Source organism: Lepisma saccharinum, chromosome 2 (genome assembly GCF_977018435.1).
Source record: "Lepisma saccharinum chromosome 2, izLepSacc3.1, whole genome shotgun sequence".
Classification (NCBI taxonomy): Eukaryota; Metazoa; Arthropoda; class Insecta; order Zygentoma; family Lepismatidae; genus Lepisma; species Lepisma saccharinum.
This window is the reverse complement of record NC_139230.1, coordinates 147,113,450-147,690,165: the sequence shown is the minus strand read 5'-3', so window position 1 is coordinate 147,690,165 and position 576,716 is coordinate 147,113,450. Positions and strand designations below refer to the sequence as shown.

The 576,716-nt window shown below is 38.4% G+C and overlaps 1 protein-coding gene and 1 pseudogene across 2 annotated transcripts; one reads left to right on the top strand and one right to left on the bottom strand.

Annotated features, from left to right (window-relative positions):
- The first annotated feature begins 97,165 nt into the window (after nt 1-97,165).
- LanB1 (laminin subunit beta-1) lies at nt 97,166-393,608 on the top strand. Of its 2 annotated transcripts, XM_083117588.1 has the most exons (34): nt 97,166-97,234; nt 171,974-172,080; nt 210,991-211,044; nt 214,695-214,979; nt 219,528-219,649; nt 240,290-240,420; nt 241,805-241,973; nt 248,189-248,317; nt 257,796-257,948; nt 260,576-260,843; nt 262,795-262,983; nt 264,365-264,544; nt 269,272-269,488; nt 274,713-274,821; nt 277,977-278,138; nt 279,481-279,601; nt 282,521-282,648; nt 288,424-288,613; nt 290,013-290,156; nt 290,873-291,104; nt 293,688-293,851; nt 295,960-296,184; nt 299,349-299,548; nt 307,226-307,322; nt 310,275-310,466; nt 317,631-317,811; nt 346,172-346,356; nt 355,370-355,605; nt 362,028-362,210; nt 364,604-364,792; nt 376,891-377,054; nt 384,128-384,269; nt 388,650-388,983; nt 392,223-393,608. In XM_083117588.1, exons 2-34 carry the CDS (start codon nt 172,020-172,022, stop codon nt 392,360-392,362), a joined length of 5,676 nt encoding a protein of 1,891 aa, XP_082973714.1. In that variant the 5' UTR covers nt 97,166-97,234; nt 171,974-172,019; the 3' UTR covers nt 392,363-393,608. The 2 variants fall into 2 exon arrangements, with proteins under 2 accessions (XP_082973714.1, XP_082973715.1); XM_083117589.1 differs by lacking the exon at nt 214,695-214,979.
- Nucleotides 224,531-225,211, bottom strand: LOC145984323 (uncharacterized; annotated as a pseudogene).
- Nucleotides 393,609-576,716: the final 183,108 nt, after the last annotated feature.

Sequence of the window (576,716 nt, the reverse complement as noted above, 5' to 3'; positions counted from 1 at the left end):
ATATCATTCTTTTCTGTAATGCATTGTAAATTAGAAGAGAGAGAAGTGAGACCAACATGTACTTCAGGGTTCAGACTGTTACTGCAAAGCAATTTGGTCTTAAATGCATGAACAATTGTTTGGATGAAAAGGAGCATGCACATTTGAGAGATTTATATCATTTTTGCTGTTGGTTTGTTATGAGGCAGATGAATTGATTATGTAATACATTTAAATAATTTGTTACATATATGTATTAAAGAAACTTTGAATATGTACACAGTTTAGTGTCAACATGTTGCATATGTATTTTCTAATTTTTTATGTTGCTCCATGTTGCATATGTGTAAAACATATGCTGTACATGAAAGTTATGCATGTCATATGTACAAAAATAATTATATTCATCATGCATTTTCTGTCTTTTTGTGTGCTTGTTTTCAATTATTAGTTAATGTTAATGAACGTGTTGGAAAAATTTTCAAATCGTTTGTCCAACACAAATGCTTTAGCACAGACTTCTCCCCTTTTTGCATGATATATGAGGATAATAACATCTTCGACACTAATACTACAATTACTACTACTACTACTACTAATATTAATGTTGTTGTTGTTATTATTATTATTATTATTATTATTATTATTATTTTAATTGACACATTTATCCTGGTACTTGCCCCCCCCCTCCACCTGCAGACAAAACTCTGCTAAAGCATGCATGCATATTTCATGATTTCTTTGTTTTCAATATCACACCCCCTCAGCGCCCCAGATGATTAATCCTGGCGCCGCCACTGCTTATGGGCCTGCATGGTCAGTTCACCACTACAAATAGTGTTGGTGGAAGAAACATGCTCGTTCTTTCTATTTACGTGCTCAACTTGGCAGAGACAGTATTGCTATATGAAGGAAAATTTTCCTTGGTGCAGGGAAATCCAGGTCCAGTTTTAGGTATAAAAGGGAAATTTTATGAAGAATATAGATATTGCCGAAAAATTTGAAGTTGTCAGACTTCTGTTTTGGTTTTACTTGCATCCTTGCATTGGTATTTTGTTTCTATTATATCTAATTAATCTAGATGGGGCATATAATAAATATATGTAATAAATAAGAATTATTGTGGTAAACCAGGACAAATTTTCAGAATACGCCACTGATACTTTCAGCTGATCTGACAGCAGGCTTCCTATAAGGGAGCTCTTTTCCCTCTTGCTAGATATATGATAATATCATAACAATTAGTAGCTTTTTATCAGAAGAAATTTAAGATGTTTTACAAATATATGTATGTCAAAGCATTGATTCCAAAAATTTCACACCTATAGCTCATGCATGAGATATTCGAGGTTCTTTACAGTTATTTGTCCCAGTGTGGGTTTGAATGCACACAAGTTGGAACTTGCATTGTCATGTAGGACTCGAACCCACACTCTTCAGATCATGAATCCATAACACTAACCACTCACCTGCAACTTCTACTTTATACTGTAGTGTCAAATAACGTAAGGTACTTTGAGTGTTTTATTATTGGCGAAGGGTGTGTTTTCTCACTCTTTCTCTTTCATTTCTGCTGATTTTCAGACTGCTACAACTTTTTACTTTCTGCTGCCTACAGAAGTCTTTCTGGCACACTTGATTGGACATCACCTTCAAAAAAGGCAATATATGGCTCTCCAAAAACTTGGAGTGGGAATGACACATGCAATTCATGTGATATGATCTTAAAATTTTTCATATTTGAATTTTTACTCATAACACTATCATCAATCAAGCATTTACTTTCTGGACATATAGTACTGTTAAGAAAATATAAACATTCCCCTTCTTTAAATATATCCTTCACATTCCTTATGCCGAGACATAAGTTACCCTTTGCTACTCAGTATCTGCTCTGCATTCATTGTTGAACCAATGATGTCGGGAAAAGCAAAAGTATTCTAGAAACCTACCTTCAGCCTTTGCCAACCTGACAATACAGTGTAAAGCATGGGAAAATTGAAAAGTACCTTCTTTGGTTTGTACTAAGCAGTGACATTTCTCAAATAAGATTCAGGCTTACGATTGTCTACGTCGTTTTTGAGTCTTTCTGAAATATGATCACTGTAGTGAATACTGAACTTGGTACAGCAAAGTGCAGAGCATGGCTTGAGCAACTTGAATCAAATAAGTAACCTGTAGTAGAAGTCAAGTGACCATCAATTCAGTGGATGATCTGCTGATGACTAAAATGAATCTTGTAAGATTTCAACTCAGAGCAAGCAGTAAAATTGCAGTAGTGTGAATGTCTACTGAATGTGACTTTCATTAGAAGTTATGATGTACAGCTGATGTAAAACATTACTACACTACACCATTTCAGATAGTTTACATTTCATAATGATATACAGGGTGTTTCCGTGACTTTGATTCAAACTTGCAGGGTGAATGGAGACTGACCAAGTACCAGTATGAGGTAAGGAACCCTGGACCGGAAACACACCATTAAAAAGTTATGAGCCAAAACTATTTAGGGCTTCCCATAACAGTGGAATAAGACTACTGAAAGATGTGGCTTTTAGAATTAATAGGATAATTAACGATACTACAGTGTATCGTACTACTCTACGACAAAAACGTTACAGTAATTGTTGAAAATGGCAGCCCCAGTGTCACATGAAGCTCCATCAAATCCACTCTGGAGTGGTTCTGACGATATAGCAATGATTCTTGCCAACATATCCTCTTCACTTACACAGTTGATGATTGGGTGCTGAGCCGAAAGACACCCCATGCATCCCCTCCTGGCAAGAACCCTTGCTGCCTGTGATATCATCAGAAGGACTCACGGGATGTTAGAGCCAGGGGCGGTTACTGATATTGTTGCAGTGTTGTACAACGACCGGATATCTTACAATGAAATGTCATACTTTTTGTTAGTATATTTTTCATTTGTTTTCCTATTAAATATATTGAACATAAACAAACAATTTTGCCTTTCATTGCTTCATAAAGCAAATTCCATTACGATCCATTAAAAAAAAGGAGGCAACCTGCAAGATTTCACAGTGTATGAGTAGATGCATAGGTACGCGTTGCAAAGCCGAAGCAACTGCCTGATCTCTACAGCGAGGAGTATTGGAGCGAAGTTCAATGCTATTCTTCCTATCCCCTGCTTCAGTCGGCTTGGTCGTTGCAATGGATTTACAACACACCAAGGTCAGGCAACCCATTTTGGATCCCCCAGCATGTGAGGGAAGAAGAGGACGGACCAGCAACAAACTCTGGGATTCAATTCTCACTGTCCTGTGTCGTAGAGCAACAGACAAAATGTCCATGTTAGGCAAAGATAAATATTTTCTTTTGGGGAGAATCTTAACCTAATTTAAATTATGTGTGATACCGGTACCAATGTTTGAAACTTGTAACAGTTTGATTTTATTTGATGTTTTTTAAATCCACTTTATGCACAGAAAGACTAATCGGGACTGAACCTTCAGTTTAAAGTGGGATCCGAACCACTGTGCCATGTGCCTCCATTTGTAAAAATTAAAAACTGTTCAAAATACTGATTAATATTATTGGGTGAGTATTCCAATCCAATTACAAGCATCAATTCATCAGAGTTTTCCTTCAAAATATTTAACAATTGAATCCGTAATCACAAAAAACACATTTCTGCATAATATACTGCTGCCGAATAAATGGAAACTTCAAATTTTGTATGATGATTATTAATTGTACTCCTCGAAAGTGTAACGTGTCACTCACATATAAAATTATAAATACATATAATTACATTATAAATATATACAAATTCAAGTTATATAAATATGTTATATATTGATGAAGGAATATAAAGGTAAAGGTAAAGTGCTCCCCTGTGCATGCCATGAAGGCATATAGGGGGTGTGGGGGTATCGCCCCACACTTTCTTGATCCTGTCGTGAGTGGGGGTGATGTGATCAGCATCACGCCCCTGACCACCTTTATCCCCCAGGGTTTCCCCCAGGTACCCATGTTATTCGACACTGGGTGGACGCGGGGGCCGCTTCCAACGTTAGAAAAGTTCCCGGATTTGAACCGGCCGGGGATTGAACCCGGGACCTTTAGCATGGTAGTCAGACACGTTACCAACTTTTTTTTTTCTTTTTTAATATTCTTTATTTTATGCAGTAGGGACTACTTACATGATCCTATGATAACATTACACATATATCAGATCTATATTACATAATTAGGTGTATTTACAAGAAAAGGGCCTGCAAAAAATTTGCATAGAGTGTTTTGAGGTTGGCTTGGTCCATCTGGTAATAATGCTCACTGTAGTGATATTGAGCTACTAAAAACTGGACCGCTCTTACTTTAGTAAGAGGGAAGAACACAGTCTGGTAACAGTAAATGTATCGGGCGATGTTCTACATATCAGCGGCGTATACTCTGGGTCATCTAGGTAATCGCAGATGACCCGGCTGTATTTCTTTTTTTTTTAAAAAAAAAATATATATACATTTCTTCGCAATATTCTTCCAAACCAATTTCGATGCATACATTTCTTTGCTTCCAGCGCGCCGCGAATGCTTTCAACCGTTTGCCGCTGAATGTCCGGGAACCTTTCTCCAGCCGGTGGAATGACGTTAGGGAATCTCACCCTGACGTCATTCCACCCGCTTCCTTTACAACCCTTGGCGAGAAGAGAAAGAAAAGAGGGGGGAGGAAACTCTGCTTCTCAGGCGCGGCGATTCCGTGGCCAGGGTAAGCTCCTTCTGGTGAGAGTCCACCGGTCTCAACCCCTAGAGTTTGCCTTTCCCTCCGCTGGCGACCATTGACCTCCTACAACCCTCCTCCACAATTCTCTCCCGAAGGCTATGTCGTCGCTAAACATAGAAACTGTGTTTTTTATGGCAGGGACATTTCTCAGGAACGGGAATCTTGGGTTCACAAATTGCCTTCTGTAAGGGAAATAGGGAAAACATACCCGGTAAAGTGCGAAGAACAGGAAAATATGAATAACATAGGCAAACCAATTCTACGCTAATTTTCACTATACATTTACTTCTGTCTTGCTGATGTCTGTTACAAAAGGAAAAAGCTTAAATATTGAAGATGAAGCAAACTAAATTAAAATTCAAAACTTAAGCAATTAATGCACCTATAAGCTGACTCCCCCCATTCTTGTATTTGCAAAAATAGTGATTGTTTCTTCTCTCTAATCTTCAAAAGCAGCGAGAGTACTTCCTTCACGGAACTGAATATTTTTTAAAGGTAAAAAAGTTAAAGTGCTCCCCTGTGCATAGCACCATGCCATGAAGGCGTATAGGGGGTGTGGGGGTAACGCCCCACACTTTCTTTATCCGGTCGTGAGTGGAGATGATGTGATCAGCATCACGCCCCTGACCGCCTTTACCTCCCAGGGTTTCCCCCAGGTACCCATGTTATTCGACGCTGGGTGGGCGCCGGGGTCGCTTCCATCGTTAGAAAAGTTCCCGGATTTGAACTGGCCGGGGATCGAACCCGGGACCTTTAGCATGGTAGTCAGACGCGTCACCGATTGAGCCACCGCGGCCACACGAATATTTTTTAAAGGAAAAGATATAAATAAATTACATATATTTTAGTTTATTTTAGTTACTATTCCACCTTTTTAGATTAATAGTGATGAAGATGAACGACTAAAAGATATAAGGAACAAACACATCAGGCACGTAGTCAGGTGGAGGACTCGGGGAGCTGAAATCCCCTCCCCGAAATCATTCATATATCTAATTTAAAAAGTGTATAGTGGTAATTTGCAGATTAAACACCTTGCATAATACGTTGTAATTATCTGAGATTTATCTTCAGAACTTCTACCCCCATTTTTCATCTTTATGATGCGGCTGGTAATAAGGGATGAGTACCCTCCTCTCCACCCCACCCCGAAATAAATTTCTAGCTCAGGCCTGCACTGATTCGAACTTTTAAAACCTGTCATCGCAGGGAATTTGGAGCTCGGAAAGGGAATTTGTTTTATCATTCATAGGGAATTTCATTCTGAGTCCTGGAGTAAGTTGAATTTTGCACTTAAATTAATAATGAGGGTTTCTATTTCACTAGTGCATGTCTTTCATTTTATATTTCACAGTTTTTTTTTATTTTGCTTTATAATACTGTCTTGTTTTATTATTTGAAATTCTACACGTATATTAAACTGCAATAATGAGAATTAATTGATTGTGGTCGCCACAATAAGACAAACATTCCCACAAAATATTCCTAAATCCCATATGGATCCTGATATAAAATGCACGGAAACATTTATTAGTTTGATGATCAAGGGTCGGAGATTACCCACTCGTTAGAACCAGCATACGCCACTGCTACATATAGTACCAAGGCATTTACACAAATACTTCCATTGATCTACCGTTGCGGGACATGTTACGAGGCGATGTCGTAAAGTGTCTTCAGCTTGATGACAATTGGAACATACAGCACTGTCAGTCATTTGGTATCGCCACTTTCGAGCACCAGTCGCAATGGCATCGTGAACTACTAGGTACCACAAAGATCGAACGCGGTTAGAAAGATGAGAGGCAGATATATTTCTCCATACGTTTGACCACACTACATTAGTTTGGAGAAGCACAATTCGTGGCTGGTGGTGTAACCTGCAAGTCAATTGGTTATAGAAAAATTTCACTGTCATACCATCGACATCCATGTGAGGTGAACCGATTAGGAGATAGCAAAACTCGACAAGAGTTGTCCTCAAATAGTTGTAGTGGGAAGGGATCTTCCCTGGATAAATGGGTGTTCGCAGTTCCACTTCATCTATCAGAGTATGTAGTAATCTTGCTGTTAAACTATCAGGGTATTGCAGAAGCAACTCAATGTTCCATTGTAGAAACAAGGCTGAGGCTTGTCTCTCCACTTGGCGCAAGTTCAGGCCTCCTTTACTTGCTGGGAGGCATAACGTTTCATGTGCGACATGAAACAAATGTGCATGCCATATGAAGCGCGTTATCATCTTTCGTACTTGCGCCGCGTCTTTCGCAGTAACAGGCAAAACTTGCGCAGCATACCACAACTTCGATAATGCAAACATGTTCACATACTGTATTCTAGAGCGTAAGGATAATTGTCTATAACGATTCATGTTCAACACTGCCTGGATTTTTGGGAGAATAGTTGTAAAAGTTCTGGAGACAGTCTCTGTGATGGTCGTAGTGAAGTTTATTCCCAAAATTGTCACTTTATCAACAATAGGTATAGATACAGATTCAGTCCACAGAGTGGGGTTACACCCTAGGGGTAGGATTTTAGATTTCTTCTGGTTCAAACTAAGTCCCGTCTGCTTTCGTAACGTTTCAAGTACGGCCTCCATACGAGTCAAGTCTAGCCGATCTTTCACGATTACGGTCACATCATCTGCGTACGCACATATTTTGTGGTCTCTCCCAAGAAGCCTGAGTCCCTGAAGTTTTGCATGCATCAGTCGTAAAAATGGAGCCAGAGCTGCGCAGAATGCAAATAAGGAAAATGGACATCCTTGACGAACAGAGCGCTGAATAGAAAAGGCTTGCAACAGAAAACCATCGATAGATAACTGAACTCGAACTTCTCTGTATAAGCTCTGTATAGATTGTACAAAGAAATCACCACATCCCACTTTACCAAAGTATTGGAAAAGATAGTCATGTCTGAGGGAGTCAAAGGCACTTTTGAAATCTAACGCCACTAAAGCAGCTTGAGAACCTTCAATATCTTGCATAGAAGTGATGATGTCACGTACACTAGTTAGAATGTGAAATATTTTACCACTTGTACCATATACATATTGATACGGCCCTAATAAAGTATCCGCAAATTGTTGCAACCTTCGGGTGATCAAACGTGCAAAGATTTTATAATCAGCACATAGTAATGTGATTGGCCGGAAGTCTTCTGGCTTTCTGGGCTGAGATATTTTGGGAATCAAAACCATAACACCCGTAAGACTCGTTCGTCCAAGGCGTTTCTTCGTAAATACCTCATTGAGCCAGCGTGTGAACAGTGGAGCCACCGTTGTCCAAAAGGTTTGGAACAATTCTATCGGGACACCATCGATTCCCGGAGCTTTACCTCTTTTTCCACTGTGAACAGACTCGTACACTTCTTTCTTTGAGAATGGCTGTTCTAAATAGCGACGGTCATCTTCCGTTAACATAGGAAGGTCCATCCCTTGCAGTGGAGTGCGACGGGAGCTTTGATCTTCCTTCTCTTTAAACTGATCTGCATAAAAGTCCCGTAAGTACTTTCGTATTAACTTGGGTTCGATTAGTCTTCCCGTGGCTGTATCGAGACACGTTATTCTCTTTCGCTGTGCACTGCGTCTCTCTGCTAACACCTGCACCAACGAGGCTTCTTCTTGTGCATCAAACATAGGAAGACGACTCCTAACATTGTAACCTTGCATACGCTCTCTGTGCATGCTCAGCAGCACTGCTTGCACTCGTTTCACTTCTTGACGCACTGGCTTCCCTTGTATTAGCTGTGTTGTTAGTTCGTGAAGCACTCTGTAGTAAAAGTTATATTTCTTATTGAAATCTGCGTATTTGTCACGACTATATGCTAAACAGAAATATTTAATGGAGGGTTTCAGAAAAGTGTCCCACCACATAATGTCAGTTTGACGTACGCTCATTTCTTCCCACTTCTTCCATTTTTGTTTAAATTCGGTACGAAATTGTTCATCTTCCAATAACCGTACATTGAACTTCCAAAATCCCCGCCCTCGTCCAACTGAAGGTACATCCAAACTCATGTCGAGTTGGACACTTAAATGATCACTAAAGCAGGTTGGGAAAATTCGAATCGCAGATATGTTGCTAATCATGTGTGCACTAACGTAAAAACGATCAAGCCGACTCGCTGTGTCGGCACGTATGTATGTGTAGCCGTCTATATTCGGACCTTTAGCCACCCAAACATCCTGCAGTTTAAACCCTTCAACCAGCGCCTGCAAGCTAGGTGATGTATGGAATCCTGGATATTGGTCCTGTCTTCTGAGAGTACAATTAAAATCACCCACCAGCACAATGTTTTGACGGGAGCCACCTAATGCCTTCGCCACGTCTGTAGCGTAAAATATGTTCCGAGTATTTCTAGCGTTGGTACCTGATGGTGCATAAACATTACAAAACCATATGTTTCCTATTTGGATACATGTGATACGACCAGACGGGTGATGGTAAACTTCCGTTATATGGAGGCCTGCGGCGCGATTCACGAACTGTCAGTAGTCCGATATGTAGTCTAATATGTAGCCACGTCAGGCTTGTGGTCAAATTTGTAGTCATTTCCTGAATTTGCGATTCTTGAAACTGTCTACAGCGGTCTACAGGCTACAGTCGACTACATATCGGGCTACAGTTGTAGACTGTTCTTGTAGGACCCTTTTTAACCCTCCTAGAGCGGGCTACAGCGAACTACATTCGTCATATTCTGTGTTTGTGTATGACATCCAACTTCAAAGAAGAAAATAGAGCTACCAAAATGGCCCATAATCTGTGTTTTCACGTTTTCGAAAAGCAGAAGGAAATGACAGTGGGCATTTGCGTGTACTTAAAATACATCTTAGAGATATCGGAAATCCTTTTTCTGTTTTGAAAATATCTTGATAGTAATTTGTCACGGAACAGGAGGTGCCGGATTGATTAAAATTGTGGAACCTCATTTTCCCAACAAAAGGATTGTTTCTCTCAACCTCCTGTAATCCAAGTTAGTAATAATAATAATTATCCATATCTTGCACTAATTTATATGAAAATACACTTCCACGAGCAGATTAAGTTTGGTAGGCATAATTTGTTAGCACCTCTTTGCAGGCATTCCTGCTCGTGCACAATACATTTCAAAACATAATTTATCTTGTAATTAATACTTTGTGCAACTTTTAACTGTGCTAATTAGTTTCTCCAAGTTTCTAACTTACTCCCACAATCATTTCCAGTTTTGTAAACACTTCCTAATACTCCTATAAAATTTGTGAAAAATCATGAAACATTCGGAACTGTTACCTAGGATTTCATGCGATTTAAAAACGGCAATTTCATCTTCTACAGACCATAAATAATAACCACTCATTTTGAATCTTATGCATCCCATAAGCCATGCCAAAATCGTAATTATACGGAAGTCAAGCCCCAACGGTATGCAGTTTGGTTTTGTACGAACGTGCTTGCAGGCAGACGGATGAGAAGAAGCAGCACAAACTTAAGTGAAAAAAAAATGTGCATAGGTTATCGATGGCTGTAACAGGACAAAAGTAAATAGTGAAAACATTTCTGAAAGGAAATGAAAACTCTTGATAGGCTACTTAAGATTGCTAAATCATACAAACGCATGCATCGAAAATGTTCACAGTACACACACCACTTATCATAGTAGCCTATATTTTTGGCAGTTATGTACAATCGTTGTGATGATGTTTTTATTATTGTTTTTTATCCATGCCATTCCATTCGCCTTCTCAATTGCCAGCGGTGTGGTTAGCACATCGTGCTATGATGCTAGGGGTCCCGGGTTCGAATCCTGTCCTGGGCATGGCTGTTTCTGAGTGTCCATCCATCAATTTCATCATATCATCCCTCATTCCCACCTTCGCAAATTAGCCAAAAGTGAAGCAAAATAAAGCAAATCAAATCAAATCAACCTAACCGTCTCAATTGTTAAAATGGGCTTCAATGAAGTCCCATGAGAGCTATTTTTCTTCTTTGTGCAGTGCTCAAGATTTGTGTGAAATATAGTTTTACATAAATTTATTAAGCATTTACTTAATTTATAAATAAAATTCACAGCACAATAATTATGCATTTATTATGAAATAATTTTTATAATGATCATGCATTAATACAAATTGTTGAAACATATGTCATTTAAAAATTAGACGTGGATAAAAATTGTACTTTACAGCAGGTTTTATTTACACATTGTATACTTAGAACATAGTGTAGATAGAGCACGTTGTATACTTAGGGCATAGTGTAGATAGAGCACATATTATCTGCTAGAACAAAACAGTACACTGTACTGACACAAACACATGTAAACATTTAGAGTTTGTTGTGACGATTGTGTGTTCATTACCATGTGCAAACTATATATATATTTTTTTTATTTTTCTCAGGTTCCAAGTTCATTCTGGCTTCCCTGGGATCCAGACTCAGGAGCATTAATGCAAGGCACGGTATGGGATTTGTGCTTGGGAAGTGTATTGTACATAAACTTCTCAGTTCAAATCCTGTATCAGCCAGCATAAAACATCTTTCGATGCATATAAAATATTAGGGATATCACCATTATAAACAAGAAGCACTATATTTCCTCTATTGGCAACCCCTCAGCACATTCATGTTTAATTATGTAACACTACTTATCTTTTAACGGTTAAAAAATTGTGGTAGCAATTATTGTAAAACAACATAACTTTCAAAATAGTTAATACATGAGAGGAAATATTTTCCTGTAGTTTACGGTTATTACAAGCATAAGAAAACAGTTTTTCTTTGTGACATTTCAGGAGAACACATGCTCCTTTCATCAGACATTTATTTTCGTTTTGACTAAAGATACAGTTATAACAATGGTTAGTAATTTTTTAAACAATGAGAGGAAATTGCATTAGAACATGATTTTTTTTTAAATTAATTTGGTGCACCAAAGCATTCTAGTGTAAATAGGTAAAGAGGTTAGTGTAACAGTTCGTTATATCGGAGACACATTAAAATTGGATATTTTGTGTTCCACATGGTTTGTACTTACCAATTGTGTATTGTGAAACATAGTCCAAGGTGCCATTATGCTTTTTACACAAAAACAAACACAATTTTTCATATAGAGAGTAGTTTTTATTATTCCTTTTTTCGCTTCCGTAACACACAATATGGTGGGCAGAGGTTGACTACTGTTGTAGGTATGCAGTGTTTCCAACCTTCTTTACCGAAAAATACCTACTATCGTATTCGTCACGTGTGCAAATTGTACATTATACATGGGTAGCTGACGGATAGCCCACAAACCATTTCTGATAAGGTTAGGTTAGGTTAGGTTAGGCAAGCACAGTTAAAAAAGGGGGGTTGGAAACTGACAGGGGGTTACATCATCAAACGTATGTAGCATCCAGTTCACGTAACAAAAGCAATGGCACTTGTGCGTCACTGAGATGTTTCTCTTGAAAAATACATGATTTCCCGGTCAAATAGATTCCAGGATGAAAGAAAATACCTCGATGAACGTTGTAAGTAGTTTCTTCTGTAAAAATGAAGAAATGTGTCTCCGATATAACGAACTGTTATCGAGGTTAGCAAAGTTTGCTATGATGCCAGGAGTTAAGGGTTCAAATCCTTCCCAGGACATGGATGTTATTGTGAGTGTCCTTTTGTCAATTTAAACATGTCATTCCTCATCTCCATCTTCATGATTAGCCAAAAGTAGCAGAAGACCAATGCAATAAATAAATCAATAAATAGGTTAAAAAAATATGTGAACAGAGCATTTTTATTTTAAATATATAATCCCATATGGTTGGTTCTTTCATTATTGTGTGATTTTAGGTATGACTTGAGATGACCGGACCCCTCTCCGATTTCCTTCATATTTGACATACTCACTAATTGAGGCCTCCTAAACACGAATCTGAAGTTAAAATTTGTCGGTCACGTCTAGAAATTGCGAACCATTGACGCTAGCCTCACGAACCATTGGCACGTGGTTAGGTTAGTTCAGTTAGGTTAGGCAAACATAGTTAAAATTTGGTGTCGTGGTAGTATCAAGAATATATATATTTGTTTGTGAAACAAAAAAAATTCTCGAAAATCTACAGTTTCCATTCCGAAAACTAACGCCTTATTTTGCAATTTCTAGACATTTCCGACAAATTTTAACTTCAGATTCGTGATTAGGAGGCCTCAATTAGTGAGTATGCCAAATGTGAAGAAAATCGGAGAGGGGTCCGGTCATCTCAAGTCGTTCCGTGATTTCTAATCCAAATTGTTAGAAATGTCTACATTTCTTTTTTGTTATCAACAGGAATGCAAGGTATATTCTGGAGTCTATGAAATTGTGATGTGTGTAACTTTTAAGAATTTCTTGACATTCTCATTGAATGAAATTTCTTTAATTTGAGGTGTAAGCAAATGTGATGTGAGTGGTTGTCTTATACATAGATATTACATGAGCAGCTAACAGCAGCTTGGTGTTACATGCTAAAAACACCAAACCTACTAGCATATGCATCTGATAGCAAAAACAAACATCTGAAAAGGTTAGGCTGGTTAAGTTTGATTTATTTCTGATCTCAGATGCAGGTGTGAGTAGGTTAGGTACATCACGGTTTGGTGCTTTTACCATACTCCAAGTTGCTGTCACTAGCTGCTTATAGGTAATGCAAATGTATGTTGTTGTTTTTTTGCCAGGTGGTGGCAGTACTAGTCCATCTTCTTGGCAACAAACAATGAATGACTGTCTGCTGAGAATTCCATACAGTATAACATGGGACATGAAAATCGTCCTTAAAGAAAAAAGAAGTAACATGTAGGCCTATCTTTTATGTTTCCGTAGTATGTGCATTCAGTCAGAAATCAAATTCATATGTACAAATGTAGCACGTAACATGACAATATTTTATTCATCAATTAAAAGTTTGGCCAAGTTCAAGGCATGAACAATTTTTGAGCACAAAAACATTCAAAAGTTTGTTCTAATAATTAGTGACATTTGTAATCCATGGAGCTTGAACTTAATTTTCGCTAGTGATTCCAATTGTTCAGATTCTACTTTACTAGGTTCGATACTCAGTGGAGGTACATAGTGGCCCGATTAGCTGGGAATTTCTATTTACAACTGTTATCAATTGTACTCTACTGTTTTCTTGGAAATCTACTGAAACTGAATGGTTTTCTACCAAACACCTACAGTAGATCTAATGTACAGCAAAGAGAAAAAATAATAGGCAAATAGTTCATATCTTTTCATTTTTTTCATTCCACATCATATGTTGCTTTAAAGAATGGAATTCTGCTGAAGTGAAGCACATATTGTCCTCCACTTTTTTTACATTTTCATTTAAATTTCACATTGTGTAGAACAGACCAAATAAAAACTGTTATTGACAGTAGCGAAGCGTAGTCTTACGAAGGAGGCAAGCAATGTTTCAGTACAACAAAACATGTAGTACAATGGCACGCCAAGAGGGGGATTAAAGGTTTATAGCCTCATTGGCCCGGTCGCTGGATTTGTCAAAATATCATAATAAAGTGACGGTTCTAAAAAAAAAACCATATGATCCTCAAACGTTACATTTACTTTCGAAATTCCAGGTAACGTTATTCGTATGGTAGTAAACGTCTTACATATGCGAACTTTCCGCATACGATTAAAGGGGTACGTAATTTCTTATTTATTTATTAGTACTTTTATTTGTTCATTATTTTTTAATGTGGGCAAACGGTGGCCAAACGGATTTAGGTAAAATAACTCATTTATTTAATTTACACTGCGTGATTGTAATTTAGGATTTGTGGGCCCCCTAAAAATCGCATTCGGAGTCAAACATTAAAATAAAAAGTTAAACACAAACTTTAAAAATTTCATTTCAAACCAAAGAAACACATGCATAGACGATGTACTCACCACAATAAATTCCAAACCCCTTTGCATATATAGGAAATTTCCCGCTATCGAACAATTCAACAAATCTTAGGGCCTCAAGGTTCTCAAAACGTGAAGACACTCCCATGCTCTTTCCACAACTGGAAATCATCCACGCAAGATCACTTTGGAAATCTCTGAAACGACCGAAAGTGATACCAACCTATTTCCTTAATTTTATCCTTCATGGGAAGGGAGTGGAATCAGAATCATTACAGCAGAAAGAGTATATACATAATATTTAAGTAATAAAGTGTCACACAGAGGCGGGGCCGGGGCCGGGGGAGGGTTGGCCCCCCTTTGGCCCAGTATTCCTAAGAAAAGGAAAGTCAAAGGCAGGAAAAGATGACAAAATGAGGAGACTACTACAAAAAATCCTGGGAGCACCACTTGTGTCATAATAATAAAACTTAAAACATGTTCCTGTGTTCATAATGTGTACAATGTATACGATTTAATTGTGCTGTGTAAATATCAGTAGAGAGTTTTTTTAGATAGCTTTATTTTCACCCCAAGTTTTATTCAAAAGCAGTCAATTTATTGAATGTGGTTGTAAAATTTGTGAAACAGCTCACTTGAATTAGGTGTAAATAATTTGGCAGTTGCAAACACTGGTACGGTCAACACTTTTGACGTAATTTGAGCTGGACCGAGCTGGACACAGGGTGCAGACCAAGGTCCGTCGAATCTTCCCTCCCTCCCTGGGGAAACTGTTCACGGTGGTGCAGACATTTCACTTCCTGAAACACAAACCCCCGCCCTTTACCATCTCGCCCGAACTCCCAATATCCATTTTTTTACGCGTTTTACAATTCGCGAAATCTAAAATAAATTGTAATATAAAATGATATATATATATGGAATTTAGAACAATGATAATAACTTATTTAGTTATTTTATGACTAAGAATTATTTTTATATTCGCGATCTTGTTTACGTGTTCATGAAGACACAAATTCTTTACTCGTAGTTTTTGGTGGCAATATATCCTTCTGCTTTCGGTTGAGCTCGGCTATTTTCGGGAATCACGCAAGCTCAGCAAGCAGAGCTTTTGGTATAAGCGTTGTGGACGGGTTCCACTCGAATTTCACGCTTCGCCATGTGACTCCTTCGGGTGCGTTATTTTCCCGCAGAGCAGCCGCAAGCATTGAGGCTGGTGCTTGCTACAGAGCTGCTGAGGGAGTTTGCGGCTGTAATTTTTCGCGAAATCGAGTGCGATAGAAACGAAATAAGGCTAAAACATTAAGTACATTAAATGATATTCGAATAATGCAAGCAGTGCTTGCATTGCTTGTACTATATCTTCGCCTCTGGTTATTGACAACTCGCCTACCATTTCTTTAACATATTGGCTGTAAATATAAATTGTCATTCCTCATGATAAACGATTTGTTTTCATATCTGCTTGAAAATCTACACACAGTAGATGTTTCAAAACACCTGTTGATGTACTGAAAACAGTAAAGAAGAGACACTAAAAGTGTAAATCATTTCTTTAGTATTATTTTTAATGTGTATGTAATGTGCTTAGCATAAGATGATGGCTGCTCAGCAGGGCTATTTGTGCATAAAGTTGAGTAAAGAGAAACAGTGCGTACGTAACTGGCAACGTTAATCTTAATGGGTTTGAACAGGTTAAGAAAACTTAGACGTTCCTGCTACGAATAATGGCAAAGCATGAAAAATCAGCTGCACGATCCTGTGGCCGAGTGGTTAGCACATCGCGCTGCGATGCCAAGGGTCCCGGGTTCGAATTCCGGTCGGGCTTGGTTGTTTGTGAATGTCCATTCATCTATTTCATCACTCTCCCATCTTCGCAAATTAGCCAAGAGGCACAAAACGCGAAATAAAATAAACTGGTTCTACTTTACTATACCGGAGACAACTATCAATGTTTTATTTCGCAATTTTTTACATTGCTAACGTACTATTCTGCATTGCGGAACATTTCTTTAGGCGAAATAATTAATTTCTAACGAAAATAATGTCTATTTCTTACAATAACGAGTCCTTACTACATTCCCGAACATCAACAACGCTACAGAAAATGATTTGCGTAAGTACTTTCTCCTGTAAATTTTAAGAAATCCGTCTCCGGTATAGTAAAGTGTTACCAATAAACTAAATCAATCAATCAATCAATCATGAAAAATCAGCTGCCTTTACATTTTGCATCATTCAATTGCAACACACAAGAAAAATAGTAGGCTATTCCTTAGTTCTGTCGCATATGTTTCAACAGTGACATACAGTAGAAGGTAAGGTAAAACATAGCATGCGTTATTAAATTTCGTGTATTTACACACAATTGCTTTAATTCAACGAGTAAATTTCACTTTATACAAATTACTTTGCGGTTACGCGTACATTACGATTACTTCGCAGTTTTAACAAACTAAACTAGTTTTCTGTGCATTCTGCGTGAAAAAACAACTCTCGGAATCTCGAAGTACGACATGCATCGATAATGTCAAGGAAATAGCACAACAATCGATTAAAATATCGATTATTTCCATAGATATTGCTTAGTTTCGCCAAGTTCACCACTTTCCTTGTAGCCGTGCGCTGTAGACAATGGACATTTCCACTTTGACATGAAAAACGTTTTAAATCCATTCATTTTACAGATAATGACACAAACATGGGATGTGCAAAATATCTCGGCGATATTTGTTTTGGTTCTCGAGAAACACGCCTTCAAACACCGCTGAAATTCACCTCCTACGTCACGGATTTGAAAACCAAAGAGAATAATAGGATGAGAGCTGGTACTCAGCCCCTAATGTGGAAATCGTGCGTCGTCTGCTAGGAGGGGAAATGAGGGGAGGTAGGGGACTTGAGCTACACTAGCGGCATCTCGTCCTGGTCCCCCGAAACTCACGAACTAACGCAGCGCTCTACTGTTAACAAGTGAAGGAAGCGTTGCACGTAAGTTTGAATTTGAAGTAACCGTCGATGTTGCTCGCGTCGGTAGAACGCCAAAATTCGTTCGTTCTCCGTGTTTGGCGTGGTGTTTGGATGGTTTTTTTGGCTGTATTTTTTTTAGGCGATTAGCAACAACTGAAGTGCAATTCAAAGCCCACCATGCCTCGTAGATGTAAGTTACGAGTTCGACTGATTTACGGGAAAAATCTACGAGATCTGAAGCTTGGATAAATTCGCGTTTCAGAATTCCGAAGGATCCAGACAGGTATGTACAATAAATCTTACGAGACATTAGGAAAATGTAGTTAGAAAATTCTTAGTTTGTTAATAAATAATGCGATCACCAAAGGTAAACATATTGGTATGTACATATATATATATAGGTTGCAAACAATGATAACACAGATGCATGATACTTTGGTCCACCCTCTATTTTCACGAAATTTCACACTTTTGTCCTACAAGACGTGTTGGCTGGAGCTCAAGGGATCCAAAAGGAACGGATATCCGGTGATTCGGAGTCTACCATCGAATTTGTGATTTTTTTCCCCTATCTAAAGGAGGCTTTTAAGAATACTTTTAACATACCAAGCCCCTTTGGAGGCAAAATTGTCAGTTCGACACGCAAGAAGCTCAGCCTGTGAAGCACGTTTTTCTGCAAATAATAAATGCTTCTATAATGCAGATTTTCTGAAAAATTGAAGAAAAAATATAAACAAAGAGATATTGTGTGTGTGTGTATATATATAAAACTTCCAGGGAAGAAGGAAATCAAGTACATATCTGTATAACACACAGTATTTGAATTAAATGATATAATAAAATATAAAAATAAACATTGTGTGAAAACCTTAAAATTTTACAAATTCTAAGTTCTTTGGATCTTAAATACCATTTGCACACGTAAAATGTGTTTAGATCTGCTTGTTAGAGTGCATGTGATGCAATGTGATTGTATTTGTACATGGAACTGTAAATTATCAATCTAATCAATACAATTTTAACTTATGTTTTTATATTACAGATGTTCCCATGGTTGACCAGTCCTGGAAGCCCAAAATGTGGAGAAATACTGTGCAGTGTCCATACATAACATGAAAGTGATTTCTGCTACGATTTAGTGACAAGTGTGAAATGTGATAAAAATTTATTTTTACTGCCTCACTGTGGACTCAGCTCACCAATAAAGTCTTTAGTATAGGTTTCAACGTTCCAAAATCTTCTGATATTGAAATATTTTCTTGGTGCATAGTTTACCTCAAGAAAAAAAGTAATTGGTGAGAGCTTTGATTCTTAAAAAGTTTAATTGTTCTTGTTGCCATTTCTTCATTTGTGTGCGGATGTATATAAGTGAGAGAAACTTGTGATACACTGTGAGAAATTCCAAATGTAGTGCCTTTTGCTCTTTTTCTTTATGAGATGTAATGCATATTTATTCAAAAAGGAAACATGAGAAGACTATATTCGGATCGGTACATGAAAAACAAGGGAGTATGTATTTTGTGATTAATAGTGTCAGTGTTATGAAGAAAATTGCATGGATTCAAACGAAGTGCTTGTTTTGACAACCATATTCTCATACTTTCATGCAGCTTGGGGTATGGATTACCTCCCTTATGGTAAGAAACCACATTCAAATTTTAACTCCACTATATCACTCTTCTGGTTCCACAAGTTTTAAGGCAATTCTTGCTTCTTTCTAATTTACTAACCAAAACATATTGACTGCAATTGACTCATTGGCCCAAGTTCCTTTTGTTTTGTTGCGATTTCAACATGCTACGAATGCAATTTTTACATGGTTCAATTTCGGTGTACGTCTGTTAACCATACTGCGGAGTTTTAGCGATTACTTAAGGTTTTGTTCAATATATGCTTTCGTGGTTAGGTTAGGCAGGTTAGGTGTGGTTTTCTTAGCATTAAAATAAAGTCCCTAAATGCATTCTACTAAGTTTCCGATTTACTTCTACATTCATTCCCACGCTTCTACGATATTTACTGTCGCTTGTCGACAGAATATCGTGTCCATGAGAAGTGCGTAAGGTAATTTTAAAGTTGTCTTTTTTCAACATAAGTAACTTTTTTCGAGTCCAAACAGTGCTCATTACTTTAAGGAAGGTTGAAATTTCGTGTGACAATGATTTCCAAAATTCTACGATAATTAGTCTTTGTGCTAGGATAAATCATAAAACAATCGGAACCGTTACCGAGTCATTTTAGAAATCTAGATTGTGCATTAAAACCAGTGTATTTTAGGAAGAAAAATATAGTGACAATGCTCTGCATTTGTGGTAGTTCACTAGTAAATTTATTAAAAGTATTTCCAGTTCTCAGTGGCACATTTGCTTGTGTGCAGGACCCAGTACTGATTGCATTTGGGCAGCTAGTAAAAATAATGCTCCAACACAGTGTAGATACAACACATGTTAGTCACTGAAATAGGTACTTTAGTATTATACAGACTGCCTCATTTCAGACCGTGTATTTAGGGACTTTTTTTTAATACTAAGAGAACCAAACCTGGCCTGCCTAACCTAACCACAAAAGCAAAGATTGAACAAAATGTGGTTAGGTTAGGCAGGCCAGGTTTGGTTGTCTTAGCATTAAAACATGTCCCTAAATGCACTGTCTGAAATGAGATAGTCCGTATAATACTAAAGTACCCTAAAATATAAGTGTTTTGTGCAACCTCAACATTATTTTTTTAGAATATTTTTAGTGCTACCTCAGGGTCTGAACACATGAGATAATCTCATAACCAAGTCCAGTTCAAGTCTGGGCCAGGGCTTGGGTATTTCTTTGTGCGAGTCCCTTTATGTCAGAGAAGTGACCCATAATTAGAAAGCTTTTAGTACAGAAGGGACGGATTAACTGATAGTTTACTGGTTTCGGCTAATATAGGAATAAGTAATGAATCATTAGAATTTTTTTCATCCACCCCCACCTTCAGCCGTGATCAAGAAAGTGTGGAATCCACACCCCCTATAAGCCTTCATGGGAGCACTTTTTTTTTTAACTTTAATATATAGGTTCAATTGTCATACCAATCCCATGTTAGAGGTTAAAATGTCATCTCAGTCTTCATTATAAAATTGAGTGAAGTTTTATTCCTGGAAGTTTTGTTATGTTTACAAAGAGGAACAGTTTCACCTATGTAAAAATAATAATTTACATAGTTTTTCATTACATGTCTGTACTGTTATAATGATTTGGAGACAATAATGAAATAATTTTGAGTATCTGTCTTTGTTTATATTATCCTTTCTTTACTTGCCTATTGTTACTGCATTTCTCCACAAAAGACATACAGTCGAGAGTCGTCAGCTATTAGAGGTTGTGTGTTCTGCACTGCAGAAGTGTGTCAAATGAAAAGTGCTACTGTTTCATGTAGAAATGGCTGTGCGCTCAATTTATCATAATATAATATATATATTTACCTGAGTTCAGTTTCATTTAAATACTGATGAAAATACTTTCTTCTACATGCAGAACACTCATCATACATCCGCATGTAGATAATAAAAATGTAATTAGTACATTTACTTATTACTGGGAAAATATCGTAAGTAGGATCTGATGGAAATTTGTGATACATATATTTGTCCTTGTCAACATTATATGGATTACGACTCAATTAAATTCCTTTTTTTTTCTTTTTCTTTGTTCAGTAAAGATGTGAACGTGCGAGTCGTGATGAATGGGATTTATTTTTAATTGAATTCAGTTTACATTTTTTTCATGGATAATGATGATGAATGATGCTTTTTACCCTATCATTGAGTTTAGAACAGTGGTGTATTCATCCATATTATCTGGTATACCATTGTTAAACAAGCTTTTTGCATACATGTGGAAATTGCCTCAAAATTTGAAGTTGTTGTAATTCAATACTTGTTTTACTTGCATGCCTGCATTGGTGTTTTATTTCTTTTATATCTAATATATAATAAACATATACAATAAGTAAGAATTGTTCCGGTAAACCACGTAAAATATTACGAATACGCCACTGGTTTAGATTTGCCTCCAGCTATGTGCCACAGGAAAAAGCATGTTACAATTACCTGGTGATTGGAATATTTAGATCCTATGTGGGTCAAGGTGGTAATGTAATGCAAAGCTAAATCCTAGGCAGTGCTTTTTTTCTGGTGGTATGCAAACTGTATGCCATACCGGTATCTTTTTACATGTGAAAATAAAAAATAACATCATTTTATTTTAATGTTAGAAGTTTGTGTTTGTGTGTAACTATATGAATGCAGGATCACATGTGAACATACCTTACTATTCTGGGTAGTTCTTATGATGAACACAAGAACAAATTTTTTGGAGAGTACTGGAACCTATCTTCCCAGAAAAAAAGTACTGGTCCTAAGTAAGACCAGATGATTCTGTGCCAAAGTTTGAGGTTTAAGACAAATTTATGCTCAGATAGGCTAATTTTGAATTTAAAATTGAATCAACCACTGCATTAAGCCTCCACCCCCGACTTCTCCTGATTACAAGTCAACATCATCAGAGAAGCCGAGATTATCCTTCAGATCACTAATGTAACTGCACAGGGTGCGAAATCATTGAAAACTGGTGGGGGAGAAAGTTCTTCATCTACAAACCCCCTCCCCACAAACATATGTGTAAATTATGTGATACATATTTGTAATGTTATTAAAAGTAAAAATAGTAGTAGATTTGTTAATGATCTCTTGAGAGGGAATGCATTCAATACTCACGACTACACTAATTTGTGTGTGTTTTCGATATTATTCTTAGTAAAGTATATTTGAAATTAAAAGTAATTGCTTATCTTTTGTTTGCTATAACAAAATCTTTCCCTGCCTGGAAATGTTTGGGGGGGAATTTTTGAGGCCAATATTGTTGGTGGGGGAAATTCCCCGCAGAATTTCGCACCCTGTAATTGCCACACTTTATTCGAGAGAGAGATGAAATTATTCATTTATGGAATTATTTACACATTTTCAGAAAGTAATGTGTCAGGTAAGGGTTTCAATTTTCTTAATGTTTAGTTTTGAATACATTCTTGCTTTAACTGTACAAGGTGTTTAGGAATGAGCAAATCATCTTGAGGTGAAATGTGTGCATGGTCATCAGGAAGGTGGGGACCCCCCCCCATTGTGATTATCAACTTAAATTTATATTTCACACATGTTCTTTCATTTAAGTAACAGCAATATATGATAATTTTTATAAGATTACAGTCCTTCAAGATGAAGGACTGGTTTTATGGGATTTACTGGTTTTTTTTTTTGCCTGCCCCCTCGCTCCTGGAAAAATCAAAGCTGTGGCTGCATTATTACTAATGTAATATGGTGTTTGTTTTTTGAAACCTCTATGATGTGCATATGTTTTTCGTAAAATATTGCTCGCACATGAAGATACATATGCAGAAAGTTCGTGAATGATTGTAAGCATCGCCTTTAGATGGTGTATGCTGAAATAAGTAAGTTCCCGTCCCTTTTTTTACGTGTAATTTTCAGGAAAAATCCTAATTTACGTTTAAATTTCTACACTTAGAAAATTACAATACTCTGTAAAGAAAAAGAAAAAAACTAGCAGAAACCTGAATTCCTAAATACATTTGTTTAAATTGTAAATGTTTTTATCTTCGAAAGTTTACTACGTTGGTAATAATTTTCAGCAGTCAGGCAGCTTAATTTAGAGTGTCCATATTTCGCCATGGAATTTTTCCAAATATAGACGTGTGTTGAGACGTAAAAATGGAAAACCGTCTACGCAAAGCGCGTTGCGTCCGGCGTTGCTATGGTAACCGCGGTAGTTCGGGGGACTTGCGTGTGGCGGCAGCATAATCTCTGCTTTTTCCTGATTGGCCGGTCTCGTTTAAATTTCTCATTCCGGATTGGCTGTCTTGCAAGCCGGCTGCTGAAAAGTTTCTATTGTGGGTATAGGAACTTTCCTCTCTCTTTACATCCCCATTCTCTTTGTTGAAAACGTCCTCTCCACAGACACGAGGTCCTCTGACGTCATCACATAGAAATGCGTGCAGGCAGAGCTTCTGCCTATGCTTCTGCTCGCCCCGTCAACTTACAAAGCATGAGCCGCGGAAGCGACGGCAAACTCACTTGTTACTGTGTAAAACAAGTATCTTGCAACTTCCAGTGCAAAAATCTGTGCTCCATTTCTTGGAGATGAATTATGTCCTAGCAGTATAGCAGTATTTACTATAATTCAGCCATTCGGTAGAGGGTTTTCCCATTAGGGTGACAAAGCAAACCTTGTAACAGTCAATGGCTGAACACGTGAACAGCCTTGTTCATTGCGAATACATAGGTTGGTTCTGACTGGCAAGAACTTAATGTTATAGGAATGCCTTTTCTGGAATTACAATTATTTTCGTCATAATATTTTCTTCGCAAATTTTAAGATAATACTTTTAGAACACTGGTTTACACGCCAATTTCTGCAATATAAGAGGTGATACGGTATAAAAAGGTACGGTGTTTTTTAATTTCCTGCAGTAAATGACAGTTTTCTTCAGTTAATATATATATTGCAAATTTTTGTATTTAGCCTCCTTTTACGTTGCTTTTCCGTTCACTTTGTTTAACCGCAACGATGAGAACGCATGGTTAATTTAGTATGTATCTTCTCTAACATCACATTTCTTCCCACTTTTGGCTAATCGCTACAATGAAGATGAATGACTACAAGAGTATTCGAAGTCGGGGTGCAGGAGTACACCCCCACCACACACACACACACACACTACCACCAACTGCACAATGTAAGTATCACCCAACCTGCCACGATACGAGACGAACTTTTTCTTCTGTCCCATTTCATTTCGAAAACATTCACTTGTCCCATCTCTTTTTATGAGACGAGACGGAAAATGTCTCGTCTCGTGAGCAACAATAGAAGCATCCCCTCAGATGTCCCCAAAGTCTCGAGCAAATATCCTCCCATGTAACAATTTCCAGTTCAATGAAATGTCACTCACAACGAAACAGTCATGCCCAGGTCGAGAGTTAAACCTAGAACATGCGACTTCCTCAGATAAATCATGAATTTTGTGTATAATAATTACAACGCCAGTTCATTCCTGGTAATTCTGAATCTGCAGTTTGGTTTGCATATATAAGCAGGATAATATTCAGTTTTCGAGGGCTCGTACCGTCGAAACGAGGAGTCAAAAAAAAAGTTTTATTTTGTATTTATAATGATGCATACGTTATTAATTCTATATTTTTCGAGACTTGAGACGAGAACGAGAATTGCCCTTCCAAACCGAGACGGATGTTTATAAATCGAGACGAGACTGTCTATGAGATATTTACAAATAAACACCAGACAGACATTTACAACTCTCAACGAGAACGTTCGGGGTAACGAGATGAGGCGGCTTTTTTCGCAGAACAAAATTCAAAATATATCGTACCATTTCAGTATGGGATATTGTTATACACATGGGCCTATATATAGTTCACGGGGGGGATGGATCAACTTTTGGCATGATTAGGGTTGCTTTATTTCGTAAGTAAAAATCCAGGACACTGCTGACTGGAAGCTTGTTGGGGAGCAGGGGGTGCTGGACCCGACAAAGTTGTGTGTATGTAGTCACGAAGTCACGCTAGTATTGATACTTTTCTGTTCATCTTGTGTCACTGCGTTTTTAAAAACCAAATATCTTTAAGATGACTCGAGGGGGAGAAAATTACTGATTTGGCAGTCTCAATGCAGTTTCTTATCGCAGAAATTACGAAACTTTCAGGAAATTGCAGACATTGGTCTGCAGTCCCTTCTGGTGTGTGGAATTACGAAATTTCCTTCCCATCCGTATCCTGTCCTATTCGTCTCTAATTTAAGAGAATGAAATAAGTACGAAGAAATTTTTATGAACAAGCGGATAGAACAGGTAACTCTGGTAATTTTATTAAACCAAAAAAAGAGGGGGGTTGGACCCGTTGAATCCCCCTTAAATACGCCCATGGTTATACATATTATTTCCTTGTAATAATTATACATAAACTAAGTATAGATATGTACTGTGCAACTAATGTAATCTTCTCAGTGTATTTTCTCTTATCTGCACAAAAATATTTGATCATAATTTGCGCAACAGAAATGGAACACAAACTGAAATTGCTTTATGGAAAAAAAAAGTTAAATAGGCTTTATAAATAAAGTGAAGAATGTGAAAATTCTTATTTTGCACTACATAGGTTACGGTAAATTTCGATAAATATAAGTTTAAAAAATATCTTTGAGTGTCTGGTCAGCAACCAATTTTATAAGCAATATTTTTCGCATGGCCTGAGAATACACACGCAGCTGAACCCTTTCATTTATCTTGCACGTGAGCAGCACTGATATTTCATAGAAGAATGATCATTACAAAGCATAGCTTTCCTTTCTCCTATCGCTCCTTCTTCCATTATTTAAATCGGTACAGATTTGTAAAACTGCTGCACGTATTCGCTCACCGTGGGACCGTGGGCTACCCATCCGGAACTGGACGCTCGAAGCAGACGACAAACGAGCCCTCTCTAAGGCGTGACGTATTAACATGGCGGCGGCGTGTTTTCAGCGCAACGCTAGCCCCGGAACTTTGGAAGTCTCGTTTCTCCCTTAAACTGGACGCCGAGAAACGCGAGAACTTGCAGGGGTAATTTTTCCAGGGTGTAGTTTTTAAAATTGTTGTAAAAAAAATTGAGTGGAAATGTCCATTAAAGATGTAGTCGATTCTTAGTAGACGGTTTCGTGAATCGCACTTTACTACATCTTTTACTACTAAAAATTACTACTTCGTTGTAGACTCGATTTTGTAGTCATTTTCGTGAATCGCCCTGCTGATTTCACAACTATGGCGGTTCCTAGAGAATTGTGAGTAAAATTGTTATACACGGTATATTCACTGCCCAGACAGAAATCATCGGTCCCGACTTCTTGCAGGAAAATTACATCCAGGTGACTTTGCTTAATATAGTCTAATGGCCAGTTTTTCAAAGTCCTGTTAATCTTTCTGTTAACTAACTGCCAGTTGGAAATAACAGCCAGTCTTAACCAGCACCGGGTTTTTCAATGTGAAAGTAACTGCCAGTTAACTAAACCATGGTTCGTTCTCCGAAACAGTGTGTTGGCAATTCTGAAGCACGGAAATTACAGGAAATCGATCTGCGCGCCATCTGTTAGTATAGTTTCAAACCGTGTCGACTGGCACACAGCCTGGCGTTTAAATATAGAACTACAAGCACGCCGCGCTAGAAAGCACGCTATTGCATTGTGAAACGATAGGAACAATGGCTGTGCATCCATTTTGTATGCTTACGAAATAAATTAACGAAAAACAGCAATACAAATTTGGTTTTCTTCTAATAAAGGCCAATTCCACGTGGGGGAAATGCTGTTATGAGGCGCAAGCGCAGATACTTTCTTGCAGAAGAAGCGTGAAGAACTCGAAAGTCGAGACATTAATAATAACGGTTTGTCGATATAAACACTATTATTATTATTAATATGTAAATATTGTACATTTGACTGCATGCTTTGTATCTCTCTATGCATGTTGTTGAGCGAAAAAACATGATGTTAATAGTAAGGATGCTTTCTAAACTTCTAAAAATATGAAGATACGAGTAAAAATAATTTTAAAATTTACTCTAATATTAATCCGAGAAGATCATTCAACAATAAAGCGTGAATTAAATGCAACACACGTAATAAATAACTGACAAGAAAAAAATACCCGTGACCAGGACTCGAACTCGTATTACAAAACACAACACGCTCCGAAAGGTGGTACCGCTTGTAACTAATTAGGTGGGCGCTCAATTAAATAGCAAAAAATGGGGGAAGACGTGCAATGAGGCCGTGGATGCAAATTACGCGTGCCCAACCTAACGGTTACAAATGTTGTCGTTTGAGGTTAATGGTACGTATTTTGTACGACCACCTCAGTCTCAACTGAGAACCAATTAAATCGGTACAATACGGCGCGTTAAACAAGCGGCTTCTTCGTACTGACGTCAAAAAACTTGCCCCCCTCCTTCTCTCTTATGATCACATAAACCTTAAATTAGAACGTAAGTTTTGCCGCGACTCCATATTCGAACAACCACAAGCTCATTTTCGTGCAATTTATGATCTAAGGTACAGTTTTTTTTGGTATGGCAAACAAACACGTACTACAAAAATTAGTTTGTGACGCGTGGTCAATTTTATTATATTAACCTCGCAACGGAGAATGGTTAATATTTTTTCTCATTCAAATAACAAATACATCCATGTAACAACAACAATTCTTTCTTTGATGAATTGAACGAATGTTCAAAAGTTTGACATTCCCTTGTAACAATATAATAAATTAGTTGAACGAATAACATGTGTATATAAACGTACGACGGTTACAAAAATACCGTTAAAAGTTACAACATCAATTCTTGGCTTTGTAAGACTACAACTTTTCTTGGGAAAAGGGACCCCCCGATCCTTTGATGCTCTTATTCTTTTCGTCAAAAATGCATAAAGCGATTACTTTATTTACTAGAGTGCCAACGGAAATTAATTGATTGTATTCCCCTCCTTTTTTTTAATATCCCCAATTAATTACAGTCAGTGCTTGCCTTGCGAATAAAAGGGAATGGAACAAAAGTCACGTCACGACCAATCAGTGCAACCGCGACGACGCGATGCAAATTGGGGAGAAAACGTCGATGAACTTCTCATTTGAGTTTTCCTTTTCTGACATTCCGGCGGGTATCGCAACTCGTTGTTGTTGTTGTTGTTGAGTTGGTGTTTTAAGTCCACTTTATGCACAGTATGGCTAATCGGGACTGGACCTACAGTTTAAAGTGGGATCCGAACCACTTGTGCCTCCACCGGGTATCGAACCCGGGACCCCTTGATTACAAGGCAACGACGCTACCACTGCGCCATGGGGGAGGCCCTATCGCAACTCGTGTTTAGTTGTTGAGTGACACGTTCATTTGTCGGGAAAACACTTTCACAGTTCACTTAGTTAATGCTTGCAAAAGTACATACCTCAAAACGGTACCAATCGGGCTGCGTGGCACATCAGTGGCGGCTACTAGAGAACTGATATGAGACATTCCAATAGTCCTGTCCGCGAACATCCACAGTATCTTGTCCTGTCGCCTCTATACTTCCTTCTCGTAATTGCCAAATTACGTCTTCAAAACTCCGGGTTCCGTTTCAAACATGGGAGAACGACGATCAAAACGGCCAATTGTCAAAACTGATCCACATGGTCGTATCCACTACTTACTGTAGTTTCTCCAAAAAAAACCAACTGTAAACTCCACGTATCGTTCGTAACTCAAGTACGAAAACAAGGGCAACTCCACGCCGTGTTTTGAATGAAATAGCGTGGTCCCCTTCTACCGCAGATCATCGAAAGCCAAACTGAGGCATGTCTAGCGATACGAGTTCCTGCTCGCTCCCACAAATCGAGGTCGTGACTTCCTGCTCCTGTGCAACTGACGAACTGTTTTTTTCCTTTCGATCGTGATCGCACAAAAAAAAAGGAACTTACCACTGAGGGCCTCTAGCGGTCAATCGACCAACTAGCCGCCAAATAACAGACTGACGCACAGGCGTACCGAAGAATGAGGGGAATGTGGGGCTTTTCCACGCAATAAATTAACGTAATACTTTTTTATTACAGTTTGCGGGAAAAAACGTCACAAACTCCCCCCTCTAGCACAAAAGGAAATCTCCCACGCAAGGCACTGAATCAATCAATATAGTATGAGCACCCGTAGCACCATAAATATAATGAAACCCGTAACAAATAAGTAGATATAAATATATGAGAGCATTTCATGACCCCCTTTTTTTTTGTGTTAGAGAACTCGATGAACATTAAAATAGATAAGCCAAATACACACAATGTCATGTTGCATATTAAACAACATGAAAAATATTTTGCCCAAGAAACCTGTTACCTTGTATAAGTCAATAGCCAATATCATAATAAATATACATAAAACATCCCATAAAATTGAAACATAGCAAATTTGAATAATTAATAATTACAATTAATGTGATGTTAAAAAATGGACATGAATGAAGCGATTGCAATCTGAAATGAAATGAAACAAGCAAATATGAAAAACACTTAACGATTATAAGTTATGAAAATACATAACATTATTTTCCAAAAAGTTACCCGTATACGCCTATAAATAGTCTATAATATTCCTTGGTTGATGCGTATGAATTGTACTGCACAGAATAAGATGATAGTATACTTGGTTGCGTTGCACTTGTTGTTTTTTTTGTTGTTGTGGGGGGGGACTAACAATTAAGGAAAGCACTCGGGATGTACACTAGTATGTAGAAGTATTCCGGAGAACACGTAAGACCACTATTTTTTTGTACGTAGAGGATAGGCTGGCCATTCCAGTAGATGCCTCATTCCAGAATTCCGAGATGGTACGTAAATTTGTAGGTTTCCTCGTAAACCATGAAAAATAAAGAAAACCGCAAATTAGAAGGAAAAAATAGAAGAAAATAGAAAAGAAAAGAGGAAACATGAAAGGAAGGGAATACAAAAGGAGATAAGAGCACCAATTACAATTTTTGTTTTTGTTTAAACAGCCAAATATAGACATATCCTCAAGAATATACTACAAGTGAGATCCAAGTTACTAAATGAGTTTAATATGAGTTATGCAAATTATAATCATCTTGAAATAAGCATGTTTTAACAAATGGTTATAAGTTAAACAGTGTTCCAACAATGAACATAAGGGAACACCTTTACATAATGAAAGACATACATTATCAAAATCCATAATAAAACCCTTAATATTCTAAGATACACATAACAGTATTAATACGGTCCAACATTCTTATTGCTAAATGAACCTGTCACTGTTCATAACTCATGGGACCCGAGGATTGTAGTTGTTCGAAGAGGGACGACGTCGGCAGTGCTGTGAGGAGTGTCCAGTTCGCCGGCAAAAATTGCAGTATAGCGCTGGAAAATGACGCTGTGGACGATTATAAGTCTGTCCCCGTGACGATTGCAATAGTGAAGCAACGTAGGTATCCGACAAATCTACATCAGGTGAAGGTTCATCCCTAATAAAATAAGGCTTGATATGTGCGATATGCACTTTACGAAGAAAGACCTCAGTTTCAGGATCCACCAGAAGAACTGTTACCGGACCCAAAAGCTTAAAAATTTTGGCAGGACCTGCCCAACGTTCTTGAAGTTTAGCGGTGACTTTCTGAAAGGCATTGCTCTGTGGGAATGTTTTGTAAAGAACCATATCCCCTACCTTGAAGGAAGAAGGTTGCCTTTTGGGGTCATATCTGGCTTTCCGCGTAGCCCAAGCCTTTTGTAAATGGTGAAAAGCCTGAGCCCAACATTTAGCACGGTCGGCAGAAGGAGGACCGGCCAATTCTGAGTCTGATTGATATTCCCAGAAAAAATTCATGGGCCCATCAATGTCCCGTCCAAACAATATTTGTGATGGAGAAGTTTGAATGCTATCATGTACTGCTGTATTAAAGGCAAAGGAAATAGCATTTAAGTGTATATCCCATTTGGTGTGGTCATCGGAATGATACGCTATTAAGGAGACCTTTAAGTTACGAATAAATCGTTCAGCCAATGAGGGATTAGGGTAGTAGGAGCTAGTATAAATATGTTTCACCCGAGATTCAAACAAAAAGGAATTAAAATGACGGGATCGAAAATAAGAAGCATTATCCGACACCAGTTCGCAAGGAGCCCCAAACACAAGAAACAAAGAGCGAAGCTTTTCCACTATCTGATTTGATGTAGGTCCCCGAAGAGGATAAAGAGAAACCCATTTTGAAAAGGCATCCACCACTACTAGAATATAAGAATGACCCTTTGACGAACGCACAAGGGGACCAACAAGATCAATATATAAGCGTCGCCAAGGATGTTTTATGATCTCAGATGACAAGAACCCCGGAGGCTTTCGTATGGCCAATTTGGCCTTTTGACAAGTATCACAAGACTTGACATAGGCTTTAATATCTTGAACACAGGATGGCCACCAGAAGACTGACATTATTTTCTTAGTACATTTTTGAATACCCAAATGTGAACCTCCCATAGGCGTATCGTGATAATAGCGACAAATCAGATGTTGAAGAGTGTGGGGTACAACAACTAAGGAAGCTGTAGAGCGTGGGGGTTGCCAAACAAGTAAGTCATGATACAAAGCATAATGTTTATATTTTTGACCTGCACGTAATTGTTCTACTATTGGTTGTAAATTTGAATCTTTTTGTTGAAGATCAAAAATATCGGATTTACTAAAGGGGATAATTTGGAATTTAGGTGCCGCACAAGCAAGAGAGGTAACTGGTAAGGGAGAAACCTGGAATTCCTCAGGTGAGTACATCCGAGACAAACAATCGGCCACAGGATTTAGTCGAGAGGCGATATGTTCGACTGAATACGAAAATCGCGACAGGTACAGCAACCATCGCCCAAATTTGCCATATTGCTCAGGGTGTCGTAGAAGCCAGGAAAGAGCCTGATTATCGGTCTGAAGAGTAAAATGCTTCTCTGTTAAATAAGTCTCGAACTTTTTGAATCCATAAACGATCGCGCAACATTCGGCCTCGTATATGGATTGTCGACGTTCCATATCGGTCCGCTTACGGGAAGCAAACGCAATAGGGCGTAAAGACCCATCAGGCATACGTTGATTAAGAGTAGCCCCTAATGCCAAACCCGAAGCGTCACATTGGAGGACAAATTCCTTAGAAAAGTCCGGTAAAGCTAAAACCGTATGTTCAAGAAAAACCTGCTTGAGGTGATCAAATTGTTGTTGGTCACTCTCGGACCATGTGAAGGCTATGCCCTTTTTCTTTTTATCTGTAAGAAAAGAAGTCAACTCTGAATATGATGGAATGAAGCGGGAATAATATTCCAATAATCCAAGAAGACGCTGGACAGCTTTAAGGTTCCTAGGGGGGGGGGGGGTATGTCCTGAATCGCAGAGATACGATCGGGATCTAAGACAAGCTGTCCCTCACGTAAAATGTATCCTAAGTATTTAACTTCCTTTTGCATCCATTTGGACTTAATGGGATTAACAGTTAATCCAGCTTCTCGAAATGCTTGAAGAACCAATTGTAGATGTTGCAGGTGAGTTTCCTCATCCGGACTAAAGATCAAGACGTCATCGGCATATGTGACCAGGAATTTAAATTTATATGGACCCAAAATTTTATCTAAAGCACGCGTCAAAAGTTGAGTACCCAGATTGATACCAAAGGGAACCCTGGTATACCGGTATTGACCGAAAGAGGTGACAAACGCCGTTAAGTCTTTACTGGGCTCATCCAGCCGTATCTGATGGAAACTTTGACAGAGATCCAAGCAAGAAAATACCCGAGCCGATTGTAAATGTTGAAATATCAAATCAATACGGCTTTGTGGAAAGTTGTCATAGGCGATCAGTCTATTTAAATGCTTGTAACTACATACCAGGCGATGTCCACCATCCTTCTTATCAACAAGGAAACAAGGGGATGCGTAAGGAGAGGCGCACGCTTCTATGATGTTCTGATCCATCAACTCCTGAATTTGTTGACGGAGAATGGCCGTTTGTGTAGGGTTTAATTGAAAGGGCTTAGAACGAAAGGGAACATTAGTAATTAAAGGAATAGACACTGGTTCCAGTGTACAACTGCCAACACGTTCTGTGACTACATCATCATATTCACGTAATAAACTTGTTATGTTAGAGGGAACCTCCAGTAAAGGAGGAGGGCTATCGTCTTCCGGAGACCGTGCCTGGTGTTGCGCGGTGGGAGGTACGGACGAGGCGAAAGGAATGAGGTCAGTGGAATAAGGAAAAGAAACAAGTAAATGTTCAAAAGAAATAGTACCTTTGGAATGAGAAAAAAAATCTGAACCAAGGATAACGGGAAGGGGTAAATTTTCTGAGATCCAAAAATTCCATTTCCAGGATAAACCCTGTAACTTCAAGGTCAATACGACACTTGTGTCAAGGCGTATAGCCTGACTATTGACCGTTTGTAACTTACGAGTAGTGTCTGTACGAACGGGAGGTCTGGGGCGTAAGCTAGCCAAAAATCCCCTCGCAATCAAGGACACGGAACTTCCCGAATCGAGAAGAATGCGACTCGGTGTAGAATTCAAGATGGCATTAAGAATCGGTACAGCTGTCTCAATAATAGTCAAAGGGTGTTCAATATGCGTTAAGGTGGTAGCCGCTGGTACCGAAACGTGTTGAGTGCCCAAATGTGAACACATAGGATTCGGTAAATTAACACTAGTCCGTGGAACCACACGAGAAGGAAACTCGTCCGACGTATCCAAGGTTTCTAAAGGAGGGGTAGGGGAAGGAAATGCAGATCTAGTCGGTAGTGGATGTTCTACAGGAACAAGCAATGGGGTTGGAGGTGAGACACCCAAGTGTGGGGGGTATTCCTCGGCTTGTTGCTCTACACGACGTAATTCCATGGGACATATTTCTCTAGATAAATTTATAAAATTGACCATAGAAGTGGGCCGATTAAAACCCATTAAAAGTAGACGGGTGGCATCTTGTAAATTCAACAGGACCGATTCCAAAAGACTAGATTCGGACCAATCAATGGGTAATATGTGAAAAGCGTCAAAAATGTCATGCAAATAGCTAGAAAGAAATTCATCGGTTTTCTGAGGACGCATTAGATATTTGTTCAATAAGATCTGCAATTTTGAAAAGGGAACCAAACGATACCAAATAACTCGTGTGAACGTTGGCCAGGGAAATTTCTCAATAAGAGAGGTGTACCAAACCTCCCGAAGTAGTCCCATAGTGGATGAAAACGCCATTAACAATAAGGATTCTAAATCCAAAAGATTAAGTTTAAAGGTTTTATATATAGTTAGCAAAAAAGAAACAATTGGTCGGGGTCTAAACCATCAGTATGCGGTAATGCTTGTAAAAGTTCTGTTGCTGCGGAATATCTAATGTGGTTTGTAACATGTGAATAATCGGGGGGTAAAAAAAGTTCTCTGGGTGTATGAAGATGGGGTCTGCTGAAAGGGGGAAGGTTGTATAGTCACTGGCGGAAATGGGAAGGTCGACGAGCCGTACACATGGTCAGGAAGAGGGGTTGACATTATTGAAACCACTCGAAAAATCTGTTCCAAATTCAAAAGAGTAAATAACCAAAACAAAAGGGTAAATGGTACTATCCCATACGAGATAACAATACGGAACTGCAACATAAGGAAAATATAAATATAAAAGAAATATAATCGACTGCAGACCTTTTGTAAAACCAACTAGCCCTTCCAATATTACAAAACCAGACGTCCAGGAAGGGGGAAAAAGAAAGTTCTAGTGGGGGGGGGGGAATCTGCCGCGGTGCTATAACCAAAATTTCAAAATGAGGAAAATTTTTTTTTCCAAAATTAGGCCCAATTAATTGTTCCTTTTGCAAAAAGAAATAATATATATATATATAAGGTACAACCAGACGTCCCGGAAAGGGGAGAAAGAAAAAGGTTCTAATGGGGGGGGGGGGAAATTTTTTTATTAAAAAAGAAGTGAATCCAAACTTTTCTTACTTTTTTTCTTTTAAGACGTAAAGCGGAAAAATGGATGTATGGAGAACCAGATCTGCTACCAAAACTTTGTAACTAATTAGGTGGGCGCTCAATTAAATAGCAAAAAAATGGGGGAAGACGTGCAATGAGGCCGTGGAAGCAAATTACGCGTGCTCAACCTAACGGTTACAAATGTTGTCGTTTGAGGTTAATGGTACGTATTTTGTACGACCACCTCAGTCTCAACTGAGAACCAATTAAATCGGTACAATACGGCGCGTTAAACAAGCGGCTTCTTCGTACTGACGTCAAAAAACTTGCCCCCCTCCTTCTCTCTTATGATCACATAAACCTTAAATTAGAACGTAAGTTTTGCCGCGACTCCATATTCGAACAACCACAAGCTCATTTTCGTGCAATTTATGATCTAAGGTACAGTTTTTTTTGGTATGGCAAACAAACACGTACTACAAAAATTAGTTTGTGACGCGTGGTCAATTTTATTATATTAACCTCGCAACGGAGAATGGTTAATATTTTTTCTCATTCAAATAACAAATACATCCATGTAACAACAACAATTCTTTCTTTGATGAATTGAACGAATGTTCAAAAGTTTGACATTCCCTTGTAACAATATAATAAATTAGTTGAACGAATAACATGTGTATATAAACGTACGACGGTTACAAAAATACCGTTAAAAGTTACAACATCAATTCTTGGCTTTGTAAGACTACAACTTTTCTTGGGAAAAGGGACCCCCCGATCCTTTGATGCTCTTATTCTTTTCGTCAAAAATGCATAAAGCGATTACTTTATTTACTAGAGTGCCAACGGAAATTATTGATTGTATTCCCCTCCTTTTTTTTAATATCCCCAATTAATTACAGTCAGTGCTTGCCTTGCGAATAAAAGGGAATGGAACAAAAGTCACGTCACGACCAATCAGTGCAACCGCGACGACGCGATGCAAATTGGGGAGAAAACGTCGATGAACTTCTCATTTGAGTTTTCCTTTTCTGACATTCCGGCGGGTATCGCAACTCGTGTTTAGTTGTTGAGTGACACGTTCATTTGTCGGGAAAACACTTTCACAGTTCACTTAGTTAATGCTTGCAAAAGTACATACCTCAAAACGGTACCAATCGGGCTGCGTGGCACATCAGTGGCGGCTACTAGAGAACTGATATGAGACATTCCAATAGTCCTGTCCGCGAACATCCACAGTATCTTGTCCTGTCGCCTCTATACTTCCTTCTCGTAATTGCCAAATTACGTCTTCAAAACTCCGGGTTCCGTTTCAAACATGGGAGAACGAGGATCAAAACGGCCAATTGTCAAAACTGATCCACATGGTCGTATCCACTACTTACTGTAGTTTCTCCAAAAAAAACCAACTGTAAACTCCACGTATCGTTCGTAACTCAAGTACGAAAACAAGGGCAACTCCACGCCGTGTTTTGAATGAAATAGCGTGGTCCCCTTCTACCGCAGATCATCGAAAGCCAAACTGAGGCATGTCTAGCGATACGAGTTCCTGCTCGCTCCCACAAATCGAGGTCGTGACTTCCTGCTCCTGTGCAACTGACGAACTGTTTTTTTCCTTTCGATCGTGATCGCACAAAAAAAAAGGAACTTACCACTGAGGGCCTCTAGCGGTCAATCGACCAACTAGCCGCCAAATAACAGACTGACGCACAGGCGTACCGAAGAATGAGGGGAATGTGGGGCTTTTCCACGCAATAAATTAACGTAATACTTTTTTATTACAGTTTGCGGGAAAAAACGTCACACGCTAACCACTACACCAAATTACCGATTGAAGATTGTCCCGCCTAGTAGACCGGATATCGTGACCACAAATTCTCTAACACAACCTTGCCAAACGAATTCTAGCAACTACGCTGCTTAATTTCCATATTTGCATGGACGTTGGTAAGCTCTGCCAAACAAAACAAGTATTTTTCTGTACCAATTTAAAAGTTTTATGAATCATATCTTGTTTAATCTGACAGCGAAGTTGCGAGTGTGGAAACTTCGATAGCTGCACGAGGCTTCCATGTTGCCTCGTAACTTCCAGTTAGGCTGGTAACTGCAAGAAGAAGCACCAGTAAAGATAATCGCCAGCAGAGTTCCAGTTACGAGCTAACTGTACATTGAAAAACAGAAATTTTCACTAACTTCCAGTTACGTGCTAACATGAACCTTAACTGAACATTGAAAAACCGGCCCTAAGAATGCATGATGCTTGACACTAGATTTCATCTTGTTAATGTTTATTGTTGCAAAATGATATATGGGGGTCGTCATGTGGGATTCTGTACTAGTGTACCCAGTGGGAATGTTATGTGCATTTACTGACGTTAAACTATTTACCTTTTTCAATTTCACTACGACATGCGACAAACATAACCCTAATACCATTATAACGCGGACAACACACTTCATAACGAGGATATGGTAGACATATATCACACATTGACGTCAAGCGACCAATCAGAGCCGCCACTAGATTTCGCACTTTGTTCTCTTGTCGCACTCATAGTTCTACGCAGTCGCCGAGACACTGGAGACACCGAACGATGAGGGCCATCTTGCCGCCGTGTCGACGCCGTATCGTTCGTAGGGAGACTACGTTTCTTCTTCTTTTTTGGTTCCTTCGTTGTTTTCGGAAGAGTGCCTGATGCGGGGGACGCCGTCTCGGAGTTCCCACCTTCACCTGCATGGTCATCATCTGCCTGCTGCATCGGACTATTGGGCACCTCGAGGGTAACGTCCATTGTTTCTTCCCCATTCTTCTCTGCTACGTGGGCTGCTTGGTTGACATTAACTTGGTCCACACTGACGGGGTTAGGAACGTCTGCTGTTGTCTTGTTTTCTACACTGGGTGGTAAAGTGGAATCTGGTACGGTATTTTTAGGTACACCCTGTAGTGAAGCTTGTACGTTGTCCTCATTTTCCTGGTCTCCGGAGCGTTTCAGATGCACAGGTAGTATAGTAGGTGTCGGGGTCATCATTTTCTCAGCAGCCGGCACATTCCTCGGGACAGGACGCGTCGCCCCGGCATAGGACGTATCTTCGGGTTTCTCCATTTGACGACGTCGGGACGGACAGGTAACGTAAAAATGGTCACTAAGGTCACAGTAACTGCAAGTACGGTCTTGCCCGCTATATGTCACCCAGTATCGTCCGCCACTGATTGTGACGTACGATGGAATCGCACGAGTTAGATTCATTTTGGCGATTTTACGGCCAGTTCTTACCGGATAAATGTGATCACTGGAATACCGTTCATCGTCCAAGGATATTATCTGACCGTACGTACTCAGGACCGATCGAATGGCGTCATCGGACAGTTCACTCGGTACAACGTGCACTCTAACTATCACGTAATTTGCATCCGCCCACGTAACAAGCACTGGACAATCCCCGTCTTCGTCACTATATTTATATTCTCCGTTTGACTGTAGCAACAACTGTTCACACACTACTTTCGATAGTAGTTTCAGAAAGATACAACGTCTATAATTGTCTACTTCAATACTTACGACTTGTTCCGGTTTCAATTTCATGGTCTTGCTGATCCAATTGTGTATTTCCGTCGAAGTTGGTTTCCTTCGCACTTGACTGAAGTTCAGTTTTAGTGTATTCAATCTCTTGATTACCATGTTGGCAGCGTCGCCGTGGTTCACTTCAACCGGACTCGCGAGTAATACGCGCTACGTGACTTCGAGCTATTAGAGAGACGCGCAAACACAACCGTCTCAGACCACTGCTCGAGCCAGACTGATTGAGCCACCGCAGCCAGGGGCAGTTACTGATATTGTTGCAGTGTTGTACAACGACCCCAGGTTGCCTCGGATGAAGGAATATACAATATATATTCGCTGCAACCACCAACATTCTGAACCACGAGCCGCCACTGGTTAGAGCCAGGGATGTCGTTAGGGGGGCACATGGGGGCACTGGCTCCAGCAACATCCACGTGGCCCCGGGAAACTGTTCTGTATTTGCTGGAAATTTTACTTTGATGACAAATATTGCAAAATAATTCTTCAGTAAATTTTGCTTGCAGTTTTGAAACACTTCTTCAATTTTCAGTAGCACGAACCCAAGCAAGGCATTTCTTTCTTATTTCCCTGTTTCTTGCTTGTTGAACACAAACAGATGTATTGGGAGGGGATGCAGTTAATGGTTTTGTGGTCCGCCCCGGTCAGGAAAGTCTGAGACCTATTGAAAATGCACTTTTCCTCCCTGCTGCACACCAGATCCAGGATTCCCCCCCCCTCCCCCCCCCCAACCCACACTTTCTCTTCATCTGGCCCTGTACTGGCTCCATGGGCGCCGAAAGGACGAGACAAACAGGAAGATTTAGCTACGGGTGGCTAGAACTTTCTGGGTTAATTATTTTATGGTTCAGAAAAGATATCCCCATGCGTTTCAAACTCCAAGAACAGAATTCTATTGCTTGTCCTTTTTCAGCACGGGAATGAATGACATGCACTCAATGCTCCTGCTAATGACCTGCCCTGCAAGGACGGACAGACCACTCTCTGAAAATTCGGAGAAACATGGAAGCGGTCAGTTCATCTGTTGATTTGGTGGACAATGTCTGTCAGATAGTTTGAAGTAGGATTTGTGGTCCGAGTGGTGGTAAACTTCTGTAAACGTGAGAAGATAGCATCACAAAGTGTTTATGATCTCGTTTTCCTACATCGGGAGTAAAATGTCGAATGACAAGCTGCCAGATTGTCTTCCTCTGGAAACAATGGATGAGGATCGACCGATCGACCAAATATCCAACATATTGGCATTCTAAAAGAGAGTCTGACTACCACACAAGATACTGGGTTCGACTCCCAGGGTGGTTGATCTCATGCATAATGAAGAATAAACCACATTTCAATTAAGGAAGGAAACTAGGTATGTAGTAATTGTTTTTACAGCCATCTGCATGCTCTATAAATATTATGTTACAAAATTTGGATATATTTCTGACTTTCTGTGATTTTTCTTCATTTAGCCTCCCTCTGCAAATGCGGAAGCTGCTGCTGCTTAGGTGGCTAGGTTGACTAGACATACAAGTATAATTAATCCATAGCCATACAGAAAATAATACTTATAATATAATCATGAGTTATGGAGAAGCAAATAACTTATCAAGCATTTTCTGTTTCTATTTGTTGTGCAGTAGTTAACAAGGTGCATTACGATGCCAGGGGTCCTGGGTTCGAATCCCGGACTGGGCATGTGTGTTCTTTATGATGGTCCTCTCATCAATTTCACATCACTCATTTTCATCTTCATCTTCACGATTAGCCAAAAAGTGTCAGAAAAGCGAAGTAAAATAAACCAAATCAATCATTTGTATATTTCTATATTACGCTGCTTTTCTACCTCTTGGGTTAAATGCGACAATGAGGATGAATGATGAGCCGAAGGAATGGCAATGGGAGAGACATGATACAACCATACCTGTCCAATGTCCGAAACTTGGACCTCTGGTTTCATAGCGTGTTATACTCAGTGGAATTCTTAGGAAGAAAAACTGTAAAAGTAGGGTGAAAATAAGCAAAGTTGTACGATGCATAAAAAGCCTAAAACCTTCTAAAACCTTCCAATTATCGAGTTCGTGTTTTAAGTCCACTGTACAGTATCTCTCAAAAGTTTTAGGACAACGACATTTTAAACTAGGCAACCCAAATTACATAAGACGCTGATGGGTTGCGTGCAGAGTTAGGCTCAATTTCAGGGTTGCCATATGCACAATAGATATTTATAAAATACGCGAAAGGAATAAAAGCAAGTATTATTGTATTAAACTCTAAAAAAATATCAGTATTACATTTGCGGCAAATGAGAAATACTTTCTGAAAGAAAGAAAATCGATTTTCTAGTATTTCATCGCTGATGAGTCTACACAAAGGAAAGAGAGGAGAGAGGAAACGAAAGGTGACAACAAATGAGAGGAGAATAGAGAGAGCGAAAGGTGAAAAGGAAAAGTTAAGGAGGGAAGAAAATATAGGACAGATGTGGATAGGAGAAGTATTGAGGAGATAGGGAAAAGATGCGAGGAGAGATGAGGAAAATGGAGCAAGGAGGAGAAGAGAGGAGGGAAAGAGAAGAAAAGAGAGGAGAGGAGAGGAGAAAAGGAGGTTTTGAGAGCAGAGGAGGAGACGAGAAGAGGGGAGTTGAGAGTAGAGTAGAAGAGAGAACATGAGAAGAACGAAAAGAAGAGGAGAAGAGTGCAGTGGAATCGGAAATCTAAGACAGGAGAGGAGATAAAAGGAGTGGAGAATAATGGGATGGAGACAAGAGGCGAGAACAGGAGGGAAGGCGATATGGCATAACAGAGGAGAAGAAGGGGAGAGAAGAAGGAGAAGGAGAGGGGAAGGAGAGAAGAGAAAGGAGACGAGAGGAGAGATGAGGTATTTATGGAAAATATCGTCTCAGCGTCAAGAATTGATGCATTGATCAAAATATCGACATTCAATAATATTTTAAAATGAATTGGAGAATGTATATTAGATCGGTCGGAAATGCCTATTGGCCGAGTTCAGAGCGAGATAAAAATCTGCCACGTAAGATCTTTGATTTTACATGCGATTATACCACCAAAAACATGAATGTAATTTTCATATTTATAAGAATTTTCCTCTACTTCTAAGTTCGTTGAAATGGAGGTTTTGTTATTTAACATTTATCCTCCCCCATCGTTAATTCCAAAGAGAATCATTCCGTTTCACACTGCGTAGACAATGATCACAATGGGATATGTCTAAAACTAACGAAAATTTTCTGCCACCGGAGGGGTTTGAACCTACAACCATCGGGTTTACAATCTAGAACGGTAATCACTACCCTACAAACTTTCGTTCTCTAGAATGGCTAGGAGGAGCTGACCGGTGTGAATTGTAGATGCAACTTTCCTCCTACATGTAATGTGCAAAGAATACTTGTTTGTAACAAAGAAAACGAAGGTAGTACGAATCGGCGCAAACATTTAATGGAGAATTGCACATGATGAAAACTTTTCATTCGAAATTTGCGGAGGTATCCTTGCATTGAACTGGAGTGGGTAAAGGGGTAAAATTAGTATAATCATGTCCTGAATTACCACAAATATAAATAGTTATTTCATTAATATTTGTCAACGTCTTTGAAAGTACACACTTATCGTTGGAGTATCACAATTCACGATCTTATACGTAAAAATATCCCTTTCAAAGTGTGTCAATTCATTTATTTGTTTAATTTTTTTTTTAGTAAATTCCAGATACAGAACAATGTAGCTACTGTACACTGCTATTACATATAATGTTACAATGCTCTTGTTTAATAAAAGGAGATTTTTTTTAAAAAAAAAACATTTCGTAAGGAGACTCGAATGTGGGACCGTTAGATGTGCAGTTCAGAACTCTAATTACTAAACCACGCTTTTACCTTTCTTTGATACAACAATTTTTATGTATTCAATGAGTCCAATATTGTAAATGTCGTTGGATATTAATATAGTGAACTTTTACTTTAATTTTGAATTGCTTTTCTTGTATTAGCAGCTATCTTCGAGAAAGAAATTTCGAAGTGATGAAGAAAAATATTGGTAGCTGTTGTGAAAATCGAGTTATTTCTTCTAACTTATTATTGTGATTAGACATTATTAATAGAAAATATCTAGAGGCTTCTACATTGCAGGACGCATTAAGTACGCTTTATGCACAGTAAGGCTAATCGGCTCTCGACCTAAAGTTTAAAGTGGCCACATTGTGTAGCCACCAGGTATCGAATCTGGGACTCCTTGATCACAAGGCGGCGATGTTACAACTACGCCATCGGGGAGGCTTCGAAGTATTTGAATGTTTATAAATAATGTAAGCTTTATTTCAACATGCGAATCCTCAAACTAAGGGAAGGGGAGGTAAAAGCGTGGTGTAGTGATTAGAGTTCTGGACTGCACATCTAAAGGTCCCACGTTCGAGTCTCCTTACGAAGTGTTTTGTTTCTTTTAAAAAAAATTCTCCTTTTATTAAACAAGAGCATTGTAACATCATATGTAATAGCAGTGTAGAGTAGCTACATTGTTCTGTATCTGGAATTTACTAAAAAAAAAAATAAACAAATAAATGAATTGACACACTTTGAAAGGGATATTTTTACGTATAAGATCGTGAATTGTGATACTCCAACGATAAGTGTGTACTTTCAAAGACGTTGACAAATATTAATGAAATAACTATTTATATTTGTGGTAATTCAGGACATTATTATACTAATTTTACCCCTTTACCCACTCCAGTTCAATGCAAGGATACCTCCGCAAATTTCGAATGAAAAGTTTTCATCATGTGCAATTCTCCATTAAATGTTTGCGCCGATTCGTACTACCTTCGTTTTCTTTGTTACAAACAAGTATTCTTTGCACATTACATGTAGGAGGAAAGTTGCATCTACAATTCACACCGGTCAGCTCCTCCTAGCCATTCTAGAGAACGAAAGTTTGTAGGGTAGTGATTACCGTTCTAGATTGTAAACCCGATGGTTGTAGGTTCAAACCCCTCCGGTGGCAGAAAATTTTCGTTAGTTTTAGACATATCCCATTGTGATCATTGTCTACGCAGTGTGAAACGGAATGATTCTCTTTGGAATTAACGATGGGGGAGGATAAATGTTGAATAACAAAACCTCCATTTCAACGAACTTAGAAGTAGAGGAAAATTCTTATAAATATGAAAATTACATTCATGTTTTTGGTGGTATAATCGCATGTAAAATCAAAGATCTTACGTGGCAGATTTTTATCTCGCTCTGAACTCGGCCAATAGGCATTTCCGACCGATCTAATATACATTCTCCAATTCATTTTAAAATATTATTGAATGTCGATATTTTGATCAATGCATCAATTCTTGACGCTGAGACGATATTTTCCATAAATACCTCATCTCTCCTCTCGTCTCCTTTCTCTTCTCTCCTTCCCCTCTCCTTCTCCTTCTTCTCTCCCCTTCTTCTCCTCTGTTATGCCATATCGCCTTCCCTCCTGTTCTCGCCTCTTGTCTCCATCCCATTATTCTCCACTCCTTTTATCTCCTCTCCTGTCTTAGATTTCCGATTCCACTGCACTCTTCTCCTCTTCTTTTCGTTCTTCTCATGTTCTCTCTTCTACTCTACTCTCAACTCCCCTCTTCTCGTCTCCTCCTCTGCTCTCAAAACCTCCTTTTCTCCTCTCCTCTCCTCTCTTTTCTTCTCTTTCCCTCCTCTCTTCTCCTCCTTGCTCCATTTTCCTCATCTCTCCTCGCATCTTTTCCCTATCTCCTCAATACTTCTCCTATCCACATCTGTCCTATATTTTCTTCCCTCCTTAACTTTTCCTTTTCACCTTTCGCTCTCTCTATTCTCCTCTCATTTGTTGTCACCTTTCGTTTCCTCTCTCCTCTCTTTCCTTTGTGTAGACTCATCAGCGATGAAATACTAGAAAATCGATTTTCTTTCTTTCAGAAAGTATTTCTCATTTGCCGCAAATGTAATACTGATATTTTTTTAGAGTTTAATACAATAATACTTGCTTTTATTCCTTTCGCGTATTTTATAAATATCTATTGTGCATATGGCAACCCTGAAATTGAGCCTAACTCTGCACGCAACCCATCAGCGTCTTATGTAATTTGGGTTGCCTAGTTTAAAATGTCGTTGTCCTAAAACTTTTGAGAGACACTGTACACATTAAGGCTAATTGGGGATCCGAACCACTATGTGCCTCCACTGGGTATCGAACCTGGGACCCCTTGATTGCAATGATAATGACTGATTGGTTGATTTAGTTTATTTTACTTCACTTTTTTTGTCCTTTTGGCTAATCGCAAAGATGAAGATGAATGGTGGTAAGATAAGATGGATGAAGGGACAGTCACAAACATATAGGAACAACCGACACAAGTCCCACATAAGATTATACTGGCTGTGAGTCCAGACGCCAAAGCCTCGCTTGTCTGCCAAACACAGTTCAGGATGCATTAATACGAGAAAGCAGATGTAATTTTATTCTTAAATTCAGCTTGACTTTTCATTTTAACTGGCCCTTTGGTAGGGGTTTTCATTAAATAAATATTTTTCTTCTTTACTAATAATTTCCGACTTTACCTAAGTAGAAGTCGAATAAATAAATGTTAAGAAAAACTGAAAAATGGTCTAGAAAAGTCCAGAAAAATTAAAGAATTCTGGATGTGTTATTTTGGTAGACACCCTGTTATTGAACTAAAAACTACCCAAGATGAAACTTTGCAAACCATTTTAAATTACGGTAATTGCTGAATGTTTGTTTGCCATTACAGGTCATAATTCAAATGTTGAGAGAGTACTTTCATTACCATCAGCACAACAGACTCACGAGAGAAATTATTTTTTCATAAAGTCTGCAAAATGTTTGTTTGGTACTGGTCCCTATAATTTCAAAGAGTTTGACTGTCCAAGGCAAATGTATTTCAATCTCTCCAGAATCCAAATGTGTAAGGTCTGTATACCACAATCCCTAGAATCAAAATTGTATCCCATCCTTCCACCTTATGCCATTGACATTCCTCTCAGAGGCCGACCAGTTCCTGTCTTCTGCAAATCCAATCATCATTATACCTTGTAAAAAGCTGCCCACTCCTATGCCTTCCACCAAGGACCTTGCACCATTGGTTCATTCCCTACGTCAGAAATGACCATCATTTAATTATTTACAGTGATGTGCCTGAGGAGGTGGGGGAAGGGACATAATTTCATTTACAGTGAGTGTCTGTATTGCTGTTTTTATTGTTTCTTTGATTATACAATTAGTGCAAAATGTTTATTAACCAGTGACAGAGGTTTGGACCCATAAAACCCTCCCTATATGTGGCCATGCCTACACTACAAAGTCGTAACCTCACTATAAGTATTCTATTTCCTATGTGCTTCAGTGCTGTAGCTGTTACAAAGTAAGGATTTAAAGTGAGGAAAATTTTCACCCAAACTTTGTCTCCTTGTTTCAGTATCTCTCTAACCTGACTCAGATCTGTATTTATCGTATGGGACTGAACCCAAGAAAATATTCCCGCTTGATTCCAAACTCGCTCTTTCTCCAGAGCCATTACTGTATCAAAGTATTCTCTCTAATTCTGGCATAATTTACCTCTTGATATGCCTGCACCCACTTATTGCAAAGACCGTTTAAGGTGTTGGCTGTAATGTATTTCTTTCAGAGACCTTAATAAAACATTCATGCATGCAGCCATGGATTTCAACCTGGGGGAGGGGTGTCCATTCATATTTAGAGGGTGTAAAAGTAAAAATAGAGAGACAAAAAAAAAGCAGTGTTGAAAAAACCTTGGTGTGGTGTTGAGGGTGTGTGGATAAATCACTGTGTGCACCCTAAGCAATTGTCATGCTTTGTAATTTATATATGTAAAAGTACAGTAAAACTCAGATGGTGTAAATATTTTATTTATTATGAAAAATATATTTATTGCCTGGTACTTACATTTCAAGAATGCTCTCTCACTGGTGTGCTGATAGTTCCTCTATCATTTTATGCAGAGTTGTCAGTTTATGAGTGCATATTGTGACTGTCTTCTACATTCACAAATAACTAATATTTACCTTATTTCTGTTGTGTACAAGTTTATAAAATTAACAGGAACCATTGAGATTAAGAATACTGTATCAATGTCGATATTTGTTTTAAGTTGTTGATTTCGATTTGTTTTCGTTATATGTAAGAGGCTTGATTTAAAAAAAATATCTTGTGTCAAAAGTTGGAAAATGAGTTTGTATCAAAGGATTTAAAGTGAAATAATATTTAGGAAGTTGAATTTTGTTGTTTAGTTCTTGAAACGTAAGTATACTGACATTATGGAAACTAGTTGAGTGCTGAGAACTTGCAATTTAATTAAATTTTATTTTAATTTACTAAAGAGACTGGATTTGATAAAGACAAGATCTGGTAAGAAGTGTGATTTGCCTAGTGATTTTGAAGTGAGAACATTCAGTTTACTAAGGATTCAAATGCGTCAGATTTCAGAGATGAACAAAGATACAAAGTTCAGACAGTTAACACAGACAAGGAACTGCAAGCAAAATCCAAATCAAAGGAATAATGGACATTTTTCTTCCAACAATAGAGATTCTAATTCTGGTTCTATATCTATTGGTAACTCTTATAATAGAGGACAAAATGTGAGTGACAACTCTGGTGGGCGATAGGATTTTACATTCAGAAGAAGAAATCAAAATAATTATGGCAATTAACAGTTCTTTAGAAGAAACTTAAATAAAAATAACGTAAATTATTATAATAATAATACTCGATTTGGACAAGACAGTGCGACACCACAGAATGATAGACATTCTAATGCAAGGCAAGGTTATCAACAAATGAGATCTAATTTAGATCCTAACGTGGCTTGTTTTCCTTATTCCCCGAACAATAGTCAAGGTTTAAGCAGTAATGTAAATTTGTGTTCTAATTGTCGTCAGCCTTGTGAACGACCAATCGTTTCTCCTAACAGTAATGTTGAGTGCTGAGAACTTGCAATTTAATTTTAAGATTGTGTCAAAGTCTGCTCATCCTTCGCATACAATATATATTCAGTGTGAAGTTTAGTTGCAATATCTGCACCTAAAGTTTCACATAATCCAAAGAAATGTTTGATTCATATTTGTATGGTCAAAATATACATGAGATCAAGTTAAAAGTGATTAATTCTCAATTAATATGCCCTAACCCCACACCCCCTATAGGTAGGTGGCCGCGGTGGCTCAGTCGGTAACGCATCTGACTACCATGCTCAAGGTCCCGGGTTCGATCCCCGGCCGGTTCAAATCCAGGAACTTTTCTAACGTTGGAAGTGGTCCCGGTGCCCACCCAGCGTCCAATAACATGGGTACCTGGGGGAAACCCTGGGGGGTAAAGGCGGTCAGGGGCGTGATGCTCATCACATCACCCCCACTCACGACCGGATCAAGAAAGTGTGGGGCGTTACCCCCACACCCCCTATATGCCTTCATGGCATGGTGACAGGGGAGCACTTCTTTTTTTTTTAACCCCACACCACCCCCTATATGCCTTCATGGTGTGGTGCAAAGCACAGAAGAGCACTTTACTTTTTTTTTTTTTTACTCAATAAATAATTGACGGGGTCAGCACAACAGTGGTCTAAGCCACATTTTTAAAAAATAGAGAAACTGCAAGTTAAAGTTAGACAATTGTGGTTTTTCTTTAAATTTAAAAATCACAATTTTTTTTTTTGGTAGTGGTGTGTGCCATGATGCTTGATTAACTTAACTACAATGATATATATTGTTTTGTTAAGTAGTTTTAGATATATTGTAATGTTTATGAAGAACCTGCAACACCCTTCCTTGGTTAGACCACTGTTACACTGACATGTGTTTGTACATGAGAAAAAAGAAAAAAATATTTGAAGAAATGTAGTGCAAAGAAACATATTTCCATCCTAATATTTAGTTTATAAGTTTTAATATTATTTAAAGTGATTACATAGTTCACAATGTGGTTCTATTAATAAAATGTTTAGAGTATAGACTGTATCATTACAATCAAAAGCATAACAGTTTTGCATACTGTTCCAGTATGTTTTGTGCATGATTACACAGTACTACACATAATCAGGAATGTCAAAAATGTCTTCACTATCATCCTCCATCATATGTTCTATATTTTCATCTTCCTCAGTTCTATTTTGAGATACCAGACTATTGTAAAATGAATGGTGAATGGGTGGAACATATTTCAAAAAGTCATGAATATCTTTAAGTTTCTTTGGGTTTATTGGTCTTGGATTGGAATATTTTGGTACTAGCTGAACATGTTGTAGTTCATGTGTGTGTTTATTCCTACTCTTTGTCCTTTAACAATATTCACATATGTACCTTGCTATATAGCATCTGAATAACAATACTTGAACAACATTATTTTCCTCCTTTTCATTACTCGAGACATCACTTTCACCCTGAACGTCAGCCATCTTTGATGTTATTACACTGACCTCTCATTGGCAGTTTGAGGTTGGACCAATTTTGCACTCAAACAACACAGAATTTTGTTCGGGGACAAAAATGAGTGGCTTCTAACTAGGATATACGTGGTGAATTGGTCTAATCCACATGGTAGGAAGATAGTTCACCTCGATTGTCAACAGATTATTATTTCATTTTGCCTGTTGGAGACCCCCTCAATTGTAACAACATCTGAAAAAAGTACTGGACAATTGGTGGTACTGTGGCAGCATCAGTGTGCTTTCATGACTTCAATGTTCGTGCATCATGGAGCAACAGCAGAGTTTGCATGTTTAAAATTAAATGTTACAAAAGAGCATATTGTTAAAGTTTAAATCACAAGCCTATATTCTTCCAAAAACAATTCTTGAAGAAAAGAGTATGTACTGTAGATGAGGTATTTTTTGTTCAGCACATAACATACATTTTGTTAACATTATTGTAGTTACAGTAAAATGAATATCTTTGAAAATGGTGTGGCAACTGCTGGGTCAGAGAGGGGTCTGACAAGAATGAAACAATATTTCCTTTTGCAAATTGTATCAAGTTTGTTGTGCATTTCAACATAAATACAAACAGTGTCCTGCATTCGAAAAAATTATTATTGGCAAATTTCAATCATAGAAAAATAAATTGTCCCTTATTAAAATGATTAAAACAAGAGAAAACCATTTTCTCTTCCACTTGGGAAAAAAGGAAACAAATTTTGCATCCTCAAAGTCATATCAATGAAAATATGAAATTTCAGGATTGTGTGTGTGTGTAAGATGACCATTCTCCTGTTCTTTTCACCTGAAAAGTTCATACTTTTTAGTTAAAAGCAATGTTCTCAGTATTAGTATATCAGTGGACAATAACACACAGGACTTGAATTAATACACAAGGCTAAAGATGGGCTAAGTAAATCACTTTCCTTTTTGGTAGCTTCCTTTCTTGAATTAAAGGATATCATGGAGAAAACCACATAGACATGTTTGCTTTCCGGGTGCGTTATTCTCCCACAGATCGGCCGCAAGCATTGAGCCTGGTGCTTGCTACAGAGCTGCTGAGGGAGTTTGCGGCCGTAATTTTTCGCGAAATCGAGTGTGATGGAAACTAAATATGGCTAAAACATTAAATACATTAAATGATATTTGAATAACGCAATCAGTGCTTGCATTGCTTGTACTATATCTTCGCCTCTGCTGCTTTCTTATCAGTATTATAATTAGGGCCCGGACTTGTAGGATTTTATAGACATCATTTTAGGCTTTATAAAGAGATGATTTAGCCCTTTTTAGGATTTTTTCCCTAACCGTATTTTTATTGAATTCAATTACAAATCTTTGCATTTGCATGAACATCAATACTGCAAACACATTTTCCTTCACATATTACAGGTTTACTCAAGTTAAAGCATACAAAAAACACAGTTTTTAGAAAATACAGAAAATAATAAAAATTTAAAACATGTAATTGTTAAGCTATTTCTTTTGTAATGCCAACTTTGCTTCCCTTTTATTTATCATGCCCTTTCCCTTCTCGCATTTCCATTCCCCCTTTTGTGTGTGTGTGTCTGTGTGTGAGAGAGAGAGAGAGGAGGGGGAGAGAATACGTTTCATATTGCCGTACAGTTAACATAGGGTTACCAGACGTCTGGATTTTCCCAGACATGTCCTACATTTTAGCATTAGTCCGGCATCCGGGAGGAATTTGAAAAATATCATAAATGTCCTACATTTTGAGAGTTACATCATATTAATTATGAAAATAGGTAACAGAAGAAAATCATGCAAGTTACAAGTCTATGGACTGAAAAAAGTTTGTCCTGCTATTAAACAAACGGGGAAAACGGAAGCACTTAATGAACAAAGTTTTGGGACTACTTTCTGATAACGTCACTGTTCAATGCCTGAGCAGAATTTCTTGCCTTAGGGTTTATACTGATGGAACAAGGTGTTGCCCATTCGTATTCAATATTCAATATAATTTTATTGTAAAGCAGAGGTATAGAGAACAAAGATATTCAGAGTGTGTGCCAGTCAAGAGAGTCATGGTAGTCAAGAAAAAGTAATCAACAAGTAGGTCAAGAAGTATAAAAAGGCAATAAATTATTCTTGTGGTCAAGAATTTTTTCTATCATAATGACTGATTGGTTGATTTAGTTTTATTTTACTTCACTTTTTTCTGTCCTTTTGGCTAATCGCGAAGATGAAGATGAAGGGTGGTAAGATAAGATGGATGAAGGGAAACAAACATATAGGGACAACCGACACAAGCCCCACATGAGTTTATACTGGCTGTGAGTCCAGACGCCAAAGCCTCGCTTGTCTGCCAAACACAGTTCAGGATGCATTAATATGAGAAAGGAGATCTAATTCTCTTCTTAAATTCAGCTTCAGTTTTTATCTTAACTGGTCTTTTGGTAGGGGTTTTCATTAAATAAATATTTATATTCTTAATTACTAATTTCTAACTTCACCTAAGTAGGGGTCGAATAAATAAACTTTAAGAAAAACGGAAAAAAGGGCTAGAAGAGTCCAGAAAAATTCAAGAATTCTGGATGTGTTATTTTTGTAGACACCCTGTTATTGAACTAAAAACTACCCAAGATGAAACTTCTGGAACCATTTTAAATAATGGTAATTGCTGAATATTTGTTTGCCATTACAGGTCATAATTCAAATGTTGAGAGAGTACTTTCATTACCATCAGCACAACAGACTCACGAGAGAAATTATTTTTTCATAAAGTCTGTAAAATGTTCGTTTGGTACTGGTCCATAATTTCAAATTGACTGTCCACTCTAACATAAATATAGTTTGGCTAAACCTGAACTTTTGATAAAAATTGTCTCCTCTGAGAAGTACCACTTAAATCATGTAGTAAGAGGTGCATTGATTAGTGTGATTGCAAGTTTTGAAATTTTGCATTTAAAAATTCATTAAGAATCCATTTTTTAAAACTGAAAAGTGTCATTTTTCAACTACTTTCTAACGTGTTCTATAGAAATATGTATTATTTATTAAGAATGTGTTGTGTCTTACATTTTGGGACAGCATGTCCTACAATTCCCTTACAGCGATCTGGTAACCCTAAGTTAACAATGTGTACACTCTGATGAAGCAAGACAAGGTTTCTGCATTTTTTTTGTTTTTTACATTTATTTAGCTGAAAAGTTCAATTTAGCCTTTTTTAGGATTTTAACTCCTTTTAGCAGTTTTTAGGACCTATAGGATTCATGTATTTCATTAAGAAATGGCTAAAACGAAAATATATGTTAGAATATTGACGTTACCAAGTAAGGAATAGAATAGGTTAAAACCTGAGAATCCGGGCCCTAATTATAATACATAACTTGTTATAATATTTTTTATTCTTATTTATGAGAATGGCGTACTTTAAGAAAAATGGGTTGGTTACCTAGGAATTGTTCACTATATACCATCTTTCAATTTGTTTAGAAGTACCAATAGTGAGTGCAGGTTTGGTTCATTTCCAATGGAAACGCGAGAGGGTAGAATCGCGGAGTATATGTGATCTCGTTTTCGTACATCGCGAGTGAAAAGTTACCAAGTAAGGAATAGAATAGGTTAAAACCTGAGAATCCGGGCCCTAATTATAATACATAACTTGTTATAATATTTTTTATTCTTATTTATGAGAATGGCGTACTTTAAGAAAAATGGGTTGGTTACCTAGGAATTGTTCACTATATACCATCTTTCAATTTGTTTAGAAGTACCAATAGTGAGTGCAGGTTTGGTTCATTTCCAATGGAAACGCGAGAGGGTAGAATCGCGGAGTATATGTGATCTGGTTTTCGTACATCGCGAGTGAAAAGTTACCAAGTAAGGAATAGAATAGGTTAAAACCTGAGAATCCGGGCCCTAATTATAATACATAACTTGTTATAATATTTTTTATTCTTATTTATGAGAATGGCGTACTTTAAGAAAAATGGGTTGGTTACCTAGGAATTGTTCACTATATACCATCTTTCAATTTGTTTAGAAGTACCAATAGTGAGTGCAGGTTTGGTTCATTTCCAATGGAAACGCGAGAGGGTAGAATCGCGGAGTATATGTGATCTCGTTTTCGTACATCGCGAGTGAAAAGTCGAGTGTGAAGCTGCCACCTATGGAAACAATGGATCAGGATCGATCGCTTTCACCAACACATTGAAGTCACTCCCCATAAAGTCTTGGGCAGCTTTACAAAGAAACATCATCAATGGTTGCATTGCATCTCCTGTAGGCAAGTTCTGAAAATATTATGTGTTGTGCATGAAGGTGTATTTTTAATTATTATATTATTTATCATAAATTTTCTTCTACTATCCATTATATTTTTTCAATTTTTGTGAAATTTGTCACACAATTTTGTGTTCTGAAAGAACCTGTGACCGCAACACAGGAGCCCGGGTTCGATTCTCAGGATCGTTAATCTTAGGTGGGAATTTTCCCGTCTATATCCCTACATACGTCGACCTGGGACACACTATCAGCCTTTCATAAATTGAGGAACAGTGGTGCTAGTCAAAACATCTCCTACGTGCCTCATGGCACAAGGTAATGCACAACTTTTGGCCAGGGACGTCGGAACCGGGGGCAGGGGGCGTCTTGCCCCCTACTCATCATCGTGGGGGGCAAGATAGTATTTTTGCGCCCCCCCCCCCCGTCACGTCCTAAAATTGAGACTATATTTTTTCCAACTTATTTTTCGTTTTGAAAATAATTGGAAAAAATATTTTTACGCTAGTTAAGTGAACGTATACTCAAGATTTCACTACCAGCAAGAAGTACGTGACACAAAGATTCACGTGCAGATTAGAATCGCGGCCACAACTTCGCAAATCAAGTGCAACGTGGAATTATCCCCTCAGGAATTCGCTGCTTCCGTTTCCAGTTTTCCTTAGAATCTACCAGGTTTTGTACGTACAGGTGCTGTCGGTGTAAAAGAATGAACCCAGTGTACCCCGGTAAGAAGGATTAGGGAAGGAGGGGGCAGAGAACAGATTAATTTTAAATAACTTCTTTTCCATTTATAACCACATTGCATGGATTCAAGGGCTCCGAACAAGGGGGGGGGGGGGGCAGATGGAGCTTCAGCCTTCTAAGGAAAAAGTTCAAGGGAAAATTCGAGATTAATGCGGTAAGAACCATTTTTTTCTTGTTTTTTTTTTGTTCTCGCCTGTTAGTTTAGTGTTCGGGGCTGACTGTTCGCTTAGTTTTAGACGTGAAAAAGAAGTATCGTCATTTATTCTTAAGTTCACGAGTCATTTATTTTTAGTTCTGGGGGGATGATCCTTAGTTTTAGATGTCGACGAGGCATGATCTCCTTTTTGGATATCTCTCCCTCTGCCTTCCATCTGATTCTCATTAAAAAATTCTCTCAAATGTGAAACAAATGATCGAAGAGTGTGAACATATGTGAAGTTTAGAGGGGTGAAAAACACCACCTCCTGGTGCAAATTATTTTCTCACACTAAGCAATGCATTTCATGGCTAAAGTATTCTTAATATTCTACATTATTTGGGTGGATAAGTTGGGGAAGGGGTGTAAATATATGCCCTATGAAAGTGAAATGTGACTGGGAAAGGATTGCATGCTTGAAAATATGATAGTGATAGAGTTTGATAATGATTAATTTCATTTCTTTTAGATCGTTATCATGGCACCTTCACGACGACGACGTATTCTTGAATGCATATATTTTCATCAATTTGCGCGTATAGTATTAACAGCTTTATATAATCTGCATTTTCATGTGTGTAAAAACACCACAGCGATACTCTTGTAGCGGTTCGTTACGACAATCTACTCTACAGATCCAGCTTCGTTGTATAATGTTGACCACAAATCAGATTTTTATCACTTTATTTAATATTTCTAACAGTACCATACGCGATATTTGTATATGTTTTTGGGTTTTCTTTAATAGCACAGAAAATTTCATCGGAACGCCTAATTTTATCTAAACGACTGAATTTATGGCGGTTGATGTCTTTATTTTACTTCGCTTTTACTGTCACATTTGAATAATCGCGAAGATGAGAATGAGTTATGGCATGATGAAATTGAGGAAAGGACATTTACGAGTAACACCCATGCCCAGGTCGGGATTCGAACCCGGTCCCCCTGGATTCGTAGCACTATGTGATAACCACTGCGCCACGGAGGTCGGCATGAGGAAAAGAAGTAAGATGTCTTACGGGCGGAGGCAATTTCTTCCTCTACAGCATACCTCTCCCCCTGCCCATGAAAGGAATGATCAACATGGAAACTTTCTTGACAATGATTCAAAGAACGAAGAAACCGCACAAAGTGACCCTAGCTTGTAATACGTGTACTGTGGAACCAGAATTGTGCAATATATACAGGGTGACTGGTAATTAGATGTATTTCCTGAAAGGGGTTAAAGTAGAGACAATTTGCAATAAATTTGACCATATGATACCCCGTCCGAAAATTAGTAGTTTTCGAGATAATCGAATTTAAATTGTTTTTTAAAAAAATGACAATTTTCCACATAAAAAGATGAATTGAGAAAAAACTGCTCATTGTATGGAACTTATTTCAGCGTTTTCTGATAGCTAACAAATAAGTGGTTCGTTAAAAAAAAAGTTTTCCCAAATAAGAATCACATGTAAGTAACGGGTGGGTCTAAACTTACAAGTGATGATAAAAAATGCACTCTTAGTTTACTTGGCAACGTATTAATAACAAAAATGGTATGACCCGAAGCGTACAAATTACTTAAATTACTTCCTTGTGACATCTGCTATCCAACAAGGTACAAATGTTGCTAACATTCACATTTGTGTACAAGAAATAATACTTCATTCATCTTCATGTGAATGGAATCAATGAACAATACAATTAGAGAACATTACACGTCTTGCTCAAAGTGGGCACCTCCGTTACGAATGCAGGCACGCAGGTTTTAACGGACATTTGGTCTCGTAACTCGTGATGTGATGGTGTCCTTGATGTGTTGACCAGCTGTTAAGATCCTCTCCCTGAGCTCTTCTTGCGAGTTTACTGGTGTCTTGTAAGCTAAGTCTTTCATGTGGCTCTAAATGTAGAAGTAGCAAAGCGACAAATCGGGGGATCGATTCGACCAGGGAATTTGACCTCGGCCAAAACATTTCTTTGGGTAATTTTCATCCAGCCACTGTCGAACGCCCAGGCAGAAGTATGGATGGGCGTCATCAACAATCATTTGATCGAGCCATTTTTCCTGCCCCAAATCTTAAAAGGCATCACTTATGAACATTTCTTGAGGAACGGGATGGCAATGTTGTTGGAGGATGTGCCTCTAGCTACAAGACGTGACATGATTTATCAGCATGATGACTGCCCAGCTCGATCCCCCGATCGATTTGACGCCTTGCGACTTTTACATTTGGAGCCACATGAAAGCCAGTAAACTCGCAAGAAGAGCTCAGGGAGAGGATCTTAACAGCTGGTCAACACATCAAGGACACCATCACATCACGAGTTAAGAGACCAAATGTCCGTAAAAACCTGCGTGCCTGCATTCGTAATGGAGGTGCCCACTTTGAGCAAGACATGTAATGTTCATTAATTGTATTGTTCATTGATTCCATTCACATGAAGATGAATGAAGTATTATTTCTTGTACACAAATGTGAATGTTAGTAACATTTGTACCTTGTTGGATAGCAGATGTCACAAGGAAGTAATTTAAGTAATTTGTACGCTTCGGGTCATACCATTTTTGTTATTAATACGTTGCCAAGTAAACTAAGAGTGCATTTTTTTATCATCACTTGTACGTTTAGACCCACCCATTACTTACATGTGATTCTTATTTGTTAAAATCTTTTTTTTAACGAACCACTTATTTGTTAGCTATTAGAAAACGCTGAAATAAGTTCCATACAATGAGCAGTTTTTTCTCAATTCATCTTTTTATGTGGAAAATTGTCATTTTTTAAAAAAAACAATTGAAATTCGATTATCTCGAAAACTACTAATTTTCGGACGGGGTATCATATGGTCAAATTTATTGCAAATTGTCTCTACTTTAACCCCTTTCAGGGAATACATCTTATTACCAGTCACCCTGTATATATGTCTTGTTTTGTTTTTTCATATTATTCATACATGTGTCAAATGAGTAACCAATGTGAATCATCATGTAGTGCGTACAGCCAACGGCTCGCACAAAGAAATTTAAATCCAAATCCAGTTATAGTACCCGCGGAAGGAGGCCTCCCCTCATCTCTCCCGTTTAGCTGAAAATTAGAATAAGCGACAATAAAAAAATCAACAGGGCATCGAATGATGCGTTAATTTATTTGTCACGGTTTGTCAGAAATGCATATCTAATTAATAGCTACATAAATTATAATATATATTAATAATTATATATATGTATATTAATAATCACATAATATACATTCCTACCAAAAATTTAAGACCACCTTGTCATGTGTTTTTCAGACAAACAGAAAAAGTACATATGCGAGTGCTTTTCATGAAATTAACACTTTAATACAAAATTGGAATTATTATGTAATGTTATTGAAAGGTACATCAAGATCAAGAAAGTGTAATGGCATATTAATACACTTCTAACTAATAGATGCAACTAAAGGTACAATCAGGCCCGTAGCCAGGCAGGGGCCAGGGGGGGCTCAGCCCCCCTCCCTGGCACTTCCGCGAGCCCCCTTGACATTAGGTAAAACTATTTTGTATTCTAATTTGTTTGAGGTGAACAGTGAAAATGTAGACAGAATATATTATTATTTTGTTCACAACTTCGTTCGTTCATCTTGTTTATGAGCAGAAGTCTAAGCAGCGGCAAGTGTTTAGGAGATTCTCTAGACTTTAGAAAGTTCTTTCACAGGGAGCCTTCTTTATCTGTACCTTCCCTGCTCCTGTTGCAGCCTCTCGCTTGACAGAAATCCACATTCCTTCTGCATCTGCGTCAAATGTGAACAGATCTCAAGTTTTAATGCTTTGGCCGGGGGTGGAATGTAGGGTAGGCACTATGATTGAAGTGAATATTGTACATTTTAACATGTATGATATAAATATCTGTATCATCAAAAATAGTATGGAGTATGTATTAAGGGATGGTGTCAGTAGCAGTCATTAGAACTTCAAGAGATATAAAAAAAACTGTAGTATTTGTACATGATATTTCTAAATTTTATATTTTAAATTAACTTAATGACCCTCGACACAGATAATTTACCTTCATTTAATACTATTAAACTTTTGAAAAATGGACTTGGTTTATAAAGTCCCCCTGGAGGTCGGTTCTAGCTACGGGCCTGGGTACAATTTGTAAAATCATTAAATCTGAACTTTGAAAATGTACTTGGAAACAAACATTGCTCCTAAAATTAGATGAATGAAGTGTGAAATTTTAATAGTCAATAATTTAAGTTTCAAGCACAGTTGCACACGTTTTCTCATGCTGCGGACCAATTTCTGGCATTCTTGGGGCGTAATCTCATTCCACACTTCGGAGATCTGTTCACGAAGTTCCTGGACATTCCTTGGCCGGCGTCTGGCTACACGAAGACCAATGGTATTCCGGTGAAGTCCACATTCAGGATGTCCTGATTCAGGATGTCTTTGAAAGGTGTCTCGATTCGGGATGTGTTTATCACAGATTTGATGTCTCAGTGGAATTTGTCCGGATTGAGGATGTCCTTTAATTGCCTAAGGGAAGGGAGGGTGCAAGACCGGTTTCTTGAGAATTTCGACTTTTAGGAGCAAGGGAAGATCATAGTCCAAATCACCTTGAAAAGACAAAATTGCTTGCCAAAGGTCACACTCATACATATTACTTTGACAAAACACACAGACACAATATTTTTTATTTTGAACTAACTAATAAACAAGTCTTAGGTTAGGTTAGGTTAGGCTCGATGCTCCGATACTTGTGTGTCGAATTTTGTACAGCGACGATCGGACCGATGGTAGTGCTGGAACTTGGGTGACTGGAACTGATGACAACTCCTTAAAATGGATGGTACCGGCGTCAGTTCAAGCGGTGGAATGTCTACCCTATGAGTCACTCCCACTAGAGTGCTCCAGTCAAGAAGACATCCTGAGTTAGGACAACCTCAAATCTTTAGCAAACCGGTTCACAGAACACATCCCCAATCGAGACAATTTTCAATGGAATGTCCACAGATCCTGAATCGAGACATCCTCAGTGTGGTATAATTAGGTATTCCATAAGTTTTCTATAGGATTCAGGTCCGGACTTCGTGCTGGCCAAGGCAACAATGGGATTTCCCTCGCTTGAATCCAAGCCATTGTTGCTGCTGACGTGTGGCAAGTCGCGTTGTCCTGCTGGAAGACGAAGTGCCCGTCGTGGAGCTTCTAGGCGGACGGGAGCATGTTATTTTTCATTGTTTCGATGTATTCTCGTGAATCCATGGAGCCAGGAATGAATCTCAAAATCCCGGTCCCTGCAGCAGACATGCATCCCCAGATCATGACTGATTGACCCCCGCCCTGAACAGCTTGCACGAGACATTCGGAGAGAAGTTTCTCGGTTGCTGTTCTTCAAACTCTCACTTTTCGGGAGCTGCACAGCACGAATCTCGATTCATCACTGAAAAGGACCTTACGCCAATATTCCATGGACCAATTTATTTTATATTTGCAGCACTTCACACGATTTCTCTTATGTACATTGTTGAGCAATGGCTTTATGATAGGAGCGTAGACGCAAGTCCACATTCCCCCAGACGACGCGAAATGGTCATCTTTGAGACCCTTTTATTAGTGGAATCTTCAAATTCCCTCATTATCGATGGAAGAAAAGCTTTACGGTTATTCTTTGCCACTCTCGCGATAATCCGGTCCTCGCGTACAGACGTTACCCTGGGGCGGTTTATCAACCACTGTACCTTGCTGCTTGAATTTGTTTATTGTGTTCGCCACGCAGGTTTTACTTACATTCAATGCGACTGCAATTTCTCTGTGAGACCTATTGCATCTGTACATACCAATTCTATTTCACGGCCAAGGGCACAGATTTTTTTCCCCATTATCACGTAGCATGCGATTCAAACAGCCTGTTTATTATCAAGCGTAACGAAAACAGGTTTGGACTTGCACAATGCTGCTGCTCGAGATATGTCTTTCCGCGCCATCTATTTACACACATTTCAACTAATGACTGATAAAATTTGTTCACTCCAGCGCAGTCGCTGAGGAAGATATTGTTATCTGAAGACCTCTCAGTTTTCGCTGTACTTTGTTTATTTTGCGAATTTTAGAAAAAAATATAAAACACAAGAACATTTTTTGGATTTTTTTTTTTTGCTCAAAAACCTTCGTTCATGTTCCAAAATACTGGTTTGGTTTTGGTTTGAGTTGCTGTTTTAAGACCACTTTATGCACAGTAAGGCTAATCGGGACTGGACCTACAATTTAAAGTGGGATCCGAACCAGTTGTGTCCCCACAATACTGGAAAAAAATTCAGTACTGTCATAACGACGTCGGTTATGTGTATGTGTATTCATCTGTACTTCAAAATGCTGGATTTTTCAATTAAGAAATTAGATTTTCCACTTTCGTATCTCAAGAACTACAAGACGTATACCAACATTTTTTTCGGCAATATATGCCTCACACACTATATATTACTTCCATACAATTTCACTCCATATTTGTACCAAAAAGTTTCGATCAGGATTCATTTATATGAAAAAAGTTGGTGGTCTTCAACTTTTGGTAGGGACTGTAATTGGAAAACCTGCCACCCCCACTCATGAATAAGTTCCGACGTCCTTGACCTTTACCTTTGGAGAGTTGGGCTAGCTTTTGATAAGGACAAACTATAAAGTTTATTCGTGTGCGTCCAGCTTACAAGACCAAGCAAATGATACGCAGAGTGGTTAGCATAACCAGGTTCGAAACCTCGTTAAGGTATCGTATTCGTTCTATCATGCATTTCATCAGTGCATCACCATCGCAATTAACCCAGTGGGTACAATAATATGTAAAATAATCTAAATAAAAGGACAGAGAGATGTCTAGACATTAAATGATAATCTCATCTCGATTTTACAGACGCCCACTTTAAACTGTAGGTCCAGTCCCAATTAGCCTTTCTGCGCATAAAGTGGACTTAAAACACCAACTCAATATTATTATTATTAATTCTGAGACACTTGGTTAGACCCCCCCCCCACCTTAAATATATTTCTAGATACGTGCCTGCCTCCCAACTGTAACCTCTGGATCTGATGACACATGAAAAGCATTGCTCGTCCGACATTAGTATGAACTTCTGAACGAGAATGTCCTATCCTACTATGTTGGTCTTCCTTTAGTTGATATAAATAAGTGAGGTAAGGTTCCCCGTGCATATAGCACCGTGCCATGAAGGCACATTTAGGGGACGTGAGGGTAGGGACATAATCTCCATTTCGATCATTTTGGAGGTGATATGATCAGCACCACGCTTCGGTCGCCTTTACCCCCAAGGGTTGGTTTGAAGCTGGGTGAGCCCGCGAGTTGCTTTATGCGGGAACATGTCCGGAAAACTTCTATAGAAGCAGTGTTTGCCATCATAGCAGGACTAATGCACTGGTTCCCACTATTTACAGGAACATCAATAAACCCAACTTGATTAAAAACACAATTTATTTCAATATTCATTGGAGTTAATCTAACATTCTCCCCCAAAACTTCCTCTGATATAAGAGTGGTAAATTCCCCACACGTAAGAAGTAGTAGGCTACCATGCAGGTTGCGAAAGCCATTGAAGACTGGGGTATGGGGGGAGGAAGATGTGACACAATTTATATATATATATATATATATATATATATATATATATATATATATATATATATATATATATATATATATATATATATATATATATAACGGCTGGGGATACGTCGGGCTGACCCCCCGACTATTCCAATCCTGGTTGAAGATCTCCACGCTTAGAGGTGACGAAGGAAAGCGTGGGAGGGAGACCGGCAGTTGGTAGGTATGCCTAGGCCCTTCATGGGCTGTTGCATTTTTCTGTGAAGAAAGCTTCCGGTACTCTTCAAGTTGTTCTTGTGTTCATCATAAGAACTACCGGTACTCAAAAAAAAAGTGAGGCGTACCGTTGAATACAGCCAGAAAAGAAACAACTGTATATTTTAATAATGTTATTAAATATACGAGTAAAAGTAAATTCCTAAATATTTAAAAATACATAATTATTAAATACATATAAAGAGATGAATTTGTTACTTTATATTAGATATTTTTAAAGTTGCAAACTAAGTCTTTTACTAAATGGTTAAATATGTCAATAAATTACGAAATAGTTGAAATAGTTTTATTGCGTACAAGCTTTTGTTTATTTTTGCTTTCTATTAATATAAATCAATTAAATTCTTGTTTTACTTTTCTTGTGTATTGGTGGAAGAGAATGAGAAAGAGAGAATGAGAATGATAGGAGAGAGGGAGAGAGAGAGAGAAAACATTCAGCACTCATAACCACTGTGTGTTTTCGATATTAATATAATTAGTAAAGAGTACATAATGAGTCTAAACTAATTGCTTATAATAACTCCCGCCTCCCGAGAAATTTTTGATGGTAGGTACTTTTGAGGTCAAGATTGTTGGATGGGGAAATCCCCCTGTCCCCCAGGATTTTTCACACCCTTGAGCCCTCGCATCTTAGCTCCGAACTTTCATCCGCCTGAAAATTCTTATACGTATTTTTTTATGGAGTACGTTTGTAACGTCGTTTATTAACGGCGATTGAATCTCTCTACATTGAGATTCTAAGTGAAAATGTTAAGAGGACAATTGTCAGTGGCGTGCCCAACGTGGTTTGGTGTGGGTCATACTACCCCCACCCCCTTTTGACCCAGTATTACTAAAAAAAAATAACGTCAAAGGCAGAAAAAGGTGGCAAAATAAAGCCTGACTACTAAAAAATGTTGGACGTGATTCGAAAATGCTGGGCACGCCAAGAAACTAGTTCCCCAGACGGATGACAAACATAGATGGCAGTGCGATCGGACCAGGTGCTTATTTTGTTATGAAAGTAATGCGGCTTAGTTAGTTTTTGGAATATATTGTGTAGATTTGTTTGTCTAGAAAGGCGGTAAGGGAATTGATGGAAACAGTTATATTTGTGGAGTGATTTGCAGTCACGAAATGGCATTAATTTGGAAAGAAAAGTAAAATAAAATGAAAAAATAAATAGCATGCGTGCGTAACACAAGAAGAAACATCGCAATGTGATTCCGGACGTCAGGTCTTGGACTGTGTATTAGAGTTTATTTTTCTATGTTATTAGAATATAAATAGTATCATGAGAGATATTTCATACAGAGGCGACAAACCACAACTGTCGCTTGAAAGCGAGCAGTCGGAAATCAATGCAGCCTTTCGAACCGTAGGGACAAAAGCTCTGACTGCACCGTTTCCTCAAGGAGATTTTACATGAAAGCGACACGTGACAAACGATACGAGGATTTCACACCAAAGCAACACGGGTCATTCGGTCCAAGGCAACTTTCATACCGAAGCGACACATGTTGCTTGGAAAGGAGCCAATCAAGAGCAACATTTCACATCGTAGCGTCATGACGGGAAGCACAAGCCAGCGTTCGGTTGGTGAAATCCTCAAGCGATAAGTGTCGCGTGCCGCTTGTCGCTTTGGTGCGCAATCTCACTAAAGCAAGACACTCATTGCATCGCGTATGCGCGAACAACAAACCACGGCAACAGGTTGCAAGCTATTGAGGAAATGGCTCAGTTTGAGCGACGCAGAAGCGACAAAGCGACACGTGTGGCTTATCGTGTCACCTAGATCTGTTGTTGTAATGTGCGGTTTATAGTGTCGCCTGTCTGTTGTTCGCAAGCAACGCTTGCTAATAGACTGAAGGCACCATGTCGCTTGTCACTTAGTTGGGAACTCCCCCTGTAGCGCGTCGCTTCGGTCTCAGCACCCTACCTTTAAGGAGCTTTCCGACCGAAGTAACATGTAGCACGCGAATACGCCATATGAACGTGTCGTTTGCTGTTTGGACCCTCATGTGCAATGAATGCTATTTTTACAGTCTGGAAGTGTGTGTCACTAGTGTGACAGTGTGAACATCCCGTGTCGCTTGTCCCATTGGTTTGAAAGTTGCCTTACACTCATGTCGATGGCACTAAGAAAGTTTTGTGGGGTTCCCCTTGCAATCATCATTATCATCATCGCCGCGATTAGTTTAAAGCGGAAGAAAAGAGACAGTAAATATCAAAAATACAAATGCTTCAGTATGTATATCTTTAAAAGAAATGATGATGATGATGATGATGGTGATGATAATAATAATGAACCTAATAATGAACCTAATTCATACACAAAAATTTAGTTGCCAAGAGCACTCCACGCGTATTTTTTCTCCCGTATTATTAAGGAAAGTATGACGATAACAGGACGTGGTCACTGTCTAGAATGTTTGTTAATATCTTCGCGACCACTGTACCAAATATCATAGCAATTATCACATTCATAGAAATGCTTCCTGTAAAAGAATTAGACGTTGCAGCGAAAACTCCATTTACTTCCATTATAAGCAGACGAATACCAAGCACCGGGTCCAACACCAGCGCCTCTAGCGGATCATTTTCGAGTGGAACCAGCCAGAGAGCACTACGTTATTCAAGGCGCTGTACCTATGCTAAGCATCCAAGCACAAGCGGACTCTGGTGGCAGTTTCAAGAAACAGGAGCATCGGTGAAGTGGATTCTGTGGATGGATGATTGCCGAAGTGAAACACCCAGGCCTGGGCTCTCGGAGTGGCTGGCGTATATGATCCACAATAACGTTTATATTTATTTAACTATCAAATGTTTATCTAAATTTTAGCTGCTTCCAAATGCATAAAATTCGACATATTCAACATTAAAATTTCAATTTTGTATCCGGAATGTTTTCTATAGATATTGAAAGCATAAGCTAAAAATCAAAACTGCGAAACGTTTGATGTTATATACATTGTTTTCAAATGTAAGGATGAAGATATGACTTGTGTCTAAATGTATGTAGAAGCATAGATTGGATTGATTAAATTAAAATACAGCTATTTTCTCTAGCCACGTTATAATATAGGACAGGCGTCACTATAAGAACAAAAATGTTTTAACTAAAATTAACTTGCAGATATTGATGAAAGCACATCATCGTGGTCTTATCGAAAATAAACATGAGAAAATTTTCCATTCCTGTAATTTAAAGGGGGACACTCACAGCACACACAAGAACAAAACACATGACAACGAGTACACTACATAGGATTATCATAATAACTGTGGGTCCAGGTGCCGGAATCTTGCTAACCTGGAATAAAGCCATTTCAAGGGTGTACTATACGTACAAGGAAGGTTGACATTTGAATACTTTCATAGAAAATCACCTTATACACCCCACAAAAGGATCAAAAAATATATCATTTAATCATCCGAATTATTGTAACCATGCGAACAGAAGTGTCTCCTGGTCATAAAGAAAAACAAATGTTTATTTTCCGCACCCTGGTTCCAATTAGATTTCTATTTCTGTTATCTTACAACTCTTTTATACTTCCTGGGTTAATCGCGACTATGAGGATGAATGAAGTGACCAAATTGATGAGGGGACACACCTCACCTCACCCAGGATTCGAAAGTAGGACCAGAGGCGGCGCGAGAAAATGTTCACCAGGTGGGCAGAAGCTATATATTATTAAATTATGGTAAGCATATGTAAGTATGTAAAGTTTATATTTCAATCCTTTTCTTACTCACTCCTCTATCTCTTACCTGTGCACCTTTCCATTTTTCAAATCTTCCTCTTATATGATTTCATAATTCACATTCTTTCTATTTGCAAAGTCTATCGATCTCCCTATTTATTTCGCATCTATCTTCGCCTGCCTCTTTCTCTCTCTCAGTCTCCCAGGAGAGTAGCTAGAGATATCCACGCCCCAAGCACCCCTTCTCCCGGATCCGGTGGTAAAAAGGATATCAATTTTGGCTCCTATGCAAAATAAAATTTATCCTGCGTAAACATTTATAATGACATTTGATATTATTTATAACTCTACTGAGTATTTTTTTTGTTGCACGTTACTATGTAGTATATTGAGTACAACTAATACAGCACATACATTCATTTGGAAAATATTGCACAATTGATAAGTGCTTTAAATATAATAGAACACCACGACCGGTGCTCTAAGTGAGGGGTATTCCCGCAGCAAGCAGAATTTTTGCAAAGCATCCACGAAGGTTTCTCATTGTCACCATGTTAAAACATAACCCCATGGCTTGACCAAAAATCTCCCCAGCTAACATTTCCCACTTCAATCACTGACCACGACGAAGCATTGTTCTATAATTGACAGTATTAATGTTGGGAATATTTTGTGTCGCGTAATGCCGATATATGGCATAATTCATAATCATTTTATCAAAACTCCAAACATGTATTTCCTTTTCTCGGAACGCTCAACAGCTATAGTAATTATTATTCGATAACCCTGCACATCATATCAGCAGCGACAAATCATTCACAAGTTAGAAGTATAAACTTCAGCGAGCAAGAAAATTGTTTAAGAAACCTATTATTATGCAAATATAAATATTAATTTCATATGGCCCGTGTTGTTCCGGTGCTATGGGCTAATGCCCCGTTTGCTTTGTAGATAGGGTTCGGTTGACTCACTGTTTCTGTATTTCAACCCTCACTTTTTTCTCTTTCTTCTACGTAATACCCTTATATGTGGTCTCACTCTGTACTATGAGAATATTATGTTTATATTATATGTATGTGTGGTGGAGTGGTTAACACAGCACGATACGACGCCAACGAGAGTTCGTTCATATCCCGTCCTGGGCAAGGGTGTTCATCGTGCGTGCTCCTTCTTCAATTTAATATTATCAAATTCATCACCCTTCATCATCTTCGTGATTAGCCAAAAATGTTAAATAGGGGCTCCAGCGTAGCCAAACTGTTAGCGCTTTCAACATTGATGTGAGCGGTCCTGTGTTCGGTTCCCTGTGGGAGCCCCTAACATTTTCGGCGTGACCCAGCATCCTGAGGATGCTGCTTAAAAAGATGTAGCGGATCCAGTCTCGAAGGCCAGAAAACAGCGGCGATGGGATTCGATACACTGACCACGCGTCATCCAATACAAAAGCCGCTCTGGCAGGCCCTGGCTCTTAGAGAGCTCTTGCACCATGAAGTTTAGTTTTATTTTATTAGATAAATGTTCTGGATTTCCACTCCAATGGTAGTAGATTCAAATCCCTGCAGCAGCAAAAAAAATCCTAAGCCTTAATCGTTTCTCATTGTTGTTAAATGTAATTGTTATGTTTGACATTAACGATGAGAGGATAAAACCTATTTAATAAATTACTAGCGTTATTTTTAGTGGTCTAAATGCATATAAAATATTAAAAAATCATAGTAAGAAGATTTTATCATAAACTGAGCTTAGGAAAAGCAGATTTCTCCTTCTTGTTAAAAAAAAAGTGTACATTAAATTTGATGTATATTTAATAGCCATTATTCATTGTTATTGTATTTTATTGCTACTGAAGGTCAGATACAATATTTTCTTAAATTTAAAGGAATCTCTCTCTCCCCTTCTCTCTATATACATATTCATCTCTCTCCTTCTCACTCTTTCCCACACGCAGACACACGTGTACTTCCTTTCTAGGGTTATCAGTGTATATACCGGGTGGGGCACCTAAAAATACCACACCGAATAGTTCTGAAACGCGAAGGTTTACGGCAGTTCTGACGTCAAAGATGTAAATGTGGTCAAGGGGTCCAGTGGACAGAGCATGTCTGGTCTCTAGTCGCCATCTTGAAGTCCGCCATCTTGGATTCAGCTAACGTTCTTGAAATGGGAAGAGGGTTGTGTGATACACGATTTCAGGCTAGAATTATCTCAGAAACACTAAACAGAAGTTGTTTTCTACATAACTTCATTCTGAAGAAAGTTAGTATTGACCCAAGTAGGATTGTCAGCAATGTAATGGCAGGTTATTATCCTTGTTCCAGGTGAACCAGCATGTCACAAACTCGTCAAGATCGCATAGAAATGGTGCTGCTGAGTGGTGGCCTCAGGGTGAGTGTGGGCGTCCGGAATGCCCAGCATACACATTGGCCACAGACATCACAAGAAGATGTGGACCAAATTCAGGGAGACCACCTCGAATAAGAAACGAGAAGTGCCATTGATACGCGGTTTTCGCACAAACGACAAGCAGAATGCGGGTCACAAAAGTATCATACGTATTCGGGGTTCCGACAATTATCGGAAAGTCAAATGTCCCGAACGCAGGGACATGTTTTGAAATGGAACGGGCCTGCGTTACATATACAAATAAGGACGGAGATACGGATTGACATTGTAATAATGTTGAACAAAACAAAGTTCAGACGGCCCCACTTCTGTAATTTTCGATCTTAAGTTGTAAGGTCCTCCTCCGTAGCCGTGCGGTCTAAGGCGCTGTGTTTTGAGCTCCGACTGCGGGACGGCATGGGTTCGAGTCCGCCTGGGTTCTCGGCCGGTGGCAACCCACCATCGTGAGGAAACTGGGGAGCTACGAGTGAGTAGCGTAACCCGGTCTTGAAAAATCTCCTACAACGGCTGTGGGTTCGACGTGCTAACCCCACGTCAACCCATCACCGGTTGAAGAACTCCACACCTCTATGTAGGATTGTGGGAGGGAGACTGGCAGCCGGGAGACAGGCCCAGGGCCTTTCGAGGGCTGTCGACTCATGGGTTATTATTATTACTATTACTATTATTATTATTATTATTATTATTATTATAAGTTGTGTAAGACTTTGTGCTAAATACCCAAATTGTGGATTATTAAAATCTTGTTCTCCAACCACAAACACTGTTTAAATACATATTTATAATTTTGACACTTGAGATTGCTAGCTTTCCGTTATTTCGAAAATTTGAACCATTAAACAGTTTAACAGGTTATTGTATTCAAATAACATGAATTATTAGGTATTCACCCAAAATATTTTGAGGTTTTACTCACGCCGACAACACGACCGTATTCCCGTTCAAGTCTCCTGGAACGGTAAGTTTGCCACAAAGAAGGAGCGCACATCACTTTTTAACTCGTATTTTCACAGCAACTTTACAAATAATACCGCTACTGCACTGCCTGAAGTCAAGCCCATCACTCCTTACACACTCTCTCAAATCTCAACTAACTGCAATGAAGTCCACGAATTATTAAAATCTCCTTCATGTTCTAAAGCTAACGCTTCTAATGATATCCCTGGCATATTTCTACAACGATTAGCCCATATTCTATCCAAACCAATCAGCATAATCTTTAACAAATGTTTTTTTTCCGATGGTGTGTTTCCTCTTGCATGGAAGCAAGCAAATATAGTTCCTATACTCAAACACGGAAACAAAACTCACGTTACTTCTTATCGTCCGATTTCCTTACTTCCTGCATTTCCACTACTAGCCGAAAAAATAATTTCCAATCGTATCCTTGCGCATGCTACTCCGTTCCTCTCTCCCAATCAACACGGTTTTCTTCCTCATGCTTCATGTAACACAAACCTTGCTTGTTTGCTCACCAACGCGGTTAACTGTCTGAGTGCCAAGCAAAACATGGATGTCGTTTACTTAGATTTTTCTAAAGCCTTTGACTCTGTCCCTGATACACAACTCATCCATAAACTTTCAAACAGATTCAACATTCACGGACCTCTTCTTAAATTACTCTCATCTTACTTGCACAATAGAAAGCAAACGGTTATCATATCTGGTTGCTCTTCGTCATGGCTCCCTGTAGTTTCCGGTGTGCCTCAAGGACGTTCTCCAGGGCCCCTGTGTTTCACTCTTTTCATGGACGATATTCATGAATATATTTCTCCAGAATGCTCAATTTTATTGTATGCTGATGACTATAAGTTATTTAGAAACATCGCTTCAGTTGAAGACACATGTTCCATGCAAGACAATCTCGCACACATTGAACGCTAGTGCCGAGACTGGAATCTGAAAATAAATCCCGAAAAATCCGTTTTTATGAGGTTTACCCTCAAATCTAATTTTACAGCACCATCCTATAGATTATGCAACAAAATCATTCCGTTCGTACAACAGCACAAAGATCTTGGAGTAATTTTCGACAGCAAACTCACTTTCAGCCACCATATAGATTACATAACTTCGAGAGCCATGAAAACCCTTGGGCTAATTTACAGATTTACAGATATCACACATGTTTCTGCCCTCAAAACCTATTTTACAACGTGCGTAGTACCTATTCTTGAATATGGTTCCTGTATTTGGTCAATGGCCTGTGATAGCAATATATAGAGAACAAACAAAGTGGTAAATTTCTTTATCAGAATAGTCAAACATAGATGTCCAGCCCTTGCAAACTTTTACAAACATGAAATTCTATCCACTCTTCAAATTCACGATCCTTCCCTTCGCCGTCAAGTTTCAGACCTAACATTTCTTTTCAAAATCATGAATGGACAACTGTTCACTAACGAACTCTTGCCACATCTTCACATCCGGATCCCACGTACCAACAGCAAATGCAACAACTTCTTTTGCACAAAAGCCTCAAGGCTATCCCTAGAACAAAGGTCATTTCTCTATAGGCTACAAACAAGGTACAATACACTAAATGATCCTCCAGGCTTCCATCTATCTAAGCAGGCTTTCAGAAATGCATGCATCAAGCAGCTGAAGAGAAATTAATATTTGTTATACCCTAGTTATTGTTTTATTATTATTATTTTTTACTTTATATTATTCTTGTTACATATGTGTGCGTGCTTCTCATTTGTTAATTTCTATTTTTCTCTCTGTTCATATCCTGATATAAAATGGATTCTCTCTGTATTCAGGATTTCTCAAATAAATAAATAAAAAAAATCAACGGTCTAGCTGGGGGATGGAAACCTCTGTTTAAGGAGGACGGGCAGATCAAGTATCGTGTTCAATAAAGCTTAAAAACGTTACTTTCAGTAGACACGCTGTCGTAATTAAATATTTCAGGCCTCCCCGATGGCGCAGTGGTAGCGTCGTTGCCTTATAATCAAGGCGTCCCGGGTTCGATACCCGGTGGTTTTTATTGGCTAAAAAAAGGTAGGAAAATTTCATAGGACGAAGAAAATTTATACATATATAAGGTTTCTCGTTTCGTCACATTAAATGCTGCCCCAGAAGAGGGTGCTGACGGACACTTTCCTTCAAGTGTTAATTTATTTTAAAGCTATGCTCTATTCGGAAATTTAAATTTTCTGCAGAACGATAAAATTGCCACTAAATTCAGGGATTTTGTCATGGAAGTTCCAGGGGGCGGGGGCAATAATAATATCAATTTTTATAATACATATGTAATAAACGATTTTAAAATATATTTATAGTTTATCGACCACCTCTATTGCCTTCGCAAAAAAATGGGAAGGAATTGATGGCATGAGCTGTGTGGGGGGGGGGGGGTTCTACTAACTTATTTTGAAGTATCTGACTATTATTTTATGTGTTTGTGTGTGTGTGGTATCCCCGAAGGCAACAAATTAGCAACCATAGGGTGCATTCAGTAACCGACGTGCAGGTGGTTCTTCCTTCAAATACCACCCTGCCGTGTTAGTCGCGACGACGGAGATGAATATATTCTGTTCTGGGTATATCTGGAGCAAGCGAACGAGAGCAAGTCTCTGCGCAAGTAGTGACGCGAGACGGCTCCACCAATGACCACGTGAGAGGGAACGGTATTGTGTGGATGGGGGAAGTGACTGCAGTTACCAGTCTTCGGAGCAGCGTGTACTGCTTCGCTCTGCCCACTCAATTTCCTCCCGTTCTCTGCCGCTATGCGCGGTCTTGCTCCACAGATTCCGGGGATAAAGTATAGATGGTTAATAGATCGATCGAGGGACTCTTTTTGAACTGAACCCAGGACACATGACTTTGAATGAGACGGATACGTATTTGTGTGTGTCTTACATGATTCCATTAATCAGGCACAGATTATTAGGTTCTTGTGGGTCGTCCTCCATTTTTTGAAAGGGGTCCAATTCTCCAATTCAGCACCATGTAAGCAAACATCGATTGCTGAACCGATGTATATTTCCAATTGTCTTCAACAAATCACGCAAAAGGATATGCAGAAAAATCTATAGTATGCCCAACGACGTATTTAGGGGGGGTTCAGGTGGTCCGCACCAACCCGAAAGACTTACTAAGTACTAAAATTAAATAATGACAATATACGTATTTAGCATTTGTTGTACAATCGATGATTATTAATTTCCTGTGAACTTATTGGAAGGCAAGGATTACCTTGGAATCATACGGCTTTGAAAGACAACAAGGACGTATTTAACGGGGAGGGGTCCGGAATCCCCTGAAAGACGTTCTAATTACTAAAATTAAATAATGAAAATATACTCGTTTAGCATTTGTTGTGCAATAAATGGTTATTAATTCCCTCTGAACTTATTGGAAATGGAAAGCAAAGATAAAATTGGGATCATACGGCTTTGAATTACATTACATGCACACTACTACAAATAATAATACGCATAAAATATTAATCAGAAACTTTACTTTTCTCCAACTGCATTTAACATTAATTTCATTGTCAGGGCACTTGTTTTTATACAAATTAATCCGATCTTAACTACAGTGTAAGCTAGATAATAAATATACGTATTTCTATTCTTATACCGTCTTTTCACCTATTCATATATTAATTTATACATTGTAATTAGTACTAATTTGATTTAATATAATTATTTTAATTTAAACGTTATTATTATTATTATTATTATTATTATTATTATTACTACTACTATTCCTGAAACACTTGGTTCGGACCGCCTCTAGAAACATATTTCTTGCATTCAAGCCTGATTTCGGAGTGAGCATGCAAAGGGGAGAGGGTCATCTTGGGCAACGAGCTAAAACAGAAAAAATGGAAGGGACATCTCCCCGTTAATTCCCACCGTGTATCCTTAATATATTTTAGTTATCCTTTCTCTCCAACCCCAACATTCCTAAATACGAGCCCCTCTTGTTTTACCTTGTAATCAAGGGGTCCCGGGTTCGATACCCGGTAGTGGCACATAGTGGTTCGGATCCCACTTTAAACTGTAGGTCCAGTCCAAATTAGCCTTACTGTGCATATATATATATATATATATATATATATATATAGATTATATATTAGAAATAGAGTTGTAAAAGGGTGGGGGGAGGTCGCGCGAGGTTTACCTGGGTGCAAAGGACAAATGGGCTGCCGAACAAACAATACAGATATACATAGAAAAGCGTTAATGTAGTAGTGCCCTGTGAAATTACTGGCACCCTATTAAATTAAAGTTATTGTCAGTTTGCAATAAATGTGAAATAAATGCTATTCAATTTTTAAATAATTGAAAATAAAGAATTACCTCAAATTAGAAGTGAAAATTCCTTGCCTTCCCTTTGCAGCTAATATGCCATGCTTTTATTTGCATATGTTATTTCGTTTTGTTTTAAGGCAAAGATGCACAATTCCCTAGAGTCTCTAGTTCAGTATTTGAAAGATAAACTCTCAACAGCGCCAAGCATATTTTCCGAAGTTTTGTAAGGGTACAAGACTACAATATGAAATTCCTTGACCGATTTAATTCAAAAGCAATATCAGGTATCTATCAAACGTGCATCCAAACTTTCCACTATATTTCAAAGTTTTCATGACCATGCTCTAAATATATAGAGAGTTTCATTACTTTATTTCAGTTTGTGAATCATTGTTTAAACAGAGATTTGAAAACACCAGCAGAATCTGGAACACACTCGCAACATGTAACTATTAATTATTATTTTTATTATACATGCATATTTTCTAACTGAAGCTAGAACAGGAGGGGGCAGGGGGCATGTGCTGAGGTAAAGAGGACACCGAACGAGCAAAGCAAGATTGTAAAGAGTACACATCGTGGGATACTGTGAAATGAAAGTACTCTTGCTATGATTAATTAATACAGTAAGAACTGCATATCCCGGAACCTCTATAAGAAGGAAATCTGTAAATACGAAAAAAAAAGTCCCCAGAACGGACCGATTTTATACCTGAAAATGACCTGCTTAAGGCGGAAACCTCCTTAACGCGGAAACGGAACACCATTTAAAGACCAACGAGATGTTTTTATTCCCAGTAAGACGGAAATTTCTTCCATTATTTTTTTCGCTCTCAAGAAAACAATGCAATACTGTAAGTGGAACACGGCTCTGTTGCTTATCGGTAACATTGTCGATATGAAAGAATGCTCTACAATACTCATAGCTGTTACGATTCCGTTTCTTCCTTTCCTCTCTTACCCTCTTTCTTCACCTTTCTTTGTCTATTTCTCCTCTGTTCTTTCGTCATCTTTCTATTTTTCTTGTTATCTCTCTTTCTTTCTTTCTTTTTTCTTCACTTTTATCTCAATCTCTCTTCACCTCTCTTATTCCATCGTTCAGTCTTCTCTTTCCCTCTATGCACATCGCGCTACGACGCCAGGGGTCCCGGGTTCGAAAACTGGCATGGGCATGGATGTTTTTGAGTGTCCATTTTACTTCGCTTTTTGTGCCACTTTTGGCTAATTTGCGAAGATGGGATGAGTGATGATATGATGAAATTGATGAATGTATCGCATTTTTATTCATGTACGTACATGCATTAGTACTCTACATTATAAGTAATGCGAAATGTAAATCTGTCTTTCCATTATTTCCTGCAGCGCTCTATGCTGTATTTAAAGTCAACCCTGTATAAGAAGGAAAACTGTTAAGACGGAAAATTTTGCTCGGAACCATCATGTTCCGGGATAGACAGGTTTTACTGTAATATGCATTATCAGTTTGCAAATAAATAGATCTAAAATTTTTCTTGCTCACTTCGCTCGCAGTCTATTCATTTATTTAAGAGTCATATTATATCTGCAGATAGGGGTGTAAGGGGTGCTGCTTCCACGTAGTGCACCCAAAAGTCAACCTCACTTCCACGTAGTGCACCCTGGACAAGAGACTAACGAGGCTCTGGCGACTGGCGCTATGGCCAGTATAATTTTGTGTGTGTTGTCCTGTCTTGTCCTGTTTTATGTCCTTGTGTGTGCTGAGTGCGCGTTTACAGCCTCAGCTTTTAACAAGTCAGAACATTTTAAGGTTTTAAAGTTTTTAGTTATGCAACGTTTGAGTTGTAATTTGTAATGGTAAGGGGCTGGACCCCGTATAATGTGACGGGAGCAAATTAGCCTAAGTGCTGACGCTCCCAAAATTTTAAATTCAAATTCAAATATATCTGCAGATACATGCACTTATTACTACTACTTCAGACAGGCAAGAGCGCACGCACCTTATGCAATGCATTCTCACCGATATTTCATCGATGAATTGGGCACCCCTCCCCCAAGATAAGTTCACTTTATGCACAGTAAGACTAATCGGGAATGGACCTACAGTTTAAAGTGGGATCCGAACCACTATGTACCTCCACCGGGTATCGAACCCGGGACCACTTGATTACAAGGCGACGACGCTACCACTGCACCATCGGGGAGGCCCCAAAATTTTGTATTTTTCAATGTCATCACTTGTGTTTCTCTAACGATTGATTAAATCAAGTACATTATTAAACATTATTGGAAATCAATACTTGTAACGTTAAACTGAAATGTTAACATTATCACAAAAATCTATTTTCCATCTTTTAGAGCATTTGACATATTTTTTCTTCTGAAATGTTACGTGAAGGGAAGGGAGGGGGATTAATCTCTGGAAACAAATTGATTTAGGGTGAACGTTTTAAAAACAGTCCAAAATATGCACTTAACATCCCCAAATTTACCCCCCCCCCAAAAAAAAAGTTTCCAACAACCCCCAAAGGGAAAATTCCTGGATAAACCCCTGCCCCATCCTAAAATTCTGACGTCGCTTCTGGTTGAAAATCTTGTGCAAAGAAAGGTAGAGGCAATAATATCCCGCCTGCGTGTTCTACTTGGTGTCTTTCGAAGGCAAGAATAGACATCCGCTCTCCGATTACTAGTCGACAGCGATACAGCAGGGAGGTTCGTGTTTATCGCGACTTATCTCCACCGTGGGCTTCAGGAGGATCTCACGCCTAGAGAAAGCACTCATACTTGAATGGCGAAACGATGGATTCCTGCTCTCACACACGCATAAAAACCCCTTTGATTTCCATGCACTGCTCTGGAACCAGTTAGTAAATCGGTTTCTTGAATGAATATAACTTTTCCCACCCTCTTTTCTTCTTTCCTTTTTTTTCTCTCTTATTATCAAGAGCACATTTCGAACCGGAAATGCGCCACCGGAAGCAGTTGGGGGTCGAGGCTGTTGATAAGCTAGTGATGTTTCCTCTTCCAAATGAACCGCAAGAAGCAAGGGTCACTGAGATAATGCCTCTGCATTCGAACGTTGGCGTTTCTCCTTCTTGAGAGGAACCATTTCTGCACGTAGAACGAAACCTTCCCAAATCTTCGTTGGTAATGTGCGAGAAATGTCTTCAAAGCATGGGAAAAGGTCTACGTTTGTCATCCTCGTTATGTTTTAAATTCTTATTTTGTTCATGACTGTTGCGTCAAAAATTAAAGTTAAAAAATTGTCAAAGTTCACTTTATGCTCAGAATGAGCTAATCGGAAGTGAACCTGCGTAGTGGGTGGGCTGGCTGATTTGTTTTACTTAGCTTTTCAGCCTATTTTGGCTAATCAAGAAGATAATGATGCATGGTGATAAGATGGATTGGATGAAGGAACAAACACAATTGGACACAAGATAACACAAGCTCCACAGTATAATACGGGCTGAGAGTCCAAATACCAATGACTCGTTAGTCTTCAAAATGCATACAGTCAAGGGCGTACAAGGTGGAACAGAGGTAGACATTTGAGTGTCTTCACAAAAGGCCACCCCTACATTCCACCTACGTAGTGGGATCCGTCCCACTATGCAATGTGCCTCCACCTGGCATCGAACGTGAGACCCCTTGGTTTCAAGCCGATAGTGTTAATATGCAGACTGCTTTCAAACTGTTGACACGCAGGAGATTGCACACAGTGTGCGAATCCAGGCATGTATCCAAGGGGGAGGGGGGGGCTCTAGCCCCCCCCCCCCAAAGTTTTCGGTTTACACTAGATAAAATGAGATTCTTTGTTTCTTGTGGTGTTAAATAAAATAATGTGACGTTAATTTAAGGAGAGAAATAATTATCGAGGGAAGACGGAGATTACTCTATAATCCTTTTATTGGTAACAGCTCGTATCCAAGGTGGGAATCAGGGGCTCAAGCCCCCCCCCCCCTCCTTCAGAAAATTTTCAGTTTACGCTGGATAAAATTACGTTTTTGGCTTCTTGAATTATGTGATGATAGTTTGAGAGAGATAATTATCTAGGCGAGACGGAGAATGTTCTATAACTCTGTTATTGTTAATAGTGCGTATCCAAGGTGGGCATCAGGTGTCTCGAGCCCCCTTCCCCCAGAAAATTTTTCAGTTTACACTAGATAAAATTAGGTCTTTGTCTTCTTGAATAATGTGACGATAATTTAAGGAGAGAAATAATTATCAAGGCAAGACGGAGAATGTTCTATAACCCTGTTGTTGATAATATTGCAAGTAAACTTTTCTTACGCTTTCGGTGTTGTTGTAGCGAACATGAACACTATGTAGAGACTTGTCAGCATTTGGAAACTGCACAACAAAGGTAGCGCCACAAGTAGGGCGATTCGGATTCATTGTAATTTTTTAATCTCTGGAAAGCGCGAGAGGGAACGTTCTTGAATAAGAGAAGGAGTCGAATTACTGGCAATATTTACGAATCGTTTTATCTGCGGAACGTTCTAGAATATAATGAGAATATTAATACGCGGCTTCAATTTCCCGGTTGATCTGTACAACAGAATAGCTTGAGACTTCAGAGGTAAGTGTGACAATTCATACAGTCGATTAGTGATCAGTCAGTATCCATTGGTTGCTTTATAAGATCTAGTGATTCGAAAATGAAATGGACTAAATACCGTAAAGTAACGAAGTCTACTACTAGTTCCAGTTCGGGCCCAAAGTTAAAGACATTGACGACAGCGGAACTTCCGTAGCCTCAGTGTAGTGCTACGAGTAGTTCGGGTCGAAAGACGAAGAGATCGAAGGTCTCTCTCTCTAAAGTGAATATTTCGGCAGTACCGAGCCGAGCATTGGAGCGATTTACTTAAAAAGAAATAAGCTGCAAAGATCAACTGAAAATCAAAGTTTTGAGTGATTATTTAGTTGTGCCAGGACCAAATTTTGTGAATGCAGTCCGAGAATTTCATGGCATAAAAAAATACTTTTGTTTAAGGCTACTGGGTTCGACACACACTCAACAGACAATTTTGAACACTTGTGAGTGCTTAGGCCTGTTTTATAAGAGCTGCAAACATGGGAGGACAAGACACATTAGTGGTGTTAAGGCTCGAATGAGAGAGAAATATTCGAGAACTGTTTGCGTCCAGTTCCCAGCACACAGTTTGAATCTCGCGTTGTCGAGTGGATTGTGCATCCCGTGCATGTGTAACACCTCCGTAAAAACACTTCTGGTACATAGATGTTTTCATGCCTGATGAGAAGAAATGGACAAACGCACATACTGAGAAGGTTCCGGCACACAATGTTAATGAATGGAAACAGAGGAGTTGAGTGGTAGAAAATGTTCCGATTTCACGTTCTGATTAAAATGACAGCCTTAAACAGTGGCGACGATTTAGGAGATAGTTGCTCCTCATTCTTTTGCCTTCACATTATCACACTATAGCCTCTTAATGCTAAGTCTTGTCTACCAAGAGGAAGTAAACTTTCCTTGCCCCCCCCACATTTGCCACCACTGGCCTTAAACATACAATTGTGATACCCCTTTAAAAAATGGTGTTCAGCCCCCTCCCCGAAAGAAATTCCTGGATACGTGCCTGTGCGAATTGACGGGGGTGATGCCAGGGACCCCCCCTCCTCTTTGTTTATGAATTAAGTATTATTTTGTACTTTCAAATGTCGTTAGTATATTTCTAGATATTAATATGACAAAAGCGAAACTGTCAGTATTAACCTAATTTGCTACTTTTACGAGAAATACGAAAAATATTGTATTTACTATTTTTACCAGATGAAATTGATTGATTTTCGATTGATTGATTTAGTGCTTTAGTCCACTTTATGCACAGAAAGGCTAATCGGGACTGCCCTACAGTTTAAAGTGGGATCCGAACCACTATGCGCCTCCACCAGGTATCGAACCCGGGCAGATGAAATTGATGAAGGGACAGTCACACAGAACACCCATGCCGGGATTCGAACCTGGGACCCCTGGCGTCGTAGCGCGCTGTGCTAAACACTCCGCCCTCTTACTTGAATTTCTTCGGAAATCACGCCGTCAACAACTAATTTTCACCCTGGCGAGCAAGCAAGAGAATGTTCAGAATCGCGTCTGGAGTAACACATTTGATATTGTGGATTGACTAACATAGTAAGTCTCATATTTCCAAGTCTATTGTACAGAAATGATTGCAGCTAGTAATTTCAGGAGGTTATCAATGGAAATAAATTTTTGTTGTACTTATCCAAGATGTTAGAAACAGGATGAATTTGAGAACTAAAAACACGACTTTTTGAGCTGAGTGAAAACATTTAAGAAAAATGGCTATTCTTCACAAGCTAGTAGAAGTTCCATAATTTAATTACTGGGGCAACAGAGCGAACAAGAAATCCGTACTCGCGTCGATCTTCAAAGTTATATACAGGTAAAGGGTATTTTGAAGGAGAAAATATAACAACTTGTTACGTAACATAAAATACTGTACGAATTTAACCGAATTGTGTTAAGGTACTGATTTTATAAGTCGCTGGTTTATTGGAAGTATTATAGATCTGAAGGAGAAAATAAAATATTGCAATAGTTTTTCATTAAAATAACTTAATTAAAGTGGATAGAATGTAATATTTACTTGTGCTGCCATCTATGAAGCAATTTATAGGAACAAAATTCGACTTCTTACCAGCGCTCGTTGGAGTTGAAATCCTTGGCGAAGGGGGGCGGGGGCGTGGTCAAGTGCGGGGATAGGTGGGGATGCTTTTATGGATCAACATGGAGAGAATGCAGTTGTGAATGTCACGCAAATTATCCAATACTCCGTCTCAGGAATCCGTTGAGCAACGCCTTGCATAACGGCAGGGAAGAGGAGGAAGCGAGTGGACGGAGCAATGCAGTGCACTCTATGGCAAGCTGCTGATAAATGCACTTCACGCGGTCACTTCTTCCTTTAGACATTCATTGGTAGAACACTCTCGAGTCACTACTTGTTTTCGTTCGCTTGCTCCACGGACTCCTGGGACAGAGTATAGTTCATGTGTTCCGTCCTACTTCTAGCACTGCCTACTAACATATTTTGTTTGGCACGGAATAAACGGATTTTTTCATATACATTTCCACCAATGGCGTAACTAACGATCCCACTGGACCCAACAGCGAGGGCGTCGGCTTCTCAGGGGTCCCCGCCCAATACCAGAAACAATGGAAGAATATAGGAAGAAACGATTTCACCAAAATTTTGCATCTTATTTTTATTCATTGCCACGAGGGACGGCGACAGGTGTCGGCGTGGGTGGGCAACCGCCCACCGAGAAATTCCTGTGCGTGTGCCCACCCGTTTGCCCACCAGAATAAATTCAATGTATGTATACATCTATGGAAATGCTAATGGTTCTATAAATAAATATATATATTCTGGACTTCACTCCATGTATATTTTACTTGTGAATATTGTGACTTACTTGACTTATTTCCTGTTACTCCGCTACGGAGCATATGGCCTCAACGATCACCCCTTGTGAATATTGTCCATACTAAAAATGTTCACAAATTACATTCCATACCATAACATGTTTTGGCGTCCTTTGGCAAAACATTCGTCTATTGAGTAAGTTCACGAGAATTAGAAGAAATATCAAATTCAATGAAATTAATTTAAACTTATTTTCCGTCTTCCTTAACTCTATTATTGGAAAGCAAAAAGCAAAAGAGGGCCTCCTTGATTGCATAGTGGTAGCGTCGTCGCCTTGTAATCAAGCGGTTCCGGGTTCGATACCCTGAGGAGGCACATAGTGGTTCGGATCCCACTTTAAACTGTAGGTCCAGTCCCGATTAGCCTTACTGCGTATAAACTGGACTTAAAACACCATTTCAATCATGAACACTTCTATGATTATAGGGGGTATGATCGAAATTAGATAACGCTATGGGAGGCTTGGGAGGAGGCTGCAGCTTCGGGATTTCACATGGGAAAAATTGCTTTGAAAAGTGCCAAATAATGAAAAAAATTAGATACTTTGAACCTGGTAAAAATATAATTTACTATCTGACATACTTGGTCTAAAATCATAACTTAAATTGTGTAAACAGGGCGTGGGGTGGCTCTTGAAGTCTGCCCTGGACCTCCACATATAAATATCCCAGCCTGGATATGATGAAAGTAACCTACTAATAAAAAATAAAACATCTCCCTGCAGTTAGGCACGAAATTACTTTGACCTTTTTAATTTTATCTATATTGGAATACTAGAAAGCCATGGGTAGGTAATTTGATGTGTGTGTCCCTTTCTTTATTTTTATCACAAATTACACTGTTCTACAAAAATAAAACTTTTTTTCTGGAGGAAAAAGTTCTGATTCCTATTGCAAATTTTGCGCTGATTTAAAATTTGTATTTAGATTTTCTCTGTCACGGATAGTTTACGAGTAATCGTGATTTTAATTTTATCTAAAATTCTTGCAATTTTAAGGCGAATACTGAGTGAACTCATGGAATAATTTAATCATCCTTTATCGAAACCTAGTATATTATGTTTAGAAGTTATAAATGTGATATGTGACATAATATTCGCACACAGAATTGTTATATAATACTTATTTTCAAAATATATAATATTTTTTTTGCAATTTATATTGCATATAACGTTATATCCATGCTCTTTTTCCTTTGTCTGTTAGACATGCTTCAAACTCTGGATTTGCTGAAGTTCTCTAATTTGAGGTCCCACAAGTACCTTTCTTTCGGTTTGCTGGTGAAAGGCGAGGACATTTGATTGAAATGCACTTAAATCTTCTTCCAGTTGTGTTCATAGCCTTTACAAATTGTTTCGTAAGGCCTATCTTGGTGTGACAAGGGGGAAGAGGAACATGACACGCTGTATAATTTTCCTCCCACTTGTCAATTTCGTTGAGACCAATTCTTTTTTGTGCAGTGGTTCTTCTGTCACGGGTATACCACTTGCAGAGGAAGCAGGTATACTCTCTGTAGCCATGTTGCATTCCCAATAGCATTGCAACTATCTTGAAGTCAGCCAATTATCTTCCACTTATGCTCATTATATTCCATGGATTTCTTCTAATATCTCTGGACCTAAAGGAAATCGGTAAGGATGGAAAATATTGGAGAGATCTTGCCTAGGATGGCTTAAGAAGCTAGAGAGTTAGTTAGTTAGCTTCTAATATCTCACAGGTTTCTTTGTGACATCAGAATAACGTATGAACGTTCATTAAACCACTAACATCGTTGCGATCAGCCAGTAGGTGCTCAGTTTCAAAATAGGCACGTTTGCCTAAATTTAGTAATGTTTGTGCTGGGGTGGAGATTGTATTGGTCTATTCCAAGGTAATGTTTGTAGAACTTCTTCATGATAGATCGAATCCTCTTCTTCTACCTTGCAAAGGCCAACTCTCCACAGATGTAGCAGAAACTACCTTGTTGATTTCGACAGGCAGAGTACGTATATCAACTTAAACAAAAGCTGTAAACACAATGCTTAGTATTTTGACAATATCTTGCAGGTACATCATGTAGCTTAGTGACAGAACTACCAACATCTGAAACAGAAGCTCAGATGCAAATGTTGCCAACTGCTCACCTGACAATTACCTGTATTTATCACGAACTGTGAATCTGAGTAAAATTTGAATCTTTATTTCCTTATAAGTTAAAAAAATAATTCACTGATAGCGAAATTCTAATTACGGATTTGAATTTCCCATACCAAATTCCTTCAGAAAATCTTATTTTCACATAAGAAATAAAACCTTTGTAGAACAGTGTTATATATATCTGATATCTTCAAATAAAGATATGGTATGCAAAATAACAATTGTATATTCCTTCTAATTAATAAAAAGCAATCACAGCGATAACTAAAATACCAAGGTGACTAAATTTTGATATAACATATCTGTTTGGGAGAAAATATACAGAATTATTATACTGATAATGAGTGGCTAACTCTATCTAGAAGTCTCCTTTCCACATATAAATTTTCCATACCAGTTTTGCAATTATGTTATTTTTCTTGAGAATAATTAATACAGAATTTTAAATAAAGTGAAGGGGTGGAAGGAAATCTTGAGCAGAGGGCATCAGAGACCTATAATCAGCATCTTCAGACGAAGATGAAAACAGAGTGTGTAGTTACAGCTAAAGTAAGGAAAAAAGTTATGTCACAAAATCTACGGAAGACGTTTGTGTTTGTTTGTTTGTTTTTAAACCCACTTTCATGTTCAGATAGGATAATCGGGACTTGACCTACAGTTTAATATGGGATCCAAACCAGTGTGCATTCTGCATTGTGCTTCCACAGGGAGATCGAACCCAATGCCTCTTCATTATAAGGCAACAGTCTTATGACACCGAGGAGAAAATATGAAGAAAGAACTCAAGCATGCCGTGTCATTTAAAAACAACAGAAGATGAGTCCATTTAAAAGTACATAATTATCTAGTGGCGGCGATTGGGGGGCATGGGAGCCACTTAACCACTTCCCTCACTTTTTGGCATCGCACTATGTCTATAGTCTACCAAGAGAAAGTACATGTCTTTGACCCCCACTATTGGGACCCATCACCACTACTGATATTATCATTATATTACCTGGAGGATTAAAATATTTTCCCACTTACAGACGTGATTTAAATAAAAGAATGTCGTTATTCACGAAGTTATCTGTCTTAATTTAAAAATGAAGGATTGTGGAATTGAAACTTCTATCTAAAGTTTGGAAGTGCTATGAACTAGAAAACTGTACATGAGAGAAATGTAAGCTGTGGCTGATTGGACTAATTTGTTTTATTTTAAGTAGGTATAAAAGTGATGAAGGGACGAACACAAATACACACGGACACACATAACAAAAACACCACAAAGGATTATCTTGACTGCTTCCAGGCGCCAGACTCTCGTTGACCTGCAAGAATACAGTTTGCAGGATGAAATAGGCAGGAAAGATGGTGGAATTTGATTGTATTCGGAAAGGATACACTTTACACCTCAAGTAATCTGTGAAAAAGAGACGAATTACCGCGTACGATGATCGACTTTGATTAATTTCTTGTGTACAAATCGCTTTCTAGAGAATGTAAACTATTTGTTACCTCAATTACTACGCATGTTTCGATCGAATTATGTCTGCAATCCTTCTCCTAGATGAGACGAGACAGCTCACTACTTACTTCAGAAAACAAATAGCAACTTAACAAACAATCGCTTCAATTCTTAACAGATTTTATGTTAATTGATTTCGGGAATACTTTGTTAAAAGTGCCCTTTCTTTGCCTACGAAAGCTTTATGCAGGATGAAAAAAGATTTGGTTATTCCATACGCGTTTTTAAAATTTCCCTAATAAGACATTAATTGCGAGTTATAAAAAATTTGTAAGACAAGAAAGGTGATCAGTTCAGTTGAAAAGTTAAAAGTTCTGTTAAATGATAAAAACTGAATACTCAGGTACGTTCATTTGAATTATGAACATACATTAATTCTTCACTATTGTCTACGAACCACGCTTGTGCTATCACTGTCGCCGAATGTATAATATGCAATATGTGTCTTGTATTTTTTGCTCTTGAAGGACAAAATGTGATGCAACACAAACTTAAACCCAATTCAAATTTATTTTACTAGAATTTATTAAATGCATCAGATAACGTACCCATCGGAGATAAAGCAGAGAAAATGAAACAAGCTGCGAGATAGATTAGAGAAAAAATAATAATAACCCGTGGCTCGACAACCCTTGAAGAGCCTAGGTAGATCTCCCGACTGCCAGTCTCCCTCCCACAATCCTACCTAGAGGTGTGGAGTTCTTCAACCGGTAATGGGGTGACGTCGAACCCCCAGCCGTTATAAGAGATTTCCGCTACTCATCCGTAGCTCCCCAATTTCCTCACGATGGTGGCTTGCCACCGGTCCTATAGACAGGTCGAGAACCCAGAGACTGAATCCAGGCGGACTCGAACCCATGCCGTCCCGCAGTCGGAGTCTAAAGTACAGCGCCTTAGACCGCACGGCCACCGAGGATGGCAATAGATTAAAGAAGAAAGAGGAAATGATAGAGAAATATATATGGACGAGAAAATCAGTTGAGAGAAAGATTTCAAGAATGGAAAGAGAGAGAGAGAGAGGTAACGCAAGCTAAGAAATAAAGATAAATATAATATAAGAAGGCATAAAATAAATTTATCAGTATACAAATTCTTCTGCCCACCCGGTCGAAAATTTCTGGCGCCGCCTCTGATTGAGTTTAGCTTCGTTGTATCAGAAATTAAGAAATGAAGGTTCAACTGAAAGCTTTGCATATATTCGTAGGAGGTAAGGCGTTGTGTTCCGGCGCGATTGCTGAACTTGGGTTTTCTAGATAACGGTTCCAAGAAGCTCGGAAGTTTCTTGGACACATGTGTGACACTATCTGAGAGGAACGAGATTATGCCTTCTTGTTCCAAAGTACTCCTTCAAACTTCCAAACACGAAAACAGCCAGCGAACATTCTTTGTAAATGATAATGATAGCAAATATTGGCAAAGCACTTCTAGTTTTTCTTTTTCCTTCATGCTTAACAGGCTAGGCTAGGATGACCAGATTATCCATGGGCAAAAAAACTGAACACTTTAGTTCAGTGGCGTCTCGTGGCCTCAAATTTGGCCAGGGCTTATTTTTTAAAGAATTTAAAATATAATGACAATTCACATGAATTACAAAAAATAGGTATTCTTTTCTTCTAGACTACAAAACTGGACTTACTTTTTTGAAAGAATTTAAAATGTAATGACAAATTACATGAATTACAAAAAATCGGGTATTTATCTTCTTCTAAACTACAAAACTGGACTTATTTTTTTAAAGAATTTAAAATATAATGACAATTCACATGATTACAAAAGAAACAGGTATTGTTGTGAAACATAAATTTCTACGAACGTTGACTCCTGTTCTTCTGCTCAGCAAATTTTGTTATTACTTTTTCGTTGAAGCCCTCTATGTTTGAAATGTATTCTATCTGTATTGTAAGCAAGTGCCAAGGCATTTGGTCTGTTTTGTCGCATTGCATTTCTTAAGCAGGTTTTAATACGCTTCAATGTGCTGAAACATCGTTCAGATTCAGCTGTTGCCACTGGAGTTATTAAAACTATGTTTGTCATTTTTACTGTTTCTGAAAAGGTACCCTCTAAATAATTTTAAATAAAAAATGAATGCAATCTACTGATAGAGTTTATGTTTTTCAACTCTTCACTACAATAAAGAACACGAAGTTCCCTCTTTAGTTTTCCCTCTTCTATGAAGGGATAATAAATCTGGGAAGATGCCTCTGTTTAAAGATTGTTCTCTTTCATTATGTCCTCGTAGAGCAAGTTCATGTCGACCACAGAATTTTAAGCAATCGATAATTCTATTTAATATATGCCTATTTTTCCGGACAAATTCATTGTATCTTGTAATTGACAGCCTATGTCCTTCATCAATTTGTGTTCGAACATCAACCCTGCCAAACTCACTCAACTTTCATAGCGAATGAAAGCCACCAAAACACTACAGAACAACACGCGAGATCGAAAGCGACGCAACGGAACTAGCCCCTAATCAGCACTCAAATCCATTGCACTCTCCCCTTCTCTCTCTGCTAGCATGTGACCTTCACTGTAGCGTAGGTGGGTGTAGGCCACGCCTTCCTTTGCGACGTGACCCGGAAACCGATAATTGACATCAATGCCGTTAGGAGTGCTGTCGTATCCATTGCAACAGACGATGAATTTACGTGGGTAAAAATCGCCTTTTAAAAGACTGTGTGATAGTTATGCGTTATGGTGATTGATAATTACGTGAATACGTCCGTTTATCTTTAGGGGCTAAGCCCCGGAAGCCCCAAGGGACGAGACGCCACTGCTTTAGTTTATATTTTGCTTCAGCACTTAACCATTAAATGTTTTCAATTCAGCAGCTGTAAAGCCACATCCAGTGCATATATAGCAGTCTGAATCATTAATGTTAAAAAGGTAAAATATACATTACACAAAAATTTTTAAAAAGCAGCAAAGTTTGCATATGTTCTAAGCAAATTTTACTTATATTGTGAGAGTGAAATATAATAGCCTAGATGTATGGCATTCCCGCATTATTGCACAATGTTAAATACAACGGAATTATTCTACAGTCCTGATCTTACAGAAAAAGCAGTTTGGCCCTGCACTTTGTTATACAGTCCTCACAAAAAGTTTGAAAAAGTTTTACTTTAGTCATTAGGTGATAGGCACGGGCTTGGAATTCAACATCACATGGTATCTGTCTGTCTGCTGGACGTTCTCGTGTTTTCGTCGACATGTGCCACCGTGTTTATATAATATATAATATTAATATAACAATAATCTTAACTTTTTGTGCCTAATTCAACAATATTCCAAACTTTTTGTGAGGATTTTATTTACCAGATGATGACAATGATAAAATGAAATTTCTCAAAAAATCAGAAAACATTACGTGTTTCGCTTCTGGGTTAAAAACCGATACATTAAGGAGTGCCAAAGATATAGGCCAATAGGTTCTTCTTGGTACAGCTCCCGCCAAGAAAGATTTGTCGTCTGCGAGCGATTGTTGCCAAACGTTTGTTTCGTACAAACAAGCAAATCTGAAATACCCGCTCTCTGTGTATCGGTTGCTTACCCTTTCCTTCCTGTGTGAATGTGGCAGCCAAGGGTGAGTTCTGAAAGTCGCACAAGTTTAACGCGTTAAACAATAGAAAATCATTTTTAAAAAAACATTATTTTTCCATTTTAATTTTATGTAGATTAAAGTAATTTTGAATAGATTGTTTATCATTTTACAAAAAAAAGTATTCTGTCAAGTGTTTTTCCCTTTTAAAAGTTACTTACTTTAACACATTTAAAATTTCCTTTTGTTCAAGAAAAAATATTTCCTTCAGGGTGTTTTAAAAAAGGTAATTGAACATGGTTTCAGTGCTGAGTTTCAATTACCTTTTTTTGAAACACCCTGTACAAATTTCATCTAATCATCATCCATACTGAAAGTCACAATTAATCTATGGAAGTTAAAAAATAAAAAATATAATACGAATACAAGCCTTTTGCAGCGTGCTACGCTAACCGATAGACTACGGAGGCCGGCAGGAAGAATGTAGAAAACATCCTCCGCACGACTTTTTTGTGTCTCTTCAAGTTCCTTAATATCTGTGCACATGCGTCCATTGCAAGCGTTGCTCGTTCGTACGGCTCAACGCTGAGAAATACCACGCTTTTTGCTACAATGTGTGTGTGTGTGCGTAGGGGGAAGGGGGTTGAAGCTTCTTAATTGGAGTTACGTCATTTCTATTTTATAATGGGAGCAGAAGTGTGTGCGGTGGTGGTGGTGGTGGGAGAAACAACGCAGTTAAATTGATGAAAACGAGCTACGTGAATTAAACCGACTCAACAAATATGCCATGTTACAACAAAACAGCGCGTGTATCGGTTAGTCCTCACATCCATGGCAAATAGAGAATGTATACCAATACTACGAAAAACTCAATATGCTGACCAAGGCAGAATTTATTTTATTTTAAAACATAAACTAAACGTTACGTTTCAACCTTCTAGCAAGTTCTTCTTCAGACTCTGTACCAAATACACATTTGTATGTTTTAAAATAAAATAAATTCTGCCTTGGTCAGCATATTGAGCTTTTGGTTATCATGGAAACAAGGCTTAATGGTGTTACAATACTATGAGTAACCAAAAATACGCAGAAACTGAAAACATTAAGTCGATAAAAGATAGACATTTTCTTACCGTATTGAACAGAACTTCGTCGTTAAGGGTCTCAATTATTGGGTGACGTGTGGACAACGCGTCGAGTCCCATCAGCAAATGCGTGCTCAGACCCTCTGATTAAGGGGTCTGATGAAAGTTCAGTCGAAGAAAGAAAAACCTCATTCCATCTCACTGTTTTATTATATTGATGGGTACTTAACAGGGACTTATATAGTGTGTGTCCGGACCCACCGAAAATCACTCTATTAGGAGAATTCCAGCTTCTGTGGCACAAAAGTTCTCTGTCCCTCCTTATTTTTCTTCTCTGTGGTTCAGACTAAGCTAATATATACAAATGGATGTATGTGTGAGTGTTTGTTCCGGCATAAGGTCGGTCCACATGCTACGTCTTATAGTACGTCTTGTTTGCGCAGTTTAAAACTGTACAGGAAGAGATGTTGCAGTTCTGGCGCGTCCACACGCTACGTCTTGCTGTACATTTTTTTCCTACTCAGTTCCGAGCTGTCCATCATGGAAGAAGTGCTACTCTGGTCAATTTTCGCAGTTTGTCTTCCAAAAAGAAGGCAAATTAAACGTCTTAAGAGCACGTGACGTTCAGGATGGTGGCTACTGAAAATGCACCAATTTTCTCACGTGACGGTACTTCGTGAAATGCGTGGTGAGAACCATTGTGCTTATTCACTTATCACCTATGCCCTCTTATAAATATGTAAATAAATAAACCATCATTGTAAACGTATAATATTATATTAGCTATACCTAAAATAGTATTCCAATAGAGCTCACTAACATTAGTTTTCCTAATTCCATAGAATAGTTTACAATGTTCAAAAATCAAAAGTTAACATAAATGCTCTTTCTTGATGATGCTCTTATGAAAAATGTATCTATAATTCAGCTTGCTTAAAATATTTCCATTATAAATAACAAATTAATTACAATGTAAAACTTATTTATATTTTCATTACTTCATGTCGCTCTTTTACCTCTTTTATTAATCGCGACGATGATAATGGATGACGAAGTGATTAAATGGTGATGGTACGAACACAGTGATATACACGCACATGACTGTGGTTCGAACGTGGGACATGTGGCTTTCTAGAGCATTACTCAGACAGTATTGCCATGGAGATAGGTAAGATAAGTTTTTAAAACACAATTCCTGCGAGGTTGAAGAAAGTACCACCTTATTACCATTTGTGGTTTGGCTTATTTTACTTCGATTTCCCGCTATTTTTGGCTAATTACGAAGATGGAGATGGGTAATGTATGATGGACACACAAACACCCATGCCCAGGTCGGGATTCAAACCTTGGACCTCTGGCGTCAGAGCGCGATGTTATGACCACTCCGCCACAGACACTAATATAGGCTAATCCGGGCTTGATCTATAATTTAATTCGGGGCACCTTGATTACATGGCGACAGAGTTACCATTGTGTCATCCGTTCAATAAAATCAACATTCAATCTTATCGTTGCGATTAGCCTGGAAAGGCAGAAAAAAATTCGTAATCTCTCGTAGTTTCTTGATCAATCAAAAATCCAAATAAATGAAATCACCTTAACATTGACTTGTAAACATCATCATCCCCAGCACCAACGAACTGATTTTACTACTGTACTTTTCACTGAAGCGGCAACCTCTTTGTATTTTTGTAATTAATAAGCTTTCATAGGCCTGATTCTTCTTGTCCTGGTCACTTTAGTTCTTTGATTTTAGTTGCTACAAACACGGAAATTTCTTGTAGAGTTCAATGAACTCCGCTAAAAACTCGCGTGAACACTGACGAAGATTTTTCATCGTTGTACAAATACCAATTTATCAAGAAAAAAATAGAGCAACATTTTCGAATTCCATTAATAGTGTTTCAGCACTAGGGTAGAAGGGAATTGAGCAACAAGGGGGCAGAAGATTGAGAGGAGCGTCCACACGCACAGACTTGTTTGTGCAGATGTTTGAGATTTGCGCAGACATCTATGCTCTTGGGCTCAGTCTTTGGTTGACAATTTCCGCTTGTACGCAGTTCTAAATTTCCTGTCCATACACTACGTCTTGCATGCACAGTTCGTGCTAACCACTCTAGTCCGGCATACTACTGCTGCTTTCGAGTAGTTTGCCAATTCCCTCACGATGGTGGGTCAACACCGAAATGTATTTTTTACAGGAGCGTAGCCAATATATTTTTTCGAACGGGCCCAATCTTCAAAGGAATAACATGTGTAGGAAAAATGGTGGGGTAAACAGCACTGAACTAACAACTTCCAACATAGTTGTCACATCTGTGATTACTGCTTTCAGAAAATAATACTTTTGAACTAATCATTAATAATTCGATCTTGTTGTGATTTCCCCCCATTGTTGGTTGCTTCCAAACTGAAACATCGCCACAGTCTTGTGCAAACGTCCTCAATACATTGTTCAATATTTCTGGAAAAAGAAGAAGAAGATAATTTGATAATATTTCGAGAGCGTCTCGGACCCGATGAGCCCTCACAATAATCTTTGCATTGTATTTTTATAACTCTACGTCATAATCGTCTGACAAAAGTGGCAGAAAAGTGAAGTAAAACAAAACGTCGTAATTCTACTTGAATTCGTAGCTAGACGAGGATGGATGATGATTGTACATTCATTAATTTCATCCACTCACAGAGAAATGCCGATTCGCTGGCCGTAACTCGAATCCAGAATTTTCGTCGGTTGGGTGACCGAGTGCATTAAGTGATCAATTTTCAATCTCGCCACCGAAGTTACCGGGTTCGAGTCCCTGCCTGGACATGGGTGATTATTGTGAGTGTCCCTTCATCAATTGAATCTAATCACCACTCACTCTCATCGACCAAAAGGGGCAGAAAAGCGAGACTAAATAACAAAAATACAACATTCAAATCTAGAATATTCGGCAGAAAGATGGTGAGGCGAGCGTTCAAACGGTGGTTGAGTTTCCCCCTCTCAGTTTACCCTCAGTAACTCCAGGAGAATGTCTAGATGGTATCTTCACCAAAAGCCATTGACACTCCTTCCTACTGGGCTTTACAGATAACGTGTTAGCACGATAGGATAATCGGGAATGGACTTATAGTTTCTTAAGCTCTAGTTCTCTTCTAAGGAGAGTAACCTGCCTTGTCTCGACCTGTTACTTGTTTTCGTTACTTCCCCAGGCAAAATAATTACCATAACATTTCAATAACTAACAAAAACGGTTCAATCGAATTAAAGACATAGACTAACTACCATATTCTTTACCATGGATATTAGGGAAACCTCAGTTCTTTTATCTCAATGATACCCAGACATTCAGTTTGAAAATATATAAAAATACTATTTATTTCGTTGCTTAAATATGTACAAAGAATTACATATGAAATAACCCCACATAAGAAATGACTTGATCCTCTTTAATTGAAACACTGTATATATATATGAGAGGTTCGTACGCTGGTCTAGACCAGCAGTACTAGTTCAAAAATGTATCTAGCTTGTGACTAGCATACATGACATGTTTCTCTAATTCCCGTTCTTTCTTGATTATAATGAAAATTGCCACGCAAAAAGAGACTAAATTGGTTGAAATTACAACAACTGATTTGGCACTGTTCTTGAAAATATATATAAAAAAAAAACAACTGATACGATTATTTTTCCACCCTGTCACAGTCCCTTTAATCCCAGATTAAATAAAAACCGGACACCTTGACAGTGTTGAATCTACAAATTGAAACTAATATTTTCGCGCAACAAAGTACTTGGCTTGTCACCAAAGGATAGACATATTCTTGTAATTAAACGCGACCCTTAATTCCCTCGGATACGACGTTTCTGTAAGAATAATACAAATGTCCACCGAAACTAAGCGTTGGCTTGTCACCAAACGAATCAAGAAAAATGCGTGGACTTACCTATGCATTTCGATGAAAGTAAATGGTTGATCTGTGACCGCTAGGTCTCCTCTTGCCCAAAAAACGTAAAAATGCCAACTCCCGTTACTCAATCGTTTCCCTTATATAGGCGATTGAAAAAAATACAACAGTAAACTGGGCTTTGTCCACCCCCCTTCAGGATTGAAAGGACAAGATTTTGAAACTACCCGCCTTCTGCAAGCTGGCTTTCACCGTCACGTAGACCAGCTCTGCATAAAAAGGAAGTATGGCTGTCAGTAAAAAAAAGAACATTGAACATACATAAAAACTAATAATAAAAAAGGATCTTGTAGTGATTCTATCATTACAAGTTTAAACTGGGATCTATATCACTACGTGACTGCCACCACGCATCACACCCAGGACGCCTTGATTACGAGGCGACGACGACGTTACCACTACGCCATCAGGGAGGTCCGTATAATGGGTTTCGTCTTGAATTTCCGGTGACGAGACAGTACATTGACTCGGATCCTACTAGAACTTCAGTTCCAGTCGAGATTAGTCTGAGCATAGGAGAATCTAGAAATATTTTCGAAGGGAGAAGGGGGTTCACAGCATACATATGTATATGTGTGTGTGTGCACCCGCGTGAAGGTGAAACCAGTGACTTCGCCCTGACTTCTGGCATGATATTTTTTCTACAGCATATTGTCTTTAGAATCTTATCTAACAGTAAAAACAAAAGTAAATCACGAAGCTATCCATGGGATTGCATACATTCAGCATTTGAAATGCCATTTTTTGATGGTTTGTAGCATCGAAAAGAGCAAACCCTTACTAAGAAAAGTTCTTCGCTTCGACGTCGTCTACGCAATATGAAAGTTGTCCATGTTGCACGACGGCATCCTGTGCATTAATGTTCAAGAAAATTACAAGTAGCAAATAATTGAGTTAAATTAAATTGTGATTGACAGATCCTCTTAACTTATATTCTATATTCTTAAAAAGAAAAAAATACGTCTGTTAAAGTATTTCAGGAACAATCTAAATTTAGCAACTCTTCCACTCTGAAGTGGATATATATTGAATATAATCCTAATACATTCTGTGACTGTCAGAATCTATATCAGTTGCAGAAAAACCCTGATTTTCAGGATAGAAGAAAAGTTTTTTTTAGTATTGTGCTCAGTTGTGGTCATAAGAAGGCCCCGAAGATCCAGGAGATCAATGTGTCCCTTAAACAGTTACTTTAGTTTAGCAGCACAATCTAGTCAATAGGGAACCCTTGTTCCATAATGTAAGGAGCATACAAAATACCCTTCTATAAAACTAATATGAAAATTGAAGAAATCGTGTTAGATCCTCCCGTTACAGAAATATTATCCGAGGTAGACTCAGAGACCCATTTTTTAGCGAAGTACAAAAAAAATTCTACCTTACAATTACTATTTGTCAGAGTGAAGTTAAATGTAACCATATTATTATTATTATTACGTTTATTCGATTTTTCTTGCATATCGATGATGTTGAATTCTGATTAGATTTCGTGGTGTAAAAATCTAGCATACTAGAAACTGCAGAGAAAAATTAGGAGACTAGATTTGCATAGGGCCCTCTGCTATCGTCGTCTCTGCTTCTGCTTCGCTTTTTGGTGGTGGTATACATTAAAGTTTTATTGATCCAATAGGTAAGTTAAAGGTAAAATTCCTCGTGCATGAAGACACATTTAGGAGATGTGGGGGTAGGGCCCCACACATTCTCGATCTTGGCCATTTTGGAGGTGATGTGATCAGTACCACGCTCCGGCCGCCGCCTTTACTACCCACAGGTACCCATTGATATGAGGCTGGGTGAGCCCCAGAGCCGTTTTATGTGGGAACAAGGCAGGAAAATGTCGATCACACACCACAGGAATCGAACCCGGGTCTCCCGCGTGTAATCAGATGCCATACCGACCAGACCTCCGCGGTAGACCATTACCAATTAGACTATTGATGCTGAACTCTTTCTTTGTATTCTTTGGCAGACTGGAAAATGATATAATTTGCACGATTCTATCTTGTGTTGCTTGATCTCTTTTTATTTGCGTTGGGATTTAATTATATCACATTTTTTCACGATAATTTGTTGTGGCCTTTGGGTGGGGGTGGGGGGGGGGCGCATGAACTGCTGTTACTCCCTGCTTAATCCGCCAATGAATCTGAGAATAAAAACAGACTTAAAACAAAGTTCGTCTATCGTTCTATCGCCTGTTTGTCGTGATTATCATGATGGCATGCTAATTGAATACTCGTATTTGTTAGTTTTGGAAGGTAGAAAATATTTCGATTTGATATTAATTGAATTAATTTATTTATTGTTTTATTGATTTTACTTCGCTACTTGTGCCACTTCTAGCTAATTTGCGAAGATGGGTATGAGTGATGATATGATGAAATTGATGAATGGACACTCACAAACATCCATGCCCAGGCCGAGATTCGAACCCGGGATCCCTGGCGTCGTAGCGCGAGGTGCTAACCACTCCGCCACGGGGTCCGGCGATATTATTTAAAAATTGTGTTATGGAGCTTGGGGGTATTGCCGTTTGTCATCCTTTAATCTACCAAAAATGGGACTGAAGAAGAGCTGTGAAGAAAAATATAACATGTAAAAATGTTTCCGGAAAGGAAGTAAAGGGTTCCAATTCGAAAGTTTGGGTGATAGGCCGCCCGCAGGATTCTTTTCCAGGGGGGTAGCAATGCTCAAAGCGGGGGAAAAAGTGGAGTTAAGATAATTCTCATAAAGCAACCCCACCACTAAGATAATTTGCATAGGTACTTCATCTGTTGTCTTTCACGTCACCCCTCGTCCATATTTTTACGCTGTAATTTCACCATTCGAATAATATGACACCTTTCCAGATATATCAGGGGGGCAAGACCTCTCTGCCCCCTCTGCGGGCGCCCTTGCCTGTCCGTCCTCCGTCAAATCGTTTGAGTTGTTTCCACTTTATGCACAGATAGGTTAATATGGACTGGGCCTACAGTTTAAAGTGGGATCCGAGTCACTGTGCAATGTGCCTCTACCGGTGATCGAATCCGAGACCCCTTGATTATAAGGCAACGACGATACCACTACGCCACCGGGAAGACCGACTGCACTTAATAGGCCCATTATAATAAAACTATAGATAACGTCCCGATTAAGAATTGTGCTCAATTAACGTTAATGCTTTAATTTCGAAATTGTTCGCTGAACTCTCTTCGATGAGGTAGTGGCAACGTCGTCGCCTTGTTATCAAGGGGTATAGGGTTCAATACCCGGTTTGGATCCCACTTTAAATTGTAGGTCCAGACCCTTATCACCTATCGGCACATAAGTGGACTTAATACAAACTCAAAACTTTTCACTCACAATAAGATTATTAATCATTAATGAAGTGATGAGAAAATGGAATGAAAGGAGTCTGGATCACACACGATAAATCAAAACGGGGATAAGAACACCATCTGAACGAATGATTTAGAGCGGCCCGTCATAGAGCACGTAGACTGCAGGCACCCTTCAGTATCAATGACCTGAAAAGTATACAAATCGCGGTCCCCGTCTGTGCATCGGCCCGACGTTGCGAGCGCAAAAGTTTCTTAACAGAAGAATGGAACTGGAAAAGATAATTACGCCAAGACGAACAATGTGGGCCTCTGTTCTTGTGCTAAATCATTCCAACACGGCTCTCAAATTTCCACATCCTCATCAGACGAACAAAGTTTGCCTCTTGCAAACTGCAGCTAATAGACCTTCCCGGGTTTTGTGTGTGCAGTTACATTTCCCTCCCCACGCTCTATATCTTCGTATTTACACGCACATTCAAGTCCCGGCATTCAAGTATTGCCCCGTAAGGCACGTAAACAACTCGAACTGAAAGGCACAATACGTCAATCTTCCGCAAACCGCCGTTTCAAGATCTTTAAACCACTTGCGCTACGTATTTTTACGGGGGGGAAGGCTTTTCGAGGAACGGCAGCGAGTCGGCCATATCTCAGAACACTTCCAGCAGTTCCGCTGCGTTTGTCGCATGCTAGTGGTCTGTGAGCGAAGCAGTAGTGGTAAGTACGAGAGTTATGATCAGTTTAATACTTAATCAAACGCTAAGTAATGAATTACTGGACGTCTTTGTGACCGTGAAAGCTGTCTCTGTTAATATCACTTTCCTGAAAAATATATAGGGACGTGCGAGTGTTCATTTCGTGCGCTTCTCTCAAACTTCTGACTAGGGCGTAGCGAAGAACCGAAGTTCATGCACTTGCGCAGGAGGTCAGCAATGAGCTTGTAGACATGCATGCTGGCGATTGGCGCTGTTTAGTTTATTATGAGTTGATGCGCGCTGAAAGTGAATCGAATGACCTACATATCGTAACGAGTACGTGTTGCATGAACCGTGTGTTTATTGATATTCGTTAATTGTTGTGCATCTAATATGCATCGCATCTGTTTCCGTGCATGACAGTGAGTGTGTGCGGGAATAATCTGGTAGTTCGAGAGCGTGCACCTGTGTTTATTTAGGAAGGGGGAGGGGATGCTTACTTGGATGGGTGTTTCATACATATATTTATTATGTGTGCGAAGGTTATCAGGGAAAGACTTTTCTTTGTGGTTTGCGTATATTTACAGATGCACATGCGTAAAGGCACTTTAAATGTGCAGTAATGAGCGTCGTAATCAGGGATTTTCTGAACTTGAACTATTGACACCACTTAAATTATTCACCACCATCGCGTCAACACTTGGATTTTTTTAACAGCAAGAAAACAAAACGTGGCCAACGTTCTGATTTGTTTGTATGCATATGATTTATTTATGATATAAACTTGCAGTCGTGACGAACCATTTGTGTTCCGATTCATGAGATAAATGTGTGTTGCTACATCAAAATAAATCAATTTCCATACCGTAATTACTATTACACTATTATTTAATCGTTCTAAAGAGCATTCATTGTCCATATGCACAGGGCCTAATTGAAACAAAACCTGTAGGTTGAGTTAGAATTCGAAACAGATGTTAAATTCCTTGTCGGGAAGAGAAAAGGAGACCAATGATCACAATAAACAACTGAACCAATAGGTTTGTAGAGTGCCATTTTACTGTCCGAGACGTTCAGCTTGTGTGTAGAAGCTACACAGGGCTTTATGCTGTGGTTTTTGATCGATTGAATTGTATTATTTTTACGTAGCTTTTCTTCCACTTTTGGCTAATCGCGACGATGAGGATGAGTAGTGATATGATAATCAAGGGACACTTAACAAGAACACCCTTGCCCAGGCTGAGATTCGAACCCGTGACGACAGGCGTCGCACCATGCAGTGCTAACCACTCCGCCAAGGAGGTCGGCGTTATGCTATCTTGTAATGTGTAAAGTAGTAAATATAAATTACATTACTAACCTTTTCATGAGTAATCGCTTGGATTGTATTTTCGCATTACAGCGCTTTGATGTAGAAATGGTTTAAAACAATAGGGCTCATGTGGAAGTGATGATCCATAGTTTATCACGGTACGCGATTTAGGTAGCATTCTCGGACAACAGGATCAACCCGAAGTCTTTCTTTGTCTTTCTGTTTCGGTTACTTTACGTCGCTTTTGTACTTCTTGGGTTAATCACGACGAAAACACAAAAATCCTTGAACTACAGATCATTAGGCGTAACCCGGTTACATGGATTCCGCTGTTTTTTTTAATATTTTTTTTTTTACTAAGATACATATCTATTTATAGGCATTAATGTTCCCTTGATGTGTTATCCCCCGCTTGAACCTCTAATTTTATTTTTCTCTGTTATCATGTTTTCATTTCATCCATCTACCTCTGAATGTAAACGAGGCAAGCAGTTAGTGATTTGATTTGATTGTTATTTAGTGTTGCTTTTCTGCCAATTTCGGCTAATCGCGTAGATGAGGATGAGTAATATGATGAAATTTACGAAGGGGCACTCACGAAGAACACCCATGCTAGGCCGGGATTCAAACCAGGGACCACTAGCCTTGTACTGCGTTGTGCTAACAACTCCGCCACAGAACTCGGTAGTTAGTGCTTTGACTAAGATGAAATTTTTTAAAAAAAATTATTTGTTAAAGTTTGTTTTAAACCCACTTCATGCTGCTCAAAGGACGTCCCCATATTTGGTTATTATGATTGAATTAAAATTAACTGACTTTGTTTCTTTTATCGATTATACAAATAGTCAACTTCCTGCTTTCTTCTAAGTTGAAATCAAGGATGATAGTTTTCAGTGGTGTCGCCAGGTTCGACGACGGTGATGCTTAGGTAGGTTATTCGGGCAATGCACCTTCACCAGGGACTGAACTCGAGACCCTTAGGTTTAAACTCAACAGTGTTAGCCACTCGCTGCCGAGAGGCCCACATTTTCGCAGGAAAGTGAGGATCGTGTGCAAAACACATGCCAATGATACCTTTCTTAGCTGTGAATTCATTACAATGTTACTTGTAGCAGTGGCGGCGATACCCGCTTTTTGGGACAACCCTCTGCCGAAGTGAACAAGCTATAAACAGATTTTCTTAATTTTTATCTCGTTTCCAGTACGTAAGTACCAAAGGAGTTACGATGTAACAGTGTTCGAAACATTTCTTGTCCACATTTTTCTATTAGTAAAAATATTTGAGCTAGGAATTTCTAGAAATACATGCAATAAACAATATGAATATCATGAAGTATTTTTGTTAAAGGCCAGATTTTTACCCATTTGGCTTGTTCATTCCTTCGTAGCAAATTTGTTTCGAGCCTGATAATTCAAGTTTATAATGTCGATGTCGTTTTTCACCCCTTACTCCTGCCTTTTCCCTCGCAACTTTACTGTTCTGTACATACAGTGGCGTGCCATGGATTTTCGAAAAGACAGTTACGTCTACTTTTTGTTAGTAGTCAGTCCTCATTTTGCCATAATTTCCTGGCTTTTGGCGTTCTTGTTTTAGGAATACTGGGCCAAAAGGGGGGCGGGGTTATGATCCCCACGAACCCCCTTGGGCGCGCCACTGTGTACATTGTAGATGGCAATCTCTTCTTCAAGGACGAGTTTAGAGACAGGGCCCGGACCCCCTTGAGTATGTCATTAACAAAGTATAGTAACAAATAGGCTAAAATATAGTATTTTCATGACCTCGTGACCATGACGCCCTCTCAATAAAGGCGATTTTTTTTATTATTACTAGGTTGAAGTTATGAACTGCTGAACTGGCCCTCCCACCAGGGGTGCTCATCCCCCACAAGGCCAATGGCGCATCCCGCCCAAACTCCTGTCATGTGTCCCCCCAAATCATATCATTCTCGCCCTCAAGAGATATCGTAATCCTCACAGGGGGGGTCTACCATAACTTTCTTCTTAGCTTTACTGAACAACTATACTTGATCTGCCCCTCCTTCCTAAACAGGGGTGGGTTCCCATCAGTCAAGACCGCCTCTAAAATCGTTCATCATAATCCCCTATAATAGTTGAATGAATACGTAACAATTGATGTCTATTTGAATGAAATACTATGTTCAACTGTCCATATTTTTTAATTGTTCAATTTTCGAAAAAAAACCTAAAGCTAGCACATTGATTGGTTAAATGTAGTAAATTATGTAGACATGCATATGAATAGTGTTTGTGAACATGATTGCGAGTGAAGCGAGCAAGAACATTTTTACATCCATTTCTTTGCAGGCTTTCAAGAATATTAATATAATGGGGTGTCAATACTTTTAGGAGGCCGAGATGTTTAGTCTTTTCCATCTTCTCTTTTGGCATATCCGGGGCCGAAAACGTGTGGATTCATATCGCTAAATACAGTCTCCAAAATTTAATGTTCGAACTCTCTCCACTACAGAAATCCCTTGACAATCTAAGATTTAACACTTTATCAAGAGCATCCTATCTCTCCCTTTAAATTTTATACTCAATCTTACCACCAAAATTCCCATGTCAATTTTAGACTTACTGTTGATTTTGAAGAGTGGATATTGTTGCCTCCTCCAAAATAGTAATTCTCAGTCTCCACACCAGAATTTCCGCTACACAGTCGAAAACAATAGTAATACACAAGAATTGTATACCTCCCTATATTCAATGCTCAACCACTCTCTAACTAAAATACCCGCCATAATCTAAGACATAGAGTTGGATACTGTCCCCCCAACGTTTAATTCAGAATCCCCCGCAGAACCCACGTGTCAATTAAGCCCTAACATGTAAGAGTTGGATACTCCCCCCCCCCCGTCCTTCGATAATACCCTATAACACTTTATTTTCTTCATCTAATGGATTAAGTATGGTGCATTTTAGGTGTAAAATGTTTACATATATTTTGGAAAAATATATAAATGTTTAATTTTATATTATTTGAAGGGGAGAAATTCCCCCAAATAATCTCGATGGCGCAGGCTGCGCCATAATCTCCCTCCCCCTCCCCTGTGGTCACCCCTGCCTCCCACACACTCTCTCTTCCACTCGCTCTGCACCATGGCCGCCAAAACGGCACAAACAGGAAGTTTTTGTTAACGTTTCTCCTTCGGACTGCGGGTGGCCAGAACTCTCTAGGCTAATTATTTTATGGTTTCCCCAGCTTTTCAAACGGCAGGAGACGGTCCTCGCGATGGCCGCGGGATCAAACAGGGTTCTGTGTGGTGTTTGTCCCTTTTTCAGCGCCGGAATATCCAGGGAGTTGGAAAGTTGCCGCCAGGCAATGGACCTGGTCAAAGCAAACTGTTGTAGGTGGCAGCACCCTTGTTGTGTCCCCACGTTTTTGACGGGCAGTTGTTCTCCCATTTAAATACATGGGAATTTTGATGCTGAACTACAAGGCGCTGTAGCTGAACGTACTGCTATTACATTAAATTGCAAGTTTAACCTCAGAAATTATGTCGGAACATGATAGATAAATAATTCACTGCACAACAAATTTGAAGACATTTTCTGTCCTTTATATGAAATCATGTGATTTGGACTAAACAAAGGATACAGAATTAAAATGTGAAAACCATATGCTTCTATCACACATCATTTTCATTGGACAGCCACCTTATTCATTGCTACAAGTATGTGTGAAAGGCATAGTACAATACACTGTAAGAAAACACAGTAACAATACCTACGAACATGACGTTGTGGAGCATTTATGCTTGTACATATCTGTAGGGTCTCCCTGATGATAGACCAACAATAGTCAGCAAGCATACTGCCGTTCCAACGTCTTCTGAAGCGCTTTCCATACACAGCAATGTCCGGGTGGAACCTTTCCCCATGTTCATCACTGACTGCTGATGCTCCCAGGTTTTTCGGGGAAAAGCTCACATGTGAGTCCAGAAAGTGTAATCTGAGGTACATGTGGCACCCCATGATATGAAATTAGTGCGCCATGTCGCGAACAGTGAGTTCATATTTGTGTGCTTTGACATTACACAGGAAACTAGAGCACACGAACTTGAATGCCTGCCATGCTGCATTTGCTGGGTCTGAAAGTGTAGACTCAAACAGCTTTAATCTGTGTGCCAACAAACACACTTTCCTTAACCTTTGCTTCACTTAAGTGTGGGAATTTCGTCCAGATGTACCTGAAAGCTTGGCCTTCTCGGCCTAGTGCTTTGACGAAGATTCTCATCAAACCAAGGTTGATGTGTAATGGGGCAGAAAGACATTATGATTGGTTGATTGTATTAAAATGTTTGGTTGCGTCGGCATGTGTGGCCATTTTGTGCCCTTCAATATATACAGGGAAATATTCCCTTATCTAAGATTCTTACTTAAAATGTTAAAACAAGGGTTGTATAAAGTGCAAAGTTGTAGACAAGACAAAAGCAATACATTAAAAAGTCGAATTAATTAAAAGCTTCCTCGCAGACCACCTAAAGCTAAAATCATTTGATAAAACACTATTATCACAGGCCCATAGCCAGGCAAGGGCCAGGGCGGGCTGAGCCCCACTGGAACTGCCATCAGCCCCCTTTGACATTAGGTAAAACTTTTTTGTATAATTTGTTTGCAGTGAAGAGTGAAAATGTAGATAGCTCGCAACTTTAGGGATAAATCAACAGAACATGAACATCAGCTATGACATTCGCTCATCTTGTTTATGAGCTGAAGTCTAAGTAGCTGCAAGTATTTCGAAGATTCTATTATCTAGACTTTAGAAAGTTCCTTCATAGGGGAGCTTCTTTATCTGTTCTTTCGCTACCCCTGTTGCGACTTCCCATTTAGACAGAAATGTGTGACTTGGATGTCATCATGCAAATTCCCTTCGCATCTGCATCAAAGGTCGACAGCTCCCAAGTATCAGGAACGAAGGGGAGTTTTATTGATTCGGCCGGGGGTGGAATGTACTGTAGGTACTGTGATTGAATATTGTGCACTTTTTGTGTGTGATATAAATATCTGTATCATCTAAAGTAGTATGGAGTGTCTAAGGAATGATTTCAGTATCAGCCAATTAATCAAAGAGGTGTTTTAAAACATGTAGTAAATTATGTAGTATTTGTGATATTTATAAATTTTATATAACTTAATGATCCCCTCTTTCACACACATAATTTAACTTCATTTAATACTGTTAAATTAAAAAAAAATTGACTTGGTTTACAAAGCATCCCCTGGAGATCAATTCTAGCTACGGGCCTGTGTTATCTCCCAACAGGGATGAGAAATAGCTGGCGAGATTAGAAGTTTGCCGGAGGAAAGCAAAATCGGCACATCCAACAAGAAAATGTAGAATACTTAAAACGACATCACAAATACAGCACATGGAGGGTCCAACCCTTGCAGCAAGTGACCATGGTTTAGACGGCTGTGTCCAATTCGTAAACCGCCTCGCTTCCTAGATTACCTGATTTTGTTCATGTTGGCCCGTACCGATGGGATATGTTATGAATTCAATACACAGTGAAATAAGAACTTCTTCTTGACTAGAGAGAAAGCGAGGAACGCCATGCACCTATGGTTGGCTTAATCGCGTGAAGCTTCTTCCTCGTTGCCGCATCCCACATTTTGGGGCTTGTCAATTGGATCCCATGATATGTTCTTGATGTCTGTCATGGCGGCCAGTGTTCACGGACATAATGATTATCTCTGTCCCGACTGTCCCACTCACAGAGGAAGCAACATTATTTCATGTAACCTTGTTGCATACATCTTATCCTGTCAGTGGCGTACGCAAGACGGGGGTTACGGGGTTTAACCACCCCCCCCCCCCCTTGAGCTTGTGAAATGTTATGAAAAATGCTGTGGAAAAAAAATTAAATGGCCAATTTACCACAGTCAAAGATCTGGGACAATACTACTACTACTACTACTAATAATAATAATAATTTGAATTGTTATTTCCATGCAACACGGAGAAAGCACAGCATTCCAAACACATTCGTCTTTCAGAGGGCAACTATGATTTAAAAGAGAGAAAACTTGTCTTGTATCTCAGTTGCAACAATGTTCAATACACTGGCGTACGCAGGATATTTTTTCGGGATGAGCTGGAATAGTAAATGTGGATAGCACATGCCTTCGTTTTGGAGGGCAGGATGCATAATAATATATTTCGTATTTTTTGAGCTTTTCAGTCTTTTAAAATTGTATTCAAAGACAAAAATGGTAATCGGGACTCACTTTAAAAGAGGTTTCGCATTTACACATTTTGATTTTTTAAAGTTCTTAACGGATTTTTATTTGAAAATTCTGATTTTCTCAAAATTTCGGTAGGGGCTGTAACCCCATCACACACCCCTCTACGTACGCCAGTGTTCAATGAACATGTATTTTTTTGTGTGAACAATGAGAATTAACTAAAGAAAGTTCTTGGTTCGTTGTAAGCGGCTAATGTATAGATAAAGGCTAGGCGGACAAGAACAGTCACCAGTCCGCCTTCCCATTGTTTACCGCAGCATGCTTGAATGTCTCTCTTTTAAAATGTCTCACCTTGTTGACTAGACAATTATTCAAACGACAATAAGCTTAACTATTTTAAAATGTTTTGTTGGCAAGAACAGAGAGACAATCCAGATGTGAATTATCGGGGACATTTATGCGGGGAAGAAGCCGGAAAAACTCCAACCAATTCCGGAAATCGAACCCGGATCTCCCGCGTGGTTGTAAGACGCTCTACCGACCAGACCACCGCAGCCCCTTGGATGAGTTCCATACTTTGATTATTTTAATTTATTTTATTGTATTTATGGATTTTCTTCACACTTAAAATGTCTCACCTCCTTGACCAGACAATTATTTCGAACAAAGAAACAAAAAATGCTCCCAGAATTTGATAAAGATCGAATGACTAGAAAGTGATATTGTTCTATTGCTTTCGTAAATACTATATTTATGTAGATCTCTACTACTTAATAGTAGTATTATTATTAGTAATTCAGCTAATTAATTAATTATAAGTATTATTAATTAATTGTGATTATTATTTAATTAAAGTATAATATAACAATGGTAATGTGAATTTGGAGAACATTTTAGAAATAACCCCCCCCCCCCCTTGATAAAATCCTGCGTACGGTATTGTATCCTGTTATACTAATGTATAATTTTGAGCATTCATTCTTTGTAACATAGGAGAAACACACTTTCGGCTATTGTACCATACGTTTCTTATGTAACTTTCAAATTTTCTGTTTTTGGCCAAATGACACGTGATACACGGAAACAAATTGCAGGTTCGTTTTTGTCATTCACAAATACATTAGAATCACACATTTTCATCTAAAGGACAAATTTTGTGTTGTGCATTGTAATCAGTGCTGTGAAACTAAGAATTTAAATAAGACGATCGTCAACAACAGAAAAGATATCGGAACTCAAAAAAGCCTTAAAATTAGCACAGCACTTGTTTATGTCACTTGCAATTTTCACAATTTAAGTTCTTTATTCTCGTGAATCTGGTAAAGAATAATACATAATAATTCCACGCGACTGTACTTTCATATTTATAGTTGTTTATAATAACTGACTCCTTTTCTTTTACGTGATATCATATTTTCCTCATGGATAGTAAATATGGTTCTTTATTTTTTCGTATACATTTATCGAGAAGAATAGTGTTACTACAAAAATATTTTATATTCTGTTTCATGTCTCGCAACCTCTAGGGCTTTCTTATTTACAAGAATTATAATTTAAAATTGTTGTAACCCAAAACGAAAAGGACGAAAATACGAGGGGAAAATGTCTGCTTAATACAAAGAAAATATATGATAATATTAAGTTATCGGATAAGGCATAATGTATAATAATAAATATCATGCGCTTTCTCACTTAATACATTTTTCTTTGTAATTTGGGGAGTTTCTCCGATTCCTACTCCCGCCATTGAATTACACAAACTCACAAGTCGCAACAAGAGGAGGAAACATAAAAGCGTAGTGTAAAAATCTAAATGTTTGTATTATAGACCCATGACAGCTTGCGACGACCAAAATTACGTCACGTTTAATGCTCTTTGTGCATAAACATACTATATTTAGCCAGTCTGAGGTACCCTGCCGTTGCGCTTTAACAGATTAATTCTTAGATTCAGGAGAATGCAATTTTCGGAAAACTATGGCTTGCTACATAATCTTAAAGGTTTGCTAAACATATTTTTGTTATCGATTTACACAAGAAATTCTTACCTTCGCTGAAAATAACGTTTTAATAGCCATCCAATCGCGCTCCAATGTAAACCTTGGGGCAACCAGATGACTAACGAAATTCTGTAGGGACACAACAGGGGTGGTGCCTCTAGCGAAAAAAATTGGCAATGAACAGCCCCATTCGTCCAGGCTTGCACACACCATTGGGGCTGGAGTGGGTTTTATCTCTCCAATGTCTAGCTTGGTTCTGTGTACAGTTTCAGGCTGAGCTGATTTCCAGTACGCCTTTGCAATGTACCGACTTGACGTCGTTTATTTTTTTTTAAAAAAAGGAGTTTTGCACCCGTCACATTACACGGGGTCCAGCCCCTTACCATAACTAAAATAGCACAATTGCAGTGTCGTGTTACTAAAATATTAAAATATTCTGACTTTCGTTAAAAGCTAAGGTTGTAAAGGGGCACTCAGCACCAGAGGCGCAACCACGAATTTTTGTCTGGGGGGCGGCAAGTACCAGGATAAACGTACCAATAATAATGACATTATTATTATTATATATAATATTATATGTAATAATAATAATAATATTATTATTAGTGGTAGTAGTAGTATCAAAGACGTGATTATCCTCATAAATTACGCAAAATGGGGGTAGAAGTCGGTGCTAAAGCATTTGTTTGGAACAAACTATTTGAAATATTTTTTTCAACACGTTCAATTTCACATTAGCTAGTAATGGAAAATAAGCACAAACTGTATTTTTGAATGGCAGAAAATGAAAGGTAAACGCATTCCGAAGATAATTCTTTTTGTACATAACATGTATAACTTTCACGTTCAAGATATGTTTTACACATCTGCAACATGGAGCGACATAAAATAAGAAAATACATATGCAACACTAAATTGTGTACGTATTCGAAGTTTATTCAATACATATATACAACACATATTATTTAAATACATTACAGAAAAGAACAGTAATGCGAGCGAAGCGACCAAGAAAATTTTTAGATCCAATTTTTGCAACTGACAACAATATTGATTTAATAGAGCGCAAATAATTTCATGGAGTGCCATGGCGTTCTCTCTTTTACATCTTTTTAAAATTTAGATCGCTCTGCGACCATGGCCGAGCAGGAACTGCGAGCGAAGCGAGCTTCAAACTTTTACGAAATATATTTTCATTTGCATAAAATTTGAAACCAAGGGGGACAATTGCTCCTCTTTGCCCTCGTGCAGGTGCCCTTGGCCATCAGTCCCCCCCATATTTGCCCCTAATAGGGTGCAAATAATATCACGGGGCGCCAAGGCATTCTTTCTTTCACAGCATTTTTGATTTTGATAATTCGGCCCCCATTGCCGACTCCCGCCAAGGCCTAGCTACGGCTCTGAACTTGACGACACTGAGAAAGGGAGGCGTTGCGAGCGAAGCGAGATGTATTTTTATTTGCATAAAATTTGAAATCAAGGAGGTTATTGCTCCTTTGTGCCCCCCTGCAGGTGCCCTTGGCCGTCAACGTTTGCCCTTCCTAGAATTGACTTACGTCGAATCGCCCCTGTGGTTGCGCCACTGCTCAGCACACACAAGGACAACAAAACAGGACAACACGCACAAAATTATTCTGGTCATAGTGCCAGTCGCCAAAGCCTCGTTCGTCTGCAAAATGCAGTTCAGGGTGTACTACGTGGAAGTGAGGTTGACTATTGGGTGCCTACGTGGAAGGTCACCCCTTACACCCCAAATGTCGAGTGTGAAACTGCCATCATGTAACAATGGGTCATGATCGACATTAGCATCTCTCTGGATGAAGTCGTGGACAACTTTGCAGTCATCGTCGATTCTTGCATCTTCTCTGTTTGAGAGGCAAGATCTTAAATAATCGTGGCTGTGTGTTTGAGTGTTTTTAAGAAGCTCTTTTTATGAACTATTTGTCCGCACCTTTTCCCCTTTCAATATTATCCATTATCGATATTCTTCAATTTTCGTGAAATTTCCATCATAAAATCGCATGTTCTGGCTACCACATAGGAGCCTGAGTTCGATTCCTAGGCTGGTTCATCTCGGATGTGAAATATTTCGTTAATGTCCCTACATAAGCTGCTCTGTGACACGTAGCGTCTCATGAATGGCTACCTGGGGGTAAAGCCGCCAGAAAGTGGTGCTAGTTATATCATCTCCATTCTGACTTGAGATCAATGTGTAGTCCCCTAACCTAAACCTCTATCTGCCGTCATGGCTACGGTGCAAGGCACAGCTTTACCTTTACACCTTTGGCGTGTTCCCCCATTTTTGGTAAAGTTACACTACAAAGTTTATTCACGTGCGAGAAGCTAACAAGACCTAGAGTGCAAATGATACACTTTATGTTCACTTGGTTTATTATATGGTGCAGAATATCATTAGGACTTTTACTTTAGGAGGGGGAGGGGTTGTTCACTTGTCTCAGTGGAGTGGGGAGGGTGTTAACAAAGTGTAGTTTCGTTTCTCCATTATAGATTTTGCAATTTTCATCCAACCGACCCCTACATTTTCGAAGAATTTTTCTTTAGCCCTGGAGAGTATTTTGGGGTGTTTCAAAATTTCATAACATTGAATGTTTCCAAGCAAGTTCGCTTATTTCCTAAGACACATGCAAAATTTTAAACAAATTCTAGCTATTGATTGAGCAGCAATGAGGTCTTGAAATAATGAATGTATGATTGCTATTTTTTGGCGCAGATGAGTGTTTCGGCAAACTTTGCACCCTCCGTATCTACTAAACCAAATGTCCAACGGTATTAAAAATATACATTTTTGTAAGGATTTTTCATGAGTAACAAATACAGCAAATGTGAAGGAAATCTGAGATGGTGGGTTTCATTTTTTACTTTTTCTTTATGATTTGTTATGGAATAGCCCGGACGCCAACCCACTTGCTCTTTTTCCAAACTGCATACACTTAGTCATGTGGAATAAGGGGAGGTGTCTTTTCTGTCTATATCTTGTAATCTCGAAGTTTGCAAGTTCCAATACCTAAAGACAAAACAATGGATCACCGCAGACACATGTTTTACCACTGGTGGAAGGTTATTTACTTTCAGGCACGTAAAAAGTAGGTAAAGCATTTTGTCGCTAACGGAGAAAGACCTCCCCGATAGTGTAGCGTCTGATGCTGTCGCCTTATCATCGGACGCTCCCGGGTTCGATTCCCAGCGGAGGCATATTGCACAGTGGTCGGGATTCCATTTTTGAACTGTAGGTTCAGTTCCGATTAGTGCACCTGAGAAGAAAGCGGAAAACGTTTGCTATGGTTAGCACTATGTTCCTGTGAACTTGTTAGCTTAAGTATTGTCTGGAGCAAGTCTGTAGAAGATAAATTTCCCAATATATGTATGAACATTTTAACAGACTCTAGAATATCCTTTACGATGAAAATTTTGGAAAAATATATGCCCAGTTAGGTACTTTAGGTGCATATTATAGGTAAATGTGGGCTCCCAAAGTCGAGGAGAATGAAAGATCTTCGTTCTAAATACACTTGTTTCTACAGATAGGTTATTCGGAATTTGAACCTGCCTCACCATATGCACGTTATAATTAAAATACAGAGAGCTGTTACAAAAAAAAAAAAAAAAAAAAAAAAAAAAAAAAAAAAAAAAACCAAGGGAAATGAGTGTGTAGCGTGGAATTTGTATGATTCTGATTTCGATATCTGAAATTAGAATTGGCCTGCGACTATTGGTTTCAAGTGTGCCTGAAAACCATCAGTTGGTCGCTGACGTTAGCAATTATAAACCACACGAGGGAGGCGAGAGTCCGTGGTGCGAGGTACCATATTTCGTTGTTCTACTTTTGGAGCCATGTGCCTGGCCACCGGTAGACAAAACAATCCCGCTTACCTTTATTTCCTTTTCACGCCACACTGCAGTAACGACGTCAAAGAGTGATGAGTAGGGAGGCAGAAGAGGAGGGGTGCAGTCACTTGATATACCCTAGAATGCCATACAAAAAAAGGGTATTTGGCTAAGAAACCCATATGTATCTCATTTTTCTTCTTTGCTATGAAGGTGCGGCCACTGCCAGACTTTCAAATGTATTAACGATTGATTGATCAATTTGTGAATTAATGAGCGCATAAGCAAGTTGGCTGCTTGCGCCCGCCATATTTAGGCCAGGGACATTAACAAGAAAATATAACATATCCTCACTCATTTTCTGAGATTCAATATAAGACACTTGCTAGATCTGACTAATTAAACATTGAGATTGAAAGGGGCACTCACCACGCGGACGGACAAGCACAGGACAACCCACAACCCCACAAAAGATTATACTGGTCCAGGCACGAGAGCCTCGTTAGTCTGCAAATGCAGTTACCGGTGTGTACTATGTGGGAGAGAGGTTGACTTTCGGTACCCTACATTTATTCACTTTGTGAAAGGAAGTTGAATGAAAATAGTGAATGAATGTTGGACTTGTAGATGACTGTTCAGTCTGTTTTGTCTTGTTTCAAATTTCGTCCCCCTTTGTTTCTTCGCATCCGTGCAAAAATGAAACTGCTTTTTAATACCTTGAACATTTATCTAAAGTGCCTTACAGTCAAAATCTTTTAAAAATTGCATTAAAAAGTCAAATATTGATGTAAAAACTAATTTTTAAAAACGAAAATAAGAAAAGTATTATTAATTTCGTCCCCGAGGTTTTTGAAAAAAAGGCAGACAGTGTTATTGGTCTATTTTCGTGTGTATTGATAATGGTTTATGAAAATCCAAAATAACATTTATTTCATAAATCAATTGAAAAAGATAGGAAAAATACTAGCAGTTTTGAAAAAAGAAAGAAACCCCGAAATATACTGAATTTTCAGAACTGGTTGCAATTTTGTTACCTTCAGCGTAATTTACACGCCTATTAAGAATTTAAGCAAACATTACAAAGAAACCATTTGGTCTTCCATGATGTCAAACATATAACATATCCTCACTCATTTTCTGAGATGATTTGTTGTTGTTTTAGGTCCACTTTATGCACAGAAGGACTAACGGACCTACAGTTTAAAGTGGGATCCGAACCACTGTGCCATGTGCTTCCACCGGGTATCGACCCCCCGACCCCTTGATTACAAGGCGACGACGTTACCACTACGCCATCGGGGAAGCGGAACATACTTCGTGGCACTATCTGAAGCACCCTGTGCAGTGCACCCGATCCAATTTTGTGTTTGTTGTCTGCTGAGAATGACTTGCCACACAGGCTGCAGTCCACATCGTCGTCTTTATTTGATGAATCAACCACAAGTTTTATATATATATATATATATATATATATATATATATATATATATATATATATATATATAAATTCCTACAAAATTTTCTTGGAATTCGGAGACCTATCCAACAGAGTTACTCGGTTCTCTTTCCCAAATACCATCTCTGGACTCTTCCATATGTTTTTATGAAGTGACGTTCGTAGTTTGTGCAATTTATTATCCGTTTCAAATTTATTAGCCTGTTAAGAAGTTACAGACGTAGCCTATAATGTACTTCATCTGTGGCTCAGAAATCGAAAGGGTAACTTCTGGCTGGTGCTATGTAAGTGAGGAACACATGGAATTGTAAGAGCTAGAGCACCTGTTCATTTGAATACGTTTTCAATTTCTTGCCAAAGCAAACAACTGGTTTCCTTGTTGGAGTTTCACAGTGTTATCGTAAATGCTTTTGTTCAGTCAAGGAGTGTTTATTTTCTTCATTTACCACTACGTGTAAATGCAACACGTATTATTCCTTTTGATCGAATCACCGTGGCATAAGCTTTTTTCTGTCATAGTGAACGCCTCGGGAAATTGAAATAGTGGGGAAAATAAGTCATTGTTATTCCTTGTCGAATGGTAGTTTCACTATGAGAGAATATTCGATATATATATATATATATGTGTGTGTGTGTGTGTGTGTGTGTGTGTGTGTGTAGACTATATGGTTATTTGCTTAGTATTGGCGCAACACTGTTTTATAATTAAAAATTAATTCTTAATTAATGATGTGATCAGCGCCACGCTCCAGTTTCATTTACCTCTTAGGGCTGCCGCAGAGCCGCAATATGCATAGACATTGACGGACAAATTTCCACCAGAGATCAGGGAATTGAACTTGCCTCTGATGTGGCATTTAGACACACTACCGACTAATGAGCTATTTTATAATTAAATACTTCCACGGAAAATGGGCCTTAGAATGTGAATTCGTCGAGAACGGCAGTTTTAAAATGACTGCTGATCAACCTTATCTCTAAGTGGTAGACCAAGGGCCGTAGAATCGTGGCCTTCCCTACCTGAGACTCTAGTATATGTATAATATTTATGAAGTTACAAGAATCTTTGGTTCAAGCTATAAGAAGAGCACGCAGTCTTCTTCTTTTTTTGTTTCTTTGTTTTTTTACACGACCGCGCAAATGCATTAAGATTCCGTATAGTTTTTCCAAAACACACTATATTTCGATAAGGGAACATGGTATTAGAAATGCAGTGTTGAAGATATAAAGAATTCGAAGGAAGCTGTATAGGTTTTAAGCAAAGGCACTGAAAGGACACTGGATTACTTTAGTTGGTTATAAAACTTACGATTTGACTAGTGTTGCCCACGAGACGAGACATACCCCGTCCCGCCTAGTCTCGAAAACGAGACGAGACATACCCCGTCTCGCCTAGTCTCGAAAACGAGACGAGACATACCCCGTCTCGCCTAGTCTCGAAAACGAGACGAGACATACCCCGTCTCGCCTAGTCTCGAAAACGAGACGAGACATACCCCGTCCCGCCTAGTCTCGAAAACGAGACGAGACATGTCCCGTCCCGCCTAGTCTCGAATACGAGACGAGACACGAGACGGGACAGGCTTTTTAAAATTCGAGACTGGACGAGACTGACCACCTGTCTCGTCTCGTTTTCGAGACGAGACGGCTCCTGAAAAATAGTCTCGTCTCGAAAGTCTCGAAAAAATATAAACAAAATAACTAATCAATGGCAAATATTTATTTATTCGTAATAAAACATTTTCTTTGGAAACCCAAAACAGTTTCTATTACATGAATAAAGATCTGTAAGATTCCCCCTCGAAAAATCCTAATTCGTCACACGTTGTCCGTAACGAATTTGCCCAGACTTTAGCCCCGTGTCCCAGCTATCTTAACTTGCAAAATCACTGTATCTTACTACTGAAATTTCCTCAGAATACCTTAAATCTGGCAACTATCTGCTACCCCAAGAGCTCTCTTCCATTCAGCCTTGCGCAAAACGATCCGGAGGTAGTCTCTGCCATTGTTTGCTACGGCCCTGTTCCAGCCATACTGGCGACAATCGTCATAAAATTTCTCGCCCAAACAGACCCTTCTTTCATTTGCGACCTTCTTCTCAAAATCCACAGCAGCCTCGATTGCTGGTTGCAAAGTCCAAAGATTTCGCACAAAAAACCTAGGTAGAGGTAAAGTTCCAAGTGCCATGAAAGCACATTTACGGGATGTGGGGGAAAGGTCATTTTGGGGGCGAAGTGATCAGCATCACACTCCGGCCGCTTTTGCCCTCTAGGATTGACCCCATGCACCCATTGATATGAGGCTGTTGAGACCCGGAGCTGCTTTATGCGGGGACAATGCGGAATAATTTCGACCTTTATTTACCCACTCCGGAAATCGAACCCGGGTCTCCCGCCTGACACTCAGACGGCCTAACGACTACACCACCGCGGCTCTAAAAACCTAGTAAAAAGCTAGTGCAATTAGATACTCTGCTTTGACGTAATGAACATAAAATTGCCTGAAGTCATAGGAGTAATAAGCGACATGCGACAGCAACAAGTGTCGCTTGGAAATGAATCCACAGTAATAAATGCAACCTTCCGAACGGAAGCGACTAGACCGGCAAGCGGCACGTGTTGCTTTGTCGCTTGCGTGTCGTTCGGACTGGGCCGTTTTTTAATAGCGTGCATTGTGTCGCCTCTGTCTGTTGGTAGTGAATTCACAGTGAAAGCTTGCTTATAGACTAAGCCAGATTTCACATCGAAGCGACACGCGACCAGTAACACGTGTCGCTTCAGGATTTCACCAATCGAACGCAGGTTTGTGCGGCCCGCCATGCTCCTACGCTGTGAAACGTTGCTCTTGATTGGCTCGTTCTAAAGCAACATGTGTCACGTGTCGCTCCGGTCTGAAATCTCTCTAAAGGAGCGTGTCACCTGTTGTTTTGGTGCGAAAACCCTGTGTCGCTTGTCGCCTGTCAACCTGAAAGCTATCTTTGTGGAAATTTGACACCGAAGCGACAAGCGACACTTATAATTCACACCCAAGCGACACGCGACACAATCCCCTTCAGTCTGAAGGAAAACATTCACCCCGCATCCGTGAACAACGTACCGAGGCGACAAGCGACTCGTGACGCTTGTCGCCTGTAACTTTGGTGTGAAGAAATCTTCCTCACAGGAAACTCTTCGGACCGAAGCTGTAAGTCTCGCTTGTCGCTTGCTTGTTGTTCTACTTAGGCCGTTTTCTGGATACCGCGTATAGTCGCGAGGGCCAGGGCCGGATTAACCTATGGTCAACAGGGGCAATTGCCCCGGGGCCCCCACCAAAAGGAAGCAGTGAAGGGCCTCCACCAAATAAATCTTTTAACCAGCTGGCTATGCTTGTGAAAAATTAATAAGACATTGTATTTTAAAAATAAAAAAAATCGATATTGTCGTATGGCTACACTCTTCTGGATCCACCTCTCGCCTAGTGAACATTTCAGAGTGGAAAGTTTTCTACCAGTGATTGATCAAATCACCTCATCACTCACAGACAGGATTTTTACCTATGCAACTGTCTCAAAGAGGTTCAGTATTCTAAATGAACTTGCAGTGGCAACTCCATCACAAATTACATCTGCAGTTCGCAAGCTTGTGAGCATCTACGAGGAGGATCTGGAACCCTCATTAGAGAATGAGCTGATACAGTTTGCACACCTAGTAAGAACAAGCAGTAGCAATGTCAAACATCAGGAAGACATCCCAATGGAACTGTCTATATATAATATTGTATGTAAGGACCCGTTCCGCAGTACATTTCCCAATGTCGAAATTCTCTTTAGAATGTATTTGGTCTTAATGGTAACAAACTGCAGCGGAGGAAGATCTTTCTCAAAAATGAAATTAGTGAAAAACAGGCTTCGTGCTGCCATGGGACAGGATCGCTTATCCAATCTTTGTTTATTAAGCATTGAACATGAACTTCTTCGTGAATTGGACTTCAATGATAAAGTAGATGAATTTTCGGCGAAAAAGGCAAGAAAAGTGTGTCTACTATAAGTGTTAAGCCTTTGGGAATTTTCTTGAAGAAAGTGTAGTTACTACAATTTCCACAATGAAGCTGTCGGTAATTGTCCAGTAGAGGGACCGTGCATATGTAGTGACATATTTACTCTTACTTGTAAATAATATCGTTTATAATAAATTATGTACGTAAGTACAGTCTACTGCTCAGTTCTGTTTCCGTCTGAACCCCCTTAGTATTTACTATATATTGTAGTTACGCTACAATTTTCGTCAGTAACTTTATTTTACTGCGCTATTCTCCCTGCAAACCTATCTGCGATATGTTCGATTGTGAATGACTACTGATTCTAAAATCAGGTCTACCATTTCAACTGCTGAAAATTGGTGGTTAACATATTGAGTAAAATATAATAAAATAATAAAAAAAATGGGGGCCCCACAAAACATTTTGCCCAGGGGCCTCCACAAACCTTGATACGGCCCTGGCGAGGGTTGTTATCCGCGCATGCGCGATGAATGCTTGCTTATAAACTGAAGTGTCCCTGTCGTTCGTTGCTTCAGTGTGATACTTCCGTGTCGCTTGTCACATTGAACAAGCCACAGGAGAGAAGCGACAAGCAACATTTTTCGCTTAGATACGAACCCTCAGTAAACGTAACCTTCCGAACCGAAGCACCACGTGTCTCTTGTCGCTTGCGTGTCGCCCTTATTGGGTCGTTTTCTTAATATCGAGCGTAGAATCGCCTCGACCTGTTGGTACTGCCCGTGCGGCGAATACTTTTGTCATAGACGGAACGGAAGGGGATCCTGTCGCTTGTAACTTTAGTGTAAACCCCAGTGTGGCTTGTCGCCTGTCGCGTGTTCCTTCTGTCTGAAAGCTCCCTGCGTGTACGATGGATAAAGAGTGCATGGGAGCTAGAAAAGCAAGCAGATTCTGTACATTATCTAGCTATTGATAATCAACAAACTTTATTTGATACACTCATGATTAAGGAATCATATTTATTCTCACTATAGCTACAGTGAGCAAGGTGATTACAGGTTTAACCCATTTTCGAGAATAATATTTTGTGATGTCTCCCAGTTATAACTTTTGTTGGCGTAATATCCTGTATTACTTTTACGAGACGAGGTGGAGACACATAGTGGTTCCGATCCCACTTTAAACTGTAGGTCAAGTCCCGATTAGCCTTACTGTGCATAAAGTGGACTTAAAACTCAAACTCAATCAGTCAATCAATTTTACGAGACGGGACAAGACGAGACACGAGAAGGGACAAACTAATATTTTCGAGACGAGACAGCATTTCCATTTCTCGTCTCATGGGCAACTCTAATTTTGACTACGTATGTGAGAAATACATTTTGCAATTACGTTGATATACAGGGTGACTGGTAATTAGATGTATTCCCTGAAAGGGGTTAAAGTAGAGACAATTTGCAACAAATTTGACCATATCATACCCCGTCCGAAAATTAGTAGTTTTCGAGATAATCGAGTTTCAATTGTTTTTTTAAAAAATGACAATTTTCCACATAAAAAGATGAATTGAGAAAAAACTGCTCATTGTATGGAACTTATTTCAGCGTTTTCTGATAGCTAACAAATAAGTGGTTCGTTGAAAAAAAGTTTATCCCAAATAAGAATCACATGTAAGTAACAGGTGGGTCTAAACTTACAAGTGATGATAAAAAATGCACTCTTAGTTTACTTGGCAACGTATTAATAACAAAAATGGTATGACACGAAGCATACAAATTACGTAAATTACTTCCTTGTGTCATCAGCTATCCAACAAGGTGCAAATGTTGCTAACATTCACATTTGTGTACAAGAAATACACTGCTCTCCATAAATTAAGCAACAAATGGTGATCATCCAATAGAATCAAACACAAGGCCGGAGGGTGTACATATTTTATTTGTAACGAAAGAAACAAGTGTCCCACGCCTTACAGAACAGAAGAAACACAAAACAAGGTACACTCGTGGGCAAAAGAAATGAAATGTACGCATGGAGTATCACAGGTGGTAAACTTTGGAGACGGAAAGTGACCGTTGTCTGACACTAATAAGGGATATGATCACCACGCGCAGCAATGCACGCCTCACAACGCCGCCGCATGCTGCCAATAAGGTTGTCCACCAACTCATTGGGTATGAGGGTCCATTGTTGGGAGAGAGACAGTTGAAGGTGTTGGAGTGTTTGTGGAGGGGGCACAAGGCCAGCGAGACGTCTCCCCAGAGCATCCCACGTGTGTTCAATGGGGTTAAGGTCCGGGGAACGGGATGGCCACATCATGCGTTGAATATGGTGTTCGTCCAAGAACCGATCGACTAGTCCTGCCCTATGGGGATGGGCATTATCGTCCTGCAGAATGCAGCCCGGACCTCGTTCTCATGCGAAGGGTTCCACATAACGTGCAAGGACCTCATCCCTATAGCGCTGACCTGTCATGGTGCCACGTGGGAGGATATAGAGGTCAGTACGTCCACCAATAGAAATGCCACCCCACACAAGCACACCTCCACCACCATATCTGTCCCTTTCAACAATATTGGATGGATGGTAACGAGTTCCTGCCTCTCTCCAGACCAATCGGCATCGTGAATAACTGTCCAGTGAGAACCTGGACTCATCAGTGAAGAGAACGGACCGCCACTGGTCCAGTGTCCAGTTCACATGTTCTCGTGCCCAACGTAAGCGGGCTGTCTTCTGACGCTGGGTGAGTGGTATACACAACACTGGTCTCATGGCATACAACCCATCCTCGTGTAGCCATCTGCGTACTGTACTCGTTGACATAGGCCGTCATGTGGCAGCAATAGCCGCTGCACGCACTTGGGTAGCTGTTGCGGACCTGTTATGCCAACTTGTCAAACGGATATATCGGTCATCCCTGACCGATGTCACACGCGGTCGACCTCCACTGAAACTCCACGATGCATTTTGCGTTCTCTGGAACTTGTTCCATAACATGCTGACAACTGAACGATCGACATTGAGCCACCTGGCCACTTCGACCTGACGCTGCCCAGCTTCTAGTCTACCGATGGCACGCCACCGTAATTCATCAGCCAAATGATGCCTGGTTGCCATATTCGACCCTTTCCGCGCACTTGACTCACCTCTGCACTCTCCAGATAGACACACACACCTCTTCCGTGCACGCGCGTCTTCGACTCCAATACCTGGTATGCCAGAAATCCGTGCGAGGGCAAGATGATCGCACTTTATGACTCACCTGTTTTCCCTAACGCATTCGTTGCTTTCTTTCAGCGTGCCCACCACTCTTCTTCTCTTTTCTCCAACTGTTTTCTCTTTTACCTCACATTTTCTTGTTGTTGCTTAATTTCTGGAGGGCAGTGTAATACTTCATTCATCTTCATGTGAATGGAATCAATGAACAATACAATTAAAGAACATTACACGTCTTGCTCAAAGTGGGCACCTCCGTTACGAATGCAGGCACGCAGGTTTTTACGGACATTTGTTCTCTTAACTCGTGATGTGATGGTGTCCTTGGTGTGTTGACCAGCTGTTAAGATCCTCTCCCTGAGCTCTTCTTGCGAGTTTACCGGTGTCTTGTCATGTGGCTCCAAATGTAAAAGTCGCAAGGCGTCAAATCATACAATGAGCAGTTTTTTCTCAATTCATCTTTTTATGTGGAAAATTGTCATTTTTTAAAAAAAACAATTGAAACTCGATTATCTCGAAAACTACTAATTTTCGGACGGGGTATGATATGGTCAAATTTATTGCAAATTGTCTCTACTTTAACCCCTTTCAGGGAATACATCTAATTACCAGTCACCCTGTATACGTATGTATCGTAAACAGTGTGCAAATTAACGGGGGGGGGGATACCTGGGATTTCCACCCACAAAACATTTTATCCCCGGCAAAAGAAAATTATTTTTATCCCTGCCAGAGAAGTTTTATCCCCCTAAAAGAAACAACTGAAAATCTATTCGTGTCCATTAATTGTCAAGTCATTAAAGATTTCCATGTCGAAAAGTATGCAGCCTTGTGTATTAAAGGAGGACTATTCTGCAACTGACCAACCTCACCGAATATGTATTCACAAGAAACTTATAGGTGATTAAATGGACATTAAGTTTGAACCTGGCAATGGGAATTTAGATAAGTTTACGTTGTTACTAGTTCGAAAGCTCTTTATGTGTACGAGTTTGGATTTTCTTAGAATGTAAATACACTGTGAGAGACCCGGGTTCCATCCCCGGCGGGAGAAAACCGGGATTTTTTCCACTTGTTAAGCGGCTCCAGCACCCACCCAAAGTCCTGGAGGAAACTCTTTAGTGTAAAGGTGGCCAGGGGCATGGTGCTGATCACATCACCCCGACCTTCGGCCCTACTCCACGCCCTGTATTCGCCTTCATGGTTTAGTGTAAAGCACAGGGGAGCACTTTCTCTTTAAATGTATTAAGTAAGATTTAATGATCTTGGTTAGAACAAATATTCAAGATACTTAGAACCGCAGAGCAATAGTTTTGTTTACTGACTGGTAACATACATGCAAATTTGCGCACCCAAAAACCTACTTCCCAAAAGGAAATAAGCACGCCACTGAGTGAGCCAACTGCGCAAGCAGGGCGGAGGAGGAGGGGGGCTGCACTTGCCCACCCGAGATATCTGAAAAAGACATGTAATTCGAATGGTGAAATTGTAGCGATATATTATTACAAAAAATATTTATTTCCATATACAGGCTGTGTCAATTAACAAGTAAGTGCCAAGTCTGAAAATATAGCAAGAGAACGTTTACAAAACAGATATTAGAATTTTGTTGACTGACGTAACTATAGGGGTGTTCAGGACAGAAAAAAATTGGTCAGGATGGGATTGGGAATGAAATATTAGTAATTCTGATATTCTGGACTGAATAATTTCTTAATTTCCCTATCAGGTCGGAAACTTTTCGGGACGGGAGATTTTCAAAATTTTCCGATGACGTTTAAATCTCGAATTGTACACATTATTTCCCCTTCAACTGATTGTTTTTGCACTTCTGGAATAAAAACTGTTAATTGCAAGAAATTTCAGACACTTACAGTGGAAAAAAGAATTAGTTCTTTTAAACAAGATCCTTTGGAATTACTCGGCTGTTCGGGATTATGAAAAGTCGGGATCTGACCTCGATAATTGACACTCCGTTATTTTCAATTATTACTTATTTTTTCAGTAGGCCTACCCTTCGGCGTGTATAAACATGGATCAGAGGAATAGTGAAGAACAGTAGATTAAGTTATATCTGTTTGATATCTGTGCATTGTGAAAAAGCATAAAACGACAAAGAACTGCTAATCAACAAAGAGATAGATGTTTATGGAAAGGAAGCAAGGCGAATCAACTGTCTATCTAAATAGTAGACTCAAATTTGAACTTGTATACAGCGCCAAAGCATTTTAAATTTAATTTGAAATTTAGAATTTGTAAATTTAGGCGCTCACAATAATAACGGGAGATCCCAACCGACCTCGAATTTTGAGATATAAGTATGACGGTATACCTTTCATATGCTGAAGTATCAAAAGAATTGGGATATGCCAAAACTGTCATATTCCACCTTTAAAATTCAACCGTAAGAAAAATGAAAATATTTTCAGTGGAAAAAAGACATATCCCAACTGTGTGTGCTTTTGTTTATGTCCGCTACGAGTTCGGTGCCGTTGTAGACAATATGGCAACGTCCGTGACTGAGTGTGTTGTTATGCCAGAATCTCCGCGAAAAGGGTAAAAAAACGAGTGAAAAATTCGACTGACTGGGTAATAAACAAACTGAAGTTGTGCAGAAACAGTGGCAAGTCATATGTAACAAAAACTTTAACTGTGGTTCTAGAAAAAATACGTCAACCATTAGAGAAGAGCTGTAACTTTCCTGATTTAACTTCACGTGTTTCAACGTTTGTCTGACGATGTGAAGGACACATTGTTTTTAAAGTTTTATGGCCTTGGTGATTATAATAAGCAGAACACTTATTTGTTTAATTTAATCGAGAAAAATGAACCTCGAGAGGCATACAAAAAGGACAGAATAATCAGAGACGAAAGTAGACGCAAGTTTACCTGTAAGTAGGCCTATCATGTTACGGTGAAGAATGAAGCTATTGAGAAGAAGAAAAGGAAGATGCAGTGTTTGTATTGCCCCAACCAATGGTGTGATGTTATTGAAGCAGCAAGAGTAAAAAACCCTTTCACTATTAATAAAATGAACACGGAAGATTTTGTTGAAATTCAAAATGGTATTACTGTAGTTCAAAGTTTGTCATCAGAAAAAAAGATGTTGATAGTGCGCCTCTGCTTTTACGTAAGGTTACTTCCATTATTGTGGAACATGATAATCCTGATATTGTAAAATTTATTTTATCTTATTCTGACATTGATGTGCATCGAACAGTTAATTTTAGGAAACGAGGTAAAACTTTAGAGGTTTCATTGTTTAAGTTTCAGCAGAAGTACAGTGAACAGAGAAAAATTAAGAAAGCTAAATACACTGACCTGATGCAACTATTGAAATATATACTACCCGTCTATCACGATTTTTTTAAAAAAATCTTCTTCATGATGGTGATAATGTTGAAGAAGAATGTGAAAATCTGGGAATGGAGCTGGATCAATACAACATGTTAAATAAATGTAAACTCAATAAATAAGTTTTACCCCATTTTCTCACTTGTGTATATTTTTTCCTAGTAAAGAGCACAAAATCTGTGAAACTATTAACCAAAATGGTTCAAGAATTTGCAGATAAACTTTAAGAACCATATTTAAAAGAACCCAAAAAAAAAAAATACGTCCTAATGTTAAAAATCTCGTGAGTTTTGAAATTAAACAGATAATGTCATTTTTCTCAAAATGAACTTTGGTTGGGATCTGCCGTTATTATTCTGAGCGCCTCAATTAGTAGTAGTAGTAATAATAATAATAATATAGTAATAATATAATACTAATAGCAAAAATAACAACAACAATATAAGTTTCTATGACCGAAGGGCAAGAGATAAAATCTTAGTATGCCCCCCCCTTCTCCGAGAAAAAATCCTACAGAAGGCCTTGGAGTGGGCAACCCCCCCCCCATCCTCCAAGCCAAAAGTATAATTCGCACAGTGATCGTAAAGCATCGTGTCAAGTGGCTATCATTTCAAAAAACACAAAGTAAATATTCCCCTGTTACTGACCGGAAGTTCCCTAATTTAAAAATATTTCCTATCAAACTAAATCAGGCTAAACCGGAATTCCAGTTTCTTGTAAATGGTGGTCACTTGTCTAATCTCATTATCTTATGCTGAGTGATAAGCCATTAGTCGCAAGAGGAAGCAATCCATTTTTTCGATGTAGACGGAATTCGTTTAAATAGCGTGTGTGGATATAATAAAATTGTATGTTTATTTTATGTATGAATTTCGGATATGCATAATTTTCATTTTCTAATCTGAAACGTATGATCAATGTGTGTTTTAAACAAACCTTTCTGGTAACTCGCGATGATAAACAAAAAAATAACAATTTTATGCCACAGATTGGTTTCTTGTTCTATTTTGTTGTTATCTTATTGCTATATACGTTTGTCTGCACTATTATGGACAGAACTATACCACTGTGCATGCATTTGTGTTTTCGTTTTTACAACCCTTTGACTGTAGCTTTGACAGAGGGCAGAAACCTTGACTCGTGCCTCTCGTGCTAAACATGGCAGTAGCCGCCGCGCAAATGAAGTTAGACCCTTTTGGTAAACTGATTGCGGACTGCAAACTGGCTGACAGTCGATGTGCCCGCCGTGACTCAGATTTGATCTATTTTTAAGTTAGTTGTCCAGACATAAAAGACATTATGACGTGATGAGACATTTGGGTGATGTTTCTCGCACGTTACGCACGTTGGAATCGGGCCAGTTCTCATTCGCACATATTAGCGACGTATGAGTGGAAGCTGGAGGAGGACCTCAATCGGCGACAGTCTCCGTGGTGGAGCAGTTATCGTAGCGCGTTACTAAGCTAGCGCTTCTAGGTTCGAAGTCCCCTTTATTACATGGTTGTTTTTCATTGTTCCTTTATTTAATCAATTCAGAGGTTAATTTCAATAGAAATGAAATTCCATTTGCCTTGCCAGAATGCATGGAGTTCAAATCAACTACAGCGCCTTGAATAACGTAGTGTGGAAAACGACCCAATAAACTGGTTCCCCAGACGGATGAGAAACATAGATGGCAGTGCGATCAATGTCGGTGCTAATTTTCTTATGAAAGTAATGCGGCTTTGTTAGTTTTTGGACTATATTATGTAGATTTGTTTGTCTTGAAAGGCGGTACGTGAATTGATGGAGTGATTTGCAGTCACGAAATGACATTAATTTTGAAAGAAAAGTAAATAAAATTAATAAATAAATAGCATGCGTAACACAAGAAGAAACATCGCAAAGTGATTCCGGACGTCAGGTGTTGGATTGTGTACTAGAGTTTTATTTTTCTATGTTATTAGAATATAAATAGTATCCTGAGAGATATTTCATACCGAGGCGACAAACCACAAGTGTCGCTTGGAAGCGAGCAGTCCGTAATCAATGCAGCCTTTCGAACCGTAGGGACACAAGCTCTGACTGCACGGTTTCCTCAAGGAGATTTTACACCAAAGCGACACGCGACAAACGATACGAGGATTTCACACCAAAGCGACACATGTTGCTTGAAACGAGCAAATCAAGAGCAACATTTCACATCGTAGCGGCATGACGGGGAGCACAGGCCAGCGTTCGGTTGGTGAAATCCTCAAGCGATAAGTGTCGCGTGCCCCTTGTCGCTTTGGTGCGCAATCTCTCTAAAGCAAGACACTCATTGCATCGCGCATGCGCGAACAACAAACCACGGCAACATGTTGCAAGCTATTGAGGAAATGGCCCAGTTTGAGCGACGCACAAGCGACAAAGCGACAAGTGTGACTTATCGTGTCGCCTAAATCTGTTGTTGTAATGTGCGGTTTTTCGTGTCGCCTATCTGTTGTTCGCACAATTAGCAGCGAACGCTTTCCAATAGACTGAAGGCACCATGTCGCTTGTCACTTAGTTGGGAACTCCCCCTGTAGCGTGTCGCTTCGGTGTGAGCACCCTTCCTTTAAGGAGCTTTCCGACCGAAGTAACAAGTACCACGCGAATACTCCATATGAACGTGTCGTTTGCTGTTTGGACCCTCATGTGCAATGAATGCTATTTTACAGTCTGGAAATGTGTGTCACTAGTGTGACAGTGTGAACATCCCGTGTCGCTTGTCCCATTGGTTTGAAAGTTTCCTTACACTCATGTCGATGGCACTAAGAAAGTGTTGTGGGGTTCCCCTTGTCGTTTCATGGAATCATCATCATCATCGCCGCGATTAGTTTAAAGCGGAAGAAAAGAGACAGTAAATATCCAAAATACAAATGCTTCAGTGTGTATATCTTTAAAAGAAATGATGATGATGATGATGATAATAATAATGAACCTAATTCATACACAAAAATTTAGTTGCTAAGAGCATTCCACGCGTATTTTTTCTCCCGTATTATTAAGGAAAGTATGACGATAACAGGACGTGGTCGACTGTCTAGAATGTTCGTTAATATCTTCTTGACCACTGTACCAAATATCATAGCAATTATTACATTCATAGAAATGCTTCATGTAAAAGGATCAGACGTTGCAGGGAAAACTCCATTTACTTCCATTATAAGCAGACGAATACCAAGCACCGGGTTCAACACCAGCGCCTCTAGCGAATCATTTTCCAGTGGAACCGGCGAGAGCGTGCAGAACTGCGCCGTTTTCCACACTACGTTATTCAAGGCGCTGTAAAATCAACCATGCTGAATCATTATTACGTTACAGCGCAGATTGATTTAAGGAAGTGTAGGGGCATTCCAGGTCAAGGTCCCCCGAGAATCTCAATTTTTAAAATTTAATGCAATGCTGTAACTTTATCCTATCTTGTGAATTAAGAATCTAAGATTGTCATTTGCATAAAAATTCATGTATTATACATAATTAAGTTAGAAGGTGGTATTTTACATATTGTTAGTTTATTTTAACTTTTTGATTTACTTATGTTTTCTATTATCCCTCCCGTGACACCAAAAAGCAATTAATTTCTCCTTTACCTGTTACATTTCCCCCTCAACTCCACTAGAATATTCACAAGTCAATTAGGGCCTCCCCGATGGCGCAGTGGTAGCGTCGTCGCCTTGTAATCAAGGGGTCCCGGGTTCGATACCCGGTGGAGACACATGGCACAGTGGTTTGGATCCGACATTAAACTGTAGGTCCAGTCTCCATTAGCCTTTCTGTGCATACAGTGGACTTAAAACAACAATTCAATCAATCAATCAATCAAAAGTCAATTACCTTCTCTCTTTGTCTTAAATAATTTATTTTAATCTTTTGGCAATTCACATCAATTTAAATAAATTTATTAAATAAAGAGGCAGTGTTTTGTCTGTCCCACCCATGACACAAAATTGTTCACTTGTAGCTATAAATCTGGGAAAGTATTTTAAGGGCAGTTATGTTTAATCAACAGTGTTAGGTTTCATGTTTCATTGCACAGAAACTGTAAGAAAAATGTTGCTTAACTATCAGTAGAACAGTTACTTTAACATCAAAAATGTTGTCCACGTGTCCCACCCGTCACAATGGAATGCCCTGTAAAAATTCTTAAGCGGAAAATTCGCCCTATACTTCTGTCTGTGCTATTTAATTTTGATGGAAAACCATGCTTTCTTTGAAATTTGAGTGGCCATCACAGTTCGATACGACGTCAGGGGTCTCGAATTCGAATTCCGGCCTCGGCGTGGGTGTTCTTTGTGAATGCTCCTTCATCAATTACATCATATCTTCACTCATTCTCATCGTCGCGATTAGTCAAAAAAGCAAAGCAACGCTAAGTAACAAAAATCAATCTTGAATTATTACGAGGACAGATTTGGAGTCGCCCATTCTTGTTAGCCCTCCCCAACAAATAGATTGATATTTTGATTTTCCAGGACATAAAGCTATATTCTTTACCTTATACTTTAATATAGGAAAGAAGTTCGTCTGAGTTTGATTCCGCTTGGATTCATAGAATGCAGTGTTCTGAACTAAGGCCCAAAGTGGATTCTGGTAACAAGAGTTAATTAAACCCAGGCGTCGACGAAGGATGGAAGAAAAAATCAGTCCGGAGATGTAATGGTGTCATTTCCTTGCAGCTGAGTCTTGATTTCGTATTCATTTGAGAGTCCAGCTCGTTTGTTGTATGACCCGTGACTCGCTGCCCTGATTAACCATTGACGTCGCGTACAGTGGCTGCGAAATCTGACGAAGTGCATTTCACAGCTTGCACTTCTATAAGTGCATGCGCGGCCTCATATAGAGATAACTAATGGCAGGCGCTTAACTTTCAGTGCTCTCGGGATAGTAACATTTAAATACCTGTAATATTAATAACTACTGATTATGGATGTTATTCACTAATGAAAAACCGGTGATTAATTACACTGTTATTGTTCTCAGTTTCTGGTCAATCCATACCAAACGGTAAAAAAAAAATGAAAAAAGAAGTGTAACCCCTGTGCAAGGGCAGTTCAAAACGGGCATTATTTTTCTAAAACTAGACTTCGTTTGAAAATGTCGGCAATTTTTGTTTCATGACTTGCGGTATTTTTGGCCTTTGCAGACAGTTGGGATAATTATGATAACTCAGTTAAGAAAAATGATAGAATGCTAGGGTAAATAAACATTTTCACTACATTTCAAGCTACATTTTATGTTCTGTACCTTTTTCACCGTCTCTAATGTAAATGGTTCAAATTTAGGGCCAAAACTGTTACTCAATTTTGAATAAAGAGCCGAGTTTAGCATTTTTGTTAAGTGGGGAAGTAATGTAATATAAGAGCTATATTTTCCTTAGAAGAAACATATACTTCCAAAGTTTTAGCAGAAAGTATTTGAACTCTGTTACTGGTTTCCTCTTTGAGTTAAGCTCTTTGAAAATGCTCTTTTTTTCATTTTTTTTCAAAATTGAAGCCTCAGTATCTCTGGTGGGAGACCTAATAAAAAATTGTTATTTACAGCCTAAATAGTACTCTATAAGAAGTACCTACAAAAATAATTTTGAGATTGGTATTCCATGGATAATATAGTTACAAGGGAAAGTTGGGCAAAAACAGGCAAATTTACGTTATTAATTCCAAATAAATATTTACTTTTAATGAACTGTCATCCAATTAAAATTATAGTATTTTTTAATTACATTATAGGAATGTAGTTTTTTTCAATGTGAGAAGATTCAGAAGTTTTGGTATGAATATCTTTTCTAAACGTTAAATTTGCATGTTGTAGCTTGAATTACAATGTGATTTTGTGTTTGAAAGCGTAACGAAAGACACGAAAAAGGCTTATTTACATTATTATTGTTATGGAGGGGACGTTATAGCCCAGTACTGTCAGTGACTGTACAAGGCGATAGTAGGTTTTTAGGAACAGATTTTAGAAGTATGATGACGGTGACTACATGTTCAAATACACAAGTATGTAGCCGTCGTCGCCTTGTAATCAGGGGTCCCGGATTCGATACCCGGTGGAGGCACGTAGCACAGTGGTACGGATCCCACTTTAAACCTTAGGTCCAGTCCTGATTAGCCTTACTGTGCATAAAGTGAACTTAAAACACCAACTCAACTCAATTCAACACGTATGTAGCCGCCTTGGTGACAGAGTGCTTCCCTTTGCGAGTGTCCATCACTTCCATCTAATCACCATTCATTCTCATTGTTGATATTAACGTAGAGACGCAGAAATGTGACGTATACTGAAAATATACAGGCAAGTATAGCCGGAAAGTCATTCTTAATTAATAGAGGCCACGGACTCCCCGAAAGGGTTGTCACTTCCGCGATTACTTTGTAATAAAGGGTTCTCGTAATCGGCCCCACTTTAGACTGTAGCCCTAATGTATCTATTTCCAAGTAAATTGGAAACAATCCTTGCTTTTACTGGGGCTTGAGAAGATACTCATGTAACGGTGAAACTCGAATGTTGGAAAGCGACGACATCCGTATTTGTTTTAAACGAGCTTGTCCTCACCCTGTATAATAGTAAAAACTATCATGGATTTATAGTTTGTGAAGATGTCAAATAATTGCTACAAGCAGCATCTCTAAGACGCTGCACTTTTAAATTTTTAGGGTTTAGGGGCCGAAAGAGACTGTACATTTTCAGATGTTAATATTTCTGCATTATTTGTCCAGTCAACAGTTTTATTCCTGATTGAGTCCAGAGCTACCCAAGAAAGCAATAGAGATGAAGTATCCTTCGATGAAATAATAATCCTATTTTAGTTTACCTTCTACATTGGGTGAAATTAATAAACATTAGGTGCTCATAAGCACGTGCACCATTAAGTAGCAGCGTAGGTGTTCAATTGATTGATTGATTGATTTAGTTTATTTTACTTCGCGTTTTGTGCCTCTTGGCTAATTTGCGAAGATGGGGATGAGTGATGAAATGATGAAATTGATGAATGGACATTCACAAACAACCAAGCCCGACCGGGATTCCAACCCGGGACCCTTGGCGTCGCAGCGCGATTTTCTAACCACTCGGCTACAGGGTCGGGCGTAGGTGTTCAAAAGTGAACACATACTTCATCTTTGTATGCCTGGTATCAAACCTAACACTTACTCACAAAGACAACTTTTTAATGGCCTGACGACATATATGTGTGCAGCAGTGTATATATATGCTCCTGATCGGTTTCTGGGGACTTAGTTTTTTTATTCACGCCAAAATGGAAGTTGGATACTCACTGAGGGAGTAGGTGCTCCAACCAAATCGTTGGGATATTACTAGGTGCCTAGTTTTATTCATACGACCCGTTGTCTTTGTTATATTAAGGCAGATTTTCAAGACATTTCGACACAAAGGTAATGCATTGATTGTTAAAGGAAAAGGCTAAATTATAAGCTTTTAAAATTCTTGTAATTATTCTAGATGCTTGCGTATTTGAAAATAGGAGTAAGAAGCTATACAAGTAAATCAACCATAGCGAAAGAAACCATGAAAGGAGATTTTTAGCGTGCTAATACAATTTTGCAATGTTAAAGCAAATCGCCTTAAATTCTTTAGCTACCTGCACCTGTTCAGGCCAGCGTCCCCTGTCATTCGTGCCCTGGAAGAAATATTTATTCCAGTAGTGTTGCTACAGAGATAAAAGAGAGAAAGTGATTGCCTGGAACCGGTCTGATGAATAGAGCAACAAAATCATAATGGCCCAAAGTAGCAATTGCATTGTGTCGGGTCTCGGACATGCTGTTTCGAAATTCCAAGTTTTTTCTTCCTCTTAGTATAGCACGATGTTTTAAAGATACAAATACTGGTACTGCCTTGACAATAAAATTAGGAAAATATATACGTTTACACAATAAGCGAAGTGGAGTGACGATTACGCCATGATGTGTAATTGCAACATGTTCCAAGGAGAAAATCGACCCTTTTTCTTACGAATGGAAGGCATTTTACTATAATCTGGGCAATTTTGAGATATTGTTTCACGATGTTGCAGATATTTTTAAGTATTACAGTTCCTGAGATCTAGCAGCTCGTTCGTCTATTTCTAGCGAGACGTGTCAACTCATCAGTTAAATCTTGTAAATAGCCTAGGAGTCCGACACAAAAGCCTCGTCTAGTTCGCTGCACTTTTTGACACTTCTCTGCATTCGCGCGTCTAGGAGTGTACATGGTGCAACACCGACTCGTCTACTTCGTTGATTTGGTGTTAAGTATATATATGTATCGTGCTCATTTTAATGGTTATTTATTATACGTTATTATTTTCTGCAAGAATCCTCGCATTGTATCTTACTTAATCTATTGAATTTCATTCCCGTGTTTTTCTTTTTTCCGAGTGCAGACAGTCAAAGTATGAACGCTATAAGTTTGAAATGCTGTTACGACGTCACTGTCAAAATAGCTTGTACCCGAGTGTAGTGTATTTGATGTCTTCACCGTTTGCAGTACGTTCTGGAGCGGTGTAATGTATGGTCGCGTGGTGCGTACTAAATAATCAAATGAACGTTTAAAGCAGCAGAGAGGCAATTGTTGAATCTTGTGAACTTGAACACCTCTATTCGTTAGTACATCGCGCTACAACGCCAGGGGTCCCGGGTTCGAATCCCGGCCTGGGCATGGGTGTTTGTGTCATTTAATCAATTTCATCATATTATCACTCATCCCCATCTTCGCAAATTAGCCAAAAAGTGGCACAAAAAAGCGAAGTAAAATAAAGCAAATCAATCAATCTCTATTCGTCTACTTGGTTGAACGTCATTTCTTTGCACCAGCCTGGCACCGGGATATACACCTGCACTACACCTAGTGTCAAAAAGTACTGCGAACTATACTCTGTCCCGGTATCTCTAGAGCAAAGCCGCGCATAGCGACAGAGAAGGGGAGGGGGTATCGAGTGGACAGAGCTAAGCAATACACGCTTCTGTGAAGGCTGGTAACTGCAGTAGCTTCCCCCTCCACGCAATCCCATCCCCTCTCACATGTTCATTGGTGGAGCCATCTTGCGTCACTACTTGCGAAGATACTTGTTTTCGTTCCCTTGCTCCAGATATATCCGGGACAGAGTATAGACGACGCTAGAGAAGAATGGAAAAGGGGGACGCCTGATGACTATGGTCGTTTTGGAACAGGTAACTTCAGGAAGCTTCAAAAGCATGGTGATACCTGGCTCATTTACTCTGTATTCTATACAGTTCTAGTATAAGGGTAACTTTTCCGGAGGAAAGTTGTTTACCGTAATAACCTCTATATGCTGTGTACGTTTGTGGTGACACGCTGAGTAAGTTGTTATGCTATGTATATTTCAAGACCAGACGAGAAAACACCGAAACAGGCATTTCTAGATGGGACCCATGCAGTGCAATGTCTATTTCTTTGCCCCGGCACCACTCCTAGATTTAATGGTACTTAATTTGATATGTGCTATTATTAGTACACATTTTTATAAAGCTTCAGTTGTTGTTGTTGAATTGATGTTTGATTGGATTGGATTGATTTGGTGTTTAAAGTCCACTTTATGTACAGTAAGGCTAATCGGGACTGGACCTACAGTTTAAAGTGGGATCCGAACCACTATGTGCCTCCACCGGGTATCGAACCCGGGAACCCTTGATTACAAGGCGACGACGGAGTTGTGTTTGAGGTCCACTGTATGCACAGTTAGGCTAATCGGGACTCGACCTACAGTTTAAAGTGGAATCCGAACCACTGCGTGCCTCCACCGGGTGTCGAGCCCGGGAAGCTTCAGTTGTCAGTGATAAAATTGTTAATCGATAAAATAATTGTTTTATGGGTAATGTTGTGTTTCAATTTTGAAGTCTTTCCAGCCATATGGTTAATTGAATTAATTATTGACGGTATGAATAAGGAAAATTGTTCTTAAACCTCTTTTCAAAAAAAAAAAAAAAAAAAAATGTGTACGTCCTGAAGAAACCCCATTTATTTCTTGTTTTAGAAACTATTTTAGAACAACTAGAAGAATGCCAGTGCTTTTTATAGACAAATTAAGTGCACAAATTAGTTTTCTATTAACCTATAAAGGATTTAACCGCCAAACGCACCCTTGACTTTATAATATTAAACGTTCTGGCCTTAACTATGACGTCTTCAGATAATGGGCCTCCCCGATGGCGCAATGGTAGCGTCGTCGCCTTGTAATCAAGGGGTCCCGGGTTCGATACCCGGTGGAGGCACATGGCACAGTGGTTCGGATCCCACTTTAAACCGTAGGTCCAGTCCCGATTAGCCTTACTGTGCATAAAGTGGACTTAAAACACCAACTCAAACCAGACGTCTTCAGATAAGTGTTCAAGGGGGGAGGGGGGTTGGAGTTGTAACTACCCTCCATTTTGGTCCGACATTCTTAACAAAAATAACGTCAAATGCTGGAATGAAATATATGGCTGACTTTTAAAAGAAAACATAACGCCCCTGATAGTCACACCCCTCCTTTCGAAAATCTTTGGGCACGCCACTGGTTACTTTCACTCTCAACACACACATATTTTACTGATCCAGAGAACAATAGAGACTAATCGTTTCTCTTATGTAAGAATATCACCCTACTTTTACTTTCGCCTCAGGAGCAGCGAAATCATCCTTTATACATTATGTTACATAATGCGCTTAGTGACATTTCTATTAAAGTAGGTTTTATACCTTGCAGATAATTCTTTTACTTACAACTGAGAAGTGGTACCTGACGTATTCAGTTAGTGCAATTTGAATCTACGGTTGGTTCACGATATTTGTTGGCATAGGAGCAAATGTTAGTGATTATTTTCATTTTGGAAAATACTAAAATTAGGTATGGAACAGTAGGGAATTGTAGAATTGTACGTAGAATTGTCATGGTGGTTAGCATTATATAAAAAGAACAGAATATAGGTAAATGTTTAATCGCCTAATTACCACATTTCACTGTTAGAAAGTCCTGTAATTCTGTACCGACGAATAATAACAAAATTTGTTTATTGGCCGTAATTCTTGATATTTGTTTCAGAATATTTGTCGCAATATAATGTGGTATAGTCAATGATTGGTTAAAGGAGAAAGGAGGGAGTATGTATGACTCCTATAGAAAATTAGAAACTAAAATGAAACAAAAATGTAACATGAAATTAATTTTGGGGAGAAGGAAGATTATTTTTTATGTTACGATTCATCATCAGTTTTACCCCGGTAAATCATGAATTATTTGGCAGACTATTATTTACTCCATTGTTAACCATGACGATGAAGAATGTGTCTTTTCCGGTATTGAAATGCAAAAACAATTACTGTGATGGAGAATAAATTTGCAACAACGGTCTAAGAAACAAGTGAGGAAAGTGTATTTTTTAATTTACGAACTTAGGGAGAATTTTTATTAAGTTTTGTAGTTGAAGATATGGTAGAACTCCAGTATGAAGCTAAGTTTCATGATTGTAAGAGAAACGTGGCCTGATTTTCTGTAAATTTGGTGGGAATATAGGATATGCAACATGGAAAATCTTGTTATTTTTTTTTGTTATACAAGACCCTGTGATGACAAAATATAAATTTGATGATTTTTCATGGTTAAGTCGAAAGGCCTGGCCATTGCCAAGATATGTATTACCTTCATCACTCTCCTCCTTTTCCGATATCTTAGTGTGGGTCTCCACGAGTGTATTGAAATGATGTACCAGTCACACCTTTGCAAATAATATATATATATATATATATATATATATATATATATATATATATATTTAAAAAATTGAATTTCTGAATTTTCTAAAGACATTAGATCGTTATAAATATTTGGGTGTGCGGTTGATGTTCTTCCCACTATTCAAATAAAGCAACATGATTGATGATTGTTTACGCCTTATCGCACTCTCATTCCTGCCCCTCCCAGTTCGAAGAATTTCATATCCTCACCAGCCTGCCTTACAGTTCTAGGGAAAAGGTCCGTTATCGCATCATCAAAGATAGTGATGCTTGCCATGGAGTATCTTTCAAAACTTGATAATATCAGCACTGTAAACATGGTTCTTCTGCATTTTTCGATGAAAATCTACGTAGTACATCTCTTGTGTGTGCCTAATTTAATGGATTGACATCTCATTTCAGTATCGTGAGCCCTCTCCATGTAGGTCCGCCTTGCCTTGGCGAGGAAAGCTTAGTAGAATATATATTTATTTCGGCGAGTCTTATCGGTTGTTCATATGTCCTCATATGTTAGTCTTTTCCTTTTATGTTAATTGTTTATTATCCCTTACTACAGTCTACCCTCCTCCTCAGTTTTTTTTGCTACATATTACACAGTGATAACACTAGTTATTTGAGTCTGCAGCGAGCTTTCCACACACCACTTTCAAGCACTTTCACTCTCCTCCCTCACCTTATTCGCCCTCTTTGTACAGACGTAGTGTATGAAGTTTCCCAGGTCCCTTATTTGCGTTTCCTCCCACCCCGCCCTTTCTCGTCCCGTGATGGCCCTCATTAGTCCGTCAATTTTAGATTCGTTCATAGCCCTTATGTATCTTCGTCTTGCCTCTGCTGTTACTTTGCCCTGGAGGAGAAGATGGAATTTCGTCTCGCCTTCCCCACACATTGGACATTCTGCACTCCCGTCCTCTCACACGCGCTTCAATTGTGCCCACCCAGCCTGGACCAGGCCAAACCCGTCCTGTCACTCGCGCACACGTCTACGTATTTTCGCCTTCCCCATTGCCGATCCTCATTCACGATTTGTGCCGAAGTTAAAGACACTTTCTCCGCATATTCTGCCAAAATATTTTGCTTGCTGATATCCTCCAATCTGTTCCGTATGATCGCCATTTCCTGCATGCCCGTTCTCCCGTCGACTCCTTCCCATATCTGGTGTATAAGGGAAGCTTAGTAGCACAATCGGCATTCATCCGCATTCTCATTTCTATTTCACCCCTTACATAATCGTCTTTGGTTGCTTAAACTATAAGAAGGAAGCATGACGAGATTAAACTCCCAAGTTTTGAATGAAACATAATTTGAACCAGCATTCAAAACTATACAAGAACTAACTAACTCTCTAGCCTTCTTAAACCCGAAGGTTCATGGCTGCAGCAACACAGGCCTTCCATCTGTCCCTATCTTGAGCAAGTTCTATATACTCTTTTCCATCCCTACCGATTTCCTTTAGGTCCATCTTAACGTTGTCCCTCCATCTTCGTCTTGGCTTTCCTACAGGTCTCTTACCATCTGGCTTCCCAACAAGAATCCTGTAAACTCCTCTTTCCTCTCCCATTCGTGCCACATGGCCTGCCCACCTAAGTCTTCTTGATTTAATTATTCTAATAATATCTGGACATGAATATAAATTATGTAGTTCTAAATTATGTAACCTTCTCCACTCACCTGTCTCCTCATCCCTTTTAGGTCCAAATATTTTCCTAAGGATCTTATTTTCAAATACTCTAATTTATGTTCCTCTTTTAATGTAAGGGACCAAGTTTCACACCCATATAATACTACAGGCAAAATTACTGTTTTGTATATTTTAACTTTTAGTTTCTTAGATATTAAACTATACAAGTGACATGAATATTTCGAACCCGTTTCCAGTGTAAATAAGTTAATAACGAAATAAATGTTGAGTTGTGTAAGAGGTTACAACTTGTAACCTCTTACCTACAAAATAGCGATAAGAATTAACAATTTCAAGCATGGCCGAAATGGCGGAGAAATTGCCAGGGCTTCCGGGTTTCAATCCTGGGTAAGACATGGATGTTTATATTTGTGTCCTGAATGAAAAAATGGAGATGAGGTATGGGAAGATAAAAAACGGCCGCTTGTAGGTTTCTTTTTACTAACAAGAAAAGCAGTGGTTAAGATAGCTGCCAACGGTGCGGAAGTTCGAAGATTCGACCTCTGATCGAAAAATATTTTTTCATACTTTTTTTTCCGTCCATTGCATTAGTGAAAGGAATTTAGCCGTATTGGTATGATGTACGAAAGTTGTCAAAATTCTTGTAATTGATAAATTAAAGGTAGGATTGTTTGTAAATAATAATATTCAAATTGCTTAACAATACGGTTTGTTGTTTTTTATCTGTTTTAAATTACTGTGTTTTATTTATGGGCTTATGTTTTCGTATTCAGTAGGTACTGATGCACCCGTAATAGTTTTTAATAAACAAGTATCGTATTCGAATTTTGCATAACTCCCAGGATAATTAGACTTCCCGAAAGAGTCGAGAGGCATTTTTGCAGAGCCCGTGAAAGACTAAAATGCCGCAAAGCAGTGGCGTGCGGTGTTTTTATGAAGGCAAGCCTGCCCCTTGATGTACAATTGTTTATTTAAAAATTATATATTCAGTGCTTCGGCTATCTAAATGGACACCGCACGCTACTGCGCGAGAGCATTAGTAACAGCCAGATAACAGCAATGATGGAGCATGATGCGCTGACTAAACATCGCTTATGATTGATTGATTGATTTGCTTTATTTTACTTCGAGTTTTTTGCCATTTTTGGCTAATTTGCGAAGATGGGGATGAGTGATGATGATATGATGAAATTGATGGATGGACACTCACAAACATTCATGCCCAGGCCGGGATTCGAAACCCGGGACCACTGGTGTCGTAGCGCGATATGCTAACCACTCCGCTACGGCCCTAAAGTGTAGTTGCAAGTAATTTATATTTTTGAATGTGAATATATCCTAAAGGTACACTTCGGTATCACTGAATACATTACTACACAAAATGATCCTGTGCTACATTAAGATGTGTCTTTGTAATATGAAAATTATTCAGCAGACCCGTAAGAAAATTATTACCAAATATTGTATTTTTCGAGAAGAAGGGGCGAATAAAACTCTGTCTTCTTGGACATATCAGAAATAACAAGTTACATGAACTGCGCGGAGAATATCACAATTACTCGTATGTGTGGATGCAGCTCAAACTATCGTATGGACAGTGTTGGTACAAGATATACATGTATTGTCTGCAATTTATATTTTTGGAAGAAACGAATGAGCATTTTCCAGAGTTATTTAGATGTAGTAACTAATTAGTCGAGTTCCCGCGTAGCTTCATAATAGTCGACCTCCGTGGCGGAGTGGTTAGCACAGCACGCTACGACGCCTGGGGTCTCGGGTAAGACATAGATGTTTGTGTTCGTCTGTCCTGAATGAAAAGGAGAATTGAGATTATTTGATGTGTAGGGGTTTTCCTTTTTTTTTTAAAAAAAAAAAAAAAGAGTAGTTATCACAGCGCGCTACGACGCCAGGGCTCTCTGATTCGAATCCCGGATGTTTGTATTTGTTCTTGATGAGAAAACTGACAATTGAGTAAAACGTGATACGTTTGAGAGAAAATGAAAGACGGGGGAAACTACCGCTTAGGGATTTTCCTTAAAAAAAATATATCTATTGACTTTTGTGCGAGCGGTCTCGGGTTCGATTCCCGGTACGAGCTACAACATTTCTGAATCGACACAGCATCGTGAGGACAATTGAGGAACTACTTGAGTAGTGGAATCTGGTCTCGAAGGCCAGACACGATGATGCCCTGACCACCCATCACCCAATGGAACGCCGCTTGACATGGCCCTCGTTGGGTTGTGCGTGCCATGAATTTTATAGTAGAAGAATTTTCTTGTTACATGATAATATGCCTAGTCCAAACTTTACATTTTTAATATAAGTAATAACGCTTAATGTGATATTTAATATTGATATTTAATAAATTACGATTATAATTGTTGAAACTGGATAGACTGAAGATAATCTTCCTGGGTGTGAACATGGAATGTATGGGGAGTACTATAAAGCAATATTCTCAGCGGAAAATCAGGCACAAATTTTACTTACTGACCTCAAACCGTATCTGATTGTTTTATGGCGGCACGCTTAAGGATGCACCTTGGCGTCTGCTATAAAGAGAATTATGCACGTCAGTTTCATTGGTTGTAAAAGACTGAACTATGGATGACTGAAGATGTAATGTAACGCATGCTTATCTTTTTTTCTCTTATGGCTATGTCATTACTGATAATTGATCATTTATCTTTACAGTTGTAATTAACCTTAAGTCTAAATACGAACAGAAAGGGTCATCTGCTCTGTGTACGATTTGAAGAGATTTGGAACTTTTAAGTTGTCTGATTCATAGGATAGGTGGGCTCAGATTTCCCATGCAAGTATCAGTTATTATGATGTACTGTCGCGAAATAGTTCGGAAACCCCGGAAACACTGGCAGAAACTTTCTCCCTTAGGGCATAGGAATCTAACCTATATCTAATTGTGAACTACTACGTCCTCGGTTATTACCGTAATCCAGAAAAGGATTTATTGTAAAAATAGTCTCCGAGAGAAAATATTTGAATAGTTGTATTTATTTTTACGTCGCTCTCATGCATCTTCAGGCTAAGCGCGACGAAGAGATGATTAGATGAAAGTGATGAAGGGATAGTCTCAAGTCTTTAGTGGCGATCGTGAATCGAACATGAAATGCACTGCACAGTGGTAGCTCAGAATCGAAGTGTCTCATCAGTTTCAAGTTGGTGGAAGAATAGATTTTCCCTGGCTATGTTGCTATATCTCCATCCCCATTTCTTGATCTGCCATTCCTTTGTATATCTTTACTATGGTTCCAATGCAGTGTGTGTTAGCACATCGCGCTGCGACGCCAAGGGTCCCGGGTTCGAATCCCGGTCGGGCTTGGTTGTTTGTGAATGTCCATTCATCAATTTCATCATTTCATCACTCATCCCCATCTTCGCAAATTAGCCAAGAGGCACAAAACGCGAAGTAAAATAAACTAAATCAATCAATCAATCAAAACCAATGCAGTGTGTCTCCTGTCACACGTTTCACTCCCACTCCTCGTTATTATTGTCTTTTAGAAAGGAAAAATTGCTGTTATTTTTTTTCCATTTTTCCAAAGGACGGGACTTTAGGCACAAACCACTACACAAATAATGTGTACGAGTACGTTTTACAGGTTTGTTTTCAACTGCATGTTCAATGTACTGTACTAGATTTTAATTCCATACAAAAGTTATAACATGGCTTTAGGCTCATTTTATCCCTAAATTAAATTTGCAAAACCCAGTTCTTCCATAATGTAAATGATATTAGATAATACATGCTTTTACTGCTTAATTGTCGCTTTGATTTCTTTTATACGTTGGGTGTACGTTCCATTTTGTGAGTTACTGTATATTTAAGTGTGTGTGTGTGTATTTTGGTATTCCTCCCTGACTGGCAATTCATCGATTAATTTGGAGTCCCCGATATTAAACTCAGAGTTACGCCTATGCCTTGTTGCTTGCAGTGTAGTCTATCCGTACACACACACGCACACATGCGAGGGCTGCTGGAAAAGTTTCTGCAATCTATGATAAAGACATGTGAAATTCTGGAAACGGCTTTGTTTTTCAAGGTATTCACCCTTAAGATCGATACACTTTTGCATATGCTCAAAACCAATTTTGAAAGCATTTTTTCCACCCTGAAGCTGATACCTCAGAAACTGCTGTTCGGAATGCGTCAACAGCTGCTTCAGGCGACACAAATCGCTCACCACGTATCTTATTTTTCATGCGTGGGAATGAAAATGAATGAATGAATCATTAATCCGACATTTTTACTGGACAAAAAATCAAAGTTTGGTGTGCTGAGTGAGAACTGGCGTTGTCGTGGTGAAGAATAATGCGACGATTTGGGTTTGTTTTACACAATTCATTGATGACCTCTGGCAAACAAATTGTTGTATACCACTCAGCATTTACAGTCCTTCGATTTTCTAAAGCTGTTGTTGCCACATGTCCTGTATAACAGAAGAAACAAGCAATCATTAGCTGGCAGAACTCCTCGAACGAACAACTTTTGTTGGTTTCGGCTTACTTTGAAACACCCAAACAGTGGATTGCTGTTTAGTTTCGGGTTCGTATGAATAGATCCAAGTTTCGTCCCCTGTAACGATGTAGTACACCAAATGTGACTTGCCTCGGTTGAATTTTTTGAGAATTTCTTTACACCAATTTACACGAGCCTATTTTTGAGCTTCGGTCAAGTTGTGTGGGATCCAACGGCTTGAAAGTTTCCGTAAGTTCAGATGACCATGCAAAATCGTATGTATTGCTTTCATGACAATGTTCTAGGATGCCTGAATATCATGGTATGTCACATGCCGATCTCTCTCAATCATTTTACGCACAGCATCAACATTACTGGCAACAACAGACGTGGATGGACGACCTTCATGAAATTCATCACTGAGAAATGTGCGACCACGCTGGAATTCGGAAAACAAATTCTACACAGTCCTATTGGATGGTGCTTCATCCCCAAAAGCGAAATGAAGTCGCTCGATGCATTGTTTCGGTGTTAAACTACATTTGAAATAATAAAAAATCATTGCCCAAAAGTGTTCACGAGAAATTTCCATTTCTCACACGAAACTACTTCTTCAAACTGCTGTGAAAAATAAGCGAATAGGCTTAAACAAACAATCAAAGATAATTTAAACATAAAAAAGGTCTTTTTTCCGATTTTTATAATAGCGGAACACTAGCACCACTGTTGGTGGTAGTTTGCAGAAACGTTTCCAGCAGCCCTCGTATATATTATATGTGGTGCCCAAAACAACTTCCTCAACGGGTGGGTGCTGGTAGATATCATAAAAACAAGCAATAAACATTATCTTGATTGCGCTTAGTTTCTTCGCTATAAGCGCTGAATATCTAACCTATATGTATCAGGGTTGGCCCGGGTGGGCCCAGCCCAGTTTTCCCCACGCGGGTTTTTTCAGAAAAACCCACCTTCAAAAACCCACCAAAAACCCAGTCAAAATGTATTTTTTTTTAGAAAATGTTGTAAATTATTGCTTTAAATACTTGAGGTTCTATAATTATCCATTTTTTTGGAAAACTTGTAAAGAAAAGGCTTATCAGAGCTTATAATACTAAAAATAGTGAATGTAGTACAAGTCAGTGTTTTTTTCAGGCTGCTTTCCTCAAATCATGCTAGAAATGAACATTTAACACAAATATAAATATCATATATCCAAGAAACAAAAAAGAAAAGGTATCAGAAATTTTTAGATAAAACGTTTGTATTTATTGATGCAGCATACTTGGACCAAGCTTATAATTTTGAAATGTGGGAGCACTTTGGTTATCAGCACTTCCTTGTGTGGGCGAATCCATAGTGGCACATCATAGTTTCAACTGTGATGATCAGTTTATACAAAAATTTTGTAGGTGTCAGCACGTAAGATATCGCATACATAAACTTCGAGAGTTTCTCTTTGCTTTGACGTATCGTTCATCTTTCTACCATGCTTTGTTCCAAAACTATGACTGTTTAAAACCCCACCATTATTTTCCGGACACACTGTACATGGAGGAGGTATTTTTGCTTGAAACATTCAGAAAATAATGGGAAAACACAACTGTGAACAAACTGTATTGTAGCAGATTTAAAACATTGTGCTACATAGTATTTTTGGATTATTTAATGGTCTATAGCATATGAAATAAATGAGATTTAAAAAAAGTTTTTGTAGCTGTAGCATAATTCATTCCAACATAGGCACAACACTGCATTCACAAAATATTTTGTTTCATAAACTCAAGTTCAGAATGGTTTTGATTGATTTGCTTTATTTTACTTCGCTTTTTGTGCCACTTTTGGCGATATGATGAAATTGATGAATGGACACTCGCAAACATCCATGCCCTGGCTGGGATTTGAACCCAGGACCCCTAGCATCGTAGCGTGATGTGCTAACCACTCCGCCACGGGGGCTGGCGAAGTTCAGAATGGAATATTCACTAATCGTATTAACTATAAATGTGCTTAATCTTGAAAACATATACTTTAACATGCCTAAATTTGAGTCATTATGTAGGAAGAAGGTAGCAAACCTGATTGATAAAATTATGCCTGTAAAAAGTTAGTTATTGTTTTTTTTTTTTCTGGGAAGAAAGGTTCCGGTGTTATTCCAGTTGATATGTTATCGTGTTGTTTGTTAATGTGTTCATAACAACTACTCAAAATTGTGTTATGATCATAAACGATGATGCATCCAAGCACACACACACACATGCATATACATTTATCTTGTTTGTTTCACTGATTGATTTGCTTTATTTTACTCCTCTTTTCTGCCACATTTGGCTAATCGCAAAAATGAGAACTAGTGATGATATGATGAAATTGATGAAGGGACACAAAGAATACCCAACCCATACGCAGGCCGGGATTCTAACCCAGGACTTCTGTGATCGTAGGCATTTCTTTGTTAGAATAAAATGTTATTAGTCCTCACCTATAATAAGATGGCAATATGGAGTAACGTTTTTGACTACCAGAAAAAAAAAACACTGGTCATAACATATTTTGTACCCCCCACCCCTCGGTAGTGTGATTTTTGGATACACCAAAGTATGTGCCTCCTCAGGGAATGCAACCCTGAAAACTGATCACAAAGCAACAGCATTAACTATTACACCCTCCTGGAAGAATAGAATCAAACTGTTGGACGAATATTTTAGAACAGATTATGTTAACAGAATTGTTAAATAGTTTTTGATTCAGTCACCTATTCCCTGTCACAGTTTTCTGGAGCAAGGGTGCGCATAGCATCAGAGAAGGGGGAGGAAGTAGAGTGGGCAGGGCGAAGCAGTACATGCTGCTGTGAAGGCTGGTAACTGCAGTCACTTGCCCCCCCCCCCCTTTTCCAGGAATTTCCATTTCTCTCTCCGGTGTTCATTGGTGGAGCCATCTCGCATTACTACTTGCGCAGAGACTTGTTTTCATTTGCTTGCTCCAGAGATAGTTGGGACAGGGTATAAAGCAATACAAATTCAATGTTACAATGCATTACTACTAGGAGAAAAAAATATTTCATTTTTAATATATATATTTTTAAAGATAACCTGAAGAAACCCAATAAAATCCAGTTTTCCCCGGGTTTTATTGGGTTTTATCTAAAAAAAAAACGAAAAAAAAATGGCAAAATGCCAACTAGTGTTGCCCACGGGACGAGACGGGACAGGCTTTTAAAAATTCGAGACGAGACGAGATTGACCATGTGTCATAAGACAAACGAATATTTTCGAGACGAGACAGCATTTCCAGGAGACTCCACGAGACGAGACAGGCCAAAGTCTCGTCTCGTGGGCAACACAAATGCCAACCCTGATATGTATGCAACCCAATGTAGCAAGATATCTCTCTGACGTAACTTCCATAGACGCGTGGCAGGGTTGCCACTAGCGTCACTTGTTCAGATAGAAGACTTGAAAACAACAACTTGGGAGTCTTACCTGAGCAAAATTCAAAAGAACATTGATACTTGCGATTTTGTAAGAAGTATTTGCGTATTTACAAACTGACAATGAAAAATAATTTCCAATAAATGTGAACAAATTCAAGACTTCATCATAAAATATCTCCATTGTGTTTCGAGTGTCATGCAATATCAAAAACAGCAAGAGAGACGCGCGAGAGATGTTGATGGACGAACCAACAAATGCAAACATAATGTATTGACCACCTCGTTTCGAACACTCGGACTGTAATGTCATAGAGATTTATTTATTTAAAACTCATGCCTAGCTATGTTAGCGCAATTGCTAATCGAGTCCGTTACATAATCCGGAGCAAATCTCTCGGTGAAAAGAACATAATGTTAAGGGTTGTTGCAATAAAATGAAACACGTCGTTTAAACATTAATTAATTCACATATTGAAACTAATACAGGGATCAACATCTTATTAAGAACTAAAACCAAATAATCCATACTTGTGTCAAGCGTTGAGCTGTATAGGGCGCTCGGAATGCACAATGATAAGACGCAAGACAACACAAAACTCCGCAGAGGAATAATGTTCTTGAGTCGCCTCGGTGACCGAGTACGTTTAGTGACCAACACACGATCTCGCAACCGTTGTTGAGATTGTTTTTGAACACTGTGTGTGCGTGTGTGTATATACAGTGCTAAAAAAAATGCTGCATAATTTGATATTTATAGAATGGAATGTGGTTTAGGTCTTGAAGGAAATGGAATATGAGGCAGAATGCAAAAACCTTTATTTGAAAGCAAAGGCGAGGTGTTTTACACGAAACAAGAGGGGAAAAGTATACAAGTGCGCTGTCACAAAGCGAACCAAAACAACCGAGGTGCATAATGAGTGTCAGCAATCCCAACGGCCATCGCTGATACAGTCGTTCGTGGTCTTCAGGAGCCAAGGGGCCCTCCCCGAGCACGTGTGTTATCCAACTCTCTACAGGACGTGGCATGCTTTGCACCAAGTTGTCCAGTATATCCTGAGGAATACGGTCCTCCTCCGTGGCCGTGCGGTCTAGGGCACTGTTCTCTGGGTTCCGACTGCGGGACGGCATGGGTTCGAGTCCGCCTGGGTTCAGTCTGGTTTTTCGGCCTGCGTATAGGACCGGTGGCAACCCACCATCGTGAGGCAATTGGGGAGCTACGAGTGAGTAGCGTAACCCGGTCAAGGATATCTCCTATAACGGTTGGGGGTTCAACGTGTTGACCCCACGTCACCCCATTACTGGTTGAAAATCTCCACCGTCTAGGTAGGATTGTGGGAGGGAGACTGGTAGTCGAGAGATAGGCCAAGGCCCTTATGGGCTGTAGAGCCAGGGGTTATTATTATTATTATTATCCTGAGGAACACGGCCCCGTTTTTGTATTTTGGAAGATATGTGGTGCATTAGGGCGAATGGTTATAGCTGTCGTCGAGTGTCCATTTATTTTCTATGCAGTTGAGGTCGGGTGAATAAAATAGCCATGGCATGCAGTGGATTCGGTGCTCCTGCAGGACAGGATCACAGAATCGTCGGCAGAAATACGTACGATATGTATCATGTTTTCATATTCAACATTTTTTTTCAATATTGTATGTATAATACGTAAATGTACGCTTCCTTATATCCGTACCGACTCTGGCTGAGTGCGTTCAATGGTCGACTTTTAATATAACCACCGAATTTCCTGAGTTTTAGAGTCTATGCCTGTGCATCGATATCACCTAATCATCACTAATCCTCATCGTCGCGAGTGTCCAAAAGTGACAGAAAAGCGACGCACATACTGTGTATCCGTCGTGGGAGGTACTTCACATGAAAGAAATATATAAGTTTGTGTTTGACGTAGGCTGGAAACAGAAGATTGCGATATATAAGTCGTAACATCTCAAGGCCTTCTCCCGCCTCTTCTACTTCCTGACTGTAAAGCGGAGGCCAAATCTGTGTTTCCGGTGCGATTGTATGAAATCTGTTTTCTGTTTGGTCGTTGGTATCCATGGTTGTGAATGTGTGCTTGGTTCTGTGCTGGTTGGTGAAATTGTAGGACGAGAGAGTTCGCAAGAACGTTTGTCAAACTTAATCAGATAGCGAACTTAAGGTTCCGGTAGGTTAAAATAAATATCCCTAACATGCAAATTATAATAAACCTGGAAATTTTGGGGGACGACTGCCCCCTTGCCCCCGCCAAATTATGAACATGACTATAAGCAACAATGCATGAAATAAGCGAAAGGGATAATCTCATGGGTTTCATCCTGTCTGCTAGCATAATCTATCTGCTATCTGTATCATAGAGAGTACTGACGTCTTTAGTATGTTATCTGACAGAAAAAAAAACAACCTACAAACACACAAGATCAGTGCTCGAAGCAGGGAGGGGAAAAGACGGAGGGATGGTAACCCTTTAGGTTAAGATTTTTTCGTGAAGCATCTCGCCAGCTAGTATAATTTACATTATCCCCCCTTCCCCCAGTCCATTGTCTCCATGTTGATCCATACAATCACCTCCCTCCTATGTCCAAACTCGACCAAGCATACCCCGAGCTAGGAATTTTCACTTAGAAAACTGCACAATAAAATATATAGGCTTTTCGAGGGGTGGTAGTGCCAAACCATGTCCATCAAAAATTTATTAAGATAAGTTGTTTTTGTCTTGATGCCCTCTACAGGCTGCCAAACGTCGTCGGTGGTTCACGGGGAATCCTCTGTGTGTTGAGTGTGGGGTAGGAAGTTGGAGTGTAGAATTTTCAGGGGAATGAAATGTGTCTTTATTTTCACTTCTCAAAATATAATAGCCTCGCGGACATAGTTCGCATAGGGCCTCGCGTTCCCTAACGGCGGCCCTGATATAGAAATAATGATAAGGCTGTGGAATACTATAGGCCTACCTTTATGGTATTCCATATTATGAACCTGTCCATCTTTGTTTTCATATCCACAAAAGTTGGACCTAACCAACGACAGATTCATTGAAACCTCACAATACCTACACAACAAAACCTCACCTTTATATCCAAATAATCCTAATTACGTTTATATTACGTTAGGAAAAGAACATAAGCAAAAACAACTCACCTCCGATAATCCACCAACTATAAGTTACACATAAAAAATGTCTCCTGCCTGTTCCGTACATAGGTTATTATTTCCCGCTCCAACCTCGAGGTTACAGAGCCATACAGAAGAGATATTCTACTATTCCACATTACAAACGTATTCCCTATTTAGGTACTTTCCTCTATTAGTGCATGCATTAAAAAACAAAAACAAAAAAAACCCTACAATTTGTGTGTCTAATTCTCGTCTCAATTTGTAAATGTCGGACACGTTCTCGGTATCATGCTTCATTCTATCCTCATTTGTGTACGATGACCAGCATAGAATTATGATTTAAGGCACGGAGGAGAGTGCAAAAAATGGTCGGCAATGATGGATTGCTGGATTCGTGTGGCCGAGTGTTAACGTTTGCTGTCTTCGTAGGAGACATCATTTACGTAGGCCAACCTCGCACTGTACATCAATCTTCAAATTATAGGCGCAGTTTCCGACGTTGCCTAATTTCTTAACAGATGTGCAAAACATTCGCAATATTGCGAACAATGCCGACTTCAAATTTAATAAAGCTTCTCATTGAAGTGAGCCGTTGCGTTCGCTTGTCAACGGTGACATGTAAATCGTTGGTTCCGCCAGTAGATAAGGCCATCACTGGAAAATTGCAGACGTTATCTTAGATGATTAATATAACAGCCTTCATCTTAGAAGAATAATATTCACTGCTCATTAGTATAATGTCTTCCTTTATAAGGAGCGGCTCATTACTCAGGAGGGCATAACTGATGAAGGCTTTCACTCTATCTAGTTGTCCTGCATATCGACGCCCTTGGTCATTAATTATTCTCTATCGTCTGGGGCCACTTGCATCGCCACTTTGCTGCCTGAAAACAATGCTCGACCACAAAGCAGCCATGAAATAATATTGAATCGCTGAAAACTATCGAAGTTGACTCGAGAACCCTGACATTTGTGACCTATGGATAATTCCTTTCGCCCTTTGAAAGTTTCATTTGAACGACTACAACCTATGCGTGTACGCCCATCGGCAAAAGAAACAAATTGTCCATCACTATTTTCATTCAGTTTGTTGTTTTCAACAGTGTGATGGCAATTGATTGAAATGAAAACGTCAATAAGTAGAAGTCCACATTTATTTCGAATCAACAGAATTTCATTCCTTTGAACAACACAGGATATAGAATAAAAAATAATGGAAATAGCGATGGACAACTTGCCTACCATTATCTATGCTGTTAACTTCACTGTGTAGGGCAATGTTTCTGTCGTGGGCGAGGAAAGGGTTAGAAGTCCAAAAAGTTGATTTTACAGGAGGAGTAAATATACATGAGGTTAGGTTAGTTTGGTTAGAAATGAAATTTATATTCCGGTATATCCTATTTACCAGTTATGCGGGTCACTTCAACTACCCAGTAAATGGGCAAAACTCATTTTGGACAAAATTAAACTTATACTCCCCCCCCCCCCACAGGGCAAATATTCTCAACGAACAACTAATTACTAGGGCCCGTATTTTAATGTAATTACACATTTTTCCTTGTATGTAGACATGTAAAAATGACAAATGTCGGCGAATTATGATGTTAGGAACGATATACGTGAATTTCAGGTTACATACAGTATTTTGAGATGCATTACACATTCTCTATTTTGAGTACATATTTGTTTTCATAAAACGCGGTACTTGTGCCATTGCTGTAGGTTTCATTGAGTAATGCAGATATATTTGTGAAACCAACATTCGAAAGTCACACCCCAGAAATGAAAGCTCAGTGCGGACTTGTTCCCCAAGCCTGACATATTTTGCAATTAATCCCTGCTGATTCTGGGAATAGTGACTGCAAGTCAGCAGTTCAGGCAGTGGCCTTGGCATAATTTCCAAGAAATTCACTCGAACCTAAAAAATGGCGAAGGAATGAAGGATACGATCGAAGACTAAGGAAAATATACTTAACGCATTTTAATATACTTAAATATATTTTTACATTTAAGTGATTTATTCTAGTATTTATGTACACATTTAGCATGTTTTGACTAAATAAATATCCAGGCCTTACTAATTGGCAATGAAAACTCCGTAATTCAAAAGTTCACACACCTGCCTATATTTTATCTCTCCCCTGCAAGTTCCCAGAATAAATATTCTTGTATTAGTCTCACATCGCATAGCAATATAGGGATAACTATATTCCTTGATTTATATGTATCACTTAACGTGGCTTTTTGTCTAGTTTTGGGCAATTGCAACGACGATGATGAATGATGATTATTTGGTATTGATGGCGAGATTTGTTTGTTGACCACACTCATCGTGCTCGGTTACCGATATTCCTATACTATACATTATATGTGGTGGTGTTCAGGTTTGTTAGATATGTTCAATCTCCCCCACCCCCTCCCCACTCGAACAACAAGAACAGCATTCAACAGAGGATAACAGTATCTTATTACTAGTGTGCGTATTTATAGACACTAAAAAGTTGTAAACTAAACGCACGGCCATGAAATTAGGCGGGTCGCAGAAGTTCGCGCTATTGCCACGCGGAGAAAAACCGGATACAAACTGACAGTATTTGTTCGAAAGGTCAGAGATGACAGAGAGGTTGGAGAGAGGCCCCTGACAGAGATCGGTCTGACGCTCAAACTACAGTGGTTCCAGCCAAAGTACGGACTTGGAAATTCTATTTTTGTCTTTTCTGTCGAAAGTCATGGAGGGTTACATGAACCGCTGAACCAATCGGCTTTGTCCAGTTGCCGTGTTGAGGGGGAATTCTCGTGGTATTCTGCGTTGCCAAATTTTTCGTTTTGGGTCGTTTTCCAAACCGGTGGCACCCTCATCAAAGCCAAGCACGGCGAAGCCTATTGGTTGCCGCCACGTAGCAAGCGAATGGGTCTCCGATTCCCTGCCTCTCCCTGAAATGCGAGCGAAGGGATGTTGTTGACAGGAAGAGGTGTCGTGTACGACTGGATAAAAATCAGGCGTGTGTGTGACAACCGGTAGCAACGCCGCTTCTGGGTTTCCTCAAGTCCTTAGGCAACGCAGCCCGCTTGACGTTGCCACACGACGCGCTGTCGCTTTTCTTTTCCCATATGTGGCACCAGCGCAATTCTGCTCAGCCGCCTATTTCCATGGCCGTACGTTTAGGCAGGCAGATAGGCAGTGATCATATACTTTTCATGAATTTTCTGAGTCCTTTGCACAATTACTGTCTTCAATTGTCTTATTTTTGTGTTACTTCTCTGTTGCGCTTGGTTAAATGAAAATTTGAAGGAACACTCACAAAGCAAGCGACTACCATCTACAATGCAGCGTCCATAGTGATAGTAGCAAAAATAAGCAGAAATAGGCCAAAATATTACAAAAGATCCATTTTTTATATATGTTTGAAGTATATACTAAACTTGAACCACTCTATAAATGCAGTGTCAGGCTCGAAACCCATAAAACCAAATTAAAACATTATAGCCTTTGTTTTAATACAATGGAATAAAAAAGGCAATTAAAAAATTGAACTGGATATTCAGTTCCTACAAACACACTCTGAAACTAGAAAAATCTTCGGACTCATACCTAAGTTAAGCTATCTTGACAAAGGACGATAACGAACGGTGTATCATAAAGGTGTGTGTGGGCACGCGGCACGGAATATTCAAAAGTTGCATACAAATGCCCTTCCCAGTTGTAATTTCTGTACCTTATACGCTTTCGTGGAACACGCAATAGTTCTTGACGGGTTTATTCTCGCACGAATTAGGCGCAGCCTTTCTAAAAGCTTCAGTAAATCTGATTAGGGGAATAGGCGTATCTTAGTTACATGCAGTTGTGCTTTGAAACATATCTACGTGCGTTTCCTTAATTTTACGCCAATCATAAATTCATACTCCAAGGTATTAATGTTACTTATCTACGTATTCCCATGGTAATACAAGTATTTCATATTGAACAGTCCAGAAACAGCAAGAAAGTTGATGGAAAGAAATCCACTTGTATCGTATAATGATTCAGATAGATACGAAAAGTTCAAGGGGAATTTGCAATTTTATACACTGTAGAAGTTTCACCGTGTTGTAAATGCATACGTATTCCCTGTGGTTGCAACCAGTTGCCAGCAAAGCAGGACGAAGCAAACAACTTGACAAAGCAACCTCTTCCTACCTTTTAAAACGTTTTAACCATAAATTACCTCATGACAATTTTTAGTTTTGTCCAATCCTCCTAACGGTGCCCACATGATGTGGTCAAAAGGCTTGAGGTTCATAATAACCAGGTACGCGTCATGTCAAATAAGTGTTTAAAATGTGGGCACGTGGCATTAGTTTTGCATTATCTAAAAATACAAAATAAAAATAAATTTTATGCCTGAGATAACCTACCCCGAACCCACGTCTCCCAAACGTTGTAGCCAGACGCTCTACCAACAGGACTACTTACTTCGGCCTTCCGATTGAAATGAATTGGAGCTAATTCGGAAACGTAAGATGAACCATAGCGTATAGAATGAACCATCCACATAAAGGTACTTGTGTATATATTTTTCTACCTTATCTCTTGATTGTGCTTTTATTTATTTATTTTTATTGTCCCAAGCTTCATTTTCAAAGTCTGACGGAATGGAATGAAGTGTCTGGTTATAAAATTATTTCAGTAGTATACTTGGTTGTTCAATATCGCATAGGCTATTTCCACTAGAGGAACGACATTACGAATAATAAATGGGATAAGAAACATATTTTAGTGTGTGTTTTTCATGCAAATGCCAACAAATCCATTGCCGTTGCCTTTAAAACTATAGTAGCAAATTAAATGTGAAATGTGACTTTGTGGCACCTTAGGCTCATTTTATACCAAATATTTTTGCTTGAAGATAAACCAAGCGAATGTAGTCTTGTCATGATGGTGTTAAAGGTTGCTATTGATTGGTTCTGTTTTAAGTGACTGCGTCGTGTAGTATTGGCATTTATCTAATTTTACGTCGCTTTTCTTCCACTTTTTACTAATCTCGACGATGATGTATAGTGAGTAGATGCAGTTCATGAAGAGAGATTATGCCCCAACCATTCTAGGGTGGAATTTTGGTGGACGAGATGAATGATGGTGCCCACAGTCTCGGGAGATGGGCAGTCTTATTACAAATATTTTTTATTCTGAATCTTAAGTATTTCTAAAAAAAAAACAACTTACAACTTGAAGTGTTATCGTGAATAACAGCATGTACAAGAGGAAAACGTGAAAATAGTTGCGGTCTTCAACTTGCCGTGTGTGGATCACATGGGGCTTTTGGGCCACAGTTTGGGCACACCTGTTCCAAATAGAGTTAACTACCTGCTCATTTGTAGGAATTCAATCTTTCCTGGCGACCTGAAAGCGGAGCTCCTTTCGTGAGGTGTAGGTCTCTTTTTACTGTACCAGTCTAGGAGATTCCTGAGTTTACTACTGAATGTCTGCAGCAGACCGAGCATACATGGATATTTAGAAACAACCAAAGTTGCTCTAGGAAGTAGCCTACAGCTTAAATTAAATGAGGACTTGTGGGATCGCACGTGGTTGATGTGGATTTGTGGTTCAAATTTTCATTGTTAGACTCTCCCCGATCTCGTAATGGTAACACTGCAGCCTTATAATCAAGGTGTCCTGGGTTCGACCTTGTGGAGGTACATTACACTGTAGGTCCAGTCAAAATTAGCATGCGACTTAAAATGTACGTCATCAACTTGTGTTATTGGACCCATTTCAATCAACCGCGTTCATATTAATATTTTTTTTATCATATTAAAAATATAATATAATTCGAAACCAAAAATCACAAAATGCAAGTGTAAACGTTTCTGAATTTTATTATTCGTCCATAAAGTATCTAGAGTAAACTATGTATATGCAACTACAATAGCTTAGCTCGCAGATGGCTGGCTATTTATTACTCAATCGTCTTGGTGCAACATAAGTAGCCAGCTGTACGCGTTTCCTTCTCTCGTAAAGTGTTTGGAAGATACGAGGCGTTTTCGTATCTCACCTGAGAGTAAACTGTTTGGAATGAAATGTGTATTTTCGTTGGCCGTTACATGTATTTTTAGCTCTTAAAACGAAGCATATGAGTTAACTCGCGCAATCTAACTTTGATGTGCTCTCTAGGAGTGCATCTACCTCAAGTGTGGGAAGATTGATCTTTCGTCTCATCATTTGCTTTTCTTGTGATATTTCTAAACCGCCTTTATGTAGGTTCGATGCCATTTTTAAAAAATGTTATCCACATTTGCTTTCTTCCTTTCCGATGGAAAATACTTTTTTCACCGATAGCGTGATGGCACTCTGTAAGAGTGCGGTCATTGATCAACTCAGGTTCAACTTCATCTCTTGGCGGTAGATGTTCAGTCGTGTAGTCGCGTTTGTATAATGCCTTTAAAGATGAACGATTTGCTGAAGAACACTCTGCTAACATCAAACTCTTTCGAAAGAAATGCATTATAAAAAGTAGTGTTGTTCCTCCCAATTGACTTCTCGAAACTCGTATGTATTTTATGAAAAAAAGAGGGAAGACAAAATATTATTATTTTGATGCTCTTTGAGAGATTATTAAAAATATTTGTATTTTACTTGTTTTACGCCACTTTTCTTCGTAAGCTAATCGCGACGATGAGGATGAAATATGATTACATTTATATTAAATTTAAATTGATGAAGAAATTACTATCACAGGTCTGAGTGTAATCCTGTTACGGAGTTAACCCCAGACTGGTGATCGAACTCGGAACGTTCAGAGTTTATTAGTCAATCACAGAACACTTCCGGCTGCCGCGAGTGGTATTAAAATTATTATTATGTGTGTGTAAAGCGCTCTCTTGTCAAAGAAAATTGTTACATTGTAGCTCGTCTGTTTGAGATATTGGTGGAAGTCATTCAATACAGTTGTATTTAAAATATACAACTATTCTGTCTCTTAAGAAACGGTTCGTCCTGTAAGGTCAATGTTTATAAGAACAACTCTCCACGTACATTTGATGCAAAAATTGCTTCTCGTTTTTTAATCACTGGGGCGAGCCCATACGAAAATGCAAAATAATTGCACATAAATTATTAAAATGATCTTGCAACTCTAAGTGACGATAATTTGTATGCAATTGGAAATACCTGTTTTATGCAGTAAAGAGAACTATGTCGGTAAAATACTGTTACGATTATGAATGCATGATTTCGTATTTAACACAAGTCCCACAGAGGATTATACTGGTCATGGGTCCAGACGCCAGAGCCTCACTGGTCGCCAAAATGCAGTCCAGGGTGAACTACATGGAAGTGAGGTTGACATTTGGGTGTCTTGAGAAAGGATCATCACCTCTTACACCCCTCAAGCACTGTGGTAAGATATACAGTATGTTGCTGCCACCTAGGTGGCCAAGAACATTGGATGGTCAACTCATTGTCACGCAACCGAATGTTGTGGGTTCTGGATATGGTGCTATTTTTTAAAAATTGTTATTTGTTACAGTAAACTAATTATTTTACAATTAACTTTTGGAGAGTGACCCTTTCAATGGGCACTGTTCGTAACTTCCGCAAAGAATTAACACATTGGTTCAGGTTTGTAAATGAATGCCATTTTATTAATGGTGATGGATTGTCTCGCAGCTCTAGTTGGAAGTAAGATTCATACTGTACTTTGATTTTTTGCCCAGTTTTTTTTAACTCCAGGTCTAGTGCACGCATTAAGCGAACTTGAAATTACATTTTATTACGTTGCACAAATGGAGAGGATTTATAATTTACACCTGCATTTTGTAATTTAACGTGAATCAATAAGTTTCTGTGATTTTATATTTGGTTTGTGTTCGTAATTCTTACATCACAGTTTTCTTTCTTTTCGTACGTAAAGTAATGCTCAGAGAACGTACGACAAAAGTTACCCACACAAGCCGTAGGAATATCAGTTGGCACGGCTGTGTGCAATTAGTGAATGGAATTAATTGTACATAACTTACCATCAAATGCACTCATGTTTAAGGTGCAAAAAGTAAGTGTATTCATACATTGGTATTGAATTTGTTATTTTCTTGTCAAGTTGTTATATTAAAGAGAGAAAGCTAATTTCAAAATATCGCGTATTTTATATATATATATATCACATTACATCCATATTTTCCGTGTACATCGTTATATAATACAAAGGAATGTTGATGCAAACGACAGTGTGACTGAGACAGTTTAAAAACTCATAAATGATATGTCTGAAAGAGTTGAAGTTAACCTAAAGTTATGCGGTTCAAACGAGTGGTATGGATCAGACATTCCTTTAAAGTTTCACATTTTCCTCTAATAATTATTAACAATATGAAACTTATATTGCAGCGAACTGACGTTATATTTTACAAATATTAATTTTGCTATCAATTGTCTATAGGGAGAAGAGGTCGATTCACGAGGCTATTCAATATTCGTCTATTAAAATACAGGCTGATATTTAAAATATATGGAAGCGTCAGCTCTGACGTCATGTTCTCTTTTACTGTTTATAAGTAATCCCTGTAAAAGTACCTGAAATCTGAATATTAGTAATACATTTATGTTGAAACTAATTCAGGGTCAAGCACCTAAATATGGAAGTTAAACCAATATTTTAAATCGTGAGTTATATAATATAACAAATTATCATTACTATGATAAAAGCTAGGATTGTAGAGCGGCAATCAGCATAAAGATAGGGTAGGGCAGGGTTTGGGGACATGAAACTCTACATATATATCCCGAGTATAATTTTGGTCCTCTGAGCCTCACTGACCTACAATCGGGCTAAACGGAAGGTGTATTCCATGCGAAGAAAGGAAGTTGTTGGCTATATACATAGTTTATCAAAAATGGATATCAGTCTCATTAAACATTTCTTTAACACTTTATTTTTTCGAAACGTGCTTCTATACTCAATTGTCGAACCCTTCGTGCCGCTTGTTTCAATCCTTCTTACTCCTGAAATTTTCGGATCAGCATTTAAATTTTTCACTTGAGGGATGCTTGTTTGAGCTTTGGAGCAAAAGTTGGTAGGTAGAGGGATACTTGTACGGTTAAAAACGATGACAATAAAAAGGTGGAGGATCAATTTTTTTTAGCAGGCACTTGCATTTTTCTAGTCTCGAGCACTGTACGAGAGGAAGGTGGAAGATGGTGGTTGCAACATTGATGCAGTTCTCTACATAATCTTACATGAAAAATGATTTCAAAACCTCTGTATAATTGGCTAACCCTGCTGTAGATGATAAACACAATGAGGGTCTGAAATATGAGAATACTCTGAAAGTCCCTGTAGCGCGTGTTTATGTCAGACATTCAATTAAATAACCTATGAGTGATTGATGTAGAAGTTTCTCCGGGCATCTACACGAGTTTTCAGCAACATTTCTTCGACAGTCCTCCATCTCCCCGTGATAGAATGCACGGGCGAAACTTTTGGTGCGTTAAACCATAAAAAATGAGTTCGTGATATTTGAAGACTTACTTTGCAATACACACGCACACACTCGTGATTGTGCAGTTAAGGAATCCGTTCCAATGTTAAGCATCGTTTGTTAGAACCCTGCATAAGGTGGGTGCATAAGGTGCTTACTGTCATCTCTTCTGTCAGTTCCATGATCCATCCTCGTCGCATTTAAACTAGAATGCCTGAGATTGAGTTTTTTATTTAATTCTACTGTACGCAAAGATAGACTAATCGGGACTGGACCTACAGTTCAAGTGGGATCTGAACCACCGTGTGCCTCCACCGGGTATCGTACCCGGGACTCCTTGATTACAAGGCGACGATGTAAACTAGAAAGAAATGTTGTGCAAACTAACGATCCACATGGCAAATATTCCTGAATTCTGCTTGTCCTCCGTTTGGTGGCATGACCTTTCCATAGACGCCTGTTAATTCGCTGGAGTTATTGATCCAACAGGTGTACCTCTCCATCCAGTCCTTGACCTTTACAACTGATGATATTTGCTCAAAATATGCTTTTTTGGGGTTAGGTTTGACCCCATTACCCATTTATTTGGTGGTGGAGCTGCTTTCTATTTCGGTCCAAAGAACTCTAACAGAAACTTCAGTGATAGTTACGGATGCCTAATGTATGGTTAAAACAATTCTACATTGGTAGTGCAATGAGCAAAATTCATTTTGCTGTAAAATATATGGAATAGTACTGTACACTAATATCAGCATACAGACATGGGAGTCATTAGGATTTTTTCCAGGGAGGGCCAAACCAGGCACTATTCCCCCCATTATAGTGTTTAGCTTGAAGTTATCATGTTCCTGCAACACCCTTCCAATAATTAACATAATTTACTGTCACTGAAATAGATTTATTATTATTATTTGAAGTAGGGTTACACTTATGCTACAGTATTTTTACACATATTATCTTACTATATAAACAACTGTGTGTAATACATGATTTTATGGTAACATTCATTTTCCAGGGGGGGACGTGCCCCCCCCCTTCCGAACGTCCATGCATACTGATCACTAACAACTATTTAAAAGTGGACTAATGCCAAGACAGTGCACTATTGCACTATTAGACTGCATCTGGCTCGATTCTTTGCATCTTGCGCGTAACAATGTGTGTAACTTATAACACGTTCAGCATATCTTAGGCGCATGATTATTTTTTTCTCCATATTACAAAGCAGCAGAAGCACAAGTCCATTTTTGTACGTCAACTTTTAGTATGTATATTTCCGTTCGTAATGTTCCAAAAAGAGAGCATTTCATGCGGAATTTCATACCTTTTGTCTCATTTCGACAACGGATTCTGACACACTTATAAGGCAATTAAATACATCCATTTTCTATTCTATTTATAATTTTTTCGTAAGGCCACCCCGGCGGCAGAAACTTCCGGATTAGAGTCCCGACCTCTTCGTCAATTTAATGTTAACATCATTCATCCTCATCGTCGCGATTAGCTAAAGTGACAGCAAAGCGACGCTAAATAAGAAAAATACAAAACAAAATATAGTTTGATGGTACATAAATTCAAGAAAGTTGAGGCACAAGAAAATAGGAAGGAACATGTATTTTATATTTATGTATATCTAAGTGCCCTGCATTCTGTTAATGCAGGTCACAATGCACAGGCATTGCACAGAATTTGTCAGTGCTCTTGACACTGGCGGCTTACACTCAATTAGGTTGTCCGTGAATAAATTGGATACATTTTCAAAACAATTTTTTTTTTTTCAAAACCACGAAAACTCACGAAAATGGACTTAACATTAATAACTATCGGTTAAAAATTGAAACTGGTGTGCACAGTGTGGGAATGACCGGACCAATTTATTTCGTCAATAAATTGACGAACTTTGAATTATGTCACAGTGATCATTTTTGCATATTGATATCCATTAGAATTTTGGAATAACGTCTCCTTTTTCTGGTTCCTTACACCTTTACTTGTCACGTGAGCTAGATTTACTAGTTCAGAGTTAAATCGATTTTCTGAAACCTCTAGTATACAAAAGTCACAAATTTGAATATTTAACGTAAAGTTCGAACAAAAAGTGAATAATGTTTGCTAGTGCACAGGCATTGTATGTCTGAAAATTTCATTTAAAAAAATTTCTAGGGAGTCATTCGGTCTTATGCAGACTTGTATCAGATCTCCCAATGGTTACTTGTTTAGAAATATGTATCCTTCTCCTTTCACAAGAGCACCATTAACTTGCAACCTCACTTCGTTTGACTAAAGTTAATCTTAGTTTTTCGTCTTACGGTCAGCCCTTAAATAGCTCCCGAGGGCACAGATCAAGTCGACTAACCAGTATCACGGTGTTGTGTTATAGTGTGCTAGAATAAAACTTCCGATTTTGGAAACAAAGTACGTAATCAACTGAATTTTATGACACATTATGGGGTATTAAAGCATCGTGTGTATTCTTACAAAAACTCAAATTTATTCCGTTGTCTTGTGTGTAGTCTTACAAAACTCAAATTTATTCCGTTGTCTTGTGTGTAGTCTTAGAAAAACTCAAATTTATTCCGTTATCTTGTGTGTATTCTTATGAAAACTCAATTTTATTCCGTTGTCCTTGCAGTACCATCTGAGCTGAGCAGTGATGTTTGTTGGTTCTAGTTGTTCTCTGGTGGTTTCATTCTCTTATGAGAAAATGGACGAGGAGGGGCTAACTGATGACGACATTATAAACCCGGTATAATATGAGCAATGACGACAAAATCGTGGGAGCCCTTTCCGGGAGTTTTATTCCATGCTGTCTAACTTTGGATGTGATGTCATTCTTTGCACTCCCTGCTTTGGTTGACATCTGCTCCTTTCTACGGCGAATGTTTACACGTGTATTTATACTTATTTATTCCTTGACTTTCCCATCTAATAACTTTGCACAATAATTTGTTGTACCAGCGACAGGAGGTGCTGATCAACATTCAAGGTTGGATACTGTAGACTGTGGACAGGTGTCATGAAGCTTGTCATGAAGTCGTAACCAGTGGCTTAATTTTAAGCATTTCCTTGGGCGACGCTAAACCAGCATTGTGTTCGTTGCGGTCTCAATGTTTTGATAGAAGTTAATAACATGAAACAGAGTAATGAAATCAAAATTTGTTCAAGATCTTTATATATCGAGAGGAGAACGAGAATTACACTCTCATTTTAATCAAGACTCGAAACAAAGTAAATGGTACTTATTACTGTTAAGTATTGCATAAAAAACGCAATGATCAGTATGAAAAGAAGCAATACAGACCTAATATAAACAAAACTGCCATGATCTGCACCATGTATTGGGAGTTTACAATTGCACGAAAATGGAAAATTAAACAAACTCTGAAGGAGGAAATTATTACAAAAAAATAACAGCAATAGGGGAATAAAAAGAACATGACATGTTTCCATGTCTCTTGCCTTATGATATAGGGCAGGCATGTCAAACTCAAAATTTGAACTGGGCCAAATAGTCAGTAGTGTTAGATAGGGCGGGCCGCAAGGAAAAAATTAAATTATCTTTAATAGCTACTTTATTTTAAAGAATGACTAACATAACACTTAATAAAGTATATTGAACATTCATTGAAACTTGATCATTGCTTCTTGCCTGACAGATGGCATCTTTTTTCTGCCACCAACTTATCAATATCAGGAGAAATCTTATTTAAAGCAGAGCTAAGATGAACATCTGATAATCTGGATCTCGTTGGTGACTTGTTTCCTTTCACGAGAGAGAGAAGTTTTTCACACTGGTAAGTGCTACCGAACATGGAAATTATTCCACACGCAAATTTTCGGGTTTCTGGAAGACGTGCAGGCAAGTACTTGTAAAAGTCAGGGATACCCACTTCCCTGTACTTTTGTTTCAAAGTTGAGTCGCACTGAATTTCAATTATTACTTCCATCTGCAAATGTGCTGCCACTTTTTCTACGTCAGTCGTAAACAGGGCTGAAAACAAGGAGATCTTGTCTTTGAAAGAACAAACATCGTGGAACCTTTTCCCGAATTCGGTATTCAAATGCTGAATTTCTTCGGCGTACTTTTTGTACAAAACAGGGTCCTTTGAACTTGATCTGTATTTAGAACAAGTTGGAAAGTGCGTCAAGTCTTCGTTTCTTAACTGTTTTTCCCAAAGCAATAACTTACGCTCGAATGTTTTGACTTGATCATTCATGTTGGTGATTAATTGATCTTTTCCTCGCAGTTTCAAATTTAAATCTGACAAGTGTTTCGTTATATCAACAAGAAAGAAAAGATCTTGTAACCACGTTGGTTGCGAAAAAAGGCTGGTGTCTTGTTCCTTCATTTCCAAAAATTGGCATATTTCATCTTTCAAGTTCCAGAATCTTTCAAGAACCATAGAACACGATAGCCAGCGCACTTCTGTGTAGTAGCGCACTCCAGAATATTCGCTTTCTAAATCTGCTAACAAAGCAGAAAATTGTCGCTGGTTTAAGCCACGGGATCTTATGAAGTTGATAGCTTTTTTCACAGGCTTCATACACTTTCCATGTTGATTACTTTTGAACACAAGACCTCTTGGTGAATGATGCAATGCACATGATGGAACATGTGTTTACATGTGTTTCACGAAATTAGTTTTGCAGTTTTGTCACAAAACCATTGTTTTTTCCCGTCATTGAAGGGGCACCATCCGTAGCTACACAGGATAACTTTGACAGAGGTAAATCATACTTCCGCAAAAGTTCACGAACAGCAATAAATATATCCTCACCGGTAGTAGTGTCATGCAAAGGTACAATGTCCAATAGCTCCTCGAAAATGTTGAACTCCTCATCACAAGCACGAAGAAACACAGCTACCGATGTCTGTACTCTCATCACAAGCGATGGAATAAGCAATGAAATTTGACACTTTGTTTTAATTTGATCACTTAAATCACAGGCCAGTTCGGTTACTCTTTCAGCAACCGTGTTGCGGGATAGCGAAATGCCTTGAAAAGCTTTTACACTTGCGGGATTAACTATTTCAGCAGCTTTTACCAGGCACCGTTTAATAAACTCGCCTTCGGCAAAAGGTTTTGAGTGTTTAGCTATCAACTCCGACAGTGCGTAGCTTGCGCGTACCGCAGCTTTGCTTTCTTGAGCTACTTTAGTAAACATACCTTGTTGTTGTTTTAATCCTCATAATGACGTTTGACATTATATAACTTCGGTACACTAATGGTTGATCTGCACAGCAAGCAGGCAGACGACTTAGCTTTGGACTCGGAACAACTGGCAATCACTACATTCGTCAACCACCCCAATAATGCAACACTACCACCTTTTTTCACCTACCGACGGGTATATCCTGTCCAAGAGGAAAACGTGTGAAATTTCACATCGTGTTATATGATAACACATATTTTAGCAAGTACTACATCTGAAGGCTCTACTACTTAAAAACAGGTAATAGCAAAGGGGCCGCACAAAAATATATCGAGGGCCGCACGCGGCCCGCGGGCCGATTGTTTGACATGCCTGATATAGGGTTATTATTACTAGTGGGTTGCGGTGCAAAATCAGGCAGAGGAACAGGTGACCTGCGCTTGCCCCCCCCCCCCCGCCCTCCCATACCTGTCGTAATATAATACAGTATACCAAGTAAAATTCAACCCTTACTAAAATTAACCAAATAAATATACGATACATATGTTACAAATTGTCAGAAGTGACATACATGAAGCACGTTAAAATTATGACAATAACATTGTTAAAGCAAATATGATATAATGTAAATAAAACATTAAAAACAAAATTGTTGATGCACAACAAAGAAAAAAATAATGAAAGCAATTTATGAGTGATCAGAGGAAAAAATATTTTGTCGAAACCTGTTTCATATCTCTATTTGTAGATTAAGTTGACATTTTTTTTTGTAGAGTTGAGTATTCTTGTAATTCAAACGTCCTCAATTCAATAACGACATTCAGATGGACGAGCTTTTTCATGACGTCCGCTAGATTTGTAGAAATTGTGACAAAACCCGAATTGTTCCAAACTTCCTTCTCAGGAACAAACAAGGACAACAATAATTTGACGCTGGAAGAGTATCCAGTTAATCATTTTACAGAGTTGTAGTAACTTGTTTGAAAATGCCTTGTGTATGATTTCGTTTTAGTTTTTAATCCAGTTAGGATAGGTGTTGGTTTGCTGTTTTTTCTGTAAAGTTCAATGAACAAAAAGCTTTCGTCTCAGTAGGTCGATCATACAACATTCGCAACCCTACGCTCTAGGGATGTGCGGGACAGGATTATTTTGGTCGGGACGGGAATTTTTTAAAATCCCGCCATTCGGGACGGGAAATGTTCGAAATTTCCCGAAGCTCTAGAAATCTCGAATTCTACACGTCATTTTCACTTTAAGCGATTGTTTTGGCATTTCTGGTACAAAAACTAACGAATTCCGATAATTTCAGACATTTTTAATGCAGAAATCGTCGAGAATTAACGACGTTTTAAATTGACCATTCCGTATTTCCCGACTGCTCGGGATCCCACACACCCCTACTACGCTCGCAACATTCGCTTTCTTGTCCTGCCGCTGCGTGCGTCTTGGCTTGAGGCTGGTGGAACAGGTGGACGCGAGCTGTTCCCTCGGAAGCTATTTTGCAGCGTTTAGCCAAGGCATTTAGCAGACGCTTAGACTGTAGAAGATTTTTCCAGTTCGTTATGAATGACAGACGCAATTTTGCAATGAAATTAGGAAACTATGAACTTACTACACTCAAAACTATCACTACGACGCAATTAAACTTTAGCACATAGCAAAAATTCGAAGGAAAAGGAATTCGCTATGTCTCTCGCAGAGAACAGCTAGAGTGTTCAGCTTCCGTGGTGAGGATCGTTTACCTTCGTGCGTGGTCGGAAGGCCGTAGAGGGTGGAACAACGAGGGTTGGTGAAGTCAATCAGTCACGGTGAAAGTTTTTCTTCGGCGTTACTTTTGGAAATGTTGATTTCGGGAGAAAGAAGTGTTCTTATTATGTTAATATAGATAATTTAAAGAGCTTCAATGGGCGATAAGTAGGAGGGAACAACCTCTTCCCACTGTTCCATGGAGGGACCGCCACTGATTATTACCTCTTCGATATATAAAAATAAAATTCCGTTAACATTTTTTGAACACGTTAATATGACCCACTCTACTCCAAAATACAGATAAATACTTGATAATTATAGTTTGCCAAGATTCAATTTCTGAATTTGAATTTAAAATTTTGGGTGCGTCAGCACTAAGGTTATTTTGCACCCGTCACGTTATACGGGGTCCAGCCCCTTACCATAACTAAAATAACATAACTGGAATGTCGTGTAATAACTAGAATGTCGTGTAACTAAAATATTAAAATATTCTGACTTCGGTTAAAAGCTAAGGCTGCTGAGGCTGCTCAGCATACATAAGGACAAAAAACAGGACAACACACAGAATTATACTGGCCATAGGGCCAGACGCCAGATTCTCGTTAGTCTGCAGAATGCAGTCCAGGGTGTACTACGTGGAAGTGAGGTTGACAATTGGGTGTACTACACTCCTTACACCCCTTCAATTTCTTAGAATGAACAACCGATCATTGCACCATGAACCATTGCGTTTGCATCTCTCCCGCTCCAATGTCAGGCCAGGTTTGTTTGCCAGCAGCGACTCTATCCCATAATATGTATTTCGAAGACGTCAGTGAAATTCAGGTATTGGAGTCAAAGCAATCAAAAGTGCACAGTCCACGTATCTGATAACTCTTGGATATGCAGAATGAAGCGAAGATACGAACATATATCAAAAAACACATTCGGCAAAATTCGCTATGGATATTGATATAGAAATCTATTTTGAACAGTGAAATGCCGTTAAAATGATGGTTTCATGAGATATTAGTTATCTTGATTTGGCTATTTTGAAAACTTCGATATGCAAATGTACAGTTTTGTGTAATGGAATCTAATTCAAATGCTAAATTATTACCATATATTGTATTACACCTTATATCAAATTGTGTAAAATAATTTATACATTTATTTTACAAAATCTTCAAAGATATAAAATCCTCATTATTCTTTTGAAATAACGTATTTTCAAGTTCTCTAAATCTTTAAAGAAGTGTTTACATGTTTTTTTTTTTAATGTTAAATGTAAACTCAAACCTCTGTGGTGCAAACTGCCTTGGTAGGCTAAGGAATGCAAAGCTCTTATATGCTGGGTGAGGTGTGGTCACCATATTGAATCCCATCGTCGCCGTTTTCTGTCTTTCCAGACTGAAGTCCTCAAGTATTACTTTCAAGTAGCTCCCCAATTGTCCTGAACACCGAAATTTTGGAGCTCCCATCGGCGATCGAACCCGGCACCGCTCGCACGAAGGGGAGAGCGCCAACCTTTCGGCTACGTGGGAGCTCTGGCGTAGCCCTAAATGTAAAATGAATCCAGAAATTGTTAAAATACCTTATGGTTTGGCTAATCTCTTAGGCACGACTTTGTTAGGTTTTCCCCTCGGGATATTTTTGTGCGATGTAGATTGGATGTTTCCACCAATTTGCACAAAACTCCGATTCTCGAGGTTTCTTTTTCAACGAAGGTTTCACAAGGATAATTCCATTTATTTGAAAAATTAGTTGCCTTATTGACATTATAATAGTGTTATTCTTCAGAATATAAATATGCCACGTTCTGATTAGTACCCATGGAATATACAAATACAACTTGTTTGAAATCTAAGTCGGTATCTCGTGTTCTGAATAAACTTGAGAACAAACTTCTGAGTCTGTCGGGAAGTAATTCATGTCTAAATCCGTAATCGTTTCAAGTACGTGGGCGATGAGATCCTTTTTGTATTTGTACTTGTCTGATCTCTGAATTGCTACCACTCCTTCCTCTTAACACGCTTGCATTGGATGACTCAGGCAAAGGGATGGGCGATCTAAGAATACTCTTGCGTAATACTCTGATATGCTTAAACTCTCTTCACGCCCTACCCAAATTGAATATTCGCAAGGAATTTGTGTTATAAATTTAAAGCTCCATTCATCTACAACATATTGAATAACTGTGACTATTGCCTTATTGGAACAGTCAAGAATCCTCACGATAAGAAAAGATAACGAGGCATATCTCCGGCTGTCTAGACTGATTGAGGTTTACCGCAATTATTTTCATCCGGCGTGCGATGCTAATTTCAGGATACTTTAAACGGAAGTTCCAATTCCTTTCGCGCGCGGTCCCTTATATACATGCACACATGATATGATATTCATTCATGAATTCTAGAATAGTGTTTGTGAATGAGATATGGTCTATGACGCTTTGGCAGATAACATTTCCGAGGAAACAAGGAACATTTACGCCTACATGAGATACCACTCCTCCTTTCTCTCCCTGATTCTTCCAGGAAAATTCTTATTAGGGAAGGCACCAAGACGAGATTAGAGTTGGACAGTCTTGTCTCGTCTTGTGAATGGCGAAACTTGACTTCTTAGTCTGGTTGCGAGTTGAAAATATCTATTTTATTCTCAGTCTCATTTCGAGTCTACGCTACATATTTTTGTCCAAAGCTCAGGCAAACTGTATCATACCTTACAAGGTCGGTAACAAATCTTTTATTGGGTTGATAAATATGTTTCGACCAATGTTCTTTTTCACCCGGTGACCCGGTTGACTCAATAGAAAACCAATAACTTTATTATTGCCACAAACGGACCAGAAAATTTCGCGTACGATTACGCAGAGAAAAACTTCCCTTTCTTGATGTTTGTTGGTACATAAGGACGTGGACAGTTGGTTAGTAAGCGACTCATTGTTATCAGTCACTCACTGTTGTTTCTTTGGAGCGTGATATTGCAAAGCGCGGAACTGCATTAGCAATGGTTTGTTTGTTGAAGCTCGTGTGTTTTTGGTGGAACAAGTCTTTCGACATGGAGGTGAATAAACGGAAGAAGTTCGAAATAAGTTTATGGAAAGGTTTCCTGATACAGACCCACCACATCGTAATGCAGTGCGGCGGTTGATCGATAAATTTCGCAGAACGGGATCAGTGAAGAATGCGCCGAAATCAGGCAGGTCACGAGTTCTAGCAGAGGACAAGTTACAGGATATTTCGATTAGAATAGAGCAAGGCCCAAAGAAGTCAATTCTTAAATTGTCACATCAAGTGAGTGTATCGTACGGCAGCGCAAGAACCGCACTGAAAAATCACTGACATTTACACCCCTACAAAATAACAGTAGTGCAAAATCTGCAAGAAAGGAACCACAACAAGCGTGTTGAGTATTGCCAGTGGTTCAGAGACTTTATTGCTGTCAATGGAGAGGATATTCTCTGTCACATTTTCCTCAGATGAGGCCTGGTTTCATTTATCCGGTTACGTGAACAGTCAAAACAAAAACACACAAGCTTCGAGTAGCAAAACCATTGCTAATGCAGTTCCGCGCTTTGCAATATCACGCTCCGAAGAAACAACAATGAGTGACTGACAACAATGAGTGGCTTACAACCAACTGATGTCCTTATGTACCAACTAACATTATGTACCAACAAACATCAAGAAGGGGAAGTTTTTCTCTGCGTAATGTAGCGTAGTGCAGGTGCACAGTTACCTTTTGCTCACCCGTACTAGAATTGGCTCCATAAAGGGAAGGACGAATACATTTCTGCGACTACAGAGATTCTATATAAAATATACCATTTTCAGGGTGATCTGCTACATTAGACAACAGTAATAATAAGTTCCCACAAATACGAGTAAAAGGCAAGATTATATTCTCAACAATATGCCATTAATTCTCTTTCCCTATATCTATACCAACAAAACTTAATTTATTTATCTAGCAAATTGTTCACTTTAAGCCTAAAGGTCTCTGGGTGGCAAAAATGTCGATGCCTACCCTTTGACGTCTAAAAGTGCGGTCACATGTCTAAAATGAAGTATCACCACATCCAGATATCTGAAATTAACAGTAAACCGTGAGTGAGCTTAGTTGCTGACAACTAAGAAAAGAGCGGCATTTCTCAAGAGAAATGGTCCAGTGATTTATCCACACACCCCAACACCCCGTAACAAAATCAGCCCCCAGATTTTTCTCAACAACCCTCTAAATAGACTTTTACACTCCCTAAAAACGACCTTACACGCCCTCCCCCAAACAGAGAATTCTTAGTGAACTCTTGTCAGTCCGCCAAATGAGTGTAGTATATTTTGCATACTGAGTTTTATTTCTTTGTGAAGGGTTCCCATAAAACGCCATCAAGTTTTTAAACAAAAATATTTCTGTGAATGTATGTAAAGTGAGGAGCGAACCCAGGAGGAGGCGGTGGGGGAAATCGCACCCCCACACCTGATATCCTTATTGATATAAGTAAAGTCTTCACAGTATTTAACAAAATCTCCAATTTTTATTTACATTTCGCCATCTTTTTTGTTTCTGTCCCCTTCAAACAATATATGATTCTGCGTGGCTCTCGCCCCTCTCTCTTTTGTCTCTCCTAACTAGTTGACAATGCAGGACACAGCTCGGCTTACACGATGATATATTGTTTACGAGCTAGTAAAAAGGACCCTTGCCGAGGCCAATGTCGATTGTTACAAGCGTCTCGCATAACAGGAAGCCGATAAACTGTGTCAGGCGACAGGCCGCTCATCGGGACACCGGTGGAAGTGGCCAGCGCGTTCTGGACATACGAGAAAGGTGAAGAAAGGCCAGATTTTGTCAAGGTCCTGAAATTAACTTGCACATTTCTTTTTGTGAGGCATACTATGCAGGGACGGCGACAGGGGTGGGCGCGGGTGGGCAAGCGCCCACCCAAAAATTCCTGTGCCCACTCGATTGCCCACCCAATCAAATTCAATGAGTACATATACTTGGGGATATATGAATGCTTCAATAAATGAGTGTATTCTGGTGTTCATAACATGTATATTTTACTTGTGAATATTGTCTATGCTGAAGTGTTCATATATTATGAACCCATAGAAAGCCAATTTTGTCATTAAAAAGTGAAAGTAATTACTAGGGCTATTGAAACAAAAGCTGTGATCAAATTAATACTTCCATGATTAAAAGCCTCTAGTAGGCTTAGGAGGCTCAAAATTATGCAGGGTATGATCAAAATCAGATCAGAATTTAGGATGAACTTGAGGACTGCAGCTCCGGGTCTCCACATACATATATAAATCCCTGCCTGGGTATGGTTAATAAATCTCCAAATAAACAAATAAAAACCTCATCTTAGCGTTACTTTCTTCAGCAACGCAATAAATTATTTCGACTTTTTAATTATTATTAGAATAATTTAATCAAGAAGACTTAGATGGGCAGGCCATGTGACGTGAATGACAGAGGAAAGAATAGTTTACAGGATTCTTGTTGGGAAACCTGATGGTAAGAGACCAGTAGGAAGGCCAAGACGAGAATGGAGGGATAACGTTGAGATGGACCTGAAAGAAATCGGTAAGGATGGGAAAGATTAGATTGATCTTGCCCCGGATAGGGACAGATGGAAGGCTTGTGTTGCTGCAGCCATAAACCTTCGGGTTTACCATAAACGTTCGGGTTTAAGTATGATAGATAATATAATAAAAAGTAATGTAAAGTGCTCCCCTGTGCTCTGCATCACGCCATGAAGGCATATAGGGGGTGTGGAGTTAGGGCCCCATACTTTCTTGATCTCGGCCGAATCTGAAGGTGATGTGATCAGAGTATAATATAGTTTTAATTAGCTAAACAACAATTCATTACAATTTTTATATACCTGTCATCTTCATATATCAATATCGTATGCGAAATTTCAACTTTATATTCGTTCTACTAATAAGTAGGAATCACAATAATCACTACAATACCTAAGTAAATAAATTTTAATAAACCATTTATGTGTGGAAAAAGCTACAGAATTCAATTGCTAATGAGTGGCTTATCCTATTTAGAAATCTTCGTTCCACACATAAATTTTGCCACATGAATCAGCCGAAAATGTCAACAGAATCTGTAGATGCAGCTGAAGTAAAGAAAAATGAAGTTATGTCACGAAGTATCCAAAAGACGATTTTGTTAAGTTTGTTTTTAAGCCCATTTTTATGCTCAGATAGGCTAATCGGGACTAAACCTACAGTTTAACGTGTAGTCCGAACCAGTGTGCATTGTGCTTCCACCAGAGGAGAGGGAGTCGAACACAGGACCTCTCTATTATAACGACAGCGTTATGCCATTGGGAAGAAAATATATACAGAAAGAACTCGCACCAAACGTGTCATTTTATCACCACAGAAGATGTGTCCATTTTAAGAGGGTGATTGCCTGAGACAAATATTTGAGACTTCCGGAAAACAACGTCATTGTTCACGGAATTAGCTGCCTTGATCCACTAATGAAATGCTGTGCAATTGAAACTACCACCTCAACTTTCTAAGAGGTATGAACTAATGAAACTCCATTTTTGGAAGAGTAAGTTGTGGTTGATTTGTTTTATTTTAAGTAATTTCTCTGCTAATTTTGATAATGACGACGATAAGGTTCAATGGTGATTAGATGAAAGTAACGAAGGGGCGAAAACAAACACATGCTGACACTCAAAATACAAACCCTCACATATTATTACTTTGACAGTGGTTTTAGGCGCCAGGGACTCGTTGCCCTGAAAGAATAAAGTTTCCAAGGTATCCTGTACAGGATAGAGGTTGACATTCTAGTGTGTTCGAATGGTCATGACATACAACCCAAGACATCTATGAAAAATAGATGAATTATTACTAGTGTTGCCCACGGGACGAGACGGGACAGGCTTTTAAAAATTCGAGACGAGACGAGATTGATCATGTGTCCCTTTGACAAACGAATATTTTCGAGACGAGACGGCATTTCACAGCATTTCCACGAGACGAGACAGGCCAAAGTCTCGTCTCGTGGGCAACACTAATTATTACTGGCACGGTGATCAACTTCAATGAATTCCTTGTGTCCTAAATAATTTTGTTATCTCAAAAAATATGTTCATGTAACCATACGTGTATTGTTTCTCCCGCATTAGTAACATGACTGTTCAGAAAAGGAATAGCAACTTAGCTAATAATCTCTTCAATTGTGAACAGATTTTTCAATCTTACTTGTTTATTACTTATGAGTGATATTTTGTCAAAATAGCCTTTCATTAGCCTAGGAATACTTCATGGACAATGAACAAATAATTTGTTTTCCGTGTGTGTTTCAAATCATTCCTAATAAGACGTTCATTTTAATCCAAACATTCAGTGGCGGCGATTAGGAGGAGCGGGAAGTGGGGGATGCAGTTCCCCCGCCACATTTTGCCACTTTTTGCCCCCGCACTATGGCCTCTTTATGCTACCAAGAAAACGTTATATTGTCCTTGCCCCTCAAATGTTGGCACCCAATCGCCGCTACTACAAACATTTAGATAGATTTGTCAGTTGTATACACCTTTAATGCTAAGAAAAGTGACCCCCAAGGAATAAGAAAACTCTTTCAGTCAAAAACTCGTACGATGAAAATACTATGCTCAGGAACATGCATTTAAATTACGAGAAACTTCACGATTGTCTACCATCGCACTTTCTATCATTGTCGCCGAATACATGAAATCAAGTATGTGCCTTGTATTTACAACACAAGCTTAAACCTAATTCACATTTATTTCACTGTATTAACATGCATGGAAGAATGTGGTTAGAATGTATGGCTGCGCACGGGTAAACACTTCCTTGAAATGATGTGTGTGTGAAATGTGTCCATCAGAGACAAAGGAAATGGAACAAGATGCGAGAATAGATAAGAAAATAATAAAGAGGAAAACAAGAAAAGGAAAGGAAAAAGAAGTAAGAGGAAAATCGGGAGTGTAAGAGAGAGGGGGATACATACGTCTTATACACATATATACTATATATGGTCTTACATTTGTACTGCCCACCCTAATTTATCAATATGGAGCTTCTGCCCACCCGGTCGAAAATTTCTGGCGCCGCCCCTGATACTATGGCAATTCTTGCTTCATGTTTATTAAAAAGAAGACTTGAGTTTTGTTATTAACTGTGGTAATCCAATTGGCTAGAAAATTAGAAATATCTCTCCGACCTCAATCTCCCCTACTCTCCACCGAATCGCCAATTCCCTGAAACTCGTCTCTGGGTCCGCCCCTGAGTAAAATTGACATAAGAAAATATTGTTTGCAAATTGTAAGCACACCTTTTGCAAATAGTTTTCAAGTAATATCCTGAATTAGGCTAGACTTAAAAGGTTATATCTCTTCCATAAACACTTGCCATTGTAATGAAGTTATTTTCAGCAGAGTCGTCAGAAACCTTTTTCTCTGAATGCCAGACGTAACATTTATGTATAAGACTTTTTTGGTTAGAAAAAAATGTAGACCATCTCCATCTGCACGTGTTTTTTGAGCGTTGAAGTGGGTGTGCATGACATTTCCCACAGCACTGGAGCGTCTGTCTCGAGTGGCAGTGGCAAGCACATGTGGCTACTCGCAAAGGTCAGGGAATGATGCTACTTTGTTTCTCGTGACAGGATGGGCCAGTGGTAGAGCTGAAGAAGTGGAGGAGCAGCAGCAGCCATGTTGGGCCGGACCTTGTGTTCATGGAGCGTGCTGCTTGTTCTCTTCATTTTTGGGACAGGTGAGTACCATGTTTCTATATTTACTTTCCTTTGTGGGATGGTACCGAGACCGAAGCTTCTTTCGATTTCGAGACGATATCGAGGTGCGAGGTCCTTCTCTTCCAGGTTGATCGAGACGAGAAAGCATCTGCAATATCCAGACGCAAGGGGTTTATCCAGGTTTTCCATCTGAGGGATGTAATTTCCTATTTAGGGGGTGTAAAGGTAAATTTTGAGTATATACCATAAGTTGGACCTTTGTGAAAAAAAGGTATTTGGGTGAATGAATCACTGTCAAGACGTTTAGTAAGTTTAGAAATTTTGTCAGCTGTTAAATATAGGGCTGAGCCGATACCACTTTGAACCGATACTGATGCCGATACTCTTACCGGTACCAATACTTGAAAATTGTAATCAGGCCCGTAGTCAGGAATTCTTAGTAGGTGGGGCGAAGTCAATCCTAGAGGGGGCAAATTTTTAATATATTGTGTTGCATTGGCAGATATAGCAGGGTACAGAGGGGCACTTATCCTCCCAAAGTGAAACTCCAACGAAGAAAAAAGTTCGAGCAACATCAAATAACAATATTTCGATAATGACCTTTCAGACTACCAAATAATATAAAGATAAAGTTTAACATAAATACGCTAATTGGGACTGTATCTACTTTACATTTACAGGTCAATAATGTTAATAGACGATTAATATGTACCAACAGCTTTGGGATTCTCTGCAGAACTGATTAAGGAAGTCGTGCTTCATAATGTTTCCCTCTAGTTTCCAGTATGCAAGATTTTTACGCACAAAGGAATCTAACGAGAATCCAACAACACCATTGTGTTGTGTTATGCAAGAAAAATCGAATTAATTAAATAATAATGGTTACATATTATCTACACTTTGATGAATTGTGTAAAAATTTGTAATACATTTTTTGTAGGCCTACTTGCTAAAACATGGGTCCCTTACTCCACCACGGACTATATTAGCTTTAAATGAAAGACTTTTGAATCACTACAGACAATGTTTGCCTACTGGTTACTTTAACCATTTTGCAAAATAGTGTGTTGTTGAAATGCATGTGTTTGACACCCGACAAACAAATAGGAATCCCTTGATTGATCAATGACTTCTTGGATTACAGTGTCATCATTAATATTTCATATCAAGTTTTATAGAGAGAAATGTTGTATCATCTTTACATTATGAAAAATACCTTCTTTAATGACTATGGTACGAAACCGAACGATATAAGGGGCGTCCTTCGCCATACTACATTTCCGCAGCACGAGGTCTCTGGGCCACTTATCGCCACCACTTTTTGAGCAGAAGCGTACAAACCCCAAATATCAGTTTCTTTTATGCTGATACTGATTTCTGCCAGTCACAGAATGACTTAAGATATATGAATAAAATTAGGAGAATCCACTCCATAGCAGAAGAATTGACAAAAATTAGGTTGTGCCTGAGGTACTTTAACAGACAACGTCTGCTACAGACACAATGTAATATTATAAATATAAGAAAATAAATAGAACATAATTTGGGAGATTTTCAATCGTATTTATTTCACTGCAGCTTTTTTCTACTTGTCATTTTCTTGAACCTATGTTCTTAGGGTGCCGCCTGATAACACCGACAACTTTCACAGTGTGTACAGAACATCAAGGCAAGCAACTTTTCTCAGTAACTATTTGCTCGTCTAATTCTTCTTTCGATGTTACAAGCAAGCGAAATATGGCATCTTCTGCCTTAATGTATGCAATCCCATTGTAAGCTTCGCAGTTGCAAATGCCATTTATTTTTACTGCCGTTTAAAATTCTCAGAGCAATATATAACATGATATGAAAACGATATCATGCAAACAGTCATGGTTAAAACTTAACTTTTCCTTTATGAAATGGATATCATAACACACACCTACGTTGTTATCATATTTGATGCGTTTGCATAGAGAAATGATTCATAAGATTTGAAATTGATATTTACACTCCATAAGATGCTTAGTGTAACCCGTATCAAACTACAATTTTTATCGCTTTCTAACCGAAATAATAAATGTGAAACACTGTCACATTTTCATCGTGTTTGATAATAATTTGAGCCACTAATCTGTTCTACATCTTTCACTAGCCGACCTCCATGGTGGGATGGTTACATAACACACTACGAAGCCAGGGATTCCAGCTTCCAGGTTCGAGCCTGGGCATGAGTGTTTCTTTGTGAGCAGAGGCGAAACCACAAATTTTTATCTGGAGAGGGGGTCAAGTACCAGAACAAACGTGCCAATAATAATAATAGTAATATAGTGGTGGTAGTGGTAGTAATAAAAGTAGCATTAAAAGACGTTATCATCGTCGTAAATCATGCAAAAGGGTAAGAAGTCGGTGCTAAAGCATTTGTGTTTGAACAAATGATTTGAAATATTTTTCCAACACGTTCAATTTCATATTAGCTAATAATGGAAAACAAGCACACAAGCTGTATTTTTGAAAGACAGAATTTGGATGATTCTTTTTGTATATACGACACGTATAACTTTCATGAACAACATATATTTTACACATATGCAACATGGAGCGACATAAAATAAGAAATTACATATGCAGCATGTTAACGCTAAATTGTGTACGTATTCAAAGTTTCTTTAATATATGTATATATATGTATATATATATATGTATGTATATATATATATATATATGTGTATATATGTATATATGTGTGTATATATGTATATATGTGTGTATATATGTATATATATGTATATATATATATATATATGTATATATATATATATATATATATATATATATATATATATAATATTATTTAAATACATTACATGATCAATTCATTCGCCAAATTGTCTCTCAAATGTGCGCGCTCCTTTTCCTCAAAAGTATTGTTCGTGCATTTAAGCAGCAACAATCTGAAGTATATATTTGGCCTTACTTCTCTCTCTGGTAATTTAGAATGCATTACAGAGAAGAATCATATTGGGATTGAAGCGAGCAGGAAAATTCTTAGATCCAAATATTTGCAAACTGAAAACAATATTGATTTAATAGGGCGCAAATAATTTCACGGGGCGCCATGGCATTCTCTAACATTTTTCCCCCCATTTAGATCGTTTTGACTCCCTGTGCCCCCTAGCTATGGCTCTGAACTTGGACTATAAGAATAGCAGATATTGCGGTTGCGAGCGAAGTGAGAAACAACATTTTACGAAATGTACTTTTATTAGTATAAAATATGAAATCGAGGGGGGCAATTGACCCTCTGTGCCCCCTGCAAGTGCCCTTAGCCGTCTGGAAGAAAAATGCAAGAAATACTTGAAAACTAATTCCATCTTGAGTATCCATTTGTCCTGCTATTCTTAGATTCTGCTAGTCATGTTTCTCTACTTCAATGTTTGCCCCCCCCCCCAGATTGGACTTCCGTCAAGATTGGAGGGGAAATGCCCCTGCCCCCCCTGTGGTTACAGCATTGTTTGTGAGTGTCTCTTCATCAATTTCACGTTATCACTCATTGTCACGATTAGCTAGATGTGGCAGAAAAGCAACGCTAAGTTACAAAAATCAGTATCCAATCTCCCTCTCTATCACATGAATCGCTATTACCAAAAGGTAGACTTGGGAAACAAAACAAATATGCAGTTCAAACTACATAGAAACACATCCAAGAAAAACATCCAAATACTGTTCTCGATACTGAAAATTGCGAAATCATTTCCCGAAGTCTGAATCTGGAAGGGATTTTTTTTCCCCCAATCCTGATACGACATTATACGGAATCCCACACACCTTCATAAATCACAAAATCAATAAATGTCCTTGTTATGTTGCTAGAGTAAAATAGGATATAATTGTAAAGATTAGTAAGAATTCCAGGTAGGAATGTGTTCTGTATTTTCCACAGCAGGGGCAGAGCAGGCTATCAGTTGCCCCCCCTGCCCCCCTCTAGCTACGGGCCTGATTGTAATAATTAAAAGTTGTTCAAAACATTGATCTAGACTTGTGTGTAAGTATTTTTCTCCAATTATATGCATCAACTTGCTAAGAATTTTGCTTTAAAACATTCAATAATCACACCAGAATATTCAAATACATGTTATGTAATCCCAAAATCCAGTTTTTCACGCAATAAACAGAAAGTTTGAATTTTGCGTAATTTCTAGGACAATTAGACTTCGCGGAAGTGTCGCGCGTCATTTTTGCGGACCCCGTGAAAGGGGAAAGACCAAAATGCCGAAAATGTATCAGTAAATAAATTTCAACCGATACTTTCCGATACCCCTACAGCGGCATCGGTATCGGTTCATCCCTAGATTAATATTTGTTCACTCTCTTGACATAGTAATAAGAAAAATAATGCTATATTTGTAGCACATGAACAGAAAGATGACATCACTTCGTGCGTGTGTATGCGCACATACAATACAAGAAGCGCAAAATGATACACTTTTACTTATTTTCATACATAAATCAGTACAGTTTTTATAAAATTGTCACATTTTATACTGTATGATATGATTTAATTCGAATTTAATTCACCATAACAACTGTAACAGTCAACTATTTACAGTGCTACTTTGGCGGCTGACCGCCTTTATATCTGGAATCACGATTTCACTACCGAGGGTCGTGCCTTGGCCGGGATTCGAACTCAAGACCTCTGACGTCATAGTGCGCTGTGCTAGCCACTCCGCCACGGAGGTCGGCTTTCGTTCGAGTCAAATGTCCCTTCAGCAATTTCATGAAACCATCAATTCATCCTCGTCCCCGCGTATAGCTGAAAAATTCTGTAGATGCAGAGCGTCACAAGCTCTAAAACATGCTCGCTAAACGGGGCACGTAACACCGAGCTGTAACGAAATCCGATCCATGCTCGCCTCGGAGGCCGATCGCTTCGGTGTCTGTCCCAAGGCATGCTCGCCATAACGTTCAGGGTGTGGAGGCTCGGCTCGGGGAGAAAAACTGGAGTCTGAACCGAGCAGTCCCTTGCTGTACTCTGCCTGGGAGAAATGATCGGCACCCACGACACCCCCTATAATTCTTCACAAAGGCTGAATTCATGGATATTTTGGTATTAAAATTCGTGTCTTTCCGTTTTGCCAAATGGCTCAGAGGCACATTATATCAGATTTCCCACCTAAGTAAAACTTTCGGCGAAAGGGGAATTCCCGTTTCGCAGAATATTTCGAAGGGAGGGAACTTTCCCTCCGCTGGGAAATTTCATGTGTTCGAGGTCTGGTGTACCTGTTTAACTTTTGTAAACAAACAGAAAACTTATTAAAATGTTATATGATGAAAGCTATCTTTTGACGAAGGATAGCTAGAGAAAGGAAGTATTTGGACTATTTGTGGATCTGGAGAAAGCATTTGATAGAGTGAAGTGGATGAAACTTACAGAGATAATGAAAGGATTGGTAACTGTACAATGAGTTTCTGACTTGGTCGAAATTATCTTTCCATTGAGTCCCTGAAGTTTCCTAGAGGAGGGAAGATTCCCTCTCTTCAAAGTATTCGTCGAAACGGGAATTCCCGTTTTGGTGAGATATTTGTCTCTGGAGCATTCGGCGAAAGGAGAGTAAACTCTACAATTAGTTTCTTCTTCCCCTAAAAACGACCTTACACCTAGCAGATAGAAAATTTAAGCATACTCCCTAAACGCAGGCATTCTTACAATATAATCTCCATACGATTTGTGCTAAAAATGGCATTACTGGTGTAAAATATAATTTCGCCACTTCTGTATATCAATTTTTTATTGTTTTTGGCGCACGTACTTTATAATAACCTATAAATTTACTTTACAGTTATAGTATTTGACCAGAAGAATTTTCGATTGTATTAAAATATTTATCTCGCTAGTTGTTCAATCATGGGTCTTTCGTTTAACTAGAGGCATAAATATGGTAGCGTCATTGGCGTAGCAAGTCATGGGCTTACCGGGCCCGAGCTCCTCCTAAAATTTTGGTAAATAACACTGCTCTAAATTGAAATTTTCACAGAAATAAGAAGTAGCTGTGGTTTGTAGATTTTCGAATCCTGAATCGAAAATGATATTAACTTCCGTTGATTAGCTTGTTTTCATGTTATGCACGGAAACTTATAAGTGGAGTTGCATGGGAATGTTGCATCGTATATGTAGGAACCTTATGTTGGACAATTTTTTTATTATTATAGTTCCGATTGTGAAAAATCTTAATAATACAGAAAACTATTCATTGTTGAACGAAATTGACTATAATTAATTGAAGCAAATAACAATAATAAATTTTGAATACATACTAAATCGCAAAATAATACAATATGTAGTACTTCGTGATTTTTAGTGTTTCTTGCAAATTTCACCACGTTTTGCAACTGTTTGTGGAAAACTATGCGAAATTCCTAAATTTTCTGAATAATATTTTATGAGCATAATGATCACAGTTAATATAAATACTGACAGGAATATTTCAAGTTGTTATTTCAGTACTTTTTTTCCCAAACAATTTTCCAAGACACCGTTCTTTTATTGTTAAGGGTGGCGAAAAGAAATTCCTACCTACGCCTTTGGGTAGCTTACTGGTTTTGTTACTAGCATCACCTTTTACGAAATACAAGTATAATCTGATTTGATACTTCCACTCGAAGTAAATATTACCACTTTATAACAAAGTCTGAGATGCTTATACATTTAGAGTACAAACGCTGCAGACCGACTGTAAACTGAATACGAATGAGAAGACCTTCAGAGTCCTGCATGCACAAAACCACTGGTTCCCAACCTTTTCCCTGACGTTTATATATATCAGTAATAAGATAGTTGAGCTTGGATCGTTGAAACAAATTTTTCTATATCAGACTTTAGTTTTAGTGAATTGAAGCCTCACGTGAGCTTCCACTTGCAACTAGTTAAGGTATTTGTTTTTGACAAAAATAAGTAAATTCTTGTTTCTCGGAATGTTTTGAAAAGGTGATCAAGAACCTGATGGCTGGCTAGTCGCATCACGCTTTAATAAAAAATATCAGATTAATAGAGGTTAGTTTTAAAATTGTATTAATGCTTTAAAAATATTACCCTCATACTCGTCGCATACTATTGGACAAAACCGACGTATCAGCATTGATACACGTGCCTGCATTGCACAATAGAGGTGAAATACTGTAGGAATACGATGGAAATCTCCAGTGGGGATCATACTAAATTGAGAATCAAATATGGGAAAATAATGAGGCGAGAAAAAATGAAAGAGAGAAGTGAAGAGTGTGGGACACCGACAGGTCAAAAGAAACTGAAGGAATTTTGCTCTATTTATTCTTTGTAAATTGACAAATTATTGTTATTTTAGACGTTTGGTCCCTTAGTTTTAAATGACAGTGTGAGGGCGGAGACTATTATATTATCTTAGAATTTAGTTTGTTAGTTTTAGATGTGCGTGTTGGGAGGGGGAGGGGATCGTTCCTCTACTCTTCCCCGTAAATCCGCCCCTGACCAGAATGAGTTTCCTTTGTGGGACGGGACTACTTCCATTCCCACGAACTCGCCCCTCTTCAAAATTGCGGATGTGTAGAATCTGGGGTGGTCGACTTGGGGTACATTGCTTCTTCCAGGAACACCGCGGAACGTCTTGTTTCGAGGCAAAACCCAAGATGGACAAAAAAGAAAGTTCCACAAAGAGACTATACAGGTCGTCACATCGTAGCGCGGCGAAAATGTGGACGATTTGGCAACAGTGTAAACGGAGGATACCGAAAACTGGATGAGCACTTTGACCTGCCTTGCAATTTGTCGGCAAGGTTGTGTTTGCCGCGTCTGATACGGTTAGAAGCATTTATCGAAATTATGCGCCGCGAAAGGTTTTTCCATTGTGGTTTCTCGGAAGGACGTGATCTCAATACAGATGAAGCTGTGCACGTGTTAACGAACTGGAACAAGGGCTGTGCTCAGGACTTCAAAAATTGCGTTCAAAGAATTTTTATGGCATTTTATAAAAGTTAAGTAACGTTCTTCCGCATGTCGAAACTTTCCAATACGACACGCATACAATAATGATAATGGGTTTGGGTCTTGATCAAGACAACCTCTAGTCACGGGAAGTGTCTTGTCTTGTCTGCCAGCGACAGAAGGTGTTCGTATAAGTTAAACTCAAACACAGCTACGTAGAGCAGTGATGCCCAACCTTTTTTTGCCCATGGGCCACATTAAGATTTTGCACGATCTTAGCGGGCCAGAACATCTTCTGACATAAATAGCATACAAATCGTACGGCGTCGTTTAATTGCAGATTTTAAACGCTAATATCGCAAACGTAAGAAAATCCTTCACACATACAGACAATTAATATTTATAAAAATAGCAAGAAGCCAAAATCAAAGAATTAAAAGTTTTTTTGGTACTTACAATTTATTAGTGCGATGTTTGTTGTTGCTTTGCAGAAACTACATTTTCAGTGTCTGGTTCAAAACTTGACACACCAATCCGCGACACAGAATCAAGATGTTCGTCTGTAATACGATTTCGGAGTTATGGTTTCGCTCGTTTTAACACAGAAAATGTTTGCTCACATACGTACGAGCTAGCAAACACTGAAACCATTTTCAGCGCTTGCTTCCTGAGGTTTGGAAAATCTTCAGGTGAGAGTTGAGCATAAAACTCTGTTAATTGTTGTTCGCGGAACTTGTCGTGTAGAGATGCCTGACATTGCAGTTCAATGAGTTCTAGTTGCAGTGTAGCTGGTGTAGTTGATGGATCTGCCGAAAACGGATTTTGAAAAAGACGTACTTCATCACCCAGGTCAAGAAAATCGGAAAATCGTTCGTTAAAGTTTTTTTGCAACAGCTTCAAAAGTCTGATTTATTCTTGTCTTCGAAAAGGCATCATCAGGCTGTTCCTGAAGCAATGTTGTGCACGTCGGAAAGTGCAGAAATTGATTTTTTTTCACTTCGTTGTACGGATAATTGTAGCTTTGTTTCAAAAGCCTTGATGTCTGCATATACGCCCGAGACCAATTTACTTTTACCTTGCAGCTTTACGTTAAGTTCATTCAAGTGGCATGTGATGTCGCACAAAATCGCCATATCCCACAACCACGATGAATCGCTGAGTTCCGGCACTTGTTTTGATTTTTCTGTTATGTTGAAAATATCAATTTCATGCCTCAGATTGAAAAAGCGTTTCAACACCTTTCCTCGACTTAACCAACGGACTTCACTGTGATACACGACATCTTCGTGTTCTGATTCAATGTCACTCAGAAACTCCTTGAAAGTCCTGTGATTTAATGCGTGTGATTTGATAAAGTTCACAGTTTCGATGACAACCTGCATAACGTGCTTTAAGTTTAGAACCTTGCCACATAGATGTTGCTGGTGAATAATGCAATGCAGTTCGATAGGTCGTGAACCGTTGCATTCAAGGACCTTTTGACGTATTTTGGCAACCAGTCCGTTGTGACGTTCCATCATACTTCGCGCACCGTCTGTTGTTACACCTACCAATTTTTTTCAAGGAAGTTCAAGTTTGTTAATTACCGCAGACACGTCTTGAAACAAATCTTCAGCAGTGGTGGTGCCATGCATGCTTTGCATTGCACCAAGTTCTTCAGTAATTTGAAATGTACTGTTTGTACCCCGAATAAACACTAATAGTTTGGCAGTGTCACTGATATCTGTAGACTCGTCAGCGGCATTTGATTGATTGATTGATTTGGTGTTTTAAGTCCACTTTATGCAGAGTAAGGCTAATCGGGACTGGACCTACAGTTTAAAGTGGGATCCGAACCACTATGTGCCTCCACCGGGTATCGAATCCGGAACCCCTTGATTACAAGAGCGGCATTCGAAAACACCTCAAAAGTCTTAGCTGCGCTCTGCAGTTGTGACAGAAGGTTGCTTCCCAAATCTTCAACTCGTCTCGTAACAGTCATGCGACAAAGACTGATAGTTTCGACCACACTTTTCCTTTCCAAGCACATTTCTTCCACAATAGCTAGTACACACTTTTTTACCGTCTCGCCGTCAGAAAATGGCTTGGCCTCTCTACTCAAAATGTGAGCCACCCGAAATCTTACCCTCACTGCTGCTTCATTCTCTTGCCTTCTTTTGTTGAAGAGTTTCTTCAGTCCTCCAGTTTCGTTGCGTAACTTTCATTTTTTTTCTTCGCGGGATGATCCGACGTAATCATCGTACTTGTTTTTATGCTTCGTTTCGTAGTGTCTCTTTATGTTGTGTTCTTTAAACCCCGCCACAGTTTCTTTACAGATAAGACACAATGCTTTTTCATGTTGCTGCAGAAAAAAGTAGGAACTTGTCCATTTCTCCTGAAAGTTTCTGCACTCGGAATCCACTTTCAGCTTTTACTGCTCAGAAGCCATCTTCCTCACAATTATCCGCCCCGAAAACACACTACATAGTAACTGCCTGAAAGAAACTGTCAACCATGAGGTTGACCGTTTGTTGATTGTTTCATTTTCTTTCTTTCTTTGTTTTTCTTGCATGGCTCAACAATGCAATAAGTTTCGTGCGAGCTTCAATATCAGGGCTGTGTTCAGAAACTAATACACTGGGTTTATGAGCGAAAATATTGAATACAGATTTCACATAATTACCCAGATTCTGAAAAATGTAAAATGTAGGTTAGAAAACGTAAAAAAGATGGCGAAATTACATCATTCCCGTTTTCTTTCTGAACGACGGTAATGTGCAAAATGTAACAAATGTAATGTTTCTTAACGCAACCCAGAGTGGCAATGATTTTATAGCAGTAAACAGCAACGTAAGGAAGCAGGGACTTAGGAAACAATATTTTTTTTTTAATTTCTCCTTATAGGGGCGGCAAATTACCTTTTTACCAAGGGCGCTGGGGCGCCCAGCTACGTTCCTGTAAGGAAAAAAAATAATTATTTCCTTCAAAGTGACTTGATGACTGTCAATGTGATTTATGTTATGAGTATGTGTTGCATTCTGTTGTTTCTCTGTTGAGAAAAGTTAATTTCATGTATATATTAAGAAGGAGAAATAAAATAAAACTTTTTTCGACATGTTTATGGTAAAGAAATGCAACATACAGGGTGCTCGGAAATTCCCCTTACAAACTCCTAGGGCTAGTAGAGGGGACTGAGTAGACAATATTTGGAATAGGAATCCATGTCCGGAAATGTACCGTTTCCGTGCTACAACCATGACAATGTGTCGGATGTGCCTGTGTTGGTATGCAACCGGGTGGGCAGTATATGAAGTCAGAAGATCACCTGATGACCTAAAGTGTAATCATTTATTACAACCATGTCAAATGAGGTGTTACGTAAGGTACAGAAGTGAATGACGTGTGACTCAGTTTATAATACAAACAAATTTATTTGGTAACAATGCCAAGGGAACAAAAAAGAAACTTACTATTCATTGATCAACACCTGTGTCGACACGGGCCTCCCCGATGGCGCAGTGGTAGCTTCCTCGCCTTGTAATCAAGGTGTCCCGGGTTCGATACCCGGTGGAGGCACATAGTGGTTCGGATCCCACTTTAAACTGTAGGTCCAGTCCTGATTAGCCTTACTGTGCATAAAGTGGACTTAAAACACCAAATCAATCAATCCAAACCTGTGTTGACAGTGGAACGCAACAATTTGTAGACGTCACGTGCCATCAGGTGATCTTCTGACGTCATGTACTGCCTACCAGGTTGCATATCAACACAGGCACATCCGATAAATTGTCATGGTTGTAGCACGGGAACAGTACGTTTCCGGACATGGGTTCCTATTCCAAATATTGTCTACTCAGTCCCCTCTATTAGCCCTAGGAGTTTGTAAGGGGAATTTCCGAGCACCCTGTATGTGGCGGGCCGGATCTGGCCTATGTGTCTGGCCGTAGGTTGGGCATCACTGACGTAGAGCATGCCCATCGCCATTTTCAATAGCTATTTATTTTACACTCTCTTCGACTCCGCAGTGTTTTTTGCACTCATCATGTTAGAGCACAATTTGAATATTCTCACCAAACTTTTCTTTGCACAGTATTTGGTTACATGATTAATTTCTAGAATAAGCGTCCATTTAGAAATCATATAAGAATTTTCCTGTGGTCAGCTACTCTTCCACACTGTTGTAGTTCACAAACAGAAACATATTGGAATATTTTGACAAGAAAGAAGAAAATAGAAAATAACACCCAATGGGCTGCTGCAAGTGCAACAAGTACTGTGTTGGTGTTTGCACAAGAGAATGAAAGGCTCATGTTATACCCATATAACCTTTGATTCAATCCTACAATAAATTTGAGATTTCAGAAACCATAAAAGATATCGCGACGTCCAATTTTCCTTAGGTTGATCTATTTGCACAATATTTCATCCCTTGAATAAAGAAGTTAGTGTGGCCATTTCCAATATTTGCCAGTTCTTTCCATTTAACTTACAATGAAGCCGGTCTCTTGCACCTCCTGGATACGACCAGGGTAAAGAAAAGATGTCCTTCGTGGACGTGGTATTACATTTCCTCCGAAGTTTTATTCGTTTAATTCTCCGCAGTTTTTTTCGTTTAATTCTCACTGTCGGTTCAGTTAGGGCATCATTTAACGTTCTTCACTATATTTTCTGCAAGGAAGGGATCCAATACGCCTTTTGTATGTGGATGACATTCTTCAGCCTCTGCAAGAACAGAATCTGACTTTAGAAATTGAAGTAGCTTCACTGGAGCGTGTTTTGTCGTGGACAGAAGCTATTACAAAGTCACCCCATAATGTAGCGAAATTTGACACCACCACCATCAACACACCACATACCACAAACTCCTCATCAACAGCGTAATTCACTACTTTTCCTGTAAATATAAAACTAATCAGTCTCCCTTTTTGCTTCAAAGCGCGGACGAAAACAAAAGTTTGCAGATAAGTTTCGCACGATCACAATGCAGGTCTATCGCACAACACTTGAGCAACCTTGTGTTCTTCACGGGAGAAAGCTTTTCAATTTTAGGCTAAATGCCTACGTTGTTAGGTTATGCTAGCTAGGTTTAGTTCTCTTAGCCTAAATAATAACTTTGCATTGTATTTATGCTAATGGAACCTAACCTCGTAGGCATTCCTCGTCTGACATCAGAACACAAGATAGCAAAACTGTTGTGCGACATGCAGGCAACAAAAGAAAAAACAGTTGTTTGCTGTTTGCAGCAAAGCAGATGGAAGTCCAGATTTGGCCGTGCAGATTGTTGCACATGTAAGGCATACAAATCGCAGACTCTTTCGTCAACAGAAAGAAACGAAAAAAACAGTATTAGTGCAAGATTTCAGAATCCAAGAAAACGTATCGTCTGTCACAGTCACACCGCAGTCGTAAAGTCACCAGTTTACGGTACATTCCAAATAACATCAATGAATGTTTAAGGTAACTTGCGACTTTTCATGTCCTCCCATCTTTTAAGAAATTTCACTAGTTTTAAGCAACGCTATGTTATCTCGAATTGTACAATCACGGGCATTTCTGGGTTGTAACAATTCCATTCACTTTATTCATAACTTTTGTTTTTGTATTTTTTTTTTGTCAAATCAGGGGATAAAAAAGTAGTGTCGAAGATGAAGCGATACTAATTTAGGTGGAATCATCTCACGCCATCTATGTCTTTTACGTAAATGTACCGAAGAGTAAGTACACCGCGAAGAAAAAAGAAACAACTATTGCGTGTCGTACATTTCGTTTTTTTATATAACTCTCTTTTACCCTCTTGAAATCAGTGGCGGACTAGAAACAGTTTTTTTTAAGTGTGCCTTGTAATAAGTACAAGGAGCAATATTTTATTGCCCAAGTTTTTTTTAATGATTTGATTTCTTTTATTTTACTTCACATTTCTGCTACTTTTGGCTAATCGCGAAGATGAGAATGAATGGACAATTTTCACATCAACTAATCCCACTATTAGTAAGAAGTAAAATTTACAAGGATTCAAAATCAGATATCATTTCATCATGGGTGGATAATAAGAAGATCTCGAGAGGGCGATGTCTCCGCACTGGGAGGTATGAAAATAACGATAAATCTTCAATTAACATAAGCGTATATGGCGATTCCCTCCTCCCTTTGTTTAAATTTATGCGATCTGCCACACCGAGGTGTCAAACTAACATTCACGTAGTGGCAAGTTTATTCATAGTCACGACAAAAGAATGCTGAGTTGGTACAGTTAAAGATGATTACGAACGTTACTTTCCATTTCTTTTTTGCCATCTTTCACCCTTTCATCTTTAATGTAACAGTAAGAAGACTGGTGTTAAGAGTGAACTGAGCTTTTTTTCGTTGATTCATCGGTTGCTTGCACCGCTATTACCCTTGAAGTGAAGGTGATAAGAGGAAGGGCAGAACCAAAGAAACGCAAGCAAGAGTCGTAGTCATAGTCATAGTCTTTGTCAAAGGTGCCATTTCGACATTCGCCTGGAGTGATTGAGTGCTGAACTGACGATCTCGCCACCCACCAATGGTCCTGGAGTGACATGGGTGTCAGAATGTTTTCATCAATTTCATCGAATGGTTATTCAGCCTCATATTCACGAGAATCAAAGAGTTAAAAAAAAAAAAAAAAAAAAAAAAGCTGTGCAAAACAAGAAAATACAAGTTTTTCTCTTGAATTTTTCTCCGATAGAGAGAGTCTAAAGTGAAACGGAAGAACTGCTATATGACCCCACCGTAAATTAAACCCAGTACTCCATGTATAATATGAATGCTAAATTGATGTTCAGTTCTTGAAAACCTGATCCCCCACTGAAGAAAAAGGTCCCGACGCTCTTCCGTAAAATACTATTATTTAACATTGGATAGGTAGCGTAATTATGACCATTATAGCTATCATTATTCATATGTAACTTCATGATCAGGTACGAAAAGTACCATATTGTTTACAAATATATATACTGCTGGACAAAAAAAACCGGACACCTTAATATTTGACATCAGAATTGCAATTACTTATGAATTATGCTCTCAGTTAAGTATTGTACAATTGAACATTCATTATTGAACATTTTCCATAGTTTTTCCGTTTATTATTTATCTATTTATTTATTTATTTACTCGTATTTACTTATTTGGAACACCTAGTAGGCTCAAAATCAATTTCATGCAATTTTGTTTTAATTTATTGATTTTCAATTCCTGTTGATGTTATTTTGTTTAATGTCTAGAGAGCCATGAATTTTGGTTCATAGTAACCATAGTAACAGATAATATTGACATTGTCATTGCTGGTATTTTTCTTGCAAGTGTATTGTAAGTTTGCTAGCTTGAAAATGAGACGTGAAGAGGTAGTAAAAGCAGTAACTCTTCGCGATGATGGTCGTAGTGTACACTATATTGCTAGGATGCTAAATATAGCACAAAGTTATATCCATGAAGCTCTCAGACGGTATGATGCAACTGGTTCCTATGGTAGAAGACCGGGTTCTGGTCAGAAACGATGCACAACAGCACGGGAAGATTGTTTAATGCGTATCATAGTCTTAAGAGACCGTCGTACAACTTCAAATATTGTGGCACAGCGTTTGAGAAATGTTCATAGAGCTTTGGTTTCTTCACGAACAGTTCGTAGAAGACTGAATGAAAGTGGTTTATCATCTCGGAGGCCGGCTACAGGTCCCAGGTTGTTAGCACGTCACCGGAAGCGAAAACTGGAATTTGCTACAAAACACTTACATTGGAATGTGGAGCACTGGGAAAAGGTTTTATTTTCCGATGAGTCAAAATTCAACCTACGTTCATCAGACGGGCGTGAACATGTGTATAGAAGATCTAATGAGCATTATGCGCAATGTTTTTTCGTTGAAATAACACCCTTTGGAGGCAGTGGTGCCATGGTCTGAGGAGGTATTTCTTTACAAGGACGTACAGAGTTGGTTCTTGTAGAGAATGGGGCAATGACAGCTTGCAGGTATATTACAGAATGTGTGGCAGATCATGTAGTACCATATGCACCATTCATAGGCCCGGACTTTGTTTTTATGCATGACAATGCGTGTCCTCACATTGCGAATATTGTCACGGAGTTCTTGGACGAAGTTGCGATTACGTGATTAGAATGGCCACCACAAAGTCCAGACCTAAATCTGATAGAGGACGTCTGGGATCAACTGAAACAACATATCAGAAACCGCGCAATAGTTCCAGAAACAATTGAAGAGCTAAGACTTGCTATTCAAGAAGAATGGGAGCAATTGGACCAAGAAGTGATTGCCAACCTTATTCGAAGTATGCCACAGCTGTTACAAGCTGTAATTGATGCCAGGGGAGGTAACACCCACTACTAGACAGCTTATATACCCCACCAGTACCAGTTAACAATATTAAAAAAAATATTGGTAAGATTTCCTTTTCTCTTTTTTTTTGGGTAGTTTTCTGTAACTTTCGTTTTTGTTCTAATTTATCTTATTAACAATAAATTTTAATTTGCCTTCTGTTGAATATATTCAGGTTTTCTTATTTCCAATAATTTCTGCAACCTTTAGTTAGCCTTCGAATCAGAATTTATGCGTTATCACAAAAAATGCAAGTGTCCGGTTTTTTTTGTCCAGCAGTATATATAACTGGTAGATGCTACTTATAAACACGCCCATGCTGTCGAATTTTATCCATCAAAGATCAAAATACGGTTTCTGACCCGATTAGCCTCTGTGCATAAGTGGACAAGAACTTTGATCAAACGTTGTTTGCGTGGGTCTGGTAAAATTGATGGATGGCATATCTAATCTAGTGCCGATAACGCATTTACAAATAAGACCAGGCAAGCATTCATTCAAGTTAGTGTAGAATTCCGGAACCTCTCTACAGAAAGCCTGCCCGTTATTTTTCTACTCATTGTGCATCTTCTAGTGTGGTGAAAAATGGCAACGCTGCAAGTTGACAAGATGCAGTGTCTTGTTGAACACGTGCTACTTTGTAGTTCCTCGCAGACTGGGTGGCATGGACTAACGGGAAGTTGATATTCGCAGATGGCTGGAAGATGGGTGCGCGCCCTTCCTTCTTCCGTATATAGGCCACTCCAAGGAGCGGCACTGTGGGGGGAAAAAAAGGTCAAACCACTGGGTGGAAACAAAATAACTTTTGTATCCTTTTGATTTCTGCCGCTTGTTTTTTCAGCATGCGAATGTTCCCAGAGTGGTAATGCTCTAGTCTCTACCCAAAAAGGCATAGTTTATTCTATGACGAGATATGCAAACCAGTGATCATTTGTTGATACAGAGCGTCTTACCGCACACAAACTAAGCAACGCACGAGAATGAGACAAAAATGAGATTGTTTCTAATCCAGGACTTCTGGAAAGGGATATGATCATAAGGGCAGTGGCGTGGCCAGGATTTTCGAAAATAGGGGGTTGTATATACACTTTTTAGTATAGATCGACCACAAGGAAAAAAACCTTGGGACGGAAAGTCCCCGCGCAGCTTTCCCTTCTTCCCTCCACCTCGGGCCATAAGGAAGCATGGTGAACTCTCCCCCTCCCCTACTCGCGGGGGTACGGTGCACAGGAGTCGCGGGTTTGCACAAGTTGTTTTGCTCGTGGTTCCACTATAGTCAGCCCTCATTTTCCCATCTTTCCCTGCCTTTGACGTTCTTTTTTTCAGGATTACTGGCCCAAAGGGGGAGTTATGACCCTCACCAACCCCCTTTAGGCAGGGAGAGAGAAGTCTTACTTTTGTTAATAGTGAACTCTTAATTTTGCCATTTCCCCCTGCATTTGACAATCTTTCTTTCTTTCCTTTTTTTTGTTTAGAAATGTTTGGCCAAAAGAGGAGGGGGTTATGACATCAACCTTCGTTCTCGTAAAGGTCTGTCTCGTTCTCGAAATTGTCTCTAGTTACGTAAATGCCTGTACCATCTCGATTTATAAACAGCCGTCTCTGTTTAAAAGAGCAGGTCTTCGCCTCGTCTCGTATCTCGAAATAGTAAAGCAACACAGGATGCCAGCGCGCCAACTTTCACAAACTGAATGTTATCGAGAATGTGTGCAACCACGCTGGATAGGTTTACAGTTGCTACCGATGGATAAACTTTTCCAATTATGATAAACACAATATGTGATTTATATATAAATAATCAAGTAGATATCGGCTTGTTAAATTAATAATTCGCAGAATACAGTAATATTTGGTTTTCAAGTACCAAATTCTTGAGAGAATGCGCCCTCGATTTTACATAAGTCTGTCAGGTTCTCGGCCTCGCCTAGAAGGGTTTGGTTTCGTTCTAGTCTCGATTAACTTATTAATAATAGACGTCTAGTAAAAGGTGCACAATATTATTTTACTGACATGAGATTCCTCCACCACCCTTGCTTACTTATTGTCAACTTACCATATGATAAACAACTTTGCTTTTGTTCCCTACATAGCAATTGTTAAAATTTGTGCAGCGAATCCAATATACAGTAAATTTATAAATTGACATTTGACATTCAACCCTTGCGTATTTAGCGTACCACTTGGAAGCTGGAAAACAGTTGTGATCATGTTTTATTCATATCGACGGTTAAAATGAGTGAAATATATATCCTAAAGATGTTATGTGGATATTTGCTTGGCCACAGTCAGTACTTCGATATTATTCAATATTAATGATATAATGTTATTAGATTCTCTTCCGCCTCACCTGCTTAGCGTGTAAATTAATAGGTGGGATAAAGTTAGATTATACTGTATAGCTTGCATAGTAAGGTAGTAAGAGCATTACCAATAGGGGATTTCCCAACCCCCTATGATAGGGTAAATTAATTTGTATACAGTAAAAATTTTATATAAGTGTGTGTGTGTGTTGAACGTGTTCCAGGCTGGAATGCCAGGTATTTGGTACTGAATGAACCGATAGGAAAAATCGTACCTTTCCAGCGTATTAGAGCATGTCTGTATTGCGTGAATATTCTTATGACATTTATGCAGTGTTTAATAATGCATGTATTAAGTTAATTCTGTAATTTTCTTTTGAATATATTTTCTTACAGTCAACTTATAAAGTTACGTAGCAATACTACTTTTTTTAAAAAATAGCTTCATTTTCTTTACCTGTTTACTAGTAAATAAATTTCCATATCACAAACATGATGCGTTTATAATAAATTCGTATAAATTATTCAGTGTGCAGAAAATATAAAGTGATGTGCACGAAGGTTCAGAAACAAGTAAGTTCCTTGATTTAAATCGAACTAGTTTTAGTAAATGGAAACTAGAATTACTTTCTTTTTAATTACAAATCTTCCTATAGTTAGTCATTTTTATCTGCTGTTAGGTTAGCCGTAAAGGGGAATATGGAAGGTTAAGTGAAGGAGAGAAACGGATAATTGGAAACAAAAATAGATAACCGAATTATTACTCTCAGGATTTTATATTTGAAGTTTTCATAGTTTAATTATTGGACATGATGTGGTAGTGTAGGCTGCTTATTGAGTTTCTAAGATCAAATTATGAGTTGAGATTGGAGAAATAAATTTCTCCCTCAAAATTTACTGTTATTGCCTGGCGTTTTTTTTTCCTGGACTGGACTCAATCCCGCTACCGAAGGTTTTGTTTTGAGTCCCAGCATGGGTGCTTATCATCTGGTTCCACTTTATTGTAGAAGTGTATCTCAAGTCAAGAGATCTTGTAATGTTGATGTCGACACCAAGATGAAATGTCATTTGTTAAACGTTCACGAATGTTTTGTATTCAGTGAAGTTTTCCCATTACTATTTCGTTGGAATTAATATGAGTGGCGATACTAGAATGATCATTCCATCTTCTTGAAGATATTCGCCACCTCCCGTGGCGGAGTGGTTAGCACATCGCGCTACGACGCCAGGGGTCCCGGGTTCGAATTCTGGTATGGGCATGGATGTTTGTGAGTGTCCATTCGTCAATTTAATTATCATCACTTGATCACTCATCCCCATCTTCGTAAATTAGCCAAAAGTGGCAAACAAAAAAAAAAAAGGCGAAGTAAAATTAGCAAATCAATCAATCAATCTTGAAGATATTCTTGGTGGATATGAGCTAGGGTGCTATCGGACACATCAACTCCTCGTCATCCGTCGTACGGGACTTGCACGCGTGAAACAGAAATGACCATTGTTCCGTCCAGGGCTCCGCACGTGTCACGCGCGTGTGTGCATTTGCAACAAGTCTTTCCTTTCTGACGCCGGAAGAAACAGGTGTGAAAAGTAAATGGTGGAACTTTCAGACGGACTGACTTCCGACATGAAAGGCGTAACTGAAAAAAACATTTGTTGACTGCGCAGAACAGGATTATTTTGTGGACAGTGGCGTTGATGTTGAATTTTTAATAACCCTAGTAAGGATTTGCCAGTTAATTTTAGATTTAAAATAACTAGAAACTAGCTAACATAACTAGTCTGATGGTTGTAGAAAGTTAGTGTCACGTAAATTCACGCAAAATTGTATTGGGGGAGGTGAAAACGCAATAAGGCGAAACGAGTCGTAATCCTGCATTGCAAGAGCTTTTGTTAAAAAAATAATTTCTTGTCAATATCTATGTAAGTCGATTACTCAAACTAAATCAATAAATTACGCAAAATATATTAAAATAAATTACTCGAAAAACAAGCATCTCTTCGGACTGAAATTATGCATAAAATTTTACCTCCAAGAATTGTAGCATATTCGGCGTAAATTTCTTCACGGATTTTATAGTGGTTGGATGGTTATTCATTTAACGTCGCTTATTTGTTACTATTAGATTAACTGTGACGAGGAAGACAAGGAAGTAAACGAAAGTTTCCGCCGTTGTCATGCAAGTTAGCCAACAAAACCTTCATAAAGATAACGTGTATTTCTCAGTTGTTTCGTGATTCACAACCTGGAATGCACAAACCCATGTGATTGAATGCTATTATTCCTGTAATAGTTATAATTTTAATAAATGTATATTAGTCAACCTGACATTTATCGATATCATTACCCCTATTAAAATTTAGAAGGTGAACATTGAATTCCTCCCATATCTTCTAAATAATTTACTATATTTATTACCATATTTTGTATTAAAATTTAAGAAAACAACAGTCTCTGTCTGAACATGCGACCGATTGAGCAAAATGCAGTGTATTCAAAATACTACATAATATTGTGCAAATAACATTTGCTTGGAATCTGACAAGGTTTTCTGACGGTATTTTGTTTCTTGCTAAAATTTTATTTTACGCAATTTATACAGTCACAAGTATGCGTAGTCTTGATAAATACTACCTGCATCTACGCGGCACGCATAATATTCTTTGAAGAAAGGATTTACTCACTGAACAAGTTCCACAGGTTAGACTTAACATTAATTTTGCAGAAAAAAATGCACCAAGAGTAAGGGAGAGAATGGAAAAAAATGGAAATTTGAAAAAATATATCCTGAAAAGCCTGCACAATTATACTAGAATTTTGTTCTGTTACTAGAGCGGAAGCAACGTTGGCGATTTTGTCAGTGGATTTTCTTTGATTTTCGGTATTTCCATTCTTCCTAAGTCGACACGTGTGAAAAGCGCTAGGTAAAACCATGCTCGCGACGTGAATCGTTGACGGCGAAAATTCGATGTTTCAGAAAGGGGCCTTACAATAGGTCAGCCAGGAAGGCACTTTGAAGAGTGGTTATAATGTATCCTAGAAGAACACTGGAACCACTTTCTTGTGTTCGGTTTCTTGATTTTCTCTCCGTGTACTTCATTCATGTTATTCGTGGAGATCAAAGACACGAAAATTGTGACATGTGATTTCGCAATAAAGCTCTTTTAATCACTGCTAAATGGCGGGAATTATAGCCCTAACTACTGTCCTGTTAATTAGTTGGAAGATCCACATTTAATATCCCCCAGAATTTCACATTTATTTAGGGTTAAATGCTCGTTTAATTGCCGAACTTTTATTGTCTGTATGTTATGGTATCGAGACGAGACGTCTAATTCTCGTCTCAAGTTCTCGGTCACGCCTTGGGTTGTAAATGTCTCTCCCGTTATAGACACCCATTTCGTTCTCGAAATATAAGCAGGGTGATAAAAAAATACGCAACCTCATAGGGGAAACATTTTATTGTACAATGTTTACAATAAGTGCTGGAAGTGGTCGCCACTGCGAGCTTCACACAAGTGAATACGGTGAATCATGTTTTTAAAGGCTCTTCTTAACGTTTGCTTTGTAATTACATCAACACAGGTTTGATGTTTGCTTGCAATTCCAGAATAGTGTGCAACAATATAGTATAAAATAATAATCATCTACATTTCCCCAGGAGGTTGCGTCTCTTTTGATCACCTTGTAGTATAAATAACATGCAGGGTGCGCCACCGTACAACTTGCACATACTATAAAGGTCATGAAGGTAAACAACTTTCCTTGATGAAGTTTTTTTCTGTTTAGTGCCTTGTTTCAGCGCAAGGAATCCTCGAACACTTAATTTTATCTTGAATTGAAGCAACCACGCAGCAGGCTCATAACTGCCACCAAAGGATTGATTTTGTAATTGCTGTAAACAGATTGTGACTTATCTATAATGAAATTGATACCTATAAATAATGAAATTGATACCTGGCATGTCTTAAGAAGTCACGTGCCAAAGTAAAATTAGTTTTCGTAAAATTTTTAGACAATATAGCAATCTCAAACAAGACCAAGAGTCTCGGACACAAAGTCTCTAAGAGCTCGGTCTCGTTTTCGTCTCGATTTTCACAAGGACGTCTCGGTACTACCTCTACTTGTCTATTGGGAAGGAAGGGGGAGGGGTGAGTCGTGCCCCCTCTGAGGTCACCACGAGTAATGTAATATTCAGAATAAGTCACTCTTTCGGAGCCTCTGGTTAACTAACGTTCATTGATTGATTTGGTTTATTTTACATCGCTTTTCTTCCACTATTTGCTAATCGCGAAGATGAGGATGAGTGATTGTATGATGAAATAGTTGCAGATACACTCACAAGGAACACCCAAACAGGAGCGATGTATAAGTTGAATGACTGATCTGAATATTTTTTGTCATCTAGAAAAACTTTTTGTTGTTAATTTCGTACTTACTACTCCAATTTTTTCTGAGAATTTTATTTTCTCGCACATGTATTTGGGAATGGCTGCAGCCCCACCAGTCACCTCTTTTGTACGGCCTTGGTTCTATCGGCCCATACTGAATGCCATGGCATGGGATTATTATAAAAATAAGTAGCACTAGTCCCCTCCCCCAGACTTGCAACTTGCCAGATGACAAATAATGTGTAATGCTTTTCTTGAATAGCAAAGTTTATAATGAGGTAAGTGTCAAAAACTCTCTGGGGCGATGGTCTATCATGTCCACCATGAGATATACAATACTGACATTTATTTCGTCCACTTTTCGTTAACAGACTGTAATTCTAGAAACAGAAGGATAGCGTTATGTGACGGTCAGCTTAAGTAGAGATTGGCAAGAATTAACATACAGAAAAATACAGAGACTTTACATAAGTTACATACAGTATAATTGTCTTATTGTATGGCAATCTACCTAGTCATGAACAGAATAAACATTCTCGTTTTTGGGCGTTCTAATCAACCAAAACCAGTCAGTACCTACATATTACTCAGAAAGTACAACAGATAAGAAAAATAAAACTTTGTGAACGGAATGACGTACATAGTACTATTTGAATGTGATTAAAATGATCCAGAAATGATCTCGATGACTGCGTTCATCCATGTACTGATATCTATTAGAAACAACTAAACTATAAAATGCAATTTGATGAATCGAAAATCTATATCAAGTACCAGGTTATACAGTATAAATGTTCCCAATTTGCCCATGCATTTACCTAACTCATTTGATATCTACTGATTAGGCAGATAAAACTAAGTGTATAGAGATAATGGGCATGAACTGTAAAATGAACTAAATTCCAGTTCGTTCATTTTGTCTGTCAACGAGATTCAACAATCGAAGTAGCAGAAGTAGAAATAACAAATATGGAATTTTGATGTGTGACACCCTTTTCTAGTTGCCAGAGCTGCATTTGTCTCCCACTTACCGGGAACCCTCACCCCCGCCCCCGAAAGCTCGGCTATTTTATGCCTATATCCAGAGCTGCAGCTAGATTTCCACGCCCTTGGCGAGAATGGACGAGCCTTACATCGAATTCGGTGAGCTGCCCGCTTAATGTATGTAAACGTTATCATTTCCCTTGTTTACTCTCCTTTCTAGTATTAGCGTGGGATCAACAACTCCCGGAACTTGCAAGGAATCCGTAGCAACAATATTATGAGTCTAGTGCGGGGCACACTCAGCTTGCAACAAACGTTAAAACTAAATGCTAAGAGCTCTAAATAGTGCGATGAACAAGCGCCAAACAACCTCAAAATATTTCAATACCGTATACTAGCACCAAACTTTGGGGGTTGATTAAATACATATCAAAGACTATAAATCAGCCGGGAGACAACCTTAGAATGATTACGTCACGCGCAGTAACGTCATCAAATTACACACTTTGTCGTAAATCCAATAGTTTTTTAATAAAGTTCGAATTATGAGGGTTTTTTTTCCATATTCCTTTATTTTGATTTGATTTTTGTTATTTGAGCTTCGCTTTCATGCCACTTTTGGCTAATTACAATGAGGATGATATGAAACTGACGAAGCTGATGAACTCACGAAAACCATCCAGACGCTGACCGGGATTCGAACCTGGGGCCTTCCATGTTTCTTGTAATTTCCTTGGAGGCAACCCGCGGCAAATCAGTCATATCATGAAATAAATTCGTTCTGTGTCAAACTGACAACAAACAGCTTCTCATTGCAGCAACAGGAAGTGGCTATAATTCAGCAAATGAACATCTAAGCGAATATGATGAACGTGAACCTCTCTCATCACATGTTTGTTGAGAAATTAACCTTACCTTTGAAGGAGATGTTCATAATGGCATAATTGATGAGTGTAGTTACAATTCCATAAGTGACTGAATGTGTCTAACAAGTCCAGCTATTTAACATTGTTCGTGAAGATGTGTGTGCGATTATCAAAAGTTTAATAGTAAACAATCACGTTTACTTTGTTTCTAAGAAATCACTACTGGTTTTTAGAATGGTATTATAAGGAACATCTACAGGAAACCCGATTACCAGCAAGGAAGCATCCTTTGCAGAACAAGATAAAATAACAGTTGCAGCACTGACTATTGTATAGTTGATGAGGGACAACTAGCTGTTCAATTCAGACGTCACAACGTAAATCAAAAAACACCTCCACCTCGATACTTATAGCCGGGACCGCCTAGGATCCGGCGCGAAGACCGCCTTTATGACAGTGACCCTCTGTTGCCGCGTTTCCCTACGAAGGAACTCTCGACCAAACAACCAATAAGGCCTACTGCTTGGGCAAGAAGCGGAAACATTAAAATTCCCCCTCCGCAAAGCAGTCAGCAGGGAAACATGAGTTTGTCCAAATAACCGTTCTCCGCTGTGATTGCACACCGGTTGCAGTGGCGTCGCGTGGAGTAAATCGTTAGGTGTTCACACCCAGCCTAAATTCAGAGAAAATTTTACCCCCCCCCCGTGTTCACACCCAGCCTAAATTCACAAAAAAATTACCCCCCCCCCGTGTTCACACCCAGCCTAAATTCACAGAAAATTTTACCCCCCCCCCTCCCAAGACCCGGTGGGGGGGATACAAACACATTGAGAACCAATTTGTTGATCACAATCACAGAGAAGAAAACTAAATGTGGACAACTGATTAATTGAGCATACAAAAAGGCGAAATTTGAGCCAAGAATCGAAGCTATGACTTCCGTTTTTAGAGTACCCTACGCTAGCCAAGTAACAAGATTATCTCGGTATTTGTCTAGAGTTTCTGAGGACAAAAATAGTATGCAAATTTAATAAACATTAAGAGCTGAAACTTTTCAAGTTGACACTATCAACAACTATCAACTATTCTGCGTTAATACTCGCAAAAACATATCACTGTTTACCAAGTTTTAAACAAGGCTACAAAAACCTATGCTGATCGATTTGATTAACGTCATTCATCTGGACGTTATGACAGAAGATAGAACGCAGGAAAGCCCTAGAAAGTAGTAAGCGGCGTTCATAAAATGTATCACCCCACCATCCATCGGGAGTGACAGAAGGAGGCCACGGAGAACCTCAGAATGTCGAGCCACGAAATGTTAACCCACGACCTCCCAAATGTGAATCATTGATACATCAACCACTAATTCAGAAAGAACACATGCTGACCACACGTCACCCCATTACCGGTTGAAGAACTCCACACCTCTCGGTAGGATTGTGGTAGGGAGACTGGCAGTCGGGAGATAGGCCAAGGCCCGTCTTTTCTGCGAATGTTTAAGGATTCCTCTGCTTTTTAAATAAACCTTTTCTCCTTTATTGTATAAACATAATTTATATTTTAGTTATACAAATTTGAACGGTACAGAACTGTTCTAGTGAAGTCAGAATATATTTCGTTAATAAATTTTACAGTACAAGGAAAAAATAATAAGCTAAAGTAAAACAAGAAATATGAATAATTATAATAATTCATGTTTTATGAAGAATACGAACTTGGGACCTTGTACTGTGCTAGCCAGTCCACCAGAACGCCCACCGAAAATCCATGTACAAGACACAGGCCAATTTTCATTTACTGTGAAGTATTATAGTTTCCGCTTCAACACCTCCCCCCCTCCTCGCCCGTCAATGCCCTCAAAAACAAGGAAACATTACTAAGGTAAACAATACATTTTTTCCCCTTTAAATTATTGAAATTTCCTCATTGGAAATTATTTTGCTTGTTCCTAAGAATTAAAATCCACCATTTCCACTAACCATGATATCGACGAATATGTTTGATTTTTCTTTTTAAATTTCAATAGCCATTTGTAATTTCACAGCAGCTTAGGAAGTAAGTCTCTGGCAATGCTCAAACTTCATTATGCGAATTGCAATTCGCGAGCCGGCACCCGTGGCGAAGTGGTTAGCACATCGCGCCACGACGCCAAGGGTCCCGGGTTCGAATCCTGGCCTGGGCATGGATGTTTGTGTGTGCCCATTCATCAATTTCATCATATCATCACTCTTCCCCATCTTCGCAAATTAGCGACAAGTGGCACAAAAAGCGAAATACAATAAAGCAAATCAATCAATCAAGCAATTCGCGAAACTTAAAATTATTGTTTTAAAATTTACCTGTAGGGGTTTATAACAATTATAATTTATTTTCAATATCGATACTCGCTTACATGTGTGCCAAGATAAATATTAGTTTCTACTAACAGTGTCTTCGTCTTCTTGACTCGTCTATTGTACGAGAAATCGGAAGAATTACAGTAGACGAACTTGCACGTGTAAATGCCAATTTCCTTCGGAGATGCCAGTCCCGTTCACCGGGAAAGACAAGCGCTGATGCCGGGCCGCTTGCCGCCGAGTCTCGTAGCGAATGTCAGGGAATGCTCTGTATATTGAAATGTAGTGTTTTATTTTGCAGAAAAGAAAACAAATTGAAAATTTTCCGTTTTCGGTTGGGGGTTCGTCTGCTCCGTGAACCCCCTTCAGGCGACGCCTCTGACCGGTTGGTACGATTCTAGGATTGAAATTTCCCAACCGAACAGGAGGAAAAAAGCTTATTGACAAAATTTATCACCTTGGAATCATGTTAAAGAGTTCAACAAGTTGAAAAAAAGAAAAAGTTGCCGGTGTGGTGAGGTATGTGAATATTGTAACCATTAAAAGAACAGTTTCTCCACCAATTGTTAAGCACAGTGTATTTGAGTGTGCGGTTATCTACAATATAAACCATGAGACCTCCTCTAATACACCCGTCAATTCATTTCAAGGTACGTACAAATACATCACTAATGCAACACCCCTCAGACAGTAACAATAGCAACGTGGTAGAAACTCGAAACCTCAATACAAATAACTTCAAATCCACTTCCCAATGCCATTTCCACACAACACTATACATAAGGTTGCTTAAAATAGTTTCTAAAATTTAACTATAAGTCTTGCTGTATGCTTGCACGTATTATTAGTTTAACCTACTTAAAATTGCTCCTTGAAGATTCGTCGCTTACTGTGTACACCAAAGTGGTACACCATACTTTCTCCAACATCAAAACGTAACTTAGCACTTCTTCCACCGGCTGTATTTTATTCTCCTAAGGAAGAAAAAACGTATGAAGTTGAAGAGTACATCAGTTTTGCTTCCTCTTCTAAAATAAGATATTAACTCCCTAGCTATGGTGCGCCTTGCCATAAATATTATTGTCGTTATATTAAAAATAACGTTAACCCAAAACAAACGCCTGTTATAATATCAGACCAACCAGTCAGTATACGCACTTGTGAAACAACTTTGGTGGAGGTATCCTTGGTTGTATGAAAGCGGAAAAACTGTACTTGATGTTAGGAGATTCGTTATGTTGGCCATAATTTCGCGTTATGTTGGCCATAATTTCAATGATAGTTTCCTGGTTGGAAGTCTCTGGCTGGACTGAAAGCGTCGGCCAGTCAGGTGTTACAACTCCAAGAAGAGCTGAGGGCCTCTTTAAATCATCATAGGGGACATCCTGTACTTTCTTTCAGCACTTGAAAATACCGTGCGTCCATTTCGATCTTCAGCCGAGAGATCGGGAGAAGCGTGGCGCGCGGCGCTGACGGAGATGCCGACATTTGCGGCCTGTAATGCCCGCTTATTTTTATGGACGTATGCAGACATTTATATAAATATTGCAAAACGAGCACTAACCTGTGTTATAAGATTACGGTTTTAATTTTAGTAGCTTAGTGGCTGTATGTGCCGATGATTTTGACACGCCCACCTCTTGTGAAACACGGCGTAGAGGTTTGTTTGGAGAACGTTCTAACGCTGCACCAATATCATCGAGTTTTGCTTCGGTTAGAATCCGTCGTTTTTGCTTAGGTGTTTTAAAATTTAACGATCCATTTTGTCGTAATTTAAGGACAAGATGTCTAACCGTATCTCTATGTGGAGTTGAAACGCCTGGGAATTTCTGTACAAATTGCCTACACAGGTCTCGACACGAGTCTGTTTTCATGTACGTGTCATAAATAATAAACCTTTGTTCTAACGTGAACCTTGCGGCTGGCATTCCAATCGTCTGACACAACACACATACACACTGCAATAACACAAACAAGTAACTGCAAGGAACCAAGAATAACACTCTTGCGCACAGTACAAAATTAACACGCTCTTGGTTTACATTGCTCGCCACTATATTCACAGCTCTGTTCTCATCTAGTCGCGAAGGAACAAAAAAACTCGAGCTCGGAGATATCGGATTGCAAGAAAGCTTACGAAAACCATTCTCTTTTAACGGTTCCGTCTGCAGCGTAATCTTGATACAGTGTTGCACATTCGAAACCTCCAAACGATCCCCATCGATACAAAACTCTTTCAACGATATAAACTTAAGCAGGACGTTCGTGGTCAAAACTATGATTAAAATGTTCTATTATCTGTGGCTCTTAACATCGTTTCTAAAGCGTTTTTTTTTTTTTTTTGTATATAAGGGCAGAACTTGGATGAATTACAGATGATAAATTATAACACAGGTTAGTGCTCGTTTTGCTATATTTATATAAATGTCTGCATATGTCCATAAAAATAAGCGGGCATTACAGGCCGCAAATGTCGGCATCTCCGTCAGCGCCGCCCGCCACGCTTCTCCCGATCTCTCGGCTGAAGATCGAAATGGACGCACTGTATATTCCCTCGTTGAATTCTGTATTGAGTACGGAACTGCAGTATTTGACATTCATGAATTATTCTAAGCTTCCCAGTACTGTATCAGAGTTTATTTCACTCTTCCATCCATTCACTGGGTGCGACAAGGTGTCGTCAATTTTTGGTATTGAGGAAAAATTGCGTGGAAAACGTGGATGTCATTTCGTGATATTGATGTGGCTTTCCAAGAATTTTCTGTCAACAACAACATGGCATTTTCTGTTCTTGAACGTTTAGTGGTATTAATGTATCATGCTACGTACAAGTACAGCCACAGACACTTCTGATTTGTAATGATCCCATTCAAAGTCAACGGGGTTGTTACAATCTAGAAGCGTCCGTGACTGTACAACAGAACATGTAAATGAAGCACTCAGGTTATACTGTTTACTCAGATGAGTAGAAACATTGAACATATCCCAGCAACGGCGGATTCCTTATTACGACACTTAAAACGGGCAATGTTTGGAGAAACTGCTTGACTAGAAATCCTGAAAATCACGATCCGCATCAGTGGGAATGAAAAACGGACGATGGCGCCACGTTCAATATTCTTTGGACATTGACAAGAACTGGTATTGTATAAGTGCAAGGAACGATGTACACACTGCCGCTGTGTTAAAACTGGACTCCCATGCACGTGCGAAGGTCGTTACCAGAGATGTCAATTTGACTTCGGCCTCCTAGCTCAAGGATGGCCTCCAGCCTTAGCCTCCGAACTCCATCTCGGACTCCGGCCTCGCGCGGCCTCAGCCTCCGAGCTCAAGGTCTGCCTCCCGCCTCACACGGCCTCAGCCTCCGAACTCGATCTCGGACTCAAGCCTCACACTGCCTCAGCCTCCGAACTCCATCTCAACCTCGAACTCACACGGCCTCAGTCTCCGAGCTCAAATTCGGCCTCCAACCTCACACGGCCTCAGCCTTGCAAGGCTCTTGGAGGCTGAGGGTGGGCCTCATGATGCCCGGCCGGCCTCCGGAGGCTGGGCATTTCTGGTCATTACTCGAGAATAGATGAATAATGGACTGATTATATTGATATAAATTTCAAATATTATAGTTGTCAAGTAAGTGTTAAAAGCTTATCTTTTTTGGGGGGGACTTATTCTTAAGAAAATGTCAAATTAGAATGAAAACAATTTACTGATAACGAATCATGAAGAAGCAATTTTAAGTAGGTCAAACTAATAATACGTGGAAACATAGAGCAACACTTATAGTTAAATTTTAGAAACTATTTTAAGCAGCCTATGCATAGTGTTGTGTGAAAATCGCATTGGGAAGTGGATAGGAAATTACAAGAAATATGGAAAAAAAATCATAATTCGAACTTTATTAAAAAAAACTATTGAATTTACGGCTAAATGTGTAATAAACTTTCTTTTAGATAGAAACTCATTCTTTAAAAGAAGACTTGTTTCATTAAAATCCGTTCAGTAGTTTCGGAGATATTCAAGTTCAAAGAATCTGCTGGGCGGCCATTTTGATGGTCACTGCGCGTGACGTAATAATTTCTAAGGTTGTTATTGATATGTATTTAGTCAACACCCAAGGTTTGGTGCTAGTATCCGGAATTTAAATATTTTGGCGCTTATTCCCCGCACTAAAACCTGGCCCTCCTAACCTAACCACATATGCATTATTAGGCCTAAGCGCAATTGTTAGGTTAGGAGGACCAGGTGTAGAGCTCTTAGCCTTTAGTTTTGACGTTTGTTGCAACTGTGTCTCAGATGCGTGCACTCCTCACTACAACAAAACTCTGTATCTGTAGTAAAGCTTACTAACTGAAACAAAAACTACCTTGCAACAAAAAATTCGAAGCACATATTTTACCATATTTATCTTATTCTATTGATATGATATGATATTTATTGGGTAAATGACAATACGTTGCTAGAGTACGATTCAAACAGAGAACCGATGATACAATAGTATTTTTACTAGAACAACATTGTAAAAAAATATGCGTATGCTTTAATATGACTTATTCTGCAATTTGAGTGAGATGGAGTGGTCAAAGGATCAAGGGCTGAACTTATGTTAGTTGAATTGTTCCGCAAGAAGCCTGTCCTTTGGGACCAAACTTGTCCACAATTTTAAGACAAAATCCAAGAGGTCACTTCTGCTATAATTAGTTCTTGCCCGCAGTGAAGGTCTCACCCAGAATCTTCTTGGTCTCCTCTGTTGCGCCAAAATGACACATGCTGCCGCATCGAGTACAATTTCCTCCAACCGAGGGCATGCAGCCAAAATGTTAACAAAAGTTATTAACAAAAATAAAGTCAAACTCGTGTTCTGGTTACAAACATTTGATGACAACATCTGTTGTTAACCGTGTTGGTAACATTCGGTGTAAACGCGGCATAATAAAGAACGATATCTAACATGTCTACGTCTCACGAAAGAGATCTTCAACGTAAAATAAAAACTATTTGTAGTGTACGGTCCTAGTTCACGACCAGACGTACGAAATTTTGTTAACATTATCGCATATTTTTTCAAGCTTCCGTGCACATCTGCATTTCTACAACGTTCAGTGAGGACGGGAGTTCAAGCAACGGCTGCATCAAGTACCACCTCGATATCTCGTTAAGCAGTGGCTTTCGAAATTGCAGACTAAACGTCTAGCACAGGGTAGCAAGACATTTTTGCTGCAATTAAAACGCACACATGTAACAGTACACATTGGTCATCGGACACCCAAAAACAAGTGTAAAAGTACTTACCTTGCAAATCTTCACAAGAGTCCAGATCAGTGGCGCAGGAACGGGAGGGGGGGTACAGGGGTGCATTGTACCCTCTCAAATTTTTGAAGGGATGTACTGTAAGCCCCTAAATCCGTAAATCGAGTTGTACCCCCTGTACCCTCCCCCCTTTTGGTAATTTGACAGCAGACGCAAAATGCTAGTGTTAAAGGAACCTGTTTTAAATTCGCCCAATAAAAAAGTGAATATTTTTTATAACTTATAAGCATTATCTTTCTTACCACAGAAATTCAAACCATTGTAAACTGATTCTACTACATTGTGCTTGCTACTAGTTAGTTCATTGACCTATGGTCTTGAAAACATCTTTAAGGAGATGAAAATTGTTTAAAATATGTGTGGAACGATGGAATCAGATTTGCTCTCAGAAAATCACGCTGCAGACGAATGCTCCTTTGCGTAAGGGTGGTACACTTTTCTAAAGAGGTGGTCGCGTCGATTCGAAGATAAGATACAAATCTTCATCTGAAGAGAGTATGATTGACCCCATTTTATTTTGAATATTTAAAATGGAATTTTCGGAAACTAAATACTTACCCGAACGAGACGAGACACGACAAACCAACTGGGGGGGTACAATGTACTACTACTGTACCTCACCCATATTTTTCATAACTTTGTAAGAGGGTGTTCGGAAAACTATACTTAAACCTATATACTGTATTAAGAGATTTTTTATAAAATAGAGTCCGTAGGCTATCTGTAATGAAATGGATCTAGAATGTGTTTTAATAACTTCAGAGTGGAAACCGAAACAAAAATAAACACAAACAAGAACGAGAAGGATCTCACCGCACATGAGACTAGATGAGGCTGTGACAATTCTAGACTCATCGTATCGGGATATCATTCCTAGGGTGAAATTAATTTTTTTTAGACATTTAAACAGGGTGCAATCTGCGATTTTATCCTATGTATTAGGTATACTAATAATAATTGGACACTAATTGCTTAAAATCTGATTTTGGTATCGAATGCAATGCAAACACAATGCCATTTTAAGTTCAACCCTAAAGTCAAACTGTATGAAAATTCATTAGTCAGAGGAATGCACGAGATACAGTGGCAGGTTCTATTGGTAGATTTTGGATTGGATTCGCAAGGTCATTGAGTGAGATGGGAATGTTTGATTGATATATTTGGTTTATTTTACTTCGCATTTCTGCCACTTTTAGCTAATCGCGAAGATGAGGATGAGTGATGATATGATGGAATTGATGGACACTCACAAATAACATCCATGCCCATTCTGGGATTCGAACCCGGGACCCTTGGCGTCATAGCGCGCTATGCTAACCCTTCCGCCACGGAGGCCGGCGAGGCGGGAATGTGTTTTGGATTTTCTTTGTAGATTAAAAAATCTTCAACTGTGACGTGCATCCTTTTGTTTACATTAAAGTTTACCTTTTCACATAAACTAGAAATGGACATGTCACCCTAAAACACACGCATGTATATGCATTTAATACCACTCCATACGAAAAGAAGCCTTGGAGGGCTCTTCATATTGTCCACCAAAGATTGATTGATTGATTGAAAAAAACAACTTTTGAGCGTATGACTTTCCTTGCTTTCTCCGAGATCTGAAGGATTTAGGTTTTGTATATGTAATGATAGTACTTTCAGTGCTTGAAGAGTGTCCATTAGGTACAGCTAAATATATAACAAATAAATGCTTTGGCAAATTTTTCACAAATATTTCGAAGTTAGACTTCTTACGAGTTGATCGGGAACCATCTCAAGTTTTTTTCTTTTTTAATACAACGCCCTATAGATGTTTGAGAAAATACGAAATACATGGCTTCTAAAGGGCATTGGATGTGGTACACATCTGCCATAAATTGTTTAAAGATATTTTTATGCGTAGCGATGGGACTTTAATATTAGAATGAACTGAACTGAAGTGGAACTCTATAAGTAGGATCGTTGTATTCAATAATGTGTGACAGTCAGATTTACCGTCATTATTATTATTCATGTCTGTAGCGGTAAAAAAATGTGTTGAATCAAAGTGTTGAGTGTTTTAATTTGTAAGAATATATAGTTGATTTGCCAAGCCGACGGGAGGAAGGAGACGTTCGTGTGTCTTAAGGGTGAGCACCTGAAAGGTCACGTTATGCGTCTAAAGCTTAGGAAATTCGACCATAATGACAACCATTTAAATATCTCGGTTTCCAGCGGTCAGATTCATGTTAAACTTATACCAGCGCAGCAGCATGTGTGCAAGGACGGATGTGTGCAGTTTCGTCGCGATCAAGCAGCAATTACGGATGCCAGATGAAATTGGTTGTAATTGATCAGTTTGTGGGCACCGATTGCAATTCAGCTATGGGCGACAGCGAGGCGGAAGCTTATTTCTTCAGAAACCGAACTTCGAGCACGGCCCGTCCAAGTTGGGAGACAATAGAGCGAAGTGGAATGACCTCTCCGGAAGCGTCCCTTCAACGAGCGCCGAGCGTCCTTTTTCAAAATCCAAATAAAACAAAGGACATGGTTTTTCGATACACAGTCTTACCGCAATCCTTGTAGCGAGAACACCTCCGTGCTACCTCTCCGTATACAGTTTTGCCGCGATTCTTGTAGCGAGAGCACCTTCGTGCTACCTCTCCGTATACAGTGGACTTTGTTGTGTTTTGTGAACACCAGTGTGTGATAGGCAGTAAGTCTACACGAGTGCGCTTACCTCAACCGCTGGGGGAAGTTGAAGCGAGACTGCGTTTCCGTGATTATCTCACGCGGTTTACAGTTTTTGTGAAACGAGGAACATCGGAAATTATGGCGGGCTAGAGGAAGAAGAGAGATGAGGGCGTTACCCTCGATTCGCCTGATGTCAGACGAGACTACGACCCATGCCTACAACATGCCAAGAAACGACGAGCTACGCCGATGATGCCTACCAGCCGCCACGGAGAGAGAGAGAGAGAGAGAAGTCGAACGCCGCCCTGTTGACGCCCCGACGACGCCTACCAGCCGCCACGGAGAGAGAGACAGACGTCGAACGCCGCCCTGTTGACGCCCCGACGACGCCTACCAGCCGCCACGGAGAGAGAGAGAGACGTCGAACGCCGCCCTGTTGACGCCCCAACGCGCCGACGACGCCTACCAGCCGCCACGGAGAGAGAGAGAGAGAGAGATACGTCGAACGCCGCCCTGTTGACGCCCCGACGCGCCGACGACGCCTACCAGACCACGGAGATGTTCACCGATCCCGAGAGGAAGAGAAGCCGAGGAACCAGATGTATGAACGCTCTTCGCATCTTCATCGTCGCGACCAAGGAAACCTTTCGTGTGAATACTATGTGTTTTCAATCGCCCATAAAGACGCCAGGATGCACCTCGGAAGCTGAGAGATGGTAATGTATTCATCTGTGTAAATGTCAGCACGTGACGGCCCGATTGATTTAGAGAACGCCCTTGAAATTCGCCAACATTTTGAAAACGCCCACTCAACTCGAACTTCATACCAAACTCCCGTCGCGCTTGTCATTTGTAATTTATTTGTCTCGGGTCAATTTTTCTTATTCCTTGTGATATTTTTTTAATGATCTTAAATTCATTGTTGTTTTTGCTCCTTTGTATTTGTTTAAAGTGCGTACTATTAGAGTAAAGCGCCGCCCACTTAATTGTTTAATCTACTGGAGGTTTGTTAATTTTTTATGTGGCAGTGCTGTGTCGCTGCTAGCTACGTCAGGTCGCATATGTGTTTATTTGTTAAAGTATTTGCCTGGTAATATGAATTGCTCGTCGCGGCGAAGTGTTTAAGTCCCGCCTGCTAGAGAGTATATGTTTGCGTCACTCAACGGAGGTTATTGTTATGTTTGTAACCACGTGAGGTCATGTAAAAGGAAAACGTCCGCCCACGTGAATGAGCTTTGCAATCTTTTTTGTACTTGACGAAGTCATTCGGTTAGAATGTATGGTCAAAGACTGCGAAAGAGGGTGACGACCAATGAATCCAACGAACGATCTATTGTTTCTTTAGTAACTTATTTTGATTCATATCGTTAAAATAAATAGTGACTCACAGAATTCAATATACATCAACCTTATTAAGAAAAGCAAAGGAATGCAAGTAGCAAAGACATATATTGCCAAATAGCATAAACATCATGGGCGTAGTTAGGTAGGGGCTAGGGGGCTAAGCCCTCCCAGAGCCTGGCACTAACCCCCCCCCCTCAAGCTTCCGTGCACATCTACAATACATTTCTACAACGTTCAGTGAGGACAGGGGCTTTTTGATAATAGCCAGAGAGTTCGAATGCTAATACTGCTAACTGCCAGTGGCGGCGATTGGGTTTCAAAACTGGTGGGCAAAGTGCCAAAACTGGGAGGGGGGCAAGGACAGTTTATTTTCCCTTGGTATATAAGGTTTAGCATAGTGCTGGAGTAAAACTGGCAAAAAGTGGGGGTGGGGGCAACTGACCCCCTCGCCCCCTAATTGTAACCACTGCTGACTGCAATTTTTTTAAAACTATTGTTCACACGTCGCTGTTTTAGAAGAAGAAAACTGTAAGGGTTTAGAGCATATTATACTATGTGTTTGCGCCGCCTCACCCAGCAGCTGGATTAGTCTTTCATGCTCACGAGTGGATTATTTGTTTGTCGTCATCCAAAATGTACTAACCACGCTTTTTATGAATCTGCATACCACGCTTGGTTGAAACGAAGCAACGACACGACAGCTTTCACCATAGGACTAAACTAGGATTGGATTTTTAAAAATAACATAGACCGTAATAATAGATATCTCTTCCCAGTATTTTTTGGACCCTAATTTATTTTTATTGAGATTTCGGTCCCGGGACATAATTGATATATTTTAAAGAGAAATCTGTTCTTTACGGACCGGAATTTATTTACACTTTCTGATTTTCTCTTACGGACCGGAAGAGAATCCATTTACAGTTACCGGACCTTTAACAACTCCCTGCTTTTAACGAAGAGGTCCCGGGTTCGATATCGATGGAGCACATTGCGCAGCAGCTCGGATTCCACTTTAAACTATAGGCCCAGTCCCGATTATCTTATCTGAGCATAAAGAGGACTTGGAAACAATTTTGTTAACGTCGTCGCCTTGTAATCAAGAGGTCCCATGCTCGAAACTCGGTGGAGGCACATAGTGGATCGGATCCCAATTTAAACTGTAGGTCCAGTCACGAATAGCCTTCCTGTACATAAAATGGGCTTAGAAACAAACTCAAACAAACAAACAAATTTTGACTTTTTTGTTTTGCTAATTTCGATGCTACGAATCCTCGAAAAACAGCATTTTCTACCCTATACATTTGTATGTATGCAACTACAGGAAAGAATGTAAGAAGAAAGGTTGATATTTGGATTTGGGTGCACACAAAGAACCCATATCTGGCAGCTAACAGATATAAATACTATCCCATAAGCTGATAAAGTTAGGTAAAGGTAAAGATGCCACCTTCACATTGCAACATGCTGTGAATGAAAAGGGGGGAGGGGGGAGGATATTCCCCAGACATTTACAATCTTGGCCATTTGTGAAGCTGATGTGATCAGCTCCATCGTCCACTGTTACCCCCAAGTACTCCATGCAGGGTTATTGCTGGAAAAATTTGTACATGAAATCATCCTCCCCGGGTGTCCCACATGACAGTCAGACACCCTATTGACTCTAATACCCAATTATTTCATTTTTTTATGAGAGAGAGTTCAAGTAACCCCCAATGTCTGTAATTCTCTGAGTTTTGTAATCCCCTTGACCCAACTAGTGCCCACAATCTAGTTATATAAGTTATTTTGAAAAGTTGATACAAAGAATAAGAAAAGCCTGCAAGAATAACTTGAGTGATTGCTCGAAAATTACTATTATTTTATGGAATTATATGCACATTGAGATAAAATATGTATTAAATTCTCAAATGTGCAATTATATACACTATAAAACTTCACCAGATTTTCTAAATCAAGGAAAATGAACTAATCAGAACATTCTGGCTACACTCTTGCATGTATGAGCAAACAACACGTTGCTTGTGCTGACTTATGGCATATTATACCGTACACCCTGTACACGATTTTGACCTCCTATGGGCAATTTTGTGTTGGCGCCCATGTGAGCAAACCATACTGGCACAGCCATACTTTTTAATTCAATCAACTGCCATTGCATCGGAAATCCCAGAAACACCAATGACGTTGGATAAGAAAGAAAGCTTCTTTACAGAAGCATGCCCTCCAATGTTGGTGCATTTTTCTACACATAATGAGGGAGCAATTATTTATCTACCACAGCACCATTTTAAAGGATTTACTTCATGACTTTGTAGAGAAGTTTGATGTTATCAAGTTCAGTCAATGTATTTTGAAGAAAGCCTTTACCAAACATTACACAGTTATTTTTTTTGAATAGTATTATACCTTTTTTGTTTTTATAGTTATATCATAATGTGTAAAATCATCAGGTCATAATTCTTCTCTTGCAGGTCCACTGGCAGCTCAAGGGGTTCGAGGTAGAAGTAGAGGACAATCCTATAGAGGTAAAATATATTTTGTCAGTTTTTTCATCATATACTATGTTCATATCCTTTAATCTATACCTATCATAACTAAGCTTTGGTGCTCAAAGGTCTGTTGCACAACTGAGTTTTTTTTTCATATATAGAAATTAAGAGTGTGGTAGTTAAGTAATTTTCACATTTTGATATATCATGTAAAGTTAAGCTTCTGTATGTGCAACAAAATTCGCATCATTTTATATTGATACATATACATACACACACAGGGTGGCCTGTAACTTTGTAACAGACATAATATCAAAACGATTAACAAATTGCACAACCTAGCAATACCATTTCACAAAATGGATGCACCTCCCAATCGTGTAGTTGTAATATACCTACCACATTCAGTGGAGGCAGTGGTTCAGATCCCACTTCAAACTGTAGGTCCAGTCTTGATTAGCCTAACTGAGCATGGGATGAACTTTGAAACCAACTGTGGTGAACATGCATGTGACAAGTTGACAGTTGATATTTTGAACATAGGTAGTGCATCATTGAGGGGTGCACCTAGGGTGAGGTGGGTTTCAAATGATTAAATAAGGCTGATTGACACCTTGTTTGATGGGTTTCATAATTTCAAACAACTTATGTGAGAAACATAAGTTTCTTTTAGGTTTAGTCAGTGGGTGTTGAATGGTCATCCAAAAACTTCTATAGTTTCAACGTGTCTTGTCTTTTGTTACAGGGAAAATGGAAATCAAAGTGCCAAACATGTTCAAAGTTATCCCATTAAAATGCACATGGAAAGTCCAATGATGGTATTTTGAATATTTGCAGTGCCACATTGGAGAGACACCCAGGGAGAGGAGCAGAATATATATTTTTTAATTTGAAAAAGGGGGCCGAGTGACACCTGTTGGATAGGTATCCCGATTTCAAGCAGATTTTATGGGAAACGTTTCTTTAGCTTGGGCCACTACACTCAAATGGTTGCTCAAAATCAAATTTTATATTTCTTTGCATATATATTACTCTAGATGAGAAGAAATAATGTATCAAATATACTTATTTGTTATATGTTATAGATTTGATTGCAGTTTTATGCATTTACAAATACATGAAATATTTTCAATACTTTCTTCACCTGTTACAAAATTAGAATAATGTGAATAGAGAGTTGCAGTTTTTGTTAATTCATTTAAATATGGCGGCACATAAGATAAAAATAAACCTCCCCATTAAAATATAATCAAAATGAAGAAATTATCCAAGAAAGTTTCACTCAACCCCTTTTCTTATATACAATTTTTGAGGAAATCCCTGAGTACTGACGAACTTTCAAAATAGTATAATTTGATTTGTCCCGTGTGGGAAAAGTTTTTGAAGGTTGTTCTTAATTTTGAAAATATTAGCCAGTTTTAAAGTTTGACTCATTAAAACCATGAAACAGTTTTTGTGTGGCCATTCAAAAACCATTTATTAATCCAAATTGAAAATTGTTTCCTACAAAAGTTGAAGTCTTTTCAAGCAAGATATCACTTGACCACCTCAATAGGGGATTATATATTTTCATGAAGTAATATCTCTTTTGTGTCCTGCACCATGGCTGTGAGGTCTAAGGCGTCATGCTTTGGGCTCCAGCTATGGGACACTTGCAGGTTTGAGTCTCCTGGGGGAAGCATAATAAATTTTCTCCTGAGATTTCAGCCTGTGTATGGGACCAGTGGCTACCCACCATCGTGAGGAAATTGGGGAGCTACAAATGAGTAGCATAACCTGGTCTTGAAAACGTACAACAACAACTGGGAGTTTGTCATGCTGACCACATGTTACCCCATAACTGGTTGGATAATCTCCCACCTCGGGGAGAGTGAGTGAGTAAGATCAGGTGGGAGTGAGGCCAGCAGTTGGTAGATAGGCCCAGGCCCTCAATGGGCTGTTGCACCATGGGTAGAATATCTATTTTGTGCAATTTATTGTGTTTTGTAACTATTAACTTCTTACAAAATTATAGTCACCACATATATATTTACACACACACACACACACATACATAATGAAAGGGAAAGAGGATACACATCCACCAGATAAATTTCGTTTCAGCAGGTTGCATCCTCAGCAGGAGAAGGAAGATAGGCTCTTTAGACTATGTATAGTTTTCTACAGGGTGGCCAGAAAGTCCCTTTACACCTCCACTTATTTCATCCCTACATTAATAATTTTTACAGTTAGTTGTCCAAAACATCTGTATGTGCACCTCCATGATCCCTTCACAGCTTGATATGCCTCCATGTCCTCCTACTCATCCACTTTAGCAGCTGCAGCGTCACAAGCTGGAAGGCTTCAAGCACACTTGCCTGCAGAGCATCATTGTCCACGTACCGCTTCTTCCTCATGTGTGATTTGATGATATCCCACAGGGCATTGTCTGGTGTCGTAAGGTCCGGACTTCGAGGACTTCATCTTAAATATCTTACCATCTTACATTGTTACACGCATTTAGTTCGGGTGTAAAGGGACTTTCTGGCCACGCTGTACATGGAGAAAGAGAGGGAGATAATTTTATTATTTTGTCAGAACATAAAAACAGAAGTTATTACTAACAAAGAATCCACACATGAAGTGTTTTGAATTGTTCTGGAACTAACCTTTCCTCCCAATTTGGCTGCTCAGAAATATCTGTAATTGTAATTTCATCTTCCTCACTGTATTTCCTTTCCATACAGCATTTGTTTATGAACTTCACATCAGTTACATGTGCGGGATATTTTATGTGATTGTGATTTTGCATGTTTCCTGTTTTTATTTGTGAAACACTATAAAAAATAATCTAGCCATAAAGCTGTTCACTGAAATCTTCCAAATTGATTGGTTTTTCTTTGCTTAATATTTCTCATCTATATGTGATTGCAAGTAATGATTAATGAAAATGCACATGTAAAATATGCCACATGTATGATGGTAAAATACATCAGATAAAGTCTGTGTTATGTAATGATGTAAAAAAACTTTTCAATTTCCCTTAAAGAATTGATGTTTTTTTAGCGGGGAAGGAAGACACTTTATGCACTGATAGTCTATTTGGAACTTTACCAGCAACTTAAACTGGGAATCAGCCATTGAAATCTTGACCAAAAATTTAATCTATTGAATCTTTATTCCAAGATAAGAGCTATTAGACACACCTCCATCTTGAAAAGGTGCAAAAATCTTGGGACTAGTTCTGAAGGGAAGAAAATAATAGAGTTAACTTATGTTTTATTGTGTTATAAGAGTAAGCATCTTCCTTATTTTAAAATTGTATGCTATAGTAAGTATGTCATTGAAGTTTTTCTCGAACAATTATCATGGTTCTTGTGCAACTTCATTAATCTTTGGTATGTAATTAATATTTTGAATTTTGACTGTAGATCAAAGTCGAGGTGGAAATGTTTTCTATCAGAGAAGCAGGGTAGCAGCTACCAAGCAAAGGACATCAAAATCGGACAGTCTTACAAACACAAACTTATCCCCTAACAAGGAAGAGAATACGAAAGAAAATGATAATATTGGTGGTGGTGAGACTTTCAGTAATGGTGACGGTTTAGTGCTTAATGGTGGTGGAACATTTGACAATTTGACAGGAGTGCAGAATTGGCCTTCAGGCACCAACCCATCTATCCTTGAGGGCTCTTATTTTTCTGTAGGCAGAGATGGAGAGCACCCAGGAAGGCATTGGTTTAGATGGGAAGGACGGAGACAGTCTGCGGACCACACCACTAGATCATGGATAAGGAGGAGCTCCACTACCGAACCGACAGAACCACCTACGGGATGGATAAATCATACACAGTCTGTGCACCTAGATAGAACCCATTCTGATTATTCAGTTACTTCAAGTCACTGGTTGGAAAATGCTAATTCAAGCAGATGGGAACTTGAAAGTGACGTACATCCACTGAGTCAAGCAGCATACCGTTATGAAGCCAGAGGTATGCCCTTCATATTCTTCTCCCTACACTGCTAACAGGGAGGTGGTCACCAACTAATCAAGATGCGTGATGACATGGATTGGAGACATGCTGTACTGTTACTATTATTACTAGTGTTACGGTTTTGCTGGTTGTGGTGGACAGTGGGTGTTCTTTGGAGAATTTTTTTGGTTTGCATAATCCATAAATTTGTAGCAGAGTGGATTTTTCTCCCAGTGTGTGAGTGTGAAAGTAACTGTCCTGTTTGGAATAAACAAACTGAGAAACTAATAACATCATAACAAATTTGTAACAGTTTTAAGCAATCCTTGAATGGTAGAGCTGTGTTGCTTAACATAACTAATGCTGTTTTATAAAGAAGCAGAGGTAGAAGGTATTGTATTATAAGATGATTTTATATGAAGTTTTTTTACACAGTGCATGAGAACTAATGCTCTGTAGTTTGACTACCTTTGAGGGCTCATAAGATGTAGTTACTAAGTATAATTTGTTTCTATTACTGTTTTTCTTTTTTTGTTACTTAATAATAGGTCTTTAAGAGAGTGATGATTTTTTCATAATGATATGAGGATATGAGCAAAATTTTGTTTTTAAGTTACATTTATTTGAGAACAGTGTGAGGATTCACTATACCTTGACTAGCAAAAAAGACTTCTCTTAACCAAAAATGCACTTTGAAATATGTAAATAAATAATAAATGTAAAACTTCTTTTTCAGCTTCCTTGTAATTTCAATAGGCTCTTTTTCCATTCACAGTTTTAACCAAATGTTTATAATATATCATACCATGATACGTCATGTGCCATAATCTGTGACATCATCTTCTAGAACTGACCAATTGTCTGATGGAAATACATGAAATACTTGATTAGCAATTTCTTTAATGCAGATCATAGAAGTTTAAAAAATTCAAAGCACTCAACGCATCTTTTAATTGCATAGTCATAAACGCAAGAAAATAACTGTAACACAAAATTATGTAGAATGTTAAGCACACATTACTAAAACACACCTACAAAAAATGCGTGTAGTTCAGATGGTAAGAATACATCTGTTCCATCTTCAAGTCAGTTGCCTACACTGTCTATGCATGTGATTCCCACCAAAATGGAACATGTTAAATCTTCTCACAATGATAAATATATTTCCCTATGCTGTTTATGTACTGCTGTTTCATTTTTGTGATTTTTGTGTGTGGGAGCCTCATTGATTCTCTTGTGTTGCTCTTGTTTGTTAAGCTTACAAGGGGAGGCTATGACTTGGGAAATTAAGTTTAGGATGGGACTTCGTGTAGTGGTAGGGTACCCTATAGGCAGTGGCAGTCCCTCCATGGAACAGAGGGAACAGGCTGTTCCCTTCTACTTGTCCCCCTTTTTAGCTATTTAAATTATCTATAATAACATAATAAGAACACTTCTTTCTTCCAAAATCAACATGCCAAAGATAAACTTTCACCGTGACTGGACGTTTGTTTACTTCACCTACTCTCATCGTCCCACCCTCTGCTGTCTGACGCCGAGTATTTCTGACCACGCACAAAGGTAAACGATCCTCATGTTGCTACCTCCCACCACGGAAGCTGAAGTTTCTAGCTGTTCCCTTCGAGTTTTTGCTATGTGCTAAAGTTTAATTGTGTCGTAGTGATAGTTTTGAGTGTAGTAAGTCTATAGTTTCCTAATCTCATTGCAAAATTGTGTCTGCCAGTCATAACGAACTGGAAAAATCTTCTACAGTCTAAGCGTCTGCTAAATGCCTTGGCCAAATGCTGCGAAATAGCTTCCGAGGGAACAGCTCACATCCACCTGTTCCACCAGTCCCAGGACACACGCAGTGGCAGGACAAGAAAGCGAATGTTGCGAGCGTAGGGTTGATCAACCAGATGAAGACAAAAGCTTTTAGTTAATTGAACTTTGCAGAAAAGACAGCAAACCAACACCTATCCTAACTGAATTACAAACTAAAACTAAATCGTACACAAGGCATTTTCAAACAAGTTACTACAATTCTGTAAAATGATTAACTGGATACTCTTCCAGTGGCAAATTATTGTTGTCCTTGTTTGTTCCTGAGAAGGGAGTTTGGAACAGTTCGGGTTTTGTCACAATTTCTACAAATCTGGCAGACGTCATGAAAAAATTCGGCCATCTGATTGTCATTATTGCATTGAGGACGTTTGAATTACAAGAATGCTCAACTCTACAAAAAAAAAAAAATGTCAACTTAATCTACAAATAGAGATATGAAACAGGTTTCGACAAGACATTTTTTTTTCTCTGATCACTCATAAATTGCTTTTATCAATTTTTTCTTTGCACATCAACATTTTTCTTTTTAATGTTTTCTTTACATTATATCATATTTGCTTTAACATTGGTATTGTCATAATTTTAACTTGCTTCATGTATGTCACTTCTGACAATTTGTAACATATGTATCTTATGTTTATTTGGTTCATTTCAACAAGAGTTAAATATTACTTGTTCTACTGTATTATATTATGACAGGTGTGGGAGGGAGAGGGGGCAAGTGCAGGTCACCTGTTCCCCTGACTGATTTAGCACCGCACGCTACTGCCTCTAGGTATTGATAGGCCAAGGTATTAACATGTCCTAGCCAGCCATTTCAGAGAAGAAACACTTCAAAGTTTTGAAGTTTGAGATGCGAGCATCATTAGGCGAAGATGATGTTCAAATGCCAACTGGCCTGGTGGTCAGGTGGTAGCATATCAGTTTCAATGTGCTGATGGTTCTGGATTTGATTCCTGTTCGATTTTCCCTATTTTTTTTCTTTTTATTTACTCTAGCAAATATATATTGCAAAAATTCATTTTTATTTGCCGTGCGAATTGTCGAGAAATATTTTGTTTCTTATGAAATATGCTACTATCTTTTCCTGTATTCAACTTTTACTCCATGAAATTTGGGCTAATGGGATGGAGTTGTAGGTGCAAATTGATGGAGAGTTTCCATATTCTTGATTTGTAATGGAGGGGGAGAATATTGGGAATGTATCCTTAATTTTTGTGTGTAAACATTAATAATAACTCGCAGCATTATTCTATTGGTAATTATTCTTCAAATATTTACATTGTTATGGTGTATATAAAAAAAAAGCACCTGCGTAAAGAAAACCTTTTTGCTCATTTGATGATAAGTCCTTTTCAGTAATGTTATGTGCATTGTGTTGAGCAGGTTATAGTATTGCAAATAGGGGGAACACAGTAACTGGAATATTTCCCTTATATTTAGTCATTACACATATATTATATATATATATTCATTACAGCTGTGAAAATTTAAGTCATGTTGTATTTTTATTATTTTCAATATTGTGAGAAATCTGAACTATCTTGATTGAGGGTGAAAATACTACATTATTAACCATTCATGTGTAAAGATATGCTAAAATTAATTGACATCTATCGAATTGTAGTAAGAGTATAAACCTGAGACACTCCATATATTAAAGCTGACTTTGCAGCACTGCTTTATTGTGATATGTGATCCCCCATGCATATATTAAGTTGATTGGTGAGACATATCCTTGCAGCAAATTAATTCCAATAACTCGATAAAAATATACACCTTTGAATGATGGACTCTTGGGAAAACTGAAACCCACGGTGAAGCCTCAGGATTCTTATGCATCGCTGACAGTAGGACTTTTGAAGAACATTTTAGGAGAAGAATTTAAAATTATTTTTACATAATTACACTGCTGGACAAAAAAAAACCAAAAAAAGCTGAGACTTGCATTTTTGTGATAACGCATAAATTCTGATTCGAAGGCTAACTAAATTATATTGGAAATATATTCAACAGAAAAGAAACTTTGAGGATGTTCTACATACATTAATAAGTTAAATTACAACAAAAACGAAAGTTACAGAAAGCTACCAAACTGAGAGCGTAATTCATAAGTAATTGCAATTCAGATGTCAAATATTAAGGTGTCGGTTTTTTTTTGTCCAGCAGTATATATTGGTGGAAATACTGGCCCATTACTTTAATAGTGACAATTTCTTTTGGTGCAAATTATTTAGGAAAATGAAATTTTCTTCCCATATGTGTGTTTTATAATATACCATTGGATGTTGTGTAAGGTGATAGTGATATGTTAATATTCACTTTTCTTCTTTTTTGTCTTTGTTTATCCTTTGTGACTGCAACATTTTATAACAATTTATATATATATATATATATATATATATATATATATATATATATATATATACACTGTGTATATATAATTTTACCCACATGCAGTGTAGTATAATGAATTCTAATCAATTTTGTTCAATTAGTTGAGAGGAATAAATCTGTCTAGAGTTTGTGATACAGTGTTGAAGAATTGAAATTTCAAATAGTCTCAATACAAGTATTATAAGTTTTAAGAAATGTAAATACATATGTTACATATTTAAAGCATTCTTGTATTCCTATTGTTCTTGTTCATTGTGTTTGTTGTTACTTCTATAGGTCTATACATAAATATTTTTGTAAACTAGAATTTTCTTTGATCCACTCTAATTTTACTTTCTTGTTTAGGATATCAGCCACAAAGACCACACCCATGTGAACACAGTTCATGTTACCCTGCTACAGGCAACTTACTCATAGGGCGGGAACATCGTCTTTCTACATCATCTATGTGTGGGCTGAGAGGCCAGGTGAGCTATTAATAAGAATAAGGAAGTTGTTAACTAATGATTAAGTATACTACAAACACATTTCTGAATTTCATTTTGATTTTTTCTGTAGCATATCTTTCTTACTGCAAAGATCGCCTCCACTAAGCTTTTATGTGATGTTGATGTGATGATTTCAGATTTTTGCTCTGTTCATTTGAATTATAGCAGGTGAAACTTTGATCTTTCAATAATTTATCATTCTGGACAATTTACAGAGAAACTGAAGGTCAGGAGCTTGACTATTTAAAGACTTTCAGGGTTAAAAATGATCATTAAAATTTGTCTGTGGAGGATGAGTGGGTGAGTGTGTGAGTGCATGCATGCATGTGCTTTGTCTTCTTAATGGGTATGATCAAAATCATAAGTCATCACTAGATTTTACCTTTTGATCAGCATAACTGTGGTAATTCTTAATATTCAACTCTGTCATGTTGTGTGGCCCAGATTCCAATTGTGTAATTCTGATACCTTCATGATACACATCTTATTTTATACACAATTTGAATTTTATGATTGTCTATATGCACACACTGAAGAAGTTTTCAGATTACTTACTGCATTTTTGACACAGCAAGCTTTCTTCCATTTGCTCCTATATGCTTATGTTAGTACATTAGGTAGGCCCAATTCGGTTCTCTTAGCATTAAAATTATTCTCCTATGTACAGTCACGGACACTTCTGGCTTGTAACGACCTTATTGAAGAAGCACTGAAGCAAGCCATCCATGTCTGACCACCAAGCGCCTTGTGACTAGACAACCCAACCAGCATTGCAATTCTGCGGCTTGTATACCAGTCACGGGTATACATCTCTGTAAATTGAGTAGTGATGCCAAAGAGAAATACGAGATGAAGATTGTCGATCGTAATGTCTCATGTTCTCGACATGGAATAATACTCGGTCCACGTTACGTTCCATTATTTAATGTTGTTTGGGAACGAACCTGACGAACTGGGTTTATATTTGCACTCCTTGCATTACAGTAAATTCCATATTTTACAATTATATTAATGCTTTGAACGAAAATAATACCCAGAAAAACATCGAACACACGTGCACACCACTCTTCTCACACACATGCACGTGAAAACAAACACACAAAGCTAAGTTTTAACTTCCAAGTGAATGTCCAAATAACAGTAAATGGAGAAGAACGATGTGCGAAACATGGGACTTTTCACAGAAAGAATGCGTCTATTTTTGACATACGTGGTATCTATTAATAGACAATGAAACAATTATGAGAGAAGTTAAGATGTATTTTTGTCTTCAGGTGTTGAGGAAAGAAACAGACTGACTGGAAAAAAGAAAACACCGTGTTATTGATTGAGTGTTGGCTAGTGTACAGAGCTTTCACCAGTGCAATCAAGGTTCGATCCCCACCAAGGTCAATTTTTTTTATTCTTTTCTATTAGTGAAGAAGTATGTACTATTGTTTTCTAGGCATTTTGACGAAAGGATACACATCAAATTTTTTCGTTTAATCTGTATTTTCATTCTTCTAATAAGTTCTCTATCACAAGGGGATATAGAGATTCTCTATCTAGGCGATAGATATCTTCTCAATGGTTCCGTAGCTACAATTCTCCAGTCCCTTCCACCCACTTGTCTTATTTATTTACTTCATTCATATCAACTCACGAAATACCATGAATCTAACGAAAACACACAGATATAGTTAGAACAAGAAACACACCTCGCGTCGAAGGTTCCAGACTCTTGAGTTCTGGCTTTCTTGCGAGGGTGATTATTCCTGTGTGTCTGTTTATCATCTTTGTCTAAAAAATATTCCTCATTATTGCCGTGATTAACCTAGGGAGAGACCAAAGTGACTGAAATAACAAAAGTACAGAAAATGCAAGACACATCTGCCTAGGCATGTTATACCTTGGGAATTAGCAATCTGAAAATTAACTTGCGTTTCAGTCAACTACTTGCGAAAGAGTTTTGTGTTGTCTCGTTTGGAGTGTTGGTTATCGTGTTGAACTAGCATGCGCGTAACCCGAGTTCGAGCCCAGCGGAAGGGAAATTTTTTTTTGTCTAATTTCTTCCAATCTTATTTATAAAACTGAGGTTTCTGCAAAACCTTTTGAATTGCATGCCACTTCGTATGTTGGTAATCTGAAAGCAGCAAAGATGAAAATTTGTTGTTACGAAGCGACGATGTATTTGTGTATGTGTTGAAAAAATGCAGTTATTAATTAGTGAAAAGCATGCAGCCACGAGATCATTGAGAACGCTTCCTAGTTGTCAGTGCTAATATGGCAGTAGTTACAGTCTGTCAACACACACCAACTTTCACGTTCCCCGTAAAATGATTACCTTTCCACGTTTCAAAATCATGAGTGCTGTCTAAAGCAATACTTTGATACTTGCGTTTGCATGTTCGAATCTAAAGTAATATCAAGATTTTTCCCCCAGCAAATGACATTGAAACCATTAATAACTGTTTGCAATGTTATATTGATATCATATATGGAAAGAATAAAAATGGAGAATATCGCTTAAAACAACTTATAAATATATTAAATTATGTGGATACCTGATCTGAAACGTACGATGCACGATCAGAGAGCCTGAATGTTGCATTGAAAACTGCAGAGAACAATGTCTGACTTATGAACAGTGAAAGCACATTACACTAACTGAAAGACTATTTTCAAAATTAATAATATTTGGATAACTGGCAGATCCAAACTTGATGTTAACCACGTAATGCACTTGATAATCACAGAAACATATTTTTTCTTGAGCATGCCCTTTATTTTGTGACTTGTTTGTTGAAATAATACGTTGAAACGAACAGTAGTATGTTTTAGAGTGTGTTTAGAATCTCTTGCGTACTGTATAGGAATACTGAAATCATTTTTAGTTTCCTAATAAATAACAATTATTCAGTGTAATCTTTAAAAAGGATAGCCTTTGTTTCTTCCGGTTGCGAAGTCCTATAACGGCTGGGGGTTGGTCGGGCCGACCACCCGTCCCCTAGTCTGGCTGCAGATCTCCACGCCCCCCTGGTGGCCCACGTGGGAGGGAGGCCAGCAGTCGGTAGGTAAGCCTTGGCCCAATATTGGGCTGTTGCGCTATTGGATTATTATTATAATATAATCCGTTTCTGTGGTCAAATAACTCCAAAGAAAAAGGCAATAAAATTGTCAGTTTCAGGAGACGGAGAAATAATTTCCTTTTATCTTACATTATACTCTGTCTGTATGCGTAGTGTGGTTTGTCTGTCCGAAAGCTGAAGGCAAACCTCTGTCTGTTGTAACGCGTGGCGTGTCTTGTTCCAGCTTACAAATCACGTAAAATACCTTCGTTCATTTCAGTGTGCTGGTTCTGCAGGCACAAGGTCATGTCGACTGATAAGCATTGATACCACGTGACTCCGGGGCCAACTGTCAGCACCGCAGAGAAGCTTTGGTAACTTTTGCGAGGTTCCTTCTAGTCCTTGACAGAGCGCATGCTCCGTAATTATGTGCAGAAAACCCATGTTTTCTGTGTACAAAATTTACGTATGTTTGGATTGTGTGCTCAAATGTTGAAGTAAACAAAAACTCCGTGATACACAACAAAAATTACAAGAGCTTCAAAGATTAGAAACTTAGCAAGCGTTACTCACAAGACGATTATAGTGTCCTACTGACAGAAGACCAGGTGGTGTGGTGGTGGTAGCGTGTTAGTTTGACATGCAGGAGATACTGGGTTCGATTCCCGTTTGATTGCCTCCAATTTTTTTCTTAACTGGAGCGACTATATATTTCAATTTATTTATTGCGAACATTCTTATTTTATTTGCTGTGCGAATTGTTGAATTTTGAATTGAATTTTGTTTTCCAAACGATTATGATAATTTCTTGTGAATAGTATTATATGTATTTCTGGATTATTTTCTCGAAAGAAATATATACTTTTCCCAGGCATAACATTTTATTGAGTTCAACCCAAAAATAAAGTAAAAATGTATTTAACCTTTACTCCAATAATTTATTAAATAAAATGCAATAATTAGTTGCTCGAGTTATTTAAAAAGCAATAAAACTGGAATCGAACCCAAAGTCTTCTTTCTGCTACCATGGGGCTACTTGACCACTTGAAAATCATGTTATAGCTTCGCCTCATCAAGGCACTTGGAACTCATCGAAACATTCAAGCGCTTTTCCTCTATTTTTTTCTTTTCAAGTCCACTTTATCCACAGTAAGAAAACTGGATCTATAGTTTAAAGTGGGATTCCAATCACTTGTGTCTAAACCGTGTATCAAACGTACCAATACTCGGTTCGAGCATGGATGTGTGTGTTTGTCCCAATGAGAATACAGAGAAAATAGAGGAAATTGACATGTGTGAAAACTGAGAAAAAGGTGAAAAACCGGTGATACTATTAATTTTAAAAATAGTCTTTCAGTTAGTGTAATGTGCCTGAAATTGAATGCCCTATTTTTAACCGTGAACGTGTTTTGTTTCTTCAATTAAAACTTTTAGTTTACAATTTAGTTCATCATACCAACCTGTGTCCTTCTGGCTTGTTTATTTATAGTTGTTGAACTTCAGCGCAGATATTTCCGTAACTTGGTACAAGGAGTAACAACACGTGCTAACAGTTAATTAACACTTTATTAGTGTCTAACGCGACCGACCGCGACGCAATGTACATTGCTACATTCTTGGTACAATACAACCTTCTTGGAGAGCATTCTCCACAGACTACTCACTACAGAGCAAACACAAATGATAAGTCAATTTGACCATGTTGGGAAAGTGTGTCTTTTGTACAATGTTTAACACTTCCCCTCAAAAACAACTTTCACAAGCTTCCCTTTATAAAAAAACATTGTTACACTTTAACATAACAATAAGTACACTACTTTTCATTTCCCACTCCCATTAAGCCACATAATTTAGCAAACCTAACTTTTGCTAATGGTTTCGTGAGAATGTCTGCTACCTGACTTTCAGCATCAATGTGTTCCACATTTAACATTTTTTCCTGAAACTTTTCTCTTACAAAATAATAACGCACCGCAATATGTTTTGAGCGTTTATGAAATTCAGGATTTTTTACTAACTTAATAGCACTAGCATTGTCCACCAGCAGTGTGGGCATTCCTGTCAGATGAGTGATCTCATCCAATAGTCTTGTTAGCCATATCACTTCCTTCGCTCCCTTTCTGGCTGCCACAAATTCAGCCTCTGTTGTTGATAGAGCAACAGACTTCTGCTTCCGGCTCATCCAGGATATCGCTCCACCTGCATACTTGCATAGAACTCCAGTTGTTGAGCGTCTTGTTGTTGGATCTCCACCATAATCTGCATCACTGAAGGCTTCCAGGATCCCATGATTATGATTTGAATTGTAGCATAGTCCATAAGCAGTGGTTCCTCGTAGATACTTGAAAATTCGTTTCACTGCTTGCCAATCAGATAGTCTTGGACTGTCCAATGCTTGCGACACTAATCCAACAGCATAGGAGATATCTGGCCTAGTGACTGTAGCCAGATACATCAAGCTGCCAACTGCTTCTCTGTAAGGCACACTAGTGTCTACTAACTGCTGCGTGTTTTCTTCCCCTGCATTTACACTTCCCTTTTCAGCAGGTGTTGACACAGCATTTGCTTCACTCATGCGAAATTTCTCAAGAATTTTCTTTGTATAGTTTTCTTGACATACAAAAATAGAACCATCTTCCTTTTGTGTTATTTGTATGCCCAAGAAACAATCTAATGACCCAACCACAATTTCAAATTCTTCTTTTAGAGTTCCGAGAAAACTGTTGATATCTTCAATATTATTGCCAGCAACCAAACCATCATCCACATAGATGGCTATGATCATGTTCTTTCCATTTTTCTATAGAATGAACATACTGGGATCAGCTTTGCTGCATGTAAAACCATGCTTCGACATGAAATTCACAAATCGTCTATTCCAGCAACGAGGTGCTTGCTTCAGTCCATAAAGACTCCTTTTTAGCTTACACACACGACCAGTCCCATCATCAAACCCTTCAGGTTGACACATATAGATTTCCTCATCAAGTTCACCATAAAGAAAAGCTGTTTTCACATCAAATTGAGCTAACTTCAACCCTTCACAAGCTGCAACACTCAGCACAGTTCGTACAGTATCAAATCGAGCCACTGGACTAAAGATTTCATCGTAATCAATTCCACTCTTCTGTAGATAACCCTTTGCTACCAGTCTTGCTTTAAATCTGTAGATACTGCCATCTGCTTTGGTCTTTACTTTTAGAACCCACCGATTATCAATAACTTTCTTATTGCTTGGAGGTTCAACTAGTATCCAAGTATGGTTCTTAGCCAAAGACTGCATTTCATCTTCCATTGCTAATTTCCACTCTGCAGCATTTCTTGATGACATGGCATCTTTATATGAGCTCGGTTCTAAGCAATCTACCTGTAACACATAACCATCTGACTGCCACACTGGTTTCTGCACCCTTTGACGATCTCGCAATTCATAACGTGGTTCACTTCCCCCAGTTACATCTCCTGTGATGCTTCTGTTTCCTGTATCATCGTAGTTTGCAGACTCACTACCAGGGCTATCAGGTTCTTCCACAGTAGATTCAAACATTACTGATTTTTCTGGTGAAACAATTTCAAAAGACTCTTTTACTGGCAAAATTGTTTCCGTGCAAAAAATAACATCACGACTGAGCAACACTTTATCAGTTTTCTGATTCCAGATGCGGTAACCATCTTTTTCATCACAGTAACCAATCAGAAGACCCTTAATGCTCTTTTTTGTCCCATTTCTGTCGCTTTTGCTTTTGTACATGAATAAAACACTCTGTTCCGAACACTTTCAAATGATCTACACTTGGTAAGTCTTTTCCATACCAAAGTTCATATGGTGTCTTCTTCTCTACAGTGGTTGGTCCAGTTCTGTTCAGAACATACGTTGCAGTATTCACTGCTTCAGCCCAAAGTTTCACTGGAAGACCTTTTGAATGCAACATCGAGCGTCCAGATTCAACCAATGTTCTGTTCTCACGTTCTGCAACTCCATTCTGTTCAGGTGTATAAGGCATGGTGGTTCTGAAATTGATCCCCTTTTCTTTCAACAAAGCCTTCACTTCCGCATTATCAAATTCCTTCCCACAGTCAGTGAGCAATTCTTTTACTACATGACCTGCAAACTGACTTCAGCTAAAAACTGTTTTAGTCTTGCAGCAACTTCAGATTTTTGTTTCAGAAAAAACACACGTCGGAATTTCGAAAAGTCATCCTTGAAACAAACAAAATACAGTGCACCACCCAATGATTTTGTTTGCATTGGTCCACACACGTCAGCATGGATTATTTCACCTGGTTTTTCTGCACGAGTAACCCGCTGTCCAAAACTTTTACGATGTTGCTTGCCAACCACACAGCCTTCACAAAACTGATCACCAGTTTTTACATCAATTCCGTGCTGCACTAGAAACTTCCGAACATGTTGCTTACCTTGGTGTACCAACCTTTCATGCCACAGCTGCAATGTATCGGAAGCTGACACTAAGCACACTTCAGCAGGATTTTTGGGGGGTAATGCACGCATGTGCATTTGGTACAAACCACTTAAAGTAACACTTCCCCATGCATGTACCTTACCATTCTTTTTTAGTAAACACTTCATGGAGTCTGCACAGAATAGAAAACCTCTTTTTGTAGTGGAGTTCACAGAAAATAAATTCTTACTGATATTTGGCACATACCACACATCACGAAGATGATTTTTCACCCACCTACCATTGACCAACATTTCCACATTCACTACACCACTAGCCATGTGCTAATATGATGGCTTTATTTCCCACCTGTAATTCCTTTGGTGCTGGGAATTTTTGGTACTGTAGAAAGTAGTCCTTCCGGTTAGTCATATGTGCTGTGCTTCCAGTATCTGCAATCCAAACTTCTGAAACAGGACAGTTCGATTCAAAGCTCACAAATGCTCCTCCTTCTGGAACACGGTCACTTCCACTGGTTGAAGATCTATTTAACACCAACTTGCATTGTTTGGCAAAATGGCCTACCTTGTGACATTTAAAACACTTTTTCGCTTTTTCTGGACGTTTCTTGTGTCTCTTCGGATCATCACTTTTTACCACAAAAGCTGTTGTGTCACTACTCTTGTTGGGAAGTCTCATTTCAATTAGCCTAAGTCGTTCAGTTAGCCTGTCTACAGTACGCTCTTCCACTGGAACCAATTCCCATACACTTTTTGAATTCAAAATATTCACTAGGTAAGGTAGACATGATTCGACTCATTAGAAGCAGTTCTGGAACCTTGGACTTCGTGAGACGTTCCATTTCGTCATTCATTTCACGAAAATTTCTCTGTAATTTGGACACGTATGTTGCAATGTCTTCCGCTGCATCTTTGGATTGATTGAAGAACTGCTCTGACAATCGATCCAAACGCTGTGCTGAACTTTGTTCATATACTGACATTAGTTTGTTCCAAATTTCCTTAGATGTATCACACGTGCTGGTAAGTTCCGAATTTGCATCATCCATACTATTCATCAATATCATTTGTGCCATAATGTCTGCCTTCTGGAACGTTTTACACTATGCTTCGTACTTACGTAGATCTTCCGTAGTACACTCAGCACCTAGTTCCTGTGGAGAAGTACACGTGCCATCCACAACTTTTAGGACATCGTGGTGTCGTAACAGCAGCTCCACTTGTCGTTTCCATCTCGGCCAGTTCTTTGCACCTTCCAGCTTGTCTACTATTGTCTTGAACTCCATCTTCAGCAGCAAACGAAACACGCTTCTTCCGAAAGTGTAAAACTCTCACCAGTCCGGTTAGGAAGACAAAGGACACTTCCTGTTGTACTCCAAACGACGACGACACTTACTGTTGCACTCCGACAAACTACCAAATTTCACGGTCGCAGTGGGAACGTATCTGGGCCCATAACCTGTTGAACTTCAGCGCAGATATTTCCGTAACTTGGTACAAGGAGTAACAACACGTGCTAACAGTTAATTAACACTTTATTAGTGTCTAACGCGACCGACCGCGACCGATGTACATTGCTACATTCTTGGTACAATACAACCTTCTTCTAGAGCATTCTCCACAGACTACTCACTACAGAGCAAACACAAATGATAAGTCAATTTGACCATGTTGGGAAAGTGTGTCTTTTGTACAATGTTTAACAATAGTTATAAATAAAATCCCATTGGAGCATGGAAAAACCTTTCACTGCTCATAAGTCAGTCATCGTTCTCTGCAGTTTTCAATGCAACATTCAGGCTCTCTGATCGTACATCGTACGTTTCACATCAGGTATCCACATAATTTAATATATTTATAAGTTGTTTTAAGCGAAATTCTCCATTTTTATTCTTTCCATATATGGTATCAATATAGCATTGCAAACAGTTATTAATGGTTTCAATGTCATTTGCTGGGGGAAAAATCTTGATATTACTTTAGATTCGAACATGCAAACGCAAGTATCAAAGTATTGCTTTAGACAGCACTCATGATTTTGATACGTGGAAAGGTAATCATTTTACGGGGAACGTGAAAGTTGGTGTGTGTTGACAGACTGTAGCTACTGCCATATCAGCATTGACAACTAGGAAGCGTTCTCAATAATCTCGTGGCTGCATGCTTTTCACTAATTAATAACTGCATTTTTTCAACACATACACAAATACATCGTCGCTTCGTAACAACAAATTTTCATCTTTGCTGCTTTCAGATTACCAACATACGAAGTGGCATGCAGTTCAAAAGGTTTTGCAGAAACCTCAGTTTTATAAATAAGATTGGAAGAATTTAGACAAAAAAAAAATTTCCCTTCCGCTGGGCTCGAACTCGGGTTACGCGCATGCTAGTTCAACACGATAACCAACACTCCAAACGAGACAACACAAAACTCTTTCGCAAGTAGTCGACTGAAACGCAAGTTATTTTCAGATTGCTAATTCCCAAGGTATAACATGCCTAGGCAGATGTGTCTTGCATTTTCTGTACTTTTGTTATTTCAGTCGCTTTGGTCTCTCCCTAGGTTAATCACGGCAATAATGAGGAATATTTTTTAGACAAAGATGATAAACAGACACACAGGAATAATCACCCTCGCAAGAAAGCCAGAACTCAGAGTCTGGAACCTTCGACGCGAGGTGTGTTTCTTGTTCTAACTATATCTGTGTGTTTTCGTTAGATTCATGGTATTTCGTGAGTTGATATGAATGAAGTAAATAAATAAGACAAGTGGGTGGAAGGGACTGGAGAATCGTAGCTACGGAACCATTGAGAAGATATCTATCGCCTAGATAGAGAATCTCTATATCCCCTTGTGATAGAGAACTTATTAGAAGAATGAAAATACAGATTAAACGAAAAAATTTGATGTGTATCCTTTCGTCAAAATGCCTAGAAAACAATAGTACATACTTCTTCACTAATAGAAAAGAATAAAAAAAATTGACCTTGGTGGGGATCGAACCTTGATTGCACTGGTGAAAGCTCTGTACACTAACCAACACTCTATCAATAACACGATGTTTTCTTTTTTCCAGTCAGTCTGTTTCTTTCCTCAACACCTGAAGACAAAAATGCATCTTAACTTCTCTCATAATTGTTTCATTGTCTATTAATAGATACCACGTACAGGTATTGGACAAAATAATGGAAACACGAGTCAGAAGTGGGACATAGTTTCAATGTGCCTGGTAATACTGAGCACGGCGGAAATCAACCTTCTCTTGTTTGTTGCAGGTAGTATGGACTGTGCACTGACAGTAGAGTGAGGCAGTGTGGTAGTGCACGTTGTTCAGGTGTAGTGATTGACCAGTATAGCAGACCTGACGGAGTTTGAAAGAGGTCGAATTGTTGGTGCCCGTTTCACTGGAGCATCTGTGAGCCAAACAGCAAAGTTATGCGGTGTAACACAAGTCACGGTCTCGAAAGTCATGACCGCATGCACAGTGCACGGTGAAACAGGGTCTGCTAAGCACAATAGTGGTTGAAAGACGAAGCTGCAGGAAAGGGACTGCCGGGCCTTGAAGCATATTGTGACGTTGTAGAAGAAAACAATGGCCTCCAAAGTGACTACAGAACTTAATCAGTACCTAAACACCCCGCGTCATGCAAAACAGTGAGGCGGGAACTGCATCAAATGGGTATCCATGGGCGTGTTGCTATTGCCAAGTCCCTAATAACTGAGACGAGAGCTCGAAGGTGACGTGCATGATGCAATGACAACAAAACTTGGACGTTGGAGGACTGGAAACATGTCATTTGTTCAGACTAGTCAACCTTTACCCTCTTCCCCACTACTGGACGTGTGTTTGTATGGCGAACACCCTCGGCAGCATACGATGTGGACTGTCACCGCCCGACTGTCAAACATGGTGGCGGCTTTATTATTGTCTGGAGCATTATATCATGGTATTCGGCAGCCGCCTTGTCACATTACTACACAGTCGGGTCTCATAAGCAGTGTATAGAGAAATCTTTGCTAACCAGATCCACCTAATGGTGCAAACCTTATTTCCAAACCGGAATGCCATCTTCCAGGATGATAATGCCCCCATTCATACTGCTGGCACTGTTCAACAGTGGTTTCCAGAGCATGCTGATGAGGTTCAACATCTTCCCTGGCCCACCCAGTCCCCAGACCTGAATATCATCGAGCCTCTGTGGGCTGTTTTGGAATCCAGGGTTCAGCGTCGATTTCCACCTCCTTCGTCTCTACTTGAGCTGGAGGCTGTGCTGCATGAAGAATGGCTTCAAATTCCTCTCACCACCATTCAGGACTTGTATCGGTCTATTCCATCTAGAATCCAAGTTGTATTACATGCTAAAGGTGGCCCAACACCGTATTAATACATGATGTTCCGACTTCCACAGGTGTTTCCATTATTTTGTCCAATACCTGTATGTCAAAAATAGACGCATTCTTTCTGTGAAAAGTCCCATGTTTCGCACATCGTGCTTCTCCATTTACTGTTATTTGGACATTCACTTGGAAGTTAAAACTTAGCTTTGTGTGTTTGTTTTCACGTGCATGTGTGTGAGAAGAGTGGTGTGCACGTGTGTTCGTTGTTTTTCTGGGTATTATTTTCGTTCAAAGCATTAATATAATTGTAAAATATGGAATTTACTGTAATGCAAGGAGTGCAAATATAAACCCAGTTCGTCAGGTTCGTTCCCAAACAACATTAAATAATGGAACGTAACGTGGACCGAGTATTATTCCATGTCGAGAACACGAGACATTACGATCGACAATCTTCATCTCGTATTTCTCTTTGGCATCACTACTCAATTTACAGAGATGTATACCCGTGACTGGTATACAAGCCGCAGAATTGCAATGCTGGTTGGGTTGTCTAGTCACAAGGCGCTTGGTGGTCAGACATGGATGGCTTGCTTCAGTGCTTCTTCAATAAGGTCGTTACAAGCCAGAAGTGTCCGTGACTGTACTTACAGTGTGACTATTTATACATTTTGAGTAGGTTAGATTGTCAGGTATGATTGGTTCATGACCATTTGCACCAACGTTGCACAAACTCATGGGTTTTAAAATCTATGGGTCAGGGTAACCCTCGAGTTAGGATCGATCATCTTCCATTGCACCAATCTGAAAGTCATAACAGGCCAAGCAAGTAACAAAACCTGAGGTTTATTCTAGGATAGTAGCTATCCCCAAAGCAAGTACTTAAATGTCATACCAAAGTAGGGTTGGTTAGCTATTTCAAGAAAGTCTGGTTCTACTCATGGTGTGGCTGAATGATAGAAAAAAGAGAAAGGGTGGGTGTAATGGTAAATAAATTTAGCATCAATTTCTTGTTTGTAAGAAACTGTGCTTTTTGCTTAATGAATATTATAAATGTATGAAGGAAAAATAAGGGATATTGGTTTCTGAATATCAATAAGCAACTAGAATGAAAATCACATAGCCTACATAATATACGTAGATGAAAGAAAATGACATTTACGTGAATAAATTTTTATGTTGTATTGCAACGTGCAAATCACAGTACATAGTCTTACAACAATGTTCATAGTAAAGTTTAATATATACATCCACCTCCACATACTATCAGGGTTGGCAAGGTAATCTAATTGTTATGTTTTTTATGTAAATTACACATAATTTACTACTAGTAATTTACTTTGCGTAGAAAACCAGTAAATTAGTAATATAAAAACTACTTTAATTATATTACAGTTAAAACTTTAATTTTCTTATATGTTTCAGCACAAAATCATTATTTTCTGAAGATTGTCTAAGCATCCACCTCATGCCTTCACCCCCACTAAGAAATTTAAAAAAAATAGAATTGTTCTTTCACATATTTTTAACACATTCGGGTCTGGCCTCATAATACAGCATTGTTACCTCTGGTCTGCGGTTTTTGGTTGTTTTTCAAAAAATCATAGAAACAATATTTTTAATTTGTTTTTATTTACCACGTATTTCTTAAATCTACAACATTTTCTCTTTTCAATGAACAAAAATTTGTTAAATTTTATTTTCATTTTCGGACGTTTTTTAATATTTTTTTCAGCAATGTTCTGTGAAGGAGGAAAAAGTACAACATTGTAACAAATGTTAATATAGAGATATTTTAAGTTCGTAATCTGGAAATTTCAATAATTAACTACATAAACTATCAATACATCTTTTGAATCTTGCATAAGAATACTTCTTATGTGCACATAACAAAAAATAATTACAAATTACAAGTAATTATCTTTTGTATGAAAAAGTGGCTGCAGGACAGGACCAGACGATGTATCAGTTGGTTCTGCGTCATCTGTAAAAATTAAACAAATAAATAAATAAACGAAATAAATTAAATTTTCATTTCACATACACTATACAAAATAATGAATGGAAAAACTAAAAATACATCAGTGCATGTAGGAGAATCAAGCAAGAGGCAAGATGAATAGACCCAAAAAAATTACCTCTTCTCACTTCATTCATAAAATACTAAAGTTTGCAACACTGTTTATATTGTCGACAATAATTATTACGAATATAACCTACCTTCCAAATCTTTAAATTCATCTGCATCATCAAAATCGTAGCTAACTTCAAACTCTGGGGCCGAATCCTCTATAAAGTCTGGATCTAACGCCGCCATTCTAAACAATGCACAGTACATCAACCCGACAACAAACAGTCGCAGGTGCGAGATAAAAATAGGCACATGAGTCACCTAGCGGTCGGAATTTCAACAGAGGGGCTTGAATGAACACGCGCATGAGACGAAGTACGTGCATAGCCCATCGTTCAATCGGCAAAGCGATTTCATACCGCAGGACGGGCTATGCCCGTCGTTCGTCCACATTGACTTTAAGTGCACTGCGGGCTATGCCCGTCGTGAGACCCCAATGTGTTAAATGTTGAGAAACCTTATATACATCTTGTGCTAGTAAGGTAGGGGGCCAAAATATCATTCCCTAGTCACTTTTGCTTACCTGGAGACCATACCAAATGACTTAAGAGCTCCAAAATTTTATATAACCTTCGTCAATTATCTCTTTACCTGGAAACCAAGCCAAAGTGCTTGTATAATCTATTGCTAGTATCAAAACAAATTAATTTAGTAAGTACTCATATCGCAAAACCAAAAAATGCATGCCTAATTTCGTCTCCCTAAACAAGATCGGAAAAAAGAGGGTAATAATGATTTGCCAAGGTATTCATGTTACTTACAAAAAGTCATTACAAAAGTGAGCATAATGAACATAGTTAGTCGAATGTAGCAAACTGAAAACATGAATAGCACAAGTCAGAAACAATATTATGTTTACTTGAAAAAATAAACTTAAAGTTATTATTTATTTGTAAGATGAGCTTTAGTTATTATTTATTTGTAAGATGAGCCTTTAGTCTTCCAAGCAAGTATAACAAATAAATTGCACACAGCTTTTGGTGCTTGAGCATGTTTCGTGGAACCATATGAAACATTTGTACAGCGAATCCCGAGCACAAAATTAGGAACAAGATGGGTGACAAAATTAAGAACAAGCCTCAAACTAACATGGCAGTTCCTAGCTTTTCAACAAGTGACCTTGATGGAACACAATGCACACACCATTTTATATTGAAAACGTACCTAAGCCAATGACATGCAGTGAATATAAAACCTACACTCACACTGGGCGTAAATGACTGCTAACAATGATATTGCAAGAACTTACCTGTTCATGAAACCGAAACTTCTCCGTTACACCGGACCATAAATTGTCTTGAGCCCAAAATTTTCACATCTCGCTCTGTGTGCCTTCCCCAATCCTGGAGTGCCAGTGCTGATTGCACCCCTAGCTACAGGGCCAAGATACCGAGGGGGATGAAATTGGGCACAGGGACGAAATTTGGGCCCCCTACTTTACTTAACAAGACACAATCATTAACAAAATTTATTTGGATTGGATTTCAAATATTTAGTAACAGCTTCAAATTCCTTTTTCATGTGTATTATGCACTTGCATAGACTAATTATGATGTGAATGTGAATATGGCAGTTTGTAAAATTCCAATATAAGAGCACATACAAATTTGAAGGAAAGTTTTTTTAAAGTCATTTTTGGTTTTCTGCCAACTGCCATACATAACAGTAACTTTTGCAAAAAACATGTTTTCTTTTCATTTTTGTGTTTGATTCTAACTTTTTATGTACTTTGTTTTATATTTATTTTATGCATTTTTTACACATAATTTACATGTCATGTAGAAAACCTTTTTTTACGTGTAATTGCACAATCCTCCATAGTATTCACGATTGTTTCATAGCCAATATTTACATTGCTATGTAATATTTTTTTTCATATTTATTTTTCTTTGTTGTACTAAAAATTTGATCACATATTATTCTATATGTAGTAATTTGTCAGTTTTCTACACAATAAATAGCAACTGCTATTGTAACAAATGCAAAATCCAATCAATAAAAACAGCATACTTTGTTGTTTTCTTTAAATGTACATCTAAGTATAATGTATATTTTGTGATTCTTGTTGAAGAAGAGCACATTTTGGAATGTTTTTTATCAATCTAGAGTGAAAAAGGTTAAAAATTAATTCATTATCAAGTGCATCTTGTCAAAAAAAAAAAAGATCACACTCAATCATAATACTACAGTGGTGTACTTTGTCCAGTTACTGGGTTTATATTTATGTTTGTACGGCATGAGCAAATGTTGGAGGCCTGCTCTGTACTACAGAGCAGGCCTCCATGGTAGAGTGATTACTGTGGTGTAGCACAGTTTTATGTGCCCCCCGCTCCCGCAGGTAAAATATCGGGGGCCCCACTTCAGTGAAAAAATTATGGAGAATACTATAATGTTTACACCATGGAAAATAACAGAAGGGTGGATTAAACTGGACCTCTAGATTGTTCATGCTGACCCAAGGTCAGTTGGAATCTACTAGAGAGAAATACTCGCCGGCTCCAGCCTTGAGAGACAGGTGTAATAGAGCTGCAATGGGAGTCTATTTATGGAAAATGCATCACTCAATGAAAATAGGCATTCTCTCTATCCCCAAACTCAATCAAACATACTCTCAGCTAAAAAAATATGCTTTGAGGACTGTAGATCATAATAAAATCATAGACCAGAAAAGAACAACTGGTTCGAAAGAAAGTTTTAATACAAAAGCAAAATTAACTTCAGAAAATAACCCAAAATAATGGTGTCATTCAACTCGTGCACTGTGCTACAGAAGATGGGGTACAAGACAGTGGCAAAGCATGACCTTTCCAACAGCGTAAGCTTAGCATGAGGAAAGCTATTTCCCGTTGTTCTTATTTTTGAGCTGACATGGTTAGTGATTTTTCCACACACATCGACCCCCCCCCCCCCTATTTTTTCAGAACACTTCCTGGAATTTTTCACAAAACTTTAATTTTGGCACTAAATTTTACCTTACCTTACCTTACCTTACTTTAGCTTAAAAACTAAGTTACACTACACCAAATTAAAAATTCTGGATAAATCTCTGGGCCTGGTGTTCTCTTTGCTAGGTTGTGAATCTACAACATTTCAACTGATAATTAAGTCAGTCTTATTCCTATCACAATGAGTAACGTAACAATAAAAAATATGCAAAGTTAGATAAAATGAAGAATAATGATAATAAAGAAACGAAAACAGAAGGAAACAGAAAAGTGCTGAATACTTTTTACAACCGCATAACCAAGTATCAGCTTCATACCATGAATCACAAAATCGGCACACTTTATTTTTTGTTTCTGTTACCATGCCTGCTAGAGAAAGTTTCTTCTTGGCAGCAAAATGCTTGCTAAACAACGGCGTCTTCAACAAGTTCTCCACCCCACCTCACAATCACACTCATTTTATTCTATAATGCACTTCACTATCACACCACATCACAGGGACATCAGTCCGATTTGAATAGATGGAATTCGCAAAAGAAATACCTCGAGACTTTAACAAGCACACAACAAGGGGGTGGAACAAAAACAAACCTGATGCAAAATCTCGTCACTGCTCAAAGCAATGATGTTTCAGACTCTGAGGGGAATATCCCTTTCAGATATAAATAAATTCACTCTCTTGCCTTAAAATTCCCTATATTTAGTATAAAATAAAAAAAATTAAAGAAATGCTCACTACTTGTAGGGACATATCCAGAAATTTCTATCAAAGGAGATGCAAGTGCTTTCTTAAGGTAGTGTAAAAGCAAATCTAGCTCCTAAAAGACCATAATCAGGCTTTTCGTACTTTGTTCGAAGAGTGTTTGAATCACGGACTATGTAATTAATAATATTTGGTTCATATTTGACATGAGATTTGTAAAATTGGTTCAATCTTCAGTTTTCATTAACACTTGATTTTTTAAAAAAATTTTTGCATTGTTAGCTCAGTTACTACCAGCTAAGTTCAAACATAAACTGAAAACAGAGATCTTAATATTTCTGATGTTTATGCTCTCCTACAAGCAAGAAACAGAAACAAGAGTTTAGCACATTAATGTGTATCTAGCTTTCACGTATCCCTCTCACTTTTAGGTTTCTCCTTTCCTCCCTTCCTGTTAGTTTTTGCTTCAGAATTCCCTGTTCCTGAAAAAAAAAAAAGCTTCTTGAAACACCACCGGCTCAAATTTCCTTTGCAGCCAACCATTCATACCCAACAACATTTGAGGGACCTGTGACTTGCTGGCATGTATTCACGGTTAGCCAGTGAAGCCAACCCAAGCATAATGGTGCTAAATCTCGCACAAGTTAAAAAAGTTGTTTGTAAGTTGGGGATATAAATAAAACAAGAGGGCTGCTTTTCGTGGTGGTTGAATTTTATCAAACTTTTCACATATAACATTGAACCCATGCCGTTTGTTGAACCATTTGAATTTATACTTATGTTTTTGTTATAAAGTAATCTTAATGAATATTAATATGAAAATCCCAGAACAATTTTGTAGTATGTAGCATTATTTTGGAGTTTAAACTACACCATGGATGTCCAGAAGGGGCATTCTTGAAAAATAAATGTCAACCTTTTTCACACATATAATTTCATTTCAGTTGCATCAAATTATGTTAATTATTGTAAGGGTGTTGCAGAAAAATGTTAACTTCAAATTGAATTAGTATCTTTTGAGGAGGCAACTCCATCATGGGGAAAATATACCTAGTTTACCCCAACCCCTGAAAAAATTCTTTGCTTAATCGTCCCTGGTGGAAAGAAATATTGCAGACGTCCATGAACAACACTTTTTCTAAACATGAGGTTTGCAATGCTGCTGTCAGCCTCTGGCCATAGGTTTACACATGTAGGATTTTGGTCCGCTCTTCTCCCTATATTCCTTCCTTTTCTCCATCCAGATACGGTAGGCGACAGTAGGCACTCCTCGTTCGCAGTCAGAAATTTGTAATGCAAAATTCAGATGGCTTACAACTTTCCTCAAGCAGAAGGCGGGAGTTCCCATGTTCCGCCTGGTGCTGAAGTGTTGCAATCTAACAAATAGGATCTCAAAGACTGGTATTGGCCCGAGTTGAACTTTGAAGTTGTTTATGAATTTTGCCATATAATTACATACATTTTACTAGACCTAATAAAGTGTAAGCCCGGCTTACATGGATGCTCCACTCCATGCCTGGTACTAGACCTTGAGCAAGGGGATAATTGCCTCCTTGGTCCCCACCTCCTACTAAGTTTCAGGGCCCCTCTGAAGTGTTTAACAGTTCAAAGAAAAATCAACTACCTTGTCACACTATAGCTAAGAATCGAGAATAAAGTGAAACACTTGACAGGCGTGGATAATGTAGGAAATGTACTTTAACACTTATTTGAGTAGGAAGAACCCTGGAGACCCCTTAAAAATATTTAGTGGAAAGTTACATTTTAAACTCTTTACTTAAAACTAATATTAGTAGCACAAGTCCATGAATTATGAAGTTTGACTATTTATTGCATGGCTGAAGACCTGGATTGATAACTGTAGACAATTTATCCACTATAATTTTACGATAAACTGTGTATGAAGGTATGAGTTTTTTTTACCTATCGATGGCTATCTGCAAGTATATTAATTCAGCATTTCAGAGAGGACCCACATGTTATGTTGCCCAGGGCCCTTCTGGCTGAGGCAGTTCTTCCCTGCTTTAAAATTAATAATAATGAACACTGGGTCATGAAAGTTATTTATGGTGCCCATTGATTCTTATAATACAGCAAAATTTGTGGATATCTATTCTAAATAAAATGAGTGCTCACCTTAAAGAATTTTTACTTTGAATTGTGACTTTTTTTTACCCCCATCTGTTTCGTAAATAGTTTTTTTTTATCAGCCACACTATCTGTTGAATTTCTGGTATTATTAAAAATTTCAAGACACCTTGGGGCCCCCCTGCACCGTGGGTGTTGCGGGGGCAGCTGCTACACCACTGAGTGATTAGCACAGTGTGCTATGATGCCAGTGGTCCCAGGTTCAAATCCCAGACTGGGCATGGGGGTTCTTTGTGAGTGCCTCCCCAATGGGGTAGTGGTAACGTTGTCACCTTGTAATGAAGGGGTCAACAGGTTTGATACCTGGTTGAAGCACATAGTGGTTCAGATCCCACTTGAAACTGTTGGTCCAGTCCCGATTAGCCTTTCTGTGCAGCTCTTGTTGCACTGCATCTTGGTTAATTCCACTTTTACTCACTGATCTGGGAGGGGAAAGTTGATCCTCATTTTACTCTGAGGTTATTTGTGGTTTCTGCTTGTGCAGCAGATATTCAGCCGATTTGTGGGTTAACTGGAAGTTTACTCATACTTATTAGTAAATCAGTGTTGGTGCAGATGGGCATCACTGTATCTCAGCACTTTCCTTCATCTCCTGCACACCTATTCAATGAAAAGAACACATCAGGCAACAGCTGTTTTTGAGCACCATGACTGATACCATCATGGCATAATTAGTCACAAATTGATAGTTTCTGTCTTTAAAATGAACAAATTAGTTTCTCTGAACTTCAGACTTACTTCAACAACCATTTCCAATATTCTACATTCATTCCTCATCCTCCTGAAATTTGATTTTGAAATTATACAGTGTATGTTTTTGTAGAATCCTTGTTTTCACAAATGATTAATATAATCATTAATATCAATTAATTTTTGGTTCCAGGAACGTTACTGCATAGTTTCCCATTTAGAAGATAGGAAGAAATGCTTCTGGTGTGATTCACGGCAGCCATATCCAGGCAATCCTGCTCTTAATCACCGTATTGAAAATATTGTTTTTCGATATACCCCAGGGTAAGTATTCTCAACAGTATTTCTGTGAGAATTTAGAAAAGTTGAAGTGTTAATTTACACAGTGAGCAAATTATACAGTTTCCTCAATATGCACCTTTCCTTCCACCTTTGGTATTGTGGTAATATTCAGATGTCCACAATGTTACTATGAACTAAAGTTACACTCTCTTGTGCATATTTTGTGTCTGCTAATATGCAAGTTGATCAATGTGACACAATAGTAGACAATAAATAGTGAATGGTAAGGAAATTATTAGTACATTACTAGTGGCAACATTGTCTAATTCCATGTAACATCATATTTAACAGTAAGCTCTGGTCCAATGTCTGACAACACTATACCAGAAGTGATGGGTTTATCCAAGTATCCAAGTTCAATTTGGGGGGATGTTTTTTTTTTTTTTTTGTAGGGAGGTTGTTATGTTAAATTTAGTGCCAAAATGAGCATAAATTGTGGCTTTGTTTAAAATATTATAGGGTGATGTAGAAAATTTGAGGGAGAGTTGGGGGTGTGTGGATAAACCACTGCCAGAAATTACCAATGAATAGGATTTTACATACAATTAGAAAATGTTGCAAAACTAGTAATGTCACATATTCCCTTTTGCGTTCATTATTCATTGTCTACTAGTGAAGAATTTTTCTTTCCTTTGAGATTCCATAGTTATTAGAATAGTATTTTTGAAACTTGTAAATCAATGAGGGAGTTGTTTCATTGATTATGTTCTTCCATAAACACACAAAGCCAGCTTTAGATAATTGACTTGGTGGATAGTTAGCATGAAATTTAGTACAGACATTAATTTTTGGAATCATATGAACAGTTGGTTAAGATGTGCAGTGGCGTGCAAAGGAATATTACAAGGATGTTAAGGCTTCTTGTTTTTATGTGGTCCATGCTTTGTCAGTTGAAACTTAATAGAATGATGCATTTGCTCATGATATTTTAACATACCCGTGTTTGCAAAATGCAATATGTAATACAGGTTTGAGGTGGAAATGCTCTTCATATCTTTATTCATCTTGACCGTTGATTTGTTCCCTGTTTGCTAGAGGGCCTCCCCGATGGCGCAGTGGTAGTGTCGTCACCTTGTAATCAAGGGGTCTCGGGTTCAATTCCTGGTGGAGGCACATAGTGGTTCGGATCACACTTTAAACTGTAGGTCCAGTCCCAATTAGCCTTACTGTGCATAAAGTGGACTTAAAACAACAAATCAATCCAATCAATCCTGGTTGCTAGATGATAATTTTTCCTGTTGCACACTGTACATCCTGGACATCAGAGCAGAACTTTGCTTTATATTATTTTATTCAGTATTAAAAATTCAATATTTTAAAATAATAGTGTGAAAAGTTTGTTGCTTCATTGTTTTTAATATTTCAGAGGTCGTCATCGGTCATGGTGGCAATCAGAAAATGGAGTTGAAAATGTTACAATTCAATTGGATTTAGAGGCAGAATTTCATTTCACCCATCTTATTATTACATTCAAAACTTTCCGACCTGCAGCCATGTTAATTGAGAGGTCATATGACTTTGGAGAAACCTGGCAGGTAGTTTTGCTGTTTTAAACATATATATTACTGCATGTGCATCAAGCATGTTAAGGCAATTTATTTACACTCTTAATCCATATCACATATGGATACAAATAACATTGAGTTGGTTTTGTTCAGAAAAAATGCATACATAGTGTGTGTTCATAACTCTCTTTGGGATTTGGGAGAGTTGTGCATAAATGGTAAGAGATGTCTTAATGGATCTTTTTGTGATGTGTACAGTAATTCTCAAAATTTGTAACTGGCACTAGTGAACTTTCCTGTTAGCTCCCTTTGAATTGTCTTACCTTGAGTTACTTTGTATTCAACAAAATTCCAACTATTCACAGCAAAATAAAATAAAAAATCACCAAACACATAAGCAGGTCCACCCATTGCTGCCACATGTTGATTAGTAATGAATATATATATATATATAACCACTGCGCGACAGCCCTATGAGAGCCTTGGCTTACCTACCGACTGCTGGTCTCCCTCCCACACTGTTCCTCCGTCACCTGTTATAGCGTGGAGATCTTAGACCAGTATTGGGGTGACGGGTGGTCAGCCCGACGAACCCCCAGCCGTTGTAGGTCTTCTCGACCGGGTTACCGCTCACTCATTCGGAGCTCCCCAATTTCCTCACGATGGTGGGTTGCCACCGGCCCTATACGTAGGCCGAATAAATTCCGACCAGAGCCGGATTCGAACCTACGCCGTCCCGCAGCGAACGATCTCAAGACGAGTGAACGCCTTAACCCGCTCGGCTACGGAGGAGGACGATTAGTAATGAATAGAGGCACATATTTTTGTTAAATAAAAAAGCAAAATTTCGATACAAAAACAGCCAATTTTGGGTTTAAAAGGGGCGAATAAAATAAAATTTGGGTACTATAGGGATGAAAAATCCATTCAAAAGTGGTGTTCAATATGACATTTTGGTTTTAAAATTGTGAATGTATTGCTAAATTTGATTTAAAAACTGCACTTATTACACAAAATAAACTAGTCTAATAGCACATTTATGTAATTACCAGAGTATTAAGTTTATCCATGCGTAAAGGGGTCTATTTTTACTTCTCAAATATTTACAGCAGAATTAATCAATTTTCCTTGAATTGCATAACTCACAGGATAATTCAAACTTGAGAAAGTGTCGCGTCGGTAAATAAACTCTAAATTTCGTGTATAAGAGTCTATTTCGCATTTTGCAGTTCATTTTGCATCATTTCGTGGCAAAACAAGGTCAGAAAATGCACCCCACACCTTTCAGAAACATGAAAAATTAACATAGCAATATGTTATTTCACATTTCATGTTTTCATCAAAAACGAAATATGCATGCCTCTAGTAATGAAACTTCAATGAGAATTTCTGTACAATCTTACACAGGAAACATTATATATGTCACATTTAGCTTCTACACAGTACTCTTAAGGACTTCATTGACATGATATTTTATCTTTTGCCTGTACAGAGAATGCAAAAATCCAACCAGTACATTGTTGAAAGGTTACTGGGATTTTGTACTCAAATTTACTGGGATTTTGTACTCAAATAATAATCAAAATAACAGAGCAAACTAAAAATGCAAAACCTTCCAAGTTTGTGCTCATACCATAATAAGTCTCACACACACCTTGTTTTTCACAGCTTTATTTTTACCTTTCTTTCACCCCAGTGTTTCTTTCTACTGTCTGTCTTTACGGACTGCTGTCTTTACATACATTTCTTTTTATCATGCTTTTATTAATTATTTTCTTTATCTTATCCACTTATCCATTCCATTTCTACTCCCTGTGGTTGTGTTATCTATGTTGACTGCAAACATGCCACACAGCACTTTTGTGGAGTCTAAATATCCTATAATTATGAACAATAAATAATTTTCATTATTTTGGCAACAGCATTGTGGATAAAATTAATCTGGTGACTAAATGTTTATCTCATGTGAAATTATGAATATTTTAAAGTAATAGCACAGTTTCATTTGAATACTTACATATTAAAATTAATAAATATTCTAAACTACTTTCAGCTGTTACAATTTTCAAGTATCACCATCAGCATTGGTGGAAATCAGTAGATTACTTGCAACCCATCACACAACAAGAAAATATTCAATTTGCTCCATATTTTGCATATACATGTTCACTTATGAAACTCCAAGACAAAGAATAAAAGAAGTGAAGAAATATATTATGCAAGGTGCAGATAATTGCATCCCCCACATAGAATTTCCACATTGGCTAACTGTAATAAGTAAACTCTAACAGTACATATATTACACTTTGTTTTCAGAAGAAAAGTTGAAATATTAGTAAAATTTTACAGCATTCTGTTCCAGATACATATTATGCAAAACAAAAAGAAGGTGTTATAGGTATATTGTAAGATTAATTTGGTATAAGGTTAATTTATTGATTATAAATTGTATGAACATTTTCAGAATATTGTATTTGAAAGGTTTTCATTCAAATAGTGATGTCATTTTGTCTGCAGGAACAAATTTTCGCCTTTCAATTTTCTGTTCAGCATCTATAATCAACAGATATGAAATACTTGTAGCAAGTTTTCAATTTATTTTATTATTTCAGTACTAATCAATTCACTTTTGTTAACTGAAGTGAGACAATAATGCACATTACATCCATATTGGCAACTTAGGATCAAATCCTGGTGGGTACGTGATATGGTGGTTTTTCATACACCTATCTTGCTAAGGTGACTGTTTTAAGGCATGTTCTCTTCCATGTAATGCACCCTGAAAATTGCATCCATATTCATTTCAAGGCTGTGTTACCTGAAGCTGTAGTGAGAATCATCCTCTGTGGAATTGGGTGTTGTCGTATGTTTGTTTATACAGTGCCTTTCATGGCCGAGGTTGCCGTGGAGCAGTGGCTAGCACATCAGTCAGTGAGAGCACATCTGCCGGCAAACTGGATGCAACATCCACATAACTGGAACTGCTATCTATGTAATAAAATAAGCTCGTACAACAGGGGTTCCAGGTTCGAATCCTGTCCTGGGCATGGATGGGTGTGACTGCCCATTCATCAATTTCATCATATCATCACTCATCCCCATCTTTGCAAATTAGCCAAAAGTGGCACAAGAAGTGAAGTAAAATAAAGCAAATCAATCAAATTTTGTGGTGGGGATCAACTTCTAAAGTACCAATATTAAATTTTATGAATTCCAACAACCAATGTTCTACAAATTTAATATAAATTTGCAATTACTCCTTGTATTGTTACATTAATTAATCTCTTTAAGAGTCAAGTTTATTATACCCATAAATACCATATGATATTTGCAGTGCCATTGCAAAGTTTTCTGTGCCCCCCTTCCCCTGCAATTGAAATATTGGAGGAGCCTTAGTACAAAAAATTATTGAAAATGCTACAATGTAATTATACTATTGATGATGCTACAGGGTCAGACAGAAGTACAATAGTCTCCCTCCCCCACAGTTGTGCAAGAAACTAACTTTTGCCCTGATGCTGTGCTTGCCCATTTTTGTTATCAACTTGCATATCAGTGTAGTAGCTTCTATAAACTAAATTAGGATGATCTAAATCTATGATAAATAACTTGAAGATGAAATTGAAAATATTTTCTTTTACTTCAACGCAAGCCATGATTCTTTCTTGGAGAAGAAATGCTTCATGGAGCACATTCTTTTGTATTTCTTGCTTGATACATTTTTTTAAAAAAACAATTAGGTTACATATGTACTGTACACACACAGATAACTGGAAAATTGTTTAAATGATAATAAACATTCCTTTTGGACTTGGAGGTGATTGGTGCTTCAGCCCCAAAAGCCAGCTGCACCCAATAAAGATTCAAAGAAAAAGTTGCTCACATTGACTAATATATTCAACCAAACTTACTATTTTGGTTTTGGGTGTTGGACCTCTAGATTGTTGGTGCTAATCCAACATAACAAGGTCAATTTGAATCTACTAGAAAGAAACAGCCACAGACCCCAGTCTTGAGAGATATGTAAGAAAGTGGCAATGGTACTCTACTTGGAGCACTGTAGATCATAAGGAGCACAACACAATGGAAAAGGAAAACTGGTTTGACAGAAATGTCCACAAAATGTCAATACAGAAGAAAAATGAACTTCACAAATTCACCAAAATATTGGTGACATTGAACTCATACACTGTATTCTGCACAACAGAAGAAAGGGTACTGCACCCTGGACTCCACCTTCTACTGTTTGGGCACCTTTGAAGTGTTTAACAATTAAAAGAAAAATCAACTACCCTGTCACAGTATTGCTAAAAATTGAGAATAATCTGAAACATGTTACTTGTGTGGAAAATGTTGGAAATTTATCTTGGTTCTTATTTGAACATGATAAGGCTTGGGGGGCCCCCTTGAAAATATTTGGTGGAAGTTACATTTTAAATATTGCATATGAAACTAAGATTCATGGTTGAAGTTGATGAATTACCAAGTGTGATTGTGTACTATGTAGCTATAAGAGATCAACTGGCTGAGCAACTGAATCCTCCTACTCAATTCATGGCTGTAGACAATTTACACTCTATAAGTTTGACAAATGGTGTAAGTATAAAGGTGTGAGATTTGTTCCTTATCGATGGCCATCTGTAAGCAAGTAAGTTAATTTGGCATTCGAAGAAAACCCATATGCAGAGTTGCCCAGGTCCCTCTAGCTGAGCTAGTATGCCCCTGCCTGTTTATCGCAGATATCGTCTTATCATATGTTACTGGAAACAGACTCGACCACCTCTCTCATATTAAAATAGTAATAATAAAACACTGAGTTGTGAAGTTATTTATGGTGCCTGTTGACTTGTAACAACTAACTCTGTTGATATGTATTTTCAGTTCACTGACAAGAAAAAAGATTGGGTCTTTCTTTTCAATGCTCACCTCAAATAATTTTGAGTTCAAATTGTGTGATTGTTGATATGCATTGGTTTCGTAAATGGAATATTTTATGAGAGACATTATCTGTTGAATTTCTGGGATTATGTAAAATTTCAGCAGCACATCAAGAATACGTTTGTATACACCTTGGGGTTGCAGGAATTGCCACTATGCCACTGAATATTTGTCAGGCTGCCAATTCTACATTTAAAGTAATTGAATTTTGTGTAATTATTACATGTTGTTATGAACAAACACACCTGCTCACACATACACATGCATAGAATTTCACCATAACCACCAACAAAATTTGCTAGTTGAGGTCTTCTTTTGGCACAACAAGCGCTCAATAACATATTTCATCATGTTTTTATGCCATCATGCACTACCGATTCATTGTTGCTACTGCCATTTTTTTTGTCAGATAACAAGACATTAGTACTCTATGGAATTGAAATAATGCTAGCACAGAAGCCAACAGGATAAAACCATGAGATTAACCCTTTTGCTGAATTCCTGCAGTGTTTAACAGTAATGAAAGGCAGTAAAAGTACTTTGAAACCACCTTCTGAATTTTTAAAAAAGCATCCTCTTGTCTCCTGTTTTTAGCTCTTTTAGTATTAAGATTCAGTTTATATTCTTTCAATATATCAATAGAAAGAAGCTCTTCGCACTGTCACACATTGAATACCCTTGCCCTGATATTTAGGACAAGAAAAGCATTTGTCTATCTAGTTTTATTTGTTTGCTGCGAGGAGGGGGAAACTGGATGATCAAGGGAGCATCTGCCCTCTTTGTCCCGCCTTTGGCACTCTCAGAGGCACATTTTGTCATACATACAGATGATATGATAAAAGCAATCATTGACTAAATGTGAGATGTCATTCATATTCAGATTTGCTGAGAAATTATTTTTAATAGTTATCTCTACAACTTACTGGTTCTAGTCTTTTTTGGTAGACTTTTGTCATTGTCACAGGACTGCAGCATTTCTCATTACTACCCAGCTAAAATATATATTTTTGTTGCTTAGTCCCCTACATCAAACAGATGGAAGTGTGTTTTCAGAAGTCTAGGTTTCCTGAAACTTGTTGGGTCTGTTAAATGTAGTGTAAGAGTTTGCACTAGCCCTATCAAGAGTTTGTTTCAGAGTCTAGTTCCAATATAGGTGTAGATCCATATAGATCCAATGTAATATGTTGTGTGTAGTGAATGTGTTTGTTTATTGCAATTTAAATTGAAATTTTAACTGCCTCTAAGCATAATGTATATAATATGTTATTACTTAATTTCTTCAAGTACATTGTTCAATTTCTTCACAGGTATATAGGTACTTCGCCTATAACTGTGATGAGGCCTATCCAAATGTTCCCAAGACATCACCAAGAAAGCTGACTGATGTTGTGTGTGAGTCAAGGTACTCCAATGTGGCACCATCAACAGAGGGAGAGGTAATGTATTTTTATGTGTCTAATTATTTGTAGATCAGTTGCTGTCATGCAGCAGTTGAGGTATTTGATCTCTAATAGTATTTCTACTTCTATGTAATCTTTACGCACAAAGAGTGAAGAGAAATCGAAGCATATATTATTAAAAATATTATTAAATGCCATATTGTAGCAGCTTTTATCTTTCAGTACAGCCAATCTTTAGAATGGTCTCATAGCAGCTACATGCTATTCAGTTTTAAAGCACAAGGAAACACAAACATTCACGCTGGAGTAACATACACGCTCGTATAACTCTCCTGCTTTGGTGTGAATTATTTTGTTTGCTCATACATTGTGTCCTTCCAGGAAGCATGTGGCTGATATGCTGGTGTGTGAGCTCCTTAGAGATGTTTTGTGGTAAAAATCTGTTCCTCTTGGGATATGCCACAAAAGTAACCAGTGTGTTTCATTGTGATAAAATCATGTGTTATAGTGCTCTTCATGTGCTTGAAACCATGACTGAGTAGTCTTAGTTTATGAATAAAGTCTTTAGAAATAACACTGAAATGTGGCTTGTGCATGATAATTCAAAGTGTCAATGGAGTCATGATAATCAGAAGTGTTCATATAATTGTGTACAATGATGGAAAACCATAATATTTTGATTTAAAGTAGAATAGAATCTCCCCTTTGATTTACTGTTGGTACCATTGGCATATGCTGGGTTCAAAACTTGGGCTCTCTCTTCATATCATAATGTTGGAATGGACACAAGTTTGCTGGGTGGTGGGAGACTCTTTTTTTGTTCAATTTATGGGATTTTCAAGTGGTGTGACATTGTGATTAAAAATTCATACCTTACAAATAATCACAAAAATGTTACAGTATCATTAATATAGAAACAGTAAGGAAAGCATTTCAAGTATTTCATGGTTATTTATAAAATATAGGTTCATATTGTGAAATATTTATGAAGACTTACATATGAGAATAAAATATAATAAACTTCTTACCTTGAATATTTAATTTGAAAAGGAACTCTATTCTTCTCTTGCAGACCTCCATGGCAAAATGGTTACTAGCACAGCATGTTACAATGATAGAGGTCCTGGGTTCAAATCCTGGCCTGGGCATGGGTATTCTGCATGAATGTCCCTTCTTCAATTTCATCATATTGCCACTCATCCTCATCATTGCAATTAGCTAAAAGTGGCAGAAAAGTGATGCTAAATAACAAAACTAAATCAAATTCATTCTTCTCTTCTTTGGGATGGCAAAGGCCTGCATATTTTCACTATTTAAAGCTTATCCTCATACAAAAGCCGAGTAAATTGTTTCATCAGTAGTTTATGTTGCTCATCGTTCACTGCATGACACAAGCACATATCATTAAAAAATATATGTAATTCACTCGCTCATTACACTAAACAGATGGCCTACAGCCTCTAAATAAATTAAGTTCGGCACAATAAGGAATATAACTTTTTAAAACATCCTTCAAGCAATTTCCACTTGCAGACTGGCTTTTGTCACCCCACCCTCCTCTGGTCAGCCAGTCTCCCCCAGTTAAAAACCTTGTCACCATTATAAAGCATGGTTGGTTGAAGGGGTCAGTGGCCTCTTGCTTCTGGATGTGTTCAATGGGGCAGTGTTGTTCTTGGCCCAGGGGACGATTTCTCTGTCACATGCTACCCTTTTCCCATTCCTGTTATTATGGTTTTGTTTTAAAATTTGCCTTTCCTGGGAAAAATCCCATGCTGATTAGAGAGTTTTGTAATACAATTGTCATCACTGTGAGGTTCTATCTCTGGGGGTGAACTAACGACTTCTCTGTCCAGAGCTTTGTCCAGAACCCACCACAAATACGTCATGCATTAGTAGCTAGGTCTGCCTCCTCAGTACCATTAAGTGAGCAGGCACTGGCTGGGGTAGAATCTTCAGGAAGAAACCTAGTGATAGTTTAAAGTAAAGCACCTAGCACTAGCACCTTCTTCCGCAATCATTATGTGAGAGTGAAGCATCAGTCACATTTGCAAGTCAATTATTTCTTGCATTTTAATTTGGGTTTAGGAGATAGCCTATAGAGGAGCCCAAGTTAAGAGTTCAGTATGGGCCGTTATGGGCTTTTACTTTTGAGATCTCCATCCCCATTCTGCCAGAAACAAAAGTCGTTAACATGCGAAGAGAAAATAATAAATATGCAAAAAGGAGAGGAAATGTAAGGTTTTGATGGTCTATACCTTCTATTACAATTCAGAACATTCAAAAAATGTGCTTTCCTTTCTTATGTTAAGCGCGATTTGGGGAGTCAAAAATAACAGCCATCCGCCTGTTGCCACTCGCTGCAAACACGTGTTGGGAAGAGGGAAGGGGGTGGGGAATGGCCAGGCAAAAGTTCGTGAATAGGCTTCCGTCTTGGGGTCAGGTCAAGAAATTTATTATTTGTGTGTGGGCTTTCTCGTTTTGGGGAATTTTTCTCTGAAAACAGGCATATTGTATGCATTGGCGGATCTAGCGGGAATACCCCCGGTTCACTTGCTCTTCCCAAAGGATGACTAACTATTATAAAAAGTTAGATAGCATTATATTAAAAGAACATAAATGATCGAGCAGTTCTTTTCCAGATAGTAAAGTTTGACGCAAATGCATAAATAGGGAATAGATTTATGAGATACCTAAGTAAATTTAATCCGGAACTTGTTGTTTGCAAGGCAATAACGTTAACTGATGGACACAAAGCGAGAGCATTTTAGATTGAATATTTCCAATGTCTGTCCTTTCTTTCTGTTATCATTGTTTACACAAATACAACAAAACTTCATCTATTTCACACCTCTAGTAATTGATTAATTGAGTTTTAAATTCACTTTTCTGCACAGATATGTTAATTGGGACTGGACGGACTTTCGGTTTTATGTGAGATACGAACCTTTAAATGCCTCCACAGGGTATGGAACCCTAATCCCTTAATTAAAGTGCGACGACCGGGGTGCTTTGGTGTATGCCGGTATTATAATGAACACTGTTCCGTTTCAAATGAGACAGTGCACCGAAAAATGTGAAAGAGGCCTCCCCGATGGCGCAGTGGTAACGTTGTCGCCTCGTAATCAAGGGGTCCCGGGTTTGATACCCGTTGGAGACACATAGTGGTTCGGATACCACTTTAAACTGTAGGTCCAGTCCCGATTTGCCTTTATGTGCATAAAGGAAAGAAAAACACTGTGATAAAATAGAGAGCAAGATGTATGAAAAGTATATTCGGAAACAGTTATTTTCAAATCTTCCTCCACGGACCGTCATTATTGTGGACCAACAGCTGCAAGAATGAACAGCTTCCCACCAAGTCATGCATTCTTGTATGTTCCTGGTCAAAGCAAACCATTGAAGGTGCCAGCACCCATGTTGTGACCCCACGCCTTTGAGGGGCAATTGTTCTCCCATTTAAATATATGGTGAATTTGATGCTGAACGTGCTGCTATTACATTAAATTGCAAGTTTAATTTCATCTTAACATCGGAAATTATGTCGGAACATCAGTGTTGTGAAACTAAGAATTTTAATAAGACGATCGTCAATAACGGAAAAGATATCGGAACTAAAAGTAGCCTTAAAATTTGCACAGCACTTGTTTACGTCACTTTGAATTTTCGCAATTTAAGTGATTTATTCTTGTGAATCTGGTAAAGAATAATACATAATAATTCAACGCAACTGCACTTTTTTTATAGCTAGTTGTTATTAATACCCGACTTATTTTTTTTCGTGATATCATACTTTTCCTCATGGCTAGTAAATATGGTTCTCTATTTTATACATACACATTTATTGAGTAGAATAGTTATTACAAAAAATATGTTACATTCTGTTTCATATCTCGCAACCTCTAGGACTTTCTTATTTACAGGAATTATAATCTTAAAAGGACGAAAATACGAGGGGGGAAAACGTCTGCTTCATACAAAGAAAGCATATGTTAATATTAAGTTATCGGATAGGGCATAGTGTATAATAATAAATATTATGCGCTTATCCACTTAATACATTTTCTCTTTGTAATTTGGGTAGTTTCCCCGATTCCTACTCCCGCTGTTGAATTGCACATACTCGCAAGTCGCAACAAGAGGAAACATAAAACCGTAGTGCAAAAATCTATTTTTTTAAATTATAGACCCATGGCAGCTAGGGATGACCAAAATAACGTCAAGTTTAGTGCTTTTTGTGCATAAATATACTATATTTAGCCCGTCTGAGCTACCCTGTCGTTGCGCTTTAATATATTAATTCTTAGGTTCAGGACAACGTAATTTTCAGAAACTTATGACTTGCTACATAATCCTAAAGCTTTGCTAAACAATTTTTGTAATCGATTTACACGAGAAATTCTTACCTTCGTTGAAAATAACGTTTGAATAGCCATCCTATCGCGCTCCAATGTAAAGCTTAGGGCAACTAAATGACGAACGAAATTATTTAGGGACAAACAGGGCTGGCGCCTCTAGGAAAAGTTTGGCAGTGAACAGCCCCGTTGACCACTAACTTTTGTTGTTGCGTGTACCACAGCAGACGCTCGATGCGCGCTGGAGCTTTCTTCTACTGCGCACCATGCGGCAACGCTGTTGCCATAAGCCCCATACTGAACTCTTAAGTTGGGCTCACCAATAGCTAGCCTAGAATATACACTCCTTGTTGGTACCAAGCTTGTAAGCTTCCTTACATGGTCTCTAAGTGCAGACTCTTTCTCCTGTAAGATTAACATGAAAGATGAATCACCTGATCATTTAATACATGTACCATACAGGGTACCACATGAAATGTCATACTATGTGTGTGTATAACATGCATATTCTTGACAAAACTTGTAGAGAATTGGTATAAGACTAATCACTAAGGCTAGGATTTTCATGAATTAGCATATTGTTTTTGGTAAGGGTGATGTGTTCCCTAAACATATAGAAATTAATATTATGAAGATACTAATTAAATTAAGGTGCTTTTTAACCTTTTGGATCCCAAGCGTCTCGATCGAGATACCCAAATGTAAGCCTCACGGTCCCAAACATCTCGATCGAGACGCTGTGTCAAGGTCGTAGTTTTTACGTTATAACTTTTCTATTTTCGTCTAGAATTTTCGATTTTTTTTATATTGTTCCTAACACACGTATTAAACAGAAATGTTTTTTTGCATTTTTTTTGTCTTCATGAAAATGGAGGGGGAAAGGCGGGAAAAGGGACTTCTCTGTTGCGTCTCTTTTCAAGGTCAAATTTTTGCCAACAAAGGAAGACTGGCTTTGTTGTTCTAAAGCAATGCTTTTCACTCCCGCCTGTGAACTGCTTTCGAAGGAAGCTTGTTTATCAGTATCCGATGTCAAAATGAAAGTTTTCCGTGAGGGTGCAAGCAGGGGGTGGGGGGAGGGGGAAGACTGGTTGTTGAATCTGCATTGTGAGAATGGAATTTTGAAGCGCGTTGAAGGAAACCTTTGTTTTCTTAGCACAAGTGTCCACAAGTTGCGACAGGGGTTACCCTGCATTGTCTAAAAATAGAATTTCAAGCAGCTGCAAGAATCGGTGCTCATTTTTCACTGCGTTCTAGCTTTTCGTCCGTGAATCTTGTGCGTAGGTGTCATTTTGTGCCCAAGTGCGAGGACATTTTTTGGGTGGTGACAATTTTTTAAAATAATTTTTGGGGTTTTTCTCCCTTCCCCCTCCATATATATGCCAAATTTGCATAAATTTTGCATTTTGTGCATTTTGACATTTTTTTCGGGGAACACCATTTTTTAAGAAAAGTATTTTTGAGGTGATTTCCCCCCTTTCCCCCTCCATATGTACGCCGAATGTGCATAAATTATATATCATCTGAATCCGTGATTCATTCTGCGTACAACGGTATATCTTTCATATCTCTAGGGCATTTAGTTTCTGAGCTATAGTCATTTCAATGTACCGCTGCATTTTGAAGCTTGAATCAGTGGCGTGCCGACCATTCCTTTTGGGGGTACAACTCAAGTTACATTGGGCATAGGACAATGATGCAAATATTTTTCTGTTTCTTACATGCCAGCGATAATTTCTATGTGCATTTTGAACTTTTCATTTCCTTTTTTTCAGGGGGGGGGGCAAAACCCCATTTTTTAAAAAAAAAAGTATTTTCAGGGGATTTCCCCCCTTTCCCCCTCCATATATACGCCAAATGTGCATAAATTATATATCGTCTAAATCTGTGATTCATTCTGCGTACAACAGTACATCTTTCATATCTCCAGGGCATTTAGTTTCTGAGCTATAGTCATTTCAAGGTACCCCTGCATTTTGAAGCTTGAATCAGTGGCGTGCCGACCATTCCTTTTGGGGGTACAACTCAAGTTACATTGGTCATACCACAATGATGCAAATATTTTTCTGTTTCCTACATGCCAGCGATAATTTCTATGTGCATTTTGAACTTTTCATATCCTTTTTTTCGGGGGTGGGGGGGGGGCGAAACCCCATTTTTAAAAAAGTATTTTCAGGGGATTTCCCCCCTTTCCCCCTCCATATATATGCGCAATGTGCATAAATTATATATCGTCTGAATCTGTGATTCATTCTGCGTTCAACGGTATCTCTTTCATATTTCTAGGGCATTTAGTTTCTGAGCTATAGTCATTTCAAGGTACCGCTGCATTTTGAAGATTGAATCAGTGGCATGCCGACCATTCCTTTTGGGGGTACAACTAAAGTTACATTGGTCATATGATAATAATGCAAATATCTTTGTGTTCCTTACATGTCAGTGATCATTTCCATGTGCATGTCGACACTGTCATGTACTTTTTTCTTGGGGGGAGGGTGGGGGAACCAAATTTTTTTCCGAAATTTTGTAATTTTGAGAGTTAGCCCCCTCCCCCCACCACATATACGCCGAATTTGCATAAATTTCATATAGTCTGAATCTCTGGTTCATTCCGCGTACAACGGTATATCACTCATCTCTCTAGGGCAATTAGTCTCCGATCTACACTCATTTAATTGAAACTCTGCATTTTGCTCAAAATCGGCTCGGGACCGAGAGGCTTACTTGTGAAAATGACCTTGGGACTCAAAAGGTTAATAGCATATTTTGGTATATTTGGCAGTTTCTATGTGATAGAGCATATTGTGAGGGATTTTCGGTCATATTCAGCATATTTTCACTTTTTCAAGAAATACAGTCATTTTCAAAGTGGATTCATTCTTACTCCCATCCTCACTTTTCTTTTTACTGCAGCAAAATCTTTTTCATTTTTATTTGAAAATTTACAGAAAGTATTCATTGTGCATTGCATCCCAGAGCCCTTAAAGTGAACTAAAAATCATATGTATGTGAAAATATCTCAGCAGTTAGATATTGATGTTTGAAACAGTCCGGTTATAAGGGCATATTTTGTAAAATTTTAGGTTATAAGAGCATATTTTATTTTGCATATTTTAGTGATTTTTAGGTCATAAAAATCCTAACCCTACTAATCACCATAGCTGGAAAAAAATTATGTACGTAGTCTCGAAAGCTAGAAAACAGTGGCGATGGGACTCAAAGTGCTGACCAATTTGAGTCGAATGAAAATTTACTTGGCAGGCCCTGGCTTGAGTCTGTTTTAAGTCTACTTTATGCACAGAAAGGCTAATAAGTACTGGACCTACAGTTTAAAGTGGAACCACTATGTGCCTTCACCAGGTATTGAATCTGCAGGCCATGGCCGTCAGATGGCTGTTGCACCATGGAATTAGACTTGAATCAAGCAATTGCACATCACATCAGAGAACATTTGCTTCACATTGTTGGAATAGTTTATCAACTGTGTGTTTTCATCTTGATTGTAAACTGTATGTTGTCTGCCATCTCACCCAATTCCAACTCATGATATCATATAGAATAATTTCTGTGAAGTAATATCTCGTGAGATATTTCAGTGGTGTGACATTTCATGCACCAGCCTGTACATGAATATTCTGTGTTAAGGGCAAGGGAATCCTCCCTGCATGATTATGACATCTTCCATTGCAGAGGTTATTTTCTCATTTTCTTCCTTTCCCTTCTTTTTTTCCTCTTATAGTACAGGGTAATTCAAAATCAATGGTACAACTTTCCACAGTTATTATGACGTTACTATTTATGGTAGAAATCAAAAGGCATCAATATAAACAGAGGCGTCCGGTCATCGGGAGATGTGGCAATGACAAAGCAAAATATTAAAAATATTGCATTTTAAATATTTTAGAGAAGATGTAAAAAAAAAAAGTCAGGATATTTGCATATTTGTGCCAAATGTGCCAAGCAACAGCACGAAACAACTCTAAATACGCAAGAGATTCGCTAAAGTTTAGTGCATCGAAATGAGGGCCTGGTACTACCCCCTCGCACCGAACCCTCCTGCCAAGTTTCCTATTGAAGGCATGGTGTTAGATGGCTCAGCTCATTGCAGAATGGTGCAAATTGCTCTGGTCTCTGCTGGTGATGAGAACAGCCGTATGCTTCCGAGAACAGCCGTACGCTTCCGAACAGCCAGACCATATGACAAGGTCCAACAACCTCTACTTTCCCCCACCCTTGAAGGTCTGTGTCATAACAGGCCTTTTTTCAGCCCCCATGTTTACAGCTATGGCAGGGTTTCTCTGGAGTCATCAAGATTCTTCCAAGTGTCCAGTGGCATGCTCAAGGAAGGGTTGGTGAGGGTCATAATTCCTGCTTAGGCTCAATATTCTTAAAAAAATAATAATAATAATAAAAAAGGACATCAAAGACAGAAAATGATGGCAAAATGAGGAATGATGACTAAAAAAACTACACGTAAGCCCCCTTTCCCCCCTTGTTGAAAAATCGACCCTGACGTTTGGCAAACCTTACGATGACTACGTGAAGATGTCACGCTTCGCCACTGAATATAGAGAAAAACTTTGGAAGTTTTATTCCCACTTAGCGAGCTTATTTTGTTTAGCCGATGCTCCACCAGGATTGCCAGTGTCCTAAACTGGCTAATGACCAGTAGAAGGTGTATTGTGTGCTGGAGCTATCGAGAACTGATTCAATCACAATGGTGCAAAGACATTTCTACATGCTTTTTGCAAATGCATATGTTTCACCCTTCCGAAAAATTTGCCAAAGTTACAACTGTGAATTGTTAGTGCCTTCAAAACCGTTGATAATGACTTGCTGTCTTGTCCATAGCAAGTACTTGATTATCATTTGGACCTTTTCCACGTTACACATGGTTCCCATGTTGAATCTTCATAATGTGAGTTATGTGAGTAAATCTTCCAGAGTTCTACTTTATATTGATGCCTTGTCTGATTTTCTATCATAAATAGTAATGTCATAATAACTGTGTAAAGTTGTACCATTCATTTTGAATTACCCTGTATTGACTGATACAACTATTCTAATGTTGGGTTGATGTGTGAATATAGCCTTTGGTGTCCATGTACTCTCCTAGTGTTTTCGGCAACAGTACTATCACTACAGCTACAATTTTTCTCCTACAGATCATATTCAGAGTTCTTCCTCCAAATTTACCCATTGATGACCCGTATTCAAAGGAAGTGCAAAATTTACTGAAGATGACAAATTTGAGAATAAATTTCACTAAACTTCACACGTTAGGAGATGATCTTTTGGATAATAGAGAAGAGATTCAGGTAAGTTATAATCATTTGTGCATAAGAATTACATTTTGGATTCTGTCAGTTCAGTAAATTACAGAAGCATACTTTTTTTTTTGCAAAAGTTGAATTTTATTCTGTCATACTTCCTGTTTTTTCTGAACATTGGAATGAGGTATTTCTGAAATGTTATTTTGGTCCTTCCAATTTTGTGTGTGCCTATGTGTTTGTGTGTGTGTGTGTGTGTAAGACATGTACTTTTCTGTATGTGGCATTTAGTTAATTTTAAAGGAAGAGGTGAACTTGGTAAACATATGAAATCCATACAATTTATTTAATTCTTGGCATGAAGAAGTTAGATGAATAATTAGCATAATAACTCATTTTCAGGATTTCATATATTAAAGCATGAGTGTTTTGTCATTTTGATTCAGATTTTAATTTGTATTGTCAGTCAGTGAAATGTTGACTGAGATGGTACATTTAATTAAATTGTTCCCTTCTTTGTGAGCTCACAATACTTTATAGGCATATCAGATTGGTAAAATTTTCAGCTATTTTTACAAACAATAACATACACTAATACCATATGTATTGACTGGCACCAATAAATCTGTCTCATCCCTAGTATTAAATGCAAAATGCCAAGTAATGGTTTTGTGGAGGTATATTATCTTGGAAAGTATGGAAATTTGAAATGTCCATTTATTTTGTGCCAGTATTGTGTAAGAAAATTGACTTTGTGATTAAAATATCATCTATTTTAATATTACAGAGTAATTCTTTGAATATTTTAAAATGAAATTGGTAGAGATCGGGAGAAGTGTGGCGGGTGGTGCTAGCGAAGATGCATAATTTTCGGCCAGTAACATCCTGCTTATTTTTATGGACATATTTTTAGCATGCAGATATTTATATTAATATTGCAAAACTAGCACTAACCTGTGTTAAAAGAGTTGTTCAAAGTGATGTCCACCTACATTCACACATTCCTGGCATCGTTTGGTGAAATTTTGATTCACACGCAAAAGTTCTTCTTCCGTAATTCTTCCACGTTCTGCCCTTATATTGTCCTTTAGTTCGTCGATACTATGATTGTTTTAATTTTAGTAGCTTAGTAGGCTGTATGTGCTGATGATTTTAACACACCCACCTCCTGTGAAACACGGCATAGAGGTTTGTTTGGAACACTGCCCCAATTTCGTCGAGTTTTCTTCGGTTAGAATCAGTCATTTTTGCTTAGGGGTTCTAAAATTGAACAATCCAGTTTCTCGTAATGTAAGGCCAAGCCGTCGAACCGTCTCTCTACCTGAAGGTGAAATGCCAGGGAATTTCTGTGCAAATTGCCTACGCACATTTCGACATGAGTCTGTTTTCACGTAAGTGTCACACATAAAATTCTTTGTTCTAACGTGAATGTTGCGGCTGGCATTTCAATCGCGTTATTTACACACAACACCCACACACTGCAAGTAACCAAAAACCACACTCTTTCACACAGTATGAAATTAACACGCTCTTGGTTCAAGGTCTGTTCCTCACTCCATTTGCAGCTCTGTCCAGGGCACCTGTAGTCGCGAAGGAAAGAACAACTCAAGCTCGGAGCTTTCAGATTGCAAACAATGCTCACAAAAACCATTGACTTTTAACTTTTGAGTCTGCAATGTAATCTTGATACAGTGTTGCACATTCAAAACCTCCAAACGATTCCGAGCGAAGCGAAACACTTTCGAGGGTGAACTTAAGCGGGACATTACTGGTTTAAAATGTCAGCATCTCCACTAGCACCACCTGCCACACTTCTCCTGATCTCTCGGCCTCACAAGGAATTGGATGCACAGTAGTTACAGTGGAATATTTAGTAAAATTTTGAACCATTTTTGATTCTTACAATTTTCAAGTATCCAAATCAGCATCGTGAAGAATTGATAAGAATATCGGTATCACTTGAAAGTGGTATCAGCTCACCCTTATGTTTATATATAAGCATTAAGAATGAAACATGTAAATAATTAATACTGTAACTGGACTTAATCACTGATACCTATTTCCCCTTAAATGTATAATATTGTTATGTCTCTTGTCTTGAGGGGAAATTTGGATGTAGATCACAGACAATTTAAGGTACTATGAATATATAAATTATTTTATACCCTGTCCCAGCTAACTGTAGAGCAGGGCTGTGCATATCGGCAGAGGAGGAGGAGGAAAATCGAGTGGTGAAAGTGCATCGTTGCCAACCGTATGGTTCTGATTCTACATGTACAGACGTACGGTCCAGACCTTAGTCCATACGCTAAATGCATGGCTTGTTAAAATTTGCTCTTGCAGTTTTATCCCTAATATTTCCCTAAGAAATTCTTAAACCAGTTGTACGGACCTGGAGACAAGAATACGGTCAGTTTTCCATGTGTGTTCGGTATTATCCTTTTCAAAAGTTTGCAACATTACATAGCAAAGAAGGAAATCGGGTAACTCACGTTGCCGTTACACAATCCCTCTCACTGTTCATTGGTGGACCTGTCCCGTGTCACTACTTGCACAGAGACTTGTTCTCGTTTGCCTGGTCTACAGTTAGCTGGTATGGAGTTTAGTGTAATTTGAGTTAAATTTGGAACTTAGTCTTGAATTGAAAATTTCAAGAATATTGCCTACTTTTGCAGGAAAAGTATTATTATGCTATCTATGACATGGTTGTAAGAGGATCATGTTCTTGTTATGGCCATGCATCAAGATGTTTGCCTCTTCTTGATGCTGAATCACGCCCTGGATTTGAGATACGTCAAGGATATGAGACCCGCCCAGACATGGTTCATGGCAGATGTGAATGCACACATCACACTAAAGGTCTAAACTGTGAAAAGTGTGAAGATTTTTACAATGATCTTCCATGGCAACCAGCTATTGGCAAACGAACAAATGCTTGTAAAAGTAAGTAACATTCCATTGTAAAATATTAGAGAGCTTTGCTTCCAGAAAGCATTGCTTGCTATCGATTTTTAAATATTTCAGAAACGGATGAAAGCATTAATTTGGCAGTACAATAAAGCTACATGAACTCAGTGTTAATTCTACCCCTGATACTTGCTTCCATCCCCATATCCAACAGTGAATTACTGTTGACTTTCCTTTATTGTTATTAGCTTTACATGTGAAGTAAATATTCCAGTACTTGGTTAAGTGGTGTGCATTTAGCTGAAATATAGTGACCTTCTCCCAGACATGTACACTAATTGTCCTAATGATTTGGTCTGGAAAACCTGGAAAAGTCAGGGAATTTTGTTTTTATGAAATTCCCTGTAACAGCATGAATAACTAGTATGCAATATATTCTAATACATGGCCGACTGTACCGTATCACCTTTGGATTTTAAAATTCGGCTAGGAACAGTGCCAAAATTTATTATGGCATGTTTATTCTGATTTAATGATACACAAAATACAGAAAACACACAAGGATTAAGAAACCCATACTTTACTCATTATTTAAAAAAAATAAAAAGAGAGAAGCTAATATAACTTTCCGTAAGTGAACTTGAAATATTAAGAAAAAATATTGAATTTAAAATTCAGGCACCATGGCGACTGGGCACCCTGTATTTTTCTACCCCTGAATAAGACTATAATCATGATGTTTTTTCATTAATCATCAGAATCATCAAGTTGAAACTGGTTGGTGAGAGGCTAAATATAGGTGGAGCAAAGTTAGGAAACAGCCATGCATTTCATTTTAACAGTGATAATGATGGCGAGTAACTGGCGAAAAGTCTGAGTTGTGTTAGTATGTTCTGTGTTCTTTATTCTCTTACTGGACTTTGCCATGAAGAACATATTCTGTCTAGAACTTCCTGTTAGAGGCTACTTGAGGGAAGTTGTCCATGTGTTGAATATAATCACTGACTAAGTAGTATGGTGGCAAAAATTATATAGATGATGATGGTGTAGGTTTCGTAACTTGACATAGGAAATAAATAATATCTAGGGTGCACTAAATTCTGTAGTGCAGCAGTTAGCAAAAAGTCAAATTTTGTTTCACGTCCAGTTTATACTCAAATATGTTAGTCTAGTCTGGACCTACAGTTTAAAGTAGAATCCAAACAACTGTGCCAAATGTCTCCATGTGGATTGGACCCAGTACACCTTGATTATGTGAAGTGCTTAGAATCACATTCTATGTAACAATGAGTCCTAGAAACAAATCCCAGGTCCTGCATGAAAATATCATTGTGTTTGTTCTTTCATCAATTTATTATTCATTTATTTGGAATTAGCCAAAAAGTGCAGAAAAATTATGTGAAAAAGAAGAAAAAATATATCTAGGATGATAGCTCAAGTAAGTCTTCACTAAATGCTATACCATTTTGCATATTGTGCAGTTCATGCCTGCATGATTGATGGAATTAGGTGATGCTGCGAAGCAGAACAAGGAATGAATACAATCTATTTTTTTTAAGAAAAATTCAAAATATTTGTTGCTTTCAACTAAAAATTAATATTGTATTTGTCATGTTCGTTTCTTCACCTTTTTCTAATTGCTAAGTTTTATTTTCTTGGTAGCAGTAGAAATGTGCGATATTATGCACTCACTTATTACTATTTATGCAAAATGAAATATAATGACATGGAAATAAAATTATATATTTTTTATTTTAGTGTAATGTAAAGGATTCTGCTAATTCTATTTTTTTCTGTTATATCAGACATTCATGGATAATTCTCTCTCTTGTGTCACATATTCCAGTGACATTGAATGCAATTAAAATTAAATTTGCAATAATAGGCTTTCTGATGGATCACATTCATGATTTCTGAGTTATTATATATATATATGCTAGATTCTAATTTTTTTATCATGATATTTAACAATTACATGTAATTTCAGGATGCAACTGCAATAATCATGCAACCAGCTGCCACTATGATGCTGCCGTGTATGAACAAACAGGTCATGTTAGTGGGGGAGTATGCGATGGCTGCCAGGATAATACAATGGGACGTAACTGTGAACAATGCAAACCATTTTTCTATCAAGATCCATTAAAGGACATTACAGACCCTGATATTTGTCTACGTAAGTGCTTCATTGCTTCACTCGATCAGTGGGTAGTATAGGCAGAACTGGGGAATTGTGAAGGTGCATGCAAGCATCCCCTTATATTAAGCTCTGAACTTTCAAATTTTCTCTGAAGAGCAGTAGTAGAAGAAGAGTTCGCGAAAGGAAGTTATGTGTACATAGACATGATACATACATTTGTGGCAGAGATGAACATGTCCAGACTGTTGAGCCATAAACCTTCTAGTTTGTCTTCTGTATAAGTTAGTTGCAAATTTGCTTATATTTAGAGACCATGATTTTTTGGTTATTTTTTACTTTTCGCTGTTCCTTTTCCAAAAATTTGCATTTTTATTTCAGCACACTTTTCTACAAAATGTGAAGCATTATATTATACATTTGTTGCACTTTTTAACTAGTATTTTAAATTGTAGGTCACATGACCTATTCCTCTTCATGACAGTTTCATTCGTTGGAAACCATTTCAGAGAAAGATATTTTCCATTATTTCTTACACAACAAATACTGATGATTTTATGTATTCCGTGTGATGGTAGGTGCACATTCGATCTCTGCCAAAATCTAATCATTTTCCTTGGTAATGCAAAACATTTCACTTGCTATGAGTACCTGACGTTATGGCTCCCCCATGACATTAGGTTCACACTTGATTTGCTGTCAACCTCGCCATGTTGGTTAGTGATGTAAAACGTTCTGATAGGTGAAAAACTGTGGGAAGTGTCCATTTACATGTGGTTTCATGTAGCTGTCAGAATTATTCTCTGAATAATATGCACCATAGTTTTTTGGGGATAAAATTTTGGGGAACATATGTGTTGTGTGTGTGTGTGTGTGTGTGTGTGTGTGTGTGTGTGTGTGTGTGTGTGTGTGTGTGTGTGTGTGTGTGTGTGTGTGTGTGTGTGTGTGTGTGTGTGTGTGTGTGTGTGTGTGTGTGTGTGTGTGTGTGTGTGTGTGTGTGTGTGTGTGTAAATATGGTATAACTTATTTTTTTAAGCCTACAACACAAGAATGCCAGATTTTTGGGATTTTCATTCTTTAAGCATGTGGTTGAAATTTGCAAAAATGGCCACAATTTGCATTTTATGCCAAATTTGCATTATATCCCTACTTCTAGATCATGTTGATACCTATGATGGGCATTAATAATATTTGTAGGTTCTAGGTACTAGGTTCTCTAAACATGGAAGAAGACACCAGTGAAAGCTGGACTTAACTATACAAACTGTGTCATAACTATTTTGAGTAGAATTATTTGATTAAACTTTATAGTTCATACTTTACAATTTTGTGAAACATTCTTCTTTTTTATTGCTTATTTTCTATTGTTTACTTGGAACCATACACAATTGTAAAGTTTGAAAATCATTGTTTGTTGCAGCTTGTGATTGTGATCCACGTGGGTCTTTGGATGATGGAGTTTGTGATTCCCGAACAGATCTTATTAATGGGTTAGAATCTGGTCGATGCCACTGTAAGAGAAATGTAGATGGCCGGAGGTGCGACAAATGCAAAAATGGGTTTTGGAATTTCAGTGAAGATAATCCTGATGGTTGTCAACGTAAGTATCTTTTGTAATCTTCTTAACTAAATTCTAGTAACTTATACAATATATATGTTGAAAATTCTTATGTGATTTTTTGTTTGGATAAAATATTGTACTGACATAAGTTGTTCAACACATTAAATGCAGTAACGTTGTATATCCTCTCTATGTCCACACATGTCATTTCTACCCTGAAGATGAGAATGACATTAACTCTCGAAAGTTTGTCATCATTTCTACAACCTGGTGGATAGCCTGAGAGAATCTTTTCATCATTCATCATTGCCAGGAAAGCTTAATTTATATAAACATCATGCTTAAACTATACTGTCAATTGGTGTGATGTTTGCATAAATACAAAGTGCATTAATTAAAAATAACCGGAAAAGTAGTATAAAAAATCTAAAATACAATCGTGATTGTTATATGTTTGTTATTTTGTGAAGACATATGTAAGCTATTCATAGCTGGGGCTGGCATGCCTGCCTCGTCCATAGGATGCTGGGAAACGGTTACACAAGATAGTGGCACCCTTACAGGAGTGCTCCAAACTGGAGCAGCAAAGTGTCGTGAGATTTTTGTTGAGTGAAGGCGTAAAACCGATAGAAATTCTTCGCCGCATGACAGTTCAGTATGGTGACAACTGTATGAGTCGATCACAAGTGTATGAGTGGGCTGAGAATTTCAAACAGGGCATAACCAGAGTTAAAGATTCTCCACATTCAGGTCGCTCTGTCACTGCAGTCACGGAAAGCAACATTGCTCAAATTGACTTGATACGGGAGAACCGGCGTATTACTGTCAATGAAATTTCTTCCCAGGTGGAAATAAGCCGGACCCTGTGGCTGAGTGGTTAACACATCACGCTGCAACGCCAAGGGTCCCAGGTTCGAATCCCACTCGGGGTTGGTTGTTTGTGAATGTCCATTCATCAATTTCATCATTTCATCACTCATCCCAATCTTCGCAAATTAGCCAAGAGGCACAAAACGCGAAGTAAAATAAACTAAATCAATTAATCAGATGGACATAACTGTAGGATCAGCTCACCATATCAGTCATGACATACTGAGGTTCAGGAAAGTGTGTGCAAGGTGGGTTCTGAAACTTTCGACACCGGAAATGGAGAGACGTGTTGATGTGTGCAGGGAGATTTTGCACCATTATGAAGCTGATGGTGAGGCATTTCTTCATCGTATTGTCACTGGAGATGAAAGTTTGACTCATTTCTATGAACCAAAATGTAAGAGTACAACAATGGAATGGCGACATTCTTCATCTCCCAGACCGAAGTGCCGGAAAGTTCATGTTAACTTTGTTTTGGGACCATATGGGGCCGGCCAATTCTTGAACATTACATGCCCAGAGGTCATAATGTAAACAGTACCACCTACTCCAACCTTTTGCGTGAAAAACTGAAACCAGCCATTCTGCAGAGACAACATGGTCTGGTGTCCACTGGTGTGCCTTTGCTCCATGACAATGCGAGACCACACACTGCCAGTGTCACATTGTCTACCATCGAGGACCTAAAGTTTGAGTGCTTACTCCACCCTCTATATTTGCCGGATCTTGCACCTACCGATTTCCACACCTTTGGCCTACTGAAAGATGGACTAAGTGGATTGAGGTTCCAGAATGATGATGAAGTCAGTGGTGCATGAGTGGTTACACCGTAATGAATTTTTGCGATTTCCTTCAGTCCTCAAACTTTATTACACTCGTTTGGTGAAGCTTCTCGATTTCTAGTTTTCTGAATTACCACCAGATGGCAGCTTTGCTTGCCTTGCTCTTTGACTTTAGCTGCCTCCCAGTGGCGCTTTTCGATACTACCTTTGTACATCTAAAATTAACTGTTTTTCCTCCTCACACTTTGCCGGGAACATAGAGAGTGGGAACAATGCCCCGCAACAGCTGCTCACTCGTGCCTACGTGCCTACATGTTAACGTGCATGACCTGTTGAATTGCTGAGGAAGAAGTCGGGTCACCATATGCAGTCTGCGTAAATGCACGTGCATCTAAATACATTGTTAGCAGGATATGGACGTTTACGATGAAAGGAATAGGTTTGTGGTAAACCAAAATTGCATAAGAATACAGGTACGTTAAAAATTGATTCTTATTTGAACTCATTGATAATTGGGCAAGTGCAAAATAGTGCAACCAAAAGTGAACTTAGCTAAATGCTTTGTTCCCATGTTCTTTCACACGATAAAAATGCTAAGCAAAATAGACTGTGAATTAAAGCTAAACTATTGCGTGCCTTTGTTCCCATGAACTATCAAAACGTTCTCTCAAGTGTCAAAATCTAAAATTTCAACAAAGTGTACAATGCGTATATATTCTTGCATGCACGTGTGTTATTTTTTTTTTTTTTTAAAAAAAAGCTAAATAATTAACTAGCAAAGCTTGAAGGAAAATGCATGAGGAAATATCCGAGCATTTGTCAAATGTTTTGAAACTTTGCATGAAGCTTACATAATAAATACGTGCATGTAGTATGACGTAGTTCAATACAGGCAAAACTTCCTTACCTAAATTTTCGATTAATCCCATTAATCACCTCCAAGTAGCATTAATGAGTATTTTGTATAAATATAATCATTGATATGTATAAATGTACATTTGTTGTTCACGAGAGATGTGAATTCTAAAGTGCAATTGTTATGAGAACATTCAAGTATTTGTGACTTAGTAGGAATGCAAATGTTCTAGTAATTATTAAATTGTCTGCGGCATGTACATAAATTTGAGTCTGCGCATGTTATGCATTTTGTGATGTTTGAATATGATGCTATTTGATGCAATATAATTATACCAAAGACTATAATACGCAAGAATGGTAAATGGAATTGTCCCTACTAGATGACTTAAATGCATGTTAAAAAGTTATTAAGCATTTTGTAAAATTCTAAAAAAACGACGACTACGTAAAATAAAACGTGTTGTTCTTGTTAATGAATTTTTGTTCTCTTATTGAAAAGCAACATACAAAAAAACTTGAGTACATCAGTAGTTGGTTGCAGGTAGTAGATACGCATGTTCTTAGGCTTGGTTATGCATATGGTGCTTTCTTTGATTGGCAATTAGGTACTCACGCCCCACATGCTATGAAACTGGTTCATTAAGTGGTGCTTGTGTCCCTTAGTTGCCGAAACATACTTCTGTGTACGAATACAACGTATGCACATTTAATTTACATAATGTGTATAGAGTGTCATACACGATGAAAGCTTCTAATAACATAGAAGGACAATAAGAAGTTTTTTGTACTTTCAGATATGTTTTTAAAGTATCTTCGCTCTGTGTGATAAGTAAGCTTTAAGTCTGTGCTTTTGTTTATGCATCCTTTTAGCTTTCGCTTGCATATCCTTACAAAGCTTGACTCGATCCATGTTTCATTGGCTTGTTAAGGAGTAACATACATTTTTGTGATTGCCTTGTCTTAGTTTGAACCAATTTCCACCTTGGCCCCCTTATGCGCGTTTCCAATTATCCTCTTTTAGGGTTAGGTTCGTAAACTGAGCAGGACGTCACAACACATGCGTCCAAAAGATTTTTTTCCCTGTGGAATCAGTGCCCTTATCAAGCGTTGGCATAGGTGCATTGAACTAAGTTGAGGGGGGCGGGGGGCTATGTTGAAACATAGTACTACTTCTTTTGGTGCTTGTAATAAATATTTGTTACAACATATTTCCGGTTATATATTGAATGAGCCTTGTACAGTGGCTAACAGAGATAAAGACACTTTTTCCTTGGAAGTCTTCAAACACTGACAACCATTCCTCCCCCATCTCTTTCAAGTAAGAGATATAGGGACATGTAGCCTGGGGTTACCTTTTAAGTGTTGCCACATGCTTGCTTCTACCACAATGCCATGAATCACTGGAGAAAGCAGTTGGAAAATTTTGTGCAAAATGAAAGTAAAATACTTCTGCTTGGATGCACTGTTCAAGGTGATGTGGGAAGGTTTTAATGATGTGTGTCTCAACATGTCCTGTGCAATAGCGTATATTTCATGGTAACTGATGGTTCACAATATTACCGTGGCTCTTCACTGTCTAGTCCACCTCAGAATGCTGTGCGTCATTGGAACAGGTGCATGGAGATCTTCGTTGTTCCACTGCAGTGCTCGGTGCCTGTTTGGATGAAGGCTTCCACTGCCACAATCCATGTCTGCACCAGCGAATGCTCCATTGTATACTAATTGCGGGACTCCCTACTCTCCATGGATGTAGGTATTCCACACATGCGCATGTGCATTCTGGCAAGATTGCCAACTCAAATTGGTAGATACAATATGCACCACCCTGTATTTTCATTTGTTGCTCCTAAAGGTAGGACAATTAGCACATCTCAATAATGCTGAAACGTAAGTGAATTGTAAATGGTATTAATATTACAATATTCATTACACATGCAGATCATAATGTGGAATGTACTTTATGTTACTCTAAATATTGTGTTTTACATGATGATTGATCAGACGTAGTTAACCACATGAAAAAGAAAACACAAAGGTGCTGTTGAATTTTTCATTAAAGTGAAATTTATGTTAATGTGTGTTTTTTTGCAGCTAATATGTGCTTTTTGTACTGGATCATGTATATTATATGTACGTATATGTATGTAGTATAATATATTACATACTTGCACATGTATTATATATAATATATTCATTTTTAGTTTACTTAATTTTTATATAAATATCCCAGGTTTTTCAATGAAAATTTTATTTTAGCTTGTACCTGCAACACACTGGGCACTGTGGACAATCAAGGTTGTAATGCATATACTGGTGAATGCATCTGCAAAAGATATGTAATTGGACGAGACTGTAACCAGTGCTTGCCAGAGTACTGGGGACTTTCTGATGACCGAGATGGATGTAAACCATGTGATTGTGATCCTGGAGGATCCTTTGATAACAACTGTGATGTAATTACTGGACAGTGCAGGTAAGTGTGGAATGTTTTTAGCTTGCAGGAATCTCAGGTTAAAGATTATTTGAATGAATGATTTGATTTATTTTACTTCATGTTTCTGCCACTTTTGACTAATTGCAAAGATGAGGATGAATGGTGTTAAGATGAAATGGATGAAGGACAGTGCCCAACATGAGCCACACTGAGGATTATACTGGCTGTGATTCCAGATGCCAGAGCCTCACTATTCTGCAAAATCAATTCAAAGTGTACTATGTGGAAGGGAGGTTGACATTTGAGTGTCTTTGCAAAAGGTCACTCCTTACACCCTTAAAGATTATTTGAAGTGAATTGATAGTTATTTCAATAGTTTCTCCTTGATTTGTAACAATTGCTACGTAAATTATCCAGCATGCACACACAGTCTTAGTCAATATCGATTAATGTGCCATTCTGAAAAGTCAAATGTTTCATGTGCAACTTCCTCTTCCCTCCCATGATTGTAATTGAATTTTGTGTAATTTTAAGCACACAAGGCAAAATTTCCTTGCTTTGCTACTTCTTCTTCCTTTGGTGTTACAGCCCTTCTAGTATAGCCTTAATCTTCTCAGGAATGCCGGTCCATTCCTGTCTGCCTTGTGCCAATTGTCTCCATTTTCTTATCCCTTGTATTCTGATGTCTCTCTTCACATCATCTATCTATCGTATCCTGGGTCACAATGTTCTTGGTCTTCCTTCAGGTTTTACAGCTGAATTTTGGCAATTTTTTTAATGATACTTAGCAAAAATACCAGGTGCCATGTTTATTTACAGTTTAATGATAATGACACTATTTCCAGTTTAACCTCCAGGGCCCGGATTTTGATGACATAAAAATCTTTGAAAAATGACCTTTAAAATGACAACAAAAATTCTGTAAAATAACCTAAAATCTTTGAAAAATGACCCAAAATTCCGTACAAAACTCAATCTGCTTATTGAAAACTAGGGATGGGACGATATGAAATTTTGGCCGATACCGATAAAGTACCGATATAAAATTTACCGATACCGATAACTGATATTCTACCGATCCGATATAAAATTAGAAATGGTCCTGGAAGAACCTGAAAGGTTCATTGACCTCCTTAAAAAATGTGTGTTTCAAAGTGACTGCAGTGCAAGAGAAATTGCGTATTTAGACATTTACTTTTTAAAAAAGTAGGGCATGGAGATTATCCATAAAAATTACATCATCAATGGCAGAATTTTGCACTAAACTATCAGATATTTATCGATATATCGGATCGGTAAAATTATCGGTAATTTTACCGATAAACCGATACACCGATATGGCTATATCGGCCGATACCGATAGAGTACCGATTAATCGGTCCCATCCCTATTGAAAACTGTATATATATTTATATTGTACACTTACTTTATGGATCACAATCAATAACATTTGGCATTTTAAGTCCACTCGACACCTAAACTCACAAATAGAAGAAAGAGAAGTCACACCCTCCTAACCACGAATATCGGACTAAGATAAAAATGTTCATGCTGCTTGACCTTCAAAAATACAACGTTCAGCTGCACCAACAATTAAGCTGTCACTTTCCTTTGATTCTTGAGCATGCGGTATTTATTGCTAATTTTCAAAAGAAACTCTTTTGTTCATTCCGAAACAAACAATTTAACATTGCTTCTTCACCTTGGTGTGTTCTACAGACTGTGAATAAGAAACTCGACAATGTTGCATTTTGCGATTTTCAGACAGGCTTTGTTGCGTTGGTAGTTAAACACAGAGTAAGTACCACAACATAACATTTGGACAAAACAGAAATTGTTGAACTTCTTATGTTTCAGCATGCAATGACACAAAATTTTTAAAAAATGACCTAAAAATGATGCAAAATTTTTAAAAAATGACCTAAAAATAATAAATAGTAAAAAATGACCAAAAAAATACCCAAAAAAATTACATTTCTTCAACCTGAGGAGGGTGTTCAGGATTTCTGTACTAGTTAGCAATGTCTACGTTGCACCAGTTAAAAGATGAAATGTCATCAAAATCCTGGCCCTGGTGATTAGTTTTTTGTATATTTTTCTGCACAAAATGGTTGCTATTTTTGCCTACAAAAATGATTGAATTTTAAATCAAGATAAATTTAAGTGTGTTTAAAGTTTACATATTACATTTCCTTTATGTGAGCTTCACCCCATTGTACATACCTAGGTATATGGGGTGAGGCAGTCAAACGGGAAGATTTAAAAAATTCACAAGAAATAGAGAAAGCAAATATTAGTTAATTTTTGAACATGAATGTACTGTACATGAGTTGAAATTACTAGTGTACCTGAAAAATGTTCATTTTTTTTTTAATATGGTGTCAGTAAGATGGTGTCCTTGGTTTTGCACACATTGTCAGAGTCTGAGTAAATCTGCCCATGACGTTATGCTGACATATTGGCAACCTTTTTCCTGCCTGTCCTCAATGACTATGACTCAGATGAAGAAACACTCTTCCAGCAAGATGGTGCAACTAGCTATACCGCCAGAGTGTCTATGGATGTGCTTAGACTCGCATTTCATGGTCGTCTCATCAGCACATTCGGCGATATTCCATGGCCTGCCATTTCACCCAATTTGATGGGTCCTGACTTTTTCCTTTGGGGTTACCTCAAATCCAAAGTATTAAAGGACAACCCTCCAAGAACCAGGGATAATTTGAAGGAACAAATTCGGCAAGAGATCCACAACATTCCGTTGGAGATGCTACGAAGCGTCAGGGGTGGATTTACTTTGAGACTCCGACAATGTGTGCAACACCTAGGATGCCATCTTACTGACACCATATTAAAAAAATGAAAATTTTTCAGGTACACTAGTAATTTCAACTCACGTACAGTACATTCATGTTCAAAAATTAACTAATATTTGCTCTCTCTATTTTTTGTGATTTTTTTAAATCTTCCCGTTTGACTGCCTCGCCCTATTATGTTTCCTTTCTTTTTCTTTCTTAGAGTGTAATAAATACCATTAAAAAATTAGGAGATTAATGTAAGTTTCACCAAAAGTGATTCTGATATCTACAAAATCCTTTTGTACATTATTAGTGGCTGAGGCTCTCCTCAGAAAAAAGCTCCATGAGAAGCTTCTACCACTGGGCTTGCTTTGTTTGCTACATGTATAGTATATTTTTAGGGATGTGACAGATTAATCAGTACTCTATTGGTATCAGTCTATATAGGCATATCAGTTTATCAGTAAAATTACTGAAAATTTTACAGATCTGATACATCTGTAAATATCTTACAGTTGAGTGCAATGCTGTACCATTTTGTTATAATTTTTATGGATATAAACATATTATCTCAATTCCATATTTTCTTAAAAAGTAATGCAGCTTCTATTGCATTAAAAAAGCTTGATTCATCAAGTAACATTTATTAAGGAGATCAATGAACCATTTGGAATTTTATATTGGATTGGTGGAATATCAGCTATCAGTACCGGTAAATTTTATACTGGTACTTTATTGGTATCAGCCAAAATTTCATATCAGTCCATCCCCAATTTATTTATTGGTTAATAATAATAATAATACACCATATTATATACTTATTATGATGAACTGAAAGGATGAAAAACATTTGTATATAAAATAGAGGCTAGTAGCAACAAAGGGCTCCTATATAACCAAATGGTTAGCATTCTTGCCTTTTGTACAAGCAGTCCTGGTTTCGATTTCCAGTCTGGGAGCCAAAAGTTTTTATGTTGACCCAGCATTGTGAGGACAATTGGGGAGAAGAAATAGTAGGCTCCAGTCTCAAAAGCTAGAAAATGGTTGTCATGAGACTCATCATACTGACCACATGTCACAAAATTAAAAAAGCAACTTTTCTCTGAGAGCTGTTGCACCATGGAGGTTTGGGTTAGTAGCAGCAAAGTTTACCCAATAAATGCATATAATTTTCACTGGAACATTACAAATGCATAAACTTGAACTGCTGTTTCTGATGCCTACACAGAAAATAACCAGACACAAAACAGCAACTGACTTGGTGGTCAAGCACATTGAGAGGTCGACTTTCAATCTCATCACCAAAGTTCCTGTGTTCCAGTCCCAACCAAGACAGTGGCATTCTTTGTGAGTGTCCCTTTGTCAGTTTCATCCAATGATCTCTCATCCTCATCACAATTAGCTAATAATGGCAGAAAAGTTATGCTAAATAACAATGCAGAATGATGCGAATGTCTCTGGTCTCTGCTGGTGCCAAGAACAGCCGAATGCTTCCGAACATGCAGACCCTACGACAAGGTCCAACAACTTCTACTTTCCCCCACTCTTGCTTGAAGGTCTGGATCATAACATGCCTTTTTTCAGCCCCCATCCCCATGTTTACAGCCACGGCAGGGTTTCTCTGGAGTCATCAAGATTCTTCCGAGTGCCCAGTGGCATGCTCTAGGAGGGGTTGGTGAGGGTCATAATCCCTGCTTAGGCTCAATATAAAGGGTAGAATAAGATGGGAGAATAATGAATGATTACTAAAAAAAAGTACATGTAACCTCCCTTTCGGAAATCCTGGGCATGCCACTGCCGAATGTATGCTATTTCCACTTCTTAAGAGGAAAAACACATATTGAACAATATAATCATATTGAATAATTCTCATTCTATGGGATAGAATTATGTATTTTGCAGTCATAAAATCTGTGGTATGATCTTTTATGTTGAATTGGCAATGACCTTGGCATTTATTGCAGAGACATATTGTCCCACTCCACCCCGTTGAAAGATCGACCCTGACGCACAGCAAATCTTGCAATGACTACTTGAAGATGTCATGCTTCGCCACAATGAGGAAGCAATTGCATTATGTCACTAAACATACATATATCACGTTGGAATCCAAGATAGATCGATTGATTGATTCATTTGCTTTATTTTACTTTGCTTTTTGTGCCACTTTTGGCTAATTTGCGAAGATTGAATGATATGATGAAATTGATGAATGGACACCCAAAAACATCCATGCCCAGGCCAGAATTCGAACCCGGGACCCCTGGCATCGTAGCATGATGTGCTAACCACTCCGCCACAGGGGTCAGCTGCAATCCAAGAGAGTGAATGCTTGCACAGCAAATGTGACTATGTGCTTTAATACTTTAATGATTTAACTCATAAAAACTCATAAAATAGGAGGTTGCTAATTTTTGTCAAAACTGTACAGTACAATTTTGTCTGATGTGTCATTTTTCCTTCTATAGGTGCCGACCTCATGTTACAGGTAGAACATGTGATCAGCCAGAACAAAGTTTCTTCACTGGGTTGCTCGATTATCTTGTTTATGAAGCTGAACTGGCAAGAGGGAGTGAGGTATGTAATTGATATATACGTATATAATACGCACTTAATATGATTATGTGTACGAGGCTAATGCAATAGATTAACATAAATTAAAAATTGGTAGCCAGTCATGCATTAGTTCACTCTCTTCTTGCAAAAGTAAGTAAAAGTTTTGTCTTTTTCTGTCACTGCAAGAAATTACCTAACATTTCACTGCTAAGTAGCTTTTTCTTGTTCCAGAATTTGAATTTACTTTTGAAATGTTAATCTCTTAACACGTTAACTGCCGGATGAAATTTTCAATATTCACTGACAGCGCCGTTAAAGCCATTGGGTAGTGTTTCTGTTGTAAAATAACAATGTTATCAAATTTCGAATTTGGTTTTTATTATATCGATAAATCAAAATTATAGTGTGCCGGTCCCATGGGACCAACGCGGCACCAACAGGAAACATTCATTCAGTGCTCCACCGGCGATTGAAAAGCAACAATGAATTTCACGAAAATGCATTCTTTAATTTGAGCTTTATTTGACCTGCTTAGTTAGAAGTATTCTAAACAATACTGCCCAACACAATGCACTATAAACATAAAGGAATTTTCAATAATCGGCCACTTTCATCTTTTCTTTATGGGAATGTTTCTCTTTCTGACAACAAATAAGGAAATATTTATTTTAATTTTCTGTTCAGTGTGTTTGTTTGGAATGTTTTGCTGTCGACTTTACTTTGTCACTTGACTGATAGCTACAATGGCGTCCAGATGCTTGGATCAAATGGAGATTTGCCAATATCTTAATATGTCAGAAGAAGAGTTTGAGGACTCGGAAGATGATCCAATATTTTCTCCAAACAATACCGAAGATGATCTTACTACTTCTGATGAATCTGATATTCAGCCACAAGATGCTTCTTCTAGCCAGGGTCCAAATGGAAATGCACCAGACATCAGACAGTTTGTGATTTCATGTGGAATTGACTGTAATGTCGCAAGGATGCTTGCCCTTGGAAAACCAGAAGATTTTTACTCACTGATAGTTGCTGACAATGTTTTCAGTATTATTGCAGAAGAAACAAATTTGTATGCAACACAGTGTCTAATGAGTGGCGAAAGTGATGTCCCACCATCTTCTAGACTACATGAATGGTTTCCAGTGACTGCTAATGAGATGAACTTTTTTGGATTAGTAGTTTGGATGGGTATAGTACAAATGCCACAGTTGTCTGACTACTGGAGTCAAAATTGTTTATACAAGAACACTTTCACAGCATCATTTATGGGAAGAAATAGATTTGAGCTAATTTTGTGAATGCTACATTTTTCTGATAATGAAAAATGTGCCTAGAGATAGATTACACAAAGTTCAATGTTTGGTTGATCTTCTCAATAAGTTTCAGGAAGTATATGAACCCAGTGAGTTTGTCTGTATTGATGAAACTCTTGTACCCTTCCATGGAAGAGTAATTATGTGTCAATACCTGAAACAGAAGAGACACAAGTAATTAAATTATTCAAAGTATGTACTGGAAACGGCTACACTTACAATGTGAAAATATATTGTGGTAAAAAATTGATGGAACAACAACTAAACCAGCTGATATTGTATTCTCACTGTGTGACAAACTACTAAATTGAGGTTGTACTGTCTATACCGACAATTAGTACACAAGTGTAGATTTGGCAAATAAATAAACTTTTGGATGTAGATACACATCTCGTAGGAACACTGCATGCAAATAGAGGTCTCAAGGATTTTGTTGAAAAAAAACTGAAGAAAGGCGAGGTGATAACCACTACAAATGAACGGGGAATCACCATATTATATTGAAGTGGAAAGACAAGAGGAAAGTGATGGAAATTCAAACAAGGGATGGCACAACACAAAAGCCTGAAATTGTGTGTGATTATAATAAAGGTAAATCACCAGTTGATCTGTCTGATCAGATGGCTGCGTACTCGTCCCCACTGTGAAAAACTGTGAAATGGTATTGCAAAGTAGCTATGGAACTTCTCCTGAACACCGCAATTTTAAATGCTTTTATTTTGTACAAAGAAGTTACAGGTGACTCCATAAACATTGTGTCTTTCAGAGAGAAAGTTGTCCTTTGGCTGACAAAAGAGGAAGGAACTACAACAGGTTCATCTGGTGAAGGAAGACCTCTGAAATCAAATGAAGTAAGGGCAAGTTCACAAAGTGTGCAAATATTGCAAGTACTGCTATAAATTGGTATCTGAAAAAGAATGCCAAAAGACAGCAGCGAATAAAATGAAGAAGGTTGTTACTTTTTGTGAAGGGCGTGAAGGTAAACCACATATGTGTATTCCTTGCTTCAATAAAGTTCACGTGGAGTGATCACAGTTTTCAGGTGTTGACTGAAACTTTTCAAAACTTTTCAAAAGTTTGTATGTGCTGTATTATATTTTTTCCTATTTTCCCAAAATATATGCCATTGTATGAATACATATTTAAAATGTATGCTAAAGATTATCCTGTAAGTTGGTGCATATTATAAAAAAATATAAAATAATACAAAAATATAAAAAGTATTAAAAAATCAAATGGAACATATATTTCACATAATTGGTGAAAATAGCGTAAAGGCAACAAATGCAAATGTTGTCCCCATTCTTATAGGGACACCTCGCCATAGAGTTACATAGGTGCAAATAGCCTCAGTGTTGATGCACCAATACCACTGTCTAATTATATATACAAATACCACAAATAAATTAAAAATAAATAAATATATTAAAATGCTGTATTTAAATAATGAGCAAAATCAGGTTACTTACCCACAAGACGTTCTAAGAAATATACATGCTTCATATCAACAATAATAATAAATATATATAAAAAAATTGGCTTTGCTGCTTATAAGTTGCCAAAAATGCATGTGCCGTTGGATTCTATGGTGCCATGCCGGGCCTTTCCAATATGAAATATACTTGCGAGAAGGACTGTTGGCCTGCCAGAATGATTCGAATTAGACGTTACAACGTCGGTCCCATGGGACCAATGCGGCCTCATAAGAAATCTTCATGTCAGGCCCATGGGACCGGCACGACAGTTAACGTGTTAATGATAATCTCTTATACCGTTTTGTATTTGAATTTACTATTGTGTAGTTGGGTTTAAAATATAATAAAATAAATGACTACATGATATTTCTTCTGTTTGTTTCAGAATGTCCAAGTTGTGATCCGAGAGCCATACAGAGATGGTCGTGAAACCACATGGTCTGGAGTTGGATTTATGAGAGTTTTTGAAAAATCTTACCTGGAATTTATTATAGATAATATCCAAACAAGCATGGAATATGATATAGTCGTCAGATATGAACCACAGGTTGGTTAGTGTTCAGAGGAGTTTTTCTTTAGTGTTTCACCAGAATTTGATTATTGTGATACAGTGGAATTATTGAGGTGGTGTGACTTTTGCTTAAAGATTTGCTGTCACTGGGAACTGTCTTACTTCTACAATTCTATGTCTTTTCCTGATTTTCTTAGATTTATACTCTTAGGCATCAATTGATGGACTCGTATAGTTTCTCATACTCTTCCAGCAAGGAAATTTAAAATTGAGTTAACTTCCAAATTCCACAATCTACATTTACGTTTCCAGCAGAAGAGGTTAGATTAATTTGTGTTCCACTTCTGACTTAGTGTTCTTTCAATGTACTTGAATGGAAATTTATATCGGGATGTAGGTATTTCTGGATAAAGGTAATGGCAACATTTTCTGGTGAAGTTGGACTGAGCCCCATGCCTATTTCATAGTTAGCATGACAGACTTCTTTTGAGCTTATGCTCTTACTCATTTCATTTGCTGAATAGTGTTATTCCAAATTTCAAGTCATTCTTCAGATTTGCAAATACATTTACATTCATATTGAAAATTAGTTAATAAATATGCAACCAGTTAACTTTCATGAAACTAGAATAGTTTTAGAAAGGTAAAAATTCCTATATTTAGTCATGATTCACCAGAACTTTCAAGCAATTGAGTCACTTTCAGATGGTGTATAGCTCTATATTGCTCTGTATAGCTCTAAAATTCCATGAAAAATCATACAAGAATGTATTTGCAAAAACTACGTTTACTGATGTGACTATATCATTAATTTATTTATACATTTCTGTGTAGCACAACTTTGTTATGATAAAAATAACTAATGCGAATGTTTTGATGTTTTGCATATTATTAATGGTCAGTGTTAGAATAGCATAAATTTGACTAAAATTTTATATTACTTCTAAGTATCTGTTTGTACTGCATCAGCAGCTAGGCACATTGAGTGCTTGACCCATGATCCCATCATCGAGAGTGCTGAATTCAAGTCCTGGTGGTACTTTTGATTTGCCCCTTAACCAATTTCATATAATTACCACTCATCCTCAATTGTATCTTTTTGATTTTGCAGAAAACTACTGCCAATTTGGATAATCTCAATGATGAAGATAAATGATGATTAGATGCAAGTCATGAATAGACACACATACCCAGGCTGGCATTTGAACCTAGAACATAGGGTAGAATTGTGAAAAAATATAAATATAATACTGATAGCTGTTTGCAGAAGCATTTTATATCCAGTATATGTTTAATAGTTGTAGCTGTTGTATTACTAAATACAATAGTTGCTCCAGATTTTGACAGATGATCTACAATGTCTTCTTTATTTTTCCAGTTACCATCACGATGGGAAGATGTGAAAGTGACAGTAGAGAGACCAGGTCCTGTGGATCCCTATGGCCCATGTGCCAATTCGTTGCCCCAAGATGACATTAAGCAAGCAACTCTGGCACCAGGTGCGTTAACGTACAGCAATGTCAACTTTTCATTTTATGATAACACAAAAATCCATTTGCCTTTCTGCAGCTGAATAAAAACATTTTTTTGCCACTTGTCATTTTTGCATGTAATGAATTTAAGGCTGATGTATCAGTACATAGAAATATATGATCAAATATAACTGCTGGTGTGTGTGCTATAACAAGGTAAGTCATGAAATAAAATTTCAAGCAGCAAGCAGTGGGTTTTGTAAGACTTCTGCAGTCATGCAGGAATCTGTGTGCATGTAACTGGTTGCAGCATGTATGAGTACTTTATCTTGTACAATAACGAGGTAAGTATTGGTACATGGCATTTATTGTGGTTTTTATGCAATCTAGGTAAAAGTTGACATGCATAGGCGAACTTCTGTATTTCTGCATCGCTGTTTTTATCAGTTCTCTGATTAATTTTGAAGGACCACTACTTTCATTGACAAAAGTTAAGGCATCTAGGTTGGAGATGGTAGCATGTCACTGCTTTGCTTGTTCCCTGTTGGCAGTAGTTCCGATGCCTCCCATCAGATGGCATTGGTGGAGTTGTCTGCTATGCTCTCAGGTGGCACTTGGTTATCATTCCCCTTGTCTGGCAGTGCTAGTGAGTGATGAATAATAGGTTGGGCTGTTCGCTGTGTTGCAATGCTCCACACAGAGTGGTTTGCATTCCTTGGGTAGGTGGTAAAATGTCTGCATTTATTCTTGCTGTCCAGGATCTTTCAAAGCACAGGGTGTCAGGTGGGACATGCTTGTCCATTGCCTAAGTCTTGTGTCATTTTCTGCTGGGTGTTAGCATGCATTTCTTTGACAATGTTCTCCATGAGAGAGCCAGTTGGAAGTATGGATGTGGACAAGATGGAATGGTTTCTGTTGTTGTGTTGAGAGAGACCTGTTCTTCGTGATTTTTTTCTGGAATTGCTTAAGGGAGAATTCACATCAAAGCGACACACAACAAGCAACACATGTCACTTGGAAACAAACCCTCAGTAATCAAATGAATCTTTCAAACCAAAGTAACATGACAAGCTGCTTGTGTTGCTCAGACTGGACCATTTTCTCAGTACCATGCATCTTGTTGCCTCAGCTTGTTGTTCATGGATGATCAACAAATGCTTCACCCCAACGAGCAATATTTAAACTCTAGAAGAGAGCCCAACCTGCAGTCTTACAACATTTTTGAACCTTTATTTTGATGTAATAAAGTATTAATATGTAAATGTTTCAAGATTTAAACAACATTCTTTTGACTTTATCTTTTTAAGTTTGTTGGTGCATTTATTGGCTGTAATTTACCTCAACATCATGTATAGAGCCTGTGTTTTTGGCCACTTAGGACATGACTGCTTTTGTTTGAAACAGCCAGTACTTGGAGGCAAAGTAGGTCAGTCAATGTGGTAGAGTACTCTACTGCAGTATTTCTTAACCGCAGGGGCCATGGCTCATTACTGGCTGCTCGTATCAATTATACTGGGCCTCAAGAAGTTCTGCTGAAATTGGTTGACAAATAGCATAATCCTAATTTCACATTTTAGTTGAGAGTTTTGGTTTTTAATTCCACTTTATGCAATCAAGACTGGGCATACAGTTTAAAGTGGGATCCACACTACTGTGTGTCTATACCTGCTATTGAACCCAGGGTCAATTGATTACAATGCAAAGACGTTACCACTATGCCATCCATATTTTAATATTTTGTCAACTATCCTAGACATAATTGAACTATTACTCTTCATGATTATGCCAGAATTTATTTATCAATATTCTATTTCAAAGATACACGTTAATTCATGTATAACATTTTAAATACTATAATCTATTATAATCTATGAGGAAAGTTCTTGGGATCTGTGCATTGACTTTTAAAAAAGAGAATTTACTGGGCCACAGTCTCACTAAGATTGAGAACCACTGCTCTAATGTTTCTCTCTGCTTTATCCAGGCTGAAAAAGAGCAAAAAGTCTAGCATATACAGTTTGAGGTCAGTGCATATGATTTCTTAGTTTTTTCATGGGCAACATACCACAAATTTTACAACATGATTAACACATAGCAATGCCTCATCTTACTTTTTTTCTTGTAACTAATAAACTGATTAGTGCAATTATATTGGTATCATCATGCAAACTGAGTAGAGAAACAAGTGTCACTTGCAACTTGTCGCTTTGGTGTGAAACTCGTGTGTCACTTTTTGCTTCAGTATGAAATCTCCCTATGTGCTCTCCAATTGTTCTTGTGCTGTGCAGATAGTCCTGCCAATGTTGTCGCTATGGCATATCTTGTACACACTGGGGAATTCGAGTATTTGTAGGTAATATCTCTTGAAGTTCCATAAGGCTCTTTCAATCTGGGATATTGGTTTATGTGCTACTTTGATGTTGAAAGGTTTTGAGTGCCTTTGATAAAACTATGATGTGGTTGGGTGGTATGGAAATGTCATCCAATCTACTGGCAAACAAAGAATGTGAACAGTTATGGATACATTTTATCTGTAGATATGCCATAAATTCAAACCCTCTGCTTAACTTATGAGTGTTCAGCTCCTCCACCTCTGGCTCAGAAGAAGTTGATAGAACTTCCAAGAAATGTCTTTTATCTTTCCACGATTGGTTTGTATGTTATGTGCATTATCTCACACAGGAGATCACTGCACATTCATATCTCGGAAGGAATCTACTATTGCAGAAGTTTAAAAATTAGGAGGAATATGTGCCCTATAAAACAGATTTCGAAATATACTTCAAGATAACTGTCAGAAAGCCTTACATTTGGGAATGTAGAAAGGGTGTAAAAAAATCCATGTTAATATGTGATGTTTTTTGTATCACTTTTAATGTATTAATAAAATCCTGTCTTGGTGTTGTATAATGTAGTTAAATTGCAAGTAAATTTTTCATGTTTTAGGATCAAGAAGTGTTGCTGTTTTCCCACCTGCCTGTTTGGAAGCTGGGAAGAGGTACAAGGTCAGGATTGAGTTCAAGCGCTACAATAACCAAGTGGATACTCCATCAGCATCAGTGCTTATAGACTCTGTAAGTAATTATTTATTAAATTTTTTCTCACCTTCTGTTCATCTTACACAAAATTTTGTTAACCTGGCAGGACACGTTCTCTCCACTAGGATGCAAAGTTTCATGCTGGGTAAATATAACCCATAAGCAAAATTGCTTCGTAAACCTAAATTATAATTGTTTTAAATCACGTAAATAATAAAACCTTCATTGATTAAACTAATTATATTAATTTTGAACATTATTATTATTATTCATGTTTGGGGAATAAAAGAAACAGTTGATAATAATTAGAAGTAAGCGAGTTACTAACTTTTTCCACGAAACTTACTTGTAGAGGTTCTATTCATTTTGGTGGCCTCTGCCACCATCCACTTGGGAACTCGTTCCAACTCCACTGGTTTCTGTCATTTCCCTGCTTGCCGCTAGGAGTGCTAGTGTAGACAGTTTGTCTGGTGCATGTGCTGGGTTTAAGTTGTTGGAGTAGTGGGAACCAAATGTGATGTGCCTGATTGCTGTCGATGTTCAGTTCATGCAGAAGGCACTTTCCACAGGTAAATGACAGGAACCGGAACCCAGCACAGCACTGAAGCAATGAGTTCCCAAGTGGATGGTTGCAGAGGCCACTGAAATTATCAGAACCTCTACAAGCAAGTTTTGTGGAAAAGTTAGTAACTTGCTTACATCTAATTATCATTATTATATTACACAATTGATAAAAACGAGAAGAAAGAAAACATGTTGAAATACAAAACTGAAACTTATGAGTGTGCATGTTGGTGAAATTTACCTAGGCAGTGCTTCTACATCCCTGTGAGCAGAACTAATGAACTATCTTCCTTTCTTATTCTTTCTTAATAACCTGTGCTGTAACAGCGTGTGAGGGCCAGGACATACCTCCTAACAGCCAGCCTCACTCCTATATGCCTCAGTAGAGGTGAGCGATCATATCAGTTACAGGCTGATGTGTGGTCAGCATGATGAACCCCCAGTTGTTGTTGTAGGTTTTTCATGACAAGGCTCATTACTCAATCGTAGCTCCCTAATTTCCTCATGATGGTGGGTGGCCGCCAGTCCCATACACTGGCCAAAATATCAGGCTTCCCCTAGGAGACTTGAACAAGCATGCATCTTGTGGTCCTAGTCCAAAAGCCTGACACCTTAGAATTCACGGCCATGGTGTGGGACCTTATTCTTTCTTGTTTTAGTTTATCTTCCTTTGTTCTCACATTCATTTTCCCCATTAGTGTTTGGAGAAATTGTTTCAAGATGGGACTGATTTAAGGTCCTAATGGTTACAAGAGTTCACTGGAAAGGTACTGAAAGGGGTGGCCTCAGGTACTCATTGGAAATGATCAAAAAATGTATTTCAAAATCACCTGAATAATGTTTACACATATGTGCATCCTTGCAGGTTAAGGGTGCTTTCATACCAAATAAGTGACAAAAGACACATGTTGATTGAAAATGATTGCCAAACCTTCCTTAGTCTAAGGTTGTAATTACAAAATCTGGAGTTATTTTACTCATTTGAATTTGAAGTTAAAATTTTGGGTGCATCAGCACTAAGGCTATTTTGCACCCGTCACATTATACGGGGTCCAGCCCCTTATAGTTACACATAACAACTCTAACGTTGCAGAACTAAAATCATAAAATATTAAAATCTTCTGACTTAAGTTAAAAACTGAGGCTGTAAAGGAGCACTCAGCACAAATAAGGACAAAACACAGGACAACACAAACAAAATTATACTGGCCATGGGTCCAGTCGCCAGAGCCTCGTTAGTCAAGTCCAGGGTGTACTACGTGGAAATGAGGTTGACTATTGGATGCACTACGTGGAAGGAGCACCCCTTACACCCCTTATTTTACTCATTGATTGATGAAAATTTTCAAATTCTTTCATCACCACACACAAATGATTAAACATGAAACTAACATTGAATTAGCTTCACAACATGTGTAGATTTGCTAAATAAACAGAGAGAAATTTATATTCATTTTTCAGTTGTTCACGAAATAAATTTTCTGAGATATTGAGATTTACCTTTGATAGTAGATGATTATTGGCAATTTTATTTTCTGAATACAAAAAAATATACAGTTGTTTACCCAGCATGATATGATCAAAAGTATGTGGCTGCTCTTTCTCAGTATTTTTTTTGCAATGACCATTCAAGCATTAGAACCTACATATGGCATGACAAAACTTTTGTACAAGCATTAAAAGAAGAATGGACTGAGCAACAGTGCTCGATGGCTTTCAATGGTATAGATAGATGTAGGTTGCTATGTTTGCAACAATCAGTTTGTGAAATTTCTACCCTTTCCTGATCAATGATGTCATTGTGAATGGTAAATGCATAGGTGCGACAATGGTTATGTATGAGGAGTCATTTTACATGACTTTGCCAAATGATGAAGCAGGCAGTGTAATATTCATGCCGAGTTAAAATATTTCTGGAAACAATTTTAACACCACATCATCTTTTTAAGAGCTGAAGAAAATACATCTTTATTGTAGATATGCCACACATAAACCTAACATGAACAAGAGCAACTCCAAATGTTGATTGGAATGGTATAAATCCTAGCACCAGTGGACTCTGGAAATACATTCTATGGAGCAATGAATTATGCTTCACATGTGAAAGTCTATTGGATGAGTTTGAGAGTATATGTTGTGACTTCATTGTGCCAACTGTGAATTCACATCACAAAGGCTCTGGATGCTATTTATGCTCGGAGCTGCCCCAAAACCCCTGATTCCAATGACCATGGATATTAATCTACATCATGTAATGAAATTATGTACAATTTTGTATTCCTAGCATTATGGCAACAGTTTGATGAAGAACACTGACCATGCAAATTAATGTAGTCATGATGTCATCAACAGATTTTTAGGAAATGCAAAATATACCCCTTTAACTTTTTTTTGCGTATTTTTATTCCGGCAAGCTTAAGTTCTTTTAAAGGCCATTCCATGTGAAATTAACAAATGAAGAGGCACTTTTCAACCTCACATATTTTGATTAATTTGAAATTTGGCATACTGAAAGGGTCACATGCAGAGGCCTGCATGAGATCTGGAAGAAACCCGTCCACAAGGAGTCGCGCCTACAATAATATGCAATGCGCACGTCAAGCCAGGTACGCAATCGAGCTTCCCCGAACAAGAATTCACAGGCCTCAATGTCTCCAAGGTTTTTCTCTTTACCCAGGTACTATGAAGTCATGTGAGACTCGATGTAGTTCCTGCAGTCAGATGCGAGCACCACTGTCAGTGTTGCCAATGGCCATTATATTTCACTACGCATGGAGACATTTGAATTTATTCTAGTCACATGGGCCTTGAGGTTGTATAACTGTTAGATTTTGTAACTTATCAAATTGGTTTCATTATTATGTCAAACCAACTACCACTTATTTTCCAAATTTGTTTTGAAGTTCTTGGAAATAGGTTTGTGTGTTTTGTTCATTTTATGTCACTTTTCTAGTCTTGAAATCGTAAATCTTCTATCGGTTTCATTTTTGCATTGTTTGTTTGTTGAAATGTGTAAGTAGCATTGCCTGCTATTTGCACCCATCTGAAGATACAAGCTAACAATTATATTTTGCATCGTGTTACTATCAATGTGGCCTATAGAACTAGATAACTTGCAACAACATGAGCAAACGACAATTTGTTGAAATAGATGGCAATATGCAAAAACCTTTTGTAGTAAATTATGATTTCATGTTCCATTTTATGGACCCCCGTGCTTTTGCTTTAGTGTTCAGCATCATTTGATATCAGAAATGTAATGGTTGAAAAAGTACTACATTACACCTATATTGAGAATAAAATTCCCTTCAGAATGTAATTTAAGAAAACAAAAGAAGCTATATTTGTGCCATACAGGGAATAATAACATTAAGCAAGTCATGAACAGTATAACATTTCAAAAAGGAAGGGGGGGGGGGATATCTTGAGCAACTAATTTGAATATTGAATTGGCAAAATTACATCGGAGAGAAAATCTGTAGCAACAGTTTTCAAAGTTCTTCGAAAAATAGTTTAATTGATTTGGTATTTTAAATTTATTTTATTGCACAGTAAGGCTAATCGGGACTGGACTTACAGTTTAAAGTGGGATTCGAACCATGTGCCTCCGTCTGGTATCGAACCCGGGACCCCTTGATTACAAGATGACAATGCTACCACTGCACCATCGGGGAGCCCCCCTCTAAAAAAATAATGTAGAAGAACCACCAGTCACACAATGGTCCAAAATATTTACGATGGCACTTTTTGCAAAACTAGGTTTGTACTCATTTACAGGTGTCAGCAGTGGCAGTGATTAAGGACGGGGGAGCGAGAGTGAGCAGTCATCCCCCCCCACTTTTGCCCCCGCACCATGCTAACCTTATGTACCAAGGGAAATTAAACTGTCCTTGCCCCCCCTTTTTACACCTTGCCCCCTAGTTTTGGAACCCATTCGCCGCCACTGGGTGTGAGTGATACAAATGTTTTCTAACACAGTATAAATCTCTGCAATTTCAAATTAATAAACATGATGAACATTTCAAGTGCTCTTGAACTGTTTAGAATCTATTAGTTGGCAACAGTGACTGCATGACTCATGTATCTGGAGACTGTGCAAAACTGGAATGAGGGTTTGCTCAGATAAGTGAGCTGGATCTTGCAAGGCCTGCCAGTTACCCGTGGGCTTTCGATGCTTGACGGGTCAAACCCCAGGCTTACAGTTTTACTTGCTCACTCGCCAGCCAGGCGGGCCTAGTAAGCAAATCTTGCCGATGTGCAGGGCTCTGGCACATGAGGTAGGAAAATATGCAAAGTTGCAGATCCATTTCTTTTGTATTTCTGAAATTACGGTGTTGCAAACTATGTGATTTTGACCATTTTTTCCAATATCTTGTTAACTTTAAATTGCAATATTTCGGCAACCATGACAGTATAGAAGTGATTCGGACAGCGTTGGAAAGGTTTTGAAAGGCTCTTTCATATGAGTTTACCTGTAATTATTGTCATCAATCCTTAATTTACCCTGTACTGTATAGTATTGTGATGCCATGCAGTATTCAGGGCCAAGCATGTGTCATTTTCGGCTACCAATGAAGCTCGTACCAATGTACAGCCTAATCGGTGCGTGCTACGTTGAAAATTCTAGCACTTTAGATTGAAACTCGCCTATTTCCAACAACTTTCCACTTTCCATGTTTCGCTATGTGCACTAATAACTGAGTTACCTATGTGACCAGACATTTGAATCACCCTGTATTTATAATAACTGCGAATTTAAACATTAGATTCATGTATGATAATTCAAACAATATTGTATTTCATTTCTGAGACTTTTACTTTAGAAGATTAGGAATTTGTGTATTAAAATATATTATCATGCAATACCTAACCTACTCTACCTTACCCTAACCTACCCTAAATCTAACATAACTCTGGATCGCATTGGCGTCCCATTTTCAAATTTTGTAAAGTTAATGAGTAATAGTGTATGTATGACACATAATTTTTTGAAAGAAGTTTAAAAACCCAAAATGGTTACCAAAGTTTTCTTTACCCCACCTTCAATTGTTTTTATACCCTGACATGCAATATCTCGTGTGAACCAAAACAAAAGTGCTAAGGGAGCTCTTAGCTGCCCTCTCACGTCCTCTCTTTTCATAGAAGCCTAAGAAAAGTTTTAGTGTTGTTTTTTTTATTGATAAATGACAATCTTAGGCAGAGGTTACTGTTGGGGAATATTTATATATATATATATTTTTCTTTCAGATTGCCCTTATTCCAAGAATAGAGAGTATACCATTCTTCCAAGGATCTCGACCCAATGAAAACAGAAGGCAAGATTTTGAAAGGTACCGCTGTGGACAAGCTTTTTATAATGTACTAAAGGGACCAATTCCAGATATTTGCAAGAAGTATCACTACAGCATTGGCTTCTATGTACATGATGGGGCATTTGGTAAGTCTGTGTGACTAAAGATGAAGGTAGATTAGAGACTGATCAAACATGGTCAGAGACAAGAAGTGACTTTTTTTAAAAATCAGAAAAACATATTTGAATATAACAAAAGATCTTCACAGATAGTTAGAAGACAGTCCTCAAACCTGATATACTTTCTCATCTGCCAGATCTGTAGTGACTTTTACCTGGGTGAAACCTCAACTCCCTCTGAACCTTGGAATAAACAAGCACCATTTATCCACCTAAAAACCCCCAATGTCACCATCACCACCCACACCACCCACACCAACAGCCATAACACAAACTTCAATGACTATTTCAAAATAGCAATTTTGCATCACCACTACCACTTTCAACCAATATATCCTCTCGTAAATGCTGGGAAAGATTGCACATATTAGTTGTTAATAGCCCCAAGAATCAACCTAGCTACTTCGTAACTGATCCTAGCAACATATCTCGCCCACCCACCATCCAGCAAACACTGGTGAAAGTACCTTTTTGTCCAAAGCCTGTTACTATATTCTCCCATCTTTCAGCTGCATTGCAGTATGATACCATCTTTGTTTCTCCAGAGAACATGTAGCCAGGCAATGAAATAGACATTTTCATTTCAAGTCACATATATGTATACTTATATAAAGTACATAAAATTTCCAGACCGGAAACCTCATTCTTGGAACACATTAATTTATTTGCTTCATTGATTAACTGAATTGAAATTGCGAGTTCATCAGCACTGTCATACAGGGATATGAACCTTACCTACAATAAAGTATAGGATCAATTTTTCAAATTAAAGGAAAATGTAGATTGATTAAAACTCCTTATCTAGATTAATAAGCAGTAAAGGTATTTTGAGGAATAAATTCACAATATCAGTGATAAAAGCTGAAACTGTTTTAGAGTTCCCAAGTGGGGTTTTTCAACTTCTTTCCTCAAGTGTTTCAAATCAATGAAAGTACATTAGTTGGCAGCATTGGTCTTTTCCAGAGCCTTCGTTTATCTCTCTAGTGTAGAAAACATTCATTACTATATTTAAAATACAACTTTCGCTATGGACTTTATAGCTAGACATAAACAGTAGTTGCAAAAAGGATAAGCAGTAGTTGCAAAAAGGATAAGCAGTAGTTGCAAAAAGGCCAGCTTCTTTTGAATGGGTAATTTTTTTCGAGTGGTATCTTCATATTTCAACAGGCTTATTAAATATATCTACATAGTATATACACATCCACATAACTAGAGTTATGTGAAGAATCAGGCAAGAATCTTGAAAATAAACTGTAAAAAGTGTTTTTGTATGTATGTATGTATGTATGTATGTATATTTACGTAATATTGTGAAAATGAATTTCATGAGCTTGAATATGTTCTCTCTAGATATTTTATGTTGCAGAATGTCAATGTGACCCAACTGGCTCAGTGAGTGCACTCTGCAGTTCCTTAGGAGGACAGTGTCAATGTAAAACAAATGTGGTTGGAAGACGTTGTGATCGATGTGCCCCAGGAACATTTGGGTTTGGACCCGAAGGATGCAGAGGTAAGTCAGTAGTCTTAAAATTCCAAAATTTCACAAAATTTAATTTTTTAAAAAAATATTTTTCAGGCTTTTTAAAAAAATATATTAAAACATCAAAGGTGGGTCTTTCAGTCTCAAGTGATTACCATGCACTAGATGCAAGAACTGAATTTCCACAGAAAATTGTATACAGTGTATTATTAAAAATTAATTTTTTCTCCCAGAAGTATTGAACTATTTTCAATGCATCTTTGCATAACAGTGCTACACACAAGATTTTTCATTAACTTTATTGTGGTGACCAATGCAAACTTCTCAATATATATTTTTTTTTTATTTTTTTATTCTTCTTAGTTAACTTTCATTATTGGGAGATATAGTGTTTAAATTTCACTACCACCTAGAGTCCTGTCATTCTGCTGTGTGTGGAGATGCCACTACTGAATTACTAATACAATCTGTGTAGATATGACATTTATGAGTGAGTTTCGTATGCACAAACTTACCGTACTTAACACATGCAGACTTAAAAATATCATTAAAATATCTGCTACACAGATGAACATGAACTGTAGAATATATGTCAAATGAAAATTAATTTAACTCGGTCCATGTATGCTCATGTAAAAATAGATTTGTGTAAGCTGTATTCCGAGAAACTAGTACATTTTGACAAAGCTTATTTGAGTACAAATTGTCAATACCATTTAAATTGAAATTCTTCAATTCTTTTATAGCCTGTGATTGTAATTCCATTGGCTCATTGGATAATTTCTGTGATGCTCAAACTGGACAGTGTAAATGCCGACCAAATACCTATGGGCGCCAATGTGACCAATGCCAGCCTAACTTTTGGAATTTTCCCAATTGTCAGCTCTGTGAATGTAATGGACATGCAGATCTATGTGACTCAAGAACAGGCGAGTGTACTGCATGCAGAGATTTTACAACAGGACATAATTGTGACAGGTAAGATTTTTGTATTATTCGTGTTTATGTGCTGTTGTATGTGTTTATGCTCTGTTGAATGCAATAACATTTTTTATTGAATTGAGTTGGTGGTTAGTATGTATATTTATTCAAGCTTACACATGATTCCGTAAATAATTATACAGTAATTATTATTTCTGTCTTATATAATTACAGTGCGACTCTGATTCACATTTTTCATAGGATCGAGGTGAAAACAAGTACAGGAAAATGTAAAATCCAGGAAAATTTTGTAAGATTTTGCTCTATTGGAATCATGAAGATTGAATGTATAATGTAGGAAAGTGTAAAAATCTGGGAACAAAAAATTGGGTTTTCACTGTAAATGGTACAGGTGGTGGACATTGATACTGAAACACCTGGAACACAGGCACTAACCTTTATTACAGTGTAACCCCAATTTTACATTCCCAGATTTTACATTTTCCCACTTAATACTTTCGATCTTGATGGTCCCAACATAGTAGAATGATACAAAATTTTTCTCAATTTTACATTTTCCCACATTTCAAGTTTTTTTCAGCTTGGTCCCTTGAAAGACATAAAATCGAGGTTCCACTGTAGTATGGTGTTGGCCACTACAGCAGCAAAACATCTGGGGAAGGACTGATAGAGGTCCTGCACATTTGTATTCCTCCTGAATCACACTGAGAAGTCAGACATGTTGTTGTTGGAGGGAAACGTTGCCACACGAGATCCTCCAAAAGACCCCATAAGGGCTCAATAATGTTCAGGTCTGGTAACTGGGCGGGCCATAGCAGATGTTCAACCTCACGTTCATGTTCATCGAACCACTCTGTGACCTGTTTAGCAGTGTGTATCGATGCGTTATCATCCTGGAACACTGCACTACCATCAGGAAACAATATTTCCACCATAGGGTGCAGGTGGTCCTCCGGAATGGCCCTATAGTCGTTGGCAGTGACATGTCCTCCTAGAATGATCAGTGGTCCCAAAAACTGCCACCATATTGCACCCCACACCATCCACCCCCATGTTTCACTCTGGGCACTAAGCAGTCTGGTTGGTATGCTTCGGATAGACTTCTCCACATGTAAACTCTTCCAGATGTTGAAAAAACAGTGAAGGTCTACTCATCCAAGAACACAACGTGTTTCAGGTCGTCTAACGTCCAATTTGCGCTGCTAGCACCAGTCAACCCACTTTTTGGCATTGGTGCTAGTAACCAAGGGTTTCAGTATAGTAACTCTACCATGGACGTTGGCCCTTTGAAGTTCTCAATGAATGGATTTGGTAGAAACAGGTTCAGTGAAGTGTGTATTCAATTCTGCGGTGGCTTTTGCAGCAGTGGTTTTACGCTTTTCGGACACAGTCCTCTTTAATACCCTGACATCCCTGTCGGACAGCTTCCACTTCTTCCGACAGTTACTCCTGGATGTGGCCGGACCCTGTGGCCGAGTGGTTAGCACATCGAGCTGCAACGCCAAGGGTCCCGAGTTCGAATCCCACATGGGCTTGGTTGTTTGTGAATGTCCATTCATCAATTTCATCATTTCATCACTCATCCCCATCTTTGCAAATTAGCCAAGAGGCACAAAATGCGAAGTAAAATAAACTAAATCAATCAATCCTCCTGGATGTGGTTTATCCTTCATTCTGGTATGCTGCCATGACCCTTACCCTGCAAATATTCGCAGTCTCTGAGACTGGCACTGGTGAGAATAGCACCAACAATTTTGCCCTCTTTGGAACTCTGATTATGTGGATCTTGAACCACCTTCACAAGAATACCTGTAAAAATGTTCATTTTTTGCTACAGCTAAACAGACAAACCATAAGCAATTCCCAGCACAGAGATATCTTTTCATTCATGGCAGCTGACAAAGGACTCATGAGTGACTTCAAGTTAAAAATAGCTTCTACTTTCATTAACAAAATATTATATTTCCAGTATGTGCTGTGACTGAAATATTAAAAAAGAAACACTGTTACATTTATTTTACACTCTAGAATTTACAGCATACTCTTGAAAATTGTCTTAACACAAGAAAGCAGTTTTTAAAACTCATTTTGACTCACGTTTCCATGGTTGGGCAAGCATTGGCAACAACCATTGGCCCAACATAAACCAGATCTTTCCCATGTAAAAACTGCAGTTGGTCCAATGGTTTTGGCTACTTGGGAATGCTCAAGAAATGTAAAAATTCAAAGTATTCCAGCATATTTATAAATTTTGGTACATTTTCCATTGGAAATATGAAGCTACCAGAGTTTTGCTTTAAAGTAATTACAATTTCACATGAGATAGTTATTTAATGACAAAATCCATTTCTCCTTGCAATGAATTTGCAAATATAATGAAAAGGACATTTAGGCTCCCATGAAAGTGTGGTGCAGCATTTTTTCACACTCCACAAGACACTAGAAAGAACCAGCCATTATCAGTGATTAAATTCCAACCAATACTTTCCAATACTGATACCAATACATTGGTATTTGTGTAGGCCCCGCCTAATGTTAAATAGAGCAGATTATTTTATGTTTGAACCCATTTTGGTAGAACACATTTTCACCACACTTCTTTTTTTGTTCTTTTTTCAGATGTGTTGAGGGACATTATGGTGACCCACGCATTGGAGTTGACATTCCTTGTCGTCCATGTCCTTGCCCTGGAACTGCAGAAGCTGGACACTCCTATGCATCACGTTGTGCTTTGGATGCTCTGACACAAGATGTTGTGTGTGAATGCAGAGAAGGGTATGCAGGTGTGTTATGGTGGAAAAGTACTTTTATGATGCTTTATGTGCCTTGTTAATAAATAAATTCTATTGGGCCAGTTCAATAAGAATGAACCAATTCTACTCTTTTATGTTAAATGTTGATACTGATACACATTTCTGTGAATATTGGTAACAATACTTTATGTATTTTTACAATATAAAATTACATAAATGAATTTGTTACAATCCAGGTTAATTCATCTAGGACTGAACAGAAAAGGCTGTATTTTGAGATTGCATGATCAAATGGATGATAGGATGAAAAATGTATAATACTTTAAAAGGTATTCTAATATTAAAAGTTGGAACAAAAATCAACTAAAGGTTAAAATATTAAAATCAGTAACTTACGTGTGTGATAATGAGATTGGTCAAACAATGTTTCGAAGCTTATACTACCTCCTTCCTCAGGTTAATGCGAAGTTTTCAGACACCTGACATGGTGCCTCGTCGAGAAAGTGTTGGTTGAGGATTTAGGTCAAAAGGTATAGTAGAGAACACTTACTAAAAAGATGATGTAAAATATACATACTTAAAACCGCGCAATGCTCTATTAAAACAAAAGAATGTTCAAAGTTGCTGAAGGCAAACTGCCGATTGGTGCTCGGTGTAGGTGAATGTATGGTGTCAGCTCATGCTTGGAGAAGAAAATCTCCTCCTCTCTGGCCTTTCCCCAACTGGGGCTTGTGAGTCACCAGTCCAAGGTGAATTCTACTTCCACCTCGGCAGCTTTACTAACCTCGGGAGTAACATGGAAGCCCATCTCGGCTCTATTCCCGGTGGCTTTATCCCATTTTTAAAAAAGTTAATCCAGCCATCTTCCAAGTTTCCGTCATCCCTATTGAGATTATTCTAATTATCTGCACATATATAGGCTACCTCATATACATTCCTATCTAATTTGTTGTTAATTTTCCTGATGACTTCTCTTTTAGTGATCTTATGCAGGTTAACTAATACATGTTCAGATAATCCTGTCTTGGGTATACCCTCTTTTATATCTTTATCATGCTCATTCCACCTAATTTCCATACTCCTCCCCGTCTGTCCCACGTATTCCTTTCCGCATTCACATATTATCTTGTACACTCCCTTTTGCTCTTCAGGGTTATTGTGCCTATCTCCCCTCCCTTTCTTATAAGACGTGAAGTGTTTTTCAATGCTCCGAGGTGCTCTCACCCCACAGTTTATCCGTATTCCCCTTACGGATTTTTCAATTTTCTCGGAAACACCCTTAAAATTCGAAATCCCAACAAAATAAGTGTTCTTTTCATCTTGTTTTATCTTCATCTTCCTCTTTATCATTTTGTGATAATTCTTGCCTAAGAGTCTTCTTAACTTTCCTAGCCACTTTTTCCATGTCATGGATCATATACCCATTCTTTATACCCACCTTTCTTATCGAATGAAAAAATTGAGAATAACGTTTAACTTAGTTCTATTCGAATGTTGGGATTTCTTATGGAGGTATAGCTTGCCAGCCAATGGTTTATGGAAGACCCTGGTTACAATCTGTTGTCTGGTTTTAGTAAGGCACAAGTCTAGAAAGTGAATCCTACTGTTGGCCAGATCTTCTCTGGTAAAACCAATTCTGGGGTCTTGCTTGCCTAATTGGTTGAAAATGCTATCCAGTTTAGTTTCATTCCCTATGATGAGGATGTCATCTACATATCTCCCATAGTAGTTTACCCCTCCCCCCACATGTTCCATGGTGGCTTTTTCGACATAATGCATGAAGATGTTGGCCCCTCAAGTTACGCCTATGATAACACACAAAAGAAACATTGCACAAAAAGTGCACATGTTCAACTCCAGCTTCATCATATAACTCACTTAATATGTTGCTAATACCATTTTGCTCTTAAGTCAGTATTTGTGCTGCCTGGCTTAACATTTCATCATAATTCCTTTCCTTGGAAGTATCCATGAGAAGTGGACAAAAGTTACCATTTTATCTTTCTATGTGGTTATATTTTATAGTAAGGTTATAGTGTTGCATACAGTATTAGTAGCTGAAAACTGAACAATGTAAATTTTATACCAAATAACAGCTCCATATGTTATTTTATTAAAACAGGTTCTTTTCTTCTCAGGTTCAAGATGTGATGTGTGCGCTGACAATTATTTTGGAAATCCTGAAACACCAGGAGGATCATGTCGACCTTGTAACTGTAGCAATAATATTGATATTTCTCGGCCTGGTAATTGTGATGGTAGATCAGGGGAATGTTTACAGTGCTTGTTTAACACAGAAGGTTTCAGTTGTGAAGTTTGTAAGGCTTCATATTTTGGAGATGCTGTAAATCAAGCATGTGCAGGTATGTTGTGTGATATTTAATTCCTGTTTTCATTTTCATTTATGTAGATATAGATTGAAAACTTCATTCATACCACATGCCAACATCATAATATAATAAAATATGCTCACCTTGGCATGTTGTTAAGGGTTGGGCAATCCAGGTGATTGTCCAAGGTGCCACCCTTGAGGGGGGTGCCAAAACCTTAATTTTGATTACCTAGGTACATAAGTATGATTATTTGTTTCAAAAAGAGTTGTTACAAACCAGATATTTCAATAACACAAGATGGAAAGAAAGAAGTTTTGAAAAAGAAACCTAAGATGGCAGCACAAGATGAAATAATAGAAATAAATTGTTGGAGGATAAATAACGATTTAGTGGAGGTATAAAAACATGATCAAAAGGTTTTGAAAATATGAAGACAATGTATAAGAAATAGCTAATAGATGTGAAGGAAAATGAAAGTGCTTTTCATCATAAAACAAGTTAAAGCAGGTAATCAATTGTTAGGCATGGAACAAAGTAAAAATGTAGGGACTTGAAAAGCACAATTCAATACAGCCTTTGTCTTCATTACTACCACCCTTTCAAGGAAGAGATTTTTCATTCTACTGCTGCATAACATAATACATATATTACAAAATCATGTAACAATTTAAGCTAAGAGATTATTGTTATTTTGATATCATTATGTAGGTATTAAATAAATGCATACATACAATAAACATATGCTTTAAAAGTAGTACTTAAATATTTAAAAATAAGGCTATTAATTTTCTTATATAAAACAGTAAATATGTAACATAGTCAAGGTTTTATTGGGAGTGAAAAGTTAGGGAGGACAGGGTGCAAAGTACAGGGTGTTCCAAAAATCCACCTTGCCTAGGTGAATTTTTTTTCTTGAGCCACCAGTGTCATAAGGTTGCTATACTATATTTTGTCAAGTTCTAAAGGCTCGGCTGGACCTTTGGTATGCAACGGGCGATTTTTTTCAAATTTTCCTCTCCATTCGAAAAACCTCTTTGATATTTCAAAATATGAAACATTACGTCAGCTTAGAATTCCTTCTAGGGGTGTAAGGGGTGCTCCTTCCACGTAGTGCACCCAATAGTCAACCTCAATTCCACATAGTACACCCCGGACTGCAGACTAACGAGGCTCTGGCGAATTTTGTTTGTGTTGTCCTGTGTTTTGTCCTTATTTGTGCTGAGTGCTCCTTTACACTCTCAGCTTTTAACAAAAGTCAGAAGATTTTAATATTTTATGATTTTAGTTATGCAACGTTAGAGTTGTTATTTGTAACGATAAGGCTCTGGACCCCGAATAATGTGACGGGTGCAAAATAGCCTTAGTGCTGATGCACCCAATAAAAAAAAATAGAATTCCTTCTAGAGCATTGATGTGAATTTTCATGTAGTTTTCTTTCACTGTTGTCTAGATATTATCAATAGTTTTTGATTTCATAAGTCTATTAAACTATTGATAATATCTAGACAACAGTGAAAGAAAACTACATGAAAATTCACGTCAATGCTCTGGAAGGAATTCTAAGCTGATGTAATGTTTCATATTTTGAAATATCCAAGAGGTTTTTCGAATGGAGAGGAAAATTTGAAAAAATTCGCCCATTCACATGCCAAAGGTCCAGCCAAGCCTTAAGGTATAAATTCTGAAATGGGAGCAAATATATATTGGAGAATGTCACTTTAAAAGTATAAGAATAGGTATCCATAAAATGGGTTAAAGTGGATGTGGTACTGCACATAAAAGATTAAGGTAAAACATGTTGTTCTTATAGAACAGGCCACAACTTCTGTGGGAACAACTTTACAACATGCCAAGATAAGTACCTTATTTTATACAATATGATTATTGTGTGCATGTGAAAAAGTTTTTTAAAGAGTTCCTTTTTTTAATAAATTGATTTGAATTTTAAAGATTAGCTTTTTCAAATATTCAGGTATAAACAAAAAAATCATAGGAGAGGAACTATTTGTTGTGGAAAGTTGGTTAGTTTTATTTTTTGGATGATGCAAATTTTTTCACAGTAAATTAAATTTTTACATACCACCTCCCAAAGTGCAGTTAGAAGAAATACAAAAAATCTCTCGCCGTGGTTAGCCCCTGTGGCCCCCATAATAAACCAAAGTCAATAATACAATTCTATGATGTAACACTGCTATGTGCAAAGTTCATTTGAAAGTTGGTTGATAATCTCTCATCAATAAAATAATAATATATCCCGTGGAACCTGGATTTTATGGTTTTTCAAGAGGCCAAGGTTAAAAAAATTAAAATGTGAGAAGAAAATTTATATTATATTTTACCCCATTGGGACCATGCGGAATGAATGTACAATGCTGGAAAATGTAAAATATTGGAACCTAAAATCAGGGTTTACTGTAATATGCAATACCAAAAAAAAGCAATGTTGTCACTTGTTTACAAACATCGGTTCTAGCAATTTGGTTATGTAAGCTAGGTACTTTAATGTAAGTACCACAAAAGAAAACTTTTTCAGAAAATTTGTCCCAGTAGTTTTTTTCATCTCTTTAGGCCCAACTATTTTTCAAAATATGTTCATTTACCTTCCTGTTTTAGTGTAAAAGACAATGTTTCACATACATACAATACTACGGGCATGAATTCTTGTGCATTTCTAATTATTTTTGATTAAACAAATGGATAACAGATTATGGATGGAAATGTAACATGCATTTCTGAATTACATTCTGTTTTTACATTCCTCTTGGTGGCCGCGGTGGCTCAGTCGGTAATGCGTCTGACTACCATGCTAAAGGTCCCGGGTTCGATCCCCGGCCGGTTCAAATCCGGGAACTTTTCTAACGGTGGAAGCGGCCCCGGCGCCTACCCAGCGTCGAATAACATGGGTACCTGGGGGAAACCCTGGGGGGTAAAGGTGGTCAGGGGCGTGATGCTGATCACATCACCCCCACTCACGACCGGATCAAGAAAGTGTGGGACGTTACCCCCACACCCCCTATACGCCTTCATGGCGTGGTGCTAAGCACAGGGGAACACTTTACTTTTATTTATTTATTTTTTTTTTTTTTTTACATTCCTCTTTAACATAATTTTAATTTGTTAATATGGTTCCCAAGTATTTGAATTTGGAAATCTCAGTTGTTCAACATTCAACTTTGTATTTCTTTTTTCTACAGAATGTGTGTGTGATCTACTGGGAACTGATGCTAAAGCTGGACCATGTGATCGTAAAAGTGGACAGTGCCCTTGCTTACCCAATGTAGTAGGATTGTCCTGTGATCAGTGTGAAGTAAATCATTGGAAAATTGCCAGTGGAACAGGTTGTGAACCATGCGCCTGTGATTCAATTGGATCATATTCTGAGCAGTGCAACCAGGTATTTTACTCTCATCATGTTGCAATAATGTATTTATAAATGTGTATTTAACTGCATTATTTTGAAGTAAGTCTTGAAGCTTACCTGGTGATGAATGATGAACAGATTCTCTTGGGCTATCGACCAGGTGAGTTGTGGAAAGGATTCCAAACCTGTGAGAGCTAACGTCACTCTCATCTTCAGGGTAGAAGTCACTTGGAATCCTTTCTACAACTCACCTGTCTGATAACCCAAGAGAATCTTTTCATCTGTATTATTTTGATTTGAAAAGAAAAACATGATAAGAAATTAGGTATTTCAGTGCCATCATTCAAATTTTTGTTACTAGCACGATGCTATTCTGTGGTATGAGAGCAATAGGCATCATGTAAGTGCTTTATAATAATAATAAAAATATAATAAAATCATCTTTATTAGAGCGGGCATGTTTCGGCCTTGAGGCCCGCTCCTAAAACAAACCCTTGTCTGGGTGATTATTACAAAGTAAAGGAAAATTAAAGTAAAAATGGAAAATATGAATATACCCTGATTACATGTAAGTTTGATTAACACAGAATATAAAAATATAAATTGAATCATAATAAGAAAAAAGAAAAAAAAAAAGATTACATGTATAAACTAATGAACATAGATATCTAATGTTTGTCACTTTCATCTTTAGTACATGTACTACATGTGTGAAATCAACTGGAACAATAAATGAAACAGTAGCAATATAAAATAATAATAATAAAAATTGAAAAGACAAAAGAAAATAATGAAATTTAGAATGCTAATAGTTGTAAAAAGTTACATGAACAGAGTTGCCAATTATTAAACTGGATATATATTTATAACAGAAAAGTATTTAGAAATGGTGGTTGAGCACACACACACACACTCTCACTCAATCACTAAGGGCCTTGGTTTCAGCCATTGCAAGAGCATGAGTATTTCTTTGTGAAAATCCTTTCATCCATTTCATGTGATCATTCATCCTTGCCCTGGACTGCATTTAGCAGACTAATGAGGCTCTGACATCTGGAATCGCAGCCAATATTATCTTCTGTGAGGCTTGTGTTGTGTCATCCATATATGTTTGTGATTGTCCTTTCATCCATCCCATCTGGTCACCATTCATCCTCATCTTTGCAATGAGCCAAAAAAGGCAGAAAAGTGAAATAAAATAGATCAAGTCAATCAACCACTCAACCATCATTCCTCATTGTTGCAACTAACTACAAGTGGCAGAAAAGCAATGCTTAGAGGCACATATTTTTGGTAAATAGAAAAGCAAAATCTTTGTACAAAAACAGTTTCGGGTTCAAAAGCGGTAAATAAAATAAAATTTCGCTGTTATAGCGGTGAAAAAGCAGTATATAAAATGACATTTTGGTTTTAAAATTGTGAATATAACCCTAAATTTGATTTAAATACTGTACTTACTGTACAATATAAACAAATCCCTTTAATAACACATTACCAGAATATTAAGTTTATTCGTGCATGAAGGGGTCCATTTTTGCTTCTCAAATATTTACAGTAGAAATAATCAATTTTCTGTGAATTGCATAACTTTCTATAACATTACATGGTACTCTGAGCACGTAGTGTAGATTTTGAGACTTGGTAATACTGAAAGATGTTGAAAGATGAATCACTAGGAGCAGCTATGTGTTGGAGGTTTGTGCATAACTCACAGGATAATTCTGACTTCAGAAAGTGTCGTGGTGGTAAATAAACTCTAAATTTCGTGTTTAAGGGTGTATTTCACATTTTGCAGTTCATTTCGCATTATTTTGTGACAAAACAGGGTAGGAAAATGTACCTCACACCTTTCAGAAACATGAAAAATTAACATTACAATGTGTCATTTCACATTTTGTGTTTTCGTCAAAAACTAAATATGCATGCTTCTAGCAATGCTAAATAAGAAATATACAGAAGTAAAAATGGGCAAAGTAAAATATATATATCTATTTTAGTGGCATATATTCTTGGTTAGCAACACTAGAAATCCAGAAATTTGTCAGGGGACTCATGTATGTAAGTACTGACCATACAACCACATGAAAAATCAAAATACACCAGTGTCCTCATAACTGGAATGAGTTTGATGCTACTGTTGGTAGTGTAAATGCAAAAATAAGTTGTTCCTAGTGCAAAATGTGGCAACCCTGATCTTTCCTGCCATCTTCTTTGTGTACTTTATTTAGTGACATTATTTTTCTCAGCATGGTCAGATGCTAATTTCATAATTTGTCTTCGAGTGATTCCATAGATATTTGCATCAAGTCTCTCACATGAGTGGCGCAGGAACGTTTTTCATTTGGGGGATACAAAAATCAGCCTCCTATATATATACATACATACACACACACAAGCATATATATATATATATATACTATGCATATACTACTTCAAAGGTATACTACAGGGTGTCCCACGAACGGCGCAACTGGGAATTAAGAGTGGCGTTACTTTGTAACCAAAACCTGTACATACATAAGTCATACACCAAATGTTAGCCCTGTCCAAGTAGATATTTTTAAACATAGAAACAACAAACGGGGTGCAGTGTTGTTCATGCAGTGTTGCCAAATGTAAGTGAAAGTGTAAATTTATTTTTCCACAAAGCATGGAAAATTGCATGTCAAACATTCGTACGGAAATTTGGACGTCAATTTCCACCTTGGGTAGGTGGACTATTTCGCCATCTATAGTTCAGAGAAGAAAACCGATCGTTTTCGCGTCTAGCCAATCCTGAAATGCCTCGTAAAGGCGTACCGGTCCAAATGGGTGTTTTAAAAAAATTACGAGGTACAGTGCCAACACTGTTGATGTTTGAAGGCAACGAAAGGTGTGTTTAGTGATGGTCTATGACATGGAAATACTGGAAACAGGAAAAAAAGAAAATAAAAATTTAGTGATGGTCTATGACATGGAAATACTGGAAACAGGAAAAAAAGAAAATGACAATTTTCTTTTTTCCTGTTTCCAGTATTTCTATGTCATAGACCATCACTAAACACACCTTTTGTTGTCTTCAAACATCAACAGTGTTGCCACTGTACCTCGTAATTTTTTTAAAACACCCATTTGGACCGGTACGCCTTTACGAGGCATTTCAGGATTGGCTAGACGCGAAAACGATCGGTTTTCTTCTGAACTATAGATGGCGAAATAGTCCACCTACCCAAGGTGGAAATTGACGTCCAAATTTCTGTACGAATGTTTGACATGCAATTTTCCATGCTTTGTGGAAAAATAAATTTACACTTTCACTTACATTTGGCAACACTGCATGAACAACACTGCACCCCGTTTGTTGTTTCTATGTTTAAAAATATCTACTTGGACAGGGTTAACATTTGGTGTATGACTTATGTATGTATAGGTTTCGGTTACAAAGTAACGCCACTCTTAATTCCCAGTTGCGCCGTTCATGGGACACCCTGTACTATAGGTATAATGTGAAGGCATCGGAAATATTCCATTTTAGAACAGCACACAAATTTCCTGTTTTTTTTTTTTAAATTAAAAATTGGCATAAATAATTTTTATTTCTTTATTTTCCTTAGAATTTATGGTCATTTTAAAAACAGATTTTAACCAGATAACAATTTTCGAAAAATATAAAGCTCTGGACCTTGTTCATGGGCTCATTTTGAATTTAACGAAACTGAATATCAGGATTTCGAAATGTGAAAATTGCGAACAAAGATACATCTATTGATTTTTAATGCAGGTTGATATTAAAGGGGGGTGAGGAGGATTATCCCCTCTTCTCCTCTAGCTTCAGCCATCCCAACCAGGAATAATCGTCTCCCACCAACTGGATATTGAAATCATATTATTGAATATATCAATCCTATAGAGTCCACATCAGTTCAGTTCATTTTAATTTTAAAGTCCTATAGCTAAGCATAAAAATATCTTTAAACAATTTATGGCAGATGTGTACCACATCCAATGCCTTTTAGAAGCCATGTATTCGGTATTTCCTCAGACATCTATAGGGTGTTGTAATTTTTTAAAAAAATATTGAGTTGAGATGGTTCCCGATCAACTCGTAAGAGGTCTAATTAAGTTTGGAATATTTGTAAAACATTTGACAAAGCATTTATTTGTAACATAATTATTTGTACCTAACGAAGTTCTTCAATCACTGAAAGTACTATCATTACATATACAAAACCGAAATCCTTCAGATGTGAGAGCCAGCAAGGAAAGCCAAATGCTTGGAAATTGTTTTATTTCTCTTTTCAATCTTCGGTGGATAATGTGAAGAGCCGGCCAAGGTTTTTTTTTCATATTTAGTAGTATTAAATGCATATACGTGCATGTTTTAAGGTGACTTGTCAATTCCTCGTTTACGTGAAAAGGTGAACTTTAATGTAAGCAAAAGCATGTGCGCATCACAGTTATAGATTTTGGCATCTACAAAGAAAATCCAAAACCCACCTCGCCAGCTTCCGTGGCAGAGGGGTTAGCATAGCGTTCTACGACGCCAGAGGTCCCTGGTTCGAATCCTGGCCTGGGCATGGGTGTTATTTGTGAGTGTCCCTTCATCAATTTCATCATACCATCACTCATCCTCATCTTTGCGATTAGCCAGAAGTGACAGAAATGCGAAGTAAAATTAACCAAATCACTCAATCAAACATTCCCATCTTGCTCAAAGACCTTGTGAATTCAATCCAAAATCTACCAATATCTACGATACCAGCCGAATGTGAAATGTCATAAACCTAACCTTAACTGATTAGAAAAATGATTTAGAAGTTTTAAACATACTTTCATACTTTCTTTATACCCCCAGTGCATTGCTTTCATGCAGAAAAATTTGCAAAAAATTGAATGAAGTATAGTTTAGATAACACAGTGGCCTTGACAAGCCAACTGGCAAACCATAGGACCTGCAGTGAGTCTCATTTATCCCGTGCATTCCTTTGACTAACGTAATTTTCTTCCCGTTTGACTTTGGGGTTTAACTTCGAATGGCGATGTGTTTGTGTTGCATTTGATATCAAAATTAGATTTTAAGCGATTAATGTCCAATTCTAAGTACTATATCTAATACTTAGGTAAAAGTAAGTTGTCGCCCTCTGATAAAATTACAAATTGCACCCTGTTCTAATGTCTAGGAAAGGGGAACCTTTCATTTGACCTAGGAATGACATCGAGATCGAGTCGAGAATTGTCACAGCTTCATCTCGTCTCCTGTGTGGTGACTTTGTCTTTGATTGAGTTGGTGTTTTAAGTCCACTTTATGCACAGTAAGGCTAATCGGGACTGGACCTATGGTTTAAAGTGGTATCCGAACCACTGTGCCATGTGCCTCCAATGGGTATCGAACCCGGGACCCCTTGATTACAAGGCGAGGATGCTATCATTGCGCCATTGGGAGGCGCTCCTGTGTGGTGAGGTCCTTCTCGTTCTTGTTTGTGGTTTTCTTTTGTTCGGTGTCCACTCAGAAGTTGTTAAAACTTATTCTATGTATATTCACTTCATGGGCTAATCAGGACTGAATCTGCAGTTTAAAGTGGAATCCAAAGCTTTGTGCATGTTGGGCCCTTCAATTACAAGGCGAGATATTTTGTCCTGACCCACGAAATGTTTAGTATAAGCAACACGTACATTGTATCACCACTCAAAGTTTCACAACGTATATGTCATTAAAGCAAAACTTTTCTTAATAACGTTTTTCGGCTTTATATCTTGTTTCGATGCTGTGAACCGTCGCAATACGGAATTATATTATAAATAGATTAAACCGGGCAGCACAGGTTGCAATTGTTACTAATGCATTAACTTTGCTATTACAGTAAACAAAATACACGACATTTAAAAAAGAAGTCAATACATTATACGCTTGGTATGTCTGATAAGACACACAATAATTTAAATTTATTTTCACCAATTTCTTCAAATATGATACCAGAGTTTCGAACGAGATCATCTCAGACATCAAGTATCACCTCGCTTTGATTTTGCAGAGATTTATTTCAGTCTCGTTTCGAAATTTGAGAGGAAACACAGACTTTTCTTGTCTATGTTAAAAAATCTCTTAATATATAGGTTTAAGTATAGTTTTCCCTCTTACAAAGTTATGAAGTACAGGAGTACATTGTACCCCCCAATGTCTCGTCTTATTTGTGTAAGTATTTCGTTTTGGAAAATTCCATTTAAAAATTTCAAAAGAAAAGGTCAGTCCTATACTCTTCTGATGAAGATTTATATATTATCTTTGAATCGACACGACCACTTCTTTAGAAAAGTGTACCCCCCTTATGCAAAGGAGCATTCATCTGGAGCATGATTTTCTGAGAGTAAACTTTATCTGATTTCATCGTTTGACAGAAATTTTACACAATTTTAATCTCCTTAAAGAGGTTCCCTAGAACACAGGTCAATGAACTAAGTACATGGTAGTAAGCACAATATAGTAGAATAAGTTTACAATGGTTTGAATTTCTGTGGTAGCTAAGTAAGATAAATTAGATAATGCTTGTAAGTTATTAACAATATACCTAAACCTTTTTTATTGAGCGAATTGAAAATATGTTCCTTTAACAGTAGCACCTTGGGACTGTCAAATTATCTAAGGGGATACAGGGGGTACAACAGGATTTACGGATTTAGGGGGTACAGTACCCCTTCAAAATTTGAAGGGGTACAATGTACCCCTGTACCCCCCCGTTCGTGCGCTACTTTCTCACATGACCTTGTAGAATTTTGTCTGCATTCATTCAAGCAAAATAGAAACAGTGCCCTGAAAATAAAGAAAAAAATGTAAAGTGTTGTTCAATCTGAGACACCAAAAATGGCATGATAAATGTTTTGATGACATTTTTTAAAAAATAGTTTGTTAGATTTATTTTTAGGTTGTTTTTTTAACAAATTGACATGTCATGTACATTCACTATACATTTACTCTGTGCACACTCTTAGATGAATATTAACATTTTTTTAATTAGGTACCTAAGTGCACAGCAATACAGTGATGTCACACGCAGTCAGCATACACAGAAGTTCTTGTTACTATGTTACATTTGATATAGCATTTATGAACAAACTAATTGTGATTTATGACACACTAATTTCTATAATCAAAATATTCAGCGAAACAGGTCTACATGTAACTTAACATTAGCACAACAGCAAACAGAACTTACTACAGTGGTTTTATGCACAAACCTCCAACACATAGTTGCTTCTAGTGATTCATCTTTCAACATCATTCAGTGCTACCAAGTCTCAAAATCTACACTACGTGCTCAGAGTACATGTAATGTTATAGGAAGTTCCCATACTGTTAATGAAAGATGCTTTTGTATATTTAGGGAGCTTTTGGATCGAAGGGACAAGGGACATGCCACATGAGGGTTTCACATTAAATTGATAGGGCCCCTCCAGTCTGATAAAAAGCATTCACTGTGCAGTCAAAACAGACCGATCCATGCATGCTATTAAACAAATGGTCCAATCTGAGTGACACACAAGTGACATGTACTGGTTGCATTATTTATGTAGGTTCATTTTGAAGTGACAAAATTTGCTATTCACTTTCTACTGACAACTACCTGAGGGAGCACATAACCTCATTTCCTTACAAATGGAATGCACAAAACAACAAAAAAAAAATCCTTACATCATATATTATATTCTTATAATTTGTTTTTCCTCCTTTTGTAGTTTGATGGTCAGTGCTCTTGTAAACCTGGTTTTGGTGGAAGACGGTGCAATGAATGTCAAGCCAATTATTGGGGGAACCCAACCCAGCAGTGTTTCCGTAAGTAAAATATAATATTGTAGTTCATATTCAATGAAAGCTTTCGTACAGTGCAACATATATAATATGAATGTTTTAAAAATGAAAATAGAAACCATAAATAATTTTTGCCCATTCTTCTTTTCTTATAATTCATTGTAGGCAGGGCCAGTCCAAGTGCAGATGAATTTTAAAAATCCAATATCTCTTTCTCAGTGTCAGTGATACATGTACCCCTCTGAACTTGGAATAATCTATGTACATTTTGGTGTAAATTTTGCAATTTCACCCCCCTAAAATTGTACATACACCCATCAAAAGTGAAAATTCTGGATAAACTCTTGCTTATTCTGCAAGTTGATGTTTTGTAATGTGAAGCTAGTATCATTTATGACTTCCAATTTTCACTTTAAATTATCTTTATTAGCATTATTTACTTGTTTGTATGCCAAAAATTCAACTCTCTTGCCTTCCTTAATGCAAAGTTTACAATAAGCTTCCTTTAATCTAGATGAGAAAATTATCTTCTCAATGGAGAAAATTGACAGTGTATTGACTTTCTCCTGTGACATAGTTGATCTCCAATATGTTCTGATAATAACTGTAACCTTAGGGAAACTACTCTCAGCACATGTCATAGTAACAGGAGTTGTCAGCAAAATTCTGAATGCAATGTATGTTTGAAAGGAGTTTAAAAGATACCAATTCAGCAGTTATTACTTCTCCTGATTTGTGGAAATGTCTAAAAAAAATTAAATGCATAATTAATATTACATCAAGTGTTAACTTAAAATTGTGTTTTAAAACTTATGAATATGTTTTCCAAGTTATTACGACAAACCAGTACCCATGAATATCTTTACAATAAATCTCTAAATCATTTGGTTACATACATTTTTGCACATTAAACATTTAACAAATTATGATAGTAAAATATACTGATGAAAAACTTAAATGTATCATGCCATGCAAAACTCTTGAAATGGTAACTCATGTGAGGGTGATTTTTCATTCAGAAAAGTACATGGACATTGTGACATCATTGAAGTAATATGGTCAAAGTTGAGTCAGAGGGGTAAGTTGCTGGCAGTTAAACACAGTTGTAAGAAAATAAGATAATTACAGGAAGTGAGAAAATTCTCGACATATTAGGAATGGGACAGACTAATTGGTATTCTATCAGTATTGGTTGATGTTGATGATTTACAGAACTATGAACGACATTTTTTTAAAATTTTAACCATTCACCTTTATGCACTGCACTGAAAATAATAATAATTATGGTATTCTCCAATGAGGATAACAAATATCTCATTATAATGTGTTTCTTCTGTATGTAAATAGCCTGGCATTGGTCCTTGGGCAAGTGTCCAAGTTGCCCACCCCCAAGACTGGCTCTGATTGCAATCTTACAATTACAGGGGCTGGCTGGAATATTGAAGATAAAAATTGTATGTGTATGCTAGATTTAAGAAATACATTATCCAAATATAGTTTGTAATTGTTTATCAAATTCATCACCTTCAATCTACAAAATGTTATGATTGATATGCATATAATTATGAAAATGGAGTGCAGGTCACTGCGAGGAGAATCATTTTTTCAGTTACTCCATCCAGTTGTGAAAAGAATCCATCTATAGGACATTGCACAGGTGAAATTAATACTTCCTGATATATAGCACAATACATGAATGAATCTACTAATATTATAATAGTTTTATGCAGTGGCATAGGGTTCACTGAGGCACAAAAATGCCTACAAAAATACACAATGGAACAAAATGTTCCGTTCCCACATTTTATATTTTTCTGCTTTATACATTTTACCTTTCTGGTGCCAATGATGCAAAATGTTATAAAATTTGTGCAGGCGTTTTCCGGAACTGTAAGTCTCCCAAGAAAATATACAATTGATGTTCAGTGTATTTTGTACAGTTTTTTTTCTTGGCATCTCTCTTTGTGTGGAGACTCAGCTGAAATGGTCAAGTATTTAGATTTTGGGCTTTAGTTGGCAATTGCAACTTGTTGCAAATGCATACTACATGCTAAAATGCTTAACAAAATTGATTTTGGAATCCAGACTCTGTTTATATTTTTAACTTTAAGACCCTTGATCGATGCCAGCAAAGATGTTTTCAAATTTTCCTGTACTTTCTAAAAACCGCTGTGGTATTTCAAAATATAAAAAATTACATGCAAAGAATTCCTTCTAGAATATTCACATGAATCTTTGTGTGGTTTGCTTTCGCTGTTGCCTAGATATTCACAATAGTTCTGTGGCTACGTAAGCCTATTAAAATGTTACAAGTATCTGATCAACATTGAAAGCAAACCATATGAAGATTCACGTGAATGCTCTAGAAGGAATTCTAAGCATATGTAATTTTTCAGATTTTGGTATACCATAGTGGTTTCTCGAAAGGAGTAGACATGTCAAAATAGGCTTCACTGCCATGACTGCACCATTGAGGAGGCCAAAATTTCTTGTTAAAATATTAATACAATTACTGTGGAAGTTATGGAATAACTTGCTGTTAATCCCTAGAACATACTGACATCATTGTAAGGGATAAAACTGTGGACAGTTATGATAATTTCTCTTCTTCAAAATTGTCCAGTGACACCGCCTTGTTTTAATTTGGATTTATATCTTATTTCCAGTGCATATCTTAACATGCAAATGGGCCTTCCTGATGGCGCAGTGGTATCTTCGCCACCTTGTAATCGAGGGGTCCCAGGTTCAATACCTGGTGGAGGCACAAGTGGTTCAGATCCAACTTTAAACTGTAGGTCCAGTCCCAATTAGCCTTACTGTGCATAATGTGGACTTATAACACCAACTCAACTCAACATAATATGCAAATGTGTGCAAGTTTTCTCAGTTATATTCATGCAAATGTGTGCAAGTTTTCTCACAGAGTTATTCATGCAAATGTGTGTAAGTTTTCTCACAGAGTTATTCTTTCCACAGCATGTGAATGCAGCCCAGAAGGCTCCTCAACACTTCAGTGCCATCGAAACAATGGAACCTGTGTATGCCTACCTGGCATTGGTGGAGACAAATGTGATCAGTGTGCCCGTGGATACATTGGCAATGCACCATATTGCAGTCCTTGTGGAGAATGCTTTGATAACTGGGATAGAATCTTGAATGAATTGGAGGGTAAGTTGATGATGCACAGACGGTTGAATATGCATGTAAAGAGATACACAATTCTCCTTGCTTGTTTTTTTAATAGTTGACTCACATTCTCACCACCAAAGATTCTATATTAGAGTCCAGTCAGTCGGTTTCATCTTATCATTCAGCCTCACCATTGCAATTATTTAAACTTGTAGAAAGAGAAAACAGTTTTCATTGTGCATGCACGTGTATGCACAAAACATTTTTTCTCGATTTGATCTCATTACTGTTGTCATTATTCATGAGGATAATCAATCAATTTCTGTGTAAGGATACATCTTTTTGATTTTTCAAAATTACCTTAAATATGTGAAACTTGACAATATGATGTACTGAAATTTTAAAAGTTGTTAGTTATGTGAAATGCATACGGTTGTAATTTGCAGAATAATGAATTATTTGCAAAGTTAAATACAACAATGATTGTTCTTCATTGATCTTCTACTGTCAACAATAATATGCCTTTCCAAAACTGAATGAAAAGCATAATCATGTATGTAAACAATCATTCAGGAATATCATTACAGCAGCAACTTTGCACTTTAGTGACTGATATTACTGGAAAGAGAGAAGAGCCTTCTATCTATTCAATTCAGAATTTCTTATTGATCAGTAAATGTTCCAGTATCAAACCATCACTAGAGATTGAGTAGATACTGTCCAAGAATTTTGATTATTGCTTCACTTTAGTCCAAGAGAAATATACATATATGTTGAATTTTTAAAATCAAATTATTTAATTGTGACATATTTGGTAATTGGGTGCAAGTGATCCCATGTTCAATTCCTGGTGGGAGCCCTCAAAATTTTGTTCTTGACTCAGCATCATGAGGATAATTGTGGAACTACTTGAAAAGAAATAGTAGCAGGCTCTGGTCTTGAAAGCCAGAAAACAGTGTTTAAGAGACACATTGTGTTGATCATGTGTCATCCAATCAAGGAAAATGCTGTTTGCTGATGGGCTGGCTCCCAGATGGCTATTGCACCATGGAGTTTGGCTTAGTTATTTTATAGCTGATAAATGGGTGAATGCATATTTTAAGCCAGAAGGCATTTTTTTTTACAGTTTCAGAAACCCACATCAATCTGTGCCATCCTTGTATGAGGTATAGGACAGGCCATTTACGATTGCACAAACACAATTTGAAATCAGTTTTACAGAACTAAACACACCTGATGGAGGGGTGATTGCCTCCTTAACCATTCCTTGTTTGCCATGTTGACTAGTGAGCCAAGCATTTAGCACAGTGTATTGTAGATTTTTGCTTTGTGTTTTGTAATTTTATACTCCCTCTGTCCCATAATTATAGTCCGGTATGCAAAAATGGTAGTACAGAAATGACAGACAAAGAGGCAGATGGAAAGCACAATTTGTACTGATCCTTGAGTAGTAAAGTTGTATGACTCATTCCCTTGTTTCATGTTCTTCTTCTGTATACACCAATGTCACAGTTTGAATATCAGGCAATTATTATGAGACAACAAACAAAGGTGTACCGGACATAAATTATGGGACAGAGGGAGTATGTATAAAATATGCCACAATTCCAATCCATGTGATGTTTGTTAAACAATATGTTATATCATTCTTTATTTTAAATTTCTGGTAGAAAGCTCAAAATTTTTATGACATGGAAGTGTTCTACAAGGTCATGTTTGATGCATGATAAGGTGGAGCATTATTAAACTTGTTATTTTATTCCTAATTTTTTAAATTTAATATACTGAGTGAGCTCGAATAATTTGTTTGGGGCACACTTAACTTTGATATAACTCTTCTTTAATACACTGCTATTACAGAAGGTCGTTCGGGATCTCTGAGGACAATGTTGGAAGGGTGATAAGTTCATGAAAACCCATGTCGCCACCAACGATCATGCTCAATTGGAAAACCAGCATTACACGCTATAGCCCGACAACGTAATTTCCATTGCAACAGACTTTCCGAAGAGTTATCGTGTCCAACTTTTCCCACACCTCCTGACAAGCTTTCCAGAGGCCATTGAGAGTGCGCGGACGTCTCTTTTTAAGGCCCGTTTTAGGAGTCCAAATGCAACGAAGTCCATGGGTGACCCATCTGGTGCCTTGGCCGGAATGTCGCTGTAAGGAATTGCACGGATGCCAGTTTCCACCTCCATTCAATGTAAGAACAGACGAGTCGAACGGGAGGTATGGCTGGATGCTTTATCTTGGTGCACCCAGACCTGGTTTTTGGCCCCCCCATACAGTGCCGGGATATCTATGTTATAAATGGGTGTTAAAAACTCATCCTGATAGTACGTGGAGTTCACCTTCACATTATTAGCTACACGGTGAATTGCTAGCTTGCCATTATAGCAGTATCCAGCGATGATCATGAAACCCCGTGGAAAACTTTCCTGGTATTCTCGATACAATGTTTGATAATTGTTTTTATCGGGAGGGTGGTAGTAAATCGCGCGGGGTTTGTGACAGTCACTAAGGTAGACATATACTTCGTCTAATGTCACCACATTTTTCCATCTCTCCCCTGCAAGATAGGTCTCATAGAGCTTTCTAGCGTTCGTGCAACGTTCCGCAATGTGACGAGGCAACAGCTTGTGAACTCGCCGCTTATGCCGCATTTCTAGTTGCAGGTCCTTCTTGATTATGGTGTTCACTGTTGACACAGACATTCCCAACTTACGTGCGATACTCCTTTGGGGGGCAGGGTTACCACCTGACACAAGGGCCTTCACTTTTCTCACTATGTCCGGTGTACGACTTGTAGCTGCTCGTGGATTTGCCTGTTTCTTCCCCTATGGAATTAGGCCCAGTCGGCCTTTGCCTTTTTTGTTCAATACCGCACCGATCCCGTTCTTCGATATCACAAAACCACGCTTCTTGCACATTCCTTTGATTGCCGAATAGCTATATTTAGCATCGGAGAGGGCTGTTATGTAGCCCTCCCAGTATGGTTCAATTTTCTTTGGCATCGTTGTAGGTAAATGGCACAACACTCTGCACACGCTTTCTCGGTACTGACGTGACTCAGCATGCAACGTTTGGACAGACTGACGTTGATAACAGCGCCGCCAGCGGCTTTCAAAATCGTCACCAGATATCCCGAACAACCTTCTGTATTACTCTACTGGTTACTTCTATAATGGCCAATATAGTATCACTTTCTTCAGTCCATTTGGGCAGATCCTGAGTTTATTTTTTTAAGAATACAACTTTAGTTTCATATCAGCAAGTACCGTGCGTCCATTTCGATCTGCAGCCGAGAGATCGGGAGAAGCGTGGCGGGCGGCACTGACGGAGATGCCGACATTTGCGGCCTGAAATGCCCGCTTATTTTTATGGACATATGCAGACATTTATATAAATGTTGCAAAACGAGCACTAACCTGTGTTATAAGAGTATGGTTTTAATTTTAGTAGCTTAGTGACTGTATGTGCCGATGATTTTGACACGCCCACCTCTTGTGAAACACGGCGTAGAGGTTTGTTTGGAGAACGTTCTAACGCTGCACCAATATCATCGAGTTTTGCTTCGGTTAAAATCCGTCGTTTTTGCTTACGTGTTTTAAAATTTAACGATACAGTTTCTCGTAATTTAAGGACAAGATGTCTAACCGTATCTCTGTGTGGAGTTGAAACGCATGGGAATTTCTGTACAAATTACCTACACACGTCTCGACACGAGTTTGTTTTCACGTAGGTACGTGTCATACATAAAAAAATCTTTGTTCTAACGTGAATCTTGCGGCTGGCATTCCAATCGTCTCACTGACACGTCACACATACACACTACAATAACACAAACAAGTAACTGCAAGTAACCAAGAATAACACTCTTGCGCACAGTACGAAATTAACACGCTCTTGGTTTACATTGCTCGCCACTATATTTACAACTCTGTCTTCATCTAGTCGCGAAGGAACAAAAAACTCGAGCTCGGAGATTTCGGATTGCAAGGAAGCTCACGAACACTATTGACTTTTAACGGTTTCTTCTACAGCGTAATCTTGATACAGTGTTGCACATTCAAAACCTCCAAACGATCCCCATCGGCACAAAACTCTTTCAAGGATATAAACTTAAGCAGGACGTTACTGGTCAAAACTATGATTAAAATGTTTTATTATCTGTGGCTCTTAACATCGTTTCTAAAGCGTATTTTTTTGTGTATATAAGAGCAGAACTTGGATGAATTACAGAAGAACTTTTGCGTGTTATAACACAGGTTAGTGATCGTTTTGCAATATTTATATAAATGTCTGCATATGTCTATAAAAATAAGCGGGCATTACAGGCCGCAAATGTCGGCATCTCCGTCAGCGCCGTCCGCCACGCTTCTCCTGATCTCTCGGCTGCAGATCGAAATGAACGCACGGTACTTCATGAGCTTTTAAAGGGAAACAAGTACGTACTTGTGTGCTGTCACTGTGCCAGGGAAAAGTGACTGGGGGGGGGGCAGAAGGGGGGGCAAAAAAATATTGTTGGGGGCAGTCACATTAAAATGCCCGAAAACACTATATAGATATAAATATATAAAAAATACTTATAATAATAATAATAATTCAATAATTATTCATTCAAAATAATTCAAAACACAATAATAATAATTATTATTATTATTATATTTTGTGTTTGTCCTTTATTTAGAGTTTTCTTCTTGATAACAAGTTTATCTCCATGTGATTGACTTTAATAAAGGCATTAATTCTTTTTTTTTATTCATGGGAACTGCCGCAAGTTGCATTGTTTCTAGTGGTCTATTTCAGTATTAGAAGACATATATAATTTTATAATTCATTGTCTTTCTTGAGATGAAGTTATAAGATAATAATATAAATGACAAACATGATGTTGGAAGAAATTAATCTTAAGTATTAGAAACAACGAAAGTCACTTAGTGAAGTGCAATTCTCCTCCAATAGAATTTTGCTTAATGTGCTTTGGAGAACACATTACCCACCTGTCGTACGTCCAGGACTTGACATTTCTTCTCAATAGCAAGGACAGCCAAATGAGGCAGCTGGCATCCAGGATCCTGTTTCGAGCAATGTTTTTTTTAAGGTTTCAAAGATGAAAAGGTTCTTTCACATGCTGCATTGGAAACTGGAAGTGTTACAGAGAATACAACTAGAGTGTGAACCTCGTGAAATGCCAATTTATATGAGTACTTTTGTTCCATCTTCGTAATGCTGGAGAGTTTTGGGCAAAATCTGCATTTCACCTTTATGGGAAATGTTATCCCAGGAATAAAAACCTGAAAAAGGTTAGTTATATCATAATTCAAGAAATATTCTGACCCTGGTGCACCTCTTACTCTACCACTCCAACGTATGTTTGTGCTACATAATTACAGGCACCTATGGAGTTCTTTGGAAGAAGTTTTTTGATCTTGATATGTACGAGAAAAAGCGAACCTGCATCTAATGTTTGAAGAGTGGCAAATCCTAAAAAGCATTATTTTACCTGCCCGTGATACAAATATCTGTCCTGTTCCTTTCTCGCAATGTCTTTTGTTTCATCTGACATCAGTGCTAATATGTACTTTCACCTCTTGCACTTCCTGGCATATTTTGCTGAGAATAAGTTTAGACATTGCGCAGATTAATTTGTTTTGAATCGAATTTTGAGTATAATTTGTATTTTAAGGTTCAAATTCAATACATTTCCAAATAATATCCCCTCATTTTGAAATTAACTTCAAGGGTATCGAAGAAATTATTTTTGCTAAGGTTTGCATCAGACTCATCATCTCGAAAATCAAGTCCCTGAATAGTAAGAAACCACGATGCATGCACAACTGACATATAGTGTCAGATTTCTTGGATCACCTTTGGTCCCGGGTTTGGTACCAGGTGGAGGCACTTTAAACTGTAGGTCCAGTCCCGACTAGCCTTACTGTGTATAAAGTGGACTTAAAACACCAAATCAACCAATCAACCAAATATTGAATCACCTTTGAATGTCTTTTCTAATTAGCGTTGTCACTAACGACCCACGATTAGAATAATTTGCCCGTACTACAGATGATGTTTTGTGGTCCTCAAAATGTTCATTATGTTTTAAAACCATCCACATTCAACGATTTTTTCCAGTTCTTAAAACTGGTTAAAACTTAGGTTAATCACGATGATTACAGGGCATATATGAATGAGAAATCACCTATGCCCAGGTCGGTGCTCGAATCTTCAACGAAAGTGTCACACACATATGTATATATACTAGAACAATTTAATATTTTTTAGTCAAGATGGTATTAGTTGGAAAAGTGATATCATGCAGAATACACCACTTAGAAAAGGTGAAAATTGTCATACTCTTATAAATTAACTCTCTTATTATTCAATATTTAATTAACTTCAGTTGTGGGGGTGGATGGGATGGGCGAAGTGTCTGACTGGGGGGGCACCCGCTGCTCTGCCCCTCCCCCTCTGGCATCATCACTGTTTGTGTGAGATGTATCTATGACTTGACTTCTGTGTTTCTACATTTCAGGATACTGTATCTTAATAATTTACCATCAAACATGCTTCATTAATTTTTATTTACATATATGATTGTGTATGTGTGTGTGTGTGCATGCATTTGGTATTTATGTATTTATATTTTTAGCATATATGTACATGTATGTGTACAGCTAGGTTACCTGTGATGTTTATTCGTTAAAAGGACATCTGTATTAATCCATTATAACTTACTTGCCCTGTATTAAATTCACATATTGTGTCAACCAGAGAAAGTTCTGTTGTAGCAATATGTGTTATATTTGTTCCCGTTTAAACAATCTAAGAGAGAACACAAGGTTTCATATTCTTTAAAAGTAATTGGTGTTGATGCATATTGAATGATATTCTCTTTTCCTTTTTCTGAACCTTATTCTGAAGATGAACAATTGTGAGTAATTTAACATTTGAAATTTAGCTTGAATTCTATCATAGTATTGGATTATTACAAGGTAGTTACATTCAGAAAAAGAAGATTTCAGACAACTAATTTTCAACAAAACTGTGTACTTTAGGATCCAAGGCACGTCACTACTGAAATGTTCTGTCACTATGTACTAAGTCAAAATTTATACTGGTTTATGTATAGTTTTTCTAAGTTGTACATAATAAAATTTTTACACAGTTATGTTTACTTAAAAATAATATTTTTACTTCCAGATCAAACCCATCGTGTCATTCAGGCTGCTTCTCAGATTAAACAGACTGGTGCAGCAGGAGCCTATACACGTGAATTTGAAAATATGGAGAAGAAACTGGATGAAGTGAGACAGCTACTGGAAAATACGACTGTTAGTTCCCATGACCTAGAAGAGTTGAATAAGATGATTGAATCATTAAGGTAAGAAGTAGCTATATGTAATAAAATTGGATACAGTTAATTTAACTGTTCTATACATATACAGGTAAGGACAAAGTTATTTGTTATTCATAATTTTGTTTGTCAAATACAAACTCATTTATATTTTGTGTGTGTGTGTGTGTGTATGGAATAGTTTCTCTATATTTTAATGTTTGTGTCAATTCTCAGATAATCATAAAATATTGGATTTTACTCCCTGTGAAAGCCTATCAGATGCTGTTAAATTCTATTATTCTAAGTGCATAGACATTAAATAAATCTAACTCTTAAATGTGTTCATAAGAAAATGATATGTCATGCTACATGCCATCAACATCATAAAATTAACTAAGACAGTATTCTCAACATGTACATTATTTTGATATCCAAATTTGGGGTTGACCTTGATCTTTCCTCAGAGCTGGAAAAGTTATAAGCAAGAATGACAAACGGTTAAAACATGGATGATATTGGTTGTAACGTACAAAACACTTTATTCAAGAGTATGTCAGTAGAATGGCCAGCCATTTCCTGATCTTCCTCCTGTGGTCTTCCTTCAGTCTTGCTCATAACAGGGTGTCTACCAGTCTGGAAAACCTGGAAATCCTGGAAAAGTCATGGAATTTACTTTCTCTGGAAAAGTCATGGGAATGTTAGGGAAATTTACAAGGTTTCTGGAAAAATTAACATACTTCAGTATACTGAGTAATACTGGTAGTTACAGTGGAAATTTCGTGTTAAATACTCTAGGAAATGGGATCATATTTTGAACTACATACAAAAGTTTAAAGTTAAAGTTTAACTACAGTTTAAAGTGGAATCCGAACCACTATGTGCTGTGCCTCCACCAGGTATCCCTTGATTACAAAGCCACAATGATACACCACTGTGCCATTTGGAAGGCCCTACATATATTAGTAAATTTTACTATAATTATATATTATAATTTTTTATAAAGATAATTCTTTGATTACCATTAATCAATACATGGCAACTGTTTCACAAAAAATCACCCCTATACAACAGTCAATATCTGTTCAGTTTCACTTAATCTGAACTTGAGTCAGTGGGTTTCTACATGTGGTGTTTAGCTAAAATGTAGTGACCTTCTTACATGCATGTAAATACATGAATTGCCCTAATGACTTGGTCTGGAAAGTTTTGGTTTTTGGTCTGGAAAGGCAGGGAATTTTGTTTTTACGAAATTGTAGACACCCTGTTGTAACTTTTCCAACCCTGAAGAAGGATAATGGTCAGTATGAAAATTCAAGTAAACAATAGAAAAAAATGTGCAGTGTCTATTATCTTGGTTAATTTTATGATGTTAAATATGTATGGGTCTGTGTATCTGCATTTTGGAAAGAATGGAATTGTATATTTTTGACACCAGTAGACAAATTTACATATGTATGCATCCAGTTTCTCACATCTTTATCACCTGTCTTGACTGCACATATTTTACAAGATTTCATCTGTAGCTTCAATATCCACTCTGTAAAAATATACAATCTGTACCGTGACAACTACTTTCCCTCAGAATACAATCAAAAATGATCTTATTGTAACTTGTCTGATCCCCCATTGACCTTCCCTTCTCTTCCTATCTTTATACATCATAACCACTATCATATTGCAGAGTTTATATTTGCTATGGTGTCATCAACTTTCTGCTTAAGTAGAGTATAGAATTTATTCTTCCTTTGTATCGTGTATTTCCTTTTAAACAAAATTGGGAAAAGGCAGTTGTGAAATGAATCGAACCAGTAGTGCTACAGCATTTTTCCAGACTGTTTATTGAGCTGGTGTGAAGTCCTGAGAAATGTTGAGCCAGGATAGCCCAGTTCAATGAAAGCATGTGTGTTTGAATGAGGTGAAAAAATATTTGGCCACCTCATTTAATTATTTTTTTTATGAACCTAGTTTTGATATTTTTACTTAGTTTGTTTTCATTTTTGAGTAAACATTTTTACAGTAAAACAGAGATACTCAACACTTTTGGAATGTTCAAATAACCACTGTAGGTGATTTGAAAAATGTAAAGAAATGTTTGTTCTTAGAAGTGGATACTTCTGCATCAGTCCAGAAGATTTTCTCAGGAATTAAAACAATAACCCATTCCCACTGGAGACACTTTTTTTTGTCATAATGGTGTGTCTAAACATGAAATGAATGATGAAAAGTTTTTGTTACATCTAGATTTATATAAAGGGTGCCCACACAATTGTGTACATTAGGGTTTATTTACTATCATAACATTCAATATGCTTATTTAGTTTGTAAATAAAAAAATTGGGGACATTTTAAAAAAGAAAACATTTTAGTCACTAAAACATTTACTAATTGGAATATATACACATGTGTAATTGTTTGTATGGGGTTGGTGTGCGTGCGTGCGTGCGTGCGTGCGTGCGTGCGTGCGTGCGTGCGTGCGTGCGTGCGTGCGTGCGTGCGTGCGTGCGTGCGTGCGTGCGTGCGTGCGTGCGTGCGTGCGTGCGTGCGTGCGTGCGTGCGTGCGTGCGTGCGTGCGTGCGTGCGTGCGTGCGTGCGTGCGTGCGTGCGTGCGTGCGTGCGTGCGTGCGTGCGTGCGTGCGTGCGTGCGTGCGTGCGTGCGTGCGTGCGTGCGTGCGTGCGTGCGTGCGTGCGTGCGTGCGTGCGTGCGTGCGTGCGTGCGTGCGTGCGTGCGTGCGTGCGTGCGTGCGTGCGTGCGTGCGTGCGTGCGTGCGTGCGTGCGTGCGTGCGTGCGTGCGTGCGTGCGTGCGTGCGTGCGTGCGTGCGTGCGTGCGTGCGTGCGTGCGTGCGTGCGTGCGTGCGTGCGTGCGTGCGTGCGTGCGTGCGTGCGTGCGTGCGTGCGTGCGTGCGTGCGTGCGTGCGTGCGTGCGTGCGTGCGTGCGTGCGTGCGTGCGTGCGTGCGTGCGTGCGTGCGTGCGTGCGTGCGTGCGTGCGTGCGTGCGTGCGTGCGTGCGTGCGTGCGTGCGTGCGTGCGTGCGTGCGTGCGTGCGTGCGTGCGTGCGTGCGTGCGTGCGTGCGTGCGTGCGTGCGTGCGTGCGTGCGTGCGTGCGTGCGTGCGTGCGTGCGTGCGTGCGTGCGTGCGTGCGTGCGTGCAGGCTTATGTGTAAACATATTAACATGGCATAGTTGTGAGGATACTAATTGGTTGATATTATTTAGTGACTGTATTGTTGTTTCTGTATACCAGGTATATCCTGCGGACACAAGCTCACCAAAAAGGGGTTATGGGGGATCAGAACTCCCTGTCCTCTTTGACCTTAAATATATTGAAGAAAAAGATCAATATCATTATTTCACTCAATTTTTCTACACATAATGTGGGCGTAAGGGAAGACCTTCTCTAGAGGCACACACTTGTCAACCTGTCTTCTATGTAGTACACCCTGGGCTACATTTTTGCATGCTCATGATGCTCTGGCACCTGGATCCACAGCAAGAATAATCTTCTGTAGAGGTTTGTGTTGTCATTCGTATGTATTTGTGATTTCATCCTTCTTATCTTATCACGAGGGTGCATATTTATAGACACTAAAACCTCTAAAATAGGCAGGCAAATAGGCACCAAAAATGATGAAAATAGGCACTTAAAATGGTGCTATAAACTAAGGAAAAGTACTAAAATAGACACTTATAAGTCACCCTAAGATAAAGAAAACATTAAAATAGGCATTGAACTCATTACAATTCATTACAACTCATTACAATTTTCTCCTTAAAATGCACTTCAGTTTATAAATAAGAGTGCGCTAATGATTTACAAACTAGTAATACTATTTTGATAGATATTCACATTTCCGGGGAATCATCAGTAAAAGTAATTCTCACCAAAATAACTTGTGCTAACAATTGTGCTAATTTGAACAAATGCCCCAGTTGCGTGCACAATTTTTCACAAGTGATGAAAAACAATTTGCACCATTTTAACCAAAAGTATATATCAGATGATGTTCCAATTAGAATTCCTCGGAAGAAATTAACTTGTGTTATACATTGTACTAATTGGGCACAAATGTTTCACACAAACAATTGACAATAGTCTGAATTAAATCCTCATTTGCATGGAAGCTAGGATAACACACCCTGGTTAATTTAGAGCACTCTTTTGGGCATGACTATCTGTGTATGTACATGAAATGTTAGAATAAATAACAGCATTTGACTGAGTGCTCGAAGTGAGGGGGTGGGGTGTGGGAGAATGGCATCCCTGCAGATGTCTAATTTTCATCATGTTAAACCCTCCCCCAGCTAACATTTTCAACTTCCAAGTGTTGCTTAGTGTAATTCTATGCAGCACAAGGCCACTAAACTGTTTTTCACATAACTTATAGCATTGTTGTATTCATAACTGAGATATTGTAAGATCACAGTGTGAATTGTTCACCATTTATCCTTGTTTCCAAATAACTTGAGAGATAAAAAAACATTTTCAGAGGAGTCAGAAATCGCATCAGCAGCTGAGAGTTTTGAACAAGGCCATTATATAAAACTATATTCATACATATGTAACAAAACATTTATTTGTAAAGCAATTTAACAGTTAAACCTATCTACTTCATACAAGCTTGCCAGAAAATTATTTTCCCCCTCAATGGGTTCGACCCCGTGATGGAGTGGGTATCTGGTTCGAATCCCAGCCTGGACATTGGTGTTCTTAATGATTGAAATGGCAACACTAACTGTACAAATGCTACCGTCAGTATTCTGTGCCCTGCACTATGTGACAGTGATACTTTTTTCTTTTCCGATGATATTGCGGTAAACACCGCGAAATATCAACATATTTCTTTGTGTGTGTGTGTGTTTGTATATATATTAGGAATGGGACAAATTAATCAGTACTCTAGTGGTATCGTCTGATATAGGCATATCGGTTTATTAGTAAAATTACCGATTACTTTACCGATCCGATATATCGATAAATATCTGATAATTTAGTGCAAAATTCTGCCATTTTGTTGTAATTTTTATGGATAATCTCCATGCCCTACTTTCTAAAAAGTAAATGTCTAAATATGCAATTTCTTTTGTACTGCAGTCACTTTGAAACACACAGTTATTAAGGAGGTCAATAAACCTTTCAGGTTCTTAAAGGACCATTTCTAATTTTATATATGATCAGTAGAATATCTGTTATTGGTATCGGTAAATTGTATCTATATATTTATTTATTTCACCTATAACAGAGCTTTGACTCCAATTACAATAGGCTTACATATATTATAAACAATTAAAAATTACAATTTGAACAATACAAAACAAAAGAAGAAGAAAGAGAGCAAAACTACACTAATCATTGATTAAAGAATACTAGCACAAATGTTATAGAAAACATAAATCTAAAAACAACATTTACAGAAGTCTAACAAGCTACATATCTATATGCAGACATTGATAACTATAGACATGTATATACTCATATATAAACAAACACATACAGGCATAATTATATTTACAGATATACCCATGTACACAGAAAACATCTCTAATTGTTTGATTTGTTCATGACATTCTTCAAAGGACTGACAGGAATTGCTTCAATGGCATAGCGAAATCAAAGTCTCTATTGTTTCTGACTATTTCATTGTGTTTAATGCAATATCGGTACTTTATCGGTATCGGCCAAAATTTCATATTAGCCCATCCCTAAAAAATATATATATATATATATATATAAAAATGAAAGAGGAGAGAGGAAACACTCACCAGACGTAGAAAAAACTTCAAATATTCGTGACGATATGTCACATCTTCAGGAGTAGAGAGGATGTTAGTAGAGTAAGCTACATAGAAGGCGAATGCATGGCCTGCAGTGTTGCCAGGTCCTGAAAAAAGTGTTGACAGTGCCACAAAAAACGTAGGTAGTTCCTTCGCCAGGCAAAACACAAGTATGACATAATTGAAGCAGAACTCTTCTGTTTTTACTTCATGTACAAATTATAATATAGCTACAAATGTTTTTCATATTTTTATTTCATTTCCAACAACACACACTTGACCTATTGTCTCCCCATGACTGGGCTTAAGTATGGCAGAGATCCATATTTATACAGAATAAGGAGGGAGTGTAAGTCCATGTTCTTATTGTTTTAAATATGACTACTATTATCCATGTCAAAAATATTGAAACCTCTGTTAACGTGCTTGTAAAATTGTACTCCATGGGAGGAAAAAAGTCAGTTCCTAATTGGAAAGCCAGAAGTATCTGCACTTTTAGACAAAGGCAAGACAATGTGATTTTAACACTGCTCTCTATTCAGGTTTTTATGAAATTCGAATTCAATTGTGTGTAGCTTCTTGTAAATGTGTCGTAAAAATATGATTTTTTTTTCTTTAATTGAAGCTTGTTTATGTAGAAATATATCAGCCATATATAATGTTCCTATCATCTGTGGAACAGCCGCAATTAATGTTTAATTACAATGTTGAAATCTCAGTAATGGTCAGCCCAATGGCGATGCAATGCATATGATGGCTGTGGAATAAAACTCAAATTTCCATATCTCATCCTTGCACATAGTGCAAATAAAAAAAAAAGTAAAAGTGCTCCCCTGTGCTTAGCACCACCCCATGAAGGCGTATAGGGGGTGTGGGGGTAATGCCCCACACTTTCTTGATCCGATTGTGAGTGGGGGTGATGTGATCAGCATCATGCCCCTGACCACCTTTACTCCCCAAAGTTTCCCCCAGGTGCCCATGTCATTCGATGCTGCATGGGCACCGGGGCCGCTTCCAATGTTAAAAAAGTTCACGGATTTGAATCAGCCGGAGATCGAACCCGGGACTTTTAGCATGGTAGTTAGACACGTTACTGACTTTTTTTTAAAAATTTTCTTTATTGAAATAAGCTATTACTTACACAGATTTTACATTTGGACGTGAATTTCAAAGGATCACATCTAGGAAATTTGCATACAAGGCTTTACAGGTTATCTGATCATTGTGATAATATTGTTCACTGGCATAGAATTTGAATGACAGTTTTTGAACATGAGGTTGATTGTCAAGCACATAATAGACATAATGTCCTATGAGAAATTGCACTGCACGTGTTCTTGTGAGAGGAAAATAATGAAACTCTGGAGTTAATAAATGGTTCACTGTGAAGTCATTCGGGGAGCGGCGGCATATGATTCCAAGTAACTTCTTAAGGTATTTCCAATGTTCCACAACTGTCACACATGTCGTCAGTCGATGCACTAAGGTGTCGTCCTGTGCACATTTGGTACAATGGGAGTTGTCTGCCATAAGGTATCTCTGCAATCGTACTCTAGTGACGATAGCATCGTGTACAGTTAAGTACCATATGGAGCACACTCGATTGGGGAGGTGGGTCACTGCTGTGTTTCTCCACACGATGTTCCAGTGCACATTGGGTTTGGTTTGGTTTGAGTTGGTGTTTAAGTCCACTTTATGCACAGTAAGGCTAATCGGGACTGGACCTACAGTTTAAAGTGGGATCCGAACCACTTGTGCCTCCACCGGGTATCGAACCCGGGACCCGTTGATTACAAGGCAATGACGCTACCACTGCGCCATGGGGGAGGCCCACGCACATTAGGGAATAATGGGACAATACATGTTTCATCTGGGTTTGCAGCAATTTTGATAGAGATTTGACTTATATCAGAAGGATCCACACTTGGAAGGAGCATCAACATGTAACAATTTCCACTATGGTTGTTCATAAATAGAGAAATTTAGTGGGTATAACACCTGGGTAAATTGGGGCACATAGTTCCACTTCATCCAGCATGGAGCGTAGCACACGAGCCGTGATGCTATCTTGATGCTGGACTGTCATGGTGATATGGCGGTGCAAAAATAAGACTTGTGCTTGTTGGTCGATACTCAGCAGGTTTAGTCCTCTAAGGCGAGTTGGTAGGCATAGTGTGTTATGAGCTACATGGAACAGGTGACCGAGCCAGAGAAAGCGTGTGATCATTCTCCGGATTCTCGCAGCCATTTGGGTAGGCACGGGTAGTATTTGCGCCACATACCATAGTTTCGAGAGTGCATAAATGTTGACATATTTGATTCTAGCGCTTAGTGACAGTTGGTGGAGTCGATTGAAGTGTAATACTGCTTGTATTTTGGGCACTATGGTTTGAAATGTGTGCTTGGAAGTCTCGACCAGGTTTCTCGAGAATTAGATCCCGAGTACTTTCAATCGTCGGCGTATGCAAATACTCAGTAGGTCATGCCATATGCTTGTATTCCTTGTAGTCATTGATTTATTTGGTGTAGGAAGGGGCTAAGAGCTGTACAGAAGGCGAGGAGTGAAAAGGGGCAACCTTGCCTAACAGAGTGTTGAAGAACAAATGGCGAGGATAATGTTCCATTTACACACAAATGTACCCGAGCCTGGGTGTATAGGCTCTTTATCGCTTCTACGAAGGATTCTCCGCATCCAACATGAGTTAAATGCCGAAATAGATGATGATGATACAATGAGTCAAATGCTCCTTTGAAGTCCAGGGCTACTAGAGCTGCTTCCGAGTCAGGGGCTTCATTCATTACAGTAACGATGTCTCGTATGCTAGTGAGAATGGTAGTTATATTGCCATTAGTTCCGTGCACAAATTGATGGGGGCCTAGTAGGGTAGCTGCATAGTGTTGTAGTCGGCGCGTTAATATTCGTGCCAATATTTTATAATCTGCACATAACAAGGTTGTGTGATAATGTTCAGGTGTTAAGGGATGTATCACTTTTGGGATTAAGACCATGACCCCTGTCGAGCTTGTACGACCTAACTTCTTCTGCGCAAAACAGGCATTGAGCCACCGCATAAGCAAGTCTGCCTTGGTAGGCCAAAATGTTTGAAATAATTCAATCGTTAGTCCATCTATGCCCGGGGTTTTTCCTTTTTGAGCTTGTTGGATGGCCGCTTCCACTTCTTCCTTAGTGAACGGTTGGTTTAAGATGGCTTCATCTTCCCCTGATAGCGTGGGGATATCGGGGTATGACACATGTTCTTCTTCCACCTGGGTTGCCTTAAATTGTGCTGCAAAGTGTTCATATAGGCATGCACGAATGTCTGAGGGTTGTGTGAGGCATTCGTCCCCTTGTTGCAATCTCGTTATGAGTTTCCTTTTCCCACTTTGCTGTTCTGAGCTTACATGGGCAATACTGGCTTGTTCTTGGGGGTCAATTGTTGCGAGACGACTTCTCACCTCGAAACCTGCCATTCACTCGTGGTGCATCCTCAGTAGGACCGATTGTATGCATTTCAGTTCCTGTAGGACTGGGTCACCATGTATGAGTTGTGTCGTCAACTCGTGGAGTACGCAATAATAGAAGTTGTATTTCTTATGGAAATCAGTGTGCATCATACATGTGTATGCTATACAAAAATGCTTGATTTGACGGCTTCAGGAACGTGTCCCACCATGTGATGATGTCAGTTTGGCGCCTGCTCATATTTTCCCATTCCTTCCATTTTTGTTTGAAGGCTGTTCGAAATTGTTCATCTTGAAGAATCCAACTATTAAGTTTTCAGTATCCCCGTCCCCGAACTGCAGTTTTGGCGTTGATTGCCATGTCTAGTTGCACACTGAGGTGGTCAGTGAAGCAAGTGGGAAAAATCTTTATAGATGACACTTTGGGTAATAGGTTCGCACTTACATAGAAACAGTCTAATCGACTGGCCGGGCCTGGATGTATGAAGGTGAATCCTTCCAGTTGTGGGTGCTTGGTTTCCCAGACATCTTTTAGGTGAAAGGCCTCGACCAGGGTAGAGAGACTAAGGGATGAGTTAAACCCTGGATATTGATCTTGTCATGGTAACACACACTTAAAATCCCCAGCAAGGACAATATGTTGGTGGTTGCCCCCTAAAGCTGTCGCCACTTCTGTTGCATAGAAAGTGTTTCGTGCCTCGTGGGCCACTGATCCTGAAGGTGCATAGATATTACAAAACCAGGTTTTACCTATTTCGACGCACGTAATTTGCCCAGAGGGATGCAGGAAAGTTTTGTTAACAGGTATACCTTGTCGTACCAAAATGGCAGTACCTGTGGCGTTGTATGTGAAATTATTATATATAGTGTAGTCGTGGCCACATGTAAAATCGCCAGTACCGACCTCTTGAAGGAAAAGAAGATCGAGAGCACTTTGCTTTATATAATCAGTCAAGGCATGGCGTTTGACTGTAGAGGATAGTTTGTTCAGATTTAGTGTGGCAAAATGATACACGGGAGCCGTCATATAACACACTAATAATATAAACAACCAAAACATTGCATGTACTTACAGGTTTTCTGAAGAATCAGTATTTAGAGTGTTCGTCATCGTGGGGTTGGGGGATGTTTCCAAAGGGTTGGGCACACTTGGGGTCAGGGGATACTTCACTGGCAATGGTGAACGCTGTTCGTTCGTTTTCTTCGCCGGGTGGGTGTGATACTGGTCTGTGCTATGTTGCTTCTTCCTCTGCTTCTTTCCCAGTATGGGTGAAGATGGGGTCGGCAATGATGTGGGTTATAAAGTCAGGTCCATGTTGTCGTCTGCGAAGAATCTGCATCTACTGGTGGTGAGTTCTCGATGATTTCCACAGGAGTCATCTGCGTAGTATAGATACTTAGTGGCATGATTGTAGTCTCATCATTGGGAGATACTGGAACCTCCTTGGGATCAACACTAGGCAGGGTGCTGTTTTCTTCGGTCGGTGTTAAAGGGACATCCTGTATTGTATCGGAACTGGTGTCTACAGTTGATTCAGTTTGCGTCTTGGTTATTGTAGCTTGAAGTGCTGTCCGATCATTGTGTATTACTTCTTAGCGCTGTTGAGGTTGAATGGGGCAGGTCGCACTCTCCCTGCATACGAGTTATCACTTGTGCGTGCTGTTGGCCTCTGGCGACTAGGGCATTGGTTAAAGAAATGATCGACCGCATCACAGTAGGAACACGTACGCTCTTGACCATTGTATGTGACCCAATATCGGCCACTGATCGTAACATATGAAGGTATCGCACGGGACAAGTTCATCTTTACTAATTTTCTTCCGGTTCTCACTGGGTATATGTGGTCTTTCGAATACATTTCGTCATCAAGGAAGATCACCTGTCCGTAGTTAGTTAGTACAGACTATATTGCTTCATCTGACATTTCACTCGGCATGACGTGCAGCCGCACAATCACATGATTTTCATCTGCCCACGTCATTATCACTTCATGTTTGCCATCATCGTCATTATACATATACACTCCTTTTGACTCACGTAATAACTGTTCACCCATTACTTTAGACAATAATTTCACAAACACATTTTCTATAATAGTCTACTTCTATACTTACAACCTGTTCTGGTTTCAGTTTCAATTTCGTACTTATCCAGCGATGTAGTTCATTTGACGTGGGCTTATTTCTCACTTCTCTAAAGTTCAATTTCAACATGTTCACTCGCTTGATGGCCATTTTCAAGACTTCAGTTTTGTTCGACTGGACGATTACGTAATACACGCACGCTGTCTCAACTATACGCTACGGGAGAGAGCACCGATTCAACTTCCTCCTTCCGCGGTTCGCACAAGACTGCGACTGAGCCACCATGGCCACATAGTGCAAATTGAAAACAATATACAGAATTGTTTTTCTTGGCAACTGGTTCCTGCGTTTTTGTCTGCTTGCTGGGAATGGCACACGGAGCAAGTTTGCTTTGTTGCCAAGCATCACCGCTTGCCCTTTGAACTCTGTGTCCAGTGAGCAGCTTTAACATGGAAGGTGAGCCAAAAGTTTTGGTTACTAAGCAAAATTGTTGCACCAGGGAAGCATTGTTAAGATGCTGTAATTTTATTTTGTTACTCCTGTGTTTACATTTCTCTTACGAATTATTGCCGAGCTCCCACACATTCATAACAACACTTACATTTGTTCCATCCATGCAGTCATTCTGTCACAAGTTTGCGTATTTGTTGGTATGCATGCACAGTATTGAGTGATTGTTTGGTGAAGTGATTATTTTGCTGCCTGTAAATGGCAAAACAGTACCATCATAGTGGTGAAAAGAAATTATAGCTAGTGCCAAGAGATACTTCGACCAGGAGGAATGAACGGGTGTATCTAAACAAAGTGGCAAGCCCAGGGCGGAGTGTTTGGGATGGGGGGGGGGGGGATCAGCACAGTGAAAAGAGTATATATAGAAAAAAGGGAACAACAAGAAGTTGTTTCCACCTAGACAGGAAGGAGAAAGAAGACCCAATATTTTATTGGGCAAGTTTTTGCAAGGTGTGGTGACAAAAGACACACAACTTTTATTTTAATTATCCAGTTCAATGGAAGCCATTATGAACAGCATTTTATATACCTTTCACTCATTATATTTATTGGAAATTTATTACTGTTTTTAGTTCTCCTGTGTCTCTTAATCAACCCACGACTCCTTGCATATTACAGGAGTTGCTTTGATTGATTGATTTGCTTTATTTTACTTCACCTTTTGTGCCACTTTTGGCTTATTTGGTGATGACATGATGAAATTGATAAATGGACACTCACAAACATCCATGCCCAGGCCAGGATAGAACCTGGGACCCCTAGCATCATAGCACGATGTGCTAATCACTTTTTTTAAAATTTATTTACAATTTTTCTTTCATACAGTACTTTTTACATTTTTTGGATAACAATAGTTCTTTGTACTTTAACATTCCATCAGCACCTTTAAAAAATGTGCAAGTAATATTTTTCTTTTATCTTGAGACACTTTATTATATTCCTGTTTAACATATATTAAAAATTGATCATGAAAATCTATACCTTGATATATGCAGACAAACAATATATAATATCCAACCAACCATTGTACACTACGCAATTTAGTACATGGAAAATACGAAAACGTAGGTAACATTATGTTATGCACAGTAAACGAATTGGGATGGGTGCGACAAATTTTACCTAATAACACACATAGATATTTCCATGTTTCACTTGTCCGTATGCATTCACTTAGCCAGTGTGAAATCGAACCATTTTGTTTACACCTACCACATAGTGGGTCTTGTAACAGTTTTAATTTATGTAATTTCTCTTCCGTCACCACTATATCCTGTACCACACAGTACCACGCAGATTTTACCAAGGGTGATAAATGTGGTGCTTGAACATTGTTCCATATCTTGTGCCAGGGATGGGTTGGTTGTTTAATCATTATCTTGCAGCTAGGCAGTGTTGCCAAACAACGTGCCTTGTATAATTGAGATACTTTTGGTATTTCAAGAGGTTTCGCTGAAAGTAGGATATAACAAATTTCTAGCACTGATCCTTGTAAATATTTATAATGCGGTGGCACCATTGCTATCGCGATCGGAGACTGCAATGGTATGGTGTCCAAAATCTGCTTAAGTATTACACCCGTTAAACTGTCTGAGAAGTTTACTAACATTGACATATCTGCTTGTACGTGGAGCGCTTGGCTCTTTAACTCGACGTGCGTCAGGCCAAGTCCACCGCACTGTACCGCTAGGCATACATTCTCGTGACTCACCCGCAGCATTTGGTGTGCCCAAACAAACCAGTTTATCGCACTCCTTAGCTGTACAAAATCCAATTTCCTCACCGGAAGCACTCGTGCCACAAACCAGAGCTTTGAACTCGCATAAATATTTACAAAGGCTACCCTGGCAACCAAGCTAAGGGCACGAAGTTTGTTTTGTTTAAGCACACGTTTCAGTCCAGCAATACATGTTGAATAATTTTGCGCGATCATTTCTTGTAAAGAGTGGGTAAAAATAATTCCAAGTATTTTCAGTGCATTTACTTTTTGAATTTTATCGTTTTGATATGAGTGGTTTGTAGCATCTAAGTGCATCCAATGAGTTTTATTATAGTTAAGCTTTAGGCCTGCTACCGAGCTGTATTTTTCTATCACATTTTCAAGTATTTCCATATCTGTCGGCAATTTCACAAACACAGTGACATCATCAGCATAACCTAATAATTTTATCGTTGTTGAGTGAATATATAATTTAACCCCTGCAATTGCATTTCAAGCACCTTTAAAAATGGCATTAACGCTACACAAAAACTTATCATAGACATGGGATCACCTTGTCTAACACCCCTTTGTATAGGAAATGTCTTGGTTAAAAAAAAAAACATTGATTTTTACACACGATTTGGCATCAGTATATAAACTCTTAATCACATTTACAAATTTTGGACTACAACCCATCCTTAAAAATACAGCATATGCAAATTCGTGCTGTACAGTATCAAAAGCATTTTGAAAATCCAATGCCACTATACCAAGGTGACCTTGTATGTTCATGTGTCTATAACTAGTTATGACATCACGAATTGTCTGTAAAACAGTAAAGATCAATCTATTATTACCATAACAGTATTGATGGACACCGATCATTCTTTCCATATAGGGAAAAAGACGACGAAGTAAACATCGTGCAAAAATTTTATCTGTGCACAACAAAGATATAGGTCTATAGTGTTTTACTATCGTAGGGTTAGGAACTTTGGGAACCAGGACGATTACACCTGTATTGCTCGTCCTTCCCAAGCAGTGTTGATTATATACTGCATTTATCCAGTCTGTGACAATATTACCTACAAGTGACCAAAATCTTTTATAAAATTCTATGGGAATACCATCTATTCCTGCTGATGAGTTATTCTTCATTCCTAGAATCGCTTCGTACACCTCAGCAGTTGTAAAGGTCTTTTCAATCCGCAAGTTGTCATTAACAGAAAAAATTTCCGGAACTTGTTGTAAAAATATTTGTTCCTGAGCTGGATCATAACTTGTTCCTTGAAATCTAGAGTGATAAGTGTGGTAAAAGATTTCCTTTATGTCAGTCACATTACTATGTTCAGAATTATCTTCGTCTATTATCTTATTAATCGTTTGGCGTTTTCCACGATTACGTTCATGTAGAACATGACTAATATTGGCCATTTCAAGAGGGTCAAAAGGCAAAAGTTTACTACGTATTTTGCACCCACTTCTTTTTTGCACGTGTAATTGCAACAATATTGCCTGTACTTGTTTAATGTTCTGTTGCACTTTTCCCCCTCTTACCCCTTCATCAGTTAACTCTCTCAACACTTTATAATAAAAATTGTATTTATTATTCCAATCCTGGTTCCTTTCCCTACTATATTGTCTACAAAATCGTGTGATAGCTGGCTTTAGATATTCATCCCACCACTTAATTATATTTATTTGTTTCGCCCTTAATCATTCCCAATACTTCCATTTCTCTTGGAAGCAAAAAAGTGGATCATCAAATAAAGATATATTCATTTTCCAATATCCATACCCATATTGTATATTTGGCAGTTGCATATTTACCGCCATTATAATTGCACTATGATCTGAGAAGCAAGTTGGCACTGTATTAATATTAGTGATATTAGGGATAATTGATGGTGAAACATAAAATCTATCTAACCGTGAAGCACCCCCATCCTTTACATATGTGAAGCCTGCACTTGTTGGGTGCAAAGTGTCCCATGCATCTTTCCATTGAAACCCAGTTACCAACTGTTGCAGCGCATTGGATGTATTAAATCCAGGGCGCTGGTCTTTTGGCAACAAAACACAATTAAAATCGCCTCCACAAATAATATGTTGCTTATTACCTTGAAGTTCCGTCGCTACTTCAGTTCCGAAAAATTCATTGCGTTGCTGCCTTTGATTACTACCAGAAGGCACATACAGATTACATATCCACAGGTTTTCCACTTGTACAGTTGTAATTCTACCACTCGGATGGTATTCTACATTTGATACAGGTATAATGTCTCGAACTAATACAGCTGTTCCTTGCGCTGAATATGTGGGATTATTATAGACAATATAACTAGAGGGTAACTCATAATTAGTTATTGCTACTTCTTGAATGAGAGCAATATCTAAAGCGGACTGAATTAGAAAGTCCCCCAATGCACTTTGTTTTGTTTTGTAGTTTTTTTATGTTTATACTAGCAAGTCTAATGGTGGTAAGCATCACTATGGATATGTAAACACTTGCTTTTACAATACTGTTAAATATATACATTGTTTTACTGTTTTTAGGTCTACCTTACACACAAAGATTCTTAAAAGGAAAAAAAAAATAACTATACATTATACTCTGGCTATGTATGGAATATTTCACACCAATCATCCAATCAAACATCATATACCTGGTATTCAAATCTAGGTTATTCGTGACAAGTAATATAAATACACACCAAAAAGTACCCATTACTAACATTTCTGTTAAATATATCTCTTAACTCAACCCGTAAACAAAACCTTCTCTTACACTCAATACCAACAAAAGGGGGTGAGAGAAGGGAACATTGAACACTTCTAGTTAATAACACATCTTTTATGTCAAATGTTGGATAACAAAAGTACTTACAGACTTTCTGTAGAGCCATTCTTCATATGTTCATCATCAAGAGCAAGGGTTGTTTCCAGATTGTTGGGTACACTTTGGGACAGGTTATCCCTCACTTGCGAAGGGGAACGTTGTTCACTTGGTTTCTTTGCTGGAGGGCCATTGATTGATTTGACATGATGATTCCTCCTCCGTCTCTGCCTCCCCACTGTAGGTGATGATGCGATCTGCACTGATGAACGTGCTGGAGACTGGTCCCAGGTAGTCATCTGCAAGGAATTTTCATCTATTGTCGGTGCATGTTCAAGTGTTTCCCTTGGTTCTCTTTCCTTAAAAGTGTTGGGGATCGGCAAACTGGGATCCTCATCTTTGGTTGACACTGAACTCTTCATAAATTCGTCAGTACTTTCATCATTTGACGCGTTTTGTTCTTTTCTGGTCGACATTTGTGGAACACCCTGGATTGTCTCATCACTGACACATGCAGGTGGTTCGTTTTGTTTCTTGGTCGTTACACCCGAGAGTATTGTAGGCTCACTGGTGATCACCTCTTCTGTGCTGTTCAGGTTATACGGGCTGGGTCGGACTTTTCCTGCATACGAATTGTCACCCACTCTTGCTGATGATCGCTGTCGATTGGGGAATTGATTGAAGAAGTGTTCCTGGGAATCACATGCTGAACAAGTCTTAGCTTGACCATTATGTGTTACCCAATACCTCCCTTCACTTATAGACACGTAAGAAGGTATTGAACGGGTCAAGGTCATCTTTTCAATTTTTCTGCCCGTACGTACTGGATATATATGATCATCATTATACTTCCCATCTACTAATGTATGTATGGTTCCATATTGGTTCAAAACTACTCGTATCGGGTCATCGTCTAATTCACTTGGGATCACATGAAGTCGAACTATTACTGTTGCACTGTCCGTCCATGTCATTAAAACCTCATGGGCACCTTCCGAATCATTATACACATAACATCCATTCGATTGATTCAACAACCGTTCACACACAAGTTTCGAAACTAGCTTCAGATACAAACATTTTCTAAAGTGATCTAACTCGATACTCACGACCTGATCCGGTGTTAGTTTCAATGTGTCGTTTATCCATTGGTGTAATCCCGTCGATGTGGGTTTGTCTCTGATGTTGCTGAAATTAATTTTCAGAGTGTTGACCCTTTTAATCGCCATTTGACGTCTATGTATTAAACTTCCACAAGACACTTACGTAAAGCACTGGCTACGCGTACGCGTGATCGGGAGTTGTACGAGCGAGCGTTCACACAACTTCCTTGTATCGCAGCTCTCGCCAGACTCACCACTCAGCCACGGGGGCCGGATACAAGAGTTGCAGCTGTGAAACAATCCAAGATATAAAAGCAATATTTCAGGTGCGATGTAGCAACACATTAAATGTTGAAAGCATCACAATGACTCGACAAGACCATTAAGTGAATTTTGTGAGAACTCACAATTTCGATGTGTCTTTGTTCGAGATACACAGCTTGTGCATTATTATTGTATACAGAGAGAGAACTGTGAAATTACAGGCCATGGGCTTGAAAGTTTGGTAAAATCTCCCATCGATTTCATTCAAATCGTTCTCATTGTTGCACTTAACCTAGCTGTTTAAATGTATGATGTGAAATTATACTGAGGAAATTATGTTTGTATAAAGATAAAAACTAGAAAAATGCAACAAAACTGCAGTACAGGAATATGGCTTCCATTTGCAATATGACAATGTGACAATTACTTTTGTCACCAGTCTTTTTGTAGTTTATGTGAGTGTATTTTAGAATTTCGTAAATACTCTTAACAACTTTCTGTAGCCAGTTGTGCTTTTTGGCTTTTCTTGGATTTTTTGTTCTAGACGGCGAGGGTAGGAAAACAATACCGAGTTGTGGAATTTTTGACACTAAGGGTGACGTTTACTTGTTCAGCGAAAGGAAGAACGTCCTAGATGCCGACCGAGGGGGAGTTCTTTCGCAACACGTGTGAGGGCTGCTCTGTTTTTTTTTCTTCACCCCCAAACCCCCCAAGTGGACAATGAGGCTGGAAGAAGGACCACTGTCCAGCATTTTTTCTAAGCTAACGAACTTCGAGGCGGTTGATTTTTGAAGTTTCAAGATTTCCTTAAATACCCCTGGACTCCAGAGGACCGACACAGTTTAGCGCCATATTCAGACCGAACACCATCTCCGCGTCACTTTGCGCGAGTTACGGAACTTTGCTTTGTTTTAACCTTTCGACCACGTCGTGTTAATTGTCGTGAGTGTGTGATCACAGTGACAGTGCCAGGAATTGAGGCCATGTTAATTACGTGTTTCACGTGCTCCAGTTGTGTTTTTCCCTTTTTTGCAAGGAGGGACATTGAATAAATATGGGCGGCTGAAAGCTACGAGAGGGACGGGACCTTCGGGTTTCCGATTACTGCTGCCATGAAGCCAAGAGAAGAAGCCACGACCCTTGCTTAACTATACGACACCTTAAGTCAAGAGAACTGCACCACGACACTTGCATAACGGCGTCTGAGATGAAAGCCACGCTGCAGCGACAACTCGCATTGCCAACCCAGGTGAGAGACGACAGTACCACAACGGTGAGATGGATGTTACGCCGAGAAAAGGAGAAGAGATAGAGAAAAGAGAGAGATGAAAGGACGTCAGCCCTTAGACGACCCGACGCCCTGCGTATCGCCGAATGGCCATTGAAGCCACAATAGGATGCAACGCCCCGAGCAGACAGATGGAAGCGAGGTGCTTTTTCTGCCCATCTTCGTCGCAGCGATGGAAAAAGGGAAGAAAAATTAATGTTACGTCTAAGTCGAAGAGACAGTTTTCACCCACCAGGAGGACAGACTGGCATAGCCACGAGTGTCGTCGGGACGCCGCAACAAGAACCGTTGGCCTCAGCGAGGACCACACCGCCAATGACTCGGTATAGTATCCTCCAGCTATCTCTTTATGTGTGAGAGTGAACATTTGTCCGCCTACGTCGCCACTGGTTCGTCATAAGACAAAGCGAGATGAAATCGAACAATGTTGCCTGCAATTACTAATTATTTTGGCCAATCAAATCAAAAGTACTATAAATCTTAAAAAATTAAGAACCTATTTTGCTCACCCTTCGAAATTCTATAAATTAAAAGACCTACTATCAGGGACTGCAGTTGAAACCTACTTTCAGTTTCAGTTTCAGTTCGGCTCGGAATGAAACATTGCGGTTCACTTTCAGTTCTCAAACTGAAACTGGAATGAAACCGGAGCATATCTATCCGAACCGTAACTAGAATGATCTGAGGTTATAGTTTCAGTTTGGTCCGGAATAAAACCTTTCGGTTCACTTTCAGTTCTTGAACTGAAACTGGAATGAAACCAGAATATATCTATCCGAACCGTAACTGAAATGATCTGGGGTTTTAGTTTCAGTTCGGCCCAGAATGAAACCTTTCGGTTCACTTTCAGTTCTCGAACTGAAACTGGAATGAAGCCGGAGTATATATGTCCGAACCACAACTGGAATGATCTGGGATTTTAGTTTCAGTTCGGCCCGGAATGAAACCTTTCGGTTCACTTTCAGTTCTCGAACTGAAACTGGAATGAAACCGGAGCATATCTATCCGAACCGTAACTAGAATGATCTGAGGTTGTACTTCTAGTTCGGCCCGGAATGAAACCCTTCTGTTCATTTTTAGTTCTCGAACTAAAATTGGAACGAAACCGGAGTATATCTACCCGAACTGTAATTGGATGGTCTGAACTTTCACTTCCAGTTTGTCCTGGAATGAAAGTTTTCACTTAAGTTTCAGTTCTCGAACTTAAACCGTTTCCAGACCCAAATGTTAAGGATCTGGGCGAGTTTTGCTATGTTTGAAATCGAGAAAAATACTGAGTAACCTTTACATTTTCTTCATTTAAGAACTGTATCTCACATTGTACTGACAATTGTACTTTTTTGTAATTATCTGTGAAATGAAAACGAAAAGTTTATATGAATCTGCCGCGTCACTTTTACCTCAGTTGATTCAGTTCAAAATGGCATCAAACAATGGGATGAAAATTAACTGTGAAAAAAGTTACGTATCTTCATTACCGTAACCAAATTGTAGTTAATCAAACACACATTTCTGAAAGTAGCGTATGACATCACAGTACAGTAACCAAATTGTCGTTAAACAAATACATTTATGAAAGCAGCGTATGTCATCACAGTACAGAAACCAAATTGTAGTTAATAAAACAGATACAATTCTATGTGAGCTGTGGCTAGCTTCATAAGTGTGTCCATTTTCGCGCAAAACTACATCAATATGATTAATACACATTAGATTTTCCTATGGCAGCAAATTTTCCAATTCATGGAAAATGGCATTTACTCTTTTGTATGTAATTACATAATTTTGTTTGGTTTTCTGAATTCCTGTAAATAGAAAATTAAAATAAAATAGTGTATGAACTGTTAATTTATGAAAAACGCAATAAGCATCTATCCTCGATATTTTCACACCTACAAATAACCATGGATTAAAGAAAAAGCACTTAAAAATATGTTTCACAAACTTTGGTTGATTGTAAATGATACATGTCATAATTTTGTAGTACGAGTTCCTCCTCCTCATATGTAACGTAGTATTTGCACTTGAACAGGTATTATTTAAATTTTGAATAAAAAAGGAAATTAGGTCATACATAAATCTTACAATGTTAATCTTTTAAATGTCTTTCCAAATGAGAATTATGAAAAACGACAGCAAACATGTGAGCATGAAAGACAATGACTATTCACCTTCCTCCTCGACGAACTCGTAAACACTACTGGAGCTAATAGAGGAACTGAAAGAATTTTCATCTTGGTTTAAGGCTGGCAAGTGCTGATCAGAACGCTTTTGGAATAAAGCATTCATCCGCAAGACCATGAGATCATCAAGTGTTGGAGAGGAAAGGTTGTACCTCAAATCTGACATTACAAACTTCACACTTGAGAACAACCGCTCCACGCTTACCTGGGTGGCTGGTGCAGCCAAAACCACCGGTGTCGGGAAAAATGCACCCGGGAAAAGTGCGCTCTCGCAATAAAAGTGGGGAAAATGCACCCTCCCAAGAGTAACCACAATGAAAAGTGGGAAAAATGCACCTTGCACTTGCCTTCCCCAGTTACCCATTGAAAGAAAATGTATTGTGGTTTAAGCCGACAGTGTGTCGATCAAACTTCTTTCGTGACCGCAGAACCAATCACCACCACTCTTGGACAATGCCGATATGAGAATTGTTTCTTGAATTGCGCTGCAGCTGTGGTTAAAAACACGATTCCAATGTGGATTTGATTAATATATTGTATGAACAGGGTTATTTATAGTACCTGGATTTAAACAGTTTGATGGCATGGCAGTCGGGTAGGAGGCCACGTGATTGGTCGGGAACGGGAATGCAATGCGATATAAGGCACTGTTGGAAAATACATGCTTCCTGTTCCCTTCCTACAGGTGGTGACGCAACAGAAACTGGACCAGACGGACATAGTGACTAGTGAGTCACCTACTGACTATTTGAATCAACAATGTTATTTTTTTTATGTTGTAACAATATTACATTTATTTTGTTATAATTGAAATATGGGCTATAAAATATGAAAAATGATACCAAACACGACCAAGATATACGAATTACAAACATATTGCCACTCAGAAGTAATAACTACGAATCCATATTATTATGTAGCGTATTGGAAGCAATGAGTTCGTGTTTGGTGTCATTTTTCACACTTATTTCATACAATTTTTAGGTATATAAAATATTGAGAATTCAGGGGGTACACAGAAATATTCAATTATGTCAAGGGGGACTCTCAGGCAAAAAAATTGAGAAACACTGCCTTAATGGCATTTCGGATCTTATCTATTTCCAAATATTCGGATCTGGCAGCCCCCAAAATACCAAATTGTTCACTACGAAGTTTTATTCCGAAACAAAACTTAAACTGAAAGTACACGGAGGGTTATGGTGCAACAGAATGTAGCGAAACATTTCAGTTCAGGTTCGGGTGTGCACCAGAAATGTTCACAACGAGGTTTCATTTCGGAACTGAACTGAAGCTGAAAGAACACGGAGGGTTAGGGTGAACCAGAATGTAGCGAAACATTTCAGTTCAGGTTCGGGTGCAAACAAAAAGTGTTCACAATGAAGTTTCATTCCGGAACTGAACTGAAACTGAAAGTACACGGAGGGTTATGGTGCACCAGAATGTAGCGAAACATTTCAGTTCAGGTTCGGGTGCGAACCGAAAATGTTCACAATGAGGTTTCATACCGGAACTGAACTGAAACTGAAAGTTCACGGAGGGTTATGGTGCACCATAATGTAGCGAAACATTTCAGTTCAGGTTCGGGTGCGAACCGAAAGTGTTCACAATGAGGTTTCATTCCGGAACTGAACTGAAACTGAAAGTACACGGAGGGTTATGGTGCACCAGAATGTAGCGAAACATTTCAGTTCAGGTTCGAGTGCGAACTATAAGCCGAACTGGAGCATGTTTCAGTTCGAGTTCAAATTCGGTTCGCAGTCCCTGCCTACTATTTGTTATTGTTTTCCTATTCTCGCGCCGAGTATTTATATAATTAATTATTTGACTTTTACCGTGCTCTTTGATATATATAGGTATTAGAAAAACTAGGTACTAAATAGTATAGCTGAGTTAATCATTTTGAATATATCCTAGTTTATATTACAGTCGTTTTTTTTATTGTCAGCAATCGCGTACTGGTAATCAAGTTAATTTCCTCTTGTCATTCATTTAGTGTATGCTTATTCTTTTTGCATAGTAGTGCCTCAACAAGTGTAATGTCAATTATTATTTACTTTTGGTAACTATGACGCCTAGCTAATCGCGTCTCATACGTGACAGAGCACTAGCCACGCTTATTTACATTGAAAGCAAGCCTAAAAGGCTAATAGAAATCTCAAATATTCGAAGGTACACGGGAAATAAACCAAAGAGGCGGTTAGATATTTTATCATGTAATGGTATCTTGTGTTCACCCCTGCTGCGTGTGTGTGTGAGTGCATGATTGAATGAGAGTGAGGGGATATGTAAAGGGTTATATTATCATTGTTGTGTTTATTTTTGCCGAATACACGTATATATTCGTTATCCTACAGGTGTTCTTGATTCATTTATATATATGTATAGACGTATATCCTCGTATGGTCGATATTGTTTTGGTTTTAGTCCTGAGTTTGAAGCTGTATAGCCTGTCTCCATTGACCAGAAGGGTTATAGTTTTCTATTATTACCACAATTATTATTATTATTATTGCTATAAATGAATAACAGCACCACTTTATGCACGACGTGGCTTACCGCCGGAGGTGTATATAACCGACCCGGTGACACGAACCTGGAATTAAACCGTTAGCTGGTGGTAGGAATCGTGTTTCCTTAACCGGAGACGCGAACCAAGGACCGACGACCGTCCAATCGGGCGGCCGCGGAACCCTGAACCAACTGACCAGCGGTAGAGTTGTTTGGCACCTCGAACTGGGGACCTCGGTCTCCCGGACGAATTGTCAAACCCTTTACAACAAATATTTTATATTCATTATTTCATGCTGTGACACTACTTTGGATCAGCTCGGCGGAATGCACTTTCATGATTCCTGAAGCGAAGCATCAATGCTGTGGAAGTCGTCTGAGATTGCCCAAACCATGCCATACGACATGCACCCATTTACCATATCAGGAGTGTGAAATAATAATTAATATCTCGGGCCATATTTGACGCACACATGTCAAACTTCTGGATTTGGATCAACAGTTGTTTGCAGTTCCATGGAATTTGCAACTATGAATTTGAAGTGTGCACATTTCCTTAAATATCCATTTTTGAAGTATCTAGTAAAGATCTTCATTTTTATTTTCTCCACAGAAGTGCAATAATAATCAACCTTTAAGTACACAAAATCTCAATATTTTATGTACAGTTGATTATGAACTGTATGGTGTTAAGTTACCTGCTCTTGAAAATTGGAAGAAAAACTACACTTTCCGGTGAATTTTCCATTATAATAAGAAAATAGAGTTAAGTTTAATTTTTAGATAATAGCTTTCCATTGAGGTATGTGATTTTTTTTTCCTCCCATGGAGTACATTTTAGAAGCGTGTAAACAGAGGGCTCAGTATTTTTGACATGAATAGTAGGCTATAACAATGGATGACTTTGCAGCAGGTAATGGTTGATTGGATTGGATTGATTTGGTGTTTTTAAGTCCACTTTATGCACAGTAAGGCTAATCAAGACTGGACCTACAGTTTAAAGAAATAGAGATGTCTATTTGCTGCTGCATTTGATCTTGTGTGATGGTTTATGATATGGGCTTCCTGGATGATAGAATATTACATGCAAGGCAATCATGCATGAAGTTCAGCAGTGGATGGCGAGATCTTGAGGAAAATCAGTAAGATGTTTGTCAACAATTTGGAACATTATTTGGATTCAGACTTCAAGCTTGGTAACAACTGCCCCAACACCCCCCCCCCCCCTTAATCGCTACCACTGGTTAGCAATTTATCATATTTAAATAATAATAATAATAATAAATTACTGATGGAAATGATATTTAATAATTTCACTCGCACTAATAATGTATTTCTCTATTTTCTGAGAGCTGAAATCTGAAGATGTAGGACAGGCCCAACAGGGAGGGGTCATGAAGGCTATGATAACCCTTGAACTATGAAATATTATAATATCAAGATATAAAAACTTACAAAAATAACACTGATGATTTTTCAGATTGTGCAAGAATTTTGATTCGTCCATGCATATATGTTGTTTGGGGAGAGGCAGGCTCCAGACTGTAATATTGAGTATATTTTGTTTTATAACCATTGATGAAAGTCTACAAGACTCAGGACAGTTAGTTCATTCTTTCTAATCTCTGTCCTCACATTTTTGAAACTAAAGTCGTGTTGCAAAAATATTTGTATACAAAAACAATAGGTGAGCATAGCTGTGGTCAGTATCGAGTTGCGAAAAAAACTAACGCCGCGGCGTGACAAAGAAGGCAAAGAGAGGTGGCATGAAATAAAAGGAGAACGATTTTCCACAGTTGTTCATAACACAAGACACATTTTCTTTTGTAGATTATTGTGATACGATACAACACAAGTAAAAAGATGCCGGTAGCTGATGCTTGTAATGTACCATAATAAAAACACAACAAATTTTCTTTCAGTGAAGGTTTTCAGTTGCTGTGTAGAGCAGGAAGAGAAAATGTTTCATGCTTGCCAGAAAGTAAAGTTCACAAGGGAAGTTAACATTAACCTACAAGAAACTTCAGATTCAAACTTCTAGATTAATTAATTTATCACTTTACGACTGAAATTACATATATTAGCATACTGATACGTACGTGCTTAATTTCGCATGAAGTTTTATTTTTTCCCGAGCTTGCCAACAGCTGATTAGCCTGTCCGTCTGCTTGTGTGAACGTGGCAATGCAGAACACCCCCAGCCACATGGCAGCCAATGAGGAGACAGAATTTGGTCACGTTCTGCTGTTTTGTGTTCTGATTGCACGCCGCTTCTTATCACGGCCCGACTGTAAATGCCTAAAACTTGCTTTGTGGCAGTTGGAGGTGCTTTGTTGTTAATTTATTAAAATCGGGAGTGCAAGGTCAAGTGAAAGAAGAAAATACAAGACAAAGTTATTTTTATTATATATAATAATAAATGGATAAAAATGTCCAAGCAAGTTATCGTGAATTTTTGTGTAAACGATAATTTTTACTTTTTTTGGGCCCCCTTAGGCTTTCATTATTTTTTCTCACCTCTATTTATTACATTTTTTGTATCAACCCCATGGGACGCAAGGCCCCTTTAAGCACGAGGCCCCAGGCAGTCGCCCACTTGGCCCACCCCTTGCTACACCACTGTCAAGGGGTCCCAGACTCCAGAATCAGTGGAGGTTCATAGTAGTAAGGATGCCACTTCGAACTGTAGGTCAAGTCTGGATTAGCCTATCTGTGCATAAAGTGGACAAGAAAACAAGAAAAAGCTCAGAATTGTGTGGTTAAGTTACAAGTTGTTCCTATTAGTTTCTATTTAACATGTAATTTGGCAGCCTTTGTTCTTTTTAGTATTAATATTTTGTTCAGATGTCCAGATTAATGTTTTCAGTATATTGATGAAAGCAATAACAAAAGAGAATAAAAAATATTAAAAATGAAGTCAGAGTATATCGAACATGAAATAAATGTTAGAATATTAAAAAAAAAAGATTAGTAACTCTTATACTAGGTTTTATTTTTACATTTTCTTGTGCTTTATTTAAGTTTAATACTAAGTTATTTATCAGTATATTTTACATAACAAATAAAATATCAAAAGTTAGTAAGTGTTTGTGTGTAGTAATTTACATAAAGAAAGTGTACATGTAGAGAATATATAAATAAATAAAAATAATATGGTTTAAATATTAGGGTGGATCAAATGAAAACTGAACAGGTGCCACAGAATGAAATCAACAATGTTAATTTCAAACGTTATCTCCAAAGTTACACAAGCACTTGTCCTACTGTTTCACCAAGCGGTGAATACCCTGCTCGTAGAACTCCTTTGGCTGAGATCTGAACCAGTTGTGAACATCGTCCATGACTTCATTGTCAGAGTGGAAGCACCGACCCTTGAATGTCTTTTTCAATGGACCAAAGATATGGAAGTCACATGGCAATAGATCAGGTCTATATGGTGGGTGTTCCAACACTATCCACTAAACCCAAGTAACTAAAAGTGGTCGGCCCAACGTTGTGCCAACCGTACTGAAAATGGTTGACCAACGGTTGGGCCAATGCAAAAACATACAGTTGGCCAACGGTAATTTTGGTTGTGGTTCCAACGTTGGGTCAGTGTGTGGTTTTTACGTTGGGCCAACATATGGTTTTACTACGTTGGCCAAATGTATGGTTTTACTACGTTGGGCAAACATACTGAAAACTAAGGAATGGATAGGTTTGTTTTCTGATATATACATAATTTATTGTAAGGTCAAATGTAAACAATAGTTCAAGTTATTTATGAAAATAAAAAAATACGCAGCACTTTCTCAGTCACATGGTATCTTTGTTTTCAAGGCACCATACCTTCAAATGGTAGCACAAAAACTTTCTGGGGTTTACTTAGTTTTCCACCTCTCATGGAATTTAGTCTGCACATAACATTGCTTAACCACCTTCACAAGAATACCTGTAAGAATGTTCTTGTTCTGCTACATCTAAAGAGACAAACAATAAGCAATTCCCAACACATCTTTCATCCATGGCGGCTGACAAAGGACTGGTGAGTGACTGCAAGCTAAAAATAGCTACTACTTTCATTAAAAATATATTATATTTCCAGTATGTGCTGTGACTGAAATATTCGAAAAGAAACACTGTTACATGTTACTTATTTTACACTCTAGAATTTTTAGCATTCTCCTGAAAGTTGTCTTACCATTAAAAAGTTGTTTATAACTGATTTTGACAAATGTTTCCTTGGTTGGGCAAATGTTGGCAACCACTGTTGGCCCAATGTAAGACCAACGTCAATTTGCCAACCAACGCAAAGCCAACCTTTCCCATGTAAAAACTGACGGCCCAATGATGGTGGTTACTTGGGAAATGTCGCCAACGTGTTCTTTGTAACAGCTGACGTATGTGGCCATGCTTTATCATGCAGTAAAACCACGCAAATGGTGAGGGTAATGCAGCATTGATCGTTTGACCATGGTCCAGGAACTCAAGGAGAAGGGGTCCTTTATGATCGAAAAAACATGTCACACCACTTTACCACTACTCTGCACCATCTTGGACTTCTTCGGCAGTGGAGAGCTCTGTTCCGTACATCCAATGTTCCGTTTTCATTTGATCCACCAATACATTTATTGTTAAGGAATTTTTCGTAAATAAAAGGTTTTATACTGAATTTAAGAACATCGATAATTTTTTCTTTCAATGCAATTTCAGGGATAAGCTAACCTCATCATCAGGTGATCTTGAAGATGTGAGTAAATTGCTGGAAAACACAACTGAACGAATTTATTTAGCTAATGTAGCCCTAGCAGACTTGAGGAATAGGACTGACAGTTTGAAGACTACTGCTCGCAACTTGAAGAATAATGCTACAAAATTGCAAGAAGAAAATGTTGAAGGTATGGTGTAGTAAATTATGTACTACTATAAGTTCTTAAAAACAAAACAGAAAGTCTGAAGTCTTAAGTTTCAAATACAGTAAAATTTCTATCTTAAGTGTATTATATCTAATGTTTTCCTATATTTATTTCATTTTTCCTGCCCTGGTTTATTTCTCATATAATAACAAACTAACTAACTAACCTATGGCGCAATAGCCCATGAAGGCCTGGGCATACATATCCCAACTAGGGCTGATGTGATATTAAAGTATTAGTATCATCTGATATCAATGGCCTCCTTGATGGCATAGTGGTAACATGGTCACCTTGTAATCAAGGGGTCCCAGGTTCGATTTCCTGTGGAGGCACATTGCACAGTGGTTCAGATCCCACTTTAAACTGTAGGTCCAGTCCTGATTAGCCTATCAATGCATAAAGTGGACTTAAAACAAACAACAATAATTCTGATATCACTACTATGGTATGAATTGAAATTTATTAATTGATATTGGCTGAAACTTTATCCAGTGCAGGTGTTTCGGGAAGTATGCAAAGTGCTGAATGTCACTTTCATTGAGTCTGAATATCCTTTTCAAATTATGAAAAACTGAGAATTTTAATTAATCCTACACTGCAATTATATGCCAGAATTGGATTTTGAAATTATAAATGCATTTGAATAAACTTTTATACGTGTATTGATGTTCTCAAAAGTTAGTTTATAAATATTTTTTAACTCGTGTATTGATGTTCTCAAAAGTTAATTTATAAATATTTTTTAACTCTTTCTCTGCTGCAAAGCAACTTCAGTCGATTTTTTCGAATATGCGTAACTTACGCAAAGTGACTGCAGTCTATTTCAAATATTGTCATCACTGCTGAGGTCGATTGTCGAGCAAAGTGGCCCTGCAAGAAAAAGCATTACCAGAACATGCTGCCATCTAGAGTCTGTCATTTGAACTGTTTACCAAAGAAATTACTTGCTTTGGTTCTGAACAAATGATTTTTGAAACGGAGTGGGAGTACATGTATTTTTTTAGTAGTCAGCTCTCATTTTGCTAAAAACAAATTGTAGTGACCACTACCCCCCCCCCCCCCTCTACCTTTTGAGCATGCCACTGTATCCACTTCATTAACAATGAAAATCTAACACCAAGGGGAACTCTTTGTTCAAAGAATAGTAGTAGAATTCATATCAGTACTTTAGAATACTTTCTTTTTTTTTTTTACAAATTTATGCAATTCTGAAAATTTCCCCAAAAGACTATGTAGCAGAGCTATATCCGCATGCCAAAATCCCACTGTGAAAGATTTAAGAAAAATGCCAATATTTTGATATGGAATAATAGTTACATTCTTACATTTGTAACTATTCTGCTACAATTGTTCTGCTAAGTTGCTAGAATGGTTAGACTGTCCAAAATGTATATACTGGTGGAGTAATTATTAGTTGGAAATGTGACTTGAGCTGTTTGCCATTTCTGCTGAATGGATGACATCGATAAGGATAAAAAACACTAGTGGGGGATGATGTGGGAGGATTCAGTTGGTTAGCTATTCCATTCACAGACATGACTAACTTGTAGAAATTTAAGCAAAAAATGCAGGCTCGACCAGAACTGGAACACAGGTCTATGACATACCAAGCTACCATTCCTCTACCAACAGAGCTACCATGTGTCACCTGACTTTTTGCTTCTGCTGTTTTTGTTCAATTTCTACAAAGTACATCATTTGTGTGTGCTAAATAAATAAATTATGAGGTAATATACAACTCCATGCTGGAAGATACTAGGTACCAGGGGTAGAAAAATACAGGATGCCTGCCTGGTTGCCATGGCATCTGAAAATTTTCACCTGGCACCTGCATTTTCAAATTCAGTGCCAAAAAAATATATATATTTCTTAAATATTTCGAATTTGCTTGTGGAAATCATGTGTATCATTAAGTCATAATAAACATGTCATTTTAAATGTTTTCACTGTTGCTAGCCGAATTTTAAATTCTGCAGTGATTATTCATGGTGTTACAGTACCAGTTGAGCCTTCTTTAGGAATGCCACTCTGGTGCAAGAATCCATCTTGTATTAATTAATAAATTAAATGTTTTAAGGTCACATTTCAAAATATGTAGCTTTATCTTAGTTGGATTCATGGATTTCCATATTTGTCTTCCCCCTCAACATAAAGCTGGCTCCTGAGTAAAGGGGGTTGGTGCCTGAATTAGTTTTAGTTTTTTCTACCCCTGCTAGGCACTGTGAAAGTCACCAGTGTTTCAAAGCCAACAGACCTCCTTGCACTATCACCGACACAGATAAAAATGGCAGGAGTTAAAAATCAGGAAACACAAGGGCTGCCTTAGTAACTTAATTGGTAGAACAATGACAATATGCGAGAGACCCAGGTTGAGTTGTGGTCGACGCTGCCCTTTTTGCTTACATTTCTATATATAACTTGAAATACACATGATCTACTAAAGTAAGATGATTGTCTTGTGCCTATAACATCCAGCCTTGCATCTAATGTGACATTTAACTGATGGTTAACCCTGAAAGCTAATGTGTCCTGTGCTGAACCATTCGTCTGCTGGACTACTGATTTTTTTTTCAGAATTAAAATACAGTATAAATTTTGCAAAACTAATTTAAAACAACAGTTTGACTGGTGTTGACCACACATAGCTTTGGAGCAATGGCAGCAGAAGAATCTGGTCATTCTCCTCTTACTTGAGGGGCAGAATGCACAAATCTTCCTTCCTTGTTGTTGTTGATCAACTGCATTAGTTGTTGGCATTTCCACATTCAGGATGTTAGCAAAATCTGGCAAAGATGCCATGGAAGGTTTGGTGTACATAGAGACGAACATTTTGTCTTCCAGACTCTGCAAAATTAAAACACATTGAAGAAATGCTTGTAAAAGGACACCAATAATTTCCCGTCAGTCTCTCTGACCCAAACAATGGTAGACAGGGCAGGTAGTGAAAGATTTAAGTGGAAGGGGGTGCAACTAGAAAACTGCACCATATGTGTAGTCTGCCAGACGACGTGTTAGCTTTCTAGGGTTAAATAGTGGAGTGTGCATATATTTTTTGATCATTCTAAAATTTGCATAACTAACTAAGTAACTAACTAACTAACTCCCTAGCCTTCTTAAACCCGAAGGTTCATGGCTGCAGCAACACAGGCCTTCCATCTTACCCTATCTTGAGCAAGATCTATATACTCTTTTCCATCCCTACCGATTTCCCTTAGGTCCATCTCGACATTGTCCCTCCATCTTCGCCTTGGCCTTCCTACAGGTCTCTTACCATCAGGTTTCCCAACAAGAATCCTGTAAACTCCTCTTTCCTCTCCCATTCGTGCCACATGGCCTGCCCACCTAAGTCTTCTTGATTTAATTATTCTAATAATATCTGGACATGAATACAAATTATGTAGTTCTAAATTATGTAACCTTCTCCACTCACCTGTCTCCTCATCCCTTTTAGGTCCAAAGATTTTCCTAAGGATCTTATTTTCAAATACCCTCAATTTATGTTCCTCTTTCAATGTAAGGGACCAAGTTTCACATCCATATAATACTACAGGCAAAATTACTGTTTTGTATATTTTAACTTTTAGTTTCTTAGATATTAAACAAGAAGGCAAAAGTTTATGAAGAGAGTAGTAACATGCATTTCCTGAATTAAGCCTACTTTTTATTTCCTCTTTAATATAATTTTCATTTGTTAATATTACTCCTAAGTATTTGAATTTGGAGACTGGTTCAAACGAGTTGTTATCAATAATTAGATTTTGATTATTACATAACACTTGGTTTCGGCCTGTAAGCATGTATTTAGTTTTGTCTTTGTTAACTTCCAAACCTATCTCTTTAGCAGTTTTGAAAAATATTTTAGCATTACTCTTAATTGTATTCACATCATCCCCCAGTAAGTCTACATCATCTGCATATGCTAACAACTGAGTCACACCATTTAATTTTAGTCCTTCTTTAGTCTCTTTTACCTTCCTAACAGCATATTCCAGGGCAAAATTATCTCTTTTGACCGAATCATATGCTTTTCTGAAATCAATGAATAGCTGATGGACATTTTGATTATATTCCCATTTTTTTTCAAGTGTCTGTCTGATGTGAAAAATTTGATCTGTAGTTGATCTGTTACGTTTAAATCCACATTGATAATCACCTATAATTTCATTAGCATATGGGGTTAGTCTTGTTAAAATAATGTTAGACAATATTTTATATGTTGTTGAGAGTAGAGAAATTCCACGGTAATTATTGCAGTTCATTTTATCACCTTTTTTAAACACAGGAACAATTATGGATTCTTTCCACTGTTGAGGGATTTCTTCTTTATTCCATATTAAACAAATTAATTTATGAATTTGACATATTAATGAATTTCCACCATATTTAATTAACTCAGCTGGTATTAAATCAATGCCAGGTGCTTTGTTATTCTTTAGCCTTTTAATAGCATCTTTAACTTCAGTCAAGTTAGGTTCTGGAACTAAAGGTTCTGCTGTGTGGACTTCATTTACTTCTGACTTATCTCCTATATGAACATTTAAAAGGTCATTAAAGTAGTTCTTCCATCTATTTAGAATATCGTTTGGGTCAGCTAGAAGATCACCATCTTTATCTTTTATCAAGTTTACTTTAGGTTGCCACCCCTTTCTAAACTCATTTACACCTTTATATAAATCTCTGATATTTTTATTTTTGCTGTTTGTTTCAATTTCGTTAATTTTGCTTTTCAAGTAATCTCTTTTTTTACTTCTAAACGTGCGGTTAACTTCTCGCTTTATTCTATTATAATTGTTTAGATTTGTATCATCAGAGTTATTTAACCACCTAAGTCTAGCCTGATTTCTTATTTCTATTAGATTATGACATTCATTATCAAACCATGGCTTACTTTTTCTCGGTTTATGGTATCCTATACATTCTTTAGCTGCTGATTCTATTGCATTACGTATGTGCTCCCAATTCTTATTTACGTCTGTTTCATTTATATTTTCATCATCATTTAAATCCTTCAAAACATCAAATCTATTTGACAGTTTAATTTGGTAATCTTTCTTAATTCTTTCATCAGTAAACTTTCCTGTATCAAATTTTAGAACTTTTAGATTTTGTTGCTTATGATTTATCAAAGAGAGTCTTTCTCTTAATTTAGCAATTACTAAATAATGGTCACTGGCACAGTCAGCACCTCTATGTGTACGAACGTCAATTATACTAGTATGCCTTCTCTTATCAATGAGAATATGATCTATCTGATTATGAGTTTTACCATCTGGAGAAGACCAGGTATATTTATGGATATCTTTATGTTTAAAAGTGGTACTTTTCACAATTAAATTCTTTGAGGTTGCAAAAGTAATCAATCTTATACCATTATCATTACTTAATTCATGAAGACTTTCTTTACCAATCGTGGGTTTAAATGTCTCTTCTTTGCCAATCTGTGCATTACAGTCACCTAACAGAATTTTCATATCATACTGAGAAAATTTATCAAAGACCTGTTCTAACTCTGCATAAAAATCATCTTTACTATTATCATCTTTATCTTCCGTTGGTGCATGTATGTTTATTAAAATAATTTTACACCACCTACCCTGTAAAACTGCATATGATATCCTATCATTAATAAATTCTACTGTTTTAAGAGCCGAGATTATTATATTATTTATGAAAAAGCCTGTTCCAAAATTATGATTTTCAGTACCACCATAGAAAAAAGTATAATTTTTAGTTTTACAATTCCCTTCTCCTGGCCACCTAACTTCCTGTACAGCTACTACATCTAATTTATACTTAAGTATCTCATTAACTGTACACTGAAATGCCCCAGGCCGGTAAAGGCTCAGAACATTCCAGGTGCCTAATTTAATATCCTTATTCCTAACGTAGATCTTATCCTTAGTCCAGGGACCTCCCAAAGTAGTCCCCACCCGGAGATCCGAACGGGGGACTATTTTACCTCCGGAATATTTTACCTTGGGAACATCCATGGCCTTATATTGCTGATTCTTGACATAGTTTTTTACAGTGCAGAGTTGTCAGCTCTACGCCTAACCCCCAATATGAATGGAGGAACTACTACAGAAGACGAACACAAACACATTAGACAGCACAACTACTATACAAGACAAACACAAACACATCACAACTATAACACAATATAAACACAAACACACCACAACTACTACACAATATAAACATAAACAAACTACACACCACAACTACTACACAAGACAAACACAAACAAATTAGATAGCACAACTACTACGCAAGACAAAACAAACATACTAGACAGCACAACTACTACACAAACATACTAGACAGCACAACTACAACACAAGACACATCACCGATACTACACAAGACAAACAGAAATACATTAGACAGCATAACTACTACATAAGATAAACACAAACACACTAGACAGCAGAACTACTACACAAGACTCCCAACCACACTAGACAGCACACCTACTACGCAAGACAAACCCACATACAAGCACACCACAACTACTACGCTGAAATAAGTTAAATGGAATCGTTCAATAGATAATAATTTAAAAAATTACCAAGGGAGGATTGAATTACCATTTTTTAGTGTTGTGTACCCCAAAATCGCCCATGTGTTGGGATGTGGCTATGAAGGGTGAAATAGTGTGTGTGTGGCCCCAGGTATGAAAATTATAATGTGAAAAACATTTGTTGGTTTGTTGCAACAGTCTGCGAAAGAGAGTTACAGCATCCCGTCTTTGCGGTTGATGTCCGTGTGCACGTAGCTGGAAAAACACGAAAAGTTTGCAGTCGTTCGAGCCCAAAAAGAGAACACGAATGGTGAACTCGTAGTTTGAAAGACGAAAAGACTTGTAGTGATGGATCGGTGAGAGGTGGCTTCTACAGCAACTTTTTAAGGATACAGACAGGAGGAATAAAGAGGAAGTGCTAACCAGAAGTTGAACAATATAATTTTATATATGCTGGTGGAACTAATGCCTATGGTTGCCTCAATCTCACAGTATGTCACATGACGATCTTTCAGTATTAGGTTTTGCACAGCATCAATGTTTTCTTGAACAACAACTGATTTTGGACGACCTTCGCGAATCTCGTCGGTGAGCGAATGGCAGCCACGATTAAATTCGTTATACCAGCGTTTCACAGTGGCAAAGGATGGGGCTTCATCGCCAAATGTGGAAGTAAGTTGATCGATGCACTCTTGTCTTGATAATCCACGTCGAAAATCGTAAAAAATCATCGCACGAAAATGTTCACAAGTTTATTCCATTTTATTGTTAACGCGCAATCTCCAAGGCAACATAAACAACACAAATCAATCTATTGACAAAACATTTGAAGTACGTTATGGTCAATAATGCCAGAAGATTCCGTGCAAACGTCAAATCGCGCCTAACTTCAATCAGTGTTGCCAAGGCTCAAAATATAAATAGTGACCCTCGTAAAGTTATTTGATATTAAAATTTTGATACCAATAACAAATATTCTACAGATTACATTTAAAAATGTTCATTCAATAATCTTAATTAGTAAGTGACAAGAAGTTTTGGTTTCATTCTAGAAAAGGAGTGAAACTGTTATTATATAAAATATGACCTGCAAAAGTTGATTGTGGCAGAATTTTTTATAAGCAGTCACACTGTTTTCATATTTTACACTACTTGAAGGAATAATACGTGTGCTACAGTTTTTAGAATGTTTGCATAACCAGTAAGAAAATTTCCTCATTTTGACAATCAGAAAATACACTTATGAATGGTTTCTTTTCTGAAATTTCTGTCATTTCTAGTATTCTGTTTTTCCTTCATGATTAAAATATACAGGGTGTTAAAAATAAATAGCCCTGTACTTATATGTAACTTATAGACATGTTGTTCTTTAGTTTCATTTTCAGCTTCAAACACAGCGCCAAGGGAATTTGAAGTGTGAAGGTCACTCTTTCAGCACGATACAAAACACTAAAAGCCCATCCAAGATTTCGACTCCACCTCTGAGTCATCACAGTCTCAATGACAATTTATGTGGGAATCCCTATATATCATGGTATAGCACAGTAAAAAACCCATCCTACTCAGCCATCGATCGTAACAACCAGGAACTTACCAACACTGCAAGAGCACAACACCATCTCCAAGCAGACACAGCAAGTAGCTGTCGGAACCTCGACCGTGTCTTCTTTGCTGTCTCTCGACCAGCCCTGATCTGATGATGACTCAGAGATGGAGTCGAAAGCCTGGACAAACCCTTAAAGTGACTCATATCGTGCTGTTTGTGTGGTTTTTAACAAGTTAGTTTGACAACTCACTCCTAGATGTGATAAGAGCCAAGTGTCACTCATTTGGAAGGTCACTAGCCTTAGGTGTGTGTAAAGCCATGAGAACTACAACTCTTAAGTAAAAGTACTGGTAGCTTTTCTAGGTCAATTTTGTACTTATTTGTTGATATTCTCATACTTTTATGTGACACCATTTATGAAAATGCCACGCCAAACAAGGGCAAAATGTACAAAGTTTAAAAGGTTAAAATTAGAAAGGTTGGAATTAGCAGCTCCTGAAGATTTTAAACTTTTTACCTATTCCATATGTGTTAACCCATTTCGTGTGTGTAATTTTTGTTTTAATCTCCTGGGAATAGGACCGAAACATCAGAGAAATTTCAGAATAGAAAACACTTGTGAATTCCCTTATTTTAATTTCTTGCTACAAATATGCTCCTTTCAGAACAAAGTGATACAACATATCCTAAAAAGTATTACCTAGCAAACTTATTTACTAAAAGTAATAATAATTAAAATAAGCATAACAGTGTTGATTATTTTTCTGATCATTCTAAAAGTTGCATAACAGTGTTGAGTTGCTTTTTTTTCCTAAGATATTACCAATCATTTCATGAGTGCATTGGGTAACTTTGCACCAAGTAGAGAAAGTATTGTTTCCTCGCAGGTTTTATTGTAGCATTATAAATTATTGATTATCTATTTTTAGGTGCCTTAAATCTTACTCGTGAAGCTCAGAGACGTTCCAAAAAGGCCCAAGATAATGCAGATGTTACACAACAAGTGGTAACCAACTCAACAAGGCAGCGTAGGAGAACAGAAGCATTAGTGAATCGAACAGAAGAACAGTTTAACGAAGGCTACATTGATAATGAACGGACTCTTTCTCAATTGTCAGACAAGTTAGATGACTTAAATCAGCAAATCCCAGATCTTAATGAGCAGGTAACTATATATTGAGGTTTGCCAGGGATTAACTACTTCCCTGCGGCGACATTGAAGGGAAGTGCATAGAAAAAAAATCATCTATATATAGATGCAACAACAAATTCATTTCATTGTAAATAATGTAAAATAATAACTATGAAAAGACTTGCCACATAAAGAAGCTAAGCAAAGCAATACATATATAGACTCTGCCACAAATACACATTCCATATTAGGTAAGGTAAAAGGTAAAGTTACCCCTGCATACAGCACCATGCAACCAAGGCACATTTAGGGGATGCGAGGGTAGGAACCCACCACATATTCTCAATCTCGGACATATTGGAGGTGATATGATAAGCACCATGCTCTGGACACCTTTACCCTCCAGGGTTGCCCCCAGGTACCCATTTATTTGAGGCTGGGTGAGCAGCAGAGCCGATTTATGCAAGGATGGTGCAAGTAAAATTCTGACCTTAGAACACCCACCCCAGGAATCAAACCCTGGTCTCCCACAAAGCAGTCAGACACCCTACAGACTAGACCACCACTGCTCTAATTCTATATTGCAAAAAATATTTTTCAGGGACTGACAAAACATCAACAATGGATTGTTTGATTGACAATATCCCATATAGACTAATAATAACACCACCCTGCATTTTTGAAAAAAAAATCTGATGATTTCAAATCAATAGGTAATTCTGTAAGTATTTTGAGTGCTGATCGCAAAAATTACGTCCATTTTTTTTCCATGTCAGGATTTTTCACAATATCACAATCAAAATTATCATTTCACCATTCCGTTACGTATATTACAGAACGCAATAAAATAAATTTAAACAAAGGAAATTTCCGATGTTTACAAACCAATAGGTGATTCTGGAAGTATTTTGTTTGCTGATCATGCACGTGATATCCATTTTTCCCCATCACGTCAGGATTTTTCACAATTTCACAATCAAAATTATCATATTCACCATTCTATTGTGTATTACAGAATGCATTAAACAAAGGAAATTTCGGATGTTTACAAACCAATAGGTGATTCTGGAAGTGTTTTGAATGCTGATCATGCACATGACATATATTTCTTCCCATCATGTCAGGATTTTTCTCCACATCATTAAGTTCAGTCAACCCACTACATTATAACATTGAGTTTTGGACATTTTGTGAAGGAAATTTTTATGAGCGATGTCATGTCAATGTGTCTTGTGAAGATGGAAGGTGGATTAAATGCTTACTATTCTATAGGGATGGAATTGATTAATCGATACTCTATCGGTATTGGCCGATATAGGCATATCGGTGTATCGGTTTATCAGTAAAATTACCGATCCGATATATCAATAAATATCTGATAATTTAGTGCAAAAGTCTGTCATTTTGTTGTAATTTTTATGGATAATCTCCATACCCTAATTTCTAAAAAAGTAAAAGTAAAATATGCAATTTCTTTTGCACTGCAGTCACTTTGAAACACACATTTATTAAGGAGATCAATGAACCTTTCTGGTTCTTCAAGGACCATTTCTAATTTTATATCAGATCGGTAGAATATCGGTTATCGGTATTGGTAAATTTTATATCTGTACTTTATCGGTATCGGACAAAATTTCATATCGGCACATCTCTACTATTCTACTATTCTATGTACATTATAGTTCAAAATTGGAGGATTTGTGTTGTAGAAAGCCAATATTTTACCATCATCTAAACAGAGCGATCTATTGAGGAAATCATGGAACTACACATTTTATTGTGAAATTAAGGCAGTTAATATATTGCTATTTTCTGAAGAAACTACACGTGATGGGTAAAAATGGATTTCATTTTTGGAATCAGCATGCTGAAATTATTCAGGGACAACAGTCATTTGTGAGTCATGCAGGCGTGTGTAATAGCATGAAAAAGTGGTGTCTATGAAAATGATTTGCCGCAATACAAGAACTGTTAATTTTGAAATACCATCTATATATTGATGCTCCACAAAAAAAGGACCACTTTTAGAGAGTCTATATATAGATCCACCTGACTCAATGGGTTATCATTGCACTTCCAGGAATTCCATTTAACACCATTGTTCATTTAATGTTTCCTTTGGAAACATTTAGAGGGTACTCAACCATTTGAGATACTTCAGTTGAATGACTACAATTTGAGATGTAGCTAAGCCAACAACACCAGCTGTATAAAATGGTCAGTAATACTCATACAATTTTTTTTTTTGTTCTTTGCCTGTAATTGGTAATTTTTAAAAAATGGTCAGTAGTCATTATTTTTTTTTATAATGACTAAATTTGTGATTGTTTAAAATGTTTTGGTTTTTTCATACCCCACTGAGATGGTAATGTTTTTGGGACCTCACTTCAGTTAAATAATTTTTTTAATCATTTTTCTACACATAGTATACTGACAAAGTAGCCCAATTATGGATGCATTTCGTGAGCATTGAAAACATTCAACAATAAATAAATTTAATTTTTTGGTTTGAAGGACATGTTTACTTCTCTTACTCCTCCCAGGTTATGTTATTTATCATACTATTGTACCAAGTCTTTTTCGTTTACAGTGCATTTACTTCTCTTAGTGCATAATAAAACATTGTCTTATCTCCATAAAAATATTAGTTTTATGATCAATAAAAAGGTGTCATGATTGGCTATGGCTGGATGCCAGGTATCGTTTAAAAAAATGAAATCCCAGTTATCCTTTCAAAATGCTCACTTATTGATAAGCTGTAACTAAATTGTTCAGTCAGCTTTTTTGACCCTTTTGATTCGATTCCACCCCTGCAGTTTAATATCGTTTTTAATATCGGATGTGATGTTTAATAACATTTTATTTTTCTTCTAATCTTCTAATATTGTCAATCAACAATAACCAATTATATAAACACCCCTTTTGTCTTCCTTCTCAGAATTTTGATTAGCAGATATTTTGCTTGGTCTTTTACATCAGCTGCCTCACACACCACTACCACCAAGAAACCTGCTGCCACCAACCCACCTGCACTCATCACCCAATATCATCCCCACCTCAACAAAATCAGGCACACACTAACTACACTCTCTTCTCCCCATTCTCCACAGTGATCCTGAAACCAAAAACATATTTCCCGACAAACCCAGAGTGGTTTTCAAACGCCCCCCCCAAAAACCTCCTAAACATCCTGGTCCACAACACTCCTTCACCACACATCCAACACTCCCCTGCCCATAAATGCAACCGCCCTAGGTGCAAAACCTGTCCCATCCTCATTACCTCTCACACCCTCCAGGTGCACACGGCCACTGGCAAATTTACCCTCCATCCCAAAGGGACCTGCCATGCTTCAAACCTTATCTACATCCTCACCTGCAACCTGGGGGAAACCTCAACGGCCCTCAACCTCCGCATCAATAACCACCGCTCCTCCACCCACAACCACTACAACATCAGTTTCAAGGACTGCTTCCGGGTAGCGATTATCCATCTCCTACCCCAACCAGCCAACACCTCTGTTCGCAAAAGATGGGAGAGGGCCTATATGTCGGCCATGAGTACAACCACTCCACCTGGCCTGAACAAGGCCACCCAGTAATGCCCACCCCTCACCCACCCTCCCTCCCAAGCCATCCCATCCCTCCTGCCCTCCCTCCCAACTCATCCTACACACTCACAGTTTATGATGAGCCTGGTGACGGAAACAGTGTTTTTTCATTCTACGCACCACTTCTTCTTCGATGTGGACATGGTGGTAACATTATCATATGAGGGAAACAGATTCCTTCAAATTTACAGGAGAAAGTACTTACGGAAATCATTTTCTTTAGCATTGTGGAAGTTCCTGAATGTAGATTTGATCCATTTTAATATGAATGTGTGTTGTTTTCTGCAAAAATCTCTGTTTCTGCTCCCGCCATTTGCTTTCTTCACGAGAGTGCAATGTTCAGTGTGTTAAGATGATGCAACCCTGTAGCCAGTGTTTCAGCCTCGCCATCTTTTCACTAGAACATGACGTGTCGAGTATTTTTTTTTTAACTATGCTTGCCTAACCTAACTTAACCTAACCTATCCTTACAGAAAATTGTTTTTGGGGCTAACGTGAATGGTTTTTGGGGCTAACGTCAATGGTTTGCGACGTATTGGCATAATTTCAAATCCAGGCACGAAATTAGATATTTTCCAGTGAACGAGGTTGCAACACTGCATAAATCGACAAAGCACTCTCAGAACGCCCCCTAAACCAGTACGCTATCACGGCCATAATGTGTTACAGATTCGAAACAAGTAACAGTAAGTACTCGTAAATAGAAGAAATAGACATTATCTTAGTTAGAAATGCATTATTTCACCTTAAGAAATGTTCCGCATTCGAAAATAACACGTTAGCAATGTAAAGAAGTCCGAAATATATGATTCGTAGGTGTTTCCCTCATACGATAATAGTACCGACCTGGCAACTCTGCAGGGCCCCAACTTCTGGTTCAGTCTCTTTCATCTCACACCGATGATGCTACTAAGCTAGCAAAAATTTTGAATTTTTCTACTGTCCGGTGAGTGTTTCCTTTTACCTTCTTTGATTTTTACTTAGCCCTTTTGGCCCTCCTTGCTTTTATCCAACATTTATCTTCTGTAATTTATGGAATGCAGTTTTCCCTGTAGGGAATATTATTCAACCAGAAATTTTCAACTCTTGCATTCCTTCTTTAAACATCATGTCATGTATAAATTGCCTTCTGCAGTGAATGCTGTAATGAAACAATTCTCTTTGTTGCTAAACAATATGAACAAACAAACCTTTTTTGTAGAATATTGACATAGTAATTTTTAGGGATGGACCGATGTGAAATTTTGGACGATACCGATAAAGTACCGATATAAAATTTACCGATACCGATAACCGATATTCTACCGATCCGATATAAAATTAGAAATGGTCCTTGAAGAACCTGAAATGTTCATTGATCTCCTTAATAAATGTGTGTTTTGAGGTGACTGCAGTGCAAGAGAAGCTAAATATTTAGACATTTACTTTTTAGAAAGAAGAGCATGGAAATTATCCATAAAAATTACAACAAAATGGCAGAATTTTGCACTAAATTATAAGATATTTATCGATATATCAGATCGGTAAAATAATCGGTAATTTTACCGATACACCGATATGCTTATATCGGCTGATATCGATAGAGTACCGATTAATCGGTCCCATCCCTAGTAATTTTTGTGTATAAATATCATCCAGAGAGTTAATATTTATTTTAAATTTAGTTGCTTTACATAGCATTTCTACCTCTGAGTTAATCATGATGACAATTATATCAACTCATGAACACACAGTGGTTCAGATCCTATCTTAAACTCTAGGTTTAGTCCTGATTTGCCTATCTGTGCATAAACTCCATGATTAAATTGTTGATAAAATAAATACAAAGGAATATACATTGTTTAATTTTTAAAATATATATTTATATCAGTATTGGAATTGTATTGAAATAATACGTGGGTTGGAAATATAATAGTGGCAACTATTTTTACAAATGATACAAAAGAGTGCAGTCACCAGCATTGTGTACAACCCATTACCAGCAATGTAGAAGTCATAGTATACCTGTAGCATCGCCTGTTCTGTTGATGGTTCAAGTGGAGCAGTCTGGAGAATCTCGGGAACAGTTTGGAAGCAAATGGCATGAAGTGGTTCCTTCATCTTAGGGATCAAATCAAAGTCATGGGGGCTTAAGTTCGGAGAGTATGGGGGATGGTAGAGCACCTGCCAGCTCCATCAAGCTAACAAATGAGCCACAGGTTGTGCTACATACGCTCGAGCATTATCCTGCAAAGTGATGGGAGGATTCAGCAGAAAGTGTCCCCTCTTCTTTCGCAATGCAGGTCACAGATTATGTTCCAAAAATCAACAGTAATACTGTGCATTGACGGTCTGTCCTTGAGGTATGGTATGCATTAAGATAACACCATCACAGTCGTACACGAGAATCATGATAACTTTTACATTCCTCTTGTCATTGCGCATGCACCTAGTGTTGGAAGTCTTCCATTTACTGGAAGGTAGGTTAGGTATCAAGCTAACAGTTCCATTTCATGGCATATATACAGCAGTGTTGCCACTATTAAATCTCCAACCTACATAACTAGCATTTACAAAGAAATTTGGTACCTTTCCAGATTTATCAAGTAGAGGTAAATGTGCGACTGTAAATCCATTTTCTGCAATATACAGTGAAACCCAGATTTTACATTTCCCTGCATTACACATTCAATCTAGATGTTCCCATCATGACAAAATGTAATAATTTTCCTCTATTACATTTTCCCGCATTGTAAGTTTTTTTTTTTATCTTTGTCCCCTGAAATATGTAAAATCAAGGTTTCACTGTAAATATAGATAATAATTACTTGAAATTTGTGATACACATAGGTAACATTCTTTTCAGGTATGTGACAAGCGTGGGGACCCATGCGATAGTCTGTGTGGAGGAGCAGGTTGTGGAACCTGTGGAGGATTAGCATGTGAGAATGGAGCTGTTACGAAAGCAGAAAATGCATTGAAATATGCCAAGGATGCAGAAGTTGTAATACGAGACAAGGAGGCAAATGCTGATGAACTTCTCAGAAAGGTGAGGAGTACTTTGACTATATAAGCATTGAAAAATAGATTAATTATATCTAGGGTGTTCAGGAAAAAGCAATTAAGTCACAAACTGCAATTTTCTGTAGCTTTCATTTAAGTCTGAATCAATTAAAGAAAATATTATAAGTATAAATTTATATTAGGCATATGTAAAGATTCTGAACAGTGATGATCCAACATATGTATCATGCCTGTAATGTTTCTATTGAAAGAATTAACAAAAAACTACCTGCTGTAAAACTTCATTTTTTGACTTAAATCCATTTTCCCAAACACCCTACATATAGTACAGTATTTAACCAAACTATGTACAGGAATTTGGGGGAAGTTATTTGGAGTTAAGACAAATAAGAGAAACAAGCTAATTTCTATAATAGTTGTGATTTTTTTTTGTCAATATGGAAGTGTTAGCATTGGAGAATTGTAATAGTTGCAAACTATTTCATACCATTAATCAATAAAATTATATATATTAGCGATGGACAAATATGACATGCTGATAATTTACCAATAAAAATTGCAAACTTTTCTTAACCTGGCGCTGCTTGCAGTCGGATCTATCTGTCATGCCGTTACTTGAGGATTATTCACCCCATGTATTTTCATATTTTCAATGATTTTGTGTGCTAAATTTGACTCAGATCAGGAAATTTGTATGTGTATTCTGTTTATGAATACACATTTTAATCCTTCACTTACTTTCTTTACAAATACAATCTATTGTATCTCATTACCAGGCAAAAATGAAGTTGCCCATGGGTGAGTACCATGCTCCCTTCTTTTTGTGCCTCTGACACATCTGAAAGGAAGATGGTTCAGAGAGTGTTAGCCATGACTCATATTTTGGATTGTGATATTTTTTTGAAGGGGATGCTCTGAAAGGAAGGTGGACAAGAGCTTGGCTCTCACACTTTCACGAACCTCAAATTACAAGCATTTCAAAAGGAAAGTGAGTGCAATACGTACCTGCATTGTAACAGCTGGTTAAGAATCTGAATTCATCTTCTTAATCACAAAGAGGAGCAGTTTTCCTTAGTACAGTGAAACCATGATTTTATGTTCCCAGATTTTACATTTTCCCACATTATATATTCAATCTTGATGGTCCCAACATAGCAAAATGTTATAAAATTTTCCTCGATTTTACATTTTCCGACATTTTAAGTTTTTTTTAGTTTGGTCCCCTGAAATACATAAAATCGAGGTTCCACTGTAATGGTTTTCTCATTGAGGCTTCAATTTTATGTTAGGACCCCTGAAAAAAACAACTGATATATGTATGTAAACATTTAATAGGGATTCATAGTTGCCAATTACTATTTTTTTTCTGCACAACATACTTAAAGTGATAGAAAAGAGTATCATGCTCTCCATGACACAGTGATTAGTGTAATGCACCATGAAACCAGAGGTCCCAGGTTCAAACCCTATATCATTGTGCATATCCCTTCTCCATTTCATGATTTGTCTTCATTACCACAATTAACCTGATAGATATTAAAGCTCTGGCTTAGGGACCAAACACATAGAGTGGTCAACTTTTGATTTCAGCACTTAAGTTCTTCAGGTTTAAATCCTGACCTTAGCATGGATGTTCCTTCATCAATTTCATCTAATCGTCATTCATCCTCATAATTGCAATTAGCCAAAAGTCACAGAAATGCTATGTAAAATATTTTTGGTATGCTTTGTTATTTTTACTTTTCTGCCATGTTTGGCTGACTGTGACAATGGGTATGAGTGATTAATGAAATTGATGAAGGGGTAGCCATAATACATATATTATCCCAGCACACTGACATCTCCACCCGCAGGTGGTGGGAAAGGGCCTACATATCAGGCATGCATGCTACCATACCCCCCGGACTCAACCTAGCCACCCAATAAACATTTCTCCGTTCCCTCCCGAACCGCAACCCACCCACCACCCACCCTGCATTAAACATTGGTGAAAGGATCTGCTTGTCTGAACCCGTGTTCTATCACTTTTCTCTGGCAACACTGTACGGATTCCATCATCAGTATTCTGTGCCTATATTTTACTTCGTTCTATCTACCTAACATGACAATGAGGTAATAGCCTAGAAATATAAGACTTTTCTTCTATTGTGGTAAGTGTTTACTGTCTCCTATGCCATTTTTGTTTATCCACCCTTCTGGCACTCTTTCTCATTCTATTCCTTATATATATAAAGATATATATATAGGTAGACACATAATGTTGTTTGTTGTTAACTTTCTTAATGGTTTGATAGAGAAATTTCTGACATTTTGGCCCCCAACCTTGGGTGATCCTGTTAAAACTAAAAATCTCATTGGAACACATGAAGTTGTAGCTTACAATATGTTATTTATGACTTTTTTTGTGTATTTTTTTAGGTTTCTCAGGCAAAACAGGAAGCTGGATTAGCACAGGATTTGGCAAAAGATGCATATGATACTGCACTTCTAGCTCGTAATAGATCAGAAAGTATTAGGGGAGAAAGTGAAGAGCTAGCAAATCAACTTGAGGATCATTTGGATTCTTCTGGTTCTACACCTTCAGAGATCAGAAGTGTGGCAGCAGAAGTAAGTTTTTATGATGAGTTTTTTATTTCATAAAAATGTTGAGGTCCCCTATCATAAGAAGATGCCTGTAGAGTGTTGTGTTTCAGCATTCTAATCAGGGTTGGCATTTTGCCCAGTTTTTTTTAAAACCCAACCCTTTTTTTTTTTTCAGATAAAACCTGGGTAAAACTGGGTTTTATTCGGTTTTTTCTGGTTATGTTTATAAAATATATATATTTTAAAAATGAAATAGATTTTTCCCTGATAGTAATATGTTGGAACATTCAATTTGTATTGTATTTGTTCACTGAATCAAAAACTACTTAATATTTTCTGTTAACATAGTTGAGAATTGACAAATCAAGGTCTCACACCTTGAAATGATTAAACTAAAAACATACATAACCCGTGCTGCAACAGACCATTGAGGGCCCAGGCCTACCTATCGAACTGCCGGCCGCACTCCCACCTGATCCTACTCCGAGATCATCCAACCAGTTACAGGGTGATGTGTAGTCAGCACGATGAACCCCCAGTCGTCGTCGTAGGTTTTCGTGACCGGGTTACGCTACTCCTTCGTAGCTTCCCAATTTAATCATGATGGTGAGTGTTCACGAGTCTCATACACAGGCCGAAATCTCAGGACTCAATCCTGCCAGAGCCCAAAGCATGACCCAGGGTGGCGACAAACCTGGAAAACCGGGAAAAGTCAGGGAATTTGAGGTGTCAAAAAAGTCAGGGAAATGTCAGGGAATTTAGTCTTCATTGACTTCGAACACTCTTTTGACGAAAATTGTTATAACTCTGGCACTATGGGTGCAATCTACTTCGGATAACTTTTGTTTTGCAGCTAAAACATCAGCGCATGCAACGGTGTACAATGTAGAACACCGGACCGAGGAAGGGGGGCTTGGGGGCACGTCACCCGAATTTCAATGGAAAAACAGAAATCTATAGTTTGCTCCCTCTTCTCCCACTATTTTGGGGAGAATGTGCGAACTTTAGTATTCTTTTCAAAGAATGGACATTTCTCAAGAGAATGAAACATGTTTTTTGTTCGTGGATGCCATACAAGTTGAATAATAAGCCAAAATATGATTATTTTTTTTTACGAAAAATAGGTAATTTGCATTTTGAAGGAAAATTGTTATAACTCGGGCACTAACGGAGTAATCTACTTCGGATATGTTTTGTTTTTGCAGATAAAACATCATAGCATGCAACCGTGTACAATTCAGAATGCCGAACCGAGGAGGGGGGGGGTTGGGGGGGGGGGGGGGGGAGGGTGCGACCCCCGAATTTCAATGGAAAAAAACAAAAATCTGGAGTTTGCTACATTCTTTTCAAAGAATGGACATCTCTCAAGAGAATGAAACATGTTTTATGTTCTTGGGTGCCATACAAGTTGAATAATAAGCCAAAATGTGAAATTGTTTTTTTTTTACGAAAAATAGGTAATTTTGCATTTTTGGAGGAAAATTGTTATAACTTGGGCACTATGGGAGCAATCTACTTCGGACAAGTTTTGGTTTGCAGCTAAAACATCATAGCATGCAACCGTGTACAACTCAGAACACCGAACCGAGGAAGGGGGGTTTGGGGGCGCGACCACCGAATTTCAATGAAAAAAAAACCCATAAAAATCTGGAGTTTACCTCCTCTTCTCCCGCTATTTTGGAGAGACGGCGCAAACTTTAGTATTCTCTTCAAAGAATGGACGTTTCCAAAGAGATTGAAACATGTTTCATGAATAATGAGCCAAAATGTGAAACTCGGTTCGGAAATGTGGCATGGATATGTTGCGGAGAGGGGGGAGGTTGGTCATCAATATGAATTTCCCAGGCTTGCTCCAGACCTGTGTCAGAGTTTCCACCCAAACATTAGAGTATGAAGGTCCAAAAAGTACATTCATTTCGTAATCAGCACCATGATACCATATGGTATCATCGGGCCAGTACGACCTGACTCTGATGATACCAACCATATGGTATCATCGGAGGAGTAAAGGTTAAGCCTCTAAATATTACGTGGAAAATGCATTGAATTATCATTTTTTCTTGTCCGTATGGGAGTAGTAAGGGGACTTGTCAACAGATGGAGGGGATAAGAGTGGGTGGCGCCGTCCGATAGTTGTCGGATGTCGTAGTAAGGTATTTTGTTGGGCAAACTGAAGGAACATGGAAACAAATATGTTCCATTGATACATACGATTTTTATCGAATATCGCCACCCGAGAAAGTATCTCACTACAACATGCGAAAGAAATTGCATGGACTGCAACATCCAACAAAAATCGCATGCATAAACAAGAAGAGCTTTAGACTGCAAATATGCTGCTGGAATTTTATTACTCTTCTGGCTCACTTCATCTTAATGAATGTAGCAGTGCTTACGAAGGCTTTCTTTTATCATCCTGACATATTGCTGGTTTCACACAAGTTAACATACGTTTACAATGACATTGCAATATTCTTAGATATCAAGAAGAATCCAACCAAATGGGATATATATTGAATACTATCACGAAAAGGTGAAACATAAATCTGCATTGGTGAATGTTATAAAAATTGGCAAGTGCATGCTCCCAACCTCAAATTTACTGCAACACTAGTATTGCAATGAAATTAACGCCACTCTGTGTCCTGTCTGTTTAATCTCGTGAGAGATGGTCTTAAATCTCTCACTGAGTGAAGTTAATGTCCAATATTATGAAATGAAATAGTAATAATAAATACGTAAATATTTTAATATCATATTTACTCGAATCATTCAATCATAACAGCAAATCACTTCCTTCAAGAATTGACTTTTCTCTGCCAGCCCTGCTAAATTTTCACTTTCCACCTACTGATTTATACGAGGGGTGGCCAGAAAGTAATTTCCAATTAGTAGGTACATTGATTTTTCGCAAACGCAAAAACGTTAAAAATGGTAATTGCTGCGAAATTATGTTTAGGAATGTGCAGTGATGTCTGGACACATTTTTCGCCCGTTCGAAATATTGAAATAATGTGAATTTGGCAAAAAATGCGAATTGTTGGCATTTTTAGCGATTTTTTTAAAAGAAATGTCCTAAAACAACGAAAAATTCCATAAAATCCAACATCCTTGTCTTTTCTAGGCCATGTTTGTGTACGTAGAACCTGCAAGTTTTCCAACATTTTACTCAAGAGTAAACTATAGAGTTATACGTACATGGAATAATTCCGACAGCCATATTAAATCATTTATTTCCCACGATTTTTTCAACTTCTATCAAAACCATTTGCATCACAGAGCAAAGTGGCAGGGTTCTAACAGGAGATCGAGTGCGTATCTACCATCACACGGGAGCCAAATCTTCGTATTTGTCGCACGAGATATGTTTTGAATTACCAAGCTAAGTGCGCACTATTGGCATTTGTCGAGCGAGTAATAATGGAGCTCAGTCGTTAGGGCATCTGACTACTATGCGAAAGACCCGGGGTCGATCCCCTGCGGGGGAGAACCGGGATGTTGTCCACCTATTCAAACTGCTCCGGCGCCCACCCAGCATCATATGAAGCTGGTACCTTGAGGAAACTTTGAGGGATAAAGGTAGCCAGGAGTGTGGTGTTGATCACATCACCCCCACCTTTAGCCGTGATCAAGAAAGTGTGGGGCCCTAACTCCACACCAAAATTCCATTATCTAAAATCCTTACCTTAAAATTAATAAAGGGGTATGGAAAATAACTTTCCCAAAATAATTTTCAAGATAAGGTGTAAGCCATGTGACTTACAATTTGAAACAGTAGTTTAAAAACACCATGAAGGTATAATTTCAGATATTTTCCAGAAAATGCGCTAAAATGAAAATGTGAATTTTGGGAAAAATAACACCGTATAGTAAAAAATAAAGAAAATACACCAATTTGAAAGAAAAAATCAAAATATCAAGGTCCCTACCGATTAGGCATAAATAAAACAAGAATATCAGTTGTAATATATTGCATTAGTAACAGTGAGTCCTAACCTAATTTTCGGCATAATCAACACCGTTGTTCTGGCATGTGTGGTAGCATGGTACTAAATTTTGTATGCCCATGGTATATGTGTCTGACAGCAAAGACTGGAACTATCTCTACAGCAGTGTAGCTGTCAAATCCTTGCCCTGCCAGAAACCTCTTCAGTTAAACAAAGAGATGAAAGTCGGTACATTCAAGGCCAGGGCTGTACAGGGAGTGGTCTAAGATCTCTCACCTGAAGTGATGCAAAGGGCCTGTGTGTACTCGGCTGTATGGGGTTGTGCACATTCGATTGGCCTTCCGTGAATTGTCTGCACCATCATCTGACCATACTATCACTCACGACGTCCGGTCTGCACAACTCACACGATTGCTGGTGGCTCTGTGCCAAATTCTGAGCATGCAATGTAGGCTACCTCACAGTCGGGGGGGAGACTTTATGAGAGCTGTAATCTTTAACCTAGAACTGTCCTAAACCGTCTTCATTGGAACTGTACCAGATTACAGCTACATGCCAGTTCTTCCTGCCTGCATGTGTGTGTGTCGCTCTCTGACCACTAGTGCTGCATATAGGCACCATTGGAGCTTTTTCAGGATGCCCCTCGTATATGAACTTTCAGAAGCTTTTATTATTAGAGTGTTCCTGTTTTAATGTGTTGGTTTGCTAAATCAGGTTCCTATACAATGCAATTCTATAAATTCCTTGCGTTAAATTTATAATACTTACATACCCTTTTCGCCAGGATTAATGGTATAACTGCATGTTGTCAGTTTCACAGTACTTCACTTGGATATACTGTACTGAATCAGAAATCCCATTGATAATATAAGGAAATTTGACTCTTTTGTACAATTCAGTTGTTTCACTTATATTCAAGAGTTAAGTTGTTTGCTTTACAGACAAGAGGGAAGTAGCTTTATGCATTGAAAAATGAGTCCGCACTCATAGTTTTTGCAAGCAGAGGGTTCCAAGCCTCAGTGGAAATATCAACATCTAATACCGAGAATGTATAAGGAGACTGATAAATTACAAAATGTATTTCTTAATCAATCACTCTTATCTCATTTAGTCGTAACTTTAAAGATAATCAAGTATTTTATTTTAAACTTACTACGTATGACAAAATTCCATAATCCTTCCTTAGCTTGTGAATTGTAATAATTTTCCAAATTCACTATTTTGCATGTTGAATTCAAATCATAGAGAATAGAGAAATTAAGACAATTTAATAGAAGATAATATTGGTACTTAGCAAAACCATACGTGGATCTGTATGAGTTTATTATTTCCATTTGCAAAAACATCGATTTAGTTTCGTTTGTAATTGTCAGGGAAAAATGTAAATTTTGTCCTGGAAAACCTGGAAAAGTCAGGGAATTTCATTTCTGCTTGTTTGTAGCCACCCTGATGACCGCACATCCACAGTGCGGGACAAATGATTAAATTATCTAAAATACTATGTTCTGAAAATTTTGACCAATAGTTTGATTGTACTCTTGATGGATGGCGTAACAGTTAATAGATCTATGATCAGTTCCCAGGGTTGTGCATTTGCAGTATACTTGATAGCTGTGGTGGATTAGTCAATCTCCGTGGCAGAGTTGTTAGCACAGCACGCTGCAATGCCAGGTCTCCCAGTTTTGAATCCTGGTTCGGACATGTATGTTTGTTTGTCCCAATGATAATACAGAAAAAATTGAGAAAATTGATGTGTATGAAAATTGAGAGAATAGAGAGAACAAGGGAGATACTACTGCTTAGGGGTATTACTTTTATTACAAATGTAAAAAGATACTAGACAGGCTGGCTGACTGCTATGCAGAAGACCCGGGTTTGAATCTTGGTGTGGGTGATCTAAGGTCTGAATGTTTCTGGTCTTGTCCCTGCACAAAGCAGCTCTGGAACTCACTCAGCCTCAAATCAATGGGTCCTCGGGGGTAAAGGCAGCCGGAGTTTGGTTGTGATCACATCACCTTCAAAATGGCTGAGATCAAGAATATGTTGGGCTCTACCCCCATATCTCCTGAATGTGCCTTCATGGCACGGTGCTATATGCATGGGGAACTTTACTTTTACCTACTATACAACATACAATATCTACACAAACACTTTAAAATTGGCTTCAATACAGTTTTTTCACAGTTTTTTTTTCATTATTTTTGTGGATGTTTCAAGATTAAATATCTCCTCTGTGTGCCAAAATTATAAGGCTGACATATTTAATTGTCTTGACTGATTTCATCCAAATGGGATACTGTATCCATCCTCCAAAATATCTGGTTGCTATGAAACTAACAGTTCCCATGGACAAAACATTAATGTCCCCCCATTAGGATCCCAACATACATATGCACTATATTGTTAAAAAATTATTTGTCATGCGATGGCTTAAGAAATGCCCTAAAATATTTATGTCTCTTTTCTTAATGTCCAAAAATGTAGTTTAGGCAGATATTTGAAAGTGGCATCAGAATTTGGGGGCTACTTCAGAATATGAAAAATAAATTTTTCCATCCACCATCTTGAAATGCTTTCAACAAATGCAAATGCAAAATAAAATCATTCCCTGGGTGTACCTATTTGCAACATGAATTTCAGCTTAAAAAAACTAAATTTGCTACAGATATTGTGGTCTCAAAATTGGTGACTTTCCCCCACCCTTCCTAAACCACACACTATATTACAGAGTTTTTATTAAAAACTTCAAGCTGAAGTAATGACCCAATGTAACTCAGATTTGATTTTCTTAATCTACAAAAATCTAACCTCAAATATTTGCATAACTTAAAGCTCTCGCAAGGCATGTTAAATCATCCATCCATCCTCTTTAAACATGGTGACAATTTTTTCTCAAATACAATATGACAACAACCCTTTAAGTTATCTTGTAACTTGTAAAATTGCAACTCAAAAGCTTAACATTTATGGCAAAATGTATGTTTGCGATTTGACCACCACTCCTCTCCTAAACTATGAAATATAATTTTAAAAGTTTTATTGCAAAATTGCGGACAGACAGATTATCTACAATGACTGAGTTTAGTTCCTTATACTCCGAAAATGCATTGTAGACAGTTTTGGGAAAAAAAAGAGCACAGTATAGAGTGTGTGTGCAACATGAGGAAAATCAGTTTTTCATTCACCATCTTGAAACACATTGTTCAATTTCACTCACGTGTAATACCATTGCAGTCTGTCAAGTTTCTTAGCTGCAGAAACATGTTATCATGGTCACTAAATATATGACTTGTCTTTTTTTGCCCATCCACCTCACCCATGCTCCTCCTAAATCATGTTTCAATAATTTTATTGTGAATTTACAGTGCAAGTAATTCATAATGCTCCTGAAAGTTTTATGCACAAAGCTTGAAATTGTAATCTATAAAAAGGTTTGACAATGTCAAAAATGGTCAGAATATGAAAGTATACATATGCATTGTATTTACTTGAGTACCCCGCACCCTCTATGTTTAAGAAAAAAAATGAAACTGTTGTAGAGTATGAGAGTGCTAGACTTCTTGAGCATAGAGCTCCTAACCACAAATAACATGTCCTACATGGGCAAGCAACCCATTACGTTCAATCAATGCACTGAACTGGAGGGAGGGAGGGATCACTGTCTCAGTGCAAGGCATTGGAAAGAAAACAGAACATTTGCACACATACTAAATTTTGAGAAATGAAATGAATCATTTGAAAAGTTTGATTTAATTATACCACAGTTAACTTTATTCTACTTTTTACGACATTTCAATAAAATGTACTCAATTCTTCTTTGTAATGTGTTATACATGGAACAAATTATTGTAATAGTTGATTGTCACAGGTGAAAGTATGTGGCTTGCCCACATACGGAAGTGACTGATATCTAAAGTGCTACCACATTTAAAAATGATAAGCTTTGTTCGATCAATGTTTTATCTAAATATTTCAGACCCTTTTGATTTTTTTGTTTCTTGGATATATGTTCATATTATTTCTGTTAAAAGACTATTTCTAACATGATTTGAGAAAAATATCCTGAAAAAACCCACTGCGACTTATACCACATTAATTATTTTGAGTATTATAAGCTTGGCTAAGCCTTTATTTTACAAGTTTTCTCAAACTGTTGACAATTCTAGAACCTCACAATTATTTAAAGCAATAATTTACATTTTCTGAAAAGACCCACATTTTGAGTGGGTTTTTTGGTGGGTTTTCAAGGTGGGTTTTTCTGGGGGAAAAAAATGCATGGGGAAAACTGGGCTAGGCCCACCCAGGCCAATGCTGGTTCTAATGCCTACCTAAGTTATCAATTTCCTTACTGAGAGATTTCATACTTTTTTTTTTAATTCTTAAGCTTTTGAATGTACAGAAATCATATTTCAGGTAGTACTGTCTATTCCGTAAACCCACAAATATTTGACTCTGACTGTTATTTGTCTTTGTATTCTTTTGATGTGTTTTGTGTACAGATGCAGGGTGTCTACCAACCAATTACTCCTTGAATCTATCTGGTATTATTTTTTGTCCATGTGTGTGTGTTATTTTATGTTGGAATAGTGTATTTCCAACAATCAGTGAATCAGTTTTTAAAAATTTGCCTGTCTCTCTCCTTATATGTGTACTGTGCTCTCTTCCTAGCTTTCTCCTACTACAACATTCCAATCACCCATCACAATGATACTTGTTCTCTTTTCCCATTATCTCTTCAATATTAGCATACTTCTCCTCCATCTCTTTTTCTGTTAACCCACCTGTGGCATGTAAACTTGTATGAACATTAAGTCTTTTCTTTCTTAGCAATCTTGCCACCATTATTCTTTCATTCACATAATGGTATCACTTTTACTTTCACAAGCAGTCCAGTTAGTATGCAAACACCATGACTTCCTATATGGTTTCGAGAATAAAACATTTTGATTTTCCATTTACCAGTTCTCACCTTTGTTTCCATCATATCTATTTCATTTCTTCTCAATTCCACCTTCAGGTTTTCCCACTTAAAAGTGTCCTGACATTCCATGTTCCAATCCTCAGCCACTTCTTTTTCCAACTGTTGACTTGCATCATAGCATGTCCTTCCCAGGCATCAGAATCTTTTGTCATGGAAAGACTCATCATTCAGTCTCGGAAGTTGATGACCTAAAAGACCTCAAAAAATGTCTTATTGAATGACCTTAAAATTATTAAACCATGTCCTAAAAATTTCAAAAAATGACCTAAACATAATTTTCGATTTTTACATGAGTGATTTTTTCATAAATTACAAGAGAGTAGTTGGATGATTCAATAAAGCCCGATGTTTGGTGGTTTAAACTACCTCTTTATTTTAACTTCAAGGTTACATAAAATACACCAGAAAGGTTTTGTGTATGCAGTTCACCTCTCTTCAGAGTGGGCCTTGCACGATTCAGTAGTTGGTCAGCATCTGAAAATACAGTTGTGTTTTGTGTACATCAGATTATATTTTTTTAATGTAGCAATTAATTTTACTTTAAAACCACATATTAAAGTGATAATAGTGGCCATCAAGGGAACCACAAAGCAGGCTTCACTCAAAGTATTTTAAGTTTGCTGTAGGAAAAACAAATTGCCAAAATTGCATTGTCAAAGATTTCATTTATTGTGCTTTTTTTGTATTTTCAATTAATGGTGTACTTGCTGAAAAGACCATGTTAGGAAATGTAAATATGTAAGTTATGTTAGCAAATGCACATTAAATTCACAAAACTACAGGGAAAGAGCAAAAAGAAACCTAATAGATGTAAAATGCAGCAACAAACAGAAAAGAATACTTAAAAATGACCTAAAAAAAAAAAAGGCTGGAAAATGCAAAGTAAAAACAATGTTAACCTTCTTCTAATTGAAGGGAAAGACACTACCATCAGGTTTAGCATTGTCTTCAAGGTCCAGAAAGATGATTTTTCATGAACTTCCTAGCCCTACTCATCATGGAATTGCAGTTTTTCTAGAGAAGAAAAATTTGCATGCCACTCTTTCTTTTGCATCTTGAAAAATCCCAGAGACTCCCAAATGGAGAGGTGAGGAAAATGGATTTGATGAAATTAAGTCCTCCAGAGTGCATCCCCCATCGAGCTCTCAAATTGCTACAGCAGTCAAACGTTAATCAGTATGGACAGAAATTGGTAATACTATTTGTTTTGATTCAGATGTGGTGTTGGCTTAGACCTAAAATATTATTGCCTTTATACAAGGGCTGGGGTTATACTATGCTGTGTAAGATTTCAGTTCTTACGTTTCAAGTGGGGCTTAAGGTGAGCTAGCATTGGAACTTGTTGAAATATATTTGTATGAGGAAGTAATGTAGTTTCATAATTCTTCTCCAACTTCATCATCATCATCCTTCGCAGTTTCCTGCCTCTGGCTGGGTCGGGATAGAAGCCAAGCCTCTCCATTTTTTCCTGGTCTTCCACCACTTCTCTCTTTCCATGGTGTTCCAATCTTGTCCTCTCCTAACACTCTCCACCATCTGCTCTTTTCACTGACATCTTTTTCTCCCCCTTCACCTTATTTCCACTCCTTGTGCATGGTAAGTTCTTACTGGTAGTCTTCCTGCATCCATCCTCTTCATGTATCTGAACCATCTCTTCTGTGCCTCCATGGTGCAGTGGTAGCGTCATTGCCTTGTAATCAAGGGGTCCCGGGTTCGATACCCTGTGGAGGCACAAGTGGTTCGGATCCCACTTTAAACTGTAGGTCCAGTCCCGATTAGCCTTACTGTGCATAAAGTGGACTTAAAACAGCAACTCAACTCTTCTGTGCCTGATCTATCCTATCCCGAAACTTTACCACACCCACTGTCGGTCGGATCTTCTCATTCGTTATTCTATCCCTCCCTTCTAGTCTTCTCCAATATACTCCTTAAAAATTTCATCTCCACTGCCTGTATCTTTCTTTTGTCTCTCTCTGTCATTGTCCAAGTCTCTGCTCCATACATAATTATTGGCACATATTGTGGATTGAATATTACCTTCTTGCATTTCATAGGTACACCCCGTTCCATATTAACCTTCGAACGCTTTGACATAGTCCACCACCCATTTGTCCTCTTCTGTTTACCTCCTCATCTCTTCTTCCACTTCTCTCAATTATGCTTCCTAGATATTTGAAGCTCTCCACTACCCTCAACTCTTCTGTGTCGATCTTTATTCTTGGTTCATTTCTGGCTCTGTTTCTTGTTGTTATTAGCACCTCACTCTTTTCTGCACTAAATTTCATTCCTGCTCTTCTTATTTCCTCATTCCAACTATCAAGCTGTCTCTGTACTTCTTCTTCCCTGTTCCTCCTAGTTATTGTAGGTTATTAATATATATTAATTGTGATGATATGTATTTAACTCCCCCCAAAATGAAAGAAGGTGAATTTCCTTGCAAATGTATGCACTTCATTGTTTACACAAATTTATCAATGAGTTACATTCCCAAAGGAAATAAAAAATTTGAATGCACTGTGTGCTCTCTTTGCTACCTGTATGCTCACAACAATTGCTGTTCAATGACAGCTTGTCATATCTAGCGACAATGATATCACAACAAAGTCACCCAAATAACTGTATTCTTTCCAATACAATTTTGAACTTATGCATACAGAATCCTACTCTTGATGATATTTGGAAATTTTATCGAATTTAAAGCTATTAATTTGCAACATTTCCAGGCAAATCTACCAAAAGCGTATATGAATATAGCACCTATAAAATGATAATAAAAGGATAAATATAAAAGAATAAATAAAAGGAGCACCTATTCATTTCTCAGCATTTTAGAGCCACTACTCTATTCTTGGAGCAAGTTCCTGCACAAGATTTGGCCCTCAAGGGCTGTTGTGCCACAGAAAGGAGTAGTTTTTTATAACGAGGCACAGTTAATACCTCAAAAAATACTCTTCTATTATGACCTTGATAAAACAAAACAATAAAAGGAAAGGAAAAACTACAAACCCACCATTTCCTATTATTTTAATTGAAACTTGCATGTATGTGTAATATATCTAAATAGTTACCACATCAGTGTAGTGTCTGGAATTTAATTATCCCATCCAATTAATTTACTAATATGAGTATGAAAACATTCATTGATTGTTTGGAGCCAATTAAAGAATATAATAATATTCCTTCTTAATTTTCAGGTACTTAGTCAAAATATATATCTCCAGCCTGAGCAAATTACAGATCTTGCTAAGCGGATAAATGATACAATAGCATCACTGACTGACATTGATGCTATACTTGCTGAAACTGCTGGAAATCTAAACAGAGCCAAGAGACTTGAAGAACAGGCTGATGGAGCAAAGTAAGTGCTGTTTAAATATTACAAATTATGTACTTTCAAGTTTTCTACAATGATTTATCATGCAAAAATGTATATTAATTAGGGCTGAGCTGATACCGATGCCAATGTATCAGTATCGGCAGATAACAGTGGTATCGGTATTGGAAAGTATCTGTTGGAATTTATTTACTGATACTGACTGATACCTTTCAAGCATTTTGGTCTTATATGGCTCCACAAAAATGCCTCTCAACACCTTTGCAGAATCTAATTATCCTGGAAACTGCAAAATTCAAAGTTCCCAATTATTTTGCACCAGTTTTGAGTGAAAAAACTTAATTTTGTGATGATATAACATGTAATTTTACCCAGTCAACAAGGTAATGTTGCCAAAACGTAGTATTGCTACAATGTTTAGTGTATGTTGATACAATGTCAACATTGAAGGGTCATTTATTTCAACGTTGCTGCAACGTAGGTTAACAATGTTGTGGCAACATATACTGAACATTATGTAGCAATGTTAGGTATGTACCCAGATAGCACAGACAGCTTCCTGGAAGCATGCAGCAAGCTTGCCACTGCAAGCTGTTAGCTGGGTGCATTTGCGTAACAGCAAATTAGAAAGCAATCGGGGTCATTTAACAGTCAACTGCCAACATTTTCCTGCTCACCCAAAAATAGGCAATAGTGAGGCTGGGTACTGGGGCAGTTCAATGAACTAACCGTTCTCTGAGTACACAGTGATAAATTTTCAGGCCGGAAAGTTCATATGAACCAACCGATCTCTGAGTGTATTAGATTTTTTTTTGCTGCACGTAGCTTCTAGTTATATAGTCTGGAATCAAAAAAGTTGGTCATGGGAGATTCACCTTTATACATTGCCCTATATTTTGTTCTCTTCCTTGTAGCTATTGTGTTCACGCATCTTTCGAAGGATGTTAAAGTACAATTTTACACTGATGACAATCAAACATATCATTAAGGTTTTTCTTATGTTATCTTAACTTATATTTCTCCTTCAAATTTTTGGCAGTACCATCTAGCAGCTGCTTCAGGAAACATCAGTATCATGAGGTCGTTTCGACATTTCACTTCATTCCACTGTATTTCGGTTTTATTTCATTTTGTCACTGTTGTTTGTTTAGTGAGTGTCTCTATTGCTATATTAAATGTGTGTGTGTATTGCTATTGCGACCCTCCAAACGAAAGCGCTTTAAGTGGATTTTTTTTGTAACATTGGTTCAACGTTATCACAACGTTGTTCCGCTACATACAACATTGATCATAAATGCGACATGCATAAAACGTTGTGGCAACGTTAGTGTGTTGCCTGGGTATATTCTAATGTATTTTTGTATATTTTAAGGAAAAAATCTTGGGCAATTCATGCATATAATTAGAGTGGAATACTTACACTATTGTTAATTAACATTTTGAATAACATTTAATTATTACAATTTTCAAGTATCGATAAAGGCATCAGTAGGTATGGCTGAGAGTATTTGTATCAGTTCAAAGTGGTATAGGCTCATCCCTAATATTAATATTAAAACAACATGTGTATTAGGATGTTTTTTTTTTTTCATTTTCCGTTCACTCTACAATACATTGGGAATGGTGATGCAGACACGGATATGAAAATTTTACAGTCAACGAGTGACAACAACATAAATGTATGGGTTTTACCTTCATATACTTGAAGGATATGAATCTATTTCAATGTATCTGGGTTACTTTAACCAAGTATTATAGAGTGCATATATGCTATTTTTGTGCATACAATTGTATGCATAAATGTGTGGGACTTATTTTGGGGATTTTTGTTTTGTGCAAAGATTAAAGTTCAGTGGCTTTGATATTTTTACCTGGTATTTGTGAGGATAATAGGCACCCAGAGAATCTATTTTTGTAGGGGTTTTAACCACGAGTTAATATACAGATTTGCAACCAGGTGTCTGAGATTATCCTAAAAAATGGAGCAATTTTCACACGTCATGATGGTTCCCTCCCCTTGCAAGTACCACCATCCTTTCCAGGATCCTGGCTTCCCACCAAAAGCAATTTTTACAAGACAGGAATTTGGAACCCCTCAAATTAGTTTCATTTGATTTTGCTATATGGATCCACTCTATTTTTGGAGTAGATAACATTTTGGTGGAGGGGAGGGCTTAAACCAGATAGTTTCCACACACAACTTGATGTAGGACTAAATAATGTATACATGAGGCACCCATCCTTTGGTTAACACTAGAAGTGCCAGGATTTTTTACTACCTAGAAGCGCCACCTCCGGTCAAAATGACCGGTATTTAAAATTTGACCATTTCTCAAAATTGCTATTGCCAATAATCATTATAAGTAAAAAAAAAAGTAAAGTGCTCCCCTGTGCTTAGCACTACACCATGAAGGCGTATAGGGGTGGGGGGGTAATGCCCCACACTATCTTGATCCGGTCGTGAGTGGGGGTGATGTGATCAGCATCACGCCCCTGACCGCCTTTACCCCCCAGCGTTTCCCCCAGGTACCCACTCATGTTATTCGACGCTGGGTGGGTGCCGGAGCTGCTTCCAACGTTTGAAAAGTTCCCAGATTTGAACCGGCCGGGGATCGAACCCGGGACCTTTAGCATGGTAGTCTTTTATTTTTTATGACTAATAAAACAAAATATTTTGTAAAAATATTTTTTTGTAAAAAAATACAAAAATATCATGAAACCTAGCGATTTTTTATTTTCCATGCACTAATTACAACAACAAATATTCATTTTCTTCAAGGCAATAAGTTTCCATCATGAAATTTCACATACTATATTTTTTGCATTTCAGTACCTTTTCTACACCAGAAACACATTTTCCACAAACATATTTGTTGCACATTGAACAAATGTCACTTATTTTGTTTTCATTGAACAATGCCCCCTGGCATTGACGCCTCTTTCTGGAAACAGAGCCACTTACATTCCGTGCATGTGATATTGATGTTGACAATATTTTATTGGGCTCTGCATTCAAATGTCCTTCTCTCAGTTCCTCAGCTAATTCTATCAAAAAGTTATATCTCGTAACGTTCCTCCCCGTGACTGCCTTGTAAACTATCCATGCATTTATTGCTGCCAGATCTAAGATATTGTAAAACACATGTACCGGCCATCTATATGATGAAGCACGGACTGAATATTTGCGTGCCATTTGATCAACAACATCAACACCGCATTTAGTTTTGTTGTAATACTTGATTGTTTCTGGGAGTTTCTTCTGGCTTTGCAAATCTACTTCTACATCTGAATGCACGGAGCTTAGGAGTAGAACATTTTTGTTTGGTTTAGCTTGGTATGCACACAATGTAATGTCCCCCTTTTTTAGCAAACATGTTTCATATACTTGTGTTCTAATGTTCACAATTTCATTAGGAATCTCCTTTCTATTTTTCTTCATAGTGCCAATTAGGCTTGTCTTCTTCTCCTTTAGCTTCTCAGCGAATTTTAGCGATGTGAAAAAATTGTAAGTACGTATTTACATTTCTACCTGCATTTAGATAAGGTGAAATAATTCTCAATACAACATTTTCAGGTACAGTAACATTATCATTCCTTGATTCATCTTCCCCAAGGTATGGAAAGGCATTGCACACGTATTTGGAATGTACCTCCACTAGCATCCAAAATTTTATACCAATTTTTCTGGTTTGTTTGGCATTACTGTGTAAATCTACACCTCGCTTTCGAAGGAAACAATTGTTCGTCAACTGTCAGATTTTCCCCTGGACTGTCCCCTGAGGACACATTGTCTAGAAAACATGCTTACAAACTGCAGTGTTCAAACGAAACTGAGTCCTCACTTTCTCCTTCTTATCAGCTTCGACAATACGCCAACATATATGGGCGTGTCCAAAAGAGGAAGGAAGAATAGGGGTGGAAACTGTAAGTGCAACGTTCCAATCGAGAAGTGGTTTTCCATTGAAATACATTAGCGGTCAAAATGACCGGCAACGGCGCTTCTAGGTAGAAACACAAATATTTCCATTAGTATTACTTTTTTTGTAAATAACGCATAGCAGTAATAATGTACTGCAAATTTTAGGAAAAGTCACAAAATTTCAACGCATGAAGAAAAAGTTTTCTGTACAAAGCAGAAACTGCAATTTGAAAAACGGTCAAAATGACCGGCTTGGCGCTTCTAGTGTTAAATTAAATGTGGACACAGAAAAATCTGAAGTGGCATTTGATTTTCTCATTTTAAAAAGTTCAAAGAGAAAGGGGGGGGGGGGTTGGTTCATAAGGCAGGAAGTAGTTCAGTGAGTGATTGCACTTAACATTCAACAAGAATGTATGTTTATACAGCAACAGAATACCATTAAATTACCCATTTGAATTCATCCAAATGTTTAGAGTAAAATATATATATTATTTAATAAATTAAGGATGTAAGAAATGGTTTTGTAAGCCAACTTATTTACTAGTAAAGTATGTGCATTGAGTAAATTGCATGTTGAACCTGCTAGCAATGCAGTTACAAGCAACAGTTACTTTTTAGTAACAATAACTGCAACTAGTTTATTTTTCAAGTAGCTAGTAACTAAGTTAAGAGTTATGTGTACAGTTACTATTCTTTGCATTTTCATGTGGAAGGAAATTTTCTTTAGCCAGATTTTTGCAATATCTTGACCAAATGTTCTGCTGAAAGTATATGTGAGAACAATGTTATACTTTTATTGTCAAAATCACCACTGCATTTGCTTTAAGTGTATTTATTCTAGAACACAATTTAAGTCCACTTTACCCCCCAGTTTGGTGCCTAAAACTAGGGATGGGACCGATTAATCGGTACTCTATTGGTATCGGCCGATATAGGCATATCAGTTTTTTGGTAAAATTACAGATTATTTTACTGATTCGATATATCGATAAATATTGGGTAATTCAGTGCAAAATTCTGCCATTTTGTTGTAATTTTTATGGATAATCTCCATGCCCTACTTTCTAAAAAAGTAAATGTCTAAATATGAAATTTCTTTTTCACTACAGTCACCTTGAAACACACATTTATTAGGGAGGTCAATGAACCTTTCAGGTTCTTCAAGGACCATTTCTAATTTTATATCGGATCGGTAGAATATCGGTTATCGGTGTTGGTAAATTTTATATTGGTACTTTATCGGTATCGTCCAAAATTTCATATCGGCCCATCCCTACTAAAAACATACAAAGTATGGAACTCTGATAACATTTTCCGGGCATGCCCCACTTTTGTTTTTCACATAAGGATTGCATGCATAGAAGGTAGGGACATTGAAGCTGAACATGCTCTATGACCCCCAAAGGGTCTGATCACTTTAATTCATTTTAACTTGGGCTTAAATATATGCAGAAAATTTTGTCTGTAGCACCAAATTACAATTTCTTGCAACTTCTCATTGGAACTTTACTTTTGTCTATCACTGTCTGTTGATCTTCATGTGAAACTATTTTCAAAAAGAGCAGAAGCAAAAGCAGCAACCTTTCTTAAAGGGACAACAGTTTTGTCCTTTAATTTAGTCAAGCTTGGAAGTGGCTCCCTCATCTGCGTTGCAGGTATTCTTTTTCATCTCTTTGAGGCTCTAGGGAATAAGACTACTTGAAATCACTATTACTCATGGTTGTCACTTCTGATAAACTGACACTCGTGCTTCCGGAATTGCATGCTATCTGTTGAAACTCACTAGTTGTCAGTTCTTCATCTACACCAACATGTTTACCTCTTCTTCTTTCTTCCCTTTCTTCAAGTGTTTAGGATTACACTACATCGATGCCACCTGTGGCCATTTTCTGTCTGTCTGTCCTCTGATAAAGTAAACTGTCTTTTCTTTCCTACTATTTTCTTAGATTATTCACCTCTGCACAAACAAGTAGAAATAGCAAAAAGTTGTTTTCAATTATTATTATTATTATTATTATTATAATTATTATTATTATTATTAAGTAGCCCTGACACTTTGGTGATATTCTTCAATCATATGAACAATCTGGTATAAGGAAACTAGAACGACACTTCTTCAACCTTTCTTGCCACTTCAGATATAAATTGCTTTGCTGGTTTCTTGCTCCACTTGTCTTTCAATTCTAGACGAGTAAGCCTGTAGCATCTCATCATGTCACCATATGTAGGTAAAGTCCTGGAAGTATATGTGCAGGAGTTCAAAGAGAGAATCATAACTCATACTTGTGTGGATTCTTGAATGAGCAGATGATTTACCCATAATCATAGCCACCACAAAAGCACTTACCATATCTGTTCCCAACACAAACATTACTTCTTTGGTCACAACACTTTGCTCCTGTAGTAGCAAGCAAGTGGACTATCTGGATGGAGGTTCCTGATTCTGTCCCCATCCATTTTCTGGACACCACTGTACCAAATCTCAATTTTTGCTGGTTCATTGTATTAGGTAGATCATCAGAAACTAATTTATTCATATTTCCGTATGAATATTTATAAAGTAAAAAGTAGAACTTCAAGTCCAGTGAAGCATGGTGATAAATTAAATATAATTCCCGACATTTATTCTGCAAATGTTTGAGACCAAGAGGCAACATTTGCACACTGTATGTTTAAAGAAAAAAAAACAACAATATACTCTCTTGTAAAGTCCCTTACTTAAAATGTATTCTATGTTAGCTTCAGTCATACATTTCATTCTTTCTTGTTTGTTTATTGTGTGCAAATATTTTGAAAATTTGCCAGTAATATTTCTATTCAATTATAACCAAGGAATAATGTAGATGAAAGGTAACTGGAAGTAGAAATAATTTGAACAAGATATCCTTTTTCTTGTTGAATGAACAATATGGAAAAAAATACAATGACATAACAGTAGAAACTATGTATAGATGTAAATTGGGTAAATTAAGTTCTGAGTTTGGAGTCAGAAAATTCATTACAGTGTAACACATGGTAGAGATCCTAGTAAATGTGTGTATGTAGCATTAAATGCCCAACTTTTAAATTATTTAAGTAATTATTTTCTAGCAGGTTTTTATGTATTACTAGTGTAGTTATGTTCATTCAAATTTTATTACAATTACATCACTGGTTGCAATTTCCTCTGTTTATTTAGGCAAGAAGCTGAGAACATTCTAGATAGAGCGCAGAAAGTAATTGATGCGCTTGATGATGCCCAGGAAGCTCAGAACAAGGCAAAAGAAGCTGTAGATACAGCTGAAGGTGATATCCGTGCAGCAGAAAGGGACCTTTCACAAGTAAGAATTACAAGCTTTGCCTCATTTTTTAAGTATTTAACTGACTTCCATATTTAAAAAATCCTTAATCAGACTGAAAATTTTTTGCAAATAAATTTGTAATAGGGGAAGATGGGCTAAGGTGGGGAACCAAATGTTTGACTACATGATTTAAGTAGTAAATGAAAACTGTTAGGCTTTCCTCACCAAAATGATTTGACTGATTACTTACCTACATTTAAAAACCTCTGGAAAATTAAATAAAAACAAAAAAAAAACAAAAAAAAAAGAACCAAGATAAAAACAGTCTTAATATTTGAAATCAATTAGATTTTTCTGAAAAAAAAAATTTCGGGCAAGATGCCTTAGCTTTTTTTTAAACATAAGTAATTGTAACATTATAACTCTGTAGCGAAACCGTCTTGAGCACCAAGACCTACCTACTGACTGCTGGCCTCACTGAAACATGCCTCAGCAGAGGTGGGCCATCATCCAGCCACTTACCGGGTGACCTGTGGTCAGTACAATGTACCTCTAGTCATCGTTGTAGGTTTCCGTGACCGGGTTAAACAACTCTTTCGTAGCTCCCCAATTTCCACACAATGATGGGTGACTGACCACCAGTCCTGTACAATGGCTGGAATCTCAGGAGAAAAGTTGCCCCCCCCCCCCCCCCCCCATCAGGACACTCAAATCAGCATGCATCCCATAGCTTGGCCCAAAGCCTGATGCCTTAGCCTGCACAGCCATGGTGAAGGACTGTAACATTATCAGGTCATGATAATAATATGAAAGATATATTGCAAATTAAGAATAGTGTAAACTTTGTTAAACATTTTCCTTTCACAAACAGGAACTGCTTCCTTGTCTTCTCTTGACACACTTGCAGAAGAATTATGTGCCCAGCATTCATGAATATGACACTGGATTCAGCCTTCTTCAGAAAAATTCCAACAGTAGAGGAGAAATGTGTCACACAGGGATGTTCCCTGTCACCATTGATTTTCATTGTATTCATGAAGGAAGCAATGAAAGAAGTAATTGGGAAAATGAATGTTAGATTGAAAGTCCAATGAAGTGAAAGAGTATGTGGTATAGCACTCCTAAGTGAAGATGAAGCAGGTCTCAACAAAATCATGAACAAAATTAAATAAGTCCTCTAGAGTGATTATACAATGAAAATAAATGTGAAGAAAACAAAGAGGGGTTACCTGGTAGAGGCACATAGTGGTTCGGATTCCACTTTAAACTGTAGGTCCAGTCCTGATTAGCCTTTCTGTGCATAAAGTGGACTTAAAACACCAAATCAATCAATCAATCAAGATAAAGAGGGTGGTATGCAGCAGAAAGCCTCTGCCCCTAAGAACAGACAGAACAGAATATATGAAGTGGAGAAATGTTTGTCTTAGTATAATAATCAGCGATGAAAGATGCAGGAAAGAGATCACAAGTAGGATACCATAGGGAAAGAAAAGCTACTGCCAGAGGAAACCGAAATACCACATTCCTAAAGGCATTTGTCTGGAGCACATCACTGTGTGGATGTGAAATATGGACAGTGACTGAAGCTGCAAGGAAAAGACTGAATGCTTTCGAAATGTGGTGCTACAGGAGAATTCTGAGGATCAAATGGATAGACAGAGTAACAAAGATGTCCTGAGACATGCACATGGGAAGAGAGACATGTGGAAATCGATACCCCTAGAGAAGATGTGGGATGATAGGCCATATCCTGAGACATTAAGAAATAATGTTAACTATAGTGGAAGGAAGAATAGATGGAAAAACCACACTGGCAGGCCAGGATCTCAAACAACTCAAGATATGACATGCAAGAGCTACAGAGAAAGGAAGAAATTATCATAAGCCAGGAATAAATGCAGAAATGCAACAAAGAAGAATATAAATATAAAGGAGCTCCATGACATGGAAAGAAACACTTAAGAGTTTGTGTTATGAGTCCACTTTATGCACAGATAGACTAAACTGGACTGTACCTATGGTTTAAAGTGAGATTTGAACCACTATGTGCCTCAACCATGTATCGAACCTGGGACCTTTTCATTGCAAGGCAATGATGCACCACTATACCATCGAATAGGCCAATGACACTGAAAACTTTATCAGTCTGAAATGCAGCCTTTGCACAACCACTGCCCTCCATATGGTAGGACAAAGAAGTACAGGCTGAAAAGTAAAGACAACTTTTAGTTGCTCTCTCAGTGTGTGCAGTTGGGCAAAACAACAATTAGAATGTGTCAATTTCTTTTTAAATTGGCCTGTATTTACTTTTAAACTGAGACCAGTGGCTGTCAAGACAAAGATAATGTCTACTGATGAATATTTTGATTCATGGCCCCTCATATGCTAGGGACATATATGCAACACCCTTGCTTACCGTGGTTGCCTATCTTCACCTGTAGATAGTAATTTGTTACTCAACATAAAATCATATATAACATCTCTCCTTTCGTATTTTACAGTGTATAAATTAGGGCTAGGGATGTGCCAAAGCCTATTACAGATGTATGAAAATCGGCAGAAATTGACATATCTGCATCGGTATCAGCAAAAATCTGATATTTAAACCGGTACAGATCATACTAGAGTTTTACCTTCTAATAAGTTTTATATTTTAGTTTTGTAACATTTATTGAAAATTAGTTTATGATTCTTCATCATTGTAGAGGTTTTGTAATAAAATTATTGCAAACTCTCATTCAGAGGATCTACCTACCTCAAAATCAGAAATTAAACAGTACATTGCTGAACCATGACCAGGATCTGCTGTTGTATTGGAAATTAAAAGTAAGTATCCAAACCTGAAGCAAGTGGTGAGAAAATACTTGGGCATACCTGCTGCATCAGTATTCAGTGAAGAAGTTTTCAGTGTTGCTGGATAGATTTGTGACGAAAACCCGTGTTTCTGAAGTTGAATCTGCCAGCATTAAATTTACAACATTAAGAACAGGAATTCATTTTGCATTTCAAAGAACTGCTTGTGTACTAATGTTAAACCTCTTGAGAATCTAAGAAGTTCACATAACCACTTTTTGTAGATGCAAATGTACATTTGCATCTCTTGAAAATATACAGGGTGTCATTTTAATGGTGCCCATGTACCACAGATTCGTATAGAGGACATCAAAACAAACAACTGTTCTCAGTAACATTTTTCTCGTTGGTGCGTCGTTTCGGCACTACAGTCATTCAAAAAAGCCAGTTTTGCCACCTGAATGCTGGCAACCACACACAACATTTGATCGTATCTGTGACGTGATTTCCTGCGGCGACACAGCACATGTCAGGGTTGCAAGGAACACACAAATTTTGTGAAAAATGACAAACTACCAACCACATTATTAGTTTTAAAATGAAACGAGAAACGCATCCAGTAGACCGAACATCATAGCCTACCAGCCAGAAGATCAGCAGTCATCTCAGAGGAAGGGGGAAGTGAACCAAGGATATGAGAAATGGTAAAGATACGTATTCAAAATGAAGTGCTAATATCGAATTTTGTCTCAGCCTACATGTCAAATATCAACAAAAATATATTTTATTCTACTTACAGCTTACATGTGGCTGTTTACACCCAGCTACATGTAATTTATATTTGCTTATCTCGTTGCAAGGTTGATATCTACAGGTTTGTGTCCAGATGCCTTGTGGTGCTTTTGTGCTGATAATGAAAGTATCCGATGTTCACATTGTTACTACTGTATTTGATGTGTATCCGGTGCGTAGATAAACACAGTCGTCGGAGAGCTTGTATTAATGCTACTTATTATCCCTGTATTTTCAACCATTTTTGCCACGTGCCTCATAATGCCCTGAATATACATTATATTATGTGTTGCTTACCTTTGAAATTTTGAGTGCTTTCATTTCTATTTTGTCATCTGTTCAGTGTGTCACAGACAACTAGTATCAGGACGAAGTGGATAGACTAAATTGTAGATGCCAACTTGGTAACTAGATTAGCAAATATTTGACATGTAAGCTGAGACAAAATTCGATATGACCACTTCTACTTGAATTCTATTTTCTCTCTACCATTTTTCGCATCATTTGTTTACTTCCTGTTAGGTTACAGAATGTGTTTTATCTCATTTTGTTTTACGGTACATAACGTGGCTGATTGTAGCTATGTCATTTTTCACAGAATATGTGTGTTCCTGGCAACCCTAGAATGCATCGCTTCACGACGGGATATGGGGTTTCATTGTATTTTATGATTGAAAACTGTGTGGTGTAATAATTTTGAAAGTTTCTAAAATCAATAACAAAAACAAAATAAAAGTAAATATGTTGTCTTCTTGCAGTAATATAATTAATTTATTTGTTGATGTTTTAATAGTGCAAGAGGATATTTTTGATCATTTTGTTTTAAAATTTCAGATAGCAAGTGAGACTGCTGATGCACAGGAAAAAGCCCAAGAAACAGTTAAAAATGTAGACGAACAGTTAGCCCATCTTAAGGCAATACATACTAAATTTATAATAAGTAATGGCGATGTTAGCAATGCTGAGCGAGGAGCCGAAAATGCATCCAAACTGGCACAGAGAGCTAGTGAAGGGACGGATGAACTTCGCAAGGCCTATGAAGAAGTCACAGCTGCACTGAATGAAAGAACTGGCCAATCCATGAAGGCACGGGAAAAGGCTAAAATGTTGCTTAATGATGCTAGCCTTCTAGCAGTTAGCACAAATCAAATGCTGAATGATCTCAGAGGTAGGAAATTGCGTTGTTGGATGGTACATTTACAGATTTCTTTTGTTTATTAAGTTTATCTCATAAATAGTCTGGACTATTTGTTACTTTTGCAAAAATTGCATGTTCCTTGTTGCTTATATGTCACTTAGACTGGCCCATTTTCTCAATAGCTTTCTTCATTCTTGAAGCTTTCCTGGTGGCAAATGATGAAGAGGTTTTCTTGGGATATCAACCAGGTGATTTCTGGATAGGCTTTCAAGAGCTAATGCCACTCTCATCTTCAAGGATTGAAGTGACTTGAAGAGTGGCATTAGCTCTCGAAAGCTCAGAAGCCTATCCAGAAATCATGTGGTTGATATCCCAAAACCTCTTCATCAGCTTTCTTCATGTCTGTTGGATGCACATGTCGAGTTTTTCTTTACACCCTAAGGCCCGTGTCGCTTGTTGCTTGTCACTTCAGTGTGAAACCTCCATGTCACATTTCTTGTCATTTGACCTCATAGTGGTTTGGATCCCACTTTTAAATGTAGGTCCAGTCCTGATTAGCCTATCATAAAGTGGACTTAAAACAATGGCACAAATCCTTGTCATTTGTAGCTTGTCACTTGTCACTATACGATTGATTGATTTGGTGTTTTAAAGTCCACTTTATGCACAGTAAGGCTAATCAGGACTGGACCTACAGTTTCAAGTTGGATCCACCGGGTATTGAACCCAGGACCCCTTGATTACAAGGCAACGATGCTACCACTGTGCCATCGGGGAGGCCCGAGAGCTCTACGAGTAGAATATGCACATGAATATGGAAGAGAGAGTGAGTGTGTGTGTGTGTGAGAGAGAAAAAAAAAAGAACGAACACCTCAAGCATTTTTTGTTTCTTGATCCCATGTCAGGTGTATATGCCCAATAGTACTCAAACTTTGATTATATTAAGCTATTTTCATGTTCCTTTGCTCTATTAAAGAGGATTGGCGATATCATAGGAATACCTATCAACCCTCTCTGTTCAAACTTGCCTTTGTATGTGAATTTGTGTGGATCCATCAACTTCCTATGCTCTTTACATGACATGCACATGCAATTAGAAGTTAGTAGGGATATGCATGTGTATTGTGTTTTTGACAGAAATACAAAATAAGAGATATGCAGGAATCAATTTTTAATCCCACATATTATCTCCAGAATTAATAAATATTCCAGGTTTTTGCATAACTTGCAGGATACTCCAGACCCCACAAAGCATTGTCATGCATGATAAATAAACTAAATGTCATATTTAAGAGCTTATTTTGCATTTTGAACTTTATTTCGCATACTTTCAAAAAATATGAGAGATAAATATGCCTCACATTATTAAAACAAAGCCCAAAATTAACATTGCAGTGAGTAATTTCCCATTTTGTGATTCTGTCAAGAACTAAGTATGTATGTCCTCAGTTAGTCGGATCTCTAAATTTTTATTGGTACTACATCAATCCTGGCAAAAAATTTCATATCTTCTCATCATTAATTTCTATTGCTTTTGACATGTTGGAAGGAAATGATCAAAGACTGGTTTGTGCAATAATAGTCAAACATTTTTCTGATCTTGAAATAATATGTACAGTATGTAACATTCTTATTCGTACACATGGATTTTCAAGGAAAATGCTTTAATATCTGAAAGGAAATACACTCTTTTGAAATTGTTTCTTTACAATTCAATAACTAATATCATTAGGAACATAAAATCTTATTCAAATTCTGTATAACCAATGACAATAATAAATTAAATGAAACTGAAAGAGAAACATGCCATTTTTTGTACAACTTTTCTATTCGTACACTTAATATTATACAATAAAAAAGTATATTCAGAGGAAATTGACTGACCGTTCTAATACTTTGATGCATATATTTTAGCTTTAATTACTGCTTCCCATCTGTTCTTCATAGAATTAACCAGTTTCCGACATGTTTCAGAGCTTATTTTATTCCACTCGGCTTGCACAACAGTTTTCAACTCTTGTTTGGACTTGACGCCTGCTTTATGGACTCGCCTCTTCAAAATTGCCCATAAATGCATTCCATATTATCTAATTCATGTTAACTCGCGCCTTATGCTTACTGTCATTGTCTTGTTGGAATCTGTAGATAGGCGACATGTCCATTTTTTTGGCACTCTGCTTTACATTGTTCTTCAATATGTCCACATAGACATATGCATCCATGATACCATCAATAACACCTTTGGATAATGGTACCAATGGTACCAACACCTTTGGACGACATACAGCCCTAAATCATTAATGACCCACCACTGTGTTTAACTTTTGGAAGTGTGTTAATGTGATCATTGTCTTTATTTGATTTTCTCCAGACCCTATGTATCCCATCTGACCCATATATATTAATCTTGGACTTGTCTGACACTATCCCAAAATTCCTGGTCCTTGTGGATGTGCTCTTTCGTGAATGAAAGTCTATTCCTGCTATTCACCTTATTTACATACAGCCTCTTTCGTGGTATTCTGCCATGATATCCATGCTTCCACAAGGCACGTCAGACAGTTTGATCGGACATCATCTTGCCAGCAACATTTTCTACTAATGGTCGTAACTGAGGAACACTTAGTTGGGGGTTTTCTCGCACTCTTTTTAAAATAAAGTTTTCATCACGTTTATTCAACACTCTCTCTTTTGGTTTTCTCTGCACATTCTGTGTTGAACCTTCCTCTCTAAATTTGTTTACTATGTATTGAACTGTGGAGTGTGATTTATTGACTGTTTGTCCATTTTTTCTTAACGAATAACTTCTAAGGGCCAAATTTATAACAACATCCTTCAGATCGAAACTTAAGTTCCTTCACCTTGCCCATTTCGAACACGCTGATAGATGATAGGCCTAAAACAATACCTACGCCAGCATTCCGCTTGACGGGGAGCATGCCTGCATGTTCAAACTTGTTACGAAGTTGCAAACTGCACGAAATCGCCCGTATAGCGGTGGTGCTGTATGCAAAAACAATGTTGCATGAAACAGCATGTTTTTCTCTTTTCACACAAATTATATGTTCTGTTTATACACTTTGAACATACATTTTTATTGACATTTGTTAGTGAAACCTTCATTAACATTAATTTCCAGGTACATATGACAATGATTATATTGTAGATATGACATTTTTTCCTCGGAAATTCTATGTGTACGAATAACAATGTTACATACTGTATCAGTGTTCTTTAGCTATGTACATGATTTTATGTTTTTCTTTTAGAAGCCCAAGATGAATATAACAGACATGAGAATGACCTAAATGACTTAGCAGATAAAATAATGGAGCTTACTAGAAGAATGGATGTATATGTGGAAGAAATTATCAAACAATCTGACTACTATCGCACCTGTGTTTCATAATCATTAAAGTGCATTAGGAACAGCACAGCAACTGCCAAATCAACTCAGGGTTTGTTTGCAAGAACTGTGAATTCGAGTAAGTCATAGTTTTGAAGTAGTATTGGTGACTGATTTTCTGGCTGCTGTTTTTGTAGCTCCAGTGATCATAAAGTGGAAAATTGTGTTCCATACAGCCTTTGTGTTCATTTTCCTGTGCTAAACCTTGAAAACATTAATGTGTGTGGAAGTGACAGAAGAGATACATTTAGGAAAGAAGAATTGTTCATGTGCAGAAAAAAAAATGTGCCAAAAAATAAAACTTTGTTACCTATACCTTATTTTGTGTAAGAAGTTAATGGGTGACTGCCTTCCAAAGCACAGTTTTTACTAAGTATTAAGTTTTTTTTGTGTGTGAATGTTAAACCAAAGCTTTTTTGCTTTTTTAAAATTGATAGTATTCCATTGGATATATGATAGTTCTTAGATTCCTGTATGATTAATGAAACAGGATACCCGAATGAACTAAATAAACATTGTTACTTCTATAGCCAAAATTCATACTTGCCTTTCTTTTAAAAATTGTTATCACATTTGTATAGAATCTCAGTTTCTGTATACATAGTTTGTAGTAGTAATGTTAAGTTTTTGTTCTGGAGTTTAAATGTTCATTGTAGTGTATTCAAATGAAAGTTGTGTGGAAAAAGACAGGAATTTCCACATTATCACAGAACACGCAATGGAATTTGTAAAAATGTCGCTTACTGAGGTGTCAAATGCACAAGATGACTCAGGCAAAACCTTTCCAACTCCTGTGTGTAATGCAAAATCATCTAATTTGTGAAGGCAAGAGCTGGTCTATTTGTGTGTTCTCAACCACAGTAAGTAAGCAAAATATTTAGATACACTATTTTATTGCATAGATAACAATATTCTGAAATAATTGTCTTCCCAAATGTCTGATAAAATGGAACTACTAGTCTATAAATAACTGTAACTGTGTTCATAAAAAGTACATTCTATTATTATGAAGCTATCAGTATGTTAATTAGCGCATTGAATTGACAATTTATTTTCTAAACTGTATTAATATAAATGAAAATGAATTATATTTACTGCATTTAACATTATTACCAGTGCTGTAAATGTATAGATGCTTACATTTCACACAAAATTTTTATCTATTTATTAATGTGTTTGGAAGAAGTTATTTGAAATTCAATATTTTGTTTAGAACAAAGCAGTTTAGATAAAGAGTAAATATATTGTAAAATAATACAATAGTGTTTTTTATTTCAAATTTGATTTTGTTCCTTATTTTGAACTGTAACTAGCATGTAATCCATAACAAGTAATTAAAAAAATATTCAATTAGCGTGTGTGTATTTGTGGATGGACATGATTTATTTTTCTGTTCAGAAATTAAGCTTTATTTTTAATGGATTGCTCAGTGCAGTATTTTTTTTAATGAAATTACAGTTCAATCTAAATGTTTCCAAATCTCATTATGCTGATTAATAATATAAACTCACACAATGTATGGTTTTGCATACATATTATGAAACTTGTTTTAGATTATACACGGTGTACCAGAAGTGATGGCGCAAACTGAAACAGTGAAAAGTACACACTAGCAGAAGCAAAAAAAGTCTCGGTAAACATGAGGTCACTAAACAACTGTTTGGGAGATAATTGTGAATGTATGGTTACGATCGGCCACTGACATGATTGTTTGTACACATTGTATGCTTTTCACATTTGAGGTGCCATAGTCCTACTTAGTAACAAATGACAGAATTCAAATGTTCACCTCACTAGACATTAGTGTTGCTTTTTTTTTTTACGAAGGACTATTGTATTTGTATGGTAGGCAAATTGTCCACCTCTATTTTCATTACTTTTTATTCTACATCCTGTGTTGTTTTAAGGAATGAAACTATGTTGGTTCAAAGCAAACATTGTTCTCACTTATTGATGTCATTATTTCAATTCATTGTCATCAAATTGTGTAATACAGACCGAATGAAAATGGTGGTGGACAATTTGCGTACTGTTTCTTTCACCTTTGGGTGTACAGTATGTTACATGTTCAGCACTGTTCAGTTTTAAACAAAGAAACCTCGGAGTGTTCAAGGAGACAAGCATATGATGTGCACAAACAATCAAGTCAGTGGTGGATCATAACCATATATTCACAATTATCTCACAATGTGTACAAACAATCAACTCAATGGCAGATCGTACATTTGCAATTATGGTTAGTTTGCGACCCCATGTTTACAGAGATTTTTTTCGCTTTTACCATTATGTACATTTTACCATTTCAGTTTGTGCTATCACTTCTGGTACACCCTGTATACATAGGCCCATGATAAATACAGAGAACTGATGTACTCACTTTTCCACAAAACTGCTTTTTTTCTTTTTTCTCTAATAATTTTGATAGCCATTGACACCACCCTCATAGAAAGTTGCTCATTTTTTGCAACAACAGTGTTTGAATCACACTTTTGTGGGATGGGAAGTTTTGGAACCCTCTTCCCAAGAAACAACTAGAAGAAAATAATTTAAATTTTACACAAAATTACATATTGGGAGAGCCCTGAGTCACAATAAACTGAAGTGAATACAAAAATTGTTCAATACTAAAACAAGTAGGATTGGTGCCAATAGTTATCTTGTTTAGCAGTTTGCTATTTAAATATTGTTGGATTGTAGGTATCCTATATATACTGCTGGACAATGAAAACCGGACACTTTAATATTTGACATCTGAATTGCAATAACAGCTCGCAGGTATATTACAGAATGTTCGGCAGATCATGTAGTACCATATGCACCATTCATAGGCTCGGACTTTGTTTATGCATTCGTACTTAATTCAGTTTCTGCAACATTTAGTTAGCCCTTGTACCAGAGCTTTTATCGACCCATTGCGTTATCACAAAAAATGCAAGTGTCCGGTTTTTTTTGTCCAGCAGTATAGATATACAGTGCGTCCAATTCCTTGTGAGGCCAAGAGATCAGGAGAAGTGTGGCGGGCGGCACTAGCAGATATGCTGACATTTTCAACCAGTAATGTCCCTCTTATTTTTATGGACATATATTTAGCATGCAGATGTTTATATTAATATTGGAAACTAGCACTAACCTGTGTTATAAGAGTTGTTCAAAGTGATGTCCACCTACATTCACACATTCCTGGCATTGTTTGATGAAATTTTGATTCACACGCAAAAGTTATTCTTCTGTAATTCTTCCAAATTATGCCCTTATATTGTCTTTTAGTTTGTCAATACTATGAGGGTTTTAATTTTAGTAGCTTAGTGGCTGTATGTGCTGATGATTTTGACACACCTACCTCCTGTGAAACACTGCGTAGAGGTTTGTTTGGAGAACGTTCTAACGCTGCCCCAATTTCGCAGAGTTTCTCTTCAGTTAGAATCCATCGTTTTTGCTTAGGGGTTCTAAAATTTAAAGATCCAGTTTCTCGTAATGTAAGGACAAGATGTCTATCAGTCTCTCTACCTGGAGGTGAAACACCAGGGAATTTGTGTAAATTCCGTACACACATCTCGACATGAGTCTGTTTTCATGTAAGTGTCATACATAAAAATTCTTTGCTCTAATGTGAACTTTGCGGCTGGCATTTCAATTTTCTCACTTACACACAACACACACACACTGCAATTACACAAAGTAGCAGCACAGCAAGTAACCAAAAACCACACTCTTTCACACAGTATGAAATTAACACACTCTTGGTTCAAGGTCTGTTCCTTACTCCATTTGCATCTCCGTCCAGGGCACCTGTAGTCGCAAAGGAAAGAACAACTCGAGCTTTCAGATTGCAAACAATGCTCACAAAAACTATTAACTTTTAGCGGTTTAGTTTGCAACATAATTTTGATACAGTGTTGCACATTCGAAACCTCCAAACGATTCCGAGCAAAGCAAAATGCTTTTGAGGTTAAACTTAAGCAAGACGTTACTGCTCGAAAATGTTGGCATCTCCGCTAGCACTGCCCACCAGACTTCTCCCGATCTCTCGGCCTCGCAAGGAATTGGACGCATGGTATATATCTTACAGTCACAAATTGTTGATTTGATTGATTGATTTGATGTTCTTTTAAGTCCACTTTATGCACAGTAAGGCTAATCCGGACTGGACCTACAGTTTAAAGTGGGATCCGAACCACTATGTGCTTCCACCAGGTATGGAACCCGGGACCCCTTGATTGCAAGGCGACGACGCTACCACTGCGCCATTGGGGAGGCCCCACAAATTGTTAGCCTTGGATTGTGGTAAGTAAGGGTTAAACAGAGACAGAATGGGCAGATCTTTTCAAAAGAAAAACAAAGTAATATTTTCTGAAAAAGTTGTCTTTTGAGACACACAAATTAAAATACTTGGTTGCATCGTTTCATTGCTAGCAATGATAGCCTATTTGGGAATAGTTGACAGCAAAATAGTCAACAGTTGCACAAGACAATTTAATTATTTTTTAGCGAGAACCTATGGGACAATTTTCAACTAACCACTAGGCTGAGCCGATACCAATGTATCGGTATTGGCTGATACCAGGGGTATCGGTAAGTATCGGTTGATATTTTTGCATCGATACTAGCAGATACCATTGTTTTTGAGTCACTAGAGGCGCGGCCAAAACCAATTCTCTTTTTCCATTTCAAAGTTTCGTTCACCTTTCCCAACTTACCTTTGGGTTTGAAAAAAAAATTAAAAATTGTTTTACATTTGTTAAATGAACCTGTACTCAAGTTTCTGGGAACAGCAAAAGTGTGACACAAAGATCTGTATGCAGATAAGACTCATGGTCAAGTATCTTGCAAATCAAGCATAACGTGGAATTATCCCCATGGGAGTTCACTGCTTCTGTTTAGTTCTCTTCGACGTCTACCAGGCTTTGTTTGTAGAGATGTGGTCTCATGTAACATAAACCTCAATGAGGTCCCGAAAGCCAACGATGCACCTGTGGTAATCCTTCTACTTTCTTTGGTATTTGCAGACATCCCTCTCTTTAGTGACCTCCCGCAGTCAAAAAGGTCATCGCCCATGAAAGTGGTGGATGTGTCTCAGACATAGTACTTAGCATTTTCCTGGAAATTCAAATACCTGGGCTAATCCCCCTTTTTCTTTCCAACTTTAGACTTGTTTGTCCTGACTGGGTTTCGGCACAAGGAACGCGGCAGGGAAATAATTTTCTTTCAACGACAGATGACTGCAGTTAGTTTCTGGAAAGTGTAATGATGGGTTTGGATTTCCTCCCACACCAAGCGATAGAACCATGCATTAATTTTTTCTTAGAAATCATTTCTCGAAAGTATATCAAAAGCAAAGTCACTTCGGAATATCACTGTACTGAAGTCAATCGCCTGATATAGAAGCAAGAGACTGGTAAGTTTTCATTCTCCCCTTACATTTCGTTTACTAATTATTATTCTCTTTGTTAAAGGACAAAAAAAAGAGACGAGATTGGTTTCACACTACAGCTTTGCCATTAGTTTTCGACGTCGTGTTCGGGGCTGGTAAATCGCCAATTATTCTTGTGTTCACGGATGATTTAATGTTAGTTTGGGAAGAGTGATCCTTTAGTTTTAGAGGAGGTTGAAGAGACATGATCTCATTTTTCAACATTGGGGAGAGGAAGACTACGACCGCACGATTGCCTTAGCTTCACTTAATAATTCTCTAATATTTGAAACATCTGATCGATTGTCACTTAAAAAAAAATGTAATGTTGAGATGCATCTTTGCAACAGAGCATCGTTTGGTGGGTTAATTTATTCATCGCCCCTCATCAGAAATGAATACGTATAAAATGTAATAATAATAATAATTTCACAGAGAGACATATAATTTACATATATATATATATATAATGGATAAAAGCAAGGAGGGCCAAAAGGGCTAAGTAAAAATCAAAGAAGGTAAAAGGAAACACTCACCGGACAGTAGAAAAATTCAAAATTTTCGCTAATTTCATAGCATCATCGGTGTGAGGAGAAATAGACGGAACCGGAAGTTGGGGCCCTGCAGAGTTGCCAGGTCCCCATCGAAGAAGAAGCGGTGCGTAGAACGGAAAAAACACTGTTTCGTCACCAGGCTCGTCGTAAACTGTGAGTGTGTAGGATGAGTTGGGAGGGGGGCGGGAGGGTGGGTGAGGGTGCCATTACTGGGTGGCCTTGTTCAGGCCAGGAGGAGTGGTTGCACTCATGGCGGATATATAGGCCCTCTCCCATCTTTTGCAAAGAGAGCTGTTGGCTGGTTGGGGTAGGAGATGGATGATCGCTACCCGGAAGCAGTCGTTGAAACTGATGTTGTGGTGGTTGGTGTGGATGGCGACAGTGAAGTCCAGGTTGTGGGTGGAGGAGCGGTGGTTATTGATGCGGAGGTTGAGGGCCGTTGATGTTTCCCCCAGGTAAAAATCACCACAGATGTTGCAGGTGAGGATGTAGCCTGGGGGAAACATCAACGGCCCTCAACCTCCGCATCAATAACCACCGCTCCTCCACCCACAACCTGGACTTCATATATATATATATATATATATTATATGTATGTATCATATAAGTATATATATATATATATAATATAACTTTTGTTATTTTAAATTGGAATTATACAAGTATCGGTATCAGCCAGAGGCACTCCGTGCATGTAGCCGGTGTTACCCCAGATAACAGCAAAATGTAAAGAATTAAAAAGTTGTTTCAATAAAATGACAACGTTGTTAAATACGTTAATGAACACTGTTACCGTCGAGTAGATATTGACTAGGACATTTTTTCTCCAGCCGACAGAAGTGAAGAGGGAGGCTGTTCCGCTACCCTGAAGAGGAAACAAGGAATGCAAGGAAAGGAAGGGTAAGGACTTTGGGGCATAGTGTGCTATGGGGTTATTCATATACCTGTTAAGGGGCCCTGTTGCCGTTCAGACCTAACGGATCAGCCAGTTGTCACATCAGATTGGCAGAAAAGAGCTAAATCCCACCTAAAATAGGAATACCATTTCTGTGAAACAACTAGAGGTAGACTGCAGCGCCAAGGCTGGATTGAACTACAACTGAGACCAGTTAGGTAATAGATGAAAATATAGTTCTTTGGTGTGATTCGTGATTTGGACAAACCTTGCTCCAAAATACTAAGGGAAGTGTGATAACGTCTAGCAGGCATAATTGTCATACTGATAGCCGGTAACACTTTTGAAAAAGTCACGCCACACCACTGGTATCAGCATTGGTATCGGTGGGTATCAGTGAGAGTATTGGTATTGGTTCAAACTGGTATCGGATCATCCCTACTAAGCACAATTGTAGATATAACAGAGCTATGTTGTGAATTCTTCTATTCATTTTGGTTTATTGTCACAGAGGCTACATGAAAGGAAATTCCATGAGTATAGTGCCTTTTCTTCATCTAATTACACCTGCATTATGAACCAACATTTTACTTTCTGTGAAAATCCTGACACTTCTATCCAAGTCACACAATTCTTGATTAAAAATGATGGACCTGTGAAATTTTGATTATTCTAAAAAGGGGAAAAGTTGCCAAATTGTACGAGAGGAGTTTTAGAACAACCTTTTTCAGGACATTTAAAGGTGACTAGGACAATATTTGAAAATTACAGAGAGATAAGTCATTTGCTGCAGTTGTAGCAAACTCGAAATTTACATGGGAGCATAGCAGTAAGTGTTGAGCTGCTTGTGATCATTAGAAAACCACAGTTTCTGTTTTGCTTAATATTAGTAAAAAAAATTCTTGAAATATTAAGTCCTCTTGATTAAATGCACATAATATTCATTCAGATGCAATGCTTGAAGATAGATGATGGAACCTAACCACAGAAACCTTTAGGAACATCCATCAAGATCACTGGTATATGCAGGGGGAGCTGATGGGACTAGAGTCCTCGAAATTTTAATAAATGAAATCAGTAAAGAGCTTAGGAAAATCTGAAGCATTAAATATTACCACTTTCATCTTTGAACAACTTTTAAAATGAAGGGATAATTATAAAATTCGAATGCAGCTATATAATATCTATCTTTACAATTCTAGCTCTCTCCGGGGAAAAGAATACTGTTTGCGTGAGTGGTCAGGATGATGTGTACGAAGACATTCTGCAAGGAAGTAATATAAACATTGCTTGAAGAGTTTGAGATTTAGAAGGAGAATGTTGAGCACCCCACAAGAACGAGAAAACTAAATACTCGGTTACAATATTTTGTTATCACAGACATACAGTGGTGTGCCCAGGATTTTCGAAAAGGGGGAGAGGGCTATGTATACTATTTATATTCGTTACATACTACACACATAATGTACGTGCTATGTTACGTTTTTACTATATAATTAGCAGCAGCTTTTTTTTTAAATAAATAAATATATAGTACAATAGTTAATTGGTCTAAGGCACCTTGCTTTGGATGGCGGCTGCAGGACGGCATGGGTTCGATCCCGGGTCCAGCCTCCGGGAATGTTCGGCCTGTGTATATGGTGGGTCGCAAGCCCCCATCGTGAGGAAATTGGGGAGCTCCGAGTGAGTGAGCGTAATCCGGTCGTGAAGTCCTACAATGGCTGGGGGTTGGTCGGGCGACCACCCGTCCCCCTAGTCTGGCTGCAGATCTCCACGCCCCCCTGGTGGCCTGCGTGGGAGGGAGGCCAGCAGTGGGTAGGTAAGCCAGGGACCAATATTGGGCTGTAACGCTATAGGGTTAGGGTTACAATAGTTAATAATATGAAACCAATTGATCGACTGGCAAAGTTTTTGTCAAAGGAATAATCTGGAGGATTTTTATAATATTAAAATTAATTTTCATCTAAATTACGGAAAATTTGAGATGGCCGTGTGGAAGTTCCGGAGGGGGGGCATTGCCCCACGGGGGGTGGCAGAGGGCGACGTGCCCCCCCCCCACACTAGGTGACCAGATGTCCTCTTTTATCTGGACATGTCCTCCTTTTTAGGTGTCTGTCCCGTGTCCGGGCGGATTTTTTAGAAATCGGTAAATGTCCTCCTTTTTTTGGAAAGAGTATGGCATCGACCATAGCAATTGTGCTGCATAGAGAATGCTTCCACATATAACGATGATCATATCACTTGGGGTGCGTTAAGTTTTCGAGCAATGCTCACCTAGCATCTGGGAGCAGAAGAGGATCACTTTCCCGACTGAGTCATTAGTAGGGTGCGGATTTATAGGTACTAAAAACCTCTCAAATAGGCACAAAAATGACGAAAATAGGCACTTAAAAAGGTACTATATACTAAAAAATGCACGAAAATAGACACCCTAAAATTTAAAAAAAATAAAATAAAATGGGTAATGAATGTGAACTTATTTCAATTTTCTCTTTACAATATATACAGTTATACTGTATTAGAACTTCAGTTTATACATAAAAGTGCACTAACGATTAACAAACTATTAATACTCTTTTGATCGAAATTCACATTTGTGGGGAATCGTCAGTTAAAGTAATTTTCACAAAAAGAACTTGTGCTAACAACTGTGTGCATTTGAACAAACGATGAAAAAAACAATTTGCATCATTGTGACAAAAAAATGTAAACAGTGGTCCAATTGAGAGCCTGAAATCTGGCGAGTACCAGATAACATCAACAAAGCCTTCTTCAATGTAGGGAAAGCCAAAGGCACGTAATAAATACCTGAAGTATTAAAAAATTGCAGAATAGCAATTTTTTGGCACGATTAAACGAAATAGGTACGAACCCTCGAAATAGGCATTTATAGGTACTATAAAATTGCGCTTTTGGACTAGAAACACCATGAAACGAACTTTGAACATTATAGCCTGTGTTTTACTACAAATAAATACAAAAAGGCAAAATTCCACACCCTTGTCATTAGTATTATTCTAACTCGTTGCTTCGCCCTTTGAGACTGCATGAATGCACATAGTTTGTAAAAGTAAAGTGCTCCCCTGTGCTTTGCACCACGCCATGAAGACGTATAGGAGGTGTGGTGTTAGGGCCCCACACTTCTTTGATCGCGGCCGAAGGTGGGGGTGATGTGATCAGCACCAAGCCCCTGGCCGCCTTTACCCCCCAGAGTTTCCTCTAGGTATTCACTTCATACGACGCTGGGTGATCGTCGGATCTCCCCCGCCGAGGATCGAACCTCTCGCTCGCATGGTAGTCAGACGCCCTAACGACTGAGTCTGTGCAGTTCCTTTTCGATTGATTGATTTGGTTTATTTTACTTCGCTTTTCTTCAACTTTTGGCTAATCGCGAAGATGGGTATGAGTGATGATATGACGATTTTGATGAAGGGACACTCACAAAGAACACCCATACCAGGCCCGGGATTAGAATCCGGGACGCGTATTTCACATGTGCACATTGAAATAGAGATTGGGGGCGTGGTTTGTGCATGAATGCTCCATATTGGCTAGCAGACTGCCTCAATGATAATCTACATTATTATATATTATTATCTGTATTATAGGATAGGAACTGGCATTTTTTTCATTGACTTGGGCGAACACTTGTTGTAAACCACAGACTACTATGCCCCAGCACTAGCAGAACCATCTGGTCGTGGAAGACAACGCACTCGAATAGTAATCAATATTCGGAAAGCGAATAGACTTTCTTATTGGAAATAATAAAGGAAATATTTTTTAAAATGTTGCGTTTGATGAAAATTCTTATACAATTACTAAATATATTAGGTCATTTTCCGGTTTTCGTCACGTTCAATCAAGAAACATATTGAATTCTTACTTTAAAAATCTGTCAAACCCTTGATTAGAGCCAAAACCTTAATTTTCACAATATAAGCGCGCGCCTATTTGTTTTAAAAGGAGTTGTTACAAACCAGATATAACAACACAAAATGGAAACAAAAGAGTTTCGAAATAGAAAAGTAGATGGCAGCACAAGGTGAAAGAATGTAAATAAATCGTTGGAGGATAAATATCGATTTAGTGAAAGTGAAGCTGTAATAGGAACATTTAGAAAATATGAAAGCAATGTATTAAAAGTAGATAATAGATGGGAAAGAAAAATATAAGTGGTTTTCAGCTTTCAACAATTTCAAGATTATAGTCAAATTGTAAGGCACGCCATAGAAGTACTCAACAAAGTAGAAAAAAAGCGACTCCAGCCAACCAGAAACTTCTCCATTACAAACCACGTCCCCAATCTCTATTTCAATGTGCACATATGAAATATGCATCCGGGACCCCTGGCGTTGTGGCGCGGTGTGCTAACCACTCTGCCACGGAGATCGGCCAGTTCCATTTCGAGTTATACATAGGAGATACAGAAACGCGTAGTGAAAATTTTGATTTTTAAGTAATATTTACTTTCATGAAATAACGAAGCGAAAGTGTAAATTCAACAATGATCTTGCAAGAAAATATCCGGCTTTTAAAAGGATGGAAGAAACGAAAATGAGGTAAGTGTAAGGTGGCTGTTACTTTCCCCTGCTGTTGAAAGAGTGCTAGAAATGTTCATGGCATTAAAATCATATTTCTTGAAACAATCTAAACTACCTAAAATTTTAATACGGTTTTTGGAAATAAGTTAAAATAAATCTTACTTGTTACATTTGCATTCACTTGTGGGGATATTTCATTCTAATATCCAAGATTTAGAAGAGGAGTAAAATTATGTGCTTCAAATTGTAGATATTCTTTGTTATTTGTTAAATAACAGATTAGGAGATTGCTTTCTTTGCTTTGGTAAGAGGAAGTTATTGAAAGAGATCACTTGAAAAGTATCTGTGAGCAAGGCGTTGGCAAGAGTTTTTATTATTGCTTAAATTGTGAGTAGTGGCAATGTGGTGCAATTTTTTTTGCGGTGTCCTCTTTTTTATGACTTTGTCCTCCTTTCTTGCCATGCTCTGTCCTCTTTTTTGAATGTATGTGTCTGGTCTCCCTACCCCCCCTCATCATCGAGGGGGGCAATATAGTATTTTTGTCCCCCTCCCCCCGGTCGCATGCTAAAAATGGGACCCAGTGTTCCCCGGTGAGAAAGGAGTGGGAGACGAGGGGACAGCTGAATTTTAAATCTCTTCTTTTCCATCTACGATAAGACGAGACTAGATCCTCCAAGACTTGTCGAAACGAGACCAAGAACGAGACAGACCTCTGTAAAAAACTAGAAGGAGAAGCAAACAGAACGTGTATTTACACTTCAAGACGAGACCCAGTACAAGATAGGCATTTGTTTTCAAGTGGACACAAGACCGAGAACGTAAACCTCTCCTTCCAGACAAGACGAGAGACTGACAAGTACCGTCTCGATCATATCGGTGCTGTTCCCCCATCCCAACATAACAGAAAAAATATATTTCTCCTGTCCTCAATTATCTCTACCATTTGCATAAAGTTCTTTCCAGTGTTGAGATCTTTCGCCCCCCAACCGCTCCTCACAAAATTCAGCACCTATGCCCCTTAGCTACAGACTTACCATGCGTGTCGTAAAATGTCGCAGTATTTTCTATTATTCAATCTAGCTGTGCAAATTATTTATCAATATCAGAGAAATTTGAATTAGCCGCCACCTGTGAACGAGATCCATGCAAACACATACGTACACTGCAGCAATTTTGGCAATAACTTCTCTCGAAATTGCTTATCTTTCAGCGCCCGGGGCCACAGTCGCAGTCAAGCCAGGGTTCCCTGGAACAGCTCTTTTCCGAAATTTTTTTGGAAGATATCTGGAAATTGTGATCGATGCATTGAGGATATTTTTAATGCGTCCTTGTATGTGTCTTAAAAGGTTATAACGTTGCATTTCATTCCCCGTGCGTATGGCACGTGCCATGTAGGCACATTTAGGGAATCTCTGCCATTTTGGAGTTGCTGTAATCAGCACCACGTTCCGGTCGGCTTTACCTCCCGCAGGGTTGTCCCTAGGTACCCATTGATTTGAGGTTGGGCGAGGCCCGGAGCCGCTTTACGCGGAAACAAGACCGGAGAAATTCCCACCTTAGGAATCTTACTCGGGTCTCCTGCGTGGCAGTCAGACTTTACCACCGCGGCTCCGGTAAGTTGGTATTTCATTCCAACTGTGCAAATGTTTTTTCAAAATATGAGAAAGATAAAATGAGGCTCTCGGCGGGAGACGCTCACGACGCCTCCTCAACTAGCTTCAGAGGGAAGGGGTTAGTCTATTTTGAAACATACAGCAATGAGAAAGTGAATATCCCAAACTATTTTTATTTTTTTAAAATCATGTTCAGTTTCTTGACATAAACCAACATTCCAAGCTGAAGCAAGAGACGACGTAGGTCAGGAATTCGCATGCACTTTGACAACACAGTAGCCAAGGACTCGTTCAGGAGCAGAGCGGTTTCGGATCAAGATCCATTTGCAAATATCCTGACCGCTACTTTGGTCTTTGTGGAAATAATCTCTCGTTAGGAACCCCCGCAGTCAAGAAGGTCATTGGCCATGCGAGAAAGAGTACCCGCCTCAGACATAGTACATTGCATATTCTTCCCTTCCCCCCTTCCATTTTGGTCAGGTGGTACACTTATTGTCCAGAGAACAGCTGCATTTTGAATGGCCGATAGTACAGAAAAGTCAGGTGGGAAGATCACTGTACTGAAGTCAGTCCCCTGATATAGAAGACATAGACTGGTAAGTTGTACTTCTCTCCTTGCATTTTATTGACTAATTTGTTTTCTGTGTGAAGGACAGATAAGGACGAGACGAAGTACCGTCTCTATATATCATCCCTTCTTCGCGCTCTCGGTTTCTAGTGCTGAAAACTTTGAAGTGTATATTATGTTGTTTATATTCCAACGTATAGTAATGAGAAATAGAAAATTGAGATATGAAAAAATCTTGTCATTCATTTTCTTTTACAAAAGACAACAACACTTGTGACGTGGGAAGGGAAGAGCGGATGACCTTTTATTTTTTTTAGTTCTCCTCTTTGTTTAGAAGTATCGTAATTTATTCTTATGTTCACGGGTTATTTAATTTTACTTTGAGAGGGTGATTTTCTTTTTTGAGATGTCGACAAGGCATGATCTCCTTCTTTAACATCTCAGTTGAGGGGGAGGGGTAATCGCTCACTCCGCCTTCCATATGATTCTCATGAAAAATGTATTTTAAATCTGAAACATCTGACCGAAGAGTTATTGATTTGTGAAGGCTTGTGATGTTGAGAGGGATGAAAAACAACACCACCTGGTGCAATTTATTTTTTCACACTAAACGATGTGTTTGATAGCTAAAATATTAACAACATTATATATTATTTTGTGAGGATAAATTGGAGATGACCTATGAAAGGGAAATGTGACTGGGAATAGGGCATACTACAGAGGAGGTTCTACCAGAGATAGTTGAAAATACACAAAGTTTGATAGCGATTAATTTCATATTTTTAGATCGTTATCATGGCACATTCACGACGACGACGACCGATTTTTGAGTGCATATATTTTCATCAATTTACGCGTACAATATCTTTATATGCTCAGCATTTCCATTTGTGAAGAAACACGACAGTGTCACTTCTGTAACTGTTCGTTACTAAAATCTACCCCTGTGTACAATGTTGACTTCGAATCAAATTTTTGTCACTTTTTTTTATAACACTACCACACACAATATTTGCCTACGTATTTCGGTTTTCTTTAAGAGGACAGTTGAGGTCTTCACACACTTTGTGATAAAAAGAATTGATCTATTGATTGATTTAGTTTATTTTACTTTGCTTTTCTGCCACTTTTGGCTAATCGCGAAGATAAGAATGAGTGATAGTACGATGAAATTGATGAAATGACATTCAAAAATAACACCCATACACAGGGCGGGATTCGAAATCGGGACCCCAGGCTTCGTAGCGCGCTGCGATAACCACTACGCCACGGAGGTCGGCATGATGAAAAGAAGTATGATGTCTTAGGGGCGGATGAAATTTCCTCCTCTACGTTTCACTAAAATAAATGACTTTTAAAAAAAATCAACAGAGCATCGAATAATGGGTTAATTTATTTATTGTGGTTTGTCAGAAACGCATACCTAATAATTAGCTAATAAAAATAAATTACAATAGACGTGTGTGTGTGTGTGTGTGTGTGTATAGGTGGAAAAGAGATTGTAAAAATCATTTGGCAAATTGGAAAACCTGCCCCTCCAGACTCTTGAATAAGTTCCGACGTCCCTGCTTCTAGTCATCTAGAAGACGTCACCTTTGGTACATATCTGGTGGTGAGAATGTCTATCGTCCTGTTTACATGTGTAATTACATGCTCGTATGAGGCATTTTCGTTTTGAACGTATGTATTTTGTTCATTGTATTATAGGCCCTGGTGGCCACATTACTCTATAATAAGAGTTAAACTCTACAAGAGTAATGTTTAACCAGAACCGCCAAAAAGTGAAGAACCGGTGTGGCTCATCCTCTTCCCACGAAACTCGCATATGCTCTTCTGAATTAGTAAGTATTATTATATCATATTCCATCGCGAAATAGACTTATTTTGCAATACAGTTACAAATGCGTTGAACAAATGTTTTCCTTAATCATGCTTTTTATTGAAAGTAATATACTGTATCAAAAATCGATGATAACTGTCAAATTTCTTGGAAATCTCTTTTCTGAAGTAAGTAGAAGGAACATGGACCTTGTGCTGCCATCTATGAAGCAAAATATAATAACGTGTTTGTTCCCAACTACATCCCAAATGTTTCCTTGAACAAGAACGTAAGCAGGGGAAGAGATGAGATGGTTGGATTCCATCTCAGAAAATTGAAGATATTAAACATCGAAGAAGTATTGGGCATAGGCTTAACAAGCAGGAAGGGGGGGGGGGTCATGCCCGTACCCAGAGGCCTAGCCAAGAGGTTCATACTGCCATCCTCGAGCTATGAAATATGTTAATGTGAACTTATAGAAACCTACGAAAACAACATTGACGTTTTTTTTAGATTATGCAAGAATTTCGGTTTAGTCATTGCATGAGTGGGTTGTTTTGTTTCTGGAGATAGGCCAATGGCAAATTAAAGATGTTCTCCCGGACGGGCGCCCAGCACACTTCTCTCACAAACTACTGTCCTACCATATATGTCATAAAATCACTGTCGTAACTAAAACGTTGGAGGCCCAGCCGTGTGTCATGTTTTCTGCACCCCCTTCCCCGCCGCCGCCGTCAGCCATAGTATTTCTTGAGCTATGAGGGCGGTTACAATAGACCTGGTCAAAGCAAACTATTGTACGTAGCAGCACCCATGTTATGTCCCCACGATTTTGATGGGCAATTGTTATCCCATGTAAATACATGGGAATTTGATGCTGAAAGTGCACTACTTCGAGGCGATAGGATCAACTAGTGATCGAGTGAGCTGAAAGATTTGTTGTTTTAAGCCCACTTTGTGCACAGTAAGGCTAATCGGGACTGGACCTACAGTTTAAAGTGGGATCCGAACCACTATGTGCCTCCACCGGGAATCGAACCCGGGACCCCTTGATTACAAGGCGACGACGCTACCACTGCGCCATCGGGGAGGCCAAATCAGCTGAAAGAGTAGTGTAATGCGAGATAGGATCAATTCGTTTATTTCGACTCATATACCGTTGGTAAGTATTCTAGTGTTATTCATTTACATCTTGCGGGAATCTAAATTTGTGTCGTGTGGAAGCCGGGAATTGCCGGCCTCATTCAACGACCTCACAATGATGGAAGACCAGGAACGTTCGACGGCTGAAGGACTCGTCGAATTAGCACATGTTGACTAAACCCACCCCCACCTCGACACAGAAGATATCTCCATGTTTGAAATCACAAAAGGTCCAGGTAAAAGGCCACATGAGGTGAGTGACGAGACTACAGTGCATGAAAAAATGTCGCGACCAACACAAGACACACAGCACTCCCTATATATATCAGTATTCTTCTGATATCCCTGGACCCTATGTAGTATTATTAGAGGGGTTGAACAGAAATATTGGCAAACTTTCTCCCGGTAGTCTCGGAAATAGGCTGAAGAAAGCTGACATTCCAGTATATCTGATAGAACAATGCGAAAAAAACGCGTGCGTGTTACATTTAACTCAGCAGAACATGCCAACGTTTTTGTCAAGAATACCCCTTTCCTAGACCAATAACCAACGGGCAAAAATTCCTCAAAGTTTGGTCCAACGAGAAGGTTTAGTTTATGGCATCGAATTAGATGTCACAGAACAGGATGTACTTGATGTAATCGCTTCACCCATTCCAGTTATTAGTGCCAAACGTCTAAAGAAAAAAAATTGGAATGATGATGGAACAGCCAGATTAGTTGATACAAAATTAGTATGTTCAACCTTTCATGGAAAATTTCTTCCTGAAAAAGTAATCGTCAATAGTGAAGTCATGGTAGTAAAACCCCGTGTAAGGGCAGTGTTGCAGTTTACAGTTTGTATGAGATACCCGCATTCGAGGGCCCAATGTAGATCTAAACCACTATGCAGTAACTACGGATCCGAAAGACACGATAGATACCCATTGTACCAAGCCCCCATTCTGTATAAATTGTAAGAAAGCACAACTGTGAGAGCTGGCGACAAAAATTCCAAATCCAAAATAGGATGGCAATGGAAAATATATCCTACCATGAAGCAAAACACAAAACCCTGGGAACATATTTGGCCCCTCCTTTACGGGAAGCGATATTCAACCCGATATATAACAAACGGGACTTTCCAACCCTGAAATCCAGCAAAGTAATTCCGCTTCCTAGGCAAATCTTCCCAACCATCAGCGCTTGGGAAAACCCTTTCACAGCGTTGCAAACAGAAGAACACCGGAAGCAGGATCCAGTGTCAACCACGAATCAGTGGGTCCCGACAGCCACATCAAATTTCCCAAACCCTGCCATCGCGCACACAGAAGTTTGACAAGAAAGAATATACATCAGGGTAAAGACCAATTGGATCGTAGGCTTGACTCCAGTTCCATCGCGGATACTGATACCGAAATAACTACTGCAGTACAAACATCTCCACCGATAGGAAATCGGGCCTTACCTCCTCAACCTTTCCATCCTGAACAATCATCAGTCCCAGAATATGCTCACGGAAAGAATCTCAAGTACCAAAAGAGTAAACACACTTCCACGTGTCAATCGCTTATCAATCTCATCCCCCAACTTTGGGAGACGTTAGTAAAACTAGCCTCACCGCAAGATCAAATACCCCTTTTACAAAATATCCAAGAGCTCACTGCCCACTTAATCCAACTCTTACAATCTCAAAACTAATCCTCATCGGGAGCAAATTAAGTCAATTAGTCAGATATTACGTTAACTTTACATTTATCATCACTTTTCACATAGAAGGTACATCAAGGTTAGTCATTACTGGGTAAGTTATTAAGTCATTACTTAATTTTCTTCAAGGAAGGACAGGAACACGTAGATAATATGGATATATTACAGTGGAATGTTAATAGGTATTCTGCCCGGAAATTAGAATAACTCGATATTATCGCGTATTACCACCACCAGATAATTTGTTTACAAGAAGTCAAAGGTATCCAAAACGAAACCTATCGGCTGTCACACTACTATATTTATGGTTCCCCCACTAAGCATAATGGCACAGTCATTTATGTCCATGAAAATGTACCCACCATAATTTAAGACTGCCTTCCAAGCTAAAATTAACAAACGAATTCCAAGTTGAAATCACAGCAGTAAGAGTGTAAGCACAGAACCGACAGGTTTCCATAATATCAATATGTATATACCATCCTAACAGTTATCCAAACGTATCACACAAGAAGTTTTACAGGAGTAGTAGTAAATACAATATTATAAACCCAAGAAAGTATGAACCCCCCTCAAGCAGATTTGTTTACACTTAAAACTAGCTCAACATGCCCATATGAGCTTTTTGCTCAAGTGTGGAACCCTGTCTAATCCAAGATTTTTGTAAAAAAGCCCTCATGGATTCCATGAGAAAGTATGACTCCTCTCAGATTGATGAGGCTACACTTATAAAAGGCACTTCTGTGAGATTGTTGTCCATAAACTTGTCAAAAATATGCCCCTCTTGATATTTTTTTTGGCCACACTTAAAACTAGGCCACCCTCACCCATACCCACCCATATTTACTTCCGGTTTAAGTTCAATTGGATACCAGGTTCAAATTGTATATTAAAACAATGCAATATGCAGAGACCCTCTAGAATTGCTCCGTGACTCTCATTTCTTACATCATAAACATATGATTTTTCTCCTATGAGAATAACACTACATATAGTGTCATCAGGTAAAGCCTCATGGAATTCACAGATAATTTTAATATTTGTCCTGTCATTCACCACAACTTGTTTTCTTTTTGAAGTGTTGATTACAAACATGGGTCTCTGTGCCTTGAATTCATCTGGTGTGTAATACATGTCAGTATTGCCTGTAGTGACCCTTTTGAAGGATGTAAATGCTTCATATAATTTAAGAAAATCATTCTTGGACATGTCTAAATTGTAATTTTCTCTAGGGAAGACCTCATTTCTGCCATTTTTAAGATATATGTTCTTGATGTTGCAGCTATCAAATTTACTTGAATTTTTTTCCTGATTATTGTTTCTTCCAGTCTGAAACAATACCACTACAAAATCAGGCATGTCATATTGAATACTGGAGAATGAATTTGTAGCATCAAATTCATAATATGTACCAGATGCGGGCTTCTGTACACATTGATATGTATAAAATTGCAGAGGAATCTGTGGATTTTTTATTATATCAGCTTTGTATTTAAGAGCATAACTGGCTTCATACTCAACAACAGGGATTCTTAACTCCATAGTCTGAATAATGCATTTGCCTGCATCTGGTAAGGTATTAGGCAGAGCTTCTCCTGTAGGGTTTATTGCACTGTACCTCATCAAAGCATTGTTATCATTTGCAGCTCTTCTAAATGTAATTCTTAACCCACCCTTCCACATAATTTCTTTGAAATCTGAGAAGAATCCTGGCAATAGGCGCATCGGGAACAGCACAGTGTGGTTCTTAGATAATATTTTTTCACCAGCCTCAAATCCACCGATTTTGTAGTATGAAGCCTCTGTTTTGGATAATTTTAATGTGGCCAAAGCTGTGGAGGTAATGCCGGGATAATCCACTCTGTTTATAACAACGCCATGCTTTCTGATCTCAATTTCAGAGAATAGATGCGGCACAAAATTGTCTACAAGTCTTATATTTGTATTTGCCGGATAATCGGTTCCATCGAGCTTTACAACATCAAATTTGATGTATAGATCTGCTCTGTGGGGGTGTATAAATCCATCCCCTACATCAAGATCAACCTCAATCTCTGTGTTGGGTTGATATAAATTTGCAAATGTTCTCCTGTTTGGGGGGAATGATTGTAGCTCATAACTCTCAATATTTTCCATTTTCTTCTTGTATGTATTTTTATTTAAATGTTAATCTCTATGATAGCAGTTGTTGTGGCTCCAGCAAAATCAACTAATTCTTCTTTTTCATTAGTGACCATCAATTCAATATAATCTATTCTATTATGGCACACAGGAAAATATAATGTTGGGGATGGATTGTAGATGATGGGCTCCATAAATTCAGAATTAGGCTTGAATGTTGCAATGATCCCGGTTTGTTTGTGAGTGCCTATGCCATTTGATTTGGTGATCATACCCTCTGCTACATTACAGTGAATATTCAGAGTCTCTATGGCTAAGAATTTAGGTATATTCATAGCAGTGTGTTTGATGCCTGGTTCAAGTTTTGTGTTGTTCTCAAAGCCTAACAGCTCTCCTATAGTACCCAGATCCACTGTTTCTGTAGCAGATACAATCTCTACTCTGTGAGTGACAGAATTTTGACTTAACACTACACCTCTGGGTAATTGAGCATTTAGAGTGGACAGATTATATTGCCCTGGAGTGATGACAATTTTTTCATCCCCAACTGCAATTTGTTGTTGTGGTGTGTAATATTGGGGATGAGGTACATGCCATAAAATGCTCTGAGAGCTATTGTTTTGGGATATACAATATCATCATGCAATTTGAGTTTCAATATTGAATTTTGGCTGGTGAGATGAAATACCCCCATGATGTTTCAGATACCACAAGGCTTTTTGAAAATCTTCAATTGATGGTTTATTTATTTGAGACATATATCTAAGAACAGATAAACACAAATGTCCGCAATTAACATCTTTGAAGTTTTGAACACGGGCATTATTGTAATAAAGATTAGATGAATTTAGATATTTTATTAAATTTTCAGGTGGAACACCTCCAAATGAATCAAACACAAATGCCTCATTTTTTAAATATTTAAGATAGCAAATCCAGTGAGTGCCCTGATTTTTGTACTCATCCAAATTAACAATGCCACACTCTTTGTTGAGTGGTTGTTCTGGTAGAGAATCAGACATGTACACACCTCTAAAATGTTTGATGCCCAGTGGCTTGATTAAAGCTTCAATATCTTGGTTTGTAAGCGGCTCTTGTTTTTTTTAAACTTATTCATGGCTCTCTTAACACCTTTGCCTTGTTTCTCCATGGCCAGGTTTTGGCGCCTCTGCTCATCTAATTCTGCCCTACTCTTCTTGGCATCTATTACTGTTTTTGCTATGGCAGCTGAACCCCCAGCCAAGCTCCCCACAGCCCCGAGAGCAGCTAAGATGGCAGGAATGGTAAATATAAATCCCCCCACATGTGATTTTTTTCTTGATTGCTGTAATTTTTTTAATTGGGGGGTACTAAGCAACAATTTCATACCATGCCCTTTTGCAATACAAGAATTTTTTTTCTTGCGCTGCTTTTTGGTCAAAAGACTGTCAATAGTTTTAAGAGATTTGAGACCTGCATAAGGTATTTGATACATAACACCCTTGGCCTTCATTGTAGGTTTATTATATACATATTCACAGCCCCCACCCCCAATTTTTGTTTGGTGCTCATAGCTATGGTGGTTCCCAATGCTGCTATTTTTTCACTCAAAGAAGCATCTTTGCTTACAAATCTGCCAAATGCAGCCTCTTCTAATTTCTTGTCTGCAACATGTCTCTTGTCAAGATCAGAATGTGTGTTGTATGCAATATCATGGTCTCTACAAGCAGCATCTAAGGGATTAACACCAGGATCACCTCTGTTTAATCTATGGTCCAATTTTGTGCCTGGACCACAATACTGATAGCCTGGAATGTGTAGTTCAAATGGCAGCTTGTTTATAATGTCATTAACAAGGCCCCGACCCTCAGAAATATTCCAAAATTTGGGGGGTAGAGTATTAATAATTTTTATGAGATATCCAATCCCCTTAGTGTCATTCACTATAAAATTAGACAATTTGGTGCTTATCATGTCCATAATTCCAACCTTTTCATTGTAAAAATTGTGGTTCCCAGCATTTTCCTCCCCAGCTATCACCAATAACCTATCTACAAGTTTCCTGACATCATCAACCCACACAAATTCTTTAGGCAGGGTGTTGTATTGTTTGATTCCACTGCCAGTCTTGATCTGAGACCATATGGGCTTGATTAAATTGTTGTATTTTGCCCCACTGCTAGACTTGACTCTTTTTTGTGTGGGATCATTGTTCTGGTATAGAGCATCTGATTTTATTAATATTTCTTTGTAATCCTCATAATCTTGATCTGTATAGCTGCCAGGTCTCTTCCTGGTCATGAGTTCCCACAATCCAGGTGTTCCGGAGTACTTAACAAAAGCACCTTTTTCTCCAAGTCGAGATTCTGAATATACAATTATATCATCTCCCATAAATGTTACTCTGAAATTGCCAATTCTATGAATAATGCTGCCATCAAGCTCTGTGTCAGCATATAAGCCAAACACCTCATCTTTATTGTCTTTAGGTGTGGTTAAATATTTTTGAGCAAGAAGCCCCAATTCAATAGGATCCTGACTAGCCTCAATTCTTCTAGGAGCAATAGGACTAGGTGTATGAATACTGGAAATTGGGGTGAATGGATAATCTAATATGTTCCTTGCAGCTACAGGTACAAGCTCTGTGAGCAAATTTTGATTTTGCTCTGTAACAGTTTTGATATTCTTACCTAAATTATTAATAGCATCAATTACAGGCTGTTCTGTTTGTTTGTGTTTTTCATAAATTCCTCGGTTCTCTGATTTCCATCCCTTAAATCTTTTTACAAGATAATCTCTTAACTTAAGATCATCAATTATTGGCCTTTTCATGGTTATTTATTTATGTTTCAATGTCTAGAAAATTGTTGATTTTATTTCTGTATTTGCCACTATTGGGTGTTCTTGTCATATCAATTGTGACAAACCCATAACTGTCCTGGTTCCAGCACTTGCTGCAAAATTTAGAAAAATCATTGTAGCTCAAGTCCCCACCTACATATTCATCATGTATGTGTTTGAGGTTGGTATGGTCTTGATGAAACACACATATAAAATTGCTATTGTCCCGGATCAGCTGCTTCGGTATTTTTGAAAAAGTCTGTGCCAGGTAGAAGCAATCAATGTTTTTGTGCCGGCCCTGTGTAAAGAAATTCCTAACCTTGTTTTGATTATCCAATATAATGTCATCAAACACAACAACAGAATTATCGAGACAGTCATGAAGTGGCTTAACATCTGGTTCAAAAGTGGCAATATCCAATCCATCATATAGCTTCATCAGCTGCTGATATTTTAATTGTTCCAAGCTCTTAGAGAAGATATACAAGTGCCTGTTTTTCCAGTCTAACCAGTTGGGTGCCAATAAAAAATTATCAACCATTAGTGTAGTTTTACCACAAGCAGATGGCCCAACAATAAGACACCTAATATTATCAGGTAGCAAGTTGCCATTTCTCTTATTCTGTTGTTCAGGTTCTGGCAGCCTTTTTATAACATCCCAGGTGTTCATATTATCATTTTGTTTGCATCGATCCAGCTGTGTTCTGGAAGTCCTAGCCATTTGACAAGTAACTTGTTGCCTTTTCTGCGGATAATTTTTTCTATGAGATATGTGTCAGGCTGTTTAGTTTTGCTGAGCTCTTGTTCATAGAACCTGCCTTTGAGAATTTCTCCTCTGTGATCCTTTATTATATATGTGTTAAGGGTCCCAGGTTTAACTTGAACCACTGTAAATAATTCAGTGCTCCAGTTTCTTGTAAAGCCTCTCTTGAATAAGTGCTTATATTTGCTGATTCTTACTTGATCCCCCACCTTGTATTTGGCCTTTCTTGTTGTTGGCTGATATTTAGGATAATAAACAGTGCTGATCAATTTTTGCTCATCAGATGAAGTTACTTCAGAGGGTTTCATGTTGATTGTGGAATGGACCGAGTTGTTATATTTATGTAGAAGTTCTGGAAGAATATTAATCCATTTATAATTACCTTGAAGTGTAAATTGTTTATACATAAGATTTTTTAAGGTTCTGTTGAATCTCTCTACAATTGAGGCTTTGAGATCACTGTAACTTGAATAATGTTTTATTGCCTGGCTTTTAATAAATTGTTGAAACACTGAATTATAAAATTCTTTGCCATTATCTGTTTGCAAATAGCGCGGTGATCTTCCACTCTGATTGATGATTGTCCTGAGGGCTTCTGTAACACATGCCCCAGTCTTGGATTTGAGTGGCACAGCCCAGGCAAATTTTGAAAATGTATCTATTACAGTGAGTAGATACTTGTAGCCCTTGTTGATTTTGTCTAAGTTTTTCAACTGTCCACTTGCCATTTCAATCAAGTCGCTTTGCCATAAATCATCTATGCCCTTTGTGACTACTGGGAGTCTCTTAAAATTATGTCTGGCCTGTCTGTGTAATTCATCAACAATAATTTGTCTAGACATAATATGTAAACAAGAATATTGCAACTATGGGGTGTTCAGCAGCTGAGACTGCAGGATTTTCTAAATATAATTTATCCCCTATTTGTATTTTAAATTCCAAAGAGCCATCATCTTCAACATAGGCTGTTTCTAATGTATTGGGATCTGTAAAATCCTCCAATTCTACACTAGTGATTTTCACTTTGTTATCAGCATTTGTTATTGATAGGGTGGGGTAGTGGTGTGCCTGTGGTTGAAGCCAATATTTGATCTTGATTGGTCTCAATGTGCCCCCAACAAAAAATTGGTAATAAAATTGTGCAGGGGACAGCATATATATTTTGCCTCCTGGTGTAAATGGAGAATCATATTCTTTGTTGGGGATGCTGTACAATTCAAGAATTACTGAATGTTTTGGATTCTCGATTATGCCTGTTATTTCCTTTTCTGCTGTGAGCAATCTGCTTGTTACAGATTCAAGGTGCTCATTGATAGTTCTAACAACATCATCATGGCCTGGCTTGATTTTTATGTCCACAACAAGTTTTTTGTATTGCTGCACAATTTCTTGTAGCTGGGTGGCAAAAACAGACAGAGCATTTGCTTGATTGGATTCCATGGTTCCTAGCTGTTGCTTGATATTAGCAACAATTTGTTGCAAATTTTCAACAACTGCCAATTTTGAATTTTGAGCTGTAAGATCATGGACCTGTCTTCTGATATCCTCAAACAGGGCATGCAATTCATTAATATGTTGATTGGTTGGTAGAGTGGCCACTGTCTGAGTGAGATGTTTGATCTCTGCTTGGATATTCTTGATATCTTCTGATTTCAATATCCTATTCACTGCTCTCTTAATATTTTTAAGTTCCTGTGATGTAGGAAGATTTGATACTGTATTTTGCAAAAATTCAAGTGCCAATTTCATATTGTTTAATTCAGAAGCATCAGCCACATTTTGCATAGCATTTTGGAGCAGGGCTATATCTGCCTGAGAGGGTGTGGATTGTTGTAAAATTTCAAGTTTTGTTTGGATATCATCTATCAAGTGATGAAAATGAGACAGTTCAGATTCAGTGTTGAGGTTTTCAAGCTTTGTGATTTGTTGCTGGACACTGACAAGGGTATCTACAATCCCGGGCAATCTGGATTCTAGTACATTTGCCAAATCACTTTGCACTGCTGCTATTGTACCTTCAAGATGGGTTATGGAACTTTGAATTTTTCCAAAATCTTCATATGTTTCAAGTTGCAGCTTAATATTTGCTACACTCCGAGTTATTGCATTCAAAGCATCAGAAGATGGCAAATTGTTCATAAAATTTTCAAGTGTCTCAATTTTTTCTTTAACCTCGGCTATGGCATTGTTCAGAGGATCCAGATTAGGTATTTGGAGTGACTGAATCTGTTCCTTTAGAGTGGAAATCACTAGATCAAAATCTTCTTGTGATTTTATGCTTTTGACAATTGTTTGGAGCTGTGCCTGGACATTATTTATCTGCTCTTCCAATTGTTGTTTCAATTGCTCAGAGTTGTTAGCCTGGGTCTTAAATTTGGCTTGAAGAGCTGCTACAGCTTCTTCCAAACTTTGAAAATTATCCAATGTAGCCAAATCAGTATATTTCTGAAGCAACAATTTGAGTTCAGAATCAATTTTAAGAAGAGGGTCCATGCATTGTGATTGCAAATTTGTAATTTCTAATTGAAGACTGGCATTGAGTGTGGTTTGTAAAGCTTGTAAATCACTTCTTAATTTCTTGACTCTGACATCAAGCATCAGAATCTCATCACTGTGATCTTCATGTCTTGTATGGCCAAAAATATCATTAGGCATTTTGTTTAGTAGTTATTTATTATAGAGTATCTGATTCTTAATTCTATAAAAAGGGTATAAGCTTATCATAGGATCCAGGGACCTCAATATATAACCAGTCACCAGCAGAAACAGTATAAACAGTGCCAGAAATCATGTTTGAGTGCTTAATTCTGTAAATATTTCTCCCTACTGAAATTTTAACATCACCCTCAGGAGTTGTAATAAATTGCAATTGCCCACCTACAGGTAATTGGTAATGATTTAAATTATTGTTAAATATGTACAATATTTTGCCTGTTTCATCATCAACATCTGTAAATATGCTGTTCAGATGAATAATTAACAAGCCACTCAGTTTAGATATTATATCAGGAGAGGCTTGTGGTGTTGGCAGCTCCATAATAGCCCGTTTTTTTTAACCCAAATAAGTTCATAGGCATGTTTATTTATTTCAAATCATGCTCTGTGCTTGTGCATTGTTTGCCATTTTTCAAATCACAATGACCCCATGGTAAAGTATGTATGCCACATGATAAAATGCATCTCTTATCATCATGTGGGTCCAGAGCCACTTTTCTTACAACATTGCTAGTCAATAAGTGATCCACACTCTGAATTCTGGATTCTGATGTTTTGATTAAACTCTGGGATTTGAGGCAATTTTTATAATCCTCAAATTTAAGCTCTTTTTCAACAGTTACTCTGCCAATGCCCTTGGCCTTTTTGATAACAGCACTACATGTTTTAAAACTGTACATCTTGGCACTTAACCCAGCAAATTCCACAATAACATCACCAAGTGTCTCATCTTTTAACTTGCCAGGCACTTTTTTGTTGTGGTGTTGAATATTCAAATGGCCTGGCAATTCACTGGTATCAAAATATTTAAACAATTCAGGCTGGGTCATATCTTGATAAACATCTTCTGTTTTAATATCAAGAACAAAACTATCCGTATCCATGTACATCAATTTTACATTATCACCATAAAAAGGTTTGAACACATCATAATACAATATTAACATATGTAATTTGGCCAAATCCAATATTGCAGCCCCTACATAAATAGGTTTATCAAACTTAATCTTTGTTTTTTCATGTTGAAAAGTGCCATATTTTCATCATAAATTCTTCTATAATTGAAATTAGGCTTTGCAACCAATTTTTTGCTCAGGCTGGGGTCAGTAATTATTTTAACATCGGTATGTTTTCTGACATTTTCAATAGTTTTGCCATACACAGAATTAACCATCAATTTAAACAAAGATTTATCAAATTGGCTCTTTGCAGATGTTCGAAGCTCTGTATTTGTATCAATATATGATTTCAACCATCTTGAGTGCCTAAACCTTAAGACTTTGCCAAGTTTGGTCACTTGGACACCATGTTTCATCAGGAACTGGAGGTTTTTGTAATATATGACATAGCCTTGTTTTGGCTCCAGTGTCATCATGAGCTTCTTCTGTTTAGAGCCAGGTGAGCACTGAACCTCAGGAATTGGGGGCAGATCAGAAAATTTGTTGTGTAAATCATCAGGAATTGTCAGATCAACCTCTAAGAAGAGGCCATACTCACTGTCATCAAAATTCTGAAGATCCTCAATATTAAAATCTTCAACCCATTCAAGCCCTGCATATGGCAGTTTTTGCATCATGGCAGAACCATAGAGGCTGTTTGCATCTACATACAGTATATAATTTGATGGCAATGATGGATTATAATCAGTCATATATTTGTTATTTGCTCTGGCATATCTCTGGGAACATTGCACCATGCCTCCTCTTATACCTTCCTCCATAAACAGATACTTATTTTGATCCTGGATCAGATCCAATGGCATTTTAGTGTTTAAAAACATTGCATCCCATGCTAGGCCCGGGGCACTGAAAAAATACACTGGGTCCAGTTTATAATTTTGCATAGAAGATTTTCTGAATGCCTGCATTATATCAGCTAAGAGGGTTACATCAAGTTTTAAATATGCCATGTGATAATCACCAAATGTCCGGCATTTTAAATTGTTCCACATCAATTGGGCATGGTGATAATCATCATCAGTGATTCCAGATCCTCTGATTTTGCTGTAAAACTCTTCTTGTGGTGGCAGGGAACACTCATCAAATTTAGAAAAATCTGTAACATAATCATATGGATATACACCTTTCCGCCTAATTAATTTCAGGTCCTGATTTGGAAACAAAGCACATGTAATTTTGAATTGATCATCAGATAATTGAGTGGCCAGTGTAGCCAGGCTAGCAGATAAAATTCTGTAAGAATCAAGAAATCTTATGTGAATAGGAACACCATTAACTTTAATTATTTTGCTAATAGATATATATTTCTCATCATTTTCAGCTAAAATATTTAAATTCTGCTTGTCAAACCCCTCATATCTGATCAAATGATGGAAATCATAATTGGATGCTCCATGGCAAAATATGGGGACAAATTTTGGTCTCTTGATCTTAATATTACAGCTATTACACAGGGCCATTAAGAATTTACCATCTGTATGAGAATGGTGATGTACCTTGATATTTGTATCTGAAAATTCAGAATCACATACCGGGCATTTTTCTGCATTGTTGAAATCTTCAATCTGTTTCTCTGTTAAAGGCAACATGGGTTTTGATTTTAATAAAATATTAGATGCTATGTCACGGCACTCATTTTCTATTCTATGTGCAAATATTTTGATGGCATCTGGCCCCATGTATGAATATTCTTTACTAACAACACCATCCTGTACAACCACATAACAAAAGCTGGAAGGTTCATGTAGCTGGTATGGTGTAATTGAAGATTCTTCAGGATCTGGATTGCAGGATGCAAGAGATTTGAGGATTGATTCAAAATCACAGACAATATATGCTGGGTGTTCCAACAAGGCTTCAAACTTTTTGAATTTGCAATTCTCACTTGGCATTGGCATCACCATATGAACAGGTTTATGATTGCCATAATATTTCAGATGCTCAATTAACTTGTTTTTGGCAATTTCTGCATTTACTTCCCGAACCCCCTTCACTATTTTTTGACCATCAAATACACATAAACATCTTCTGCACAACTTGAATATTGTATTGGATTTGTCTAGTTGTGTTCTCACTAAAGCTTCAAGATTATGTATCAGAGTGTAATGATATGTGCCATCCCCTTCAATTAAGAGCAGATCAATCGGAATAGCAGAATCATCATCAAATATACTGATTCTGAGAGGTTCTATCGGGCAATTGCCACGGCCAGTGGAACAAATAAATACATTAATAGATAATTGTTTGCCATTGATATGCCTGGCCCTTTTTTCAAATTTATCAATATTCTGAACTAACATTGGATATTCCAAACCCTCCATTGCATCGTCAAAAAGATGTTCATGTTGTTTGTAATAAGTTATTCTCTCAGGATGCCTTGAAACTAGAAACAAAGCAGCTAATATACACCACAAAAAGCATTTCTGGTCGGTATTTTCAATATTAACCACGGCTCTTCTGTTTTTAATATTATCAGGTAATGGCAGATATGTAGATCCTTGTAATGGGCTGAATTCAGAAATATTAACATATAACTTGTGTGGAGAGCCGCATAGGCTCCATCCAGACTCTTTTGCTGCAAATTCAGAGGGTTTAATGTTCAATTGATCTATCAACCTGCTTATTATTGTGTCTGAATTTGCATTTGAATATACAGGTACAGTTTCTGTTTTGTGGGGCTGTGTAAATTTTGTGCCATTTGGTTTCTTATATTGAGTATACAATTTGAGGGACAGCTTATAAGAGCCATTTTGTGCATTTAGAATTGCCTGCAGATCAGGATTTACACTCTTCAAAAAATTCTCAATGCCACATCTTGGCTCTGATACAAACCGATAATCCCTAAGTTGGGCATTAAAACTGCTATGGATAGGTTCATAGCGTGGCTGCTTTGCCGGTCCAGCATTAACAGGTGCTTCATGCTTCCTTTTCAGACCAGATGTAGATGCTTGTGGGGGCAATGTTGATGACTGTGCAGAACAAGTATCTTTATGTGTATATGTGAAGTATTGCATGTTGTATTTTCTATTGCATTTGGGGCAAATTTTTGTGGGAGTTCTGTATTTGTCTGGGTTACAAATCTTTTGGTGTCTGGCCCAATTAGAGCTAAATATATTTTTATTGCACTGATTGCAATATTTTTGATTCGGCATTTTTCTTGTTGTTTATTATATAAGATTTTCTGGGCTTCAATTCAAAACTTTATACTGAATAAAAAATATAAGTTGGGTTCAGCAGTGTGATTTGTGTGTGTGTGTATGTGTGTATGTATATATGTGTGCTAATATTTTTGGCTTTGGTATTTATATACAATTTCTTGGGGTTCAAATCAAAACTCTATACTGGATAAAAAATATCAGTTGGGTTCAGCAGTGTGATTTGTAATTCAATTTATACAAATCTGCAATTAAAAAATATGAGCAGCACTGGAACAATACAACCTTTCTCTTCAACAGCTCTCACAATACTGGCTGATATGCAATGCAAAATCTCTTTATATACCCTAAGCACGGACCGCATTGAAAATATCTGAAACAATAAGCCAATCAGAATATAACACATCATCAAATTATGTCATAAGCAACCAATCAGAAAACAACACATCTGAAACAATAGGCCAATCAGAATATAACACATAATCACATTATGTCATAAGCACCCAATCAGAAAACAACACGTATCTAATAATTTATTGGATAATAATTTGTTGCACAGCATGATGCAATATAAATAAACCAGAAATAGGCCACAACTTGGCCACAAGTGGACCGGAAGTGGACCGGAAGTAGGCAAACCGGAAGTGGACCGGAAGTGGACCGGAAGTGGGCCGGAAGTAGACCGGAAGTGGACCGGAAGTAGGCAGAAATGGGTAGAAATAGCCAAAAATAGACCGGAAATGGACCGGAAGTGGGCAGAAATGGGTAGAAATAGCCAAAAATAGACCGGAAGTAAATATGGGTGGGTATGGGTGTGTGTCTTGGCATAGTTTTAAGTGTGGCCAAAAAAAAATATCAAGAGGGGCATATTTTTGACAAGTTTATGGACAACAATCTCACAGAAGTGCCTTTTATAAGTGTAGCCTCATCAATCTGAGAGGAGTCATACTTTCTCATGGAATCCATGAGGGCTTTTTTACAAAAATCTTGGATTAGACAGGGTTCCACACTTGAGCAAAAAGCTCATATGGGCATGTTGAGCTAGTTTTAAGTGTAAACAAATCTGCTTGAGGGGGGTTCATACTTTCTTGGGTTTATAATATTGTATTTACTACTACTTACAGGAAATAGTGGGAGAATTACCGGCACCCTGTATCATATTGGGAGATTTCAATGGACATTCACCCCTATGGAGTGGAAAAAACAGGATAGACTAGGGTTAGGGATTCATAATTGGATCACTCAGAATGACTTTATTATTTATAACGATACTACACCAACTCATTACCCACGGAATGGAAGAAATACCCTTCGTGTATTGATCTAACAATCTCATCCCAGGATTTATTTCCATATTTTACTTGGTATAAAGATCATGATTGACGGGGTAGTGATCACAACCCAATTTTACTTCTCAATTCACAGAGTCCATCGACAAGTAGACTTAATCAGACCATTACTGTCCCAGTGAGAAGATGGATGAACGCGTCTGTCTATTGAGTGGGATAAATTTGCAAAAAAAAATTGCGCCAATATAAAATATAAGAAAAAATACCAGTTGAAAAAATATGGAAGGGCCCCATCCCGTGAAACGTGGATTGAACTGAAACGCCTACAAGCCAAAGCGAAAAAAACATACATTCAAGCGAAAAGAGAGGCTTGGAAACAATTTTGTCAATCCCTAGATCGCACCGAAATCATCGGCACGATCTGGAGGAAATTCGATAACTTTCGCAAACCAAAAATCGTTCATCACAGCTCATTAACGCATTACTGGAAATCCGATTTTATGAATATTATCACCTCGTCTTCAATAGCACCTAGAAACAATTTTCGGGCCAAGAAGGACATTACCTTTACAACGGATTTTCCGGAAGTACCGGTCTCCGAACTCCGCTCTATTTTACAATCGGTGAAAAAAACGGCCCCCGGATATGATGGTATCACTTATGACATAATTCGGCATTTACCAGATCCAGGTCTCGAAATTATTGTTCGTCTTTTTAATGATATATATCGAGGTGAACATGTCCCTGTTGAGTGGACAAATCACATTGTAATACCAATACTAAAACCCAACAAACCGAAGAACGAAGCTAAATCGTATCGTCTTATTGTGTTGATACCTGTCATTGAGAAAATATTCGAGAAAACACTCCATCAACGGATAACTTGGAATCTGGAAAAACGGAATTATTTTCTTCCTACCCAAATGGGATTCCGGCTAGGCCTGAGCAGTCAGGATGCCATTATTGCCCTCCCTGTAGCTGTACAAAATAGTAAAGTAAAGAGAGATTACTGTTTTGGTCTATTTATGGATCTCTTGTGCCAAGTGCCAAGAATGCAAGCAGTGGGTCCATGAGAAATGTGCTGTAGTGGAGGAAGATGACACCGCTTATATGTGTGACCTGTGCTCATCAAAACTTGGGCAATCCAAACGGAGGAAAATAAACTTTAAAATTTAAAATATGAATTTTATTTTAGGTTATTTCAATCCTCGTTTGTAATGATAATTCATTAAAGATTAAAATTTGTATACAGTGAATTCAAATTCTCAATTTTCAAAATTAATTTAATTTTGTTATCAATATATTTTTGTACGGCTTAAAATTGTAATATATACATATACATTATGCCAAAGAATCACTTTACCCCGGCCCCGGCCCCGGCGCAAAGTGATCCATTCATTAAAATAACCTTAAATTTGATAAATTCCGCTTTATTTTCAACATGGAACATTTTGAAAAAAGAAATATATTACAGTAGTAAATAATGTGGCTTTATCTGTGCGCAGTTTTAATATCTCTATCCAAAAAAAATGTGTTGTGTAGAAAGTGGCAAAGCTTAAGGTAGATCTGCGTGGGCGGGCATGACTCACTCCGTAATCCTGGATCCGCTCAATCGCTGAGCCGTTCTCGGGACCCAGGCCTCCATGCGCCGCGCAGCTTGGATAAAATCGGGCTAGCGTCATCGCACTATGGTTGCTTGCTGGGCGGGATCCACTTGCATCGCACTACGGGCGGGAGCAAAGAGTCACGTCCGCGCTGGACGTGGTTCATTAGGATCTGTAACGTGGGTATTCTTGGGCAGACGACCGGTTCACTGTGCACAGGCAGTGGCGTGCCCGGGATATTCGAAAGAGGGTTACGTATATATATTTTTTAGTAGTCAGACCTCTTCGTGTCTTTGACGATCTTTTTATAGAAATCTTAGGCCAAAGGAAAGGTGTTATGACGTCCACCAAGACCCCCTCCCCGCTAGGAACTCCACTGTACACAGACCACGCCATTTGTAATAAGAGTACGTGTTCGCCTGTAGGTTTGACCGTCTTTTCTCGAAATAGTGCATAGTGCTAAATGTTATGGGTTGAAAATTTTTTGGTTTGTACTCGTGTCATGCAATTAATAAAATGTTATATATATATATATATATATATATATATATATATATATATATATATATATATATGTGTGTGTGTGTGTGTGTGTGTGTGTGTGTGTGAATCATATCAAGTTTAGAAATAAATTAACTGCAAAGTATTTTGTGATTTTTTTAAGTTACTTTCTCAAGTTAGTAACTTTCCAAACACTGGATTACATAAATGTAAATAAGCAGCAACGTCATCAAATGATAAAATGGGAACACATCCTACTCAGCTTCTTCCGCCGAGAACACAAAAAGATGAGTAAAACTGAGTAATGGACTTCTACACTAGTAACTTATTTTTTCAACGTGCTCCTTACGTGTAACCTTACTGCAAATAATAAGTCATCTCAAATTAGAATTTTCATGTAATCAATACTACCTGTTGAATATCTGGGGTTATGCATTTCAATATTACGGACACCCCTACTCTTTCCCGCCAGCTACACCTCGGATCATTCACAGGCGATAAGACTGAACAAAATAATCAATAGCGTCAACATAAATACTGACGTTCCTCCATTCCTCCAATCGCAGCTGTTCTCGTAAAGAATTGTATTGAGTCATGGACAGTCCGCCCGTTCTTGAACCTCTATGCTGGGCGGTCGGGCTGGTTCAAGACAAAAGCTGCACAGGGCGGGAGTGGGCGGGCATTTCTTACCTTAGTCCGGGCGGGTCGCGGGCGGGCCATTTGCAGACCTCCAGCTTATGGGGATCATGCTGACGGCGTCTCCGCTTCCACTGCGAACCCCTTCACTCAGGTCACTGTCACTTTCATCTAAATCACTAATTACGCCTACATTGTCCTCCTCGCGTGAATATTCTAGAAGAAATAGTTTTATTTTACTTGTATCTAATCTATGTGACACTTTGAATAATAGAAATAAACACTCACAAGAAGTACAAAAATCAAAAATAAAATACTACTCGAGAAGGCGCGTTTTGTAAAAAGTACAACATTACCTGACGCTCATTGTTTGAATCCTTTATTTGCCACTGACAAAACGTTAAGGGAGTTGCTTGAACTTATAGAACTGGTGGGACAGTCAAGACAGCACCATGTTACCAAATACGCCTTTCCTAGAAACAAAAGAACAACGCTGTTGTAAAATTTACAACTGCGTATGTCCCGAAAGGTTAATGAATGATTTATTAAATTACAATTCCATTATGTTCGTATTAAGTTTCATTGAGGAAAATATTGTATATTCTTTACGTATGGATAAAGGGTTTCTTAAGCACTGTTGTACGAAACGAAACATTTTAGTCCATCTCTTTACTTCGTGGCCCCTCTCCATCGCAGGATTTTGGAGGCCCTTATCGCCAGCACTGAGCAGAAGCCTATAAAAATCGTCTTCTTTCCCAACATCAAAGTTTTCTGCAACTGATGCAGATTTCTGCGTCACAGAATCAATAGAATCACAGTATCTTCGAGAGCCATGTTTCTCGCTTTTATATTTGCTTCTACAGTCCATAACATGCCACCTTTCAATGTCCATTTGCGTATCATATTAATGTACAGGTTTTTGCAGTGCGCACATGTCACCTTCCTGTATTTATTTTGCACTACATTAATATTCATTCTCTCCACCCAGGCACGCCATGCTGCCATCTAGCGTCGTACACCTTAACTATCTGGATCTGCCATCGCTCTGAGGGGTCTGAGTGAGTGGTCGTTCGTCGTTCTGGTGCGGTTTGTTAACATGTCGGTTTAATTGTGTTTGCCATGTTTCAGGGAAAATGCATGTGCTATTTAGGGGTAAATCTAGGTTAATAGAGAACTGCCCCACTCTGGAATTGCCAGGTTATCATCTGTTACCCCGGAAGGTAACAGGTGAAGTTAATTCCTCCCTCCACCCCCAATTTCCTTCAAACGACCCATGAAAAGTATGACACAACATGGAAAGTTTGCAGTATTTGTACGCCAAATGGAAACAAAATACATTAAATAAGTCAAGAGAACATTCATGGGCTTTTTAATGTATGCATCGCCCCTTGTGTGTAGTTAACTGAAGAGTAGATGATGATGGAGGAGGGAATGCCATCATAGAATTCGTCCTGGCCTGGTTGATGAATTTTTTTTTAAAACGTTTCTCAGAAATTTGATTTCTTTTTTTAATTTTACTTCCTTCTTCTGCCACTTTTGGATAATTACGAAGATGTTTGTCACAAACATATTCCTCGAACTCGAAACTGGACAGGAAGGGAGATTAAGTTTCTTGGATATAATATACCAAAACGGAGATAGGAAGGGTGTTAGGAGGACCGCATGGTACGTACCAAACGAAGTGTCTGGCAGGAGTGTACTGCAACAAAAGAAGAGATGTAAGTGAAGCAACAAAACTAAATTTTAAAAGGAACATGGAGGACAGAATCAAGAAAATATTCACTGACAAGAGGGAAGAAGTCCAGATTGACAGCCTATGGGAACAGCTGCAAGAGAACGGCACTAAAAAGAAAAGGACGAGGCTTCTAAAAGGCACTGACTGTATATGGTAGATATCTGCCATAAATTAGTTAATGATATTTTATGTAGGGGCTATAAAATGTCCTGAACTGAAGTAAGTAGAACTCTGTTAGTATTGTATTATACATTTGATAATATGGTTTCCACATCCAGTGGATGGGAGATGATTATTCTTGGTTTGGAATACAGCTCAAGTTAGAGGAGGGGCAATCCTTCTCACCCCCTTTAAATTGCAACTTGAATTAAAATGAATAGATGTATCTTTGTTCGCAATTTTCATATTACGAACTCCTGATTTTCCATTCCATTAACTTGAAAATAAGCCCAGAACAAGGTTCAGAGGCTGGAATTGTTATCTGGTCTTAAAACCTGTTTAAAAAATAACTACAAATTCTACACAAAAACAAAGAAATGAAAATCATTTATGCACATTTTGCAATAAAGAAAATCGGAAATTCGAATCTAAAATGGAATTTCTCATGCCCTCACATTATAAATAGGTGCGTTATATATTAGTATAATTTTAACCTTTTTGGTCAAAATGATTATGTTTTTATACATACACGAGGCTGAATTTTGTGCCCCCAAATGAAAAACCTTCCCGCGCCACTACACTGGACTGAACTTTGCAGACTAGCAAGATTCTAGCATCTGAACGCAGTATATTTCCCAGTCGGACTTTATTGTGCGTTGTCCATGTGTGTTTGTGATTTTCGCTTCATTTCTTTCCTCTTATCACCGTACATCCTTATCTTCGTGATTAGCCAAAAGTGGCAGAAATGCGAAATAAAATAAAACAGATAAATCAATCAATTAAAAATTAATAATAATAACGAACCATGTTGAAGAGTAACGAAATCTTTCCTCCCAAGGAGAAGATGTTCCAACTATTGACAGAAACAACTTTAACCATTTGAAGGGGGAAGCAAAACCGATCTCTTCTCAGTGCAAGAGTATGCATGTTTTGCAAGTGGAGAATTACTTCTCGATTTCTAATTCTTCGAATTCGTCTTCCAAATAGTGATTAGTCTGTCTCGTAATCTATGCTCGGCCCACTTCACCTCTGAAAGCACCCTCATCCCTCTTTGCTTGTTACGCCTATGCCTAATACATCTTTGATGTTTAATATCTTAAATTTTCCGAGAGCGATTCCAGCCATCTCACGTCTTTCCCTGCTTACTTTCCTTTCAAGCCAACATCGTGGCGAAGTCGAGAACAAACATGTTATTACTTACACTTTGCTTCATAGATGGCAGAACAACCTCCATATACCTTTTGCTCAAATGAGAAAATAAATTTAAAAGAAATTCTTCAATTGTTTTCGGTTTTTGGTACAGTATATCACTTTCAATAAAAAATGTGGTTTAGAAAAGTAATTGTTCAACGCATTTATAATTATATTGCAAAGTAAATCTATTTCGCGATGGAATATATTACAATAATATTTACTAATAAGAGCACACACGAGACAGGATAGTTTCAATGTCTTCCATCAAAACTTGAAATACCTTGAAAATGTATTCAAAGACATTTATAGTTTTCACGGAAGACATTGAAGCTGTCCAATTTTACGTTTTCGCTGTTCAAAATAAACATAGCTGTTATTGTTGAGTTATGTGTTAACCAGGGCCTATAATACACTGAAATAGAATACACCTAAAACGAAATGCCTCAGATGAGCATGAAATTACACACGTAAACAGGATGTAAGACATTTTCACCAACAGATAACTGGAGCATACACTAAAGGTAACGTCCTCTAGACGTATACAAGTACCAATAAGAAGATAAATAAGACTCCTGGTCTAGATTATATAAGACCAGAACTGCTTAGACATCCTCCACTTGCAAAATACGTATACGTACATAGGGACGTCGTTAAGGAGTGCCCCGGGGTGGGGCAATGGCCCCTCCGAAACTTCCACACGGTCATTCAAATTTTCCGTAGTTTAGAGAAAGAATTATTTTAATATTATAAAGATCCTCCAAATTATTCCTTTGGAAAAGAAATACATCAAGAGGTTTCATATTATTTGCTATTGTACTACATACATATATTTTTAATTTGGGGGGATTACAAAATTCAACCTTCGTACACAAACACACTATATATCTGGGGGGCATGGTAATTCCTTTTAGAATAACACACATGCATTTCCGAATTTTAAGTGGAAAGTTTAGACAAATAATTCCAAAAATTTTTATTGTATTTTAGAATTTATAAATATTTTTAAAATATAAAAATGCCGAGACATAAAACCTCTAGGCGTTGTTCCTGTGTTATTTGGTGGAATCTAATGGAACGGAGAGTCAGAAGTTTGTAATGTGAAAGTCGGGAACAAACATACATCTATTCATTTTAATGCAGGGTGTGAAGAGGAGATGGGAAGGTACTTGCTTCCCCCACCCTCTATCGTGAACCATCCCAACCTCTGACACATCTGAACCAGGGGTAATTATTTTGCACTTACTGGTTAGGTAAACTATGTTATATATATTTTACTTAAGAGAGTTACCTTTCAGTTCAGTTAATTTTAGAGCCCCATAGTTATATACTCGTTATTTTCTCAAATTTCTAGAAGGTGTTTCACGAACTTTCTTACATAGAATACTAACTTGGACCGTTTATGTCGTACATTGAGTCTCTTCGTTCTTTAATGCTGTTCGAAATCTTGTTGAGACCTACAATATTACCCACGAGACTTTGGTCTGTCTCGTCTCATCTCGAAAATATTTGTTTATCCCGTCTCGTGGCTTGTCTCGAAAACTCTAATCGTCAAAGTTTGAAGAACTGGTAAAACCAGTGGGGGAAGCGAAGAAGGCAGTTGCCCCCAATTTTTTTTCACTTTTGCCCCCGCACTAGAGCTTCTTAATGATAAGCCTTGTCTACCAAGAAGAGTAAACTGTCCTTGCCCCCTTCCCCCCAGCTTTTGCACCTAATAGCTGCTACTGGGTAAAACATTGGTCAAAGTAGTTATCTATAATCAAATGGTCTGCACTTTTCGACGCTCTGCAAGTACTTGATTGACTTATTTTACTTCGCTTTTCTGTCTAATTGGTTTAATCGCGAAGATGATGATGGATTATGGACAGGACACAAAACATGTCGCACAGAGGAGTATGGCCGTAGGCAGGGAAAAATTTTGGGGGGTTCATTCATAATTGTTCCCATGGGCGTCGCCAGAAATTTGAATAATAGAAATAATAACAATAATTGTACAATAATAATTAAAATTTCATAATAATAAAACAATTTTATTCCATAATAATAATAATACTAATAATAATTATTATTATATTATTGTTATATCCTTGAGGGGGCTTACTCAATCCAGCAGATGAGTGAATATCCAGCACAAGTTTATTTTTTTATTTTTTTTACTTTTCATACAGTGTGTACTGAAATGCACATTTATTATACTTCGTCATTAAACTTTAGATACCTTCAAGAGAAAAGCTTTAAAAGTTAGATGGAAATTTTAGTCATGAAGTTTTTGTTGTTTGACTTTAAAATTAAATTTTTGGAATTTTGAAAAGTGTGGAACCAGTTATTCTTTTTAAAAACTTAGCCTGGTGCATGGATTGTAACCTCAATCGCGAACGTAATGCGCTACAAAACTGGAGACCCTAGTTTTGAACTCCTATCAAGGGGGATTTTCGACTTTATCGGACAGGGAATTTAAAAGCTGGAATGGGAATTTTGGGACAATCATAAGGGAATCTTCAGTCTATATTCCTTGTGACGCAGGAGCAACACTGGAAAGATGACAGCAGAAGTGATAATGGAGGGGTCGCGCGTGGGTTACGATTCTGAGAATAAATCCTGTTTCATTCAAGTTTCAGAATTCCAAATGTGTGAAAATTCTAGCTCGATCGTTTCAACATTGTCTCAATGTATTTTTGTGATGCTTGGAAAAAAAATTGAAAATTTGTTACAGATTTTGGTTTCTGAACTTCCATTAATCCAACATGTCAGAAGTTTCGGGGGGGTTTGAACCCTAGAAACCCCCCTCTAAATACGGCCATGAGTATAATGGCTGCGAGTCCATACGCCAGAGCATCGTTAGTCTGCAACAATGTAGTAGAGGGTGTGCTACGTGGAAGTGTGGTTGACATTTGGGTGTTTCTATAAAGGGTCACCCTCTACACTCCACTCTACAAGTGCTAAAAGTACTGCTGTATCATTGTAGGCCTATACCCAAAATCGAAATTTTTCAGTTCTTAGAGCAAGGCAAGAAATTGGCATGGCTAGAAGGACTTTTGAAACATTGAAAACAATTAATTCACCGTGAAAGAGGACAGTAGTTCGGGAGTTAGAGCAAAATCATACATTCGAAATATTTCTCTTTACAATTTTTGGTGGACATTATGAATATCCGGATTCTTTTGGGATGTTGTCACATTAAATACAGATACATTACCTTCAGATGAGTGTCAACATGTCAATTCCTCGTTTATGTGATCTGTGATCTTGGAAACCTTTTTAAGGAAATGAAAATAGCTTTAAATGAGTGTGAAACGATGGAATAAGATAAGGTTTAGTTTCAGGAAATCACAAACCTCCTTGTGCAAGGGAGAGGGGAGCACACTTTTCTAAAGAAGTAGTTGATTGGTTGATAAGATGTAAATCTGCTTCAGAAGAATATATGATTGATATTATCTCCTTTCGAACTTTTCAAATAGAGTTTTCGTAAATTAAATACTTGTGCTAGTCATAAAGACGTTGTGGGAATTTTTACTACCTATGAAATTATATCCGGTCACGGAGACCTACTATAACGGCTGGGGATACGTCGGGCTGACCCCCGACTATTCCAATACTGGTTGAAGATCTCCACGCTTAGAGGTGACGAAGGAAAGCGTGGGAGGGAGACCGGCAGTCGGTAGGTAAGCCAAGGCCCTTCAGGGCTGTTGCGCAAAGGATTATTATTATTATTATTATTATTATTATTATTATTATTATTATTATTATGAAATTATATAAATTACATCTTTCATCTTCCATCACCATAAGGGGGAATTTATATTTTCCGTAATTTATGAATACATTAAAGCATTGAAAAAGTCACATAAGTTTATGAGATAAATATTTGCAGATATTCCTATTTCTATTTAAACTGTAGACGCAGACCCGATTAGTCTATCTGAGCATAAGTTGTAACAAACTTTTGAGTCGAAACTGAGACGAGTACAAGCAGGAACAAGAACGAAGAGGATCTCATCAAACAGCAGACGAGACAAGGCTCATCTTGATACCATTTCAGTTGATATGGAGCAGTGATGTTTTCTAGATACCTGTATTAAAACAGGATTCAAGTTGTGATAAAGATAACTACTTTGACAAATAAGCTAAATAGATGTTTGCCAATAGTTCCCCAGAAACATAAGTTTTCAAGGCGTCAAATCAATCGGGGGATCGAGCTGGGCAACCATCATGCTGGTAAATCATGTCACGTCTTGTAGCTAGAGGCACATCCTCCAACAACATTGCCATCCCGTTCCTCAAAAAACGTTCATAAGTGATGCCATTTAAGATTTGGGACAGAAAAAATGGCTCCCACATGAAAGACTTAGTTTACAAGACAACGGTAAACTCGTAAGAAAAGCTCATGGAGAAGATCTTAACAGCTGGTCAACACATCACGAGTTACGAGACAAAATGTCCGTAAAATCCTGCGTGCCTGCATTCGTAACGGAGGTGTCCACTTTGAGCAAGACGTGTAATGTTCTTTAATTGTATTGTTCATTGATTCCATTCACATGAAAATGAATGAAGTATTATTTCTTGTACACAAATGTGAATGTTAGCAACATTTATACCTTACTGGATAGCTGATGACACAAGGAAGTAATTTAAGTAATTTGTACGCTTCGTGTCATACCATTTTTGTTATTAATATGTTGCCAAGTAGACTAAGATTGGATTTTTTTTTATCACCACTTGTAAGTTTAGACCCACCTGTTACTTACATGTGATTGTTATTTGGGACAAACTTTATTCCAACCAACCACTTATTTGTTAGTTATCAGAAAACTCTGAAATATGTGTCATACAATGAGCTGTTTTTTCTCAATTCGCATTTTTATGTGCAAAATTGTCATTTATCTCGAAAACTACTAATTTTCGGACGGGGTATCATATGGTCAAATTTATTGCAAATTGCCTCTACTTTAACTCCTTTCAGGGAATATATCAAATATCGTGAGAAATGCATATCGAATCGGAAAACGAAGAAATACGTGTTTAATAAGTAAAATAAAGCTATTCAATGATATCACACTTGATTCCCCACCCCCGTCCCCTGGGGGTGGGGCAGGGGGCAACTGTGAAATTTTAAATTGAAACCCCCATTTTGTATTGTAGAATCGAAAAGAGGACTTCATTCCAAATCCAACGAGCTATCAACCATCCTCTAGCCCAATTAGGAACGGAGATATGGCGATTTATAAAAAGAAGGAAGAAAAAAAAACACACTTGAAAATTTCATAAAACCCCCAAAAAATATACTCTATTGAAAGGTCTTGACGTTCAGAGTCCGAATCTGTAATCGCTTTCACTCTAGCTCAATTAGGAGCAGAGCGTCCCTTTGAAAATGTATTTGGGTTTTATGAAATTTTCAAGTAGTAGGAAACGGGGCACGAGCGGCCACCCCTCCAAAATCTAACAACTTCATAGTGAGCTCTCTTAGTGTAATTTTCCTTTTCCTTTCAATAGACTTTCAGTGCATTGCTTTGATGCAGAAAAGTTGAAACAAATTTAATCAAATCATCAAATTGCATTTTTATCTTGCATTCAACTAGCTAATGCATTTTTTTACAGTTTGACTTTAGAATTTAACTTAAAATGATGTTGTGTGACTTTGATATCAAAACTAGATTTTAAGCAATTGATGTCCAATTCTAATCATACCTAATGCATTGGTATAATTGTATCCACAGTATCTATACCAAGATTCACCACAATCCGATGCTTCGAATGAGCTCCAGAGGGCTGTGAGAAGGGGAACTTCAATTCTAACCATCTGTTACTTGCAGGTCTCATTACTCAGAGATTACTCATTTCCGGATCCATGTTGAAGTAAACTTTTTTCTTCTCTTCATGAGGAAACCATTTTTATTAAGTATTGCCCTGTATTTTTGTTACATCCTGTATTCACGTGTCATAAGTTATATATTGTTTTTATTCGTTATATACTACACACATAATGTATGTGCCATGTTACGTATTTACTACATAATTAGCCGCAGTTCTTTTGAAAATATCTATAAATAGTACAATAGTTAATAATATGATACCAATCATTATACTTACTAAGTTTTTGTCAGAGGAATAATTTGGAGGATCTTTTAACATTAAAAAAACCCTCTAAACTACGGAATATTTTAGATGATCGTGTGGAAATATCGGATATGCCTTTGCCCCACCTCAGGGCACTCCTTAACGATGTCCGTGTATATAAGTAATTTGCAGGTGGAGGATGTTGTAGCAATTCTGGTCTTATATAATCTAGACAAGGAGTCTTATTTTTTGGCAGTCTTCGGATTTCTACTTCTACCCACCTAGAAGACGTCATATTTGGTGAATGCTCCAGTTATCTGAGTGGTGAGAATGTCTATCGTATTGTTTACGTGTGTATCTAATTACATGGCTATCTGAGGCATTTTCGTTTTGGACGTATTTTTTCATTGTATTATAGGCCCTGGTGGCCACATAACACTATAATAAGAGTTAAACTCTACAAGAGTAATGTTTAAGCAGAACCGCCAAAAATTAAACCAGAAAGGTTCAACATCTTCCGTGAACACTCACATGTGGTCTTCTGAATTAGTAAATTATATTCCATCGCGAAATAGACTTACTTTGCAATACAGTTATAAATGTGTTGAACAATCGCTTTTCTGAACTATACTTTTACGGAAAGTAATATACTACATCAAAGGTCGAATCTAATTGAAGAATTTCTTGAAAATATATTTCCTGAAATGAGTAAAAGAAACATTTGGCTTGTGCTGCCATCTATGAAGCAAAATATAACAACATGTTTGTACTCTACTACGTCACGAATGTTTCCTTGAAGAGGGAAGGGAAGAGGTGAGATGGCTGGAATCCATCTCGGAAAATTTAAGATATTAAACATCGAAGATGTATGAATCATAGGCGTAACAAGCAAGCGGAGTTGGGTCCATTGCTGGGTGCGAAATCATAAGGGGGATGGAGGGATTTCCCCCCACCAACAATCTTGGCCTCAAAAATACGCCCACCAAAAATTTTCGGGGGGAGAGTTTTTGTTATAACAAACAAAAGATAAGCAATTACTTTCATTTCAAATATAATTTACTATGAATAATATCGAAAATACACACAAATTAGTGTAGTTGAGAGTATTGAATGCTTTCTCTCTCAAGAGATCATTAACAAATCTATTTCAATACGCACAACAAAAGTGAAACAAGAATGGAAGAACATAATAACTATGAAATCTGATTAATCATAAAGCACAGACTAAACAAAAACTTAACACGTAATAAAACCATTTGAACTATTTCATAATTTATTAACATCTTTAACCAATTAGTACAGGAATTCATTATCTGCTTTGCAATATCTGATATGTATAAAAGTAACAAATTAATTTCCTTTATGTTATTCATAATAATAGTAATAATAATATATTTGTAATTGAACAATTTATTTTCACTTTTAATAACATTACAAATATGTATCGTATGTGGGGGAAGGGGTTTGTAGATGAAGAACTTTCTCCCCTCACCAGTTTTCAATGATTTCGCACCCTGGTCCATTCCCTATGTGGTGAAGTGGTCCGAGCATACTGTAGATTACAAGACAGACACATCGCCCCTCGAAAGGTTGATTGATTGATTGATTTAGTTTATTTTACTTCGCGTTTTGTGCCTCTTGGCTAATTTGCGAAGATGGGGATGAGTGATGAAATGATGAAATTGATGAATGGACATTCACAAACAACCAAGCCCGACCGGGATTCGAACCCGGGACCCGTGGCGTCGCAGCGCGATGTGCTAACCACTCGGCCACAACGTCGGGCGCCCCTCGAAAGGCAAGTGACACATGGGCTATAAGTGAGGTGAAACGTAAAACATTTGCCTAGAAAAACCATAAACATAGTCACTTAGACAATGAAATGGGTCTCGCTGTCTTGGGGAAATCTGATATCAGAGTGTAACTTGATGATGATACTTATGGAGTTTCTGTTCTAAGACATACCGTAACGAGCTTGTGGACAAAAGTACGTATATCTATTTTGTCACGTATTATCGATGCAATTAAATTTTGTGGTGAATTTGAATTGGCTTTGCGTGGTTATGACTAGATAGAGGACTCAATTAACCCAGGTGTTTTAAGGGAGTCATTAATTACACCGCGACCCTTGGCAAGGTTTTGAAAGATCATTTCGAAACAGGTTCAAGGGTCTTCAAAAGTACATCAAAGATAATTCAAAATTAACTTTTAGCTGCGATTTGTCTACTTGCAGGAAGCATATTTTATCATATTTTGCCTATATTTGATTGTGCCCTGCCCCTAGCAAACTCCACGAACCGCCACTGCTGGGGCATCTTGATTACATGTCAATGACGTTGATGCTCAGAAAATACGTAATGTTAATATGGACCAGCACAAACAGTGGCTGCGATATTTGGTTGTTGGGCCCCTGCAGAACTGACCTCAAAACTTCTTCCTGTACTTTATAGAACGTTAGACCTGTCCATCTAAGAAATCTAAAGAGAATTCCTATTTCTTGTTGTTATTTAGCGTCGCTTTTTTGTCACTTTTGACTAATCGTGACGATGAGAATGAGTGATGATATTATGAACCTGATAAAGGGAAACTCACAAGGCACACCGATTCCGAGGCTGGAACACAAATTTTGGAACTTCGATGGCGAGATCGAAAGTAAGCCACCAACAAGACCGCTATTGCAAATTCAACATTAATATGCAACTAATTTATGATTAATTTTTAACTAGACTATGTCTACTTCAAACCCTACCTGCTATAAGGAAAGACTCTGGCACCCCATTATACTAATTACGTAGATCATTTCGCACAAACCTTCAACAGCCCCTAAAACCCTCCTAGATTTTTTACAAAAACCTAATTTATGGTCATTTTGGCTCTAAATTTACCCTTATATTTCCTTAAATATTAACTTAACACTTCCCAGATGGAAAATTCAGGATAATCCACTGGAAATCTCTTGATTAATGAATGATTTATTTGATTACAGTGTCATTATGTTTCATATTACATTTCATAAAGGGAAATTTTGTATGCTCTTTACATTATGGAGAAACAGCTCCTTAATGACCGTGGTACGAAACTAACCATTTTAGTCCAGCCCTTTACTTCATCCTTCTTCTCCATCGCCGGCACCGAGCAGAAGTCTGCGAAAATTCGTCTTCTTTCCAAAACTTAAGGCTCACGGGGTGCTATTTCCGCTTCCCGCTCTCCGGGCCGCTTCTTAACTAGACCTCGGATATTTAGGTTCTAAAAGGTATGCTTCTAGGTCCCTAAATTAGTCTCTAGGTTCGAGAAACCCTAAAAGAGGTTCTAAAAATCTTAAAATAGGCCCTAAAAATCTCAAGTTAGGCTCGTAAAATCCTGAATTTGGTTCAAAAAAACTTAAAATAGTTCAAAATTCATGAAAAATGCTGATTAGGTGGAGTCAGATGCAATCAAAATTGAACACCTATATCCTGCAATGCGCACTATCCTGCATAATGTTATGTGTGGGGCATCTACTCCTTAATCAGGGCGCGGAAACCGGGGGCTTTCTTCTTTGGGTCCCCTTGTAAGTGGCCCATTATATCTCTCGACACGATTTCATTTTGTAACCAAATATAATTTGTATGATGGAAATTTCATAATTACTTGAAGACTCTGTGTGAGAATATTTAAATCCTTATATCCTCATATTTATAATTGTAATTGTTTATTTTATGTAAGGTCACATATTTTCTTGCACACAGGAACTTTGCATTCAACTAGCAAGAAATTACACAGGCATGTGCACTGATATGAGCACATCGACAATGTGGGACTAACACTCGGTTGAGTGTTTACAGTTTAGAGTCTGCGCTCACTCTACTTCAGTATTCTTCTTACAATCACACAGTGAATTGAGGAACACCAGAAGCTGAGACTGTCACATTTATTGAGTCTCTCTCTCTCTCTCTCTCTCTCTCTCTCTCTCTCTCTCTCTCTCTCTCGATTTACTTATAACGTAAAAAGGGACGGCCAACTGTTTCTTTTCTGTGACAATCACTTATCGGCATAGAAACGCTGTAAACTTTTACAAAATGTTATTTGAAAAGAAGTATGTACTGAAGAAGATCCATTCATGGGCAAAATATCAATGACTGACTTCTAAGTCTAAAGGACTGCTTGATTGGAGTGCAGTGCATATCACCATATTATGTAAATTATTTACACAGTATTTATTTAATTAATTAATTAATGAATTTTAAAACGTATTTACGAAACAGATTGTATATTAAATTGTGTTCCTTTTTGCGGTCCTGTTTTCTCCCGTTTTCCTTCATGAAAATATTAAAATTGCCCTGTTTTGCTGTTTATAAACTCATACATAAAAACTTAATTGGTTTATTATACACATTGATATGAACTTTATTATTATTATTATTATTATTATTATTATTGCACATAAAAAAACCTGGCTCGTACCCCTTTCGAAATATAGTTCTAGATACGTGCCTGGGATGAGTATCTATAGCTACAATAAAATGAGTGACAAGTGACAAGAGTGTTCCAGTGACAAGGAGCATGTTTCGCTTCTGCAAACGGCATTAAAGTGGCCTAATTAATACCCATGATGTATATATAGGTAGGACAACTATTTAGAACAACAGAAAGACTAGTGCGCTTGCTTTTGACTGTATTCTTCTTTCGAGACTGAAAGTGCTTTACATCGCCTCAAAAACTATTCACGATGACCCAAAAGCGTCTTAACTGTGTAGCAAGTGTCAAGTACATAAGGAAAAGCTGAATAATATTGACATTAAAGAGATCGTCATATACTTAATTGAATTTTGTTACGCTTCGTAAAAGTTCAGTAGAAGTTGAAAATATTATTTTTTGAAGTATGCCACTGTTTTATTTAATAAGGACGCCAGTGGTACCGTGTTCGAATCCTGGCTTGGGCATGGATGTTTGTGAATGTGCATTCATCAATTTCATCGTATCACCACTCATCCCCATCTTCGCAAATTAGCCAAAAGTGGCCTCAGAAGTGAAGTAAAATAAAGCAAATCAATCAATCAATGTATTTATTAAGGATTAGTAATTTTTTACTTATACTTACAATTTGTGTAAACATATGTGTGCAACTTCATATTACATAGCAGTGTCTAGTGTTAAATATTTTTACATTGCGGAACCAACGTTAAAAAAATACGTGTGCATATAATGTGTGAGCGTTGCATAATTATATAATCACAATAGTGATTTCTTGTTCAGCTAATCAAGTTCAATGTACCTCAAGTGTTTTATTCTTGGGTCACAACTTTGACTAAAAAAACTTGGCACCTCCCCCCTCCCCCCAAACGGAAATAAATCTTCCTTAGCTTAGCTTCGCTTAGCTTTGCCCTCCCCCAAAATATCGGAAGAAATCAGCGTCAGGGTTTTCAATCGCTGTCACTGGTAATGAAACATTATATCCTAACAAACACAAAGAAATTCGAGCAACATAAAAGAGAATCCTTCAATAATATACACCTCGATGCTGCTAACGCTCTTTCAAATTGAGATGTTATGCCGCGATAGAAAATTAAATATTTAATATCTTATAAATCTTGTCGATAATGATATAAAAATACTACCAATGGGGGCAATTAGCGGGACAGTTCTACAGGCCCGTAGCCAAAAATGTATTTCGGAAGGGGCTCATCCCTTATCAGCAGCAGCCATCTAAAGAGAAAAAATTGGGAAGAGTTGGTATAAAAAATGAAGAAGAATTTTTCAATATATTAATCTTATTATACACGTTGCTAATCCTACTAATATAGTAAAATTAATTCCACTGTACACTATTTATTGGATAATTGAATCTTTAAAGCGGCTTCAGCCCCTGAACCCTTCCCCTGGATCCGTACCTCTAGTCCTCCTATGTACTTGAACAGAAGAAAGGAAAAAAACTCTTTTGACGGGATTCAAATGAATTACAAAAGCACTTCTGCGAATTTGGTTGTGTGATTCTTATGTTTCATCACATAATGGATTTTATTTACATGCATAGAGATAGACTGCCTGTTTATTTGTTATTGGATTCTATTTGTTTGCATAATTAGGTCCTGGTAGGTACATGGCTCACCTAAATGTGCTATGTGTCAACCAGGATCTCCCAAAAAGAGAAAAACACGTTAGTGTTGGTCATGACCACCTATTGCTGGTACTGTTGTGTTTGGTTGTACCGATTTTATAAAAACGTTCTAAACATTCCTTCTGAGAGTTTTACTAGTAGATCTTTTCTCATGCCTTAATACCATATCAAACATAAGTTTAGTTAAACCATATATACAGCATTATATATGTGTCAATATTTATCAATATCTTCCTTTAATGAATAGCCCACAAAAGTTATTTTACCCACTGAGTTGATATACAACATTCTGCTGCCATCTCTTGTGACAAAGTGACACTTGTAAGCGAGACGGGTTGCTTTTACTGAAACTTTTTCGCTCTTTGGTGACACACGCAAATTTGAACATTTTCCGTCGACCCTGTCCCTGGAAACTGACACGGTTCATTTCAAGTTACAAAAAGCTTTCTATTTTCATTGTTAACAACATAACAAAGTTAAGTTATTATTTGAACAGGATAACAATTAAAAATGCGTTAATTCTAAAAGATTGTGTGTGAAATACAGGAACTTTATTACTTTATATGCTACCATTTAACTTAAGAATAAATGGTTTCACAATTTTCAAAATTACAAAAATTACACAACATTAACACTGTGACAAAAATTCCCCCCTAACTTTTCAAGCATTTTCTTGAAAAAAGTGTGAGTGTAAAAGTTAATAATAATAATAATAATAATAATAATAATAATAATAATATAATTGTTCATTAGAGTACAACTAACTGTATGAATGTTAAAAAAAACAATAAAGAAAAACAGTTGTGCTCAGTGGCGCAGGAACGGGGTTACAAGGGTATATTGTAGATACACCCCGCCGAATTTTTGGAGGGGGTACAGTCAGGTTTGTTAAAAGTTCCACGAAGCCACAAATTCTAATGGGCTATATTGGGTTCGTTACCAGGGACGGAACCTTTTTTCTAGCACCAGGCGGGAATTTATAAAATATCTTCTTGGGTCCTGCAGACATTTTTATTTTTATTATTATCATTATCATCATCATCATCAAACGCGCTCGCACGATTTTTTTCTCGCGGGGGCACACTAAGATTTCATATCTTGCCTTTCATTGAAACTTTGTTATTATTGTAATTAATGCTATTGCTATGATAATTTCTATTATTATTACTATTAGCTAACAAATCATAAAACTGAAAATGAATTGCAAATAATTTAGCGCGTTGTGTACAAGTTCCCACTCGAGTCTAATATCTAAATGGAAACTGGATTCGCCTTGCATGCTTCCGTAAACATTTATCACTTTTAATAAAGATTTGGTACACACAGGAGATGCATTTTGTAGAAATTTCAGCAAATAATGCAGGCTCGACCAGGAGTCGAACCGAGTCTCTGGCATATGGCGACGGAGGTGGGAGACTGGTCACTCTAATCTAGAAAATAGATTTGCATTTTTGAAAATAATTATGGATGTATTTATTTTGGTAAGAGAAGAATGACCACCCCTTGTATTCACTGCTAATCCAATTCGGTCCTTTTTCTTGTTTCTTCACTTGTACAAATCTTGAAAAATAATCGCAGATCTTAAAATACCTTTCTTATCTGTATTAATTTGATCCTTGAATGAAATAATGTGTAATTACTTTAAAGAGTTCTATAATTAAATGAAAGAGAAATAAACTAATGAAATGTTAGAAGATTCTAATGTTATGATCAGTGTTCGAATTAACGGGGAAATTCCCCCCACAAAAATTGTATCCCCCGCAAAAGAAAATTATTTTTATCCCTGAGGAAAAGGAATGCAGCCTTGTGGATTAAGGACACCATTCTGCAAATGGCCAACCTCAGGGAGCCGAGACGACAGCAGACTGTTTTCAACTTAAGATGTTATGGCATAGTGCTGATATTTTACATGTATTAAAGTGTTCAACAAGAAGCATGTAGGAAGGTTGGATGGACATCAGCGGCGCAACCACAAGGAGGGGGGATCATTGCCCCCCCCCCAAACCATGGACGGAAATGAGTTCTAGGGGGGCAAGTGTACCTGCAGGGGGCAATTACCGCCCAAAACTTCACATTTTATGAAAATATAAACACCATTCGTAAAATTTTCTTGCAAGCTTCGCTCGCAATGCCTTCTTTTCTACGTCTTGTCAAGTTCATAACCGTATTTAGGGCGTGGTATAAGTTAGACCTCGGCGCCGAACAATCTAAATGAAAATAAGTTGTAAAATTGATTGATTTGTGGTTTGAAGTCCACTTTATGAACAGAAAGGCTAATCGGGACTAGACCTACAAATTAAAGTGGGATCCGAACCACTGTGCCATGTGCCTCCACCGGGTATCGAACCCGTGACCCCTTGATCACAAGGCGACGACGATATTACCACTACACCATCGGGGAGGCACAAAAGTTTTAAAAGAGATAATGCATTGGCGTCCCGTGAAATGATTTGCGCCCTATTAAATCAATATTGATTTCAGCCTGGAAAAATATTGGATCCAAAAATTTTCTTCCTCGCTTCGCTGGCAATGTGTCATTGTTCTCTGTAATGCATTGGAAATTCTCAGACAGAGAAATAAGACTTGTCTTATTTGATTTTTTCTTAAAAGCATGAACAATTGTTTTGAGGTAAGGGAGCGTGCACATTTCAGAGACAATTTATGTAATGTAATTTTTCCTTTTGCTTTATTGTAAGATCGATGAATTGGTTGTGTAATGTATTTAAATAATATATGTTGTATATAATATGTATTAAAGAAACTTTGAATACACACAAATTAGTCTCTCAAAAATAGTTTGTGTGCTTGTTTTCCATTATTAATGTGAAATTGAACGTGTTGAAAAAATAATTCAAATCGTTTGTTCGAACACAAATGCTTTAGCACCAACTTCTACGCCCTTTTTGCATAATTTACGAGGGCAATAACGTCCTTGATACTACTACTATTACTACTACTCAGGGACGTAACTAGGTTGATCAGTTTGGGGGGGCCCAAACGTAGTCTTGTAAAGAAAAGGAGCAAGGGCCTCCTCGTCGCCTTGTAATCAAGGGGTTCCGGGTTCGATACCCGGTGGATGCTCATAGTGGTTCGGATCCCACTTTACACTGTAAAACCAGTCCCGATTAGCCTTACTGTGTATAAAGTGGACTTAAAACACCAACTCAATCAATAAATAAATTGGAAAGGAACATCATTTAATCCACAGCCATTATTCGGGAAACTAAATGTAGAATGAACTCATTAGCTTAATGGCTTATACACCAAGAACAATGTTATTAGTCTTTAGATTTGTAAATTTGCTGAAAGAAAATTGAGAAGTAGATAAAACCCTTTTCCGTGGTTTTAGATATAAAGTGCTGGAACCAGTTTTACAAGTATTGGCAACAGTGCAAATATGAAATGTGTGCGTAATGAGTTCAAGCTAGGTATCTCATGTATATAGTGATTGTTCACTTGGGAAATGATGACGATAAGAAATTATATGCACACGTCTAAATTATTAAAATTAATCTTATTTGTGTGTGGAAAACTGAACATATGATGGCACTGGATAAAACAAAGTTCCCACACGCTCAAATAATTACGCTCTAATCTTTGGTTCGGCAGGTTCAACAACCTGCCCGGGTTCGATTCCCGATGGAGGCACATAGTTGTTTGGATCTCACTTTAAACTGTAGGTCCCCTCACGATTAGCCTTACTCTGCATAAAGTGGACTTAAAACACCAGTTCAATTAGTCAATCAATCGAAAGGTTCAAGGTTCGATCGCTGGTGTTCAGGCGGTAGCCAGAATTTGATTTCGGAAGGGGCTTATCCCTTATCGGCAGCCACCATATAAAGACGAAGAGGTTGGGGGGAGGAGTAAATGCGCTGAAGATGAATTTCTTGCTATATTGCAACTTACCATATGCAAGATGTTTAATCCTGTTAATGATGTAAATTTAATTACTACTACACATTATTAAAATCAGATATTTGTAGGATTTCGGGAAAGGACTGCAGCCCCCGAGCTCCTTCCCCGGGTATGTGCCTGCTTTTATTAGTTCCAAAATTTCTGTGCTGTTCCAACATCGTCAGGACAATTCGGGAAGTACTTGAAAGCGATAGAAGCAAATTCTGCTCTCGAAACTATGGGAGTAGATGTGATGAGCACGCGCAACCGAATGAAAGAACTCTTCACAGGCCTTGTCCCTCAATATTAATTTTACTGACTAATTGCAAGTTTTTCTCTACCTCCTCGATGACGCAGTGGTAGCGTCGCCGTCTTGTAATCAAGGGGTCCCGGGTACGATACCCGGTGGAGGCACATAGTGCTTCGGATTCCCGATTAGCCTTACTGTGCATACAGTGGACTTAAAACACGAACTCGATAATTGGAATGTTTTAGAAGAACTAAACATGGCTTTTTATGCATCGTACAACTTTGCTTCTTTTCACACTACTTTTACAGTTTTTCTTAAGAATTCCACTGAGTGTAAGGTTCGGACATTGGACAGGTATGGTTGTATCATATCTGTCCCATCGCCCTTCCTTCGGCTCATCATTCATCCTCATCGTCGCATTTAACCCAAGAAGTAGAAAAGCAACGTAATATAGAAATACATAAATGATTGATTTGGTTTATTTTACTTTGCTTTTCTTACACTTTTTGGCTAATCGTGAAGATGAAGATGAAAATGAGTGACATGAAATTGATGAGAAGACCATCACAAAGAACACACACGCCCAGTCCGGGATTCGAACCCAGGACCCCTGGCATCGTAATGCACCTTGTTAACCACTGCACAACAAATAGAAACAGAAAATGCTTGATAAGTTATTTGCTTCTCCATAACTCATGATTATAATGTAAGTATTATTCGCTGTATTAGACTAGGGATTAATTATATTTGTATGTCTAGCCAACGTAGTCACCTAAGCAGCAGGTGGAGGCTAAATGAAGAAAAATCACAGAAAGTCAGAAATATATACAAATTTTGTAACATAATACTTATAGAGCATGCAGACGGCTGTAAAAACAATTGCTACATACCTAGTTTCCTTCCTTAATTGAAACGAGGTTTATTCTTCATTATACACGAGATCAATCACCCTGGGAGTCAAACCCAGGATCTTGTGTGGTAGTCAGACTTTCTTTTAGAATGCCAATATGTTGGATATTTGGTATATCCTGATCCATTGTCTCCATAGGAAGACAATCTGGGAGCTTCTCATTCGACATTTTACTCTCGATGTAGGACAACGAGATCACAAACACTTTGTGATACTACAGTATCTTCTCGCGTTTACAGAAGTTTAGCACCGGTCGGACCACAAATCTGCCACAAATCCTACTTCAAACTATCTAACAGATAGCAACTGTCCACCAAATCAACAGATGAACCGACCGCTTCGATGTTTCTCCGAATTTTCAGAAAGTGGCAGGTCATTAGCAGGTGGGTTGAGTGCATGTGAGAAGAACCGCAATGTCATTCATTCATTCCCGCGCCGAAAAAGGGACAAGCAATAGAATTCTGTTCTTGGAATTTGAAAAGCATGGGGATATCTTTTCTGAACCATAAAATAATTAACCCAGAAAATTCTAGCCACCCGTAGCTAAATCTTCCTGTTTGTGTCGTCCTTTCGGCGCCCATGGAGCCAGTGCAGGGCCAGATGAAGAGAAAGTGCGGGTTTTGGGGGGATCCTGGATCTGGTGTGCAGTAGGGAGGAAAAGTGCATTTTCAATAGGTCTCAGACTTCCCTGACCGTGGCGGACTACAAAACCATTAACTGCATCCCCTCCCAATACATCTGTTTGTGTTCAACAAGCAAGAAACAGGGAAATAAGAAAGAAATGATTTGCTTGGGTTCGTGCTACTGAAAATTGAAGAAGTGTTTCAAACTGCAAGCAAAATTTACTGAAGAATTATTTTGCAATATTTGTCATCAAAGTAAAATTTCCAGCAAATACAGAACATTTTCCCGGGGCCAAGTGGACGATTGCCGGGGCCAGTGCCCCCGCGTGCCCCCCCCTAACGACGTCCCTGCTACTACTATTACTAATAATGTTTGTTCCGGTTTCGAATCCCGGCTTGGGCATGGATGTTTGTGAGTGTACATTCATCATTTCAACATATCATCACTCATCCCCATCTTCACAAGTTAGCCAAAAGTGGCACAAAATAAAACAAAGTAAAGTAAAATAAAACAAATTAATATATTAAAATAATAACATTATTATTATTAACATTGTTAATATTAGCATTATTATTATTATTATTATTATTATTATTATTATTATTATTATTATTTGTACGTTTATCCTGGTACTTGCCCCTTCCCAAACAAAAATTTGTGGTTACGCCTCTGATGGACATTAAGTTTGAACTTGGCAATACAAGTTTTGGACAAGTTTTCGGTGTTACTAGTTCGATAGCTTTTTCCTTTATTGAGTTTGGGTTTTCCTAGAATGTAAATATTCTAAATATTTCTAAATTGCGTGTAAATTCAATCACAAGATTTAATGACCTAGGTTAGAACCAATGTTCTAAGGTACCGTACTTTGAGGAAATAGTTTAATATACTGACTGGTAACACTTACGAACGTGTATACACAAAAAAGCCATCCCCTAAAATGAAATCACAAATCACTAAGTGGGCATCCCTCCAAAGCAAATAGGTTGATTTGCGCAGTGGTTATAATTCTTATGTGCATAATGCATTTACAAATTTCTTGCTAACATAAAATATGAAATGATAATATTGTCATTCTTTAAAAATTCTTTCAATGAAAATGTGAGACACACCTGTGTGCCGCTACTGGTGCAGTTGGAGTAATCGAAGTCACAGAATACGTCACAACAGGACATTGTGTTGCGGTTTCTGCACGTTGTAAGAAGAAAGTGAACAACGTAAGATAATTTGCAACAGAAAAATCTATCCTGAAGGGCGAGTTTCATGAATCGTAATAGGCATTTATTAATTTATGATAAAATAAGATCAAAAACCGTTGACAACCTTTCTTATCGTGTTAACTGTGCGTCGTCTGTGAACGAATTTCGTAACACGTGTATGTGGCGCAGTACCGGACGGTAGGTCTGCTCCCAGTACCGCACAGAAGAAAGTACGCACCATTCGTTTTGCAATTGTGTAATTAGACGTTTTTCTTTTTCAGTTGGAATATCACATAACGAATGAAGAAAGAAAGGGAAGAAAGGAAAGTGGACTAAAGAAGACATTAAAAATGCAATAGAGAAAGTGAGGACAAATGTGTTGTCTTATAGGAACGCTGTTAATCAGTTTCGTCCCGAAAAGTACACTGGGCGACAGACTAAAAGAGTTAGTTGTTCTACACGCTACACGCACTTTGCTAAACCTTATCCAGCAGAGTGATGTAAACTGTCTTGTCCCCCCTAGTTTAGTCACCTTGCCTCTTCAGTTTTGGAACCCAATAGACTACGGACACTACAGTTACATAGTGGTGAAAACGTAGCTAGTACAAATCAAACCACATGCATCGTTTGCCCACAGACTTTTGATGAGAAGTTGGTTCAGTGTCTTACGTCTGACGGGTGGGCCCATATGTTGACTGTGCTGATACTGAACATATTCCCTTATATACTTCTGACCATTGCCAGGAGTTATTTTATCAGAGAACACAGTTTTCATACTTTTTATGTTTCGTAATCTTGATAATTATGACTTAATGTGTGTTGTCCGGTACTGAGATTCTGTTCTTTAAATGTGCTAATTTTCGCTTGATATACAACCACTTATTTAGGTCTTTCCTTTGCGTCTTTAGATTTGTGTTCATGATAGCTAATAAATAACTTGTGTATCTATCGTTTGGTCATTTTGCTTTTCAATAAACAATATAGTATTTGAAAAATACTTTAAAAACCTTAGGTGTCCGGTACTGTGCTACCTTCCTCTATATATGCTATGTAAAAGATTACTTAACGAACACAATATTGTGGATAGAGTGTAAATGCTGTACTTTTATTATTTAATTTATAAGTCAAGCAACACAGAGAACGAATGATATTTTAGAAATAAATATTGTCTCACGTGCACTCGTACCTTAAACAATATATTGTGTCTTGTAAATATTAGGTAATGAAAAACTTTCTTCTCTCTGTGTATATGTATATGAAAATATTCAGTCATATACAGGTGGTGTCACTTCGTTTACCAGGTGCACTGAGTGGTGAACATGCGGCCTGTGAAATTTTCAGGTTCGAATCCTTCCTTTTGCCTAGGCGTATGATTGTGAGTGTTCCCTCACCAATTTCATCTCATCATCATTCATACTCCTAGACGCGATCAGCTAAAAGTAGAAGAAACTAGACTCACGATAAGACGTAGGAATAAGGCAGGAGGTATGTCAGAGATTAGAAAGAAATTTGAAATACGTATATTGTTTCCCTCTTGATTTATTTTATTAAAACTTAACACCGAGTTTACAAAGATAAAAAGTTCTCAGAAATACATGTATCGAAAAAATATAACTGCGTGCAGAAATTCCAGTGTTTATTTGGTTTTCAGTGAGAATAGGTCAATGGTGATTTTGATAGCATTTTTTATGTTAAAGTTCCAAGCAAGGCTTCAGTAGGAAGTAAGATAAAAGAAACTCACAGTTTGTTTTCAAAGTAAATTATTTATTTTTCATAATTAGTAACTCTAACTAATTTACTACTATAAAGTAGTAAATTTCGAATACTTTTAGAAGTGTTGAAATATGCTTCGAAAAATGCTAAAATCAATTGGCTGGAAGGAATTACTACTATCCGTGAACAGTTTAGCTCTATCTAGTTTCTCTCTATATACGGTACAAATCCACTAAACGTGCGACAGTGCATCGCAGGGTACCTACGTTGAATATCGTGCGACGCAAGATCATGCTTCTGGATGCATCATCAGAGAACGGAATGTGACAATGGAGTAGTATATGTTATCTCATGGAAATGTTTCCATGTTTCTTATGCGAAGCAACACCAACACGTCGAATGTGGCGACACATGACAGATTATGACAATCATATGACTTTTGTTGCATCAGCGAAATGGCACCCATTAGGTTAGAATTGATAAGTAGGGTTATTTTTTCCCTCAAATTATTTTTCATTATTGACAAAGAATCATAGAGATTCTTTTCCAAAAATTGTCACTAAAACCATTGTGGTTACTTTAGGAGGTAGATTTCTATAGTTCATTAAATAACAACAATGTAAACCTTTGAGCTGTGATTATTTTAAGTCAACTGCAAAACTTTAAAAAAAAGCTATCATTAATAGCGTTAAACTCTTGAATCCTAACTTAATATATTATTTATCAATTTTGTTAATGCGTTTAAAACGTGTACTTCTCGTACGGCAAGGGTAAGCTAGGGTTAATGTGCTTCTTTCTTGCCTCACTTATTTGCCCAAGAGGTAGGTATGGCTGCCCCAATAATTGCTGGTCCATGAATTACACCTTGTGCACGAATGCAGGCTTAGGGTACCAAGAGGTAGTAAAGTGATGCCAATAGCTTTGCTGAACCTGAGGCATATGTGTCAAAAGCTTGAAGGTTGAAATGGTACATACAGAATAAAGTAGCAAAGATGAGTAATCTCCTCGATGAAGCCAGTAATTTTAACTATATTTTGAAAGAAATGCCGAGAACAATTACCGGCATTTTTTTCATCCACTTCCTCCTCCTCCTCCTGCTTCTTCTTCCTCTTTTTCAATGAGAAGTCCCATTTCACTATGAAGTCTCCGGTGAATCTGTGTTTCTTGGGCCATGGCATTCTTAATTTCCTTGCATCTAACCTACCAGGAATTGTTGTCTAACATTAGCAGCTTCATAATTTCTGGTGTGGTGGGCCACACAATTTGGGTGAGCTACATCTTCATCTGAAAATGTACATTGATATTCACATTGCTATTACATATCCAAACAAGAGAGATTCCCATCATGCTAATCATAATCTGCACACTTCCATTTCATATCTATCACAACATGTGTCTGGCCCACCTTCGGGGCCACAAAACCTGAAAAAATAGAGATGAAGTTACAATTCAATACTTCTCAATATAAATTGTGTAGATGTTTAAAAGAAATAACATGAGTTCATAAAATGGACTGGCCTATGCTTGAAACTTTCAGCTCTATTTCTTTACATTCACACAAAATGAGACAAATTCAGGCAATTCTTTTTCCTGCTTTGCCAATCAAGAGACATGTTCCAAAAGCCACCTGTACAAACAGAACTTGAAATGGAACAATGTAGAACTGTTTGTGTGGGTCTCAATAACATTTAATTTAATTTAAAAAATCACAAAGTGAACCCTGCTTTCAATAAATCATTGTGAAAAATGTACAAACTCTATTATATAAAAATTAATCACACTTTAGCATAGAAGAAGTACTAATGTGATTACTCAACTTTTTGTTCTCGGCATAATTCACAGCCAAGAGTGATGAGATCAGACTGATCAATGAGGTTATTGACTATTACAAAAGTATCTAAGTACTGTTTTCCATATGCACAAGAAACTGTGCATCAGTTATTTTGCTCTTTTTGTCAGATTGTGAGGCATCTTGAACCATTGTACAATGCAATGGAAGTATTTATTCAGTGCAAGAAACAAGTTTTAATAAATGTCTATGGATAGTTTCTAAGCTTTTTCAACTTTCCCTGCTATCACTGCTACAGCAGAAAGATTGATCTCCACATGCCCTCGATTAGACATATTAAAAAAATATTCTAAACACTTTCCAATACACTGGTTCTCTTAGCGAGTAAAATTCCTTGTTAGAATTCACTTGGCAGTAATGAAATCAAAATGTACGTATTTATATTTTTATAATTATTATGTTTTTGCATTTAAAAAAATAGTATGTTTTCTAATTTTTATTGTGTATTTCTTATAAGTATGTAGACTATGTATAATATGCATTATTTTATATGTAGCTAACTGCTGTATATGCAGCTCATACTATATCCAATATTACTGTACATAGGAAATGGTAAGGTGGCAGAGCAGCTTCAGGCTGAACCATGCCTGCTTAATCATTTATAATTATCAAATTCTTGTCAACCATCATTCTTTCAAGTTATGGTTTTACCAAAATCCAGCTTTTGTAGCTTTGAAATGCAGTAGTAGCTTGTCAGGGGAATTTTCTGTTCCCATGTATTGTATTTCTGGGGTTCCGCAATATGGTTAAGTTTACCTGAATTTGTGGTGAACATCTCTTAACTGTTGCATGCACATATACCTTGAGTTAATTCCAGATCCTCCAATATTTGTATGCTGCATGTTTATACGCCCGTACATATTACAATAGATAAAGAGACGAAATTGATTGTGATATTCATGCAAAGTTTTTGAAATAAACAGTTTACAGGGTGTTGATATAATATAAAAGTAAATTTTCCTGTAAAGTATGGATTTGGGGGAGGGAGCACGTAGTATTATCGGAGGGAGCGGTACCCTTTCTGCCTTAACGAAGCCCCTCCAATTTGAATTTTTTCTTTGTTCATGCGTCACATTTCTTCCACTTTTAGCTAATCACGATCAAGGATACTTGTTGATGTGATGATATTGATGAAGTGCCATTCACAAGGAACACATATGTCTAGACCTGGATTCGAATCCGGGACCCCTGGCGTGCTGTAATAACCACTTCGACCGCTGCAATCAAATCACTTGAAGAAGTCGATGTAACTCCGTTGATGCATTCACTTGAGCGAGCATTGCTATAGGTCTTTTCCACTCTTACGGCAGCCGATCCTAGTTCTGGCAAGGGAAGTGGGGAGCGGGGATAACGCCGTAGACCAACCAGACAACAGGAGTGGTGCCGAGAGACATGACGCGGCGGGAAAAAGTACTACGTGAACTTCGTTCTACTGGCTGCTGCGTATCTTATTTTGCTGGATTGGTAGCTTCCCTGCTCCCCACTTCTCTTGCCAGGATTAGGATCGGCCACCGTAACAGTAGAAAATACATTAAGTGTAATCATAAGCGTAAATCAAAAGTGACGGTATCGGAATATTTTTCGGAAAAAAAAAGAGACAGAGGAGGTCCGTCGACCTCCTGGAAATTGCCATAGTTCATTTCAAGTATCAAAAAATAACAAAGAAAAACCTTTATCTGTTATTGTTAATAACAGAAATAAAAGTTCAATTTGTTGGAATTCGAACAGAATGACGAAGTAGAAAAAAATGCGTTGAATCAAAATTATTGTGTGTAAAATGGAGAAACCGTTTATGCTTTCATATTCTACCATTTAAACCAAAAGATTAAATTATTTCACACTTTTTCAAAATTTGAAAAATTAGAGTTTAATGTGAGAAAGTCATTAAATATCACAAAGAAGCACACAACAAAACAGTATGACTAATATTTCTCCATAATTTTTATAGCTTGGCCTGACCCCCCTACAAAATTACTGGAGACGCCTACGATCGAGGGAAGTTTAAGGTTGAAACCGATATATGATTCCTTTATTACTGAAAGTTTGTATCTCACTATCCCATACGAATTGTTGAATGTTGTTTTAAGTCCACTTTATGCACAGAAAGGCTAATCGGGATTTTACCTACAGTTTAAAGTGAGATCCGAACCACTATGAGCCGCCACCGGATATCGAACACGGGACCCCTTGATTACAAGGCGACAATGCTACCACTGCGCCATCGGGGAGACCCACTATCCCAAACGAGCCTCTGTGTGTTTTTGTGAATATACATGTCTGAGAGTGTGTCTAGTTTTTTTGAGCACTTTACTTGAACTACCTCCCCTCCATTTTTTTTCCTTTTCTTCATATAACGGTTTAAATATGGTGCACCTAGTAGCAAAAGTGACTAGAAACCAGCTAAAGTAGATGAATTACGATTCCCTCTTACCCGCCTCATTATGCATGTTGCAGAATGATGCCTTAGAAAAATTACTTTAAGGGAAAATCTTCCCCAAATTGCGATTATGCATTTCAGCCAACCTCCCAAATTTTGATTGTTCAGTCAAGCCTCCCTCCCCTATGCCCCTGTAGTCGCCACCCTTGTATGGCACACCTGGTAGTATGCACTGTGCGAATTAGGCATTTTGATTTGGGGGGATGCCTATTCAGTGGCGTATTTGGGACCTCATTTTGTGAGGTAATTTTGTTTTGGGCTGAGTGTGTTTGTTTGAGTTGGAGTTTTAAGTCCACTTTATGCACAGAATGGCTAATCGGGACTGAACCTACAGTTTACAGTGGGATCCGAACCACTATGTGCCTCCACATGGGATCGAACCCAGGACCCCTTCATTACAAGGCCACAATGTTAACACCGAGGACTTGACTAAATTTCTATTAAAATTTACTTTCACACGTTACGTTCATCTAACTTGCATAGAAGTTTCTTGTGAACACTTTAATAGGCCTACATGTTAATTACCATCACCATGCCATGAAAACTTAAGCTGAAAACAGCTTGCTGTTGTCTCGTCTCGGTGAGGTTGATCAGTTGCAGAATGGTGGCTGTTTTTAATCCACACAAATACTTTCTGCAGGGAAATCTTCGATGACTGGATCATTAATGGATAAGAATGATTTTTAAATTGTGTTTGTAACATGATTAAAAAATTGTGTAAGATATGCTTTCAATTCAATTTTCTTTGGGGGGTGATAATAACATCCCTGGCAGGGGATATTTTTTTGTGCGGGGGAATTACCCGGCATACCCCCCTTTAATTCGCATACTGCTACTATGTGCCGAAGTTAAGAGCTTCCACCAGAAATACAGCAGACCCAGAGGATGCGAAGAAATAGGATTTTGAAATTTTACAATACTTTTTAACGTATTGTACTTACACAAAAAATGAAAGAAAATAAACAGAGCTGTGCCGATACCAATGTATCGGTATCGGACGATACAAGCGGTTTCGAAATTGATAAGTATCGGTTTAACTTTTTCTAGTAATACCATCCGATACCAAAGATTTTCAATGGCTAGAAGAGCGGGAGGGCAAGAGCAACAGCTCGTCTTTACATAGGTGGATGTCCTTAAACCACACTCATCGCTGATGCCGGGTCAGTTCTTGTTAATGAGGAATGAAGGTCGCTGTGAGATCAACTTTGTTTTATCTACGTTCAAGTGGGAAGTGGATTCAGCAATTCTTCTTGTCCTCTTCCCTTCTATGTCAGTCTTTTGTGTAACCGCTGGTATCGGCCAATGAGGATTATTTATTTCCGCCGAGATTAGATTAGGATCATACGGCTTTCAATGACAATACTAAAGAAGACTGAGTTTGAGTTTTTGTTTCAAGTCCACTTGATGCACAGATAGTGCTGGGCCTACAGTTTAAAGTGGAATCTAAACCACTATGTGCCTCCAGTGGGTATCAAACCTGCGACCCTTTGATTACAAAGTGACGCCGTTACCACTACGCCATCGCGGAGGCCCGCCCCTCTAAAGATTTATGTACATTACATAATGAACATAAAATATTAATCAAGAACTTTACTTTTCATCAACTGGTTAAACCTACTGTGCAAAAAGTGGACTTAAAACACCAAATCAATCAATCAAATCAATTTTCATCAACTGGACTTAACATCATTTTTTTTTTGTTATTCAATGATTATTAAATCTTTTACTTTTTTGACATTAATTTCCTTGCCAGGACAGTTATTTTACACAAATTTTAACTACACGTAAACTAGATAATGAATACGTGCTATTATATCTCTATTCTTAAGCATTTTTTTATTCTCAATCTTTGAACGCCGGGTTATCGTAATAATTATGCATTGAATTCCTAAAAATCTCCTGGATTTTCAAGAACCGCAAATATCAATAGCCATTTTATTTATTACAGTAAACGGTGACCTTCGATCACTCACCACGGAAATCGAACCCAGGTCTCCTACGTGGCAGTCAGACGTCCTACCGACTAGACCAATGCGGCTCAAAATATTATAATGCAGATGAGAATAATTTGTGAGTTATTTAATGTTATTAAAGGAACGTGATGTGATGCTAACTAGCTTTTTTTTTGTTTTAAAATCGAATTTTGCAAATATCGGTATCGGTGAGAATATCGGTATCGTTATCGGTTCAAAGTGGATTGTGTCTCTTCTTCAGTTTCTTGTAAACACTATTGAATCTTTTCGTTTGGGTTAACCTGGAGAGGGAGAAAGCGACGTAAAATATTTGTAAATACAGTTATTATAACGCCTGACATTTGCAATAAAAACAAGTCGCTGCGGTATCGGCCGATACCAACAGTCACGTGAGTGGCTTACACAGAAGGGAAGAGTACAAGAAGAAATTGTCGAATCCACAACCCTCCCGTCTCGCTTGAATGTAGATGAAACAAAACGAATTCCACAGCGACCTTCCCAAGAACTCCGCAATCATCTGGCTCGGAAACAACCCAAGTGCTCATTTTTAAAATATCCATCTTTCTTACCCCACGAGTTTGCGAGCAGAAATTGGCAATGGATTATTTCAAGACAGCCTTTACCAGGTAGTTACATGTCATCCAGAGGTTTGTTAACAGCTTTTACTTTGCCCATTCCTTACATCTTGTCAATAATTATTATATAATTATGATCTGCTTCCCAGGAGGGTGAGGGTCTGTTCAGTATTTCTTTGAAAAACTTCGTGCGAAACTTCTTCCAATCTGCCACAAGAAAGGGTGAACGGTGTTGCTCTTGGCCATGATTCTAGCTACTAAATGGCGCCTGTAATGATACCCAGTTACTCATGGTTGTTTTCACTTCTTCATCAGTGTTTAAACGCTTGCCGCCCAGGAAGGTCTTCAGATGGCGGAAGCATAGGCATGCGCAGATCCTCTGATTAGGGGGTAGAAAAGCCTTGATAAAATTTCAGTCGGGAAAGAAAAACCTCATCTTATCGTCGTTTTAGTGGTATATATACGTATATATATATATATGACGTGTTACAATGTAACAAACGCCATTCTTAATGATTGTTTCCGTACTTTCGAATGAGCTGAAAATAAAATGGGGTTTCCATTTAAAAAAGAACTAAGTTTGTGTTGAAAGCCATATTTCTTTACTTAGTTGAATGTATTGTGTCCACTAGTTTTATGAGCCCCTCGCAAACCTTCATATCTGCGAAAGCAGTTTTTCAAAATTTATTGTTGTTTACGAAATATTTCCGGTGGTAATTTTAGGTGACTCACCCTGTATATACAGGGCGACCTGTAATTAGATGTATTCCTTGAAAGGGGTTAAAGTAGAGGCAATTTGCAATAAATTTGACCATATGATACCCCGTCCGAAAATTAGAAATTAGTAGTTTTCGAGAAAATCGAATTTCTATTGCTGTTTTTTTTAAATGACAATTTTCCGCATAAAAATACGAATTCAGAAAAAAACAGCTCATTGTATGGCACATATTTCAGCGTTTTCTGATAACTAACAAATAAGTGGTTCGTTGAAAAAAGTTTGTCCCAAATAAGAATCACATGTAAGTAACGGGTGGGTCTAAACTTACAATTGGTGATAAAAAAATCCAATCTTAGTTTACTTGGCAACATATTAATAACAAAAATGGTATGACATGAAGCGTACAAATTACTTAAATTACTTCCTTGTGTCATCAGCTATCTAACAAGGTACAAATGTTGCTAACATTCACATTTGTGTACAAGAAATAATACTTCATTCATCTTCATGTGAATGGAATCAACGAACAATACAATTAGAGAACATTACACGTCTTGCTCAAAGTGGGCACCTCTGTTACGAATGCAGGCACGCAGGTTTTTACGGACATTTGTTCTCTTAACTCGTGATGTGATGGTGTCCTTGATGTGTTGACCAGGTGTTAATATCCTCTCCCTGAGTTCTTCTTGCGAGTGTACCGGTGTCTTGTAAACTAAGTCTTTCATATTGTTCCAAATGTAAAAGTCGCAAAGCGGCAAATCGGGGGATCGAGCCGGCCAGGGAATCAGGCCGCCTCGGCCAATCCTTTCTTTGAGTAATTTTCATCCAGTCACTGTCGCACGCCCAGGCAGAAGTATGGATGGGTGTCATCAACAATTTGATCTAGCCATTTTTCCTGCCCTAAATCTTAAATGGAATCACTTATGAACATTTTTTGAGGAACGGGATGGCAATGTTGTTAGAGGATGTACCTGTAGCTACAAGACTTGACATGATTTACCAGCATGATGGGTGCCCAGCTCGATCGCACATTTCAAATATTTTCATCAAAAAAATAAGTTTCTTGTAACAAAGGGTGTTTCAAAATAGCGCGGAAGGTAATTTTTGGGATGTACGTGCTTCGAAACATACCTTTTTTTAATATTAAAATTCCTTACGTACGTAACGTCAATACGGTTTTTGAGGGCTTCCTATGGTGACCATAATATTTTGCTCCCAAAATGGGACATCACATAATATTTCGCTTCCAAAACGGGACATCCCAAGGAGCTCAGTTTAACCCCCCACCCCCCACCCCCGATTTCTGAAAAATACGTTACGTCTAATTATTCAATTATTGTCATTAATGACGTATTAAATATATTAATTATGGATTATATGAATACATTGATCACATCACAAACAATAAATAAAATATCTCATATTGCAAAATTGTATTTATAATGTTTTTAATAACTGTTAGGTTACTTACATATATACATCCCTGGTCCCTTCGGATCACCGTTTCATATAAATATCACACGGAAGTTGAAGTTGAAGACTGCCAAAAGTATTTATCTGAAGAACCAGTCTTCTTCAGGACAGATTTGTTCTTCAGTAATCGTTGATAAAACTCGCCGCAACTCTCGGTGAAATTTACTCGCACCAGAAAGAGAAACTTCATTGTTGATACATGCAAGGACGATTTTTCATCAGTCCACATATTGTTCATGATTGAAATAACACGCTCAACGGGGGTGGATGTTCCAGGCAAGCACAACACCATTTCCACAGCTTTTAATAGGACGTCATACTTTATGTGGTTTGCTTCCAACCTACTAAACACCTGTACCCATTTATCCAAAATACAAACATTTTTTTTTCGGTTCTTTTGGAGTTGTATTATTATTTCTCTCGCACACTGCCACTGATCAAACAGTTTTTGTTTCGTCTTCTGAAGTAGCAAATATATGAACATTTACTAATTTCTCAGGAATTGTTGACATACTATTTTGGATATCACGCCAACTAGGTGTATTCTGCAGAAGTAACCCACTGAAAATTCTCCGCTCCACCATAACTAGTTTCCCATTTTTCAAGGTATTCCAAGCAGGTTTTGTAAAAAAAATATCAACAGTAGCTAGAAATTCTTCACTTCTAATATCACCAGAATCTTCTAAAGAGTAGAAATGGGTTCTAACCTGAGTAGTGACAAATCTTTCTTCATGTCTTCCCATCAGTTTCTTCTTTAATAAGGAAATGTGGCATGAAGACTCTGTGGCTGATATGTCATCCCTCTCTATCATAAGTATTGTCTCTTCAAACATCTGACATTGATCAATCACAAACATTAGAATTTAAAATATTTTAAATTTTTAAAATAAGGGGAGGCTTTTCTTGAGAAAGAAAGTAGGAACGCAGTCCTGCAAAAATATTTAAGACTCTTGTCAGTGCTGGTCTTATTGTCAAGACACGGGTATTTCCATGTTATAGAAGTTTTGCATATTCCTCATCAGCAAAACTGCAAAAATCTTTAAGTTGTTCTACACGAACTGTGTACACATGAAAATATTTGTACAATTTCAGAGCAAAAATTCCAATATCGTAAGGAAGACAGTCCACGGCGGTTTGCAAACAATTGTGAACGATATGTGAGCCACAACCTATTCCAATTAGTTCCTTGCCGATTTGAGACTGAAGCCTTTGCCACACAAGGTTTTTTCCACGCCTATTTACACCTCCGAAATTTGAATTAGTGTTATCGGCACAAAGTCCCACAACTTTATCTTCCAATTATATGTTTCGATTACCTTCGTCAACAGCGAGCATTGCAGTTCAGAACATTCACCCGACAGTGATGCAAATGCAAGAATTTTTGTGTGAATACCAGTCGCAGGGAGGAAATATCTTGCTAACACAGGGAACAGTTTCTCAGATTTCTTGTTAGAAGCGTCAATACTTAGCGTAACACTCGAGCAAGACGCCAAATTATTCTCACATCCTCCAAAGATAACGGTGCCAACCATCACCTTCTCAAACTGGAGAAAGCCGAATGGCTTGTTCTAGTCACGTGAGCGACGTCATCATCTGTAGGCGAGACAGCCGCCATGTTTGATTTATTTGGTGGAAGTAATGTTGGATCTTTTTTTAACGAATGTGGAATTGCAATGGAATTTTAAGAACTGCAACGAAGTATACGTGAAGTGGGAGCGTACAAGGAATATGGTCTATAACTGTTGTGTTCCCAATTGTAGAGGAAATTATGATGAGAACAGTAAGACTAATGTATTTAGATTTCCTCAAGACGTTCCTGAAAAGGAGAAATGGATTAGGGCAATTCCACGTAATTTTGTCCCTACGATCAACTCCAGGGGAAGTAACACAGACTTTATACATATAAATAAACGAGAGAAATAGTTTAGTTCATAATGTAAAGATTTAATGTGCACGAAATAGGCATCTAACATACTTTTAGATTTGGTAATATTTTACTTGTTTCTTGCAAATCATTTTTGATCACCAGTATCGAATTGGTAAATGTAACCAAGCTAATTTATTTAGAAATGCCAAATAATTTAACTTGAATTACCATATTTGGTTAACGTTACATAGTTGTTTATTGTTGCAAAATGAATTGTTCAACGTTATAAAATATTGTCACATCTACCAAAGCAGTCTACTGTTTCGATAACATGTTCTTCATCGAGACTTCTATATAATTTATACAAATTTTTAGTTTCAAAGTATGCTTAAGGAAGGAAAACTATAGAACTGAGCAAAATTGAAAAATATGCACATTTATATTCTTATTTGGTCCACTTTTCTGTCTCTTTAGGTTAATCGGAGGTAATGGAAGGCAAGTTGATATTTAGGTTATGCATTGAAATACAAAGTACATTGTGTAACAACAAGCAATTTGATGGAATATTTCCTTGTATAATTATACAAGAACATATTGTTTATGTTTCAAATAAACGTTTTCACACAAAAATCATACTTTTTTACCAAGCTGTGTGAATAAGCAAACACTGTATTTTGTTTAACTTGATTTTTCTTGAGTATATTTAATCAAATTCTTTACTTGCATGTGTATAAATTATTTTGGCTCTACAAACTTTTATGTGACAGTTTTGTTTTTGGTATTCCTAAACAAAATGATTTAGACATTTTTACTGATGTTTGGTTATTAGAAACAAATAAATCGCCAAACTGCTCAACGCCAAACTCTCAACCTAACCTTTTTCGTTAGTCTAAGCAAACATTTTTTCTCTGTACCAATCGTAACCTGAATCCTTAAACCGTTTTGTAAAAAGTATTGGTTCAAAATTTTGGATTTGCTGATGTCATGTTTGATTGTTGTTATTTAGCGTCGCTTTTCTACCATTTTTGGTTAATGGCGATGATGAGGACGAATGACGATATGATAAAATTGATGTAGCACTCGCAAAGAACATCCGTGCCCCAGTCGGATCAAGACCATCTTGAGGTTCAGGCCACAGCGCTCAGTCAAGACGTCATCATCTGGAGGCGATCGTCTTAACGCTGTAAACTCCTTGTCGCAATTTTACCGTAGATAATTAAGGTATATTTATTTCTCTTATGAAGTTAAATTTTGACATTTACCCTCCCGACGAATATAGTTAGAAGAAAAATTTATAATATTGAATATTTACACCAAAATTTTCATTCAGGAAGTCACTATGCCCACCACAAAAATTCCTACCATAGCACAAAAAAAAGAGTTGAAAACCGTTAGAAACTTCCTGGCGGAAAAATTTGAACATTGTATATCTTTGAAAAATATTATCTGGAACATTGGTCAGCTACAGTAAAATTCGTAACCGCTTTTGTATGAACTTTTGTATGTAAAATCAATTGATTAAATAAAACAAAAAACATGTTAGGTTGACCGTAAACTTTCCAAGTTACCTAATCAATTAAATTGTCTTTAAGTGTACCCAAAATTAATCAACCAGATAATGCAGATATTCTGTGTAGCTATACAATCTCAATACAAAACTTTAATTTCTATATTCTTGCAGCAAAAGCGAAAGAAATTGGTACAAGGGAATGTTACATTTCTGTGATAAAGACTAAACCTAAATCATTTGTCACATTGTAATTTCGATCCTATTGACTTTATTGAACGAAAGATAATAAACAAATTGAATCTTTTCATTGTCGTTAGTAAGATCTGTGACAATAACTTAAGAGTTTCATTGAAGAAAAAAGCAGATTAATATTTCCATTTTAACGTTCACTTGGGAAATAAACATTTGGAATATTTCCTTACACTGTTTTTTACATTCTGTTAAAAAAAATTGTGAAGAATGTTAATGAACTATGAAACAATATACATTATCACTGATTTAATAATCAAAGTTACGAACATCGAAGCTTCACAAAGACAAAAAATAAAAAGCAGTTCATATGAAACAGTTTTAAAAATTTAATACATTTGTAGTTCATATTAACATAGCTAGGTAACAAAATGCTTTCTGTGTGAAAACATTTGTATTTGAAACATAAGTAATATATTCTTGGATAGTTTTACACACGAATATTTCATCGAAGTTCTTGTTACACATCGCACCTTTGTATTTGAATGTACAACATATATTCCATTAGCCTCCGATTAGCATAAAGGAGCATAAAGCGGGATAAAATAAGAATAAATGTACACATGTATCAACTTTGCCCCGTTGTATAGCTTTCTTTCATTAAGCACATTTTGAAACTGAAAATTTGTGTAAATAATATGAATAATTTATCGAATGCTTGCATAAAATTTACACTAACAAATTGCTTTGGTAGACGTAATATTAACCAACGTTTGTAATTCATGGTAAATTATTTGATATTTCTAAAAAAACTGTTGACATATTGTCCACATTTACGAGTATATTTGATGCCTATTCCGGACACATGAAATGTTTACATCATGAACTATTACTCTTATTTATTTTTAGTATAAAACATTTGTTACTTAACTTGTATCTTTTCGCAGTGACTGAATCACATGGAAACCCCTAAAAATTTCTCATTTTTAACAACATCTTGAAGAAATGTGAACGTTAGTCTTACCTTTTTCATTGTAATTGCCTCTGCAATTGAGTACACAAGACTTATACACCATACCTCTTCCACATTTAAGCATATTTACACGTCATGTAAACTCGATTACAGTTCTTAAATTTGCATTACAATTCCATATTCACTAAAAAGGTCCAACATTGATTCCGAAGAAGCAAATCAAACATGGCGGCTATCTCGCCTCCAGTTGATGACGCTTAGTCACGTGACCGGAGCAAGCCATGAGGCTTTCAGATTGAGAAGGTAATGGTCGGATTCGAACCCCGGATCGCCTGGCGTTGTAGCGCGCTGTGCTAACCTCTCATCCACCGAGGTGGGCTCTGATGTCAAGTGACCTCCAGGAGAGAATATTATTTTCCTTTTAACAAAAGTATTACACGTTTGCTTCAGGACATGTTAAGTAACTAAATACTGTAGATGTGCATTGTTAATAAATTGTAAGAGCTTTCCCAGTTTATTCATTCTATGCTGGTGAAAATCAATGTCATACCTGCCTATGGTCTTTTTACTACCAATTCCTGGCATTTTTAACCTCAAATCATGATTTGCTGAAAATGTTCATGGTAACTACACACTTGTATTTCTATATTTAAAAAACGGTCACAATTTCTGCAAGATTTCCATTCCCTTATATCTTAAGTTCTGCTTGTATAAAGCAAGTACCTAATGTAGATAGTACATCTCCTGTGTGTGCCTAATTTAATGGATTGATATCTCTACGCTGGGAGAAACCAGGCAACGTCGACGTCTATAGTGTTTCAAAGGCAACAGATCCCGTTGCAGTAGCACTTGCAGAGACGATTTCACACAGGTAAAACAACGCCAGCGAAAATGCGGGGGAAGCCAGGCCGGCTCGGTAGCTCAGCGGTAGAGCAATGGCACGGATTGCCAGAGACCCGGGTTCGAGTCCTGGTCGAGCCTGCATTTTTCGCTGATAATCTACATAGTACATCTCCTGTGTGTGCCTAATTTAATGAAGTACCTAATAGTTCACTTCATTCTAAAGCTCCCACTTTACCTTTGTGTTCCCAGTTATAATGCCATTTTTCCTTATTCTATTTCCAGGTGTGCCAAGCACATATCCAGACTGGGGACATTGAATGGGTGCATGTGGATGACCGTACAGGAAAAATCTTCCGAATTGCTTTGGCAAGGCCTCGGATCCGTCCATCTTCCATTGATGTCCATCATAACTGTCTTCTGGAACGCAAAATGAAGAGGCGTGAGAATGTCCAGCAAAGAAGAAAGAAAAGAGGGATGCAGAAGCTTTAAGAAGAGCAATTGCAGACAGTATAGAGACATTAAAAGAGTATGACGCAACTCACACATTTTCGACCTTAAGTGAACTGAAGGATCAGATTAACAAAATCCATCTTTTTTTGCAGTGGGATATTTTGCAAAAGGAAAATTGCATTATTTCCATATCCCTCAACCTCTCTGAAAATCCCCATGCACTTAAGTGACTCACTCTCTTTGTCAATGTTTTATCGCGGAGTTGAAATTAATTCGAAGAGATTTTCACTTAAGGTTTCAACAACACATGCTAGAGAAGATGCAATACATTTCCTGGAAATGTTTAACAGTGCAGAATCAGCATGTAATATTAGTGATGTTTTAGAAGCCATTGAAATCCTTCTGGATAACGTAAAAGAGGCTGTGCATGAAAGCAGAGTGCCAGTGCTTCATTTTATAAAATCACAAATACGGTTGTTAAATGTTCGTAAAGAACGGCTGAGACATGATTCTGAGATTAATGTTTTCTCATCGTTGTTAAATTTTATGTTTCCATGTGCATATAGGTTCATCAGTGATTCAGGATATTTTATTTTACCTCATCCAAATACTTTGAAGAAATTATGTTCAGATATCCATGCAAGTCCAATTGCAGAGCAAAGTGAAAGTAATTTTATAATGCATATGCAAGAGAAAGTTGCTCACCTTAAAGACCATGAGTTGTACTGCTCATTGATATTGGATGAAATCCACATCAAATCCTACATCGATTATAAGGGAGGTACAATTGTTGGCACTGCCTACGATAGTTCTGAAGCTACAAAAAGTGCTCATGTATTTATGATTAAGAGTGTGCTCTCCAAGTACAAGGAAGTTGTCCATATATTACCCGTGAAAACTTTAACTGCTCAGTCATTGCATTGTGTAATTAAGAATGTCATATTGGGCCTTGAAAAGTTAGAAAAAGATTATATGTGTTGTTTCAGATAACAACATGATAAATAAGAAAGCTGTGTCCATGTTTAATGTTGAACATAAACAGAACTTTGTGTATATTCACCCAAGTGATAAGAAGAGGCCTTTGTTTTATCTTGTGGGCACTGTGCACTTATTTAAGTGTATTAGAAACAACTGGATCAATCAGAAAAATGAAAATGTGAGTGTTGTTTACCCTGCTTTTGAAAACCTGTGTGATATTCATGTTGCATCATTCGCAACTTTAAGAACACTCTTTAGTATGGAAAGTGATAATATCCTAAAATATGCTCATAATTTATCATTAAAATCTATATGGCCAACTTCCCTAGAAAGAAAAAAAAAAGGTAAAGTGCTCCCCTGTGCTTAGCACCACGCCATGAAGGCGTATAGGGGGTGTGGGAGTAACGCCCCACACTTTCTTGATCCGGTCTTGTCTAGAAAGACAAAACGTGAAACTAGTTGTTCAAGTTTTCAACCATATGATCGTCGAAGATTAAAGCAACAAGGGCCAAAACACAATTTGTTGAACTATGAAGACACTGCAGGGTTCATTAAGGTTGTTTTAAACTGGTGGGAAGTAGTCAATGTCAAGTCTCCATGGAAAGGTGCGAGGTTAAGAAGCATTTTACAGTATCCTCTGACAAACAAAGCCTCAGATGAGCGACTTTTGTACCTTGAATGGTTGGAAAAGTGGAAAAGTTTGAACATCTCGTCAGGAAAACTCACCAGAGAAACTTCCAGACCACATATGGGCTAATTGAAATAACCAGATATTGTACACAAGAGTTAGGAATTGTTACAAACAGTATTTGTTTTTTTTGTTCCTTTCTTGTGATTGTGTATGATTTTGTATGCTTGGGTTTCTTCCATGGTTCTGTGTAGCTTATAAGAGCCAATAAGGTTTGAACTTTCAGCCCTCCCCCATGCGACGCGGGAGGAAGTATAAATATGGCCTGTGTCAGAGGAACAGGGAGAGTGTGTTTTTGAACTGGATAGCAGAAGGGAGAGCGATCTTCGGGCTCCAGTGGCCTCCCTTGAGAAAAAGCATCCCGAGGCAGTTCTGCCGATGCTCAGCTTTCCACTTGGCAGTTCTGCCGTGGGGCTCACGTTAGAGGAATGTAAATAATGTAACTTAGAGAATTATTGGAAGAATCCGAGCCTTGTTTTGTTAAATTGTAAATAAATGTATAAAGCCCATTTCTGCGAGTTTTCAGCAATCACCCTGCAACGTTAATTCAGTAAGTTCTTGCCTGTGATTGATTCTTTGGTTCCGAGCGCTCTGGTGAGGAACGGGATGGGAACCCAGGACTAACGAGCCTATTTAGTTGTTTATTTGGGTTTTTCCTGCCAGAAGCGGCCCGGTAAGGGTGGAGTGTTGCGGAACAGAGAATTATTGGGGTCTCGTCCTTGGATTTTTTGTGTGAAAGGACACAGGCAAAGAAAGGAAAACGGTTGCTGAAAAGGGTCGAAAAGTTGACAAGGGCTCAGTCTGCGTTGTCGTCCGTTAATGGGGAAACTAGTTCGACGCCAACAATGGGTACAGAAAATAATGCAAGAGTAATAAACAGGCCGAGGATTCTTCCAGACGACATTAGAGTACAGTTACCGACTTTTAATGGGGAAACAAAAGGGATGGAAGTTTATAGCTTTTTGGATGAACTGGATGCATACAGGGATCTTTTGGGCATAAATGAAGAGGAATTATTGCTTTATCATCTTCCGTTAGCGTTGAAAGGAGAGGCGAAGGAATTCTTTCATTTTGCAAGCCCGTTTGAAGGATATGTGCAATTCAGGGATTTGTTGCTCAAGAATTTTCATGGGTTGGATTACGAACGAGATTTAGAGCGATTCTTGGATTCTCGCTTTCAGCTAAAGAGCGAGTCATTGGCAGTCTATATTCGCAAGATAGATAGATGGTTCGAAAGAGCAAAATCCACCGCTACAGTCGAAGAGAAGGTTAATTTTATTCGGCGTAAATGTAACCCTGTGTATCGTGAGAGATTAAGATGTCAGAATTTCGATAGCATGAAAGAGCTTCACGCGTATGCTTTGAATCTACAGGGAGAGATGTTGGAAAACGCTACATTTCCTCAGTATGACACAGAACAGGAAATCATTAACTTTGCCTTGAGAGGCGCCACACCTCCTCAGTCCGAGGGACTGGTGGCCGTTAGAGGGGCGAGTAGCGCCGCGGGCGAGGATCTATTACATGTTCTCGATCCTGGGAAATATTCTAGGTTAGGGAAGGAACCCCCTGCTGTTTCGAGGGAGACAAAAGCGACTACTGACCACCCAAGAATGTCTGGCAAAGAACGCAAGTGTTACGTTTGTCAATCAACTGCACATCTGGCAAGCTTTCACAAAGTTGCAAGGAAAGATAATGTTTCAGAGTCAAGAGAACGTAATGGACAGGGCGTGACAGTGAGACGCGTCTGTAATTCGACAAAAGTAAAGATGTCAAATAGTAAAATTCAGGAACCTTTCGTTTTTGGAGAAATAAATGGCATTCAGATCCCTATGTATATGGATACCGGCGCTAATATATCCTGCATGAGTTTGTCTTTATTTCGGAAATTGGAAGGAAAGGGGGCTAAATTACGTCATAGCAAGCTGTATGTACAGTTAGCTGAGGGGAAAACAACCACTGTGGGACATGTCTTTTTTAATGTTACTTTCTATGGTCAACGGGTCCGAGAGAAATTCTTTGTTTTGAAGAATCCCCAGAATGACATGATCGCCGGTAGAAGTTTTATGGCGAGGGCGAAGATTTTAATTGCACACGCGTTGAACGGTTGGGCTTTTCTGAATGAAAGGGACGATATTAATATTATTCCTTTTGACACAATTGGGAAGAAAGAGAAGAAAACTAGTAACCTCCTGTCTTCCACTGTCATTCACGTAGAAGTGAACCGCGACAAAGAAGAGTTGCAAACCCCCAGAACCGAAAAAGTCAGGAAAAAGAAAAGTTTATCGGCGAGGAAAGAAAAAGAAGATCATATTCCGATTAGCGACCTGAAGGATGTGAATGAGAAATTCAGCAAGTTTCAGGAAAAGAGGAAGGGAAAGGAGCCTACTTGCCTGGTAAGAGGGGACTCTGGTTCGAGTCCCGATCCTTCGGCTGCGCGGGAAACGGAACGAAAGAAAGTAACCTTAGTTGACATTAAGGAGGATGTAATGTCACTTGATACTTCGGATGATGGACGGAACAGCGAAGATGAAGAATTGTATTGCTCTGTTTTCTTCAAGCGTCTTTTGAGAGACAACCCTGACACCGCTTCTGTTGAACTCCTTGGTGATGTAACACCTGAGCCTCGTGGCGAAATCAACAGTTGCACTCAATCAGCAATAGAACCTAATGCAAAGAAGTTGGAAGTAAATGAAATAACAACCGGCAATATAAACTTGGAAGATAAACGATTATGGGCAAGAGAGCAACTGAAGGACCCATATTTGTCTTTGTTAATTGCGTGCCTTAAGGGAGAGGAAGTTCAATTGGATGAGAAATTGAACAGGAAAGTATTCGATTTTCATCTGAGCACTTCTTACCTGGATGAAGATGGGATTCTCTACAGAAACATAGAAGAAGGGAAGGGGATGTTTCCCGTGTTTGGACAGCAGCAAAAGATTTGGACACCGGATTCGTTGAAACCGGAAGTGCTGCGAATATCCCATGACGAAGTTCACGCCGCACATCCAGGGGCAGCTAAGACTCTGTTCAAGATTTTGGAACAGTTCATGTGGAAAAATGTCTACTCTGATGTTAGATATTACTGCAGATCATGCCTCACCTGTTTGAGATACAATCCAGATTCTTGTAAAAAGATGGGATTCATGAGAAGTCGCAACCAGCCACGCCCAGGAGTGAAATTGTATGGAGATTTGTTTGGACCATTTCCAACCAGTTCTAAGGGGCGTTATCGCTACGTATTTCTCATTGAAGATTCTTTCACGAGACACATATTCTTGGCACCTTTGACTACAGTGACAGCTAGGACAATTTCCAACGCTTTATTGAAATATTGTCACCTTTACGGCTTTCCATCGATATTTACCAGTGACAACCAAAGTGTGTTTCGTAGCCGCCTGTTTAGTCAAGTACTGAAAACCATCAACTGCAAACCCGTTTACATTACTCCATACCGCCCACAAGCAGATCTCGCTGAAGCAGCAATTAAGACAGTAAAGAGAGCGATAGCCAAGTTTTGCACGGAACACAGCAAGTGGTCAGAAAACTTAGATTCGATCGCATTCGCAGTGAATAACCAGGTTAATTCATCAACAGGAATGAAGCCAAGTCGTCTGTTTTTCGGTCGTGAATTACACGGACCAATGGATCCCAGGAAGATGCCCTTCAAAGGAAAAGAGGGAGAGGGGGACGCCACGATCGAAGACAGGACGCAGTATGCAATTGATCTTCAGGAGAAATTGGAGAAAGCAATTGAATTGGCACATGAGAATCAATTAAAGAATCGTCAGAGATCGGCCAAATATTACAATAGAAAAAGGAGACCAGTTTCATTAAAGGAAGGGGAGCATGTTCTTTTGCGGTCCCACAAACAGTCTTCAGCACCAAACAGACTTTCAGAAGCACTTTTTCCAAAATACAGTTATCCGTTATTAATTAAGGAATTCACAACGGAGACAAACATGATTCTTCTCGACGAGAAAACTGGGCGACAGATTCTTGCAAACGTTGACCAGGTCAAAAGGTGCCCGAAGCGTGACGTACGGTTTCTAGTGGAAACGACCAGCACCGGGAAGAATGGGCAGCCGACCCAGAGACACCCCATGGAGCTTCGAAGGAAACAGTAACAGACAGTTTTCCCTCCTTTTCCCCCGCACATCCCTTAGTTGTTTTTTTTCCCCCTTTAGAGATACAGTTGCACCCATCTCAGTTGGACGGAAGTTTTTGTTTACTCGGAGTCACGCGTTTGTCTTCATTCGCGATATGCAGAACGGTGCTCGTTTTTCGCTCGACGGAAATTCGAGAAGTCACGCGAGGTCACGTGCTCGACCGTACTCCTACCCTAGGAGTGAATGGCGCGGAGTTCGATCACAGAATCTCACCAGAGAGACAGATAGGGATATAACCTTCAAGAAGCCGCTGCTCCCCGTTCCAAGGAAGAAGACCAGGACAATCGAAGTGGCTTGTCAGCCCCATCATGTTCTCAAGGACCGGCCCGCCTTGTCCTGCCACGTCACAGAAGGAAGGAAGAATAAACCCCGGAGTCGAAGGCAGGACGGTGCCAAGGATCCCACCTTCCTGCAGAGGAGTGTTCATGAGATTATCCAACTGGAGCTTCAGATGAGGGAAAAGCACTTCCAGCAAGCAGCTTCGGTGGAGTCGGAATGCAGGTTTCCCGCTAACGAAGCCGGGGGAGAAGTCATCCCTGAGGGGGACATCCTTGTCCTAGATGATTATGATAGGATGGACCATGACGCTGATCTCAAACCTCCCACACCTGGCAAGGGACTTGACGACGAATTAATCAGCATAAGTCACCGGTTCCAGAGATCACCGGATGCAGTGAGGAACATTCGGAGAGACTTATTCCGGAAAGTGTAAAGTCAGTGAAGTGTAGTGAAGTGGACTGTGTTAGTGTTTAATTTTATTTTCAGGCAAAACTCACCAGGACATTGGACACACAGACTTACCTGGGTAAGCCTTTTTTTTCCGGTGAGGGGAGTATAATACTGTTACAAACAGTATTTGTTTTTTTTGTTCCTTTTTTGTGATTGTGTATGATTTTGTATGCTTGGGTTTCTTCCATGGTTCTGTGTAGCTTATAAGAGCCAATAAGGTTTGAACTTTCAGCCCTCCCCCATGCGACGCGGGAGGAAGTATAAATATGGCCTGTGTCAGAGGAACAGGGAGAGTGTGTTTTTGAACTGGATAGCAGAAGGGAGAGCGATCTTCGGGCTCCAGTGGCCTCCCTTGAGAAAAAGCATCCCGAGGCAGTTCTGCCGATGCTCAGCTTTCCACTTGGCAGTTCTGCCGTGGGGCTCACGTTAGAGGAATGTAAATAATGTAACTTAGAGAATTATTGGAAGAATCCGAGCCTTGTTTTGTTAAATTGTAAATAAATGTATAAAGCCCATTTCTGCGAGTTTTCAGCAATCACCCTGCAACGTTAATTCAGTAAGTTCTTGCCTGTGATTGATTCTTTGGTTCCGAGCGCTCTGGTGAGGAACGGGATGGGAACCCAGGACTAACGAGCCTATTTAGTTGTTTATTTGGGTTTTTCCTGCCAGAAGCGGCCCGGTAAGGGTGGAGTGTTGCGGAACAGAGAATTATTGGGGTCTCGTCCTTGGATTTTTTGTGTGAAAGGACACAGGCAAAGAAAGGAAAACGGTTGCTGAAAAGGGTCGAAAAGTTGACAAGGGCTCAGTCTGCGTTGTGTGCGTCATGAACGAAAAGACAATGAAATAATAATAATGAAAGTGCTAGTGATGCTTCTGTGAGTTTATTAATTGGTTAGGCAACTTGGCGAATTTCCTCTGAACGTAACATGCGGGGTTCAACTTATTCTATTTGTTTATACTTTTTTTACAAAAACTGTATCGAGTTTTATGTAAAACTTAAAAAATATTAGGGATAATATTTCACAAATGTACGCATTTTCTTAAAAAAAATTCCACCAGGAAGTTTGTAAAGATTTTCAACATGAATTTGTGTGATATTAGGGATTTTTTTGTGGTGGCCATAGTGGCTTCTTGAACAAAAAATGTTGGTGTAAATATTCAATATTTTCTTCTATCTCTTCTAACTATATTTTCTGTGAGGGTAAATGTTAAAAAGTAACTTCCTCTGAGCTTCCAGTCCTTCCAAAAAAAGAAACAAATAAACTTAAATTCTCTACGATAAAATATTGTAAATATTGTCTTCCTTGTACAGCGTTAAGATGGTCGCCTCCAGATGATGACGTCAGGACTGAGCGCTGCGGCCTGAGTCTCTAAGATGGTCTTGTGCCAACACGTTACCCACAATCGCTTCACTCTTAGTGCGAGCCGCGGAATATTTCGGTTCATAAAGCTTCTTTATTAACTTCGATGTGCAATCATTTGATCAAAAGCTATGTCCATGTTTTACACTATGATACGCAAAAACTCCTTTACTAGTGGAAACTTTCTCGTCTTGCACTTTCTCAAAGAGTGACGCGACACTAGAGGTGCTACATTTTGCTTTTTCAGCCTCTTTGTGTTTCTTTGAAACGACGTGTTGGTTAATGTAACTTCTTTCGCCGTGAGAGACTGAAAAACGTGCACCACATATCTGACACGCAACACGAGAATTATGTTTTGAGTTTGAGTCTAAACGAAGAAATTTGAATTCTTCTTGTATGTCTGTTGAAACTGCACGATAGCTTCTTGGCCATGTTTATTCTCACGGAACACGCATAACACAAAACCAGCCGCGGCGCGAGCTAACTTCACAATGCAAACTACTCGACGACCAAGGAATATAGAAGTATTCGACGACAATGATTGCTTCCTTCTTTGGTTGAAGCTTACGGCCGACCGACGACAATGAACACGACATTTCGATTGTTCTGAAGTGCTTAAAAAACAGTCAGCTGTGTTGTCAAGGTGAGGTGTTGCAATACTGCCATTGCATCACCTTTTTAGTTAAAATATCTCTTAAGTTTAGAATTTGGTTTCACATTAACTTTTAGACTGTTATTAAACGGGACAAATAGCGCTTTTTAAATAAAACGAACGGGACGGCCGGGACACGCCTCGAAAACGGTACTGTCCCGGTCAAAACGGGACGTATGGTCACCCCAGGGCTTCCATCATGGATTTATGTCACATGCGCATGACTACACATTTTCTTTTTCTTCTTATGATTGACTTGTGTCATGGTATAATGTATAATTTGCGATATGTTATTTGTATGAATTATTGGCGGGTCGTAGATCAACATATTTTTGAACGGTATGCTCAGCTCACATATTTTTCGCAAGTGCAGGCCATAAAGAGGAGTGTTGTGTTTCCTGAATGACTTGTGGGATGGGATAATTTGCGACTTGTTATTTGTATGATGGAACGGAAGGGGAGGGTAGTATTCTGTGGAAAAGGACAACAAGGACTTTCAACATACGACTTACTTCTGTTACTTGGCGTTACCCCCACACCCCCCATATACGCATTCATGGCGTGGTGCTAAGGACAGGGGAGCATTTTACTTTTCTTTTTATTCTTTTTTTTTTACCTTACTTCTCTTTTTGGCTTTCAAATTTAACTTCGGCCCGCAATTCAGTGCCTCGTCTTGGGATAAACCTTCTGAGGTTTAATTTTAGCCTTAATTAATTGGGCGGCTGCCACAATTCTCTCTCTCAACTCTTCTTGGGAATCCACTGATGTACTGTAGACTAACTCTTTCATGTAACCCGAAATGTAAAAGTCGCATGGCGTCAAATCCGGACTCCTCGCCGGCCAGGGGGTCGAGACGCCTCAACCAATCCATCGCATGGGATATTTGTCGTCCAGCAACTGTCGCACACCCCGGAAATAGTGGGCTGGGCAGCCATCATGTTGGTAAATCATACCCCTTTTTGTGGCGAGCGGCACATCCTCCAGCAGCGTCGTCAATTCTTCCCTTAGAAAGTTTTCGTATGTAATGCCGTTTAGGTTTTGTGGCAGAAAGAATGTCCCGATCACATCATTGTGGATGATCCCCATCCACACGTTTAGTGAGAATTTTCTCTGGTGAGCTGTTTCATTATATTTTCTTGGGTTATGACCCTTAGGGGCCCAAAAATGCGCATTATGAAAATTCGTAATACCATCGCGGTCGAATTTGGATTCGTCCGTCCACAGAATTCTTGTAAGATGATGGGGGTCTTCAGTGTCTGTACGTAGCAAAAATCGATAAAAAACCATCCTTCTGACAGGATCTCCCTCCTCAATAGCATGCACTTTCGTGTAATGGTATAGATACAGTCGTGCTGTATGCAAAGTGAACCAGACATTCCATTGAGTCACGCCAAGTTGCCACGCCACAGCTCTTGTTGAAGTAGTGCCGTCTTATCATAAATATTGCACGATTTCCTCCTCTTCTACAGGATCATGAACTCAGGGTCTGCCAGCATCGCCTTGGCGTCGTTGAACCAATCCCGTTTCTCGAATGCGCCGATAGGTCGTACCAAACACGCTCAACTCAGGTAAACGGCGGTTAGGGAAACACCTGTGGTAGTCTCTTCGTGCTGCAGCGGCGTCACCATCACAAAACCCGTAACAATACATGATATCCGAGTATTCTGCATTTTCGAAAGCAGCCATTTGACACGGAAGCTTGTTACGTACCTTTCACTAAGTTCAGGAATTTACCCTACGCTCCGCATGTCGTTGTCACAAGACTCTTATCAATTACATACACACATGTACGAGTATACATACATAATGCAGCAACATTGAGGCAGAATAACGAATAAATAAATTGTCCCTGAAATGTGCCGAGCACTTTTTTCTCCAAACAATTGTGTTCATACAGTTAAGACAAAACTGTTTAGGAGCAATAGTCTGAAGTGCTTAGTAGTTATAACTTCTCTCTGGTAATTTATAATGCAGTACAGAAAAGAATACAATTGCGAGCGAAGCGAGCAAGAACATTTTATATCCAAATTCTTGCAAACTGAAAACAATATTGATTTAATATGGCACAAAATATTTCATCGGGCGCCATGGCATTCTCTTTTACATTTTTTCATTTAGAACCTTTGGCGCCCAGGGCCAACTCCCGCCTCCCCCTACCTACGGCTCTGAACTTAAGAAGACTGTAAGAAAAAAAGGGAGACAATGCGACCAAAGCGAGCAAGAAAATTTTACGGAATGTATTTTGTATAACATTTGGTATCGTGGGGAGCAATTGCCTCTCTGTGTCCCCCTGCAGGTGCTCTTGGCCATCTGGAAGATATAATGCAAGAAAGATATGAAAACTAGTTCCATCTTTAGTATCTTCTTGTTCCGCCACTTCTAGATTCTACTAGTCTTGTTTTCTTTTACATTAATGTTTGACCCCTTGCCCCTTTAGAATTGATTTTCGTCCAAGGTTGGGAAGGGGCAATGTCCATTGCCCCTTCTGGTTGTATTCTTCCTCCGTTGTTGCTTTGAACTTTAATCGGCTTGAAAATGCTTAATCGTTTAATAACATCAATAAGATTCATCTCCACAAAATTTATAGGTGAAAGTACAATAATGAAGGAGGGACATGGATGTGTAGAGGAAGGGGGGGCAAAAATGGCCACACCTCCCCCTTAGAAATCGAATGTCAACTTAAAAGTATATATTTCACAGGTATAATTTGATTTATATCAATGCGATAATTTCAAATTGAAATCGCGTTTTTTTTTATGGGGCAACACTATTATCGGTGTTATATGCCCATGGAAAAATACCCTCCTTGTCCCTCCTTGAAAAAATTGTCCCTCCATGATTAGGAGGGACAATTGCCCCCTTGTCCCTTGTGCTTGCTTGCTTGATTGATTGATTGATTTAAATTTTATGGGTGCGTCGGCACTTAAGGTCATTTTGCACCCTTTTATGTATACGGGGAAATATCCCCTTATCTAAAATTCTGACTGAAAACTTAAAAAAGGGGTGTAAACAACCCCTTCGGAAAAATTAAAAGTGTAAGGCTGTAAAAAGACCTGCACGAGACAGACGCAACACATTAAAAAGTCAGAAAAAGCCTTCTTACAGACGGTGGAAGAGTCCAGCTCTTCTCAAGAAACTAAAAACATTTGATAAAATACTGTTGTCATCGCCCAACAGGGAAGACAAACAGCCGGAAACGTTAAAAGTCTGCCGGAGGTAAGCAAAATCGGCACATTCAACGAGAATATGCCGAATACTTAAAGGAATATTACAAACAAGACACATCGGAGGGTCCTGTCCTTGCAACAAGTGACCATGGGTTAGACGGTTGTGTCCAATACGCATTCTTGTTAGAAGAACATCTTCTCGGCGAAAGGGTCGGGACGAGGAACGCCAAGCGGCTATGGTGGGCTTAATGGCGTGAAGCTTGTTCCCCTTTTCCGTATCCCACTCGGCCTGCCAGCAGACTTGGCGGCAGCATCAGCTGCTTCGTTCCCCTGGATGCCCACGTGGCTAGCGACCCAACAGAATTGTACATCGGCACTGGCAGATAAAGACACAAGCCGTCTAAAAATGCGTTGCACTACCGGATGCCGGGAATACGGCGAATCTGGAGTCTGCAACACGCTGGTCGAATCACAGCACACAAGGACTTTCTTCAGACCATTCACGTCTGCAAAGTCCAGTGCCTTTAGAATGGCGTACAACTCTGCCGTAAATGGAACAGGCAGGATGTAGTGAGTAACTGGAACTTTGGGACTCTAGGACGAAGACATAACCGACTGATTCGACGGTCTTGGACCCATCCGTATAAAATACATTAAAATTAACTGCTTCGCGCGAAGCTCTAAAAACCGCTGCTGGTATTCAACCAGTGGTGTTTCTGCCTTTGGAAGGACACTCAAAGAGAAATCTATAGAAAGTGCAGGAAACTCCCAAGTCGGGAGAGGCGGAATGAGTGGAGAGACTCCAGGAAGATCACTGTCAACACAAAGTGCTGACAATATCTCGTCTGCACGAACACCAAATCGTCTAGTGATACTAGGGTGGAGCCGATGCCTTGCCAGTCTACTCTCGTCTGAGACGGTGTTATATGAAGGATTTGAAGTCATCGAGCGAGGATGTAGGAAGTAGTTCACTACCAGCCGCTGTCCTCGCAGAGACAGCGACGGCTCGGATGCCTCAACGTACAAACTGGCGACTGGACTGGTACGAAAGGCACCGGAGCACACACGAATACCAGCATGGTGAACGGTGTCTAGAATGCGAAGTCTAGATGGGCGGGCAGACGAATACACAACATATTAGTAATCGAGCTTCGACCTGATGAGTGCACGGCACAGGCGAAGCAGTACCGTCCTATCAGCACCCCAAGAAGTATGAGATAAAAGGCGTAAAAGGTTGAGAACTCGAAGACAAGAGAACTTTAACTGGCGAAGGTGAGGTAGCCATGTTAATTTCTTGTCGAAAATGAGGCCTAGGAAGCGGACCTCATTCACGAAGCGCAGGGGACACTTCGACATGTACAGGTAAGGATCAACATTACATGTTCGCTGATGACAAAAGTGGACACACACAGATTTCTCGGATGAGATAGTGAAACCTGTTTGGGAGGAGCACTCAACCAAACGGTTTATCGTCACTTGGAGTTGACGGAATCTGACGCGAGATTCCATGAGCGACGAAAGATCGTGAGGTCGTCTACATAGAGGAGATCATGCACAGGGGCAACAATGTTTGCCATAACACTGCTATGGCAAACAGAGTCACAGTAAGGACGCTGCCCTGCGGGACACCGTTCTCTTGTTCATGAAGATCCGAAAAGGAGTTCCTAACTAGGACGCGGAAAGAACGATCTGATAAAAAGTTCTGAATAAAGTACGCCATATGGCCACGGACGCCCCAAGAATAAAGCTGCTTGATGATGCCGAAGCGCCACGTTGTGTCATAGGCCTTTTGGAGATCAAGGAAAACTGCTGATGTTCTTTGTTGAGGAATGCATCCTGAATATGTGATTCCAGCTGAACCAGCTGGTCCAATGTGGAACGGTTGGAGCGAAAATCACATTGAAAATTGCTTATCAAGGAGTTTTCATCCAAAAACCAGGTGAGACGTTTGTTGACCATGCGTTTCATCAACTTGCACACACAGCTAGTTAAGGCTAGTTAGGCCTGTAACTCGAGGCTGTGGTCCGTTCTTTGCCTGGTTTCAGGATGGGAACAATAATAGCCTCCTTCCAGAATACGGAAAATGGTTCCTCCAACCAAAGCTTGTTGAACACCGTGAGAAGTAAATTTTTGGCTCTACTGGGCAGATGACGTAGCATCTCGTAGTGGATCCTGTCCACTCCAGGAGCTGTGTTCTTCGAATTCCGAAGTGCCCATTTGGTGAATGGAGAGTTGTATGGTTCGGTGTTACGACTTCGAAAAACTAGAGGACGTCGTTCCTGGCGGTCCTTCTCACGGCGGAAACGTGGCTAGTAATTTTCTGAACTGGAAGATCAGAAAACTGCCTGGCCAGGATATTTGCTATGTCTCCAGTATCTGTATACAAAGTCCCGTCGTACTCCATAGCACCCTGAGGAGTCGTTGCACCTCCCTGGATGCTACGTACTTTGGTCCAAACGGCTTTCGACGAAGCCTGCTTCGTCAGGGAAGACACGTATTGGACCCAGCACGCCTTCTAACTGGCTCGAATGAGTCGACGAGCACGGGCACGCTTGATGCGGAACTGCTCGAGGTTTGCGGCACTTACCTCCGCAGTCCACCAGGGGACTGGCCGTCGCCTCACAGGTCCACTGGGATGTGGAATGGAGGCGCGTGCAGAATCGGAGACGCGCGACACGAAGATATCAAGGGCGTCGATAGTTGACAGAGTCGACGCAAGATCGGAATTAAGATCCACTGCACGCTCAAAGGCACTCCAGTCAGCTCGACTGACATGCCAGTTAGGGAGTTGTTCAGGAGAGCGCTGGAGATGTTGGAAGTTAAGTAAAAGAGGGAAATGATCGCTCCCACAGAGATCAGAGTGGAAGCTCCAAGAGGTGGTAGGAGCAAGGCTGGGACTGCAGAAGGACAAGTTCAAAGCACAGTATGTGCCTGATGACGGACTGAAATATGTGGGAGTTCCATTATTCAACAACGCTAAACGTTATGCCTCACGGAATTGATGGACAAGTTGACCCTGGGGCTCTGTACGAACGGAGCCCCATAAACGATAATAAGAATTAAAATCGCCCAAAATAGCCATACGAGACGGGAGTTGCTGGAATACAGAGAGGAGGTCCTCAAAAGAGAATCGCTCCTCCCTTGTGATATATATATACACACACACACACAGAGTTATTGGCTGTGGTAGAGAAACCCGCACAGCAACAACTTGGAAGGGGGGTGGTGAGAAGATTGGCGTTGAGTGGATGGAATCTCGGACACCGATTGCAACACCACCGTGAGCGCGACGACCCTCAGGAAGCTTGTCGGTGCGGTAAAGTGTGTATCCGTTAAGAATCACTGATTCATTTGGGCGAAAATGTGTATCTTGAACACATATGATGGCAGGGTCAAATTCGGATAAAATTTGCAGTTCCTCGAGATGCGTAAGGTTCCATTGGAGACAGGAGGCATGAAGTAAGATTTAGCGTGCCCTTCTAAGGCGTACTCTATTCGATATCCCTGTCACCTTCGTATATTCCTCATCCGCGGCATCGTCCTCTATCATGTCCTCGGGTAAGGACAGAGAGGGCGAATGGGATGGGAAGAGGGAGTGGCGGCGGGTGCTTTGAGCGCCCGCCGGGCAGTTTTTAGCTGCGCCTTAAGTTTCAGGGTGGTGGCTGCCACCCTGACTGGAGAGCTAGTAGACTTCAGAAAATATTCTTTATTATAAACCTGCTTGAATTTATTCTCTGTGGAGCGAGTAGTGGTTGCTGGTTTCCTCGGAGCGGGGCGAGCTACTCCGGAAATCGTTGTTGTCTGGGTGGACACTGCAACGGATAAAGCATTAGACGCAGCTGTAGCGAATGTCACAGGTAAAATAGTGCGTACAATGTCACGGAGACGTCGTTTTGCTTCACCGGCAGAGATTTTCTCTGTCACGACCAACTCTCGGATCTTCTTTTCCTCTTGGAAAGTGGGGCAGTCACGATGCCAGATTGGGTGCTTGCCTTTGCAGTTGACACATGTGAGACCAGATGAACATGGCTCTGTCCCATGATTGGGCTCACTGCATTTGCCACAAATGGCAGTAGTGGCCTTGCAAGAAGGCTGAGTGTTCCCAAAGTGCTGGCATTTGAAACATCACATCGGGTTCGGAATGTACGGCCGGACATGGAGGTTGTAATAACCAGCCCGTACCTCATCCGGGAGAGTGGTCGTGTTAAAGGTGAGAATGAGCGAAGCTGTCGGTACAACTTCTCTGAATTTTTTGGTCTTGATTCGCTGCACTGCTCTCACATGTTGATCGGAGAGCTCTTCAAGGATTTCTTCTTCTGTGCAGTTCAAGAGATCCCAGTGGCGTATAACACCTTTACAACTGTTCAGTTGACGGTGAGGTTCAACCTGAACAGGAAAGTCGCCCAAGGTCGTAAGCTTAAGATAGAGGTTATTCTGACGATCTGTACTTGTCTGGATGAGAAGGCTTCCGTTACGCAGTTTTTTTATGCCACTTCCAGCGGCATAGTCCACTTGCTTCTTTATAAGGAACAGTGACAGGTCCTTTAATGATTTAGCTCCATTTCTCTTCGTGTTGGTACATTCATCGGTACTCTCTCTCATTTCTACAATCCTTATTACAAGGTAACGTGGCACTGACGTGACGTTCCTTGTCCTTTCCAATAAACTCGTCGGGCTCAAAGGTCTCCGACGCTTTGAGGGTTTCCCCCCGTTAAAAGGTGATTTAGTACCCATAAACTGTAAGATTTTAAGTGGAGGGTCCATAAATTGTCGCCTCGACATGCCCCCCTATGCCAAGGAAGACCTACCCCCAAAAATGAAGGCTACGCAAAGACCAAGCCTAAGTCCCTGCGGCCACGTTCGCGACTGAACTACCCCTGCAGCGAACACTGTCCCATCGGCACGTGCACCTCACACCTTGGGATAGCTTCTTTTTTCTTTCGAGGTTGTCACCACTAGCAGGACCCTTAGTTATATAGAGGTCAACCAGATGCAGATGAATTACATGAAGGAATGGCGAAAACGTGAGATATGGATGTAAAGAATGAGTGAAATGATGAGATGAAAATGGCCTCCCAACTAAGCCCCCTCGCCCCGTCAAGGCAGTCCTACATGGAGGGAGTTTGCCCCCTGTACGCACGCCTATAAACGGAAGAGACGGTAGTCGCTAGGCGCAAGGTCTGGACTGTATGGCGGATGATCGAATACCTCCCAGCCAAAAGATTCGATCAGATCTTGAGTTTGAGTCGCAGCATGTGGCCTGGCATTGTCATGAATCAGTACGACACCGGCTGACAGCATTCCACGCCGTTTGTTCTGGATTGCTCGACGAAGTTATCTTAGGGTCTCACAGTAGGAAGCTGAGTTAATTGATTTTGATGTTCTTAAACATTTTAACGAAGCGTACAGACTAACGCCGTGAAAACAAATGGCGTCGGATGCTGCTCACAGAATGCCGGGAGTGAAAACAACCATGAGTAACTGGCTATCATCACAGGCGCCAGAGTTCTATGTGGAGGGTATCCAAAAACTCGTAGTTTGTTACATTAAATGTCTAAACCAGCAAGGAAATTATGTAGAAAAATAGAGAAGTGTATGTAAATTCAGAAAATAAATGTTTTTTGAAAAACATTTTCTTACTTCGTTTTTATTGCAAAACGGACCTTACTTAAAAAAATACACACACACAGTATATATATATATATATATAGGGTAGGTTCCTCTAACATACGCACTTAGTGTTTAAAGTCATATTACGGGAACGTAAACGAACAAAAACACAAAACAACGGCACCTACTTCTTAAGTAGTATCTTTACTTTCGTATGGAACTAAAAATAAAATGAATGGAAACAAATTACAGGATATACAATTATCTTTTTTAATGGATGCAAAATAGTACTCTTAGGGGACTGGTCCTTAAAGAGTACGCAACACGTCCTCTAAAAGTACGCAGTTAAAAGTGTTGTGGAAATGAAGGAAATAAAACCTCTAACACATGTCACACTGTCCTTCATAAGAAGAACAAGCTTCATGCCACCATTTCTCGCAACCTCCAATTGAATCCAGTCTTATTTAATTGGTTGGCAGGGGGAACAATTCAGAAGGAGATACTCGTAGGTCAACTTCTGACTGTCTGTTGCTGCCATTGTCACTTCGACAGTCTGTATTTTCAGACACTGCACTAGCATTGGAATTTCTCGGATGCTGAACATCATTCTCATGAGGCTGAATTGAAATATCTGAGCACTGACTGGTTTCCTCCTGGTGCACTGTCACAGCTGGTTAGTTTGTTACTGCTGCTGGTAGGAAATCTTCGTCTGTAAAAAATGTCATGGTTGTATGGATGTATTCCTTTCGCCTTTTCAGTTGTTGCAATACGTTCATATGAACAACGAAAGAGGTAGTAATACAGCGTCCAGGATTGTTTGCAATCCACTTGTCACATTCAATAGCAAATGATTTCTTAAGGGGTCCAAAGAAACGTCTATCAAGAGGATGCAGCATGTGACTGTCGTGCGGTGGAAATGATAGTAAAGTGACCGAAATTTTCTCTGCACAATAATATAGCACGTATGCTACAATGCGAAACCTGGTTGTCAACAATCAGCAAAACTTGATCTTGTTCGCTTGGCTTCACGAACTTTCTAAAGTGTTGTAGCCATTGTATGAAAAGTTCAGTTGTCTGAAATGAGAGGTAGAGATCCTTCGGGTGCTTCCTTGTACAGTTCCATCCTAAGTCTCTTCCTACGAAAAATCAATGCAGGGGGAACGTAGATGCCAGTAGGTGACATGCAACATACAATTGTAACGTTTTGTCCCCTTTCACCAGACACCACTTTGCTCACTGAACGTTTGCCTTTTGCCGATACCACTTTAGGAATTTAATTAGGAACGGTTGCCAGTTCACTTTCATCCATATTGAATTTACGATGAGACGCAAATTTCTTATCTTCCATCACGACCTTCGAATTGTCAAGAAATATTTTACACTGCACTCTGTTAAACCCAGCAGCTCTTCCCATGCTACACTTTTCTAGTCTCCGTAGACAGAAGTTGTTTCTCTTACAAAGCCCATATACCCAATTCTTACCTGCTACCTTTGTCGTGCTGCTAAAATTATGAGTAATCTGCTCACTTTCAGCGAATCCATAGGTCAGTTTCCGTCAGCTGCTTTCTAGTGAGACTGTAAAATCTTGCCTTAAAATCTCTAAAATGTTGGGGTAACAGCTTTTCCTCGTCTCCTGTGAAGATAGTTTTCAGTCTGCCAAGGGAAGCTGAAACTGTCCTTGTAATAATGCAAAGAAGAAACGAAATTTTGAGTTACAATAGGAATGTCCTGTGAATAGCTACATTTGTGATCGTATCTAATGAGGAGAGTAGCTAGTGCTAGTTAGCCTATGTGATTGATAGCAGACCTACAAGCTCCATTAATTAAATTCGAAGTTTAAATCTTATTTCAAATGAGAGACTATTTTATTCGCATAAACTAATCAAGACATATGGCCTGGGCCTACAAGGAAAGACGAAATAGGCCTCCATTATTGGAAAGGAATAGGCTAGTTAATTTTTTGTAACATGCCAAAGATTTTTTTAAAAAATGAAATTTTTGTAGGAAAACGGATTTACAGCCTTCATTCTTTTCCGGAGTGTGCAATCATTTCTCTCCCAGTTGGCCTCCCCGATAGCGCAGTGGCAGCGTCGTCGCCTTGTAATCAAGGGGTCCCGGGTTCGATACTCGGTGGAGGAACATAGTGGTTCGGATCCCACTTTAAACTGTAGGCCCGTTTTCGATTAGCCTTACTGTGCATAAAGGAGACTTAAAACACCAAATCAATTTCTTTCCCAGCGATGCGGCAATTTTCCTCTTGCTTTCTACCAGTTAGTAATCGACCCCCAAGATGTCCGGACCGCCCCCCCCCCCCCCTCGAGAGATTTATCAAGTACTAAAATTAAATAATTAAAAATTTATTCGTTTGGCCGTTGTTATATAAATTCCTCTGAACTTACTGTAAGTCAAGGATTATATTGGGATCATACGGCTTTGAAGGACAGGAAGGACGTATTTGGGGGGGGGGAGGTCCAGGGATCCGGACTCCCCGAAAGACTTACCAAGTACTAAAATTAAGTAATGAAAATATTAGCATTTGTTGCATAATCGAAGGTTATTAATTTTCTCTGAACTTTTTAGAAGGCAACGATTATGTTGGGATCACACGGCTTTGATTGACATTACAAAGAAGATTTATGTACACTACTACTCAAAATAATATGCATAAAACTTTAATCAGAAGCTTACTTTTCTCCAACTACATGTAACATACGTTTTGTTATTTGATAAATATTTAATTATTCATGTATTTGACATTAATTTCATTGGCAGGGCACTTGTTTTTATGTAAATTATTCCCATCTTAACTACAGATAAGCTACGTAATGAATATGTACTCTTATATCTGTATTCTTATACAGTATTTTTTCCTAAAAGTTTGAGAACAATATAATTTTAATTTATGTATTGTAATTAGTATTAATTTGATTTAATATAATTTTAAACATTATTATTATTTTATTATTATTATTACTATTCCTGAGCCACTTGGTTCCGACTAATTCCGGGAATCGAACCCGGATTGCACGAGTGGTTGTCAGACGCTCTACCGACCAGACCATCGCAATTCCTTGGATGAGTTCCATACTTTGATTATTTCCATTTATTTTAATATATTTTCTTGTTTTTATGGATTTTCTTCACATTTGAAATGTCTCACCTCGTTGACTAGAAAGTAATTTCGTTCTAATGTTTTCATAAATACTATATTTATGTAGATCTCTACTACTTAATAGTAGTAGTAGTGGTATTAGTAGTATTAGTAGTATTAATTTAGCTAATTAATTAATTATAACTATTATTAATTAATTGTGATTATTATTATTTAATTAAATTATAATAAAACAATGGTAATGTGAATTTGGAAAAAAGTTTTAGAAATAACACACCCCCTGATGAAATCCTGCGTACGCTACTGAACGCCACATTTAATGTTTGGTCACCAGATGGCAGAATCAATCAGACTAGACATTGTCTTCCCGTTTTAGCCTCCCCGATGGCGCAGTGGTAGCGTCGTCGCCTTGTAATCAAGGGGTCCCGGGTTCGATACCGGTGGAGGCACAAGTGGTTCGGATCCCACTTTAAACTGTAAGTTCAGTTCCGATTAGCGTTACTGTGCATAAAGTGGACTTGAAACACTAAATCAATCAATCAATCTTCCCGTTTTAGCGTTATTGGGCAGACGTTATATTCTACAAGCGTAATATTACACTGAAATGGCATTAAAGTACTTACATGCTAATTACTCAGTCCCTGCCAGCCGCTTTTTACTTCCTTCATGATTATACACAACCTTCCGTACTACTGCTTGCTAACGTCTAGAAGCTACCATCCCACAATGCTGCCAACTTTGGAAATTGGCACTGCGTACTCTTTGAAGACCGCTTGTATGTATGTATGTATGTATGTATGTGTGGTGTGTTTGTGTGGGAGTGTGTGTGGGTGTGTGGGGGTGGGTGTGTGTGTGTACATATACATACAGGTTGTAAGCCAGAAATTGGGGAAAATAGTTCAGGAGTGGATTCCTCATATGCAGAGTAGAAAAAAGTTTATCAAATTGGGTTCAGAAATTGATAATTTCTGAGTAATAAGACCTGCAGGTACAGGGTGGTTATAATTTAACGACCGATATTAATGTGAAATCCATAGTTTTCGGGGTCGCTAAGATGAATAGTGACACTCCCGATGCCGTTCAACTCCAAGACACCTTTGGCACCCCTAGGGGGGGAGGGGGTGACATGCAAAACGACCGATAGTAGTGGTAGTGGCCGGGTTGACCAACATCAAGTGAGGATCAAAAAAACCTCAAAAACTCACTTTCTCTCCACGTTTCGCGCCTCATTTATTGCGCTGACGATGTTTTGCAGCGAAGAAAACAGCACCAAAACATCGAAAACTCACTTTACTCATTTGAGGATTACCAAAACCTCAAAAAAAAACTCATTTTTATTAATTGAGGTTCCCCAAAACCTCAAAACCTCATTTTCTCTCCACGTTTCGCGCCTTTATTTGTTGCGTTGACACAGCGTGATGGGTAAATAATGTACTCTCTTATTCTTGAAGGATGAATGCATTTTATTGTAATTTTCCAAGTCTCGGTTAAATGTTTATATATCGTGACCTTTGTAAACCTACCTCTCTCTCGGGAACACGATGTGCCGCACACACTCATATGCGCGCCTGCCTGTATTGTGACGCAAGCAAACAAACAAAATGCTTTTACACCAAAACCTCAAACTCATTTTTATTAATTGAGGTTCACCAAAACCTCAAAACCTCACTTTCTCTCCACGTTTCGCGCCTTCATTTGTTGCGTTGACACAGCGTGATGAGTAAATAATATACTCTCATCCTTGAAGGATGAATGCATTTTATCGTAATTTTCCAAGTCTCGGTCAAATGTTTATATATCGTGACCTTTGTAAACCTACCTCTCTCGGGAACACGATGTGCCGCACACACACATATGCGCGCCTGCCTGTATTGTGACGCACCGACATTGGACTCTGCGTTTGTTTTAATATTTCAGTCGAGAACATGAAGACGATACCTGTGGAAATAGTTCTAGTGTTTGCTACTAGATGTCGCCACTGGCGATGTGGACACAGTGTTGCCACACTATGAGGGCCTTCCCAAGGGGGCAAAATTTCCCTTTGACTGTCATTACAAAAAAAAAAACTTTGACCATATTTTTAAATAACCAGCATGCCTATGAATTTGTTCGGTTTCAAAAAAACAGACCATCATGGAAACTGCACCACCAAATTCCAATAACCTCTTACCTTCCGTGTTATCTAAACTCAACGGTCTGTTGATCATTCACCTCAACAGCATTTGGACGAAATTGGATGATGAAATCGGCAAGATGTTTTACGTCTTCAACAACAATTTACATTTTTACGAAATTCCGATCGACGGGAAACTTCAAATCACCATAAATCCGGAAAACGTAGGCGAAATCAAAATATCTACCGGCAAGAACATTTTTCGAATCAAGCACGACAAGATGCTTTCTAACATTACGTACGATGTTTCCGCAGGAGATTACCTGTACGTGGAACTTCTAGGAGATTACGACAAACTTGTTCCTCTCTTCGTAGAATTACGAATTGTCTATCCTATTATAAATAACCGTTAACCAAAAATGCCTAACGACATTTTCGGCAACACCAAGCGTGTAGACCACGCAGAAGAGATTCTCATGTTGGATGTCCGAATTAAAAAGTTGAGGAGCGATTTGATCGCTTTGCAGGAGACCTTAAACAAAAGTTTAGAGTCGGAAATCGCTACACTCCAAACGCAATGTCTCGATCCTATTCTGAAAATCGATTCCGAACTGAAAACGCTCATAAAAAATTATGTTGACGTACCTTCTTACGACAACGTTCAAAATATACAGTTGAGCGTGGATTCGCTTCAAAATGATTTGGCCAAATTACAGCAATTTCAATTGAAAAATGAAGATTTGGAAAAATTGAAACTCGAAATCGAAGAACGAACTTCCGCAATAGAAAAGAATTTCTCTGAACTTCAAACCGTCGTGAACGATATTGATGGAGAACGCTTGCATGTCGTTGTTTCCAAATTACAAGAAAAATTCACCGGCACGTTGGAAGAAATTAAATCCAAGTTGCAGACTTTGGAAGATACAATGACGAACCTACCATCGTCGGACGAACTGCAGGTCATCGGCAAGAGCGTCGCGAACATAAAAATTCAATTGGAGGCCTATCAAGATTTCGAGCACATTCAAACCACCATCGCTACACTTCAGGCGTCTCTGGAATTGATCAACGAAGAAATTAAAAATATTCACGCTGAAGCAAGCGCGTTGACGAGCATTCAGGACACGTTAAGCACGGTTCAGCAGAAGATTGAATATTTAGAAAATTTGAACGTCGAAACGAATCTTGCTCATTTTCATCACGTCCTCGACAACATACAGGCTGACTTGGAATCGTTACGGACGAGCGTGCCTTCGAGCGAAGATTTGGAAAAATTGAAAACGGCGGTGACGGCACTATCCGAATCGAGCGACATCAAAAGTTCGTTGAGCGATCTCGAGAGTAGGGTGGCCAATCTACCCACCTCCAAAGAATTACACGCTTTGAAAAGGAACATATCTCGAATGCTGAAACGACTGGAAACGGAAACGGCGAACGTGGAACAGATTCGAGACGAAATCAGTTCGCTGGTGTCGACGTTGCCCACTTCGCAGAGCGTCGCCGACCTTCACACGCAGTTTACAGAGATGCGAAGCATCGTGAACGATCTCACCGAGAAAAGCTCGAAATTGAATCAAGTCGAGAACCTTCAGAGTATTGTCGTCAACATCAGAGATCAAGTTGGAGTGCTGGAATCCACGCAGGAATCGACGCTGACCTCTTTCGGTACCAAGTTGCAAGAACTCAACGAAAACTACAAGCAGTTGAACGTGGAAGTGAAAATCAAACCGTCGTTTTCTACAGTAACGGATACCATAGTCGAGCATTTGTTGCCCGTACAAAATACACTGGGACAGCTTCACAGCAACCTCGTTAGCGCCGATACTAAATTCGCTAAACTGCATTCTCTGCAAGCCATCGAAATCAACAGCGTACCCAATCAGCAGAGAATCTCCACGTTCGTCGAAGGTAACAAACTGTACATGTTGCATCCTTATCATCCGTACTACAAGTTTCTCCTCGATGGCACGATTCAGATAAATGAATTTTCGTACTGGTCTCACGGCAGAAAAGCTAGCGTTCCCACCATGACCTTGATATCGAATCGTGGTGTCCAGAAAGCAGGAAACATTCCTCTGGCACGTTGGAACGAAACGCGCAACGTATATGAAATACACGAAGACGAAGATCTTACCGTTTTCGACGTGAGTGCCGGCGATAAGCTGATCATTCAAAACACGAGCGAGGTGCCACCTTCTTTGAATCCCATCACGCTCGTGCTTCTCTTCAAACGTAATCTCTAAAAATGTCTAGGCAAGCCATCGTCGAAGAATTGCATAAACCTGCACGCCGCAACTACGAACGTTTGGCGGTGGTAACCAAGGGCATCGATGACCTCTGGCAAAGTGACCTCGTGGAGATGAGTAGCGGCAATTTGAAAAACGTACATAAATTGAACAAGGGCAACAAGTACCTCCTTACCGTCATAGACACATTTTCGAAATTCGCATGGGCTCTGCCGTTGAAAGCCAAAACGGGAACATGCGTCACGGAAGGATTCAAATTAATTTTTCGCGAAAGCGGCAGACGACCACGGTTTTTGCACACGGACAAGGGGAAGGAATTTTACAACGCCGTATTCCAAAAGTTTATTCGGAAACACGACATTCGACATTACTCGACCTTCAGTCACATCAAAGAAAGATTTAATCGAACCTTGAAAACACACATGTGGAAACGATTCACGCTTCGGGGAAATTACAAATGGGTCGACATCCTGCCGGAACTCGTCGACACCTATAATGATACGGTACACAGAACGATAGGCATGAAGCCAGCTGACGTTTCGAAATCTGACGAGCAGCGTTTAATTTCTACAGTTTACTGTCCAAAGTACACTCCCACGACTACCAAGAAATCAAAATTCAAAATTGGAGACCAGGTGAGAATCAGCAAATTCAAACGCACCTTCGAGAAGGGATTCACAAAAAATTGGAGCACGGAACTTTTTACGGTGATTCGAGTTTTACCCGGAAACCGACACACGTATATAATAAAAGATAGTAGCGGCGAGATTTTGAAAGGAAGATTTTACGAAGAGGAACTCTCTAAAACGAAACATCCTGACACGTACCTCATCGAGAAAGTATTGCGTAGGAAAGGTGACAAACTGTTTGTCAAATGGCTGGGACTTGCGGAAAAGAGTTGGATCGACGCGAACGAAGTGATCTTGTGAGTACGTGGAACGTGGTGAAGCGTCTACCGGATTCGGAAAGTCAAACGAAAAAAAAGAACGGCGGGTTGCTTCCCGACAGCATCCGCTGTCTAATCGTAGGTCCTTCGGGGTGTGGGAAAACGACACTGCTCGTGGACAATTTTCTCCTCGCACCGAATTGGTTAGATTGGAAGAACAGGCACCTGTACGTGTTCTCGAAAAGTTTGGAGCAATGCAAATACCAGCAACTGATGAAACTGTACGATGGTCTGGACATTGCAACGTTCGCTTCGGAAATAAAACCACTCGACGATTGCCGTGAAAATTCAGTCGTTGTGTTCGACGACGTCATCCTGGAAAATCAAAATGAAATTCGCAACTTTTTCACGCAAGGTCGTCACAAAGGAATGGATTGCTTTTACCTAGCTCAAACGTTTTCCAAAATTCCAAAACAGTTAGTACGCGACAACGCTAATTTCATATGTTTGTTTCGTCAAAATCACACCAACCTCAAGCACGCGTACGATGACTACGTAGGCGGAGACATAAACTACAATCAATTTTCGGAACGCTGCTCCCACTGTTGGAACAGTTACGATTTCGGATTCGCGACGATCGACATGACGAGGAAACCCAACGACGGAAAATACAGAAACAAAATCAACGACTTTCTAAACGTTGCAACGTTGTGAGAAACGACGTGTATAAATAACGTTATGACGAAACGAAAAATCGAAGACGAAAATCTTAAGCTTCGCGATTACCTCGGGAAACGCTTCAAAGGTTGGAAATCCGAGAATCGCGGATTCTACGAAGAGAAGAAACGTCAAGATCAGCCTGTGATCGATGCCATCAGCGATCTAGGTAAAGAAATTAAAGGTGTCACGGAACAAAATAAAAATTTGATCAACGAACTCGTACCACTTGCAGCTGAAAGTTACACCGTACCCACGCCTATTTCGAGCATTCCTTGGACGCCGTTCGAACTGAAGGACGTACCACGACGTCGAGCCATAAGCAGCACGTCTTCGGATAAAATCGAGTTGGGACCTTTGGCACGAGACTACCTGAGCACGGGGAAATTCGACAAGGATGAAGTGTTCGGATTGTATCCGAGCATGGAAACCAACGAGGGTGTGGTGTGGAAGATTGGGAAATCGAAGGTGACCTTCGAAGGCAACGACATTAAAGTCAATTTAGGCGATAAGGATAGCTGGAACAGGTATCCGGGTACGGTGGGACTGTGGGAACTCGTTGCCAAAAAGCAGCCGAAAGATTACACCGACGAAGATTACCAAAGTTACAAGGAAATTTTGATCATGACGGATGCCTTGTATCAAAACAACGATGCTACGCAGAATCGCGTCAAATCCAGCAGCGGTGAGAAGTACAGGAATCTCATCAAGCCGATATGGAACCAGGTCAAAACAGGCAGCGGCGCCAAACTCTACAACACCCTGCCCAAAGAATTCGTGTGGGTGGACGACGTGCGCAAGCTCATAGACAGGTTGTTGGTTATTGCAGGAGAGGAGAATGCAGGCAATCGTAATTTCTACAACGAGAAGGTTGGCATCGTGGACATGATCAGCACGAAACTTTCCAACTTCATCGTGAACGACGACAAGGGCATAGGTTACCTCATCAAAATCATCAACACGCTGCCTCCGAGATTCTGGAACGTGGCCGAAGGAAAGGGACTCGTGAACGACATCATCAACAAGTTACCTTTCGAGATGCATTTACCTGGCTACCAGTACTGCGGACCGGGTACCAAACTCGAGAAAAGATTGGAGAGAGGAGACAAGGGTGTGAATCCGTTGGACGCCGCATGCAAAGATCACGACATCGCCTACAACACCACGCAGACGGATCTGGATGCACGTCACAAAGCAGACAAGAAATTGGAGCACGCAGCTTTCGAAAGATTCGTCAGCAGAGACGCTTCGCTGGGAGAAAGAGTTGCAGCACTGGGCACCACCATCGCCATGAACACGAAACAAAAATTTGGGTGGGGTGACTCGTATAACTAATTTGCCGCACGAACTGCTATGTAAAATTTTTAAACAGGCAGTAAACAGAGATGTTAATACATTTTTAATCATAGCGAGATCAACGCCGGAATTTCGCATCCCTTGTGAAATGGCTGTCAAGGACCTTCTTCGTGAGATCAGTGGCATGAGGTGCGGTGATCTCGACACTCTTCTTTCGGCCGCAGGGGGAAAAATTAAACGATAGGTTAGATGAACTGCACGAGGCGAGGCAGGGAAGAAGACGATACACGGATGATTGGCATAAGTCGAAGCAGGAGACGGAAGAAATCATCACGTATATCATCGCGTTTTCCGAAGCACGAACTTTCTTCCTCTGTTAAAAAAAATAATAATAATATATGTACGTGTCAAAACTTGATATATAAATAACACACATCGTGAAAAAAAAATAATCTTCGGTATATATAAATAACACATATTGTGAAAAAAAATTAAATTTCTCTAACACACACTGAAATTTCTCTTCGATATGACGACTGAAAAAATGAGTGATCTCCAAGCATTAAAACAAATGTTAAATTTGTCAGTCGAATATGTAAAAATTCAGGAATTGGAAGTCGACAAACCTTACACAATAACTTCTGGTTCAATTGTTTCTACCCAGTATGGTCCCAAGGTGCGTCTGTTGCTCAACGCACAATACAGTCTATTTTTACCAGATCGATATGCTAACATGTTATCCGACCAGAAGCTATCTATCTTAATCGAAAACAAAACTCGAATCGTGTACAAGGGGACAAAGGAACTTCTTGGTAAGAAAACGAAGCACGTAATAGAATTTGTGTAACGGCTGTGCGGAGTATATATAAAATAACACCCCTTGAAAAAAAAATTACACGAAACAAAAAAATCTCGGAACATACATATATATAAATAACATACCTTGAAAAAAAAATTACACAAAACAAAAAAATCTCGGAACATTTATATATATAAATAACATACCTTAAAAAAAATTACACGAGAGGGAAACAAAAAAAATCTCAGAACATTTATATATATAAATAACATACCGTGAAAAAAAAATATATAGAGAGCATCAACATGAAGCCCAAGGGTGTCGTGTACCAGATACCATACTCCAATCTAAAAAATCTAGGTGCCCTCGATGGGTTACTCACCAAGAAACAACGCGAGAAGAAACGTTCTTGCTTGACGAAAGGACACGGAATGAAATTGCTTCTCAGCACTCCACAATTGAGACGCTTGCAGCGTTCCCGGAAACAGCAAAAGATCGGAGGTTTCATATTCAGCATCCCGGCTATCCTGGCAGCATTGGGGGCTGTTGGAAGTTTGGCTGGCGGAAGTGCCGCCATCGCGAAAACCGTCATCGACTCGAAGAAGAACAAGGCGGAATTGGAAGAACAGAAACGTCATAATCTGGCCATGGAGAAGAAAGGGAAGGGCGTGATGAAAAAGTTTAAAAAAAAGAAACAGCAGCACTCACCAACCGAGACATTGAATCTCTGATCGAACCGTTACGAATCAAAAACTTCAGAGGAGTTTTCATGTCCGACTCGTTACCTTCAACCGTTAAAAGAAGAGAATGCGGCGTAGTCAACTTGGACAGTCAAGAAAATCCAGGCACGCATTGGATATGTTACCACAACGCAAATAATAAAGCATTTGTTTTCGATTCTTTCGGAGGTGTTCCACCTACAAATTTAGTCCATTATCTGAAAACAAACAAAACTTCTATATACTACAACGACGAACGCATTCAAAATTTCGGAGACGAGAACTGCGGTCATCTCTGTCTCTCCATGCTCGCGTTTCTCTCTAAAATAAATAAGCCTACGATCGAAGATTTCCAGAAAGCATTGTGGAACCTGAAACACGATGGGCGTGTTCCATCTCACGAGCGAATCTTCGATCTTAAAACTCACGCTGCACGACGACATCGTCTATCCTAAATCCGTGGCTCTGCGTGCATTCTACAGCATGTACCTCATACCTAACGTCACGCAGCACAACAACAAAATTAGCGTCGGAAGCGAACACATCGTCGTCACGCCAGGCCAATACAATCTTTCCACTTTGCAAGCTCAATTACCCAAAGGCACGTACCTTTCTCAAAATTCGGTCACGCACAGAGTGGAAATCGTGTCGGCGACGGAGACCGTGGACCTGGGCACCATAGGAGAACTTTTAGGTTTCGAGAACGACACCAAACTCGAAGCTGGCATCAAACACACGGCAACCAATATTCCTAAATTTCTAGCCATAGAGACTCTAAACGTTCACTGCAACGTGGCGGAAGGCATGATCACGAAATCCTCGGACGGATTACTAGGAAGTCACAAGCAGACGGGAATCATAGCCACTTTCAAACCCAGTTCCGAGTTCATGGAACCGATCATCTACACACCCTCTTCGCCGATCTATTTTCCAGTATGTCGCAACCGCATAGACGACATAGAGTTGGTGGTGACAAACGAGAAAGGAGAGGTGGTGGATTTCGCAGGTGCAACGACCACTGCCATCGTGGAGATCAACGTATAATAAATAACACACATAGTGAAAATGGAGCAAATCGAAAGTTACGAATTGCAATATTTCCCTCCCAACCGTCGCACGTTCGCCAATCTCAACGAAGCGAACAGGGAGATCGAATACGACGTGGACGTAGGCGATGGGTTTGTTCATCCTCACAGAGCGGACCTCTACCTTCAATTTGACGTGGTGAAGAAAGAAAGCGGAGAAGCGTTTCCGCCCAATGCCAATTTGAAACTCGTGGACAACTTCGTGCCTCACCTGTTCTCGCAGGTGGAGGTGAGGAAACACAACACCGTCATCGACAGAATAGATTATCCAGGCATCACGTCGACGGCGGTGGGAACATTGAAATTATCCAAAACGGACGCGGCATACTATCAGGCGGGAGGTTTCGAAGCGGGGACCAAAATATCGACGAGAAATCACACGGTGCTCTTTCCCATGCGTCTGCTGCCGGGATTTTTCTCGGACTACAAGGAGATCATGTGGAAGGGAGGACTGCGCGTCACCTTTCGAAGAGCGGCCAACGACAACGACGCACTGATGCGATACACCAACTTGAACGCCGACGGCACGCCGATAGCCAACACTTTACCCGAAGCGGCGAAATGCGTCATCCGGAGCATGGAGTTGAGAATGCCGATCGTGGAATACGAAACGAATTACGCCCTCAAGTACAAAGCGGAGATCTTGAAAAGTCCGCAGGTGCCGATTCACTTTCACGGTTACCAGTGCGTGCAGAAGTTGACGTCGGGAAGTCACATGGAATTCGACGTGACGACTCAGTTCAACAACATACAGTTCGACATGCTAGATTTCGTCGTAGTGCTCTTTCAGACCGGGCGCGATAACAATCAGGAAAAAGATTCCAGTAAATTCGACGACTGCAAGATCAAGAACGTTTATCTGAAGAATGGCAGGAACGAAGTGTTCCCGCGCGAGAATTACAACCTGGACATAACCAAAGACGATTACCTCAAACTTTACGAAGCTTACACGGCTTACAAGAGAGTAACAGAGGGAAACGTCGACATGTACTACACTCCCAGCGAATTCAAAATCCGCAGGCCGATGTTCGTCATCAACACCACAAAAAGGAAGCAGGTGGTAGTCAACGATCGCACCAACATCAAGGTCGTCTGCGAGTTCCACGACGCGCTACCTGCCGATACTCTGTGCAGCGTCATCCTGATTGCAGAGAAGTCTTTTGTGTATGATGTTAAGAATGAAAGAGTGACCGAACAGTTTTAAGTACAAGAAAAAAAATCACATAATTCTCAAAAAATTATACTGACCGTAGGTTCAAATATTAGATTAACTTGCAACGCAATGTTTAGGATGTACTGCGAGGAACACCTTCTTACATTTGTGAGAATAATCTGGAACAAAAAATAATAAAAAAATTAATTTTGATGCATTTTAGAAATAAATCACACTTGAACGCACAAAGGAACTTCCCCTTTGGCCCTGCGTGTGCCCCATATTCACCCCGTAGGGCGCGGCAGGGAGTTAGTCCCGCTAAAAATCCCAAACCTCCACCTGTTTTTTTTTTGTTTTTTTTTTCATTTGATGATAAACACTATTGTTCTAGTATCTTGGCTATATTAAATTAGAACTTCTGTTACATAAATTGTTTGTTGTTTTTTTTTATATACATACATACTATTTACTACATTTGAAGCATATCTTACTAGTTTCTAGACGATAGTAGCCCCCACGGGAGCGTGTGAATCCCACATTTCAGAACGCACCTCTTGTCGTCGCGTGCGTCCAGGGCAACCTTTCTCACCTCGTTGGTGGTCAACACATGGTCGACGCTCTGGATGCGCTGCTCCACTCCTGGAATTGACGTCCTAGTTTGAAGGGTTTTGACGTAATCCTCGAACTTGAGGTACTCTTGGACGACCTGCCTGCCCACACCCTTAGCCTTTTTCGTGATGGATCCTTCTGCCCGAATAGCATAGGCTTTGGGGCGAAGACCGGCAAACTCGAGAATTACATCACCGTCCTTCTCGTCTTTGAGTTTGCCAGGCACCTTCTTGTTGGGAGTCAGGATTTTGTATCGGTTCGACTGGGAATAGCCTGACGTATCAAAGAGGTTCACAAAAGCTGGTACCGTGGCTATATCCCTATATGCATCGTCCGTGCGAACGTGGTACATCAAACTATCTGTGTCCGTGTAGAGTAGGCTGATATTGTCGTTATAGTGCTGGCGTAGTATCCCATAATATATTTGAAACATGTGCAGCTTGCTCAGGTCTAATACTGAGGCACCAACATAAATTGGCTTGTTGAGCATCACCTCGTTCTTCCTCATATGCACCAGAGCAAGCTGCTCATTATAAATGGTCCTCGATTTGAATAACGGGTTTGCTACGAGCCTGCGACATTGTGCTTTGTTTGATATTAGCCTCACATCTACACGATTTCGCACATTCTCCATAGTTTTCCCGAACACCGCATTGTTCATTAACTTGAAGAAATCGCGATCGAAATCAGAAGTGGCGGCTGTGCGATGTTCGGTGTTGAGCTCGATGTATGGCCTCAACCATGGAGAATGCTCGAACATCAAAACTTGATGTACTGTGCGGACGGTAACCCCTTGCTTCATCAACCACCGGAGGTTTTGGTAGTGCAGGACATAACGCTCTTTGGGCTCGAAGTCCATGACGAGCTTTGCTTGGTTCGAGCCAGGCGGGCATTTGAATTCCGGGACTGGCGGAAGATCGCAGAACAAATCCTGCAGCTTCTCGGAGAACTCAAGGTCCACCTCGGCAAAAAATCCGCATTCCACATCGGCGAAACCTTCAACGTCAAATTTGGAGGGATCAGCCCACTCGAAGCCTCTAAAGGGGAGTGGCTGCATCATGGAGTGTCCGTAGAGGTTATTGACGTCCGTGTACATGATGTAGCTGGACGGTTGTGAGGGGTCGTAACCGGTGGCCATGTGGTGATTGTTGGCGTGCGAGTGTCGCTGCGACACCTGGACCATTCCACCCCGCACGGCACGTTCTACAAACAGCATCATGCCCACGTCCGAAAGAAGCTCAAGCCTGACTTTCGTAACAAGAAGCATGGCCGACCATGCCAGTCCGGGAAGACTGTAGAAGTATGCAGGGTCCAGCTTGTAGATGGTCTTCGCAGTTGCACGAAACGCCTGGATCACATCAGCGAGGAGTGTCACATCAAGTTTGAGGTACGCATCGTGGTAGTCCCCAAGATTTTGGCAATCCAGCTCGCGCCACATGGACTGAGCATGGTTATAGTCATCCTCAGAGATGCCCGAGCCTCGCAGCTTGCTATAGAAGTTTGTTCGAGGAGGCAGCGACGTCTCCGCAAACTTGGTAGAGTCGGTGACGTATTCGTAGGGGTAGACCCCCTTACGCCTGAAGAGACCGGCGTCCAAGTTTGGAAAATTCGCAGAGGTAATGAGCATTTGCTCGTCGCTAAGCTTCCCCGCGAGAGCATCGAGGCTGGCCGGGAGGAACCTCAGGGAGTCGAGAAAGCGAAGCTCGACGGTAGAGCGTGATCCTGGGATTCGAACCCACTTGCTCAAGCTAATGTAACGTTCCTCGTTCTGCGCCAGGACGTTGATTCGCATGTCGTCGTACCCAAAGTAAGGCACCAGATGGTGGAAGTCGTATCCCGAGCCATTGTGAAAAAACACAGGGATGAAGTGCGGGTCCCGGGCCATGAGGTTGCATCCGTTGCACCAAGGACCAACGTACCTACCGTTAAAGTGATGGTGGTGTTGGACTTTACGGTTGTTGGCGGTGTACTCCTCGACGCAGACAGGGCAAGCGATGGCCTCGTCGTGTCTACGTTGATCGTCGGGAGACAGTGGGAGCATAGACTTGGGGGCCAACAGTACCTTCCCTATGTCGATGGCCTCGACAACCATCCTCTCGAGGAAGTGTTTGGCTGCGTCGGGACCACGGTACACGTAGGGCTCGGGGGCGATGTGCTGGTCTCGTCGCACCACAACGTATGCGAAACTGGATGCCTCGTGGAGTTGGTAAGGGGTGGTGGAGGAAACTTCGGGATCGGGATCGCAAGTGGACAGGGGTTTGAGGAAGGCCTCGAAATCCGCGATGATGATAGCGGGGTGCTCCACCATGGCACCGTGCATGTGGAAACGCTCCACGGTGCCAGGTTTGGGCAAGACTGCCACCCCAGGCTCGTTGGCATTACAATAAAGTTTGTGGTTAGCGAGCTTCTCGGCAGCGATGTTGGGACCTCTGATGCGCTGGTAATCCTGCTGTTGACGATTACGAAATGTAGACAAGCACCTGCGACAAACTTCTATGTGGGTTTTGTCTTTGCTCCGTTGGCTCGAAACAAGCCGAGAGAGGGAATGGATGAGGGTGTAGTGGTGATGGGTCTCGTCCTTGATGAGCAGAAGGTGAATTTCCTGCACACCATCGTCGTCTACGTCGCTCACCCGGATAGGGCACACTACATTTTTGTCGGTGAGGCCATAAACGTTGATGGCCAACCGCGGGTTGCGTGTACGGGCCTCGAACTTGCGAATATCCGGGACCTCCACCGGGTAGTCGATCCCAGCCATCGCATCTTCCAGCTCTGGCTCGTAGGGTAGGTAGTGGTTAACTCGGTGTGGTTGGTTTTTCCATTGGACAGGGTGTAACGCTGCAAGCACCGACCAGAGAAAGCACTTGGCGTCACTGTTCTGAATGTTCAGGACGGCCTTCTTTGCCGTAATGGTAGATGGTAAGGGGACGTAGCTGGAGGCGGAGAGAGGCACAAACTTGCAAAGTTTGACGCACAGTTCGTGAGGCTCGCCGCAGAGCGAACCCCCCGAGCCCTTCGCTTGATGTTCCTCCTGCTTTGCCACCAGCTCCTCGGCAAACTTGTTGTAGATGACCTCGAGGTTGTCGACATCCGCCAGATGCAGCGTCTTCGCCTTGGTGTTGTGGCAGAAGCTGTAAATTTCGTCAGACGGCTTCTTGTACTGGCAACGTAGCGATGCGTAGAATTTGGTGGAGTGCGTTGCAAGCGCATCGCCGAGGATGGAAATAATTTGGGCTTGCACGTTCTCCAAAAAGCTACGCACGTCGCATGAGCCCTCCGAAGTGAGGACAAAGTCCTCTAACAAACGCTCGAAAGCAGACTGGTTCGCATTCGCCACAGCCTTGACACGTTTGGCGGATGGTGGCGAGTCGGCTTCGGCTTTCCTCTTGGTCGAGCTGGTCGACGGTTGTGGAACAGGTGCTCCGACAACGACTTTGCATGATGTTATATGCCTTTTTAAATTATTAATGGTAATATGTTTGTCACACCTGGGACATGGTTCTGTAGCGGTCACACGCTTACCAGGTACGCAGGTACGACAGTGCCTTTGGAAATTTTTCCTTGAAACACCAGTTTCACACGTGGGGCAAATTTGTACCGATTGCATCTTGTTGAAAAAAATAATATTTGTGGGGTATGTTATTTTATATATATAGTAGAGTGCCACAAAATAAATGCTGTGCAATAAAAAAAAAAACCTTGGAAGGCTAATTCGCGATGGTGCTGGGTTTGGTGTGTGCTATTTATGTATATGCTACTTCTTGCTTCTTAATGAATCCTGTAAATAATTGGAAAAAAAATAATTAAGCTTGTGTATAGAAAACACAAAAATATTATGTGTACATAATTCTACCAAACAAACTTTTTTTTCTAACCCTCAGCCCTCTTGGCGTATGAAGTATAAATCATAATTTCAGAAAACAGAGTTATTTTAAGGTCGCCATTTTTTTTAAAAATTAAACCATAAGCTTTGTTTATGTTTATAGTATTCGTCGAGCAATAGCAGATAGAGCAAGAATCATTTTCCTACAACCCATAGTTTATGAATTACAAAACATCTTAGAAATTACATCTTGAAATTTTAATCCAAAATAACTCGAAAACAGCAGGCACTAGTCATCATCCCTCCAATAGGTTGTAGAGTACTTCTAATTTTGTATCGAATGCTATTAAAATTTTCGAATTAGAGTAAAAACTAAGCCGGCAAATCAAGTTTCTCAAAAAAATAAAAAAAATATCTGTATTTCCGAAACTTGAGGGGATGGAATCGATTTTATTTGCTAGTCGAATAGTTCTTGTCGAATCCTATCCAACAAACCTAAAATCATCATCCTAGCTCAATTAGGAGCCGAGAAAATCAGTCTTGGAAAACGTCTTAAGATTTTTGTCTTAAGAAAATTTTCTTGACAAACCGGAAGTAACATCTTGAGATACCGGAAGTCGACTTTCTTAAAGATTAAGATATTTGTCTTAAGACGTTTTCCAAGACATTGATTTTCTCGGCTCCTATGGGACCTAGAACCATGTAACTTTGGTCTATGTATATACCAGTACTTACCCGACCCTGTGGCCGAGTGGTGTCGACCTCCGTGGCGAAGTGGTTAGCAGAGCGCGCTACAACGCCAGGGGTTCTGGGTTCGAGTCCCGGGTAAGGCATGGGTATTTGTGTTCGTCCAGTTGATAAGAAACAAAGAAAAATGTAAGAATTGAAAAAGTGTAAAAGTGGGAAAAAGAGTGAATGATGGGGGATACCTCTGTGTAGGGGGTATTTCCTTTTAAAAAAAATAAAAAAAAAAAGTGGTTAGCACATCGCGCTGCGACGCCAAGGGTCCCGGGTTCGAATCCCGGTCGGGTATGGTTGATTGTGAATGTCCATTTTCATCCATTTCATCACTCATTACCATCTTCGCAAATTAACCAAGAGGCACAAAACGCGAAGTAAAATAAACTAAATCAATTATTAAGTTCCGTGTTGCAATCATGAAATTAAATTTTAATTAACTTTTTTTTCTATCCATCTCTCAAATCTATATAGCCTGTTCATATTTGGTACGTCGGCCAGTTTGTTTACGTAGCAAAAAAATAAAATCTCAAGCCATTTTTTGCGAATGCTCGTTGTAGCCATAACTATAATTGGATATAGTTGTCAGATTTTATTTAATTTGAGGTTTAATATCAATAAGCGTGCATAAAAACTAAATATTTTAAATAAATAAGATTCGAATAACTATGTACTTCCACTAGCCTTTGCAATGGCGCAGCGGTAGCGTCGTTGCCTTGTAATCAAGAAATCTCGGGTTCGATACCCGCACAAGTGGTTCTTGAAACTGTAGGTCCAGTCCCGATTAGCCTTACTGTGCATAAAGTAGACTTAAAACATCAAATCAATCAGTACTTCCACTAGTCTCTGCGATAGCACAGCGATAGCCTTATAATCAAAGGTTCGATACCCGGTGGAGGCACAAGTGGTTTTTGAAACTGTAGGTCCAGTCCCGATTAGCCTTACTGTGCATAAAGTGGACTTAAAATATCAAATCAATCAGTACTTCCACTAGCCTCTGCGATGGCGCAGCGAAAAAAAAAACGTCCTTGCCTTATAATCAAGAGATCTCGGGTTCGATACCCGGTGGAGGCACAAGTGGTTCTTGAAATTGTAGGTCCAGTCCCGATTAGCCTTACTGTGCATAAAATTGACTTGAAACATCAAATCAATCATACAGTACTTCCACTAGATATCAAAAACACGCAACTCTCCTCCATTTTTTTTCTTGCCTTCCTCTAACAATTTAACACATTTATTTTTTTTTTAAATATGCCCCGCACACATATTTCCTACCTACCAACAACGGCACACAGAAGAAAAAAAATATTCCAGCTACCAAGATGCATGCTTCAAATATATAAAAGCAAAGAGAGACATGAAACACCTTCTATATTCTCTCTCTTTTTGCATGTTTTGTGAGTATATTTTCTTCCACAATACATAAGAGCTGGTTGGTTTTTCAGGAAGTTACCTTCCTTCCACAATCTCTTATATCTGTTTGGCTCGTTTCAAGAATCAACTCACGAAAGCAATGCCATACTTATAAATCAAAGCCAACTCATGCAAGCTAAGAAACAAAGTTACTTACTTTTGGAAAATCCTGCGGAAATGTTCTTCACTGACGTTCAAAATGAAATAGAACTTTCTACACTAGCGCTATAAGTTTTATACGGTTTTCTAATGAGGTCAAAAGTGAAATGTTAGCCAACGCAACGTGGACCAATAGAAATCCGAGACAATCTTCTCTAGAACATTCTTCCCCTACATTTCAGCCACGTCATTTTTGCGAGTTCGAAAATTCACAAGTTAATGCATCGCATCGCATCACTGCTACCTATGCTGTTAACTGACGTCACTGTTTTCTCAACAGTTGTCAGACCTGATGTTAACAACCTGCTGTAACCTAAGCATCATGTGTATTGAAATATAAACAAAACAAATTGTATACGTCAGTAGGGAATTCTTCCACCAGGAAGTATAACTTCCGTCGTCCCAAGGCCTACGTATTGTTGAATTTGTGTCATTGTGTCAACGTTGATAGCACACGCAGAGAGGAGAGGGAACAAAATTGTAGTTTTTCTAGATGTGCTTGCGTCACAATACAGAAATAATAAAAGGCACGCGTGTGTGCGACACATCGTGTTCCCGAGAGAGAGGTAGGTTTACAAAGGTCACGATATATAAACATTTGACCGAGACTTGGAAAATTACGATAAAATGCATTCATCCTTCAAGGATAAGAGAGTATATTATTTACTCATCACGCTGTGTCAACGCAACAAATGAAGGCGCGAAACGTGGAGAGAAAGTGAGGTTTTGAGGTTTTGGTGAACCTCAATTAATAAAAATGATTTTTTTGCGGTTTTGGTGTAAAAGCATTTTGTTTGTTTGCTTGCGTCACAATACAGGCAGACGCGCATATGTGTGTGTGCGGCACATCGTGTTCCCGAGAGAGAGGTAGGTTTACAAAGGTCACGATATATAAACATTTAACCGAGACTTGGAAAATTACAATAAAATGCATTCATCCTTCAAGAATAAGAGAGTACATTATTTACTCATCACGCTGTGTCAACGCAACAAATAAAGGCGCGAAACGTGGAGAGAAAATGAGGTTTTGAGGTTTTGGGGAACCTCAATTAATAAAAATGAGTTTTTTTTGAGGTTTTGGTAATCCTCAAATGAGTAAAGTGAGTTTTCGATGTTTTGGTGCTGTTTTCTTCGCTGCAAAACATCGTCAGCGCAATAAATGAGGCGCGAAACGTGGAGAGAAAGTGAGTTTTTGAGGTTTTTTTGATCCTCACTTGATGTTGGTCAACCCGGCCACTACCACTACTACCGATATTACTGTGAAATCCATAGTTTTCGGGGTCGCTAAGATGAATAGTGATAATCCCAATGTCATTCAACTCCAAGACACCCCTGGCATCCCTAGTGTTGAATCAATAGTTTTCGGGACCGTTAAGCTGAGATCAATAGTGACATTCCCAATCCCGTTAAACTCCAAGTTAATTTTACACTATAGTTATAATTCAATAGAAGATTGGGATAAATAAATAGAATTCTCTAATAGAAGCTTGGCATAAATAAATACCCGGGCAACGCCGTGCAATCGGCTAGTATTAAAATAAAATTTCCCCTAAACTACCGCAAATTTGAGATTACCATGTTGTTGTTTCGGATGGGCCATTCCCCCCCCCCCCCCGGGAACTTCTTAACGACGTCCCTGTAGATAAGTAATTTGCAGGTGGAGGATGTCGTAACAGTTCTTTCTTGTCTTATGCAATCTAGACCAGGCGTCAGGTTTCAAGGCAGTCTTCGGATTTCTGCTTCTACCCGTATGTTGTATGCTCCAGTTATCAGGTGGTGAGAAAGTATATCGTCCTGCTTACGTGTGTAATTACATGGTTGTCTGAGGAATTTTCGTTTTAGGAGAATTTTTTTTCATTGTATTATAGGCCCTGGTGGCCACATTACTCTATAAAAAGAGTTAAACTCTAAAAGAGTAATGTTTAACCAGAACCGCCAAAAAGTAAAATCTTGGCGATTCAAAGTATTCTGAGTCCAAACTCACATGTTCTCTTCTGAATTAGTAAATAATATTATAATATATTCCATCGCGAAATAGACTTACTTGGCAATACAGTTACAAATGCGTTGAACAATTTTATTTCCAAACCATCCTTTTTATTCAATGTAAAATATTCCACCAATAGTCGGAAATAACTCACGAATTTCTCTTAAACCTCTTTTCTGAAATGAGTAAAAGGGTAAAGAAGATTGTGCTGCCATCTATGATGCAAAATGTAACATATTTGTTCAGGCGCGTGCCCAGGATTTTCGTAAGGGGGGGGGGGTATGAATCCAACACATTTTCCAGTTCACAGGTACTTTGGTTTTACCCCAATGAACGCAATCAATGTATTTGCTATGGATGCTTCACATTTTTATTTTTTAAGTCACTTGTGATCAGAAGAAAAGCGTCATATGAAAGCACCTGCTTGAATATTTTCAATTATTAATATTTTATATTTAATTGCTCTAATATAATTTTTAAACAAAAAATATCTAATCTCAACATTGTAACAATATTAAAGTGATTAAGACTACTTGATGTCTTAAAGACAGTAATAAATAAGGTACCACAGTTCAACAATTTAAATTCTGAAATTTAGGCATCGAGGTTTCTGTGCGAGTTCTGACAATATGTCGTCACAAGTAACTTTTATATCCCGGTGAATGTTCAGAGCTGCTAACACATTTAATCTTTCTTCGCAAATGGTATTTCGAATATAGGTCTTCAACTGCCTCAAAGTTGAGAATGATTTCTCATTTGATGTTGTTGTTACCGGGATTGTACATAATATGCGCAAACGTGTGTTTACCCAGGGAAATATTACTTCACGGCACATATCAATTGTTTCAAGAGCATTTACTGGACGTGTTTGCATTGCTGCAACATGACGATACCACAGTTTCATTTCAGTGGGAGCGTCGTCGCCTTGTAATCAAGGTGTCCCGGGTTCGATACCCGGTGGAGGCTCATAGTGGTTCGGATCTCACTTTAAACTTGCGGTCCAGTCCCGATTAGCCTTACTGTGCATAAAGTGGACTTAAATAAGACACCAATTCAATCAATCAATCAATTCTCTGGCGTCTGGGCTCATGGGAGTCGAGTTGTGTGCTACCCACATGTGTTTGTGATCCTCTCCTCTACACGTACAGATTTTATGAGCTCATCAATTTTCTGACCATGTCGCCGTACGGTTTTACCTACTTCCGGTTTTATCTCCTTCCGGTTTTGCCTACTTCCGGTTATGCCAGTATTGCCAAGATTGGCCTATATGGTATATTTTTCTCTCTCTCCATATATATATATATATATAAAAAAATACTAATACCCAAAATATTTTACTATTTTTGATATACGTAAGCATGGACTAGTGTCTCCAGTGAGATTGTTTATATAATAACCATTACCCAAAATAATTTACTATTCTTGATACACTTAAGCAAAGATTAGTTTCTGTTAAATTTTTAAAAGTATTTGTGATAAATATATTATCTCCAAGTGAGATTGAAATATTGACACCCTCTAGAGTTGTGATATATCCAGAAAAAAATTATATATATAAATACCAAATAAAAAACAATGGTACATCCTACTTGTAAAACTGAGTGCCACATATCTAAATCAAATTTGTCAAAACACTTGGCAATATGCACTGGCCAACCCAAAAATCCTATATTACCAACCCGACCCTGTCCCTATTGTTCAAATCTTATTTGCATACCTAATCTAAACAGACATAAGAAGAGTTGTGAATCTCAACCATCAACCAGCCAGACTAATCCTAGAAAAAGAGAAGCAGATATAGATCCAACTGATGGTCCTAAACCAAAACAAAGTACATTTTTGGCTACACCTAGTGCAACAGCTTTTGGTGGTCGTCTCAATGATTACTCCTTCAAATCAGAGCCACACTGTGATATAAACAATTTCTTGAAGAACATAAAATCATTAATAATAGAACTCCTAAAAAATAAACTTAAAGATAAATCTATTAAGTTTAATACTATTTTATCCTCTGAATATGAGAAACCTGATGAAACACGTCATATATTTTGCCATTGTTCCAAGACCCAGACTCTATATTTGATAGATATAGATAATTTAGAACAAATCTATGCCAGACTTATGGACACGTTACTTAGAGAACATGAGGAATTTGATGCTAAAGGATCTGGATGGAAATTATGTGGGACTCAACATAAACTAGAATTGAAAATAAGTAAATTCTCACCCTTTTCTACTTCTACTTATGTCCCTCTTCCAGTAAATATTCAAAATAAGATAGCAGTGGTCAATATAAAAAATAAAGATAACAGGTGTTTTATGTGGTGTATCTTGGCAAAACTTTACCCAGTTGATAGGAATCCGCAGCTAGTTCATTATTATATACAGTATGAGACAAAGTTTAAGCATGCTATGTCAGGTATCCAACATCCTGTTGCTATATCTGATATAACAAAATTTGAGAAACAAGCAAAATAATTTTTCTTGGCGATCAATGTGTATGCTTATACAGAGAATAATTTTGTATATTCTCTCAGAATAAGCACAACCAATAATAATAATGCTACTGAGATTGATTTGTTACTTATTTCAGATGACAAAAATTTCCATTACTGTCTCATTCGTAATCTCTCTCGTCTGGTTAGAAGTCAAATAACCAAACATAAGGGGGAAATTAATATTTGTCATAGGTGTTTGACCATATTTGATAATAAAGTTCAACAGAATGTCAAATGAAGACTACAGGGGAAAAAGGAGGCAAGTCAGTTTTCCATAATTGTACGGAATAGCATATTTGAAGTTTGAAACCAAATAATCTTTATTCTTATTGATGTATGTTCTTCATTATATGTATTATGAAGCAAGCGTATATTTCTTTGTATGAAAATGAAATATGAAAGAAATTGATTCAAGAAGAGTACAAAAGTTATGACAAAAACTTTCTTAATGTAGCAGCTTACAGCATTATGATGTGGTGCACAAATTCACTTCTTCAGGTTTAGACCGTGCTGTCCTTATTGTTTCTGCCCCTTAGGTCCATGTGGCAGGCTTGTGTAGTAAACCTGAGCCTCTCTTGTGCAGAACACTTTCAATTCCTGAAGATCTTGGAACTTTTCGTCTGATATTTGTAGAAGTCCCTTATAAGCTCTAGCAGGGTGTAGAAATTCGTTAGATTCCAGATGAGGTGCAAGGCTTCTGTTTTTTTTTTCTTCCCGCGGACGATTGTGGAAACCCATGCTGCATTGTAGTGTTTCAGATGCATGATCAGACGGTGAAGTTACTTTCGTAAAATGATTTGCCTCCTTTTTCATCAAAACTTGGACAATCCAAACGGAGGAGATTAAACTTTAAAATTTAATATATGAATTCTATTTTAGGATATTTTAATCCTCTTTTGTAATGAAAATTTATTAAAGATTAAAATTTGTATACAGTGAATTCAAGTTCTTAATTTTCAAAATTAATTTAATTTTGTTTTCAATATATTTTTGTACGGCATAAAATTGTAATATATACATATATATTATGCCAAAGAATCACTTTGCCTCGGACCCCGGCGCAAAGTGATCCATTGTTTAACATAATCTTAAATTTGCCCAATTCATGTTCATTTTCATCATGGAAAATTTTGAAAAAAGAAATATATTACAGAAGTAAATAATGTGGCTTCATCTGTGTGCAGTTTTAATATTTCTATCCAAAAAAATGTGTTGTGTAGGAAGTGTCATCTCAAATTAAAATTTTAATATATTCAACACCACATGTTGAATATCTGGGGCTATGCATTTCAATATTACGTACACCCCTCCCCTTTCCCGCCAGCTACGCCTCGGATCATTCACAGGCGATAAGACTGAACAAAATAATCAATAGCGTCAACAAAAATACTGACCTTCCTCCATTCCTCCAATCGCAGCTGTTCTGGTAAAGAATTGTATTGAATCATTGACAACCCGCCCGTTCTTAAACCAGGCTGGGTACTGAAGGGCGCGTAAACTCTCTCCTCTATGCAGGGCGGTCGGGCTGGTTCAAGACAAGAGCTCGCAAGGCAGGAGTGGGCGGGCATTTCTTACCATAGACAGGGCGGGTCGCGGGCGAGCAATGGATCAAGTTTATGCTGGCCCCGTCTCCGCTACCACGGCGAACCCCTTCACTCGGGTTATTTTCATCTAAATCAATAACGCCTACATTGTCCTCCTCGCGTAAAGATTCTAGAAGAAATAGTTCTATTTTACTTGTATCTAATCTATGTGACACGTTGAATAATAAAAATAAACACTCACAAGAAGTACAAAAATCAAAAATAAAATACTACTCGAGAAGGCGCGTTTTGTAAAAAGTACGTACAACATTACCTGACGCTCATTGTTTGAATTCTTTATTTGTCACTGACAAACCGTTAAGGGAGTTGCTTGAACTTATAGAACTTGTGTGACAGTCAAGACAGTCCCCACGTTACAATGTTACCAGATATGCCTTTCATAGAAACAAAAGAACAACACTGTTGTAAAATTTACAACGGCGCACGTCCCGAAAGGTTAATGAATGATTTATAAAATTACAATTCCATTATGTTTCGTATTAAGTTCATTGAGGAAAATTTTGTATATTCTGTACGTATGGATAAAGGGTTTCTTAAGGACTGTGGTACGAAACGATACACTGCAAGTTTTCTGCAACTGATGCCGATTTCTGCGTCACAGAATCAATAGAATCACAGTATCTTCGAGAGCCAAGTTTCTCGCTTTTATATTTGCTTCTACAGTCCATAACATACCACATTTCAATGTCCATTTGCGCATCACATTAATGTACAGTTTTTTTTTTTAACTGCGCACATGTCACCTTCCTGTATTTATTTTGCACTACATTAATATTCATTCTCTCCATCCAGGCACGCCATGCTGCCATCTAGCGTCGTACACCTTAACTATCTGGATCTGCCGTCGCTCTGGGGGTCTGAGTGAGTGGTCGTTCATCTTTCTGGTGCGGTTTGTTAACATGTCGGTTTAATTGTGTTTGCCATGTTTCAGGGAAAATGCATGTGCTATTTAGGGATAAATCTAGGTTAATAGAGAACTGCCCCACTCTGGAATTGCCAGGTTATCATCTGTTACCCCGGAAGGTAACAGGTGAAATTAATTTCTTCCTCCATTCCCAATTTCATCCAAACGACACATGAAAAGTTTGACACGACATGGAAAGTTTGCAATAGTTGTACGCCAAATGGAAACAAAATACATGAAATAAATCAAGAGAACATTCATGGGCTGTTTAATGTATGTAGTTAGACTTGTGTGTAGTTAACTGAAGAGTAGATGATGATGGAGGAGGGATTGCCATCATAGAATTCGTCCTGGCCTGGTTGATGATGATTTTTTTAAAGAAAAATTGACAGAAATTTGATTTCTTTTTTAAATATTACTTCCTTTTTCTGCCACTTTTGAATAAATACGAAGATGTTTGTCACAAACATATGTTTGCAACATATGTACTGCAACAAAAAAATAGATGTAAGTGAAGCAACAAAACTAAATTTTAAAAGCAACATGGAGGACAGAATCAAGAAATATTCCCTGACAAGAGGGAAGAAATCCAGATTGACAGCCTATGGGAACAGCTGCAAGAGAACGGCATTGGAAAGAAAAGGTCGATGTTTCTAAAAGCACTGTATTTGGTAGATATCTGCCATAAATTAGTTAATGATATTTTATGTAGGGGCTGTAAAATGTCCTGAACTGAAGTAAGTAGAACTCTGTAAGTATTATAGTATATTTGATAATATGGTTTCCACATCCAGTAGATGGGAGATGATTATTCTTGTTTTGGAATACAGCTCAAGTTAGAGGAGGGGCAATCCTTCTCACCCCCTTTAAATCGCAACTTGAATTAAAATGAATAGATGTATCTCTCTTCGCAATTTTCATATTACGAACTCCTGATTTTCCATTCCATTAACTTGAAAATGAGCCCAGAACAAGGTTCAGAGCTTGGAATTCTTATCTGGTCTTAAAACCTGTTAAAAAAATAACTACAAATTCTGCACAAGAAATAACAAAAAAACGAAGAAATAAAAATCATTTTTGCACATTTTTATATAAAAAAAATCGGAAATTCGAATCTAAAATGGAATTTCTCATGCCCTCACATTATAAATAGTTGCGTGATATATTAGTAAAATTTTTGCCTTTTTGGTCAAAATGCCTATGTTTTTATACATACACGAGGCTGAACTTTGTGCCCCCAAATGAAAACAATTTCCCGCGCCACTACACTGGACTGAACTTTCCAGACTAGCAAGATTCTAGCATCTGAACGCAGTATATATCCCAGTGGGACTTTATTGTGCGTTGTCCATGTGTGTTTGTGATTTTCGCTTCATCTCTTTCCTCTTATCACCGTACATCCTTATCTACGTGATTAGCCAAAAGTGGCAGAAATGCGAAATAAAATTAAACAGATAAATCAATCAATTAAAAATTAATAATAATAACGAACCATTTGGAAGTGTAACGAAATCTTTCCTCCCAAGGAGAATCGAGGTGAAGGAGAGAAAAAAACCCTCTTTTGACAGGATTCAAATGAATTACAAAATCAGTTCTGTGAATTTGGTTGTGTGATTCTTCATTTTCATCACAGAATTGATTTTATTTACATGCATAGAGATAGACTGCCTGTTTATTTGTAAGTGGATTCTATTTGTTTGCATAATTAGGTCCTTTTAGGTACATGGCTCACCTAAATGTGCTATGTGTCAACCAGGATCTCCCAAAAAGAGAAAAAAACACGTTAGTGTTGGTCATGACCACCTATTGCTGGTGCTGTTGTTTTTCTTGGTTTTTTTTCTTAGTTCATTGACAGGTCGCTTTGCCCGCCTCAGCATAAATATTTATTTGGCTGATATCTCATTTTTCAATCACAATTTGTAATTACATATACATACTTTTCTTTACAGGATTTTTTTACAAAGTCCCCCGCAACTGTCGCTAGGGGAGTTACTCGACAATATTTCCGGACAAATACATTCCTAACTACTACAATACAATAACAAAATACAAATACATACAATGTACTGTGTACAGTACGACGTGAATACTTTACATAATTATGTTATCTGGTATTCTGATTTTTCTGTTCTGTGTATTTGTAAACAAACAGGCATGTGTTTATTTCTTGTATAGTACTTCCAGTGTCTGGAAGAATATGTCGTGTGGTCTTAATTGTTATGGTTAGGGAACGGAACTTTAGGTAAATAAATGTTTTTTTCTGCGATAAGATAGAGACCCTCGTTTTTGCCAAAATTCTGATCATAGCCTTATATGTCAACACAGCAAATTTTATTTTACATAAAAACACATATTTTGCAGTTTTCCGTATGTAAATACATATTTTGCGAATTTTCGTTTTAAATACATAAAATTGCTCATTGTCTTCAGCTACCTCGAAATCCTCGAAGGAAAAAAGGTTTATTCTCCGCACCTTTTTCACATCGAGAATTTTAGGTTTATTTTGTCTTTGAACACGCTCGCTGGCAGACTTCTGGCGCCTCGCCTACGATCCTATTGGGGGAAAATATTCCCCCCCCCCCCACTGGATCTAACGCACAAGTGCTAATGTCTAAATGTACAGATATTTTTTTGGAAAACCCAAGGTTTTCAAACGTTGTGCCAAATTGCATGTGTTTTGGAAGGAGGTGAAGTAGAGGAAGCTTTGGAAAACTTCAGCGTTAGAGGCATTTCGTGCTTCAAATATGCAAGAATTGTTTCGTGTGACGTGGAGCGATCTTTCTCACAATATAAGATCCTTTTTAGAGATAATCGTCACAGATTTACAATGGAGAATTTGGAAAAAACTATGGTGATCCACTGCAACTCTTCCTGATTTCAGGTGTTTAAAATGCATGTAATACTTTGTTTTTGTTACCAAATGTTTTTTATTTTTGTCACATATTTTCCTGTTTTTATCACATATTTTCAACATTTATGAGACATAAAAATATAAATATTTCTGAGTTTTTTAGCACATAAAGTTCCGTTCCCTAGTTATGGTCGAGGTAGGCGCACAATGTTCCGACGGGGCCTCGATTTTCCGATATCTTTGATGAACGGATTTGAATGGACTTGGATTTTTCTCCAAAGTTTTGTTTGAGCTGAGTGAAGGGCTTCCATGAGAGGTGAGCACTCCAAATCTTCGTGCATTTGTTGTATTCTGGTTGTTCTTGGGTAGTGTCCTATAGATCTAAGGGCTCTATTTTGCACCACTTGGATTTTGCAATGATGGATATGGACCAGGCTTCTAGTTGGAGAACGGGCGAACTGAGTATTGGGTATAAGTATCCAATCCGTTGTTTTGCTTGGTTGGCCATCTTCTCGGTATGTTGGCCGAAGGTGAGATGACGATCCAATGTCACTCCTAGGTAGGTGACGGATGTTGTGCTAGGAACTGCTTTCCCGAAGAGCTGGATGTTTATCTTTCCGGTGGAAGGACAGAGTCCAAATTCTATGGCCTGACTTTTCTCAGGATTGATGTTTATCCTCCATTTGCATGCCCATACCTTGAAAGTTTGGAGGTATTTCTGAAGAGCTTGCATACTTGGAAGGAGTCTTCTGCTCCATCCAAAGATGGCAGTATCATCGGCGTATGTAGCGATGAGTCCTTTTTTAGTTTGAGGGATATCAGCCGTGTAAATGGCGTAAAGGAGTGGAGATAAAACTGAACCTATGGGGACTCGTTCTCTTACTGGTCTTCTTTCAGATCGTTTTCCGTTGAAGGTAACTGTGAAGGATCTTCCGAGTAGGTAGTTGGCTAGGATTTTGCAATAGCTAATCGGAAGCTTCATATTGTAGTTTGTAGAGAAGACCAGCGTGCCAGACACTGTCAAAGGCTTTGTGGACGTCCATGAATATTCCCAGGACCCGTTGTTTACGATCCATCACGCACGGCAATATTGTCCACTACTCGCAGGAGTTGATCGACTGTTCCATGTTGGGCTCTAAATCCAAACTGGTGATTGGGGATGATGTGATGTTCTTCACAAAAGTCAGTGAGTCTTTTTCGCAAGACACGTTCGAATAATTTGGCTAGATGTGATCTCGGCATGAGTTTCCTGTCGGTATTGCTTCCAGTTGGTGGTAGATTGCTGCAGTGTCTGAAATCGTTGGCAGTAGATACCTTGTGCCAACGATGCTATTATTGGAAGGTGATCCGAAGTTAGTTCAGGGACTGCATAGGGGACAGTACTGGTGCCAACTCCTTTCAGAAGAAGAACATCTAAGACATCTGGGATACCTCCGTTACGTGGATAAAATGTTGGTTCTTGTGGTGCCATAATATGGAAATCTGTATCTTGGATCCTATTATATAATGAATTCCCAGCTGTGTTGGAAGTCCTTGAGGACCATGACGGATATTTTGCGTTTAAGTCGCCTCCCACCACCATGTTTGGTCCCATGTTGTCCAATTTGATGATATCGTTACCATCCAATGGTATGCTGGGTGATTTATAAGCGGCCACTAATATCAGGTCCATGGCTTCTGTTTTCACTTTCACTGCCAGTGTTTCGATGGAAGTTGTAGGTGGTGTGGCAATCTGTGTTGCTGCTATTCCTCTTCTCATTATTATAAGGAGTCCACCTTTGAATTGTCCCCGTCGGTCCAGTCGGAACTGTCTATAACTGGACATCTTCCAGCTGCGGTGTGGTTTGAGATGAGTCTCATTGATCAGTGCTATGTCAATCTTGTGTCGTTGAATGAAATGTTGAAATTCCAGTGTTTTTCCCATTATGCCATCTGCTTTGAATACAAGGATGGTGATCTGTTTTAGAAAGTTTCGACGACTAAAAGCAGCCATCTCGTTGCATGTCTAGGAGTGTCTCTATTAGTATCGATACCATTGTTATGCCAGACCCTGCGGTTGCCAGTTTTTGTAACCCCTTGATTACATGTTGCCAAATCCTTTGTAAATTCCATGATGCAGCCAGGTCTATCAAGGAATGCATACCTTGTCCCAAGGTTGGAGTAGTGCTGTTGTTTTTGGTTCTACCCCTTTTATAAACACTTTCTAAACATTCCTTCTGAGAGTTTTACTAGTAGATCTTGTCTCATGCCTTAATACCATATCAAACATAAGTTTAGTTAAACCATATATACAGCATTATATATGTGTCAATATTTATCAATATTTTCCTTTAATGAAAAACCCACAAAAGGTATTTTACCCATTGAGTTGATATACAACATTCTGCTGCCATCTCTTGTGACAAAATGACAATTGTAAGCGAGACGGGTTGCTTTACTGAAACTTTTCGCTCTTTGGTGACACATGCAAATTTGAATATTTTCCGTCCCTGGAAACTGACACGGTTCATTTCAAGTTAAAAAAAGCTTTCTATTTTCATTGTTAACAACATAACAAAGTTAAGTTATTATTTGAACAGAATAACAAAATAAAAATGCATTAATTCTAAAAGATTGTGTGTGAAATACAGGAACTTAAGAATAAATTGTTTCACAATTTTCAAAATTCCAAAAATTATAGGGTTATATGATGGGTCACACACCATTAACACTGTGACAAAAATTCCCCCCTAGCTTTTCAAGCATTTTCTTGAACAAAGTGTGTGTGTAAAAGTTAATAATAATAGTATAATTATTATGCATTAGAATACAATTATCTATATGAATGTAAAATACAATAAAGAAAAACAGTTGTTCTCAGTGACGCAGGAACAGGGGTAGAAGGGTATATTGTAGATTTTTGGAGGGGGTGCAGTCAGGTTTGTTAAAGTTCCAGGAACCCACAAATTCTAATGGGTTATATTGGGTTCGTTACCAGGGACGGAACCTTTTTTCTAGCACCAGGCGGAAATTTATAAAATATCTTCTTGGGTCCTGCCGACATTTATATTTTATTATTATTATGATCATCATGATCATCAAGCGCGCTCGCAGGATTTTTCCTCGCGGGGGGGCACACTAAGATTTCATATCTTACCTTTTATTGAAACTTTGTTATTATTGTAATTATACTATTGCTATGATAATTTCTATTATTATTACTATTAGCTAACAAATCATAAAACTGAAATTGAATTGCAAATACTTTAGCGTTGTGTACAAGTTCCCACTCGAGTCTACTATTTAAATGGAAACTGGATTCGCCTTGCATGCTTCCGTAAACATTTATCTCTTTTAATAAAGATTTGGTACACACAGGAGATTCATTTTGTAGAAATTTCAGCAAATAATGCAGGCTCGACCAGGAGTCGAACCGAGTCTCTGGCATATAGCGACGGAGGTGGGAGACTGGTCACTCTAATCTAGAAAATAGATATGCATTTTTGAAAATAAATATGAATGTATTTATTTTGGTAAGAGAAGAATGACCACCCATTGTATTCACTGCTAATCCAATTCGGTCATTCTTCTTGTTTCTTCACTCATACAAATTTTGAAAAATAATCGCAGCTCTTAAAATACTTTTCTTATCTGTATTAATTTTCTCCTTGAATAAAATAATCTGTAATTACTTTAAAGAGTTCTATAATTAACTGAAAGAGAAATAAACTAATGAAATGCTAAAAGATTCTAATGTTATGATCAGTGTTCGAATTAACGGGGAAATTCCCCCCACAAAAATTGTATCCCCCGCAAAAGAAAATTATTTTTATCCCTGAGGAAAAGGAATGCAGCCTTGTGGATTAAGGACACCATTCTGCAACTGACCAACCTCACGGAGCCGAGACGACAGCAGGCTGTTTACCACTTAAGATTATATGGCACAGTGCTGATATTTTATATGTATTAAAGTGTTCAACAAGAAGCATGTAGGTAGCTTGAATGGACATCAGTGGCGGAACCACAGGGAGAGGGGCAGGGGAGCATTGCCCCCCTAACCTTCATCGGAAATGAGTTCTAGGGGGGCAAGGGAGCAAACATTGATGGCCAAGTGTACCTACAGGTGGGCAATTGCCGCCCACAACATTTTATGCAAATATATACATTTTTCGTAAAATTTTCTTGCACGCTTCGCTCGCAATGCCTTCTTTTCTTCGTCTTATCAAGTTCAGAACCGTAGTTAGGGGGCGGCGGAAGTCAGCCCTGGGCGCCGAACAATCTAAATGATAAATAAGTTGTAAAATTGATTGATTTGTGGTTTTAAGTCCACTTTACGCACAGAAAGGCTAATCGGGACTAGACCTACAGTTTAAAGTGGGATCCGAACCACTGTGCCATGTGCCTCCACCGGGTATCGAACCTGTGACCCCTTGATCACAAGGCGACGACGATGTTACCACATCGGGGAGGCACAAAAGTTGTAAAAGAGAGAATGTATTGGCGTCCCGTGAAATGATTTGCGCCCTATCAAGTCAATATTGATTTCAGCCTGTAAAAATATTGGATCCAAAAACTTTCTTTCTCGCTTCGCTCGTAATGTGTCATTGTTTTCTGTAGTGCATTGGACATTCTCAGACAGAGAAATAACACTTGTCTTATTTGATGTTTGTCTTAAAAGCATGAACAATTGTTTTGAGGTGAAGGAGCGTGCACATTTCAGAGACAATTTATGTAATGTAATTTTTCCTGTTGCTTTATTGTAAGATCGATGAACTGGTTGTGTAATGTATTTAAATAATATATGTCGTATATAATATGTATTAAAGAAACTTTGAAAACGCACACAATTTAGTCTTTCAAAAATAGTTTGTGTGCTTTTTTTCCATTATTAATGTGAAATTGAACGTGTTGAAAATATAATTCAAATCGTTTGTTCGAACACAAATGCTTTAGCACCAACTTCTACAACCTTTTTGCATAATTTGCGAGGGTAATAACGTCCTTGATACTACTACTACTACTACTAATAATAATAATGTTGGTTCCGGTTTCGAATCCCGGCTTGGGCATGATGTTTGTGAGTGTCCATTCATCAATTTCAACATATCATCATTCATCCCTATCTTCACAAATTAGCCAAAAGTGGCACAAAAGCGAAGTAAAATAAAACAAATTAATGACAATAATAGTAGTAATAATAATAGTAGTAATATTAATAATGTTATAGTAATAACATTATTATTATTAGCATTATTAATATTAGCATTATTATTATTATTATTAAAATTATTATTATTATTATTATTATTATTATTATTATTATTATTATTATTATTATTGGTACGTTTATCCTGGTACTTGCCCCTCCCCAAACAAAAATTTGTGGTTACGCCTCTGATGGACATTAAGTTTGAACTTGGCAATACAAGTTTTGGACAAGTTTTCGGTGTTACTAGTTCGATAGCTTTTTCCTTTATTGAGTTTGGGTTTTCCTAGAATGTAAATATTCTAAATATTTCTAAATTGCGTGTAAATGCAATCACAAGATTTAATGACCTAGGTTAGAACAAATGTTCTAAGGTACCGTACTTTGAGGAAATAGTTTAATATACTGACTGGTAACACATACGAATGTGTATACTCGAAAAAGGCATCCCCTAAAATGAAATCACAAATCACTGAGAGTGCATCCCCCAAAGCAAAAAGCTTAATTTGCGCAGTGGTTATAATTCTTATGTGCATAATGCATTTAAAATTTTGTTGCTAACATAAAATATGAAATTATAATATTGTGATTCTTTAAAATCCTTTCAATGAAAATGTGAGACAGGCCTGTTTGGCGCTACTGGTGCAGTTGGAGTAATCGAAGTCACAGAGTACGTCAACACAGGACATTGTGTTGCGGTTTCTGCGCGTTGTAAGAAGAAAGTGAACAACGTAAGATAATTTGCAACAGAAAAATCTATCCTGAAGGGCGAGTTTCATGAATCGTAATAGGCTTATTTAATTTATTATTAAGTAATATCAAAAACCTTTGACAACCTTTCTAATCGTGTTAACTGTGCGTCGTCTGTGAACAAATTTCGTAACACGTGTATGTGGCGCAGTACCGGACGGTAGGTCTGCTCCCAGTACCGGACAAAAGAAAGTAAGCACCATTCGTCTTGCAATTGTGTAATTAGACGTTTTTCTTTTTTCAGTTGGAATATCACATAACGAATGAAGAAAGAAAGGGAAGTGGAATAAAGAAGACATTAAAAATGCAATAGAGAAAGTGAGGACAAATGTGTTGTCTGTTAGGAACGCTGTTAATCAGTTTGGTCCCGAAAAGTACACTGGGCGACAGACTAAAAGAGTTAGTTGTTCTACACGCTACACGCACTTTGCTAAACCTTATCTAGCAGAGTGATGTAAACTGTCTTGTCCCCCCTAGTTTAGTCACCTTGCCTCTTCAGTTTTGGAACCCAATAGACTACGGACACTACAGTTACATAGTGGTGAAAACGTAGCTAGTACAAATCAAACCACATGCATCGTTTGCCCACAGACTTTTGATGAGAAGTTGGTTCAGTGTCTTACGTCTGACGGGTGGGCCCATATGTTGACTGTGCTGATACTGAACATATTCCCTTATATACTTCTGACCATTGCCAGGAGTTATTTTATCAGAGAACACAGTTTTCTTACTTTTTATGTCTCGTAATCTTGATAATTATGACTTAATGTGTGTTGTCCGGTACTGGGATCCTGTTCTTTAAATCAGCTAATTTTCGCTTCTTTTACAACCACTTATTTAGGCCTTTCCTTTGCGTCTTTAGATTTGTGTTCATGATAGCTAATAAATAACTTGTGTATCTATCGTTTGATCATTTCTCTTTTCAATAAACAATATAGTATCTGAAAATTACTTTTAAAACCTTAGGTGTCCGGTACTGTGCTACCTTCTCCTATGTATGCTATGTAAAAGATTACTTAACGAACACAATATTGTGGATAGAGTGTAAATGATGTAATTTTATTATTTCATTTAATAAGTAAAGCAACACAGAGAACAAATGATATTTTAAAACTAAATATTGTCTCACGTGCACTCGAACATTAAACTATATATTGTGTCTTGTAAATATTAGGTAATGTAAAACTATCTTCTCTGTCTCTCTCTCTGTATATGTATATGAAAATATTCAGTCATATACAGGTGGTGTCACTGCGTTCACCAGGGGCACTAAGTGGTGAACATACGGCCTGTAAAGTTTTCGGGTTCGAATCCTGGCTTTTACCTAGGGGTATGATTGTGAGTGTTCCCTCACCAATTTCATCTCATCATCATTCTTACTACTAGACGCTATCAGCTAAAAGTAGAGGAAAAGAGACGAACGATAAGACGAAGGAATAAGGCAGGAGGTATGTCAGAGATTAGAAAGAAATTTGAAATACGTATATTGTTTCCCTCTTGATTTATTTTATTAAAACTTAACACCGAGTTAACAAAGATGAAAGTTCTCAGAAATACATGTAGCGAAAAAATATAATTGCGTGCAGAAATTCCAGTGTTTATTTAGTTTTTAATGAGAATAGGTCATTAGTGATTTTGATAGCATTTTTTATGTTAAAGTTCCAAGCAAGGCTTCTGTAGGAAATAAGGTAAAAGAAACTCACAGTTTGTTTTCAAAGTAAATTATTTATTTTTCATACTTAGTAACTCTAACTAATTAACTACTTTAAAGTAGTAATTTTCGAATACTTTTAGAAGTGTTGAAATATGCTTCGAAAAATGCTAAAATCAAATGGCTGGAAGGAATTACAACCTGGATATATTTCGCTTTCCCCCCATTCTCTTACTCTTAGCTGTTCCCTGATTGATGTCTTTGTTTGGCAATCTGCTATTATTTCTTGTCTGTCTATGTCTAGTAACCTGTCTCTGATTTGATTTTCTGTTGAGATGCCCCCCTTCCTCCCTCTTCCCATACCCAACCCATTCCGCTATTATATAAGAGATTTTTCACTTCCAGATCCCAGCTGTAAACGTTTTCCTCCCTTGTCTGTATTTCCAAACATTGTCCCCTCAGCGTAGTTTGGCCCTCTTGTGATAATCGCATCCAATATTTAACAACCCTCATCCGTGCTTGTACCGCGTCTCTGTTCAGGCCCAATTCCTTCAGAATCCCACAGTTGGCCGTGCCTCTGCTTACGCCCATTACTTTCTTATAAAATTCTGTTTGTATGCCAATTATTGTGTTGTCCCCCCTTAACCCCCACAGTTCTATTCCATAGTTTAATGTACCTTATACTGTTGATGAATAAAGGATTTTGAATGACCGGGAAAGGCATTTGAGGTGCCTTATTTATTGTCCTTATGACTTGTTCTATTGCAAATTTTGTTTTAGTTTTTCTTGCTCTTATGTGGTGTGTCCAACTCCCTGTCATGGAGTGTGTTGTCCCCAGGTATGTGAAGTTTTTAACCCGTTCGATTAAATCCCCCCCGTATGTCCATGTCTCCTGTCTGCTAAATATGTAGCCATTTTTTAAATCAATGATTTATGTTTTCTTAATGTTTACCTTCATTTTATATTTGATGCACCCCTCATATATACTATCTATGCCCCTTTGAAGAACTTATATTGTCTTCTATGTCATCTGCATACATCAGGACTGGTATAATTTGCACTCCTATACATGGGATAGAATCCTGGTCCATTTTAATTTCATGCGCTACCCAATCTATGAACAGTGAAAATAGCACTGGTGATAGGATGCATCCCTGTTTTAGACCCCTGAGCGAAGGCTGCAGTACCGAGACTTGGTTTCCTTCGCATCTTACTCCGAATTCTACCCTCGCATATATTGCTTGCAGTGCTCTGGTCATGCGCGCGGACATTCCCTTCTCATACAATTTTCCCCACAAAATATCCCTATGAAATTTGTCGAATGCATTTTCAAAATCAGTGAAACATGCGTATAATTTTACCCGCTTCTGCTTTATTTTCCTCTGTACGAATGTTTGTAATATGAATATGTTGTATAACGTGCTGTACCCTTTCCTGAAGCCCGCTTGTAGTGGTGAGACTTTCTTGCGCAAAAGTCTTCAAGCTGCAATATTGGGTGGTTTTAGTTTTATAATCACTGATGCAAGGCTACCAGACGTCCGATTCACCGATTTAGTCAGGACAGTACTTTTCAATTCCTGTCCCGACTTTTTCGAACTGCAATCGTGATGCGAAAATGTATCTTTATTATTGTTTTTTTTTTTTTGTTAACTCCCAATTAGACATGTTCTTTATTGTATGAATAATTCTAAGTACGCAACATAGAATTATCATGACTTTTTAATGGCGCTCGCACAATATGAACTATTTTGTAATATCTGTCTGTCTGTCTGTCTCTCTCTCTGGTCTACGTCAATGACAGAAATGCAAGCAATATTCTTATTTATTTTTAACCCAATTAAAGGAAAGTGTAAGCATTTAAAAGAAATAAGAAAGATCATCACTGTAGCTCTTCCTTAGAAATTGTTGTTCTTCGAGGAAGAAAAATTAGAAGGATTTAGTCCAGCACCTTAACACAGTGTCCCACGAGTCTCTCTTGACTAACACTGTCAAATGTGAAGTGATTTTATGAATAAAATTTTCCGCCTGTTTGCGTATAACGTTGCACAGATTTGGTAGTTCGCACACGGTGTAATTATTTCGTGTTATCTTACGCAACAGCAAATACATTTCAGAAGACTGTTCTGGACACAAGACTTGCATCAGTAAACAAGCATTTTGTCTGTTACAGTATCACAGGAAAAGAACATCGTCCTGTAATGTTCAAGCCTCTAGTTATTTTCCTTAGTAATGTCTAATCACAATAATAAGTTAGAATAAATAACTCGCATTTTCACAACTACCAATATTCTCGTTTTTAATCACTTCGAAAATTATTTCTCGAAGATATCGGTTATACTACAAGAAAGCAAATCAAAATTAAAGTAAAAGTTCAACTACACGTATACCAAATGACATTTACAATATTGGAAGGACAGAATACTTAAAAAAAATTGTTGTTTGATTCGAAGGTAAAGGCGTGGTGTAGTGGTTCTTGTACCTGGTTTAAGGAGCTAAAGCTTGTAGGGTAGTGGCTACCGTTCAGGATTGTAAATCTGATGGTCGTAGGTTCAAACCCTTCCGGTGGTAGAAAATTTTCGTAAGTTTTAGACATATCCCATTGTGTTCATTGTCCACGCCGTGTGAAACGGAATGATTGAGTTTGGAATTAACGATGGGTGGAGGGGAAATATTGAATTACAAAATCTCCATTTCAACGGACCGAGAAGTGGAGAAAAATTGAATAATTCTTATAAATATTAAAAATTACATTCATTTTTTTAGTGGTGTAATCGCAGGTAAAATCAAAGATCTTACATGGAAGATTTTAATTTGCTCTGAACTCAGCCAAAAGGCATTTCGCACCGATCTAATATATTCTCCAGTACATTTCAAAATGTTATTGAATGTTTCATGTCGATAATTTGACCAATGCATCCATTCTTGACGCTCAGACGATATTTTCTGCAACTACTTCTTCTCTCCAGTTCCTTCTCCTTCTTCTCTCCCCTCTATCCGTTCTGCTTTTATCTCATATCGCCTTCCCTACTTTTCTCGCATCTTATCTCCATCCCACTCTTCTCCACTCCTCTTATCTCCTTTCCTGTCTTAGATTTCCGACTCCACTGCACTATTCTCTCTTTTTTCGTTCTTCTTTTTCTCTCCTTTACTCTACTCTCCACTTCCGTCTTCTCGTCTCCTCCTCTCCTCTCCTCTCGTTTTCCTCCTCTTTTCTCTTCTTTGTTCTTTTTTCCTCATCTCTCCTCGAATCTTTTTCCATTCTCCTCACTACATCTCCTCTCCTCGTCTATCCTATCTTTCTTTTCTCCTCTACTTTTCCTCTTCTCCTTTCGCTTTCTCTTTCTCCTCTCTTTTGTAACCTTTCGTTTCCTCTCACCTCTTTTCCTTACTGTAGACTCATCAGCGATGAAATACTAGAAAACCTATTTTTTCTTTCAGAAAGAATTTTGTCATTTGCGATATAATAGTGATATTTTTAATAATTTTATACAATAATACTTGTTTATATTTCTTTCGCGTATTTTATAAATATCTATTGTGCATGTGGCAACCCTGAAATTGAGCCTAACTCTGCACGCAACCCACCAACGGCTTGTGTAAATTGGGTTGCCTAGTTTAAAATGTCGTTGTCCTAAAACTTTTGAGAGACACTGTACATATACCTTGAGTTAATTCCAGATCCTCCAATATTTGTATGCTGCATGTTTATACGCACGTACATATTACAATAGATAAAGAAACGAAATTGATTGTGATCTTCATGCAAAGTTTTTTTAAATAAACAGCTTATAGGGTGTTGATATAATATTAAAGTAAATTTTCGTGTAAAGTATGGATTGGGGGCGGGGTGAGCACGTGGTATAATCGGGGGGAGCTGTACACCTTCTCCCTTAACGAAGCCCCTCCAATTTGTATTTTTTCTTTATTCTTGCGTCACAATTAGTATTTTTTCTATGTTCTTGGTTTGAATTAGACATATACCTGGATTCGAACCCGGGACCCCTGGCGTGCTGTGATAACCACTCCGACCTCTGCAATCAAATCACTTGAAGAAGTCGATGTAACTCCGATGGTACATTCACTTGAGCGAGCATTGCTATAGGTCTTTTCCACTCTTACGGCAGCCGGTCCTAGTTCCGGCAAGGGATTACGCCGCAAACTAACCAGACAAAAGCAGTGGCACAGAGAGACACAACGCGGCGGGAAGAAGTACTACGTGAACCTCGTTCTACTGGCTGCTGCGTATCGTATCAATCCCTAAGATTATATGTTTATTTTATTAAGTCTCTCTGAATGCTTCACGTTGACCAGGGCATTCAAATGTTTTCCTCAGTTGTCTCAGCCTTTGAGGCATGTAAACAATGCACTGTGTTGTGCTATGCAAACCTCCTGAGCATCCAGGAAACAGGTAGTTTCTTCTGCCTATGGAGTCGGCGGTTTTGCATAGTGGCAATTAAAAAACACGATTCGGCATGGAGGAAGAGCTCGATGGCCTAGTGATATAGAGGTGAGTCAAGCTGAGAGGGGACTGACTTTGGGTTTGGAGTTGAGAAGGGAGAAGAGGTTAGGAGAGCAGTAGGGCAGAAGTGAGACGACGCTCTGGTCGACAAATTGAGAAGCCAACAGAGGACTTCGTATATTCTATTCAGCCTAATTCATCAGATAGACAGGTAATTATCCTAACACCCAGCCATGATTCAGGTTCAACGGTTCACAAAATCCAACGAGTGACCATTGTCTGTTCTGCAGTTTAGTCCCTTAGTTTGATTTTGTACCTTTCGCATTGCCAAGCGTTAACTCGTCATGCCAATGACGAGTGCTCTCATCAGAGGATGAATGATGAGTAACTTACATCACCCATTGATTAATTGGATAACATGCAAGGTACTCGTAAGATCCCACGAACTTTACGGTTCGTTACGTGGTAGATTTACTGGGGCTTCTCATGCATTTTTTTCGGAAATGCGATGAGAAAATAGTTCGTTACGTGGTGGAGTTGCTTCGGGTCTTTTCATTTTCTTCGGAAATGAAAAGAGGTGCAGTTAATTGTTAGCTTTGAAATTTTCCCCTATCTCCATTTTGTTACGTGGTCGAGGTGCTGGGATTTTCATTTATTTCACCATGAACTAAATGAAAATTGAAAGATTAATTTTTATAACGAGTTTTAAATTTCAACCCACCCCAAAATTTTGCTCACTTGTTTAGTTTTTTCATTATGTCCTTGAAATATTTTTTTCGAAAATACATAGGGCTTAAAGGTTTTTTTTTAACATTAATGGGTGGAGAAGAATTTATATATGCCATGATAGATATCGAGCTTTCACCTTGCTGATGAACTCGATGAAACATTAGACCAGTTATTAGATATAGCACGAGGGACTACAAATTTTAATTTAGATGTCAACGGTCCAACTGCAAGTTCAACAGCCAAATTTAAACGTAGCCCAATATTAACTAGACGCCATCAGCGACAATTATTAGAAAAACAGGAATATGAAAAGCAATTAGAGCAACAAGGTCAGGATATTAGAGATTTAGGCCCAACACAATTTGCAACTATGGCTCAGTCTCAGTTTGTTCCCCTAACTATTCTAGAGGGTATCCCATTTCAGGAAATAGCCGGGGAAGATGTTTCGAAATTTTGCCATTTTAAATGGTTGGAACAGCGCCAGAAAGCAGGAATTGTTCCCAGCCCTTTTGGCCGGGCCAGCGTTACGATGGTATCAGGCTTGGAAAGATGTTCCAGAAAACCAAGACAGTTCTTACGAGAACGTACGACAAAAAAATAAAGACGAATTTACAGGGTCCTTGGATCAACTCCAGATCGAGGAACAATTTGATACAGGTTACATAAGGAAACTGAGCCGGTTACAAATTATGTTCGGGACAAGCAGTTACTTTTACTTAAAGCAGACCCCAAAATGAGCGTTCAACAGCAGATTAAACAGATTATATTAGGATTGCAGGTAGATTACATGAAAGATATCCATCATAAAGAATACGAGTCAGTGCATGGGTTGCTTAAGGATTTAAAATCCTTTGAAAAGCTTCAGTTTTTGATGAGACAGCGCAAGCTGAAAGAGCTGAGGTGCGAAGATCAAAGGGACAGTCTATTCCTTCCTTTGCACAGTGCACCAACACTTTCGCAACAGCAGCAGATTTTTTGCAGAATAACAATCTGGATACTGCTGAGTCTGCACAATCGCGACCTACTTCAGAGATCGACGCAAGGTTCAATGCCTTGCAGAAGGAGGTCGAACAATTAAAATTAGCTAATAATCCTCAAAGTAACAAACCTCAAGTCCAGGCTCAGGAAACTGGTTTGGAAGCAAGATTAGCTAGTCTTACTTTTAGACTGGATAGCATGGAGGATCAAAAACAGCACCCTGGAACCGACTCATCTAATCAGACAATTTAGAGAACCTTATTATAGAGATAATTACCAGACAGGAAATAATTACAGAGGTTCCTACCGGGGTAATAATAATAGACGACAACAGTATAAAAGGGAGTATAGGAAAGCACGCCCTAATAATAATAACAATTCAGATCGCAATAGGCGATATGGCAATACCCAACAATGGCGAGGACGTGGAAACTTCCGCGGACAGAAGTCGCGGGTTTCCTCGTCTTCAGCAGGGCGACGCTAGGAAGATAGGGAAGAGCAACGGGGAAGACCACGCTGCTCTATTTGTAACTATCCCAATCACTCGGCAGCCACTTGTTTTCAAAACAAGGAGGCTTTAAACGAGCGGTAACTGCCCATAGAAGAGACGTATGCGCACATTTTGTAGGAAAGCAAATTTCAGTCTCTACTTTCCCCTATGAGGAATTAATTTACCTTAACACAGTGTTAGGGGGACAACGTCAGAGGTTTCTTGTGGATTCCGGCAGCCAAGTATCAGTTACTAGTGATCGGGGTCTTCCTTCAACCGCCAAACGTTTTAAAATTCATACGGCCATTGAAATTAAGGAGATTGTCCTGTTAACATTTGCAATAAACGGACGCAATTTTACCCACCCTTTTCGGATGATTCCAAATTTTGAACATGGGACAATCTTGGGAAATGATTTTTTAAGAGCTCATAAAGCAAATTTGGATTTTTATCAAAATCGACTCACGTTAAGGAGATTTGGTACTCCTCCGCGGAACCAGTTAAGGACGGAACACAGAAAAACCTTTGACGTATCCATAAAAGTTGCTAGTCTGATCAGGGATTTATATGTGCCAGAATTTGTAACCTCCAGACAAATTAGAATTAAACCTAGGTCTCATTTGTGTATTCCTGTCAAATTGACAAATTCTAGTAATCAGAATTTAACTTATTTAGAACCAGATTTACAGTTTCAAATGGACACAGGCTTAATGGTGCCTCGAGCCATTGTAAATCCGGAGTCATTTTTAATTTGGATTACTAACCCAAATTCTTACAAAATTAAAATTAGGAAAGGGGCACGCTTAGGTACCGCAGAGGCATGGCAAAATCCATTACCAGCTTCGCGTCATATTGCAGATGACGAAGGACCTAACGTTATGGTGACCAAGGAAACTGGCACCATGACAAAAATAGTGCACGATATTACTAAATTTGACATTGAATTTGAATTTGTAGCTGGCTCAGGCGTACCACAAGGTTCTAATCTTGGTCCCTTGTTGTATTTAATATTAATTAATGACCTACCAAAACAGCTTAGAAATTCCGAGAAACTCTTATTCGCTGATGATTTAAAATTCTATAGGAGCATTCACAATGAAGATGATTCCATTAAATTACAAGAGGATATCGAAAATCTCAACGCATGGTGTAAAGCAAATAAAGTTAATCTTAACCATAAGAAATGCAGGGCCGTAACATTTACCCGATTGAAATCCCCAATACACTATAACTACGAAATAGCACACACAAATAGACAGGGCAAACTCAATAACAGATCTTGGTGTAGTGTTCGATGATAAATTATCGTTTCAGTCACATATCACAAAGACTGTTAATGACGCGCATAGAAAACTGGGGTTCATTATGAGAACTGCAAAAGAATTCAATGAAAATAAAGCGTTGTTATCATTATTTAACCTTATTTTAGGCCCAAATTAGAATACGCATCTATAGTGTGGAGTCCACAAACCAGTAAACAAATAGATCTTATTGAAAAAGTTCAAAATAAGTTCATTCGCTATATAGTTTTTTGGATAGATGGTGCATATCCAAAGATGACACCTTATAACGAATTACTAATTAAATTACACATTACCTCCCTTGCAAACAGAAGAACCATACATCAGCTCCTTTTTCTTTTCAAACTTCTTAACGACAAATTGGATTCTTCCTCTCTGATTTCAAAAATAGCTTTCTATGTCCCCCATCCAAAGTTGCGATCAAGAAAGCAACTCTTTGCAATTTCCCGCACCCGTACAAAATCTTCAGAAATGTCTCCCCTGCGAAGAATGTGTAGCTTGTATAATGAATGGTTAGAGAGGGGCATACACTTAGACATATATGCTAAATTTTCTGAGTATAAACGGTATTTAATGAACAACATTCTTGCTTAATTTTTTAATTTTTATTATTTTTTATTATTATTATTATTACTATTATTATTATTGTTACCTTCTTTATGTGTATATATATACCCATACATATATGAATGTAATTGTATAAGGTTTGATTCATTTTTTTTATCCACGGTAATGTTCAAGGACGATATATATAACCCCTATCTGTATTTTTTTATATCTGAAATGTGTATAAATATTATTTCGATGTGTATAAATCCTATGTAAGACATTTACTGTGCACTGTAAAAGGGAAGATGCCTGTTGTGCGCAGGATAATAAATAAATAAAGGATAATAAATAAATTAATCCAGCATTAGAACCCGATCAGAAGTTGCAACTTACACAATTATTAGAGAGGTATGTAGATGTGTTTTCTTGGTCTGAGCAGGACATTGGTTGTGCCACTAATTACACGCATCGTATAAAGTTAAAGGACGATTCTGAATTTCAAGTCACAGTCTACCCTATACCTGTACACCTGCGTTCGGAAATTAATCAGCAAATTGACAACTTGCTAGAAGCAGGGGTCATCAGTCCTACAACATCAACCTACAATTCCCCAGTTTTTCTTGTTAAGAAGAAATCAGGAGCTTATCGCATGGTGCAAGATTTTCGATTACTTAATGCCAGGTCTGTTTTTTATGCAGTTTCAATAGGAAACATTTCAGAAATATTGCATAATATGGCCGGTAAGAGCTACTACTGTAGTGCCGACCTGAAACAAGGATTTTTTCAGATTCCTTTAGCGGAAGAATCGAAAAAATACACTGCCTTTACTATACCAGCCAGGGGACAATTTGCTATGAATTTTACACCTATGGGACATGTGACATCTCCCGCGGCGATGACCCGATGTGTCCAGCTCGCTACAGCTGGTATGAATGATAATAATTTTGCTTTTTATATTGATGACATGTTTGTATTTGCTAATACATTTAAGGATATGATGGTGAATTTGGAGAAAATGTTCCAATGTTTACGATCTGCCGGATTAAAATTGGCTGTACCTAAATGTTCATTTGGATACTACGAGACAATTGCCTTAGGCCACAATGTGGGCAGATATGGGTATCGTATCAGCGATAGGATACTGTCATCCATTAAGAATTATAAAATTCCTACCACCACAAAAAAGGTTAAAATGTTTTTAGGTCTTTGCAGTTATGTGAGGAAGTACGCCAAAAATTATCTGACATTGCATCACCATTACAAGGTTTAATTCGTAAAGGTAAGAAATTTACATGGGGTCCGGAACAACAATCAGCATTTGAAAAACTAAAAGAAGCACTAATTACTGCACCTGTTTTGTTACCTTACGATCCAGCGAAGAACACCAAGGTTTTTACCGATGCTTCATCTCATGCTGTCAGTGGCGTATTGATGCAGCCCAATGCAGAAGGAGAGTACTTGCCATGTGCATACTGCAGTAGAACGTTGACGGATACTGAAAAAGTTTGAGTGTCATTGAACAAGAACTAACAGCAATTTTATATGCTCTCAAATCATTTAGATTTTTTCTTGTGGGGCGTCATTTCGATTTACATACGGACAATAAAGCAATTACGTATATTAGGACATCCCGTAATTTAAGCTCAAAGCTTCTTCGATGGAGTAACCTTTTGGAGGATTTTTCATTCACTCCTATACATGTCAAAACTACGGAGAACATCGCCGATCCCCTCAGCAGAGAATGTGGAGAAAATATAGAGTATGGCAACATTGAAGAGGACATTCCCGAACCCAGGACACTTACATTATTTGATGCAACCACAGATGTCGCGGAACATCAGAGACAGGATTCATTTTTTGGCCCAATTATTAAAATTTTGGAGGACCCAGACAGGGACGATGGAACACAACCTTTATCCATGTGTTGGAAGATAGATTATTATATAGACAGGAGAAATTAGGAGCCACTACCAGGAAATTGTTATGCATTCCAATGACGTTAAGTGATTCTGTGATTGAGACACTCCACGCTTCACCCATAGGAGGCTCTCATCTTGGATTTACCAAATGTTACAATGTTGCATTACCACGAATTTATTTTCCAAATATGAAATTGTTTATACAAAGGAAAATTAGGGAATGTATTACATGCCAGCAGAATAAACGCCGTCCAAGTCCACCAGTAGGAGAACTGTGTACTTTTCCCGCACAGAAGCCATTCCAGCGGATTTGCCTAGACTTTTCAGGTCCATATCCTCCTTCGTCCAATCTTCGTCACCGATACATAATTGCCGCAACAGATTTTGGGACACGGTATTTAATAGCCAAACCATTTGCGGATTGTACGGCCAGTACAGCAGCTGAATTTGTGTATGAGGAAATAGTGTTACGCTTTGGGACGCCACATGAAATTTATACCGATCGTGGATCAGCATTCAAATCTAAGCTTTTTCAGGAACTTGGCAATAAATTGGGAATGACCATCAAGTTTTCGCCACTAGGTTTACATAATTCTATAGGGCTTTCCGAACGTAACCACGGCGTACTACAGAGTATAATGAAGTGCTATGTTAATTCAAAACACACTGATTGGGTCCAATATTTACAACCAAGTGTGTTCAGTTATAATACTACAAGGAATCAGAATTTGCGGTATAGCCCATTCTTTTTAGTACATGGATTTCAACCTACTTTGCCCTGGGAGCTTGCATTACACACACCAAGCTGTGAAAATGTGGAGAATGATGTACGGTTCCGAGTATTGGAAAAAGCAAGATACAATGCTACGGATAACTTGGCGAAGCGACACGTTGAAGTAAAGAAATATTATGATCGGAAGAGGAAACAGATCAAATTTCAACCAGGTGATAAAGTATTAATTTTTGACAGCACCCAGGAAATTGGAACCGCACGGTGCTTTTCGGGTATTTATAAAGGCCCAGTCACAGTTAACACATACCTGGTGGAATTCCAAAACAAGCGTGGAAAGACAATAGTGGACTCTATTGCTGTCCAGAGACTCAAAAAATATTATGCGCCAGATGACGGTGAAGGCGAATAGAACTTGGCAGGTCAAGATGAAGATGAAGGTCATCAAGAGGACAACGCGGACTCACGCATGGATAATGGTCACTAAAAATGAAAAGTAATATAAGTAACAGGTTTAATATTTTCAATTTCACTTGCGTGACATAATAATAATTTATAATAACAATGGCACTAATAATATTAAAGGTTAAAAGCAGACTTATTGCTTAATAATGTGCCCTTGGCACAAAAAGTTTTTTTGCAGAATTTAAAAATACTAGCTCAGCGAGTACATCACTAGAATTTTATAGTTACTCTTCAGAAGAAGGTATATAATTATATTTGCAAAGTTTATTTTAAGCGCCAGTTAATGAGAATATTTATTTTATATGAATATGTAGACGTCGACGTCAAGATTTTTTTGCGCCCCAATAAGAAGTATTTTCCTTCGGATATTGGATAGCTACCAAAATCCTGGAAATCCATTCTGCCATCGCAGAATGATAATGGTTAAACCACAACGGTTTTAGTTTCAAACTTTGCCACAATAATATGCTAAGCATATTTTAGAATGAGTTGAGAGAATTAAAGATTCTTCAAGTTTTAGTGATGTTAGTATTTTAATGCATTTAAAGATTGCATAAATAATAATAATTATTTTATTTCAGGTAGTCAGGAGTAAATCAGTCTCAATTTTTTCCATTATCTTGTACCTCAGTACGGTTCGATTGATTTTAAGTATTTAAAAATAAAGATAACACCTGAAATTAAATAAGATAAGTTTGCACTAAAATTTAAAATAAGACAAGTTAAACAGTGCTAAAAAATTAGAGAATAAATAAATTATATCAAATAGATAAATTAAGCAGATAAATTAAGCCTAGATTCAGAAATAATTAAGTTGAGTTAAAATACCTACTAATTTAAACTAGGCAGGCTTAAAGTACGTGTTAGTTTTGAAGAACTGTTTGTTTTGTTGCCAAAGCAACATGAAAATCATTGCGATCTTAGTTATTTTAAACGGATTTCTTCCATATGTAAAAGCTTCAAATTTTAGTCATCTGTTGAAAAGTCCTTTGACTATCCTCATAATATTATTACTAGTTTATTATTAACAACATTTATTATTAGTATTTTTATACTTTTCATAATTTGTTATTGTCAATGTCAACGCAAGAAATCTATTACTTATGACCATGAGTGTACCAACGAATTACCGTCAAGTCAACTTAATAATGATTCACCATCCATGGACCAGCTTTACGATGACGTTGCATCAATGGTTGAAGTGGTACCATTGAAAACAATTTACCCGCCATTGCCGCCTCCCCCAGCCCCAATCCGTTATTATTCAGCATAGGGTACAAGAAGACGTTCAAGATTCATCCCGAAATATATTAGTCACCAAACACTCACCTTAGATTTGCCGAAGAATATTGTATCGCTTAAAGATAGAGTTCAGACGTTTGCCGTAAGCAAGGGTCCAAGTTTTGTTCAAAACAGCCGCAAAATTGAGAGTGAATTGATTATTTCACCCTGTGTCCAGCCAATGGTAAAAGTTAAAGATTTATTTGTAAATCAATCAACAGCAAAAGTCGAGAAAGTTAAAAGTTTCACTCAAAAAGGAGAAAGTAAGCCAAATTCTCAGGTTTCCGAACCTGTTGTATCTTTTACTGATCACATTTTTTACGATTATAGGTTTGCCTAGAATTTTTATTATATTCATTACGTCTGATTTTATTTCATGCAAAGTTTATTAGTCTTTTATTTTGCTAGCACCTTCCCAAGTTTTGTTATTGTACGATCACGGAAGTGTTCGAGTTTTGTAGTAAGCTGACACAGCGCGACGATTTTTCTCTCTCCATCCCGCCTATGACGTCATTTCAAAAGTCCTTGACTTCGTTTAAACTTTCGCAGCTCTTACTAAACTTTGTTCGTAATAATTTAAAGTTTTGTCAACATTAACGCGTCACCCAGCGAGTCAGCGAATCATAACGCTCCTTTTTCTTCCTCCGTTTGTTGTAAGGTTAACGTCCAAGCATCGTTGCTCGGTGAGATTCTTTCCTCCGGTATCCCGACGGAACCCGAATTGTATCCGAAGATGTCGAGCGAACACGCCGGCAAGCGAGCCAGCCTTGCCTTGCTTTGCAGCCTTCCAAGCAACGTCGGAATGCAACGCTAAGAAATATATCGCTTCTGAATTTACAAATTATTTTCTCCGCGTTGACGCCTTCCAGAGCACGCTAGTAGCTCAGAAAGATTTAGCATGGAAACTACAACGAAAACTTTAGACTCTGCATATTTTTACGAACCAGTGGCGTTCGCTCATTAAATTTTCATGGGACCAGTTTAGTTAAGGATATAGCCATCAGAATTTGATTTTCACGATAAAATTTCATGTCAACAATGTTAGGGATATTTTGTTTTACATAGATAAATTTTGCCATAAAAACGTCGCATTTATGCACTTAAGATTAAACACGACCAATAATTTTAACAAAGAAACAACAAGACGAGATTTTTTTGATTTGTTCTCGCAAAATTTTCCCGTTTTTATAAAGATATCTTTATAAGAAATCGACTTGCATTTGATTAGAATCAGGATAAAGTCAAACGAAATTTCGATAGAAATCAGGGAAATTTTTATAAAAGGGCAATTTTAGCATTCTATGCACATAGATTAATCAAAATTGGCAGCAACATGCCCGGGCTAAGCCTCTGTGATTAGCACAAGCATGTGCAGCAAAAGTCGCCACGGCACCGTTAGCCTTTCCAAATTTTAACAGTGTGGTTTACCACAAATGTTGTAAATTCAGAATTTATTATTATTAATAATATTTATTATTAGGAAATTTAGTTCACTTATCCACTTATCTTATTCGACTATGCAGCAATGAAATTCATTACTTCTTACTGATTAACTTCATGTTAATTTTAATACAGTAGGCAATAACTAGTAATTTGTATTTATATTTTAATATATTGCATAACTATTCTCGATCTATTTTTGTTTGGACAAACCTAAGGGATCGACACACCATTCTTATATGAGTCAAGTATATCTTTTCCGCGGCGGGTCTGTTTATAAGACCAAGTGATTTGAAGTATACGGCGGACTCGAGAAGTTTTGAGTGGTTAAATTTCTTTTGTTTAAAGAAAATTTGGAATTGAGGAAGTTTTTTATTATCCTTATTGTGTTTAAAATTTGAATTTCACTCTTTTAATTCCCTGATGCTATATTTGATACCGCCTGGAGTTTTAACGAAAGTCCGAAGTAGCATTTACTGAATTTTTTGTTTTACATTGCATATTAATGAACCACGGCAATTGCATCGGCTTATCATTTTTAGGAGGCCATTAGAGGCTTGCCAAAGCAACCTCTTAGGACACTAATAGCTTGATTTGCGCAACTCGAATTTTAAATAATTTTTTAGGGTTCACAACATAATAATTTTATTAAATTTTAAACAGAATTCAGAACATGCTTGCAAGACTTACTTTCGTTTATTAATTTTACATTTTGTAATTTTGAAGTGAAATCTATTACTGACAATAAGTTATTTCAGTTTATCAAAACGCGTAATGGCATTTTAATATCAGACTCAGGTCAATTTATTGTCATTCAGAATTTGAATAATAATTTGAACACCCACAGATCAATTCAGATTAACGAGGAGCAATCTATATTTTTTAATTATCAGGATTTTTCTCAGATTATTGTGGATCAACAAATTTTACATACCAGAATTTTAGCTTTTGAACAGGTAAAAATAAGGAAGTTGAATTATCACTTAATATTCCCAGGAATTTATCTGATTTTACTATTCCCCAATGGACTCCGCTTGAACTTGCCTTAAAGCAACTTAATCAAACTGTTAGTAAGGGCATTTCATTTCAGGAATTAGTTTTAAACCCTTTGCCCATGTCTGTATTAGTATTTATTATTTGGAATTTATTGTTAACCACAACACTTGCTTATTATTTTTATAAGCACCGTCAACTTGCAAGACAGGTTCATTCAGAGCAGCACAGTAATAATTTATAATTTAAGGCAACACATCAATCATGGACATTAATATTTTAATTACGGTTGTATATTTTATTTAAATTTTCCTTATTTATTTTCAAAGAGTTATGGCAGTTATTTAATCAATTTATTTTAATCATAATTTTATCTTGATGAGGCAATTTAATTTAATTTAATTTTAGGAAAAGGCAATGGAATGAGTTTGGCCTTGTGTACATACCATGAATTAAAAACACCTATCCTATGCAGTTTCCTTTCATTATTATAATTTTCCTGTTATTTAACCTAACCTGTCTATACGGAACGAGGTGGACGAGCAATGCCTACACCAATCATGGGCATTTTTTATGAAGGACCTCCTCAGAAGGAGACTCGTCACCAACAATTTGAAGGGGGCATGCAGACATTTTTTACTACAAGGACTACATTTTTACCGGGAAGACTGTATTCAACCATGAATTTCCCAGTTCAGTGGATTATAGACTATCAACGACACCTAGTGAAGGAACCAGATAACATTTCCCTCCACACTGTTTGCAGTTGGGACAACATTTTTCCCATCTCCCAAGTTCTACGGGTAATTTATTACATCTTTTACATTGCCCCAAACTAAGTCAAGAAGACAAGCGATACAAAGAAGAAAAGAAGCAGAAAAACATATATCCCACAAGCAGCAGTTTTTGGTTACAACAATAATTACGGAGTTATTGTTCAAATTGTGCTACAGTGGTTCCCCACACATACACATGCAAGCTCATACCATGTGTATTTATGTGGATATTTACCATGCATTATGGGAAAGAATACTTTTCCATAGCCCTTCTTCACATGTTCAGTTCCGTACCATGCATGCTAGCCAGTTTTAATATGCATTATAGTTCACATCATACCACAAGGAGGCGACAAGCGCCAGTTGTGCCAATTAACCAGCGCTAGCAACAACTAGTGTATATTTCTTTTAAGAAGAAATTTTCACAATGGATAACCAAACGAACATGCAAGCAATAGCCAAACATTCCTGCAGCACTTTCGAACATCTCAGGAAGTATGCTTTAGTATGCCAATGTTTATTCCAAGCAGTTATTTTTGTTTCACCAACATGGAACATAGAAAGCGACACATTTGTACTCAGGACATTTTTCTGATGTTCACAATCAGAGCAGACAGTTGGTGGACACTTGCAAGATTTTTTTTCTTTGTGCAGTTAAACATCAGTATTTACAAGGCTATATAAATACAAACCTATACATACTACAGTGTACATAATAACATAGTCAAGGAATCGACCGTTATATCTAGGTTTTTTTGCCTGCGACAGTTATTCAGTGTAAATAATTATGTGCATCGAATATTTCATACTCATACATAGGAATAAGCAAGATAGTTATTGAAAGTTTATATATTTGAAGGAGCGTATTTGGCTTGCAACGAAGGGAAGATTTGATATAAACAGTGCATACCAATATTTTCCTTTCGTTTGGTCATAGGTGAAGTGGCTATACATTCAGCACAACCTATTACATTTAGGTGTACCCAGGCTTTTCTACATGCTTATTTACGATTTTACTTACATATGTGACAATCCACGCTTTCGTGTACTTACTTATAATCTTTGTTTCAGTTTCGAAAATCATTTGAAGGGTCCACATCGGGCTCAATTCGACAGAAACATTGAGAACTATGGTTTTCCTTGTGAAAACACTTGCGGCCATTTGCAAGGAGGTTTGTTTACATGGTGGAAGTAAAGCTTCTTCTTCTTCTTGATTATGCCCCTTATCACCTGAACTAAGGCCATCTTGGACAACGGGCTGAAGGGTGTGGACGTACAATGTCTGACAACCCGCACGAAATAATCGTTTCAAAGACCTTCACCTGAGTATTCCAAGATCCGTGTCCATCCTCTCCCGATCTGCACTTGACCTTGAGGGTAGACAATGTTGATCAACAGAAGCGTCTTTACAACCAGGTATTGTGTTTACGGAGAAATCCGTATAGAAACCACAGGACAGCAGGGCCGGGATTATGGAGTAAAGTCGAAATGGACAAAGGAAATGGTGTTCCTATTCGAGCAAGGCACTGATAGAGTGTGTTTCTGGCTTGCTCCCGTAACGGGCACTGGAAGAAAATATGATTGATCGTTTGGGTATCTGCACCGCAACCGCACGAAGGATTGGCTGCTAGGTGCAATCGCGCCAGGTGTTGACGAGGTTGTACATGGCCTGTGCGTAGGCGAATTGCGAGTGTTATAACTTCGCGAGGCAGGTGCAGGGAACGAAACCAGGGTTGCCTGGTGCGGAGTTGCGCCACCCGTTTGTAGGTTGTGGTATGGGCAAGTTCCTGAACAGACCAATCATCCCAATGAGATTGGATTTTTTTCCTTACTCGTGGGAGGAGATCGGTGTATGGCAATCGCAGTGGTATAACCTGCTCTGCCACTCGAGCCCTTTTTGCGTAAGCGTCAACTCGATCGTGGAGGACGTTTAGATCGCTGTGTCCTTTGATAAACGTAAAGGTCACCCTACGACCCTGTAGACAGACTTTTGAGACTTGCTGTAGTATTAAGAAAATAAAGACAGTCATACGGAAAGACGCTGCTCCCGTACGTGCCAGAGTTTGGAGGACACTTAGAGCGTCCGTCAGAATGAGAGTATGTGGGAAACCCTTGTTGTAGGCATAAATCAAGGCACGAAATATGGCATAACTCTCCGCCGAAAATATGGAAATATCGGGTGGCAAGCGATATTGATGAACGTCATCCGTCTCCACTGCATAATAAGCGCAGCCCACTTCATTGCCGCTCTTAGATCCATCTGTATAAATAAAATTTGCCGTGGGCCATCGTTCCCGATAAGAATGATGTGGTCCTCTGTCGATGTAATGAATATCCGGGGGTGTGACAAGGGGGAAGGACAGCTGATAAAGCAATGGTTGTGTATATGTAAACGAATTGTGATAAGCCGCCCGATCTATGTTATAACAATACAGGAACTAATAGGAAGGATCAGCGGAAGTGAGAACCTGAGCGGTTTCCCATTGACGCTGTATTGCAAATGCCTTGTTGAATGGATGAACGTGATTTTCCCATGTTTTTAATAAGAAATGGGTAGTAAGCGATTGACGACGTTGCGTTAGTGAAACTTCGTGACTTTCCAGATAGACACTAATGTTAGGACTAAGAAAGACTAAGAAAAAAAAGATTTCATTATGCCGAGACAAATTCTTAACGATTGTCGTTGCAGAGCATCCAGTCGTTGTAGATGTCGGACGTGGGCCCCACCGTATGCGGCCGCGGCGTAATCAAAGAGCGACCGAAAACAATGTTTGTAGAATAAAAGCATCACATAGGGGTGGCTCCCCCATCGAGTAGTAGCAAGGCATCTTAAAATATTATTGATTTGGCGTCCTTTTTGGGCAAGGTAGTTGATATGAACTTGCCAATTCAATTTCCGATCAAACCGGACCCCCAAGTATGTGCCGGTTTCTACTATTGGTATGTCTCCGATCTGAGTTATGGTGTTTGGATAACAAGATCGAGATCGTAAATTAAATAGAATGATATGGGATTTGGTACGGGAAAAGGTCAAGCCCAAGTTGCGAAATTTGTTGTCTAGGGTTCGAAGTAAATGTTGAGTGGCCAATAAGCCCTGTGTGGCGTCAGGAATGGTTAAATAAAAACAAAAATCATCGGCAAATTGAAGGATTTGGAATTGCCCTAGTATCGTAGTGTGGAATCGTTGAGTGTAAATATTAAAAAGTAATGGACTGAGGGGGGATCCCCGAGGTAACCCGTGACTTCGTTGTCGAGGGCCAGCCAGTCTGTCCTCAAACCAATAGACTAAAATGCGTGCATGATATAATTGCCATAAAATGTGGGCGAGATTGGGTTGAATGTGAAGGTGGTCAATGTGAGAGCAGAGGAGATCTATGGGTACGGAATCATAAGCTTTTTCGATGTCGAGAAAAATGCCGAAACAGTAATCACATGTCACATGACTATTCTGGACGGCCACAGTTAGTGTAGAAATGGCGTCCTGGCTGCCCAATCCCAGCCGGATGCCCATTTGGGTAGGGGGAAAATATTGACGTTTCTCTAAGTTCCAAGTAATTCTGGAATGTAGAGTTTTCTCGAATAATTTCGCGAGGACTGGTATAAGGACAATAGGTCTATAGGATGTAGCTTCATTCTTGGGTTTGTTGGGTTTGGGAAGAGGTATGACAAGATGTTTAGTCCAGTCCACCGGAACCTGTTCGCCGCGGTATATATTGTTATATATGTTAGCTATGATTTCCAGGCCAAAGTCAGGTATATGACGAATAATGTCATATGTAATTCCATCATAGCCAGGAGCAGTATTTTTGACCGATTGAAGTATGGAGCGAAGTTCCGAAATTGTTACTGCGGAAATTCTGTTGTGAAGTTAGCATCGGGGGATGCGCGGAAGATAGGTCGCGAGGCCACAAAAGGTGGTGTAATAATATCCATGAATTCCGCTTCCCACTCATGTGTGAGCGTGTGCTGTTTGACAATTTTAGGTTTGCGAAAGTTGTTGAATTTTCGCCAAATTGTTCCTATGGATTCACGGCGATCGAGCGATTGACAGAAGCGTTTCCACGCTTCTCGTTTCGCTTTCAAATATGTTTTTTGTGCTCGTGCTTGTAATCGTTTTAGCTCTATCCACTTGTCTTGCGTTGGGGCCCGACCATAATTTTGCCACCGGAATTTTTTCAAATTTTTTATTTGAGCGCAAGCGCTCTTCCACCATCGAATAGCAGGAAATGTATCGTGTTTAATAAACGATTGACGCTTCCCACAGATATCTAGAGTGGTTGTAAGCAAGTTGATAAACTGCACATAAGATATGTCAGATTCGGAAAAATCACCGTCGTGGTGATATAGATGCTCAAACGTTGGAGCGAATAAATCCCACTGAATGGTGGCTGGTCGCCATCTTTTCACCGGAACATTGTTGCGCTGCTGGACTGGGTTATGCGTGGGGCTCTGAGAAGTGAACAGAAAAATTGGGGTATGATCACTGCCCCGAAGGTCAGGATCTTTATACCAGAAGAAATGGGAAAATAATTCCGGGGATAAAAGGGTTAAATCGATACTGGATGGCCGATTGCCATTTCTCGGGTAGTGCGTGGGAGTACAATCATTGTAAACAATAAAGTCATTCTGTTGAGTCCAGGTTCGCACAGCGACCCCGAGGCGATCCTCTTTATCCCCTCCCCCCCATAGGGGGGAGTGGGCATTGAAGTCGCCCATGATGATGATGGGGCCCGGTAAGGCGTTCACCAGTTCTTGTAAACTACCTGGCGTGATTCGTTGGGAGTGGTAATGCGAAGGAACATATATGGAAACTATAGTTATATATAGATGCCAGGCCTGGACACGAACTGCTGAAATATCAACATGAAATTCTGTAATTAACTTTAACCGAGGAGGAAGTCGTACGGGCGCGTGACAAACGCTTTCGTGCACATAGATTACGGTGCCGGTGTTCGTAATGGGGGAACCGTACATAGTATAGTGTCCCAACCGATAAGTTTCTGAGTGCGTACCTTTCACTTCTTGGAGGCAAAGGATCTTTGGATGAAAATCCGCTAGTAGATCCGATAATTCCAATTTTCGCGCGGAAAAACTGTTAACGTTCCATTGTAGTAAATCCATATTGCCGAGAGGGGGAAAAACAACAAAAATAAAATAATATAAAATAAAATTAAATTTAAAAAAAATAAAAAAAGAAGGAAAAATTGAATTTAAATGCGAAAGTTGTTAGGAACACCAAGTTGGAATAGGATGGGAAATCAACCTGATAGTATTGATAACAAATGTGTAGTAAGTTCTTGGATTCGCTGTATGATGATCGCTTGTTCACGTATATTGGATATTTGTTTCACTGATGCCCATAAAGTCGGGATAAGATCCAATAGGGATTTGTATATCATTTGGTGGTCGGAGTGCAGAGTTTGAAGTGTGTCCGAGGGCGGAGATGAGACCGTGTCCGGGGGGACCCGCTGGGCCGGTTGAGCGTTACGCCCAATAGGAGGAGAAGGGGTAAATTCTACGTCCGAAGTCGTAGAACTGGAGATTGCACTTGCATTTCCAACGGAGGTTCTTGTTGCCGCCACTTGTGGTTCCGCATGATGCTCCATCGAGTTGGAATGGGGTACGGGAGGAGCAAGCTTTACAGTCCGGCGGCGGAGATGGTTGTTGCGTCTTGGACGAACTGTCTCCACTGCCTGGGGCGTATCGTTATGTCGAACGCCTGAGATTGAGGGTTCGGGAGCAAGATGGTTCTGTAACTTGTGAAAGGGGTTGTCCCATACACCAAGGTGACGTGCTCCAGTCTGTGGGGTCGGTAATGGCTTAGGTGACAATTTGGGAAAGTCGCGTTTGTTAATCATGGGATTAAGAATATCGTCCCGAGTTAATGGCGGAAGGAAGGTGCCAAGAAGTTTGGCCTTGGCTTCGTTGTACGAAATGTTTTCTTCTGCCATACGAGTTTGAATTTTTTGTTCACGTTGCCAAATGTCGCATGTACGGTCACGTGCCCCATGGGGGCCCTTACAATTAATGCAGTAAGAAGGGTTGGAGCACCCTTCCCCATGTCGTTCTTTGCCACAATTTGCACACTGGGGTTTAGACCTGCACTGGGGCTGGGAGTGATTGTACCGGAAACAAGCTGAGCACTGTAAGACCGATCGAACTCGCGGTCGAACCGTTAAAATTTCCCTATTGATCAACACTTTTTCTGGCAAATATTTGCCATGGAAAGTTAAGCAAATCAACTTCGTGTCCACGAGTTTGAATGTTCTATCCCCTTGCCAGATTTTTTTCTTGAGACGTTTGGCACACGTAACACGAAAGGGTGAATCGATTCCATCGAGAATGTCCTGTTCCGTCACATCGAATTCGATCCCGTACACTAGTCCTTCCCTTTGAATCAAACTATGCGGGATTTTCGCTCGGACACCAAGGGAGTCCAAAAAAGAACTGTTCCGAACAAAAGTGTTAGCGTGATCTGCAGTTTGGAAAGTGGCCCGAACCCTATTTTTACCGCATTGTTCCACTAAGCACACGGGAATATCGGCCTTCCTGAATTTGTTTCCCAGGCTGCCACTGGAAAGTTTTCCGATGTTTTGGTTCAGTCCTTCTAAAAGGACTACATAAGGGCCGGGGACCTCGGCCGAGTACCAAAGGTTTGGGGGTCGTTGTTCTGGTTGAGAGGGGCGAAACACTTTGTCTTGGTTACGGTCTTCGTCACTCACCTCGTCCATGGGCCTTTTACCTGGGCGTTGAGTGAATTCAGTCATTGGAACGTCATCATCGTGTTGGTATAAAGAAAACTCCGTTGTGGCAAGGTCAACTAAACCTTCCGCAGCCGTTCTCTCCCTCGGGTCCAACATATCTGTTTCATGGGTTGGAACCGGCTGCCCGCCGGAATCCACGACGATCGAATGGGGCTATGTCAAAAACTAACACAAAAGTGAATGGGATAACTAATCGAAGCACTACACACAATGTTATGTTAAAGGGGGTAACAAGCACTAAGAATCGGATCCTATCACTCGCGAATATCAGCTCCGTCGGATATGTAGCACTTTTCCTTGTGAACCTATCTCCACGAGAGCTCGTACGCGAATCCTGGAAGTAAAGAATTGCCATCGCTCTGGCGATAGACACAGACTAACGACCGAGCGCTCATGACCCGTAGGAATGAGCAATCCTACATCAAAAGGCTTACTTCGCACAAATTGTGTTACATCGCAAGTTATATCATCTAATGACATGAACTTTTGTAATTACTAGTCATATAATGATACATAATATTGTTTTTATATCATATCGACGTGCGTACTTGTTATTATCGATTGTTATGTTTTAGGGAATGGAATATATATTTTTTTCTTTTCTGGGTTAGGAAATCAAAAGAAAGCTATGTTTTGTTGTTTTTATATTTTGTATGTTTGTTTTTCTAAGAAAATACATGGAATTGGCGAACCTGGATCATGTCAAGCTTTGCGATTTGACTTTTAAATTTTCAACATGGAAAATTTTCTCCACGGCGGTAGAACGTATCGATCCCTAAGATTATATGTTTATTTTATTAAGTCTCTCTGAATGCTTCACGTTGACCAGGGCATTCAAATGTTTTCCTCAGTTGTCTCAGCCTTTGAGGCATGTAAACAATGCACTGTGTTGTGCTATGCAAACCTCCTGAGCATCCAGGAAACAGGTAGTTTCTTCTGCCTATGGAGTCGGCGGTTTTGCATAGTGGCAATTAAAAAACACGATTCGGCATGGAGGAAGAGCTCGATGGCCTAGTGATATAGAGGTGAGTCAAGCTGAGAGGGGACTGACTTTGGGTTTGGAGTTGAGAAGGGAGAAGAGGTTAGGAGAGCAGTAGGGCAGAAGTGAGACGACGCTCTGGTCGACAAATTGAGAAGCCAACAGAGGACTTCGTATATTCTATTCAGCCTAATTCATCAGATAGACAGGTAATTATCCTAACACCCAGCCATGATTCAGGTTCAACGGTTCACAAAATCCAACGAGTGACCATTGTCTGTTCTGCAGTTTAGTCCCTTAGTTTGATTTTGTACCTTTCGCATTGCCAAGCGTTAACTCGTCATGCCAATGACGAGTGCTCTCATCAGAGGATGAATGATGAGTAACTTACATCACCCATTGATTAATTGGTTAACATTCTAGGTACTCGTAAGATCCCACGAACTTTATGGTTCGTTACGTGGTGGATTTACTGGGGCTTCTCATGCATTTTTTTTCGGAAATGCGATGAGAAAATAGTTCGTTACGTGGTGGAGTTGCTTCGGGTCTTTTCATTTTCTTCGGAAATGAAAAGAGGTGCAGTTAATTGTTAGCCTTGAAATTTCCCCCTATCTCCATGCCCCGCACCTCCACCATGTAATGAATTGTAAAGTTTGTGGGATTTTATGAGTATTTAGAATGTTAATTAATTAATGGGTGATGTAAGTTATTTATTATTTATTTTTTGATGAGAGTATTTGTTATTAGTATGATGAGTTAATGTTTGGCAATGTGAAAGGTATAAAATTAAATTAAGGAATTAAATTGTAGAAAAGATAATGGTTATTTGTTGGGTTGTGTGAATTGTTCAATTTGAATTATGGCTGGGTGTTAGGATATTTATTTGTTTATTTGATGAATTAGGTTGAATAGAATATATGAAGTTTTTTGTTGGTTTTTTAATTTGTTGATTAGAGGTTGTCATATTTTTGTTTTATTGTTTTTTTATTTTTTTAAAATTTTAATTTATAAGTTAGTTTTTAGTTTGTTTTATTTTAAATTTTAGTGCAAATTTATTTTATTTTAAATTTTAGTGCAAATTTATTTTATTTAATTTTAGGTGTTATTTTGATTTTTAAATATTTCAAATTAATTTAATTGTATTGAGGTACAAGGTAATGGAAAAAATTGAGATTGATTTATTTTTTATTATTTGAAATAAAATAATAATTGTTATTTATGCAATTTTTAAATGTATTAAAATATTAATATTATTAAAATTGAAGAATTTTTCAATTTATTTTAAAATATGCTTAACATATTATTGTGGCAAAGTTTGAAATTAAAACTGTTGTGGTTTAACTATAATTATTCTGCGATGGCAGAATGGATTTTTAGGATTTTGGTTGCAATTTAATATTTGAAGGAAAATATTTGTTATTGGGGCGCAAAAAATTTTGATGCTGATGTCTACATATTTATATAAAATAAATATTTTTTTTAATTGACGTTTAATATAAATTTTGCAAATATAATTATATTTTTTTTGAAGAGTAATTATAAAATTTTAGTGATGTATTTGTTGAGCTAGTATTAGTAAATACTTCAAAAAATTTTTTTTGTGCCAAAGCCATATTATTAACTAATAAGTTTGTTTTTAATTTTTAATATTATTAGTGCTATTGTTATTATAAATTATTATTAAGGTTTGCAAGTGAAATTGAAACAAGTGAAAGTTTTTTTTTGTTTTTATTGTTATTTGGTGTATAATATTTTTTGAGTTTTTGGATAGCAATAGAGTTTATTATTGTTTTTTTGTGTTTGTTTTGGAATTCCACTAGGTATGTGTTAGGATATTTTTTTGAATAATTGTGGCTCGGTTTTTATAAATATTTGAAAAGCACACTGTGCGGTTTTAATTTTTTGGATGTTGTCAAAAATTAATATTTTATTATTTGGTTGAAATTTGATTTTTTTATTATAATATTGATTGATTATCTTGCTGGATTAGTAGCTTCCCTACTCCCTACTTTTCTTGCCAGTATTAGGATCGGCCACCGTAACAGTAGAAAATACATTAAGTGTAATCATAAGCGGAAATCAAAAGTAACGGTAAGGGAATATTTTTTCGGAAATCAAGTGACAGAGGAGGTCCGCCGACCTCCTGGAAATTGCCATAGTTCATTTCAAGTAACAAAAAGAAAAACCGTTATCTGTTATTGTTAATAACAGAAATAAAAGTTCAATTTGTTGGAATTCGAACAGAATGACGAAGTAGAAAAAAATGCGTTCAATCAAAATTATTGTGTGTATAATGAAGAAACAGTTTATGCTTTCATATTCTACCATTTAAAACAAAAGATTAAATTTTTTCACACTTTTTCAAAATTTGAAAAATTAGAATTTAATGTGAGAAAGTCATTAAATATCACAAAGAAGCACACAACAAAAACACTATGACTAATATTTCTCCATCATTTTTATAGCTTGGCCTGACACCCCTACAAAATATCTGGAGACGCCCATGATGTGAACAAATGAATGTGGATTCTGGCATGAAAAGCAAGAATGGAGGGAAGTTTAAGGATAAAAAGGCATTTTGCAATAAATTTGACCATATGATACCCCGTCCAGAAATTAGTAGTTTTGGAGATAATCGAATTTCTATTGGTCTTTTTTCAAATGACAAATTTCCACATAAAAATACGAATTGAGAAAATGCAGCTCATTGTATGGCACAGATTTCAGCGTTTTCTGTTAACTAACAAATAAGTCGTTCGTTGAAAAAAAGTGTGTCCCTAATAACAATCCCATGTAAGTAACGGGTGGGTCTAAACTTACAAGTGATGATAAAAAAATCCAATCTTAGTTTACTTGGCAACATATTAATAACAAAAATGGTATGACACGAAGCGTACAAATTACTTAAATTACTTCCTTGTGTAATGAGATATCCAGTAAGGTACAAAGGTTACTAACATTCACATTTGTGTACAAGAAATAATACTTCATTCATCTTCATGTGAATGGAATCAATGAACAATACAATTAAAGAACATTACACGTCTTGCTCAAAGTGGACACCTTCGTTACAAATGCAGGCACGCAGGCTTTTACGGACATTTGTTTTCTTAACTCGTGATGTGATGGTGTTCTTGATGTGTTAACCAGCTGTTAAGATCTTCTCCCTGAGGTTTTCTTGGGAGTTTATCGGTGTCTTGTAAACTAAGTCTTTCATGTGGCTCCAAATGTAGAATTCGCAAAGTGACAAATCGGGGGATCGAGCCTACCAGGGAATTAGGCCGCCTCGGCCAATCCATTTCTTTGGGTAATTTTCATCCAGCCACTGTCGCACGCCAAGGCAGAAGTATGGATGGACGTTATCAACAATAATTTGATCGAGCCATTTATCTTGCCCCAAATCTTAAATGGTATCACTTATGAACATTTTTTGAGGAACGGGATGGCAATGTTGTTGGAGGATGTGCCTCTAGCTACAAGACGTGACATGATTTACCGACATGATGGCTGCCCAGCACGATCCACCGATTGGTTTGCAAACAATTGTGAACGATATGTCCACAACCTATTCCAATTAGTTCCTGGCCGATTTGAGACTGAAGCCTTTGCAACACATTGTTTTTTCCACGCCTATTTACACCGCCGAAGTTATAGGCGGAAAAGTCCCACAACTTTATCTTGCAAATTACAAGATGTATCGATTACCTTCGTCAACAGCGAGCATTGCAGTTCAGAACATTCACCCGGCAGTGATGCAAATTCAAGAATTGTTGTGTGAATACCAGTCGCAGGAAGGAAATATCTTACTAACACAGGGAACAAACAGTTTCTCAGATTTTTTGTTATAAGCGTCAAAACTTAGCGTAACACTCTAGCAAGACGCCAAATTATTACTCACATCCTCCAAAGATAACGGTGCCAACACGTTACCCACAATCGCTTCACTCTTAGAGCGAGCCGCGGAATATTTCGGTTCATGAAGCTTCTTTATTAACTTCAATGTGCAGTCATTTGATCGCAAAAACTCCTTCACTAGCGGAAATTTTCTCGTCTTGCACATTCTCAAAGAGTGACGCGACACTAGAGGTGCTACATTTTGCTTTTTCAGCCTCTTTGTGTTTTTTGGAAACGACGTGTTGGTTAATGTCACTTCTTCCGCCATGAGAGACTAAAAAACGTACACCACATATCTGACACGCAACACGAGAATTATCTTTTGAGTTTGAGTCTAAACGAAGAAATTTGAATTCTTCTCGTAGGTCTGAATTGAAACTGCACGATCGCTTCTTGGCCATGTTTATTCTCACGGAAGACGCATAAAACAAAACCAGCAGCGGCGCGAGCTAACTTCACAATGCAAACTACTCGACGACAATGATTGCTTCCTTCATTGGTTGAGGCTTACTGCCGATCGACAATGAACAGAACATTTCGATTGTTCTGAAGTGCTTAAAAAACAGTCAGCTGTGTTGTCAAGGTGCGGTATTGCAATAATGCTATTGCATCACTTTTTTAGTTGAAATATCTCCCAAATTTAGAATTGGGTTTCACATTAACTTTTAGACTGTTATTAAACGGGACAAATAGAGCTTTTGAAATAAAACGAACGGGACATCCGGGACACGCCTCGAAAACGGGATTGTCCCGGTCAAAACGGGAGGTATGGTCACCCTAGGGCTTCCATCATGGATTCATGTCACAGGTGCACGTCTACACATTTTCTTTTTCTTCTTATGATTGACTTGTGTAATGGGATAATTTGCGATATATTATATGTATGATGTATTGTCGGGTTGTAGATCAACATATTGTTGAACTGTATCCTCATCGTGTGTAAATACGTTATCTTGTGGAAGATCGTGCACATTTTTTTTTCGCAACTGCAGGCCGTAAAGGGGAGGGTTGTATTTTCTGAATGACTTGTGGGATGGGATAATTTGCGACTTGTTATTTGTATGATGGAACGGAAAAGGAGGGTAGCATTTGGTGGAAAAGGACAACAACGACGTTTAACATACGACTTACTTCTGTTACTTGGCGTTACCCACACATCCCCTTACGCTTTCATGGCGTGGTGCTAAGGACAGGTTAGCACTTTTTCCTTTTTTCTTTAACCTTATTTCTGTTTTTGACTTTCAAATTTAACTTCGGTCCGCAATTCAGTGCCTCGCCTTGGGATAAAGAGATAAGTTACCTTCTGAGGTTTAATTTTAGCCTTAATTTTTTGGTACCTTCATGTGTCAGTGTGGAAGAAAAATAGTGTTGGGAGTAGGTGGAATGCTTCGTTCTGGGAACGCCCTTTGACCTACTTTTTATTTTACGACGTTTTACGGACTAAACTAACCTACAATAAGAGAAAAATGGACAGAAAAAGCTCTGGCATCACTTTTTAAGCTATTTTTTACCTCCTGCAAATTTTGCTCTTATGCCTACTTTTGAAATGACTTACGACATTTTCCTATAAGTCTGCTGTCTCCTCTTACTGTAAGGTCCCTCAGTGTAATCTACTACGACCTTGCTCTCTGCGTAATCTGCCACGACCTAATACGATGTTTTTTAAAACTCATGTGTGATCTTCTACAATGTGGCCCCCTGCTACGACCTAACGGGACCTCTCTCCTACGATGTTTTGGGCCCCTGCTACGATGTTTTTCTCCTCATGATGCAAAAATGGTATTGTAGCGGTATTTGAAATCGACTGTGCTGTGTGAAGGGGGAAAAATCTCTTCATGTTCACTGAACAATAGGAGAGCGGAAGAGTACTTCCTGGCTTTTCATCGAAAACGGGGCGCGATGATCAGTTCAGACAATGGAATGGGGACTATTTTCTGATGCGGATTACGCCACTTTGCTCAACATATCACTCCTCGCATCCCCTTATAATCCGAAGCTCTGCCATGGAAACTTCCATATCATCTAGAACGACTGTTCTGCGAGTTGATTCTTGAAACAAGCCAAACAGACGTTAAGGGATTGTGGATGGGACTCCCATGAAACAAGCCTAACAGCCCTTAACGTATTGTGGAAGAAAATACACTCGCAGAACACAAAGTATAAAAAGTTTTTTTTTCCTGTTGAGTGTGTGTTCCAAAGAAAAGTAAGTAGCTTGCATGATATGTTTTCTTATAGTGTTTTGTTTTGCGAGTTGATTCTTGAAACGAGCCTAACAGACGTGAAGGGATTGTGGATGGGACTCCCATGAAACAAGCCTAACAGCCCTTAACGTATTGTGGAAGAAAATACACTCGCAGAACACAAAGTATAAAAGTTTTTTTTTCTTGTTGCCAGAGAAAAGTTTGTAGCTTGCATGATGATGTTTGTTCTGCGAGTTGATTCTTGAAACGAGCCAAACAGACGTAAAGGGGATTGTGGATGGGACTCCCATGAAACAAGCCTAACAGCCCCTTAACGTATTGTGGAAGAAAATACACTCGCAGAACTACACATTTTTTTAGCATGGATTTTTTTGTTTGTGTACCGTTGTTGATAGGAAAAAAATGTATGTGCGGGACACATTATTAGTCACTTTTTTTATTGCGTTTGATATCAAGTGGAAAGTGTGGTTCGCATCTTAACTGTTAACTTTTTATACTAAAAAAAACTGTAGGCCCATTTATGTTCAGAAGAAAAAACTGTAGACCCAATTTTATGTTCAGAGAAAAACTGTAGGCCCATTTATGTTCAGAAGAAAAAAAACTGTAGACCCATTTTTTATGTTCAGAGAAAAACTGTAGGCCCATTTCTGCTCAGATAAAAAAAACTGTAGACCTATTTTATGTTCAGAGAAAAAAAACTGTAGGCCCATTTCTGCTCAGAAAAAAAAAACTGTAGGCCCCAATTCCTGCTGAGCTTATGGCTTCAGGTACTACGTAAATCACAAAATGGTCGACTGTGCCGACTATAGATTTTTTATGAATGTGAATTTTCAGCTCGAGGCTGACTATGATTGCAGGGGCTGTCTGCTGTGTCTCTTGACTAATGACCGGTTACGTGGTGCTGATCAAATCACATATGCGAGTTGTTCTGAAATCCAAAAGGCGAGAGAGTTAGGTTTGATTTGATTGTTTGATTTAGTTTATTTTACTTCGCGTTTTGTGCCTCTTGGCTAATTTGCGAAGATGGGGATGAGTGATGAAATGATGAAATTGATGAATGGACATTCACAAACAACCAAGCCCGACCGGGATTCGAACCCGGGACCCTTGGCGTCGCAGCGCGATGTGCTAACCACTTGGGCACAGGGTCGGGCGTGAGAGAGTTAGGGGAGAGATCCGTGAAGGCAATAGACCAAAAGGTTATATTGTTGTAGGTCCCATAGGAGTCGAGTTACTTAACATCTTAAGACAAATATCTTAATCTTTAAGAAAGTCGACTTCCGGTCTGTCAAGATGTTACTTCCGGTCTATCAAGAAAATTTTCTTAAGACAAATATCTTAAGACGTTTTCCAAGACATTGATTTTCTCGGCTCCTAATTGAGCTAGGATGATGATTGTGGGTTTGTTGGATAGGTTTTGATGATAACTACTCAACTAGCAAGCGTCCCCTCAATTTGTTTTTAAGAAATTCGATTTGTCAAGTTAGTTTTGATATCTGCAACCCTATTGGAGTGCTTAAAAATTTTGTAATGGGTTGTAGAAAAGCCATTCTTGCTCGACGAAGGCGATATTTAAAACTGCTCTGTGACCCTCTCGTTCTTCACGTCATGGATGAAGGACTTCTCTGCGACCAGGATGACGCATATAATATCTACAATACACTTAACTAAGGTTTTCGGATCACGTAACCTTATACACGGTAAATAAATTAAAAACTGTACTATTTGCATTAGTTGGTATCGAATAACAAAACTTAGAAACAAATTTATTGAATCATTCATTGTTACTAGGCGTCTTCAGCAATTTTGTTAATTATATAATATAATAAGAGGTGCACTGCCATCTATCGGGAATATTATTAACTTCTAATTTCTGGGCAGGAATTACGATTTATACAACAATGAAGATTTCTAAATAACTGAGGGTGATACAACAAAAACAAGGTCACTTCGGAAATCAGCATCAAATGTAGTTTCAGAAACCACAATTAGTTTCCAAACATCAGAACCCATGTCGACCAGTGTAATTCTTATGTTTCATTGCAATAATAATAATAATAATAATAATGCACTGCCCTTCAAAACTGCGTCTCATACAGCGACAGCGATATCTTTAATAATTGTAGGGACTATCTTATTTTTATTAATTACGGCATGTTTTGTTCGTAAAATTAAATCCTGTTTTTGTTGTCGTTCCCTTGCACAACAAACAACCAGTCGACAAAAACCTACCCCACAAGCTCGCAGTATAAATTTCACAAATGAAGAACAAATAATTCCTGTAAGAATAGCACAAAATAGACATATCAGACCATCAACGGCACCACCCCCTATTCCTTCTTCTTCCAAAGCGCTGGCTAAACAATCTTGTACCGATATCCCATCACATCACTTTGACAGTATCTGTTAAGGCACATCACCACCGACTTGCATTTAGCCAATGGATTAGACACCCTGTCCAGCAGGCAGACAGTGAACTTCAGCCGCCCTACACTAGGCTGAGTACATGTCGATTGGTGTATGTCCAATCTCTACTACATTCCTATCCTTATTTTCTCTTCTCCTTCCTTTCAATGGCTCAGACCACCTCTAACAGGTACCTACAAAACCAGAGCATCGTCGAAGATCGACAGAGGAAAACTCGAGGACCAACGCCGCCAAATTGTCTTCCACCTTCTACAGCATACAACTCCAGATTTAAATCCAATTTCGGAGCAAACCCCTCCCCCCCCACCAGATTTTGATGGACGATGGACTTGCCGTATTGGAGAATAGAAAGATGAAAGCCAAGTCAAGAAGAATGTTCCCGGAGGCTACACTTTGTTTGGACAGGACAAAGAAGGAACAGCATTGATTGAATGTGTGTCTATTACATTCAAATTGATACTGCTAAGACAGTACAATGCATCCAAGAAGAACCTTCTGTGCCAGTTGGAGAAGAAGTGTAAGAGGTTTCTCACCTAGGACAACATGTGATTCTTCCACTGTGATCTGATTCCCAGCTTACAACACCTTAGTACGTATAGCAGGCAAGTATTTCACGAACTTGGAAATCCTTAGTAGCATTACATGTTCCAAACGCCAATTCACCAGAGCATCCCAGCTGCTCAGGATGTCATCAATCATTACAAGTTGCAACAAGGTGTGAAAATGAAGAAGTTTATAGAAATGGAAACGCCAACGTTCACCATTTCAATCCCTATTGAAGTCCCAATAGACTACATAAAGTACAGGAACTAGGTTCGTCTCAATTGTGCTACGAAGTCAGATAAATTTCAATGCATGGACAAACGTGAACAGTTCAGAACCTGGGTAATCGAAATGATACTGATCTGCAATCATTGCGTGAATTATTTTAGAAGAAACTGGTACCCTCAAGATGATAAAACAAAGTGATTAAGTGAAAATATACACAATGATACGAAATAATGTCGTATTGAACCCTTAAGGTTTGAACACAATGTGTTTAAACAGTAAATATTCTCTAAGTGATTACATAGTGTAATTATGGCATGCAGTGTAAACTATGCCTTATCAAAAGTGAATATTATTTCATTCAGATTTGTAAATAATTATAAACTTTGGTTCAAGGATTTGACTATTTGGGTATTATAGTGTATAGTGCATCATGATTTAAGTTTTCATTGTCGATGCAAAGAACACCAGTGATAACGCAATATTAAAATAATCAATTTAAGGGACAAAAGCATCGTAAAAAACAAACAAAAACAAAAAAATATTGTCCTGGTAATTTTTATGGTTATGTATTATAACCAGCTATACTAATTTTATATTCGTATGTTTAATTAATCAACTTACTGCTCTTTGGTTCTTAATGGGTATTTAGTTGTTTATGCATTATTAATGCATAATAATAAGTATTATGGATTGGTACTGGAAAATTATTCTGCTTACCAGGTTTGATACTTTCTTCATGTACTTCTATATCGTTTCAAAGGAATTTCTGACATGTATGAACCAATAAATGATACACTCAGACAAGCGACCATCGGAGATGACGCTTCTTGACAGGGGGGTATGTTGACTTGTAGGTAAGAATTAGAAGGTGTACTTGAAAACGAAACATTACGGAGACAGGATGTTCTCGTCGGTTTGGAATGCAGACCTTACAAATTCCGTGGAAAGGTACCAGCCTGACAGACGGATATGAATCGACAGGTATTGGAATTTGTATAGCGAAGCAACCGAACCGATCTGAGAAGATCGGAAGGGAATTTTGAGATCAGTTTTTAATTTGGTTTTGGTGTGTAAACATCGAGGAAGACAGAGCGCAGGTATGTACCTGGAGGACGGAGGCGTCACTCCGAAATTTAGAATGGTCTGAGCCTTGTTACACAACCTCTCGCTAGTACCTTTTCTTACTTACTTACTTACAGTAATAAAATAATAAAATAAGGGAAGGGGGGAAACTATATATATATAGTTTCAAGGGAGACTCTGTAAAAAAGGTAAAATCTCTCGCTAGACATCTGTGCTCGGTCAAGCGACAATTTGCAAACACAAGGTAACATTCCACAAATAGCGGAAACACATGACGTCAGGATACACGGCATTCTGCGATACTACCGGGTTCAAGCCCGCCATCGGCTGGCAAATACGGAAGTGCTGTCCAAGCAGCTAGGAAGTATTTGCCAGCAGCTTAAAAGACCTAAGCACCAGAATTCGAGGCTCAGTCGTCTCAGTCAAGGCTCAGAATTCAAGAACCTCCAGAAGAAACCCAGGCGAAGACCTCGACACCTTTCAGGTCTCAGCCCGGCTCGGGAAACCGAGACGAAGCTTTCGCCTAAGGCAACCGCAGTACATTCGCGAGTTGACTATCTTCAGCACCACGGTTTACAACTTGTAGCCGTCGAACAGACCATCGTCCCGGCGCCTTTCCTAGGGCCGATACTCCAAGACCAGCGTGTGCTTCGTCGCCAGCCACGGGCAAGAAGACCGTGGGCCGTCCAACTCAGGACTCCGTGCTCTGTCGCCTTACGTCCGCACTCAACCGCTTGGCCGAGAGCTAAGATGTACGTCGTCTACATCCCTTGAAATCATTCCACTCCCTGCCAGAAGCCTGTCAGCGAGATTGTATGGGGACCATAAACGTAACCTAGCTTTACCATCTGACCCCTAAAGTGTTCACAGTAACGATCCCCGTAGTTTTAGTAATTGAAACCAGTGAACGCATCAATATATATATATATATATATATATATATATATATATATATATATATATATATATATATATATATATATATCAGTGGCGTAGCGTTATAGTACGCCCGTACGCCCGGCGTTCCCAGATTTTAAATTTCAAAAATGCTTAAATGCTGTGATTATAAAGTAAAACGTGACTAATTTCATATATGTTTGACCTTCATGGCATTATAATGGCTATTTTTCGCGATCCGCTTGCAACGCTCCACTCTCAACACTCGTTCTAGCATCTCTTTTCAATGCCTTTCCCGGCCGGACGCCGAGCAGGTTCGGCGTACAGGACTCCTATATTCCTTGCTGCCTTTATGGAGGGAAAGCTTCCATTTCTACAGCACGCGCGTAAATAGGCTCTCTTACGCCAGCGTACGAGAGGTATACCGTGATTGGTTCATGTGAACCTTCCTGCCTTCTGAAGCAGACGACAGCGGCAGAATTACTACCCGGTTCTTCGCTCTTCGCGCTCATGCAACTCGTGCTGTGTGATGCTACAATACGCAATATTGACTGACGTAACTTTACCAATCTCAAATATACTGCTTCTTAATGGCCACTGCATTGTATAATTTATCGCACGAACAGCGATGTGTATTAGAAACTAAAAGATCAACACAGTTTTTGTCAAATAAGTTGGTGAAGTCCTCGTGATAGAAATTCAGCCTGTGGCTGCTCTGCCACATAACCCGCAAAACTATTATTTTTTATTGTATTTTTTCGTTATTATCTAACTACTTAATATTGTGTGAATGGAAATGTTTAGCATTCATTTGAAAACTCTTAACATCGAATGGTCTCTGGAGAAAATTATTTTAAAATGTTTATCAGCATTCTCAAGATGTAATAAACAGTGGTCTAAATTACTAATCGGCACTGTTACGTCAGTAGAGTGTACGATATTTGAATCATCCACTCTGCTTTTCACACTGCGCCAAGACGACAGAGGTCCCTGGTTCGAATCCCGGCGTGAGCACGGGTGTTCTTTGTCAGTGTCCCTTCATCAATATCATCACTCATATTCATATTCGCAATTAACCAAAAGTGGTAGAAAAGCGAAGTAAAATAAACCAAATCAATCAGTAGTTGGATCGCCCACAACAATGACATCTTCTGTTGTGCAGAGGCGTTTGTGATTCAGGTAGGTTTTTAATGACTTGCGTCATGCAGAAAGATATAAAAAAAGGTATAGAACACCAGAGTTCAAAACATCTCTGGCATAGTGAGGCATCTAATTTTCTACCTAAAACATGCAATGATGATGTTTTATTGAAAACCCAGCTTACTTCAGGCAAATAATACCTGTGGCGACTAATACCATAAGTAAATTATTAAGCAAGAAAGGGCCGACTCTTCCTTCGGACTTGGCGTTCCCACCCGAAATGTCCATGCTACGCCACTGATATATATGTATGTATGTATGTATATATATATATATATAAAAATATATATATATATATATATATATATATATATATATATATATATATATATATATATATATATATATAGGGTAGGTTCCTATAACAGTACGCACTTAGTGTTTAAAGTCATATTACGGGAACGTAAACGAACAAAAACACAAAAAAAAATGCACCTACTTTTTAAGTAGTATTACAGTGCCTTGAATAACGTAGTGTGGAAAACGACCCAAGAAACTGGTTCCCCAGACGGATGACAAACATAGATGGCAGTGCGATCAATGACGGTGCTAATTTTCTTATGAAAGTAATGCGGCTTTGTTAGTTTTTCGAATATATTATGTAGATTTGTTTGTCTTGAAAGGCGGTACATGAATTGATGGAAACAGTTATGTTTGTGGAGTGATTTGCAGTCACGAAATGGCATTAATTTGGAAAGAAAAGTAAAATAAATTGAATAAATAAATAGCATGCGTGCGTAACACAAGAAGAAACATCGCAATGTGATTCCGGACGTCAGGTCTTGGACTGTGTATTAGAGTTCATTTTTCTGATTTTTTTCTATGTTATTAGAATATAAATAGTATCCTGAGAGATATTTTTCATACCGAGGCGACAAACCACAAGTGTCGCTTGAAAGCGAGCAGTCTGTAATCAATGCAGCCTTTCGAACCGTAGGGACACAAGCTCTGACAGCACAGTTTCCTCAAGGAGATTTTAGACCAAAGCGACACGCGACAAACGATATGAAGGATTTCACACCAAAGCGACACGTGTCCTTCGGTCCAAGGCAACTTTCATACCGAAGCGAGACGCGACACATGTTGCTTGGAAACGAGCCAATCAAGAGCAACATTACACATTGTAAAGGCATGACGTGCAACACAGGCCAGCGTTCGGTTGGTGTCGCGTGACGCTTTGGTGCGCAATATCCCTAAAGCAAGACACTCATTGCATCGCGCATGCGCGAACAACAAACCACCGTAACACGTTGCAAGCTATTGAGGAAATGGCGGCCCAGTTTGAGCGACACACAAGCGACAAAGCGACACGTTTGGCTTATCGTGTCGCCTAGATCTGTTGTTCGCACAATTAGAAGCAATCGCTTGCAAATAGACTGAAGTGCCGCTTCAAGGCTTTCGCTTGTCACTTAGTTGGGAACTTCACCTGTAGCGCGTCGCTTCGGTTTGAGCACCCTTCCTTTAAGGAACTTCCCGACCGAAAAAACAAGTAGCATGCGAATACGACATATGAACGTGTCGTTTGCTGTTTCGACCCTAATGCGCAATGAATGCTATTTTACAGTCTGGAAGTGTCTGTGTCATTAGTCACATCAGTGTAAACATCCCGCGTCGTTTGTCCCATTGGTCTGAAAGTTTCCTCATACTCATGTCGATGGCACTCCCCTTGTCGTTTCATGCAATCATCATTATCATCATTGCCGCGATTAGTTTAAAGAGGAAGAAAATGGTCAGTAAATATAAAAATATGTAAATGCTTCAGTGTGTATATCTTTAAAAGAAATGATGATGATGACAATAATTATGAACCTAATTCATACAGAAAAATTTACTTACGAAGAGCATTCCACGCGTATTTTTTCTACCGCATTATTAATGAAAGTATAACGATAACAGGACGTGGTCGACTGTCTAGAATGTTCGTTAATATCTTCGCAACCACTGTACCAAATATCATAGCAATTATCACATTCATAGAAATGCATCATGTAAAAGAATCAAACGTTGCAGCTAAAACTCCATTTACTTCCATTATAAGCAGACGAATGCCATGTACCGAGATCAACACCAGCGCCTCTAGCGGTATCATTTTCGTGTGGAATCGGCCAGAGAGGCCAGAACCTTGCCGTTTCCACACTAAGTTATTCAAGGTGCTGTAGTAGTATTTTTACTTTCGTATGGAACTAAAAATAAAATGAATGGAAACAAATTACAGGATATACAATTATCCTTTTAATGGATGCAAAATAATACTCATGGGGACCAGTCCTTAAAGAGTAGGTAACACGTCCTCTAAAAGTACGCACTTGAAAGTGTTGTGGAGATGAAGGAAATAAAACCTCTAACACGTGTCACAATGAAAGGCACCTTCTCCTTTATATGAAGAGCAAGCTTCATGCCACCATTGCTCGCAACCTCCACATTGAATCCAGTTTTGTTTAATTGGTTCTCTGTAGATTTCGTGGAATCCGGGCAGTTGACAACTTCTTCAAGGTCTGTAGATGTGGAAGTTACAGCAGCATCAAATTTCAAGTCTTTGCATTAACAACGTTTGCCTCCTTTAATTTGCTCCGTACTTTGGGATGAGGCACACTCCAATGTTGCTCGATATGGCGATGATGTCATTATTTCGGATTTCTTTCCGTATCTACTGCGCTGCAACTCATGTTTGGATTTGATAAGGGGGAACAATTCAGAAGGAGATACTCGTAGGTTTACTTCTGACCGTATATTGCTGCCATTGTCACTTCGACAGTCTGTACTTTCAGACACTGCACTAGCATTGGAATTCCTCGGATGCTGAACATCATTCTCATGAGGCTGAATTGAAATATCTGAGCACTGACTGGTTTCCTCCTGGTGCACTGTCACAGCTGGTTAGTTTGTTACTGCTGCTGGTAGGATATCTTCGTCTGTAAAAATGTCAGGGTTGTATGGATGTATTCCTGTATTTTCGCCTTTTCAGTTGTTGCAATTCGTTCATATGAACAACGAAAGAGGTAGGACACTTCATTAACAGTAATACAGCTTCCAGGATTGTTTGCAATCCACTTGTCACATTCAATAGCAAATGCTTTCTTAAGGGGTCCAAAGAAACCTCTATCAAGAGGTTGCAGCATGTGACTGGCGTGCGGTGGAAGTGAGAGTAAAGTGACGAAATTTTCTCTGCACAATAATATAGCACGTATGCTACAATGCGAAACGTGGTTGTCAACAATGAGCAAAACTTGATCTTGTTCGCTTGGCTTCACGAACTTTATAATGTTTTGCAGCCATTGCATGAAAAAGTCAGTTGTCTGAAATGAGAGGTTGAGTTCCTTCCGGTGCTTCTTCGTACAGTTCCATCCTAAGTCTCTTCCTAGGAAAGATCATGGCAGGGGGAACGTAGATGCCAGTAGGTGACATGCAACATACAATTGTAATGTTGTGTCCCCTTTCACCAGACACCACTTTGCTCACTGGACGTTTGCCTTTTGCCTTTTACCGATACCACTTTAGGAATTTAATTAGGTACGGTTGACAGTCCACTTTCATCCATATTGAATTTACGATGAGACGCAAATTTCTTATCTTCAATCAAATTGTCAAGAAATATTTTACACTGCACTCTGTTAAACCCAGCAGCTCTTCCCATGCTACACTTTTCTAGTCTCCGTAGACAGAAGTTGTTTCTCTTACAAAATCCCTATACCCAATTCTTACCTACTACTTTTGTCGTTCTGTTAAAATTATGAGTAATCTGGTCACTTTCAGCGAATTCATAGGCCAGTTTTCGTCAGCTGCTTTCTAGTGAGACCGTAAAATCTTGCATCCAAATCTCTCACATGTTGTGCTAAATGCTTCTCCTCGTCTCTTGTGAAGATAGTTTTCAGTCTGCCAAGGGAAGCTGGAACTGTCCCTGTAATAATGCAAAGAAGAAACGAAAATTTGAGTTACAATAGGAATGTCCTGTGAATAGCTACATTTGTGAGCGTATCTAATGAGGAGAGTAGCTAGTGCTAGTTAGCCTTTGTGATTGATAGCAGACCTACAAGCTCCATTAATTAAATTCGATGTATAAATCTTATTTCTAATAAGAGACTATTTTATTCCCAGAAACTAATCAAGACGTATGGCCTAGGCCTACAACGAAAGACGAAATAGGCCTCCATGATTGGAAAGGAATAGGCTTCTTAATTTTTTGTAACCTGCAAAGATTTTTCTAAAAATGAAATTTGCCGGAGTGTGCACTCATTTACTCCCAGCGATGCGTCAGTTTTCCTTTTTCTTCCCCCAGTTGTAATCGCCTGTAGCAGTCATTCAATACTTCCTCCGTGAACACCAATTTACGGTTTGTTTTCCTTTTGTAGCCTGACATCTTTCCTGTAGATGAAATAATAACTATTGTCACAAAGTTTGTCTGTTACGTATGAATTCATGCACATAGGATACTGCATATGTAAATTCTTCTAATTTTACAGAAAATTATTGAGAAATTGTGACCTCAGACATCTTTTAAAAAATATCTCAGATTCAATGAATTTTACTACGTCGAAACTGCCCCGTCCCTCAAGAGTACGCATGCGAACTGTCTGGGTACTGTTCAATGCGTACTCTTTTAGGACAACGCCACATTTAGTGTTTGATCGCCAGATGGCAGAATCAATCAGACTAGACATGCTAAATCCATACGTATGTATTCTCAAGGTCATTGTCTTCCCGTTTTAGCGTTATTGGGCAGACGTTATATTCTACAAGCGTAATATTACACTGAAATGGCATTAAAGTACTTTCCTGCTAATTACTCAGTCCCTGCCAGCCGCTTGTTACTTCATTCATGCTCATACACAACCTTCCGTACTGTTGCTTGCTAACGTCTAGAAGCTACCATCCCACAATGCTGCCGCGTGCTCTTATAGGAACCTACCCTCAGTGGCGTGCCCAGGGGGGGGGGGGGTTAAAACCCCCCATTGGTTTCGTCATTTAAAAAAATTCAAAGCAAAAGTGAAATAAATTTTATTTCATAAATGGTTTGAATACCAAATCGCCAAAATTGTAAAATGTTTACATTTTGGCAATGAGAAATGTATTTGCTTCTTCAATTACTCTTGATAATATTGGCGTTGTGTGTCAGAAATGCACAGGCACTGAAAAGGAAGGAGAATTCCCTTCTCAGTATGGTCAAGAAAAGAGCCGTAACCCTTGGAATGCGAACTGAAGGAATCCCTCCTCCCCTTTCTTTCACCCACGATGACCCTCTTAGGAGAATGACCCTCCCTTTCCTGTTACGACAGTGCTGCTAACTTCCCTTTTCTTTCTTTTCCATTCTTATACCATTTATGCCAGCAGAGCAAAGTTCTGTGAGATTTGAATCACTACAATTAGTAGGCAAAGTAAGTCAAAATCTTATATCGCACCTGGATGCATATTTATTTCAAAATATCAATAATTATAATAATAATAATAATTGTTGCAGGCAGTAGCGAAGCATGGTTTTACGAAGGAGGCAAGCGATGTTTTGTACAATAGCATGCCGGGAGGAAGGGAGGGATGCGTTATATAGCCCAACAGGCCCAGTCAGTTTCATAAAGAAAATTAAAACAATTAATATGCCAAAATATTATACGATTTACTCTTGTGCTCTTTACAAATTACATATTTCTTTTCTCAACCAATTTCCAGCCTTCAGTTTATTGAATTTTCTTGTAAAATTTGTGCAAGATCTCACTTGAATTTCTGCGTAAATAATTTAACAGTTGCCAACACTGACACTGACACTACTGGTTGCTGTCAACACTAGTGAAGTAATTTGAGCTGGACCAAGCTGTTCCACTTCCCGGAACCACAAACACTCGCCCCGTATCTTTGTCCCAAGTCCTGGTGTTCATTGGGGTTGTAGCGAGTTGCAGTCTGCAAGGTAGCAAGTCGAAGTGGTCGTGTTGTGTGTTACGTTTCTGCGCATGATACTAAGAGACATGGTAGGCTCATGCGCATCGCCGGGGGTTCCCCGAGGCCGCTGTGACGTCAACTGGTGAGCAACTCGAGACTTCGCCCGCTACATCTGGCAGTGAATCTTTGTCTCTCGCTAACAAATAGACGTTTCTTTCTTTAGTGAGAGTTTTCTTCAAAATGGCTTGTGCTGTGTTCCGATGTAATAACTACAACCGTAAGACTAAAGAAGGAGCTGTTAGGTATTTTAGATTTCCGAGAGATGAAAATGTACGAAAACAGTGGATTTGGTTTTGTAGAAGCGTGTGTACTTCACACATATACGTATGTATACCTAGGTAAAATGTGGAGCATGGGGAATTCCATTTTAGACGCGAATATAGAGTTTTTAATGCAAAATTTGCCTAAATAATTTTTATTTATTTATTTATTATTATTTAGCTTTTACAATTTATGACTATTTCAAAACCGGTTTCAAGACCAGATAACAATTCCAAAACATATAAAGTTCTGGAGCTTATTCTGAGCTCATTTTGAATTTAATTGGATGGAAAATCAGGAGTTTGTAATATGAAAATTGCGAGCAAAGTTATATGTATTCATTTTAATGCAGGTTGCTATATAAAGGGGGTGAGGAACATTCCCCCTCCTCTAACTTGATTCATTCCAAATCAAGAATAATCATTTCCCACCCACTGAATATGAAAATCATATTTTTAAATATGTCGTACTTTTAGAACCCCATAGCTATATATAAAATATCATTAAACTAATTTTTGACAGATATGTACCGTATGCAGTGCCCTTTAGAAGCCATGTATTCGGTATTTTCTCAGACTTCTAGAAGGTGTTCTACATGTACTTTTCTATCAAATACGGAAACTTTGACGTATGTTAACAGCACTTTTCGAACGCTTGTTGACAGCTATAGCGTTGTCTTGCCTTTTTTAAAAAAATACTGAATCGAGGTGATTCCCGATCAACTCGCAACAGATCTAACTTTGAAGTATTTGTAAAACATTTGACATAGTAATTATTTGTAATGTAATTAGCTGTACCTTATGTTGTTCTTCAAACGTTGAAAGTACTATCATTGCATATGCTAAACCGAAACCCTTCATATGTCAGAGCAAGCAAAGTTAGAGGAAAACCATAAGCTCGAAATATTTTTTTCAATGGTTGGTGGACAATATGAAGAGCCGGTTTAAAAAGCTAGGTTTATTTTCGGGTGTAGTCGTATTAAATGCAGATACACATGTGTGTTTTATGGTGACATTTTAATTCCTCCTTTATATCAAAAAGTGAACTTTAATGTAAGCGAAAGCATGTACGCGTCACCAGTCGAAGATTTTCGTATCTACAAAGAAAATTCAATAGACATTCCCACCTCACTCAAAGACCTTGTGAATCCAATCCAAATTATACCAATATCGACAGCTGAGTGTGAAAGCGGGGTCAGTGCCATGAACTTTACCTTAACTGATTAGAGAAATCATTTAGAAGTTTAAACCTGCTTTTTATTTCAATACTTGTAGACTCCCAGTGCATTGTTTTAATGCAGAAAAATTTGCAACAAAATGGATCAAGTAGCAAGCATTACAGTGTCCTTGACAAGCCAACTGGCAAATCATCGAACCTGCAGTGTCTCATTAAGTTCGTACATTCAACTGAATAATGTAATTTTCTTACAGTTTGACTTTAGAATTTAACTTGAAATGGTGTTGTGTTTGTGTTGCATTCAATATCAAAATTAGTTATTAAGCAATTTATGTCCAATTCTAAGCATATCTAATTCATAGGTAATGTCTCCTGATAAAATCACAAATCGCACCCTGTTTTAATGTCTAGGAAATATCGCTGATCCATTTCAACTAGGAATGGTATCGAGATGAGACAAAAATCTCTTAATATATAGGTTTAAGTACAGTTTTCCGAACACCCTCTGACGAAGTTATAAATATAATCGGTGAGGTATATTGTACCCCCGAAATTGGTCTGTCTTGTCGCGTCTCGAAAACAAGACGAGACAGGAATTGTGGAAGTATTTCGTTTCGGAAAATTCCATTTGAAAAATTCAAAACGAAAGAAGGTCAGTTATATACTCTTCTGATGCAGGTTTATATCTTCGAATCAACGCGATCACTTGTTTACAAAACATGTACCCCCCTTATACGAAGGGAATTCGTCTGCAGCGTGATTTTCTGAAAGTAAACTTTAGCTCATTCCATCGTTCCACACCACATTTTAAATAATTTTCATCTCCTTAAAAAGATTTCCAAGCACACAGATCAATGAACTAACTGTAGTAGCAAGAACAATGTAGTACATGTAGAATAAGTTTACAACGGTTTGAATTCCTGTGGTAAGGAAAATAATGCTTACAATTTACACTTTTTATATTGAGCAATTAGAAAATACTAGGTTCTTTTAACAGTAGCATCTTGTATCTGAGGGGGGGTACAAGGGGTACAACTAGAATCTATTTAGGAGGTACAGTACCCCCTTCAAAAATTTAGGGGGGTACAATGTACCCCTGTACCCCCCCAGTTCCTGCGCCACTGTTCTTAAGGATTTGATTCTATGTTAAGAAGGATTACGTCAGCCCTTGTGCTTGTACGTGAGGTACTGTATTTTTGTTTGTGTACTTTATAAAATTTGTGTTGAACTAAAAAAAATTGCAGTACAAACTTACATTATAAATAATGTAACTAAACATTTGGTGTTTTGGAAATATCATTTACAAAAAAGAAAAAAAAAAGCTATATAAAATTTTATACTTATATTCTTCATTCTTCCATTAAAGAAAATATTCAATTTAGATTTTTGTTGTTTCTTTGATACTGTTTCTACCCGACGAACTGTATCTTGGATGACTACCGTGACTACCTCTCTATGTACTATATTTAACCTATTTTTTACTACTTTTCACAAACACTGATATGGGTATATTAAACTAACTGAAATTAGTACAATGACACTGAAGGATCTTAGAATGTGTTTTAACACGTTACATTTTAGGAATTTAAATATGTAGGCTTCATTTTAAATTTACGTATCATCAGACAATATATCATTTAGTAAACGCAAGTAGTGTGTAGTGAGTTACAAAAGTTCGAATACCGGGTAAAGCATTTCTGTTACTTGCCTTTGCGAAATATAGAAGAAAAGAGCAACAGCCATGGTGAAAATGCGAAAATATTATCATATTGTCCAGACACTTAAAAGAATCAATGCAACATGTGTTAGCTTGAGATACAGACGAAAAAGCGACTAAATTAGCTACAGGTTTTCTTCCGTATGCTCCTCCCCTACGCTCTATTCATTCCTACTTTTACTGACTTTGTGCACAAAGAAATACCAGTCCTTTTAAGCAGTAAATAAGGTTTTAAACCTTCCCCGGAAAACTTCATTCAACGAAAATGAACCCCTGCTATGTGTTTTCTACCCGCTGGCTGCGACATTTGCTCACCAGATGACGTAATGCGCTGGAAGGGACGAAAGTCGTCCGCCGGATGAGCCAACCTACTAGTCTTAGAACCATGTTTCTGCGTGTGTAATAGATTTTTGACGTGGAACTAAAGATGGATAGAGAAAAGAGGGGAAATACATTATTAGATTATTTCCAAAATAAACAAAAAATGGAAGTTGAAGCTTCACCTTCCAGAAATAGAACCTCAGAAAAGGTCGATTTAAATTCACAGGAATTCCATCCGAATTGCGAGTGAAAATTGAGAACTTTCAGACTCTGATATTCAACAAGAAGGCATAACAGAAGATATTGGAAACCTTGTTGCAAAATTATGTCAAGGAACTGTCGAGGTAAGTGACGTTCATTGTTTGATAGCAGATATTTCCATAGGCGGATTTAGAATTGTTTTTCTGGGAGGGTACAGCATGTGCTGTAAGCATACAAACGCTATATATATACTTACTTTGTACAAACGTGTGTGTGCAGGGGAGGGGTGTGCCCGGGTGTGTATGTCTGGAAGACGTGTGTAGGATGTCACCCTATATCACCAATAAACTTTCACAGGGCGAGAGAACATGAAGATGAACAAGTTTCCTCAATGATTTCAGGGGCCTCATCGATGGTGGTGTAATCAAAGAGGTCCTGGGTTTGATCCCCTGTGAAGGAGCATTGCGCAGTGGTACGTATTCCGATTTAAACTTTAAGTCCAGTCCCGATTAACGTATCGAAATATAAAATGGACTTTAAAACAATTTACTTTTTGTTTTGTTCACGAACCCTCGGAAAACGATATTACCTATCCTATAGATCCACCAAGGCATTTGAAACCCTGGCGTCGGAGCAGTGGCAGTAGTGTCGCTAGTTAAAGCCACGGGGAAGCCTAGGTCCCAGAAAGCTTGCTGTTTCTATTTATGTATGCAACGACATTATAAAATCACGGTTGCCATGGACAGTTTTATTATTTTGTAGGAAAGGGGTAACATTTGTATTACGACACGGAATAGACTAGGTAGGCATCCTATAAACTGTAAATATTCCTTACAAATCTTCTGAATATTTATCTTGTACAAACGCAACAAACAAATGTTTTGACCTATAATATAATATAATACAATGCCAAAGGTGTACACCATATTTAGCAAAATCATCTCTACAACAAGTACAATGTTGATTGAATTGATGTTTTAAGTCCACTTTATGCACAGTAAGGCTAATCGGGACTGGTCCTAAAGTTTAAAGTGAGATCCGAACCACTATGAGCCTCCACCGGGTATCGAACCCGGGACACCTTGATTACAAGGCGGCGACGCTCACACTGAAATGAGACTGTGGTATCGTCATCTTGCAGCAATGCAAACACGTCCAGTAAATGCTCTTGAAGCAATTGATATGTGGAGTGAAGTAATATTTCCCTGGGTAAACACACGTTTTCGCATATTATGTACAATCCCGGTAACAACAACATCAAATGAGAAATCATTCTCAACTTTGAGGCGGTTGAAGACCTATCTTCGAAATATCATGGGAAATATCATCGAAATAAATGGGTTAGCTGCTCTGAACATTCACCAGGATATAAAAGTTACTTGTGACGACATATTGTCAGAACTCACACAGAAACCTCGATGCCTATATTTCCGAATTTAAATTGTTGAACTGTGGTACCTTATTTATTACTGTCTGTAAGACATCAAGTAGTCTTAATCTCTTTAATGTTGTTACAATGTTGAGTGTACATATTTTTTGTTTAAAAATTATATTTGAGCAATTTAATATAAAATATTAATAGCTTTATATGATGCTTTTCTTCTTATCACAAGTGTGACTTAAAAAATAAAAACATGAAGCATCCATCATAGCATAGCGTTCATTGGGGTAAAACCAAATTATATTAATTATCAAATTTATTACAATAAATTTGACCTGTGATCTGGAAAATGTGTTGGATTCATAACCCCCTCCCCCTTACGAAAATCCTGGGCACGCGCCTGCCTACCCTATGTATGTATGTGTGGTGTATGTGTGTGGGTGTGTAGGGGTGGGTGTGTGAGTGCGTTGGTGTACCCGTGTAAACGAGGACTTCCATGTGTTAACACATCAGCAGTCCGAGGACATTTTTTGCCGACCGTAGATGCGAGGACGTCCTCGGATCGTCTCGACAATATATTCAAGCATCCCAATGCTTTCTCAGTGTCTGGTCCTTTTCCCAGGCGTGGCTCGGAACGTAGGTCTGGTGCCTGTAGCGATAAACACACTCACACAAATGTCCCTATATTAACGGTCTGCAGGCATAAGTAACACATCTCGGATTTCACACTCCGCTCTCCTCAAGGTCACGAAAGCCCGCCAAGGGTCCGGGGCGAGAGGGGGTGAAGTCCTCGGTCTGAATGTCGCGTGCCCGTCACAGTACTTCTCTATCGCCCCCACCTCCTTTCCACGCAGGGGACAAAGACCTCCCAGGGTGGACCGTGGACATGTGTTTACTATAATTCCCCCTCGCTTCTGGAAAGAAAGCTTCCACCGAGTCCATGCCCTTTCACGCTTGCCTTTTGGTCATGTCAATGAAACCACTAAGAATGACAATTTTCCAGTTTTACTTCTCTTTGTAATCTGTTCCATGACTTTTTAAAATCATTTTCCTTTTATACCCTTCTTTGTTTTCTTAGTTTTTCTTTGCTTTTCTCTCAGACGAATATGAATTATTCAATTGGATGACGCAACAAAGAGAACAAAAGCATTCATATCCTACCAGCGGTTTGAACTAGGGATGGCCAAAAAATTTCCGGATTCGGAAAATATACTATCCGGATTTCGGATTTCTGTTAACATCTGGATTTCGGATAAAATCCGGATTTCGGTGAAAATACGGATTTCGGAGCGAGAAGAATTACGGAGGCAAGACAGGTTCTGGAAGGATAACGGATTATAGAGGGAAACCGAATTTTGGAGCGAAAACGGATTTCGATCGATATTTTCAATAATTGTCTCATGAATTTAACAATATACTCTAATCTACCAACCCAATGTCAGACTGTCTTCCACGTAGTAAATCCTGGACTGCATTTAGCAGACTAACGAGACTATGGCGTCTGGACTCACAGCCAGTACAATCCTACGTGGAGCTTTTTTGTGGTTTTGTGATCTGCTCATATGTGTTTGTAATTGTTCCTCGCCTGCTTCATCCCATCACAATTCATCCTCATTTTCGCGATTAGCCAAAAGTGGAAGAAAAGCGAAGTTAAATAGAACAAATAAATCAAATCAATTAATGTAATATGTCGTTCAACTAATGAAGTACGGGCTATGATAAATTTCTTCTAAATTTAAAGAGATAAGATAAAATACCTCCTGTGCAGTCACGAATACTTCTGGGTTATAACGGGAATCAGGGAAGGGACACATAAATGAGAGAGGTGGGGAGGCCATATCAAGATTCACACAGGAAAGATGGATTGATTGAGTTGGTGTTTTGAGTCCACTTTATGCACACTAAGGCTAATCGGGACTGGACGTATAGTTTAAAGTGTGATCCGAGAGGAAATATAGTAATGATAGCCAAAAGACCTTATAACAGGTGACGACATCGTTTACTTTCGCTACTTTTTTCTAGACTGGAGGGGATGAAGAGAATTTTAATCAGAAGATCTGGTGAACGGATTACCCATGCAATTTTACCATGTGTCTTTTAGAACACAGAAAGAGGGGGAGGGGGAGTAATACAAGCAGAGAAAAATAGTGGAACGCAAAAATAAGACGTACAATACCAATGAGAAAAGGTGAAAGAAATGCAAAGGAATTCGGGAGAGGGCGAGGGAATATGTGTGTGAAACTCAAACTTTATATCTGTCAACCCTAATTTATCAGTATTGGGCTCCTGCCCAGCCGGTCAAAATTTTCTGGCGCCGCGCATGAAAGAAGCCGACTGCGCTTAGTAATATAGTAGATTGCCCTTCATTTATGAAATGATTGCACTACTTTATGTTTTCATTTTTAATTGGTACAGGTTAACAAGAAGATGGTACATGAGATCAGTTCCGCAACAATCAGATGTAATCTGAATATTTTTTTTGTACCTATGATACGAGAGCAGCGGCGTATTAATCATGTAGGTGCACTGAGGGAGCGTGGAATGACAGTTTGGGGGTGTGATGTTGAAAATAAGGAAAACATGCGGTCTTTAGCCATTACATCAAATACATCAAAACATTTATTAGGCTATTATAAAAAGATGCCAATGAAACTGAAGACTACTAGTGACTTGTTTCAGTTTTGTTTGTTTTGGCCACTACAAGCGCATGTTTTGTAATTTTAAACGAACAAAGCTTGTTTATGAAGGCCAATGACCATATACTGTGTAATAAAAATAATTTTTTAACAAAAAAAAAATGATAATGGTGGAAGAAAGACAACAGCCACTAATAATTGTAGAAACTCCCCCCCAATAGAGGAAAGCAAATGCTTTCAGATTACGATCAATATTTGTTATCTACAATGACAGCGTTACTCCAATGTGACCACAAACCTATCTCGCGGTACATCAATTACTATCATAGTAAGTCATACATATCGTAACTAGCAGATGCGGAAGAAAATTAAGGGGTGCTAAAGAACCCCTTCGCACCTTCTTCCCCGGGGCACCCATGCATGAGAGCAAGAAAAGTTTCGTCGAAAGCAGAAAGAAATATATATGAAATTTTGTGTTGTATACCTACGATTTCATAGTTTCAGCTCCGAAGCATGTAATCTCAGGAATCAGATGCAAATGATTATATTCTTTCGGCGTCAGAAAGTGCTTGCGCATTAAACTGAAGCGCGAACTTGTCCAATCTATCAAAATATCGCTCTTGTGTAACTGCTACAGACAAGGAGTCATCGAGCAATGTGGGCATGTTTGGTCGAAACAAAGAACTGTTGTACTACTGCAACAACACTGATCACATTGCTTTTCAGTTAGCCAACTATTCCTCTTTCTCAGTTTGGGATTAGCTGCAAATATATTCAGTAGACTTATAGTTAAGTGCTATTTAAACGTTTAAAATAAGCGTCAGCCAGGATGGATCGAATTCGAAATCCCGATTCCATTCAAAATTCGGATTCCCTCCAAAATCCGGATTCTTCGTTTTTACTATCCGGATTCCGGATTTGGCTATCCCCAGTTTGAACGCTTGATTCGTAGCTCATTAGGGGCGTATGGCAAAAGTCAGGGGTCGTGATATGAAGTGAGCCAACCCGCTTTTCTCTCGCTATTTATGTTTTTCTTCCCTCCTTTTCTTCCTCCTTCCAATAAAGCAGTTTTCACCATTCAATTAAATACATAGCGCATGAGTTCTAATATCTTATAGAGGAAAATCACTTTCCTTCATCCAGTTTTCCGGAAAATTGAAATTAATTAATATCATCTATTTTGGACATATTGTATTTTTAGTAATGTATTTTTCATATGCGTGGCATAGAAATCAATTCAGAACGTCTCTTTTGCACGTAAATTATAGTGTAGAAAATTCAACGATCTTTCAATTTGCGAACAAGACGCATGGGCGGTAAATTGTACAAATCAATTGGGTACCCATCTTGAAACATTGGCAGGGATCTCCAAGCTTGTAGTTAAGCCTCTGTAGCTCGTACACTGTACACTTCCATTCCTTCGTGTTCTATATCGCTTTCGTGTTTAGGATTTAATCGTTCTTACGATTCTGCCGACAAATCAGGAAGCCAAAAGCATATATTTTTAGAAATTCCTGATATTCGTAACCCTTATAAATATTTTCCAATAGAACATGCACTTGATTTGTTTACCCATCTCCATAATTAGAATGAGTTGCTTCCTAAAAAATCCAACAATTACTCACTCTTCACCTGCGCTGCCCAGTTGCGAACACAGCCAATGAAAGGATATCTAGACAACTTCCCTTACCTTCAGCAACCACAGCACTAATTCTGACTGGGCACATTTCTCTGTTGGCTGCATATTTACGCAGATAATTTGATTTGGAAGATAAATACACAAATTGAATCACAACTCAAAGCCTTTAGCGTTTTAGTGTGAATAGGATTTTAAATGATCAGAAAAAGAACCACACCTATTACTGATAATCACTATTTTTTTAAGCTTTACTGAACACATTACTTTGATCTGTCTCACCCGAAATTCTTCCTTTTCTTCATGTAACGGATTAAATATGATGCATCGAGTAGAAAAAAGTAACTTGGAACCATCTAGTAAATGAAGTACAAAGGAAATATATTCTGCTTTCGTCTTCCCCGCCAAATTGCACATATGGCGGCATTCTGCAAAGGTGTAAATGTTTTTATGTGTATGGTTGCTTTCAAGTATTCCCCGAAATAAGACAAATTATTAACGTCGCACAATTGTACAGTTTACTTTGCTGTGAAATAATGCAACTCTTGAAGTTAACAAACTAAACTTTACCTTTAAATAAATATACCTACCATGCTTTTACCTTTGCACCTTACCGTGAGGGCCACATTTCAGGTGATGTGATCAGGGCCATCCACCGGTTGTTATTACCCTCCAGGGAAGCACACGGGTTCGCAGGAAAGGATTAGCTGTTCTCCCCCGCTTTCAAGAAACCTGCGAAATAGCCTGCAGTGCTGAAGTACCCAATTATTTTAATTCGCCGAATCAAAAAATCAATCCAGGGACGTAACTAAATTCGAAGAACCCTACACCCAGTTACGCAGCGACATTGCCTTGAAAATTGAGCGATGATATGATGAAAGGGACGCTCACTAAAACATTGATGCCCATGCCGAGATTCGAACACAGGACTCCCAGCGTCGTAGCACTCTGTCACCGAGATAGGCATTGATGAATTTGAAAATAGGTTTCAAGGCTTCTGAGGGGAATTTTCTTATTCACTAATTCCTTTTCCTTTGATGGTGGTGCGTGTGAAAGTTCCGAGCTTGAAATCGAACATTTTGAAATACAACGCAACTCAGCATTGAGAGAGAAATATCATCAAAGGTTAGTGTTTCTAGCCTTTTCCTATGTCTCCCAGAGCAGCGTCCTCGAATAAGTCATTTTGATGGTGGAATTTTAGGGATGTTGGAAGCACTTTACTTTGTAAACACCTGTTCTCCATCATGAAAATAAATGAAAGAGCCCAACGATCAACATTTCTGCATTAAGAGTTTTCTACTCACAAAGAAATTAGTGCGAACATTGGGACATTGAGAAGCTGGCTGGTTTCGAAAAACAAAATATCAAATCTGTGGTACATGAAAATAGAATCCCCCCCCCCATTTTTTTATGTTTTGACAATTGTAACCGATGTACGTTTGAAACAAACATGTAAAATACTTTCACTAACTACCAAAATATACTTCAGTTTGATTTTATTTCAATAAAATGTATAAGAACTAAAAAATATTTTTCATTACAATTACATACGCGCGTAATTATGGAGTCATTCAGTTCTAATCAGGGTTATTTATGAAGGGGGATGAGGGGGAATTTTTCCTTCTGATTGCTAATTTTTGTCACCTGGGGGGGGGGGGGGGACACTCGCTATATAGTTTATATAATATACCGATGCTGGAACAATAATCACTAGAATCCTCCCGTCTGGGCCAACCTTCAAGATATGCGGCCCTACTTACAAACTGAATTTGACATGGTTGATGTAAGTGAAAGTTTCTTTCCTCTTTTGTTCGTGGATTCGCCTCTGGCCTCAACCTCGCCATCCCTGTCGAAGCAAACAATGTGTTACCCTGGACAAGGGTGAAATCCAAAGAGCAACAGTCATTGGTGCTTTACGACGGGGGCCCCGCACAACAATTGCGCTCAAGGTTACCAGAAGAATATTCCCAACGAGCCTAGTATTCCAAGGTCTGTGGACCACCCATCCATGTTGATTCAAAACGTATGTCACCCAACGGCCGTACCACGTATAATGAACGGTCGGATGAAAGCAAAAAACCAGACTGAATATAATTCCAGTCCATTTGGTTTTGTTCAATTTTATTTTTACCTACAAAGGATGAAGTTTTCCATTTTCTTCTTCTTCTTTTTGCACAAGTATAGATTTTGAATCGTTTCTCTAACCAGCATAAGCAGGAAAACTAAATAGGCAACGGTAAACTGATTTACTAACAAATTAGTAGTCCGTTGGGATATAAGAGAATTGTATCTTCCATCGTCTGTCCATAACGGATAATAATATCTTACATGATCTGCGTGTAATAGTACGAGAATTCATTAAATTCAGAACTTGTATTTTTCGGAATATAAAAATGTCTGCCATTACTTTTCCTTGAAAGATCTCTCCTTAAAGCTCTGTTCTCCAAGCCGGGTGCCCGATGAGAAGAAAATCTCTTCTTGTAGCATTATGAACCATTGTCTAAGAACCAACGACATATCTTAAATTAAGCCTTCATCTTACACTCTCATTCTGTCTTCTTGAAACTGGATTACGCTAAGAGAGAGTAATTTCCGATTACCTATAAATCTACACATGGATAATCTGTCCGCTATTCATCCCCAATGACACGACAATGTCAATTCTATTTTCCCAAGTTGTAGTAACTATTGCAAACACTGTGATGCAAACACTGTGTTGCGTCAGCTTATAAAGTCCCCCCCCCTCAATTCTTAAATCAACAACCGGACCTATGCCAGAAGGCATAATCTCATGTGATCAAAATATTCGGAAGCATATTAAAATAATATGATGTAAGGTGTCTAAGAGAATGTAACCTTTTATTGTATTAAGAGTAATTCAAATAATAGCCCTACAAGGAAAGAAGATACCTGTTTGAGTATCTGAGATTCAAAACGTGATCGATATGAATATTATGGTTGGATTGTAACAAGTCACCAAGGTAATAAAAGTGACTAAGAGAAAGGTTCAATTAAATTTTGGTAGTTAAACATTAAAATTGTAATGAGGACTAGCAGTTTTCAAACCACATGAACCAGCGGCTAAGTCACGAATAAATAAATTACCAGGGAGGCCAAGAGGCGACCAGAACGCAAGAGAAGGGGAGGGGGGTACAAAAATATAGTAAGATGTCTATTTGTTTTGGCTTCTCTACCCTCATGCAGGAGTGTGGGCTATGTGTAAATACATCCCCGGTGCATTGCAACGTGCCACAGACGCACATGAGACGGAGGGCTCCACATATTCTCCACACATAGCCACACTGGACATTTTTGCTCCATAGAACTTATTATTTATTTGAATTTAATCTTTCCATATTTTCACAATTGTATTTAATATTCTCCCACTGTTTTTAGTGCAACAACAACATGGCATCCATTTCAAACTAGCTATTTTTTACTTCATTTGGGAGCTATCAGGTGGACCGAAAGGTTACTATAATGGATGCGAACGATAGACGGGAGGGGAGGGAAGGGTGTCCGGATACATTTTTCCATGGGGCGTGAACGCGGCAATCAGACATATTAGTCGATCCATTTTGATTTCCTGGGAGTTCAAGGCAAATAATACGTACATAAGAAACATACTCTGGTTAAGGTGCACCATC

What these genes read in the sequence shown, in the direction of transcription:
- LanB1 (XM_083117588.1), top strand. Translation starts at nt 172,020, where the DNA reads ATGTTGGGCCGGACCTTGTGTTCATGGAGCGTGCTGCTTGTTCTCTTC. An exon ending in ATAATAGAGAAGAGATTCAG is followed by an intron (nt 257,949 to 260,575) that starts GTAAGTTATAAT and finishes CTACTTTTGCAG; the next exon opens with GAAAAGTATTATTATGCTAT. An exon ending in TCCCAGATCTTAATGAGCAG is followed by an intron (nt 355,606 to 362,027) that starts GTAACTATATAT and finishes CATTCTTTTCAG; the next exon opens with GTATGTGACAAGCGTGGGGA.